General features: G+C 44.7%; 11 protein-coding genes and 2 long non-coding RNA genes across 45 annotated transcripts in view; 4 read left to right on the top strand and 9 right to left on the bottom strand.

Moving 5' to 3' along the window:
* Nucleotides 1–6,060: 6,060 nt before the first annotated feature.
* On the bottom strand, nt 6,061–60,004 carry CSNK1G1 (casein kinase 1 gamma 1). Of its 8 annotated transcripts, none has more exons than XM_081169237.1 (13): nt 59,885–60,004; nt 43,253–43,644; nt 39,774–39,814; nt 39,288–39,357; nt 37,309–37,460; nt 34,608–34,842; nt 32,941–33,026; nt 30,805–30,889; nt 28,665–28,813; nt 27,582–27,683; nt 26,498–26,605; nt 24,642–24,745; nt 6,061–8,211 (listed from the first exon to the last, which is right to left on the bottom strand). In XM_081169237.1, exons 2-13 carry the CDS (start codon nt 43,428–43,430, stop codon nt 8,157–8,159), a joined length of 1,365 nt encoding a protein of 454 aa, XP_081025363.1. In that variant the 5' UTR covers nt 43,431–43,644; nt 59,885–60,004; the 3' UTR covers nt 6,061–8,156. The 8 variants fall into 8 exon arrangements, with proteins under 8 accessions (XP_081025363.1, XP_081025362.1, XP_081025361.1 ...); XM_081169236.1 differs by having other exon boundaries at nt 59,814–59,899; XM_081169235.1 differs by lacking the exon at nt 59,885–60,004 and adding an exon at nt 49,053–49,176.
* On the top strand, nt 49,212–57,058 carry LOC308572841. Of its 8 annotated transcripts, XR_014001881.1 has the most exons (5): nt 49,336–51,101; nt 51,382–51,463; nt 51,663–51,826; nt 56,275–56,356; nt 56,873–57,058. It is a non-coding gene; the product is annotated as an uncharacterized lncRNA (long non-coding RNA). The 8 variants fall into 8 exon arrangements; XR_014001878.1 differs by lacking the exons at nt 49,336–51,101; nt 51,663–51,826 and adding an exon at nt 49,212–49,314 and having other exon boundaries at nt 51,382–51,473; XR_014001879.1 differs by lacking the exon at nt 51,663–51,826 and having other exon boundaries at nt 51,382–51,473.
* A 4,161-nt stretch (nt 60,005–64,165) lies between the features above and the next one.
* PCLAF (PCNA clamp associated factor) lies at nt 64,166–71,042 on the bottom strand. The gene is made up of 4 exons (XM_081169277.1): nt 70,869–71,042; nt 68,022–68,099; nt 66,822–66,984; nt 64,166–64,743 (listed from the first exon to the last, which is right to left on the bottom strand). Exons 1-4 carry the CDS (start codon nt 70,918–70,920, stop codon nt 64,680–64,682), a joined length of 357 nt encoding a protein of 118 aa, XP_081025403.1. The 5' UTR covers nt 70,921–71,042; the 3' UTR covers nt 64,166–64,679.
* A 7,151-nt stretch (nt 71,043–78,193) lies between these two features.
* On the top strand, nt 78,194–127,832 carry TRIP4 (thyroid hormone receptor interactor 4). Its single transcript, XM_081169212.1, has 13 exons — nt 78,194–78,334; nt 81,898–82,064; nt 82,455–82,591; nt 84,781–85,002; nt 99,019–99,097; nt 99,856–99,985; nt 101,692–101,907; nt 102,863–102,986; nt 104,396–104,583; nt 107,211–107,335; nt 108,154–108,245; nt 120,586–120,688; nt 127,374–127,832. The coding sequence occupies exons 1-13, from the start codon at nt 78,246–78,248 to the stop codon at nt 127,439–127,441; spliced, it is 1,740 nt and encodes a 579-aa protein (XP_081025338.1). The 5' UTR covers nt 78,194–78,245; the 3' UTR covers nt 127,442–127,832.
* Nucleotides 127,833–143,326: 15,494 nt separating this feature from the next.
* On the top strand, nt 143,327–257,208 carry ZNF609 (zinc finger protein 609). 3 transcript variants are annotated; one of them, XM_081169191.1, is made up of 10 exons: nt 143,327–143,695; nt 169,825–170,721; nt 239,463–239,688; nt 246,709–246,796; nt 247,738–250,108; nt 252,076–252,442; nt 254,037–254,212; nt 254,629–254,710; nt 254,994–255,072; nt 255,662–257,208. In XM_081169191.1, exons 2-9 carry the CDS (start codon nt 169,957–169,959, stop codon nt 255,065–255,067), a joined length of 4,149 nt encoding a protein of 1,382 aa, XP_081025317.1. In that variant the 5' UTR covers nt 143,327–143,695; nt 169,825–169,956; the 3' UTR covers nt 255,068–255,072; nt 255,662–257,208. The 3 variants fall into 3 exon arrangements, with proteins under 3 accessions (XP_081025317.1, XP_081025315.1, XP_081025316.1); XM_081169189.1 differs by having other exon boundaries at nt 143,328–143,695; nt 254,506–254,710; XM_081169190.1 differs by lacking the exon at nt 143,327–143,695 and adding an exon at nt 143,775–143,888 and having other exon boundaries at nt 254,506–254,710.
* Nucleotides 229,817–425,165, bottom strand: LOC308572799 (tigger transposable element-derived protein 1-like). Of its 3 annotated transcripts, XR_014001871.1 has the most exons (8): nt 424,883–425,133; nt 419,721–420,231; nt 419,418–419,535; nt 418,865–418,947; nt 417,939–418,065; nt 417,318–417,524; nt 412,884–416,335; nt 229,817–229,925 (listed from the first exon to the last, which is right to left on the bottom strand). XR_014001871.1 is itself a non-coding variant. In XM_081169196.1 (7 exons), exons 2-7 carry the CDS (start codon nt 420,132–420,134, stop codon nt 406,865–406,867), a joined length of 2,460 nt encoding a protein of 819 aa, XP_081025322.1. In that variant the 5' UTR covers nt 420,135–420,231; nt 424,883–425,165; the 3' UTR covers nt 406,656–406,864. The 3 variants fall into 3 exon arrangements, 2 of the variants coding, with proteins under 2 accessions (XP_081025322.1, XP_081025321.1); XM_081169196.1 differs by lacking the exons at nt 229,817–229,925; nt 412,884–416,335 and adding an exon at nt 406,656–408,375 and having other exon boundaries at nt 424,883–425,165; XM_081169195.1 differs by lacking the exon at nt 229,817–229,925 and having other exon boundaries at nt 412,869–416,335.
* Nucleotides 258,858–278,782, bottom strand: OAZ2 (ornithine decarboxylase antizyme 2). Its single transcript, XM_081169270.1, is given in 6 exon segments — nt 258,858–261,769; nt 263,382–263,467; nt 267,506–267,681; nt 269,869–269,949; nt 269,951–270,023; nt 278,586–278,782. Coding segments are annotated over 6 exon segments (567 nt in total). The 5' UTR covers nt 278,606–278,782; the 3' UTR covers nt 258,858–261,638.
* RBPMS2 (RNA binding protein, mRNA processing factor 2) lies at nt 335,243–384,919 on the top strand. 4 transcript variants are annotated; one of them, XR_014001874.1, is made up of 9 exons: nt 335,244–335,736; nt 370,164–370,241; nt 371,338–371,376; nt 372,238–372,300; nt 373,492–373,642; nt 374,727–374,872; nt 377,509–377,683; nt 381,836–381,903; nt 383,547–384,919. XR_014001874.1 is itself a non-coding variant. In XM_081169268.1 (8 exons), exons 1-7 carry the CDS (start codon nt 335,683–335,685, stop codon nt 381,896–381,898), a joined length of 594 nt encoding a protein of 197 aa, XP_081025394.1. In that variant the 5' UTR covers nt 335,245–335,682; the 3' UTR covers nt 381,899–381,903; nt 383,547–384,919. The 4 variants fall into 4 exon arrangements, 2 of the variants coding, with proteins under 2 accessions (XP_081025393.1, XP_081025394.1); XR_014001875.1 differs by having other exon boundaries at nt 377,509–377,678; XM_081169268.1 differs by lacking the exon at nt 377,509–377,683 and having other exon boundaries at nt 335,245–335,736.
* Nucleotides 425,166–431,279: 6,114 nt separating the features above from the next.
* On the bottom strand, nt 431,280–436,773 carry RPS17 (ribosomal protein S17). The gene is made up of 5 exons (XM_081170330.1): nt 436,634–436,773; nt 434,901–435,052; nt 434,425–434,530; nt 431,821–431,886; nt 431,280–431,406 (listed from the first exon to the last, which is right to left on the bottom strand). Exons 1-5 carry the CDS (start codon nt 436,634–436,636, stop codon nt 431,326–431,328), a joined length of 408 nt encoding a protein of 135 aa, XP_081026456.1. The 5' UTR covers nt 436,637–436,773; the 3' UTR covers nt 431,280–431,325.
* A 1,657-nt stretch (nt 436,774–438,430) lies between these two features.
* On the bottom strand, nt 438,431–446,361 carry LOC308573427 (uncharacterized protein). The gene is made up of 5 exons (XM_081170329.1): nt 446,110–446,361; nt 444,187–444,267; nt 443,747–443,865; nt 442,403–442,586; nt 438,431–440,010 (listed from the first exon to the last, which is right to left on the bottom strand). The coding sequence occupies exons 1-5, from the start codon at nt 446,200–446,202 to the stop codon at nt 439,513–439,515; spliced, it is 975 nt and encodes a 324-aa protein (XP_081026455.1). The 5' UTR covers nt 446,203–446,361; the 3' UTR covers nt 438,431–439,512.
* Nucleotides 446,362–451,017: 4,656 nt separating this feature from the next.
* Nucleotides 451,018–506,494, bottom strand: CPEB1 (cytoplasmic polyadenylation element binding protein 1). 12 transcript variants are annotated; one of them, XM_081170037.1, is made up of 12 exons: nt 506,332–506,494; nt 501,954–502,128; nt 494,583–494,771; nt 474,298–474,512; nt 471,378–471,624; nt 471,171–471,284; nt 467,815–467,919; nt 459,992–460,128; nt 457,866–458,064; nt 456,178–456,272; nt 453,830–453,910; nt 451,018–452,412 (listed from the first exon to the last, which is right to left on the bottom strand). In XM_081170037.1, exons 2-12 carry the CDS (start codon nt 502,024–502,026, stop codon nt 452,302–452,304), a joined length of 1,566 nt encoding a protein of 521 aa, XP_081026163.1. In that variant the 5' UTR covers nt 502,027–502,128; nt 506,332–506,494; the 3' UTR covers nt 451,018–452,301. The 12 variants fall into 12 exon arrangements, with proteins under 12 accessions (XP_081026163.1, XP_081026166.1, XP_081026156.1 ...); XM_081170040.1 differs by having other exon boundaries at nt 501,954–502,125; nt 506,332–506,459; XM_081170030.1 differs by having other exon boundaries at nt 506,258–506,459.
* A 4,710-nt stretch (nt 506,495–511,204) lies between these two features.
* AP3B2 (adaptor related protein complex 3 subunit beta 2) overlaps nt 511,205–532,447 on the bottom strand; it is a 63,607-nt gene continuing 42,364 nt past the window's right edge. Inside the window, exons 20-29 of the mRNA XM_081169283.1 lie at nt 531,924–531,942; nt 530,838–531,052; nt 529,478–529,553; nt 527,165–527,271; nt 524,425–524,656; nt 523,147–523,231; nt 520,357–520,454; nt 519,616–519,639; nt 514,251–514,389; nt 511,205–511,799 (exon numbers count right to left, since the gene is read on the bottom strand). Coding sequence (XP_081025409.1) covers nt 511,649–511,799; nt 514,251–514,389; nt 519,616–519,639; nt 520,357–520,454; nt 523,147–523,231; nt 524,425–524,656; nt 527,165–527,271; nt 529,478–529,553; nt 530,838–531,052; nt 531,924–531,942 — 1,146 coding nt within the window. The 3' untranslated portion in view covers nt 511,205–511,648. The remainder of the gene's footprint in view (nt 511,800–514,250; nt 514,390–519,615; nt 519,640–520,356; nt 520,455–523,146; nt 523,232–524,424; nt 524,657–527,164; nt 527,272–529,477; nt 529,554–530,837; nt 531,053–531,923; nt 531,943–532,447) is intronic.
* LOC308573305 lies at nt 515,559–519,609 on the bottom strand. The gene is made up of 2 exons (XR_014002017.1): nt 516,955–519,609; nt 515,559–516,788 (listed from the first exon to the last, which is right to left on the bottom strand). It is a non-coding gene; the product is annotated as an uncharacterized lncRNA (long non-coding RNA).

Below are 532,447 nucleotides of genomic sequence, written 5' to 3' on the forward strand. Positions count from 1 at the left end.
CTCAATTCGGTGCAAACAGAGAAGCACGGGGCTATTAGATGCAAACTGGGTTTATGACTTACTTTGGCTTAAGACACTTGGCACACGGAGAAAGCAAAGGTATTAAAAAGCAAAGCAAAACATCTCAAAGATCCAGCTTATAAAAGGGTAAAGGGACCCCAGACCATTAGGTCCAGTCGTGGCCGACTCTGGGGCTGCGGCACTCATCTCGCTCTATAGGCCAAGGGAGCTGGAGTTTGTCCACAGACAGCTTCCGGGTCATGTGGCCAGCATCTGGCAAACCAGAGCAGCACACAGAAACGCCCTTTACCTTCCCACCGGAGCGGTACCTATTTATCTACTTGCACTTTGACGTACTTTCAAACAGCTAGGTTGGCAGGAGCAGGGACTGAGCAACGGGAGCTCACCCCGTCGCGGGGATTCAAACTGCCGACCTTCTAATCGGCAAGTCCTAGCTCTGTGGTTTAACCCACAGAGCCACCCGCGTCCCTTCTTATAAAAGGTTATGCCCTAATAAAATCTGCCATAACTATCCCTCAGGACTTGGAACAGGTTCAGACTTCAGATGATACACCAGTCGTCCTTAATTTAGCAACAAAAATAAATAAATGCCCGCGTGTTCGTGACACAAACCCCCACTCACTAACACTAGGCAATAGAATGAAAGAACCATGTTCCCCATCTCTCCTTTGCCCCCAGCAACAAGGTATCTATGACAAAAGTGTCTCTCACTAAATGTAAACCAACTGAAGAAGTGTGAGTCTGAAGAAGTGTGCATGCACACAAAGGCTCATACCAATAACAAACTTAGTTGGTCTCTAGGTTCTACTGGAGAGAATTTTTATTTTGTTTTAAACGAACTGTGAAAGACTATGAATTGAAAGTGGAGGTGATAGATGTACCTTTCCCCTGTTTATCTATTTCGTAACACAAAAAATCCTAAATAAAAACTATTTTTTTAAAAAACAGTGCGCTTAAGCTGTTTTCAGCTACACCTTTCGTCAGCCCCAAGTACTGGATACATGTTTATAGCACAGAAAGTTGGCATTTTGAGTGAGTTATGGAGTGACCTTTTTGTAAACATGACTAAATTTTGACTAGCAGCAATGATGAATGGATCAGTGTATTTTTCTAGTATTGCTTTTGCAGACATTCACTCATAAGACTGTTCCAGACCATTTCTGCATGAATCTGCAAATTGTTTTTTTAAAAGAACCCAATCAAAATTTTTTACATGTGAATGCATTTTAAAAAACATAGTTATACCTCAGGTTACAGACGTTTTCGGTTGCATGATTTCAGGTTGCGCACCGTGCCAAACCTGGAAATACCGGAATGGGATACTTCCAGGTTTTGGCGCTTGTGCATGTGCAGAAGCGCTAAATCGTGCTTTGCACATGCGCAGAAGCACCAAATTATGACCCGTGTGCGCAGACACGGTGCTGCAGGTTGCGGACTCTGTGGGTTGCGAACGTGCTTCCTGCATGGATCACGTTTGCAACCCGAGCGTCCACTGTACAGTATTGAGAATATAGGAAGCTGCCTTGTATATACAGAGCCAGAACAATGATTTATTTAGCTCAGCATTACCTGACTGACAGCAGCTCTCCAGGGTTTCAGACAGGATTGATCCTCAGGACTGATCCACAGCTCTACCACCAAGCTGCAGCCGCTTCCTTTGAAGTGTTATCTAAAATAGCACTGTGTAGTGTGCAATTATGTAGTGTGCAAACCAACTTGAGTTTGACCAAACTGCAGGAGGCAGTGGAAGACAGGAGTGCCTGGCGTGCTCTGATCCATGGGATCGCGACTAAACGACAACAAAGTGTGCAATTTACACAACAGAGGGATATAAAATTATGCATGGTGTGGAGACAGCAGACAGAGAAATGTATCTCTCCCTCTCATAACACTAGCACTTGTAGACATCCACTAAAGGTGACTGTTGGAAGAATCAAATTACATCTCCACACAGTGCAAAACTATGGAATTTGATCCCCCATGAGGAACGGTCACCAATGGATGGTTCTAAAAGTTAAATTCATTCTGAATTAAGGCTAATCACCATTACTAACCCTTTCTTCTTGATGTCAGTTGTCAGTTGGAAAACACAGGAAGGGGGAGTGCTGTTGTGCTCTGGTCCTATTTGCAGGTTTCCCACACTGGCTTGATCCGGCAGGCTCTTATGTTTACTTAAACCTCATTTCTCATTCTGTTGCCCAACCATCCTAACAGGAGCATTTCAGAATTGTTCACTATCCCAAATAACATGACAGCACTTGGCTACCTGCCCACTCACTCTGACTGCAGAGGATAGCACGCAAGTGAATGTAAAATACTGTGTTCAGTGTGCACATAGTACACAACATATTCACTACAGCATCAAGACCAAGAGTAGTGTTTCCTAACTTCTGCCTGATGATGACAAACAGGCTGGCGCTGGTAAACTAACACAGTGCATGGTCTCAATTCAAAACCAAGGTGACAGAATTGAACATGAATGCTTCCTTTGTTGGCGAGACCATGGAAGCACAAAAGCACATGCAAGCTGTGTTTATGCTTCTTTTGCAAATATAATCTACATTGCAAACATCTCCAGATTTCTCCTAGACAATACAGTATTAGCATATTTTGTGGTTACTGGTTGGAAATGCAGTGTCTCATCACAGGAGTAGCATCCTCTTTGTTTTCAAGATGCTAAATGTGATGGGACATGGCACCCGAGAGAAAATAAAAAGGACTACACAGATGTGAACAGAGCAAATTTGATGTTTTATTTTACATTAAAAGGGTGCAAATAGGGGAAAGGGGGGTATTTAAGGTACACAACATTTCTTGCAATGTCCCATTAAAAACAGGCACATCAGAAAAGATCAGTAGCAGGACCCAATTCCTGGCAAAGTGAAATCCAACTAGCGCCAGAGGAGCCTCCTGCACATCGTGTTTGTGAGCCCTTATCCTGAACCATTTCAAATGCATTTGAAATTGACATTCATGTTAAAAAATACTACGCTTCATGTTCACTGCCAAGTTCCAAGAGCAGTGCCAGGATTATATGAATAAAACATTGCATTACACATTTAAAATAAAAAGATTAAAAATCAAAAGGCATTTCAACAAGAATCAGACATGTGCACACAATACTTTAAAAAAGATTTTTCACAGCTGATTTTTCTTTACAGTAACAAGAGTTGCACTCATTATCCCAATCATCCCATTTTTAAAAGCACAAAAGGCCTACATTAAAGAAACAGACTTAATAAATTATACATCACAAAATTTCCAATGGGAACAAGCCACTTAACTGTGGTTTCCCTGTTTGGGGAAGATACAATATTTGGTATGGTCCACCTGCCCCCAAATGATAATTCTCTTCTCTGCTTGGTAATTGCAAAGACAGACTTATCACTATCAAGTTGCTTTTCTAACTGGAGAAGATTAACCTGTTCCCAAGTTCCACAAGGTAGCCTATACAGTTATGCAGCAGTTATGCAGTTTGGAAAAGCATTTCTTAGAAAAAGTGATCATTTTCCTGAGACAGTCTTAAGAGGATGAGAGAGGCTATTTAAAGCCATTTTCCTGCCTGTGTTTGATTGGCATGCACCTGTCATTTCGGGGGGGGGGAGGATACTGAACTTAGAGCAGGCACTGGAACCAGGTGCTCAATGTAAGAGTGTCCCAGTCCCTCTCAGAAACCACACCCTCCATAGGAGCAGTATTCTGGGGCAACAACTCCAGAACTAAATCCCCATGAGGTGCTGAAGTGCAGGTTCCTACTACATCACTAAGCTGAGGCAAGGGCATCCTGGTCAGAGACTGAGGTTTCCTTGCAATTAAGAAGTTTGGTAATAAAGCATGCAGACTAAGCTGCAGCTCATCCTCAGACCCAAGGCCTGCTGCATAACAAATACTGAAGTAAAGATCTGCACCCCCTCCAGACATTCACACAGCAGAGAGTAATTCCTATAGTGGTTCATCTACAGCACAGATAGGAAGCCTGTGGCCCTCCACATGTTGTTGGATTCCAGCTTCCGTTGGTCCCCGCCAGCATGGTCAGTGATTAGGGATTATGGGAGTTGTAGTCCAACAACATCTAGAGGGCTAGAGCTACCCCACCTGAGACCTGCAGTAAAACTATTAAGGGAGGCTTGAGAAATCAGTTCCCTTCCAGTCACTTACTGGGATATGCATAATACAAACACGGCACTGAGAACTGCCAAGGCAAGCAAATTAGCCTGGCATTCTTAGGCCCTTTAACTGCTACACATCATGCCAACATCAAGACCTGCAAAAAGAAAAGGAAGCTCAATCAGTGAGGCTCAAAACCAATGGGAAAAACTAGCCTCCCAAGCCAAACAATGGGTACTTCCTTTAAGGCCTGATAAGCAATGCAGAAAGCATATTTTCCCTCTTCCCCCATCTTTAGTATTTTGAGAAAACGGGGCTTATGGCTTTGTATTTATAGGGAGGTGCATATTTGGCAGTTCACACCCAGCAATACAACACCATCTTCAGACTACATACAAAGAAATGCTCACCATGGCAGTTTACCTTCCACAAAGCATCGCTCATAAAAGCTCTTGGGAGAGCTTACAAGTTCCATTCGTCAAGGAGCAGTATACATTTTGTTCCTCCATCCTGCAAGTCATTATAAACCACGGATGTGGAAAGATTTAAGTCATGCATGCCTGTTTCGGACAACAGGGGCACTGGGCAGGTCATTTTGAAGAACAAGCGTCCCAGGAAGCAATAGTTTTTGAAGATAAGTTCATGGCGTGTGTTTTAAAATATAAGATTAAGGCTGAAAATTGAAAGGGAGAAAGAAATTCAAACCAGCCCCAAGGAAAAGAATTTTCTAATTCTGCCACTGGCAATTTTCAGAGTGATATAATTACATCACAAGAAAGCTGCTTTTATAGAGACCAATGCAGATTAGCTATTTTAATTTCTTCCACCCTAAAAAGAAAGGCAACTGTTTGGTAGCAAAGTCATGATCATGACTATTTAAAATTCAAGAGGGTGGAGGGTGTACAAAGGATTACTAGTCCATTTTACAGACACTTGCCTTTCCAAGCGACAAAACTGAAGGTAGATTTTGAATGAGCACTTGGAAGAACTACCCATGTCTTTTTTTAAGAATATGTGCTGACATGTTATTCTCCGAGACCCAGAGAACATTAGAGGCCATCCTTTGTTTTGCAAAGGATGGCGCCGATTTAGAACTGGAAGCTTAGAGAGAAGGCTGTAGTAATTAGCTGTAGTATTATTGATGATCATAGTATTCTCTTCAAAGCAGCTAAGATTGAATAGTTAAGAATGAAGGGGGAGAAAGTTATTTTTACCACTGACAATTTCTGGGGAAAATTAGCACATTTCAGAAATGGAGAAGAATACTTGAAGACGGCTTCGGCTCCATGTTGCTTCATTGGAAATGGGAGACTGCAGAAACAGCCCTGATATGAAGACACTGTATGGAAGCACTGGGAAACTGGGAGACTGTTTTGATAAAATGGGCAAGCACTTTGCATACATTCTCCCATATAGATGCTTAACAACTGAAATGTTCACTTGCGGTAGAAGAGGGTCCTACAAGTAATCCAGACCAAGTTAGTTTCTCTTGCTTCTTACCATGAGTCCACTAAATCCAGACTTTTACTCAAGTATCCCTACTGTGAGACATTTCTTACAGTTTGGTTTCTGAAGAGCTTCAGTATTTGACCAGAATGCAAAATCGAGTCTGGATATTAACCTGCTTCAAGAGCACATGTTTCCTATATGCATACAAATATTTTCATTCAGAAGGAAGCTAGATCTCCTGAGCAATGGAGCAGAGAAGCAAAAGCAAGATGGATTTCAACCATCGGACATTAAAAATAATGAAGACTTCTAAAGAAAAACATTTTGGGGGGGGAGGCTGTTTATTGTGTAGCTTCCTCCATTTGCAAATTCTAAGATGCTCCTCAGTGGAAGAGAACTAGACTGCAAAAGGACAGATGCGTGTGGTGCAGCTGGGAGCACAAAGGCCAAGTTTTCATGAAATCGTACATCTCATACTTGATATCGCCCATGCCAAGAGCGGGAAACAAGGCTCATTTTAGCAGGTGGCCTTAGAAACATTTAAAGAGAGTGTTAGTAGTCAGGAGAAATGGGCTGAGAAGTTTTAAAGGTCTTCTAAAAAACCCCAAACCCTTCTAATCAATGACTGATGGTGAAGAGTTCACTCCTCTTATCTGCATCTTAAATGCAATAAAAAGGCAATTGGCCACACTCAGAAAATGGATGCACAACTTTCTAGGATGGACAGTTCATGAGCAAAAAACAAGTCTACCTTTTGGCTCAAGGGTTGAAGTAGTGTTGGGGGAACCAGGGAGAGGAAGGCAGTTCAAAGCTCAGCCAAGCAAAGCTAAAAATGAGGCTTTTAGATTAAGAAGAATACTCAAGAAATTGACGGGAACCAAAGGAGTTACTGCAGAGAGAGTTGCTTCTTCTCCCTGAGCAGGTTTCTCCTGTCTGTAGTCAAGGAGCTCCCAGAGTTTTTCCCAACAAGTCAAGAGGGTTATGGTCATGAGATAACTCCCTCCCCAAGGATTACTGACTGAACTACAGCATTGTGGTGCCACCTATCAGGGAAGATGAGACACAAGATTTCAGGCATCAAATTTCTGAAAAGGAAACATTTTCAGTTCACTTCAAGGCAGTAGGCAGAGGGCACATGGTATGTCCTGGCCTTTGGGGCCAACTCCCTCAAATTTCCAGTTATTTGTCTCAAGCCATATCCACAGAAGATCTGCTGGAGTTCACAATCTCTGCCTTGGAGCACACTGAATGCAGAGCGGCCAATCCCATTTGGAAAGTCAGAATAAAACAAAGTTATCCAATTGCCTGGGGCATGTTAATAAGGAGCCCTGACTGCATAACAGAAAGAATCATAGGTAATACACAGACTGCTCTGCTGGAAGCCACATGCTATTCTAGTCTGTATAGATGGCCTTGAACCTCTAAAAGGCCTGATAAAATATGTCATCTAAGGCAGTGGCAGTGTCCTCTCGCTGATGAAATAGCTTTGCTCCCTTTAAATGGCCAAACTGCCTCATCCTTTCCACTTTCGGTTACAGTAGTCTGCATTTGCATTTCTGTGACCTGCCCAGAATTCAGCCCAGCTGACTTTTCTCCTTCCTGCCAGCAGAAAGACTTCCAATTCCAAGCAGGTTATGTCAGGCACCATGGAGAAAAACCACAAGAGGGGTGTTCACTGACAGCTGGAAAGGGCAGCTGAAAATTCAAGTAAGCTTCAGTGCACAACCAACAGTGGGGTATGAAAACCCCTGAATAGTCCCAGGGGATTCCAAATGTGGTGGACAGACTAAGTCAAAGGGAGGATTTGCACTCAAATACAAGCTGAACATGTGTGCTGGCATCATTCACACCCACAAGGGGGGGGGGAAACACGCAAGTACAGCATACACATACATAATGCTAAAAATAATTAAAAGTGCAACAACGTAAGTTCCTTTAGAACAACTGACACTTCTCTGTAACCATTCTGAGAAGGGAGATGCCACAGAAACCAGTAAATCAAGGCAACTGGAAATGTAGATTGCAGTTCTCTCGCCATTGGCTTACTATCATGGAATTCGTTGGAGTGCGATTAAGAAGGATCAGGTCTAAGCTGCCAGTGTAGTCAAAACTAAGCCGTTCGCAGCAGGAGGAGCTGGGTCCTCTTGAGAGCATCCTCTCTTCACCGCCATCTTGACCCCGCAGTTCATAAAGCCCCCCCGCAGTTGGTGGAGGGGGGGAAAGCATGTCGAGAACAAAAGAGAAAGGGAGCAGGAACAAAAGCACATCCACCAGGAACGCCCTCTTTGCTGAACTGCTGTACAGACAGGAAGGTAGCCAGCCAACCTTCCAACAAGGGCAATGAGTGCTGGAAAGGATGCAATCCTGATTCCAAAAGGAGCTTCAAGCATGGAGTGAGCAAGCGAGACCATTTAGGGAATCCACCTGAATGTTTATTTTGGAATTTTTTCCCCTTCCTCTCTTTTTGGTTTAATATGTCCCTTGTTTCTTGTCCTCTCCCCAAGAGAAGCCCCATTCAATAAGACGTGGCAGGAACAGCAGGTAAACAAAGTCCCCCAAAGACCTCAAGGAGACGCCTGTCATTTCTGGCGTTGGGAAGACGTCTTCCTTTTCCTCTTATAGAAGCAGCAGCACCTGGAGCACAAAGAACACAGCAAATCAATAGAGAGTACCGGGACCTCCAGCAAGCCCTCTCCTTCCAACACAATGCATGTGACGTGGCCAACTTCTTCACTCTCAGAAACACACAACACACATGCTCCCAACACCCACCCTCTCCTGCAACAACAGATAAACTCAAGACATTCAAGGCATCAAATTAGTCCAATAATCACCACCAGGAATCGCCACCATGCTCTGGGGACCCATGTGATTTTTCAAGGGCTGTAATAACTTGAGGGTTACCATGACCAGTTCTAGCCTCTAGCTTTGGCATAATTTTCCAAACCAACATCATTTGCAACTAACGGGGAACGTGAACATGGCCAATTCCGTCTGAAAGGCACACAACTCAGAACTGCCACCCCCACCGCTGGCAGAAAGCTGCAAGAACGCACACTTTGAACCAAGTTGCTTTCACCACCACAGATGATACATTTACTATACAAGAAACTATGAACAAACAGGATGCTTTTAGAGTGGAAGCGTGGCTAACAACTCCTAAAATAATTCTGAGACATGGAGAACCCTGGCATGGGATGCTGCTGACACAGATGGACCTATGTAGTATAAGATGAGAAAATCCACCGCTGTTGCCTAAAAATACAAGAGGGATTGAAAAGAAGTGTGGAAGAATTACTTAAACAACACGGGTTGGAATTCAACTGCTAAACACAAAGTTGTCTTGATCTGAAGTTTCCAAAACACTTGAAGTAGAATTCTAGAACAGTGACTTGAACAAGAAATCACCTTGCTATAAAAACAGATGGAAAAAACATGCTTTATAGGGAAATGGACTTCAAGCAATCAATTTAATCTATGATTAATCAGAAATTAAAGTTGTAGTCATGACGATTTGTAGAAGATAATTTTATCAATATAAAAAAACCCAGTTATACAGGCTACCCAGATTTGCGTGCTTCCTCTTCTGTGCCAAGCTTGATGGGAAAAGGTACATTTTCTCCCAAAGTTAGTGGGAATTTTTTGCCTTACAACACAGATTTCCTTCTAGCATTAAGAACCACAGGAAACTGAAACTTACGGTTGGATTCAATGCAAGTAAGTCTTTTAATTCTGTATTATCTTAAATGCTGGTGGGGTCTGAAATTGTTCAAATCTTGAAGCCATTTTTATTCTGGTGTGATTGCCCATAATATCCTGTAATCCCAACTCTCAAAATGATACAGTGGTGCCCCGCAAAACGAATGCCTCGCAAGACAGAAAACTCGCTAGACGAAAGAGTTTTCCGTTTTGGAGGTGCTTCGCAAAACAAATTTCCTATGGGCTTGCTTCGCAAGACGACAATGTCTTGCGAGTTCCTGCTGGTTTTTTTTCCTTTCCCCCCCTTTTTCTAAGCCGCTAAGCCGCTTATCAGCTGATCCGATCAGCAGATAAGCTGCTAAAAGCCGCTAATCCGTCAATGGGCTTGCTTCGCAAGACAAAAAAACTGCTAGACAAAGAGAATCACAGAACGGATTCTTTTCGTCTTGCGAGGCACCACTGTACAAATAAAGATGTTTTCCCCCACTTTAGAAATGAGTGATAGGTTTTATCTGTTATGTGCTGTCTCATATTGAAGAGGCACAGTGTCTTTCTGCCAAAATCCCCACCACCAATACATACCCCCAAATTTTGGTAATATGGAAATTTAATCGATTAAAAGCCAAGGTAGGATCAATTATTTTTTAAAGCACAGTTTATAATTGATAAGGCAACAAAGATAAAGCAGGTGGATTTAACAACACGCTTAGAGTAGATATTTTTGCTCTGAAGTAAAATCTATCTGGCATATGAATGAAAGCTGGATACAACCTAGGCTTGGCTAAGCATGATCTGTAGTAAAGGTGGACAGGCTTCAGATGTGTGAGATTACTTGGTTCTTTACTAGAACCCCAAGATCTACTAACCAGAGCCAGGTGCCAAAGACAGAAACATAGAATTAAAAAATTATGAGACCAGACATTTACGTGTGTTTTTTTCTTTCATTTGGAGTACCCGAATGAAATGAAGTGTATAAGTCATTCAATATAAAAAGCCCACTCCAGGTTATCATTTCAACTGCATAATCTAGATCAAAAGAGTGTCGTTTTGTTGTTAGTATGGTTAAACAATTGGGAATCAGAAATCCTTGCAATCGACCTTCTTCCCAACACCACCCTACAAGATTTTAGGAGATTATTTTTACAAATATCTTGAGAGACCAATAAAGACACAAGCAGGGAGGCAAGGCATTCCCGTACTTCAGCGGCTAGGAAGTTAAGCATATAATTACTAAATTAATAGTAAAATACAGGTCACAAAGAGGGTGTACAAGATCTGAAATTCTGATCTCCAATAACTTAAACTTTAAGTTAAATTTATAGCATGGTGGTAAGTTTGCATTCAACAGGACATTTCTCTCAGATAACAAACATGGAAAGGTGATTTAATGAAAAATATTCCACAGATAATAGAGCCCACTCCATGTATACATATTGTGAATAGTTTTATATAAAGTGTATTTGAGCAGTAACTGGCACTCAAACTTATGCTCAAACACAAAATGAGTATTGTAGGGTAACTCCAATGGATTTCTCAACTCTTTCAGTTATACCCCAAAATAATAAATTATTGAATCTCTATCATAGCTGGGGTTTTTAAAAACAAAAACAAAAAAAAACCAAAAACACCACATAGGTGGCAGTTAGTCAATGAAACGATTGGTCATCTTCCTAGGATTTGTATAGTCTCAAGATTACACATTTATTAACAGCAACACAACTGGCTATTAGTCATAAATGAAAGAAAATTAACTTGCCCTCTAATGACCCCTGGTGCTTGAAGGTATGGGCATGGCTTATTCAATTAAACTCACAAACGAGGTAACAGAGGAGGAAAGAGCAAAGTGATTTATTGAAAGATCGAAGGTTCCCTCCCCCCTCAATACTGGAATAATGAAGTCTATGAAAGATTGAACTTTTCAGTCCCACTACATTCTGGGAATAAGCTGACTGACAGATAAATATCTGAATTAGCTAACTAAAAGCAAGTTAATACTGTTTTGATCGTGATTTACTGTCATTAGATGTAATTAATATTTTTGTCTTCATTTGTTATTTATGTGTACTGTAATGTATAATTATTGTGGAATAATTGCTTACATAATACTTAGTAGAAATAGTATTTTTTCAAAAAGTTGCAGTGTTAGCAATTTATGGCCTAGAAGCTCTTCCCTGATAGGTCTCCTGCCATTTGTGGTCCAAAGGGAATCACCCATTGCCTTCTCACAAATTAGATTATCTTCCAGGAGTTTTTCCTCCTTCCTTGTAGCATGTTGCTTGCCTTCTTACCTGAGCCACCTGGACTTGCCTGACAAAGTTTCCTGGACAGAAGCAGCTTTCAACATGTGTCTTATCACTCTTGTACTCCCTCTTTCAACAACTTAAGGAGAAAACTATTAGTCATCTGAGCATAATGAAGCAGAACAAGGACAGATGACTTTGGAATGTTGCCCGTTTTCATCCTTGGAACAGGGATGAGAGGGGAAACTTTGTCCACATGTGACCATGAGGAGCTCTCCATGGTTTGGAGAAAGACACCACAATAAATAGCCCATGCAAAGCAATAAGCCATTGTGTTAGTCTCAAAGAATGATGGGGAAGAAGGGGAAGGAAAAGAAAAGGCAGAGAACTCACTGTGTTGCACTGAACTACAATCAAAGTTAACATTAGCATCTGGTCACCCATTGCAATATCAAATGCCTATAGGCACTGCTAGCATCAGCAAAACTTTGTTTCTCCCACTCTCAGTTTCTGGATCAATTGCAATCTATTGTACAATGTGTGCGTTTTTAAAGGAGACTCAACCAATTTGGGAGAATATCGCATGCTGGCAAAATGCTCATCAGTACAAATGGACTGTATGTATCCTTCCCTTTCCAGAGAAGTGAATGGTTTTTCCACTAATATTTAGCATTACGGATTCCACTACCTTTTACAGTAGTAATCAAAGCAGCTGCAATTGGAGACATTGCAGGGAGCGGACAAAACTTGATCTCCTCCTTGGGCGCTGGCAATCCCTGCAAGGCTCCTATGCTCCATCTCATGGATGAAAAGAACCCCATAGAACCAACCTTGCTTGGAGCAAAGAAGAAAGGGCAAGGCAGTCCTTAGAGGTACAAATGGTTCTTGCATAAAATTCCACTCCAAAAATAATAACTGTTTACCTAACTGAAATTTCTGTAACACAGACCTTACTAGAAAATTATTATTCACAGAAAATCTGCATCTTGAGAGATCGAACTAACTTAACTTGCTATAGAGAGTTGCTTATTTTCCATAATTAATTTTAGGTGTAAAATCTGAAACCTTGATTACACAATTTGATTTACTTTGCATAGGTAGCCCCATATAAGGCATGTGATCTCATTAGTGGATAAAACCTCAGAGAGAAAAGACAACTCTATAATAAAACAGGAAGGTGACATATCTAGGTTTTGACATGGTGTATTTTAATCAATGATAAAATGAACAACATAAGTGAAGGAAGTTGATCTGTAAAACCTGGGAGGCATGCATGAAGCTAGGGTGACTTATGCTGCACAGATGGCTTCCATTACAGATGACACAAGCTGGATGGTTGACAGAACCAGACAAACCAGTCTCTTATGAGAAGCCTGGAGTGGATACTGGGTGGCCTTCACCTATGAAATTAATTCACTATGAAATGAAGCAGAGACAGAGAGAGAGAGTCACAAAGACTGATGGAATACGCGATATATTCCTTAAAAACACCTATTTCCCACATTCATTGTTTCCATCTATACAAACACGTGGCAGAAGTAGATATGCTAGTGATTACTTCTAATGTTCCCAACACCTCAAATTTCTAAGGTAGAAGAGTTGTCATAAAATGGTTTCCCCTCCCAATAGTCACATGGCAAAAGTGTCTTGTGAAATTCACTATACTGTATAATTTCTGGCTAACCACGTCCTGAACATGGTTTTCAGAAATAATACAAGGAGATTCACCCCAGTTCTGACTTTTGCACTTAAGAAAATGGGTGTGTGTATCAGCTCTTAATGCAATGCAAATGATTCCATAAATGCTAATAAATAACAATGGCCTACCACTCATGCCAATGGAAGATACAGTGGTACCTCGCAAGACGAATGCCTCGCAAGACAAAAAACTCGCTAGACGAAAGGTTTTTCCGTTTTCGATTTGCCTCGCAAGACGAAATTTCCCTATGGGCTTGCTTCGCAAGACGAAAACGTCTCGCGGCTTTGTTTCCTTTGTCTAAAAACAAAGACATGTTTTGTTTATAAAGTTAATTTATTTTCCCTTCAATTTTTGAACTGCTCTTTACAGTATGTGTGACTTTAAAGAGCAGTTAATAAACTGTTGTTGTACCAAATTTGGCTTTGTTTCGACTTTTTTTGACCATAGGAACGCATTAATTGATTTTCAATGCATTCCTATGGGATTTCGTGCTTCGCAAGACGAAAAATTCGCTAGACGACAAAAATTGCGGAACGAATTAATTTCGTCTTGCGGGGCACCACTGTATACACTTTTGAAATATGCAGCTTGTCCAGTCCAACCAAAATATTATGACTGAGCATGGTACATACAAAAACACACAGAAGTTGAATAAAATGCACCAATTATGCTAGAAGGCCAGCATCACAATGCAAATCCATTTGCATATTTCTAAACACACACACTACTCCCCAGATAGATAATGATGTTGCAATGCTGCCAGACAGCACAAATATTCTGCAATTAATTGCTTCCAGCAACAAACTTCACTAACTTCTCTGGTTTGCTCTGAGCAAAATTTAAAGTGCTGGTTTTGACATATCAAGACCTAAACAGCCTAGGACTTTTAACTGCTAGGTGAAAATTATTATTCAGCAAAACTTTGGAATGGGTTTAATTATAGGGGCTTCCAAATGCCCAACTGCTTAAGTTACACTGCATTTGTGTGTGTGTGTTTTTATTTGAATTTATTTTTTAGGTTTGTAGGCCAACTTGTTCCTAAACAGTAACAGAAGTAGAGGATAATACTTTGAAGACAGTAAATACAGGCTGGCAGACAGATTGCTTGTTAAGGTATTTTAGCATTTTAAATGCTGCCCAAATATGAGGGTCAAATGCCTTCACAGGATATAAACTACAAAATAAGGTAGGGCAGTAGGGGACTCCACCAACAGGATAGTCTTGGATTTTTAGTCCCATAGCCTATTGCAGCATTTCCCAACTTGGGGTCTTGCAGCTGCTTTGAAGTACAATTCCCACCAGCCCCAGCCAAATGGGAGTTGTAGTCCAAAACAGGTGCAGGGCTGGCCTATTGCACATGTTTGGTTTGGTAGCAAACAGATATCTAACATAGTTTCCCTCTCTTTTAAAGGATCAGACAATGTTACCAAAGGATGATCTAAGACTAAATTCTTGAACTGTGGGTAAAATTCCCTGGGACAGTGAGACTAGTGATCCACCATTGCCAAGTGTCAAGTTCTCCACTGCCCAGAAACAAATGGACAGAATCATATACTCTGACCCCAGCAAGAACTCAGCAAACAAAGCCAGGGGAGGAAGCTACTCAAGTTTGTAGGGAATGCAGGTTGGCCCTAATCCGAGATATTCTCACAAGTGTAAGAGATGCACTCCTGCTGAAATCTCCAGCGTCACACACTCTGTCCTGCTACGGGCAGACACCAGGCACAGGGTTAAGAGAAGTTCCCCCAGGCAGCTTATGTTTAGAAGGGGAGACCCCTCTGAAGCACACACATACTATTTATGATATTTGTGTGTGTGTGTGTGTGTGTGTGTGTGTGTGTGTGTAAACCACTTACGATACTTCGGTTTGAAGCAGTAGGCAAATAAGAAATAAATAAATAAATAAAGTGCCCTTCCTACAGCTGCAGTGGGGAGCTATTCCAAAAGCAGCAGCACATGATGTGGCTCAAAAGACTGCAGATACATACTCAGGAACTCTGAACTCTTAAAACACACACATACACCCCCCCCCCTTAAAGAGTCAGGTATGGCCAAGTATGTCTTAAGACTACAGAACTGCTAATAACCATGGACTTTATGGGACACCTTATGGTGCAAATCTATTGGTATCTATACCTCTTTAGGGGGGTGGATATATACACACTGGGTTGTATGCAATGCAGTGCCAAGTTAAAGTCACTAAGCAGGACACTTGCCCTGCTAGTGAAATGTTTTGCACCAGCAGAATGTTGTTGAACCAGAGAATGCATACACAGGCCTTTGGTAATTTTGTTGCGTGACAGACAGCACAATATGTTGTGCAATGAATTTCCACGTGTGCAATTGTTGTGGGGGATTCACCTGTTGGGCAACATTAAAACTCATCCTTGCGCTAGCAGACAGAGAACACTGGATATAGACTATTGTATTTTATGAGCCCACTTGCTTGTACAGTTTATATTTAAAACAAAAAGGTAGCTACAGATAGAAATGAATGAATATGCATCCGATATAAAAGCCTACAGTTTAATCAGGAGCCTTCTGCAATAGTCAGATCAGGAAGGAAAAATATAAGCATCAGCATCTCCAAACTATCCATGTTCCATTTGGCCAACCAGACTTCAATAATGGCCTAATCCACAATCATAGTCCAAATATGACTATTTGGTCAAACTACTTCCACATTGATGAAAGAGTAAACACCTGGCATATATATAGTCCAGGTCTGAAAATAACTTCAAGAAGGGGCAACAGTACACAAGGAATATACCCGTGAAAAGGTAAAGTAAAACACACACAGCCTAAAACACCCCAGTTACTGGAAAATTCATGCCTAGTAGTGAATTCACTAGGCATGTTTATCCTAGCCTGTTTATCCTAGCCTTATATTTAAGAATTTGCCTGTGATAATGAATTTTATAGAGTGTGCACCTGGTAGAGAAGGGACTGAATGCTCCATCCCTCCCTTGCTAGCTCACTGTGTTTCCATATACTTTCCTCTGCAGCCACGACAGAAATACAAGCAAGCAGAAACAAGACTGGTATATCACATAAAATGGGGGGTAAACACTTCCCAACATAGAACAAGCAAAACCTCAGAAAAAATAACATTAAGCTCTGCAAGCGCCATGGTTCCTTCATAAAAAGCCTTACAGGAATAAATATAAACACCCCACCACATAAATTGAATTCACTAGTCTTTTGTAGGAAGATGCTCCACAGACATAACGATACCAGCCCTGTTGGACAGGGACAAACAATTTTGTTTGCTAGGCTGGGATAATTATGCCTGAATCAGGCCATACGTTTGTGCCTGAAACTCATGGGCTCACAGTGCCGTGGTACTGGACGTTACGTAGAAAGCTAAGATTTGCTATGCGTTCAGTTCAAGACACTCTAGGTCCTAAAGTGGGGACACTTGTGCAACTCTCTAAGAATAGAGGCCATGAAGCATAGCCCAAAATAGTTAAAAGTACTTGCATACCACCCAGAAGTAGAAATTTGGTATGCATACAGATGCCCCAATTACAGTCATACCTTGGAAGTCAAACTGAATCCATTCTGGAAATCTGTTTGACTTCCAAAACGTTCAAAAACCAAATCGTGGCTTCTGATGAGAAGCCGCGTAAGCCCCGTTGGACGTTCGGGTTCCAAAATAACGTTCACAAACCGGGACAATCACTTCCGGGTTTGCGGCATTCGGGAGCCATAACATCCGAGTTCCAGGGCGTTCGACAACCAAGGTACGACTGTACTAGGAAAGTCTGAAGGAGGACCATTTAACACCCAACAGTCAAAACTCAAGAATGGCATTTGTTCTCCAGGACAGAACACACAAAGGACTGAATGCTGGGTTGTGAGATTCTGTTGTTCTTTCACACACTCCAATAATTAACTTATTTTGTTGTGGGAGGAGGAATCATTACCAGTAGAAGCCGAAGACAAGCAATCCATTATTGCAGAATGTAAGCTACATTAGTAACATTTGCCTCTTGCAATAAATACATGTTCAGAAGCAAAGGTACTCCAAAGCAGCAGGAACCTGAGCTAAAACATGACTCTACTCTACTTTTCACTCTAACAATCTCAATCTTCTCTCTCTCCAGTGCCATCAACACAGATGCAATTCACAAAAGCAATTACAACAGGCTGTGTTTTTAACAGAGATTACAGGCAAATGAGACTTCCTTTACTACCATTTTTCTCCACTACAAGGTATACAACAGTTATCTGCCCTTTCTTTCAGCTACAACAGTAGCAGGTCCTTATAAGTAAGAAACATGTGTGCAAAAGACATGCAAGCTGGGGAAAGATCAGAGCAGCCAAAAAATTCTCAGGGCTCTAGATTTCATGGGTTGGAACAGTAATTTCTTCCCCTGGTGGAAGTGCCTCATTAACCTTAACTTTTTAAGTTTGAATTTGATGTTCTATGCAATAACCTATATAGTTTCTTTTGACAATATCATAGAATTGTAGAGTTGGGAGGAACCACAAGGGCCATCTAGTCCAACCCCCTGCAATGCAGGAATCTTTTTGTCCAAAGTGGGGCTTGAACCCACAGCTCTGGGATTAAGAGTTGCATGCTCTACAGACTGAATTAGCATCTTCCTTTGTCTGCCTTCGTTCCATATACAGTGGTACCTCGGGTTACAGACACTTCAGGTTACAGACTCTGCTAACCCAGAAATAGTACCTCGGGTTAAGAACTTTGCTTCAGGATGAGAACAGAAATCGTGCGGCGGCGGCGGCACAGCAGCAGCGGGAGGCCCAATTAGCTAAAGTGGTACCTCAGGTTAAGAACAGTTTCAGGTTAAGTACGGACCTCCAGAACGAATTGAGTTCTTAACCCAAGCTACCACTGTATAGCCAGAGGAAGAAACTCAAGGGCTGCAGCAGACCCTATGAGGGACTCATTACAGAATCTTCATGGGCAGCTGGTTCCTTAAAAACACTCTGCTTTCCACACATTTCAGACATCTCAAGCTTCTCACCTGCTTTTAAAGAGTCCAGTTGTCGGGAAAAACATTCCCATTTCATAAAAAAATGCATCCCTTCCTCTACAAAGCCCCAGAGAAGAGGGAGGCACTAATTTACGTTACCATCTAGAAGTCACCCTCTGGGAGTGTCCCCCGCCCATTTGGTGAGTAGGACACCCAACACCACAGATTCCTCTCCACTGCAGTTTTCAAGCAGAAAAGAAAGAGCAGGACTCCTACTTTCTCCATAACCCACACAATGAGAGAAGACAGAAAATACAAGAGTGGGATTGGTGGAGACTATAAACTTTGTGGACCCTAGCCCCAAATCACACATCACTGCTCAGAAAGGTAACAATTTGTTTAGCCATTTGCAGTAGCATTACAGACCTCACTGCAATACAATCTTAAGGTTATCATTTCTTCATGAGAAAGTTCAGGTTAAAATGTAAATGTCTTACACAGAAAGGAGCATGTAGTGTTTTACAACTATGAGAGCCCAGCTAGAAAGGAAGAAGGGCAGAGTTGGTAAGCCTGGTGCATCAGGACAGGTAGGGGAGATTTTGCCCCTTGTTGCCGTGGCTAAGTGACCCTCAAAACTAGCCAGAAAGCAAGTAAACCTATCTCCATAGCCATTCAGCTGTGACTCTTGGTTTCTGCAGCTCGGACAAGGAAACTTTTGCTTATTCTGGCCCCATCAGGGCTCAAAATAGGTGTAAGACAGAATTGTAAAAATGTTTGTACCCTAGCTTGCCTTTCCTCTGTCGGGGAATGACACATGGTAACACAATCCCAGGTGGTCATCCATACAGGAACTGACCAGACCCAGACCGCTTAGCTTCAGCAAGGGAGTGGACTCGTGTGCATTCAAGGTTATACTCTGGCATGAAACATTACGGATTCCTTTTGTTCACATACTGTTTGAGAGAACAGCTGCAGTTTGGGGCACACATAAAAACAAGTATCAGTGATAATCACAATGGTGAGAGTAGTAGCTTTTCTCCAACTTGTAAACAACCCTCATCACATAGGTTGCCTCCTTGTCCTATCCTCACCCTCTACAACAAAATATGAAGCTCTAACCCACCTTCCGCAACCTGGTGCCCTCCAGACATTTCAGAATACAGTATGACCATTGGCCGACAGACATCTGAGTTCAAAACACCTGGAGGGCACCATTTTACAAGCTGAAGCTATAAACTAACTCTTTCCTACAAACTGCAGGAAGCCACAGGAAGTCAAGTACTTTGATCTGTGCCTGGTATAAGCAGCCTAGATGTAGTTCAGAAAATAGTTTATTGGTTCCCAGTCCAGAATAAATACTATTTTCTTACTGTAGGAGCCTAGCTCTGGAAATACCAAGCAAAGGGCAACACCCACCCAAGCCACATTTTTACCATGAAGCTGCTGACAGAAATCAGGATTGAAAAGAGCAGAACTCTAGCTCTGTAGCAAGTGCAATGCTTTCAGGACAGTTGTGCCTCTGCCACAAAAATCTGACAACTGACAAAAGTGTGCAAGTAGAGAGAAAATTGCATAGGAAATTTATTGCCTCTAGCTCTAAGCACTTCCTAACTTCAAGTATTTGTTCACCCAAGCAAAACTTAAAAGACAAGTGTTTGGTGTGTTAGGGATGAAAGTCCAAGGACTCTGAGCAGCTCACCCACCCCTTCCGTTAATTTCATTTTGATTTGGCCAATCATGGCCTAGTCTGGTTCACGCCCCCTTGTATGTGAACCAGAGAGAGTGACTCACCACAAGTTGAGCATTTTCAGGCAGCTACAATAGACAGTGTGAGGAGAAAGAAAGAAAGAAAGACAAATAAAAACACAGAAAGGTAGGGAGACATTAGTTCAGAGGCGAGATGGAAGCATGTCATGGCAAGTCATGCAAACATGCAGTGCAGATCTGTGATACACACGACGTCTACCTGCCTTGTCAAACCTGGTTCCACCTGAACCTTCTGCAACTAACCAGGAAAGAGCTATCACAAGGGATTGTTGCTTTGAGACAAAGTTTTCACAACTGTCTAGGACAACTATGTTAGAGCATCAGAAAATCATCATTGACGGGAATGTGCTCTAGAGCAGTGTTCCCCAACCTTGGGCCTCCAGCTGTTTTTGGACTACAACTCCCATCATCCTTGACCACTGGTCTTGCTAGCGAGGGATGATGGGAGTTGTAGTCCAAAAACAGCTGGAGGCCCAAGGTTGGGGAACACTGATCTAGAGGACTTTGGCAGATAGCAGCAAGAAGGTTTCTGAACCTAGCTAACTCTAGAGATAGCTGGCTAAAAAGGCTCAAATGCGAATACCTTAAGTGCTTTGATGGAACATGGCAACTGATCAAAACAATACCCCTACATTTCCTTAACTTCATTTATCATTTTGAGGAGGAGTTAAGTCTCCCTACATGCCTTGGAAATAAATTATTATTACCACCACCACTACTGTGTTATTTAAGTTTCAGCATGTGCTGAAGTAACACTTCTGGCACAAAGGATTTACAGTCTAACTTAGGCAGAACATAGGCGACAGTGGAAAATGTGGAAGAAAAACCAAAATAGATGGGACAACATCAAATGAGCTTATGGTCTGGAGGAAAATAATGGAGAGCCTTTAAATTTAAAGGCTACAAAAGACAAAGCGGGTGTGGAAAGTCTCAAAGAAAGCTGGAAAAGAGATTTAAGACAATGGGTGACTTTCAGCTACGGTAGCCAGCAAAAAGAGGATGCAATACCATGGATGATGGTTTAAAACAGTTTTAGAGGTGGAAACAGTAGCAGTATTAAGACAACAAGAAAGGGAAGCATTCCATGTCCGCAAGTTTGCAGTCTTGGGAGATTGGGAAAATATCAAATTTCTGCCAGCAACAGAAGTAGGGACAGGTAGTCAGGAGAGGAAGTATCTGAGTGAAAAGACCCCACCTCTGAGAATCAGAGGCAATATACCTCTGAATACTAGCTGTTGAAAAACAACAGCAGGAAAAGACTATTGCCCGCATGTCCTACTTGTGGACTTCCCATAAACGTCTCATTGGCTACTATGAGAAACTGGATGCTAGACTGCACAGGTCTTTGTTTTGATCCAGTAGGGCTCTTCTTAGGTTGATATCTGAATTCTTACCATGTTGTTTAGTTTGGGATACAGGAGTTATTAGCAATGCAATCAGAATAAAAGAATTTATTAGAAGTTGATAATCACGAGTTTTAAAAAGGGAGAATTTTTATCTGTATAAGTGTAGTAAGCACAAGCAATGAGAGCTAAATGCAAGCAACCAGAGGCAAATGGCTACATTTTGAATAGAAGTAGAGCATATTATGGGACGCGGGTGGCGCTGTGGGTAAAACCTCAGCGCCTAGGACTTGCCGATCGCATGGTCGGCGGTTCGAATCCCCGCGGCGGGGTGCGCTCCCGTCGTTCGGTCCCAGCGCCTGCCAGCCTAGCAGTTCGAAAGCACCCCCGGGTGCAAGTAGATAAATAGGGACCGCTTACCAGCGGGAAGGTAAACGGTGTTCCGTGTGCTGCTCTGGCTCACCAGATGCAGCTTGTCACGCTGGCCACGTGACTCGGAAGTGTCTGCGGACAGCGCTGGCTCCCGGCCTATAGAGTGAGATGAGCGCACAACCCTAGAGTCTGGCAAGACTGGCCCGTACGGGCAGGGGTACCTTTAAACCTTTAGAGCATATTATGAGCCAGGGAATGAAATAAAGGAAAAGGAAAAAAGAAGTTAAAGAGGATCAAGAACGGCAAAAACAATATATTTAAGGGAACGTTGACATGAATGAAAGTACCAGATTGTTTAATTAGAATGCAAGCAACTCTAAGGTTTGGCCAGAAGAAGGTATTGAAAACTTTGGTAAAAGCAGTTTCAGTGTAGTTAATCTAGCAAAAATCAGATTGAAAAGAGTAAAGGAAGGAGTTGGAGGTCAAAAGGTAAACAGGATCATACGAAATGCTCAACAAATTCTGCACTGAAAGGTACTGGATGACAGCTGAAAGGGGGAAGTATGAATATAAGGAGGAAATAAGGACTGAGAAATATTTGTATGTCTGAAAGCCCACGATAAGGAACTAGGCAGCACAGAACAAATGAAGATAGCTAGAGAGAGAAATCAGAGGTAGGAAAGGATGGATCAAGAGATCAGGTTGCATGATTGAAGGTAGTGAGCATCTTTCATATATATATGAAGGATAGAGAAACCGATTAATGACAAAACTAGGGAATTCTGCATATGGAGGGAAATGAAAAAAAGGTCTGGATAGAAATTCATAGAAAGATCTTATATTCTTTGAGCAGGAGGTTCACAGCAAGAAAAAAAAAGAGCAGACAGAAAGGCTTCACTAGCAAGAAAAAGTCTGGAGACACACAGACACAGCAGGCTTAAAAAATGACGAAGTCACACAGCTTGAGATAGACAACATTTGAATGGTCTGCTAGAAGTTGATGGCTTAATAAGTAAATAAAGATCATCCATGGCTGGGAGATGAACAGGCAGAAAGGAAGAGTAAAAGGCAGAGTGAGGAAAGAGAAGAGACAGCATCTTGTCTAGAGGAAAGTAAAACTGAAACGCCTTTTTCAGCTTTCCAAATTTTACTATACAAGTTAAACACACACACACACACACACACACACACACAACCTCACCCATCAGTTCTATGCATAATTAATTGCCCCTAAACCCTATGAAATTAATAAGACTGTGGTATCAGTCATTTCCTTTGAATAGCTGTACTTTTCAACTGAAGTATCATATTGACTAGAAGTCTGTGTGAATTAAAATGTCTTGGAAACTTTTAGCATACCCAGGAAATTGTGGATAAAGCTTGAATGTGCAATTTCCATGGAAAGGTCAAGTGCAGAGGAGATATGGTACACCGTGTTGTAACCACAGGACCTTCCCCAATTCCACCGTCAACATTAAAAGTCCCTAACTTCCATATTTACTGCAGAAGAAAACAATTCTTCACATAGCTCAGCTGTAAAATCAAAGTCAGTAATGGTATTTTATTGGCATCTCCCACTAAGGAGGCAATCCTAAGCATGCTTAGTAGGGAGTAAAAAAACTCACTGAATGTACTGTGATTTATTTTCAAGTTAACATCCAGAGATATTGCTGTTGTCACAGCTGCAGCAACAAGTCCACCACAGGAGAGTATGTCCTTGGGGACATTCTGGAGTCTTAATTTTTAGGCTCCATGGACATGGCCTAACTTAACTTAGCTGATGCTGCAGCACCAGAGCAAAGGCTGTCTTGCACAGAGCAACAAGCTGAACAATTTATTGAAAGCTAGCATCCAAAGCGAAGTACAAGTACCGAAGCCCAGTTCACTTGAGCAGCACTTGGTGGAAGCTAGTTTGCTGTCAAAAGAAACTCAGGCAGAAAGCTCTGTATCATATAACAATAAATATCCAAAGTAGTCAATATCTCATCCCACCCCCATCTGCTGAAATATATTGTTCCCCTGCAGAGGAACAGAGGCTCAGCTGGGAATGGAACACACAATTATTAAGTTTGCCACAAGGACCACTCAATTTTATTTAAATACATTCAAATCCTGAATTTCCTGCAGCTATAAAGCTCTCCTTATGGCTGAAGACAGAAATGTTCGCAGAACGATAACACATTTCTTGGGTAATGGAGTGCTTGGCGATTACTTCTCAGCTGAAGATTCACACCTGAAGCACAATTAGAGGTATTGCACACACTTGCTTTTCTCACAAGCAATTTCAGGCTATTTCCAGCCTAGGAAATAAAGAATCACAATGCTTGCCAAGAAGCCTACGCTGAGACATTCAGTAGCCACAAGGCAAGTCAGTCAATCTGCATTAGGTATGTGCTGACTTCATTTATAAAGAAAAGAGGACTGCTGATTACCTAGAGAAGATTCCACATCATGGTTCATGTAATGGTAGAAGATCATGCAAAGTGCCACCGGATGGTGGAGATGGGAAAACAGCCAAGGCATTATTCCCTCAACAAAATACCTTGCAACACTCAGCAGGCAGCTTATAAAGTTACCTTACATGTTTCCATAGCAAAAAAAGGAGTTACTCGCAGTCTGACAGGTTAACTTAAAATTGCATAGGCTCAGATTTCAAGAATGAGGGATAAAGAGGGACTCTGACTTCTGCATCCCCAGCGCTAGTTATGCGCATACAGTTTGACAAACAGAAACTACAGCCCTAACTCAGAGGACGTTTACTATACATGCCACTTGCAAATTCTTCTGAAATACTGATTTGCAATGCATGCTCTGGCCAACAGCAACATTACCTGGGCAGTGCAAGTGAAAAGAAGCTGTACCATCAGCAACAGCACTAAGGATAACATGCAAAAACAAAGCATCTGATAGCAGGTTATGGATATAGGCATCAAACACAAGAACACACAAACTGATTTGACACACAAATGATGCGGGAGGGAAATTGCTTTCACAGCAAACATACTTAGCTTCCTCCACTACTTCCACCTCAGTACGTGCTGAAATTTGTACATTGGAAGGTGCTCCTGTTGGTTCATCGTTCAACTCACCATTGGTCGAGCTTACCACCTTAAAAAAATAGAAACAAAGCCCCGACATTAATATGAAAACATAGCCCCAGTTTGTGTCACATGCATTGGCACATTAAATTAAGTGAAAAGGAAACTTGGTGCTCAGAAAGGAAGTTCTCTGCAAACATTCCAGCAGTTTTTGTTTTTTTCTGATTAGGATATACTTAAAAATGTGTGAGACATAGAATGAATTCTGCAGAGTACTAGTTTATGAATCTTAAGGCATTAATTTTTACACCTCTAGCCTAATTTGGGATCAAGAGGGTTCCACTGACAGAGAAGATCCACAGTGCTCTGAAATAATCAGTGGACGCATCATCAAAAAGAAAGAAAGCAGTGCAGGTGGTCAAATTATACATATAGTGTGCATGACCAAAGTTTGCCTGTATAAAACTGTCTGAGCAGTGATGGCTTGTCTCTCTCTACTATGTATAATATACACACTCCAACTACAGAGTGAAATAACGATTGAAGTTGGGACCTACATGTGAAGCACATGGTCTGTCCACAAGTTTTGATCTGCTTAGAAAGAGGGGTTTGTTTTTTAGGGGTTTTGCTTTGCTTTGCTTTTTTCACATGTATGAAGGTAAATGGACTACTAAGAATCTGTGGGCTATTAGTTTTGTTTGCTTATTTTCAACACTACCTTGGAAGCATTGATTTCTCTTTACCAAATGTTCAAACAATTCTGGTTGGTGAGGGGAGGAAGCAGATATCAGGGTAGCTGTAGCCAGATACCAGACAGCAGCAGCCTCCTTGTATACTCTCCACAAATTCTCATCTATTTTCTTATTGCCTATTTCAACTTACTTCTATTATCCTGACCACTTTCAGATTTCTTGTCTCTCAGTTCTAAAACAGACTTTGCATACTCATGTATTTATTTGTTGCAGGGAGGTTGTCATGCAATTCTACTGAAGTCTCAGAACAACTGCCTTCCTGTTTGAGATTCTGGGTCCTCTGGTCTGAAACTTTTTGCTCCCAAGGTTTGAGGCTTTTTAGTTTACTTTTTAAAAAGTGAGTAAGTGGGTGGGGAAATCACAAAGTTGTATAAAATCATGCATGGCATGGAGAAAGTGGGTGAGATGAACACTAGAGATCAACCAATGAAGTTGTCAACAATAAATGAACAGTCAACAATAAATAAAGTTCCTGGTACAGAATAACAGAATACAAGAAAGAGTAAATCCTATTGTGCTATTGAGTGAAATTTAACTCTTAAGAAAATAAAGGTAATAGCTTTATGAATAGTTCTAAACTTCTACTTTCCTCTTTCTCCCTCTTTCTAGCTACATAAATTATTATTTTTTCTTTAATGATAATTACACCTTATTTATAACTTTGTTCTACCCGATACATGTATTTATAGCATTTGTTTCTAAGACACTGTGGAAATACCATAAGCATGGTAATATTAGTTACAAAATAAAAGTATCTGGAAGACACTAAAACAAAATCTGGAAAAAAGAAACAAACTCTGTCTAAAGAATCAAGATAGACAAATGGTGACATCACACTTGCCTACCAAACACTCTCATACAACACCAAACTGAGGAAATCTGTGTCCCGGAGATATTCTGAGTACAGACAAAGTTCTCATACTGTGCTGCCTCATACCTTGCGACAGGCAATTCACACATTTTAGCTGAAGCATCAAGTTAACCAAATATGCACCAGAATGTGGTGCATATGAACGTTACAAGAAAGGGACTGCGCTAGAAAAGATGTGTGGAACAGAGAAGGACAATACCTGTACTGATCCCCCATGCCGATCTGAAGTTAAGTGAGATTGCAGAAACAAAGCATTGGCTTGTAGCATTGGTGCCATTTCCCATTCTCCGCGACGTTCTGATGCAGACTGCATAGGCATTTGCAAGCACAGAGCAAAAAGACAGGAGGGAAGGCAAAGGTAAACCAGAGCAAAGCAATGCTTTATTTTAAAAAGAACATTATCAGCTCGCTGTAGGGTGGGCGCCGAGAAGCAAAGCAATGAAGAAGTATTAATTCTGACAAGTCTACTCCCAACCGTTTGCACAGAAGCCAAAAGCAGTAAATACCAAAGTGGACTTCCTATTGTGGGGGGGGGGATCCAGGGCAAGTCTCTGTTATCAAACATTTTAAAGGTTAGCCAAGCCTACTGGCAGTCACACAATCTCTCACACATGTGTACATAGTTTATAGATATATACACACGCATCATAGGTCCAAGTAGAAACCTCTCTTCTCAGCCCAGTGCTGCAGTGGAAATGCATTACAGCGATGGGTAGAGAGATTTAAAGCCATCCTAATACTGCAATGGGGAATAAAGTCCTATCTTGCAAAAAGAGTCTCTCCTTTCTTCAAAGCCTGACATTCACCATTACCGTATTTTTCGCTCTATAAGATGCACCAGACCACAAGACGCACCTTGTTTTTGGAGGAGGAAAACAAGAAAAAAAATATTCTGAATCTCAGAAGCCAGAACTGCAAGAGGGATCGCTGTGCAGTGAAAACAGCAATCCCTCTTGCTGTTCTGGCTTCTGGGATAGCTGCGCAGCCTGCATTCGCTCTATAAGACGCACACACATTTCCCCTTACTTTTTAGGAGGGAAAAAGTGAGTCTTATAGAGCAAAAAATATGGTATATATCACTCATTTCAAAAATACAGTAAAGCAGATTAACAGGAAAGATTCCTAAATACAGGATAATATTAATTAATCAGACTTCCTACCACCCCAATCACCCAAGAAACAGAATTAACAGTCTTTTCTCTGTATGTCCCTCTTTATAAATTAAGGTTTCAGTAAAGATTTGAATGGAAAGTTATAGCTGAAACAATGTTATGCTAACAAACCTGATTTCGGAGAGGCTGCATCGATGATCGATCCCTATGTGCATGGATGTCTCTTGTTACAGATGGACCAGACTCCACATGCATGGGCCCCACTGGAGTGGGCTGGAAAAGAAACACACATACAAAAAGAATTGACCCACCAGGTGACTCTCAAACAATCTGTTGACTTAACAACTAGAGCAGATAATTTTTGAGTAGAAACCAAACAGATGCTGCCCCCTATCTTCAATTAATGAACTTGCTGCTTTCAGCCAGTAGCCTACAGCTTCTTTAAGACAAAGAGCCACACCTGAAATCTCATGCTATCCAGCTGGCCACAAAAATGCACATATTTAACATCTACATGAATGTGGTAGATGGCACAATGCTGTTCTGAACTTCTCCTTGTTCTGGACACTCCCCTACCTTCCTGGAGGTTTAATCTTCCCCAGATAATGATGGACAAATGTCTCTTCAAAACATTTGGGGTTTGCTCTTTGACCCCCTCTTGGTCTGAGAGGAGAGTTTGGCAGTCAGATTGATTCACCCACCCTCACCCACTGGTCACGTTTGACCCTCTAAAGGGTGGGGAGATAACAATCTGCCTGCAGCCTGGAAAAGTTCCTCAAGTTCCACATGGCTGAAGGCAGGGAACAGATATGTAACATGATAAGAATCTTATGGCGAATTTAGTTGATAAGGGAAAGGAGAACAGGCAACTAAGTCATACTAATAAAGAAGTAGAAATGAGCACAAACAGTTACAATCGGTCATATCTGACATACTACGGTTCTGGAGGAGAGCCAATAAAATATGCATTCTGTCATCCCTCCAGTCACAATGCAAGAGCACCAATTGCACCTACATTACAATACTACTTGTTTGGAAAGACACATTTAGTAACTTGAACAAAGAAAAATGTTTGGAGCCTTGAACACGTATATGGCTTTGCAGTAAAGTTTTCAATGTACAGCAAAAAGGTCATCTTGTGTTCTCAGTTCATCAAGAAGTGATTACTTGCAATGTAACTGGCATTTAAAAGGGACATTATAGAAAGAGCAACAGTCAAGAAAAAAAGGAATATGTCACTCAGCTCCAACATACAATTGGCCTGCCAACCCAGTCGTAGGCGTAATCAAAGGTGAATCCTCTCTTTTCAAATAACTCTGTGAAGATTGTTCGTAGATAATCATAGTCTGGTCTCTCGAAGAAGTCTAATCGTCTGACATAACGAAGATAAGCTGCCATCTCCTCTGTTAAAGGGAATTAGGAAGAAGCAACATCAGATAATCTGTTCAGAAAGAAGTAGAAGCAGAATACATTTCAACATTACCTACTGGTCGGATTAATCCCCTAAGATATAAACCTACAAAAGTAGATGAGGGGGGTCAACAAACCTGTGCCACTGGTAGGATGATATGCAGTCACAATTTCCAAATGGTTCTCCTTAGAACACTTGAGGCCATTTAGACATATGAAAAGGCAAACTTTCAGGTAGCAAAAATATATAATGGAGAACAGTTTAGAGAGGAGGAAGCATTTACACCAGACCTCCCAATTCTCTCAGTGGACATCAACATAAAAATACACATTTTTTCAAGTGTACTACCTCAACAGTTCAGGGTAGGTTAAGGCATGTTTATATTAAATAGATGGGCTCCTGTCTTCAAAACAAGGGCCCATAAGCCAAGTTACAAAGAGAGATAAAAGCAAATGAAAATAATGAATAGCTGCATTTTAAGAGCTATTTGAGTCCTTGCCACAACGTTCTGTTGAGGTCAGTGTGCTATAATCAGATGTAGGGAACAGAGCCTACACTGCTAATCTGGAGTCAGTAATAACCCAAACAAGGCCACAAATGTTTTGAACAATAGCTCAACATACTGTATTCTTCCGTGTATAAGACACTATTTCCCCCCTATTTTTTCAAGTTTAAAATTGGGGGTCGTCTTATATACAGATAGTGCATATGGGGGATTTCTTTATTTGGAGTCCCAAAAAATGGGGGTCTTGTTATACACGGGGGCATGTTATACACAGAAAAAATATGGTATGCTGCTCAGAAGTTTAAAGGGCTACTTGATTTAAATCAGTCACAACCTGCTGGTCTTGAATGTTCTTTGAGTTACAGCACCTATGCTAAGCTACATATGTATAATGACAAGCAATATGACAGCTATCAAACAGCACAGAGGTATTTCTTCCCATTGTTAATTATGTTGCACTTGCATGCTTGACTACAAGAAAGAGTGGGTGCAGGTAATTCTCTCCCCGACCCTCCCCGATGACATCAATAGCAATCAGATTGTTTGAAGTGCACATAGGTCTAAAATAGAGTATTTTCAGGTTCATCACACTTATCCAATGACTCACTGAGTTAAGAAGCCTATTCAGAGCCTCTACTACCTCCCTAAGATTCAGTGAAAACGAGACAGAGTTGGGTGCTAGTGTGCTGACAACACCACACACCTAGTCTCCTAAGAACCCAAGGAGGACTGGAACCACCAAAGGCAATGCCCATGAGGTCCACATTGGAAGATGTCCCCGATGGACCCCAGCCCCAGTCCATGATATGGGATATTACCACTGAGAGTTCTAGAAGAAACAGTAAAGAAAAACATTCCTCCCAATTCATTTTCCAGCAATCAAGGCACTTGAAATGGGTCAACAACCTTGAAATGGGTCAACAACCATGTTTGCTAACTTGTCCCTCAGCTACTCACATCACCATTCTAGGGCCCTACCTATCAGAAATAATCAGTTCCAAAGAAGCGCATGGAGGACTGTAGCCATCTGCAGGCGACAAAAGAAAGCAGGCTCTCTAGTACATAGCAGAGTTGTTGTGAACTTGACCAGACTGATTTACTCTGTGCTAGAACTGGCACTTATCATTAGCCAGGTGGTTGCAAGCAATCATTTAAAACCAGGGAAGGGTAACCTGTGGCTCTCTGGATGTTGATGGACTCCAACTCCCAGAAGTCACAGGCATTATGGTCAATGGTCAGGAATGATGAAAATAGTTACCCAACAACACTTGGAGAGTCACAGTTTAAACACAAGTATCACTGAAATTTACAGCCAACTCTGATGTTAGCCATACATTGAACAAAGAATCCAAGCATACCAGTAGGAACACATTTGTTCCAACACTTTGAGCTCAGGAAATGCTGCTTTAACAAGAGCCTGCTTCCTATTTTCAGAAGGCACCTTGCACAGAAGATACACCACCCAGTATGAAACTTACCTGGGAAGTTCTCACAGAGAACATCAATTGGAGTGTTCCTCTTTGTGTCCCCAATCTTCTGGTATCTCTCTTTTAATGTATCAGCCTGTGTAAGGCAAATATATATTTTAAGAGGGTTAGGCTACGCAGTAAGGCAAGCCACTCTCTTCCCCTCTCTGCCTCCCATATGCAACATGGGGATAATATTGACCTATTTTATCAAGTTGTTGCAAACTAAGATTATGTAAAGCCGTTTGAGCACTATAAAGTACCATATACACATTACTTGTTACTACTATTGCATGAACGGGTCTGCGTGTGCAAGCTCACACAACATGGCTTTCCTGCCAGCTCCTTGACCCATTACAGCCAGTCTGCACCCTCTCCAAAGCTCCTCTTTCTACACAGCCCAGAAAAGGGGTGTTTGAAGTTATTTTGAAACGTGCTCTTTACAAGAACGTTTACTCTAAGACCATTACTATCTATAATCATGATAATCAGCAAGTTGAGAGCGACTCTACTAAGCTAATTATCTCCTTCACCCATTAACTCTCTAACCCTTTGCTGTACTCATCCTGACAAAGGACTTCCATCTGCACCACTGCACAGCTCATCAAGCATCTGTTTACAACAGAAGATCTAAAAAGGATGGTAGCCTGATCCTTCCCACCCAATAAAAGCCTATTCTAGATTTTTCTCCTTTATTTGCACACGAGACCTCTTTTTTGTTACTGTTCCTTAATGAGGTTCCAAGAACAAAACAAGGGGAGTTGATGCTAAACCTCTGTGTGGGAGGCCTCTTCCTTTGCAGGCTGACAAATTGGATGTGAGGGACTCCAGCTGTGAAGTGGACAGGAGGGGCTAGGCAGATGAAGGAGGATTATACAGAGAAAAATCAGGCAAAATGAAAACAGGAACTAAAGGGAAGCTTGAAAATGCAGGTAGGTAGCCGTGTTGGTCTGCTGTAGTCAAAACAAAATAAAAAAAATTCCTTCCAGTAGCACCTTAAAGACCAACTAAGTTTTTTATTGGTATGAGCTTTCATGCGCATGCACACTTCTTCAGATATCTGAAGAACATTTGGTCTCTAAGGTGCTACTGGAAGGAATTTTTTTTATTTTGTTTTGAAAATGCAGTTCATCTGCACTGGGGCAAAATGAGGATAAGAGATGCAGCAGGAGAAGCATGTCTTGCAGTCATATTTAGCTGCTCAGTAAGGAATATGTCAGCAATTAAAAACAAAAGGGCAAGACATGCAACTTCCCCTGGCTGACTATCAGGATTAAATTCAAAGTTGACTAGCAAACTGAAGAGTATCATAGTGAGTGGAGCTTGGGCAATGAACCAATCAGAGCCAGCTTGCCCATGAAGACGGGTGAAATGCCCGCCTCAGGTGGCAGAAATGCATGAGGTGGCGCCCCACCTGCCCCACCACTTCCACTACCATAAGGGAGACGTTCTAGCATCCAAACATTGCCTCTCATCTTCCCCGCACCTCTGGGGAGGGAGAAGCCAAGCAGTAATGCTTTGAGGGGTGCCCTGGTTCCTGCCAAGTTTGGCAAGTTCAAAGACATTTCTGTGTGACATGCTGCCACTTGGCTCCCACTTCCCTGATGGGGGGGGGGTGGGAGAAGCCAAATGACAACATTTTGAGGAGTGCCCCAGCCCCTGCAAAGTTCAGTAAAATCCAAGGCGCAGAGGTAGTAGTGTTGGGGGGTAAGGAGTGAAGACAGGAGGTGGGATATCCTATTTTGCCTCAGGTGGTGAAACAGGAACAGCCACCCCTGCCACCAGTTATCACTGCCCAAAGCCATGTTTTCTTAAAAACTGTATAGTCATACCTTGGTTGACGAACGTCTTGCGAGTCAAAAGTTTTGGCTCCCAAACACCGCAAACTCGGAAGTGAGTGTTCCAGTTTGCTAACGTTCTTTGGAACCTGGACATCCGACACGGCTGACGCTGTAGCCAATCGGAAGTCGCACCTTGGTTTCCAAATGTTTTGGAAGGTGAACGGATTTCCAGAACGGATTCCATTCGACTTCCAAGGTACCACTGTACAAGTAAATCTGAATCCTCAGAGAAGAGAGTAAAGCTCTACGTCAAACAGGAAGTATCTGCCGGCAGCTATTATACTGAGCAACACACTTTAGCAAATACCTTAAGGCCTTGCCAGGGCAAACTGCCTCGAAGGAAATACATGAACATATGTCCAAGGGCTTCCAAGTCATCTCGACGACTTTGCTCTGAAAAGATGTAAGAAAATGCACCACTGCTTTATCCGCTCTATCAGAAATGCCTACCAAATTACATTCCTAGCTCTGGCACAATGTGGAAAACATTTGTAGGCATCAGGGAGCACACAAGGGGATATTTGTCAAAGACTCCTGATTGGCCATGAAGTCTTAGTGTAGATTTATTCTCTATTTACAAAAAGACATCCCTGCTTCATGCTCTATGGATGAACTGGCTCCAAATCTAGATACAGCTATTTCATTAAAGTGGTCTTTAGCTTATTGCAAGTCAGGAATAAAAACCCCAGGACTATGGTAAAAATAGGATTTACAGTGGTACCTCGGGTTAAGTACTTAATTCATTCTGGAGGTCCGTTCTTAACCTGAAACTGTTTTTAACCTGAAGCACCACTTTAGCTAATGGGGCCTCCTGGGGCTGCTGCGCCGCCGGAGCACGATTTCTGTTCTCATCCTGAAGCAAAGATCTTAACCTGAGGTACTATTTCTGGGTTGGCAGAGTCTGTAACCTGAAGCGTATGTAACCTGAGGTACCACTGTATAGGGTTGCTTATGCAACCTCTACAAGATGGATAAATGTGTCCATTCAAGTATGACATAGCCTATGCTGTGAAGCTTCCAAGATATTCAACGGAGTACAGTGCACTCTACTTGTGTGAGGACAAAGCATTACAGGGAATGAGAAGTCAAGATTGCAAGGACAGTAAAACAGTAAAAGCTCCAAAGAAGCCCATGTGGATCACGCAAGTGCAACTAAGGCATTTACATAAGTAGCCAAACAAGAAGCACTCTGGAAGCTAAATAATGCTTTGGGTGTTTTCTGCTAGAGCTGGCTTACAGGTTGACATAAAACAACACAAACACTGATTTGCTAAAAATCTATTTCAGAGTTTCAAAAAGCTATCAATACCAAAACAGCTAAGGACAAAACTGTGTGTATATGGGCAAGAGCAAAATCCAAATGGAACTAAAAAGGTGCAAGGAAACTATTGAAGAGCTAGTCAGATGAAAGCCATTAATGGACAAAATGAAAAGCTACTGCTGTTGGTAGGTTTTCATTTGGTCTGGTAAAGGCTATTTTATGTATATTATTTGTAATCAACATACCATATTTTTCTGTGTATAAGATTATATTTTTTCCTAAATTTTTGAAGTTTAAAATAAGGGGTTGTCTTATACATGGATAGTGCATAGTGCATTTTCTTAATTTTGAGTCCCCAAAAATAGCGGGTGTCTTATACACGGAGGCATCTTATACACTGAAAAAGACGGTATTTATTAATATTCTTAACAATGAAATTTAAATATATTTGTATAAAAAGGTGCTACTGACAGGTAGGCATGCAAAATTATGCAACAGTAGCAACAAAATGTCTTTCAAATTGTAAGCCTGAGGACAGAGTTTTCTTCCACTTAAGAGCAGGATAAAAATGCTTTGAAAACACACAAAGAGCATTCAAATGTCTCATTTTTTATAACATCTGAAAATGTTTTAATGGCCTAAGTTCTGTAGAAAAGAGCCTGAGCTCTTCCGCTAATACAGATGAAGTAAGATACAAAGGTATCGTAACAAACCTTTGCCAAGATGGGTGTTGATGGACATGTATCTGGCTGTTCCAGTTAGACTCTTGTGTTCCCTGTAAGGTATGTGTTTTTGGGTTTCAGGGTCAATGTACTCCTTGGCCAGTCCAAAGTCTATTATGTGGATGATGTGTTCTTTCTTATTTCCTTGTCGTCCAATAAGGAAGTTTTCTGGCTTGACATCTCGATAAATGAGATTCTTTGAGTGCACAAATTCCATTCGAGAGATCTGTAAGACAAGACAGTGTTAAAATGCCTTTAATTACAAAACTGTCAAGAGTGTGTCAATTATTAAAGAGCTAGTGTACATTAAAGTGTAAGTTAACATCATTCCCAGATGTTAAAATACCTTAATAGAAAAGAAATAATGCAGTGTTTTTTATAGAAGAAAACCATCTGCCAAGGAACCCTCAAGGTGTTCCAGAAGATTCTGAAGTATGATCTACATAAGAGAATCAGCTCATGAATGGCTCTGAGCACGCCGGTTGTCATTGTTGCCCCACATGAACAGACAGGCAGCGCAGAACATCCTCAACATCCCAAGGAAGAGGAAGCTTGACAGCAATTGGTAGCAAGCCAACTTCTAGGAGCCTTGTTCATCATTACTCATCTCACTGATAACACCTCTTATAAGCTTCAAGAAATCCCAGAGTTCCATACAAGTTTGAATGCCACTTCTCTAATCCATGTTCTGCTTTCCATCATCATCAGACTCTTGAATACTAGAAGTTATCTAGTGCAACCCACTCTTCAACTCGTACACATTTAACATGATGCACTTGTAATCAATCTGACCAGCTTGACACGTTCCATCATTTGAAAGTGCCCAAACTCTATTTTGAGAACCAAACCTTACATACAGGACCAGCTAACTTTCATTTCCTTGTCTGCCACCAGGCCTGGTAATATAACTGTAGTCCATGCGGTTGTAACCTCAAGACTGGAATACTGCAATTCACTCTTATGTGGAGCTCCCTTTGGCCTGGCTCAGAAACTCCAACTGGTGCAGAATGTGGCAGTAGGACTGCAGATAAGCACCTGACAAACAACATGTGACACCATTACTAAAACCTCTACACTGGCTGCCCATTACTACTGAGCCAGGCTAAAGGCCCGGGTATTAGTTTACAAAGCTCTTAACTATTTAATTCCAGGGTATCTTTGGGACTGCCTGATCCCTTACATCCCAGCTCGATCACCGACACATGAAGAGGAGTTGTTGGTCATTCCCAAAGTTTGTGAGGCTCATTTGACTGCAATAAGAAACCAAGCCTTTAATACAGAGCTTGGCAAACTACGGCCCCTGGGCCGGATCAGGTCCGCCTGCGTCCTAAATCCGGCCCACACTGCAAAGCCGGAACCCACTGCAAAGCCAAGACTCCCAGCGATGGTGACGGGAAGAAGAGGCCGAGCGGTGGCAGCTCTGCCAATCAAACACTGTGCTTGGTTTATCTCAATGCAGCGACATCTCTGCCAATCAAACGCCGCACCTGGTTTACCTCAGCGGCATTTGACTGGCAGAGACGTCCCTGCGCCGCACTGAGGTAAACCAGGCACAGTGTTTGATTGGCAGAGCCGCTGCCACTCGGCTTCTTCCTCCCGTCGCCGCCCTGGTGCTCCTGTGGGCCAGAGAGTGGTGAGGACGAGCTCACTCTGCCTACCCACTTCACAAGAAGCAGATGCAGCGGCGGTGGTGGCAGCCCCCTCTGGGAAGGTAAGCGCAGAGCCTTCTTTCTCTGGGTGGGGAGGAAGCCCGTTTCACACCACTGCTGCCAGCCCTTCAGCGAATGAGGCAGGCGGCAAACCGAGGTGGCTGGGGCTGGGGCGGGGAGGAGGACTACTGACCCCCTCGCAGTGTGCATATATAGTCTAGCCCTCCACAAAGTCTGAGGGACAGTGGACCGGCCCCCTACAGAAAAAGTTTGCTGACCCCTGCTTTAGTAACTATCACCAGCCCAGTCTTGTGGAATACTCTGCCAATAGATTCAGCAGGCACCTTTCATTTCACCTTTTGAACACCTGTTGAAAACTTTTCTATTCTGTCAAGCTGAAATAGACGATTATGAATATATCTTTCCATAATACATAGTTGATTTCTAATTTTTATATTTTAAATGGTCTTTTTGTATATACTGTTGTAAACCACTGATATTTTTCACAACCACCAGATATGCTGGCTGGGGTTGATGGAATCTGGAGACCAATGATATCTGAAGGGCCACAGGATCACTAGCACAACATATGCAATCAATAATCCTTTCTAAACATCAACAAGAACATAAATCATTCCATTCAGTTCTTGATATGTTCTTGATATGTTCAAATCTTGCTGTCTAAAGTGAACAAAGCATACTAAACAAACCATTTATACTTACTGAGTTACTGAAGATTAACTCAACTAAGTAAAACTAAGAAGCAAGAAAAAACCCAATGAACTAAACAAATCACTTACTTTTCTTGAAAACTGAAAGTTAGCATAGTGCAAGGGAAGCCCGTTCCCATCAGCCCAAGTCAGCACAGCCAATGGTCAGGGATGATGGGAGCTAGAATCCAACAACATCTGGAGACACTCTGTTGGCTACTCCCCTTGTAAGGGTTAATATGTAGTTTCCTGAACCATTTGTTAATATTAGAAAATCATGTAAAATTGTAAGCCAAAGACTGCGAAATCAGCACAAACTATTCTTTTACTCACCAGCTGGATTGCTATCATTAAGACTGTCTTCAGAGTGAATGCTCTATCACAAAGGTCAAATAAGTCCTCCAAACTTGGACCAAGGAGCTCAAGTACCATGGCATTGTACTTTCCACACGGCCCATAGTAAAACACCTGGGGGAAGCCTTCAACTGAAAGTATACAAAACATACTTTTGGAATACATCCAGATGGTTGCAGTAGCATCATTACTATTGTATGAAAACTACCAAAGCCAACAGATTTTACTTATGCCAGTCAAATTCTGTCACAAAAATGGTTTTGAAATTTATCTATCAATTGTTCTCCCCACCACACCACATGAAACCCTTTCAATTAATTTGTGAAGGGGTGGTGGTGGTTGTGTGTTGCTTTTCTGTAGAGCTGGTGTGCACTAGGACAGTAATAATCACAATCCATCAAACTTTACAGCTGGTATCTAAGAGCTACTTGGACGGGTGCAACGGTTTCTTCATGCTGACCAGGATATTTTACCCTTTTTTTATTTAAGCAAACCATATGACGTCACAAAACTGCTTTTCAAACTCCCCCACAAATTTCCCTTTCAGAAATGGCTCACAGAGCATGAGAAGATGCTATCTGAGAAATCAAAAATTTAAAGCTCCCTTGGGCATACAGAACTGACTGATCCTAACTAGTACAGTCCTATCTTGGTTCTCGAACAGAATGCGTTCCAGAAGTCCGTTCAACTTCCAGAACTGTTTGAAAACCAAGACGTTTTCAATCAGAAGCCGTGAAAGCCACACTGGATGTTCGGCTTCCGAAAAACATTTGAAAACCAGAACACTCCTGGTTTCATTCGGGAGCCGAAACATACGAGTTCTGGCGCATTAGAGAACCAAGGTAGAACTGTATCTCTGTTACAAGAACAAAAGAGCCACGCTGGATCAGACCAAAGCCCAACTATTCCAGCATCCTGTACCCCACAGTGGTTTATCAGATGCCCGCTGGAAGCCCACATGCCCTCAGGACATGAGGACAAAAGCACTTGCTCACTGTTGTTTCTCAGTGACTGGTGTTCAGAGACAAGCTCACTCTAATCCTGGCGGTAGAACATAGTCATGGTTAACAGTCGTTGATACCTCATCCTCCAAGAATTTATCTAGCCCATTTCAAAGCGACCCAAGTTCTGTTTCATGGACCAATTCTCAGCCATAAAATACTATCCCAAGGAAAGCTTCCAGACAATAGGTTTCCAGTCCTGGAAGTCAATGCCACACGTAAATTTAGTGTCTACTGCTCTGTTCTTTGACCGGGCTGTGATGATCAGGTAGCATTTTCTTTATTCTGATGCCTACCCTACCCTACATAACAGACATCTTATGTCTTCAAAGAGCATGCCTGGTCAAACAAAGGAATTTACCGCAGCAAGATGCAGTGGTGTCCATTGGCTTAGGTGGACTTTAATAAGAGGGTTGGGCAAACTCAAGAAGCACTATCGATGCTACTAGTCACGATAGCACTATCGATGGCTACTAGTCATAGCGGCTCTATGCTACCCTCCAGGATCAGCAGCAGTATTCTTCTGTGGAAAAGGGCTACTATCCTGCTTCTAGGAAGCCATCTGGTTGACCACAGCCGGAAACCAGATGTTGGACTAGAGATGTTCTGATCCAGCAGGACTCTTCTGGGTGTATCTTGTATCTCACATGTGTTAAGGGAGTCACATCTGTTTTCCAGTACACCAGCTACAACCCTTAAGTCAGAACTATTATACATGCCTTCTACATATATTTTCTCAATGTTACCTACTAACAGAATAAAATGAGTTCCCTTTATGCTTGGGATACAAAGGTAAACAAATCTTGAGGACTGTGGTAGTGCATCAAAATTGCAACTGTCAGATCAGCCAAGGACAAACAGTGGTCTCCGGGAATGATACTAATGGGGTTTCAAATACATCAACTACAAGTTAAATACTCTCCTTTTATTATCATTTCTAGTGATGAGATTACTTACCTGTGCAGCCAATGTGTTTATAAAACTTATACTCTACATGCAGCTGTGGGGCACGAGATTTCAATGGCTCCTACAAAAACAGAGTAAAAAAATAGTCAAATTAAATGGAACTCTATGGCAGCCTTAGCATCTCTCAAACTTGGAAAACCGCCTAGGACCAGGATTTAATTTGACTGGCTTTGAAGAACTGCTATTCAATCCTTGCAGTTTGACTTTTCAACACAAAATATCAGGTGTGAATTCATGAGAAGCCAACTTCAGTATAGGCAAAAACTGAAGATAAGCAGCTACATGGTCACATTGTCAGATAGGAAGCATTTCATGAATGTGTTTACAACAGGGAAGTGTTCTACCAGGAATCTAAAAGACAACAGTTTACAGAGATGTCCAGGAAAACAGTCTAGATCAACGGGAGAATAATCTAAACTTCTAACTTGCTTAACACTCAGAATTTCAGAGATGTTTAAAAACTGCACATCTACTCACCAGTTTGATTGCTACGTATTCATTTGTATAAAGATTTTTGCCTGCAATGGAAACAGAGACACAATAAACATCACAGTGGTGACAGGTAAGTCAGTATTGCTAGTTTTTCAGGTTTCCAGAATGAAAAGAGGTTTACTCCAGTCTTCACCAACCTGATCTCTCCAGATATTAGGGCTACAAGTACCATCAGCCCCAGTCAACACGGCTGTGCTGGCTGGCACTGATGGCAGTTGTAGTCCAAAACATCTGGTCTGCTGTATAACTGCATCAATTAAATCTGACTACAGTCGTATTTTGGAAGTCAAACGGAATCCGTTCCAGAAGTCCGTTCAACTTCCAAAATGTTTGAAAACCAAGTTGCGGCTTCTGATTGGCTGCAGGAAGCTCCTGCAGCCAATCAGAAGCCGCAGAAGCCCCATTGGACGTTCAGCTTCCAAAAATAATTCACAAACTGGGACACTCACTTCAGGGTTTGAGATGTTTGGGAGCCAAAACGTTTGGGAACTAAGCTGTTCAAAAACCAAGGTGTGACTGTATGTTATTATGAGTACATTGTTTATGTGCAAAAATGAATTATATTCAATATTAGAGGGGATAACGTGCAATTCACCTATTCTTTATCACCCCTTGTTTCAGAACATAAATTCTTCAAATTTTTAATGTTTCTTTTATATACATTTAATAATTCAAAACTATTCAGAGAAAAGTATGACCAAGAATGTCCCTATGTAGGGGGAGAGGGAACCAAACAAAATTGTTTAAAATTTTTTTTTTTAAAGAAAACTGAGCCTAAACAAACCCAAGTTTCACATAAGCACAAAGGTCCTGAAATTGTCAGCTAGATTGTCTACTTCATTTATATACTATTGCTAAAGTTTAAAGTGTATGCATGATAGTCAATTGAAATATAATTTATATCCAACTTTTATGTGAACTACCTCATGCTTATACTTTTCTTCAGAAGCATAACTGAAATTTGAGTTTAAATAAAATTCCTCATTCTTTTGAGGCTCAAATAAAATCACAATAAATGAAACCCTAGTGAGGTTTATTTTACTCCCCAACTAAAACTTGATGTAAAGTCTTTCCCAAGTAGTGTATCAGCTACAGAGTAAATACAAAGTCCAACCTCTTTGGGGTGAGGGGAGAAAGGTGAAGAAAGAGCATTCATGTTACGAGGAAGCAACAGTCCAAATTACCGTATTTTTCGCTCTACAGGACACACTTTTTCCCCTCCAAAAATGAAGGGGAAATGTGTGTGCGTCCTATGGAGCGAATGCAGGCTCCTTGGTTTCAGCGATAGCAACGGGAATCCTCTGAAACGCCGAGGGAGTGCTCCCTCCGTGCTCCGGAGGCTTCGCGTTGCTTTCACTGAAGCCTGGAGAGAGAGAGGGGTCGGTGCCCACCGACCCCTCTCGCTCTCCAGGCTTCAGGCAGCTATCTGCAAGCCTTCGGAGCGCGCCCCCAGCCCCGCAAGCTCCGGGAGCGGCGGCAAGGCTGCGCGCAACCTTGCCGCCGCTCCCGGACCTGCCCTGGGGGCTGGGGAAGCTCGGGCTTCCCCCGCCCCAGCCCTGCAGCTAAAAACGAAGCCAAGACAGTGAGCGGGATCCATCCTGGCTGGAGAGGTTGCGCGCGGCTAAAGAGGAAGCCAAGACAGCCAGCGGGATGGATCCCGCTCTCTGTCTTGGCTTCTTTGCTCTTTGGGGCTGGGGGGGGGAAACAATTTTTTTTCTTTATTTCCCCCCCCCCCTAAAAGCTAGGTGCACCCTAATGGTCCGGTGCGCCCTATGGAGCGAAAAATTACGGTAGCAGCTGCCTACCTGCCCTTTGGTGTTTGAGGCAGGAGAAAAATTAAAGGTCCTGGACAGAGGAGGAAAATATAAGCATGTGTCTTGAACTATTAATTCAGAATATGAGATTTAAGTTGACTGAACAAGCAAACCACTGATTACATGTGCAAATCAAACAAGTTATTGATTAGATTTGCATATGGGTAAAAGTATATCAGAAGAAGCACAATTCATTTATTTTTAGATGATGCGCATGTGTCATAGCAGAGACCTTAGCATTTCTTTTATGAGTGAGAAAATAGAGAATGTATGGAATCATGGCTGGACAAACCTGAATAGCTAAACTGCCTCATTAACATTGAGAATTTCAGAGAATTATGGATGAAATAGTATCTGAATACATTATAGCTACCTAAGATGTCTTATATGGTGAGTGGCATGTGCTGTTGGTGTCGACAGGGGAAGGCTGACTTTGTACTTAGCTGGTGGTTTTACCCAGAAGCAAGAAAGTTTAGGAATGATATTGTACGCACGGATCCTACTATCAAAACGCTTGTTATCTGAAATCTCAGTTATCTGAACACAAAGAATTATACGCAAACTTCACTACATAAGGCTGGCTCAGATATCCAAACAACTGGAGTTTGCCTACCTTCTTACTAGCTTGTGTTTTGCTGGTTGGAGGAAGAAATTTTAGGCAGAAACCATGTGGGGGAGGGGGAGGGAGAGAGATCAGACAAATCAGTTTTTCCTTTGTTTGCCTTTAGCTGATTGGCTGCTGCAGTTTCAGGCAGAGTGGAGGGAGGTAGCATGGGTTAGAAATGTTCCCATAGGAAATAATGGATATCATCATCTCATTTTAAGAAACAGCATTCTGCAGCAACCAGTTAAACCAGTACAAACTGGTGGGTATTATACTGGGCTTTAATTCTTTTATCTGCTCTAAAAAAATAAGAGCAAGATAATTGCTTGTTTATATGGGAAAATTTCATTTAGCAGCATTATGGAACAGGAAATTATACTGTGGAATTCTGAAAAACAGCCGCTCAAGAAAGAACTGCATTAAGCACTGTTTATTAATTTATATAAGCTTCATCATTTTCTGTATATATGGAAATTATTCAGCTAAACCAAGTTATGTATAGTAAAAAATAGCATATTAAAACTTCCTGAGCAGAAAAAAGGGGGGGAGAAAGATGTCACCCAAGTAACGAAGTGTTAATTATAACTTTCATATGAAACAATATGAAAAACATACGTTTTGGATGAGGTATGTATATACTGCAGCAAAAACTGCCTTAGAAAGGGCATCCCCCTTACACAGAGAAATGCTTTTCCTAAGGTGGCATCTGCTATCTGAGGTTTTGACATGTACAGTGGTACCTCGGGTTACAGGCACTTCAGGTTACAGACTCCGCTAACCCAGAAATAGTACCTCGGGTTAAGAACTTTGCTTCAGGATGAAAACAGAAATGATGCGGCGGTGGCGTGGCGGCAGCGGGAGGCCCCATTCGCTAAAGTGGTACCTCAGGTTAAGAACAGTTTCAGGTTAAGAACAGACCTCCAGAACGAATTAAGTACCACCGTACTACATTAATTGCAAATTAGGGACACCCTTCTAGCTGATCAAAAGATTTTAACTAAATAGTGTAGCCCTGTTTATAACCTGTGAAAGTTATATGCTCTTACCTAGCCTGAGCTCTCCAAAATTTCCACTGCCTATCTTCTTGCCAACTCTGAAATTGGGCCCAACCATAAGAACACCAGAGGCTGAAGTGGAACTTGATGCTCGGGAACTGTGTGAACTTCTTGCTGGATTTCCTTTTCCGGTTCGCCTTTCATCTTTCTCCCTAGTAAGATGGTCCATGATCTTAAAATAAAAATATCTTCCAGTGAGCAGGATTTGGACTTTGCACTTATTCTTGAAGAGAGAAATATATATCCAGAAGAATCATTGGGTCAAACTATAAAATCATTTGGAGATCTTTTGGCACCATATCCAGGTTATTCGTGTTCTTCCACCGAACATTCGATGGGCAACTCCAGAGTCCTCCACAAGGCAGGGGAGAATCTTATATAACCTACAACAGAAAAAAGGCAATTGTAAGATCAAAATCCTATTTATAAAAGAGCAAGCTGTTCACTAAAATAGAATTCAATGATAGCTTTTTTGGAATCAGCATTTTCATCAGGTTGCCAGAGTCAGTGTAACCATTTGTTGTTTCTCACTATGGAAAATATAAACTTGAATAGAGATGGACACTACCAATAGCCATTCCCAGCTATGGAAACGGCAGTTTTCCTCCGTTCCAAAGGTCTCACACTTTTCAATCTAAGATATTAGAAGAATATCTTAGCTTTATATCAGGTAACAAAGAAGTGGATCTGGCTACACTTATGAACAATGTTCATGAGTCTAGATGTACCAGTGGCGTAGTGTGGGGGGTGCAGGGGGGGCCGGCCGCACCGGGCGCAACGTCTAGGGGTTAGGGTTAGAGGGCGCAAATCCACGGGTTAGGGGGCGCAAATCCACGGGTTAGGGGGCGCAAATTACTTGCCTTGGCCCGGGTGCTGACAACCCACGCTACGCCACTGAGATGTACAGAACAAAGGGACAAATAACGCTTGACAGAAATAACGCCCAAGAACACAAATGCATTCGTACATCATACAAATCACACAGTTTGTCAGCTAATGCTTTGGGTAAAGTAAGGGTAGCCAGAGTTCAATTTTTAGGTTTGTTATATGCAAGGCTTTTGCATTTCTGCATTATGAATACAATTTCAACATTATATTTTACAAAATGAAGATTACAAATTTTAAACATTATATGTGCTATGTAGAATTCTACAAGGCAATCTCAGTCAAACCCCAGAGTTCTCTTAAAGTTTGTTAAATCTGTCTTAATGCAGAAGCGGTTGCTGCTATGTTTTGTAGCATTTTAAATAGTATTTAAAACAAAGTAAGTATAAATACAATTTAAAATGCTACAAAACATAGCAGCAGTCGCTTCTGCATTAAGACAGATTTAAAAGACTTTAAATTCTATATTGTAAGCAGCCCTAGCAGTTTTCAAACTGAAGATGGGGTATGAAATGTTTAACATAAAGTTGGTTTCAAAAGCAGACATGATAAAATCCTTCAACCTAATGCTGATTATATTAAGCATTGTCACAGCTTCAGTTTTCAAATGTTAGAAGGAAAGTCAATTTTACACACACACACACACACACACACACACACACACACACACACTCCAACACTTTTAAATGCCTTATTCATCAAACTGGCATAAGAGAGGCAATACTTCTTTGCCTAACAATGTACCTTTCACACCTAGCCCCACTAATCATGAAACAAATTTAAAGTCTGTCATTACTGATGGTTACTTGCCCAATCCCCAGCCAAGAACACAAAAGCTAAGCCCTCAGATTCTGGAGACATCACAGACCCAAAACATAATGTCTATTACTGCCAACTCTAGAGATAGTTGTAAACATTCTGGGTAAATGTATCTCACTAAGAATTAGTTCATATCCATGTGCTTTTAAATTTTGCAGCCACATATCAAGTTCTCTGTATCACTATTGCCTAACATTTAAGAATTGTTGTCTGCTTGATATAAAATACTTCCTTTGAGGGAGATTTATAACAGAAAAGTAAAAAATAATAATTTAAATAGTTCATTAACAGGCTGGGATACTTTTATCGTTAGACTGACCAATTATACTTGCACTTTGAAATTAATATGCACATTCAAAGAAAGACAGAGCCTTGTTGACTTAATTTGAATACACCATAGGAATCAGACTTCATTGAAGTTGTGCAGCTTATTTCAGATAAGTCAATTTATAAAACAAAACATTAGAAATGACAAGGTTTTATCTTCCTAGGGGCCTGATAACAGCCTATTACCATGAGTTTGGATTGCTTCCCTATTATGAAATTCCCTAATCCTTCTCGTGTATTAAAGCTGTACATTCAGTTTGACTCAAATTACTCTGATTGCATTCTTGTATTCCTAATTATATGCACTTTTCTGCTCATCACAGTGCCTCTTCTGCAATACAGTCCTGAAGATTGTCAGAAACTTTTAAGATACAAATAAACTGAGGCTGCATAATAAAGACAAGATAACCTAGTGTCCATGCACTAAACTAACATTACCGTATGGGAACAGTTCTGCTCTAAAACATAATCTCAAACAATAGCCATATCCAAATACATTTTTTAAAAATGAAATAGAAATAGTTACTAATATTGTATTCTATTATCCTAACTTTTTACTTCCCATATTCTGCTGTTTGACAACCCTAGAATATATTTTCAGAGCTCCTGAAACCTTTACTTAGTTCAGTCACACTTTAACTTGTTTAAAAACAGGTAGAGATGGGGGGTTTTAAGTCTGGTACCCGACATTTTCACTAAAGGATAAACTATGTTATATGAACAAAAGAAGCTGTCATATACGAAGTCCAAACATTGGTCCATCTTGCCTAGCCTTGCCTGCTCTGACCAACAACAGTTTTCCCCAGCTCTACTACCCCAAAGCTAAAAACTGATACTGAACCAAAGAACTGATTCATGCAAAGCATTTACCGTATTTTGCGCCCCATAGGATGCACTGGCCCATAGGACGCACCTAGTTTTTTGGGGGGGAAATAAAGGAAAAAAATTATCCCCCCACCCAGGTGCGAGGCTGGAAGAACCAGGTCAGGGAACAGCGGGAAGGCGCGCTCCGCCTCTCCGCTGCTCCCCAAGCTTGTGGGGCTGGCAATGGGGAGAAGTGCGCTGAGCCCGGGACTGGAGGCAGCTCTGCGCAGCCATCGGGAGCCGGGTGGGACTTCGCGCCCCGCTCCCGATGGCCGCGCAGAGCTGCGCTGAGCCCAGGACTGCAGGCAGCTCTGCGCAACCTTCGGAGCCGGTCTCCCGAGGGTTGCGCAGAGCTTCCTGAAGCCTGCATTCGCCCCATAGGACGCACACACATTTCCCCTTCATTTTTGGAGGGGAAAATGTGCGTCCTATAGGGCAAAAAATATGGTAGCCTTCCAACAGCGGGACAGGGGGGAAAGAACTGGGGGAGAACCCATATGAACCATTTTCTCTTTTAAAATAAATAATTTGTGAAATGCTTTTTTAATAGAGATTTTTAAAGTATTGTTTCAACAGTACTTTATTCAATCAAAAATAATGTAATACAGTGGTGCCTCGCAAGACGAAATTAATTCGTTCCGCAAGTTTTTTCTTCTTGCGAGTTTTTCGTCTTGCGATGCACGGATTCCCATAGGAATGCATTGAAAATCAATTAATGCGTTCCTATGGAAACCGCCTTCAGACCAGGTCCAGGGACAGTCTGTCCCCCGACCTCTTCTGAAGGCTGGGGGGGGGGACAAGGGCTTTTCTTCCCACCCCCAGCATTTTAAAAAACCCCGGGACAGCGGAGGACTTCTCCGCTGTCCGGGGCGATCTTAAAATGCTGGCGGGCGGCATTTTAAAATCGCCCGGGACAGCGGAGGACTTCTCCGCTGTCCGGGGCGATGTAAAAGCCCCTGGGAAGGCAGGCAGGGGGGACAAAGACTTTTGCCCCCCGCCCGCCTTCAGAAGAGGTCCTGGACCTCTTCTGAAGGCGGGCGGGAGGCGAAAGTCTTTGCTCCCCCCCGCCTGCCTTCAAAAGCCGTCCGGGACAGCGGAGAAACGCGCTGCCTTTCTCCGCTCTCCCGGGAAGGCAGGCAGGGGGGAGCAAAGACTTTCGCCCCCCGTCCGCCTTCAGAAGAGGTCCAGGACCTCTTCTGAAGGTGGGCGGGGGGCGAAAGTCTTTGCTCCCCCCCGGCTGCCTTCAAAAGCCGTCCGCGATAGCGGGAAGCGCTTCCCTGCTATCCCGGACTGCTTTTAAAATGCTGGCGGTGGGGAGCAAAGCCTTTCGGCCCCCGCCGGCCTTCCTGGACCTCTTCTGAAGGCTGGGGGGGGGGAAAGGCTTTGCTCCCCACCACCAGCATTTAAAAGAGGTCCCCGGAGATTTCCCTATGGGCTTTCTTCTTGCGAAGCAAGCCCATAGGGAAATTCGTCTTGCGAAGCGCCTCCAAAACAGAAAACCCTTTCGTCTTGCGGGTTTTCCGTCTTGCGAGGCATTCGTCTTACCTTTGTAACACTCTAACAGAATTAGGCAATTACCTTTCTCAGCATCGGATTTAGGGAAGTTTAGACAGTTCCCCCCAAAAAGGTGCCGAGCCGAAGGGGTGCATAACAACAATAACAACAATAACAACAACAACAACCTATATTTACACGAGTACCTACTCAAACTTAAGGGGGGGCATCACATTTTGTCCTTGCTTAAAGGTAAAGGGACCCCTGACCATTAGGTCCAGTCGTGACAGACTCTGAGGTTGCGGTGCTCATCTTGCTTTCTTGGCCGAGGGAGCCGGTGTACAGCTTCCAGGTCATGTGGCCAGCATGACAAAGCCGCTTCTGGCGAACCAGAGCAGCGCACCGAAACGCCGTTTACCTTCCCGCCGGAGCGGTACCTATTTATCTACTTGCACTTTGACGTGCTTTCAAACTGCTAGGTTGGCAGGAGCAAGGACCAAGCAATGGGAGCTCACCCCATCACGGGGATTCGGACCGCCGACCTTCTGATCGGCAAGTCCTAGGCTCTGTGGTTTAACCCTTGCTTAGGGCACCATATTACCAATGCCAGCCTCTGACTCTGTACACTGCAGACAGGTATTTCTGTTAAGATGAGAAAGCCTACTGTTTTCCCCACAGGAAAATTCCACATCTGTTGAAGGAACAGCACTTTTGCTAGAACATACTCCCATATACAATCATTCCAATTAACAGATTTTTGTACACAGCCACTAGATATCTGTCACTGCACATGAGAATCTCCTCATGCTCACCCACTAAGATATTTGTTGTTGCTGGGCAAGGCAGTGGTGGTGACAGCAGCTCAGATAACTTAAGATGCCTCCACAAGTTCAAAACATGCAAGACAAACTAGCTTAAAATATTGGTTAATGGCCATTCAAGCTCACCAATCAGTTGGCATTTTACTGTCCAGTCCATATGTGGATATTGCACCATACGAAGTGTAAGGTGGCTTTGTGATCTCATTTGGATGGAACTGAGAGGCCACTGCCAGTCAGAGTAGACAATACTTACAAGATGGATCAACTGTCTGACCTGGTATAAGGCGGCTTCCTATGTAAATTATGTATACCCGGCTGCAAAAGCAAAAGATAAAAAGCCCTAGTAGAAAATACAAAAGAAACAAAATTCCAAAAGAATTTGCTTCATTTCCGTCTAGGAAAAAGGTAATGTCAGATGTAGTACTGTAATGCAGATATGTTTGAAAAACTGTATGATCTGATTTTGTGAAAATTTAAGGCAATATCTAATTTTCCGTATTTTTTTAATGGCTGCTATAATAGGCCATTTTTCTAACTACTATCCTCTTAGACTCCCCATTAACCTAATTGTTTTGCCATACCTGGCTCAGAAAGGATAGGTACAATAGCATTTTGTCGTTTAACCCAAGAAAAATCTTTATGTTCCAAGTTACATGCCTTCTGTAAAACCCAATTGGCCGGTTGATGTTGAGAAGCTGCATCACCCTAGAATGTGAGAGACTCATAGAACTTAGGTGGCTGTGATAACATAATGCTGTTCAAGTGTTATTCAGCAAGTATAATCACAACCGTTAGGAAGGCAAGGAGTCCTCATGTTGAAGAATATTTTGCCATTTAAAAAGAGTAAGTAATAATCGAAAAGTCACATGTATTATTTTGAAGTCATGTGTATTACTCTTAGAATTTACTGAGCACTTTAAAAACTATGGGTTGTAAGTTCTACCCTGAGTAGACACACTGAAATTAAGAAATCTATATTAGTCACATCCAATAATTTTAGTAGTGAGCATGACTAAAATTGGATACAATTCTATTATGCACAGCACTGACTCTGTCCAATAAGGTTTATAAATCAATACACACTGGAATTATTCTCTTTCTGCAAGTTCTTTAGCACTTAAAAGAGCTCTGTGAAGGAAGAGTAACCCTAATATTTCATATGTCTACTTTGTGTATATGACCAACCAACCAACAGCTCCTCTTTCTGGTCTGTAGAAACAGATATCTTTCTGCTCATATTCAGGCATGAAAAGACAGAACACAAAACTATTAATGTTTAGCCCAGAATAAAACAGTTTAATCACTTGGTGTCAAGAATGAATGAGAAGTATGTCTACTGGGGCTGGAGAGGTATTTGGAGCCATGCTTTATCTATAGCTGCATAAAAAGCTGGGACCAGAGCAATATTCCAAAAGTTTCAGCAATGACAAGCAAGTCTTCACCAGAGGTACTCAATACCGTGTTAGAAACTCAGATATGTAAGCTATTCACTAAATGGCTCCTTAAACCTAGACTATGGGTGCAACAACAGAATGTCTAGTCACTGCGGGGAGGGGGGAGATTGTGTATATTGTCAATGTTAATATATTTTACAATTCAGTCACACATTTTAACAATTACGGTAATCTTTTTTTCAAAACAAGTGAACTAATATACAATTCACATCAATTACTCATTTTTAATATCACATTTTTCATGGGAATTATTAACGGACCACCAGAAACATTGATGGGGGTTAGCCTCAGCAGTAGTGGACAATTATAAGTCATTTGAACAATTAATATTTATAAATACAGGTATGTACATAGATACTCTTAACCAAATATATTAAGTTGCAGGTTCATCAAGTACTGCAGTCACAGTTAAATATGTTTGTTATATCAGAATTCTTGGAAGAACAGGCCTAACCGCAGAATCCTAAACATTTCAACACAGAAATAGATGCTACTGAATTCAAAAGAGCCTGCTCTCAGGCAAATGGGATTGGGATCACAACCTAATTCATTATTTTTCAGCAGTACCTCTCTAATAATAGCATGTTTATAATACTCCATTCGCAAGATAACGTGTTTTGCAGGACTGCCTGTACAGCTGAGTCTTCAGAATCTTGTTACCTAAAAGGTTTTGGGTACTTGGGATGCCACATTTCTTGTGGCATGTAAGCTCAGAGACCAGGGGCGGTGGTGGCTGTTGTCCAGTGGACTCCCAAGGAGAGAGGAGAGAAGAGGAGGCTGAGGGAACACTTCACAAGGGAGGGTGTTCAAAAAGAGGTGAGGGGCTGCCCGCAGGCAACAGGGGAGCTGCAGCAAGAATGGTTGGTCAAGGGAGCAGAGGACTCAGAAAGGTTGAAAACCTCTGGTGTACATGATCAACATCCAGCTCAATTGTCTACCAGCTTGCAATGCTCAGATTAGAACTCTAACACATATGTTACTATTATTATAGTTGTTGTTTTTGTTGCTGTGGTAATTTTCAGCAAAGTTCCATGATTCCTACTGGGGCAAAACCCTAGCCTGACTCAACAACAGATGGCAACATTCTTTCTTTAGAATTTAGGCAGCAACCCTATGGAAAATTTCACACATACATTTTAAAATCAACTAAGACTGCCATCCTCAATCCACTTATCTGTAAATAAGCTTCAATGAATTCAATGGGATTTGCTTGAGTAGGCATGTGTAGGATTGCACTGTAAATTTATCTATATTGGGGAGGTAAAATAATTGGGAGCTGAGAGCCCTGTGGTATGGTGAACGATGAAATACTTCCACCTTTTCCTCTCTGTATCCATACTGAATGAACTGATTTCAGTAAGCAGCACTAAAGTATAGTGCTAAAGTTAGGGTGCTAAGTGGCACTAGTACACTCAAAATAGAAAACAATAATTATCATCAAGTCTTTCTTTTTCAGAAAACAAATAACAAATGTATAATGGCAGGAGCTTTCATGGACCACTGTTCAATCCAGATGCATGAAGTTTTTATCCCAGGTTGTAAGTAAATGTGTGTGGCATGGTATATTTGTATACAGACATATACACATGTTAGGTAGGTAGAGTGTAAACAGTGAGATTAAATGGAAAAACTAAATCCAGATTTTCCACATTTCATTTCCCTCTGATTTCACTGTTTACGCACCTGATAAATTTTGGGATAATACTAATATTAACAGTCTTCCAACATTTATAACAGGCCTCTGTCTCCTCAGAAGTAATCCTCTCTGGGCTCTCAAGGACTTACTCTCCAGGACCGAAGTCTTTTTTTACTAATCCTGAGGGAAAGAAGAAACTTTACAACTTCTATAATGAAAGGAGAGTCAAGCCCAAATTCTTAAAGAAGGAAAGTAGGCAATAGAGGTGGGAGGAACAGAAGCTTGCATAATCTCCCCTCTTTCTTCCAAATGTCCTCACTAGCTGCTATTTCTGACAACAGAACAAGGGGGCAACAAAATATATTATTTGGGGGACAAGTTGGTGATGGTAACCCACCTTCCCCTACCATGTTGTCCTCTGCTCAGTTTTCAAAAATTAATTTGATAAACACACTCACTGACATGATCTTTCTGATGTTTGGCGGCACTTCATCTTCAAGTCCACCAAGCCTACCCCTCTCTCTCTCACTTACAAAGCATAAAAAATATTATAAAGGCAAGCTATAGCCTGCCACACTCACACTCTTAATGTAGCTCCTCTGCTCTCTGAATGAATAAAAGATAAAGATTGGGAAATGCTGCAAACTGGATTGGTTGGAGGCATTTTGGGACCACCCTTTCTCTACGGTATATTGCTCTGTCCTGAAGGCCTGCTGAATGTTGGGAGGGAGGGTAAATAGAGGGGTGCTCCATCCCAATTCCCTCCCTCAGGTTTTTCTGTGTATGAAGAAAAGAACTGATATGGGGGGAATTGTTCCCACCGCAGCAAACGGGTGAGACCTAGCAACACATCATACAGCGATTGTTCAATGGATGCATGCATGTTGAGGCTTGTAGCTGCCTGGCCTTCAGAGGAAGACTGAAAATGGAGTCCAGAGAGATTGAGAGAGTAATTTGGTGAAGGGGCAAAGAGTGGAGCTCTGATGGAGGCAATCATCATAATCTAAAGTGAAATCCCCCTTGAGAGATGGATTAATGAGTGTGTGTTGCAGGGAGAAGAACAGAGACTGGGTTCTTCTGGCTTTAAGAGTTCTGGAATTATTGGGAGGGCAATGCTCCACTTGTGCAAACTCACCATCATCCCTAACACTCTAAACCAGAAGAACAAAGCAGAAGCAGAGCTTAGAATTTGACTGGGATTTGGAGTCTTGCTCTGAAAATGAACAAGACAAGATGAGTTCCACTTCTCTGGATAGGCAAGCAAATGCCATGGCCTAAATTTACCAACCCATCATATACAGTGGTACTTCGGGTTAAGAACTTAATTCGTTCTGGAGGTCCGTTCTTAACCTGAAACTGTTCTTAATCTGAGGTACCACTCAGGGGCCTCCCACTGCTGCCACGCCGCCGCCACCCAATCTCTGTTCTCATCCTGAAGCAAAGTTCTTAACCTGAGGTACTATTTCTGGGTTAGAGGAGTCGGTAACCTGAAGCGTCTGTAACCTGAAGCATCTGTAACCCGAGGTACCACTGTATATCAATGTCTATAAACATTTTGAATAAATCTGCATAGTTTAGCCACTTATTTGTAGTTCAGTCAACAGCTAAAAGTGGTTACCATGGATGCAGTTCACAGTTGTACCCACGCATCAGTGCTGAGAAACTGAACAAGTAGGTGGCTACAGGATATCTGAACCTTGATAGCGCAAAGGGGCTGGATTTTTTTTGCAGCAATAAGTTCTACTGCACCCATAAATCATAGGTTAGAATAAATTATCTTAATATTTATGCTCTCTCCTGGTTACATAAGTTTCCCAGTAATGAAAAGCAGCGTAATAGCAAATGCCACACAGACGTTCTACCATGGCAGGCATCATTGCTCAGTCATTTTGTGTTTATAAAGCTCCTACAATAAGCTGCATATAATAACTAGGTAAAATGGTAACCAAGGCCTCGCCCACCTATTTATCATAAAAGTGTTCAGAAGACAGCACCAAATAAAGCTTTCTGTTTTTTAATATGAAGCAAAAGCTTCAACTATTTTAACTGGTCTTAGACCCCACATACGGTATATGGAAACCCAATACATACTCATCTGTACTGTAATCCAAACCAAGGCTACTAACATATCTAAAAGCATGCCTAACAGAAATGTTACACAGCCTCTAGATTGTGTTCAGAGCATTTCCCTGGGTTATCCATTCCAATGAATAATAATAATTTATTTGTCCCCCGTCCATCTGACTGGGTTGCTCCAGCCACTCTGGGAGGCTTCAAAGTATATCAAAACATAATAAAACATTTAAAAGCTTCCCTTTACATAATAATAATAATTTATTATTATGAGCAGATGACCACCTTGAAAGCATTTTCAATGGATCAGCATTAGATCCATTTCAGTCCGGTTTCCGTCCTGGTTTTGGGACGGAGACGGCTCTGGTTGCCCTAACAGATGATATCCGTAGACAACTGGATCGAGGCGGGTCAGGACTGCTGATCCTTTTAGATTTGTCAGCAGCCTTTGACATGGTCGATCATGATCTTCTGGACCATCGCCTTGCAGACGTGGGGATACAGGGCATAGCCCGTAACTGGTTGTGCTCTTTTATCTCTGGTCGGGGACAGAGGGTGGCACTAGGGAGGGAAATGTCGTCACGCCACTCCTTGGTGTGTGGAGTGCCGCAGGGCGCAATTCTCTCCCCAATGCTTTTTAACATCTTTATGCGCCCTCTTGCCCAGATTATCCGGAGCTTTGGGCTGGGCTGTCATCAATATGCTGATGACACTCAGCTCTATCTACTGATGGATGGCCACACCAACTCGGCCCCTTACACACTGACCAGATGCTTGGAAGCTGTGGCTGGATGGTTTCGTGGGAGCCGATTGAAACTAAATCCTTCGAAGACAGAGGTCCTATGGCTAGGTCGGGATAGCATGGGGATGAGAGACCAACTCCCTTCTCTTGCGGGGGCCCAATTAGTGCCATTGCCTTCCGTTAAGAGTTTGGGTGTAATCCTTGATGCCTCCCTTTCCATGGAGGCGCAAGTCACAGCAAAAGCCAAGGCGACATTTTTCCACCTCGCCGCATCAAGCAGTTGGTCCCTTACCTTTCCCGCCCTGACCTGGCCACAGTGATCCATGCGACAGTCATCTCCAGGCTTGACTACTGTAACTCGCTCTACGCGGGGCTGCCCTTGAAGCTGTCCCAGAAACTCCAGCGGGTACAGAATGCTGCAGCGAGGCTCCTCACAGGGTCTCTGCCATGGGAGCATATTCATCCAGTGCTTTTCAAGCTGCACTGGCTCCCGGTGGAGTACAGGGTCAGATTTAAGGTGCTGCTTTTGACCTTTAAAGCCCTTCACGGCCTAGGACCCTCGTACCTACGGGACCGCCTCGCCTGGTATGCCCCACGGAGAGCCTCAAGGTCCATAAATATCAACACCCTAGTGGTCCCAGGCCCTAAGGAAGTTAGATTGGCTTCAACCAGAGCCAGGGCCTTTTCAGCACTGGCCCCAACTTGGTGGAACGCTCTGTCTCATGAGACCAGGGCCCTGCGGGATCTGATCTCTTTCCGCAGGGCCTGTAAGACAGAGTTGTTCCGCCTGGCCTTTGGATTGGAGCCAATTTGATTCCCTCCGCCCCCTTTTTCTTTTTTTCTTTTCCTTCTCCTGCAATGAGGCTCCATTTTAATATTTTAATGTTCCATTATTTTAATGTTGTATTTTATTTTTGTTTTTAAGTTGTAATCACTCATCTTGTTTTTATTATTGCTTGTAAGCCGCTCTGAGCCCGGCCTTGGCTGGGGAGGGCGGGGTATAAATAAAAATTATTATTATTATTATTATTAAAGGAGGCTCCCACTGCAGTTCCCTAACATTTTCTCGATCTGCATGTGGGTTGGTAGCTGTTCAAGGTACAGCTGACTTTACATTTGCAAGGTCTGTGCCATAAACAGCTTTATAAAAACAAACACAGTCACTTTGAACTAGTCCCAGAAGTTAATACGGAACCAATGTAATGCTGCAACACTGGTAGGACCAATTTCCTCTTCCCAGTATCAGTTAGGTAGGGCAGGATGCAGCATTTTGCACCAGATGTTCCAAACCACGCACAGGCAAACTCAGCCCTCCAGATGTTTTGGGACTACAACTTCCATCATCCCTAGCTAACAGGATTAGTGGTCAGGGATGATGGGAATCCCAAAACATCTGGAGGGCCGAGTTTGCCTATGCCTGTTCCAAACCATTTTCAATAGTAACTCCACGTTAACAACAATGTAGCAGACAATCCTATAAATTGCACAATGAATAAATGACTATTGCAAACGAAGTGTTACAAAGAAAGATTCAAGATTCAGTACAAAGAAACCTCTACGTGGCACATACCCTGCGCACACACACCCCAACACCTGTCACCACTGGATTCATTTTCACTATCCCCTCAAAAATAGCTACCAGGCATTAGTTTAGAACTGGAACCACTATTCTAACCTGTAGTTTAAAAATGACAAATTGAACTTAAGTGAGTTATTGAATGATCCTGTATTCTAAATCCCTAGTGCCTCCAAACAGATATTGAACAACAAAATCACCTTTCTGAAATGTGCTGGATTCTATTAAAGACAACTCCCTAGTGCCTAAAGATATAACTCTGCTACCTCTCTCTTTCAGGAAACTGACTGCTAATTTAAGTGTAAAAATCTGTCATTTTCAGCTACCAGGTGTATACTGCAAGCAGAAGTTTGGAAGTTTGCAAATCACATGGGAAGAACACCCTTATTGCACAAGTAGAGCAGGTAAGTCTAAGCGACATCAATCCCATAAATTAGCCAGGGCTCCAGTAATTTATGAGCCTAACATGTTTGATAAATCAACACTAATACCACACACTGCTAAAAGAATTTAGTCACATTCCAGTACAGTGGTACCTTGGTTTGTAACCACTTTGGATTACAACTGTTTTCTATTACAACCACGTCAAACCCAGAAGTGTGTGCCCCTTTTTTTTTTAGATTACAACCAATTTTTTGGGGGGAGGCTCCATTGCTGAAAACGCGCATTAGGTTACAACCTGTTTTGGTTTACAACCAGACCTCCAGAACGGATTATGGTTGTAAACCAAGGTACCACTGTAATATCAATGATGCTTACTCCTAGATGTGTACTTAAATGTCAGTCTACCAGAATAAAAATTGCTAAAAATTTATTTTTGCTTGTGTCTGTGAAATTTGCTCTATTTCTGAATCATGCAGCCTTCAGTTTTAGTAACAACTTTTAAAAAATCTATTCTACAGCTTTCTAACAGGAAGAAGCAACATACAATACAGACAGTGACCATTTTAGGAGTGCCTAATGTTTGTAGCTGCTCACGCGCACATTGCATCAAACCCGGAAGTGACCCAAACACATTACAAAAAGAGGTGGAACAGGTTGGGGCGTTTGCAGGCTTTTTCAATGGTGTTTCAAATATACACAATGTGTGGTGCCTTGGAACGAAACCCTGCATAAATTGGTTGTTTCCTGTAGGCGCAGAGTGACAGGTCACCCACAGTAGTGGAGATCGAAACATCTTCTGGTAATATACTTCATATACCACATATAAGATTCACTCAGGTCCTAACAAAGAATTAAACAAACATGCTGCTCTCCCCCCTGAAATAAACAAGTTGTATTTTATAAATAAGTGAGATGGGCGCACAACCCTAGAGTCGGACACGAATGGCCCGTACGGGCAGGGGTACCTTTACCTTTATTTTATAAATACAGTGGTACCCCGCAAGACGAACGCCTCGCAAGACGGAAAACCCGCTAGACGAAAGGGTTTTCCGTTTTGGAGGCGCTTCGCAAAACGAATTTCCCTATGGGCTTGCCTCGCAAGACGACAGCCCATAGGGAAATCTCCGGGACAGCGGGGAAGCGCAGCGCGTCTTCCCCACTGTCCTCGGACCTCCTCCCGCCGCGCGGCATCGGAACGAAGACGAAGCTCCGATGCCGGGCGGGGGGGAACGCCTCCTCCCGCCGCACGGCATCGGAACGAAGCTCCGATGCCGGGCGGGGCGGGGGAACGCCTCCTCCCGCCGCGCGGCATCGGAACGAAGCTCCGATGCCGGGCGGGGGGGGCAACGCCTCCTCCCGGCGCGCGGCATCGGAACAAAGCTCCGATGCCGGGCGGGGGGGGAACGCCTCCTCCCGCCGCGCGGCATCGGATGGCTTTCCTGAAGACTTGGAGTGGGAGGAGGGTTTTCCTTCCCACCGCCAACCTTCAGAATGCTGTTCTGAATGTTGGCGGTGGGGAGGAAAAACCCTCCTCCCACGCAAGCCCTGGGAACAGAGGGAAAGCGCTGCGCGCCTTCCCCTCTGTTCCCGTACCTGTCCTGAAGGCTTGCGGTGCGGAGAAAAGCCCTTCTCCGCACCGCCAGCCTGGCAAGCGGTTTCCCTAGGAACGCATTAATTGATTTTCAATGCATTCCTATGGGAAACCGTGCTTCGCAAGACGAAAAACTCGCAAGAAGAAAAAACTTGCGGAACCAATTAATTTCGTCTTGCGAGGCACCACTGTAATGTAGTGCAGAAGCATATGCAGACATTCCATCTGCACTATAATAAGACAGCCAAACTTTAAGCAAAACTTGAAAGATTGATTTAACAAGACCTAGTTTCAAATAACTATGTTTAAGATTACCTCTGGTTTTCACCTGCATATTTTTAACAAACACAGAGATACACTAGTATAATTTTAGCACACATCTTGGCATCCTTGGACACCATATGAATCTTGCACACATGGTAGTATCAACTGGACAAACACCAAATAAACTATTTTTAAAAAAATTACAAGCTAATACAATCCGAACAGCAAATGATTTTTCTTCCTACAAACAATCCTCTTTCAGCCCCAAAACTAGTAAACTGCAGAAACAAGGCATATTAAGAAGCACAGCAACAGATCAGCATTAGTTTAGATCTCTACATAGAGGGTAATAACAATAAACTGCTGCATTTTGTCTATGGAATCATCAAGGCTTAGAGAAGAAAAACAATATGCTCAACAGGCCCATAGCAGAAAGAAAAACTTCCAAGTTCCTTTAATGGAGTCACATCCTTACTCTTCCTAAATTGTTTAGCTTGGCTTCCTACACAGAGGAGCAAAAGGCTGCATGCTCTGGATATGAAGGATCTGACCTACAGAGCATTTCAAAATTGCCAGAAACTTGACTCATAAACACTATGTGTGACCCCCCCAACAGGTTTAAAGAAAAAAAGACAAACCATGTTTTCCACACCATGTGCAGCTAGCCAGTGGAAGTGTGTTTCACGGGATTTGTGTGTCACAACCCTGTATCAGAAATATCCTTTTAAAAAAGACTGACAAGCAAACATACTATTTCCTAATCTTTGGCAGCATTATTTTGTATAGTGCTCCTTAATTTACCAATACCGCCCCAATATGACCAAATCTTGTAGACAAAAGGCTGACCTAGACTGACCATTGGCCTGAACCCCTAATAACAATTTGGTCTCCTTTGACGGTAGGAAGCATCATAGCAGCAGCACTATTGTCTTCTCCAAAGGCAGAGCTGGTGGGAGGGCAAAACCTGGAAGCTACGAAACTAGGCGGCTTTCTCTCACACACACACGCGCGAACTTTTTGATCAAATACCCCTTAGGAGCCAATCCTTCGTGGTGAGCAGCAGCTCAGCATTTTGCTAGAGTACATCGAGTTATTGTATTGCGAGTTATTGTATTGCAAATACAATAATCACCATTATTATTCTGAAAACAGGTTGCAGCGGAAAAGCAACACACACACACACACAAAGAACCCTGGAAACACCTGCGCAAAAGCTCCTGCATGGCTGAAAAGGCTCCGTTCTTCAGCATGGAGGGAGAAAGGCGAAACTCTGCTCCAGGCATCCCACCCCCCAAAAAACGGGGCACACGAAGCCTCCACTTTGGGCAACCACAGCATACGCCCTTCACGCCAGGCGCGCCAAGTGTTATCAGGGAGGCGAGGCCTGGGCAAGTCAGAACATGCCTGAGCCGAGGGAGCGCCCCCCTCCCCAAATCCCCTCTTCCTCTCGTCCTGCCTCGCAACGGCAGGCCCCGCCGACCGCCGTTAATGGCACAGAGAGACGCCCCCCGCGCCGCCCTCCTCGGAGGTAAAGCAGCAGCCGGAGGCGCCTCTGCGCTGAGGGAAAAGTCAACGCCGCAAAGGAGCGCTCTATACAGCCGGTACCCGCCCTGACCTCCTACCGTCCTGAGGAAAGGCCGCTTCTCCCGGGGTGGGGGGTGGGGGCAGGGGGGGCGCGGGAGGGGGCACGTACCCCGAGCCACTGCCCCCTCCTTCGTTGAAGCACTCTCAGGAGGGGGGGGAGTGCGGGACACCCCGGAAGCTCTTGCAGCGGGCTCACGCCCTACGCCCAGCCGGCGCCCTATCGGAGGGAAGCCAGCCGGCCCGAGGAGCCGTCACAAAAACTGCTTCCGGGTCGCAGGCTCGGCGGACGCGCCTTAGCAACCGCGTTCGGTTACCAAGCGGAAGCTGGAGGGGATTTTGTGGCGAGAGGGGGATCATGTGACTCAGAGAGGGAGGAGTCGTTGTGCCCTCGCGGAGCAGCCGCTGATTGTGAGGATGTGGAGACACGTGGATTAAAAGGAACCGGAGGGGTGAAGGCGACGCATTCGTTCCAGAGAAGTAGCCAAGTTAATGTTTCCAACAAAAGGGTTGGCTGGAAGCAGAACTGCTATGTCTACTCTAGTGCAAGCCCCCATTCAGTTCAGATCCCTGGCCTGCTCCTGGGAAAGTAGGCGTAGGGTTGCAGCCAATAATAATAATAATAATAATAATAATAATAATAATAATAATAATAATAATAATAATAATTTATTTATACCCCGCCCTCCCCAGCCAAGGCCAGGCTCAGGGTGGCTAACAAGCAATAATAAAAACAGGTTGAATGAATACAACTTAAAAACAAGATTAAAACACATTAAAACATTAAAATGCAGCCTCATCGCAGGAGGAGAAAAAAGAAAGAGAGGGAGGGAATCAAACTGACTCCAAGCCAAAGGCCAGGCGGAACAACTTTGTCTTACAGGCCCTGTGGAAAGAAATCAGATCCCGCAGGGCCCTGGTCTCATGAGACAGAGCGTTCCACCAGGCCGGAACCAGTGTTGAAAAGGCCCTGGCTCTGGTTGAGGCTAACCTAACTTCCTTACAGCCCGGGACCACTAGGGTGTTGCTATTTATAGACCTTGAGGCTCTCTGTGGGGCATACCGGGAGAGGTGGTCCCGTAGGTACGAGGGTCCTAGGCCGTGAAGGGCTTTAAATATCAAAACCAGCACCTTAAATCTGACCCTGTACTCCACCGGGACCCAGTGCAGCTTGAAAAGCACTGGGTGAATATGGTCCCATGGCAGAGACCCCATGAGGAGCCTCGCTGCAGCATTCTGCACCCGCTGGAGTTTCTGGGACAGCTTCAAGGGCAGCCCTGTGTAGAACGAATTACAGTAGTCAAGCCTGGAGGTGACCGTCGCATGGATCACTGTGGCCAGGGCGGGGTGGGAAAGGTAAGGGACCAACTGCTTGAAGCTCCCCCGCCTGCGTGCTTCATCACCATCGTCATTCCTTCCCAATCTTCCCCTTCCTCATTGAAGGCAATGCCAGCTGCCCTCTTGAACAGACTTGAAGAGTTGGAAGGGACCCCAAGGGTCATCTAGTCCAACCCCCCGCAATGCAGGAAACTCAGCTAAAGCACCCATGACAGAGGGCCGACCAGCTCTGCTTAAAAACCTTAAGGAGAGTTCATTCACAACCTCCCGAGGGAGACCGTCCCACTTAGCTGCGGATTTATCTGACTCTTCTTTCTGCTTGAAGATCAGAAAAACCCTTATTTGCATCAGTCACTAGCTGTAGCCAATGCTTTTTTTTCTGGGGGGGACGCATACCCCTAAACATTCTGTGAACCAAATTTGGCCTCATTGAGTGGCAGTATTTCAATATGTGTAGAAGAATGAGACTACCCCTAAACATTTTTTTAGGGAGGGAAAAGCACTGGCCGTAGCAATAAAATAAAACTTATTGAAGATAGAGATAAAAACTTTAACTATACAAAATGCATTTTGGAGGCTTACATGAATAATCAAATCATTTTATTACTTATTACACTTATTTACCACCTTTTCTTCCAGGTAGCTCATAGTGGTGTATTTTCCTCCCCAGTTCATCCTCACGAGCCTGTGAGGTAGGTTGGGGTGGTGACTGGCGGAAGGTCACCCCGTGAGGTTCATGGCTGAGTGGAGATTCAAACCCTGGTCTCCCAGGTCATGGTCCAATACATTAACAATTTCAATACACTGGCTCTCAAAAATGCATTCTTTGTCCCTTTGGCAAAGGCCCCGCGGTCACTGCTCATTTCTTACCTAGTGTGAGCTGTTCTTTTCTATCTTCTATCCCCCATGCCTATCCAGCTTTCTGCTGCCATAATCAATCATGACACCCCTGCTTAGATCCCTACACTGGTTCTCCTCTCCCTCCTGCTTCCAGGTGCATCACAGCCACCCTAAGCCTTCTATCTATCTATCTATCTATCTATCTATCTATCTATCTATCCATCTATCTATCGTTGTAAATAAAAATTGACCTTTTCCCTTATGGGGTATCCAAGAGCCCATATAGAGTCCTTACATAGGTTCCCTATTGGTAGGAGAGAATAACAGAGGCCAACCAGAGAATATTGAGAAGCAAAGCAGCTAGTAAGCTTGATCTTTATTGATCTGTTGCAACAGGGTGCTCCTCTCACCTGCAGGAGAGAGGAGGGACCCAGAAAAATGGCACACAAGGCCTTATAAAGACTTTTGAAATTGCCACCCTGTAGATCAAGACCACCCCCAGAAACATCATACATACATCACAGAAGGGGTGTAACCCAAGACCACCCCCCAGATACATCATAACTACATCACAGAAAAGGCGGTCTAAAACATAAAATTGAATATTGTTTTTCTCCTGTTGTTGTTTATCTCCTGTCTGGCAGGTTACTTGATTGGATTGCCTGGGGAGCCTGGCCATTCTTTTGTAGTGATAAATACTTAGTTCCTGGGACAGGTCACAGGCTCACACCCTATTCATATCTTAAATGTGTCCTTAAGACAGGATTTGTGAGATAAGAGACAATGGGGAGGTTTCCCACTTTGACCTTGCAGAGAAAACATTTGGTCAGTTTAGGAATCAAAATGGTTCCAGGTCAGTCTTCCTGTGCTGATCTATGTACATGCGGTTATGAACATTACCATATATCTAAGACCTCAAAATTCCTATCACACTATCTATTTTAAATATTTCTTGGTTTACAAAAGTATGTGCAACGTCTCTTTGTTTCAAGTTACATTTTCTACAGCTTCACTTCTCCACCTTCACTGTCATCTACTGCCTCATGGGTGCCTGCTCTCTGATTGTTCCTTACAAATTTCTTCTGATTTCCTCCCTATTACCTTGTATGTTTAAAACTGCTCTCCAAAATAATTGCCTTCCAAAATATATTCAGGATACCACCTCTTCCTTCAAAGCCAATCTGCTTCATGAAATCTTGGACACAATCCTATTTCCATACAAAATACTTCTGACTGAAATAAGCATTCTTTCTGTTTATTCCCATTACTGCTTGCCTCAAAGCGCCACATTTTAGACTGCAAATTCCTCAGTGCAGAGAGATATTCTTTTGTACAGTTGTTCAGCTATTAGAACACGAGTGTCTTTAATTTCAAGGTGGTGGGTTCGAGCCCCATGTTGGGCAAAAAGATTCCTGTATTGCAGTGGTCTCTTCCAATTCTACGATTCTGTGAAACACCAAGCATACTGATGGCACTGCGTAAATAATAACTCTCAGTTCAAATGGGACCTATCGGTAATTGTGTTTTGCATATTAGCTTTATTATGACAGCTTTCATGGATTAGAGCCCACTCCACATTAGCAGCTAAAGCATTATTCTCACTCAGTAGATGTTATATGCAAGTACAGAGACCAAAGGCCGTAACACACTGGTGGCATTTGTGCCCTTCGTATAGTTATCATATGTATACAATATAAGGTGTCGTATCAATAGCTGCCAAGCACAGCTAATGTGTAGGTTTAAAGATTGGTGAACATGCAAATATACCCTTAAGTCAACTGAAACTGCTGGATTATGAAATTTGACGTTTTAGCTAAACTTTAAGGATGGGATTCAGCTAAGATTTACTCAAAACAAACCCACTGAAATTAAAGGATCTAACATTTATCCTCATTATTTCACTTGGTCTACTGTGAATAAAAGATAGCTGAATACCACCCCTAGAGCAGCAGTGGCAAATCCGCAACCATTTGAAGTCTGCCATTTGAAGTCTGTGTTAAAGCATAAGAACTAGAACACTGACATAAGTCCCAGTATGCAAATAAGCAAAGTATATCCTGAAAGTGCAGGGAGGGAATACACAATGAAAGAATTTGAATATAATTTGTTTCAGTGGCATTTACATTATATCCCTGATGTTATCACTACTGCCATTATTGACATACACTACTGCCTCTGGACCACACTGGCTCTGCCAGAATAAAAATGCACGATATAGAAAACTCAGGAAGTTATTTTATTACAAATTATTTTATTACAAATTATGCTTTTTGGTGTTCCCAGTTTAAATAGCTGGAGTTTCAGTTTCACCCTTCTTGAACACTCAGAAAGAGAGGCCAAGTCATATCAACTCAAGGTAATGAATTGCATCAAAATACAAACATAGGTTTTTTAAAAAGGTAATACAGTCATTTCAACACTCATATGGCACAGAACTTTAGGGAGTGCAGAAAGACGTAAACCACACCATTCAACACAAACCCCATGATTACTACTTACTCAACACTGCAATGCTCAATTGGTAGCTAAGCTCCCACAAAATACTAATTTTCTCAATTCCCTTAGAGTCATTCAAGTTTTAGGTTATTTTAGTAAACAAAACAGCATGCTAGGCTTTTAGAGACCTGTACTCAAACCAAAACACATGCAATATATACAGATTTACACACAAAGCTGCCACAAACATTGAGCATGGCAAGATCTGTCAGAAGAAGAGGCAAGGCATCTGATCACATCTGATCATCTTCAGAAGGTGATCCGTCTTCAGCAGGATGAGGAGACAATGGGCGAGCTCTGTGGAGAGGAGAGATTTTTATCATCAAAAAAATCAACCGTACAGTGGTTTATTTATATATTAGATAAGTATATATGGAATTGTTAACTCCTATAGTGATATACCTTTTTTCTTTTTATTAAAAACAATTAAACAATTTAAAGGGTTTTTAAAAACTTATTTTCAAAGTTTTTCATTTCGTATAACATAGAAAAATATATATTAACATGATAAGTCAAGACATGAATAAATGATCAAGATTACCAAGGAGTCACAACCTCAAATTATTTAAGAGATTATAATATTGATGACCACACTGCAGATGTTTCCTATCAGAACTATTAAAAATCAACACAATAATGTTTTATCTGTTGTCAATGTACCACTACATATTGGAGAAAACAAACATTGTGGCGACAAAGATTTCTGTGCTCTAGATGAGATCGGTAATTCTGCCCAACTGCCAGCCAGAACGTTTTGCCTGATGCAGTATGTCTGCTGAGATGATGATGATGATGATAATAATAATAATAATAATAATAATAATAATAATAATAATAATTAATTTGTACCTGTCCATCTGACTTACAGCACATATAAAAACATAGTAAAATGTTATAGGGAATCCACAAGTCCTGGCACTTTTGCAAACATTTAAGTTTGTACCCCAGGTTATTTTTGAAATAGGCTAGACAGAACAATTCATGGCCTGCATTCTCAGCATCCCAGTACCAAAACATTGTGAATGCAAATAGATGGGGCCATGCAAAGCATTGGAGATTTTATGAACAGTTTCCTGTATCAGTTGCTACATTCTACATCTCCAGCTACCAATACCAATTGCCCCCATCTATTTAGAACAAGTTATTCATGTTTCTCATTTATTAAAATACCATACATCCAAGTCAGCTATATTTAGGAAGCTAGTGCCCTTTAGCAGGGATTAAAGTATCCTAACGCAGGGTGCTCAGCCCCTGGAATCTAGATTCTAACTGAAGATAACAAATTAGTTTAACAAGATTATTCAACAGCCCTCCTTTTGTAATGGAATGCATACTGAGGATCGTGATCATCATGACAATGGACTCAGAAAGTGACTGCCAAAGGCTTCTGCTGGGTGACCTTGGGCCAGTCACACTTCTTTGAAGTCTCTCAGCCCCACTCACCTCACAGAGTGTTTGTTGTGGGGGAGGAAGGGAAAGGAGATTGTTAGCCGCTTTGAGACTCCTGAAGGGGAGTGAAAGGCGGGATATCAAATCCAAACTGTTCTTCTTCTTCTTCCCTAGTATGGAATCATTTAAATCAAACCCAGCCCACTTCTGCATAAAAGGCTGCCTTTCTTAAATTCTGCTGGGAAACTATGAATGTGTTTTTAAGAGCAATACATAAAAAGCAACAAAGCAAAATTTATGTGTATTTTATATGTGGAGTAATTTAAAAACCTAAAATTTTGCTCCTATTCTCCACGATTCCCAACAGCTTTTACCAAATGGTCATGCTGAGGAAGGGAGTTTAATTAGGACAAAGATCTAGTTTAACTAATGGTCCTTCTTGCTATGGATAATAGGGAACCTAAAGCTAAACCTGTTATCTGTGGGTGGAAGCAGAAGTCTCTGCAAGTGAGCAACTTGGGAATGCTTGTTTAAGAAACGAGCAAATTCAGATGAAAATTGCAAACTTTTTATCAGCTCCGGGCCAGCCTGTGCAGGAGGCAGACTGGGGCAGCCGCCTCAGGCAGCAGAATCCAAGGGGCGCCGCCATGAGTAGACTCCCCCAGCACTACCAGAGAAGTGGCTGCAGCAGCTTCCCGCGATATCATAGGAGAGCGGCACAAAATTGAGCAGAGGCCTTGTATGATCTCACCAGAAGCTACAATCACACAACCTTAATAAGCGAGACTTCAGCAGGGACAAGGGGAGGTGGGTGCTGTGCAAGGCAGCCCCTTCGCGTTTCACCCCAGGCTTGTTCAACAGCTAAATTTGAAATGGGTTCTGCAAACCCCACAGGAATGTTTCACCGCTCAATAGAATACATGGCTTATCACATTGCACTTTCCAGCTGCAGTATTATTTTATTTTTTGCAGATCTCCCATCTTACTTTCTTCTGTGCTTTCCTATTCCACTGCATCCCGGCTCTTCAGGGACCTGGTTCTCCTTCTCCAAATGCTTTGGGGACTGTGTGAAGAACTCCCCGATTCCTTTTTGCCATGGCGGTGTCGGCCTCACACACACTGGGTTGCCACCAGCATATTTACTTTCAGCTGCAAAATGTGGTTAAAAATACTTCAGCGCTGAACGATCATAAAGAACTCAACACACCCAAGATCATTAACTGCAAAAGCTTCAATCCAAAAATGAAATCTGCATAAAAGACAGGAAACCTAGGGCATGAGGAATAAGCTGCCAGGTCGTTTTACCCATCTTCAGTGAAGTCTTAACGAAAGAGCACTGATTAATGTGACTATTTGCCAGATTCTAACATGTTTGTCAGAAGCAAAACTCAAATGATTTAAACTGCATAATCCCATAAAAGTTACTAAATGCCGCAGTTCACAGTACTGCAGTCTGTCTTTTACTCAAGTGTCTTAGGACTGCAGCCTAGATCTCAAACCGCAATGGATTCCTTGGGTTCAGTGCGTACTTGGGTGGATGGTACACATCAGATACAAACTATTCAAGAAGTAACAGTCAAAGGGGAAGAAATGCAACTCATCAGCTTAACGTTGTAGACACAGCACCAAAGTTTCTCAAGCTACTATGCTTTTGAAACGGCCAAGCTTGTATTATTCTGTATTTGCAGTTGGCATCAATTCATTGCTGCTAATGAACTTACAAAAGGGAACTTGGAAAAATGCCAAAACTGGAAAATGAGTTACGGAAAGTAGTGCATGAAAATGTTCCGCCTCACTTCACTAATTAAAATTATGCAAGGCCAGAGCAGGGAAAACACAAAAGCAGCTTCCTCTGTAGTTGGAGAATGCAAGCACACTGGAGCCTTCCTTTAACTTATTGCAGCACTCTTGCATCATGACAAATGGTTCCAGAATTAACTGCCCTGTTTGGTAAACACCAAATCCTTGTGCAGCAGAGCACTATCCAGTCAGAAGTTAACCAAAATTAGGATATCAGCAGCATTACATATTTACCAAAGTGCTGTCTTCCAGACGAGACGAGTCTCCAAGCAGAGATCAGAGAATCCCTGCTTTTGTTTTTAAAGCAGGTAATCCACAACACATGCCCCAAGCCACATGAAAGGCAGCCAAGACTCAAACCCTTTTGCCGTCACCCCTTTGCTCACCTTTCCGAGAAGTAGGAGAGGAGCCCATATCAGTGTTTCCGGAACCCAGCACTTTCCGTGGAGCCCTGGCAGCCACCACTAGGGTTGTAGGAGAAGAAAAGGGTTAGATATTTTCAGGAACTTAACCCACACAAAAAAAGAAGAGATCTTGATTCTAAAGTCTACTTGAGACCAGCACAACAAGCCTTTACCCTAGGGGTCTGGCTGTAGTTAATTCAATGGTTGGAAAGCACATAGCACATGCCTGGAGATGTGGATCCCCAACTAACTTTCACAGGAAGGCAAGGTTGAATTGCAGTGCCAACCATACGTGCAATTCTATTCTATACATGCATACTAACAAATTCCCCTGAGTTCAACAGGGCCTAATCCCAGAAAAGGGCATGCGGAATCACAGCCCAGCTACAGCGCTTTTTACTTCTCAAGTAAAACTGCTTACACATTTAAACCACTGCACAGCTATAGGAGAATAAACCCCATTACCAAGCATTACTCTAGCACAAATAGAAGCCCTACCACAATCACCACCCCTAAATTTAGATATCCACATAAGAGCCAACCTAGCAGAGAGGATAAGAAGCTAGACATGTCCAGAAGTCTCCAGTTCAGGGCTCACCTCTGTTACTGGCCACATTCACACCATACTGTTATGAGTTTGGGGGGGAGGGGAGTGGAGGCTGAATGCCTGGGCCCTCTTCTAATTTCTGGATCCAGCAGAGATTCAATTGCTGGAATAGCAACGCCAGCCAGGTAATGGCCCCCTAAGCACTTAGCTACATTGGCAAAGAAAAAAACACTTTACGTATACAGTATGTGTTGTTTATGCATTCTAACACTGACAGCAGATGGCAATGTGGAGTTCCGTTTTTGCTAACCTGATTTCTAATACAGTACAAAGTTTGCAAACTGAAATGCATCTTTGATGTGTCTAGATCCAGCGTTAGTATGAGACCAATGGGAGTGGCTCTGTGCCAGAGGGCAAATAGGTGGGGGCCCCTCCCTCGACTATCTGTTAGTTAGAAAGTCAAAAGGCCTCCTGATTAGGCACTTTAGCTATGAGATGTTGAATGCTGTCTGTTTTAAACTGTTTCCCTGTTGTTATAGTTTTTATTTAAACTATGAACCAAGTACTTGTACATTAACCACTAAACATGTTGTAGATATTACTGCAAATTTATTATGCCATTTCTGTGGTTTTTAACTGACATGAGACTTAGTCTATTTATCTGTATCATTTATAATTCCTGTTTATAAAACCCAATAAAAAGATATTTTAAAAAGAGAGCCCTGTTTTGATCCAAGACTGTGGCTATGGGAGAAAGAAGACCCTTTCAGAGTGCTGATGCTGTGTACCCAGTAGCCTCAGGCTGTATATATACTGTATCTAAATAAACCATTTATTCTAAAGATACTACAGTGTGTGCTGTGCCTCGTTCCAAAAGCAAACACAAACCCTGGAACTCGTGGAATCTCAAACTGCTCAGAGATTGGGTGGTGTGCAACAATACATTTAAAGTACTGCAATACCACTTTTAAACAGTCATAGCTTCCCCCAAAGAATTCTGGGAGCTGTAGTTTGCCAAGGATGCTGAGAGTTATAGCTTTCAGAGGGGAATAAAGGGATACTAACAATTCCCAGCCTTCATTGTAAAGAGGGATTGTTAAACCACATTGAGAATTGTACTTCCGTGAGTGGGATAGAGGTCTTCTAACAATTCTCAGCACCCTTAAACTACAGCTCCCAGAATTATTTGAGGTGCACCATGACTGCTTAAAGTGGTATCCTGGCGCTTTCAGTGTTTGTTGTGAATGTAGCTATTATTTCACTAACCGACCTTAGGCCAGTTGACAGAACTCATAGGTTGCTGCAGAGGTTCCAATAAGGCATTTATAGTGCAGATATTTGCTCTAAGCCTCCAACACCAACTGATTTTTTTTAAAAAACAGTTTAATGGATCTCACAATGCTCCAGAACGTATCTAAATGAGGTGTCCAGAGCACTACAGGAAATTTAAAGCGGAAGCAATGAAATAAGATCATGCCCGCCGACATAGGAAGAAACATGCAGAAGACACTTGGACAAAGGCAAGGCCCCTTCGAATCCTATATCCCGCCCTATGGAAGTCCTTCTCAGCATCAACTTTTCCATGGCCAAGTAGGAAAAAAAATAATGCCAACTAATCTTGCGGTAAGGATTGCGACACAGCTAATGCGCAGGAAACACTTGGGACCGTAAAACGCTGAAGATTATTCATTTCCTACCACCCCACAACTTGCCATGCTCAAATCTCCCCAGGGCTTCAAGGTTAATGCAGGAGTACCGCAAGTCTCGGCTCCACCACCTGGCTCCAGAACTGGAGCTTAGTTCTAGAAAGCTGCAAAGACACCCGCGGTTTTATCTAATGATGCTTTCGAATATTTTCTTGCCACGGCCAGCGCCCCCACGAATGCAGGAGGAAGTGGGCCGGTCCGAATATCCGAGCAGGTTTAAGACAAACTACTCCAAATATATTCCCAACAACCTTCCACCCCACTCCCCAAATCCCGGTCCAGTAACAAGACTCTCTCTCCCCGTCTACTTAAAAAAAACTACAAAAAAACTATTTAGCAACTTGGCTAAAGTTCAATGCCCTCCTTCCTCTAAAGATGCTCAGGGCGACACGTTATGGTTCAGCTCTTCCCTGCGTTTCATTCTCACAACAACCCTGTACGGTGCGCTAGCCTGAATGACAGCGTGCAGAAACCACCCAGGCGCAATTGCACTGCTGAGCAAAAGTTGGACGCCGGGTTTCCCTACGATGAGCACAGGGGTTTGAAACCCAAGTACACTAAAACCTATTGCCCTACCTTTCCGGTAGGCTCCGCCGGTCCCGCCGCAGTCCGCCTTGGTCCGCACCATCCTGCAACGGCCGCTCGCAAAAGCAGAATCAGACTGCAAGATGCAGCAGCAACGCCCGCTATAACTGAAAAGACCCGCGCAGTCTTCTAGCTTCCGAGACTTTCAAGCTGCCAAGTTTCGTCCTTCCCGCGCGCGCGCCCCGCTCCCATTGGCTCTGGCGGGAAACCCGTTTGGCCAATCGCAAGCAAACCCGCGGCTGGCCTTTTGATCAGAGAACGGCGTCGCTTTTAGAACTTTGGTACATGTAACTCCTTTCGCCGAATCGCGGCCTGACCAATCAGAATTGCTGCTCCGCTGCGCGTGGGCGTGGCGGGGGACGACGCGCGCAGCGGGGGATGAATGGGTCTCGCTTCGCCGTTCATTCTTCAGAAAAGGCATTCCAAAGCCTTTGACTCAGAACTTGCCCTTCAAGTTCGATATCTGACCGTTTGGGCATGGATCGAAACGGCGGGTGCCTTGTCCCACTGGTGGTGTGAAGTGGCTCAGCAGCGGGTGAATTGTTGTGGTCTCACCCACGACTGCTGCTGAAAGCGGGTGGGCACTGAGGTTATTCTGCACACGTTTAAGTTTTAACTGTATTCTCCCAGATTTACATATAAGCTAAACAAGCTATAGCTTAGGGCTCCACTCTCTTGGGGGCCCCCCAAATAATTAAAGGGGAAAAAAGATGTACATTTCTAAAATATAAGATAAAAAAACAAATAAAACCTACATACAGCAACAGCGTTTTTAATATACCTCTTAATTGTATTTCAGTTCAACAATTACTTTGATAAAATATATTTTGTTACGTTCAAATGGCTTTAGATACCTATTAGGTCCATAAATTACCATATAGCATATATTCAACACACACAAAAAAAAACAATTTGTTGTTGACAGCTAGACATATAAAGGTCCCCATTACCTTCAGTAATTTAGGGCCTCATCAGACCTAAATTCGGCCTTGATTCTCACAGTTTATCTTTTGTTTCATTTCATTGGAATTTGACCCCATCATGTGTATAGAACTTAGAACAACACTTCATGTATCTACTGGAATGGTCACTAGTCAATGAGAGCTTATGCCATAATAAATGGGTGGGGCATTTTTGGGTTGTTTTTATTTTGATTGTGATTTTATATTCTGGTTTTGTTCTGTGAACTGTCCCGAGACCTTCAGGTATAGGGCAGTATATAAATTCAATTTTTAAAAAATAGATTTGTCAGTCTTAAGGTATCACAAGCCCCGTGCTTTCATTGCAAGAGACGTAAAGCTCTCACATGCTTGGGAGCAAGCCACGCTGAACTCAGTGAGACTTCTGCAATTAGACACGTATACCCTACGCCAAAGGATAAATGGACATAAATCTGATATCAGGAATCACAAGATGGAGAAACCAGTAGGAGAACACTTCAATCTCCTAGGACATTCTATACAAGATCTCAAAGTAGCTGTCCTACTACAAAAGAATTTCAGAAATTGACTGGAAAGAAGTTGCTGAATTGCAACTTATTACCAAACTTAAAACCATGGAGAGACCTGGTCTGAATAGAGACATTGTATTCTTATCTCATTATACAGGATAAAGCTATTTTTAGCCATTTCACCCCTTGCTTTTTCCTGTAAGACCAATTGCAGTCCTTAACAGTCATCAACAGGTTTACCACACCTATCAGCCAATCACCCATTCCCACGCCCTTCTGAGTAATACCCCTCCCCACCCTCCCACTATATATAAGGGTCTGGTGACTTCTGTTTCAGTATATCTGAAGAAGTTTGCATGCACACGAAAGCTCATACCAATAACAAACTTAGTTGGTCTCTAAGGTGCTACTGGAAGGATTTTTTTGTTTGTTTCGACTATGGCAGACCAACATGGCTACCTACCTGTAACTAGAACTATAAATGAAAGTTAAACATGAATTAAGGCTGGTACAAGCACCTTCCTGATTTCAGCTGTGTGCATCCCTGCTTGTTACTGAATACAAACCTTACAGGTGCTAAATACTTACCATTATCTATCTTGAATGGTTCCATTCAAAACCAAATACAGCTGAGCTAATTAGGTATAAAGCCAATTTAAGCTCACTTTGGCATTCCCATTATTTTGTTAAACGGACTTAATTGGTATTAGAGCACTTTAGTGCCATTTACCAAAGAGTAATTGTAGTAATCTGCAGCAACAAGATTACAAGAATAACAATTGTATTTAACTTGCTTGTTGTGGAATGAGCTGCCCTTAAGCAACACATTCCGTCAGAACCACAAAAGTGATTGAAAGAGGAAGAGATAGGCAATCTATAACACACAGAGAGAGAACACATTGGAGATATAAAGCAAAACAAACTGATTGTTGGAACACTACAATGCACAGTCAAATATGACACAATTTATTTCTGTCTTTCTAATTCAAGATGTGAGTAATAGAGTGTTTTTTATTAATGGCTAACAGTTTTAGTTCAGGACAGACAGATAAAACAGTTGTTCTCACAACACATTCATCAACATTTTGGATTTGCTAGCTCTTAATGTAGATGCTCATTTAGATGCTCGTTTTGAAATAACCTTCCAGTTTAAAGTGTAATATGACCTAATGGTTTGAAAGCATTATATTATTATTTTTCTATTTTGTTGTGACTTTTTACAGTAGCTTAAGCCCTCACAAAACGACATATAAAGCATGAGACACAAGGTACAAGAGAAAAACAGTCACTGCAGAACACATGTACAGATTAGAGGTACAAATAAGATATTATATTTAATAATAATACCTATATAAGAAGGTGCTCTGGGGGAACGAACTATTATGGTATAAATTAATGTTACCCATGAATGTTGTTGTTTAGTTGTTTAGTCTTGTCCGACTCTTTGTGACCCCATGGACCAGAGCACGCCAGGCACTTCTGTCTTCCACTGCCTCCCGCAGTTTGGTCAAACTCATGCTGGTAGCTTCGAGAACACTATCCAACCATCTTGTCCTCTGTCGTCCCCTTCTCCTTGTGCCCTCCATCTTTCCCAACCTCAGGGTCTTTTCCAGGGAGTCTTCTCTTCTCATGAGGTGGCCAAAGTATTGGAGCCTCAGCTTCACGATCTGTCCTTCCAGTGAGCACTCAGGGCTGATTTCCTTAAGAATGGATACGTTTGATCTTCTTGCAGTCCATGGGATTCTCAAGAGTCTCCTCCAGCACCATAATTCAAAAGCATCAATTCTTCGGCGATCAGCCTTCTTACCCATGAATAGGCCTACCCAAATGCCAGAGCTGGAAGCAGCTCATATAAAGAGTCCTGCTGGACCAAACCAAAGACCTACCCACTAGTTTAGCATCTGCAAAGTTCAATCATGACATGAGCACAGTAGCCCTCTCCCTCTCATGTTTCCTAGCAATTGGTATTCAGGGGTAATACACTAGTTTTGGGGCCACCATTACGAAAGCCCCATCTCCTGCACATGGCAACCAATCAGAATTTAACTGCATGCACTCAAAAAAGGATCCTTGAGGTACCTCTTTGTGTGCTGTCAGGATGATACAGATTAAATATCATATGTTGGTTCCTGCATGGACAAAGGGATTCCCTTCTTAGACCATAACAGATCTACAGTACTTCATCGCTATGTAACACTGCCCAATTTTTATTTGGTTGACCTGGTGCACCACCTAAAGTTACTCTCCAGCTTTAATTGGACTGCAGTTGAGAAATCAGCCTGAGTTGCAATGTTCATTCAATCATTCAGTCTCTCTTCCATGTTCTGTCCTGTGTGTGCATATTAAATGCACACCTGGCACAAGGCATGCTAGAGAGGGATGTTAGTACTGTTTGTGTGTGTGTGGAATCTAGGATGAACTTCCGCAAAGCTCACTACATAGTGTTGGACAAGTTGATAACTCTCAGCTAACTCTCACATTATTATTTTACGGATAAGGAAGATAAGAAGAGCTCTACTAGATTAGACAACATGCTTTCTATACCAGCATGTTGTTTCCTACAGTGACCACTTCAGGCTTTGGACCTACCCTTCCCTAGACAATAATCAAACCATTTTGGAAAGAAGCACTGCACTGCTACAGTTCAAAGCTGATAGGCAGTATAGTTGAGCGGGTTGACTACTGAACTGGTTAAACATTTGGCATGTGGAATATATTGCCAGGGTGGCTATCTATCCACATTGCCTACCTTACCGGGTTGCTATGAGTTAAATTCAGGAAGAGAATCACCACTATCCTCCTAATGCAGAGCTTTCAAAACTGTGTTGTGACATTTTAGTGTGTTGGCTGCAGTGTGCAGGTGTGTCGCATAAACACTCCCCACACCCTCCCAGGGCTGGAAAGGGGTTAATTTAACCTCTGGCGGTTTGCTAGTAAAACTGAATTATTGTGTTGCAAAATGATGCATGTCTAAAAAGTGTGTCACCAACATGAAAAGTTTGGAAAGCTCTGTCCTAGTGAAATTCCCAAGGAGTATTCAGAGCGGGGTGGTTTTCAGACTGTAGTGATATGCTTGTAGGGGGGTAGAACCAGGGGTGGAGAAAGGGGGTGTGGTGGGTGCAGGCCGCCCCGGGTGTCAACACTGGGGGAGGGGTTGACAACATGCTGGGTGGCACTCACAGCAGGGCCTGCAGCACGCCCTAGCCATGTGTCTCTCCTGCCCAAACGGTCCACCCGCTGCCTTCCTTTGCCGCTGTGTAGAACTAAGACATACAGTGGTACATCAGGTTAAGTATTTAATTCATTCTGGAGGCCCGTACTTAACCTGAAACTGTTCTTAACCTGAAGCACCACTTCAGCTAATGGGGCCTCCTGCTGCTGCCGCACCGCCAGAGCACAATTTCTGTTCTCATCCTGAAGCAAAGTTCTTAACCTGAAGCACTATTTCTGGGTTAGCGGAGTCTGTAACCTGAAGCGTATGTAACCTGAAGCGTATATAACCTGAGGTACCACTGTACTGAAAATGTGGTAATGGTAAACTTGCTTCCCATTCATCTAAAATGGCTTTGGAGTCTAAATTTGCTTGCTACATTTAGCATATGAATACAGTACTGTAGTAAATGTTGCTTACTTAAGATGTATACATTTGTTCCAAATTTCTTTCAGCTCCTGTTTCAATAGCCCATTCTATACAGGAAAAGTACTGTCATATCTCAATGTGTGACATGCACAAAATAAAATTGATACGAATTGGCAAAAAAATGATAAAATAATGCTTTTGTCTTTTTGAACTTTACACACCAGCACGTAACAATAATATTGCTTTATAGACTGGGCTGATTAGAACCAGGCCAGAAAGCACTTCAGAGCAGTGAATCACGAATCAAGCAGTTACTCTTTGTATATGTAACAGAGGAGGTGTGCAGCCATTTTACCAAGTGGCACAGGCAATGCTTTGAAATATATGAAGGGAAGGAAACCACAGGAGGCCTCCTTTCCCCCCTGCTGGTGTTGCTGCTGGTTTCAAGGCCAGCTCAGCCCACAGATCACTGTCTCCTTTGTGTATGTGGAAAAAAAAGAAAGGCAGTTGGAACATCACACGATACAGTGCACCATTTCCCCCCTCCTTGCAGAATATGGAAACTGCTTGAGCAGAACTCTGAGCCTTTGGAACTGCACCAGGGTAAGAACTTGTGAGAATGGCATCTCCTTCTGTGGGATTTTTATCCCAATTTTCTGCTTCCATTTCTTCATTATCTATACATACGATTGCTTGTTCTTTTCACTATGTATTTATCTTATTCTTCCCCCTGCCACATTTCTTTGTCTCTCATTTTCTTTCCTGCACCCACTTGCCATGTTTGAACTTTCTTCTTAACTCTGGGCTTGTCCAGAAGACAAATTTACACATTCCCACTTTTACATATCTACCCCTTCCCTGGAGCATTGCGGCCCTGAGTCTTTTGCATGGGGCTCCAGATTGCCTCCCCCTACACTTCCTTTTAAAACTTTTAAAAACAATGTTTTCACATTGCTGACAAGGCTGATAGACATGCTGCAAAGCACAGTGCCCATGAGACCCCAGCCAGCCACCATCTTAATGTACTCAGAGACCTACATTTGTGTCTATACATACAAATTAGCAGGTGCACATTTTATGCAAAATTTATGTCATGGCCTTAGATCTTTTAAGTAGCTAGGCAACAGCTCTGTCTGTTAGCAGGAAGGACCATAGTTCAGTGGTAGAGTATCTGAGGTCCGAGGTTCAATCCTTAGCACCTCCAAGTAGGGCTGGGAATGTCCCCTGCTGCCCATCAGTGTAGACAGTGGTGAACTAAATGGTCTGACTTAGTATAGGAAAGCTCATTATACCCCTCCCTCACTTGTCTTTGTTTTCAAACTTCCCTCCTGGATCCGTGTTATGAGAGAGCATAAACAAGATCATGATGGACATCTTCATGTGAACCTGTTTTGAATAACTATAAAGCCTGGGTTTGGGGCTCGCAATTCCTAACAAATCTGAATTCTACTCACACAATGCATTGGCAGGAAGCAAGAAGAATGGCAAGAAAATGATCTAAACGTTATAAATGACTAACATCAAATACATTCTTATAACATCACATGTATGTTGATAAGAGTTTTAATTGGCAATGACTAAGCTCTGTAAAGAGATTTTAGGATCAATGACATTCTCAGTTCTGGGGGGCAATGAAAATGGAAAATGTCATGCTATTATTAGAAATGGGACTGACAATAAAAATGTCATCTGCAATCCTGGCTTAACAATGAGGATTTTAAATAAAATTGGAAAACTGGGTAAAATTTTAGACACACCACCTCAGAAGGGATAGTGTAAGCCTGGAAAAAGACATCCCAAATGACAAATGGTTCACAGCATATTCTCTTAAAGGAAAGGCTAAGCTGGGGCTTTTTAGGCACACACACTTAAAAAAAAAACTTCACTACAATCCTGTGAGATAAATTTAGGATGAGATGGGATTACTGGCTCAAGATCACCCACCCAGTTTGCTTCCTGGCTTAGAGAAAATGAGAATCCAAGTCTCTTTCACCCTTATCTATCACTCTCTCACCTAGATAAACCACACTTTGCTTATGTTGGGATGAGAGGTACAGCTGGGCAATTTTAAACTCTAAGTAATGGTCTTCTAGTGCCCGCCGTCTTTAGGATCTTTTCCCTAAGACGGTCCTGGGACCTGACGGCGCCACTGACGACTGCTAAACGGACCCAAAGATCTGTTCTTCCGGATTAATTCAGAACCGGAACTATCGATGCACAGCCCTAGTTGCAAAGCCGAGATTGTTCGGCGTTGCACCAAGTTGCCGCCGGCTTACGGAGAAGGTGCACCCGCTCTTTCCTTCCCCCAGCACCGAGAGGAACTCCGGCAGAAGGCGGGATGGAGGCCGCGGCTGGGGCGCTCGTGTCGTGGTGTGTGGGGCAGCTGCGTGGCGGCTTCGGGCTGGACGTCGGCGAGGAGCTTGTCCAGTGAGCTGTGGGGAGAGGAGGGAAGGGGGAAAGGGTCGATTGGCCGAGCGGTGGTTGTGGAGAGAAAGCGCTGCCGACGTTGTGGCAGGGAGAGGCGAGTCGCCCCCTTCTCGCCTGGGAGGCGAGCGACGCTAGGCCCGGTGGGGCTCCTGTGCCTTTAGCACAGGCATAGGCAAACTCCGGCCCTCCAGATGTTCGGGACTACAATTCCCATGATCCCTAGCTAACAGGACCAGTGGTCAGGGATGATGGGAATTGTAGTCCTAAACATCTGGAGGGTTGGAGTTTGCCTATGCTTGCTATAGCAGCTGTAGGGCAGGCAGAAATGCCAATACAGTCATACCTTGGGTTACAGATGCTTCAGGTTGCGCGTTTCCGGGTTTCGGCGCATGCACAGAAGCACTAAATCGCGCTTTGCGCATGTGCAGAAGCGCTGAATCACAACCTGCGTGTGCGCAGACACGGTGCTGCAGGTTGCGGACACTGTGGGTTGCGAATGTGCCTCTCACATGGATCACATTTGCAACCTGAGCGTCCATTGTACAGGCACCGGAGTTGATGTGTCTTATTATTACAGTGGTAACTTGGTTCTCAAACTTAATCCGTTCCAGAAGTCTGTTCCAAAACCAAAGCATTCCAAAATCAAGGCACACTTTCCCATAGAAAGTAATGCAAAACGGATCAATCCGTTCCAGACTTTTAAAAACAACCCCTAAAACAGCAATTTAACATGAATTTTACTATCTAATGAGACCATTGTGCCATAAAATGAAAGCAATGATCAATGTACTGTACTATAAAATAAATAAGACAGTGTTGCAGATGAAAAAAGTAAAATTAATTTTTTTTTCTTACTGCACTGATGATAGTCATTGCTTGGATGCGGGGGCTTTTATCCATTTCCGCAGTCACACAATCAATCAGTAGCTGAACTGGGTTCCACATGGTCACAAAAAAAAATTAACCGAAAAAGCCTCAAAAACAGAAATGCAAAATAAATAGCAAAAACAAAAGCGACAAACTTAATCTGTTCCGGAAGTCCGTTCGAAAACCAAGGCACAGCTTCTGATTGGTGCAGGTGCACCGAAAACAATAGCTGACAGCCACATTGGATGTTTGGCTTCCGAAAACCAGAACACTTACTTCTGGGTTTTCGGCATTTGGGAACCAAAGCGTTTGAGAACCAAGGTACCACTGTATTATTATTTGTGTGCACAATATCTCTCTACTCCTTACACCACTGAGCAGAAAACACGTAGGCCTGTTGAATTTTTCTCTCTCTACATACATATATATATAGATCCCTGTTCCCCTCAAATATGAGAGTGCATAAACAAGATCATGATGGGTGTCTTCACATGAACTTGGTTTGAATAGCTATAAAGCCTGGGTTTTGGACTTACAATTCCTAACAAATCTGGATTCTACTCACACAATGCATTGGCAGGAAGCAAAAAGAATGGCAATAAATTGATGTAAAGTTTATAAATGACTTTTTAAATTTTCAGATTTATCATCAAGCAAACAAATAAAACAATTTCCATAAGTTCCCTTGGACTAACCCCCTCTGCTTTTGTGGGTCTTTATGTTAACTTTTTTCCTGCACCCTCTCTTTTAATCCAATTCTATTTAATTTCCAATAAAACCATAGTCCAACTTTTAACTACGAGCGTCATTCCAATCCTACTAATAATTTTAATTGTTTACATTTTTTTAAAAGTAAAATTGTATATTTCCCCCATTATTATTAAAATTATTGGGATTCCTGATTCTTCTGGTCAGCTTTGCCGTTTGTGGATAGTCCATCAGTTTAATCTGCCATTCTTCTGTGGAAGAGACTGTGCCTGCTTTTCATCTCTGGGCTAATAGTGTCCAGGCAGCAGTAGTTGCATACATAAAAAGTCTCTTCTGGTCACTTGGAATTTTGGCACTTAGAATTCCTAAAAGAAAATCTTCTGGGTTTTTTTTAAAGAAAATGTTATTCTAAGGCCTGTTGAATTTCTGCTTGTCCTGTTCAGTTAAATCTATTTACTTACAATAATAAAATCCTGGCAACTTTTGCTCCTGGCCTGTAAAAAGTACTGTTAAAGTCCAAACAAGAATGGCCATCTGTCATGGATCCTTCAGCTAAGATTCCGGCATTGCAGGGGGTTTGACTAGATGACCCTTGGGGTCCCATCCCACTCTACAATTCTATGATTCTAAGAATAAAGTTACAATTACGATAGTTCAACAACAACAACCTAGTTAGAGGATTACTGTAGATTGCATGCATGTGTCTTCAATTTTATATGCTACTTGTTCAAGTAAGGAGGTCCTATAGTTGACCATTTATCACAGGAGAAACCAAATGTATTTCTGTTTGTCTGTAAGCAGTTAAAGGCATAGGAACCCAGCAGGATGGGAGAGCATAAGCATGTGTCAGCCATAACTGAGTGATACCGACATTTTGAGTTGACAATGGCAGCTGTTGCCAGTCAGTTAGTATAAAGAATATAGACAATATATCTTCAGTTAATTGTTACAACAAGTGCAGTTATCAAGGAAACAAAGGACCCACGCTGAGAGAGACGGAAGTCTCAAAGTATGAAAGAACTTTATTTTATGTATATGCAACATTTATTTTTTAGTAACATTTTACTTTCTATATAACATATTTTTGTTAACCGATGGGTGGTGTATTTTCTTTTTAATTTTGTGATGTAATATTCAAATTCCATTTATATATGTGTGTGTGTGTGTGTGTGTGTGTGAAGACAACGGCAGCTGTTGCAGCTGCTGCATATATCTGTCCTGTAAAGTGCTCCATCTGCTGATTTCTGCTAATCAAAACCCTGTTAAAAATACAGGCAGAAGCTAGAATGACTCCCTTCTCCCTTCTCTATCTAGCTGACAGCCCTGTTGGCACCACAGTTCCTAGGGCACCACTGCTTTGATTGTCTCTTTTTTTAACTAGGAGAAAAAAATCTTAATAATAAATCATGTTTTAAATAATAGGATAAAAAAATAATAAGAAATCAATCTTTTAGTACAGCAGCGCCTATACGTTGAAACTCCCTGCCTATTAACATCAGGGAGTCACCTTTCCTGTACATTTTTTGGTACCTATTTAAACATTTTTGTTTATGCAAGCCTATTCAGACGTAGAGAAGTTACCGGTACATGTATTTCTTTTTAGCTGCTGTTGATTTTAACGGTATCTTGGATGCGTTTAAATACTTGCTTTTAACTGTTTTATCAAGAATGTTTCATTTTATACTTTCTAAACTGCTTAGAGGTTTTCTTGTAATCAAGTGGTAGATAAATTTTGTTAAATCAATAAGAAGGGGGTGCACTGATCTTTCTGAGTGTGGAGTTTGTATATTGTTTCCTGATGCATTCAGCCATAGCTCTAATTTACTACTACGTTGTCTCATTTAGTTCTTTATTTTGCCCCAGTGCCCTTAGAAGTCTCATTGTACAAATAGCATGTTGAGAAATTAAGTAGCAAAAGCATTTAGCCTTCATCTTGTCTTTTGAACAAGGCACTCCTACAAGCTTCTGCACTTTCTGTTCCTTTATAGATATATCTTGTCTATTGAGGATGAGGAGGAGATTCGAGATTACGTCACTGACCTAATCCAGGGGGCAGATGGCAAGAAGAAGCACTTTGTGGATGAGCTGGTAGCCAGATGGCAAAAGTCCTGTCAGCCAACTTCTGACCCTTTGCCAATATATCGGAAAAAAGATGGTAAGTGGGAGTATAATGAGGCAGTAAGTAGAAGAAATAACTGTTTGATCGCAAGATTGCAGCATTTTTAGATTACCATTGAATCCAGTTGCATTACTGAAAAATATGAGATATTAATCTGAATTGTTCTTGGTGCTCCTCATGAAAGGTGCTGATGGTAAATTGTTGCACATTGACTTGTGCTGATAATAATAATAATAATAATAATGTTTTATTTATATCCCACCCTCCCCAGCCGAAGCCGGGCTCAGAGCGGCTAACAACAGTAAACACTTGCCACATGTTGATGGCAAGTGATGTGGTCCAGAGAGCAAGTGAATGCTGCAAGGAGAAGGGGGAGGGGAGTGGCAGGAGCTATTGAATTCTTCTATACTGTACATTCTCTTTTAGATAGCTCAGAGGTTCTTCGGCCAGGAGACCAAGTCAAGAGGGGAAGACGCAAAGGGAGAAACAAACAGGAAGCACCTGTTCATGTTGAAGCTGAACAGCCTGTAGAGGAAGTAAAAACACCACTAGATTTAGCCAAGGTAGGTGCATTTGTTGTCCACCATTGGGTCAGATTGACTTTGTGGGTGCTTTATCCAAAGACAGAAGCCTAATCTTCAAAACAAAAAAGCAATGGTTGTAATTTTTTACTTGAAGAGTGTAAAGGGGTCATTGTATTTCAGTTGTGGGGACTGATAAGGAGTCTGCTATTCTGAGAGTCAAATGTTTCATCTTTTATCATGGAATGCACAAATAAATCTGTCATCAGTGGTCAGAATCTTTCCACTTACTTTCTACGTGCTTTTTAAGGACCTAAGTAGGAAAAGTTAAAAAGGGAAATCACCTGAAGCCCAAATTAGAGTTCAAGGAGTTCTGACTGTTGATTTCTTACCTACTTTTCTTGTTGAGAATTTAAACAAATATGCAAAGTCAGTGTGTGCTGTTCCTTTTTCTTCTGTGGCTAAAAATACAAAGGATTAATGGCATACTTTCTCATTTAGACTGCTTTGTTTGTCTCAAAGTCTTCCAGAGTGTGCAGTCCATGCTATTTTCTCTCAAAAATATTTTCCACTCACCCGGTTTTCCAAGTTTTGCTGACTTGCAATAACATTAAAAGTGGCGAGAGGGTACAATTTAGCTGGATCAAACTCTGAGGTGGTCTTCATCTGCTTCCCTTTCTCTCCTGGAATCCTTCTAACAGGGCGGGTGGTAATAGATAGCCCAGCTAGAGCAGGCCCTAATGTATTTGTTGCCTGCCTGCCCAGCTCCCTCTCTCTCCTAGAAAGCTTTCCTTAGGGTCCTTTGTGATGGATGGCACTGTAGTCTCAGCAGATCTCTTGGCAGCTGAATAAGTGTTGCCTAATCTTTTACCATAAAAATCACAGGAATAAAGCCATTGAAATGGATGAAGTGACTACTGTTTCCAAATAGTTGAGGCATTAGTTTTTGTGTTCAGAGTTTTATTCACAACGAGAAATATATATATAGTATGCCACTGTTTCTTTTATTGAATACAGTAGGAACACTTGTGACCAACAGCTTTAACAAACAATTAGGCTTTTGTCTGCAAATTTCCCACCATTTTGATTCTGCACATTCACACTAACTTTTTTTTTAAACACAATTTATTAAATAATTCACACCCTGTTTTCCAGTTTGTTCAAAGCAATTTCCTGTGCATATTTAAGTACAATTTTAAAAATCGTATCGGTACATTTTATGAAAGCCTAGTAGACCCAATTGATAAAATGTAATCCAGATCCCAATTAGGTGCTCCTTTACTTCATCCTCTCCAATGGCCACCTGTAAACTTTCATTAAGAAATCCTTTCCTGTCTCATAGGAGGTTCCCCACTTAACTAAACTCACCCCACACTCATGCGATGGACACCCCACCCCATATTCAACCTTTTGGTTTCCTTGCTCTCTCGCAACTGGCCACCAGCTTTCTGACAGATGCACATGGAGTGGGTGTTGCTCGCCCTCCCCTCTTCTGCCAGCCAGCATATGGACTCATGGGTCTTTTCAAGGCAATGGGAATACAATGTTCTGCCCCTCACAAATGAAGTTAGAACAAAAGAAGAGCCTGCTGATCACGCCAATGGCCAATCTAGTCCAGCCTTCTGTCCCCACAGTGGCCATTGGAGAGCCCATCAGCAGGACCTGAGTGCAACAACACTCTTCCCACTTCTGATTTCCAGCAACTGGTATTCAGGGATGTATGGACTGACAGTGGAGGTTTGTTGGCATTGTGAGGGCCATGCCAGCTTTCTCTTCTTTCTCCCAAGTAGGGTGCCTTAAAGATCTGTTCATATCTCATGAAGGCATAGGACAAATCCTTCAATCAAATCTCAGAAAGTTGTTTGTATGGTTCTGTGCTTGGCAGAAATAGGTCTGCTGCCACGATTCCCTATTCTTATAATGATAATTCAATGATACAGATGACATGGCTTCTCCTCGTCCTGCATGATAAAGTAAGTTGATAAAGTTAAGCTAGAGATAACTGGAAGACTTCCCTGATAGGTGAGGCAAAAAACTTGAGTACCAAACAAACTCTGCAAGAGGGGACAACAATTAGGTTGTTTTGTCCCGAGGAACCTTCCGCAATCTTTATGTTGGTCAAAAAGAAGTGGGAAAATAGATAAGGCATTCCAGTTCAGAAGATTCTCACTCCAGTTGTTCTCTGAAATGTGTTTTCTTCTCCCCTCCTGCAACACCTCTGCATAACTTAGGCCCAGGAGATAAACAGTGGCAGCTCCTCCTGCAAGAAGAAGGCAAAATACGTCAATTTGTACACGAAGGAGGGTCAGGACAAACTGACAGTCATGCTCCCGGGGCGCCACCCTTGCGAGTGCCTGGCTCAGAAGCACAAGCTCATCAACAACTGTCTGACATGTGGGCGTATCGTCTGTGAGCAAGAAGGGTCTGGGCCTTGCTTATTCTGTGGGACGCTGGTATGTTAACAACCTCCTGTATATATTTGTGTGCCCCTCACTTTCTACCTTGCTTAATTATATCAGGTTAGCACTGTATTGTTCAGTATCCTGTATAGTCCACTAAGCTATCTCTGTTATACTTCTCAGGGAAAAGAGGAAAGACTTATCCCTCTTTGCTGTTCAGATCTAAATCTCTCATCAAAGAGAGAGCTGCTTCTCATGTGACATGGATGCATGTTCTTAGACCTTCTTTTGAAGTTTTATTCTAAGCATAGTTTGCCTCACAGACATAAGCTGATTTAATGTCCCGACATCTTGCTTTGAAACTTCATAAACCAGTACCATGAGAAGCAGTTCCAGGACAATTACAAGGGCTGTCATGGAAGCTGCATTTCAGAACTCCTGGTGGATTTTGGTATTGAGCAGGGAGCAGGTGAAAGGTGGAGTTCAACGGATTAACCCCACCTAACAAATTGAGGTACAATCTGAAACGGGAACCATGGGAAGCAGACAAAGACAGGAGTGCACCTCGAATCTTCTTATGGCTACCCTTTCATATATGCACAGTGCTTAGAAAAAAATTAGGCACTTGATAACAGGTGTTATTAATAGCATGTAGAAATTTCATTTTCTGGATCTAGATGGCAGCCTGTCAGCAGCAGGCTCACAGCAGGGGTGCTGCTTGACACCTTGTGGAGTCACTGCTAGTCAGTGTAGACAGCATTGGGCTAGAATCAGCAGTGGCCCAAATAGGTATTTGTGGGCCCACTTCTTAATTTGTTATCATGTTTTCAGATATTGCTAGTGCTGTTAGTGTGACTCAACCTTAGCTCAGGCTGTGACCCAGTATTGGGTTCTGACCAATGGGCCATTTGAAGAATAATGGGCTAGATGAGGATGGGGGTCTTTGGATGTTTGAAAATTGTGAGTCTTGGACCCAAACTATTGGGTGCAGGTGCATCATCTGGAACATGGCGATGTTTTAGATGCTACTATTCTATTTTTGTGTTAGTATTATTCTGTCTTCTGTTCAGTTTATGCTATTAAATTTGGTTAGCTACTTGTATTGTTTTATATATTGGTTGTATAAATTGATCATATATATATATATATATATATATATATATATATATATATATATATATGTAGGTTTTGGTGTCTTCGGGTGTCTTCCCGTGTAAGAGTTGGGGTGTCTAGGCGACGTTTCGACGAGGTCTCACTCGTCATCTTCAGGCTGGTGCTTTCGGCTTCTTGTTACTAGAACAGAGCAGGATCTCAGTGTTTGAGTTCCTATAAATACTGTTGAGGGGGTGTGGTGTATAGCCTCCAACGTTCTGGGCAGAGAGGAAGTTCCCAGGTTAATGTGCCTTTTCTTCTTTTGTTCATTAATTACTTGAGGGATATCTTGAGTGATTACTTGAGTGATATTCTGAGTACCACTTAGGAGGGTCATTAGGTGTGGATTAGTTGCTAAAGCTTTCGTGTCTTGACCTCTTGACCTTGTAAAGAGTTTTTCTGAGAAGATGGCTGTACTGCACTTAGTTGTGCTCTGGCTTGGCTTCGTGTATAGGGGCGAGCTGTGGTTTTGTGCCCTGTGCCAGCCAGATCTGTGTAGGGATTGCAGGGGGGTGCAGCATCCGGAGGTGCCACTATGGTTTGGCTACTGGATGGTGTCTGTAATTTATCTGTGGAGAGGGTCTGGGTTTGGGTCTGGTGTGGTTGATTGGAGATGGCGTTCTGTGTGCCTCTGGTTCTGGTGTCGGTTTTTGTGGGGAGGGCTAATTTCCAGATGTCTGGCAGGCGGGACGTGTCGTCACGCTTGTTCATGTTGTGAGGGTGTTTCTCTATCTCGATGGCTTCCATGATTATTCTCTTGTGGTGATGTTCCATGTTAAAGAGCAATTTGGAATCTGCAAAATTAATTTCGTGTCCTGTTTCTTTCATGTGTTGGTAAAGAGAGGAAGTTTTTTCTTCTTTTTTGACGGCATTCTTGTGTTCTGCGATACGTGCATTTATTCGTCTGTTTGTTTGTCCAATGTACGTGGCTGGGCAGACTTTGCAGGGTATTTCATAGACCCCTTGGTTTTCTAACTGGATTTTATCTTTTGGGTTTCTGAGGATATTGGCTATTTTTTGGTTGGTGCAAAAGGCTGTTTTGATATTGTGTTTATGGAGGATTTTGCTAATTTTATCTGTAGTGCCCTTGATATAAGGAAGGAGGGCCATGCCATTGTTTTCTTCTGTGTCTTGGTTTTTGGGGGGTGTTTCTTTTTGGATTAGCTTCGTAACCCTGTTTTGCTGGTATCCGTTGGCGATTAACACATTTGAGAGATTCTGTAACTCAGTTGTCAAGTGGTCTTTGTCAGCCAGGCGTTTGGTTCTGGAGATGAGAGTCTTGGCTACGGAGTTTATTTGTGCAGGGTGGTGGTGTGATTGTGCATGTAAGTAGCGGTTGGTGTGTGTTTTTTTCCGGTAGATAGTGTGTAGAACCCTGCAAAGGGTTCCGGTAGAACCCTGCAAAGTCTGCCCAGCCACGTACATTGGACAAACAAACAGACGAATAAATGCACGTATCGCAGAACACAAGAATGCCGTCAAAAAAGAAGAAAAAACTTCCTCTCTTTACCAACACATGAAAGAAACAGGACACGAAATTAATTTTGCAGATTCCAAATTGCTCTTTAACATGGAACATCACCACAAGAGAATAATCATGGAAGCCATCGAGATAGAGAAACACCCTCACAACATGAACAAGCGTGACGACACGTCCCGCCTGCCAGACATCTGGAAATTAGCCCTCCCCACAAAAACCGACACCAGAACCAGAGGCACACAGAACGCCATCTCCAATCAACCACACCAGACCCAAACCCAGACCCTCTCCACAGATAAATTACAGACACCATCCAGTAGCCAAACCATAGTGGCACCTCCGGATGCTGCACCCCCCTGCAATCCCTACACAGATCTGGCTGGCACAGGGCACAAAACCACAGCTCGCCCCTATACACGAAGCCAAGCCAGAGCACAACTAAGTGCAGTACAGCCATCTTCTCAGAAAAACTCTTTACAAGGTCAAGAGGTCAAGACACGAAAGCTTTAGCAACTAATCCACACCTAATGACCCTCCTAAGTGGTACTCAGAATATCACTCAAGTAATCACTCAAGATATCCCTCAAGTAATTAATGAACAAAAGAAGAAAAGGCACATTAACCTAGGAACTTCCTCTCTGCCCAGAACGTTGGAGGCTATACACCACACCCCCTCAACAGTATTTATAGGAACTCAAACACTGAGATCCTGCTCTGTTCTAGTAACAAGAAGCCGAAAGCACCAGCCTGAAGATGACGAGTGAGACCTCGTCGAAACGTCGCCTAGACACCCCAACTCTTACACGGGAAGACACCCGAAGACACCAAAACCTACATTCCTGTACCCGTGAAAATCTACGAAAGCATATATATATATATATATATATATATATATATATATATATATATGCTTTCGTAGATTTTCACGGGCTAATCCAAAGCTAATCCAAAAAGAAACACCCCCCAAAAACCAAGACACAGAAGAAAACAATGGCATGGCCCTCCTTCCTTATATCAAGGGCACCACAGATAAAATTAGCAAAATCCTCCATAAACACAATATCAAAACAGCCTTTTGCACCAACCAAAAAATAGCCAATATCCTCAGAAACCCAAAAGATAAAATCCAGTTAGAAAACCAAGGGGTCTATGAAATACCCTGCAAAGTCTGCCCAGCCACGTACATTGGACAAACAAACAGACGAATAAATGCACGTATCGCAGAACACAAGAATGCCGTCAAAAAAGAAGAAAAAACTTCCTCTCTTTACCAACACATGAAAGAAACAGGACACGAAATTAATTTTGCAGATTCCAAATTGCTCTTTAACATGGAACATCACCACAAGAGAATAATCATGGAAGCCATCGAGATAGAGAAACACCCTCACAACATGAACAAGCGTGACGACACGTCCCGCCTGCCAGACATCTGGAAATTAGCCCTCCCCACAAAAACCGACACCAGAACCAGAGGCACACAGAACGCCATCTCCAATCAACCACACCAGACCCAAACCCAGACCCTCTCCACAGATAAATTACAGATACCATCCAGTAGCCAAACCATAGTGGCACCTCCGGATGCTGCACCCCCCTGCAATCCCTACACAGATCTGGCTGGCACAGGGCACAAAACCACAGCTCGCCCCTATACACGAAGCCAAGCCAGAGCACAACTAAGTGCAGTACAGCCATCTTCTCAGAAAAACTCTTCTCAGAAAAACTCAGAAAAACTCTTCACAAGCTCAAGAGGTCAAGACACGAAAGCTTTAGCAACTAATCCACACCTAATGACCCTCCTAAGTGGTACTCAGAATATCACTCAAGAAATCACTCAAGATATCCCTCAAGTAATTAATGAACAAAAGAAGAAAAGGCACAATAACCTGGGAACTTCCTCTCTGCCCAGAACGTTGGAGGCTATACACCACACCCCCTCCACAGTATTTATAGGAACTCAAACACTGAGATCCTGCTCTGTTCTAGTAACAAGAAGCCGAAAGCACCAGCCTGAAGATGACGAGTGAGACCTCGTCGAAACGTCGCCTAGACACCCCAACTCTTACACGGGAAGATACCCGAAAACACCAAAACCTGCATTCCTGTACCCGTGAAAATCTACGAAAGCAAATATCTCACCTCTACGGGGAGGAAACCTTCCAGCTGACAAGAACCTACGAGAAACTAGAAATCCGAAGAGCCACCATCTTATGTGATCTCTTGTTCCTACGCAACTGCCGAGACAACAACTTAATTCCCACATGCTTCCAACTTAAATTCCACTCTAAAACCCCAGCTACCGAAAGGATCCTGAAACGAACTGAACTATCCCTAATCAGAAACGAACTACATAAGAAAAGATACCTACTAAACCAAACCAACAAAGATCTGCTCACTCTTCACCTCAAACTCTGTAACAAAATCCACCCTGCACTCTGGGACAAATGCAAACAACTAGCCGTTTGGAGAGCTGAAACAGAGTCCTCACATAAGACAGACACACACACCAACAAACTCCACAAACTAGAGAAACGCCAGAAGCCCAGCCACCCTCCACAACAACCCATGAAACAAACAGTACATAACATATCAGACAGGATCCTCACCTCAACTGAAACCAAAGTACTCTCCAAAGGCTTCAACTTTGCAGTCGCCCCGAGACGCATCCCCACGGAAAACATCATATGCGGAGTCGAAGCTAGCCTAACCAAAATCAACCCAGATGAAGCCAATAAAATCAGACTCGAAGTCACCAACATCCTCTGCTCCAGCAAACCACCCAGAAGCAATTTACACAAAGAAGAACAGAAAGCACTCACCAACCTGAAGAAAGACAACAACATAATCATTCTCCCAGCAGACAAAGGTAATGCCACTGTTGTGATGAACACATCGGACTACCAAGCAAAACTATCAAATCTACTCCAAGACCCTACCTACCAACCTATAAAAACAGATCCCACCACCTATCTGGAAAAAACCACCAAATCCAAAATAAAAGCCTCTCCTATCAGTGAAGAAATCCAGCTAAGAATCATCCCCAGAGAAAAATCATCCAGATGCCCCAAACTCTACGGTCTCCCCAAGATACACAAAGAAGGAACACCACTCAGACCAATAGTCAGCTCCATAGGCTCACCTCTACAAAATCTCGCTAAATTTCTCGCTAAGCAACTTCAGCCCTATGCAGAATCTATCGCTTCACACGTTACAAACTCCTTCCAGTTCATAGAAACAATAAAGAAGCAAAACCTACATCCCGATGACCTACTTGTGAGCTTCGATGTTGTATCTCTCTTCACACAAGTGCCCATTAATGAAGCCTTGACAGCCATTCAAAACAAATACAATCCCCCCGAATACATCCTGGACCTGACCAACCACTGCCTAACCAACACGTACTTCATCCACAATGGACAAAGATACAAACAGATAGAAGGAGCACCTATGGGATCACCCCTCTCACCGGTCATCGCAAATCTGTACATGGAACACTTTGAAACCAATGCTTTAGACAAGTCAGAACACAAACCCAAACTTTGGCTCAGATATGTTGACGACACCTTTGTAATTTGGCCACACGGGAAGGAAAAACTAGATAGCTTCCTCACACATCTCAACAGCCTACACCCCAAAATACAATTCACTATGGAAATAGAAGCCAACAACCAACTTCCCTTCCTTGACGTCCTAATCTACAAAAAACCTGATGGCTCCCTAGGACACACTATCTACCGGAAAAAAACACACACCAACCGCTACTTACATGCACAATCACACCACCACCCTGCACAAATAAACTCCGTAGCCAAGACTCTCATCTCCAGAACCAAACGCCTGGCTGACGAAGACCACTTGACAACTGAGTTACAGAATCTCTCAAATGTGTTAATCGCCAACGGATACCAGCAAAACAGGGTTACGAAGCTAATCCAAAAAGAAACACCCCCCAAAAACCAAGACACAGAAGAAAACAATGGCATGGCCCTCCTTCCTTATATCAAGGGCACCACAGATAAAATTAGCAAAATCCTCCATAAACACAATATCAAAACAGCCTTTTGCACCAACCAAAAAATAGCCAATATCCTCAGAAACCCAAAAGATAAAATCCAGTTAGAAAACCAAGGGGTCTATGAAATACCCTGCAAAGTCTGCCCAGCCACGTACATTGGACAAACAAACAGACGAATAAATGCACGTATCGCAGAACACAAGAATGCCGTCAAAAAAGAAGAAAAAACTTCCTCTCTTTACCAACACATGAAAGAAACAGGACACGAAATTAATTTTGCAGATTCCAAATTGCTCTTTAACATGGAACATCACCACAAGAGAATAATCATGGAAGCCATCGAGATAGAGAAACACCCTCACAACATGAACAAGCGTGACGACACGTCCCGCCTGCCAGACATCTGGAAATTAGCCCTCCCCACAAAAACCGACACCAGAACCAGAGGCACACAGAACGCCATCTCCAATCAACCACACCAGACCCAAACCCAGACCCTCTCCACAGATAAATTACAGATACCATCCAGTAGCCAAACCATAGTGGCACCTCCGGATGCTGCACCCCCCTGCAATCCCTACACAGATCTGGCTGGCACAGGGCACAAAACCACAGCTCGCCCCTATACACGAAGCCAAGCCAGAGCACAACTAAGTGCAGTACAGCCATCTTCTCAGAAAAACTCTTCTCAGAAAAACTCAGAAAAACTCTTCACAAGCTCAAGAGGTCAAGACACGAAAGCTTTAGCAACTAATCCACACCTAATGACCCTCCTAAGTGGTACTCAGAATATCACTCAAGAAATCACTCAAGATATCCCTCAAGTAATTAATGAACAAAAGAAGAAAAGGCACAATAACCTGGGAACTTCCTCTCTGCCCAGAACGTTGGAGGCTATACACCACACCCCCTCCACAGTATTTATAGGAACTCAAACACTGAGATCCTGCTCTGTTCTAGTAACAAGAAGCCGAAAGCACCAGCCTGAAGATGACGAGTGAGACCTCGTCGAAACGTCGCCTAGACACCCCAACTCTTACACGGGAAGATACCCGAAAACACCAAAACCTGCATTCCTGTACCCGTGAAAATCTACGAAAGCAAATATCTCACCTCTACGGGGAGGAAACCTTCCAGCTGACAAGAACCTACGAGAAACTAGAAATCCGAAGAGCCACCATCTTATGTGATCTCTTGTTCCTACGCAACTGCCGAGACAACAACTTAATTCCCACATGCTTCCAACTTAAATTCCACTCTAAAACCCCAGCTACCGAAAGGATCCTGAAACGAACTGAACTATCCCTAATCAGAAACGAACTACATAAGAAAAGATACCTACTAAACCAAACCAACAAAGATCTGCTCACTCTTCACCTCAAACTCTGTAACAAAATCCACCCTGCACTCTGGGACAAATGCAAACAACTAGCCGTTTGGAGAGCTGAAACAGAGTCCTCACATAAGACAGACACACACACCAACAAACTCCACAAACTAGAGAAACGCCAGAAGCCCAGCCACCCTCCACAACAACCCATGAAACAAACAGTACATAACATATCAGACAGGATCCTCACCTCAACTGAAACCAAAGTACTCTCCAAAGGCTTCAACTTTGCAGTCGCCCCGAGACGCATCCCCACGGAAAACATCATATGCGGAGTCGAAGCTAGCCTAACCAAAATCAACCCAGATGAAGCCAATAAAATCAGACTCGAAGTCACCAACATCCTCTGCTCCAGCAAACCACCCAGAAGCAATTTACACAAAGAAGAACAGAAAGCACTCACCAACCTGAAGAAAGACAACAACATAATCATTCTCCCAGCAGACAAAGGTAATGCCACTGTTGTGATGAACACATCGGACTACCAAGCAAAACTATCAAATCTACTCCAAGACCCTACCTACCAACCTATAAAAACAGATCCCACCACCTATCTGGAAAAAACCACCAAATCCAAAATAAAAGCCTCTCCTATCAGTGAAGAAATCCAGCTAAGAATCATCCCCAGAGAAAAATCATCCAGATGCCCCAAACTCTACGGTCTCCCCAAGATACACAAAGAAGGAACACCACTCAGACCAATAGTCAGCTCCATAGGCTCACCTCTACAAAATCTCGCTAAATTTCTCGCTAAGCAACTTCAGCCCTATGCAGAATCTATCGCTTCACACGTTACAAACTCCTTCCAGTTCATAGAAACAATAAAGAAGCAAAACCTACATCCCGATGACCTACTTGTGAGCTTCGATGTTGTATCTCTCTTCACACAAGTGCCCATTAATGAAGCCTTGACAGCCATTCAAAACAAATACAATCCCCCCGAATACATCCTGGACCTGACCAACCACTGCCTAACCAACACGTACTTCATCCACAATGGACAAAGATACAAACAGATAGAAGGAGCACCTATGGGATCACCCCTCTCACCGGTCATCGCAAATCTGTACATGGAACACTTTGAAACCAATGCTTTAGACAAGTCAGAACACAAACCCAAACTTTGGCTCAGATATGTTGACGACACCTTTGTAATTTGGCCACACGGGAAGGAAAAACTAGATAGCTTCCTCACACATCTCAACAGCCTACACCCCAAAATACAATTCACTATGGAAATAGAAGCCAACAACCAACTTCCCTTCCTTGACGTCCTAATCTACAAAAAACCTGATGGCTCCCTAGGACACACTATCTACCGGAAAAAAACACACACCAACCGCTACTTACATGCACAATCACACCACCACCCTGCACAAATAAACTCCGTAGCCAAGACTCTCATCTCCAGAACCAAACGCCTGGCTGACGAAGACCACTTGACAACTGAGTTACAGAATCTCTCAAATGTGTTAATCGCCAACGGATACCAGCAAAACAGGGTTACGAAGCTAATCCAAAAAGAAACACCCCCCAAAAACCAAGACACAGAAGAAAACAATGGCATGGCCCTCCTTCCTTATATCAAGGGCACCACAGATAAAATTAGCAAAATCCTCCATAAACACAATATCAAAACAGCCTTTTGCACCAACCAAAAAATAGCCAATATCCTCAGAAACCCAAAAGATAAAATCCAGTTAGAAAACCAAGGGGTCTATGAAATACCCTGCAAAGTCTGCCCAGCCACGTACATTGGACAAACAAACAGACGAATAAATGCACGTATCGCAGAACACAAGAATGCCGTCAAAAAAGAAGAAAAAACTTCCTCTCTTTACCAACACATGAAAGAAACAGGACACGAAATTAATTTTGCAGATTCCAAATTGCTCTTTAACATGGAACATCACCACAAGAGAATAATCATGGAAGCCATCGAGATAGAGAAACACCCTCACAACATGAACAAGCGTGACAACACGTCCCGCCTGCCAGACATCTGGAAATTAGCCCTCCCCACAAAAACCGACACCAGAACCAGAGGCACACAGAACGCCATCTCCAATCAACCACACCAGACCCAAACCCAGACCCTCTCCACAGATAAATTACAGATACCATCCAGTAGCCAAACCATAGTGGCACCTCCGGATGCTGCACCCCCCTGCAATCCCTACACAGATCTGGCTGGCACAGGGCACAAAACCACAGCTCGCCCCTATACACGAAGCCAAGCCAGAGCACAACTAAGTGCAGTACAGCCATCTTCTCAGAAAAACTCTTCTCAGAAAAACTCAGAAAAACTCTTCACAAGCTCAAGAGGTCAAGACACGAAAGCTTTAGCAACTAATCCACACCTAATGACCCTCCTAAGTGGTACTCAGAATATCACTCAAGAAATCACTCAAGATATCCCTCAAGTAATTAATGAACAAAAGAAGAAAAGGCACAATAACCTGGGAACTTCCTCTCTGCCCAGAACGTTGGAGGCTATACACCACACCCCCTCCACAGTATTTATAGGAACTCAAACACTGAGATCCTGCTCTGTTCTAGTAACAAGAAGCCGAAAGCACCAGCCTGAAGATGACGAGTGAGACCTCGTCGAAACGTCGCCTAGACACCCCAACTCTTACACGGGAAGATACCCGAAAACACCAAAACCTGCATTCCTGTACCCGTGAAAATCTACGAAAGCAAATATCTCACCTCTACGGGGAGGAAACCTTCCAGCTGACAAGAACCTACGAGAAACTAGAAATCCGAAGAGCCACCATCTTATGTGATCTCTTGTTCCTACGCAACTGCCGAGACAACAACTTAATTCCCACATGCTTCCAACTTAAATTCCACTCTAAAACCCCAGCTACCGAAAGGATCCTGAAACGAACTGAACTATCCCTAATCAGAAACGAACTACATAAGAAAAGATACCTACTAAACCAAACCAACAAAGATCTGCTCACTCTTCACCTCAAACTCTGTAACAAAATCCACCCTGCACTCTGGGACAAATGCAAACAACTAGCCGTTTGGAGAGCTGAAACAGAGTCCTCACATAAGACAGACACACACACCAACAAACTCCACAAACTAGAGAAACGCCAGAAGCCCAGCCACCCTCCACAACAACCCATGAAACAAACAGTACATAACATATCAGACAGGATCCTCACCTCAACTGAAACCAAAGTACTCTCCAAAGGCTTCAACTTTGCAGTCGCCCCGAGACGCATCCCCACGGAAAACATCATATGCGGAGTCGAAGCTAGCCTAACCAAAATCAACCCAGATGAAGCCAATAAAATCAGACTCGAAGTCACCAACATCCTCTGCTCCAGCAAACCACCCAGAAGCAATTTACACAAAGAAGAACAGAAAGCACTCACCAACCTGAAGAAAGACAACAACATAATCATTCTCCCAGCAGACAAAGGTAATGCCACTGTTGTGATGAACACATCGGACTACCAAGCAAAACTATCAAATCTACTCCAAGACCCTACCTACCAACCTATAAAAACAGATCCCACCACCTATCTGGAAAAAACCACCAAATCCAAAATAAAAGCCTCTCCTATCAGTGAAGAAATCCAGCTAAGAATCATCCCCAGAGAAAAATCATCCAGATGCCCCAAACTCTACGGTCTCCCCAAGATACACAAAGAAGGAACACCACTCAGACCAATAGTCAGCTCCATAGGCTCACCTCTACAAAATCTCGCTAAATTTCTCGCTAAGCAACTTCAGCCCTATGCAGAATCTATCGCTTCACACGTTACAAACTCCTTCCAGTTCATAGAAACAATAAAGAAGCAAAACCTACATCCCGATGACCTACTTGTGAGCTTCGATGTTGTATCTCTCTTCACACAAGTGCCCATTAATGAAGCCTTGACAGCCATTCAAAACAAATACAATCCCCCCGAATACATCCTGGACCTGACCAACCACTGCCTAACCAACACGTACTTCATCCACAATGGACAAAGATACAAACAGATAGAAGGAGCACCTATGGGATCACCCCTCTCACCGGTCATCGCAAATCTGTACATGGAACACTTTGAAACCAATGCTTTAGACAAGTCAGAACACAAACCCAAACTTTGGCTCAGATATGTTGACGACACCTTTGTAATTTGGCCACACGGGAAGGAAAAACTAGATAGCTTCCTCACACATCTCAACAGCCTACACCCCAAAATACAATTCACTATGGAAATAGAAGCCAACAACCAACTTCCCTTCCTTGACGTCCTAATCTACAAAAAACCTGATGGCTCCCTAGGACACACTATCTACCGGAAAAAAACACACACCAACCGCTACTTACATGCACAATCACACCACCACCCTGCACAAATAAACTCCGTAGCCAAGACTCTCATCTCCAGAACCAAACGCCTGGCTGACGAAGACCACTTGACAACTGAGTTACAGAATCTCTCAAATGTGTTAATCGCCAACGGATACCAGCAAAACAGGGTTACGAAGCTAATCCAAAAAGAAACACCCCCCAAAAACCAAGACACAGAAGAAAACAATGGCATGGCCCTCCTTCCTTATATCAAGGGCACCACAGATAAAATTAGCAAAATCCTCCATAAACACAATATCAAAACAGCCTTTTGCACCAACCAAAAAATAGCCAATATCCTCAGAAACCCAAAAGATAAAATCCAGTTAGAAAACCAAGGGGTCTATGAAATACCCTGCAAAGTCTGCCCAGCCACGTACATTGGACAAACAAACAGACGAATAAATGCACGTATCGCAGAACACAAGAATGCCGTCAAAAAAGAAGAAAAAACTTCCTCTCTTTACCAACACATGAAAGAAACAGGACACGAAATTAATTTTGCAGATTCCAAATTGCTCTTTAACATGGAACATCACCACAAGAGAATAATCATGGAAGCCATCGAGATAGAGAAACACCCTCACAACATGAACAAGCGTGACGACACGTCCCGCCTGCCAGACATCTGGAAATTAGCCCTCCCCACAAAAACCGACACCAGAACCAGAGGCACACAGAACGCCATCTCCAATCAACCACACCAGACCCAAACCCAGACCCTCTCCACAGATAAATTACAGATACCATCCAGTAGCCAAACCATAGTGGCACCTCCGGATGCTGCACCCCCCTGCAATCCCTACACAGATCTGGCTGGCACAGGGCACAAAACCACAGCTCGCCCCTATACACGAAGCCAAGCCAGAGCACAACTAAGTGCAGTACAGCCATCTTCTCAGAAAAACTCTTCTCAGAAAAACTCAGAAAAACTCTTCACAAGCTCAAGAGGTCAAGACACGAAAGCTTTAGCAACTAATCCACACCTAATGACCCTCCTAAGTGGTACTCAGAATATCACTCAAGAAATCACTCAAGATATCCCTCAAGTAATTAATGAACAAAAGAAGAAAAGGCACAATAACCTGGGAACTTCCTCTCTGCCCAGAACGTTGGAGGCTATACACCACACCCCCTCCACAGTATTTATAGGAACTCAAACACTGAGATCCTGCTCTGTTCTAGTAACAAGAAGCCGAAAGCACCAGCCTGAAGATGACGAGTGAGACCTCGTCGAAACGTCGCCTAGACACCCCAACTCTTACACGGGAAGATACCCGAAAACACCAAAACCTGCATATATATATATATATATATATGTGTGTGTGTGTGTGTGTGTGTATATATGTGTATATATATATATATATATGTGTGTGTGTATATATATATGTGTGTGTGTGTATATATACACACACACACACACACACACACACACACACACAGAGAGAGATATTATGATTATTTCTAGTTTCCAATGTGTGTGGTTTTTTAAATTGTTATACTTATTGTTCATTTGAAATGAGGTGAGCCACCTTAGGCATAATTCTGTAGTAAAGTGGCATACATGTCAGCAGATGGTGCTGATGAGCCAACCGTAGAAGGCAATTGCATGGCCATGTGTTCCTGCATGGAGAGAGCAGATCTCATCGTTCTCCATTCTCTTTTAGGTGTGCACAAAAGAAGAGCAGGATGTCTTGCAACGAGATTCCAACAAGAGCCAGAAGCTGTTGAAGAAGCTCCTGGCAGGTTAGTAGCTTATTTGGGGGCGGGGGGGAAGACTTGAACACAGACCTCGTTTGCAGGATCAGGGAATTTTGCTAACTTCAAAGATTTGCAAGAAGGCAATCCTTTCTTACACAGTTTAGAGTATTTTAAGTTTTATTTAGAAGGGTAGCTAAAAGTGTTCTGTCCATAAGTTGTTTTAATGCCACTTCCTTCTGGATAACCCTGGCTGGGTTGGACGTTGCACTTGCAGCAGTCTTTGGTGGCTGTTGTCAACCATTTTTATTTGAGTGACTTGCTTGTTCCCCAACTAAATGCACTTTCAGAGCCAATCAGAGACCTTTAGAAGTCTGATTTGGATTGAAACCACTTCCTCTGCTAAGGGGGAAATGAATGCTCTATTTGCCACGGATTCAAACTGCTCCCTCCAAATGGAGCATTTGTTCCTCTGCAGAGGAAGTGGTTTGGATTCTCTTCCTCATCTTATATCAGAAGTGGGCAGCAAGCAGCAAATGGTTACCAGCCCAATTTTATGTGGGTGGCAAATGTGGGAGAAAGAGAGAAAGGGGGATGGCTTTGCCCACTTTTGGCTCTAGTCCGCATCCCCCACCAGCTTCACCCCACCCATGTGCCAAGGGAATGCATCCCTTGACAGATGAAAAGATTCCCCATCCCCTCTTTGTGTACAGGCAAGACTATGCAGAAATTATTCTCAAAGTGCCAGGTGGATGTGTAAATTGATGCATGGGGTGCAGGTCGCAATGAACTCTTGTGGATTTCAGGCACTGAGAGTTCTGGAAAGGTGGATATAAGTGGCAAGGACATACTCCCCCGCCAGGAGTCTCGACTGAAGGCAGGTCTGGAGGGGGCTGTGAAGCACAAGGACAAGCTGCTGGAGTATGACAAAACAAGGTACGTGACAGAGGGAGTTAGACATGTGTCTAGATCCAAAGACTTCCTGAGAGGAAAAATTCTCCTATCCTTCTTTATGAGCAGCTGAACTCTCTCTGCTAAAGCTTTGAGGACTGATTTCCAATATTAATATTTGCAGTTTCCGTCCTTGGCCCTGTTCTTGCACTTTCTCTTGTATTAAGCACACAAGTTTCATTTTTTACTCAGCAGGTTGCTTTTGACAGGAAAAACTCGAGGTTTTCTTTAAAAGCTTTGATGTGAAGATGCCCACTGTGCCAATTGCTGAATCTCGACTGGCTGGATTTGCCTTTTAGCAGGATAACACCAGCAAGGGGGTGAATTTGACAATTTCAGATCCTCAGATTGAGAGAATAGAAACTGTGCCTGCTTTGCTTCTGTCCCTAGCATACGTGTGAAGCAGTCTTCATTGGGTCACCTTTGTCCCATGCCGTAGACCAGGGATGGGGAACTTGTAGCTCTCTAGATGTTGCTGCATTGCAGCTCCTATTAAACCCAGCTGCCAGACTTTGGGCTCCCACATTTCAGCGGCACCCTAAAATTCAGTCGCCGACGTCCCCCTTGCACTCTGTTCTACAGCATAGTTGTAGCACCCCCTGCAGCACAGCACCCAGTGCGGCTGCAGCAGTTGTGTTACCCTAAAATAGCCTCTTCTGCCACCATGGCCAGTTATTATAAGCAACTGGCCATTGATTGTCTCTTACTGCCCCAGGGTGTGGTCCAAAGGCACGTGAGGCTCTGCCTTGCTGAAGCTATGCAGGATTGGGTCTAGTGAGTTTGTGTGGCCTGGGAACCACGTGTATGCTAGGAAAAAGGTGGACTATAAATGTAAGAAAATAAGGAATATAGGACTTGTAGTATCTGACATCAAAGATCATCTCTGTGCTACATGGCAAGAAGTAGTGTGCTAGTGTGTTTAGGGAAGTCTTTAATGTTTTATCTTTTATTGCCTTCTTCTTCTTCTTCTTCTTATTATTATTATTATTATTAGAACCAAACGTTCTGATCTCCCTTTAGAGAGTTCCTATCCAATTTCTCTTGAATCCAATGTGCACCCACAGATTCTTTACTTACGGATGCTATCATGGGCTGTTAGGTAGTAATAGCTTAGTGGCAGATCACTTGCTTTGCATACAGAATATCCTAGAAGGTTCAATCCCCAGCATCTCCAAGTAAAGCTAGGGGACAACCCAGTCTGATACCCTGAAAAGTCGCTGCCAGTCAGTATAGACAGAACCAAGCTAGATGGACCACTGGTCTGACTCTGTATAAGGCAGCTTCCTATGTTCCCTGACACCTGCAGGGGTCAGATAGCAGGTGATGGGAAAGACCTCTCCCTGAGCCCCTGGAGAGGGGTGGGGTATTCCCCCCTTTTGTCTTTTGAGGACTGCAATCCCTGTTGCAAATTACATGTGGGCACTGAGCAAAATGAAAGCCAGAGGTTGGCAAGGCCTTTCTTTCTTTCTTTCTTTCTTTCTTTCTTTCTTTCTTTCTTTCTTTCTTTCTTTCTTTCTTCCCTCCACTTGCATGAGAATAAGCTGAGAGCTGCATGAAATGAGCATGAGGAGCCACAGGTTGCCCACTCCTGAAGCAAACTGTGCAGGGCGAGAGGAACAAATCAGTCCTTTGTAATGACACCTTGTTTCCCTCGGGGCTGCTGGGTGCCCATCTTCTGGTTTGCATGCTAGCGCGCGCCGAACTCAAGTCATCGATGACGAGTCAGACTACTTTGCTACCGACTCCAATCAGTGGCTCTCAAAACAGGAGAGGGAAGTACTAGAAAAGAGAGAGAAGGAGCTACGGGAGCTGAGGCATGCTTCTCGACTCTCCAAAAAGATCACAATCGACTTTGCCGGACGGCAGATCCTGGAGGAACATGGTGGCATGGCAGACTATCACAGCAAGTGAGTATCATGGCACAGTAGGTCAGGGTGGTGGGTTCACTTTTGACAAAGAGGAAAGCTTGATGGCTACAGAAGCAACTGCTCCTTTTTTGGTCAAATGGATGAAATGTTTGAGGCTGGTCTTTCCCCCTTGTCTCATCCTTCTCCCCTTTAGAAATAGGACTTGTAATCATCTAGTTTGCTCTTATTGTTGATGGTCTTTTCACTTCCACTTCCTGTTTTGTGACATCACAGTCACAATCACAAACAAGGATAGAGTGTGTGTGGAATCGAACAGATGAGGCTCCCAGAATGGTACTTCTTTGCATCTGCTCCTAGTGATGAATGTAATAGCCTGAAGTGAAACAGAGCAGGGCTTGAATCGCGGTGCTGTAGCCCCATTCATCTTCATCCTAAATGCACCTCCTGGGAACATTTTTCATTATTAACAATATAAACTCACATGTAAAATATTTAAGATCAGGGTTGGTTTGCTAGGACCCTTGCACCAGAAAAAAAACTGGCTTACTGAGTGGTCATTAAACTTTTCCTTTGAGTGAAAAGAATTCCTTTGCTGAATTAGGTCAAGGTCTGTCCATCTAGTCAAGCTTTCTGTCTCTAACAATAGCCAGTCACGTGCTGCTGGAAAGCTCACAAGTGCTGCATGTTGCTGACCATCCCTTATTGATTGCTGAAATCCTACAACAGTCAGAGGGTCCATTAACCTTTCATGGTAACTGGTGAATTTCATGAATTGGTCATTTTATCACCTCACCACTGACATTGCAATTCCTATGGTGGAGGTCTGCTACAGTTGTGTAGCCAATGCACCTATGCATGGTGTTTCTGTCTTTCTCCAAGCAAAGAAGTTTCATTTAGCAAAGAAGGTGAAGGGAGCCTGGAAAGGCATTTTCAGTTGGACAGGTGCAGGGTAGTTTGCAAAGACTAATGTAAAACTGGTTGGCTCTCCTTGCAGACTGGATGAAACAATTGAAGCTATCAGTAGAGGAACCTTGACCAAGCCAAAGCAGAACCCTGAAGGAAAATATGAAGAATCCGGAGTCTTGGTGAACCCAAACCTTCTCCAGCCAGCTCCTGTGGTCAGTACTCTTCCTCTTTAACAGAATTCTATTATTTTTTAAATTTTTTTATTGGTTTTACAAAATTTTTTAAGACAATACAAACATATAAAAAGACATACAAACACGTATAATTTCATAACCTTTTTTCATAAACCGTGTTTCTCAGACTTCCCCATACCTCCCCTTTCTGCATCCCAATGACCAAAAGTCTTTAGCAACGCTAAATATATCTGTCAATCCTCTGTCCTCTCAATCTCTCCTTCAATCTAATCTTGTTTCGCTGTAACCCTTTCTTACTCAAACCTCGACATTCTAACATTCATCAAGTTTATAATAGTCCTTAAGATAGATTTTGAATTTCTTCCATTCTTCTTCCGCCGTCTCCTTTCCCTGATCGCGGATTCTGCCAGTCATCTCAGCTAATGTCATATAGTCCATCACTTTCATCTGCCATTCTTCCAGGGTGGGTAAATCTTGTGTCTTCCAATACTTTGCGATGAGTATTCTTGCTGCTGTTGTAGCATACATAAAGAAAGTTCTGTCCTTCTTTGACACCAATTGGCCGACTCTTTAACAGAATTCTAGATCTCAGATAGGGAACCTATGGTCTTCCAGATGCAACTGGTATAGCAAAACTAGTACAACACAGCTTCAGCCAGCAAGTAGTTGAAAGGGTGGTACACCAAATATGAAAAAAGCTCAAGTATTCATACATTTACAAGCAAAGGGAAGCAAAGGGGCAGTTATGTCCATATATGGCAGTAATCCTTTCACTAGCTTCTACTGGTTTAATCACAAGGCATAGCAACTTTCTTATCTTTGCCTCCTTCCTTTGTCCTTAACAGCTATAGAATGAGCTTATGCACAACTGTTGCTCTGTCCTTCTCTCACAGTTTTCTTGCAAACACAACTTTTACATTCTGACTTTCACTCGTTCAACCTTTCTCACACACATCTCAACTTTTAATTTTTTAAAATTTCTATAACTTATACGACAGTAGAGTCCAGCAATGCACAGTTTGGCCATTTATGCTCTAAATAGTGTTGCTTGAACAAGGGCTGTTTTGCCACTAGTGAGGCAGAGAACCAGCCCAGGGGTCTGTCCACGGTATCTCCTGTTGGAGGCCTAGTGAGGTTTTATTATGTTTTTATATATGTTGGAAGCCACCCAGTGACTGAGGCAATTAATAAATTGCTATTATTCCTGGACAGCAGCATCTTCTGGCACTGTACTATACAGTGGAACCTCGGGTTGCGGATGTAATCCGTGACGGAGGCACGTCCGCAAACCAAAGTCTTTGTAACCTGCAGCGCCGCGTCTGTGCATGCATGTGACGTGATTTGGCGCTTCTGTGCATGCATAAGCGGCAAAACCCAGAAGTAAATGGAGAAATGTTAACCTTTTTGTGTGTTCTTCTTGTTTTTAGTGGGTGGAGCAGACTGGTTTGCTCCTGCACAGGAAAAGTATCCCTTCTGCAGAGGCTGGAAGCGAGGCATGTTTGGAAAGAAGTCGCTTACGAATTCAGGACCGAGAGATACAGGAGATCTCGGATGATGGCTGGTGCCTTAGCATGCATCAGCCTTGGGCCTCACTGCTGGTCAAAGGGATCAAAAGGTAAGCAGAAGACCTGAAACTGGGAGCATTTGAGACAAGGAGCAGCTTGTTTAAGGGAAACCCTTGTGCAGTTATCTGTTGAGGATGATTTCCCCTTAAATGGAGTGGCCTGTCTTATCTAATGAGCATTATCCAGAGCCTCTTAATTTTCTGTGACAGTAACTGCAATGTGTAAATAACAGGGACATGAGGCACTTTTGTCCTTGCTGCAACATAAGAGACACAAGGAGAGCTTTCACTTGCAGAAATATTCATTGGGGCTTAATTTTCAGTAAAGGCTTATTCATGTAATAGAGGGTGAAAGGAATCTAATGCATCAGCTTAGAGCACTGAACTTAGACCTGGGGACTCAGATTCAAATCCCTGCTTGGGCTGTCTCACAGGGGTGCTGTCAAAATATAGGGCCTGGGAACTGTCAGCTTCTTGGAGAAAGTGTGTAGTAAAATTAAATGTTACATATTTTTTAAAGGACCAGCTTCTAGTGATTAACTTTGACCTATACTTACTGGCTTCTGGCCTTAAAATTTTCACTTCCCATTTCAAGTGTTAGGTGGCAGTGTTTTCCTCTATTCCTCTGGGTGGAAAGGAGATAACCTTTTGAACAACTGCTGTATTCACTTAAATGTAGATCAGAAGTCCTCCACACCCGCCCGCCTCCTGTCCCCCAAGAACAGTACTTCTGTCTTGTCAGGATTCAACCTCAATCTGTTAGCCGCCATCCATCCTCCAACCGCCTCCAGACACTCACACAGGACCTTCACCGCCTTCACTGGTTCCCATTTAAAAGAGAGGTAGAGCTGGGTATCATCCGCATACTGATGAACACCCAGCCCAAACCCTCTGATGATCTCTCCCAGCAGCTGCATGTAGATGTTGAAAAGCATGGGGGAGAGGACAGAAGAAGAGGAGGAGTTTCGATTTGATATCCCGCTTTATCACTACCCAAAGGAGTCTCAAAGCGGCTAACATTCTCCTTTCCCTTCCTCCCCCACAACAAACACTCTGTGAGGTGAGTGGGGCTGAGAGACTTTAGAGAAGTGTGACTGGCCCAAGGTCACCCAGCAGCTGCATGTGGAGGAGTGGAGACGAGAACCCTGAGGCACCCCACAAGTGAGAGCCCAGGGGTCTGAACACTCATCCCCCACCACCACTTTCTGGACACGGCCCAGGAGGAAGGAGCGGAACCACTGTATAACAGTGCCCCCAGCTCCCAGCCCCTCAAGACGGTCCAGAAGGATGTTATGGTTGATGGTGTCAAAAGCCGCTGAGAGATCCAGCAGAACTAGGAAACAGCTCTCTCCTTTGTCCCTAGCCCGCCGGAGATCATCAACCAGTGCGACCAAGGCAGTTTCAGTCCCATGATGAGGCCTGAATCCCGACTGGAAGGGATCCAAATGGTCCGCTTCTTCCAGGCATGCCTGGAGTTGTTCAGCAACCACTCACTCAATCATTCAAGAGAATGATTGTTAAGCCACTCTAGAGAGGAGAGTGATCTTGTGCTCAAATTTTGCATGTGGGTTTCCCACAGGAATTTGGGTGGCCAAATTCTGACTCAGTAAGAACAGGATGCTGGACTTGAAAGGGCTAATGGCCTGACCCAGCTGGCTCTTCTTTTGTTCATATATCATTGCCGTCAGAATGGTGAGACTCCAGGATGAGTTCAGAGAACGTTCCGCAAGTTTTTTCGTCTAGCGAATTTTTCGTCTTGCGAAGCACGAAATCCCATAGGAATGCATTGAAATTCAATTAATGCGTTCCTATGGTCAAAAAAACTCCAAACAAAGCCAAATTTGGTACAACAAGAGTTTATTAAGTGCTCTTTAAAGTCACACATACTGTAAAGAGCATTTCAAAAATTGAAGGAACAATAAATTAAGTTTCTAAACATGACAGAAAAACATTTAAAAATCAACAGTGTACAGTACATTTTCTAAGACTCTGGGGACAACTCGAAGAAGGTTCCTCTTCCACTCTTTGCTTCTTGCTGAAGAACCCCCTCCCCAACTGTTCCCCCAGCCACCCACCACACAGAAATTCAAATCCAGATTTTTTTTAAAGAAAAACAGCAGAGTGGCCCAATGGTCACAGAAAATCATAAAAATGCAGAAAAACACACACACAAGCTTCCAGATTCTTGCAAACCCCTCCCCAACACCAAGTCCTTGAATTCCAAACACCCCAACCCAAAATCCAAAACCCCCCCAAAAAGTTTTAAAAGTTTAACTTACCAAATGGCTGCAAAAGAAGTTTTGGAAAAGCTTCAAAAATCACCAAAGTCTTCAAAAACCTCAAAAAAGGCTACCACACCGCGTTCCATGAGTTGCTCCTCGAAGTCAAGTCGCAACTGTATTAACGGTGTTAAGAAAAAGGAAACAAACTTGCAAGACATTTTCGTTTTTCGTCTTGCGAAGCAAGCCCATAGGGAAATTCGTCTTGCGAAGCAGCTCAAAAAATGCAAAACCCTTTCGTCTAGCGAGTTTTTTGTCTTGCGAGGCATTCGTCTTGCGGGGCACCACTGTACACAGCTTGGATACTAGAATGGCAATTCAGTGTTCCCTGAATCATGTGGGTGCCGAGGAAGGCATACCTCCTGGAGATTGAATCTGTTTCTGTTCTTCCCTCTCCAGGGTAGAAGGCAGGACTTGGTACACATCACACCGGGGTCGATTGTGGATAGCAGCTACAGCCAAAAGGCCATCCCCTCAGGAAATCTGTGAGCAGGAGGCTACCTACAAAATACTGCTTGGGAAAGGTGAGCCCCCCCCACCTGTTAAGACCTTTGGATTGCCTTCCCTTTTACCTGAGTCAGGGTGTTTTTCCTTTGAGGCCAGCTGGCTAAATGAAAATTAGTTTGTGGGCTTCAGAGTGACTAGTGCTATATATGTTCTGGTTATTTATATAGTGCATATATGTGTACATAGATGAAAAGAATGAGAGGACAGGGTCTCCTAAGGGGCTTACAGTGTGGAAACACAACTGGGGTATCAAAACAGGGCCATTTGCTATACCAGCTGTGGATAACGAGGGATAAAGTTCAACAACGTCTGGGGGCCCAAAGTTGAAGAAGTCTGCCATAGCTTTATTCTGCTGCCACTGGCTCTTTTCTCCTTTGCCTCACATTTTCCTTTTCTCATTCTCATTTTAAATACTGCAAGAACTCAAATTTTTCAGTCTGAATACAGCATTTGAATTGCATAAAATGTGTCCTAACCAATTAGAGAGTTAGAGTGCTTCTTGCCAGTGAACCTGGACCGAATGTAACATTTGACCTTAGATAATACCTCAGCAAGGCCTGGGGCTGATCTTTGCACTGGCTGGAGGCATGTTAATGGAGCAGATTAGAAGGCCTTGGGAGACCGAGGTCCTCGTGGAGAAATGCTTTCCCCAGGATCAGAAGAGCTTCCCTAAGCAAACGTACTTTTGTCCAAACCATGAAATTAGCTGTATAAAACAGTGTGGAGAGAGCTCACGCAAGGCACTCGAAGGCTAATCAAGACCATGTGGAGAATGGCAGGGCGCTGCATCACATGCCTGAGCTTGCCTAACAATTTTCTCTCCGTCTTGCCATAGATTTGGAATTTCCCAAAGATTATCCCTCTGGCTGCCTCCTTGGCTGTGTGGACTTGATTGACTGCTTGTTGCAAGAGCAATTTAAGGAGCAGGTGAGTGAGCACCCAAAAAAAACCTGCTCGGTTTTGTGACTGTTGAAGCTGGAGAACATTATTTGGCTGCCTTTGGCAAAAATGAAGGTCCTCCTTTCTCCTTCCTCCCCCCAGTAGGGTGGCAAAATTATGCTACTGCTATGATTTTCCTGAATGGAGGTTTCCAAAGGGGCTGTGAGTGTGTCTCTTTCAAGTTCTGCTGCTTCAAGCATAGGATCCTGCCTTATCCTAAGTCAGGACTATGTATCCATGTAGCCTGCCCAGTGTTGTGTATTAGGTTTCCACTATCCAAGATTTCAGGCTGCAGTCTTTCCTATCATTTGCTGCTTGGTCCTTTTAGGCCAGGGAATTGAGACTGGGGATGTTCTGCATGCGGCGCATGTGCTCTGTGGTCTTCTCTCTAAAGCAGAGGTAGGCAACCTAAGGCCTGTGGGCCGGATGCGGCCCAATCGCCTTCTCAGTCCGGCCCGCAGATGGTCTGGGAATCAGCCTGTTTTTACATGAGCAGAATGTGTCCTTTTATTTGAAATGCACCTCTGGATTATTTGTGAGGCCTGCCTGGTGTTTTTACATGAGTATAATGTGTTCTTTTGTTTAAAATGCATCTCTGGGTTATTTGTGGGGCATAGGAATTCGTTCATTATTTTTTTTTAAATATAGTCCGGCCCACCACATGGTCTGAGGGACGGTGGACTGGCCCACGGCTGAAAAAGGTTTCTGACCCCTGCTCTAAGGCAACAACCTGTTCCTCTGGTAGAGTTGGTTGCTTTTCCAGAAACGTAAGAGAAATCACCATAAAACAAAGAGTATGAATTCAAATTTAAAGCAAGTCTTCTGCACACAGACCACAGGCTTGTTGCAGATAATACCTCTCAGATAGATCTGTTCTTGAGCTTATGGTGGAAGCAGAGGTGGTGGTGGGGGGGAGTGTCTGACTGTGTGTGTGTGGGGGGGGTGCACTTCTCAACCTTGTGTGTGGCTTTGATCGTCACTCTTCTCTCTCTGAGCCATGTCGGTTGTGACCTGTATTTGTTTAACCAAATCAGTCCTGAGTCAGGGAAATCCCTTTTTGAATAGGGCTCCTGGCAACCAGTTGGTTGGTTATTGATTTACAGAGGCAGCTGCAGCTAGACCAGCACACCTAGTAGATTCATAGCAGTCCGTTGGCAGGGAGGGAGATCTTTCTCTACCAGACAAAAGCAGCCGCCACTGCTTGTTTACCCATGTTTGGTAATGTTCTGCATAGAGGCAAAATCTTCTGTTTGTGAACTCAGACTACTCAGTAGTTAAAATGCATACCCACCCACACCCTGGTGTTTCATTCACAGTTTTCTCCGAGGGAGGCTCAGTGAGTGGCTTTTGTATCTGAGCTTGAAAGGATCCCTCTTACTATCACATTCCTGGCCTGTATTTAATAGGTTGTATGTATCTAGTAATGGGATATCTGGTTTTCTTTTGTTATGAGTTATGTATTTTGTGTTTTTATGTTGTAAACCGCCCTGTGATCTTTGAATGAAGGGTGGTATATCAATTTAATAAATAATAATAATTGTACCTTAACTTAGGCCCCTCCTGCAGTGTACATTTAAAGCACTGATGCCACTTTAAACGGGCGTGGCTTCTCTCAAAGTACATTGGGAATTCTTGGTTTCTTAAGGGTTCTGAGAGTTATTAGGAGACACCTTTTTCCCTTCTAGAGCTACAGTTCCCAGAGTGCTTTAACAATTGATTTCTCTTCCCAGGGAAATCTGGGAAGTGCAGCTCTTCGAGGGGGAATAGTGTTGCTCCGTGATGGGAGTTATAGTTCAAAACACCCAGAGGGCACCAGGTTATGGGAGGCTGGCACAAAGGTACAGTGGTACCTGTACCTTCCTGCCGGCAAGAAGATCAATCTGACCGTGATGATTCACCTGGAGAGATCCTCTAGAGTGGGAGAGCCTTCCACTGTCCATCACTGCTTCCATGAGTAATGGTTTGGGATATGGCTGCATTGGGTTGAGCTCTGCAGAAAGGAGCACTGTCTTTAGAGTGGCTGAGCAGCAGTGTAGAGCCACGCATGGCTTTGTCACAGTGGGGAAACCTTGTTCTGTTCCTAGACCTCACCTGTGGGCATGTGACGCAACCACTTTACTGACATTAAGCAGATCTGGGTCTGGTCACTGCCTGAATGGAACGCCATGATTGAGTTTCCTGATTGAAGGAAGGCAGCAGGATGTCAGTGTGCTAAAGAAATGTGACACAAATTGTTGGCTGATAACACAAGTTGGATTCCTTCTGATGGAGCAAAACTTTCTGAAGTCTTGCATTCTTCAAGCCAGGTTATCTGACTTTCAGGTTATCTGCTTCTAGGCAGCCAGCTCTTCAACACTGACAGACCTACCTATTACAGGTGTATATAGAAAGCATGGGTGGGGACCCCAGCCCAGGCCATTAGCTGAGTGCAGCTTGCAGCTGGATTTCACCTTGTCCTTCTGGGTGCTCTTGTGCCAATTAGCTGTTCTGTGGGCAGCAGCTGAGAGGGGAAAGGGGCTTTGATATATGGCAAAGTGTGCACATTGCCATTCTTAGAATTTTTCTGTGGAAAATACAAAGTTGCTTTTGACTTTTATATGGTCAGAGCAAATAAATGGTGGTGGGGAGGATTTGTTGTTATTATTTATTAAACACACTTTGTAAAATAAAGTCTATGGAGGAATGGAAGGTTTAAGAATTAAATATATGTTTCTGCTTCCATGGGAAATACCTATATGTTTTGTTTGTTTGTTTTTAAAAAATACTATGATTTTCAATTTTATACATTTCAACAATTTTCCTATCATTTTAACATTTCAAGACTTGACTTCCTTCCCCCTTTTTCTGCAGTTTCTTAAATTTATTTTAAATATTCTCTGCATATCCAAATTAATTTAATTTACTCATTTATTTGTCTGTTTTAAATATATACTCTTATGAAACTGCAGGTTATTACAATAATCCTGCCAATGTTCTTATCTGTTTACAGTTTGTAAATATTCCATAAACCATTTCCATTCTTTTATAAAAAGTTTGCTATCTTGATTTCTTTTTCTTTTTTTCTTTTTTTGTATGCCATTTCTGCATATTCCATCAGTTTTTGTATCCATTCTTCTTTCATCGGGACTTCTTTCCATTTTGGGGCAAGTAACATTCTTGCCGCTGTAGTCGCATACATGAATAGATTTCTATACAGTTTGGGTAGTTCTGTCCCTATAATACCTATATGGTTAAGGGTATGAGATGGTGAATGGCTCTGGCCCATTCCTGGAACGTGTCCCCAATAGCTTTCCACTGGGTAATGTGGTCCTCAGACGGCAGAAGACTCTCCACTCCTGATATAAAGCAAACCTTGATCTTAACCTGTGTGCCAAAGCATAGGGGAAGCTCTGTTGCTCTTAATGATGTGCCTTCTGCCTCTTTGCACTCTTCTTGCCACCAGAGGGACACCCAATACTTTGCAGTTTATTTAGTCAGGAACAGGAGGACTGCTAGCCAAGCTCCTGGTCTCCTGCCAGTCGCTTCAGCTCCCTTCCCTTCCTTATCTTCCATTAACTTGAAACCAAACAGCCTAGCCATCATGGAAGGACACCCAACCCTCAGGTGTTATAAGAATCCAGTCAAGCCCAGGGATCTGATTATTTGAGAAAATACTCTTTATTTGAGAAAAGTGAGAGAGAGAGAGAGAGAGAGAGAGAGAGAGAGGAAAAGTAAGGAGGAAGGCAATGAGTGTGCACAATAATAAAAAGGAAATAAAACATTACAGCAGAGCATTGGTCTGGCTCTTGGCTAGCGAACTGGTGACTCTCCAGCTCTTGCTAGACTCCAAACAAATAAATCTCCCAGCAGTGGAGGAGGTGAATAGAATATAAGCCATTCCACATTGGAAGCCAGAAGGCTGCTTTTGAAAATGAGAGGCAAATATATTAATATGCATCCGTTTTTAAAAAAAGTGTCACAGCAGAGCTGCCCAGCATCTTGATCAGAGGTAGGAAACTGGTGCTTTTGAGCTGCTGCTTGACTCCTGTTCCCATCTGCTCCAAGCTACATGGTCCATAGTCAGGGATGATGGGTGGGGTAGTCTTAACATCATCTGTATGGCCATAGATTCTCTACTGCAGATCCTGATAACCAATAGTCAGTTGGTGTTAGAGAAACTGGATGCTAGTTCAGACTAATTAGCTTTACTCTGCTTCTCAAACAAACGTAATCTTATGCTTGGGAAGAAGCCTATAATGACTTGAGTCCAAATATAAATCTCCACACCACACTGCCACATCCCTGACCATCAGCCATGCTGGTTGAGGTTGGTGAGAGTTGAAGTGTCACGGGTTTCCAGTTCCTGCTCAACACAGGTCAGTCCTGTGGATCAGTTTCCGAATGCTTGCTGGCCTTCCTCCTCTTGCGCAACTGTTGGATGAAACAATGCAGAATGCCAGAAAACTCTAGCCTGAGAGAAATCATATTATGTGCTTCTTTCATTAAAAACGACATCATTACGTCCTGAAAAGGGAGTGGATTGCTTCCATAATTTCATTTCAGTAGCCAACATATATATTTTGAGAAAATGTCTCTTTCACATCATTTATGTTTATTCAGTCACATCTCTATGCCTGTACTTACAGAGTTAAAATAGATAATACCGCTATATTTTTCTGTTGGTAAGCAATGCCATAAATAATACATGTCAGTGTGGCTAGATATGCTCAGTATCTGGTCTGGTTGCCTTTAATTAAAAGCATTTTGCCTGTTTTCAGAAAAAAGTGTGCATAAATCACACCCTTTTCATTAATTACATATGGAAGACAGCTAGCAGCTATCCAAGAGGATACACAGCTTTCAAGCAATGAGGAGGCCATTTAGAACCGATGAACAAAATTGAAACAAGAACTAATTATACCCTTTGCTATCCATGTACATTCTACACACTAAGGTTTTAGTTTATTTTTAAACTAGATAGCTGTGTTAGGACAAAAATCCTAAAGTAATAGTAGGCAGCACCTTCATAATGCCCAACTGAAATATTAGGAAGAGAGCAAGCTTTCAGGGTCGACAGAACTCTTTGTCTAAGCAAAACAAGCAAAAAAATGGGGTCAGGTGGAATCAGTATGTTAGACTGCAAAAAAGTGCCTAATTTGTTGGGTAAGTCTTAATTCCCCCTTTATTGAAAAGAGGGATGGACGGTTGAGGGTGATGCCTGATAGCATAAATTCCAGAGCTGCAGCGTCTTGCCCAGCATTTAAATGTGAAATATCAACTCACTGAAAAAGTCCCCTTGATGTGATCGCTCATTTGGTAGAGCATGAGACTCATAATCTCATGGTCATGGGTTCGAGAGCCCTGTTGGTCAAAAAGATCCCTGCATTGCAGGGGGTTGAACTAGGTGACTCTCATGCTCCCTTCCAGCTTTGCAATTCTATGAATTCTTGTCACTGCTGCTGCTACTTTCCTTTTGTGAACCTTTTCAATGTTGTTGTTGTGGTTATTTATTGCTTGTGTTTGTAAACTGCCTTGGAAAATATTTCCTTCTCAATGATAAGCTATAAAAAAAGATAAAAGTCTGGGTTGTTCCAGCTGTGTCCAACGTATGCAAGGATATACGTATGTAGCACAGACCTGGAACTGTTTGCCAAGCCTTTTGTTGAGAGAGGGGCATGGGCTGTCTCCCCTGCGCCCCCAAGATGCCTCCTTTGCTCCTACTCCCGACTTGATCATGCTTGCAACTGATTTCCTGCTCAGGGTGGGCAGTGTGAAGAGTGACAAGGAGCTTGCATAAGTGCGAGATGAAAGGGAAATGAAGCAGCCTGGCTAAGATGTGTCCATCTCCTCTTCAAAGCAGCCAAACCACTTGCCAGCATGTTTCTGTTATCTGCAAGCAGCAGATAGAAGCTCTCAACAGCCTCCAGGGAAGATGTTGCTTGCATTCAGCAGCACAGTAGGGCTGTGGTTTGTAACCTCAGCAGTTGAGGCAGTTAGTGTGTGTGTGTGTTTTCCCCCTCCTTCTTAGCAAAGCCATTTTGATTACCAAATCCATGACTATTAGTGGCAGTGGTTTTGCACAGTTCCTTTCTCACCTGTCTCAGCTTGACCTAGCAGACTTTCACACCACAGGCTGTGTGGCTTTTAAAAATCTCACCCCACGGCTTTAAATGAATGCATTGGAGCTATTGCCTTATTTGTTTGTTTGTTTTTATATCCCACCTTGGTTGTCTCTTCCTTTCTATTTTATCTGAGTTTAGGTGAGGAGATCTGCTTTGTTTGTCTTAATTCACTGTGCCTGTATCCCACCTGGTCTCCAAGGAGCTCAAGATAGTGTACATGGTTTGTATGCTTTGTGTCACACAAAACACCCAGCCGAAGAAAAAGCACAGTAACGCTGCATTCCTCTCTAGCACATGTGACCTTTTCTAGTCTTCTGGAGAATTCACAGTATAATGTCTTATTATTGTGCTTGGAAGGGTGTCATCTGCATGATCCTGTTCATCCTTACATCTGTGCAAGATCTAGATCAGTGTTTTTGCAGGTGTGTAGGACGGCAGCCTGGGGCGCGGCTGGCGCTGTGGGTTAAACCACAGAGCCTAGGACTTGCTGAGCAGAAGGTCGGCAGTTCGAATCCCTGCGACGGGGTGAGCTCCTGTTGCTCGGTGCCTGCTCCTGCCAACCTAGCAGTTCGAAAGCATGTCAAGTGCAAGTAGATAAATAGGTACTGCTTTGGCAGGAAGGTAAACGGCGTTTCCGTGTGCTGCTCTAGTTTGCCAGAAGCGGCTTAGTCATGCTGGCCACAAGACCCAGAAGCTGTACACCAGCTCCCTCAGCCAATAAAGCAAGATGAGCGCCGCAACCCCAGAGTCGGCCATGACTGGACCTAATGGTCAGGGGTCCCTTTACCTTTACCTTAAGACGGCAGCCTGGTGGTGAATCTGCAGCTGAGATTTTGAACCAGGGCAAAACAAAAAAATTGATAGCTATATCTGAGAAAGAGGGTCTTGTTGTATTAAGCCTTCTAGATGTAGTGCTGGGCTGCAGTTCCCTGCATCCCTGAGTTTTGGCCATGCCAATGGACTCCAGCGACATCTGGAGGGCTACAGATTCCCCTGCCCTGCTTTACTGAATCTGTGAATCTGCACAAGCAGCCGGTTGTACCCACTGCAACATTACTTCACTTTGTGTTGGAGAAATTGGATGTTGGCTCAAGCCAGCTGGCTTTGCCCTGCTTCTCAAAGTGTAGTCTTCTGCTTGGGAAGGCTATAACAATTTGAGTCTCTATTTAGATATCTACACCAAGAGCAAAAGATTTATGGCCTCCAAATCTTGCTGGACTACAGCTCCCATCGTCCTTGACCATTGGGTATGTTGTCATTAGCTGATGGGAGTTGTAGTCCAGCAACATCTGAAGGGCCCCAAGTTCCCTGTCCCTGATGTAATCGCTATTGCCACATCTTGTGGCAGTAAATTGCATAATAGAAATTATGGATTGAATGAAGGAAGTTAGCATCTTTTGGGGAGGAAGAAAATGGAGAGTTGGGTTAGAATGTTGTGCCCCATGGTATGTTGGATCTATGCAACAACTGGTTACTCTCCACTGTGGCATCCACTCCCAGCACACAGCAGAGATGCCCAAGTGCTGAAATATGCCAATTCAGCTGGTATCTGCTTGCAAAAGTGTGCATGCCAGCAGTTTAATGGCAGGCATTCCAGGAAAGGAAGAGTTGAATGGCTCCATCTAGCTGGAAACTGTCCCATGCTTTTGGGAGGATGGGGGAGACCTCCTGCCAGGGACAGCCAAAGAGAAGCAAATTGAATGGCCTAGTATCTAAGCTTCCTTACTGTTTGGCGATCAGAGAGGTATGTGCATTCCCCATGTTAAAAGCAAAGCCAGCTTAGGTGTCATCATGACACCTTTAGAGATTAACAGATTTATTGTGGCAGCAGCTTTCCCAGACCGGAGCCCACTTCATCCGATGCCATCTGCAAAAACCCGTTTCCCGACTGCAGGCATGAGTTTTAATGCACGCTTACAGCTGCTCATCGCACAGCTGGAGTGCCAGCACTGGGAAAAGCACACATTTCTGACCCAGATAGTTGCCAAGATAAGCTTTAGCAAAGTGAAGGCACTGGTAAAGAAGAAGGGCTTCGAGTGGCTATGCGGAGAGCTCTTTGCTTTCCCCCACAGCTCTGAGTGCAATCTGCCTGCCCTCCTCTGCCTTCCATTGCACTTTGGCATTAGGAGAGAGCACTTCATGCTGACATAATTATATACATTGAGGAGTAGTATGCTTCTCGAAGATGGCTTTTTGGCTACTGATTTTTTTAGCAATCAATAAACCAAGGTCAGGTTTCTGGCTGAAGCAGGGCTGCGTGCATGTTGCACATCTCGCAAGCATGGGTTTGGATATTGGGCACCAAATTGGGTGTCCTGAATAACAAAACCTCGATTTCCCCCCCTCTCTTTTAAATAAAAAAACCCCACAAGCTCTAGCCCATAAGGCTGTGGCGGTGGACTTGAAAATGTGTAAGCAGTATCTGATTAAGGTACTGGTTAATATAGCAGGAGATGCCTTGGAAAATGCCCACTTCTTGGTCACGGCCCTACAACAATCTATAGGGCATTGTGCTTCTAACAGGGTTTCCCCAATGACCTCAGTGATTGAACTGTTCTGCATAAGGGGCAGTGATCTTTCATGTCATCTGGTTCTTAGTTGTTCAGGGCTTTGTCAATAATTGGAATGTAAACGTGGCCCAGTAGTTTATCAGCAGACAGCACCCTTCCCTTGGGACAGGTGTAATGTGTGCACATCCAGACGCACCACTCAACATGCAGGCTGCAGGGTTCTGCAGCAGTGGCAGCTTCTGGATCCATCTCAAGGGAAGCCACTTGTGAGGTTACCTATCTTGAGGCAGCCTTCTCCAGCAATAACAATGATCAGGCATGATGGGAGTTGTAGTCCAACAGCATCTGGAAGGCACCAAGTTGGGGGAAGGTTGATTTATTGAATTTATATACTGCCCTATACCTGGAGGTCTCAGGACGGTTCACAGAACAAAATCAAAATATAAAACCACAAAATATATAATCAAAATAAAACAACCCAATAACCCCCCCAACCCCATTTTAAAAGGGCATAGGATGTCAGTCTGATCAACTAAAGGCTTGGTTAAAAAGGAACGTTTTTGCCTGGTTCCTAAAGGTTTATGATGAAGGTGCCAGGTGAACTTCCCTGGGGAGAGCATTCCACAGATGGGAAGCCACTGCAGAGAAGGCCCCGTTCTCGTGTTGCCACCCTCTGGACCTCTCAAGGCACACAAAGAAGGGCCTCAGATGCTGGTTATCAGGGTCTGGGTAGGTTCATATGGAAAGAGGCAGTCCTTGAGGTATTGTTGTCCATTGCCCCATCTTTCCCAGTATTTTCTCCTCTGGCTAGCAGCTGTTCTACAGGGTACAGTGGTACCTCGGGTTAAGAACATAATTCGTTCTGGAGGTCTGTTCTTAACCTGAAACTGTTCTTAACCTGAAGCACCACTTTAGCTAATGGGGCCTCCTGCTGCCGCTGTGGCGCCGCTGCACGATTTCTGTTCTCATCCTGAAGCAATGTTCTTAACCCGAGGTACTATTTTTGGGTTAGCAGAGTCTGTAACCTGAAGCGTATGTAACCTGAAGCATCTGTAACCCTAGGTACCACTGTATTAGCCTTAGGTTTCCCCTAGTCCCGCTACCTAAGATCTTTTTAACTGGAGCTGTCTCAGGTCTTCCTCATGAGTTTGTGGACTGTCCTTCCTCGGAGGTTTTTAAGCAGAGGTTGGATGGCCATCTGTCATGGATGCTTTCGCTGAAATTCCTGTATTGCAGGGGGTTGGACTAGATGACCCTTGGGTCTCTTCCAACACCATAGTTCTGTGATTTTATGATTCTGGGAATTGAACTCAGGTTCTTCTGTATGGAAAGCATTTGCTGTGCTACTAAACTATGCTCCTTTCCCCGTTGGATTTTCCCCATTGGATTTTCAGAGAGTAAGACACGGGTGTCCTATATTGTTTACCATGCCCACTTCTGGCTCGACAGAGTAGCAGAAATTATGCAAAAGCAGCGTATGCATGCCGCTGCATTATTTTTTTCATAAATCATACAAACTCAACAAAGTGTGCAGCTCCTTTATATATGTTCAGGTTTATTGTGGCAGAAGCTTTTATAAGACTAGAGTCTTCTCATCAGACACAAGTGTATACACACAATACAAAGAGACTCTGGACATCTCTGCAACACTGAAGTGCATTTGAGATAAGCATAATGATTGTATAGAGAGGCAGCCCTTGGTAATAACACAAACTTCTTAGCTTTGCTGTTCTCATTTAATACTGCTTATTTGCTGTGCAAAGTATGTACAGCTGTTGATAACTTGTTAACCCATTCAGTGATCCTGCCGAAACCCCAATCGTCCTTTTTTCTGGGTTATTGCCTTTGATGTCTGGTGAATAGCTTTTTCTTTTCTCTGGCTTCTCAGTCATAAATATTGTTAGATCTATTGCACCAGTGCCACTCTGCCCCTGGTTTTGTCCTGAATTTTTGGATTTATTCTTAACCTGTACTTTATACTTCTAATTTTTTACTTGTAAATTGCCCAGAGAAATTTTTTTGCTGTTGAGAAGTGTAGGAATGTTAGAAATAAATAAAACCACCCAGCCCTTCTGTTAAGTACTTGGGGGGGGGGTCTTGGTATGCTAGAAAACATTTGTGGGCTGGCCATCGGAGATCCTTTAATTCAAGGATGGGAAACTTGGAACCCACCGGCTTCAACCAGCATAGCCAGTCATCAGGGACGATGGGAGTTGTAATCCCCATCCCCATTTCAGTGGTCTGCATGTACTGAACAAGTGCTCAACCACTGAAATTGGACCTCTTTGTTGCCTTTAGCCAGCCAGCACCTTTTCTCTTGGGCATTTTTGTCACTCAGTCCTCATCACTCGGTCCCCGGTGATTCTCTGTGTTCATCTTTATTTAGCAGGTTTGCTTTGATCTAGCTCGCACATCAGTGTCCTTTGCTGTTTAGTCCTCAGGCCGACTCTGCTCATCATACTGTGGGAAAGGCCAGTTGTGAGGTCTGTCTAAGAGTCCATCCCTTTCTGGTCTCCCCTTGTGAGAAGTGAAAGTCAGATTTCTGAAAGCGTTACGTTCTGTACTGAGCATGCCATTCCACGTCCCCCTTGGAGATCTGAAAGTAGCTTGCAGGGGCTGTTTGATCTGCTAATATTTCACGTGGCTGCATTTTACAGCACAGTTGCATGTACTGATGGCTGAAAGACACTGTTCCTGGCAACCCTTCGATAACTGTTTTTAGATTATTATTTTTCTGGTAATTTTTAAATTATTGACATGTTGGCCACCCCAGACTCCTTGAAGGGCAGGATGTAAATTAAATAAATAAATACTGTAAATAAGAAAGTAAATACTCTGAAGTTAAGTCCCTTTCAGCTCAGTAAGGCTCACTCCTAGGGTAGTGTGACTAGGATCACGGCCATAAATAGGGCATTCTGAAGGGCTGGCTTCTGCCACATCAAACTGCCTAGTCAAACAGAGCTATGCCTTCGTGTCACAGAATTGTAGGCAAACATTTTGTGATGAGAGAGTCCTAAGGGCATGTGAGAGTGAAGCTGGAAATGCAGAATAGCCAGGTAGCCTAAGGTGGTTATTTAACTGTGTTAAAATTCACAGCGTCTGACTTTCTAAAATTTTAAAATAAATGCCTAGCCCTCAGTGACCATTCTAATTCCTTTTGTGCTCATTCTATGATTCTGTGTCACTGACTAGGACACCGATAGGATTCCTACTGAGCAATTAGATGGAATTCCACCCGCAGGCTTTTTTTTTCTGGTATCTTTGCATAAAATGGCTGGAGACTGCTGCTACTAAGACTTATGTTTTTTCTTTGCTTTTGCTATTGAATGAAAGCTAACAAACTTAAGGAATATTTGGGTTAGGGGCATGGAATCTCCCTGAGGGGGTCATGTCCCCTTATAGCAGCAGCCCTGTTATGTAAGATCTTTTAGAAGCTCTATTTTCAGGCATATAGTTCCTGTCTTAAGAACTAGCTGCTTGAATTTGTCTGTATGCAGTGCAGGTCCGCTTACACCTGGGCTATTCTCTGAATAAACCTCAAGAGCTCTTACGGCCAACGAGCTGTTCCCTGCAATTAAATTCCAAATTGCTCTATGCTGCTTCAAGCATATTTTTGCTGATCTGTGTAACTTTTAGACATTCAATTCTCTCTCTTTCTCTCTCTCATAATTCATTGCGGTGTTGCTAACCCATTTTGTGTGTTTTGTTCTTTTCTAGTATCCGCAGATGAGCCAGGAGTCAGCTTCTCCGTTTGTTTTCATCTGTTCTAATGCCCAGGAGATGATTTTGAAGTTTCCCATCAAAGGCAAACACAAAATCTGTAAGCCCTACTTCTCTATTCCACATTGCTGGGCATTGGGGAGGGGCGGGTGTAAGCTGGTTAATGCCCTTCTGGTGGTTCCCTTCTTTCAGGCTTTCCTGGCAGCAAATTATTGCATAAGGAGTGGTCGTTAGTAACCTATATTTATTTTTATACTTATATCCTGCCCACTCTGGGCAGCTGAGTTTTAGCTGGCCTGGTTTTAGCTGTTAACAATATGAGTTCGATAAACCATAGTTTATTGGACAGAATGAGTCACGTGTTTTCCCTGCCCCTCCCCTCTTCTCCTTGAGCATCCTGCTTCAAATGGAGGCAGTGTTTAAATGAGCTTCCTTGTTCAGATGGCACAGGAAACTTTGGCTTAACAACCCACAATAGCCTGAGGGAAGGAGAGGGATCTATGGGGCATGTTTGGGCAATATTGGACCAAGATTGTTATGTCTGAACCAGGCCAATAGTTTCTCATAATGGGTTTAGTGAGCTGGTAGCTAATCTGCAAAGAACAATGGAGTGTTGTATATTTTGGCCTGAGGGCCTGGGCGGCATGTGTGTTGTGACTCAGGGCTTGGCATGTTTTCTAGTTCCTGGCCGTCCAACCACTAGCTATTACTACCCAATTTAGCTTCTTTTGATTCTGTACCTACAGCATCGTCTACCATTAAGGGCTGCCGCATATTTTTTCTTCTGCTTTCCGCTTTCCAAAGGACCCAGAGAGTTGTGATTAGGCGTAGAGAGAGATTATTTTAAGATTATAACATGTCGCAGGCTGGTCCCCTACCAGCACTGAGTGTGAGGAAAGGTGATGTGAATGTCAAAAGCTGGCGTAATTCTTTATCATTTTTAGTTGGTCCTAATAAATAGTGTCCTGGTTAGATTCCCCTGCAACCCCATGGACCAACATAGCCCCTCCCCTGCCAATGTTAGTGTAATCCTTGAAAGCGTAGCTTAAAATCATTGCCATTCCCCACTGATGGTTAAACTGCTATTGTATCCCTGTAGTGTTTTGCCTCTTTCTCATTGTACATCCTTGGATATACAGAGTGTGAGCAAATTATTCACACTCCTGTGTTTACAGTAGAAACAGAGCTGAATATGTCTTTATGTGGCTTGGTTTCCTGGCTTATGCCACAGCATTGTTTCCCGCAAAGGGAGTGGGCCTCTTGCTGTTGGAACAGATTTGGCAGCTGTGGCTGCACAACCCTTAAGAGGGATGCACCTGGCAAGGAGGCTTACCTCAACGTATTTATTGGGGAGGGCTAGACGAGCTGGAATGGTGGTTTTGGGAACTTACTGTGAAATCAGCTTCCTGCAGGCACCAGGATTAAATGATCAGAGCTTTTCAGTTTGGCTCTGATCATTTCAGGGCCTTGCCTGCCCTCCATCCCTGTGGATCCATCTGCATTCTAGAAAGGAGTTTGCTGTTGGAAGTCCTGCATGAATGGCATTAACCAAGAAGGCCAGTTTTGAAGGGTCCTTGGCAAAGTGCCCTCTCCTAGTTTGGCTGGCTTCCATGGTAGGTGCTAGCAGTGCTCTAGATGAGTGTTTAAGCAGCTGGAAGCTGCTTTTTAAATTTCCCACAATGCCCCAGCATAGCATCACTCCGGGGCATTGTGGGAAATTATAATAACAGCTTCCAGGCACCCGGTGCCTTTCTTTTTTTAAGGGGGGGGGGAGCATGTACAGGACAGATGCCAGTGGTTGGTCTTGCTTGGGGCCGTAGCAGCTGCCCAAGGATCTGTGTGCTGGCACCAGGCCTGTCCATCAAACCGGCTCCTTTTCTGCGGCTTGCAGTAAACAGCCAAGCATGAGGTTGGGATCCCCCACCCCCACTTCTGTGAAGCAGAATGTGCACTTCTGCTGCCAGTACAAACCCTTCTCAAATATGTCACAGTCTGTCCTTTCCAAAGCGACAGTTTCCTGCTCGAGGAGGGATCAGCCTAACAGACTGGAAGGAGATTGCCCGTGCCAGAGGCTGCCTGAGTCGTCCCCTGCTCTCTCATCACTTTCCCTAGGCTTTCTCCCTCTTGGGAGGTTAGGCAACAGGAAAGCTTGTTGTTTGCAGGGAGAGGGTGGTGGTGGTTGGTCATTCCAGGCCATTCAAGAATAGTTGGTGATAAGGCTATGGGACAGAGAATCCTGTAGCTGTTATCACAGCAATGCCCTGTTGTTTGTTTTACTGTGGCAGAGCTGCAGTAGGAAAGAGTTCAATTCTACTTGGATGTTAGCTCAAAAGTTGTTATTTGCATGGCATCCATTTGCCTAGTTGAATCATTCAGGCAACGTTAATGTTTCCTTGCTGCAGCATCCCTTGCCAGCCCAGTTCAGACAATGACTAACATTCACATCTTCTCACATTTGGATATGATCCATCAGTTCAAGTCCAAATGAAATTAGCAAGGATTGAACAAGAGCTTGTGAACAGCCTCTCACGCAGCTCCTGTTTATCTGAAACGGATTTGCAAAAGCTGCACACCCCACCCCACCCTGTCACTCACACCCGCACATTGTCTTTGCTCCTTTTAAGCAGATGGGTTTGCAAACGTGTTCTGCTGTGCTGCTCGGTTGCTTGTGAAAGGTATGTTTGCCCCAAGTGGGACTGCAGGTGAACACATCGCATGGGATGGCATTTGAGGAAAGGAGCAGTGGGGAAATGCATTTGCAAATACGATTTCATGTATCTAAGTAAAGAGCGTCCATCAAGAATTGCTATTGATGTGACTGGTTTGGTACTTCATGCCTAGGATCTGAGGTTCTCTGCCATAAAGCAGAGTTGTTGCTGAACGTCAAGCCAGGACCATACGAAACAACCTTTATTTTTTGCCTCAGTATGAGTGTGCCTTGGAGGAAACCTTCATTTCTGTGAACAACATGGGCATGAAATGGTTGGTTGAGCATGAAGTGGCCATTCTGTGCCATCCATAAAGATCTTTTTGTTGCCTATGTTATAAAAGATGCAGGCACAATAGCAGACTTTTAAAGGGACTGGGGATGCTGCACGCTGAAAATCCTGAATGCTACAAATATTTGAACAGTGCATACTAGTGGGCTAGTGGGTGTCCCAAGGTGCAGTATTAGGATATTTCTTTGATTTTTGCTTTGACATGCTGATGTGCAGTACAATCCATCGATTTCCTGTGCCTGAGACACAGGTCTTTCATCCTTGGATATCTGTTGACCTTAACAGCTACCCATTTAAACTGGGGTTTAACAGGCTTTTCCACATCCCAGCTATCAATCTTGGGACCAACTTAAATGTTCAGATTGGCTGTTTTGTGGAGGAAAATACTACTATGTTTCTGAAACCGTATTTTTCGCCCTATAGCATGCACTTTTTCCCCTCCAAAAATGAAGGGGAAATGTGTGTGCGTCCTATGGGGCGAATGCAGGCTTTCGCTGAAGCCTGGAGAGCGAGAGGGGTCGGTGCGCACCGACCCCTCTCGCTCTCCAGGCTTCAGGAGAGCCCCAGCGCCAGCCCCACAAGGTCGGGGGACAGAGGGAGGCGGAACGCCGCCATCCCGCTGTCTCCCGAAGTGGTTTGGAGGCTGACGGTGGGGAGACCCCGCCGCCAGCCCCGCAAGCTCCGGGGACAGTGGGGAGGCGCAGCGCGTCTCCCCGCTGTCCCCGGACCTGATCTGAAGGCGGGCAGCGGGGAGAAGAGCGCTTCTCCCTGCTGCCAGCCCCACAAGCGCCTGGGGGGGAAAAATAATTTCCCCCCCTTTATTTCCCCTCAAAAAAACTTGATGCGTCCTATGGGCCGGTGCGTCCTATGGGGCGAAAAATACGGTAAGTATGTCAAAGGAAAGGCCTTCCCTACTCAAACCTTTGTGTTCTTCCTCCACCCCAGGATACCTGGCTGGTTTTCTTTTCAGCTTAGAATTCTTGGTCTTAAGCTGCTTTGAGTGTTATTTTTTAATACAAAAATAAAAATGAATCTTGTGTTAAAAATCTAATCACACACCTTGGGATTTTAACAACCTCAAAATCAAGGGTCTGGCATGTGTTCCTTTACCATTTTGGATGTTAACTTTTTAACCGAGAAAGGCTGGTGAAGTTTGGTGGTGAGTGCAAGGAAACGTTAGGTCAGGGGTAGCGAACCTCCAGCCGGCAACTCCTTTTGCCTGATTGGAATCGCTTTGGCATCATTATGCATGGACTCGCTCTCCTTTTCCCACGCTCAGCTGAGCGGTGTCCCGAACAGTGTGAGCTATCAGTTTGTCTAGCTCAGCTTGTACAGTAGCATGTGCATGTCTGAGGGGTGCAGAGGCAGCTAATGAGTAACTGCTGGTTATGGATGAGTATGTCTCAAGTCAGCCGGTGCCCTGACCAAGCCGAGAGATCAATGCAAGCAGACTCCTCTTGACAAATGTTCCTGTCTAGAGCAATGGACGGCGAGCCAAGGGCAGCTGCTGCTTCAAACTGATTAAGGAGTACAAAATAGCATCAAACAAGAGGTGGCAGAGCGCATGCTTGAGCTGCAAAGACAAAGGATAGGGCTTGGGTGTAAAGGGCAGGGGCTTACTGATATGTCGCTGGGTCTCCCTCTCTCCTCCATCCTGTCCCCTCACTGTTAGAGTCAGTGACTCTGCAGTTGATCCAAGCCTGGCCAGGGAGCTCATATGAATTTGGAACTGGTTCCATCTTGGCAACAGAAGCTGAATTGATCTGCTGTGCAGAGCTGCATACGATGGCAGTGCCATCTTGCTAGCAGTGGGGAGAGAGGAATTGCTAATCCTGTTTTAGCCAGTAATACTATGGCTATTGATTCTGACAGCTCCGTCTGAGAGGATCTGAAGGGCTCAGGTGCTTCTTCGCTCGGGAGCCCTAAGAGCTTGCCTTCACTATTCCCAGCAGTTCAAGGGCATGCCCCTGAGATGGTCTTGCTAGATTCCTATGCTCCTCTTGATCTCTCAGCCACCCACCACCTCCGCACTTCTAGGGCAAAGTGGGGAACTTCAGGCCCTAGGGGCCCATTTAAACCCTGCAGGGCTCTATTTCTGGCCTTTGGAACTCAGGCCACATCTCTCACTGGTCTTGCTTCATGCCGTCATAGAACCATAGAATTGTAGAGTTGAAAAGGACCCTGAGGATCATCTGGTCCAACCACCTGCTATGCTTGAATATGAAGCTGTCCCATACAGGGATTGAACCTTTCAACTTTGGTGTTATCAGCACAATGCTCTAACCAACTGAGCTATCCAGGCTGACCCAGTTGGAATGTGTCCTTGAACCCTGATTGGATGGAGAGAGGGATGAGAATGTGTGTAGATGCTATAGCCTACTGTGCAAAGGTAAAATTTGCAGGTGTTGTTTCCCCCACTTTTGCCTCTGGCCCCAACCAGCCATGGGCAGGGAGCCCTAGAAGGTTGCACAGAAGGGAATGCAGCCCTCAAGATGAAGAGGTCCCCACTCCTGGTCTAGTGATGGCACAGGGTACAGGCCTGACCGGAAAAGATGTTGCTGTGCCTCTCCTTCCCTCTACAGTTGCTTTGCCTTGCAGGTGTGGATCCTCATGGAAAGAGCAGCCACTACCGCATTTCGGAGTTGTAGGTTTCCATTGCTTTCTGCTTCCCATAGCTGGGATAGAGGTTTCATTGCTCTCTATTATAAGGGGGTTTCTTGACTGAAGTGCTCATGGTCTCTGAGATGGGACTATGCATCCAGGAACATGGATAAGTCTAACTAGGGTTTCCCCCCCCCTTAAGCTGATAACATTGCCTACACTTGATTCCCCACCCATAAACCTGCCTCGAGGGCCTCTCACTAAGGATAGAGCTTGAAAGCCTGCTCTGCTGCAACAGGCTCCTGTTGTATCCTAAGTGTTATCTGTGGTACAGAATTTTATCAGCAGCAGCAGCAGCGTTTTCACCCTGTTCCTCAGCCAACAAAAGCAAATTTCACTGGCAGGGTCTGTCTACCTGTCTAGTTTGTCTTCCTCCCTTCATCCACGGATCTTACAGCCTTATGTGGCAGATTAGATTGTGGCTTTTCAAGAGCTTTCCAGTGAGCTTGGTTGCTGCACAATAACTCGAACCAGGGAGGTGACTTCAAAGCTGCCATTAATGTAAGTAGGTTCTCATGATTGGAGTTGCCAAGGGAAAGAAGATGAGACGGAATTGCAGGATCACAGCGCCTGGCATGCTGGGCTTTCAGGCTGTTATCTGTGCCCTTAACTAACAGGTGTCGAAGCCTTTTGTCCTGAGAATGGCCATGCCTGTTTCCAGGCTGCTCTACTGCCCTCTCTCTGCTCGCGGCCCTGGATAAACTTGCCCGTCTTGCCCACGCCCGTCTTTCAAAATGTCTGGCAATTGTCCCTTAGCTTTCCCAGAATGTACCAGCTGGCTTGTATCCTCCCCTCAAACAGAGATTGCTTTCCTCTTTGCAGCTGCGACAGCAGAGGAGGTGGTGGCAGCAGCAGCGCTAGCCGCACTCCCCTCTCCAAGCCCCTGGATTTCTTTTTCTCTCCCCACCACTCGACACAATGCTTCACAGCTCCTTGCGTCACAGGGCAGCAGCGGTGGGGTTTGGAAATGCCTGGTTCCTGAAGCAGGAAAATTGGATGTGACAGCAGCACACTAACAGGGGGAGACCTTGTTGCCTTCAGCTGATTTACATTGCAAATAACCTTTAAAAACAAGTACTCATGAGACTCCTCCCCCCTCCTCCCCGCTTCTTTCCTTTTTTACAGGGAAGCTGGATTCGAAAATTCATCAGGGAGCCAAGAAGGGATTAATGAGGCAGAAAGCAGTGGTGTGAGCCGGAGGGCACAAACACCACCCACCCACCCCACTCCCAGGCAAGAGAAGAATGGATCTGAACCTGATCACTGAGGCTGCTGGAGCGGAGGCCCCAGATACGTGAAGGGGGCATTCTGAAAATGCAGGCACTGACAAAGACGGATCCACCAGCAAAGGAGGGATTTCTGTTAGCTTGCATAAATATTAACAATCAAAGAGAGAAATTGGGTGCTGAGTTGTCTGTGGCCAAAGAGCACTGTGGGGAGCCCTGGAGGCGGAGGCCGGGATTATGGGCTAGCAGTATCTCTTCCGCCTTTGGCTGGCTTCAGGCCAAGCCAGAGGTGCTTTCGGAATTGGGCCTGTGCCAGAGCTTCAAATCATCACCCTGTGCATTAAAGCTAAGCATCGTTTGGCTTTGTTTTCTTCTTGGCCTTGTTTCTTGCGGGGCACGGAACAGACGAGATCACTTTGCAGCGGGAGGGCTGGACTGTTAGAGCATCCTCCGGCTAACTGGCTTGGAGGAAGATGTGCTGTAGGTGCCTGAAGCACTGGCTTGGCATCAAGGCCTGCTGCAGTTATCTCCCGCGTGGGGCCAAAGGACTTGAGCTACGTTTCACCCTCTTATTAATTCCAAGCCTAAGGACAGGGCAAGGTGTCAGGGATGGAATGTGGTTGACTGCCAGCTCCTTGCTCTCTTGAGTTCTTGAACTAAACTGTCATCTTAAATCACCACTTCTGGTTTTTTATGTGAACGAACACACATAGACCACTAGCACTAGACAAGTAGACAGAGCTGAATAACTGGTCCCTTCTCATCTGGGTGCATAAGTTTTTAATCCTACATATTGCTGCCTGAATAAAATGGATGCCCCCCCATTCTCTTTAATATTTTATATTTAGCAAAGTGCCGTTCTCCTTGCAAACTTGCTCTATCTCTGTTATGAATGGTTCTCTCGCCTCTGAATTGCCTCTATCTTTGCATTGTCTTGAGTGTCAAATGCTTGTATAGCCCAACATTTTTCTGCATGGATATTGCTACCATTGCTCTCCTAAACAGATAGCTGGCACTGACCAAGAGCGTAATTTTTGGTACTTTTGGCTTGCAACAAAGGCTATTATGCCAGCCATTCTGGTAAAGTGTGCAGAGCTGGCCTTTGTTCCTATCATAGCCATGTGGCTGGCTGGTCTTATATCTGGGCACTTGGTTCTTCGCCTGCGTACCCTTACGGTGCCTCTGTTCCTGCTACTCTTAAAGCCAGGGTGGGAAACTCTGCCTGGCCTCCCCATGTTTTCTCGAAGCCACACTCACCTGCCCCCACCTCCCACTTGCCTTCATATGCAACATCACATGTGGGGCAGGTAGCAATACAGCTGGATCCTGCAGTTGGACATCAGGGTTGAGCCCCCTGAATATCAGCTGATAGGCAGGGAGTTTGGCCCTGCTTGGGTTTCTGTGTGCCAGCAGGTAAGCCTGAGAGAAAGGACATAGTTCAGTGGTAGAGCACATGCTGTGTGTTCAGAAAGCCCCAGGTCCAATCCTCTGCATCTTTATGTAGGGCTGGGAGGGACCCCTCAGTTTGAAACTGGAGAGCCTCTACCAGTCAGTGTTGTCTGTACTCAGCCAGATGGAGCAATGGTCTGACCTCAGTATGAGGCAAGCAACTAATAGTGCTGTGTTCTCACTGTGCTATATAGCACTCCAAGTGATTTCTCTTTACATCCTCCTGCTAGCTGCTGCCTTGGCATCTGTAAGCTCACTACACTGTGAAAGCCAAAATTTGTCTCCACAAAGGACTGTTAAAGACATCCATTCCAATCTTCTCAACTCGGCATTTCTGCCAAGGAGCTGTTTGGAGAACTTATCCCATCTTCTGCTTCCAAGTTGTCACATGCCTTTTCGCCTCCTCTTTGTCCATCCTCTTACAGTCATCTTGTTTTCAACCAAATATCTATAAGGCCCTCTTAGCAGCACTCCTCCCACCAACGTTTCTCCTTCCTCAAAGCTCCTGTTTGGCTTCTGGTGTCTTGCCCTGCAGTGCAAATCTTGACTTCCACCTGCTGAGCAGGTGTGGGCTAGAGCCATAAATGTCTGGAAATCCCCTGTGTGGGTGCATGCACTGTTGATACATGCAGAAATGTGTAGCCCTTTGTGCTAGTGAGACGGCCTAGCAGCAAAATGCTCCTGCTAAGAGCCTTCAGGGCAGATGGGAAACTGCCTAGAACAAAGCATGACCTAGCACCTCCTTTTAGCAAAGGAGCGGATTGCTTCTCTCTCCCTCTCTCCCGCCCCCCTCTGTTTGTGTGTGTGTGTGTGTGTGTGTGTAAAATGTATTCTTTAACAGTTTGATTTCACTGCTGAATGATTCAGTCCTTGAGCAAGTGTGTAAAAAAGAAGCAGCAGCAAAAACTCAAGTGTTTTTCATGAACATGTGCACCCATACACAAGCTGAGACTGAATTGTTTTTATTTAATGTCTACCCCACTTTTCTGTACAAAATGACCAAAACTGCTTAGTGCTGAAAAGGCAGTGCTAACAGGCAGCATTTTAAAAGCTAAAGCAAGAGACTAAAACAACCATTTTAAACAACACCAACTGAAATAAAAAGGTCTTCAGCAGCAGTCCAAAACTGGAAAGAGAACCCAGTGGATCTCTACTGTGACAGTTTTCTATGATCTTGGTGCCAGCACTGAGAAGGCCCCGTCTCGTACCCCTCCATCCAATCTCATGTATGGATGCTACAAGGAGCTGCGTCAGCTCCTACATGAGTCTTGCAGTAGCCTAGAAGCTGCCCCTCCATGGCAGGTCCTTATTGGGCTTGTAGGGACAGCTGCAGATGAGGGTTGACCCACCCATATGAGGCAAAGTGAGGAGACCGCATCCACAGGGGCAGCAGATCCTGATATAGATATTTGTTCCCCCCTTGCTACTGATGTACATCTTCACACTTCTTCCTTGGCAGGGGGTGGTATCATTTTGTGGTTTGCCTCAGGTTCCAAAACGTCTTGGGCCGGCTCTGCTGGAAACAGAATCTCTTTGGGAACAACATGGTTGGGATTCCTCTTTGCATTCTACCTCAAAGTTTCCTCCACCCCTTTCTCCGTCATATCACAGTCCAGCTGTACAGATCCTTCAAAGAACTAGGCTGACAAATCTTCACTCACAGGCAAATGAAGCACATAAAAAGTGAGGGAAAAACAAGGCAAGGTGGGAATCTATCTGATCTTCCCTTCACTCCAGCACCACAACCACTTTGACAGAAATGTCCCTCTGACAGAAAGGCAGTGCAAGAGGCACACACACTGCTAGCCTTGAGGGCTTGTCTCTTGGAAGGCAACATATCAGCTCTGTTCACCAGGAATGTCTATCTGAGTGCAGTGCTTGGAGCCAGGAAATGAGTCGAAGGAGGGATCTGACCCTTTCTGGAGATGACTGGTGACAGATACATGTGCATTGCACTTCTTGTTTTGAGATTTTCATTTCCCCCTCTTTCTTTCAAAGCTTTGATGAATCACTGTGAAATCATCATCTTTCTAACAAACCCTCCCCACCTCACATGCTGCAACCCTCGTACAATATCCCGCCTTGCACAGCATAAATACTGTATTTATTTAATATGTTCATATCCCTACCTTTTCCTCCAAGGAGCACATGGTTCTCCCTTTCCTCAGTTAACACAACCAACAACCCTGTAAGGTAGATTAGGCTTAGAGGCAGTGATTAGCCTTAGGTTACCCATAGCCAAACATGATCTCTCGGGTCCTAGTTTGACACTAACCACTACACCACACTAGCTTTCTTTGGTTTAGTTTATTTGATTTAGACATCAGACCCAGGGGTGGGGAATTTTTTTTCAGCTGAAAGACTGTGTTCTGGGCAGCTTCACAGGGGTGAGCAGAGACAGGGATGGAGCAATTAATTCACCTTTGTACACACACACACACACACACACACACACACACACACACACACCTTTTTCCCCTCCGTCTAGACAAGCAAGTATTCAAGGTTACTTTCCAGGTAGGCAAAAGCACTCAAGGAAGATGTGATGCAAGGCCAGTGAGTGGTACAGCCTGGAAGGAGAGAGTGTATCTGTGCAGAGACAGTGGCCTGAGAAAGGCACTGGCTAGATGTGCTGCAGTATAATCAGCCTCTTGGTTGCAGGTTTTACCTTGTTTCTTGGCTTTTCCCCAAATAGTGCTTCTTTCCCAGAGACAAGTCAGGAAACCAGTGATCTGATGACCTCAGATGTAAGAGGGAGCAGCTAGTGATGGAATACCCAAATGCATAGTCTCCAGTACCCTCAATTGTAAATTACTTTTGAGATGATCCCTTGTGTCAACTGCTCCTTCCTGCAGTGAACTAGCCATCTCATGTTAATTTGGAGCTTGATGCATCCTACCCACTTTACCTCAGTTGGCATGCGATGCCAAACCATGGTCTGGCATTACATGAGCATGCCTTGCGCCTGAAGAACCCTTGTTCCTCTCACCTGCTATGATTCTGTTTCAGGGTAAACCAGAGTTTCCCATCACACCTGAACTGGTAAACTATGGTTCCAGTTACAGGTAGGTAGCCGTGTTGGTCTGCCATAGTCAAAATAAAAAAATTCCTTCCAGTAGCACCTTAAAGACCAACTAAGTTAGTTCTTGGTATGAGCTTTCGTGTGCATGCACACTTCTTCAGATACACTGAAACAGAAGTTGCCAGATCCTTCTATATAGTGAGAAGGTGGGGAGGGTATTACTCAGAAGGGTGGTGGGAATGGGAGATTGGCAGATAGCTGAGATGAGCCTGTTGACGACTCTTAACGACTGCAATAGGTCTTCCAGGAAAAGGCAAGGGGTGAGAAGGTGAAAAATGGCTTAGTCATATATAATGAGATAAGAATCCAATGTCTTTGTTCAAACCAGGTCTCTCCATGGTTTTGAGTTTGGTAATGAGTTGTAATTCAGCAGCTTCTCTTTCCAGTCTATTTCTGAAATTCCTTTGTAGTAAAACAGCTACTTTGAGATCTTGTATAGAATGTCCTGGGAGATTGAAGTGTTCTCCTACTGGTTTCTCTGTTTTGTGATTCTTGATGTCAGATTTAATGCACATGAAAGCTCATACCAAGAACTAACTTAGTTGGTCTTTAAGGTGCTACTGGAAGGAATTTTTTTATTATGGTAAATTATGGTTATGCTTCACATTCAATAGGTGAATTGGGGCCCTTGATTCAGTTATGCTTCTGAACTTTGGCTTGGGGGACAAACCATTGTTTTCTGATTTGGTGATTGTGAAAAACTCTGGTTTTGTTGTGAAGCAGGAAGGATGGATGCCAGCAGGGAGAGGAAGCACACAATCCCAAGGCTTGTTCGTGTAATGCTGAAACATGGCTTGGTGTCATATGTGACCTGAGCTAATCATGCAGTATTACTGGGATGTTGGTGGAGAAAATTGGCATTTGGGTACAGTTTCAGTTGTAGCAGAAAACGCGTGCATCTGTGTTCTTAGAAACTCCATATCAGGATCAAAATCTATTTGGCAGTTGAAGGCTGTTTCAGACTATCAAGAAAGACAGAAAGAATCACAAAGGAGGTGCCAGAAGGAGAAAAGCCATCTCACAAAATGTTTCCAGGGAAAACAGTCTGCTTGGATTCTCTAGGACTTAAATTACAGCATGGAACTCCAGACAACAGGGTTGCGTTGTATATTTTTTAAACTAGCAAAGAAGAACAGAAGCCAGAGCAGGAGCTCATTCTCTTGCACTGTTAACATCTTCAGAAACAGAATTCCTGAGAATGGAAAATAGATTTACTGCAATGATAAATGGATAAAGCCCCATGGGCAGAATAAATTCCTTAGCAAAGTATTTTCACAGCTGGGAACTGAAACATAGGTATCTCTGCCTATCTTTCCATGGCGGGGATCAGGAGACGGACTACATAATATATAATGGTTTGAAAGGCCAGCCTAATCAAGAGAAGGAGAATCAAAAGGGTTCCAAAACAGCCAGGAAAATACATTTATTATCAGTTTAGTACCTTTTATAGGCAATATTCTAAGTTTTAAGCTATAGGATTGCCTATTATGGTGCTGTGGCCCATCCTCTTTCCTGAATGTGATGAAAGTGGCCTGAGTTCATGAGCTTCCTCTGAAACCCAGCCAAGCCCCTGATGGGGTTGGCAGACTGTGGTCAGTCAGCCTTGGCTTTTCAACCAGCTGTTGAACTGGCTGCTAGCATCCATGCCTTGGTGGGTCAAAGAGAAGTCCTACCTCCACTGTCGTAGGCAGTTGTTGTTGACATCTGTCTGTCTCAATAAACAATGGAATGTGCCTCCAAGAGTGAAGTCAAACCACTGAGTTAGCAGCACCAAAGTGACCTCCCAGGGTGCAAATCCCAGGGTGCAAACCTGGGCCTCACTGATGTGGTCCAAAGGAAAGTAGATCAATACGTGTGGCACCAGCTTGGCTGCAGGAGCTGCTGGAAGGAGGTGTACAAGGCGCCATCCAAACGTCTTAGGGACACCACTCTGGATTTGTGTAGGGTTTGCTCCTTAGCTTTTTCTTCTTCTGAATATATCCTGCAAGGCAGTGGAGGTTTGGGATCAGAGGTTTCCTTCTCCTAGATGGGCTGCCTTCCCAGGTAGATCCACCCCCTACTTTCACCCACAGCATGTGCAGAAACCACTTTCTGGACCATTTGACGCACTGTTGGTCTTGTCTGCTCAATCCACTGCAGCCGGTCTTCTCCCTAACTGTCTGATGTTTTGAGACCCATCAGTTACCTTCACCTGGTTTAGCCAGCCTGTCAAAGCCGTTTCCTGGAGTGTGGACACTGTAGCACGCTGACAGCTGGGAGCCACAGGTGAGAGCTATATGATAGGTGGGGACCAAAGGTGGACAAGCTACCCCAGAAGATAGTTCCCCACCAAAGATACTACCCCTCCCCTAACACCCCACACACCTCAATGTCATAGGCAGTATGCCCCTGAATACCAGTTTGTGGGCATCACAAGCAGGGAAGGTGCTGTTGTCCTCAGATCCCATTTCTAAGCATCCAATGGGTATTTGGTTGGCTACTGGGAGAACAGAATGCTGGACTAGACAGGCCATTGGCCTGATCCAGCAGGCCATTCTTTTGTCCTTGAGCACCTCCACATAGATCTCTATAACCACTATAACCAAGGATGTTCCACTGAAATATGTGGGCCTCTTTGCGTGCCCAGCCCTTTGCATAAGGTAAAGGTAAAGGGACCCCTGACCATTAGGTCCAGTCGTGGCCAACTCTGGGGTTGTGGTGCTCATCTCACTTTATTGGCCAAGGGAGCCGGCGTACAGCTTCTGGGTCATGTGGCCGGCATGACTAAGCCACTTCTGGCGAACCAGAGCAGCGCACGGAAACGCCGTTTACCTTCCCTCCGGAGCGGTACCTATATATCTACTTGCACTTTGACGTGCTTTCGAACTGCTAGGTGGGCAGGAGCAGGGACCAAGAAATGCGAGCTCACCCCGTTGCGGGGATTCGAACCTTCTGATCGGCAAGTCCTAGGCTCTGTGGTTTAACCTACAGCGCCACCCGTGTCCCTTTGCATACCATGGTTTTAATACACTGACATTTTAGGCAACTGCATGAGCCTCTCCTGTCTTGTCTTTCTCACTTTTCCCTGCTACAACCACTTCCTTGTCTGCACATAAATAGATAGGTTTCCCCACCCTTTCAGCTTCTTTGATCTTGTTCCTTATCTTTCTCATTATCAACAGGAAAGCAAAAGGACGGATTTTAAATAGTTCTGCAGAAGCTCGGGATGGAAACAACAGGGACATAATCTAATTATGATGAGCTTCTTTTCATCCCAGCGGTTTCTTGCCGTCCACAGAACCAACATGTCTGTACTGCAGACACATATTTATTTGCTTATTAATTTGTCTCAATTCTGTAATGAGGGGAAAGAGATTATAAATTATAAATAGTAATAGTGGTTTTTTTTAAAATACTAATCTACTGATAAGGGGGGAAAGCAAATAAGGTATGCTGCACTGCCATTTATTTTTATCCCACCTTTTCTCCAATTATCTCAAGGAACATATAAGGTCCCCTCTCACTTTATGCACAGAACACCCCTGTGAGGTAGGTTAGGCTGAGACAATGTGATTGACCCAAGGTCACCCAGTGAGACTTATGGCTGAGGGGGGTTAGAGCAGGCTTCCTCAGCCTCAGCCCTCCAGATGTTTGAGACTACAATTCACATCATCCCTGACCACTGGTCCTGTTAGCTAGGGATCATGCCTCCAGATGTTTCTGGCCTACAACTCCCATGATCCCTAGCTACCAGGACCAGTGGTCAGGGATGATGGGAATTGTAGTCTCAAACATCTGGAGGGCCGAGGTTGAGGAAGCCTGGATTAGAGCCTAGGACTCCCTGTTCATAGTTCAACACTCTAACCGCTACACTACACTGGCTATTGCCTTCCCAACACTTTATCTAGAGATAATAATACCTCTGTGCAGCGATACATGTCTGGTTTTGCTTGTAGGTGTGTCTTCCCAAGGAGTCCCCTAGTTACACTGGTCTACATCTAGCTAGACCAGCAGAGGAAAGGAAGGAAGGGGTGAGGGAGAAGAGTTTGCTCCCTCCCCCTTCTCTCTATTGTTGCTTCTGCCAAGCTGGGCTCCTCATCAGCTGCCCCAACAGGGACACAACTGCCATTTTGGGCCAGCCCAGCATGGATATGGGAACAAAGGTGCCTGTTTGAAGTCCAAATGGGACAAGGAATACTTCTGTCCAAAAATGGGGCAATCTCATTTTTCTAGGGACGGGTGGCAACCCTTTGCAGGTGTGATGGGAGAGACCTTTGTCCAATATCCTGGAAATCCACTGCCTGTTCAAGAAGGGTCAGATGGGCGAATAGTCTGACCAGGCATTGGGCAGCTTCCCTCTGCACCTGCTAGCTCACGTATCCACCTGTGATATTGGCTACAAGAGAGACACAGACTTACTGCAGTCTGGAATGTAAAGAGCTGATCTGCCAATAAATTACTGCTTGACAATTCCTGCTGTGCGCCATGCCGCAGGTGATTGTTCTGCACTAGAATCTGGCTGTGATCCCTCTAGGCCACTTCACACTGATGCCTGCTCTTGACAGCTAGCAATTGTTTCCCTCTGAAATGTCCCAAGTGCACTTTGTGCAGAGCCAGTCATTGTTCACTTCCCCCACCCATGTCGCTGGGAAACTCAAACCTGCCTGCCTTTTCTTACAAAGGACTAGGAGCCCAGGAAGCACAGCTACCTGGTGAAGGAAGAGGAATACCTTGGGGGGGGGTGAGAAGGTGATCCTTAAATCTTTGGATGGGGGGGACCCGCAAACCTCCCGCTATTATTGGACTCCAACTCCTACCAATCCCATCTGGCATGGCCAATGGTTGGGACGCGGGTGGCGCTGTGGGTTAAACCACAGAGCCTAGGACTTGCCGATCAGAAGGTTGGAGGTTTGAATCCCCGCGACGGGGTGAGCTCCCGTTGCTCGGTCCCTGCTCCTGCCAACCTAGCAGTTCGAAAGGATGCCAAAGTGCAAGTAGATAAAGAGGTACCGCTCCAGCGGGAAGGTAAACGGCATTTCCGTGTGCTGCTCTGGTTCGCCAGAAGCGGCTTAGTCATGCTGGCTACATGACCTGGAAGCTGTACGCCAGCTCCCTCGGCCAATAAAGCGAGATGAGCGCCGCAACCCCAGAGTCGGTCACAACTGGACCTAATGGTCAAGGGTCCCTTTACCTTTATGGCCAATGTTCAGGGATGATGGGAGCTGTAGTCCAGCAACATCTGGAGGGCCACAGGTCCCCTTCCCTTCTTAAAGCAATAAATGCACACTTTGGGTGGCATGCAATACCGAAAACCAGCCATTCCTTAATTGGATTGCTGCCTTAGGCTCCTTTGGGAGAAGGGGCAGGAAATAAATTTAATTAATTAAATCAATAAATAACTGCTGTTTCTCACACAGCTGCTCGACTCTAACAGCCCATCTGCACTGTCAGACCACTTTAAACAGTCATGGCTTCCTCCAAATAATTATGGGAACCGTTGTCTGTTAAGAGGAGACACCTAATATCAGACAGCTGCCATTCTCAGAATGCCTGGGAAGAGGGGCTTATTGTTAAACCACACAGATCATTGTAGATCTGTGAGGGGAATAGGGATCTTCCAATAACTTTCCTCATCCTTAGCAAACTACAATTCCCAGGATTCCTTGTGGGAAGCCATGACAGTTTAAAGTGGTAAGATATTGCTTTAAATGTATAGTGCAAATGGGTCCTAATACTGATGTTAAAAGTCAAATTGGACTTGCAGCCTGAAGCAGGTCTCCATTCTGAATATCTGATGGAGAGCAAAACTGAAATTCCTTGAGTAAAACCCACAAATGTGTGAGAAATAGGCAGAGAGTCTCATCCAGGGAAGATGGTGGAGGAGAAAAACCCTGTAACTGATTGTCAGGCTTCCAGATTACTGGCCTCTTAATATCCCCCCCCCCCCAAAGAGCTACCTGAAGTCCCTCAAATATACGGTAATAGGAGGTTCCTCCTATATAGGATTTTAGATTATAGGAGGTTCCTTAAGTTCCTCAAAGACTGTAGAAGTCTAGACAGATAAAATTATAGGATATATGCTGGACTAGATAACCCTATGTATTTCTCACAGTGATCTACTAGATTCCCCCAGTAAGCCCACACGCAGGACATGAGCATAACAGCCTTCTCTGGCTGTCCTTCTCCAGCAGCTGGTATTTGGAGACAGAATGCTAGCTAAAATTCCTTAAAGATTATAGGAGATGAAGTTCATTACTTTTGAGTGTTCTTGCTCTCTTTCCTTTCTTTGCCCTGAAGGAAAACTGAATCTCTTCCAGACTCTGCCAGTCAATACGGTAAGGCCAGGTCTATTAAGTGACCTTTCACAGCCATTTTTCTTCCATTTGAAGTGTCTTAGGTCTTACACAGAATGGGGGGGGGGGGTGGAATCTGTTTAGCCACTCCTGGCAAATTGGTGAGTTAGGTATGAGAGAGTAAAGAGAGAAGAATGCCGGAAGGGGAGTGCCTACAAATATTCACTCACATGGTAACTACCAGGGCAGCAAAGGTGGGGCAGAAGCTGTAACGGAGAAACAGGTCTGCGTTTATTTAAGTCTGCTTAAGTCTATGTGCGCGTGCACACACATACAGATTGGATGCTCCCTTCAGTGCCTGCTTCCATTCATTCAGGTTTTATATAGTAATACAGGTATAGGAAACTGCCTTGTATTGAATCAGGCCCTTGATCCATCCGGCTCATTGTTGTCTACACTGACTAGCAGTGCCTCTCCAGGATTTTGGACACGGTCACTCCCACAGTCTCACCTCCACCTGGAGATGCTGAAGATTGCACCTGGGATCTTCAGCCTGCATAGCTCTACCAACGAGCCATAGCCCCATAGGTTGCATTTCGGCAACCCATTTCACAGCTTCCACGCACCCAGTGCAGTAGACTAGTTGCTACACACACTTTCACCCCTTTGTCCTCATTCCAGGCAAGCAAGGGTCACTATCAGAGTTCAAGGACACATTCAAGCTTGGCAACAAACAAACAAAAACACTACTTAAGCTTCAGGTTATGAAATGGGGCATGTCCTGGGCAGAAGGGGAGGATGTGGTATGGGGTAGAGTCCTGAGGGCCATTTAAGATGCATAGAGGGCCACATTTGGCCCCTGAAGTTCCATACTCCTGGCTTGAGGGCATTATGGAAATTTAAAATGGTGGCTCCCAGACCCAGCACTAAAGGAAAACGAGTTGTACCCAAACACTTTGTTTCAATAAAGGTCCAGAAAGTCTAGTTTAATACAATGATGAAAAACTATTCAGAGCTACCATTTTATATTTAATACTATCTGCTTGCTCACCACATTATCCAACAGGTCTTTCAGCACTTTTATAGAATGCTACCTGCTTATTTGCCACCTGATCCAATAGTCTATTATATAATTGGGAGTCAATTTCTAGTGTTGAAGGACTATTAACGGAGTGGCAACTGCAACTCTCCAGAACATTAGCATGATTTGACCCGGATTTTGTGAGCGTATCCCAGAATTGCAGGTGTCACTTTGGAAAAGTTAGAGAGGCTTATTCTATCTTTTGTCCCCTCCCCACCAGCAGAATAAATGATTGAACAACCCCACAGGAAATGTGACAGTCTGGACCCTTCCATTTTATAATACTAGACTGTATGAAGATGCTTGAAGCAAAAAGACTAACTCAATTTCAACAAATGTATATTACAATACTGAAAACAAAAACTTTTTTTTTTAAACGATGGAACAGATTTTTAGGATCTTGAACATACCCTTTTCTCTGCCTGCCAAGTGTAATAATAGAAAGTGTACCTCTTTGGCCATAGGCCAGCTGCCACCGAGTGCATCTCAGTTCTGCAAATTGTCTGTATCCTTATGGTTTTCATTGCTGCTAATGGTGTACAAATTGCAAAAGAATCAGTTTCATTCCAAGCTGCAGCTGGCATTATGAAAAGGCTTTTGGTTTTTGCAGGGAGGCCCAATGAGGGTGCAGCCTCACTTACCTGAGAGTAAGTCCCATTCAACTCAGTGAGACTTACACCTGCATTTACAGGATTGTGCTGTTAAGTCCTAAAGAGGAAATACACTACTGGTTGTGTATATTGTAGAAACCAAAACTGCACTGCTTGATGCTTTGACTGCCAGCCTAGTTTGGAACATCCAAAACAGGCCTGGGGAGGCTTTGACTCAAACAGCTGCAACAAGCCAAGAGAGCCTATTTTGTGGAACTAGACATATTCTGAATAGCTCTCCCAACAGCTGTGAATGAGATAATGTACTGCAACCTGAAGCCAAGCCAGGCCAGGCCTAATCTGCAGAAGTCTGATGAAGTTCTTGAAAGGCAATAAATCTCCCCTGGTTACAAAGATGCATGTGGCTGTGGGTCAGACGGCCTGCGCTATTCCCCTCACAGGCGTAAGCAGTTTTATTTATTGCATAACTGGACAGAACAATCTAATCAGCAATCAGTCTTGTAAATCATGACACAGTGTGGAGATGGTGAGCTCTCAGCTAGGCACTGCTTACAGCTGAGTAAGGAAAGCAGATCATTCCCCCGCTGCCTCCCTTTTCTTCCTTCTCTGCCCAATTCCAGTGCCAAGTCTAGAGCAGAGAGCATAAATGCAATGAGCAGCGCAAGTTGCAGTGTAACATGACATACCTTTTCTGCAGTCACCACAAGATTACACTCTGCTCCTTCTAGGGGAAGAGAGGACATGTCTCTTGTCAAGCTTCCATTTAATAGGGTGTGTGCTGGAGAAGGTTGTAGTAATTGGTAATTATAGTTAAATGTTGTCTCCAGTTATTATATGTTAGAATTATGACTCCACCCTTTAGTTTGCTACTGTGTCAGTATCATTTTCACTAAACAATAAATAATCAATAAACAGCTCCCTGTTCTGGGCCTACAATGTGTGTAACCTTGCCTAATATTAATTCAGCAGTGGTGACTAGAAAAATCTTATTGTGTCGGTTTATGGGGAAATTGAGAAAATTTAATCCAGAAACAGAAGAAGGGCATCAATATGTAGAAAGACTAGGCCCTCCAATCACCCCCTCTAACAGTGAACTCTGATGGTGAGTGTCAACAGGACTGGACCCAAAACAAAACACAAGAACATAAGAAGATGCCTGTTTAGGGAAGTTTTTAAAAATTTTAATGCTGTAAAGGTAAAGGTAAAGGGATCCCTAACCATTAGGTCCAGTTGTGACCGACTCTGGGGTTGCGGCGCTCATCTCACTTTATTGGCCGAGGGAGCTGGCGTACAGTTTCCAGGTCATGTGGCCAGCATGACTAAGCAGCTTCTGGCAAACCAGAGCAGCGCATGGAAACGCCGTTTACCTTCCTGCCGGAGTGGTACCTATTTATCTACTTGCACTTTGACGTGCTTTCAAACTGCTAGGTTGGCAGGAGCTGGGACCGAGCAACAGGAGCTCACCCTGTCGTGGAGATTCGAACCGCCGACCTTCTGATCGGCAAGTCCTAGGCTCTGTGGTTTAACCTACAGCGCCACCCGCGTCCCTGTTTAATGCTGTATTGTGCTTTTAATATTTGGTTGGAAGCCGCCCAGAGTGGCTGGGGAAACCCAGCCAGATGGGCGAGCTATAAATAATAAATTGTTGTTGTTGTTGTTGTTGTAGTAGTAGTAGTAGTAGTAGTACTGGGGGCAGACCAATGGTCCATCATTTCAGGACTGTTGGCATTGTCTGGCTCTCCAGGGTTTCAGCCAGGAGTCTCTATCAGAGATGCCAGGGACTGTAACACCCTGGGACCTTTTGCAAGTAAGATAGATGCTGTACACTTGAGGTACCCTTCCCCTGAGATATGAGGGCTGCTGAGAAACAAGAGTGGGGAGTGACAGCATGCTCAGTAGAACCATGATGTTTGCAGAAGTACAACACAATTTTGAAAACACACACGGGTTAAATAAAAGCCTAAGGAGGACTGAGTATGGAGGATTGAGCAAGGAGGAGTGTAGCCATGGAATTGCTGGTTGTTGTCAGGGAAAGAAAGGAGGAGGGGTGGAATGTTCTGCTTGAACTCCTCACAAAGGTTATGATGCCCAGAAGAAGAGCATTTCTGGCTAAAGAGGCACTCCTGTAAGGGTGTGAAGGTACTCTGCAGCTTATTGCAGCAGGTGCCACTTCTGAGTCACTTCCAATAAAATATGGTTAGACTCTGGCTTGCTCTACACACAGTAAAGAGTAAGTGAGCTGTGGACTGCAACTGAAGAACGTTGTGTCCCCTCACTTCAAAACCCCTGCCTGCAGAAAACTAGCTTCCAAGTTCAGAGTTATTCAGGCCTTCACCATATACTCAAGGTCAACAGCTGTCCTTTGGGTTAATCCCAAAGAATGATCTCTTCCTTGTTTCACCGTCAGGATAATAATTAGAGTATGCTGTATTGTTATTAGGATAGTTGCAACACTGGGCTGATTAATTGATTAGATGGGCTGAAAAAGCTTTTAATCAGCTAAAAAGGTGCTCCCAATTCACTGAGCAACATATTCACGAGGGATGCAGTGAAGTCCTAAGCCACTCCTACTATCTTCATTGGGTCTTATTCTTTTTAGCAAGTGGGCTTTGGGGCTACGAGTGAGGATTCTCCTTCATATAGTTCAGGGGTGAGGAGCCTGTGGCTCTCCTGGTGTTAGAATCATAGAATTGTAGAGTTGGAAAGGACCATCTAGCTTGCAGTGCAGGCATCTTTTGCCCAACAGGGGTCATGAACTCAAGACTCTGAGATTAAGAGTCTCAGGCTCTACCAACTCCTGAGACTCCAGCTTTTCAGGTGTAAAAATGGCGTCAGGAAAATGCCAGGGAAAACCTGGATGCATGGTAGTGTGATGGAAAAAATTATGGGGTCTTCCTTAAAAAAGCTCAACAACTTTGCAGACGTCAGGAATTTCACTTGTTGAAATATGGCAACCCTTACCACTGCCGCTACTACACTACAATGTCTGTAATCTCTGACCACCGGCCATGCCTTCTGCAGCAGAGGGGATTTGTAGTCCAGCAACACCTGGAGGGTGAGGGCAGACCTCCTTGATCCAGTCCGCCTCGTCACGTAAGGCTGCACAGCCGATGCGCGCTTACTCGAGAGTAACCAGCCTTGCACTCAGCAGGGGCAAACTCTGAGCGTCCTTGCCTTGAACTGGGTTTTTTTTTGTTGCAAAACTGGATCATTTGAAATTAAGGGGCCCGCGCAGCCCGCTAGAAACTCGCTTTGGAGCCTTCTGGAGTTGCGGATTATCCCCGCTCCCCTTCCTCTTCCTCGCGCAGGAACTTTTCCTTCCGGAGGGTTGTCACCCCTTCCCTTCGCTCCGCGCTCCGGGTTTTCCTTCGGTTCCCAGAAGGAGCGGCGCATAAAACCGAGCCCGTCTCCCGGCTTTTCCTTCCCGCTCCTGACTCCTGCCTCCGCGTTTTCCTGCCACCCTCAGATCCGGGGCTTGAGCTCAGCGGTACTCAGCGCCCCTCAGCTGCCCCCTCCCTTTCTGGCGGCGGCGGCGGCGGCCGCGCTGAGGGAGGGCCGAGCGGAGCCGAGAGCCGGGACTGCGGCGCGCCAGACCTCCCCTTTCCTCGCTTCTCCTCAGGCGGCCATGGCGGCGGGGCCGGGCCCTTAAGGCGACGGCGAGGTAGTCGCGCGGCTCCATGGAGGAAGCGGCTGAGGGGCGCGCCCGGCACCGGCCGGAACCCGAGGGTGAGTCTGAGGAGAGAAAGAGACGGGGGGGGGGAGGGGAGGGAGGGAGGCAGGGAAACGGCAGAGGCTCGTGCGCGGGGCCGGGGAGCGAGCGAGCGAGAGGGCGCGCTGGGGCTGGGCTGCTCATGGCGGCGCCACACCAGGCCCCGGGCCTCCTTCCACGCTTCTTGTCAGGCCGGAGGAGCCAGAGTCGGTGAGGAGATTCTGCCCCCACCCCCCGAAAAACAAAATACGGGTTAAGATCCCTTCTCCAATCCAAGTGGGTCGCGACCTCCTCGCTCGCCCTCCCCTCGAGGACCTGCAAGAGGGGGGAGCCTTTCTCCCCGCCTCTTCCATGATGGGCGCCCGTGTGTGTGTGTGTGTGCGCGCGCGCGCGCGTGTAATGGTGGTGGTCTCTACCTGCTTCTCCACTTTCCTTGCTCACCCCCCCGTCCTCCCCCTCCTTTCTCGCCCCCTCCCCCCCCCCCACAAACACAACACATTTGGAGTCTCGAGACCAGGTAACAGTTCCCAGAGTGGGGGGGGGGAGGGGGAGGGGTGCTAAGTCTATTGCATCAGCAACAACAAAAGGAGCCTTGTGGCACCTTGGAAATGTTGTGGTGGCGGACGGCTTCCTTTCGGGCTCTACGGCGGACGGGTTCGCGTGGAGTTGCCGCCCGCGCACTCGCTCGCACAAAAGCGGGCTTGTGCTCCCGAGCACATGGGGGTCGTAGGGGGGCAGCGCCGTGTCAGCCAGGCGTGGGGTGGCCCGAGAGACAGAGAGAGAGAGATGGATTGACCTGCACTGAATGTGCGGGCACCTAATGTCCGACAGCATGCAGGTCCAGATGAGGGGTTAAAACTGTGACCGTGAACGCATGCATGCACACATGTATGTGGGCATCCTTGCGGTGCATCTGGAAACTTAACAGATGGGTTGGGGCAGAAGCTTGCTTAGACTCCAGTGTACACAATGGTCTGGAATTGCGTGTGACCTGGTTTCCTTTATGCTGAATGTGGAGCCTTTTGTGCACAGAGGGCATGGCCAGGGTCACCATGAAATGTCACTGGAGGCTACCACGATTAGCGAACTGGTATGAGTAGTCATACATTTGATAAGAGGCAGGTTACATGTTTGTGTACGTGTGTGCCACGAATCCTTATCGTTTGGGGGTGTTTCGCAGTAACCTCCAGTTTCCTTGGGAGCATCAGGGTCTGCTTTTGCGTTATATTCAGAGTAGATTTGTGCGAACAGCCCTTGGGTGTGTGTGGGTGTTGCCTGTACAACTGTTGTGAGTTCTGCAGCCTTGATGGGACTTCTCAGAGCTTCTGCTGTTGTAGGGGCAGTGTGAAGCATCCTCATGCAAGTGATCTGTTAAGCATCATGCAGAAGCTTGTCACAAGCTGGTCCCAAACACTTCTGAGGTGAATACCTGGGGGCTGTTGTGCTGTCAACTGGCAACTGATGACTCATCTTGAGCATATAATTGAAAAGCATTGTGTCAATAGGTAGAAATTTCTTATGGTGTTTTACATGTGATTGGGCACAGATTCAGAGAAGTTGCCATTTGGTAGCACAGTCATCAGGTAAACCAGTCCAAAATCAGTTTCAGGTAGTCACACATGGAGGTAGTTATTTCAAGGCATGTTTGGTATTATGGGTTCTTGTGTGTTTCTCCATATAGACATCTGTTTTTGAGGAAGTAAAGCTGCTTCCATTTTCTGTTTACTACTGGGTGTTATCAAGATGCCCTACTTAGCCTGAGAGATAAACCCAGCTTTGCCTGACATACCTGTGGGATGTGTGCAGTGCAAGTGATGCTCTTGCAAACTTCTTGCCTAGAAGAAATTGAGTGGTTGACTGTAGGCTGGTCGCTCCAGTAGTAAAACCATGCAGCTACTTTCAATATTTATTAGAATGGTACAAAATCACAGATGGTGTTCTGAATGAGTTGTCTTACTGTGTAATGTACAGGTTGGTTGTGTTTCTGAACAGTGATGCATTGAGAACATGGTTTTCAAACCTGTTTTATCCCTGCAGTGTTTCTAGATGTCCTTGCTGCTTCTGTGCCTGAATTATGCCTGTCTCTAGAGTGCGAAATGACAGCTCCTCATTGGTGCCCTGGATGGGAAGAAGTGAAGGCTGCTTAAAGACTGCTTTAGGAGGAAAAGAGTGGGCAGGTTGAAATGGCCTGTTAAAATGAATCCAGGATAGTAATAATAATAATAATAATAATTTTTTATTTATACCCCGCCCTCCCCAGCCAAGGCCGGGCTCAGAGCGGCTTACAAGCAATAATAAAAACAAGATGAGTGATTACAACTTAAAAACAAAAATAAAATACAACATTAAAATAATGGAACATTAAAATATTAAAATGGAGCCTCATTGCAGGAGAAGGAAAAGAAAAAAGAAAAAGGGGGCGGAGGGAATCAAATTGGCTCCAATCCAAAGGCCAGGCGGAACAACTCTGTCTTACAGGCCCTGCGGAAAGAGATCAGATCCTGCAGGGCCCTGGTCTCATGAGACAGAGCGTTCCACCAAGTTGGGGCCAGTGCTGAAAAGGCCCTGGCTCTGGTTGAAGCCAATCTAACTTCCTTAGGGCCTGGGACCACTAGGGTGTTGTTATTTATGGACCTTGAGGCTCTCCGTGGGGCATACCAGGCGAGGCGGTCCCGTAGGTACGAGGGTCCTAGGCCGTGAAGGGCTTTAAAGGTCAAAAGCAGCACCTTAAATCTGACCCTGTACTCCACCGGGAGCCAGTGCAGCTTGAAAAGCACTGGATGAATATGCTCCCATGGCAGAGACCCTGTGAGGAGCCTCGCTGCAGCATTCTGTACCCGCTGGAGTTTCTGGGACAGCTTCAAGGGCAGCCCCGCGTAGAGCGAGTTACAGTAGTCAAGCCTGGAGATGACTGTTGCATGGATCACTGTGGCCAGGTCGGGGCGGGAAAGGTAAGGGACCAACTGCTTGGTGCGGCGAAGGTGGAAAAATGTCGCCTTGGCTGTTGCTGTGACTGATGTGTCTGATCCCTGCTGGGTGCTTAAATTTTTCTGCCTACGTTTGTGATTTATACTTCTTGAGATGGCTATTTGACTGGTACATAAGAACACTGTCAAGGTTTCCTTCTTCTATAACTATAGCCATTGCTGTGTAAAAATGGTTATTTGATGTATACCCTTCACTATTTTGTGGGCTCAGCACAAAATCCTTCTAGGAATGCATGGGTTGTGAACCCCTGCAAGAGGTTAATAATCTTTAGATTACGCTGTAACCATAACACATAGTAAAATAGGAGCCATGGTTATTTCCAAAACCACTGTTCTCAAGTTTGAATTTGTAAAGTAGGTGGTTGTGGTGCTAGTAGCTAAATTATTATGTTGCCCTTCTGAGTGGTGTGACTGTAATGTGGTTCTTAACAACTATAATGCATGACATCAGTGATAGACTTAGCTCAATATCCTAATTCTGCAATCCTAAACTCTTGCTAGTGAATAAACCAAATTAAAGAAAGTGCAATTTCTGAGTAAGCAGGCATAGAATAATACTGTAAACTTAATCGATGACTTTGCTCATTCTAATGCTGTAGCATTCTGCAATTCTTTGGTATCCTTTGGACTTAAAGGGCAGATCATGATCAAGGTTTGGTGTGAATCCTAGTGAATGCAGTGCTGCCACCTTCATTGTAAAACCGATCACTTAAACTATTTTACAGCTAGTGGTTGTTCGGGGGGGGGACATTCCTTGTTAAAAGGTTTGCTTTGAAAGCTAGTGTACTAATTAGATAATTCATATTAACATATTTTAAGCATGTTAAATATTTGTGACCTACACTTTTGCTCTATGTTTATCCACGTGTTTACCCACTTTATTGTTAATAGTCTGTTTGTCCCCTTGCCTGAAGTTCAGGTCAGACTCTAGCATTTCTAGGATTGAAAATCTTACTAAAAAGGAAAATCTATATTACCTTAACTATTTTCTAATCATTTGGTTTAGAAGCAGATTTCAAGGGTTACGTATTGGTGTCAATAGTTCATTAATGTTACATAATATTTTGTTTGAATTCCTAGAAGTTAAGAATGAATGAAAATCTTGTCTATGTGGCTGTGTGACATTTTTTCAGATTTGGCAGTTGAAAAGAATCTTAGAGATACTTTGTTTCAAGATGTAACGAATTTTGTAGCTTTGTTTCTTGCAACGTCTCCATTGTTCAAAATGAGAAATTGCAGACCTTGGATGTCCAATGGCCCTGCTGATTCTCTGGCAGGCTTCCATTTTCTAATAAATATGAAGAGAGCTGTATCTTGTTTCCCCCCCCAAAAACAAAACCTTTAGTTAGCTCTTGATTATTCTTCTTGGCAATCTAAACTCTCTGTGGTTTTCTTCATTAAGATTGTTTCATGTTGAAAAGGATGTTCATATTTTCTAAAAAAAATTATGCTTCTACTATTACTGGTATTGGCTACATTCAGACAATCTTGACTTAATAAGCTGAGATATGAAATGATGTTTTTGGCTGTGCACATAAGCCAGGATATAAAGCCAATTTAAATCCATGTTTTAATATCCTAGCTTATTCCAAAACTGTTAGTTTCCTGGTTCACACAAAATGGGAACTATAGTTAACGGAAGGCTTCCTGGTTTGTTTGCTGACTTGCACAAAGGGTTGTAGTGTGTAACCAAAATATCTTTCATGTCTCTGTTCACTAAGCAAAGAAATTATCATCCAAACATGACCATTATTTTAGATTTTCTATCGCTTTTGGTAAGGATTGCTAATGCTCATAATCCATGAACACTACATCTTTATGGTAAAATGCAATGTGATCTGATGCATCACTACCTTCCCAAATCCAGGTAAGGAGGCACTGGGCTTTGGGAAGAAGGTGCAAGGCTCTGACAGGGTCCTAGAGTTCTCCTTCCCAAGATCTAGTGCTTTCCCAGCTTTGGAAAGGAGATGGGAAGGATCTAAGACCCTGCCTGATCCTCTTGCCTCCTTCTCAAAGCCTGGTGCCTTGCTTACCCAGCTTTGGGAATGCAACGCACATTTCCATGTCAAAATTACTCTTGTAGCCCTCTTGGTATGAAACGTTGGACCACCCTGTGATGGATCATCATAGAATTTTCAGGTTTGAAGGAACCCAAAGGGCATGTAGTCCAACTCCCTGCAAAGCCGGAATCGCAACTAACAAATCTCTGACAGATGGCCATCCAATCTTCTTGTTAATCTGAAACTGTAAGGTTGCCTTTTATCCTGTATTTGACTATTTTTACCACAATGATGTGCATATACTTAGGGAAGTTGCATCCCACTTTATGCCAATCTGAAAGTTGTTTATAAATACAGTCCATGTTGAATCAATTATACAAGGAATCTGATTCATATTCATGAGGATTTTAGTTCTAACATAATTTCTCTAATGGTTGTGGAGGTGACATTTCAAAGCACATGGGTAGTGGTAAATTCTCAAATGTTCAGGGGGACCGGTACTGCTACCTTTTCTTCCATATATCTGATCATAGCATCATACTTCTCTCCAAATATTTCAGAATCTTGTGTACCTCTTCAAAATAAAATGTGAAAGATAAGCAACATGGTGCAGAATAAGCAAATTATGATAAAATGCTGTCTTTAACTTGCAGTGCTAAATACAGTGTTAAATAGTGTGTAATTTGAGGGTGGCAGAGTGACAACCAGAAGTTCCACCAATAGTAGTTTTGGACAGGCATGCATAATATGGCAACTGAATAGGTGGTTGTCTGCTCTGTCTTAGTAAGCACTAAAAAGTTTCCAACTGGTGCTGACACTAAAAATGAAATTGGTGCCCAAGCCCAATACTTTGGGTTATTGTTGGGCACTGTAAGCTAATTTGCTTGTATTTATTGAATCAATAGCCTGCTATCCTGCTCTTCAATAATTTCAAAGCGAGTAATCACAAAGATAAACATAGTATAATTAAGAACCACAGAAATGCAGCAATAAAGCATTTCCATCATGGTAGCATGAGAGTGGGCTTTTTGAGTGGTGGTTCCCCACTTGTTCTCCTCAGGGTGGATTGCCTTGTGCCATCCTTACCTATTTTCCCCCCAGACCTTTGGCCCTTAATTTGAAGAGTTTTAAGTACTTACGGATTCTTTTAGTGGGGCTGGATCTGTAATATTTGTATTGATGTGCTTTTAGGTTTTTATTGATGGTTTGTTTGAACTGGTTTGATTGTTTACACTGTGTTTGTAAGTCACCTTGAGTTGCATGTAAGGAAAGTATTCTATCTATCTATCTATCTATCTATCTATCTATCTATCTATCTATCTCCTTAGACATCCTGGACAAATAGAGGTTGTCTTTAGGTGGTAGAAATCCATCAAAGTAAGTTTCAGGAGACTAATCCATGGCTCGGTGCCACAACCAAGAATTACTCTTTCCAGCAATCACCTGCGTTGGAGGCACCCTCTGAAGGACCTCTAAATATGAACTTGGTGCACAGATAGGTTCATATAGCTGTACATGATTTGGTAGATGCTTGCAAACTTTGAAGTGTACCCTGTATTTCTTAGTGGTAAATGGTTCACTGTTGGGATTATATTACAGTTTGCTTCTGGGCAAACATTCACCAGGAAGTTATGCTGAAATATTTCTGTCTTTCTTTTCACCTTGTTTAGCTGTCTTAAATCACTAGATCAAAGTTGGGGAATTGTATCCATCCAGTGGATCACATTCCAAAATCCTCCACCCCTTGCAGGTCACAATTGATAGGTGAACAGGTCTACCCAGCTGTCAATCACCTAACAACATAATGACATCAGGTGACTGACACTTGTTAAAGTTCAAAGGAAAATGCTGTAACCAATGATCAGCTAAGTGGTGGTTACCACAATCATATTTGAAGATGTGCTTTCAGTGCCAGCCATCTGATTGGCACTAGGAATACAAATTCTAAGAGACTTGTTCTGGAGAGAAAAAATGCTCCATTAAAAAACTGCATGTTTTTCCTTCTGCAGAAAAATCATCTAGTGCTTTGAACCCAAACCACTTCCTCCATCCCCTTTGACTGCACTAGTGAGTTCTTGACAGGAAAGCCTCTAGTGCAGGGGTCGGCAAGGTTTACCTTATCTGGGCCAGTTCACTCCAGTGGAGATCTCTTCGTGGGCTGGATCGTGTGTGTGTGTGAGAGAGAGAGCACGTGCAGCCACGATTTCTGGCGCCTGCGTCTGCGCAGACACAATTTCTGGTGGCTGCATCTGCTCAGATGCGATTTTTTGTTTCTGAGCATGCAAAGATGCGATTTTCGGCATTGCGGAAGTGAGTCCCTGCACCACGCTGTGCTGGTTTAGCACAGTGCATGGGGACTCATTGAGCGGGCGGCTCTGTTCGGAGGTGGCTCGGGGGCACTGCCGGAGGAAGAGGAGTGTGCGGAGCGCACTGGATCCCGGTGGGGTGACCCCCTGCCCGCGCTGGGCACCATGCCACCCGCAGGTGGCACGCCATGCCCCCAGGATGTATGCCAGCCCCGCCCCCGCCTGCTCTCTGCCCCCTGGTGCCAGAGCATGAAGCTCCGCCACTCCTCGGGGGTTGTTTAAACAACCCCCATGGGCTGCTTGTGGCCCATGTGCCTTAGGTTGCCTACCCTTGCTCTAGTGCGGCAGATTCCAGGGAGGCTCTCTGTCAGGGCTAATCAGCTGTTTGGCACTGAAGGGGAACTCTGCTTGCTAAGGAACAATCAGGAGCTCCTGATTTTTCCCTTCTAGCCATGTCTATACCTGCCCACAACTGACATCACAGATGATGTCACGGATGGGGCAAGTGAGGGGTGGTTTGTGGGAAAACTGTCTTGTGGGCCAAATTGGGATCTGTGGTGGGCCTAATTAGGCCTGCAGACTAGAGGTTCCCCACCACCTCTTCTGTGTATAATCAGTAATAGGGTCAACGTCTTAGTTAGTTACTTAGTGTAATGGGCCCTGGTCTTGTTTGGAGTGCTTTCTCTCGATTTGAAAGAAACATAATTCAAACAAGCCTTCTGTCTCTGCTGCTGGAGCTCTTGTAAATATAGCATGCTTATGATTTTAAGTGAGCTGCTGCAGGAAAGAGTTATGAAAAGAACATTTCTTTTAAGGTGTCTGGCTGGCTTTATGAAAGGCTTCAAGCTGATCATGTGGTTGCTGGCTCATTGAAAGGGTGGGAGACCCTTCTGTGACCTTTGCAGAAGCAGGTTAGTTTTAACTTGGATCAGTTGCTTGTACATGTTAAAGAACAACAGAAGCTTGCTGAAGAGCAGTCCTCAGTGCTTATTCAACTGGGAGGTGGGGCAGGAGGCCTGGGCTGGAGCCAGGTGATTGCTGGGTACAATGGAGGCTGCTTTTGTTTGTTTGAAATCTTTTGGTGCACTGTAAGACATTGCTCCTTTTGTGCTATTCTCTCCATGTGCATTCCCACTTCTGAGAAAGATTTAGCATATCTTTGGAGACTCACTGAAGGATCCGGACAGATATTTTGAAGCCATTGAACTTGGAATATATGCATAAGAGCTTATTCTCTCAAAAGTGCTGGGAGACAGACTGTTCTCCTACACTTCACTCTTCTGTATAATGTACAATGAATGATTGGCTTAAAAAAATTATAAACAATATAAGCAGCTGTTTGCCAAGATTTGCTAAAGCATTTTCTGTTCCTTAAAGTCTTTGCTCAAGTGTTGCTTTGGTGTAAGCTGCATATAGACGAATTATATTCTCCAATAAACCACTTCAGCTGCAAATCCTAAATCACAGTTACTATGCTGTGATCATGGGACGCAGGTGGCGCTGTGGGTTAAACTGATCAGAAGGTGGGTGGTTTGAATCCCCACGACGGGGTGAGCTCCCGTTTCTCGGTCCCTGCTCCTGCCAACTAGCAGTTCGAAAGCACGCAGTGCAAGTAGATAAATAGGTACTGCTCTGGCGGGAAGGTAAACGGCGTTTCTGTGCGCTGCTCTGGTTCGCCAGAAGTGGCTTAGTCATGCTGGCCACATAATCCGAAAGCTGTACACCGACTCCCTCGGCCAGTAAAGCTAGATGAGCGCCGCAACCCCAGAGTCGTCCGCGACTGAACCTAATGGTCAGGGGTCCCTTTACCGTTAACCTTTATGCTGTGATCAGACCAAACACCTCACTCATGAAATATGCTATTTAGTTCAAAAAAGAAAGAAGGAAATAAGTTATAGCTGCACTGTTGAGGTTCAGGGTTCTGGGGCCATTATTAATTAAATACCTTGATCAGCAACACAAAGAGCACTTTTCAGAGGCTTTTGAACTGGGCCCTAGAACTTGCTGATAAGGTTCCAGGTAGAAATACTTGGAAGGGCATGGACTGGTAGAATTAAACAAAGCAGCAGCCTAGCCACCAGGCACAACCTTGCAGCAGTTGAAATCTGTGCCCAGGGTGCTTTATGCTTCCACAGCAATGTGCACACCCTTTCTGCTTCTTCTTGTCCTTTCAGGTTCTGGATGTATCTGCCTTCTCACATGAGAAGCAGTCCATCTCTGCAGTCAGTGTGGATTTGTAGTAGGAAATGCTACTGGGTTTCAGGGCGATGTTTGTTCAGAGTAGCACTGCCTGCTTGCCAAGGCTTTTCCCATGAAACTCTAAAAGGAGTAGATTGAGAGCAGTTGCATGAACGGAAGGAGTTCACAGAAATTTCGGCAGACCAAGGCAGTTAAAAGACTTCATTAACTTTGTGGGCTGAATATTAGCTTTTCTTGTTTTTGAGGCATTTGATAGGTGTACAAAACAGCCTCTGTCACTTCAACAGCTTTGAAAAGTTAAAAATGTATATATCAAAATTAGAGGAGGAGCTACCATCTTTCAAGATAAGTAATGTAAGAAAGAGCTCTAATCTTCAGATGGAAGCACAATGTATGTGATGTTAACACCCCTTCTCTTTATATATTTTTGAAAGTTATCGTAAATAATAGCTCTTCAAAACTGGCCATACTCTGTACATTTTTCACATTTAAACACCTTTCAATCCCACCTTATGTAACTATCTGATAAATCACTTGGTTCTATGGAAGTGACCAGCTAAAATGTACTGCAATGTGGAAATTCATATTTCTCTTTCAGAATAAATTATAACTATTGAAAAAACAGGTTTATTTCCTATGAGTACATGTTTAATTTCTACAATATGCTTCATAAACACATACATCTCAGAGTTCATATATATATACACACACACACACACACACATACACATACATATACATATACATATACATATACATAATCTCAGAGTTCATAAGCTTTTGGCTTGGATGAGAAAAAAAAAGAGGCTAGTTGAGTAGACACATGGGAATAAAAGCTATGGGAAAATGCAGGACAGGAAGTAATGCTGTTCACTCACATCCTGTCCCTAGGTACTGGAGACAATACTTTTTATTGTGAGTCGTTCATTGCATATACAGTCATACCTCGGGTTAAATTTGCTTCAAGTTGAGTGCGTTCGAGTTGTGCTCTGCGGCAACCCGGAAGTAACGGAGCATGTTACTTCCGGGATTCGCCGCTTGCGCAGACGCTCAAAATGACATCACGCGCATGCGCAGAAGTGGCGAAAAGCGACGCGTGCGTGTGCAGACGTGCCGTCGCTAGATACATTTACCTCTAGATGCAAACAGGGCTCCGGAACAGATCCCGTTCGTATCTAGAGGTACCACTGTATATGAAACTATGACAGTTGTGTATGATGTTTTACTTAATACTAAATTAACTTACTGATAGTTAGGACTTCATTTGTGTAAGATGATTAAATGATACAGGTGGGGCTCACTGCAGTTACGTTTTGGTAGTGGCCTGGTACACACATCCCAGTAAGCCATTGTCTAAACTCTAAAACAAAGTATGACTTTACTGTAAGTGCACCAGCCATTCTAAACATTCTTCCAAAGAGCAGGTACTTAACACTGGATTCAGTGTAACATATTCTGTATCTGGACATGGTTGATCAGGCAGAATTGTTCTTTGTGTCTTAGTGCAATGGGACATGTGCACACATGTTGACATGTGTGCCATTCTTTTAAGATAGTAGGACCCATGTAGGCATGGTAGGGAGGGATAATGACTCTATTTGCCTGCAGTAGTGTAGGGGAAATGAAGTGCATCCTGTGAATAGGAACTGAAGCCCCTCCAAGCAAAGTTTACCATACTTCCTATGTGGAGATGTTTATATAATGCTTCATAAGTGCCTGGTTGTAAAACTTCTGTGTAGTTTTTGAAAACAAATTAATGCCACAGATGTTACAGCTGCTGTCCACATCTGATTAAAGCTTCCTCTTTTTTGTGGCTTGAAATGGGGTATTGGTGGTGAAAGGCCTTCTTTGACCCTTTTAAACCCATTGGAATGTCAAGGTTATTACAAAAATCTTTTAATTATTATTATTTCAAAAAGTCATAAATGTATTTGTGTTGCCTGTTGAAAAACACAGCACACATGCTGAATTTTATGTTTACTTCAAGGAAGCAGTATAACAATTCTCAAAGTGTTGCCTTTCTCTGGGAAATGTTTTGATTTGCTGAAAGAGGGACAAAGCAACACTAACTTCTGTTGCAATACTTAACTTGAAGCAAAAGTGACTCATGTTACCCTCTGCACATGAAGGCTATGTGCTTTTTTTCTGTCACTGAGAGAAACTGCATACCTCGGTTTAAGAACAGCCCTGTTTAAGAACTAGTCGGTTTACGAACTCCACAAAACCGGAAGTAGTGTCCCGGTTTGCGAACTTTACCTCAGTCTAAGAACGGAATCTGAATGGTGGAAGGGCACCGGCGGCAGGAGGCCTCATTAGGGAAAGCACGCCTCGGTTTAAGAACGGACTTCCAGAACGGATTACGTTCGTAAACCGAGGTACCACTGGCATCCTAAGCCATTGGAAAGAGCAGGACTTGTTCAGCCACAGCTCTGTGAGCTGCTGAATCCAAATTAGAGGCTTGTTTCAACACTAGTGCAGGGCAGACCTACTGCTCTGGGGGTGACAGTGTAATATGAACCTTTTTATCCCAGTTGTGAGGTTAACACATGACAGCAGAAGAAATATCGCAAGTGCAGGTAAGCATTCTGCCACATGCAAAGCCCCATCTAACTCCAGCATGCCTTGCTTAATTAGTTATTGAACGCTTGGAACTGAGGCCATTAGCCCATAAAGCAAAAGCCCATCATGTTTAGAATCTGAGATATATATATATTTTGTCAAGGCTTCCAGAGCTGCCTATTCATATTTCCCCTGGGGAGGCCCTTAGTCCAGTCTGTCTCCTGCCCAAATGCACTGGGGCCCAGGAAGGAAAGAACAAGCCATGCAGCAGACAGCACCCAGTGACCTTTTTGAGGAGCCAGGCCATGAGGTTAGGGTAGAGGTGACTCCCTGGGCATTCTAGGCCATTGTTCTGCAGATCCCCCCCCCCCCGCAATCTGGCCACAAGTTTTGTTTTCCAGAGGTTGAAGTTATAGGTGTTGCTCATGGTTTATTTAGATTGATCCAGTTATGTAGTCTGCCTTTGTTAAGGATGCTTTGAAGTTTTGTTTTTAAAAGTGTCCTGTAATAATTGCTTTTCCCTGGGTGCTCATTGGTGCGGAACAGGCATTTACCTTTAAATTCCACAACTGCATGAGGCAGCCACCCAGAATACTAAAATTATAGGTGGTTCAAATTGTTCCCAACAAATCTCCACCCCACCACCCACATTTCAGTAGTGGGAGCTGAAATAATATTTGAACAAGCATTTTGCACAAATGGAGAGATCTAGTTTTGTAGAACAATCTTGCTATAAGCACTTTTTATTAACACCCCCCCCCATAAAAACACCAAAGGTTTGCTGCTTATTCCAGAATTGGCCAGAGTAGAATTTATTAAAGGTTGAGAATCCTTTTGAGAACAGACTTTATAATTTGATGTGCTTAAACTGTTTGGAACAATGAAGTTTAATTACTCTGGGCCACCTGAATAATGGAATGGGAACACAATACTATACAGTACACATATTGACCAGGAAGTAAGCACCATAGAGCTCAATGGGGCTTATGTCTGTGTAAACATGCTTAAGGTTGCATTGTTAATGTGTGGGAATTCTGAACAGGACCATTGCACTTTTGAGTAGTGATATATGAGGTTTGCATTTTCATACAAAACTCTGTATTATTTAGGGTGTGCAGTGTTAGTGGACTTCCAGAGGTGCTAAGAGCTTGCTTTTGCCTGCTCTGCAATTTCAGGCAGTCTTGCATATTTTATTGAAGGGTCAAAATGTCCAAGTTGAACTCTCTGTTGCTTGCATACCAGTTGTGGTTATGGATTATAAGACTTAATATATTAGGAAAATGTGCAGCAAAGGCTATTTATAATTTAAGATTCTTAACAGATATGAATGCTTTGTGGTCTTTCATTCTAATGCTGAGCTGACATTCTTCTGGCACTCATATCTGAAAGTTTAGGAAAGGGTTTAAAAAATGTACGTCACAATGTGCTAGAAGTGGGTCATTTACTTTGTCAGGCACACAGGTGCTCAGGACCAGTTTTGATGGAACCGTGAATTATTTTTGGAGGAACATGTTAACTTACTAGACTTTAGCTTTTATATAACTTAGAGCCGTATTGACTCAAATCTGTTTCTTCTGCCTGTGGCTCTTCTGTCATGTAATACTTACACAAGTAATGGGTTTGGGAGGAGGAAGATCTTGATTATTATCTACTATATATTTTGGAAAGTGGTTTCTCTGTCTGTCTGTTCTTCTGTCCTCCATAGGTTCAGCTGCCTCTTGAGATTTCATTGCCAAACTCAGCACAAACCTTCCTGAGCTGGCAACTATGGTCATTGCCAATGTTTGGATGCCAGATGCTATACCAAAATGTGAATTTGACATGACTTCCCCATTTTTCAGCATAGGTTCAGTCACCTTGAGGTATGATCAGAAAACTTGGCACGAGGGTGCCTGAGACAGAGGCGGTGAACTTTGCCACCATTCAGATGCTGGATGCTATTTTTAATAATAATAATAATAATAATAATAATAATAATACCCCACCTATCTGGCTGGGCTTCCCCAGCCTCTCTGGGCAGCTTCCAAAAAAAAATAAATAAAAAAAAATTAAAACACTGCAATACATCAAACATTGAAAGCTTCCCTAAACAGGGCTGCCTTCAGATGTCTTCTAAATGCCAGGTAGTTGTTTATCTCTTTGACATCTGATGGGAGGGCATTCCACAGGGTGGGCGCCACTACCTAGAAAGCTCTCTGCCTGGTTCCCTGTAACTTGGCTTCTCGCAGTGAGGGAACCGCCAGAAGGCCCTCGGTGCTGGACCTCAGTGTCCAGGTAGAACGGGTAGAATTCAAAAATAGCCTTCCTAAAATAACAGAACTGGTCAAGAACTTAACTGAGCTATATATACTTAAAATGTATATTGCGTGATGCATTTTAATCTGATGCCTTAGTTGCAGTTTATTAGGGCTTTGAATAGTTTTTTTCTAAAAATGCCTGGTAGTACAATAAAAAACCCTCTTTTGAAGTATATGGCCTAGGTTGCTTAGTTTTGATGCTATCTTAGCCATATTGGGGCCTTTGTACCTTATTCCCACTCAAGCTTTTATTTTGGTTGAAAAATAAAGGTGGTTCATTTAATCTGATTCATTTTCTACTACAGAGCACACAAACTAAAAATAGACTTGCTCTGAGATCCTTTTGAGGGTTTTTTTTTGCCTCCTGTATTTCTTTACTACAACTGAATATTGTGTAGACCTATTTAAAGACGTGAATCCCCAAAGCAATTTTAATTTTTTGTATTCTGATGCTTCATTTCAACCATTATTAGGTAATAATAAATAGAATTGTAGAGTTGGAAGGGACCCTGAGTCTCCAGCATGGTTAATGTGGGTGTGTATATTCCCACAGAGGCCTTCCCTGGTGCCTGCAGGGTCCTGCCCCTCTGCCACTTCTCTCCATGTGCACACACACAACTGCCTGAAAAGAAGTCTTTTGTATCCTATAAAATACTTTTTTCCAAGCCTAATTGTTGCTGGATGGTGCCTTCCTTGTGTTGATTTGATTTGTTCGTTGCATTTGTATCTCACCTTCCTTCTCCAAGGAGCTCAGGGTGGTGTGCATGGTTCTCCCCCGCTTCCTCCTCTCAACGCTTGTGAGGTTGGTTAGGCTGAGAAGCACTGATTGGCCCAAAGTCATCCAGGAGCTTCATGGCCAAGTGGGGATTTGAATTGTTGTTCTCGCAGGCCCTGGCCTGACATTTTAACTACTGGTACCACACTGGCTTTCTTTTCCCCTGGAGATTGCACCTGGGGAGTAAAGGTTAAAACTTGACTCTCCTGCTGCACCCTCCAGGAAGGTCACACGCCACACCACCATCAGGCTGTGTGGGGAAGCACAATCACTTTTTTTCAAGCCTAATTGTTTGGGTTGGAGGAGTAAGTGAATGTGTGTAGTGTTCCACAACACTTTTCTCCAATTCACGCATGTGCTTGCAACATTTTATATTATGGCTGTGCATCAGTACTGTAGAGAAGACTCATGGGGTGGAGGGGAGGCAGCAATAGCACATTTCTGTTGTCTGATATAGTCTTCCTAGGATAGGGAGAAGCAAAGATGCCCCCCTCCCCCTGCCAGCAGACGTTCCTTTAACTGAAAGCAGCTAGTTAGGAAGCTCCTTTGTGCAGATTTCTCATCTCTTCTTCAGGCTGCCAGCTGGCTTTCATTCAACATTGTTTTCATCATTGGAGAGAGACAGAGGAAGAGAGGAACATCTTAAAAAGAAAGCTACGAAAGGATTCCTGTTTTTTATGGCTTTCTTTTTTTTAAAAAAAAAAACCTAAACAAGGCAGCTGGAGAGAGCACAGCTCTGTAGTCTGAGGAGCTAAGAGCACTGCAGCTTCCTCTGCAAAGCAAGATACATCCCTCTGGGTTTCTTTAGTCATAAAAGGAAACAAAAAAGGATCCTGTGTAGAGGTGGTGTATAGAAGAAAGACATAGGCTGGCTGCCAGCAAGAGATGGCGGGAGGAGCGGCTCCTGAACACAGCAGCCGCTCATGTTTCTGCTCTGACCTCTGGAAAAATGGACAGTAAAGGGACTGGCTGGGGTTTAACAGAGTTTGTTCCTAGGCTTCCCAGGTAGAGTCTGCTATATTTTTTCTGACTGAGATGTTGCAGCTTGAAACTTACCCTGTTCTGCTCCAATTGCTCTGATTGTTCCTGACTTATTTTCCCAGGGGTTGTCTGGAGCCAGAAGGCACATATGCTGTCTTGGACTGATCCCAGTAAAGCGGAGCAGTAATCTGAAATCCTGTTACCTTTGCCATGCTCTAGAGCAGCAGTTGCCTGGTGCTGGAGATTTTCCACTGTTTCTGCTGTTCTTCAGTGCAAGCATTCCTGAAAGTTAATCAGGGTGAAAATTGCAGTCACTCATGTCTGGAAGCAACCAGAAGCTAATCCCAGAGTCTGCAGATTTGAACAGACTGGTAGGAGACATTCTCTTTATATGCACTGAACTTTTAATGGGATCAATTCTCCTTTGGGTGTCCAGTCATTCCCAGTTAGGTTTTCTCTGCCTATTGTTTCACTACAAAAGGTCAGAAGTGTAATGCAAGCTGTTGTGGCTAGCCTGGGAGCAGCCACTGTGAGTTAAGGCACAATGAACCCTTGGTTGCATACTGATCTGTGTGCAGTGCTTTCCTGAGAGTTGCCGTATGTGATTTGTTAGAAGTGTTTTGATAGGGGCTGTGAGTTCAAAGTGAACTCTAATGACATGGCTGCTTCTAGGAATGCAGATGTGGTTTATAGAGGTTGCAGCCCTTAATGGAGCTGAATTATTTATGTCGGGCCACTGCATGTGTACAGTTTTCCAAGTGAGAAGCCATTTCCCTTAGTATTCCTGTTCCAGGGCTTCTCTTAGAATTGCCTATTGGAAGATTGCCAACTGGACAAGTGAATACATGTACTTTCAGCTGTGTATCGATGAGTTCTGTGTGGCAGGGAGGAAGTGGAGAGGGATTTGTACACTCGGGTGGGGTTTTTTTCCATCTGGTTTTCAGATGCCTTTATATCTTTTCTCTCCACTGAACACTCTGTGAGGCAGGGTGCCAGGAGCAAGTCTGTGGTAGCCAATATGATGCCCTCTGGAGGTTGTTGGACTTAACAACATAATCCCTGACCGTTGACTATGTTGACTGTGACTTAGAGGAGCTGTCAACAGCACCTGACCTCTATGTGGGGGCTTAGTTAGCGTTTATTGTATAATACTGCTATAATTTTGAATGAAGCTACATATTTGTTGGGACGTGTAGTATTCTTTTTTTTTGGCGATCACTCTTAGCAAAGTAAGATTGTCTTCCATCAATATGGTCCCAACAGTGTGTCCATAAGTGACTGTGGAGGCCAATCTGGATCTGCACATCCATCCACAGTGGGGACACAGGTTTCCAGGTGGAGTTGATCACGGTCAGGATTTGCCAAACGTGCCTTTCTCTCAGCTCATTTGTCCCTTTCATCCAGATGCCTTGTAGGCACGGCTTGTGTTTTTTGTCACTTCCAACTGACTCATGCAGCTGGGCTCTGGCATAGTGTGTTTTCTGTAAAGCAAGATCATATAAAATGTTTATAGGGCTTTCTGTCCTATATTTTCTCATTTATACGTTTCTCTCCATCACACACAGGGAGGCAGGCAGGCAGATAGAAACAAACAAACACACACATTCTCCCTACTCTGTCTTTAGTTAGAAGTGGAATAAAGATTGACTTAGTCAAAGCATCTCTATCTTGATTGTAAAAGGTCCATCTTGTCTGTTACTTTCTTTGATATAAGAGGTGATGACGTGCTAGATTTAAATACATTTTTTAATGTGCAGTGTGGATTGCTTAAATCCCACCTAGGAATCTGAGGAAGGACAGGGTACAATTTTATAAATATTAATCGGGTGTTCACACTGCTTAATATAATTTTTCAGGCAAAAACATACGATAATTTGGCCTAAAAGGTATTACTGTACAATTATATTTGGGGGTGGAGTTGGAGTAGGATGAATGTGAACAAATGCAGTTTCATGGTTATAGTTGGAATGAGGATTAAGGGGTTAAATAGTGATGAAAGTGGAGTTGAGAAATATTTGCCATTTGAGAGCCATCAAGTTTATAAAATGAGTAGCACTGTAAGTGCATCACTCAGCAGGTGAGCAGGATGAAGTGGAAGTCACAGGAGGAGGAGGCACTACCTTCCTCAGAGGAATAAAGCTGAGGCTGGCAGGAAGAAGAGGGAAGGAGGTTGACAAGGCACTTGAAGGGAGTGCTGACAAATATTATAAAGTTGACAAATATTACTCTATAACACAGTGGGCATATCCATTGCATTAAAATATTCATACTGTTTTAAATTGCATTTTATTCCTTTTTATTTCTTTTATTTCTTGTTTTAAAATTTGGTATGGAGGCAGCCAGGTGTGGGAGATGAGAGCTATGCTAGCTTTTATAGGGCAGCTTTTTCATGTTCTTCCACATGTGTAGGAACAGTCTTTTTTTGTTTTGGGGCAATAGTTGTAGGTTTGCGTGGGTTGAGTCACCACTAGTTTGAGATGAGCACGAGGATGCTGTTTAAGTGTAGTTAATTTTGCCTTTGTAATCTGTATGAACAAAATCAAATAGCTTTGGATATATGCACTAATATGTGCTATCAAAAACATTAGATGGTATAAATGCATGTTTCTGTTACACTGATTCACTATCTGAACTTAGTCTTCTGGAAATCTGGAGACATTCAAGTGTATCTTGGTGTACAGTCATACCAGGTTAAATATGTTTCAGGTTGAACGCTTTTGGGTTGCGCTCTGTGGCGACCCGGAAGTAACGGAATGTGCTACTTCTGGGTTTTGCCGCTTGCGCATGTGCAGACGGTCAAAATGACATCATGCGCATGCTTGGAAGTGGCAACTCGTGACCTGTGCACATGCAGCACGGGTTACGTTCACTTCAGGATGAGAACAGGGATCCGGAAGGGATCCCGTTCGTATCCAGAGGTACCACTGTAGATTGTAATTGCAAGGAAAAGTTAAAAGTTGAGAAGTTAAAGTTTTGAAAATAAGAGTTTTCCTAACCCCAATTTGTACCTTGATTTCAGTGTGTCACTTTTCCGTGGTGAGTCTGTATGTGTTTACTATAGAAACTGTTTGCTCAGTATTTTATTATTATTATTATTATTATTATTAGTAGTAGTAGTAGTAGTACCCTGTACTAAAAACATAATAAAAAAGTGCCTATACAGTGCTGCCTTCAGATGTCTTCTAAAGGTTGTACAGTTTCTTATCCATTTGGCATCTGGTGGGAGAGCATTCCGTAGGTTGGGTGCCAGTCCCGAGAAGGCCCTCTGCCTGGTTCCCTGTAACTTCACTTCTTGCATTGAGGGAACCACCAGAAGGCCCACTGGTGTTGGATCTCAGTGTCACTCTCCGAACACTGGACACTGCCCAGAAGGAAGGAGTGGAACCATTGCATAACAATGCCCTCAGCTCCCAATCCCCTTAAACGGCCCAGAAAGATACCATGGTCAATGGACTCGAACCGATGGCTCCAAGTTACAAGAAAGGAGATTCCAACTAAACATCAGAAATAACTTTCTGACAGAACTGTTTGACTGTGGAATTAGCTCCCTCAAGAGGTGGTGGATTCTCCTTCCTTGGAGGTTTTTAAGCAAAGGTTGGATGGCCATCTTTCTTGGATGCTTTAGTTGAGATTCCTGCATTTCAGGGAGTTGGACTAGATGACCCTCAAGCCCCTTGCAACTCTATGGTTCTATGAGCACTATAGTTAGTGTTTCAACTTCTTCAGATGAAAAAATTGAGTCATACAAGGTTGGTGTTCAAGGAGCTCTTAGTGTGTGTAGGCTGGGGATTGTCTGCTTTTTTGACTGACCATCCTCTTGTTCCGTAATGACGAAGGGAGATGAAACAGATTGATTATTTTCCTCTGACCTTCCTTCAGACTAGCCCATGCAGGAGGGAGGTTGCTTATGATCTCAGCTGTGGAAATGAAGGCTCAGTGATAGTATCTTAACAAGCCAGGCAGCCAAAGCATTCCAGGGTGGCAGGTAGCACTAAACTATGGTTTAGTGCAAGGGGAGGGCTCAACAGACTGTAGATTTTGAAAGCTGCTTCTGACTCCACAGCTGCATGGAACATTCCCCTGAGTTTACACTTTCTTTACCATTAAGATAATAAACCCTATGTTTGGGTTAGAACAGAGGCTGGTTCTATTGCATTGGATGGGGGAAACATGTGGCTTTATACACATTTTTTTTTCCTGACTCTTTGGGAGAATTCTTTATCACCAGTTTTGGGTGGCTTTAGTTAAGCTCTCACAAGACTTTGATGTTTTTCATTTCTTCTTTTCCCCCCATTTAGAGGAATCCTGATTAGCAAACTTCAACAGTTATGACAGTTGGGCACATTGCTATGTTAACAATTATGACATCTGCAATGTTTTATAAAAGCAATTAATTTAATAAAATCACTATTGTGAGGACTGAAAAAAAGAGAGATAAGAAGTCTGTATATCTTGCTCAGATACCAGGCATTGGCTCATGGGGTTAAAAATCTATAATGACCTGTCAGGGGGCAAATTACTAGAATTAAGGAACCAGAGATTCTGTAGACAGTGGTTGGCTATCTCAGCCCGTCAGATGACTCAGTCTTTGACATGGCTCAGGGTACCTGTTTCTGGCTATATACTGCCAAGCAACCCTTTTAGACTCCTTTGAAAACAGTGTCAGCTTTAAGTGTTTCACATTTGTAAACATGGCAGATCATCAGTCTCCTGCGCGCAGGATGGAGGAGCAGAAAATCAAAACACTTAAAGGAGAGCCAAAGCTGGTGGGCGGCCATGGGCTTCAAAGGTGTACCTGAAACTACCCTTTGGTGGAATTTGGCTCACTTCTAGGAAGAATGCCATTTCACGTGTTAATTATCTTTTGAAAATATAATTGCCATATAGTTATCTTGTGGAGTGACTGGCTTGCTATTTTGTAGCCTCCAGGGAAATACTTAATGTACAGTGGTACCTCAGGTTAAGAACTTAATTTATTCTGGAGGTCCGTTCTTAACCTGAAATTGTTCTTAACCTGAAGCACCACTTTAGCTAATGGGGCCTGCTGCTGCGCCGCCACCGCACAATTTCTGTTCTCATCCTGAAGCAAAGTTCTTAACCCGAGGTACTATTTCTGGGTTAGCGGAGTCTGTAACCTGAAGCGTCTGTAACCCGAGGTACCACTGTATAGAGTCTTCGTGAAGATAGTGTGCTTGGTCACTTAGTAATTGTAGCCTAGCATGATGGGGAGAACCATTATGCATTCCATGCATTACTATTTTGTGTACTTTTGGTCTTCACATGTTGCGTATCTGCACAGCTCTATCTAACCTTTCTCCATAGCTATTTGCCAGAGCCCATAATCTGAGGCCCTTCACTGCATGCCCAACTAATAGATGCTTGGAGGGTGTCAGTGAGAGAATGGGCCTTCTCAATTGCAGCTCATGAAATACTCCCAAGGAAAGCTTGCAGGGTGCCAGCATGTCATCTTTTTCATGCCAGAGCAAACGTTGTATAGTATTGTTTCAATGAGTATGTGTACTGAATTCTACTTTTAAGTTGCTTCAAGAATTCCTTGGTTGTGAGAAGTGACAAGCAAATTAATACTAACAATAATCTACTATTTCAGCCATCAAACTGTGTATGTAAATTTGGGTTTTCCTTTTTATTGCTAGCAGTGTTAGAAACTGGGATAGAAAAGCTTTTCACCAATGGTTCCTGGAGCCTGGGTTACGGGTACAAAAACAGAATGGCTGGTCACCTGCCTACTCCCAATACAGCAGCACTTTCCATTTATTTTTTCAAAACGCATGAACACAATTCACACCAGTGACACATTGTTAATATCACATTTTAATAACAGGTACTCTAACCACACTGGTGAGAACCTTTTTCTTTCAGTTTGCAAAACTCACAGCTTCTGTGATAGGTGGAGTTGCCAGCGAGTGACATTGTCTTACTCTGTCCACCCATGTTCACATAACACGATTATTTTCAAAGTTCAAATATTATTATTTGTGTAAAGGAAAGCACTTCCCTCGTACAGGAGCACTGATGCAAATATTTATAAAAGTAGTGTGATGCTCCACCATTTTAAGATCTTTGGTATCTTTGAAGGTTTGCCTCCACCCCAAGTTACCATTGCGGTTGTAGTATGTTAACTCCATGAATACGGAGGAGAGGAAGTCTGTGGGAAATGTTTGCACCTAAAAAAACCCCCTACCCTTCTATATTGATAATTAGGATTTAGCATGAAAATCCTCATTGGTTGTTTACACAAACCCTAACTTATCATTTAGTCTGACATAAAAAATGAGGTTTCCCTAAAAAAATGAACTCCTTTATTTTATTTTACACTTCCAGTAAAAAGGTGCAAGTAATACTGACCCCTTGTAGTTTGAATTACAGTGGTACCTCGGTTTACATACTTAATCTGTTCCAGAAGTCTGTTCTTAAACCAAAACCGTTCTTAAACAGAGGCACACTTTCTCTAATGAGGCCTCCCGCCACCGGTGCCCTTCCACCGTTGGGATTCAGTTTTTAGACCAAGGTAAAGTTCTCAAACCAAGACACTGTTTTCAGTTTTGCGGAGTTTGTAAACCAAATTGTTCTTAAACAGGACTGTTCTTAAACCGAGGTACCACTGTATTGCACTTAAAAGATCATACAATTCCATCCTGCCTTCTTCTATCTTTAAAATATTCTATTTAATAGAATATGCACCAGTTTAAAGGCTGTTTCCCACACAGCAGTTCTGTTGCTCCAAAGCGTGGCATGCAAGGATGAGTGACTAGTGACTCTTCCCTGGTATTTGGCTTCTGGGAGAGGGAATTGGCTTCTTGAGGTAAAAGATGTTTCTTTTGCAACAAGGAGCAGCACGCGTCCTCCATGCTGCTTGTGATAAGGCAGAGAAGCAAGGCTCTGTGCACTGCTTGCTTTGCCTTGAAGGGAAATACAAGTGCCCAGCAGCAGCCTGTTCTAGGGCTCACAGGAAAGAAGTCTGACTGGCTGCGCTTAGGGGCATGGGGGGACAGATCTACCACCCCCTCTTTTTCTCTCTCTTGCTTTTTTGCTTCTTCTTTTTTGTGCGCCAGCGGGGTGTGCAGGGAGAGGAGTCTGTGACTGAAGTAGAGGTTCATGGTGTCTTTTGGTGCTGTGTTGCCCTGCAGATCAGTGCCAAAATGGCAGGTTTAAAATAAATTTACACACACAAACACACCGAATTGCTAATGCAATTTCTTGCAGGAAAAATATGCATGCTGTAATGGGAGGGTAGGTCTCAGATACACACACACAAGTTACAAGAGCTTTAAAAACATTCCTCCTTCCCTGCTGTACAGAGTTTGTTACCTAGTCTTTTCAGGTAAGAACAAATTAGGATGCTATGGGCACTTTCTGGACCAGCCCAGATTTGGGTTTCCACCTGCAACTTGAGAATGCTTTACATGGGTGTTTGCTGATTTAATTTTACCGTTCATACTGTTTCTAAACTGATAAGCCACAGGGCTCTAGCTAACCTAAAGGAATGAATGATGCTGTTGCTGGCAGGGTATTGCTCCCGTTTCTGCCCCCTCTGCCCCTGTCAGCAATCATAGAATCATAGAATCATAGAATCATAGAGTTGGAAGAGACCACAAGGGCCATCGAGTCCAACCCCCTGCCAAGCAGGAAACACCATCAGAGCACTCCTGACATATGGTTGTCAAGCCTCTGCTTAAAGACCTCCAAAGTAGGAGACTCCACCACACTCCTTGGCAGCAAATTCCACTGTCGAACAGCTCTTACTGTCAGGAAGTTCTTCCTAATGTTTAGGTGGAATCTTCTTTCTTGTAGTTTGGATCCATTGCTCCGTGTCCGCTTCTCTGGAGCAGCAGAAAACAACCTTTCTCCCTCCTCTATGTGACATCCTTTTATATATTTGAACATGGCTATCATATCACCCCTTAACCTCCTCTTCTCCAGGCTAAACATGCCCAGCTCCCTTAGCCGTTCCTCATAAGGCATCGTTTCCAGGCCTTTGACCATTTTGGTTGCCCTCCTCTGGACACGTTCCAGTTTGTCAGTGTCCTTCTTGAATTGTGGTGCCCAGAACTGGACACAGTACTCCAGGTGTGGTCTGACCAGAGCAGAATACAGTGGCACTATTACTTCCCTTGATCTAGATGCTATACTCCTATTGATGCAGCCCAGAATTGCATTGGCTTTTTTAGCTGCCGCGTCACACTGTTGGCTCATGTCAAGTTTGTGGTCAACCAAGACTCCTAGATCCTTTTCACATGTACTGCTCTCAAGCCAGGTGTCACCCATCTTGTATTTGTGCCTCTCATTTTTTTTGCCCAAGTGTAATACTTTACATTTCTCCCTGTTAAAATTCATCTTGTTTGTTTTTGCCCAGTTCTCTAATCTGTCAAGATCGTTTTGAAGTGTGATCCTGTCCTCTGGGGTGTTAGCCACCCCTCCCAGTTTGGTGTCATCTGCAAATTTGATCAGGATGCCCTTGAGTCAATCATCCAAGTCGTTGATAAAGATGTTGAATAAGACCGGGCCCAAGACAGAACCCTGTGGCACCCCACTAGTCACTCTTCTCCAGGATGAAGAGGAACCATTGATGAGCACCCTTTGGGGTGCAATGCATCTCAAGTAAATACATGTTTGGCCCTCTTCCCCAGCAGAGCCCCATTCCTATTCAAAGCTGCCGAGAGAGCAGTAAAGTGCCACAAGTCAGCAGGGTGATCACATAGTATACCTCACAAACAGGGCATTTAACAAAAAGAGAGGCGTGAGCGGGCGAGTGAGAGAATCGGGTATTGCCAGATCATCTGCATTGGCTAGAGCACGGTGCTGATATCTCCAAGGTTGCAGGTTTTATTCCCATAAGGGACAGCCGCATATTCCTGCATTCCAGGGGGTTGGTCTAGATCAGTGATGGCCAAACTTGGCCCTTCAGCTCTTTTGGGACTACAAGTCCCATCATCCTTAGCTAACAGGACCGGTGGTCAGGAATGATGGGAATTGTAGTCCCAAAACAGTTGGAAGGCCAAGTTTGGCCATCACTGGTCCAGATGATCCTTAGGGTCCCTTCCAACTCTGATTCTCTGATTCTTTCACTGCCCCCACCTGTGAGTTGATCATTTCAGCAATAAAAGATTTAAGGGAAGAAGGCAGGGAGCCCAAAGAGGAAACGCTCACCAGACTCTCTCACCTCTCAAGCATGAAGCAGGGAAAGAAACAAAGTGGCGGCTCATACTGGAGAGACGGGTGGCACCTTTGAGCAGGCACAAGGGTTGCCCCTGTTCAAGTGCTTCTGAGCCTGACTAGCCAAGGCAGTGCAGCACCAAAAGAGGCATGTATTTTGGTTCCAAGCTGCCCCCCATACCATCTGACTGGTGTGGCATTGTGACCTGGCGGCCAGACATCTCCACTTCCTCACAAAAGGCTGGTTGCCTGTCATGAAATACATACAAAAATGCATACTTTTAATGTTTTATTATTATTTTTATGACGAATTCCATTGTGTATTTTTTTGGTGTAAGTCACATTGAGTGTGGTTTGAACTGTGGGAAGCCAGCATACAAATAAAATTGTATGCATGTATGCAGTTTTACAGTTATGGTGCTTTAAAAATATATATTTTCAATGGGTATGACAATTAGGACAGATTGACAAGCAGCATATTGCCTTAATACTTTGGGATTTGTGCTTCTCTCTTTGATGTGCTAACGTAACAAGGCCCGGTATGCTATTTTAACTTTGGTGCCTTAATTTGATCATAAAAGTACTTTGGTGTGGGGAGAGGAACTTAGCTCTACTATAGTCCACCTACACATTGCAATTATATGGTAGTATTTTACCACCAGTGGCATTGGTAGTAGTGATGGTAGTGTAACACCAGTTGGGTAGTACAAGTATGGGGAACAGATAAGTATATGTTCAGCTGGTCTGCATGTGTATCTTTATTTGTCTGAATGTGAACACCTTCCCATATATGCTTGTGTACTGGTTCTTAGACCCATTTCTTGAGTAACTGTAATGTAATATCCATTGTTCTTACTTTCCCTTTCAGCAATTATGTTGTCATCTGGGCGCACCTTGATAACTGGAGGCTTGAGAACATAGCCGAAGCTGCTACTTCATACCCAAAGGCTGAGGGAGCAGACAAGAGGCTTGAACCTTGAGGTGGGTCGTTAACTCTAAGATGTCCTTGAGCAGTGGAGCTTCCGGAGGGAAAGGAGTGGATGCAAACCCAGTTGAGACGTATGACAGTGGGGATGAATGGGACATTGGAGTAGGGAATCTCATCATTGACCTGGACGCGGATTTGGAAAAGGACCAACAAAAATTGGAAATGTCAGGCTCCAAGGAGGTGGGGCTACCAGCACCGAATGCTGTGGCGACACTGCCGGAGAACATCAAGTTTGTGACCCCAGTGCCAGGTCCACAGAGTAAGGAAAGCAAATCCAAATCCAAACGGAGTAAGAGTAGCAAGGACAGTGGCAAGGCTGCCCCAGGATCCTCCCTGTTCACTCCAAGTGAAGGGACCAGTGGCAAGAAGGAGGTTCAGGGGCGACCTGGTGATGGCGTGAACTCTAGTGGCTTGGTGGCTGCCATTGCCCCAAAGGGCTCTGAGAAATCGGCCAAGGCTTCTCGAAATGTGGCCAACTCAAAGAAGGAGAAGGAGGGGGGTTCGTCCAAGAGTAAGAAGGAAAGGAGTGAGGGTGCGGGTGCTCCAGCAGAAAAGGAGCCCAGTGTACTCCAGCCTCTTGCCTTGGCTGTTAGGGTTGGGCAGTATGATGGCGGCCAAGGATCAGAGCCTGCTGCTGCTGCCGCCGCTGCCGCCGCCGAGCAGCTTGGAAGTATAGCTATTGACACAGGATCTGCACTCAATCCTTTGGGAATTAAGACGGAGCTGGAAGATGGTGACAGTGAGTGTCGACAGCTCAAAAAGGTCAAGGCAGAGAAGGTAAGATGTGGGCTGGTGGCTGGGCCTGGTAGGGTACTGCTGCTGGAAATTAGGGTCTCCACAGTAATGCCAAACACTACAGTGTTCTTCTTTGCTTTAAAGGGCATATTTTGTCCCATAGTGTATGATGGGCTTGTTGTTGGTCATGAGCTGGAAATGAAGGCAGATTCTTACATTTTACTGGGACTAGGCTGATATTTGTACCAAGGAAGGCTAAATCTGCTTCTAAATCTGGAAGATCATTGGAAATAAATGATTATTTTGCTGTTTAAAAACTATCAAAACTCCTGTGGGGGACACAACAGCTGTGACCTTGTCGGCTGTATGAGATGTAACTGATCAGGTGTCTGTTGAACCTCCACATGTAGATGTTTGCTGGGGTATATCATCTCTTAGGGAACAAATATTCCATCTTTGTCCTAACAAGCACTCTTTCATGGTAGGGTCATATTGTTGTATAATGACTTGAAATTGTAACTGTTTCATGCTTAATAAAAGTCCTACATTGATACTGCTTCTGTTAAGAGATTGAATGATAACCCACATAAAGATGGCTGCATATGGTTAATGTTTTGCCACAGATATGTGTATGTGACTTCAGTTGGCTGGGTTTCTGCAATATGGAGATGCAACAAAATATGTGTTTATCGCATGTGACAATGTGTATATGTGGAATATGTGCAGTTTCCTACATGAGAATTATGTCCATATAAAAATGAATGTGTGAAGTAGTCCTTAGAAATAATCCACATGGAAATGAATATTCTCCAGTAATTGTGTGACACAATTTCTCATCCTGATCTTGTCTAGCAGGTTCAGGGCTTGTGAGACTTGCTCAGATTATTCTTGCTTAAGGTTATTTATGAAAGTGGTGACTTTTATAAGGGCATGGGCAGTTGGGTCACAATACAACCTCAACATTTGTTGGTCACCTCCATTGTCTTTGTTATACTCTCTTCTTAAAAAGCTGGTTTTCTCAGGATTGGTTGCTTAAAGTTGCAGAATCATCTCTGTACTATGTGCTCATTGTTTTTTGCTGTTGGATTGGAGCTAGTCAGAAAGTAGGCCATGGCTAATTTTCAATGACCCCAGTTACACCTGTTTCCTTGGATTCTTGCCAAAATAAATGCATTTTTAAAAATGCTGGGTTAGTATAGACATTAGTCTGATACTAACTTGTTTAAGTTCTTAAGCAAGAATTCAGAACCTGGATCTCCTGACGTAGATTAACTGTACTTTCCCCCCGCTTTTAAGAAAAGGTTGTATGCCCTTTTTCTTTTTAAAACAGATTGGACCAATCACAGTTATTCTAATTGAAGCAAAAAATGTTAAACATTGAATATTAGAATAGTGTAGTCAAAATTAGTGATGACACACTAGTAGTGAAGAAATGACAAACTGTGCTCTCTGATATACCATCTCAGACTCTGCAAGGTTAGAAAGCAAATTGGTATGTTTGGACCTGCAAGCAGCTATGATAGCAGTTTTGGGAGGGGGCTTTTCTGCTTTCCCAGTGGATTCCTGACTTACTTGGATTATGTAGATTCAAGATCATGTCCTATTTCAGTCAGTTTACAACTCCTTAGAAACAAGTTGGACTGAAAGGTTTTTTGAAGTTGTTCAACTGGGCTAAGGTTGTAGGATACTCTTGTGCTCATCCTTGTAACTTCTATGACAAATGCTTTTAAAGGAAAATTGGATGTTCCCTTGTTTCAGCTGACTGCCTTGTCTAAGTAGGTGGTTGGGTTGGGTTGGGTTTTTTAGTGCTGCATTGTGCCACTTACCACAGTGTTTTGGTGGTTATGAGCTGCTTTCTTTGCTCGCAAGGGCTAGAGAACCAAGTTCCTAACCTGCATCTCTTGACATGTATGGTAGTTAGGCAGAAACACTGTAACCTGCTAAGGATGATATGGGTGTGGCCACATTGCCACCTTTGTTTTGCTCTAGAGAATAAGATTTTGCTTCTCCCATTGCACCCTAGTCAATTTGTTCCTAGTCACTTACCAAACAGATAAATTTCTTGACTCTCTGTTGTGTTTATTGTATGGTTTCTATTTGTGGGACTGTAGGGACCTTTTCTGCTCTGTGGCTGTGGCTTATTATCCTGTTCAGGTGCATGAAGAGAATGGAGTCACCTCTGCTAGAAAGAACAGAAGGAATAAACAGATAAAGCTCCTTGGGGAATTACAAGGTTTCATGAGTGGGCTTTTGGCCTAGAAACTTGTGTTGGGGCATAATTTGATAAATTCCTGCTGCTGTATCCACCCAACAAACCTACAATGTGCTGCTTCTCTAGTCAGATGTTTAAGACACTGAGCACAGATTTTGCGGAGAAGGAAGCAGGGTTATGGATTGTGAATAATGCTGCAATATTCACCTGGCCTTTCCAAGGCTCCCCCTCCCCCGGAAATGTTCAAGATTTTGTGGGTCATATTAGTAAAGATGATTATGCCGACTAGCCTAATTGGCCAATTATTTCTAACTCGCTCCTGAAAGTAGCAAGTGTTTGTGTGACTCTCCTGTGCCTAGTAGTTCTAGGTGTGTGACAGCTCATTGGATCATAGTGGGCAATGATTTTGTATGCTGGAGATATAAATTGAAATGAAGATACTGATGTGGGGAAAAGGAAATAAGAGTGTTTACATACTTCAACAAGAATGAAAACCTAGGACTTGGATTTACAGTGAGTGGAGCAGAATCTAACAGGATTTACCAACAGGGAAATAATGCTTTCAAGCTGTAGGGGATTGAGGCCTTGCTTATGCTTTTAAAAAACGATTCAGTGTTCATTTTCTCTGAAGAGCTGTCAAGGTTCATCACCTTCATATCATGAATTTTATGGCAAGAGCTGTTTGCGGAGAGAGATGTGCTCTGGTTTTAAGTGCCACAGAAACCTATTCATAGCTACTAACTGAAATCTCTGCATTTCTAGGATACTAGTGTAATCAGAAAGAAAAGCAGAAAAATGCATAAATAGGTTATTCTCTTTCCCTTTCTGATGATTCCATGGGCCAGAAAGCACTTGGGTGGGAGTATACAGAATAGCCTGTGAAGAAGGGGGCTGGTTGCTTTGTGTGTTTTTAAATATAAGGGAAGAAAGAGTGCCTTCACTTGATAGTTTTATTGTCATATTGCAGAAATAGCTTTAAATTCCTTGCTTCCTATTGATTGTAGGTTAGGGATTTCTTGAATTTCCGTTGAGATATATTATACTTTATTGGTATACACAGAGAGACTGCTTTGCTCTTCCTCCAACCCCAGCCAGCTCGCTTGTACAATGAAAAATAATAGCAACTTAATATGTAAAATCCAGAATCCAAGGTCTGAGCCAGCTTCTGAAACAAATCCTGGAACTTCAAATTGACTGTCCTTGTCAAATTGAGCATACTGCCTGGTCCACCTTTTTATAGTTGTAAAAATGGCCAAAAGCAAACTTATGCTAATTGAAAAATATGCTTTGTCTGCTAAATAAATGATATAGTCTTGTATCTTTGTAAAATGGGAGCAACAGTATTTCAAAAACTGTCTTTCACGTGTTCTTGCAGTGCCCTAAGTCTCAGCTAGCTTCTTATGTATATTTGGGGTTTTTTTTGGGGGGGGGGGGAGGGAATGGCAGTAGATGTTTGTGACTTCAGCAGTTTGATTTTTTGATGCATCAGATTCGCCCTACATTTCCTTTGTTAGGAAACTTTAAGCTTGCAATGATCAGGGAGGACTGCTTTAGCTCTGACAAAGTTTGAGACTAGAATGAGAAAATAGTATGGGATTATTTATTTATTGATAGATTTATTTCCTGCTCTTCACCCTAAGGTCCCAGGACAGGTTACAACATTAAAACACAATATTAAAAGCAATAGAAAACATCCTATCATCATAAAAATAAGGTGGGTCCTAAAAACCTATACCTCAGGTGTCAAAAAAGCCAGGGTAAAAAGGTGCATCTTCAGCATTCTACAGAAACTATATAATGAGGGTGCCAGTCACACCTCTGTGGGGACAGAGTTCCACAGAGGCTGCCACAGAGGATGTCCTCTCTGAGGGTGGAGTAGCTGACAAGAGGGCTGCCAACCCCAGCACTCATAGGATGTGCAGGGAAGGAGGTGGTCTGTCAGATATTTGGCGCCTGAGTCATTTAAGGCAGTAAACATCAACGCGAGTACCTTGAATTGGGCCCAGAAATGAACTGGCAATGAGTGCAGCAGCTGTTTTAAAACAGGGGTTGTATGAGATCTAAATGAAACCCGAGTCACTAATCTGGCTGCTGCATTTTGAACCAACTGAAGTTTCCAAGTTGACTTCAAGGGAAACCCCAAGTAGAACGCATTTGCATCCAATCTGGAAGTTTTCAGAGCATAAGGTACAGCAGCCACTGAGGCCACCTGAGCCTCCAGTGAAGGTGCTGAATCCAGGAGCACCCCCAAACTATGAAACTGCTCCTTCCAGAGTAGTGCAAGTTCAACCCTGGCCAGGGCAGCCCCCCCCCCTTTCTGGACATGGGAATCCAGGTTTCAGCTTCAGTTTATTGGCTCACATGCAGCCAGTCACTGCCTTCAAACACTGGTCTAACATCTCAACTGCCTCCCCTAATTCAGATGTAAAAGAGAGAGCAACTATCTTTTAGTCTGATTCTACAAGCCCATTCACTGTTTGGAAAAGCTCTGCTGGATGGCTGCTTGCAGACGTAATAGTGGCAGAGCAGAGTAGGCTTTCTTCACTGCAACCACTGCCACGTGGTAGGCACAGTGGTGCAGCCTCACCATGCAAAAGACAAACGAAACCAGGTGCCTGAGCTTGGGAGTGTATGGGCAGATAGCTTTCTTCCCTGCTGTTGCTATAAACTATTCATGGCAAGAATTGGGATAAGAAGATCTAGTACTAGCAGCTTGTTTTTGTGTGTGGCAGAGTATAAGAATTGAAGAGCTTTTTGGCAAAGGTTGTTTAAGGAGATAACAGAAATCATTGGGTTAAAGCTGACCAAAAGTAGCATTATTATCAATTTACGATGAGGTGGAAGGTTCACAGGCTATGAATGACTTGCTCACAAATTTATTGACAGCTGCACACCTTATTATAGCTAGGAAGTGGAAGGGGCAAGGTGAATATAAAATGGAAGAATGGTATAAAGAGGTGTGGGATATAGCTATTAATGATAAATTAACATGTTCTATTAAGGTAAGATGGGGAGTATGCAGGAGAAATGATTTTGAGGATAGATGGAAAGTATTCATAGAATTTGTACTGTTAAAATGGAAAGGGGCCAAACCATTGCAAGAGATGTTAAAATTTTGAGAGGTTGGATAGTTATAATGGAATGGTCTTGGGGGTGGGGTGCACATTTTTATTTTAATTTATTAATTATTATTATTTGTTAAAAAAAGCCTGGGAACTGCTTGGGAAACTGCTTTCTACAGTGTTTGTAGCCATAAAGGTTGCAGTGGAGCTTGTGGTAGGAGATGGATGAGCAGAAAGCAACACCCATCTCTTCCTCCTCCCAAACAGAAGTTAGCAGTAGTTGTCTTCTCAAAATCCATGTGTATAAAACTTTATTGCAGACATTTAGCAAACAGTGTAACACATTGGTTGGTTGTCTGAGGGATGCAATTGACTAGGTATCATTCATACATAGAAGGTAAGGTAAGGTAAAGGATGCCTGGACAGTTAAGTCCAGTTAAAGGTGACTATGAAGTTGTGTCACTCGTCTCGCTTCAGGCCAACGGAGCCGACGTTTGTCCACAGACAGCTTTCCGGGTCATGTGGCCAGCAGGACTAAACTGCTTCTTGTGCAACAGAACACCGTGATGGAAACCAGAGCATATGGAAATGCCATGTACCTTCCCACTGTAGTGGTACCTATTTTTCTACTTGCACGGGCATGCTTTTGAATTTCAAGGTTGGCAGAAGTTGGGACAAAGCAACAGGAGCTCACCCTGTCATGCAGATTGAAACAGCTGACCTTCTGATCAGCAAGCCCAAGAGGCTCAGTGGTTTAGACCACAGCGCCATCCGCTCCCCCTTTACCTATTCATACATAAACCAGAGCTTATTTGGTATCATTCTGTTTTCCCCTCCAGCCAAACTCTTTTACAGAGGAGGAAGCCTATCTGTAAGGGTGAAGGAAATGGCTGATTTGGCATTTGTAGGGAAGACTTTGCAGATGTGGGAAGAGCTAATCTAATTCAGCCCTGAAAACCTGCACTTCACATTTACATTAATTGGTAGACACCTTTTAGAAAGTAGATGTTCGCTAGTCAGTTCTGCTCGAGAGTCCAGTGTTTTTCACCTCTGCTAAAGCCTGACCCACACAGTACATCTGGCAACGTCATTACAGGGTTGACAACATATGCTCTTGGACATCTGAGGTAGGTGTTCCAGCCCCCCCCCTTCTTGTGTCTGAATTGTTTTTAATATTGAATTTTAAATTGTCATAACTTGCTCTGGAATCTGCTGCTGAAGGAGATGGGTAATAAATTGAATAATAAATATGGGGATGATCACCTGGATCTTGGAAGGAAGGTGCCTCACTTCTGAACATAATGCTACTTAAGTGCTTCAGGTTTTTCCTTCTGTCAGCTTTGAGTCTGTGTGGTTGGCAGCTTCTGATGCTCTGGTTGTGGTGCGGCTTTCTCAGATAATAACACTATAAATGACAGGTTCTTGCTGTGTGGCAGCAGCTCCTGTTGCACCTGCAGGAATGGGAGGTGCAGTCTAGCAGACCGGCAATTCCATCTATTGTCAGCACTCTCTGCTCTTCCTGCTTGGTGTGATGCTTGATAAGTGAAGGCAGAGAATGGAGCAGCGGACTAAATGGCTTCCCTCTGTTTCACTCTTCTAGCTTTATTAAGAGTGGGAACATGCATCTCTAACATGTGGGTTACTAATGTGATGCTACTCGGCAGGAAAGGGGACTTTAAGAAGCCCCGCTTGTTAAGAGTTCCAGACACACAGTATTCTGAATGCATGCCTTTTCACTGTCATAGACTGGAGAAGTTCTTCCAAGTGGAGTAATTATACTCCTACTTAGATTCATATCCAGGAAGACACACCAAAAAGCTTGATCTTGACTGGTTTTCAACCAGGGTTTTTCACTTTAACCATCTGTAAGTTGTTGTTTATAGCCTTGGTCAGACAATTGCAGCAAGCCTTAAGTTTGCACATTCTCCGCCTTCTATGCATGTGAGAGAAAGAAACATTCACAATGAAGTACAGTTCCCTTTACATAGGAACTGGGGCTGGTGGCTTGTTTTAACCAACAGTAGATTAAAATAAACAAAAATAAAATTGTTGATTTTCTGTCAGATCTATGTCCATTTGATGTTTGCTTTAAAGTCAGGCTTCCTTGTCTGATGCATACTGCCAAAGGACACATACTAATTTATATTAGTTGATATTATACAGGTATATGTACCCTGGAAGGAAACACTAATTGGATTGCTGCTGTTGATGAAGGGGCACAGTGGCATTTAGATCTGATTCCTAGCTCCAGATAAAGTTAAGGTCTTCTGTATTTCATAGAATCATAGTTAGGGTTTTTTCTATATACAGTGATGTCTCAGGTTACAAATGCTTCAGGTTACAAACTTCGCTAACCCGGAAGTAGTTGCTCTGGGTTGCAAACTTTGCCACGAGATGAGAATGGAAATCGTGTGGCAGCGGGAGGCCCCATTAGCGAAAGCCCGCCTCATGTTAGGAACGGTTTCAGGTTAAGAATGGACCTTCGGAACGAATTAAGTTCGTAACCCAAGGTACCACTGTATAAGCATAGATTTTCCTCCAGTTATATTTCTGACAGTTTGAGCTAAACCTTGCAGCAGAGTCAAATGTAAATTTAGGGAGACAATGTAATGTGAGATATTTGAACAGAAACTTATACTAAAATTTTGATTGTGTCAATTCAATGTTGAACAGAGACTACAGGTTTTATGGCTGTTATAGAGATATGTAGCTGTTACTTCTCCATTTTTGAATGCTGTGCATAATGGGACTCGTATACTGTAGATATTTCTTTAAATGAAATTTGAATGTTCATGTCCTCTACTTGCTTATAGCTGACTATTCAATCTGCTTCTGTCCATTACTACATTTGATCAAATATGTTTCATCTACAAACGCTCTTGAAAAAATAAAAAATAAGCTATTAGTCAGATGGTGCTACTTCACTCTTCTCCTGATGATTTAGTGTGATGTCCAGTTTGGCCACTATATTGATATCGTGCCTTGTTCATTCTGAATGGTCAGGTTTGAACCAAGGATTACTTAACCAAAATATTTAGGTTTTTTAAAAGCAGATGTATTTTTTAAAAAGTGCTAACTTCTGAAGGTAAAAATACTGTAGTGTAAACATAAAATGTATTTGTAGGCTGTGAGTCCATCAGCTTGTATTTCAGGTTGGTGATCAAGACAACCTTTGGTATCCATGAATTGTAACTTTCCCATATTGTGTCATCAACCCAAATGTATTTGGATCATGCTGAGATGGTGTTTCATACAAATAAAAAAGCAGGACCCTATATGATATGAAACAGTGTGATTCATCACTTTTAGAACATCTTTTTCATGGTTCACATGAGAACCAAGCTAGTTTCTAACTGGATCAAATAGTCAAATATGCAGGTAAGTTAACAGTGAACACTATGATTTTTCTTCTTCTGACAATCTTGGAGGTACTGTAAATCCCATAGGTGTCCTTAATTAGGCTGGGTGTGAGAGTTATCTGGCCTGGAAGGAAAGACTTGGATGCAGAGCAAAAACATTAATTAGTTGACAGAGGGCCTGATCAAAAGGAATAGGTTTTGCCATTGAATATTAATTGTAGCTTCACTTACATTTCAGCTGACACACAGTCTGCTGGGAGCAGGTTTGGGTTTTTAAAACAACAACACATGGAGACCTTTTTGGAAAATGGATAAAAAAGTAAAATACTATACAAGTTTAACCTTTACATTGCAGAGAGAATCACAGTTCCATCTCTTCCGCTGTTGGTTGGTAAAGATAGGAGGATTCAGAGATCTGGTAAAAGCAGATGCAAAATAATGGTGGCTCTGGGTGCAATATGCATTTGAAATATAGTTCTCTCCAGCCCACTTGTGCAGAGAGTTCAAGGATGGCCTGCTTCTGTATTTGTTTGTTTGTTTGTATTTAAAATATTACTCATAGCCAATTCAGTCAATCAGTTCTGATGCTTATTGACCTGACCTGCACAGCCCCTCCTGGACTAAATTACGTTGCAGAACTTTCATTATCCCACCAGGTTGAGGCACTGAAAGTGACATGAACTGGAAATGAATCATAGAGTCATAGAATTGTAGAGTTGAAAGAGACCACGAGGGTCTTCTAGTCCTGCCCTCTGCAAGGCAGGAATCTTTTTGCTTAACATGGGGCTTGAACCCATGACCCTGAGATTAAGAGTCTCATGCTCTACTGACTACTCATTCCTAAAATGAACACTGCTGACCATTAATAATCTTCTGAGGGTCTACTTCTCTTCTGAGGTGAGGTGGTTGGCAACTACAGATCAGCCCTGAAATTTGTGGTGTCTTGTCTTCCCCTCAGATTATTTGTAGGAAATGCTACTTTTCTATTTAGCTTTTAATGGAGTTTTATTTGTGGTACTGAAATGGAATTGTTCACTGCTTTTATTTGTTCATTATATGCTGATGGCTTTATCCAGCTGAAGAATCCCTGTGATTAAGGGATGTTGGATAAATATTTAAAACCATCAAACTAATATTCCTAATAGATGGTGTCTTTGCCAAAGACCTGTGTGATGTTGGGACCTTAAGTTCAACATAAATCCTCTCATTATGCCCCAACCTTGTATAGGTTGTTAGAGAGCCTAAATATTATAAATCAGATTTTGATATTCTACCAACCTAAGCCCAAACTATTCTCAATTCCCGCAGCTTCACTGCATTAATGTATGTCTGTAGTTATTTCTGTGAACAAGTTAGGTATGTGTCAGCTTGCAGAATAGCTGGAATTGCTTAAGCTGATGACTTAGTGTAGACTCCAAATCCTGAATGGAGTTGTATCATTACGGTTGGGAATCACAACATGCAAACTTCATAGATTTGTTCTCCTATTAATGCAGTTGTCCCATCCGAGGTCCTGGTCAGATGAAAGAACTAGTTGAACATATACGCTTCAGGTTACATACGCCTGAGATTACAGACTCCGCTAACCCAGAAATAGTACCTCGGGTTAAGAACTTTGCTGAGAACAGAAATCATGCTTCGGTGGCATGGCAGCAGCAGGAGGCCCCATTAGCTAAAGTGGTGCTTCAGGTTAAGAACAGTTTCAGGTTAAGAACGGATCTCCGGAATGAAGTAAGTACTTAACCCGAGGTACCACTGTATTACAAAGAAAGGTATCCATGTTGCAGAGACCTTAATGCTGGACCCCTGGGTTAGGAGGCTGTCCACTACTGAGGCCTTGAAAGGGGTGGTGGAAATAGAAAGCATGTGTGTCCTCTCTAGACTCTCCTCCTCCTACATTTTTTAGAATTTCCTTTACAAAACACAATAAGCAAAAAACTTTCAAACTTCCTGACTGCCTTTGCATTATTCACTTGACTGCTTCTGAGTCTCTTTATAGAACAAATTGGATATAAAAAGGTAAAGGTAGAATCATAGAATAGAATCATAGAATCATAGAGTTGGAAGAGACCACAAGGGCCATCGAGTCCAACCCCCTGCTAAGCAGGAAACACCATCAGAGCACTCCTGACATATGGTTGTCAAGCCTCTGCTTAAAGACCTCCAAAGTAGGTAGAGGACCCCTGGATGGTTAAGTCCAGTCAAAGGTGAAGATGGGGTGTGGCTCTCATCTTGCTTCAGGCTGAGGGAGCTGGCGTTTGTCCACAGACAGCTTTCTGGGTCATGTGTCCAGCATGACTAAACCGCTTCTGGCACAACAGAACACTGTGATGGAAGCCAGAGTGCACAGAAACACCGTTCGCAGCGGTACAGATTTATCTACTTGCGCTGATGTAAAAACTGCTAGGTTTGCAGAAAGTTTGGATATCGAAAGCTATTGGGAAATATCAAATAGTTGTAAGGAAATAGCAGTTCAGCACTGCAGGCAATTTATGAGGGGGTAACTAACTGCTAGCTCCACTTCATATTCTATGGCATGGAATATATGGTATTTATGAAAACGTAAGAGATGAGACATCTTGGCAGAAGCAACTCTGAATGAGAGAAAGCCAAGGTGAGAGAACACCATGAGCCTTCTATCTTATTTTCATCTTTAGATGGATCAGCAGATATGATATATGTGTCAAAGTCATTTTCCTCAGCTGTCACCCCCTCTCTCCTGGCAAGTCATTCACTTTTAGGGGCCGAGGACCAGGCAGCTAGAGCAGGAGCATTGTCAACAGCCCGTGGTACATGCTTGTCTTCCTGCTGCCTTCCATCAAGCAATGCCAGGCAGTTTACATGATTGTAAAGGTATCATCAGGAGCAAATGTACCAACTCCTACTGGCTGCTGTGTTGGTAGCCAGTAAATAATAAAGTCAGATATTGAGAACAGCTGATATTAAGGACATATTCTTCATGCTTCCTTTTCATCCTAGCCTTAATGGTGAGGACATGTGGACATTCCTAACCACCATAATATTGCCCTTGATTGCCCTTAATTTCATTGTACACAGGTTGTACATTGATAATAAAGGTATTATTATTGATTGATTGAGCGAATACAGCACACACTTGTGGTTGTTTATCATCTACATTGAAGGGCTAAGACCAGGACAATGGAGAGCCATAAGTGCAGTTGCAAGGATGTTGTCTAGTCCCTGTCCCAGAGGAGTGGCAGCACATTTTGGCAGTGCATTTTGTTGGTTAGGTGATGATTGGAGAGCAATTACTACTCATCTGAGGTAAGGTGATGACAAATTGCATGTAGTAGCTAATGAATGGCATCTGTAGGAGTGGCCAAAGTTGCAAAGAAAGTTGTTTGTCAGGTCAGCAGAGTGTTTCCACATATAGGGTTATGGCATGAAATCCTCAGATTCCTATCTACTCTATACAAACAAGTTTGCATGTGTTACTGCCTCTCAGTATTCAAACCTTAGGACAACTCCTTGTTTCTAGGGTCCTTGGCATTTGTGAAGTGGTAAGAAGGGGGCTTGGATTGAAGACTAATTGTGCCCTTATGTAATGCATGAGCATGTATAAAAAACTCCCAAAGAAAAATTACTTACAGAGACTTGGGAGAAGAAGCAATGGAGGAGGACTGGAAAAAATTTAAGGATTATCTGCAAAAATTTTATAAGTTATATGAACTATAGGATTTCGCATGAATTTGAATGCTATCCCCAGCAAAGAGAGTGGAATATATATGAAATTAGATAATATTAATGAAAGAATCAATGTTTAAAGGGTTAAAAAGGATAATATGTTTGCTTATAGAGTAAACGGAGAATAAGGGATTTAAACTTAAATTGCAATTGAAAGTACAAAGTAACACATGAAACAAGGTTATAATTTGCTGATAAATTTATTGTCAAGATTGCTCTGTGCGGGAGACGTGGGGAAGTCCGTTGGAAAGTTGAAACAAGTTGTTGAAATGGTTGGTTTTCTTTTTCTTTCTTTCTTTTTCTATACTTTTTTTCTTTTTTTCTCTCTCTTTGGTTGTTTTATACTGTATCTGGAAAAAATGCAATAAAATTATTTTTTTTAAAAAAAGAAAAATTACTTACACTTGTTTTTATGATGTTTTTTGTAAGCGCCAGCTACGTGTGTATAAAACAAAGCAATGCTCAATGAGATCTTTTTAGGGCAGGGGTGAATAATTTGTAGCCCTCGAGATGTTGTTGGACTCTGTTTCCCTCAGCCCCAGCCAGCATGGTCAGCGTTCAGGGATGATGGGACTTATAGTCCAATAGGATCTGGCAGGTTGCAGGTTCTCCAGCCCTGCTGAAGTGAATTTTATTCATGGCTATTAGACGCTTTCATATGTTTTATGTATTTATTAAATTTCTATCCTGGCCTTTCTCCCCAAAGAGGAAGTGCTATGTTGCAGTGCTATATTGTTTATTTAAGGTTATGGTACCTGCTTGGTGAATCCAGTCTAAGCAGCCGAGACTAAGAGTTTCTGTCAGGCATTGGAAAGTGTTTTTTGGTATTAGAGCTTTCCAGCTGCTGCCATTCATTTGTGTCTTTTTTCCCCTGTGGTTTTCCACTTGTGAGATATGCATGAATAAGCTCATGACACAGCTGCCTTTGGAGGACTTGCAAAGTAGAATGTTCATTTCCTTATCATCCACTGACCTACAGTTCAAAGCCTTCTGTTGCAGAAACCAGGCAAGAACATGGCATATGGCCAAGATGTCAAGAGTTACAAAGGAGGAAATTGGACTTCCTTGCTTAAACCAGTACTATTAGATTTCGACATTTTGTATGTTGGCACATGTGACTTTGATTGCTAAATGAGCTGTGGCAAATAGCTGCCTTCTTCTGATGTGCCTGTTCTGTGAGTAGAAGGTGCTGGCAGTATTGATCAATGAAGGGCAACCAGTTTAACGTATTTTCTGTGGTTTTTTTTATCCAGCTCCTCTCTCTTCCAGATAGTTCTGCTTTTGGTGCTGGTATCCTAGTCTTCACACTAGCAGATTTCTGCGTGCTCAACAATATATTAGAACAGTGGTAGCCAACATGGTGCCCTCCAGGACTGGGCAAGTGAAATCACATGTGCCTATAAACATCCCCCTTCTCCTTTCCCTGGGAGCTTGCTGGGGCTGATGGAGGTCTAACAACATACGGAAGACATCACATTGGCTATCCCTGGATTAGAAAGAGGCACATAATGGGGAAGGGGGGGGCAAGAGTAACCATCTTAATAATGAGAGACTCAGACTGTACACAGAAATTCCAGTCTGTTATTTTTATTGATGATGTGTGTTAGGGCTGGGGTATATATCGTCCCAAACCAGTTTGAACTCCATATCTTAGTATCTGTTTTATAATATTTAATCTGGCAATATATTGTAAATCGTGATGTGTTTGTGTGTTCTATGCAAAAATCATGTTATGGGGAAAAAATGTGAAGCCAGACAATAACTTTACATAGCTCCATCTTTATTTCGGACATCATGACTTATTGGTATATATCACGATGTTGAAAACCAGATATCACCGAGCCCTAATGTGTGTAAATCCCCAAGAATATGGATGCTTTTCTGATTTCCTGGATCTACAGAGGTGTAGAGGTATCCACAAGGAATTAGGCACATACAATCCAACAGTTTACTGACTTTTCCTTTCACCTGTTACAACAGTCAAGCCCCTCCCCCCTTAAAACCAATGTTATACCATTTTTATAGTGACTTTTGCTTTGCTTCCAGTTTCCTTGAAGACCATGTAATAATCTTTCTGCCTACCCTGCCCTCAACCAAACTTGTTCATTTGCATAAGCAGTAAAAGTTCTGATTCTCTTCGTATTCTTTTTCCATAGTCAGCCTCATTCCTTTATTTTACTTAATGATGCAAATTCTACTGAGAGGTCAAATGTATTTCTGGGTCTGGTGATACAGAGTTCTATTCTAAACAGTCATTGAACTCCTTCATGTTTGCATCCCCAGCAGCAGGGAAGCTATTTTCCTATGGTGTGACGCTGATCTCAAGCTGCTGGGAATCAATGTGTGTAGGCCTGACTTCACTACAGGGGGGCAGCAAGTTAACTCAAAAGTGCAAAATTCCAGGATTAAGAATTTAGAAGTTTCTTTTCCTGCATTTTAATACTTCAGCATGGTTTGGAGGAATTGGTGGTAGACATTTGGCTGTCATTAGAACAGCCAAGCACAGCACTCCCTTATTTTCCATCCTGTTTTGTGACTTGCTGTTTTACATTTCCATATCCCTTAGGCCAAAAAGCAAATGTGGTGCAGACGTTTGGACTGGATGCAGTACACATGTTGTTTGTGTATTTCCAACATTTTTTCTTATGAATTAGACTTGGTGTGCTCAAAATGAGGCTGCTTACTTTCTGAGTGACTCTAATAACTGTCAAGGAAGGACTTAATGCACTCTCACCTCCCACTTCCTCTGATGTGACCACAAGGACGAAGCTGGAAGAATTTATTTCTCTTTTTAACTAATCTCAGTTTGCCTTTCTGTCCAAACTGGTAGATAAAGGTAAAGGACCCCTGGATGGTTAAGTCCAGTCGAATTTGACTATGGGGTGCAGTGCTCATCTCTGCTTTCAGGCTGAGGGAGCTGGCGTTTGTCCGCAGAAAGCTTTTCTGAGTCATGTGGCCAGCATGACTAAACCACTTCTGGTGCACGGAAATGCCGTTTACCATGCTGTCACAGTTGTACTTATTTATCTACTGCCAACCTAGCAGTTCGAAAGCATACCAAACTGGTAAGTTTAAGCCACTAATAGTGTGGTGCCTTCCAGATCTTGCTGGACTACAATTCCCAGAGCCCATGCTGTCCTGGGGCTTAAGGAAATTATGCCCACCAGATGACAATGAGTTGGCTACCCCTGGTTTAAACAGTGTCTTGCCTGAACAAGGCAACTCCAACCCATGCTTTGTGATCCCTGACTTACTTGTATACACCTTAGTTAAAACTGTGGCCAGTGGATAATGGAGGCAACTACTTCTGTTTCTTCATGGTTGAGGAGGAGGTGGGGAGAAGACACCTGAACCCAATGCTAAATTAGCATTGTGTCCAGACCAGCCTGCAGAACTGTTAAGTAATGCCTGATTATTTTCTTCTCAGAAGGGCTCTGCTTCTGGTCCTTTCTACTAGCCAGGAATTAGAGCTAAGCACTTGGAGCAGAATGCATTAAGGATTTATAAGCACAGGGAGATAATTTTGTCTTAAGTCAGGAACCATTGCGGCAAGCATAACATGGAGATGTGGCTTTAAGAATAGGTGATTTGTTTCCACTGGCTACCATCTCAGTCCGGTGCATGTTATCTTGTGCAGCAATGGGGAGTTGATATTGGTAATGGTTGGCAAAATAAATAAGAATGGTCAGTCCTATTCTGTACGTCAGGCACGTCCAACAGGCAGATCACTGGACGACTGTGGTAGATCACTGGCTCCCCGCAAAGAAGCTCAACAACTTTGGCTCGCTTAAAAAAGGCTCAACATTTTTGCCCTGCACCCCTCCCAAAATGGGGCTTTCCTTCCTAAAAAAAACCTCAAAAACTTTGACCTGAACCCCAAAAAAGGGGATAGATCACTGCCAGTTTTTAACTCTGTGAGCAGATTGCAGTCTCTTGGGAGCTGGCCACCCCTGCTGTACGTGTTTCTGTTTTCCATGGAGATGAATTTATCAAATTTATCCCCCAAGAACGTTGGTCCTTCTGGTGCATTCCACTTACTTGCTGCCAAGAACTAGAACTAATTTTCTTCAAGGTGAATCTGTAGAACCTGATTTCTAAAATAACAAAGCTTTAGCTTTAAAATAAGGTTTTTAAAAAGAAAAATTGCATGTTTATTGAAACTTGAGCAAGTGTAACCTGACATCTCAGCATTGGGGATGGAATCTCCCTCCTCCGGTAGCAAGGTTCTAAAAAGCCACATCTCCTAACAGCCCCATTCAGTTTTCAGACTTCTAAAAGCTCCAAGGCAGGCCCAGGATGTTTTGCTGATGTTGGCAAAATGGCCAAACATCACTCCCACCCACACAACGATGTCCTCCCTCAGATTTGGGCACTGGCCTGCTCCCTCCTGGCAAAGAGAGGAAGAATGGAAGAAAAAGGGAAAGGGGAAGAAGAGGAAGAGGAAGAGCTGGATTTGATTGTGCCAAGAATCCAGGGGGCCATGCCACCACGCAGGGAACAGGCTGCCATCAGACAAGCTGCCTACCCAACCAGAGGGGATACGCTGGTGCTTCTTGGGGAAGAGGGCAGGCTAGGCATGTCAAGTGTAATCAGCACAACAGGTACAGTGGTACCTCAGATTAAGTACTTAATTTGTTCCGGAGGTCCGTTCTTAACCTGAAACTGTTCTTAACCTGAAGCACCACTTTAGCTAATGGGGCCTCCTGCTGCCACCGTGCCGCCGGAGCCCGATTTCTGTTCTTATCCTGAAGCAAAGTTTTTAACCTGAAGCACTGTTTCTGGGTTAGCGGAGTATGTAACCTGAAGCATATGTAACCTGAAGCATATGTAACCCGAGGTACCACTGTAGTCATCGCTCCCTTCCTTTCTCTTCACCCCTTCCAGCTGTCCATTGGTGTGCTGGTCTGCCTGGGAAGTGGAGGGAGTTGAAAGCGTGGGCTGAACTATTCTAGGCTGAGTGTAAGGGGAGCAAACATTGACACTGATGCCAATAGCTGTTCCCTAGGTTAAGTAGCGTGGTTTCCCCATTGCAAGCAAGCAAGCAAACCCAGGCAGTGGGAGCAGCAAGGACAACAGTAGCAAGTGGGAAGCCTGGGCAGGCTGGCAGCAGCCACCTGAGACAAATGGCTTCACCTCACCTCATTGACAGGCCACCCCTGAAAAGCTCTATCTTGCAAGAGGTGGGTAGTGCAGGATCATCACTTCACAGGCTTTGCTAGATTATGCATGGTTTGAACTTCTTTTAGCAATCTTCTCTCAGTGTAGTCTCAATGTGCCAGTTATGTGTTAGGGTACATATAAAGTTCAGCTTCCTTCTGCTCTAAGCTGTCTCTGGCCAGGAGTTTAGGAATGGAAGATTAAGTTCTAAATTGTACCCCATTATATAGCCTGTATTTTGAGAGAAGACCTAAACCATACCTATTTGTCACGAATGACAAGTGGAGCCGAATACATTTCTAATCTCCAAAGCAGGTTATTGGGATCCTGCACCAAATATTTACAAATTTGTTCTGGGTAGAAGGAGAGTGGGATTCACTTGCATAGTGTTAAAAACATTCTGTGCTTTTAATGTGAATATGCATGTTTTGGTGCATGCTACTGAAGAGTCTACTCCACTACTTGACTGCTCATGGTGCCAGGCACCAAGCCAGATTCTGGCATATTGTGAAGCCTGCACCTGGGTTTGTGGTTTCTTTACCATCAAGCAAACCACTATCAGTAAGTGAGGGACAAACCTTATTTACCACTTGCGGTTTGTTTGAAGAAAAGCAAGCCACAAGCCCAGGTTTGGACGTCAAAGGCTTGCTTCCTGGCAGCGCTAGGGAGGAGCCGAGAGAACTTTTCAGCCACGTGCAACAGCACCCTAAACATTCATATTTAAACCATAGCCTATTTTTAACTGGTTTAATGTGATGTGTAAATTGAGGCACTGTGTGTTCAGTTTTGTACAAAATTGTGGAGCTGATTCAAGTGGAACTTCACACCCCCACTTTGTGAATTTCTGTTGTTCTTCCTATAACTTATGATGCAATTTAGTTTGAAGGTACCTTAAGATCTTTCTGTTGGTCTTTCTATAGATATAGCATCACTTGTCCTTTGGGTGTCTTCCATACTTGCTACTGTGGTTCTGTGCTCATCTGCATCTTGCATTAGTATGCCCCTGCAGATGTTGCATTGATGGCATCATATACTCCTGGCAGCCATTAAAACAGATGACTTTTGTTCTGCTTTTCAAGTTGCATGACAGTACAGGTGATTTTGAAGAAGGGTTTGATATGTCAGTAGATGGAAGTGGAAAATTGGTGCCTTTACCCATGTCTGGGAAGTGGGCCATTACTTGGATTGACAGCAAAAGCAGAGAAATCGTAGGAGCTAACTGGTGCAGCTGAGACACTCTGGCAAGCTACTGGGATGCTGACCAGAGAGATAATAGCAAAGGCACAACACAAGGATTTTCATCTAAACAAGAGGGGTGCTATGTTGTTCTTGTAGGGAACCTTGGTTTCTGGCATTATTTTTCATGATCACAGATTGATGTAACTGTCTCCCATCAAATGCAGTACCATTGAATATAACAAAACATTGGCCTTGGATTTCATCTACTGCGGATTTGGGGTCTCTGGATTGAAAATTGTTCATAAATATGTGTGGCATTTTGGCTTGGTATGTGTGTATTTTACAGCATACCCTGTCTTAATCCTGGCAGTATTTTCCTTCATACTTATCCAGAGATAAGTGTGCAATGCAAATTTAATACAGAAAGATGTACAATTAAAATACTGATAAAGCAGAGTGTTTAAAATATAGCAGCCTTCCAGTGCTTAAAATACAAGTCATTAAAATACCTAAAAGAATAAAAATGTCTTAATCCTGCATTAAAAGATGATAAAGTGGGTGCCTGCCAAGCCTCCTTGGTGAGGGAGTTCCATAACTGGGACCCCACCAAGCCATCTTAGTAGCCACTGCTTTATCTTTGAAGACAGTGACGCTTTGAAAAGGTCCTTAGTGGAATATATTTGTGTTTGGGCAAGTTAATATTAGAGAGGGTGATACTTAAGGTACCTGGTTCCCAAGCAGTAAAGGGCTTTAAAGGTCAAAACCAGCACCTTGAATGTCAAAGCCTACCAGTGTAGATCTCAGAAATGTTCTCAGAAAGCAGTGTTCTCAAAACCAAACTGTGCCCACAAGTACAAGTTCCTGGGGGGAACAAGAGCAGCTAATTAAAACTATGATGCAACCTTCTCTTGCCCTTACATTCCACTGGAAGTGATCTTGAATGCATGCCCTCTGAACTGCCCTTCCCAGTCCCAGTGGGACATAACTCTTTATAAGCTCTTGACTTCCACTGACCCACTAACTGAATCACTCCTGCCTTTCTCATCACCCCACAATGTAGTAGTGTCCCATGCTTTTTATAATACAGTGGTACCTCGGGTTAAGAACTTAATTTGTTCTGGAGGTTCGTTCTTAACCTGAAACTGTTCTTAACCTGAGGTACCACTTTAGCTAATGAGGCCTTCTGCTGCCACCGCGCCGCTGCCACATGATTTCTGTTCTCATCCTGAAGCAAAGTGCTTAACCTGAGGTACTATTTCTGAGTTAGCGGAGTCTGTAACCTGAAGCATTTGTAACCTGAAGCATCTGTAACCCGAGGTACCACTGTATGTTTATGGGAATGTATTTGTGTGTTAAGATTTTGTAATATATGCATGTCATTTTTTAAAAGTCCAAATTATAAGAACTCCCAGGATAATTAATTGCAGGTGCACTTTAAATTTGCATTTCTTTCCAGGTTCTTTGTGACTCCTTCCCCATGCTACCTCATTGAATGAAAATTTACAGATAAGAAAAAGTTACTTTTCACATGTCACATACAGTATTCATTCATTCATTTTGCCAACCTATTTTTCTTTTTAATATTTTTTATTATTACATCTTGTATCCTGACTTTCCATTTCAGAATGAAACTCCCAAGACTGCTTACATTAAACTTTGAAACGATTAAAAAGTAAGCAAACAAAAACATACCAGATGTAGCAAATAAAACAAAAATCAGTGGTGGAATTAGGCATAATAAATGCAGATGCTCGCCTGCCCAAATGCCTGCCGGAACAAAAGAAGGCTTTGTCATTGAACACCATCAACAATGGCCAGATAGATTTTTTGGAGCAGGCCACAGCCTAGACGTTACAATGGACAAGGTTGTACACCAGCAGTACTTAAGATGGTGGCAGGAGGCATATAAAAACAGCTACAGCTGAACTGAGTGGGTGAAAAGGGCTTGTGGGAAGGGTCTAAGTATTCTGTTCTTAAGTCAGTTAGGCTTTAAAGATAGTAACCATCACTCTGAATTGTACCCAGAAGTCAACTGGAAGCCTTTAACAAAGAGGGTTTGCCTGTTACAAGAACCTGGTTCTGATCAAATATATAGCCACTGCAATTTGTACCAGCTGAAGTTTCCCTGTTCTTTTCTGAGGCAGCTTCATATGTAGTGTGTTAAAATAATTTTCCGTAGGGTGAAGGGCAGGAAACAAACAAACAAACATACAAACATTCAGCCTTGGTGTAATTATAAAGCACATGTGAATTATAAGTGCTCTTGGATGTTGTAAGGAGTGGATTCCTACCAATACCTAGAAAAAGAGACTGGACATCACACTTAAGGTGGCCATAATTGTTTGTTATGAGTCTTCCAGCTAGCTAACACAGATATAGATGAGGAATGCCACCCACCTGCTTGCTTACTCTGAGGCTGCCTCAGCTCCTGGCACGCAGCACCTGCTAGCCAGCCCCAGAGGCATCATTTACCTGGGGAGCTTGTAGCCAGGGCCACTGCAACAAACATCCATACAAACCTTTGGGAGGCAGAGATGCAAGAGGGCATTAGAAGAGGGAGAGAAGGAAAGAGGAACAGTGGCTAGTGTTCAACCAGTGCCATGGCACACTGGTTGAAATCCACTGGGCTAGGGAAATAAAATTGTTTGTTGTTATGTGTTTGCTTCTGTTTGTGTACACATGCATGCACACACCTCACACACCTTGTTGTCACTGTATTTTCTAGGAGCAGAAGTGAGCAACTGGAGCATATATGGTGGATGAATGCTCCTGAGGATAGCATTTCTCATGCATCAAGTCCTCCCTGGAGAGGCCTAAGAATTAGCTTACTCTCAGTGCCAAAATGAGTTTTACCAGTAGCACAAGGTTTTAATATTACAACACTGCTCATATTGTGCCAGATTCAGTGATGGATTTGGTTGTGAAGCATCTGAAATGAAGCTTCATTTCTCAGCTGAAGGAATGAAAGGCCAGTATCTGGATCGCTAATGAGTAAACAGAAGCATGCAGTGAAATCAGATATTAATTATGTGACAGTTAAACAGGCTTTGCAGAAGAAAAGGTAGCAGGTAAGCTGTTTAAGTTAGCAGTGATAGGTTTTCAGTGAAGACACAATTAGTGTGTCCAACTTCTGAACCATATAGCCCACCCTTTTACATGCATAGGTGGCTGAAGGGGGAAATGTAAATGGGGAGGCGATGAATGGGCACATCCTGAAGATGATGAGTGTGCTTGTGTCCATTTAAATCTAGAAGAGCCAGTCCTGAACATACCTGTTTGAAAGTAAGTTCTTTTTGTGTTGGTATAATGTATATGATATCCATAAAAGGTCTGCAGCCATATGGATTTATTTTGAGTGCATATGCATTTTTTTTTTAAAAAATGATATTTATTGAGAATTTTAAAATTACAAAGAAAAAAGAAGGAAAAAACAAGAGAAAGAGAAAAAGAAAAAAAGTAGATAAAAGTAACAATTAAACAATACAAATCAATAAAAACCAAAGTCAAAAACAAAAAACAAAACACACAATACATCAAAATCAAAAAGGAAAAAAACAACAACAAAAAATTTAAAAACAAATCCAATATTCCCAGATCCTTAACTGTCATTAACTTATTTCATCAACCTCCTCACACCTCCCTTTTTTGTATTCTAGTTGTTAATCTCAGCAAATCCTTTCCACCTTTCACAGTATTCTGTCATTAAATTACCTTAATCTATTTTAACCTTATCTTACCATAAAAAACCCTAAAACTTAAATCTTATTTATATGAAATTCTCTTAACCATAACATATTCTTACATAATTCTTTTTAACATTTCTGCTAAAGCCAAATAATTTCATTCCAACATTTTTCTAATACTCATTAATTTTACAATGCTTTTCTAAATAAATTTTTAAAACTTTCTTCCAATCTTCATCCATCGTCTCTTCTTCCTGGTCTCGGGTTTTGTCAGTCCTTTCTATCCCATCCATCTAGTCCATCAACCTGGTGACCTTATATCCGAGGCTCTTAAGTCTTTTCCATGTCCCTTCCGCAGGTCTTCTTCATGTTTATACCTGTACTTTACTTTGTCTTCTGCTCCTTTCTCTCGGGGAGACTCCAGCTTGACAATATTTTTGTCCCTTCTTGACAAGTCAGCCCCTTTTCCATAGTCAACACTGAAATCCATGTGATATTTAAAGGCATTTTTCAAGGTCCCTCCAAAGTTAAAGGCCCCCACAACTCCGAGCTCCCCCCGGCCCAAAGCCAGACTTGAAAGGTCAAAACATCCCTGCATAGGGGGGTCTATCCAGCCCCCCATCTCCAAGCCAAACTGGACTCCATCTCTCCAAATCTGACTTTTTCCAGGTTCGTTCGTCAAATCCAACAACTCATGTTCCTGCTGGGCCACAGCTCCCTCCATCTCTGCCACCCGAGGTCCAGCAACAACCTCCTCCCTCATCTGATCTGTCAAAGCACATTCCCGGATTAATTCCTGAGTGGGTTCTATATAGGTGCCCACTGCCTGTCCAAAATTTCCGATCGCAACAGTCATCAAATCCATCTTCTCATGTAACTGTTCCAATAAAGCTCTTGTCTTGCAAAAGGCAAGCACCAGAGCCTCTGAGCACATTCTTCTTCAAGGTCGAAGTCTGGTCCCACGATCTTAATCTATTACAGCTGCAAAGCTCCCCAGTTCAACTTTAATAACAGTTTCACAAGCTCCCTCTAGGGGAAACAATTTATATTTGTATCCATCTTTTTTTTTTTTTAAAGCAGATCTAGCAACAAAGTTTTCCTTTTTCGGATATTTTGTCAATATTTTGTTCTTTTTAAATGCGAAGGGGAACAATGGAATCAATATGTTTCTCTTCTTTTAACTATCTGTCAAAAATGTTTGTCCATAGTCAATGAACTTCCCCAAAACATCTGTCCTGACACTCCGCTCCCAGGTTCAAGACGGTGGAAAATTGCCTTTCTTTACTCTCTCTTCTGCAGGTTTAAACAGTCTTTAAAAAAAGGTTCCCCCCTCTTCTCCTGCTTCCAAGGGGGGTTCAGTAATTTTAAATGATGAAAATTTGATCCTTTACAGACAACTTTCTAAACTCTAGCTTGCCGTGTCTTTGCTTCAATCTATCTACAAAAGCGGAAGGCGGACTTCCTGTTTAGACCTTCCCACTTCAGTGCCAAATTAAAAAGTTTCTTAATCCAATTTTCCGTTCTACTCACGGGCAGTTGTTTAAAATCCAATTGTTCACAGGAAAAAGTCAGCGCTCTCCGGCAACAGCAACGTGGCTTCACTCCGTGAAAGAAGCAGTCGATTCAAAGCACCGTGCCACTCACCCCACGTCACTCCGGATCCCCAAAACCAGGTTTCCCCGCGAGTAGGGGGGGGCGCAAAGGTGCCAGCCGAATCCCACGTCCACAGGCTTCTCCCGCCTGTGGTTTTTGATGGGTCTCCGCCTCGCCGTGGCAGTTCAGACCCTGTTTTCCACGGAGTGGATTCCTCCCGATTGGAGGAAATCCGCCATTGCCAGAGGCGCCAACCCGGAAGTCCTTGAGTGCATATGCATTTTTAATGCAGCTTTTGTGTAATTTTATTGTACACTGCTTTGAGGGTTTGGATCACCATTAGCCTGCATATAAATATGAATTGGACATATGGGAATGAATTTATATTATTTATGTAATCTATATGTTCTCATTATAGAATTAGTAATGGTGTGGATTGAATTTGGAACCCTTTACACATGCAAAGCATGTGCTGAACACCTAGCTAGGGATGGTGTGTTCAGCATTCTGTTTTCATTCAATCATACACTAGCTAGGAGTGTAGGGCAACATACACAGTGTAGTGCATTGTACAATGCTGTGCTCAGAATGGGCAGAATATGCCAGTCCTAGAAATTGGCAATGCTTTAAAACTTGCAAAAGTTCCTTTAAGCTCTATTATTAAGCCTATGACAGGGTATATTTTCTTCCATTCTCAAATCTCTGCTTAATCGTTTCCTGTCCTTTCTCTGTCTTGTTGCCCAGCCTTTCTTTTTCTTTTGTCCACTACCTGAATTCAGCACAGGGGTCTTATAAAGACCTATTTATTTTCATTTTAACAGCTATTACTTGTCAAAAGTGAGTTCCTTCCCTGTTCTCAGTCTGGACTTAAAAACTAGGTGGTTTCTGAGAAACTAGAAAATACTGTCATTAACTATCGCCAGACTTTGGAAGCAACCACAGGAGAAATATATTTTAAACTGATAAATTAATAATTCCTGTGTGTGACTGTGTTTGGGCAGTGGGAGGGCAAGGTTGAATAGATATTTCTTCGTGTGAAGCAATTGGTGTTTAGTGAGGCCTGTGAATTTTGAAATTGAAGAGATTTTACATTTTAATTTGACTATCCATTTAATGACAAAAGCTGCATGGCCTGTGGATTTGAATGATAGCAGCAACTTGCTTTAACCGTGCACCACATGGTTAGCTTCTACTATTCTTTGTTCAGTGGATCATCCTCTTACATCTGCTGAACAGATGGAAGTGTTTTGGGTTGTTGTTTTTTTGCTTTGGAATGAACTAGCTGCCTTTTTTTAAAACAGAACTTCTTTTCACAAGTGAGGCTTCCTTAGGTGGCAAACATCCTCACAAGGTGTGTGTTGCAATGAGTTTCCAGTGAAGTGTGTATGCCTCCATATGTGATAGTGCAAAAAAGGGGTCTTTCTCATATTTAAGCAGAGAATCTTCTCTCTTTCCTGCACCTCTGCACTTAGAAACAACAACCCCTTTATTGGAAAAAGTGTGTTTTACCTCTTGAGTGCAGAATGGGAGAAGGCTTATTAAAATTATTTCCAAATATGTATTCTGTTTGAGCTCTCTGTGTTCTAGTTCTGAATGCCATGGACTTTACTTGCTTTTGCAGCCAGAATGCAGGGTCCTTCCTGTACAGCTAAGCTGTCACCCCCTTCCTCCAGACAGTCTGCCAAGTAAATCTCTGTGGGAGAATGTGAAAGGCAATTTAGCAAGGGTTGGAGTTGTTCAGCAAGGGCCAGGCAGTTGGATAGAGAGACAGAGACTGCACCAGAAGCTGCCTTGTTGAAGGCCTTAGGAAGTTCTGTTTTGAAGTCTGAAAGGATCCTGTAGGAAGGGGGTAGGCTAGGAGCCAAGCAGCTCTTTGAGGTGGTGATGTTGAACTCATAAATAAGAAGAGCAGTTGTGTGGCCAGTAAAGTCTTTTCTCTTCTCTGGAGAGACAGGCTGACCTGGAGAATAGTCTGGAGGGTTATTGGAGGCTATTTGATGTTCTTTTCTTCAGAATTCTTGTGTCTATCATATGGTCAAGCATTTTTCTTGCAGAAAACCCTTTCTTTTTTAGTATTAACACTTGAAGGTACAGGAAACATATACAGTGCTACCTCGGGTTACATACGCTTCAGGTTACATACGCTTCAGGTTACAGACTCCGCTAACCCAGAAATAGTACCTCGGGTTAAGAACTTTGCTTCCGGATGAGAACAGAAATCGTGCTCCGGCGGCGCGGCAGCAGCAGGAGGCCCCATTAGCTAAAGTGGTGCTTCAGGTTAAGAACAGTTTCAGGTTAAGAATGGACCTCCGGAACGAATTAAGTACTTAACCCGAGGTACCACTGTATGTGTTTAGTGTTTGTGGCCCCTTCAGGAGTAGCTATTAATTTTCAGTGCTTGCACGGTGGCGAGACAGCTCTAGCTTCAGGAATCTGGGCTGCTCCATCTTGGTGAGATAAGAATTTGAATTCTAATGAAGAATTAAGAGCTTGAGCTCTTAGTAAATTTGTTGCAAATGATACTACTTTATCCAAAATTGCACATATTGGATGCTGAGATCTGGGGATACTAATACAGTGGGGGAAGGTTTTCCATTCGTACTTTATGGCACTTGTTCTTAGCCATCAGTCAATGGAGTGCTTTATTTACTTACTTACTTACTTACTTACTTACTTACTTACTTACTTAGTTGCTTACTTACAGGTGTGGATGATTTTGTGTGCCAATATCTGTTATCATTTTGGCTAATTTCCCTGTGTTTCCAAAATTGAAAGCACAGATATGTTACTCTCAAAGTGCTTTTTGAAAGCAGTGGGCTATTATGAAGGGGGGGGGGAGTATATTTACTATTCATTAGTATCAAGAGGTTTTTGAGTCTGAGTGTAGAGTTTGAGGGTTTAAGCATTATTCTGATAACCTTCCTTAGTGGCTTAAACAAGCAGCACAATTATGGGTGTTATGGAATGGAATAAACAGGATCAGATACCCCTGCAGCAGGAATGGTGTCTTCTGCCTTGGCACAGCTTCATTCTTCCACTCAAACCAGCTTTGTAGTCAACCCTGGGAATCCTGAGACTTGGATTACTTTGCTAAGATGTGTAACAGGATCTCCTTGGATATGCTAAAGTATAGCTGACATTTTCTGTTGCACTGATTCTTGAAATCTGATTCTAAAATATTGAACCTGCAGGGGTAGAAGGTTTGCATGGTGTTTACATAAGCAGAACACTTGCTTTGCTCTGCCATTCCCATGTTTATGGTGTAACACCCCCCCCCCCAATTATTAATACTTGAATCTGAAAAAGCCTTAAGTACTTCCTTGTATAAAGATCCGTCACTATTCTTGGGGGTGTGGGGCCAACCTGTCAGCTCAATGATAGAGAAGTATTGGGAGTAGGATGAACAGACTCTTCACTTATGATCTGTCAGAAAGCCAGCTGGCATTGAACACAGAAGGTTAGAATAGCTGCTGTTGGGTCATTTTGTTCTGGTGCCAAGAATTTTTAGAGGTAAATTGATCCGTACTGGAACTGGACTGCAGTGGTGCTTTAATGATAGATTTATGATAATTGGCAGTGGGCTTCTTAAGTGGCCAGTGGTGCTTTCAACAGTTGGTTTCTTGCTCATGGGGAAATACTCATATTTTTCCTGGAGTGAAATTCAAATCTCAGTTTAGAGTTGCTCTTTAAGATTTGTTTGTTTTGTGTTTTTGCTGTTTCTTGGTTGGAATCTTAAAGCTTTCAGTGATGTGCTATGTGCTTCTGTTTTTACAAATTGTGTATCCTCTTGGAGAAGGAGGAAGATAATGGTCAGACCATGAACTAAACTGGTTGAGCAAACAAAATTGCTACCAGTTCATTACTTAGATAACTTAATGTAGTCATTTGGTGGTTAGCTAGTCATTTTTGCACTAGTTTAGGAACTCAGGGAACTGCTACCACTGTACTCTGTTTAGATCCCCAGAGTAAGAAAGAATATTATAATTGATGTATGGTCCTCTGGACATGTCCTTTCTTCTGATGTATCTACTTAATACATAAACCAAGCAATAGAGGTTTGTGTGGACTTGGCACCACCTTCTTAATCTTAAAGTTTTCTGTGGTATTTTAAATGGTCCTGTACTACCCTTGAGATAAAATTAAACAAGATAAAAAAATACACATGCTAATTTATGTACTGGTCTAACTTACCGTATTTTTCGCTCTATAACACGCACCAGACCATAACACGCACGTAGTTTTTAGAGGAGGAAAACAAGAAAAAAATTATTCTAAACGAAATAGTGGATATATGATTTTTGTGGTTCATGCTGTGGCCACAGACATGTGAACTGACAGTGAATTTGGAGTAGCCCAATGCAAAAATCCTGAGTATCCATGTGGATCCATGCTTTGTAACCACGGAGGAGGGAAGGAAGGGGAACCATGGATCCTCTGCTCACGACTGCAGCAGACCCCCCCCCGCCACCCGCAGGCATTCCCTCCATAACACGCACAGACATTTCCCCTTACTTTCTAGGAGGAGAAAAGTGAGTGTTATGGTGCAAAAAATACGGTAATTATTGTCATCCTGAAGAGCGTGTTTTAATCAGTTTCATGCAGGTATATTTAAACTGAACCCTAAGTATCATATTGGTTGATACATACTGCAGAATACTGGAGCCTGGCAGGGAGAGAGGATGTACATACAGAGGAGATAAGAGCAGCGTTTGAGTAGGGATGAGGAAATCTCAGAGCTTAATTTTTGAGTTAGAATACATTGTCTCCATGCTCCAGGTGATAAGGCAGGCAAAATTGTAAGGTTGCATTCTGACTCCCACTCTTTCTAACTTTTATATTAGTGATTTGGTGCCATATTTAAAGGTAAAGGTAAAGGGACCCCTGACCATTAGGTCCAGTTGTGACCGCTTCTGGGGTTGCGGCGCTCATCTCGCTTTATTGGCCGAGGGAGATGGCGTACAGCTTTCCGGGTCATGTGGCCAGCATGACTAAGCCGCTTCTGGCGAACCAGAGCAGCGCACGGAAATGCCATTTACCTTCCTGCCGGAGCGGTGCCTATTCATCTATTTGCACTTTGACGTGCTTTTGAACTGCTAGGTTGGCAGGAGCAGGGACCGGGCAACGGGAGCTCACCCCGTTGCGGGGATTTGAACCGCCAACCTTCTGATCGGCAAGCCCTAGTCTCTGTGGTTTAACCCACAGTGCCACCCTTGGTGCCATATTTAGCCAATGCTAAATTGTCCTCCTCTTAATTAGGAACAGAACGATCTCAATCTTGATGTATGCTCCTTTCTCTTTCCCAATTGGGCCTCAAAAATCTCTTCAGAACATACTGTAAACAGAAAATCCTATCATTAAATTTCTCTAAGACCCAAGATTGTGATTTTTGGCAGATACAGCCCTAGGCATAGATGTTGATTGGATCAGCAGGCTACAGAATAAACTTGCTCAATTAGATACCTGGGTGTGCTCCTTAATGAAATCCTCTCTTGGAAGTGTCACATGTAGGCAGCGAAAGTAAACACACAGAAAACCATTGATGAATAGGGGTATTGATGAAGTTCTGTTACAATAAGGGACGGCAGCTGATTGAACCTGCCCTAAAGATATTTGGTAGCAAATATCGCATTGAAATCTGGGGCTCTGATTAGAACTTCATTGAAGTTTTGGAAACTGCAGAATATTTCCCCCTGGAAGCTATACTCTTTACCATCAGGAATATCAGCAGCTCTTCTTCGTACAGAATTTGGGTGGCTAACAATTAAGGCAAGAGCGGGCTTCGCTTACTTAAAGATGGACTGATCAAGTAGTTCAGCAGTGAATTATAATGCTAAGGACTTGCTTAACACAGCAAAGCTGTTTTGGGTAATGGAGCTTAGATGTTTTGCGAACAGCAGTTTTTACATGCCCAAAATTGATGTGAATCAGTACTGGTGTTCACAAGTATGGACCAGGCTTTGGGGGTTTGTGAATGTATTCCAAGAGAGACAGGGATAACTTAGGTAACTACTTTCAAGTTTCTCTGCACTTGAACCTCTGCCAGCCTGACCTTTTAATACAGTACAGTGGTACCTTGGGTTAAGAACTTAATTTGTTCTGGAGGTCCATTCTTAACATGAAACTGTTCTTAACCTGAGGTACCACTTTAGCTAATGGGGCCTCCCGCTGCCGCCACGCGATTTCTGTTTTCATCCTGAAGCAAAGTTCTTAACCCGAGGTACTATTTCTGGGTTAGTGGAGGCTGTAACCTGAAGTGTCTGTAACCTGAAGCATCTGTAATCCGAGGTACCACTGTATGTTTTTGTTTATTTTTAAACCTATTTTCTTAATGCTTTAAATGTTTTCTGTGCCATTCAGGGCTAATGGTTTGGAATAAGTACAGTTTATCTGTTTTTGTTTCCCACCTTTCTTCCATAGAATGTAGCTCAGTATACATAGGATTTTCTTTGTATTCTCTAAAATGTTAGATTTATCTTTAATCACTTAGGGTTTGGGAACATTTCACCCCCCTGTAAATTGCCTTCTCTCAGCAGATGCTTAAGGGACGAGGTGCTGTGGTCTAAACCACAGAGCCTAGGGCTTGCTGATCAGAAGCTCGACGATTCGAATCCTCGCAACAGGGTGAGCTCCAGTTGCTCAGTCCCTGCTCTTGCCAACCTTGCAGTTTGAAAGCATGTCAAAGTGCAAATAGATAAATAGGTACTGCTCCAGCGGGAAGTTAAACTGCGTTTCCGTGTGCTGCTCTGGTTCGCCAGAAGCGGCTTAGTCATGCTGGCCACATGACCCAGAAGCTGTCTGTGGACAAATGCCATCTCCCTCGGCCACTAAAGCGAGATGAGCACTGTAACCCCAGAGTTGTCCACGACTGGACTTAACGGTCAGGGGTCCCTTTACCTTTACAACAGATACTGTGTATTAATCTAAAGTTTGTACTCCTGTTGGCCCAGTAAACTTATTTGGCCAGCACTATGCTGGTCATCTTTGGAGTTCCTGGACATTGCACTTTCCTGTGTGCAAAACAGACTCTGTACCTTTCCTGCTGTCTCATACCCTTTAACTGTCTACCTTCTGCGACTTCTTTCCAAATGCACAGGTCACTATCAGGTTTTCCCCACAGTACTTCCAGCACCAAAACTATATAGCTAATCCTTCTCTTAAATCCGTTAAGCTATCAGCTAACAAATCCCTCCTTACACTTCTATCACACAAGTCCTTGCTAGGAAAAAACTTGGCCTTAAAACCAGGGATTATTAACCTTCCTAGGTACTCAATCATCAGCCCTCGCCCTTCAGCTCTTTGCTGTGCTAGCAGTCTGGCACAGTCAATTGTTCAGCTGATGGCTAGCCAGAAGCAATGTCTCTAGCACAATCTGTAAGTGCCAGTGTAATCTTTCTTTGATCTGTGCGACCAACCAAATTATGGAACTAACTAAACTGTGGAACCGTCTTGTTTCTCATGAGGAGTCATGTTTGTGAGTGCCCATGAGCTGCAAAAATGCAGTTCACATGGCCTTCATAAAAAATGAAGCGTACAGTTTTCAGCATTCTATTTCTCTAGGCTGGTCTGACTTCATTAGGTATTGTCTGAGGTGTGAAGATGATATGGCCTTGTGCTCTGATTTTTGGTAGTGACTTTGAAAATATAAAAAGAAGAGCACAATGATCCTCTGACTTTTGTGCAGCCTAATATATTTTTTCACTGAGCACAGCCTAAATGAATCAAGCCTATGCTACAATTTCCTCTTTCTATTGTACTACAAGGGTTTTTAAAATTTTGCCGAGCTAAAATTTCTTCCATCCCCATCCAGCATAATAAAGACTTTGAAATTAAAAGTTACTTGTTAGTTGGTACCAAAAACAGTACTGTACTCTTACTAATGGCCAGATAGTATTAGTGCTTTCTGATAACATTCTGTTGGTGTCAGGTAAGGCCTGGCCTTTCAAAATATGAGTGGTTTCTTGGAAGAGGTATTGGTATACAGTGGTACCTCTGGTTACGTACTTGATTCATTCCGGAGGTCCGTTCTTAACCTGAAACTGTTCTGCCGCCGCCGCCCGATTTCTGTTCTCATCCATAAGCAAAGTTCTTAACCCGAGGTACTATTTCTGGGTTAGTGGAGTCTGTAACCTGAAGCGATTGTAATCCAAGGTACCACTGTACTTATACTGATACTTAATATAACATCTGATAAATGAAAAAATTGTCCAGTAGCACCTTAGAGACCAACGAAAGCTTATACCCAGAACAAACTTACCGTATTTTTCGCCCTATAGGACGCACTTTTTCCCCTCCAAAAATGAAGGGGAAATGTGTGTGCGTCCTATGGGGTGAATGCAGGCTTTCGCTGAAGCCTGGAGAGCAAGAGGGGTCGGTGCGCACTGACCCCTCTCCCTCTCCAGGCTTCAGGAAGCTATCCGCAAGCCAGGGGAACCTGCAGGAGTTCCCCCCGGGCTCCCATGGCTTGCGCAGAGCTGCCTGCACCCCGAAGCCCCGGCACGCTGAGCAGTTGCGCCGGGCTTCGGGTAGCTCTGCGCAAGCTGCGGGAGGGCTCCCACAGCTTGCGGATAGCAGCCTGTTCTGGGGGCTGCGGTCGGGGGAAGCTCGGGCTTCCGCCCCAGCCTCGCGCCTTGTGGGGGAAATAATTCCCCCCCTTTATTTTCCCCAAAAAAACTAGGTGCGCCTTATGGGCCAGTGCACCCTATGGGGCGAAAAATACGGTAGTTGGTCTCTGAGGTGCTACTGGACAATTTTTTTCATTTTTTTCGACTGTGTCAGACCAACACAGCTACCTACCTGAATCTAGAATCTGATAAATGAAATAGCTTTGGGGGCTACTCTAGTCTAGACCTAGGTAATATCATTAACAGTGCATTCTCACTGAACTATGATGCTTTCCCTGCTCTTTATGACTTTGTTCTTGGTAGTTAATGAGTAGGAAATGTGGCTATATGTGTGTGTCTGGTTTAAACAAATAAACAAGGCACCTTAAAGAAAATGCCTTGACTTGAGTTATGAATTCTTGCTCGCAGCCCTTCATGACCTGCTGGTATGGAGAAAGTGGCCATTGGCCACTTAAAATCTGGTTACCAGGAAATAGTTTGCTAGGCATATCGCCAGCATGTATTACATCTGTTTTCTTCAAGTCATTGCAATAGGCAAGGATACATTTGTATCTGCTGCATCAAAACAAATGGTTGCATGTAAGCTATTTGAGTTGTCCTCATCATAACTATATTCTGGTTGTTTTTGTGGCATTGCATGTAGAAATATCATCAGCCTCACCTAGCCCATGGAAGAAGCAATTATCCTATCAATAGTATCTTACTTTTAAGATTAACTTTGTGATATCACCTATGAAGAAATATATGATCATGAGTTTTGGGTTCTTCATATTGGATGATGAACTGATTGATATCTTTGCTACTCAGTAGGTCATAGTTTGGTCAGAGTTGCGTGTTCAACTGCCCCACCCCCCGTGTTTCCTGTTTTGGTTCTTTGTACTTCTATGTAGTTACATTTATTTATAAAATAAATAACTGCTCTTTTTGACATGACCCATCAAGCATCTCACAACATCATAAAACAGACACAAACTATATAAGGCACTGGCGTTAACAATTTTTTAAAAACCTGGTCTACTTTACAAATATCGATATAAATTTCCACAAAACCAACAAAACCATTTGTACTAAAATATCTAATTCTGAGACCGTATTTTAAGATGAGGTGATCCAAAGAGAAATGTTTTTAAGGCCTGCTTAAACATCAGCAGTGATGAGGCCAAATGCACTTCTGCTGGGAAGGAATTTCACAGTCTGGAGGCCACTACTGAAAAGGCTGTGTGTCTTGTTGCAGCTGAATTGTCCTGACAAGCTGGAACAGGCATATGAGCAGAGCCTTCTAGGGAGGTTTTAATTCTCAGGCAGGCTCATATTAGTTTCTTGTTATACTAATATAGTTGGTCTTAGAATTCTAATATATTAATAAATACTACTACTGTTTAGCATTTATTTAAAACATATTTATTTATATCTTCATTTTATTCTGTGGAACTCAAAGCAGCATGTATAGTTTTCTCACATGGTACTCATTGAAACCAAATCTGCTTAGCTTCTACATGGATGCTATATGACATTTATTGTCTTAGTAAAATTGCAAAGAAGTCTGATTCTTGTATCAGTACAGAAAATATTGCTCTTTGTTGCTTGGAAAAGTATTGTATTTTGTTTCTTAGCCTGCTTCTGATATGTTTGGCTTTTGGACCTTGCTTGAGGAAGTAATGGCAACATCATAGAAAAGAATAGAAAATAATTGGATGGTGCTGATTGTCCATGGTTTACTATGGACTGTGCCCATTCCATCAACAGTTGTCTGTGAATAATAGATCTGGAAGGTCAACAGGATTTCCTAATAGTCCCCCGACTTGGGGAGGTTAAATGTAAGAAGCAGGTGTATAGATGTTTTCTCTCTCTATGTTTCTTACTCTAAATCGGTGTGTGTTGGATATATTTAAGTTTCACAGTATTGATGAGCTAAACAGCTTAGGGGATACAGAGATTAAATTTATTCTAAAAAGAATTAGAGGAAGGAAGATAGCTGATCTCGATTTCCCATTTGAAGTACAATGAAATGAACACATTTATTTTCCTTCATTTCCTTTATTGGAGAGATTATTTCTCACTTCCCAATTCATAGGTACCTTTGTAGCCAAGCCTGCACCCGCTCCCTGGATACCGGACCCTGTTTCTGAACAGCTTGCTTCCAGTGTTAGAAACTGAGATATAAAACATAGGAGCCAAATGGCATCTTAAACCTAGGTCATGGTCGCCACAACAATATTTTTTAAAAGCAAGATCACAAAGCAAATGAAGATAAGATGGGGGATATAGCCGAAGATGGACTAAATGCTCTGCGTGAAAGACAAATGCTTTTAAAAAACAGAAGCAATCAAGTGGAAAAGCAATCTAGAAGAGATGTGACTGCAGTTTTATTCTAGCAAAGGTAGAAACCAAACCTCTTTTGATCAATTAGAGGGGGTTGCTTGCCAAAATCTGTATATTTATAAATCTGTGAACAACTTTGCATAGATAATTTATTTGTTTCTTTTTACAATTTGTGGTGTTTGGAGGGTTATAACTGGCCATTGCAAAACAGGCCATACACAGACCACAGTGGGACTTAAATTTAGGCATGTATAGGACAGTGACATCCAGTGAACTTCATGGTTGAGTGGGGATTTGAACCCTGATCTCCCAGGCCCTAGTCCTACAGACACTCTAACTACTACATCACACTGGCTGTTACTGGGGAGAACCCTTTTTCTTTTAGTCTGCAGAGTCACAGCTTTTGTGATAGGTGGAGCTGCCATTGTCTCATTCTATCCATTCATGCCCACAGAACACAATTATTTTCAAAATCCTCATGTTTTTATTTCTGTAAAGGAAAGCAGTCCCTTGTAAATGGTACAGGAGCACTCATGCAAATCTTTAAAAAGGTAGGGTGATGCTTATGATATCCTTTAAGAGATGTGGTGACAAAGTATTCCAAGTGTAGCTGCATCATATTGTATAAGGCCATTATATTTCCAATTCTGTTTTCAGTCCTTTTCTTAATGATCTCTAAAATATAATTCCTCCTTTTTTACTGCTGCCACAACCTGGTCGCTATTTTAATTGAGCTATCCACTATGATTCTGAGGTCTTGGTTCTTGCTGAGTCGCTGCTCAGACCTCACAAGCATATATGTAATGTTAGGATATCCCCCCCCCCCGCCCCCGGCAGCATCCATCACTTTACACTTGTTGACACTGAATCAGATTTATCATTTTAATGCTCATTCACCCAGTTTGGAGAGATCCTTTTGGAACACCTCACAGCCTCTTTTAGTTAAAAACTACCCTGAACAATTTGGTGTCATCAGCCTTGCTAACTCATCTCCAGGAAGGACTAGAAAGACGCTCTGTCTTATGCTGCAGACCTGGGTTCAAAAAGAAGACAACGCACATCCAGTAAATCTCACTCACTGTCACAAATGGGCAGGATCGGAACCCAGAACTAAACCAGAATGGTTTTCTTATCTATTTCAATAGGTAAGAATATTCTACTTAAACTTCTCCCTCCATAACAAATATGCCAGCAGATATAAAAAAGCAAACTTAAGAATCTCAACTTGGTTGTCAGGTGGCGCTCCTGAGTCACAAAAAACAACTGACAACCTGTTAATTTCGACTGCTTGCTTCTGTGTGAGGTCAGAGATAATCCCCTGCTCTCTTGCTCCAGCGCGAAGTTTGGAGCTGGAGAGGGATGGGTGGGCTGAACAGTTCTGAAGCCCAACTGTACACTTAGAATAGAGGAAGGGCAGGGGATTGTTTTGTCAGTGAGTGGGCAAGACATTCTGAGCACCCCCAGTGCCCAGCACCAAAACAAGTTCCAGCCTTCAGGTTGGAGTTGGAGAATGAGGTGGGGGTTTTCTCAGGAGTTATGCTTTGCTGAAGCAAGGCAAATGCTGTGTGGCAGTTTTCAGTGGAGCTTATTATTAGCTAAAACATGGTCCTTGGCTTGGGGGTGGGAATGGAACTCTGACAGACTGATTCCAATCTAATTAGAGCAGCGTAGGGCATAGCTAAGCAGGCAAAGCCTGGAGCATGGAGAAATTGCAACAGCTGCAACAAATGCTTGTAACACAGTAAAGAGGGATGCAGCAGTAGAAATACAGTGGTGCCTCGCAAGACGAAATTAATTCGTTCCGCAAGTCTCTTCGTCTTGCGAGTTTTTCGTCTTGCGATGCACGGTTTCCCATAGGAATGCCTTGAAAATCAATTAATGCGTTCCTAGGGAAACCGCCTTCAGACCAGGTCCGGGGACAGTCTGTCCCCAGACCTCTTCTGAAGGCTGGGGGGGGGGACAAGGGCTTTTCTTCCCACCCCCAGCATTTTAAAAAACCCCGGGACAGCGGAGGACTTCTCCGCTGTCCAGGCGATCTTAAAATGCTGGCGGGCGGCATTTTAAAATAGCCCTGGACAGCGGAGGACTTCTCCGCTGTCCGGGGCGATTTAAAAGCCCCTGGGAAGGCAGGCAGGGGGGACAAAGACTTTCGCCCCCTGCCCGCCTTCAGAAGGTGTTTCCGCCCCCAGCCCCGCTTCGGAACAGCGTTCCGAAGTGGGGCGGCTGGGGCAGCTGTTCCCGCCCCCCTCCCCGCTTCGGAACAGCGTTCCAAAGAGGGGCGGCTGGGGCAGATGTTCCCGCCCCCCCTCCCCGCTTCGGAACAGCGTTCCGAAGTGGGGCGGCTGGGGCAGCTGTTCCCGCCCCCCCTCCCCGCTTCGGAACAGCATTCCGAAGTGGGGCGGCTGGGGCAGATGTTCCCGCCCCCCCTCCCCGCTTCGGAACAGCGTTCCGAAGTGGGGCGGCTGGGGCAGCTGTTCCCGCCCCCCGCTTCGGAACAGCGTTTTAAAATGCTGGGGGTCGGCAGCGAACGCTCCCGACCCCCAGCATTTTAAAATCTCCCCGAGACAGGGGGAGATTTTAAAATGCTGGGGGTCGGCATTTTAAAATCTCCCCGGGACAGAGAAGTCTCTGCTGTCCCGGGGAGATTTTAAAATGCTGGGGGTCGGCAGCCCCCCAGCATTTTAAAATCTCCCCGGGACACGGGGAGATTTTAAAATGCTCCCGACTTCTCTGCTGTCCCGGGGAGATTTTAAAATGCTGGGGGTCGGCAGCGAACGCTTCGCTCCCGCCCGCCAGCATTTTAAGATCGCCCGGGGCAGGCGGGGGGGAAGGCAGGCGGGGGGGAGCAAAGACTTTTGCCCCCCGCCGGCCTTCAGAAGAGGTCCTCTTCTGAAGGCCGGCTGTGGGCGAAAGTCTTTGCTCCCGACCGCCAGCATTTCCCTATGGGCTTTCGTCTTGTGATGCAAGCCCATAGGGAAATTCGTCTTGCGAAGCGCCTCCAAAACAGAAAACCCTTTCGTCTTGCGGGTTTTCCGTCTTGCAAGGCATTCGTCTTGCGGGGTACCACTGTAAGAAGTTATTAAACCATGAAGGAAAAAGTTAGTTGCAATCACAATGGGTCAGATGGCTGACAATTATTACAATTGTTTCCCTGTTGAATCATAGAATAGAATCATAGAGTTGGAATAGACCACAAGGGCCATCGAGTCCAACCCCCTGCGAAGCAGGAAACACCATCAGAGCACTCCTGACATATGGTTGTCAAGCCTCTGCTTAAAGACCTCCAAAGAAGGAGACTCCACCACACTCCTTGGCAGCAAATTCCACTGTCGAACAGCTCTTACTGTCAGGAAGTTCTTCCTAATGTTTAGGTGGAATCTTCTTTCTTGTAGTTTGGATCCATTGCTCCGTGTCCGCTTCTCTGGAGCAGCAGAAAACAACCTTTCTCCCTCCTCTATATGACATCCTTTTATATATTTGAACATGGCTATCATATCACCCCTTAACCTCCTCTTCTCCAGGCTAAACATGCCCAGCTCCCTTAGCCGTTCCTCATAAGGCATCGTTTCCAGGCCTTTGACCATTTTGGTTGCCCTCCTCTGGACACATTCCAGTTTGTCAGTGTCCTTCTTGAACTGTGGTGCTCAGAACTGGACACAGTACTCCAGGTGAGGTCTGACCAGAGCAGAATACAGTGGCACTATTACGTCCCTTGATCTAGATGCTATACTCCTATTGATGCAGCCCAGAATTGCATTGGCTTTTTTAGCTGTTGGGTATCTTCCTTTCCTGTTTACCCGACTTGTCTGTTGTGATCCAGTATACACTTTGTCTTTAATTTTCCCTTTCTCAGAGTGACACTTGGCTCTGTAGAAGCTTTTCTTGTATGTTGGGAAGTAGAAAGCTGTGATAATTTCCTTTTGACAGAGACACCAACTAGTCTGGAATTATTTATTTATTTATCATCACCACCATCATTAAATTTCTATACTGTACCATGCTTCATCGGAGGATTGCAGGGATAACAATAGAAAAGCACAAAAAGACACAACACAGTAACAAACAAAACAATAACCTTCCCTCCATTTAAAAGGCCATAGATGGTTTAATTAGCCAAAAGGAGTGCCATAGACTGATTAAGTGGCTCCAGAATCCAGAGCATGGATTGCCAATTTGGTGCCTCCTTTGATGTTGTTGGTCTACAACTCCCATCAACCTTGACCATTAGCGGTATTACTGGCAATGATGGGAGTAGGAGGCCAGAAACACCTGGAGAGCATCACTTTTTCTATGCTTGGTCTAAAAGGAAGTCATCCTTGATGAATCATGAATTGTGCAACTGCTGTTGGCTTGTCCAGCTTTCGTTGGTGTGCTGAGTTGATAATGCTAATAGTGGACCACCCATGCTCACCAAGTGTGGCAGGCCCTCTGGTGAAGGATTGTGTATATTTGGAGGATTGTGTTCATCACTTACACATGCATACATGTGTGCCAACATATACATGTGCACATACGTATTTGTACACATATGTGTGTGATGATTCTACCTGCTTGCTGTTTCTAGAGGAAAAGGCTTAACTCGTTGGACGTGGACTTTGGAAGTTTTCAAATCACAATCGTGTATTTTTAGTTGAATCAGAAGTTGGCACAGTTAACTTTTTGGATGCAGAAACAATTAAAATGGAGTGTCAGAAATCCTGTTATGCATATTAATTTCTTTCTTCCTGGAGTCATTTTGCTTGTACCAAAAGACATACAAATGAAAAACTATCTTGGCTTAGCCGGTAAGCGTCTAGGTTTGAGTTCCAACCATGTGCTTTGTGTTTCACCTGACTAGATTTGGTTCTGTTGGAAGTTTGATTAGCTTGGCAACTATAATTTATTGGTTTATCTTTGTACTGGCTATTCCTGAAACATCAGCATTTGGTAATGTTTAAAATGAAAACTTGAGCCAAGAGCTTTATATACTAAATCCGAGTTATGTATATAAAAGTGCATACCTTGGGCTACCTTTCTGGGTTCTTTTGTAGTATAGAGTCCTCACTGTAGACATGAAGGTAATCTTTTGTATTTCTATTTACCATCCTTCTTCTGTTTGTCTATAACAGCTGATGCAATTCAAGTAAGATGTGTCTGCAATATAAGTTTTGCTGTCTTGTCTGCCTCCTGGGGCAGCAGAGGTCTTCCTTTAACATATTGCTCACCAGCCATTTCTGACTACGCACTGCCAGTACCTAGTGGTGGTGGGATCTATATGTGTCTGTTTAAATGATTAGAACATCTGAAGCAGGCGACATGCAACCCAAAATAGAGGTGCCTGCTGTGACTACAAGAGATTGAAGTACCAGCATGTTTCTGTTCTTGTAATAGCTGCCTGTGTGCCCTTTTATCCTCTTCTGCTGATCCTGCGGTTCTTGAGCTGCATTATAGTAGGAAAGACACTTCTAGGCTGAAAAAAAACAGAGCAGCTGAAATGATCAAGGAATTGGAGCACCTTCCCTATGAGGAGAGACTAAATGTCTGAGATTTTTTATGATAGATAAAAGGATAATTAAGGCAAGACAAAGGTTATTTTTTTAAAATGCAGATATACTTAAGTATATTTTGTTATCACTTTATCACTATAGTAGCCTAAAATTGCCAGGTGCTGAAAAAACATTTTAAAATACAGGCACTGCAGTTGAGTAGACATGAAAGAAAAGAAGGTTGGGAATGGAAGAGGAAAATATGCAAATTCAGATACCAATTCTTGCAGTTGGGATCAGCCAAGGTTATGACATAGCTCTTGCTGACATGCTTCTCCTCCTGATACAGACAATTGTAAATGCAGAAATAAAACTTGCAGTAGAACAGATGAGAGTGTACTTCAAACAATGCATGATTAAATTATACAGAATTCCATGCCGTGGGAAGTGACTGGTGCTGCTAATTTAAATGGGGATTTGATGAATTCATAGAGGATAGGCTATTGACAGCTGTTAGACATGAAAGCTAAATAGAACCTTCATATTTAGTGGAAGTATGCTCCGGCATGTTTGTTGTTGGCATAGGGAAGACCGCACAGCAGGCAGTACTAGTGATTTCATGCTGTGCTTGTGGGCTTGGTGGCATCTAATAGGCCACTATGCGGAAATAAGATGCTGGATGAGACGGACTCTTGATTTGACCCAACAGGCTGTTTGCTTGCTTGCTTATTTATGTATTTGTGGATTTTCTAACCAACCAGTGTTAGAAATTAGCCAGAGGCTAGGTGCGATTTCCTAGTGTTGTGCTGGTCCAATTGTGACCATGTGGACATCTCGGGATGCCAGGTTGGCGACCGACTTCTCCATCTGGCTGGCCCCTATAGCTTTCTTAAGCAGGTAAGCAGAAGAGCATTTATTGCATTTATACTCTACCTTTTTCTCCAAGAAGTGCATGGTTCACCCCAATCCTCAGTTAATTTCTAAAACAACCCTGTGTGGTAGATTAAGAGGCTGTGACTGTCTCAAGGTCCCCCAGTGAGCTTCATGACTCAGTGGGGATTTGAACCTTGATCTCCCAGGTCCTAGTCCGACACTCTAGCCATGACACCACACTGCTTCCTAGATACTTCTGCTATGGAGCATCTACATAAATTAAGTAGGTAAATAAATTTGGGGAAAGCAGAATGTTACTTAGAGAACAATCTGAAATATTTTCCTTGAAGCTTGAATTGGTTTTATTCTCGGTTGTTTTATTTGATGCTTTAATGTGCTGTAAACAGCTTTGAGATTTTTTCTTTAAAATATAAAGCGATATAGAAATGAAATTAATAGGAATAAGAATTCCCACTGGAAAAAGGCGCCTTATTGAGAGAAGGATAGGGGGAGTGTGACCCTGTTACTGTTTCCCTCAGCAGCTTTTTAAAATTATCAACCAAGGTGTACTCCTGACATGGCTCTGCAATATGGGAATAAAGAGAACTGTTCTTGAGTGGTTCCATCCCTACCTGCCAGGTTGTTTCAGATAATAGCACTGGGAGCCTGCCTAGCCTCTTGGCAACTATGCTATTGGGGTCACATGAGGTATCATTTTGTCTTTCATGCAGCTTCTATATGAATCTGTTGAGTATAGTTATAAGGAGATTTGGAGCAAAATGTCATCAGAATGCTCACACTTGGAACGCACTGCCCATTGGAGTTAGACAGCCTCCTACGTTGTACACCTTTTGTTGGATGCGAAAATCTTTTTTTATTTTTACATGTTTCTCCAAATGGTTGAGTGAACTTGCTGATAGCATCAAATTCCTTTTTTGATAACTGTTTTATCAGTTTTTGTTTGATGTACTTTTATTTTGTTGTATACATATGTATTTTGTAATGTTTAGTGATTGATAAACATTTGAAATAAATCTGTGACATGTATAAGTCTGCTAGTCAGATGGACCTCTTTGCTGTCTGAGTAAACAACATTCTTAAAAGGACTGTAGTCTTGCTGAAGCTGGGAAGTTAGTTTCAGGTTCACTGCTAACACAGCTTCAGTCTGCTTCTAGCAAACTTTCAGACAATCTGCTTCTCTGCCAGCAAGCAGCTCTATAAGTGCAATGGGTTCATATAATTGGGGGACAATATGGTACCCTGTGCATAGCATCGTTGACATTTTTAAGGTTAGTAGTTGCGTGTGATTTCATTAAGTTTATTCTTGCTGCATTTTGTTTTTAGTAGTGCTTTATGCCCTCCTTCTTCAAATTCTCTGTGTGAGACTTAAAAATTAAACTGAGTTTTGTTTTTCATGCAATCATCCTTCAGTGGTGTGTGTGCTTCTCCATGACTGCCATAGTGAATTACTTAATCTCTGTCTATATTAAGTTATGGTCCCACAGTTTAAGCAGTAATCAGTCACACACCCCTACCTGTCCTACATTGTGTGTGATCATAAGGCAGATGTACTCATGGTGTAAGCAAACCATATAGTGTCCTGGCCTCCAGGACTGCTAGTGGGTCTGGTAGTGGACATTTGAGTTCTTCCCCTACGAAACTGAAACATACGCTCACCATTGCAGGCAGGTGGAGTGATATACAACAACAGATCCCTCTCCCACATGGCTGACAGTACCAGTAAGCTGGAGTAAGCAACAGAGCCTGGGATCACTTTGAATTGCCAATGGATCCAGTATGCCAACTGCCTGACTGCAGGAAGCAGCTGAGCATGTGGAAGGTTACAGGGCACTACACCACCTTAAAATGAACCTATCCAAAGAGAGTCTGAGAAGTTGGGCATAGGCGCAAATGGCTGAGTGAGAACTCTCTCTCTCTTAGTTTCATACTTACCCTATGAAACAGAAGAAGGTGTAGCTTTGGGAGGCAACTATAGAAGATTTGGGGTGACAGAAGTATGGCACAACAAGTTGGAAGTTTCCCACACCATACCAGATCCTCAGTCATGTTGGTGTGCTGCTGTGTCCCGCCACAACTGCAAAGTATCATAAAAACCAATCACAAGCAAATGGTGGGAGAAAGATTTGGGAAGAGCCACAAACAACACAGTCTGCCTGGGGAGACCTGAAAGCATTGTGTGTTCATATGGGCAGGCAGCTCTTTTATGATTTACTTCAACAGGAGCAGCTCATTTCATTTCAGAATCCCCCCCCCCTTTTTTTTTGGTATGCATTCCTAGTCACAGAGACAACAATATGGGCATATTTCATTAACATTGGTGGTATGAATAAATAAACCTGCTGCATCATTCAGACGCTGTAAATATTGGGATAACAGATGATTTGCATCCTGAAAGAGTAATGCATATTCTCCTTATTCCCAATAGCTGCTGTGAAGTAATGTGAATTCATTCCTGGTGTTGTTATGTCCATGAGCAAAAAGAGCAGCAGCCTGTAGTAAATCTACTACAGTCTTTACTATATTGGATCAATAGCTGAGGATATAATTGGCTTTCATCCACAAGCTGGATTTCTGAACCTGTTTCCAAAGTTGTGAGAAATTGCAGCAGGGAAGATATAAAAGGTAAAGGGTCCCCTGACCATTAGGTCCAGTCGTGGCCGACTCTGGGGTTGCGGCGCTCATCTCGCTTTATTGGCCGAGGGAGCCGGCGTACAACTTCTGGGTCATGTGGCCAGCAGGACTAAGCCGCTTCTGGTGAACCAGAGCAGCTCATGGAAACGCCGTTTACCTTCCCTCCGGAGCGGTACCTATTTATCTACTTGCACTTTGACGTGCTTTCGAACTGCTAGGTTGGCAGGAGCAGGGACCAAGCAATGGGAGCTCACCCCGTCACAGGGATTTGAACCGCCGACCTTCTGATCAGCAAGTCCTAGGCTCTGTGGTTTAACCCACAGTGCCACCATATAAGGAGGGGGAAAACCCCTCTCACTCCAGGCCATAAGACAGCCAGGGGAGGGGAAAAAAAAGCAGACTGGTGATGGGATAGGGGAGAGTAGGAGAGTTGCCTATGATTGAGAGCAGAAAAAAAGTATTGCTTAGGCGGACTCATTGTTAAAACTGTGTTTATGGAAAACAATATTACTCTGCTACGAGTGATCGCCAAAGAAAAGAAGCTAGTAGGAAAGTCTTTCACTGACACCAGCCAATTAGTCCCTTTGTTCTCCAGTTGTTTGTGGTGTCAGGTGTCAGTAAAACTTCTGACAGAACCTTGTTTTTGTTACTCTCCTGAACTTTAGGAGAGCACCCTACATTGTAGTATTTGCTTGATATTAACTTGTAAATAATTTAGGAGAGTTGCAGACCAATCCCATACACATCTGCCCAGAAGTAAGTCCCATTAAATGGTGCGGAACTTACTTCTGGTTAAGGGTACAGCAGGATTTCAGCCTTGTCAAGGAAAATGGCAACATTTAAATTATGGAATTAATGAATAATGTAGGTCGTCACATTTTTTATATTTACATTACTGTATATTTTATTTTATTTTTATTATATTTAATTTGAACACCACCCTTCATCTGAAGATCTCAGGGTGGTTCACAGCATAAAAATATAATACACAATAAAACCATGAAGAACAACAAAACAAACCAATCACCCCTTTTCACAGAACACATTTAAAAGGACATAGAATGTTAATCAGCCAAAGGCTTGGTTAAAGAGGAACTAAAGATGTGTAATGAAGATGCCAGGCGAGCCTTCCTAGGAAGAGCATTCCACAAATGGGGACCCACTGCAGAAAAGGCCCATTCTCATGTTGCTTCCCTCCAGGCCTCTCATCCTCAGATGGTGATTGCAGGGTCCGGTTTGCTTCTCATGGGGAAAAGCAGTCCTTGAGGTGTGGTTGTCAGGGGACTGCCATTGGAACAGGGGAGGGGGGCGAGGGAATACAGAGAGCCGACTCGTCCAGTGGTGGGGAAAGCCACACCTCCAGTGGAGCAGGGGTAGAGGAGGTAGCCAGGCTAGGAGAGGGCTCGAAGACGCTACTGAGAGCCCGAGCACATCACCTAGCCTGGCTGGCTAGGAAACAGACGTTCCATTTCCGCTGCCCAGCTTTCGCAGAGGGGTGAAACGTAAGGAGGGGAGGCGGGGATTTGGGGTGTCTTAAGTTATTATGTTGGGGGAGAAACCAGAAGGGGCCACTCCTGGAATCTGCAAGTGACTGAGACGGACATGAACTTTGGGGTTCTGCACTGTAAATAGTTTGCACCAATAAAACCTGTAAAAGACAGGTCGGAGTCTTGCCTGGTTACTCACGAGCAACCACCTCCATACCTGACAGTGGTCAAAACCAACACTTTGAATTGGTCTACCAAATTCTGCACCAGCTGAAGTTTCCAAACCATTGGAGCCCCACATTGCAGTACAGTGGTACCCCGGGTTAAGAACTTAATTCGTTCTGGAGGTCCGTTCTTAACCTGAAACTGTTCTTAACCTGAGGTACCACTTTAGCTAATGGGGCCTGCTGCTGCGACAGCGGTGCACAATTTCTGTTCTCATCCTGAAGCAAAGTTCTTAAGCTGAGGTACTATTTCTGGGTTAGTGGAGTCTGTAACCTGAAGTGTCTGTAACCTGAAGCGTCTGTAACCTGAGGTACCCCTGTATTCTAACCTAGAGATTACCAGAGCATAGATGACAGAAGTTAGGCTATCCCTGTCTAGATAGTCTTAAGCAAATGATCCAGAAATGCCCCGAAGCCACGTACCTACTCCTTCAGAGGGAGTGTAAGCCCATCCAAAGCAGGCAACCTCCCATCCATACAGTCTAAGGAACCCCCCACTTACAGTACCCTAGTCTTATCTGGATTGAGCCTCAGTTTGTTGGCTCTCATCCAGTCCATTACTGAGGCAAGACAACAGTCCAGCACATCCACTGCCATACCTGTAGATATCAGTGAGAAGTAGAGCTGTGTGTCATCAGCCCATTGCTGACAGCATACTCCAAAACTCCAAATTACCCCATCCAGTGGTTTCATGTAGATGTTAAATAGCATAGGGGATAAAATCACACCTTGATAAACCCCACATTGAATGCTGCATGGGGCTGAAGAGCACTCCCCAAGCATCACCCTCTGGAAACGACCACCCAAGTAGAACCGGAACCACCACAAAGTAGTGCCACCCACCCCAACTCAGGCAGCAGCTCCAGAAGGATATGATGGTATGTTCTGTCAGTTTTTGTAGCAGACTGGAAGTCTTTGATAATGAGATTCAACAATATGTATATAAACTAGCCAGAAGTATAGAAATAGACTTTTGAAGTAGAAACAAATTCCTCTCAGTTTGTTTGTGCATCCTCAGTAAACTGTGACTCACAGTTTGACACAACACTTCCTCATGATAGATCAAGAATGGGGAATATGTGGCCTTCCAGGTGTTGTTGGATACAGCTCCCATAGGTTTTGACCATTTACTATGTTGGCTAGAGCTGGATGGAAAGCAGGAGTCACTGTGTCCCGATCCCTGCACTAGATGATTCTAAAATCTTTGTTCTCCAGGTTGTTTGAGAATTATACAGGATTGGTTCCCCACCCCCATGGCTCTCCCTATCAGCATAAATTAACCTGTGTAAATGTTGGAACTATTATTAATTACATTATGCAGATTTTTTCAGAGAGCAGATTTACATGGGATGCTTGGCTACATTTCAAGTTAACACATGCAAATGTCTAATGGTGTTTGCATGCAAACAGGAAGTAGATATAGAAGGCACAGTAAAATATGGTCTTGGTTTACCACTGTAACCCACAGTAATTTCCAGGCAGCATTTTCAGAAATGTACAAATCTTGTTTTTTTCATGCCAGACTTAGTTCTCATCTGCAGTACTCACATTTGAAAAGATCTCACTTTGCATTGTAGCTGTTGTTCTGTGTTTATAGATGGGTAGTGTTTTAGTGTAGCAACTTGAAGCAAACGTGATTGTTAATTTAGTATGCAGGTGGTAGTCTTGCACTTTAGGAATATTCGCTGCAAAGCAGCATCTCTGCTCACTTGGGGGGGGGAAGTATTCTTCAATGTTTCACAAGAATTGTTTTAACCTATCAAGCCATAGGTCCTTCTAATACTGTACTGTCTGACCAGTGGCACTGGACTCAGCTAGATTGTTAAAGAAAAAGTGTTTTATATGCATTGTATATGCAATATAACACTGTGACACCAGATGCCGCCATGGAGTCCCGTCTTTCCCTATTGGATTTCCCTGTGTGAGTTTATAACGTGTTTAACTGAATCGTTTCTTTGATATGTCTAGACCCAGCCACTGATCAGTGAGATCCCCATAGGAAACCCTCAAGCATGTTATAGTGGACAAGCTTTGGGTAAGGGATTTAGCTCAGTGGAAGAACACATACTTCTCATGCAAAAGGTCCTATGTTCAATGTTTAGTATATTCAGGTAGGACGGCAAGACTCCTTTCTGAAACCCTAGATAAGTTTCAGAAAGTATAAACTGCTAGTCAGTATTAACAATAGTGGGTTAAATGCTTGATAGAACTCCTTTTCTGTGTGTGTATATGAGAACCATATCCTGTTTGTCACCAACATCTGGTAATTAGAAGTATCCTGTCTCTGAACACGAAAAACTGATTCTCAGCTATCATAGCTAGTAGTATCACAACCATCATAAAATTTGTGCCTTTTTTGTCATCAAAATTGATGTTCATTACCGTATCTTTATTCATGCTCTGTTACCGTTCAGTGAAAAAATAGACCAGGATTCCCTAAATATATGGGACGTGGGTGGTGCTGTGGTCTTAACCACAGAGCCTAGGGCTTGCCAATCAGAACGTTGGCAGTTCGATTCCCTGAGACGGGGTGAGCTCCCGTTGTTAGGTCCCAGCTCCTGCCTACCTAGCAGTTCGAAAGCACGTCAAAGTGCAAGTAGATAAATAGGTACCACTCTGGTGGGAAGGTAAATGGTGTTTCTGTGCGCTGCTCTAGTTCTCCAGAAGCGGCTTAGTCATGCCCCAGAAGCTGTCTGTGAACAAACGCCGGCCCCCTCGGCCTGTAGAGCGAGATGAGTGCACAACCTCAGAGTTGTCTGCGACTGCACCTAAGGGTCAGGGGTACCTTTACCTTTATCCTAAATATGCTGCTGTTCTTCTGGCCCTTGATTAGACTGAAGATTGGCATGGTGGCCTTTGCTTCAATAATAAGACTTGAAGCCCCATATTTGGTAAATTGCTTTAAAAAACAGCTAATTGCTCTTTGTATGTTTATTGCTGGTCATTATGGTATGGTTTCTTAAATTAAAACAAAAAGAGATTGTGAACAACTTCAAATGAACCTCTCCAAACTGAGTGAGTGTGCAGTAAAATGGCAAATACAGCTTAATGGTAGCCAAGTGTAACGTTGGGACAAAAGATTTAATTTCACGCATATGCTCATGGGGTCTGAACTGAACAAGACCTTGGGGTCACAGTAGATAGCTCAATGAAGATACTGTTCCAACTGTGAAAAAGGCAAATTCCATGATAGGGATCATTAGGAAGGGAACTGAGAATAAAACTGCTGCTATCGTAATGCTGTTATGCAAATCTATGGTTCAACCGCACTTGAGATACTGTGCACAGTTCCAGTCACTTCACCTCAAAAGGGGCATTGTAGAGGTGGAAAAGATTTAGAAAAGAACAACTAAAATGGTCAAGGCAATGAAGAGACTCAGCTATGAGGAAAGTTCACAACATTTGACACATTTTAGTTGAGACAAAAGTTGAGTTAAGAGGTAACATGATAAAAGTTTATAAAATTATTCATGACATGAAGAAAGTGGATAGAAAAAAAAGTTCCCCTCCCTCTTGTAACACTAAAACTCGTGGACCTCCAATGTTGGAGGGTTTAGGACAGATAAAAGGAAGTGCTTCTTCTTGTAGTACGTAGTTAAATTATGAACTCGCTCCCCCAAGAGGCAGTAATGGCCACCACTTTAGATGGCTTTAAAAGAGGGTTAGACAAATTCATAGAGGGGAAGGCTATTGATGACTACTAGCCATAATGCCTGTGCTTTGCCTCCACAGTTGAAGAGGCAGTATTGCTTCTGAATACCATTTGCTGGAAACCTCAGGAGGGAAGACAGTTCTTGTGTTTGGGCCCTGTCTATGGGTTTCCCACAGGCATTTTGTCTTGCTCTAATTAAGTAAAGTAGCAGCAGTGGTAAACATGCAAGTCAGCATGATAAAGGACAATTCAGTGGTGTCTGGGGAGGTACTGCTATTTTACATATTATTTTGCACAGACTGTTCCTTGGTGCTGTACAGAATGCAGAAGTAACATGCTGCTTACCCAGGGAAGTTAGTCTCTGAATGGAGAAAGCAGAACATGTTGAGGGAATATTGTCCACCATGGGACAACTGGTATGAGGAAGCACAGAAGGAATCCATCTAGTTCCTGAAAATGCTCAGCGCACAAACTTGGGGGGCTTTTGCAAAGAAGAATTCGGAGAATAATAATAATTATAATAATAATTTATTATTTATACCCCGCCCATCTGACTGGGCTTCCCCAGCCACTCTGGGCGGCTTCCAAAAGAATATTAAAATACTATGATACATCAAACATTAAAAGCTTCCCTAAACAGGGCTGCCTTCAGATGGCTTCTAAAAGTCTGGTAGTTGTTTATTTCTTTGACATCTGGTGGGAGGGCGTTCCACAGGGAGGGCGCCACTACCGAGAAGGCCCTCTGCCTGGTTCCCTGTAACTTGGCTTCTCGCAGTGAGGGAACCGCCAGAAGGCCCTCGGTGCTGGACCTCAGTGTCCGGGTAGAACGATGGAGGTGGAGACGCTCCTTCAGGTATACTGGACCGAGGCCGTTTAGGGCTTTAAAGGTCAGCACCAACACTTTTAATTGTGCTCGGAAACGTACTGGGAGCCAATGTAGGTCTTTCAAGACCGGTGTTATATGGTCTCGGCGGCCGTTCCCAGTCACCAGTCTGGCTGCTGCATTCTGGATTAGTTGTAGTTTCCGGGTCACCTTCAAAGGTAGCCCCACGTAGAGCGCATTGCAGTAGTCCAAGCGGGAGATAACCAGAGCATGCACCACTCTGGTGAGGCAGTCCGCGGGCAGATAGGGTCTCAGCCTACATACCAGATGGAGCTGGTACACAGCTGCCCTGGACACGGATTTAACCTGTGCCTCCATGGACAGCTGTGAGTCCAAAATGACTCCCAGGCTGCGCACCTGGTCCTTCAGGGGCACGGTTACCCCATTCAGGACCAGGGAATCCCCCACACCTGCCCGCCTCCTGTCCCCCAGAAACAGTACTTCTGTCTTGTCAGGATTCAATCTCAATCTGTTTGCCGCCATCCATCCTCCAACCGCCTCCAGACACTCACACAGGACTGTCACTGCCTTCACTGGTTCTGATTTGAAAGAAAGGTAGAGCTGGGTATCATCTGCATACTGATCAACACCCAGCCCAAACCCCCTGATGATCTCTCCCAGCGGCTGCATATAGATGTTGAAAAGCATGGGGGAGAGGACAGAACCCTGAGGCACCCCACAAGTGAGAGCCCAGGGGTCTGAACACTCATCCCCCACCACCACTTTCTGAACACGGCCCAGGAGGAAGGAGCGGAACCACTGTATGACAGTGCCCCCAGCTCCCAGCCCCTCAAGACAGTCCAGAAGGATGTTATGGTCGATGGTATCAAACGCCGTTGAGAGATCCAGCAGAACTAGGAAACAGCTCTCACCTTTGTCCCTAGCCCGCCGGAGATCGTCAACCAGTGCGACCAAGGCAGTTTCAGTCCCGTGATGAGGCCTGAATCCCGATTGGAAGGGATCCAAATGGTCCGCTTCTTCCAGGCGTGCCTGGAGTTGTTCAGCAACCACACCCTCAATCACCTTGCCCAAGAATGGAAGATTTGAGACTGGGCGATAGTTGGCCATCGTGGCCGCATCTAAAGATGGTTTTTTAAGAAGCGGTTTAATAACCGCTTCTTTCAGCGGGTCTGGGAAGGCTCCCTCACGGAGGGAAGCATTCACCACCCCACGAAGCCCATCGCCCAGCCCTTCCCGGCTAGCTTTTATAAGCCAGGATGGGCAAGGATCAAGGAGACAGGTGGTTGGTTTCACTCGTCCAAGCAGCCTGTCCACATCCTCGGAGGTAACAGATTGGAATTGATCCCACGCAATTTGACTAGACAGGACTCTAGCACTCTCCCGCCCTGGCCCTGCTCCCACGGTGGCGTCTACCTCTTCCCGAATCTGAGCGACTTTATCTGCAAAAAACTTTGCAAAATCATTGCAGGAGATCATGTGGCCCGTACTGGGCCCCGATGTAGCAGGTGGTTCCGCTAAATTGCGGACCACCTGAAAAAGTCTCCTGCTGCTGTTTTCTGCAGATGCAATAGAGGCGGCGAAGAAAGCCTTCTTCGCCGTCGCTACCGCCACTTGGTAGGCTCGACACTGAGCTCTAACCTGTGTCCGGTCAGCTTCAGAATGGGTCATCCGCCACCGGCACTCTAGCCGTCTCAACGATTGTTTCATTGCCCTCAGATCCGTGGAAAACCACAGGGCTGTCCGGGCTCCATGCAATCGGAGAGGGCGCTTCGGAGCCAAACAGTCAATAGTCAATAGAAGGAAGGGGAATTAGCTTGGCAAGAAGAGTGGGAGGCTGTCCTGGTGAGAGCTGTATGATAGTTGCATAATTAATTAATTAATTAATTTATATACCATCCTTCAGCCGAAGATCACACGCATATGGAGAAACTGGAATCCTTAAATAAAAGGGTCAGGAGCTAGAGGAGCTAGGGTGGTTGAGTGCTAGAGTATTTACCTTAGATGTGGGAGATCTAGGTTGAAATCTCTAGTGAGCAGTGGACCTCACTGGGGAATCCTGATTAAATGTCTTCATTTTCTTCATTTCATCTGTTTATGGCTATTGAGCAGCAAAAATACTGTGAAGGGCAGGATCCAATTGTAGCAATTCATTGGGTTATGATACAGAGACTTAAGGAAGGATTCCTAGATGATGATGGATAATGACCAACTTTAATTGGCAGGAGGAAAAATGAGAAAACAGCAAGTCCCAGCATATTGCAAGACGGGTTTTCTTGATAGAAGGGTAGATGTGAGGCAACTGAACAGGATTTTGTGTACCTTTGAACATACCATTCAAATACTGGTGGGGCTTCCTGAATACTACTCCATTTCCCCCCTGCACCAGAGATCATCTTTATATATATATTTTCCTGTGCATGATGTGTACACCAGAATCATAATTCTTTAATAGAATTTTCAACAAGATATTATGGGCATTGGTTTACTTGCCTTAAAGGAGGTTTATACAAATTATTGGCAGAAAAATAGATTGCTAGCAATAATAACTATATGCAGAGATCAGTAAAGGTGTCTGAACTTGGCTGCCAAAAATTATTTCTGCTAGTCACTAGGCCTGGGTGACATATTGCCCAGGACCGGTATGAGGACCAGACCGTGTTACTGGCTTCACCCGGCGGTATATCATTGGTGAAACTGCCACCGCACCTGAGTTGCTCTGCTAGCGACTTCCTCCAGCAACCTTTGCTAGCAGAGGGACTCAGGAGTGGTAGCAGTTTCACCAGCAATATATGAGTGAAATTGCCATCCCACTCTGCCCTCATACTGTGCAGAGGGAGAAAAATAAGCTGCATTGACGAGGCACCAGTACAGCTTGTTCTTCCTTCTGCATCTTTAAACTGCTTGGCTGAGGAGTGTGCAGTTGCTGCTCCCCTCAGCCGAGCAGTTAAAGGATCCCCCAGCCCAGCACTGGCTAATGTGCAAGCTGGGGGAGCACCAGGGATGGGAGCCCTCCCCATCCCCGACAGAGCAGCGCAAAGGATCCACTGTGCTCTCCCTGCTCGTCCACAAGTGGTAGGAACACCTGGGATGGCTCAGCTTGGGATCGGGAGCCCTCCCGCCCCCCAGCTGAGCCGTACAAACAAGCTGCATTGTCCCAGCCCACTAGGCGCTGGGGTGAAACTGCCTCAGCTCCCTCAGCCTTAGCTGCAGCAATTTCACCCAGCGCCTCTCAGGCTGAGGCCAACGCAGCTTGTTTTTTCAACACCGTGGTAGATTGCCAGACTGTGATGTTTGGTGATATGCCGCAATGTTGAAAAGCTGATATCGCCCAGCCCTACTAGTCATTGGGAATGTAGTAAAAGTGCTCCTGCACACAATAGATTGTCTTTCTCTCACCACTGCTTTTGCCATTGTATGAATAACTAGGTGCACTTAACTGTGCATGAATTCAGGCTGTAAGCTTTCACACTACACAGTCATATGGCCTCTGAGCATATTTGCTCACCAGGAAGAAAAACATTGTTTTCTTGTCTGTGTTGGTGAGTGCTGCTGAATACAGTGGTACCTCGGGTTAAGTACTTAATCCGTTCCGGAGGTCTGTACTTAACCTGAAACTGTTCTTAACCTGAAGCACCACTTTAGCTAATGGGGCCTCCCGCTGCCACCGCGCCACCAGAGCACGATTTCTGTTCTCATCCTGAAGCAATGTTCTTAACCTGAAGCACTATTTCTGGGTTAGTGGAGTCTGTAACCTGAAGCGTATGTAACCTGAAGTGTATGTAACCCGAGGTACCACTGTACCTGTCTGGTGGGGAACAGTATCTGAAGTGGGCTATTGCCATCAAGGTAGGCCCTGCTAATGCTTCTGTGTATCTGCTGTAGGAAACAGGATGCTGGGCTACATGAACCTTTAGTCTTATCCTAGTATAACTGTTCTTATACACAAATTTGAGGATCTATGTTTCCTGGTTTTCCTCCATGTTTGCCCAGTTAGCTGCTCAGAACCATATTTGTGATGAGAAGCAAACTGGCTCTCTCTTTGTAACTTTAAATAAAAAAGTAGTTCTTTGAGGAGAAATGAGAGCAAGCAAACAAGCATTCTCCTCAGTGGTATACAACCTGTGAGCGCTGCGGCATGCACACAATAACACGTTAGAGGCTTTAATATTTAATAGACTGGAAGAAGATGTCTCTTCTTGCCTGAGGGATAAACAGCTCTAAAACATCTTGTCTTCCCCACTTATCATATCTAAAATACACACATATCTTCCTTTAGAAGCCAAGTATCCTCTAATCTCTTGCCATACCTGTGTACAACATGTTTGCAAACAATTGTAGCAATATACTGTGTTACTATGTCCTCTCCAAGTCTCTACTTGCATGAGGCCCCGTGTGGAAAATACCTTTATAATTGCTACATACACAAATAAAGTATCTCAAGAACTTTATTGTGTCAGAGCTCTCTAAGGTAGATAAGAAGAGATTATTTTTAATTGGACTTTCAGAACATCTTATATCAGATTATAATGGGTTTGTCAAGCTTAATTTGGTCTTTTGTGACCATGGAGTTAAAGGACTGCTTTTCTATATAAAATAAAACAATTGCAGGGTGGAGGGAACACCTTCCGCTTGAGGTCAGTTATTACATCAACTGCATTACTGAAGACACACAGATAATATATTTATTTTAATTGACTAGATATTGCAGGCTAGGGACTGGCAAGCCATCATAGCAGATGGAATCTAGCTTTAATAGATGTCATCCAGTATTCACTGACCGCCCTGGGGATTTCACACTTCTGTTTATCTCCTCTTAACTTGCATGAGCTCTGCAACTTACTCAGAATAGTACATTTCCTCAAGTCATGAATTTTTGAGTATGTCGGCCACCCTAACGACACACACTTCTCGCCTCAAAGAAAAAGCACCCTTCTAGTCAGTCTACTAATTTTTGCTTCTGGACAGTTTGGCAGGGTTGGTGTCCAGGTAAATGGTCTGGTTCATGCATGTGTACTTATCTTTATCTTAATACTTATGCACTTTGTTAAATCATACAGTATATTTGCTTGTAATTAGTTGCCAGCTTCCATCCTAATGCAGCTCAGCACAAATAATAAAAAAAAATTCTGCACAAGTGAAAGTATTGCTTACTCATTTAAGCTGTTACATATACTTAATGTATATCTTCCTAAATAACATAAAGACATCGTTTTGTTCTAAATCAGCATGTTTTGAAGCAGGGTGGCTAGTCTTCTTTGGCCTAAGGGCCGCAATGACATTCAGCTACCACTGCAAGGATCAGCGCCTGCACATAACCACACAGTCACCATATGTACAGCACACACAAACATACACATAGCAGTTCACACATTAACCAGACATGCAGTCTCACACAACGCTTTGCATACATGCCTACCCATACATGGAATATTTTCAGCCCTTCTTACTGCACTGCTGGGCTGGATATGGTTGAAAACTGCCTTTTACTCTGCATAGAAGGATCTGTACAAAGTATAAGGAAGCATTTCAGCTGCAGCATTGCAGGGAGGGGGTAATGCCCTTTTTTAATCTTAAAGAGCAGGCAAGGGGTTTTTCACAAATACTGACACTGTGCCATCCACCTGTCTTCTGTGGACATCAAGATCTCATAAAGCACAAAACAAAGGGGTTAAGGTTAAACAAAGTCCTTTCAATCCCAAAACAAAAATCCTTTACTGTAATAAAAGGAAGAAATGGCACCTAGATATTCCATTGTGGCATCTAGCAACATAGGTTTAAGGTGCTATTTGATGATTACCGTATATATCTGAGTATCTAACACTGGATAAAAGCTGTTTCTAGGTGGAACCTGGTTTTCCCTGTTCTTTACATTAAGATTTTAAACTATTATGTTTGTCTATAGCCAAAAAGGAACACCACAGAATGTTTGGTTTCATGTGCTCATAGTTTCCTACATTTGATCCCCCCACCCCCGCCAGTGGAAGTTGTTGTTGTTGCTGAGTCATTTCTGTACCACTTTATATTTTAAAGGGGGGGGGGGGAATCAGAGCAGTCTATAACACATTAAATCATCAAATAAAACAATCCAGGATAAAACAAATTCAAGCTTCAAGGAATATATTTCAGATCCTTCTCTAAGTAACATTTTGCTTTCCTCATATTTATTTACCTACTTAATTTATGTAGCTGCCCCATAACAAAAGTGCTTTAGGAAGCCAGTGTGGTGTAGTGGTTAGAGTGCCAGACTAGGACCTGGGAGATCAGGGTTTAAATCACTACTTAGTCATGAAGTTCACTGGGTGACCTTGGGCCAATCATAGCCTCTTAACCTACCTTGCAGGGTCGTTGTAGGGATTAATTTAGAAGAGGGGTGGTGAACCATGTGAAGTATAAATGTTCTTCTGCTTACCTGCTGAAGAAAGCTAGATCTCAGCTGTCAACCTGTATCCAGAGATCTCCATGTGGTTGCAGTTGGACCTGTGTCAGTCACAAAATGTGCCTGGGGAATTTCAACACTACTTTTATCTCCCCTCACAAAAGGTCATGCGCTCTCTCTCTCTCTCTCTCTCTCACACACACACACACACACAACCATTGCATGCACTGAACATCTCTCTAGTGCTGTGCAAAGCTCAACTTGAAATGGTTACACAGCTTTTGAAATGTAAATTAGGGTTTTCCCTTCCCTTTAATTCATTTGTGCTCCCACCAAGAAATCTGCATTTGGACGGAAAGTGTTCTGCCACCCCCTAGAGAAATTGTATACCAGGGAAGTAGATTATGCAAGTTCAGGTTTATTTGATGGTGCTTTCTGACCCCACATCCTCATTTCAGGATAGGTTCATCAGAAGAAATGTCTGAACCAAAATTCTTTATAGAATGTGTGCTCCAGGTACAAAACTTAATTTAGAAATTATCTTTAGTTGTCTATGCTTACCATCAATTTTTACCTGGAGATAGCTTCTTATAATAATCAAGCAGGAAACAGGTTAACCTATCTGGAGTGTGTGTGAGTTGTGTATATTTTAAATGTTTCTTTGAATCTTCTCATGAAGGAGGAGTTAAAACAAACATGTTATATATGTATAACTCATACATCTATCACAAGGGTAAATTGATGCATGAATACGTAGCTACCAGAAACTATATAGGGGTTAGTTACGTCCAGTAGCCAAGAAATTCCTTGGCTGTTAGCCCAGCTTAAAAGGAATCTAGACACCACACCCTGGACACACTCACAGATGGCTGAAGTTGTCTCTGCCTTGCTGAAAGCTTGCAAAGTGATAACTTTCAGGTCATGTAGGCTAACTGGATCCTGGCCTGAAATGACCTGTCATCCAGAAATTTTGCAGCTGGTTCCTCCAAATCATGTTCTTCCATAGCTTAATAGCTCCTGAAGATGGATCAGCCAGTCAGAAGTGGAGAAAATGTGGTAATTCCAGAGCAACAAAAGGAAATACTGTATATTCAAAATTAGCGGTTATGTCATGTTTGAGTTGCAAGCTAGAACAATTCTTTTTAATGTAACCATTTCCATGCTAAACTTTTGGAGACCAACATACTGTGCACATCTTGTCCTTGTCATCCAACCAGCCCCAAACTTTTTGCAGGTATCCAATCTTTGGCTTTGCCTTTCTCTAGGCAACAAGAATAATGCTAGGACTGCATATATTTAGTTGACTTTGCTAAAAGAGTCTCTGATTCATCAAGGGCACAGAGAACTGAGAGGTGACATGCCTGTTTTCCCAGGGCAATTTTAGACAGCCATTTTGTGTTATTAAATTATATGTATCTCTTCCTTGATGGAACCTCCTCCTTTACTCCAAGAGAGAACTTAAGTCATTAAAGGCATGTTAGCCCACCTATGAAAATTTCTTGGTGAAGGGATGCTAGATCCATGTTCATGTAGAAGAAATGGCCAACCTGGAGTTCTATGCAGAAGTGCCATGCAGTGGGTGTGAGGAGTTGTCACCAGTAGTGGAAAAGGAGCAGATGGCAAGATGGAAAGTATAGTTTTCCAGATTTGTCTGCAAATAGGATTCCTGATTTTCAGCAGCAGAGCTTTTGACCCCAGAAATGGGAGATATATTAGAGCTCTAAGCAGTCAGAGGGATTCTAAGTTGCAAGGGACTGCTTCATTCAGCAATACCTTTGTCTAAAATTAAAGTGGGGTTGTGGCCACATTCTCTGAGATGATCATTTCTCTCCTTCACTGTCCTTTCCTTTCCTTCTAATTTCAAAGGAATCAGATTCCTAGATAGTAAGAGAAAGACTAACATTCTGGGAATTGAAGCAAATTTATTTGCTACAGCATGAAAAGTGTTTTAGCTCTGGTACTTGGCACCAGCAAAGAGCATCATTTATCATTAGCTCTGAAGTGGAAGCCAGGAAATTCTGGCTTCTGCTCTGCTGTGATGGATACATTTCAACCCAAAAGGTGGCTCTAGTCTTTCATGAGGGGCACTGTAGGTGCTTTGTGCTGTTTGCATGTGAAATATATTTGATTCAGTACAGCTCAAAGTTTGAGTAACTTTTTGAGATGCGGCCAGCTTAGAGGTTTTTGGATTTGTCTCCTGTTCCATGGTGCTTACTGGCCCATACAAGGGTCAATCCTGACAAATCTGGCCTTTCTTGTAAGGAGTTATTGTGACTGCTGAAGCCAGTATACTTACTAGAATTGTGCAGCCTGCCCCATCTCACAGGCTCGAAGTAATTTTATCTTGCCAGTGAACTGACTGAGTCCACTTCTGCAACTCTTGATTGCAAGAGTATTTATTTTGGTCTGCTCAGAAGAACACTCAAGGAAGGAGTGGGGAATCTGGGAGTTCAGTCAATAGTAAGAGGACAAGGCTGCCTTACATCCTTGCTGGGTTTTGAGGCACACAAGCAGTGTTAGAAACTCAGATATATAAGCTAGGCACCAAATGGCTTCTTAGACCAAGTTTACAGTCTCCAAAACGGAATGTCTAGTTGACATTTTTTGGTAAGGCACTCTAAAGTCTTATTTTTCAAATAATGGATTGTGTTAAACATTTTCAGTTAAACATCTGGCTAGTTCAGATGACAACCTTGAGCTAGGTTAAGAGCTTTGAGAACTTAAAGAAGAAAAGCCACTTGATCCAGGGACAATCCACATATTTATTGGCCTATTCCAGCCTCTTTTTCTTAATGGTGACTGTTCCTGCCAAGGCTGCACAGAAAAAGCATTTTGGTTCCAGAAATTCATTCTGATTGTGCAGATAATATATAACTGATAGAATTCTACAGGATTGAGCATAAATGTGTGAAAACGGTCCAGATCCAATGATCCCCAGGCATGCACCTCCAGATGGTGGAAATGTCAGGCCCCATCCTGGTGCTCAGGTACCTTCACTTGGTCTCAAATGATCAAAAGCCAGGTGCAAAATGCACCTGGTGCCTGGCTAATTTTTAACACTGCACACAAGGTAAGAATAAGGAATTTGGTTGGATTGGTGCCTACCTTGCCTGCTGCTGGTTTGTACAATACCTCATGTCACTTCTGGATGCTAACACAAGTTCTTCCATCTTAACACTAGACGACAGAATTTGGAGGTGAGTTCCTTCTGTGGTGACCTCTTTTGCTACCTGTTTGGTTCATCTTCAGTAAAGTGCATTGCTTATTAGTGACTGGTATTTATTTGCAGGCTTGGGGAGGCAACTGAAATGAGAAAGACCTTGGTTTTTTGTGTTGACCACCTGCCCACCTTCTTTGGGATATTCATTCTCTTCTGCCCATTTCAATGTAATTTGCACTTTTTGCTTTTCTCAGTCAGGCCATATATCTCTTGCTGAGTTGTGTCCTAAACATCAACTGTTCTGTAAGTGACAAGCAGAATCAGCTTTAGAGCAAGTATGATAATGACAAAAATGTAGAGTGGCTGCTTTATGGGTATTGTTTCACTAAGGGGAGATATAGGCAGAAATAATTGTTTCACTAGGTCATGGATGGGGGTGTGGTCCTTCAGATGCTGTTGAACTATTACTCTCATCAGCCCAAGGCAATGTGGTCAGTAGTCGGGGAAGATGGGAGCTGTAGCTCATAGTCCAGCAATATTTGGAGAGTCATAGGTCCCCCACAGACTTTTGATCTGACCTACCTCTAGATTCCTATTTCTTTGAAAGCAGGATACAAAATATATACTAATTACAACCACGTTTATGATGCTACACATAAGCATTATGGAACAAGTTTATTCTATTCTTGAGCTACGGTGATTGAAATGTGTGAAGTTAAGATAAACTACAGTTGTTTAGTGAGATGTGGTTCCAACCACATGTGTCTTGAGTGCTGCATTGTCACTAAGAGAATAGTGCTGTTGGAGTACCCCTGCTCTAGGGGGAACCTTTTCCTGTTTGGCTACTTACAATGTTGCATCCATAGGCGATAAAGATCTATCTAGGCAGGTGGGCTGGAGTGTGATGCCTTTGTGTGTCAGGGTATTATTGATACCAGCAGTGCATGTTTAGTAACTTCAGTATCTGTGGTGGAACTGAAAGAGAGCTTGTTGTCAGCAGGCTGGTAAGGATGTGTGACTAGGAGTTTGATTGCATGGTTTCGGCAGTAGCCGAACCACTGCTGAATAATCAAGAATGAAATAAATTTACATAGAAATATATATCCAGATGGCTTTTCCTTTTGTTTGGGGCTGGTGAGCATTCTTGATTGCTAAGGATCTGGTACTTAGCCAGCTTCAGAAAGGCTATAGCTAAAAAGCATTGAGGATTTATGAGGCATTGCTATAGCTTACTTCAAGGTGAGATTCCTCTGCTTTCTCAAATGTTGTTTTATGTGTGCTGCTTTTACATGTTGATTTCCCCCCCCCTCCATGGAAAATACCATGTAGTCCATAACTTTTTTGTTCCTTATGTATGTACACCAAGAAGCTGTTTCACAACACAGTGACCTAATATAGAACACCTCTTTGGCATTAGTAGAGATGAAATCCTTATGCCTCTTACAGTTGTAAGCACTCTATTGATCTTTCATATTGTGATCAGATAGATTCCATTTACGTCAGTGGTTTTCAACCTGGGGTGACTTGAATGGGGTGCCTTGAATGATGGTCAGGGGTGCTGCGGGCTACACTGGCCTCTGTCCCGTTTTCCTTCCTTCCCTCCCCTGATGCCCTCTTGCGTCTCTGCCTCCCAAAGGCTTGCACTGCTGTTTGTTGCAGCAGCCCTGGCTGCAAGCTCCCCAGGCAAATGGTGCCTCTGGGTCAGTATGAGGAGACACCTCTTTTTGGGGCAGAGGGGACAGCTCAGCAACCAGGGTGGCAACTGCAGCTGCTTAGAGGACTCCCAAGGAGAGAAGGCTGAGGGAACACTCCACAAGGGAGAGTGTTCGAAAAAGGGTGAGAGGCTGCCAGCTCTGCAGGCAAGGGGTGACATAACTGGGCTCCTGCGCCCGACAGGGGGGCCACGGAAAGAATGCAGTTGGTCAAGGGAGCCGTGGACCCCAAAAGGTTGAAAACTTCTGATTTAAGTAATAGTTGGTGTTTCTTGTGTGGGTTTTTTTAATGAGATACATTCAACTCTAGTTTAATGGGAAAATACATACATTTGTCAGGCAGGGATACTGTACAGGGGTCCATGAAGACCCAGTGGGCACTCACAAATTTCTGGTACCTTAGTCATGCATTTTTCTCTTCAGTTTTGTTGCAGGTAGTATGTTTCTGCCTTGCTGTGAATTGGTGGCAAGCATGAAGTTATCAGCCTTTGAAAGTCATCCCATTACTTACTAGCTAGTGTTGAGAGATGAAGTCTGTATGGCACAGTCTCTTATCCTGAAGGACTGGTTGCCTTTGCTTGCTAGTAAGATGCTTTAGGGTTGCTCAGTATCTTTCCTGCCTACCCTAGGGATCAGAGTTTTTAAATATATAGGATCTGTAAAGTCCTTACAGAAAGTAGAAGGATGGGAGTGTTTAAAAATTAAGCACTGCTTGGTTTGATATATATACAGTGGTACCTCGGGTTACAGACGCTTCAGGTTACAGACTCCGCTAACCCAGAAATAGTACCTCAGGTTAAGAACTTTCCTTCAGGATGAGAACAGAAATTGTGGTGCGGCAGCGCGGCGGCAGCAAGAGGCCCCATTAGCTAAAGTGGTGCTTCAGGTTAAGAACAGTTTCAGGTTAAGAACAGACCTCTGGAACGAATTAAGTACTTAACCCGAAGTACCACTGTGTGTGTATATATATAAATAAGGAGAAATATAAATAAGGAGAACTAGGGAGAAATAAATTTCAATGTATGTTACATTGCTGGTATACTAAATTTATGTAAATACATGAGGTGTAGCATTCTTTTTAAACACACCTGCTTCTCCAGACCAATTGTGGTCTAAGTGTGGACATTTCCACTATATAAATATCTCCTTTCCAAGTTGTCTTTCTGCTGGCTGCATTGTGTTAATAGATGAGAACCTCTTCTAAAGAGTGTAAAAGATTGACCTCATTTCTTTCCAGTTTTGTCAAAATAATATATAGGTTTTTGGATGAATGTTTGGAGCGTGCTTTAATTTTTTGTGTTTTCATCTGTGTCGTTACAGTAGGCAAATTATATCAGTGCTGTAGGGTTCCTCACTTCAATTTGATGTAACGGTTGAGAAATAACAGAATTAATTCCAAGCAGTTATAATGAAAGAACGTTATAGTGCACCTCATGGAAATACAGTTGTTACATGAGTGATAGTTTGAAAACATAATTATTAATCTCCTCACTCCCTTTGCATTTTTGTAACTCCAGAGATATGGAGTATCTCCTGCAGTCCTTTATGATCTACTTGGTGGTGAGGAGAGAGTGTAGTTAGGAGAGATATTTTGGGAGGACAAAGCATGGGGTCTGGGGGTGTTTGGTTTTTAAATAGCCTGTATACACCTGCAGGTCTTGGAACTGAGAGCTGTCATTCCTGCCTTGACTGTCAGGTGGTACCATAATCAGCGGTCTACAAACTTTGGCATGTCTTAGTAATCAACCTAGACTCTTGCAGGGTAGGCTTTTCTGCTTCTAGCTCCACAGAGGCAGATGTGGTTTTGTGTCCATTGCCCAATCAATGGGTTTTACAGAGGAAGAGCAGCAGGTGGAATTTGCATACAGTGGTGCCTCGCAAGACGAAATTAATCCATTCCGCGAGTCTCTTCGTCTTGCGGTTTTTTCGTCTTGCGAAGCACGGCTATTAGCGGCTTAGCGGCTATTAACTGCTTAGCGGCTTTAAGAAAAAGGAAACAAACTCGCAAGAACTCGCAAGACGTTTCGCAAGCCCATAGGGAAATTCGTCTTATGGAACGACTCAAAAAACGGAAAACTCTTTCGTCTTGCGCGTTTTTCGTCTTGCGAGGCATTCGTCTTGCGAGGTACCACTGTATATGAAGGGGTAATGACTCTTTTTAGGCCATGACACTGAGTCTGTGTCCTAACAAAAAAACAGAGGAAACCAGAGCATGACAGATTTTTTGAAGTGACACGCCATTCCCACTTTTGTTGGCAATGGTTCTTTCAAAAAAAATATAAAAGTTGCTCTCCTGGACAGTATATTTTCTTTTATGATTGCCAAAATTTAAATTCTGGTCACCATTGACAACTACATTTTGGGACCCTCTGACTGGGATACAATTAAAACAAGGTAGCTGACTACTTGATCAAAGGCATCCTTACCATCATAGAATATGTAAATGTGGACTTTTATTAATTTTATTTATTGAGTTTATATCCCACCTTTTCTCCAAGTAGGTCAAGGTGGTGTACATGGTTCTCTCCCTTTTCATTTCATAAGCCATCACTTAACCTGGCATCTTAGTTTAAGAGAAGCCCTTTTGTGAAGTCATATTCTATTTTTGGCTGTGGGTTGAATCCAATATCAGTCACAACCCTGTGTGTTTCTGCAGATGTACTGGGCAAGCAGTCTTATCAAAAGTTCAACACTATTGGTGCTTGCACTTCACTGGTGTATTTATTTTGCCCTAGCACTTGAGAGTTATTCATTGAGTGCACCTATTCAGAAAGATGATGCAAGTCTGGGCAGTGTAAAAGGAGTGTGTATGTGTGGATCATCAATGCAGAATTTTGGATGGATGGGTCCTGAAGATTTGGAAGAAGAGATAGTGGCTATGTTAAGTCCAAAAAGATTCACTTTCATTGAGAGGGTCCTAGATCCCTTACTATATGTTCATGACCTAGTGCATGAAGCTTTAAAGGGACTTTGAAGTTGGTGTAGTCAGGTATGTGCCATTTGACATTATAACACACTAACACAGCTTGCTCATCTGGCAGTGGCTGATGTAATTTTTTTGGAGACTTTTTCTCTGCAGTCCAACATTTGCCCTTGCCAGTAGTTTTCATTGCATGTCTGGCTCTGACAATCTGTTTAGTTCCTGAGCCTAGCAGGAGTTTTTGCACAGGAGGAGAACACAATGTAATTACTACCTATAGGGAGATTAATGATTCCCAGCTCTCTTCTTTCCCCATTAGCCTGTCTCTGGTATTTTATGTTGAGCAAATACACTAGTCTTGTTTGCAGCTCAGAAGAGATGCAGAGGCTTGCCATTGAGAGATGTGAAGCTAGGATTCAATTCTTCCCTTTTCTCCCAGTACTTCCTCTGACATGTATTCTGGTCAGCAGGGTATATTCTCTCATGGCCTTCTTTGAAAAGCTCTTTCTAAGATTTTCCTTCCTTCCTTCTCTGTCTTCAAAAGCTGCAGGGAGGATTGAGCTACACATGCTCTCCCTTCCTTCTGTCTCCTTTCTTCACCCCAACAGCTGATAAATGATACTACATTTGTTCCATGGCAGAGTGAAATATGAAATCCCATAAAGCCACCTCACTTATTAGATGGTTCTCAGCAAGCTGCTTATTATGCTCTGTGGCATAATGCAGATTACAAATGTGACCAAATGATAATTAGCAAAGCTGGAGTGGCAATTAGTGTTCTTCTGCTGAGTGCTGATTACCTTTCAAAGTAGAACGCAGCTGAAGGGTTTGCAGGCCTGCAACTACCCTGACTCTAAATGCACCAAGAAGTGCCCAGATCTGTTTGCCGGGTATTTTGTGGTGAAACAGTTTGCATCTTCCAAGATGAAGTGACCATGGTTTCTTGCCAAGTATTTTGCTTTAATATGTGGGGGGAGGGAGCATCTGCTCAGGATTAGAGAGCAGGGTTTTCTGGAGCAGCTGGTTAGTTCCATTCTCTGTTCTCACAAGCAACAGGTAGAGGTTTCTAGTGTCTTCTGTGGCAGTGTGACCTTGATCCTCAACTTTAATTGATAGGACTCCACCTGGGAGCTCTTCAGAGGGTGTCAGTCCAGCTGGCAGAAATTCTGAGAAGTGTCAGCCTACCATGTTGGGGCTGTAGATGACATTCCTTTCTAGGGTGGTGTCAGAGCTGTTGCCAGAATCAAGGCAAAATGTGCTTTAGATTGTTGTGAGACTGCTCTAGGGAATTGTCCCAATAAGCAAATTCTCTCTTAGTCAGGATAAAGGGGTATGCAGCCACCACTGGGACCTTTTCTTGCTCCCAGACACCTTGGGAATCTTTGCAATCTTTGCAAATGCATTGTGATTACAGTGTAGCTACTTAGTCTCTAGGGACACGGGTGGTGCTGTGGGTTAAACCACAGAGCCTAGGACATGCCGATCAAAAGGTCGGCGGTTCGAATCCCCGCAACGGGGTGAGCTCCCATTGCTCGGTCCCTGCTCCTCACTACCTAGCAGTTCAAAAGCACGTCAAAGTGCAAATAGATAAATAGGTACCGCTCCGATGGGAAGGTAAATGCCATTTCCGTGTGCTGCTCTGGTTTGCCAGAAGCGGCTTAGTCATGCTGGCCACATGACCCGGAAGCTGTACGCCGGCTCCCTTGGCCAATAAAGCGAGATGAGCACCACAACCCCCGAGTCGGTTACGACTGGACCTAATGGTCAGGGGTCCCTTTACCTTTTTACTTAGTCTCTGCATGCCTATTTCTTTTTTGTCTCCATGTCAATCTTTATCAGAAGGCAGTTCCTAACCTTGAAACTAAACAAATTGGCCTGATTTCACAAATGCAGTCATTGGGGCCCTGCTCAGCAAAATGTGACATACCCCACCATGCACAGAAGACTGTACTTCTTTTGCCAGGAGACATTTTAAAATGCAAGAGATATAAGCCAGGCTCAAATCCTCATCCTTCCAAGCATGACGTACAGCAGGGATGGCTAACCTGTGGCCATACAGATGTTTTTGAGCTACAGTTCCTATCAGTCCTAGCCAGCGTGGCCAATAGCCAGGGAAGTGGAGAACTTTAGTTCAGCAACATCTGAAGGGCCAGAGAATAAGCAGCTCTGGTTTAGAAGATTGATAACACGAGCTGAGTGTTCAACCATGTTCTCCCTCCTCTGTTTGCTGGTTTTACTTTACCCATAGTTTGACATCAATCAGGCAAACTATAGTTGGCACAAACTTCCAAACTATGGGTTGAAGTAGATTTGAAAACCATGGTTTGGCAGTTAAAACTAACCATAGTTACCTGATGGTTTGAAGGGTTGTCTTGGATATGTGGGATGTGTACTGAGAAAGTGGTACGTCCATAAATACAGGTTAGATTTATAGCCTTGTTCTAACATGCTAGAAATGTGTAGGAATGTTTTTTTTTCCTGCAAGAGAGCATTTGGTCTTGAAGTGAGGGCTGAGGGAACTGGTACAATCAAGATACAGACTTACTGCCTCTGAGAGAACTAGGCCATAAGCTTTGCTACCTGCCTGGGCAGATACATCCAGCTCAGTCACTGCAGATTAAACTGGCATCCAGTATTAAATGTTGATGAGATTGGATTTGCTTTGTTCAGCTGTCCAGAGCAAGGATATACACAGAAGGAGAAGGAGCCAAATGCAGGCAAGCAGGCAAAAGGCACTCTGGGTGTTTCGTTCTGCTATGTTAACATGACTGGAAGTGAAAATCCATCCCCAGAGCTCAGCATTGCCCACGTTCTTGGGCACCGAACCTTGCCAAAGGGGAGGCAGCTGTTTCCCTCAGTTATTGCTCGTGTGATGGGGAACATTTAATGAGAATGTGTTCACTGAAGGATAAACACATAGAATTTGCCCTTCCCCGCCATTTTCTTACTAAGTTTTTGGACACAATTATTCCTGAGAGTTGAAGGGAGCTCAGTATATTTGCGATGATACTGTACAACTCTCCCCTCCCAGGGATTGTTTTGGGAACATTGTAGAGATGTAATTCTGATGTGCAGCACTGGGCGCACAAGAATCCACTTGCTCTCTTTCATTGCATTTAATTACTTTATAAAAAGACATAACTAGTTGGGAAGGGGGAGGGGGAGAGGGATGGCATCAGCTAAGGAGGATTATCTGACAACTGTTCAAAAACCAGAATTAGTTTGAATGTGTGTGTGTGTGGCTGTTGGCAGTAATGTTCCATAAATAACTCCTGATTTTATGCACATGAATGCCCATGGGAAAGAGAGTGTGCAGGGTATCTTCTGGCAAAGGGGCTTGGAGATTTTTGCTTTTGGTTCATCTGAGACCAAGAACAGCAGGCTATAATCGCCAGCAAGCAGGCAGATTTCCCAAAATGACAGCTTGAAGCCTTTATCCCCCTGATTGGAATGTGTCTGCTCTTACCAGAAGATACCCAGGGCCATCACTTGAATGTAGAGTGGCATTTGGAACAATTTTTGAATTAACTGATTATTTGAGGCAGCAAAAGCCAAATTGGAAACCTTGTACTCAAAAACTGATTCTGTCTGAGCAGCCAGCATCTTCATGCTGCAGATTCTCTTTCAGGGGTGGCTGAGGGATTTCCTTTATAAGGTGGTTACTTAAATTGGGAGAGGGAGATAGTTCTGCTTTGAAAAGAGATGGGCAGGTTGGATAAGGCCCTGAAATTGCCTTTTCTTCATATGTGACACATGACCTGCGTATTAGTGGTGATTTTCCTGCTCTTTGTGGTAGCAACGTGATTGCCTGGTGGCAGGCTTCAGGGGATAACTTGCATCTGCCATATTGGAATCTGTTTCTATAGAATACACAGTGGCCAATAACCAGGCTGACTTGTGCCTAGTTCTCACCAAGGCGGTAAACCTATGTCTGGCTTGTACCACATCAGACTACAGATGCAGGACTTATGTGATTTAATGCTCCTTCATACAAAAATAACTCCAGAGTGGGGGAGGGGTAATCCTTAAATATCAAGGAGAAAGAGGTCTAGTCCATCCCTCTGCCCATTGTGCCAGTTTTAAGTGTGTGTGTGTGTGTGCGCGCACACACACACACACACACACACACACACACACACGAATACATGCATTCTGTCCATATGAGGTCCCATCTATAACCCAGAAAGAAGCTTACTACCTGGGTGAGAGCTAGGCCTTGGTCTCCCTTTCCCTTTTAAATAAGAGCTGCATGTGTAAGGAGGCATACAAGGAGGAGGGGGCTGGATGAGTCAAAACTTAATTTGTAAAATGCTATAATTTCTGTTCACACGTTGGGGGTGCAAAAAGCACCTAGATTCTGTCCTCCAGTGCTGCACATATTGAGTAAGAACTTGTGACATCTGCTCCTAAAGCTAAGATCCAAGTGGCAAATGCCAGACCATCTCAATTTGGGGGTGTTACAGACATAAGGAAGACCCAGCTGCCCTTATCCATCTGTATTCATTTGTATTTTCTCTTTTTCCAGATGGAGTCTCCAGTGTCCACCCCTGCAGTGCTACCATTGCATCTTCTTGTTCCTGTTGTCAACAGTGATATCTCATCACCATGTGAGCAGATAATGGTACGCACTCGCTCTGTAGGGGTGAACACATGTGATGTGGCTCTTGCTACAGAGCCAGAGTGCTTGGGCCCCTGTGAACCTGGCACCAGTGTCAATCTGGAGGGCATCGTATGGCAGGAGACAGAAGACGGTAGGTGTTCTTCAGTATGTTTGTTTTAAGAGTAGTGCTGGTCAACTGATGATTCAAATGCTGTATCCCAGCCTAGTTCAATTGGTGTGGCATTGCACAAAATAAATGTTGCCCCAGAGGACTCTGCCATAATGCAAATTGCTCTTAATTGGGTCAGTATTGTTCCTTTGGAAGTGGTGTAGTCCAGGGTAAAAGCTGCTTCCAAGAAGGCTTCTCTCACTAGGCAAAATGAGAACACACTGTAGAGGCTTCTGGGGTGTACTTGCTATTCTTGCATCCTATCTTCTTCAGCAGTTGCACTTCTTCACAAACAGTGAAGCAGCACTTAGGTATTGAGATAAAAGACTACACCACGTCTAAAAACTTGGTCATGCCTGTTGCCTTGATTTTGCTGTTCTGAGTTCCTGTATTTAGGCACATGAAATATTTTCCCCCTTCACCTTTAGAGTGCCTGTTTTACTCTGATTATAAGCTAAAGGAGGTGGGGGGAAATCACTTGATCTGAGGCCAAAGCATCTTGCCTGCTACAAATTTGCACCTTGTTTGAATTCTACATTCTGCCCACTTCCTGACCTTGTATTTTCTAAAGCCTCCTCCCAGGGCCATTGTTCACATTAGTCTTTTAAGTTGGAGGTAGAATGAATGTTTGCCAGGTGTGCCTGCTTCTAAAAACAGTGAGTGCATTTTCTACCCCGGCAAGCCAGTCCATGTTCTGCCACCATCGCTAGCCCATTGCCTCTACTCCTTAAGAGATGTGATTCATCTACACAGACAGCCAGTAGAAACTGGGAGGTAGGCAATTACCTTGAGTGAAAGTGATGCAAGGACAGCATCTTGCTGAGAAGTAAAATATATCTCCTTGGCCTCTTACATATCCATCTTAATATGATGCCAGGCAGAGTGGAATTGACAGGTTCTAAGCAGTTATTATTTGAGAAGAAAGCCCTGACAGGTGCTCTTTCTCAGATTGGTAGGTCTGCACACTGGTGTCTCCAGTGCTTTTTGTGGAAAGGCTGAAAGAGATGATCAGTGAGCACTGGATCACCTATTATTTGCTTTTTGTAGTAACCTTCTCTTGATTGATGCTACCCACCCCCTTTCTTCTACACTCTTATATTTACCAGGCACATATCAAAACTTTGATGTGCAGAGGATTTGCCACAGGGACTCATCCCTCTGGAATATCAGAATACTGTGGGACATGCCCATTATTCCTCTGGATGCTGTGGTAGTGGCACCCATAATTATGTAGTTTACATATCTCATGATATGTCAATGTCCAGTCCTCCTATATGTGTTTCAGAGAATGCTGCTTTAGGAGGCAGGCAGAGTATGGCACTTGTCTTATGCTGCTGGCTGCCTTCCCTCTTGCTCTTGGCTTTTAATGGTTTTTGCAGCCTGTCCTTTCATGTTAGTCTTTTTTCTTTTCTTCTTTAAAGATCAGCTATGATTTCAGGACTTGCCTAGGAGGTATGCTGTGATTCCTGTAGCTCAGCTATTTTTAACCTGTACTCATTCAGTGCAATGTGTGCAAAGATCTTGCCTGTGAGGCTACTCTTGGCTGCTGCTTGGTCCCTGCTGTCAGAAGTGATGATTTTCTCTCACATCAGAGGCTGTGCATCCTTCAAAGCAGTTTGGAACTATTGCATCATTGGCCGACTTGAGTATGTGGAGTCTGGTTAATGTATGTGGCAAGAGGTTCCTGCCACCCTCCCTACTTGATGGATTTCAGGTTAATGTTTACAGTTTTGCTATCTTAGGTCATTTCTCGTACATTGTGTTAGATGCTGAGCCAAAATATACATATGACAAATAGCAGAATTTTATTTCCAGTTGTTATCAAAAGGAATTGAAAGATACCAATAATAATAAAAAAGAATCAACACCAGGCTTATCCTTCTTTGGTTTCTTAACATGTAAGCACACCTTTCTCATGAGTCCTGGTTCTCTCTTCTGTGTGTACAATGCTGTTGGTGCTCTAGTGTCCCCAGCTGATGTTGCCACATTATGGAAGCTGGTAGAAGTTGAAATGAACAACAAAGCAAGGAGTAGCCATCTTAGTACTTCATGAGAACAGATAAAAACTCTCCACAGGATTTCAGCAGGTTTGATCACTGTGGGCGGGTAGCCCATAAACTAAACAAGGTTAGTTTATGAGAACATGTTTTTTTAATGACCTCCCATGGGTAGTTTCAGGTTTGTACTCTCACTTGGTTGTCTGTGGCAGGTAAAAATCCCTTTCAGGTTGTCTGGCAAGGAAGGGTAAAATAAACTGGTACATTCTGTCCTTTCAGGCCTCTGTGTCACAGATGACTGATGTCTGTATTTTTGTGGCAAGGTGAATTGCTACATTTTTTGTGGAATTGTTTGCATGGCTGGGCTACTATCTGCTTCTGAGGCCTTCAACTTATGCGAAAGTTGTAGCACTTCTCTATGTTCCATAGGCAGCTGTCTGCTTAGCATGGCAGCAGCCTTCTAACTTCTGCTTGTTCCTTCTGCCTGCCTTTCACAAGGATAAGTTGTGTTAAATACTTCTATGGACATTTTAAGGCATTTAAGACAGCTGTCTTAGCAGTTTTCCTAATTCTGTTAGGCGTGATTCTGATCTGCCAGGATCTTTAATGGATCTAATTATACTGGAATGCAGCACACCACTTGCTGCCTTATGAGTTGCCAGGCTCCCATTTTCCTCTTGCTGTGATTAATGCCACTGGGGGTTGGGGAGGAGGGAGGAAGCCTTGTAACTAAAGAGAGCCTCTGGTCTCCCCAGACCTCCATGTGGGGGAGGTCCAATTTCAACCAACCCCTAAAACTGATGATTCAGGCACCATCACTGCTCACCTGGGAAATATCTCAGCCAATAGCAATAGTGCTTAGAGCTAAAAAGCTATTGTCTGACATGGAGATCTTCATAGCAACAAGGATCACTGCATGGCAACAGCAGCTGCTGCACAAAGGAAACGTCAGAAGCGTATTTTCCTGAATCTCGTGCCTTTCATTTTATCTTGGGGTTGTGATGTTCCCTTTTTTTGTTTTGAGAGGGGTTCTTTTTTGTGAAAAAAGGTGGCAGTTCACACAATCTCTGGGCAGAAGAAGGCAATGCCATTATGGTGATTTAGTGCATACAAAACCACTTGAATTTTGCATTACTGAAAACTCAAACCGAGTTGTATCCAAATTAGAGAATATATACAATTTTGAAACCTTGCATAGCCCTAGCTGCCACAGTTTTAACATCTTTTTTTAAAAATGAAATACAGTCCTCTCCCTGTACCCCCACCCATCTGTCTGCCTTAGGGGCTAATGATTATAAGTCATGGGAAACAGAAAATGATAGGTTTTGTGAAAGCAGACAATTTGGAAAGGAAGAAAAATGTAAGCTGTTGCTTCTCTTCATAGCAATGGAGACTTGGGGCTGGTTAAAAAAATATGTGGAGATGTGCACTTCAGTATTGGAGTCGGTTAATGTACATTTATGTATTTATAACTATTATTTATAGCTATAACTAGATACTTTACAATCCAAAATAATCCTGCAGGTTTACAGTCTAATAGATATCGAGGCATAAGGAAAAGGGACAAGGATGAGGCAATAGACTTGAAAGAAACAAAGGAAATGTGGTGGAAGGAAATAAATGAATGAAAAATAAGTAACCTTAAAAATGTTGGCAAAATGGCACCTGGGAGGTGAATGCGTGTCATTTATCCCCAGTGATGTCATGAGCATTCAGGGTCTGTGATGCTTGTGTAGTCACATTCCACGCAGTAGTCATTTTCTCCATATGTGTGCCAGGGAAAAATGCATTATGCTTGCAACAGAAATGTTTCCTTGGGGAAACCTTTCTGGATACCCCTACAACATCTGAGTTACAGCTGCATATCTATTACATACAAAAACAATAGTCTCAAAAGACTCTTGGTCTGAAAACAATCTATGTCTCTTAATAGTTGCCATCCCTCTGCATCTGAACTTGCCACCAGTAAAAGGGCTGCAGTTTGGAGTCTCTGACCAAGGAGTCTTGCCTCAGCAGCTGGATTTGTGATTTTTAGATGAGCTGCTGCTGCATCTCTTTGGCCCTATAAAAGTGGGGATTATTATCCTGATTTGCTTTTAGAAAGCACTAGGGATGAGCTTAGGAATAGCATAAAAAAGCAGGGTTACTGCCAGAACATGGTAGGTTTGTAATGCTTTGATAAGGTCTCTCCTTCTCCAGCCTTACAGCAATTCCAAATGCCTTAATCATAGTTGGCTCCGGATTGCTAATGCTGGCTGAACACAGCCCTTCCACTTCTCTCTTTCCCCCTCCCTCCCCAACTAGGGTGGTTCTTCAGAGGCAAAGGCTGCGTCGCAAATCATCTTGCATTTCACAAAATAATTCTGAATGTATTTGCTGGGAGGGATTTTTTTGTGTGATTGATTGAGGTAGGTTAAATCTAGGACACGGTGTGTCGGGCAGGAGTTACAATTAGTCTTGTGCTTTGTTTGGTTGCCAGAGCAGCAGGCAAAGGGAGGGGGCAGCTCAACCACCGCTGAGGTCTCTGCTTTACAGAGCTCTTCATCTTTCTCCTGTGATCATGGCAGCAGGCAGACTGCCAGAACGTCCTTCCTAATCTGACCTGCCAGCTCCGAGATGGAAGCAGCTGCTGGCGTCTTGCCACGCAATTAACTTGTAAGGCTCTGCAGGAAAGCAGTGTGTGAAGCCTGAGCATAAAGCTTTACAAAGCAGCCTTGCATTGAAGAGCCGGAGCCTGCTGGATGATGGTGACACCTGCAGGAAGATAGATCCTGGAACTTCAGGAAGGATGTTGGGTGGAATGGGAAGTGGTGTGGGCGGCAGAGGAGCCAAGATGCTGAGAGCTTTCTGAGGAGGCAGGGAGCCTTCTCCAACAATTTAAAAAGTAAAAAAATAAAAATCAAGGCTTTGTCTGCACTTCCTAACATTCTGAGTTTCACAGTCCCACAGTCAGAAGAGCTCTCACCAAGACAAGCAGCCTGCCAATGAACACATTGCAGACCCCCAGTCCCATTGGTTTCCGGACCCTTGATCATGTAGGTCGCCCTCCTCTGCACCCATTTCAGCTTATCAATATTCTTCTTAAATTGTGGTGCCCAGAACTAGACACAATATTCCAGGTGTGGTCTGACCAAGGCAGAATAGAACGGTACTATTAGTTCCTGTGACCTATAGTGACCTATAGTGTCTATGTGTGTGTGTGTGTGTGTGTGTGTGTGTGTGTGTGTGTCACTATATAGTGACCTATAGTGTCCCTGGACACTATACTTCTGTTGATGCAGCCAACAATAGTATTAGCTTTTTTTGCTGCTGCGTCACACTGCTGACACATTAAACTTGCTAAGACCCCTAGATCCTTTTCACATATACTACTAGCAAGCCATATGTCCCCCATCTTATATTGGTACAGCTGATTCTTCCTGCCTAAGTGTAGAACCTTGCATTTGTCCGTATTGAAACAATAATGTTCAGTTGGGCCAAGTTCTCCAATATTTTAAGGCCATATTGAATCCTGAATCTGTCTTCTGTGGCATTAACTACCCCTCCCAGTTTGATGTGATCTGAAAATTTGATGAGAATCCCCTCAATTCCTTTCTCCAATTCATTTATAAAGTTGTTGAACAACAACGAGCCCAGAACAGAACCCTGTGGCACCCCAGTTGTTGTTTTCCAGGATGACAAGGAACCATTAGTGAGCACTCTTTGGGTTCTGGCAGTGCACATGGCAGATGTTGGTAGACACCTGGAAGAACGGACTCAGATGCTTCTGTGGTGAAACCCAGAAACTGTAGGTCATTAACAAGTGCTTGCTTCTGTTTGAGAGAGAAATTTTTTACCCCAATTTGAAAATGAAGATTAAAAAGGTCCCTATATTTTTCACAGCTGGTTATTTCAAAGATTTGCTCCTTCTGAGACTTCATGATTGACCTATAAACTAAGTCTGCAGACAAAGAGTATCCTGAGTGAGCGCTACAAATTTTGAAACTGGACAGCTGAGCACAGCTGGCCTAGGAGTGCTTATGAGTCTATTCTATACAATCAATAATCCTTTATTGAGATCCCCACTCCTGTTTTAATATTTTCTTGATACGGGATTAGAGAGACTAGTTCCTCAGTAGGGCATATGTTGTCCAGTACAGAGACTTTACCCCCCCCCCCAGGTTCTGTTCCTAAAGAGAGAGACTCAAAATGAATGCAGGGTGGTGCAAGTTTCAGTCCTCAGAAGTTGTTTGCCCTTGGATGGGGTTTTCCATGGAGAAATCCATCTAAGATCATGAAGTCAGGTGTGTAGTCTCACCCAGCTATTGGATGTGGCCCTCAGAGGGTTGGCCATGTTTTATCGAGTCTGTAAAACAAAAGTGTTGCCCCACCTGTAGACATGATTCTTCTGTAAATGCGTGATCCATCATTTGTTTTGGGGAATACAAAGATGAGTTTAGTGGATGTGTTTATAAGCTCTTCAGCTGTTCAGAAATAGAGCTACTTTGGGCACCAGCTTTTGGCCAGTTTGACTGTTTGGCAGAGAAAAAAATGTGTTGGAAAGGTAAGGGTACCTCTTGTATTGGAGGTGCCCAGAGGCAGGGGTTGGCCATAGCTGTGAATTCCACCCCACAAGAGCACCTGTGTTTCCTAATAATACTGCTTTGTGCAGAACTGAAGATACGACCAGTGCATTAAATAAACATAGTGCTGTTTATGTGTGCTGTTTATAGCAGCAATATTATCAGAATCCTGACCTTGAGGACTATTCTGAACAGTCTACAGCCACGCAGCCAGTAAGGTGGGGGTTCTTCAGTTGTATTGATGGCCAAATAACTAAATGAATACAAAGCCCCAAGCAAGTGCTACCTGAGTTCTGCTGCAGGCTTTGGTAACTGTCTCCACCCACACTTGTTCTGACCTGCTCAGCAGGATGTTTCTGCATTGTGGCTAAGTTGTGGGCTGAGGATGGGGCAAGATTTGCAAGAGAACTGAGTGTTCACAATCCTCCCTTTTGCTCCTGCAGGTATGCTGGTGGTGAATGTCACCTGGAGGAATAAGACTTATGTGGGGACGCTACTGGATTGCACGCAGCATGATTGGGCACCACCCAGGTAAAGCATACGGCAAAAAGGCTCTTCCTGTAGTGTACTTGGTGACTTTTTCCTCTCACTCATTATGGGATTCTGCTAGAGGATGAATACTTTGATTTTGAGCAACACTGAGAAACTGTCATACTGTAAGGAGAAGGGAATGTATAATAATAATAATAATAATAATAATAATAATAATAATAATAATAATAATAATAATAATATCCCGCCCTCCCCAGCCAAAGCCTGGCTCAGAGCGGCTAACATCAAATGTATAATACATTAACATAAAATCAGACAATCAATTAAAATACATCCTCAAATCAGATCAGGATAGGCACATGTAGCAGGCTGGAATAAGAACTAAAGCAGTTGCCCTGTTCTGTCCTAGGCAGGAAGAATTATTCTGATTTAAATTTGAAGTTCTCTGTAGCCAGTGTTGCTGTCCTATCTGATTACCATGCAGTTTGCCATTGATGCAATTTCTCCCTAGAGAAACTGAGTTCAGTTACTGTACCTCATCTCCTTTGAGGGAGTTTAACTGTTGCACTCTTCTTTGTATCAGTATGGTTCCTAGGGACAATCATCTATTAATTTGGCTTGAGTTCACATCTTGTTTTAGAAGTTGCGGAACATTCCTTCCATTTTTAAATGCTTGAAATAGATATGTTAAAAGCTAGAAGTCTCAGGATTCTAACATGGTTCTGCAGGTGTCTGAAAAGAACCCTAAGGGCCATACAGTCTGCCTCCTCCTGATTTAGAAAACAGTGTATGTATGCCTCCTGCTTGCCTACTCCTGGGAAACCCAGCCAAGGATGTGTGTATATAGTAGCTTTGCAGATAAGAGCAGGAGAATTGTGCCACTTTGTGGTAGCTTTTGAGGCAAGAGCCAATTGCAGAGGGTGGGCGTGGCTTGAAGTCTAACCTTGAATGTTCCTAAGCCCTGTTCTGTTATCTCCTAGGTTCTGTGATTCTCCCACCAGTGACCTGGAGATGCGAAATGGTCGAGGGAGAGGCAAGCGTATGAGACCCAACAGTAACCCTCCCATGAATGAGAGCACAGCAGCCTCTGATAGCAAAGGGACAAGCAACAGCAGCAAGACTCGGGCAGGGGCCAACAGCAAGGGACGCAGAGGCAGCCAAAACTCCTCAGAGCACCGCCTCCCGCCCAGCGGCACAACTGAGGATGTCAAGGCCAGCCCTTCGTCAGTGACCAAGCGGAAGAGCAAGCCCCTTTCTGACATGGAAGTGAATTCAAGTTCTGAGGACTCCAAGGGGAGCAAGCGTGTTCGCACAAACTCCATGGGTTCAGCTGCTACACCAATGGCTGCGGCGGCGGCAGCTGCTGCAGCAGTTGCCACAACAACCGTCAAGGTAGAACCCACCATTCTCGATAGGAACTGCCCCTCCCCCATTCTCATTGATTGTCCCCACCCCAACTGTAGCAAAAAGTATAAGCACATCAATGGACTCAAGTATCACCAGGCTCATGCACACACAGATGATGACAGCAAACCTGAAGCTGATGGGGATAGTGAGTATGGGGAGGAGTCATCTCTTCCAGCTGACCTGGGCAGCTGTAACGGTGCTTCTGGTAGCCAGAAAGGCTCAGTCTCCCCGGCTCGATCAACTACCCCCAAAGTACGGCTGATGGAACCGCACAGTCCATCTCCATCAAGCAAGTTCAACCCCAAGGCTGCTTGCAAAAAGAAGCTTGGTGGCGAAGGAGACCCTGACTCTGGTGCTCTGTCCAATGATGGCTCTGAGGATGGCCCTTTGGTAGCTGATGAGACAAGCAATGATGGCTTTGACTCAGTGGAGAAGAGGAGCAGTGACAAGGAAAAAGCTAAAAAGCCTGTCAGTGTCAAGCCTGAGAAGATATCATCAAAGAGCATCAAGTCTGCTCGACCCATAGCCCCAGCCATCCCACCACAAATCTACACCTTCCAAACAGCTACATTCACGGCTACCAGCCCAGGCTCCTCCACTGGCCTCACCACCACAGTGGTTCAAGCCATGCCCAACAGTCCCCAGCTGAAACCTATTCAACCCAAGCCAACTGTAATGGGAGAGCCTTTCACGGTCAGTCCAGCACTTACTCCTGCCAAGGACAAGAAGAAGAAGGATAAGAAGAAGAAAGAGTCCAAGGAAATAGAGAGCCCCTTGACTCCTGGGAAAGTGTGTCGAGCTGAGGAAGGCAAGAGCCCCTTCCGGGGAGAGCCCAGTGACCTTGGGACAAAAGGGGAGAGTCTCCTGAATGGCTCATCTGACCCCCACCAGAGCCGCCTTGCCAGCATCAAGGCTGAGGCAGATAAAATCTACAGCTTCACTGATAATGCCCCAAGCCCATCCATTGGGGGTGCCAGCCGACTTGATAGTGCAGCACCCACGCAACCCATGACTCCGCTTCATGTTGTTACTCAAAATGGTGCTGAAGCTAGCTCCGTGAAAACAAATAGCCCAGCCTATTCTGACATCTCAGATGCAGGGGAGGATGGTGAAGGCAAGCTGGAGAGCATGAAGGCAAAGGACCCTGAGCAGCTTGCCAAGGAAGGGGCCAAAAAAGCCCTCTTTCCCTCGCAACCTCAAAACAAGGACTCTCCCTATTATCAAGGATTTGAGGCTTATTACTCTCCAGGTTATGCACAGTCAAGTCCTGGTTCCATTAATCCCAACAGCCAAGCCACCATAGACAGTCAGGCCCTGAAACTGAAGAAAGATGAGGAACCACCAAGCCCAGAGGTAAAAGTGAAGAATGAGGTTTGTGAGGAGAAGAAGGCAGACCTGGGTCCTTCCAGCCAGCAGCCGTCTGTCATCCAGCAGAGGTCCAATATGTACATGCAGTCTCTTTACTATAACCAGTATGCCTACGTGCCTCCTTACGGCTATAGTGAACAAGGCTACCATGCCCATCTGCTCAGCACTAACCCCACCTACCGCCAGCAGTACGAAGACCAGCAAAAGCAGCGCCAGAGTCTGGAGCAGCAGCAGCGTGGGATTGACAAGAAAGTAGAGCTGGGGCTAAAAGAGAGAGAGGTGGCACTCAAGGAGGAATGGAAGCAGAAGCCGTCTCTACCTCCCACACTGACCAAAGCACCCAGCCTGACTGACCTGGTCAAATCTGGACTGAGCAAGACCAAGGAGCAGGGGGGTGATGTAGCCAAGTCAGTCATAATTCCCAAGTTGGAGAATTCCTCAAAGCTCCAAGGCCAAACTGTAGAAGGCCTCAAGGGGAAGTTAAGTGAAAGCCATCTGGGGAAAGAGACAGAGTCAAAGGCAGGTTTGGACTGTGGACGGCAGGCTGAGGTGGACCCAGTACTCTGGTACTCACAGGTAAGCAGGGGTGTGTGTGTTTGTGTGGGTGTGTTTCGAGTGGCTGAGATGAGAAGAACAGCCAAGACAGTGAGCACTCTCTGAACTAGGTCCTAGAATGTAGCTGCCCATTGCCAGGGGAAAGAAAGGAGGAGTGTGTTAGTTCTCATTGATGCTTGCTCAGTTTCCTAACTTTTGGATCTTCGCATATATGAATGTAAGCTGCAGAACTATATGGACAGATGGAGCAGGCACACATACCATTTGATGGTGTTTGATTCCTATTTTTTCTCATCAGCGTGTGGCCCTGAGCTTTTAGACAATCAGTCTAACCATGAATTAACATCAGTGGTGTTTTAGCCATTTTTAAGTGACTGTGGTGATTCCTGCTGATGGGCTAGTGTGTCTCTATCTTACAGATTATTATACTGTTTCTTTTTAAAACATGAGGGCTTTTGGAAATGCAGAGGAGAGAACTGGTTGGTTTCAAATAATCTTTTGGGGAGATGCAATCTGGCTGTTCTCTAGATCAGTGCAGTAATACTGAAGAGCACAGGGCTTCAGACTGGTTCTCAGAGACAGTTTGCTACTTGGTTGAGTCAGACATAGCTTCCAGTGGGTATTGTGTTGGACCAGTGGCCGAACACTGAAACCAGAGTTATCCCACTTTGCTAATTAGCAATGTAGTGGCACAAACTGGATTAGGGGACAGAAGCAGACTACTGGAAAGTCGAGTTCAGTTTTGGGGGGGATTTTGACATGTGGAGTGAACATTGCTGGGTTCTGTTCAGATTTTGTTGAGGCTCAGAGATGTGTTACATGGAGTGAAAGAGGTTTCACAAATATCTCTAGCTGAATGACCTGTACGTTAGTCTCTCTTGCCTCCCCTCCCCTTCCTCTCAATCAATAGGGAATAGTCAGGGATCTTGGAAAGTAATTATCACATTTTGATACATGATATGGGTGGGGTAAGTGCCAGCTGCCTCTGTGTTGCTTAACATTGTGAACTGTTCACACTGTCATGCAAGAGGCTGCAGAGAGAAATATTCTGTGGGGAAGGAAGAGAGGGCTAAACCAGCCCAAATGAGATTGTTCGTGTGTTTCTCATACTTTTCTATCTGTTACCTCTTGTTCCTTTGCGGTTGTCCATCCCCTTACTCATACCTAGGCCAGGGGCAGAGTGATTGTGACTGAAAGTGATGAAGTTGGAATTCCATTGCCAGCACTGAATGAATTGACATGTTGCTCTTGGACAAGTGTAGTTGTCTGGGTTTGGGGGCCTACAGCCTAGACAGTGGTGAGGGCTATGAGGTGTGAAGCTTTCCTCTTTATTTGGTCAGAGCCAGTGCTTTTTTCTGGGGGGCCACAGGGAGACGCATACTCCTAAACATTTTGTGAATCTAAGTTTGGCCTCATTGAGGGGCAGTATTTCAGTATGTGTAGGAAAAGGAGAGTACCCCTAAACATTTTTTTAAAGAAATAAAGCACTGTTCAGAGCTTCAAAATCTATGTTTTAATAAGATTGCTGGGATAACTTGATGCCCAGTTTCTTTTTTTAAAAAACCCCAGCTCTGCCGACATAATTCCCACACATTGGGAGTGGTAACAAATTCAATAAGATGATTCGTCAGAGCTCAAGAATGAGTAAAGAATGTTTACCTAAGCTTGTGCATAACTTGCATTCTAAAATTTGTAGGAATGCAGAATATCAACTTCTGGACAAGGATTTGGGTGATGGCAGGAAAGCACAAAAGAGGCTACTGTAGGACAACAGTAACAAATAGTTAAGAGAAAATATGTGGAGGGCAGAAATCTTGCTCATTGTTCTTTCACTGGTGAGACTTTGGTGGATGCTACCTATGGTTTCCCCCCTCCCTTTAATTGCACCCACAAAGGCCCTTAATTTTAAGTCAAATCTGAGATTTCCAGGACTTCAGAAATGCCTTTGATTCTAGTCACCTGACATCCTTGACTGTATGTTGCTACAGGAAGCTGAGCCTCGCATGTGGACTTACGTTTACCCTGCTAAATACTCTGACATCAAGACGGAGGATGAGCGGTGGAAGGAAGAAAGGGATCGAAAGTTAAAGGAGGAGAGGAGCCGCAGCAAAGAGCCCATTGCTAAGGAAGATGGGAAGGAGAGCACAAGCTCCGACTGCAAAGTGCCCTCCAGTGAGGAATCGCGCTTAGTGGCGAAGGAAGCCAGACCCAGCACCCATGTTCCAGTGTCTTCACCCCTCAGCCAGCATCAGTCCTACATCCCTTACATGCACGGCTACTCCTACAGCCAGTCATATGATCCCAACCATCCCAGTTACCGTGGCATGCCCACTGTTATGATGCAGAACTACCCAGGTATGGGGGCTTGAGGTGGACCCTGAGAATAGCAGAACCGTATAAATCATAATGGGGTGGGATCTTGATGGATCTCCATGAGGAAGGGGCCATCATTTTCATCCTTGGAGATGTTTGATAGCTTGAAATTGGAGTGAATGTGTCTGGTATAGTGTGGTGACTATCCAACAACAAGAAGATGCAGAAGTGGTACGTTTGGGTTAGACCAGGGTGGGTAAGTTGTGGCCCTCCCGATGTTGCTAGGCTACAAGTCCCACAATCTCTGACCATTGACTCTGCTGGCTGTGACTAATGGGAGGTGGGAGGGCCACAGGTTCCCCATCCCTGGATCACAGACCAACAAAGCAAGTTTTTAGATCAACAGTGCAATCACACTGTATAGCTATTAAATTATTTTGCAAGTTAGCTTGCAAACCATGGGTTAACTTCCAGAATAGTGTGTGTAACCTGTATGGCCCTTCCAGAAGAGAACCTCTGTAATAAATGCAATCTTCAAAATGTAAAAACATCAAGAATGTGTAAGCTTGAGAGAGAGAGAGAGAGAGAGAGAGAGAGAGCAAGCAACATAAAATAAGATTTGAAATTCACATGCAAACAGAGCTTATTTAAAATGTTTTCCTTAAATAAAAATCCATCTGATCTAATGTTTCCATCTAGCTCAACACAAAACAGGTGTCAGGTATTGTAGCAAGCCTGGATAATGAAGTTAAAAGTACCCAATTGAAATGTCTACACCCCACAGACTGCATTTATTATCAGCTTCCCCAGTAAAACACATTAAATATACTGGAACCAAAATGAAGAATGCATACTGAAATAGAAACCTCCCAGATATACAAGCTAATGATAAACAGTGTTAATATTTGAACCGTGAGAAAGTATCTAAACATATGGAGTCAGACCATCTAGCTCTGTACTGTCTGCTGGGAGTGGATCTCCTGAAAGTCAGGCAGAGGGTTTTGGGAGTTGTATTATTGGCAATGCTGGGGATTGTACCTGGGACTTGCTGCAGACAAGGAATGTGCTTTGCCACTGAACTATAGTCTTGTTTTTAAAAAGAGAGGGGAGTAGGCAGACTTGTGTATATTTTGTGAATTTTTCCTGATGTTACTGTTTCATCTTTTATAAAGTGCTTTGAGGATTTTTTCAGCCAAGTGGTATATAAATTTTATGAATAAAAAATAAAATAATATTTGTACGATTTTGCTGATGCCCAAGCAAGTGATGCTAGTTAACTGGAATAGGCAAGATAGTGTGCAACGCATCATCCACTCCTCAGGTACTAAAAGTTCTACCAAGGGGTCCTTTAGGCTTCTGAATCTGCTATGGATGGAGCAATGGCTGCTTTAAACTTGTTACTGCATCCCAAAATAATTAGGAACATTTTTTGGGCAGGATTGAGATGCCAAATTCTCTTGGATCTGTGTGCAGTATGCGCAATCCGCTTCTAAACTTCTTTCTGACAGAATCCCTGGTTCAGGTCTTTCAGCTTCTGGCCTCTTCCGCTTAGGGGATATTTAAGGGCAGTTGGTCTCTTTAATAGCTTGCTCTTCTGCCGTGTGTGGAAAAGTACTAACCAGCATCTCCTCCACAGGCTCATACCTGCCCTCCAGCTACTCATTCTCCCCATACGGCAGCAAATCGTCTGGGAGTGAAGAGAGCGAGAAGTCCCGAGCCAGCCCCAGCATTGGCTGTAAATCCAGTTCTGAATCCAAGGCCCTAGACATCTTGCAACAGCACGCCAGCCACTACAAGAGCAAGTCCCCAACGGTAAGTGGTGTGCTGGAATGGGAAATATATATTCAGTGCTGTCCTTGGCACAGAACTATCCAGGTGTAAATGCCGTACTTTCCAGGCTGATTCTGGAACCGGGAACTAAAGCATGTGGGCTGTTGCCAGGGATTCCCTAGCTTTTTATTTCCTGGAGTGGGAGTGAGTGAGTGAGTAACAAACATGGCTTGCAAGGAAGCCACAGAAGAGCTGGCCTCATTTAGGTACTTGGCTGGCCTGTTCTTGCAGATTCATGTCTGGGCTTCAGCATGTCTGTCTGGTTACTTTTACAGATAGGCGACAAGGCCTCTCAGGAGCGCTGTGGGGTGGGAGGAAGCAGTGCAGGCTGCAGCGGTGTAGGGGGCGCCAGTGGTGCTGAGAGAAGCGTTGACCGGCCTCGCTCCTCTCCTTCACAGCGTCTGATGTCCACACATCACCATCACCATCACCTGGGCTATTCATTGTTGCCGGCCCAGTACAACCTGCCCTATGCAACAGGTGAGAGCAATATGGGGCATTGGCATTGGAGTGGGTGGGTGGGAAGGGGAATCCAGAAGAACTGTTGGTGGGAGTTGGGGGCTGTGGTGGTGGCAGAGACAGGTGCCATAGCAACTGTTAATCACACCTTCCTGGGTGCCCTGCTGCTGCCACCTTACCCAGCCCTTGAAGCTCTTATGAGGCACTGTGCAACATCTCCACTGTAAACCTGAGTCAGCCATGTGCTGGAAGTTGCTTTAGTACCCCTCACACCATTGTGCATTATGCTTCTGCTTCTCTGCAGGTCTCTCATCTACAGCCATTGTTGCCAGTCAGCAAGGCTCTGCTCCTTCCCTATATCCCCCGCCCCGGAGGTGAAAAAGGTAAGGATGCCCCTGTTATGTCATTGGCTTGGGGACGGGTATGAAGAGAGGCAACATCACAGGCTGCTTACATTACAGCCTGCAGGCAGAGTGGGTCTCTTTCTGGAATCTAAAGTAGGCTGCTAGATGGCATGTTACGATTAGTAACCAACAAGTAAAAGGGACTGGCGATTTACAGTGGCACCAAAGTGCCATACAGAAGCTTCTTGTGCAACCTGCAGCCAGGACATAGAAGCTAAGTGAAACATGCCACAATAAGCCCTGGGTCTCATGTAGCTCCGTTAATTACTTTCATTCCTGCACTGTATGTATGTGTGTGTGTGTACCTACCTACCTACCTACCTCCTGTTGGTCCTAACTCAATATTTCAAATTTCCCAGCTGTGTCATGGCTACAGTAACTGTGTGTGATCTGTAGTGTTTTGCTTCTTCTCTGCAAGAAGCCTTCTGAGTCAAGTGCTTCTCCAACTGAGGATAAAAAGATTACTGAAAAAACTCCTAGTTTCTGGTTGCTGTTATTCCAGCACCATCATGTGGTTGAAACTGAAATTGCTCGAGCAGAGTTACATTTCTCCTTTTTTCCCCAACAGGACACATGATCGGATAACCTAGGCTATACTCAGTCATGTGACTGGCTCACATGAGGAAGCGCTGGAAATTGCATTAGACATCAGTTGAATGGTGTTGATTGTTCTGCTTGACGGTCCTGCCATAATGTGAGGCAGACTCTGCCCCCTCCCCTACCAAACACAAGCTGAGCCCTTTACGTGTGAGTTGTGGAGCTGGGACTTGCAGAAATATTTATTCACCTGACTTGGGGTTGACTGGCCAATTTCCAGAACTCCTCTGGAGCAGGGACTTTGTGGTGGTGGGCCAAGCAATGTGGCATCACGGGACATTTGGAATGCTGGGGAGGGAGGACACATTAGCCTTGGGTTCCATCCAAGGCTCTCTTGCTCCTGTGCTGCACCCCAGATGGCTACCTGGGTGTGGACGGAAGGTGAGAACATCCAGATTGGTGTATTTATACTTGTGATAACTGGTCATCTGGCACAAGCACATATATGGGCACCTGCAAAGAAGACCACAGGAAAGAGACGATTCTGTTGAGTCAAGTTGTCCTGGGAAATGTGGGGGGGGGAGGGGGGAGGCAGCAGGGGCTGCAATGAGCACAAGCCAGCTATGTGCTCCTTTGGCAGGAGCAATACTGAAACTGTAGCACTTTGCCTCCAGGATTGCTGCACCCTGAAAAGCCCTCCCTTCCATTCACTGTTTTTCCAACACCTCTCCCTGCTGGCAGGTCATGTGTGTTGCAGTGGCAGATGCTTCTTTTGCTCTGCAGCACAAAAAAATACACCCAGTTTGCATAAAATAGGGCCTTTTGGCAGGCTGGCCCTGCTCTCATTGGGATGGGTCTCTACTGCTGCCTAGCAGTCACCTGCTTCACTCTGCTGGAAGGTTACTGGCTGCCTGTCCTTCCCGTCTTCCCCAGCCCGCTTTAAAACAAAACACATATTTTGTGTTCATAACAAAAGAATGTGCTGATGGGGCTGGTTGAATTTCAGACATGCAGTTCTTTATTCTCCATACCTTGCAAGACCTTCCCTTCCCAGCAGGGAGTTGAAGGGATGGATGTCTTGGCCTGTGATATTTGGATATGGAAGTTCTTGGTCATGCTGAGATGGAGAAGCAAGCCGCCTAGCAACTGGCTGCCCACCTTTTGAAAACCTGCAATGGGTGCGAGCTATACTGGCCCAAGGCCGTCAAAGAGTGACCTCTTGTTAAATGTCCCATGCCCTCTTCTGGTGCTAGAGGAAGCCTTCCCCTGTATCACAAGATGATTGTCCGGATTTCTTTCCCTTGGTCTGTTGCTTAGTGTTCCTTGCTGAAGCTTCTGCCTGGAGCACTGCCCACATTTATGGGAATTTCCTGCCCATTTCTTGCAGGGTGGTCAGCTTGAATAGCAACTGGGAAGGTCTGTTGTGCCCTACCTAGCTGATTTGTGTAAATCAGGTGCTGTGTGTCCCAACAATGCAAGCCTCCCCAGCTCAGTCTTTCTGTTCCTGTCTGTATGTTGTGTGAGGCCACCCTCTGCCTCTTGGACTTTGTACATACTGTAAAAAGGAATTGTTTGAAATCTGTTGTTTTTTTCTTTCTTTCCCAGCCTGGGAGTACTCATAGTTCCATTCATGTAGAAGTAGCCTCTTTGAGCTTGGGAAGAGGTTGATCCTTCATGGCAAAGCCTTATTTGCCTGCTGCCTTACAAAGAAAGCACATGGTGACCTTTGACTCCAGGAAGGAAATGTGCTGTGAATACCATCTGCCATTCCAGACCGTGCCACTCAAGCACATCCCGAGAGCTCTGCCTACAGAAGCTCCTCAGTGGTGACTGGCTTTGGTATCCAAACAGGAAGTGCAATGGGAAAACCTTAATGTGGGCATGGGAGATACACAGTCTGCTTTGGGGAGTGTTTTTCTCAGAGGTTGCTATCTTATCAGCATGTTGTCCTTTTACTGCCATGTGTCAGCTGTGTAATGACCTGAAGCTGAGATAAGGCTCCAGTGCTTTTAAGCTTTGTTCAGCATACACAGGAGGATACAAAAGTTGTTCTCAGAATGCGAACTTCCAGGCTGGTTTTCAGCTATGAAAAGGGGACATATGATGTCCAGCTGGTCTGAATGGATTGGTGCCCTCTTCATTCCTTTTAGCCCAGAGTGTAGCAGGAGGAAGGTTTCTATAGAAGCACCAACTTGTAATCATTTCTATGCTGCATTCCTCATGGTTTTAGGAAGTCACTTCCTCTGTTCAGGTTCCCTTTTGCCCCTTCACTTTAATTAGTACATTTCTGACCCTGGAAAAACGTCTGCCTCAGATCAAAGTCTTTTTTTCATTGGAACTGGTATGCTAAGATTTCATTTAGAACTTGCAGCCTATGCTCTATAAAAAAGTGTACATTATTTGCTAACATTTGGGTTTTTTATGCATACTTAAACACACACCACCAGTGCTGTGGGCCTCTGTACATGCAAGGTACTGAGAGCAAATAGTTAGAAGAGATAATCACAGACAACAGGTGGATCCTCTTTTGATCTCTACTTCTCTCAGTGCTGAGGAGTCTTATTGCCTTTTAATTTTTTATTGTCCTGGCCCTATTAAACTGGAGCCAGATACAGCATTGACTCTAGACTGAGCCTAGATAGCTTAATCTAGATGTGTAAGCACTGTGTACTTTTGTGCTAGAATGACTGCATCACTGCTTATTTTTATAGAATTATTCTATGACAGATGGAGATTTAAGGAGCAATGCAGGGTACTGACTACTGGATACCTTTTCAGTCACTTTTTTGATTGCACTAAATTGCCCACACATAAGGGATAAAACCATTTTATATATAAAAAATGCAATCATCATTTCAAGCTCTGTTCTTTTCAGAGTACATGCAGCCCTAATGAGGGTTCTGTGCTTAGCACACAGTGCTCACGGCTAAGGTGACACTATGCTACTTTTAAAAAGATTCTTAATCAGATCTTCAGTGATCAAAATGAGGCGGAATGGTGCTAAAACTAATCAGATAGTGCTTTATCAAGATGAAAAATTGTGTTCTGGACAAAGGTGTAGGATATGATAGAGAGCCATTGAACCCATGATGATTGAGGAAACTACCTATATGTTAAACCTCTGTACTGCAACATGTGTACGATGGTAACAAAATCAAACAGCAAAAGGTAATAAAAGAACAAACTTTTTCAGGGATAAGGTAAGTAATGTTCTTCAGTGATCACTGTTAGGGCCCTGTTTCGCAGTATTTTTATTGCTGACCTAGGGACACAAGAGGAATGGGTTGAAGCTTGCAGATGAAAACATAATACAATAGCACCAGTTCAGAAAAACGTATTTGAAAAACCACACAAGACTATCAGGACAATCTCTTAAACTAGAAAAATATGAATGGGATTCTCACTAACTAAGCATTTGGTGGGTATATTTGTTGGAAGTAAGAGGAAAATAAAATTTGCTGATTACTCCCATAGTATTCAAATGGAGACATGGGCCATTTGAAGAGGCAAATTACTTTGGCAAGGGAGCTGAGACAAGTGGAACTTCTTTTGCAAAAGAAGCTGGTACATTAAGTAGATTGCTTTTCCAGTGACCTCATCTTCGTAATCAAGCAGCTGCTTGGTTCTAGAGAGGGTTTGTGTGTGACTTCTATACTTGTGCCTGCAGATACTTGCTCAGACTGGATACAGTAGAGCTAAGGGGTGGGGACGGAAGCTCAAACTGGATTACATACAGTGTACCACTAACTGGCAAATACTCATTAGCAACAAGGAGGAAGGGGTAATTAACTGGCTGTTGTAGCTTGCCAGAAACGACACTAGAGGGTAGCAAGAAAAACTTTCTCATTCACTGGATTTGTTTGTTTTGTTGTTTTGCTTTTTAAAGATAATCGTGTGTGAACAGAGAAGTACTTTAAAGTTGCAAGTTCAGTGAGTCACTAGTGTAATATTATTATGAGAAACAAATGCAATTTAGGATCTAGCTGATCACAAATTACTACTAATAGAAGTACTGGCATTTTTATGTACCAGCTGCAGCAAGGACACAAGTGCATAAAATACAAAGTGAACAGAAATAATTTCGAAATGCCAGAAATGCATTTTGGCAGTTCTGACAACCAGGGGCAGGAAGTTCTGTAATAGGGCCTCCAGAGCAAGATACAAATTGTTTCATAAGGGAGCATAATAAATTTCATGTCCTCTAAGGAACCTTACCTTTTCCCATAGTTTTAAGAAATAGGCTGAATGCAAATAAGTTCATGGACCAATTAGTAACTTACTTAGCAAGTTTCCTATGCTCTGTATAGGGATTCTTCTCCCTATTTACACAATATTCACCAAGTGCTTATAGTCCCACATAAAGCAAATTGCCATTTGTATTTACCATCTTTTCTTTTTCACCAATGAGCATCTGTGTATGAATTACTTCTGAAAACCATTGAGAAAATGTGTACAATGAGTACCTGGACTCTAATGCACTGAAAGTACCAATGCTTAATGTTGCATATTCCTCAGTAGACACCTAATCCCTCTCTTTACTCGTAATACAATGCCAGCTTCCATTGGGTGGGAGGAGACAAGTTTATTCCCATACATTCCTCTCCAGAACCCCAATTTAAACACTTCCCCTTTCAAGCAGTAGCCCCTTACCTAGGTGAGAAACATACTGGCCACTTCTGGGGTAAGACCCCAGAGGATTCTGCAGAACTCCACCTATGAAGACTAAATAGCAGATACCTAGCTACAAAAAAGCATATTGCACATGTATTCCCTCCTAGACTGTCTATATTTTTGCTTTTTTGTAACAGTTGAATCATCTTAGCAAAAATCAATATAAGCAATTTTGGATACCATTGTTTCACACTGACATCAGTTAAACAGACAAGGAAAGTGTTTGAATCGTATGTTATGAATGAAGCTTGAAAGAACTGGCTGTTTAAGAAAATATAAGCAGGATAGTTGTCTTCCATTCTACAAAAGAAAGCCATTGAAGGATGAGATGAAGCTTCAAGCACCAAATAGTTTTCAGAAAAGTTTCCTAGTTGTTTATTCAGCATTAAGCACTAATGCATGCAGTAGTGCTTAATTCCTAATGGGAGAGCATAGGATTGCTTTGTTTATAAGCATACTGCAATCCATTCCTAGGTTTCTCAAGAAAAGCTGGCTGCAAGGGCATCAGTCAGAGCTGCCAGCATAAAATTTTCCCATCACCAGCTGGGGAGGCTAGATTTGAGTACTTGTTGCTTTATCCTCTAATTATAATTTTCACCATTTATTCAAAATCTCCACTCAGAGTTTTACATCCACTTCCACTACAGAATGCAGTGAAAAACAGCAGAACTATTACAATTCTGGGGTGCTTATGCAGTTCTTTCTCTCTAAAAATCAGGGTCAGCTTCGCATGTTTTTTTGAATGCCCCTTTTTATTGAAAGCTGTACTAATGCAGTGTTAATACTAACCTAATAAAAAGGCTAGAAAGAGCACAAAGCTTCTCAGGAACCCAGTGTTGGTTACTCCAAGGGGTACCACCTAGGCTTTGCTAACAGTGTTACTGTTCCTCGCATCCCTATGCCCAAAGCATGCCTCCTGCTTAAGTCTGAGTGAACACAAAAGTATACAGTTATTTAAAATGAAAGCCAAATAACCAAATGAACAGAAAAGCCCAACGCTAATTTAACAAGTCAGATCTGTGTCCCTCTTCACCTCTGAGCTCCTTGCCCATTGGGTGGCTGTCCACTAGGCTAACCAGCAGACAACAGAGCTGTATGAAAGGGCTCCATTTACCTTCCATTTACTATTGTGCGATTACATGTGCAGACTTTATATTATTCACTAGGTAACACATTTCAATGGAAAAGTCAACTCAGAAGATATACAGGTCACTCTAACAATAAGAAATGCAGTTTCAGTCCAGAAGAATTTTGTTTTTCCTTTCCTCCGAAGAGGAGTTTTAGCCCCCTCTCGTCTTTGAAGCATGTTCGGGTCCCACTGAAGTGCTGCACTGGGTCTAATCATCATCAGAAGAGACCTGATCCAGGGGGTATACCATGAACAACACATCTGGTCGTGATGGGACACAGGGATGGCCAGGCCTCACAATTTCAAAGCCCAAAAAACTGAATGTCTTCAGTAATGCAGCTGCAAAGACAAAGATTGGCAACATCAGATAGGTGTGATTGTAAACAAGCTGTGCTCCTAATGCAAATTCCATGACTTTAATTGTATACAGAAAAAACCATTCAACAACAGTCTGTGAAGGTTGAAAAAAGTTTCTTCCCTGGCTCGGAACTGTCTAGTAGGTCTTGCCATATTTCATACCCCTTTTCTTGTCCATTCTGTGCTGCAATCCTGTTGGTTACTGGTTCGTAATACCTGTCATCCTACTCAACAATAGTTCAGTCGTGTTTCTTACCTCTCCCCCACTCCCGCCAGCCACCAAAAGGAAAACACAATGTTACACTAGAAAGAAGCAACTTGGTTAGGTGGTAAGGATAGCCAAACGCCAACCATTAATGTCAGGTTCACACGTAATACTCAGCCAGACCTCGGCAAAGAGTGAACATGCAAGTATGCAGATACTCATAATAAAAATCCTAGCCACTTCACTCTTCCCCCTGCCATTGCATTGCACAGAGCTAAGCCATCATTTGGCTTAGATCTGGACACAACCTAATAGTTTGCCAGCCCCAGACAAACCATAATCAGTAAGTCAGGAATGAAGTTTGGCTATAGCTCATGCTTTGTGGGGAGGCAAGCCATAATTCAGATGTAATGCTAAGACAGACCATGTCTTAGCCCTGGGCTCTGCAACAGGGATGATCAGGGGGAGGAGTGGCTGGAATTTTACTGCAAACCCTGGTACACTCCTATGTTCACACTTAACTGTGGTTTGGGCTTAGTGTACGTGCAGATCAGGATCCAATAATTACATTGATGAACAATCCTCTTTTTAAATATAAAGTCTGATTTTGAAACTGAGAATCTAAATACAAACCTGAAAAGACCAGAGTCCTGGAGCCAGATTCTAGACTACCTCTAACAAAAAACTCCTCAGAACAGTTTTAATCAATATGCAATTCCTTTGCTTCTAGATAAGCTTACTGTGAACAGGTCACTCAATGCACAAAAGTAGCAATTCAGAGGAAAACTGGCATAGAAAGGATTTGCAGTTCCTCTTATAGTACTGCCACTGTTACAACATGCACCTTCAGTTAGTAATTATATGCTTTACACTGAATCCCTAAACTTCCTTGATTTAATCTTCTATCTATAGATGCTTAACGCATTTTCTTAAGGTCTGGAAGAGGACAGAGGCATTGAAAGTCCAGTTCGTCAACCTCACTTAAACCTGATTTAAGAACTTGGGCATCCAGCCAGATACAGCTATTGCACAGACATGCAAAGCTAACAAGAGAATGTTACTTCCTTTCTCATTTGAATCAAAGAACTGTAGTATTCTGACTGGAAACATATGTAGCAATCTTATGTGTAGTTACCCAGGAATAAGCCCTATTTTGAGCATTCTGGGTAAGTTGCACTTAGTCCTCCAATATTTCAAGAAATGCTATAACACCATTCAAACTATCACCAGCAAAGCCCTTCAAAAAAACAACACCCCACACACATTAGTTTAGAATACGACACTTGGCACCTGCAGGAAAATTTACCCCCAAAAGTAAGGGCTACTCTTGCTACTCTGCAAGCCCCAAGGTTAAGATTGGTGGGGATAACAAGAGGCTAAAGCACTAACCTCTGTCTTCTCTGCTTTTTCGGAAGCAAATGAAGACATAACTTGCTTTCATTTTTTCTTCAGCAAATTCCAACAGTGCTAATAATCTGCCAGGGGAAAAGGAAAAAAAATCACATCATACAGACACCATTTCCCTGAATTTGTTAGCTTATTGTAGGGTCTTCAATGTGACTGTCATTCACCCCCACCCACTATTTTGCCAGACTGTCAGAGAAGACACAGAAGTGCCAAGAAAAAGACCTTGCATTTTTTTTGGGGGGGGGGGGTCAAAGTAGAAATTTAACATGGCTGCTAATGAGCATATGCACAGCAGCACACAGGAGGAAGGCAAGATGTTACACACAGGTCCCATGAGTTGTAAATATAAGTTCCAGAAAGGTATGTTATTGTCACTAAATCCTTCAATTTCCTTGGAAGACCCCAGAGAGATGGAATCTGTTGCACAGGTGGGGATAAATATGACTAGACTCAGGTCACTTTATTTCAGTAAAGCCAGCACACAAAAAAATGTAAAACCACTTAAAACATAACAGCATGGACATCAAATAAGCAGGACTCTTGGGAGGGCATTCTGTAAATGGGGTGCCACTACTGAAAAGACCCCTCTCCCTAGTAACCACCTCAAGCTCACCCTTAGACTGGAGCAATGAAACCCAACACATTCCAAAATACTGCAGATTCAGGGGTTGGTCTACTCTGCGTAACCCTCATGCCAAATTCTGAAATACTGTACAAGCCAAAGCACAGGGTGACCTCAGCCCTAACCCTCTGCTTAGCCAGACATCGCTTGCCACTGATTTAGCAAGCTGCAGTTAAAAATCAGGCTTTAATCATTGCTTAAGTGAACAATGGCCACAAGAGTCAAAAGCAGCAGCAAGCAGAGATTAACTTGGAAGGGATTTTGTTAATATGATAATGATCCATTTTAATTATAACCTTCAAGCTGCTTATTTTAGCTGGCTAAAAATAAGCAGTTATGCAATTGTACTGAAACCATGCCAACAGTAGAAGTACTGTCAGAAGAGTGCTGTTAAGAGGATGGGATGAATGGGCTGACACATTTATAAAAAGGAAATATAAAGGATAATTTGCCCTTAAAAATTGTGTTGTTACCTTTTTTTGGATATCAAGTTATCCGTGTACTAGTGGAGCCCATGTGCAGGAATCCAGGGAATCCAAAGAGGGAAGAGAATGTCTTCCAACATTCGCAGAGAAATATGGAGCAATCAGACATATCCCTCCTCCCACAGCACCCAAGTACAAGATAGTGGGGTGCTCATTTCTATACTTACTTCCCTCAGCGAAACACAAAGGCCAACAAATCCCTCCCAGTTATCACCTGGAGGGATAACTGGTTTCCATTTCAAAGCAACGGAGATGGGAAGGAAATGGGTTCTACAATAACACCCTTTGGTGAGCTGTCTGTACACAAATTTCTACCCCTGCTCTCTAGTCTGAATTCTCCACAGCAACTAGGGGAAGGGACAAACCAGGAAATACTTCCATGAGTTCTTAATCATGTGCTCCCTCTCCTTGAACCTGAATTTCGTGTCTTAAATCATTATTTCAGTTCACCCAGCAAGCAAAAAGCAAGGATAGGACAAAGAAGGAAAACAGATTACCAATTCTGATCTTGCCAACTAAGGGTGGAATCCCAAGTTGGGCAAGCAGACTTCTACTTGCACAATGAGACTTCAACATCCTCTCCTCCTTGCCAGCACACCACTATAATGTTCTCAAGGTTCCCCTTCACCTCCGGAAGCAAATTTTGTAGAAGGCTACAGGGCTAGGATGGGGATAGCTCAGTTAGTGTGTGGTGAAGAGGGTAATGAAATCACACTGCACAAGCAGAAGTCTGTTCTCACGTTGAGATAGTATTGGATACAACTCAAAAACATGTACTGTCCACAGTATATATCAAAATATGATAAATTCAGCATCTGTCAAAATGGGTAAATTCATTAAGAATCTGTTACCTCAAACTCAAACAAAACTACTCTGGCAGGGAACAAGAAGGTGCTGTCTCTAAATTAATCCCTCTGAGGCAGATACAAGCAGCATCAGATGTGGAGGGAGAAAATAGATGAATATATTTCAACACTTAGATATGGGTTGCTTGGGTTTAGAGGACACCAATGATACAGTGTTAGAAACAGATATGAAAGCTAGGAACTAAATGGCACCTTAAACGTAGGCTATGGGCGCTGCAACAGAATGTCTAGGCATGCTTTTTTATAACAAGAATACAAAGCTGAAAATGAATGAACTGCAGCTAAAACCTTATATTCATTTTTCACTGCCAAAAACAAAGCCATACTTCCCCTGCCTGCCCCTCTAATATTCTTAGGAGGGTCCCTTCTCCAGTCATCAAAGTGGCTGGAAGTGGGGAAGCAGAAAAGGGTCCTCCTCTTATTCCAGCAGTGGCAGTTTTAATCTGAAATCTTAGGCACAGTACTGCTCCCAGAGCTCAGAAACTGCTCGCGTTCATGAAATTCCCTGTCACAAAACGCACCTAGAACAATGGGAGCTTCAAAGGCTGCATAGATATAATGAGTGTAACAGAAACCTGGTGGCAGGGTTTATTCCACCCTGCAGCTGGACAATTTTTTGTACAGTGTCAAAAATAAATTGTATGGTAAGATGTTAATTTTTGCAAATTAGGCATATGGGATTTAATAAGGAACTAAGTAGTTTATTTAAAAAAATAATGAGAAAAGACAGAAAATGAAGATGAATACTGGTGTCTTTCAAATCATCAGAACCGTAACAGTGTATTATAGTATATTATAGCATATAATGAGGCTAACTACTTAACCAGTCCAAGGCATTGATTCATAGTGAATTGTACTTAAACAGTATATGTCATTACATCCCAGCAGAAAACTGCCATGGTGGTTCCTTTCACATTATGCTAAGCATGTTAAAATTTCATTTGTTTTAAGATGCGGTAGGGGAGGTCAGCTTCAAAGTTATGGTTTGTGGGGTAAGGAAGTCTCCAAACCCAACTATAAGTTAAGTAAGAAAGATAACTTATTCCCACCCCCATTCTTTTCAAGGCACCTCTATTTTTCTTGGTCTCTTGTTGTCCTTCATTTTCACAAATTTCCTGTCTTTTCTTCTTTCCCTGTTCTTTTTTCCTTCCTGTCTTTCTACAAAAAAGTTGGGGGAGGGCACTGTGCTGGCCACTTGTACAGTTGGGGGGGGGAGATTATAATAAACCCTAGTGTTTGGGGTGAGCGGTGAGGCAGCCAAGCAGGCTGATGACAAAATTTGTTTAAAGTGGTTAAAACAAACAAAAATTGCAACGCGCTAGCTCCAAACATTTTTCTCCCATCTGGGTGAATGGGCATTAGAATAGCAAATGCAATTTAATGTAAACATGTGTAAAGTGATGCACATAATTTCCACCAGTTTTTCCTGGATAGATGCTGAGTTACTGCCTCTATATTCCTGGATCCCTCTTTTCAGCAATTTCACACCAAAATTCTTTTTAAAATGTTCAGGTGGATGGGAATCAGGTCTGTCCATTCTTTATACAGATAGGTAGCCGTGTTGGTCTGCCATAGTCAAAATAAAAAAATTCCTTCCTGTAGCACCTTAAAGACCAACTAAGTTAGTTCTTGGTATAAGCTTTCGTGTGCAAGTACAACTTCTGTGTATCTGAAGAAGTGTGCATGCACACGAAAGCTTATACCAAGAACTAACTTAGTTGGTCTTTAAGGTGCTACAGGAAGGAATTTTTTTATTTTGTCCATTCTTTATGTCAACAAGGCCTGGAATTTTGCCTCTTGTCCCCACTTTTTGCCTCAGACTCCTTTCCTGAGAAAGTTAGTTTAAGCAGAGGGATCTGTCCGACATTTTCCACTGTAAAGACAAATGCAAATAAATTATCCAGCTTCTCTTGCAACTCTCCTTTCCCCCCTTCAGCACACCTTTGACTCCTTTGTCTACAAGCACTTTAGTAGAGTATGAGACTTAATCTCAGGGTCGTGAGTTTGAGCCCAACATTGGGCAAAAGATTCTGGCATTGCTGTTGGTTGGACTTGATGACCCTTGTGCTCCCTTCCAACTGTGCAATTCTATGATTCTATAATACCATGATAGCTATAGGCTCAAACACTTACCCTTCTTTACTCCCATCAGCTAATACACCATCAGGGATTTCCACAAAAAGACTCTGATTGGATAGCGCTGCATCCCAAGAGGAGACCTTTACTTCCGTAACTTTGTACTGGAAGTGGACAATGTGTGGTTTCCCATCGTGCACTGGAAGATCTTGGTTAACAGTGAGCTTCTCATCCTTAAAGAGTCACAGAAAAAGATTTAAAAGTGTTAAAAGGAAGTGCCAACGAGAATATTCATTTTTTCTTCACTGGCATGAGGACTAAAACCTAAAAATACTCTATTTTTAAAACAACTACTGAATGCCAGTGCTTCTACTTAATTAGAAAGTTTGCTCAGTTACAGCTTAAGTTAATTTTCATAAGGCACTATTACATATGTTGTTTTTGATGACGCAGTTCAACATCTCTGAAGACTGGGTCTTTTGATCCCCAAATCAAAGTCCTATCCCCTGGGCAATCTTCAGGTGGGTACACCTTACAAAATAACTTTCTGCCAAGAGAATTATCAAAACCTGAACAAACTTTTTGCCCTAAACCACTAGACATTCTCCTGGATAACTTAATTTGTGGCATATAGAACTGCACAGGGAATACTTTAAAGCTCTGCTTCTTCATAAGCATGGGATCTTCTCTTGTTCAAATCAGAAAACAGGACAGTAGCTACAAAGCAACTATTGTCAACTGTGTGGGTTGTTGCTTTTTAAAGAAAAACAGCCAAGTGTATTTTTTCTCCATTTCTTGACTGATACAGAATATGATCCAACTATGAACTTGACAGATAGATGTGTACATTTTAACAGAATCTTAAAAGTCACATTGCACAAGAAGATTAACGAGGTACAGACCAGTCACCCCTGTAAGTTAATTAAATATTAATAAAATAGGTTGTGTTACAAAATTAATTTTTGTATGCAGACTTCAAGCACCATCTTAGAAAACACACTCCCACTTCTGGAATAGCTCTTCTAAGACCACACCAGCAGTGATTTCCGAGTATTAACTAAAAGCAAATATATCATCTTCAAGATTAGTTTAAATCATATAAAAACCCAGAATTAATCAACCAAATTAAAAACCCCTCTATGGACTAAATATTTTTTATTAAGTATTTTAATCCACTGTGTGACTAACACCCTAGTATTACAAAAATTACTTGAATGGCAACTCTGCATTTCAGGAGAATCTCACTCAACTGCTCTTCTCACCATGTTTTTGTAGTACAACATACTGAACAAATTGAGTGTTGTTACTATGCAAGCATCAATTGATGAGCGGTTGTGTCAGAACAATATTTAAATGAGTTGTGTAGGGAAGGTGAATATTTCCCTTTGTAAAGACACAAATATAAGGAACCATTTGCAATCAAAGAACTGCTCAATTCAACATGGGAGGCAAAAAAAAAAATGAAAGAAAAGAAAAGAGAAAAGAAATCACACCAGCAGCATATGATAACCAATATTCACAGGCATTAAGAACTAGTAATAGTCAGCCAGTATTCTTTGGTGAGATCCAGAGATGACTATGAATAGGCCTTTTCTACAGCAGAGCTTCAACACTGTAGCTTCCTGTTTAACACTGGCCTACATGGCATGTTTGCAAATATAACTCTTCTACTCCTGGAAAGTAGGAAAAAGCAAAACTTCAGAGACCAGATGGCAAAGGCTTGAGATTTGCTAGTCACAGATTTATCAGGATCCACAGTACAAAATGAGAATGGTGAACAGTTTCAACCAGTCGGAATCAGCTGTGGCTACTGGTCTCTTCAGATTAATCTATAGATGGCTCTGCAGCTGCCCACCCTTTCCAGTTTCTAATCTGAATACTGAAAAGAAATTCATTTGCCTCTTTATTCCTTTTTCATGGCAATAAAACATTCAGAAACCCATTCTATGAGTCAAAACACTAGCTTTGTAAGTGTTATGGAAACACAACTCTGGGGAGAAGAGCAGTTGGGTAATTATTTAGAGCAATCCAGAGGGAGAATTGAAACCTAGTGTTGTTTTCTCCATTATACACACTCCAAATCGGTACTGGCTTGGTGCAGACTACCATTTCGCTATGCTTCCTAATTTGTTGTATCATAAAAAGCAAGCACTGGGGGGTGCTGAGAAAGGGTACCCAAAGTCCATTATTTGAAGAAATAGCCCAGACTGCAGTACTGGAAGTAAATGCTTGACCTATTCTGTTTGAAGAGCTTTGAATTAAAGAATATCCATTGCATTCTTTGATGTGTGTATTCTTGAACATAAGTACATTCCCTCAAACAAGGCTTATTTAACAACATCCAAAGACATCATCCCAACCACACAAAAAAGCTACATCATACAAAGGATATCAGTCTCTAGACATTAAACGAGGCTCACCTTATATATCAAAGCTGAGAGAGAAGGATCCCTGCCAACCCCTCGCCCACCGGGGATCTTCGACAGTGGGTGAGGGGCATCAGGAGCACCACAGAGGCCCTGGGACAATGTGCCTGCAGCACTGTAGTTGGGGGCAGTTACTCAAAGGCAAAATACTACTGGAAGAGAGAGAAAAAAGGCACAAGGTTAGATTTGCAAGGCCGGACAGGATTCAGCTGAGACTCCAAGCATGTCAGCTTAGGCTGGGCCCAATGCATTCTGCAGGGCCGGCTGGCCTGCCCATGAAGTGAGGTGGGGCTGTTGCCTCAGGCGGGGGCTGCTGCGGTTGCACCCTCCCCGCTGCGCTCAGACTGCTGCTGTGGTTGCAACCTGGCTGCCAGACCTGCAGGGCACAGCAGCAGCAAGAAGGGTGCAGGACCAGACATGTAGGGTAGGGGGCAGTGGTGGCAGGGTGTTTTTCCTCAAGCAGCAAAAAGTCCCAGGCCAGCCCTGGCATTCCGGGTAGGCAGCTCTTAGACAAGTGGCAGAGAAAATGATTCCTACTGAACAGGGAGTGTGAATAGCAAACCCCTTCTATTGGCAGAAGTCCCAGATGACTAAAAACACATGATCAGATGAGCATACGTTTTTCAATAAACAACTAGAAATAGAGCGACAAGATTCTTGAAGGAGCAGAGTTAGGTTTCATGTTTTCAGAAAGGGAAAGAGAAGAGCGCTGGCACTTCAAACCTTGTAACACATTATTCTAAGATTAGTACAATGCTGCCACTCACAAGTGATCTTATCTGATGTAAATAATAATAGATGTGGTCCCTTTTGTTACATGAAGGCATGAAAGCAAAGGGGAGGGGAAGCATGGCAGTGCGATTTCAGATGTTATAAATTATTCCTGGATACTGCAGGTGCCTCAGATGTGGGGACTGCCTGAATCTCCTTTTTAAAAAAGTCTACCCAAGAGAGCAGAGTCAAATTAGTCAAACATACTTTCTGTCCAAATGGCTCTTCACTGGGAAAAAATCAAGACAAGTGTTGTTCACTTATCTCTCTGAAGGTTTCTTTTTGCCTAGCACACATTGAATAAATTTGTCTCTGCACCCTCCTACAGGTTTTTTAATGTTTCTTACAATGTCTGAAGCAGCTCTGAAATTAGGAGCTTTCTGTCTTCACTTTAATAAAACATGAACAGCACACTTCACATTTGCAATTTTGACCATGGTGAAGTTACCAGAATAATATAATTAGCATTTCTTTCTAATCAGTTCCTAGATATTTCACAACAGCAAATGCTTAGTGTTCCACCTGTTCTTTTACCACTGTACTCAAACAAAGCAGCGCAAGATTACCATTTAATCATTTTGGTATGCTGGGCCCTGACATAATGCTAGGTGACAATAAAAATAATGCACAGCCAGTAAGAAAATATGCTCAAGCTGAAATAACTATTGCACTTCTTGTTCTATCAGATATTTAATGATGCCAAATATTTTGGCCCACTTTCTGCCCCATCCCATTTGGGGAGTGGGATGGTATTTGTCCCAATGTCTTGACACAGGGAGACTATGAAGTGAGAGGCCTGTGTTCATGGGTTCCATTTGCAGAAGCACACCAGTGCACACCTTGTGGGAGTTGCTGAGAGCTGTCTATTCCTGCCACATGTATACATGCATGTTGCATGTCATATGGGGCTCTTCACAATGACACTGTTGTATTTGCATTTGACATTTGTGTTTTTCAATTATGGCCTTGCACAGTGCAACGAAGGGGAACCTTGACCCTGGCACTGAGGTAATACTGCCAATCAATGCTGCCCCTTCCATAGCACACCAACTCATTTAGCACCACATAATATCTATACAGGTATGGCTAAATAGCAGCAGTCCTCTGCACTCATATGGAGGGCAGTCCTTCCAACTGGTGCAAGGCCATTTAGCATCCTATACATCCCAGACACTTCTGTACTAAATAGAATTAGGGCCTTTCCAGCACATGCTTTAACTGCTTCCATACATTATCTCAATTTTTTTGACAAGACACCTGTAATTTATGACAATTGTTTATCATCATCATTTTACAGAACACTTGTTATAACACAGAGACAGAACAATTCTTTCCTCCCAGGATGGGCAAAACAACCCCCTATTGAAGGAACATGAGCCAACCTACTAAGTGGTTTACTTGAGGCAATGTTACAAATTCGTTACCAAGGAACTTTCAGGCTCAGAGATCATGCTTCTGACCACTGAAATAGGAATGACTTTAAAGAGTCTGAAGGTACCTGCTATACTATGCTGTATTTCCTAGAACGTTTGCGGGGAAAAACAGGCAGCTTTTCAATCTTTCACTCTGTTCTGCAGTAAGAATACTTTCTATCTGAAACTTCCCAAACCAGTTCCCACATGCCAATGTCAAAGGGAGCTGCACATACTTTACAGCACTGAGCAGAGCTCAGACTCAACAAGTTTCAGCTAGAAAATGCAGTCCTCACATGCCAGCTATACTAATTTCCAATACTGGAGCCCCAAGCTAACATACCCTGAACAACAACTAATTAACTTTACTGAATCCAAGTTAAATTGACTGTATGCCCAACTTGAAAAGCAAATTGCTTGTACAGAACAAACAAGCATTCTTACAGAAGTTAATTCTGCCCATGAAGACTGATCCAAAGCAGCTGTATTGAAAGTGTCAGCAACTGAACTTGTATACATTAACTCGGTCTGTCTTCATCACCCATATACACTGCAACAATTAACTGACAAGCAGCTCTTCTTTTGTGCTGGTGTCTGGTAGAGACTGGTGAGGCGAAACACTTGACTGTGCATCTCTTCCCATCCCCCTTTGGCCTCCTAATATGGCTGCCAGATGTGCTTGTTTTCGCCAGTCAACAATACAGCATTATTGCTGCTGGAGGAAGCTTAAATAATCTAGTGAAGTGGTGAAAATCAAGACTTGTTTTCCCACAAAAAGCAGTTCATTCCTGAAGTGCAAGGTCGTATAAAGAACCTTGGAGAGATGGATTCATCACATCTCTGACTAAAAGATGTGCATGCCTACACAGGCATATATACCTATATTGAAGTTCCTGCAGCCCAACGAAGGGCAATTCTGCACCAAACAGTAGCTGTACACATTATGCAAATAAGTATAGTACATCTGCATATTTTGTGGAATAGTCTCCTTCTGCCAGTCATGGGGGCTGCTATGCAGAACAATGAAGCCCCACCCCCCTGACTAATGGGAATCTTGCTCAGCCCTCTCTGGCTTCAAAGTGTTCAGGCAAGGCCCATAAACTTTCAAACTCACCTCCATAAGAAATTAAAACTTTTTAAAAGGAAAGCTGAAATTTTCAGGATACTAAATGTTTTGTCCAGTGATGGTTTCTGTGCTTTTACAGTGTAAAATCCACAGAACCCTGAGCTTCTTCAATAAAAGGCACATATACCACTATTGTTGTGAACCTGTATGGAAGTACCACCTAACCTGTGGTATGCATCGCTTACTAGTACGCCTTCATATCTTTAGTCCAAAAAATGGAACTTCATAGCACTTACACTGCATGCTCACCATTAGAAAAGCACAAGAAACGTCTATCTCACAAGCAGAAATAAAGGAATCAGAACTTAAATCACCCTAAGGATAGAGGTGGAGTTAAAGGGTGTGTTACCAAGCCATCATTGACCATGGTGGGTGTACATTTCCCCATTTTAAGGGGGCATTGTAGTGTTTCAAAACAAAAATCTGCTAAATATGTTTGGCCAGAAAAATAACAAAATCAATCACACAATCTTCAATTCTCTGAAAAAGAGTAATGTATGGCTACAGCCTAAATAATAAGCCATACTGTGTTGATCTGCCATTAATTCAACAATTTTCATACATCACAAGGATATGATCTGCCTACCCTAGTCAACCTCCAATCCCTCTTATTGGGATACTGGAATCAGAAATTACAGGAAAAAACACTGTAGACATTATATTCATGCCTTTGAAAAAGGTCTATATTCTGAAACAATCAAGATGAGAAAACAATCTGTATATGATACACTTGGATATTTGATTGCATAGATTCATCCCAACTGGCAATTAATGTCATCTGATATATTCATTCAATGATGAAGATAGAAAAAAGTCAAGTATTGCTTCTCCAAAGAAGGGCTTTCATATCATAAAACAAGAGGCAGAAATTCCAAGGTTCCTGTGAAAAAGCAAAGCTGAAATAACTGGGTCAGTAACAACTGGTAAAATTAAAGGACCAACCACAGATTACGTACATCATATCAACTGGAAACCACCAAGTGACGGAAGACAGAATACAACGGAAATTGTAAGTGGCATGGACAAAGAAGCCCGTGTGCATGAGTGAACAGAAGGTTCACTGGAACTCCATCCGTTGTTTCAAACAGTACCACCTAGTGTTCAGAACCTCATTCTGAGATGCAACACCACACGCAAGAGTTAACCACAGAAATAACTTAATTACCAAAATGGCAATAGTATGTACACAAAGAAATCAACCAATCTATCAGCTAATCAACACCTAGGAATCGAAGTAGAGAGGATAAAGTCCTATCCAAAGTAATATTGATTCTGTTTTATCCACAATAGCATAAACTGCATTCATAACAGCTGCAGACAATCTAACCAAGGAAAACAACAATACCCATCCAGTTGTAGGCTACATCTAGGAGAGTGCATGTGACTCCCCTGCCTAGTAGCCTGTGAGGATCACTGCTAGGTAGAGAAATTGTTTTCCATATACCACACAAAGAACATAAGTAGACAAGTGGACTTGTACCACTGGGGATTCGTTTTTAAGGCTGTTTCAATGTTCTTATGAGGAGCTCTTCTGCACCCTAATGTAAATAATCACTATTAGGCTGTAGCAGAAAAAGAACTTTTGAGTCTTTTGTTAACACTAAAAAAAAAGTGCTACTCCCAGAATGAAAGAAAGAGGAAAGGCCCAGGAAACGGATAAAACACCAGAATGCCACTGGGTTAACTGTGGGGACTTCCATTATGGAATGCCCTATCATGACCCTGATGGTTTAAGTAAACAGAGTTGCAATTGTGAGCTTCACAAACATCCTATTTGTGCACTCTATGAATGTTACAGAGTACAAATTATACAATTTTGCTTGCATACAAATACCAAACCTGGAGCACAGAAATGGTGAGTATAAAGAATTGGAATCCTAGAGTCAGAAGAGACAACACAGGTCACCAAAGTCCAACCCCCAGCTGATACAAGTAATCTGCTGTTACAGCATTCCTCATAAGTAGCCATCCAACCTCTGCTTAGAATCCTCTAACAAAGACAAAGACCTTCCACCATAATTTGTTCAATTGTTGAAAAGGAGTTCTCCTTGATGTTTACCTTAAGTTCCCTTTCCTGCAAACTGGAACCTGTTGGCTCAGGTCATGCAAATTTGCCTTATGATAACAGAAAGAATGGGGAAACTCAGGCCAAGGGGCTCAAAGCAGCCCTCCAGGCCTTTTTGTTTGGATCCTCAAGACTCCTCTCAAGCCCCACACTTTCTTCCTACATATTCATTCAGTCCTAGCCTATTTTCTCCTTAAGTGTTGTCTCCTGTCTAGGTGTTCTTGAACTGTGATCATGTCTGCCTAGAAAAATGATAACGGATTAGGCCCCTTGCGCTGAAAAAGATTCACCACCCCGATCTATGTGAGAGCCCTTAAGATATTGGACAATTACTATTTTACTACTTCTTAATGGTTTCTTCTCCAGACTAAGTATACCCTGTGTGCAATCCACACACAGAGTTGACTCTGTATTTTTCAACATCTACTGATACATCTTTTCAATAAGATACATACAAGGGTACAAGCAAAAGCAATATTTACCGTAACTGGAAATAGAACACTAGGTTCGTCAGCCAGCCAAAATTTCAAAAGAAAAAACTAGCTGTGCTGCCAGGTAAAAATGCATTCTAGAATGCAGTAATGTTTTGACGTACTAAACTTGATGTTTTTACAACAAACATATTATTTAAAATAGGAAGTCTAAAATTAAAGGAAGTCTAAAATAAAGCTTTAATGCTTTATTTCATGATGCTCTAATCTGCCCTGGGACCTTCTGGTGAAGAGCAGGTAATATAAATCAAACAACAACAACAACAACAACAACAACAACAGGATCTTACACTTTGAAGCGAGAGTGATACATGCAAGGCAGATTGTTCATAAACTCCAGTGTATGTTAAAGAGGATCACTACCACACACCACTATTGCTGACCTAATTTCTAGACCTCTGAATGGATAGAATTACTTAACCATTTACATAACACAAGAGGCCTTAAGTAGATTTTTAAAAACATCCTGATGAGTCTCTTATGTTCATCTTACTCAAATTTAACAACACATCAGAGCCCCTTATTCCACTTTGCTGTACTGTACATTCTGAATAATGGAGAGTAAAATAACTTTAAGATTGGATTTGTGCTTCTTTGGAAGTTCAGCTGCATGTATGTCTTGGACAAAGCTAAGAACTCCTTCCTTTGAACAGCTGTAAACAAAGGGCCTTCCTGTTTTGCAAAGCATCGAGTTTTTCCAGACATGCATGTAAGCACTTGCCAGCTCAAGTGACAATCTGACTTCAAACTTTTAACTATTCAATTTCAAATTAGAAACTAACATTTTATGTTGGAGAAAAGAAGCTGCATGCCTGAGAAGGCTGTTCCCAAAAGCATTTTAAGCAGCCTCCTTTCTGTTTTAAAATCTGGGCTCTGCTGCCAGGTGGGCTATTCATACATTGGCCTTCCCAAAGAAATATTTGCCTCTTTGAGTCACCTGAAGACATTTTTGACTTTCAATGACTTTCCAGTCTACGTGTGTGCAAGTGCACATACATACACAGATGAACCCAGAGCTTTTTCAAATAGCCACTCTTGGGGAATATACATAGTATATAAGAGCTAGCAAATCTATGTAGCATATCTGGCAAATATCTGCAGGTTTCTGTCTTGTATAAAGAGTTATTTATCAAAATACAGAGTATGAGTGGCTGTAGTGCAGTTTGGAGCACAGCTAATAGCTGGATGGAGGCCAGTATGATGTGGACATGGCAGAGGCCAACAGTGAAGCTCACCAAATGCCATGAGCAAGTCTATGTCTCAGCCTAAACTTCCACAAAAGACAGTCACACAAGTAACTGTAAAAGTGCTTTGTAAATATTCTGCTTAATCTCCTGTATTTTTCTCCTTAGATTTCCTTCAGGCACCTTCACTCAACTCACTTTTGAAGGTTTGTTCCTACATCTAATTGCAATTTGATTATTGACAAATCACCACAAGCAAAATGTGGGGTGCAGGGTAAAAACTATCACAAGACCCGGAGAAGAAGTGCCTACTCTAACTGGTTGTTAAGAGTCCTAGTGCTAAAGTCTGAGCACACTAAAAACAACAACCCCCTCATGTACTGCAGTTATTAACCGCCTTAGTATAGCTATCCAGTTTTGGGGGTAATTCTGTGTTTCCACAGTAGTACAGTAAACATTATTTAGGCATACCCTAGGGAAGCTGGTTATTCAGCCCCAGATACCTAACTATTCAATTACAGAACCAGACCAAACCACAATCCCTAGAGTGTGCGTCCACCTAACTTATGTGTGCATCCACCTTTCTTAAACACGGAGCATCCATGAATAACACAGCTAAGCACCCTGATGCTGTTTGGTGTTCTTACAGCCATTTTGAATGCAATGTGATGTGCTGTCACAAAGCTTCCCAAAGTCTTCTGACCAATGGTGTACCAAACCATTATCTGAGTTCCTGGTGCAAGACTTCTATAATCACTATACCTGTTTCCTGTACCATTTCCTTATCTATTTCCCTCCTATTTGATTTGCCCCTTGCTCTAACTTGTTAACATACTATGAGTGCACCCAGTGAACAGTCTGGGAACACCTGATGCTTCAGTGAAACTAAGCATCAATTCCTGGATGAGGAGGCTGTAAGGGAGTCTCCACAGAGGCATCTGTGTTATGCCATTTTAAAATGCAGAGTCACCCCATGGATTGGAGAGTCAGGATCTTAGCTTCAAGGGGGCACGGGGAGGGGGCAAGAGTGGTTACAGGATTTAACCGTGGATTGCAGAGACGGGGGTGGGGTGGAGACGGGATGGCAGTGGGACAAAGCTGCCTCTACCCATTTACCAGAGGCTGAAAAGGGGGAAGCGAAGACGAAGAGGAAAAAGCTCTCTTCGAAAACAAAGTCCTGCGATCGCGGTGACAACAAAACACCCGCCACTCCTTCGCCCGGCACTTCTGGACGGTCCTGGGGTAGACGTGCAAATCCGCAGCAGGCGCCCCCCCCCTCCCTCGGTCCACTGCCGCCCCCCACCCCCACCCCCTTTTGCACGAGCGCGTGCACAGCGCCCCGCGCTGCAACCAGCCCTCCCCACCAGCGCGGGCGCGCGCCCACAAAAATAAAATAAAATAAAAGCAAGCCCCGCCGCCCCCTCCCCACACGCATTTCGCTCTCTGGCAACTCCCCCCCCTACCCCCTCCATTTTGTATCATCCGGGTCTATTCTGGGGTTACTGAGGGTAGGCCGCTTCCAAAGGCAGGCCACGATCCTGAAGGGCGGCGACGGTGAGGAGAGGAGATGCGGGGCGAGGTACCCCCCCCCCGTCCGCCGCTTCCTTCGGGGTCCCTGAGGCGACGTAGGCCGAAGCCTCCCCTCCTCCGCCCCCTCAGTACCTGTCCTGGGTGTTTATCATCCTCGGGGCTCGGCAGGGCGGAGGCGGGGGGGAGGTCGGGAGGAGGCGCTCGCTTTCGGGCCTCACAGCAGCTCCTCCCTTCGCGAGCGCCCAGCTCCGACTGACGGACTGGCAAACCAGGAGCGCGAGCCGCCGCCGCCGCCGCCTATGATGCCTCCGCCCGCCCCGTTACTCATCTGCATAGCCACGCCCCTCCGCCAGGCTGCCTGGGAAACAGGCCGCTCGAAACAAAGGCGCGCGCGCGCGTGGCGGAGGGGGGCGGCCGCGCGTACTGCGCAGGCGCGAAATAAGTTGACAGGCGGCACGTGGACAGTTACGTGGGCTTTTTTGATCCCGGGGTTGGTAGAGGTGGGTTGTTGCCTGCGCGCGCCAGTTTAGGATCCACACAGCCCCGGCTCGAACGCTGCGCGCGCCTTACCTGTTGCTCTGCAATGCCACCTATTCTTCTTATTCTGGATAGTTGGCCTTGGTCAAGATTTGACGTTTTCATCCCCAAAGAGTTTTTGATTTGAGTTTCTACTGAAATGGGGCTGCATTTTAATGTTGTATTTTAATCTTGTTTTTAAGTTTTATTTCAATTCAGTTGTTTTATACGTGGTGTTAGCCGCCCTGAGCCCGGTCTTGGCTGGGGAGGGCGGGGTATAAATAAAATTTATTAGTATTGTTAGTATTATTATTATTATTATTATTATTATTATTATTATTGATGCTAATGCAGCAATAAGTTGCATTCTCAGGTTGGGCTGTGCTTCTTTAGCTTGAGAGCTCGCCTCTGAGCGAATAAGTGCAGGGTCCAGGCACATGTCGCTGTGCACCATAGCTGTCAACTTTCAGATTTGAAAATAAAGGATCAGCAGCCTCGAAAATAAGGGATCAGCAGCCTCACCTGTCCTGGGGACAGTCTACGGGATATCTAACAATCTGGGATAGCAGCAAGAAGCAGTGGGAAATGGTGTTGGAATAAGGGAATTTCCCACAAGAAAAGGGAAGGTTGACGGCTATGCTGTGCACGCGGAGCCCATGGCCCATTAAGTTCAATGGAACCAACTCCCAAGTACTTGACACATAGGTGGCTGGGTGGCCACGCGTTTTACTTTTTAGAGGGCAATCCCGTATTTGAGGGCATCCCCTATTTTTAGGGCCGTCTGCTCAAAGTCCTTTTTAAAAAATGAAGGGAGAGCAGGAGGGGCCACCAGCAGTCAGCACCTGGATAGCACACTGAGCAAGCACACAGGCCACTTGGTCAAAGTATTCTCTGTTAAGGTGGGAGGCGACGTGCATATATTTGAATTATAGTAATTTTTTTCATAATGTGGATCTATGGGTATAAATTAGAACAAGCAATTTGAACATGCAATTTTAATGCAAACCTGTTGTCACCCTTTTTTTCCTGCGATGCCTTTCCTCTTTTAGCCACCCCACTTAATATAGTTTTATACTGCCACTATCGCCCCCTCTTGTTTTAGTTTGATGTTTCCTTGCCAACTACCTCAAAAACTAACTAGACTAAGGTTGCACACATTTAATTAGGTTGGAACCAGGAGTAAGATCATCTGAACACAATTAAACTTCCCAGGAAACATGCATAAGCTTGCACTGCCTGGCTGCAAAGCTATGCACGCTTCACTTTGAGCATGGCTGGTCTTTCTAAAGTTGCATAGGATTAAGCAGCACAAGGTCACTGCAGGATGTGACCTTTGCCCCGCTACTGGGTCAAATGTGCTGTGCAAGCAAGCACTTGTCATGGGAATCCCTCTTCCGTCTCTTGACACCCTCCACTGAGCTGTAGCCAGACACCAAGTGTTAAAAATGCCTCTCCTTTAATGCTGACGATACAAACCGACTCTTATAAGAGCTGAAGGCTTCACGGTGACAAGCAAGACAAAGGCTTCTCCCATCACAAGAGATCAACAGCCTAATGCCTAATCCTATTTGCCATGAGACAGGGAGGAATTATTTAATGGCCATTCGCACTTATTACATAATAGAATTTGCTAAAAATATATTCTAGGGGGTATCTGATCTCAGATGAAACCACCACAGGAAATATGTGTCCTGTTGCTAAGAAGAAAGGAAGAGGAAAAGGGAAATCTAGTAGGTCTTTAGAATAAGAGATTCCAATAACTAAAATAGGAGACAGGAGCAGGAAAGAAAAGAGCACTAAAGGGGAGAATAAAACAGTTGTTGAGGACCACAGGGATTGTAAACCACCATGCGGTCCTCGAATGAAGGACAGTATAGAAATTTAATAATTAAAATTTATATATTTGTATGAGAGAGGAGAGAAAGAGAGAGAACCACACACAGAAGTTCACTATATCGGGAGAAAATGCTGGTCAAAAGGTGTCTATTTGTCAAAACCATACAAAAATATGTTTATTAGAGGAAATTTGCATGGAAATGCTGAAGAATTTTCACTGGATTTTTTGTTCTTTTATGAGGAGATTCATCAGCTGCTGCAGAAATATGGGGAACTGGATTTAAGACTGGAAAAAATGGAAAACCAATAGAAGCAACATTGACGGATACTTCCACCTGTATTATCTAGGATAGCTGTCTTCTACAGTGGTACCTCTGGATGAGAACGGGATCCATTCCGGAGCGGTGAAACCCGGAAGTAACGCGTTCCGTTACTTCCAGGTCACCACAGAGCGCAACCCGAAAATGCTCAACCTGATGCAACTTCAACCCGAGGTATGACTGTACTTCCACCGTCAGAGGAAGACATCTGAGATGCCTTTTCCAAAATCTGCCCCTGAGCACAGGCTCCTCTGTGCTCACACCCACCCCAATGCCAACTGTATCACAGGTGACTTTCTTTCTCACTTCTTTAGATGCTACAAGTCTGCTTCTCCCTATGTAACAGCTTGTTGACTCTACAGGAAGTCAAAATCAATTGGAGTCCGAGTTCAAAAGAAGCCTATTACTGTCATTCTCCCCACCCTCCTTCTCATTTAATGTCCTTATTAGAGGAAGAGCTCTATTTATATTGCTCAGGAAAAACAAAACCAGCCTTTCCCACAGAGGCTGCTGATTGTTACTAAAGGAAGTTGGAATGTGCTACATATTATTTTTAGGATTCACATGGGAAAAAAAGCTTGTACTGTTTCATTTCCAACCACGGGGAAATAAGAAAATGGTATCAAGTGCGACATGTTTATTTGATACCAGACTTCAGCCTGCTTCGCACTTTACAGGAGTGTTAACAAAATAAAAATGTTTCTTCCCGTAGCACCTTAGAGACCAGCTACGTTTGTTATTGGTATGAGTGTTGTTGAGGATGGGTTTTGGGGGGGAGAGGAAGAAAGAACCAGGTACTTTGCAATGAGCTCCTTGGAGAAAAGGTTTGGAGGGATGCCATAAATCAGAAACACCCTAAAACTTTAATGCAGATATAGACAAAGTGCTGCCCTACAGGCGTTGCAGGTTTTGTTGGGACTACAATTCCCATCCAGTCAGCATAGCTAATGGTCAGGGATGATGGGAATTGTAGACCAATGACATGGCTGGGATAGCTCAGCTGGTAAAGCATGAGACAGTTAATCCCAGGGTCGAGGGTTCAAGCCCCATGTTGGGCAAAAGATTCCTGGATTGCAGGGGGTTGGACTAGATGACCCTCATGGTTCCCTCCAAATCTACAGTTCTATGATTCTGTGTCACCTGGAGGGCATCATATTGGCTACCCTGGCTTTAATGCATTATTGTGCAACCCTGGAAGTAAGTTATATTGAAATAAATGAACCTTAGTCTCTGTCTTAGGTATGTGAGGTTAGGACTGCAGCTTTGTACTGAGCCTCTTGGGCTTGCTAATGGGAAGGTCAGTGGTTCGAATCCCCACAACAGGGTGAGCTCCCATTGCTCTGTTGCAGCTCCTGCCAACCTAGCAGTTCAAAAGCATGCCAGTGCAAGTAGATAAATAGCTACCACTGCGGCAGGAAAGTAAATGGTGTTTCCATGCACTCTGATTTCTGTCATGGTGTTCCGTTGCGCCAGAAGTGGTTTAGTCCTGCTGGCCACATGACCCAGAAAGCTGTCTGTGGACAAACGCCAGCTCCCTCGGCCTGAAAGCGTGATGAGTGCCACAATCCCATGGTCACCTTTAACTGGACTTAACCATCCAGGGTTGCTTTACCTTTTTTTTTTTTAACTTGGAGCAGAACTATTGAATTTAATAGCTCTAGTTAATGATAAACTTAGGTGTGTCCATTAATTTTAATGGGTCTACTCTGAGTAGGGCCAAAGTTATATACACTCCTTTGAAGGTGACCTGGAAACTACAACTAATCCAGAATGCGGCAGCTAGACTGGTGACTGGGAGCAGCTGCCGAGAGGACATAACACTGGTCTTGAAAGACGTACATTGGCTCCCAGTATGTTTCCGAGCACAATTCAAAGTGTTGGTGCTGAACTTAAAGCCCTAAACGGCCTTGGCTCAGTATACCTGAAGGAGCGTCTCCACCCCCATCGTTCAGCCCAGACACTGCAGTCCAGCTCCGAGGGTCTTCTGCCGGTTCCCTCACTGCGAGAAGTCACAGAGAACCAAGAAGACCTGCTCAGTAGTGACACCCGCCTTGTGGAACGCCCTCCCATCAGATGTCAAAGAAATAAACATCTATCTCACGTTTAGAAGACATCTGAAGGCAGCCCTGTTTAGGGAAGTTCTTAATGACTGATGTCTTAATGTATTTTTAATCTTTTGTTGGAATCCACCCAGATTGGTTGGGAAACTCAGCCAGATGTGCAGGGTATTTTTTTAAATATTATTATTATTATTATTATTATTATTATTATTATTATTATTATTATTATTATTATTAGAAATTGTTCCAGGACAGTGCATTGGTTAAAATGCTGGATTAGGACTGAGAAGACTTGGGTGCAAATCTCCATTCATCTTTTAGGCTATGTTCACAGAAGCCTAGTACCCAGATCATGAGAGAAGTCATTGCTTTGTCTACTCTGCATTGGACAAGCTGTACCTGGAATTCTGCTCTGGGTACCACATTTTGAGAAGGACATTGACAAACTGGAGCGGATCCACAGCAGCACATCCAGGGGTCTGGAGACCAAGTCCCACCAAAGAGTGGAAGTGAAAGAAGTCAGTGAGGGAGAGCTGAACATTTGGCTGCAGCTGCAGCCAGCTGCCTGGCGAAGGAAGGGGATGGAGCACCACATACAAGAGACTTGTCTTGGGGATGTTGCTACAGTGCAGCTCTCTTCTTATCCTAGCCCCCACTCTGGTCATAATTTCTTAGAGTCTCTTCCAATGGCCTTCTGGCATCCCCCCAAAGAGCTGCTGCAACAGGAAGGGCAACAGGCCGTGGGAACAGATCCTGTGAGACAGCTCGCGGCAGCGGACAGAGCCAGCTGCTTCCCCTCCTGCCACCCCCACTTTCCCAAGCCCTGTTCAGCACGGAAGCTGGAAACAATATGCCAAACGTGAGCCAAGCACTGGCAGTCCAAACAGACGCAGAATAGACGCACGCGCTGTGCCATGCACCCTGCTTTGCATCCAGAGGTGCCCTTTGCACCTTTCCACAGGCTGCATGTGCCAAATGCGCTATTTGTGCCACGCTGTCCAGTCGTGGGCATTGCTAAGCATGTTTTCATGCACAAACTTTAAAATTGCAGGCAGGTTTGAACCAGCTATTTCCTAGCGCTGATCACGAACTGTCGTGTATCTGTTTTAAAAGGTTGTGTGAACCAAATGATCAGCCGCCCAGTTTAGAACTGGCCAGCTGCTGGTTTTGCTGACCCTGCTTTTGCCTAGAAACTGTGCTGGACCTAAGCCTACAAGGCTTCCTGGGCACTCTATGCAACAGTTCACTCAGTATACCTTGATGCAAACTTTTGGGTGGTTGCTTACACATGAGCCAGAGAAGAGAAAATGCATAGCCAAAAAGGAGATCCATTTGCATTAAAATTGCATATGCTATTTTGCATGTTTAGATGCAAATTCAGAACCAGAAATGCCATAGTTCAACCATGTGCTTTCTCAATCTCCTGTCCGAGTGCAGTTAATTGGTGATAGGCATCTTCCAGGCCCCTCTTGCTCTCCATTCTTAGACTTTTAAAATCTTTCAACCTGACTTGGACCAGAGAGAGAGAGGACTCCTTCAAAATAGAGGACTGTGCTTTGCAAAGTAGTAAACATGACCGATCCCAGTACAAGCTAGACATTCAGGCTGTGGTCCGAAGATCTTGTATAAGTTCTTAATATCTGCCACTTCTTGCAGTGGAAGGCAAGCCCTATCTGCACTCTACGTTTAGGGGCTCTCCTAAAAACTATCGGCACCTTTAAAAAGCTGTGGCTCCCAGGATTATTTGGGGGATGCCATAACTGTTTAAGGTGGCATAGTATTGCTTTAAATGTACAGGGAAGATGGGGCTTCAGACACACCTCACCAGGAAGGGCATTCCACAAGCAGGGAGCCACCACTGAGAAGGCCTTGTCATGGGTCAACAGCAACTGGGCAACCACCAGTGGAGCCACCACCAAGGGTCCAAGATAGTTGATATTGGGGGAGGCGCTCTTTTAGGTCCCCAAGCCATTTAGGGCTTTCTATGCTAGTAGTAACACCTTGAATTGGTAGCCCATTGACAGTCAGTGAAATGCTTTCAGGACCAGTGAGCCTCACTGGGCTGCCCTACATATCTTCCTAGCAGCTGCTAGTTAAAAACTGAGATAAGGTCACCTAGTGAGCTTCCTTGCTTATTTATCTATTTTTCAACTTGTAAGTCATTATCTTTAAAACAAAAAGTAACGCAAAGTGACTTACGAAAATTGAATTCATATAAACCACCATAAACCCTAAAACAGAGTAAATACTGAAAACACATCTGTATTTATGAAAAGGTAGCACTAACATCCCACCCACTGAAGGAAACCACAAATAATTAAAGGCCTAAGGTCTTGTGGAAGAGGAACATTTTTGCCTGGCACCTGACAATAAATAGATGATCAGGAACATGCTAGAGAGTAAAACCTATTGAACTCAGTGGGACTTATTAATAAAAATGCTTAGGATTGCAGCATAAGGATGCACAGTCTTTACACAGTAATCTGGGAGTAAACTCCATTAAATAAAGCGGGACATACCAGTACTTCATAGTAGACAGTGTAAGGCTCCATTTACAATAAAGGAATAACCACTCCACACATTTCCTTTAAAAAATGGCTGGCTGCCAAAGCGTTGCAATTAAAGAATTTAAAGTGTATACCACATGCAGGGAGCCAACTCTGAAAGGCCTGTTCTCATGTCAACACCCTCTGCACCTCTCTCAGAGGAAGCACACAGAGAAGGGTCTCGGATGATAAATACAGGGTCCAGGTTGGTTTGTGTGAAGAGGGGCAGTCTAAGGAGGTTTCATAGGAAAGTGAGAATTTGAACCTAGTGCAAACACTCTAACCACTGCACAACGTTGCTGAAGCATCAGTGCTGCAGGTCACAGTGTTCCATGGGCGGTCAAGTACTTCTTCAGTGTGGCTGCTCAAACAGCCATTGTCATCACACCACTGGCTTGAAAGGTCTATAAAGCTTACCAGTCAAGCTGGGCCTTGTCTGTTTATTTACAACAAAAGCTGGATACTGCCATTTCATTTTTAAAAGTTAACAACATTTATGTCTATATCTGTACAATAATAACACACATCTCTCTATCCTTCACCCAGGCAAGCAAAAAGCATTATCAGAGATCAAGGGACCAAGTCTAGCCAGGCAAAAGCACTCAAGGATGATGTAAGCAGGACTGGTGAGTGCTATAGCCTAGAGCAGGCAAAGGCAAACTTGGCCCTCCAGATGTTTTGGGACTACAACTCCCATGATCCCTAGCTAACAGGACCAGTGGTCAGGGATGGTGGCAATTGTAGTCCCAAAACATCTGGAGGGCTGAGTTGGCTTTTGCCTGGGACGGGCTGAATACAGCCCCTGAGTGTAAGGTTCCTAACCCCTGATTTCCCCATGCCTGATTCCTGGCTGGCTCACAACTCCAAGCAACCTAAGGATTAGATATTAACTTTGTGGGTTTCTATTGTGGAAGCCTGAATAGGTCACCTTTCTCAACAAAGAGGCTGTGCCAAAGTGCCAGATTTCGAGGAAGACCTGAGCCTCTTTTTTATCGTCTAGTTTGGGTCTCTTCCGCATGCCCTCAATGAGAGAAGAAAAGCATATGCCTACTGCTCACCAGTAGATGGTAGCACAGGCTTTGGCACTAGAAAGGCTCTTGGCTATTGTTATTTGCAGCTGTTGCGCTTGCGAAGGGGAGATGTTCAGTTTGGAGATCTGACACCCATCATTCTTGTGACTGCAAATCTCCATGGAAGTCTGTCTTCCTGCAAACTAGACAGGGCATAACAATAACATATGAGTCTTACTGGATCAAAGTGAAGATTCGTCTAGATCCACCATCCTCTTCTTGTTCATACTGGCCAACTAGATTTACTCTTTAATTTTGCTTATTAAAAATATTTGTAACCCCTTATAACTATACAGATACCAGAGCAGAATGCAAAGCATGGCATAAAATGAACAGACGGTGCAATAGTGGAAATACTGGAAAGTGTGGGATAACTCTTGCTTTGATACAAGGCCTTGTTTCTTTTGGAAGACAAGCTGGATTACACATAACTTGGAGAGTGAATCAGGGCCTCTTTTGTTGTTGTTGTTGAGTCGTTTAGTCGTGTCCGACTCTTCGTGACCCCATGGACCAGAGCACGCCAGGCACTCCTGTCTTCCACTGCCTCCCGCAGTTTGGTCAAACTCATGCTGGTAGCTTCGAGAACACTAGCGCACAACCCTAGAGTCTGGCAAGACTGGCCGAAACGGGCAGGGGTACATTTACCTTTTAACACCTCTCAGCACCCTCAACAAACTACAGCTCCCAGAATTCTTTGTGGGAGTGTCAATGAGAGAGAAGGTGCACATATCCCCTAAGCTAGCCTGCTGCTCTAGGGCACAGTGAAGGATGCTGTTCCATCACAAGGCGGTGGTGGTGGAATTAGACTCAGTGTACCTTTAAACTGAAATCTACAAATTCACACTTTCTGAAGAAATACTCAAATTAAAACACAAGCCATCTTTTGAAATCTGCACTTAACCAATTTTTGCAAATGCAGTTCCCCAACCAATGTTTTCAAAAATGCATCTATTAGTGTACATAAAATTGAAAATACCAGTGTAAAATATTATACAACAATCCATTTTTTAGGGGGGGGGAATGGCGTTCAAAAATATTTACATTTCGCAAAAACTAAATATAAAAATGTTTTTTGGGGGGGAAATCTGCATTAAAATGCTGATGACCTTTCATGATGATCTTTTTAAAATTGCAAATCGCTGCAAAATGTGGGGAAATATGAGAAACTGAGAGCAATATAATTTATAAAAACCTTCCTGTCCCTAATCCATCCCTATCTGTCCCTATCAGTCCAGGTGGCTTCTGTGCCTAGAATGGGGACACCCACCCACACGTCCATGCCATTATCTACTTCGGTTTAGATCAGAGGCAGATTTAGGGGAGCGCAACCGGTTTGATCACACTGGATGCAGAGCCTTGGGGGTGCCCTAGGAGATGCCACAACTATTATTTAGAGTGTGAGAGATCAAGGTTGCTGCTGCAATTTGAGACCCCAAGGTCTGCCACTGGAGGTGTGGAACCTTTATGCCTTAGGGTCAACTGTGGCTCTCTAGGTCTTGCTCCCCAAGCCACACCCACTCTCCTAGGCCACGCCCCTCACCAGCACCTTGCTTCCAATCATCCTTGAGGATTTTTGTCCTTGAACTCTGATAATTCTGCTTCCTTGTGTGGATGGAGAATACAGGGTGTGCATATGAGAGAGAGGGTTTGTGTGCATACCCTCCAACATTTCTCCAATGAAAATAGGGACGACCTATTCCATGGGGACGTGGGTGGCGCTGTGGGTTAAACCACAGAGCCTAGGACTTGCCAGTCAGAAGGTCAGCAGTTTGAATCCCCACGACGGGGTGAGCTCCCGTTGCTTGGTCCCATAGGCGCCGACTCCATGGGGCTTGAGGGGGCTCGAGCCCCCTCAAAAAAAATTTTTGGGGGGCTCAGCCCCCCCAATAATCTCGGGCGGGCGCCCTTCCAGCAGAGCGCCGCCGCCGTCCCCCGCCTCCTCCCCACCTGCTCCTTCGCCAGCCAGCCAGCCGCGCGCCCTAATCGGAGAGCCCCGGCCGGAAATCCCGCGAGAACAGGGGAATCCCGACTGGCCACACCTCCCAGCCAGCCAATCGGCTGGCTGGGGGGGCGTGGCTTGCCCTATTTAGGGCCGGAGCCACTTTATTTGCATATTCATGAGCTTATTTATTATTCATGAGCTTTCCCGAGCCCCCCCAATATTTTTTCTAAGTCCGCGTCCCTGCTTGGTCCCTGCTCCTGCCAACCTAGCAGTTTGAAAGCACATCACAGTGCAAGTAGATAAATAGGTACCACTCCGGCGGGAAGGTAAACGGTGTTTCCGTGTGCTGCTCTGGTTTGTCAGAAGCGGCTTAGTCATGCTGGCCACATGACCCGGAAGCTGTATGGCGGCTCCCTCGGCCAATAAAGCGAGATGAGCGCCGCAACCCCAGAGTCGGTCACAACTGGACCTAATGGTCAGGGGTCCCTTTACCCTTTACCTTATTCCATAATATTAATTTCATTATTTGTACCCCGGCCATCTGATTGGGTTGCCCCAGCCACTCTGGGCGGCTTCCAACAGATAAAAAAAGATAATAAAGCAGGGCTGCTTTCAGATGGCTCAGGAATCAGATACTGTAATTCCATACCCTCTAGCATTTCTCTGATGAAAATAGAACGTCCTAAGTGGAATATTCTTGAATCAAATCAGAAACCAGGGCGGCTTCTGTAAATCTAGGACTGTCCCTGGAAAATAGGGACACTTGAAGAGTCTCTCTGTGTGTGTTGAAACTACCCTACTGTACTAAGGTAAAATTTGCATTCGTTCCTCTGCCCCCTTTTGTCTCTGGCCCCAAACACCACGGGAACACTGCCTAGAAGGGAACATGGCCCTCTGGTGAAAAAAAATGTTCCCTGTCCCTGCTTTAGGCAGCAAATGTCTTGTTTCAGCCCTGGCCACTGCTGCCGTCTCAGCTGTAGTTCTCTGTGCCCTGCTCTTGAGAGCAGTGCTGGCACCTCCAAAGAGAATGGCTGCGCTTGTGGATCTCAGTTTGGAAGAAGAGCAAAAGGCAGCATTCGCCTCCCCCCTCTGCCTCCTCCTGCCTTGGACCCAGCATCACATCCCATCATCTCAACTTGAGCAGAGACCGGAGAGCCTGCTCAATATTTCATGACGCGTCTCCTGGCGGCCTTCGTAAGTCACATTCCCTCTCCCTGCCACTCTGCATTTCTTTCCATGCCCTTGTTCCTCTCGGCAGCAGGAGAACTAGGGAGGGGACGGTCGGAGGCTGTGCGCCCACTACCTTTAAAGCACATTCCTCCTCCAGCCGCCCAAAGAATCCCAGGAATGTTGTTGATCCCTCAAAGAACTACATTTCCCAGCAACCTTGACAAACTGTTGTTCCCAGGATTGTATGTGTATGTGTGTGTGTACGCGCATTTGCTTGCTTGGGATGTGATTCAAAGGTTTGTTGTGTACACAGCCAGAGTTTAACAAGGATGGAGCTCTATGAATATTAGGAATAAACCGCTCCTCCTCCCACCCCACTTCCCTTGCTAAGATACTAGCATTTTTCAACAATGGGGCTGGGTGGAAGTTAGATCAAAACAGGGGTCAGCAAACTTTCAGCAGGGGGCCCGTCCACTGTCCCTCAGACCTTGTGGGGGGACGGGCTATATTTTTTTGGGGGGGGGGGGAATAAACAAATGCCTATGCATTTTAAATAAATGCACACATTCTACTATTGTAAAAACACGCTGATTTCCGGATCGTCCGCGGGCCGGATTTAGAAGGGGATTGGGCCAAATCCATACCCCAGGCCTTAGTTTGTCTACCCATGGATCAGACTCTACTGGTAGATCACTGGGTGATCTGTTGCGGATAGGTAAGGGTCTCTGACTCTGACAACTAAAAGCTCCCCCCCCAAAAAAAAAATTAGGCTGCTTGGGGAAAATTAGGAACATAGATAGCTTCTGTATACGGAGTCAGATCATGGTTGCATCTCGGTGAGTACTGCCTAACCCAGGTGTGGGGAAGTTCTGGCTTGTGGGCCAGTTTGGCCTGGGATGCCATTTTCTCCAAACCACCCCCACCTGCCCCCACCCCCCAAATGTCATATATGATGTCATGTGTGGGGCAGGTAGAGACATGACTGCACTGCACATCTGATCACTGCAGAAAGGAGTATTGAAGTCGCTGCTGGAGATTAGCTGCTAAGATCAGCTGTGCAACCAAGTTCTGCTGCAGTTGCAAGGATTTTTTGACGAGGGAAGCCATGTGCTTTAAATGTATGGCATGTACAGAGCTAGAACGTTGACCTGTTGGGAAAATAAACAATCCAGGTACAGCAAATGTCCTATATGTTACTTGCAAAGCAGTCATAATTAACCAACCAGATTTTCAGAATTCCTTAAAGAAAGTTGAGTTTGCAGTCCATATTTTCAAGGGTGGGTTGTTGTTTTTTTGGCCTCTGAAGCAGCCAACCAAGGATTTAATCACCAGTCATTAAGACAAATATAGTGGATTATGTAGACATACCAAGATAATGAGGTTTGTTATTTTGAGGGCGTCCATCATCTTGATGAGGTCAACACAGCGATGAGTAACCCACAGGACAGTGGCACCATAGTTCTTCAACTACAGAGGATTATGAATCAAACAGAACCATCCATCTACACTTACTGCTCACTTTGCCGCAAAATTACACACTCACCCTGATAGGCATCTGGGAAGTTACGTATCCTATATTATAGTCCTGTATTTGAATGAGTCCTGCCTGGTCCAAGTCAGCTTTAACGATAAAGCATCCTAAAAAGGAGAACCAGGAATTTGAAGTTGTTCAGAGACTGAGCAGGCACACAGTTCACCTCTTCGCAGTTTCATCCACTACAGCGAGATGTATTGCATTGCTATTGAGATTCTAGCAATTATTTCTAAAGTTGCATCTGTGCATCTACACTTTTCATGCAAGCTGGTGTCCCCTTTTGCCTTCTTCCTTGGCAATGTGGTGTAACCCACTGGAGTCATTGCAATAGAGTGAAACTGCTCCAGCCTCAACCAGCAGAGGGGAGCAATGTATCTGTCCCTACTTAGATCACTGATGGATGGGTAAAGAAGGCTGAGTTCTGTTTTGATGTGGAAGCCAGGCACTAAAAAGTGCTTTTGAGCATCTCATACACTGTTTGAATCAAGTATGATTTGATTTTTAAAATATGAAACAGAAGACTTGATGATGATGATGATGATAACAGAACATAACACAACAGAGCGAAACATCAGACATGTCTTTGACATCTGACAGGAGGGCATTCCACAGGGCGGGTGCCACTACCAAGAAGGCTCTCTGCCTGGTTCTCTGTAACTTCACTTCTTGCCATGAGTTGGCCCTCAGTGTCTGGGCTGAACGATGGGGGTGGAGATGCTCCTTCAGGTAAACAGGGCTTGGCCCATTTAGGACTCTAACAGTTAGCATCAACACTTTGAATTGTGCTCAAAAATGTACTGGGAGTCAGTGTAGTTCCTTAAGGACTGACATATGTGTGTATACTAGTTTAGCTGTGGTATTTCATAGACTTATAGAAACCATAGAAATGGAAAAGTAGCCCTAAGTGTCATCTTGTCCAATCCCCTCCAATGCAAGAATCTCAACTAAAGCATCCATGATAGACGGCCATCCAACCTCTACTTAAAACCCTCCAATGAAGGAGAGTCCACAACCTCCCAAGGGAGTCCATTCCACTGTCAAACACCTCTTACTGTCAGAAAGTTCTTCCTGGTGTTTAGTCAGAATCTCCTTTTTGCAACTTGAAGCCATTGGTTCAAGTCCTACCCTCCAGAGCAAGAGAAAACAAGCTTGGTCCATCTTCCCTGTGACAGCCCTTGAGATATTTGAAGATGGCTATCTTATCTCCTCTCAGCCTGCTCTTTTCCAAGCTAGACATACCCAGCTCCTCATAAGTCTTGGTTTCCAGACCCTTGATAGTCTGACATTTGTGCTACACACATCCAAAAAGACATCACAGGAGAGGGCAGCTAATCTCCAGAAATTGCATCTACTTGCTGTAGAAAGTGCTCGGAACATAACCACATTTTAAAATTTAATTTTGGTGGTGGGATCCTTCTTTGACAGACAAGGCTTCAGGAAGCTACCTTAGATAATTGATCCATCTAGCTCAGTATTATCTACAAAGATGGGCATCAAATCTCCAGAGCTGAAGTTATTTAACTATATTACTTATAACTATAACATTTACTCATATTTATTTTTAATAAAAAGAGGTGTTTGTAAGTCATTCCACTGCCTTTGCACTCACTTACCAGAACACTGGAAGGTAGTGTTGTGGATCAAGCATTACCAAGTTTGGAGTTTTTGCCTATGGTGCCATTCCTGTCCCAATTTTCTTGCAGATTTGTGTTCTAAATAAAATGGGGATGGGGAGAATAGGATATGCAAATTTTATCCACACCTGTGTCTTCTATTTTTGCAATGAATGTACGTGCATCAACCCTAGCTGCCAATCACTTCTTTTAAAGTAGCGTAAACTTACTGGCTTGAGGAGGATGAGGTCCTGTCCTGTCCCATAATCCTACTGCAGCAACCCTTGTTAAACATTACTTTCTTGTGGGAATAACATTCGGATTTGCTTGTGTTTTTTGGGTTTCCTACTTCTTATGCCATTCATTAACTTGTTCAGTCACATGCCTGGAAAGACAGGCTCTATGCCATCAGGCCATCCAAAGGTCCAGCCTGCTTCCGTATGCAGAGGTCATGATGCTGGCACAGAGACACCTGTGGGCAAGTTAGCACTGTTCCTGTTGTAATCTGGTGCTGTAATTGCTGCCAGTAACAAAAGACTTGCACCCAGAAGATGAGGACACCATCCTGGGAGGCTCCCTAAGGTCAAATCACCAAGTGGTCACTTTGCAATGCTTTGCCTGGGATGTTTACTGCCTGTCTGCCTTCTCGCTCGCCTGCAGCCAACTTCTGTGCCACTTTGGTCTCTAAGCTCCGGGGTTTTTACAAACTCTGGATACCACTTTTGGAAGATCACAAGCGGGGCATCCCGGAAGCATTTGATTGGCCAGAATCCTGGACTAGGCAGGTGTTTGATTTGATCCAACAGGGCTGTAGTTACATTATGTCCAAACAGAAAAACAGATAGTGTTATACATGCCCCAGTCCCCAGGCAGTAAGAGATCTCAGGTGTTCCAGTACGTACTTGGGGTTGGGGTTCCTATAACCTCCAACATTTCTCCAATGAAAATAGGGATGTCCTATTCCATTATTATTATTATTATTATTATTATTATTATTATTATTACTGCTGCTGCTGCTGCTGCTGCTACCACTACTACTACAGTGGTACTTTGGTTCTCAAACGCCTTCGTTCTCAAACACCGAAAACCCAGAAGTAAGTGTTCTGGTTTTTGAACATTTTTTGGAAACCGAATGTGTGATGCGGCTGTCGGCTATTGTTTCCGGGACGCCTGCACCAATCAGAAGCTGTTCCTTGGTTTTCAAACATTTCGGAAATCAGACAGACTTCCAGAATGGATTACGTTTGACACTTTTGTTTCTGCTATTTATTTTGTGTTTTTGTTTTTGAGGCTTTTTCGGTAAATTTGTTTTCGTGGCTGTGTGGAACCCAGTTCAGCTACTGATTGATTGATTGATTGTGTGACTGCGGAAATGGATAAAAGCCCCCCCAGCCAAACAATGACTATAATCAGTGCAAGTAAGATTTTTTTAAAAAAATAAATCATCTACAACACTGTCTTTTTTGTTTTATGTAACGATTTGTTAGGTCTCTGGACTGTAATAAAGATTGATTGACTGATATTTTATAATACAGTACATTGATTATTGCTTTCATTTTATGGATCAATGGTCTCGATAGATAGTAAAATTCATGTTAAATTGCTGTTTTAGGGGTTGCTTTTAAAAGTCTGGAAAGGATTAATCTGTTTTGCATTACTTTCTATGAAAAAGTGTGCCTTGGTTTTTGAACACTTTGATTTTGGAACAGTCTTCCGGAACTGATTAAGTTTGAGAACTGAGGTATCACTGTATTATTATTCTACTTATACCCCACCCATGTGACTGGGTTGCCCCACCCACTCTGGGCAGCTTCCAACATATATAAAAACATAGTAAGACATTAAACATTAAATTTTTTTTCCCTAAACTGGGTTGCCTTCAGACTGCTTGGGGGTTGGATAACTCCATACCCTCCAACATTTCTCCAATGAAAATTGTTGTTGTTTAGTCGTTTAGTCGTGTCTGACTCTTCGTGACCCCATGGACCAGAGCATGCCAGGCACTCCTGTCTTCCACTGTCTTCCGCAGTTTGGTCAAACTCATGCTGGTAGCTTCGAGAACACTGTCCAATCATCTCATCCTCTGTCGTCCCCTTCTCCTTGTGCCCTCAGTCTTTCCCAACATCAGGGTCTTTTCCAGGGAGTCTTCTCTTCTCATGAGGTGGCCAAAGTATTGGAGCCTCAGCTTCAGGATCTGTCCTTCCAGTGAGCACTCAGGGCTGATTTCCTTCAGAATGGAGAGGTTTGGTCTTCTTGCAGTCCATGGGACTCTCAAGAGTCTCCTCCAGCACCATAATTCAAAAGCATCAATTATTCGGCGATCAGCCTTCTTTATGGTCCAGCTCTCACTTCCATACATCACTACTGGCCAATGAAAATAGGGGTGTCTTATTCCGAGATCTAATCAGAAACTGGGACTGCTTCTGTAAATCCAGGACTTTCCCTGGAAAATAGGGACACTCGTAGGGTCTGGTGTCCTTCTCTGGGTTCACCAGAAGCTGCCAGCCTTTTCTGTGATCTAAGTTTTATATACCGCTAAGTTTTATATACCAGCGCCTCCCACTGTCCCCCAGTTTGCGGGGCTGGCGATGGGGAGGAGCAGGCTTCTCCCCCCGCCAGCCTTCTAACCAAGTCAGGGGACAGCGGGAAAGGCGCGCTGTGCCTCCCCGCTGTCCCCCGAGTTTGCGGGGCTGGCGGTGGGGCTCTCCTGAAGCCTGGAGAGCGAGAGGGGCCGGTGCGCACCGACCCCTCTCGCTCTCCAGGCTTCAGCGAAAGCCTGCATTCGCCCCATAGGACGCACACACATTTCCCCTTCATTTTTGGAGGGGGAAAAGTGCATCCTATAGGGCGAAAAATACGGTACACAATTTTATCAACTGTGAATAAGATGGGACGGTTCACTCACACAGATCCTGCTCCCCACTCCCCCAGGTTTCTAGGGATGAGTCCTAATGCCATACTCCTGGATCCAGCACTGAAACCCTCTTGTCTCTTTCAGGGGTGCCAACTTGAATAAAATTTTGTGGGGGCCCAGGTAAGCCCCGGCCCACATAATCACATGAGGGTGCACACACCCCATTTAAATGGGAATGCAAATGAACTTTATGATGGGCTGGCCCTCTCAAATATTTTATTGTGGGAGTCGAAGCCCCCGCGGCCCCTAGGAGTTGGCTCCTATGGTCTTTTTCCAGCTTCAGTCCCTGAAATGACTGTCCTATGATTTCTTTCAGACAGAGACCTCTTGCAGTTTATCACCTCCAGCCAGTCTCCAACTATTCGTTTCTGTGCCAACTCATTGCACCAGCTTACATTACAAAGCAGATATGCAACAGACCTGGCTAGGCTATTGACTTAAGATTGATTTGACCTCTTTAGCAGTCTCTCTTTTCTCCAGCATCTAGTGTTGCAGCTGAGGAACCCGCAACACTGATTATTGTGCATAAGTAATTCAACATCACCCTTGGACATCTTCCATTCCTTTCCATCGAGTGAATGACTTTCAGAAGTTGCTGGATCTGCGTGCAGCCAAGCCGTGTGGTGAATCACTGATTTGCAACTGTAACCCTTCTCAGTGAAAAAGTGCTGGGTCCACCTACCGACGCTGCCCAGGAGCCAGCATGAGAGGGCTTTCTGTTCCAATTGAGCCCTCCTTGAGCATGAAGGACTTCCCTGAGCTCCTGGTACTGTCAGGGAACTGACATCGGAGCTAGAGGCGTAGGGAAGGCTCTCAAATGATGCTGGAGAAGGGCCCAGCAGGGAGAGAGGCAGCTCCACAGATGGGGAAGCAAATCAGCGCAACACCAGGGATATAGAGGGGCTGATGGGGGAATCGGCGAGAGGGCTCCAGGACTCTTCACCGGACACCAGCGGGGAGAGCACGGGTCCTCCGCTACCCACGCCCACCCTGCGCAGAAGACTTCCGCGCAGAGAGAGTAGGAGGAGACTGGGTGTCAAACAACTTTTATGTTGGAAAAGATTTAAGAAACGCCCACTGACGGATTCTGCTCGCGACTGAGGCAGCCACAAAGTGAAGGGCTGCCCAGACTGAAAGGTTTAGCAAGGCAACAAAGCCTGGAGAGGCGGCAACTTACGCACAAGCAACCCATACACATTACAGGTACATATGGTGTACAGGTCAGTATTTTGCAGAAGACATTCAAGTGCAACTGGGGCTTTAGGTTTGCACAATTAAAGTGGATTGAAACCCTCCATTGCCCACTTTTAAATCCACTTTTAAAAAGAGAACAAGACTTTTTGCAGTTAGGAAAGTGCCAGGGAAATGCACTGAAGAGTGAAATGAACTGATGATCAACGGGATGATGTATAAACACCTCACAAGCAAATGATGAATGATCTTGCAAACAAACCGGAATGAATGCTCATTAAAGACATAGTCTGGCCCCTGAATAAGATATGTATAAGCAAATCCTCAATAAACAGATAATCTGCAGGACTTATTGGATTGTGTTATTTGTTATTCATGATGTCATAAGCACTGTCCAGCACCTGCCCACAATGTTCATACAACCACATTCTGCACAATTCTCTAACAATTCTCCTTCTTTGGAGGTCTTTAAGCAGAGGCTTGACAACCATATGTCAGGAGTGCTCTGACGGTGTTTCCTGCTTGGCAGGGGGTTGGACTCGATGGCCCTTGTGGTCTCTTCCAACTCTATGATTCTATGATTCTATGATTCTAACAGGTGTAGAAATTTTTTTAAATAGTTTGAGCACCAGGAAAATGCGATCTTCCCAAATCAGAAGGGCTTCCTTGTCTTTTTCCCTGCAACAAATGAGAAACAATTCTGTGTGTTTCACTTTGCCTGAAAAGACCCCTTTTTCGTTTTGCTTTTTTTCATATACTTTTAATCCCCTTTTTAAAATGCCTAAGCACCGATAAGAAGCCTCGGAAGGTACTTTGGCGACAAGCTTAAGGAATAACTTATGCAGGCTGTGCAATGATCTTTCACTCAGAGAGCAAGTCTTGGGGCTGGAAGGCAAGCGAAGAGGGGGAGCCTGGAAAGGAAGGAGGTCTGTTCCTTTAACTGTACCAGCTGGAGAAAATTCCAGGCTCTGGGAATGTAGCTTTCGCTCAGTGAGGCGAAGGAGCTGGGAGCAGGGTCTAAGTGCTTTGTGGCTGCTGGATGCTGATGGGATGTGATGGCTGCAGCCAGGCGTGCAGGTGGAGATTGCACTCGGCTGCTGCCTCTGGGATGGGGGTGGGGAGAGGTGAGCATCAAAAAGCAGTGGAGATGGAAGATGCTACAGAGGGAACGGCAACATTCTCCGGCAGGCACCTGCAAAGGGCGCCTGCTCCTTCCCCTCTGGCACCAGCCAAATGAGGGCTTTGCAGGCCATTGTTCACCGGCTAGAAGGGAGAGGGGAGAAATTCAATTAAGGTTCGCTTTTACATGCAAACCTGCCAAATTTGCACATTCCAAAAACATGAAAAATAGCCATCCTTTCAAATTTGGGCTTCTCCAAATGTTGCAGTGCAGCATTCCAGTTTTGTAACGCGTACAAAAATGCATGTGCTAGGGTAAAGTGTGCATAAAAGGGCATATATTAGTGGAAACAGCATGCAAACCTGTATTAAATTATGGGATATTGTTGTGCGCACACCACACGTTTTAAGCACATGACTTGGCGCCCTCCCTCAATGAGAACACCTGGTTCCTCCTTTCCTCATGATAAAGTCTCTTGTGAGGAAGTGGGAACTGTAGCTCACCCAGCCACAAAAAGCTACAATTGCCAGCACCTTTAACAAACTACAGTTCCCAGGATTCTTGGAGCTGAGGTCAAGTGTTTCAACTGTATGGTGCGTATGCAGCCTTTCATTTGACTTTTCCAAGATCCAGGCAGAAGAAACATTGGGCTGCGACCCAACAGCTCAGTCAGTAGAGGATGAGACAGTTGATCTCAGGGTTGTGGGTTCGAGTCCCGCATGGAGCAAAAGATTCCTGCATTGCAGGGGGTTGGACTAGATGGCCATTTGTGGCACCTTCCAACTCTACAGTTCTATGAAACCAATGTTAGGCCTACGGCGTAAACCTACGGGCATTAATGAGCCTATGTTTGTCATGTCCATTAATTTCAATGGGCCTAACATTAGCTGCAACCCAGGTTCTCCACCTTAGCATTGAGAGAGAAAGCACTTTTCACTGGCTGCTGCTCTGAAAGTGCTGTATCCTCCCTCTCCCTCATTAAATATGCCAACTGAGGAACCAAGGGTGCACAAAGGCAATATCTGCTGAGTTGCAACCACCAGTGGATTTGCAGGATGCTTTGCTTTGTGCTTCCTGTCCACCTAGCAGTTCGAAAGCACAAAGTGCAAGTAGATAAATAGGTACCGCTCCGGCGGGAAGGTAAATGGTGTTTCCATGCGCTGCTCTGGTTCGCCAGAAGCGGCTTAGTCATGCTGGTGACATGACCCGGAAGCTGTCTGCGGACAAACGCCGGCTCCCTCAGCCAATAAAGCGAGATGAGCGTTGCAACCCCAGAGTCGGTCACGACTGGACCTAATGGTCAGGGGTCCCTTTACCTTTACCTTGCTTTGTGCTGTGTCTTGTAATCAGAGCCAGGCTGAGGGAGAGGACAAAAAAGAGGTGCCTCCCATGTGGTGAGCTAGAGATCATCATCATCATTTTTAATTTGTATACTGTCTGTCTGTCTTACAATACTCAATGCGGTTTACAAGCTGAAGAAACAAATAATGTACATCTTATAACAATCTAATGCAATGCAAAAATGTGATAATAAAACATAACTTTAAAATAGGCAACCTACATCAAAAAAGTAACATTCAGCAATCATTAGAATAGTGTCAAATAATAATATCAACGTATAAAAGTTAAACAGAAATCCACTCAACAGTTACAATAAATACAGTGGTACCTTGGGTTAAGTACTTAATTCGTTCCGGAGGTCCGTTCTTAACCTGAAACTGTTCTTAACCTGAAGCACCACTTTAGCTAATGGGGCCTCCTGCTGCCACCGCGTCGCCGGAGCACGAGTTCTGTTCTCATCCTGAAGCAAAGTTCTTATCCCTATGTACTATTTCTGGATTAGCAGAGTCTGTAACCTGAAGCGTATGCAACCTGAAGCGTATGTAACCTGAGGTACCACTGTAATATATAAACCATAATCAATAAAACAACGGCAAGCCACAGTACATAAAACAATACAATACACATTGAGAAGCAGAGACTAGAGAGTAGAGCAAGGCAGGTGGAAGGAGGTCTTGCCTGGTGGAGTCTCTCCCCTCACAGTTCTTCCTCCAGGAACAGCACTCTGAACCAGCCCCATCTGTGAAATCAGCCACCCCAGTGAGCCTAGGGACCCCACCCCACCCCTTCCTGCAGAAGGACTAAATCAATAATTTCAGTCCTCCTGTTCAGCCAATAGGGATGGAAGAGAAATTGGATCCAGGTTGTATTTAAGAGTGAATTTACCTAATCTACTTTTTCAGAAAAAAGAGAAGGATGTGAATCAAAATACAGCTATATTTCAGAATTCACCCCTCTCTGAATTTTGAGTTCTCCAGCCAAGAAACGAGTGCAAAAATGCATATGCCTCATGTTAAGCATGCATATAAGCATATATATTATTGAAAACAGCATATCAAAATGTGGGGAAGGTTATACTAGTCAGAACTGCTTGCAAAAATAACTGTGTTTTCTAAGGCAGGTTCATGCTAAAAGGCTGGTGAACTTTCAAGAGGACTTCCAAAAAAACAATAATTTGCAAATGGCTGCAGAAAGGCAGAGAATGGAATTTAGAAAAATGAGAAACTGAGCAAATCTGTAATTGACAGATTTGTCCAGCTATAGCTACCACGCGGCAGCAAGCTTCAACCATGTTGAACTGGCTTCATGCACTGATGAAATGAGACCCTACTTTTCCCATGATAAGCCCCTGGAGAGGAATTGGAGCAGATCCATTGCTGTACCAGCACAGTTGAGGGATGCTGAGAGCCCATCAGCCACTGACAGGAGAGCTGAGACAATCCAGGCATGGCTGAAGTGAGAAGCGGGGCCTTTTATGGAGAGGAAGGCCCTGGCAGGAACCTTTATCTGCCCCCGTCCCCCAGGGAATGCAGCCCACTCCGCTTTCTGCTGCTGCCAGATAGGGCTATAGAAAAGGCCCCTGGAACTTCCTTTCTCCTCAGCTGCCTGCAGCAACTGTGTAGTCAAACAGGGAGCGGGACTCGGCCTCTGCTGAACTCTGGGGCCTGCAGGAATATTTTTGGGGCAGCGGGAGGTTGGCAAAGTAAATACTCTGAATAAATAAATAAACACAACTTTATCAGAGAACATTGGATTGTTTTCTATGGGGCAGCAATCACTTTTCCACCAGGGAAGACCTGAAGGAAAGACTTAGAGCCCCACATGGACTGGGGCCCGTTGTTGGGTATATTCTGCAACACGCTCTTGAAGCAATAATTCCACATTAGTGGAGGATTGATTCTGCTTTACTTCGTTCTGGGATGCTTCCCCATTGCAACCCCATTATTGCTGTCCAGAAGGGCTATAGCGCAATGAAAGCAAGGAAAAAATGTACTGGAACATTTGTGGTGTAAAAACTTACAGGATTTCAGTGGGAAGCTGCAGGGCATGGTGTAGATACATTTTATGAAATAAATAAGAAAAGAAATTCAGGGGCGAGGGCAGCTGCTTGCCTTGACACACCCACACCCACATGCCCACAGTAAACCTTCCAACTGTCCCTATTTTCCAGGGACAGTTCTGGATATACAGAAGCTCTCCTGGTTTCCGATTTGTTCCTGGAATGTGGCTTCTAGAAGCTGTCAGCATACAACAGCGACCACATCCCAGGAAATGACTTCAACTGGCTGGCTAAACCAGGTGAGGGTAGCCAATGAGTCTGTTATGTACTGAGTTGAATAGGATCCAAAATGCAGCAGTCTGATTGGTCCTAGAACAATGCAGCAGTATTATTGGTCCGCAGGAGCCACCCAATCCAGCTCCAGGTGGAAGTGAATCCACAACCTGATTGGCCTACAGGAGAATCCCGGAATTAGCCAATCACATGCGGCCCATTGTGTAAATAATGTCTATGGAGCAGCTATTTTGGGGGAACTTTCATTCCTCACTACTATGAGCTGAATAAAGAGCATGAAATCCACACTCAACTCTGAGTATATTTCAGAGTCTCAAACTGAGTTAGGAACTTCTCCTGAATGCAAGACGGGCTCTGGCGGATTGATCAGACAAGACCAATAGTGAGTCCAACGGTCAAGAAGGCAGTTTCTGCACATGCTGTACAGGGAAATGAGGTGTAGATGGGCAGAGCCGTCTTTCCCATAGGGCTTAGTGGTGTGTTGCTCCAGGGCGCCGGCCTCTCAGGGGCGCCCCAGCGAGTGGGGGAGCTACTAGGCTTTGCTGGCAGCCTCCCCTTTCCCTGCATGCCCACCAGCTGTGCCTTGTCAATTATATGGCTGGCGGCCGTGCAGCTTGCCTCCCAAGCCTCTGTGGGGATCGCTGTCCCGCAGCAGCATGGGGGAGAGTTGCGCCCCCCCCCATGGCTGGCAGTGCGCAGCTTTGCTACCCCCCCCCATCCGTGGTAATTTGGGGGCGTTGGGTGGATATTTGACCCCGGCGCCGCATCTGCTAAAGACAGCCCTGTAGATGGGCGTCAGGAAACAATGGAGTGCGCCTCTGGGGGTGAAGTCAAACTGCTGCATTGGCAGCACCAAAGTGACCTCCCTGGGGTGCAAACCTGGGCATTGTGTGTATGAAGGTCCCAGATAATAAGGCCACCCTCTCGGCTTCACAGATGTGGTCCACAGAAGTCTGAGTCTGAGGTTTGAAGCCATTTCAGAGAGGGAACGATGGAGCGGAGTTGGGGGTTGAAATGTGTTTCAAAAGTAGATGAGGTAGACTGCAAATTGCTATTCCGATTCAGCAGCAAACTCTGGCTTTCCCTGGGGAAAGCAGCAGGACAAAAGACTCTGCTTGGGCGTGCAGAGCTGTTCTTGGAAAACACAGTGTAAAAGGGAGTCTGGATGAGCCCCAAGGAGGCATCAGTTGCCTTTCAGAAACATTCCTTTCACCCCAAACTCTTACCTTGCTTCTCAATTTTAAATTTAGAGTATTCTGCTGCTTTCACATTCATTCACACCGTAGGCGGCTGACAATCTAACAATTGATCAGCACCTCACATACACACACACACCTCGTTTTGAGCACTTGGTGGAAACCAGGCTCCTATTTTATGAGATACTTTTATGTAAGTTTTGGGCTGTGAGAATAATTATTTCCCCCTATTAAAATGAAAAAATAAAATAAAAATCAAAGGAAAACAGAGCAATACCTTTGGCATATACTTGGCTGCAGGAGTTGCCTGAAGGAGGCGTTCAAGGTGTCATCCAACAATCTTAGGGTCTCCATTCTGGATTTGTGTATGGTTTAAAAGGTAAAGGGACCCCTGACCATTAGGTCCAGTCGTGACCGACTCGGGGGTTGCGGCGCTCATCTCGCTTTATTGGCCGAGGGAGCCGCCATACAGCCTACGGGTCATGTGGCCAGCATGACTAAGCCGCTTCTGGCAAACCAGAGCAGCGCACGGAAACACCATTTACCTTCCCGCTGGAGCGGTACCTATTTATCTACTTGCACTTTGACGTGCTTTCGAACTGCTAGGTTGGCAGGAGCAGGGACCGAGCAACGGGAGCTCACCCCGTCGTGGGGATTCAAACTGCCAACCTTCTGATTGGCAAGTCCTAGGCTCTGTGGTTTAACCTACAGCGCCACCCACGTCTTACACCTTAGCTTTTTCTTCTCCCTAAGATAACCCACAAGGCAGCAGAGGTTTGCGACCAGAGTTTTCCTTCTCCTGGATGGGCTCCCTTCCCAAGTTGACAAGCCCCATCTGCCCCTCACTTCCCTCCACAGCACATGCAGAAACTGCCTTCTATGAACCCACTGTTGGTCTCATTCACTCAGTCCGCCAGAGCCTGGAAGGTCAAATGCTCATCTAGCAAAAGGGTATTTGTTCTGATCCAGCAGCGCTTATCTTAAGTGATGTTCTCAGATGCCCCTGTTGCCAAAGGCGAGATAAGAACCTGCATCACACCAGGTTAGACTGCTCATCTAGCCCCTATATTGCTTTCTCTGACTGGTAGCAGCTCTCCAGGGTCTCAGTGAGAGTCACTTTCCCACCACCTGCCTGTGTAAACCTTTTAACTGGAGATGTCAGGGACTTTCTGCGTGTAAAGCATGTGGTCCATTAGTGAGCTATGAGCCCTTCTCCTGCTAAGGCATTCCTCCCCAAATTATGAACAAGCAAAACCACATCAAGTCCGGAAGCATGAAACACCGCCCCCCCCCTCAAAAAAGCAGCAAACCTGCTTGCATATGTCCAACTCAAAACGTATGGAGCAATGTTGAAAGTGTGATAGTGGAATAACTTCCCCCAGTACTGTCATGAGCACAAACCATTATGAACGCAAAAAGAAAGGCCATCTGGAGGTGCCCCCAAGTGTGGAAGCCCCAAACAGGGAGGCAGAAATATCACCTTCCAGCCATTTTAGGCACACAGCAGAATGAAGGAATTCTAGGATGTGTTGGCTGTGGTGGGAAGTTTCATCTTGGTGAACGTTCAGGTTGCATTTCTGAGAAGAAGCCTTTGCATCATCTGGCCGGATTTGCAGAGATATGTGGCTTGTGAAATATTCATCATATCTCTCTACTCGGGACATGAAATGGCTCTAAATTACTCTAAATATTTCATTGTCGGGGCCGGGGATACAATCTCATCACTTGAGGGCTGACACGCAAAAGCAGTGTGCGATGTGTGTGTCCTAAAGGCATAAGCTATATTGGCCGCCTCAGAAGGGCCTCGGCCTCTCTTGTTGTGCAGTTGGGCATGGGTAAGCTGAGATGCTTACGGGAGAAGACAGGGGCATTCTGGGAGAATTTGGTGAGGAGGGAGCACCTGCCAGGTGTTGTGGAAGGCCAGGCACCTTTCCCTTTCGCCATTCTCCTTCTCTTCATAGTCCTTTAATCTTTCAAGCTCCATCATTTCATTTCCTCCTCCCCCCCCCCTCATTTCTCCCCTCGCCCAGCGCTGAGCAGCTCTCCTTAACGCGTTGTGAAAGGAACATTCCTGGACCCATGTCTTGTTGAAAGCAATTCTCCACCACATTAAATGTGTAGGATCTGCAAGATGCCCTGAACAACCAACTTTATTTCCAGGGCTGAGGGGGGCCAACAAGCTGTGCTTAACAGTGACTGCAGCACAATCTCTGGGTTTATACAAGCCAAACATTTAAAGCCCATTCCTCACAAGAATCCTGAGAACTGAAGTTTGATAAGGGTGCTGGGAATTGTAGCTTTTTGAGGGGTAGACTACATCTCCCAGGATTCTTGGTTGGATGTGCTTTAAATGTATGCAGCCCAAGGCTGTGATCCTAACCCCATTTCTGTGAGATTAAGCCACGCTTCCTCAACCTCGGCCCTCCAGATTTTTTTTTGGCCTACAACTCCCATGATCCCTAGCTAGCAGGACCAGTGGTCAGGGATGATGGGAATTGTAGTCTCAAAAAACATCTGGAGGGCCGAGGTTGAGGAAGCCTGGATTAAGCCCTACTGAATTCTATAGGACTTATTTCTGAGTTGACATTGTTAGGATTGCATTGTTTGTGTACTTTATTTCCTCTAGAGCAGGGGTAGGGACTCTGGGTCTAGGGATGGGTGGATGTATCTGTAGTGGGTATGAGTTACTCATGCGTAAACTGGTGCCTTTCTCGGTTAATTTGCCTTGTTAAAACTTTCTGACTGCGCAGCCCCTTCTCATGGTGGCTGCCTCAGTCACTGGCAGAATCCGTCAGTGGGCGTTTCTTGAACCTATTCCAACATAAAAGTTGTTTGACACCCAGTCTCCTCCTCCTCTCACTGCGCGGGAGTCTTCTGCGCAGGGAAGGCGTGGGTAGCGGAGGACCTGGGCTCTCCTCACTGATGTCCAGTGAAGAGTCCTTGAGCCCTCTCTCCACTTCCCCCGTCTGCCTCCCTTTATCCCCGGTGTTGCGCTGATTGGCTTCCCCCTCTACTGAGCTGTCTCTCCCCCTGCTGCTGGGTCCTTCGCCAGCATCATCTGGGAGCCTCCCCTTCGCCTCTTGCTCCGATGTCGGTTCCCTGACAGTATCCATTACTGATTCCCTCTGTTTCTCATTTTTACAAACCTTAAATTCAGTTCTCCACATTTCGACCATTAGATTAGGTAAAGGTAAAGGGACCCCTGACCATTAGGTACAGTCGTGGCCGACTCTGGGGTTGCGGCGCACATCTCACTTTATTGGCTAAGGGAGCCAGCATACAGCTTCCGGGTCATGTGGCCAGCAGGACTAAGCCGGTTCTGGCGAACCAGAGCAGCACACGGAAACGCCGTTTACCTTCCCGCCAGAGCGGTACCTATTTATCTACTTGCACTTTGACATGCTTTCGAACAGCTAGGTTGGCAGGAGCAGGGACTGAGCAACAGGAGCTCACCCCGTCACGGGGATTGGAACTGCCGACCTTCTGATTGGCAAGTCCTTGGCTCTGAGGTTTAACCCACAGCGCCACCCGCATCCCAGTAGATTAGGAGATACAGCTCTGTAAAAAAAATGATCTTGGGCAAAACTGCATGCTAACACCTGTATGTTAGGAGAAATTTCCCTTAAAACGCTGGTAAATTTTCAATGATGTATCAGTGGTATTTGACACCTGTAAAACTAGCAAAAATGTATGGAACTTCTTCCAATGTTTGCTGGAAATGTAAGAAGAAAGAAGGCACTTTCTACCATATGTGGTGGACATGCAAGCATTCTGGGGGAATGATTTACAATGAGCCAGAAAAAATGTTTAAAATGACATTTGTGGAAAAAACCAGTGGCTTTTTTGTTAGGCATTTTAGGTACAGAGATTCCGAGGGAGCAGAAATGACTATTCATGTAAACGACGACAGCAGCGAGGATATTACTGGCCCAGAGATGGAAAGAAGACAAAGTTCCAACCAGACAGGAATGGCTGATGAAGATGATGGACTATGCCGAAATGGCGAAACTGACTGGGAAAATCCAAAACCAGGAAGAGAAGAATTTTAAGAAGGAATCGGAAAAAATTATAATGTACTTAAGAGAACACTGTAAACAACAAAAAACTTTGGCAGGATTTGAGTAATGCTTGTAATATATGTAAAACTATGGAATACTGGATTGTTATTATTTTTAACAAATTGGAGAAAATAAGATAAGCAGTTGAAAAAAAAGATTGATAACGGTAACCCTTGGCAGCCATTTTTTGCTTTGCCAGCCCACTCATTTTGTGATTGAGGCCTGCAGCACTCTCTTAAAACTTGAAATGCGTCCAGAAATGTTGTTGGCCCCTCATCTATACCTGTGTTCCTCAACCTTGGGTCCCCAGATGATGCTGTACTACAATTCCCATCACCCCCAGCCATCTTAGCCAATAGTCAATGATGATAGGAGTTGTAGTCTAGCAACAAGGCTGAGAAGCGCAGCTCTGCACTGACTGGCAGAGTCTTTCCTATATCTCAGATGGGAGTCCTTCCGAGCCTTACCTGAAGATGCTAGAGATTGAACCTGAGACCAGCTGCTCTGTCAGTGAGTTTCTGTCCACTGGGCTGCAGTCGCTAATGAATAAATTAAAACTCATGGGATAAGGTGGTTTCTTTAATGTGTCATGTTATGTAACAGACATAACTATAGGAGGATCTACTCTGGGATCTGGTTTTTGCTCCTAGTGGGTCCTTTGGTTAATTTAGCCCAAGGTTTCCCAAACTTGGGTCGCCAGCTGTTTTTGGACTACAGTTCCCATCATCCCTGACCATTGGTCCTGCTAGCTAGGGATGATGGGAGTTGTAGTCCAAAAACAGCTGGAGACCCTGGTTTGGGAAAGCCTGGTTTAGCCTCAAGGTTTAGGAACAAGTTAAGCACAAAATAACATCTGTCATTGAGCAAGCAGCCGTGTCTTTTCCTTCTTGTAAGAAGCTGGTAAGGCTGCCACCCTAGGAAGGAGCTGGCAATCCTGTTTTGCAGGGCAGGAAAGTCCCAACAGGTTAAGGCCAAGAGAAAACTTTTCCTAGCCTAGTAAGGCTCTGGCTTGCTCTGTGAGTTCCCCCAGCGCAGGCTCCCTCCCTAGAGACCTGGGCTGCTGCTGCTGCGCTCTCCCTTCTGTCTCTTGGGCTTTACTATTTAAGGCAAATCTCTCCAGGCTCTCAACCCATCTCCATCCTCTTTTTAAAAATAACTTGCTGGGAATAAACAGCTCACAGCACAAGCCTATAAATCAGGTATTCCCAGGCCGCACCCACCCAAAGCACATGGAGAAAGCGGGGAGAGATGGTCTCCAAAACCAGAAAGGAGACCCATGCTTCCCCCAGTCCTAATTAGGATTGTCTTAATTGGACGGGTAAAGCCAGTTCAATTGCTATTGGGTGAGGTTTTGCCTGTTTAATTTCTACCTGTTCCATGCACTTAAATGCCCAGCTGGCCTAGCAGCAGGTGGCAGGGGCAGAACAGCTCTAAACTGGGTTGGGATTCACCTAGGACCGACCTCATCCATTTTTTTCTGGGCCATGGGCATATTTGAGTTTTGGAGTGAGCACCATGGATGCCCCTCCCCTCTGGTTGTTGCTGTCCTGGATTACACCCACCTGAAGATCACACACGCCACTTTCCCAAAGGATCTGGGTAAGATCTGGATCTAGCGGAATTATTCTGAGCTTTTAAAAGCCCATAGAGCTGTAAGAGGAAGTGGGAAAAGAGCATTCCTTTCCCAGCTTCCTTCTTCACCTCTATGCATTTTCCAGAAAAGGAAAAGTGTTATGTACTGAGTTGAATAAGATCCAAATTGCAGCAGTCTGAATGGTCCTAGAACAATAGGATTCAGAATGCAGCAGTCTGATTGGTCCTAGAACAATAGGATTCAGAATACAGCAGTCTGATTGGTCCTAGAACAAAAGGATCCATAATGCAGCAGTCTGATTGGTCCGCAGGAGCCACCCAATCCAACTCCAGGTGGAAGTGAATCTGCAGCCTGATTGGCCTACAGGAGAATCCCAGAATTAGCCAATCATGTGGGGCCCTGAAATATACTCAGAGTCGCAAAGTGATTTCATGCTCTTTATTCAGCTCATAGTGGTGAGGAGGAATGAATGAAAGTCCCCTCACAGTATCTGCTTTATATACATTATTTACACAATGGGCTGCACATGATTGGCTAATTCCGGAATTCTACTGTAAGCCAATCAGGTTGTGGATTCACTTCTATCTGGAGCAGGATTGGGTGGTTCCTGCCAACCAATCATACTGCTGCATTGTTCTAGGACCAATCAGACTGCTGCATTCTGAATCCTATTGTTCTAGGGCTAATCAGACTGCTGCAATTTGGATCCTATTCAACTCAGTACATAACAGGCCCATTGTGTAAATAATGTATATAAAGCAGACATTTTGGGGAAACTTCCATTCCTCACTACTATGAGCTGAATAAAGAGCATGAAATCCACACTCAACTCTGGGTATATTTCAAAAAGGCAGCCACTCTCACCGCTTTGTGACAAAAAGGGCAAGCGCAGGCCACTCCTAGGCTCCGTGGGCACCAGGGAAAGGCCTTGTGGACTTTCCACGTTGGTGACTCCTGGCGTAGGGTGAGAGCTCAACTCAGAACACAGATTGGGTTTCTCCATCGTGACGAGCAGGTTTACATATCACCTGGCAGCAGCCATTACATCATGTCTGTGTCAGAGGGGGGAAGAGAAGGGAAGCAGGGCCATTAGCTTGGTGGAAATGCCTGATTATATGCATTTCCATGAGAAACCCCTGAAAAATCCCCTTTCCCTTGGCTGTGCTCCAAGAACAAGCCCCACATGGTGGTGGGAAATGGTTGGAAGAGGTAGTTGTGGGAACAGGGATGGGGAGGAGGAAAGGATCAGCACCCACTTTCGGCCCTGTGTTTTTTTCCACCTTCAATAACCCATTTCCCAACTTTATACCATCTTGTCTTGGCCCAAGTCCTAAGTTACACAAGCGTTTATTGTATCTTTACTTACTATCTCAGTTACAAGAAGCTCCCATGTTGTCCTCATAATGAGGTCAAGCTGAGAACTGGAGACTGATTCAAGTTGACTCTCAGCACCGCGCCACTTCCCCCTCTTCGTTCTGGAGCCCGTAAATGGGTTCCTTTACGGGTTGGGGGGGCGCTAAAGGTGCCCGCCGAGTCCCACGGTCACAGGCTTCATCCGCCTGTGATTTGTGAAAGGGTCCCCACTTCGCCGCAGCGGAGCAGACCCAATTCCCGCAGAGCTGGTCCCTCCGGATCAGAGGGAGTCCGCCATTACCGATGGCGCCACCCCGGAAGTCCGAAATGGAGACTGATTCAAGCTTCATGGCTGAGCAAGGAGTTGAACCTGGATCGGCCAGCTCTACTCTGATGTTCTAAGCATTGCACCACATTGACTCATCATAGTTAGAATTCCTGCTCCATGACTGCAGTCATGGGATTGTTGTCTTTCACATGACGGTATGCGTTTTGACTCCACAGAGTGGGAAGTGACGGAGACAGGATGTTTGTGTTACTGTGTTCCATGAAGTGGTCCTTTGTTCTTTCTCTCTTTGCTGTCTGGTGCTAGAGAGAGAGGGAGCCATGTTGCAGTGCTCCGTGTGTGTGTATATGTAAATAAAGTAGATTAGCCAAAATGCTGAGTTGCTGAGGTCTGTTACGCATGATGCGCAAACTCTGCGGATCCCTAAGTGTGCCGGTGTCGGTTGGCATCGGTCGCTGTGATGTTCGGGCTGAAGAAAGCTTATGAAGCTCCCGAACGATCGCGCAGGAGGGAGGGAACATGCCAGTCGGGCATGTGTCTCTGCAAGGGTCAGAGTGGTGTAGAGCCAGTGTGGTGTAGTGGTTAAGAGCAATAGACTTGTAATCTGGGGAACCGGGTTCGCGTCTCCGCTCCTCCACATGCAGCTGCTGGGTGACCTTGGGTCAGTCACACTTCTTTGAAGTCTCTCAGCCCCACTCACCTCACAGAGTGCTTGTTGTGGGGGAGGAAGGGAAAGGAGATTGTTAGCCGCTTTGAGACTCCTTTGGGTAGTGATAAAGCGGGATATCAAATCCAAACTCTTCTTCTTCTTCTTCTACTCGAGTGTAGGCTGAGCTTCTGACAGTTAGACCAGAGTTGAGTAAGCTATGTGGTTCTCCAGGTGTTGCTGGACTTCCAACTCCTACCAAATTAAACCAGCACACCCAATGGTGAGGGATGATGGGAGCTGCATGCCAGCACTGTCTGGAGGTTCACAAGTTCCACACCCCTGAGTTAGACCCTCAGAGGCAAGTGGTGGGAGTTGCACACTGTCATGGACTGGTTGGACAGAGTAATGATGCGAAGAACCAGCTGGGGAACCACCAAGGGAAGAAGACTCAGAGCCTGGGGAGTGGTGGTGGGATGATGATGAGTGGTCAGAGAGGGAGAAGACTGGGAAGAGGAGATGTCAGAGCTTAGTGAGCGGGGAGAGTCTGTAGCAGAGAACAGTGCAGACTCAGAGGCAGAAGCTGAAGCTGGAGGATGGGGTGAGAGAGGTCAAAAGGCAGCGACGAGTTAGGCTGGTAAGAAATCACAGGTATCTCTCCTTTCTGCTGCAATAAGCTCCCCTCACCCCTGGTTTTCCAGAACCAGAAGAGACATGAAAAGGGTGGAGGAAAGACAGGCACAGTCTCTGCTTGCTTGGAAAAAACCCTGGAGAGGGGGGGACTTAGATAGCTGTGAGGAGGTGAGGTCTTTCAGTCTTGGCAACTGATTTTCATGGAGTAAGACCACTGGGAATGAGCTGCTCTGCTTAATAGGCCTGACACACAACCAAGTCTGTGGCGATTGTGCTTTTACTAAGACTTAACTCCAACTCTGAACTGTGTGATTACTGACCTGCATGCTCATGTAACACATACCTACAGCTGCATAAATCTTTGCAGCCAGTATAAACAACATTTGCCTCTACAAGTGTGCTCTCGGAATGAACTCCCTGGTGGAACAGAGATAGAAAACCTGGGTGGAATGTAGACACCTATAAAAAACGCTGTGAAAATGCTTTTTAAAAAAATGTTTTGGAAAATATATTGAATTTGCCATAGCTCACCATCGCCATCTAGTGTCACATTTGTATAATGCACACAAAACTTTTTATTTGAAGCTGTGTAGCTGAATCCCTGGTATCAGAATTGAAAAGCCACATGGAGGAAAGTTCATCCAACAGGACGCGAAGCCCATGTGGGTTTTCAATTCTGACATCACGCTTCCCACATGTTATCTCTCTCTCTCTCTCTCTCTCTCTCTCTCTCTCTCTCTCTCTCTCGGGAATCAATCTGACAGCATTCTCATAGAGGAGAAGATTTTATTGGAGAAGACCTGAGCCTCTAGAGCCATCAGCCCCGACATTGTGTCGTGCTGCCCCTGCCCAAACAATGGGAGGTTCCAAGCAGCCTTGACAGGTCTGTTTCCTTTGGAGGAATGAGATCACTGGGAAACGGATGCTGGTTTTATAAGCATCTGTTTATTTATTAATGTATGGATTGGACAGGCATGACGGGGGCACACAAAGCAGCTCAGAGGGAAGATGGTGCAAGGCCTGAACAAGTCCCCTGTTTGCACCATGACTCAGCCACAGCCATCTGCTGTGCGGGAATCAGAGCCAGAGAACAAGCCAGGAAGCGGGAAATGCCTTCACTGCCCAGACCAGGGGTGAGTACATACTGGGCGATAATGTGCATTCGGTGCTGGGTGCAGGCGCCTTTTTGGGGTGCTGACTGTATACACAACCTCAACCCTATCCAACCCTATTTGCCAACCTAAAGTGCCTTCTGCTGGGACAGTTATAATGTGGTTTGTGCTAAGAACACACTTCTCAAGCATCTGCCGCAAACATGTGAACACAGAGTGCTTTCTCAAGCCACCTCCTACTGGGGGAGGACTACTGCTATGGCAGGGCTGTGCCCCCCCGCCCCCGCCCCCGTTTAACATCTATGTGAAAGAAATAGGCAAAACAGGAAACAGTGCAGTAACTTAAAGGTAAAGGGACCCCTGACCATTAGGACCAGACTCTGGGTTTGCGGCGCTCATCTTGCTTTATTGGCTGAAGGAGCTGGCGAACAGCTTCCAGGTTATGTAGCCAGCATGACTAAGCTGCTTCTGGCGAACCAGAGCAGCGCATGGAAATGCCGTTTATCTTCCCACCAGAGCGGTACCTATTTATCTACTTGCACTTTGACATGCTTTCGAACTGCTAGGTGGGCAGGAGCAGGGACCAAGCAACGGGAGCTCACCCTGTCACAGGGATTCGAACTGCCGACTTTCTCATCGAGAAGTTCTAGGCTCTGTGGTTTAACCCACAGCGCCACCCACATCCCAGCGCCACACGCAGTAACTTAGTCACCCCTTTACACCAGTATATATATCCTCTGTATATCAACACATTAGTTTCTGGCCACTCTCTTTGGATAGACTGTTTTTTAGCCAATTCTTGATCCAGCAGAAGACTCAAGGATGCATTCAGATGTGCAGATTATTGCATTAGTTTCCTTTCCTTTCCTTTTTTATAATATTTTAAATTATTTCAGCATAACAATTTGTTAAAAACATATCAACCTCACCCCCCCCCCCATAAATTTCCCTCTCCGCTGCCTGAAAAAACCCCTCCCTCCAACCCCCTCCCGGACTTCCCTCAGCTCCTCTCTCTGGTTTTTGAGCACATGTTACTCTCTGCATATTCTAAAATTGTAATGAACCTTAATTTATCTGTCTATATGTTACCAATAATAAATTTGTGTCTGTTTATTCAAAACCTGCCAAGGAGATCAGTACATTTTGTTGTTTCTTTAATGAAGTACTTTGTAAAAGGTTCCCATTCTTCTTTAAAGTCACAGTTATCCTTGTCGCGTAATCTATGTGTCAGTTTCGCCAGTTCCACATAGTCCATCAATTTCCCTTGCCACTGCTCTTTTGTCGGGATTCTTGTGCTATTAAGACTCTTGCCGCCGTTGTCGCATACATGAATATGTTCTTCAATTTCCTTGGCAGGTCTTTTCCTACAATCCCTAACAAAAATGCTTCAAGCTTTTTTACAAATGTTAATTGGAACATTTTCTTCAGTTCATTATATATCATTTCCCAAAAATTTTTAATTTCACTACAATCCCACCACAAATGATAAAAAGCTCCCTCTTTTAGTTTTCCTGATTATGATGCTGGCGCTTCCGTCTCAGATTCCAATGTTCCTTTTGCAATGCATTACTATGGAACTGTGGCTTTTTGAGCAATATACTCCCATGTCACACTAAATTTTAAATTTGAAAATTGATTTTTTTTCCTGCAAGCAAATAACATGGAAATTAGCACTTAACTTCCCATAGATTTCCTGAAGTGGCTTTCATATCATGTGAAAGATCACATAAAGTGTGAAAAACCATCAGGTAGAGAATGTTTGGGAAATGGAATAAAGTGTTTGTCTGTCTGAATGCAGCCTAAACCTGTACAGAGACAACAAATTCAGCTAACTGGGTCCTGGTGTTCATAACTACTTTCCTTGAGCACCCCAGCAAAATAGGATATGTGATGGATGGAAGCATTTGTAGCCAACAACCAAGCCTTCTTGGCTGAAAACCAGCCTTTGCAAGTAGCCCAACTTTTGACTGGAAATCTGGATCTTCAGAGTCAGTTGCAGGCTACCTAAATTGTAGCAGCTGTTCTTGCACTGCCCCCCAAAAGATGTTCATTCATCCTCCCTGAAATGTTCTCCAGTTTTCTGGCTCAATGGTGGATTTACCTGAACCTGTGACCTGGAGACTTTGTGAAATATACTCGGAGTCGAGAGTGGATTTCATGCTCTTTATTCAGCTCACAGTGGTGAGGAGGAATGGAAGTTCCCCCAGAATGTCTGTGAAATATACTCAGAGTCGCAAAGTGATTTCATGCTCTTTATTCAGCTCATAGTGGTGAGGAGGAATGAATGAAAGTCCCCTCACAGTATCTGCTTTATATACATTATTTACACAATGGGCTGCACATGATTGGCTAATTCCGGAATTCTACTGTAAGCCAATCAGGTTGTGGATTCACTTCTATCTGGAGCAGGATTGGGTGGTTCCTGCCAACCAATCAGACTGCTGCATTGTTCTAGGACCAATCAGACTGCTGCATTCTGAATCCTATTGTTCTAGGACTAATCAGACTGCTGCAATTTGGATCCTATTGTTCTAGGACCAATCAGACTGCTTCAGTTTGGATCCTATTCAACTCAGTACATAACAGTCTGCTTTATGTACATTATTTACACAATGGGCCCCACGTGATTGGCTAATTCCAGGAGTCTCCTGTAGGCCAATCAGGTTGCGGATTCACTTCCACCTGTAGCTGGATTGGGTGGCTCCTGTGGACCAATCAGACAGCTGCATTCTGGGTCTTATTGTTATAGGACCAATCAGACTGCTGCATTCTGAATCCTAGGACCAATCAGACTGCTGCATTTTGGATCCTATTCAACTCAGTACATAACACCAACCTTGCTAGTAAGCCACTGAGAAACGTTCTGTTTCTGTTCAAGTTCTGTTTTCAGGTTGAGGCTAGGTGTGGTTATTTAATTCTCCTCCTCAAAGATGCTGCAGTAAAGTGGACCACACCTAATCTTCTTCTTGGTTCCTGGCCTTCCTTGAGGAGCTAAAGCAGGTGTTTTGGGACCCCCAGAAAAGAGAAGCCAATCACTGCATCTAGTGATCTCGCCAACCAACAGGGTTGGTATTACACTGTGCCAGGGCCTTCTGTTTATGTGTACAGGATTTAGAGTGGAATGAGACTGGCCTTGCTGATCAGTTTCAGGATCCCATCAGAAATGGGTTAGCCTGGCTGGACATATGAAATATACTCGGAGTCGAGTGTGAATTTCATTCTCTTTATTCAGCTCATAGTAGCAATGAATGAAATGTTCCCCAAAATGTCTAGCTATATATACATTATTTACACAATGGGAGCCGTGTGATTGGCTAATTCCGGGCAGGTCCTGTAGGCCAATCAGGTTGCGGATTCACCTCCTCCAGGAGCCTGATTGGCTGCCCCTGCAGGCCAATCAGGTCTCTGATTCACTTCCACCTGGAGCTGGATCCTGCAGACCAATCAGACTGCTGCATCCTGCATCCTATTGTTCTAGGATTCAGCTCAGTACATAACACCATATCATACCAGACTTAATTAATTGCTGTCTATGCATTGTGCCACAACTGCACTGTCATGGGTCTGATAGTTCCACTAGGATTTGGCAGCGGAGGAGCAGGAGGAGCAGAGGCTGAAAGGCTGGCACTCAGAGATGGAGGTCCTCCCCTTGTGACTCTAGGGGAAGCAGATCTGCCATCCATCTCTCCTGTAGAGTCTCATCAGGGAGGCGGGAGGCCTTTCTCCAGGTGGCAGCAGCAGAGCTGGAGGTGGAGAGACAGGACACAGTCCTGTCACTAAGGACCAGGTGCTGCCTTTGTGAGAGGGATCAGACACACACACCCAGTTGGAGCTTGGCAGGAAGGGCACGTCAGCTGTTGGGACGCCTTCCTAGCTTCCATTCAATTCTGAACCTCTAGCCTTGCTCGTGTACCTTGGAATCATGACTTCTGGACCTTGTGCTTGCTGCTGAGCCTGTACTACTATTAGCCTGAGTAAAGATCTCTGGCTTACTTTCAAGTGTGACCCACTGTCATTGGGTTTGGGGATGGGAACATCACACGCAGATACATGTGCCAATAATTAGGGTCGATAAAATGCATTTTAGCTTCCCTTCAAGCCTAATGGTGGGGCTGATCTTCCTGGAGACTGCAGCTGGGAAGGCAAGAGTTAACCGTTGCTCCCCAGCTACAATCTCCAGGATGATTACACACAAAAAACACACACAGCGCAATAATTAGGCTTGGGAACAGCCTGTATTTCAAGCCTAGCTTCAGCACAGAGGGAGTTGTAGACAGGACCCTGCGAGCACTGGGGAAAGCAGGCACCAGTCAATAGCCATCCCATAGTCTATGCCGGCCTTTGTCAAACTGCTACCCTCCAGATGTTTGGACTACAACTCCTATCAGATGCTCCAGCCAGCACAACTGTCCGAAACATCTGGAGGGAGCCAAGTTTGCAAAGGCTGGTCTAAACTGATACTGCCCTGTGGCTGCCTCTTGGTCCAAAGGGAGCCCCTGCCCTCTGCAGCAGCCTTTGGGGTCCAGCATATTCTCATCCAAGCCCCATCTCCTCCTCCCCACCTGGCTTAATCTCTCTGCTTATCCCCACCCTGGTTCCTCTTAGTGGGATTTCTAGGACAACCTCTTCCAGAACGATGCCTCGTTTCACTCTCATCTCCCCCAATTTGTTAATCCCCTTGTTAGCCACATGACTGAGGTGAGGCCTTCAGAGTTCAAAAGGATACTGTACGGTGTCCATTACGGATCGGATTGCATCTCTTCAAGAGAATCGTGAACTTCTCCAAGGCGAACACAGGAGGGGGGAGCCTAGCAACCAACTTCAGACACCCCTATTCTAGACTGACACATAGAGAGGGGCCTGATGGATGGAGTTGGGGCCCATTGCATGGGGTTCAGGGTGTAGGGGAGCTGTTTGGCCTGAGGCTGGAAGGGGACCACAAATTTCGACACTTGTTAATTTTTTTTGTCATTTGATAAGTTTCCCAACTTGCTTTTTTTTTTCTCACAAGACCAAAATGTGTGACACACTCTGTCAGCTTAAGAGTTGCAAATTTAAGGAAATAAGAAATGTGATTTAGTAACAGACATAATATTTGTTGACTGATATAGATTTTGTCATGTTAAAGACTTCATGTTCATAAATATTAATAAAAATTTACAGTATTGGTTTTCATGGCACAAGATTAGACCATGGTGGATGCGTCCTCTCCTATCAGATGATTATATTACCAAAGAACTTGCCTTTTTTTTTGTTTCATGTGTGTTTTTTTATGGCTATGGACCTCTCTGGACTAATAATGGACACACATGCATAAACAAAGTATCCCATGAGTGTGAGAGCTATAAGCTCTGCAGAGCCCTGCATGACATGCAGAGGGAACTCTATGCAACATCCTGACTACGGAAGCCCCACATGGTTGAGAATTCGTAAGAACAATGTAAGGACATCTAAGGAGAATCCTGGTGGACTCAATGGTCAATGGTCCTTCTAGTCATTCATTCTGTTCTCAGAATGGCCAACCAAATACCAATGCGAATTTACACTCAGCCATGCTTGGCCTGAGTTCCAGCATTTTGGTGTTTTTTTCAGGGAGTGGGCTTCCGTTCCACTGTTTGATATGCTTGCTTGGTTCAACCAAAATTTGTCTGCAGTGAAGAATCATTATTGTGCTAATAATAATTTATATGCTGCCCATCTGACAGGGTTGCACCAGCCACTCTGGGAGGCTTCCAACAAATTACAAAGCCACAGTAAAACACCAAACATTAAAAACTTCCCTAAACTTGCTATTTTCCTATTATTGACGTCCTATGTTGTTTATTTGCCACTAATTTTATTATTAATCATCTTCCACACACATCTCAATGTGATGTACAAAATGCAAAATAAGTAAACAAATAGCTTTCACAACAGTTAAATGTCATACAAAAATAACAGCAGATACATTTAAGAAAAATACAAAATCAATATCCCTTTGACAGAGACCTGGGAAAACTTGTGTCTTCTGTTGTTTCTGGAAAATGCAGGAAGTGAGGTTCTTTATATTTACATTTTTCCAGAACTTCCATAACCCTCTGACAGTAACTCTAAGCTCCCTGATTAATGTGACTGAAATAGTTTGCGATAACTTTATATAATGTACAGTGGTACCTCGGGTTAAGTACTTAATTTGTTCTGGAGGTCCGTTCTTAACCTGAAACTGTTCTTAACCTGAAGCACCACTTTAGCTAATGGGGCCTCCTGTTGCCGCCGTGCCGCCGGAGCACGATTTCTGATCTTATCCTGAAGCAAAGTTCTTAACCTGAAGCACTATTTCTGGGTTAGTGGAGTCTGTAACCTGAAGTGTATGTAACCTGAAGCGTATGTAACCTGAAGGCTATGTAACCTGAGGTACCACTGTACCATGTAATGGTACTCTGTATTCTCAGTGTTTGAGTGGAATTCCCTCTTTGCTTAGGGTCTCATGGTTTACTGATATTCACTGGAGCAAACTATGAAGAGAAGTAGGGGTGTCTACAGACCCATGTGTCAATGTGACCACGGACATAGTTTGTGACCCCACTCTTTGGTTGTCTTTGGCAGTACTGCAGCTATGTCATTTTAGACATAGCTCTGTGGCAACCCAGAAGTAATGGAGCACGTTACTTCCGGGTTTCGCCGCTCGCGGATGTGCAGATGCTCAAAATGACGTCACGCGCATGTGCGGAAGCGGCAGCACGCGCCGTCGCACCTTACGTTCTATTCAGGATGTGAACAGGGCTCCGGAACGGATCCTGTTCGCATCCCGAGGTACCACTGTATTTATATTTAACGTCCTCATGAAATTTTACTAGCATTTTACTGAAAATTTCTCCAAACATACACATATTTGTATGCATTTTTGCCTAATGCACACATTTCTAAAAGCATTTTCCCTATTATAATGCATTTTGTATCTTATTGTCACAAATATATGCATTTTTATGCACACTTGGTGTGTGCATTTTTTTCCTGTACTTGCAACTTAGCTAAAGAACTGCATTGCAAAATCTGGAGAAGTTAAAATGTCAATGTGATTTAGGTAGGATAGTTCCTTTCACACCCCACCCCTACCTGATAGCACCTCTGGGCTAGGAAGCTGGCACAAAGTGTGAGACTGCCAAAGAGCAGCATTCATCAATCTTTCCATGGCATAAAACCCAGAGGGAACGGAGGTGGAGACTCAGCCTTGATGAATATGCCACAACGCTAGCCAGAACGGAGTCTGTCGGAGGCGGAGAAGGACAGATCTGGAGATCATCAGCTCCACACTGTCACCACAGAAGTGCTATGTGATGAAGTGGAGGCTCATGTTATCAGAGAGTAACCGCTAATAGCATGGCTGTCAGGGCAGGAAGGAATGCCGCCAAGTGGTACCAGGACCAAGAAGTTCCCCATGCCATTTATAGAGGCAACCAGTTTCCTATAGAAGCCTTTCAGCTAAGGTTTCCTCTTATGAAATGAGCTTTGGGCACCTGTGTGATATTATCTCGATTTGTTAAGGGTGCTAGGAACTGTAGCGCAGTAAGGGGTAAACTACAGTTCCCAAGATTCTTGGGCCGGGGGAAACCATGACTGTCAAAGTAGCATAAATGTGCTTTATATGTATGGTGCAGATATGACTACGCAGAACAGCGGAGTTCTGTCTATTGGACCCCCGCATTGCTCCCTCTAACTTTGATTCCCTGGTTGGTGTAGTAACTTAGATGGCAAGTCCGCTCCCCTTCCCTGGGGGGCGATGTTGTGGATTGGCATCCAGGACCCCCCAGTGATCCGGCTGGAGGGTGGAGTGATGCCATCTCCGGCCGTCCAATTGGCACGGCTGGGGGTGTGGCCACAGGCTGTTTAAGGTTTGGCATTGGATAAGCCTTTGTTTATGGGAGGGGAGATTGTAGCCTCCACCTGCCCCTCCTTGATAAGTGTTATGTACTGAGTTAAATAGGATCCAAAATGCAGCAGTCTGATTGGTCCTAGAACAATAGGATCCAAAATGCAGCAGTCTGATTGGTCCTAGAACAATAGGATCCAAAATGCAGCAGTTTGATTTGTCCTAGAACAATAGGATCCAAAATGCAGCAGTCTGATTGGTCCTAGAACAATAGGATCCAAAATGCAGCAGTTTGATTTGTCCTAGAACAATAGGATCCAAAATGCAGCAGTCTGATTGGTCCTAGAACAATGCAGCAGTATGATTGGTCCGCAGGAGCCACCCAATCCAGCTACAGGTGGAAGTGAATCCACAACCTGATTGGCCTACAGGAGAATCCCGGAATTACCCAATCACGTGGGGCCCATTGTGTAAATAATGTATATAAAGCAGACATTCTGGGGGAACTTTCATTCCTCCTCACCACTATGAGCTGAATAAAGAGCATGAAATCCACTCTCGACTCCGAGTATATTTCAATAAGGGTATACTATAAAAGGGATTCAGGAGTGTGGAACCTGTCCGAAGCCTGGTTTTGTGGTAGGGCCATGCCACAACCCATCGAGGACTCTGGGGTGCCCCAATTTTATGTATGTCATAGGGCTCCCACTACTGGTGGTTTACCCTTAGTGTGACTCCCTGCAGACGGGCAGGAGTCGGGATATACTGTAGTCTAGTTTCACCCAATGCCTAAGCCAAACCGCTCACATCTGTAACCAATGAAGCTGTGGCCTATTTTAGCCCATTAACCTAAAATATTTGTGTCCATGTGTATTTATTATAAGGGAACTTGTGCTTGTCGATACAACCCATCCCAGTACAGTGGACGCTGGGTTGCGAATGTGATCTGTGCGGGAGGCACGTTTGCAACCTGCAGCGTCTGCAACCCACAGCGCCATGTCTGTGCATGCGTGGGTTGCGATTTGGCGCTTCTGCACATGCGCAAAGTGCAATTTAGCACTTCTATGCATGCGTGAGTGCCAAAACCCGGAAGTAACCCATTCCGGTACTTCTGGGTTTCGACGCATCCGTAACCCAAAAATGCGCTACCTGAAGAGTCTGTAACCTGAGGTATGACTGTATATGTGGCTCAGCAGGTACATTAAACATTAAAGAATTAACCACCATTTTCCACGTGGCTCCAGCTGATATTTTGAAGTTCTTATAAAAAGGAAAGTAGATCCTGCAAACCTCAATTCTTCCCATGCCTACATTAGATCACACATTCCAGCTACCAGTCTTGCTCTTACATTCATGTAACAGATGCAGTAAATCTGAGAAAGAAAGAAAGAAAGAAAGAAAGAAAGAAAGAAAGAAAGAAAGAAACTATCTTAAGCATCACAGTTGTGAAAACACCCTAAGACATGGCCTAGGGCACTTCCAGAAGTCTTGCTTATTGAGCATTCATTTGTTTGCAGAGAGATTCAATGACGTTGGCTGTTTAATTATTTGTGATTTGTTCGCAGGGAGGTTAGATGATATCACACCAAAGCAAGTGTTATCCCACCATTTCCACTGCATTTCTCACCACTTTCCTTATCTCAGTACAGTGCTGTACAGTATTTTGAGAAAGCGGGTTTGTTGTGCAAAAACACCCAACAAACAATAATTGTGCAATCTGAATTTCTGGTGTGCGATTGAACCCCAACACCTGAAAACAGTGGTGGTTTGGAAACACCCGTAATAAATCCCAAACCTCCTTTTAGCCATCAGTATCACTAACATGAATTCATTTCCCAATGCAGCGCTTGCATTGGCCGGCTGTGGGAAACCTGCAAGCCAATGCAGGCACCTGGGATGCTGACTGCTGTCCTGGCCTCAAGAGCATCTCAAAAGGTACAGGGGCCCCTGACCATTAGGTCCAGTTGTGGCTGACTCTGGGGTTGCGGCGCTCATCTCGCTTTATTGGCCGAGGAAGCCAATACAGCTTCTGGGTCATGTGGCCAGCATGACTAAGCCGCTTCTGGTGAATCAGAGCAGCACATGGAAACACCGTTTACCTTCCCGCCGGAGTGGTACCTATTTATCTACTTGCACTTTGACGTGCTTTCGAACAGCTAGGTTGGCAGGAGCAGGGACCGAGCAACGGGAGCTCACCCCGTCGCAGGGATTCGAACTGCCGACCTTCTGATCGGCAAGTCCTAGGCTCTGTGGTTTAACAAAACTGTTAGCCTTTTTTTCTACTGAATCTTGAGGATAGCAGTCGGAAGTGAGAATTTTCTAGTGGAAAAATCAGATGGAAGTCAGATTTCCCACATCTTAATTGCTCTTTTCCCGCATCTTATTGCCCTCTCTGGGGAGGGAGAAGGAATAATATCCCCTGGTTTCTTTTACAAGGTTTCCTGTGAGAAAAGCATTTTATGATGGGAAACATCTAAAGCGGATTCCACTCCCCCTTTCTTCGACCTTTCCGTCACAAGAGTCTTCCCACTCCCACTCCAGACCAGCGTTAGCAATGTTGTCCTTTCCTCCTCCTTGCTTTCTCAGCCAAAGTGCTGCTGGAGAGAGATTAAGGGAGCTTCTTGAGGTTCTACCCTAGGTGAGCAAGCTGCAAAATGTCACTGCTAATCAGGAGGAGGTCTGAGGGAAGACAGCCGCATCTGCAAAGGCTCAAAACATGTCTGAGATGTGTGTGTATGGGGAGAGGGGCAGTTGGCGTGGAAGGGAGCTGTTGCTGGTTCTGCTCTTGCTGTTTCCCCCTGCTTTAAAGAGAGAGAAATGCTTAAGGTTCTCATCCAAAGGTCGACTACTTGGAAGTAAGTCCCACTGAAACCAGTAGGACTTGCTTCAGAGGAGGGATGAACGGATCTGTCCATTTTGGTCCTCTTCATTTGCCAGTCCTTAAATTCTGCAGCATTTTAAATTTAGAAAGAACATCTTCACAAAGATTCTTCAGCGTTTCAGTGTGATTTCCCCCCAATAAACACCTTCTTATATGTAGTTTTGACTAATGTACACATTTTTTTCAAGCAGTTCCCCCTAGTATATTGCATCCCTGGATATTATTTTCACTAATATCTTCATTTTTATGCACATTCCCCAAATAAATGCATTTTGGTAAATACTGTTTGGTTGGAGAGCTGCATTGCAAAATTGGGGCAAGTGTGAATTTCAGGGACAGCTGTGTTTCACTTGGCATATTGCTTTGAAAAGTGCAAATTTGACAGGTCCGGACTTAAATGCAAACTGAATTGAATTTCACCTCCATTCCCAACACTGGCCACAACCTGAGAGCCTCTGGGTGCAGAAATTCCCTCTTAAGCTCCTATAAGCCATGAGAGCAGCATATCTATTCTAAACAAATGCTGCTGCTATCAGGAAGCGCTTGAAATACCCATAAAAGCAGATTTGTGCGATGCCTTAAAGTATCTGAGATAACCCCCTTCTTCCTGGCTTAAAATTGGCCTCCAAGGAAGGTGAATGGAAGGGTTTGTGGGGGCTGGAATTTTTAGCAAAACAGTCAGTAAAATCCCAGAGGTATAGAAATATGTAACTGAAGCATGGACTCAGACGGGCATTTAGGCTTCCCCCCTGCTTTTTGCTGAGCTTGCAAGGAGGAAAAGTACTCCCTGACCATGTGCAGAGTGCACCCCTCACCATGCCATTGCACTTGGCTTCCCTCCACACAGTGTGTCAGCTCTAGATAACACTTGCCCCCAGCACCCCCACTGCCCATGATTTTATGTTTGGTTTCAAATTAGGAATATTATTTATTTGTGCAGCTGAAGCCATTACAAAAAAACAAGATGCATAAAACCAGTGCTTTTTTCTTAAAAAATTGTAAGGGTACTCTTGTTTTGAGTCAAGAAAACCACCATTTTATAGTTAAAATCAGGAAAAATAAAGTAAATGGACAAAAGTACAAAGATTCACAAAATGTTCAGGGGTATGCATATCCCTGTGTAACCCCCCCCCCCAAAAGCACTGCATAAAACAAAACAAAATACATTACACAGTTAAAATAATTATTAAGACCAGGCATTCTGTCAGATAAGGGTTTGCTCCCCTGAATAATTTAACTTATCATCCCCACAAACTTTTCTCCGTAAGACTGCCGGTCTAAAGGCAAAACAAGCCACTATGAAAGAGAAAATGGTTATTATTGGGAATATTCTTGGCTCAAATGCTCATGAGCTGATCCAGTTTGATTTAACTAGACTGACAGCTGGAACCAGAACTGCAGCTGAGGCATTTGATATTTTTTTTAAAGTCAGGTTTCATTAAACTAGCGGGGTTGCTTAATGAGGTAAGTTGCGTTAGAGAGAATACAGTGGTTTTCAATGCTGGAGGTGACTGGAATGTCTGGGTTATGTCCAAATTAGTCAAACTCAGAGTAGAATCACTGAAATTAATAAGCACGCCTAACTTAGGTCTGCTCTGAGTAAACACTTATTGAACACAACCTGCTATGCTTAATATGCATACACCTGAAAAGCACATTTTATAGAATTAACCTGAAAACACAAATAAAATCTCTGAGGTCATATTGTAGCAAAAATGGAGAGGTGATTTTAAACACACACACACACAGTGCCACAAATGAATGAGTTTGGAGATTAGCCTAAGTCCCATCTGCCCTATTCATTTAAAGCGATATCACACCGCTTTAACCAGTCATGGCTTCCCCCAGAGAATCCTGGGAACTGCTGTTTGCTAAGGCTGCTGAGAGAGAGACCCCCATTCCCCTCACAGAGCCACAGTTTCCTGAATTGTCTAACAATCAGTCTCTCTCCCCAAGGAACTCTGGAAATTGTAGCTCTGTGAGGGAAGGAAATGCGGCTGACAGTAGTTGACAAGTAAGAATGGGAAGAACCAGTAACCATATAGCCATCGAAGGGTTAACTCAGACATAGGATGACCATTGGGCCATCTAGTTCAATGCTGTTTGCTCTGACTGGCAGCAGCTGTGCAGTGGTTCAGAGCTGGGAGTTTCACTTTGATTACTCAGGGCCTTCTCTTGTTTTCACTCTGAGCTCTCAAAATCATCACCAGCATTTTCCAAGGGTTGACAGCAAAAAACAGAAGTTTGCAAACTGAGTGTTAACTTTGGTCGGATTTGTATTGCAAAACATCAGGCCTGAATGCTGGCACCTCTAGCGCTGAGTAGCTCCACAAAAAACAAAAACTGAAAGAAAAGAAAAGAAACGGGGTAAGAGGGCAACATTTTTCTGCCTAAATAGATTTGAGCACGCCTTCCCTCCCACACAGGCAGCCCCCAGTAGCTCTTCTGGCCTGACCTTTATTTGCCTGGGCAACAGCTAGCCTCTTGCTCCTTCCTCTCCCTGCTGCAATTTGTTTGTTGAGCTGTTTGCCTGCCTGCCCACTTGCCCTTCCACCTGCATCCCAGAACACAAAGACCTCCTCTCTGACCCTCACTCTGAGTTGTCTGTACTGCACAAGACTTGCGTGGATCTGCTGTGCAAGACTGCAAACGCTGTCTTCCTTCTGGAAGCAAACACCAGTTCCTGGTTCTGTCTGTATTCAGTTCACCCGAGGCCCCATTAGAGGAGTCCAGGCGACCTATTTATTGAACCTCCATTGTGATTTGCTTGCACAAAGCTTATGCGGAGGTTAGATTAAATTAGTCTTCGTTGAGCGTTCATTTTGACTTGTTTGCTGTGTTGGTTCAGATTTGCTTGTGGGATATTCATACGTCTTCACGTTCACTCATACTTTTTAGTGCATTTCCCTGCCACTTTCCAAACTGCAAACATCTGATATTTTTGTAAAGTGGTGGTAAAATTCATTTAAATGGCACAAATTGATAGTATGCATTTGAATTCCCCCCAATGACTAGACTGCACTAGCCTCCGTATGCATAGTTAAGGGACTCTGCGTAAGTGTGTCATGCCCAGAGAAAGACTGTGACAGCACTGTGCTGTGCAATTTTCCCGAGAAGAAATTGGGGGGGGGGGTTAAGGCTGTGCAAAGGCCAGTCTGGAATGGAACATTCAGCTTGGGGGCTGTGGCCAGTCTGTGCTGTATTTCCCAAAGGAGGATATCCTGCTCCTGTCACCGGAAGCCATCTGGCAGGTGCAATATACACAACCTGTTAGGATGTGCCATCATCTCCCAAGGCAGGAATCAAGAGTTCAGGTAACTATTCATTGTGTGTGTGTGTGTGTGTGTGTGTGTGTGTGTGTGTGTGTGTGTTATGTGCAGTTGAATCATTCCACAAAATAAACGAGTGAAACGTGACAGCTGTCCCTAGCTACTACCCCTGGAAAAGTGGTGATGGGGTCATCAAATTCTGCAGGTACAGTGAACCTCTGGCCCTCCAGATATTGCTGGACTACAGCTCCCATCATCCTTGGCCACCGTCATGCTTGATGGGGCTGATGGGAATTGTAGTTCAGTAACATCTGGAGGGCCAAGGTTCCCCACACCTGATGTACTGGGAAGTTCTTCCGTGCATGTTCCCTGCAACAAGAAGTCAACAAGAGTTGTGTTCTTGTGCAGTTGTGCTCTTAGGACAAGTTGTGTTCTTGCACAGCTCCTCTTCATTTCGAAGACTTGCATGCTGGAGAATTTTCTGCTCGATTATTTTGCCCTAACACTTAATTCAAGGCAAGCCTCAGCTTAATCAACTTCCAGCACCGATGCTTGTCTTTGGCACACACTTTGGGGAAAGGCTTTCCAGTCAGAGGATGTGGTTTTACAGTGTGGCTCAGTCCCCAGTATTTCTTTTCTCTCTAAAGAAAATAATCCCTGGAGCTGCCAATTTGGCACACGGCAGAAAACAAAAGGCAGTGTGAAAAAAGGCAGTACAGGAAAATGAATGAGAAACCAGGAATTAATATTAAGTATTAAGTATTAAGTAGCATTTTTTTAAAAACAAAAAAATGGATATTGTGTGTGTATAAATGCACCTTTTGTCATTTTTGTGGTTAATTTGTATGAGTGCACACTTGTGAGTTCTTTCGTGTGAAGGCTTGGATGGATTATTTTCAGTGCATGATGACAACCACGTAAAAAGGTGTGGTAATGCCGGAATTCTAAGCCATCACGTGCAAATGTCAGTGTGTCTGTATTATCTGCCTATGGTTAGTGACATTGAGTAAAAGTGATCTTCCTGAGCTTCAGCGTCCTACCAGCTTTCGCTGCTAGATTGGGCACTGCGTAGGCCAGGAAGCATTCTTCAGAGCATTGTACATGAAATTTGGCTCAGGAATCCTTCTGTTGCTGACTGTTACTGCATAATCATTCATTTTATTTTATTTTATTTAACAATATGTGTATGCCACTTATAAATGTAAATAAAAGCACTAAGCAGCTTCTTGTACTTAGATTAAAATTTTAGGAAACCTGTTGGACTCAGCATTAAGAGATTCAAAACAAGCAAGAAGTCCTCACATACATATACGATCTGCGGAACTCCCTGTTACAGGATGCAGTGACTGATTGCCATGATTATAAGTGGTGCTTTGTTTGTTTTAAAGAGAGAAGTACACAAAGCAATACATAGTGTAATAATAGCTGTATTCTCTGTTTTATTGAATTTGTAATTAGCTATTTTACTGCATTTTCAAATAAAATAAAAAGAAAAGGGGGGAACAGGACTGAAAGGTGAAAAAATGTTATACAGAAAACCAAATTAAAATTTAAAAAGAGAAGTAAAGTTATCAGTTCTATAACTACCAACAAAGACTATTAATTAGGGTCCACATTCACTGGTTCCAGTAGTCTGAGGTAGGGAACCTACTTCCTCACCAGTTATTTCTGGACACCAACATCTAAAGTCCCTGACAATTGCTATACTCGCTGATGGGAGATGCTGACAGCATCCAGAGGTCAGAGGTCCCACACCAATGAAACGAATTCTCGTGTGGATAAATGTTCATTGGTTCTGTCAGGGCTGCCACTCAGTCCCAGCTCACATAGGACCACGTTAGCCAGCGTTCAGGTTAGAAGAGTCTTTATTGGATTACAGCTTCCATTTCCAAACTGCAATATGCAGCCCTACTTCTTCTAGGTCAGACCGGCGAAGACCCGTCTGAGTCTCCGCCTCTAGCACACCAGCTTAATACCCTAGCCTTGCTCCACCTCCTGCGCCTTTCCCTCCGTCTCTGGGTCCTTCTGCCCCCCGGGGTCTCCTTTTTCCTACTCTCTTCTGACGCGGACCCCCCTGACCCTTCCGCCTCCTTGCGGCGGGCTTTGGGACCTGGTTCACTCTCTGGGCTGCTTACTGCGCCAGCTTCCGCTACATTTGAACTTGGCGCGCGCGCCCAACTCTCAACCTTCCTCTTGATCGTTTCGTCGCTCCCCGAGGTGGGCGTGACTACTCCTGACTCATGCCCTCCCTCCTTCTGAAAGCCTCCGGAACCCGATATCTGGTCCCCTTTCTCCCCGCTGTTCCCGTCTGGGTACGTGGGTCCCGATCTCCAACTGCTGCTCTCTGATCCCTCTCTGGACCCTTCTTCCTGGGGTGTCCCCCTGCTTTCCCCCCTTGCTCTGACTGCTGGCGCTCCCTTCTGGGAATCCTCGGACTCACTGGATAAGCTCGGCGATCTCGGTTCGTCATCCCCACTCATCTTTCCTTCGTATTCCTCCCCCTCGCTCTCTGTCTCCTCCCTTCTCTGCGTCTCTGCTTCTGAACCCCTGACAGGTTCAGTGTAACATTTTAAGAGAATGTAGCCCTTAGCACCAGACATTTCCCACACCTGCCTGTTTGAGCCTTGAAACAGCAAGGAATAGAAGCATAAATATAAATTATACATTCCTGTGCCCTGAGACACAAGGCAAGATGGACTGGACCTCTGCTTTCCCACATAGTGTAAGGCATGGGTAGGCAAACTAAGGCCCGGGGGCCGAATCCGGCCCAATCGCCTTCTAAATCCAGCCTGCAGACGGTCCGGGAATCAGCGTGTTTTTACATGAGTAGAATGTGTGCTTTTATTTAAAATGCATCTCTGGGTTATTTGTGGGGCATAGGAATTCGTTCATTCCCCCCCCCAAAAAAATAAAAAATATAGTCCGCCCCCCCCCCAAGGTCTGAGGGACAGTGGACCGGCCCCCTGCTGAAACAGTTTGCTGACCCCTGGTATAAGGGGTAACAAGCCCAGATTTGTGCCAGAATCAATGTAGACTTAACAGGGACATCCAGTAATGACAGCACATAGCTACACAATAAATCTTAATCCACACAATCAAACATCTCTCTGCTCTCATTTAGGTTTTGTGCTGGGGAGTGAAAGGCAAGACCAGGGTGGGGAGGAAAATTAATGGTGAGTTCATTCGGGTCTGGATTCCCTGAGAAGCTACCTGTACGCTGTTTGCTTTCTGGGAAGGGAGTAATAGGAATGGCCAGGGGTGAAATTTGTGTCTTGTCCTGTGATTTATGGCAGCAAAGCGGCCTCCCCCCCCCCCCGAAAAAAGCCCTCCTCCTCAAACAAGCATGAAGAGGAAAGCACACCTCTCCTGTGGACTCAAATTTCTTTATATGGGTGAGAGATGTGGACCAGAGGGATGCTGAGCAGACAAGCACCTCCACACAAGTAGTCATGTCCCCCTCCCCCAATATTTGTCCTTTTGTCCTGAAATCTAATGCATGGGGAAAAGCTCTCGCCAGCACTGCAGAAATGCATTTTACCCCATCTGTGGATGCAGGGCCAGACCAAGACATTTTGCCACCTGAGGCAAATCACAAAACGGCACACACACACCCTGCCAGGGAAGAAGCGGGGAGTGAAGGAACAAGCGGGGATCAAATCAACTTTACCCGGCAACTGAACTGGGAATCAAAGGCTGTCACAGGGGAAAAGGGGCCCACTCAGAAGAATCACACCGGGTGGGTGCCAGAGCGCAGCAGGCCCCCTATTTCCTCTCCAGGTGTGGGGTGGGGAGACCAGCAGTGCCTCCTATTCATCAAGAGGCCACTGTGAAGGCAGCAAGGGGGGCTTCCAAAGAGAGTGGGCAAGAGGCCAGATCGACCTCCCTTGTGGATCCTGCCACCCAAGGCCATCGCCTCACCTTGCCTCATGGGGGGGGGGGGCAGCCCTCTGTGGATGCTATTCAGTGCTAGTCCTTCTCAGAGTAGAACTGCTGAAGTTAGGTTCTAACTAACTTAGGTTCATTGGTTCCAAAGGGTCTGGTCTGAGTAGGACTTAGCTCTGAGTCCCTACAGCCCTTTTCCCCGCAGGTAAGATGTTTCCTGACAGCAGCAGGAAATTACCGGTAGGTACTAAAGTTGAATCTACAGGTAGTCTAATTTCCCTCCTGCCAACACACACAAACAGGGCTGGATTTAGGTTTGATGAGGCCCTAAGCTACTGAAGGTAATGGGGCCCTTTATAAATCCAGCTGTCCTTTGTCGACAACAAATTGTTGCTGTTTTTTGTGTTGAATATACAGTGGTACCTCAGGCTACATACGCTTCAGGTTACAGACTCGGCTAATCCATAAATATTACCTCGGGTTAAGAACTTTGCTTCAGGATGAGAACAGAAATCGTGTAGTGGCGGCACAGCAGCAGCGAGAGGCCCCATTAGCTAAAATGGTGCTTCAGGTTAAGAACAGTTTCAGGTTAAGAACGGACCTCCAGAACGAATTAAGTTCTTAACCCGAGGTACCACTGTATGCTATATGGTAATTTATGGACCTAATAGGTATCTAAAGCCATTTGCACATAACAAAATATGTATTTTATCAAAGTAATTGTTGAACTGAAATACAATTAAGAAGTGTATTAATAGTGAAATACAATTAAGAAGTAGCATATTAATAGTGAAATAATTATTAAGCTCTAACTTAAAATAATTTTTTATTCATAACAAACTTAATAATGCAAACACATGCAACCAGTCCATGCAGAATGTAGGCACCCTATACAGTGGTACCTCGGGTTACATATGCTTCAGGTTACAGACTCCGCTAACCCAGAAATAGTACCTCGGGTTAAGAACTTTGCTTCAGGATGAGAACAGAACTCATGCTTCGGTGGCGCAGCAGCAGGAGGCCCCATTAGCTAAAGTGGTGCTTCAGGTTAAGAACAGTTTCAGGTTAAGAACAGACCTCCGGAATGAATTAAGTACTTAACCGGAGGTACCACTGTATGTAGAAATGAGCAAACCAGTGATATTTTAGGGAGCAGGCGGGGCCCATTACTTACATCACAGGCGCCTACACAACACAAAACAAAACAAAACAAAACAAAACAAAACACTGTTGCTGTATGTAGGTTTTATTTTATTTGTTTTTTATCTTATATTTTGCAAATGTACATCCAGGTTTTTTTCCTTTATATTTTTTTTTTTGGGGGGGGGCCAAGAGAGTGGGGCCCTAAGCTATAGCTTGTTTAGTTTATACCTAAATCTGGCACTGCACACAAACCTTGGGAAGGGGGAAAAACCTGGGTTGAGCATTTACAACTCAATCCTCCACAGATTTACTCAGAAGTAAGCTCCACTGTGTGCATCGTGGGTTAAGCTGCGGTAAGTTTTGCATACCATGGCAGCGACCTTCTCGCCTGTTTACCCGCCCCCCGTCAAGCAAAAGTCGAGGGGGGGACCCACACTCCACAAAAAAGTAGACGAAAGAACGGAGAGGGAAACTTTGAAAATACTAATGCATCCCTTTAAGCGGGCGCAGGGTGGGATGGAGAAATAAAGTTGTATCAAGGGAGATAAATTATATCTCGCGATCCTACCCGTGTCAGTGGGGCGGCCGCAGTAAGTATTTTCCGACATGCAGCGGACACAGCGAGTTACAATCCTCGCATCCAAGTAGTGGTGCTGCATGTGCGACTACGGCAGTGCTTCTGAGCATGTACAGAGTGCCTTTCACTTTCCTCCCAAGGAACCGCTGCAGGCAGCCACTGACACCAACGAAGCGCCGATGACAAAGCAGAGCATCTGCTTCGGGGAACAAATAGTTCGGCCACTCGGATGGTTTCCCCCCTTTAACCATTGGTCATGCTGGCTGTGGGGCTGGTGGGAGCATCTGCAGGGCCATCGCTGGTTCCCCAGCCCTGGTTTTCACAAGCAGTTTGCGTAAAGTTTCTCCGGGCCTGAGGCATGTCAGCCCACGTGTACGTATTTATTATATACGTGTGTATGTGTACGTCTGAAAGCTTTTCCCACGAAGAAAGTCCCTCGCTTTAAAATAGCACTTCATGGGAAAAGCTGGTTGTTGCCATGTTTTCTATATAAAGTTATTCGTTGGCTTTCTTTTCGTGGAGGAACATGCAAACGTCTGCGATCCCCCCTCCCGCGGCCCTTTTCCCCGGAGCCTAAAAAGTTGCGATCCAGGAATAGCTGTGCTGCTTGATTCCGCTGATTGCATGAAGGGGTCCGAAAAGAAACATATCCCCAAGTTGGGGAAGCGGGGCGCCGTGCGCCTTCCTCGGCCCACGGAGGAATCGGATTCGGCGGCGTACGAAAGCCCCCTCCCTTTCCCACCCCCACTCCTATTCCACGCAACGCCTCGTTTACTGCACTTTCAGAAAAGCCCGAGCCTCCCACCCCTAACTCCCTCCCTGGGCTTCATCACACGTCGTCGAGGCAGCCGGGGGGTGGGGGGGCGGACGAGGTTTGATGCTTCGCAGGGTCCTGAGCGGACGCATCTAAGTAAACGGAACAGGTCAAACGACGCGAAGGGCGGAAGGATGAGCCCCGCCAGAGATCTGGGATTTGGGTGGCGCTCGGGGGGCGTGGACTGGTTGGCCTTCGGCGCCCGCTGTACACTTCCGACGTTTGGGCATTATTTATTATTATTATTGTTATTATTATTGTTATTATTATTGTTGTTGTTGTTATTATTATTATTATTATTATTATTATTATTATTATTATTCCAATTGATTTTTAGTGCTTTCCAAAAACATATAATTAATTCAAATTTAATACAATTGCAAAAGTTGCCTTTTAATAGTTTTATACTTCTGTTGCATTTATAGCCTTCCTTTTTCTCCAAGGAGCTGGAGGCGGCGTAGTACATGGTTATCCCCCCCTACGAAATAGGTTAGGGTTAGGCTGAAAGGGAGGGAGTGACTGACAACAAGGTCACACAGACACACCCCAGTGCGCTTCGTGGCTGAGTGGTGATTTAAACCCTAGTTTTCCCCCAGGTTGGATGGCCACCTGTCGTGGATGATTTAGTTGAGATTTCTGAGTTGCAGGGACTAGATGACCCTCGGGGTCCCTTCGATTCTATGATTCTACAAGCTCCCTAAACACAAGTTTGGTCCATGTCGTCTCTGCGCCTCCCACCTCGCCCCTCATTTCGCTGCAGCATTTGGGTCCCTCGTCCTCGGGCGGCCCTCGAACAAAACATTGGAGAAAGACGGTGTGCGCCCCCTGCTACGCCCATGTACACACGTATTATTATTATTATTATTGATTTTACGCAGCCTTATTGCTTTACATTTAATTCTCTGCGTATTTTAAATTCTCAGCGTATGGTTCAATTCTAATATGTAAATTTAAAAGTTCGAATTCTAACATGTACATTAAAAAATTCGACGGGATGCGGGGGAGAAGGGCGCCCTCCAACTTCCTTGGGCGGGGGGAGGTTCTCGGGGCGCCTGTAAATCCGCTCTCTCAAATAGGGTTGGGGAGCGGCTAGCTAAAAATGCCCGCCGGAACCCTGGGAAAGGACGGTTCTCTGCCTCCACCCCGAAAAAAACCCAGAAGAGTCCCTTGTCCCGTCCTGCTCCCTCAGCTCCTACCATCAGAAGCCAAGTGATTTTAATTTAGACATTGAAATACTCTTAGAGCGGGGGAGTGGGCTGCTCTTTAGACGGCATTTGCTTTGCGTTACTTTAAAACGCGTTTTGCCGCTGTCGCCTTTTGGGGAGGGCGCGGGGTGCGTCTTTCTTCTCTTTGTTCGACTGATGGGTGTGGATGTTTGGGGGGCGCGTCTTAGACGGTCTGCCCCAAAGCCCTGACGGCCCTCACTTGGTACGGACTGGCCGTCTGCAAAGCGCTTTGCACAGGAGAACTGCCTGCTTGCCCTAGGCGCCAATTCTTAGGGGCCTCGCTCCCACCCACCCCCAATAAAATATTTGACGGGGCTGCCCTCGCAAAGTTGATGTGCCAATCAAACGGTGTTCCTGTGCCGCGTCTTGTGATCGATTATGCGGGGCGGGGCTTCCCTGCACACCCGCCCCCGCATATTGTATTCAAGTTGGCACCCAGGCTACCTGCCCACCTGAGGGGGTCCCCAACGCCGGGAGGGGGCACTTGGCTCGCCCCCTCGGGGAAAGGAAACCCCTCTGAGGAGACGGGAGGGGGAGGAAGAAAGAAGCGCGCGCGAGCCCTTTAAGAAAGTTCAATCGGGCGAGTTCATCAAAGTTTAAAAAGTTTCGCGGAGGAAGGAGCAAAGAGAGACGGGGGGGGAGGGAAAAATGGACACCCGTCGAGGGCCGAAGAAAGTTTGCAGCCGGCGGCGGCGGCGGGGATTGGCTGGCGAGTTCCCCTGGCGACGGTGATGCAGGGCGAGGGGCTGGGCTGGCGGCCCCGCCCCGCCCCGGCCGGGCCGGGCGCTCCCTGTGGGTGCGCGCAATCGAAGAGCTGAGGCGAGGAGCGCGGGCTGCGCGGGGCCCGGCAGCAGCTGCAGCTCGTTGGCCCCCTTCGCCGCTCATTGGCCGGCGGCGCGAGCCAGCTGGATGTGAGCCTGGGGCGCGTCAAATAAGCCGCACTTCCCCCCGCGCCCACCTGCACAGCACCAGCGCACGTCGGGACCCCTTCCTTGCCCTCAGACACCCCTCGGGCACCTACCTGCGTCCCCCCGCGTCCCCGGCTCGCACCAGGCACCTGCCCCACCTTATCCCCGCTTAAGGCAGACCCTCGCCCTCTCTGCTCCCCTCTGAGGGGAGGATAAAAGAAGGGGGGAGAAGAAGGAGGAGGAGGCGCAAAGGAAAGGAAGAAAGCGAGGCAGCCGCCCAGGACCAGCACGCGAGCCCCCCTGCCTTGCTTTCCTCGGACTTGCCCTGCACCCACCATGAGCAACCTGCCCAAGGAGAATGAGCACAGCAGCAACAGCCTCGAGGAAGAGGTAGGGGTTTTTTTTGGGGGGGGGGAGCCCCGTCGGGGATGAGCCTTCCCTTGCGTTGGCCAAGGTCTGCGGGCTCGGAGGGGGGAAAGGCTGGGCTGCCTGGTGAGGAGGGCGGCCGGTTCGTCCTGAAGTTTTCCTCTTGCGTGCGCGCTCTTTCCCTGGGCCAACGAAAATGCCTCTTGCTCCTTTTTTTTTGCGGCTTCTTGACTTTGCGAGCAAAAGGCCTGTGGCCGTTTTCTGGGCTGGGTGAAAGTTTGTTTTAAAATGCATCCGCTATGGGAGTGGTAAAAGAGGAATGCATCCCTTTTCTCCTAGTCTTCCTAGGGAGGAGGAGTGCTGTTGGTTCTTGAAGTCTCTCCTTTGTGCAGGCAGCTGGTGGCGGTGATTGCTGCCTAAGGGTGGCTTTACTGTAAAAAAATGGAGGGTTTCCAAAAGCCTGTCTGCCACCTCCTTACTTAACCTGTGGTGCTTCTCTTTAACTAGTAGGAGGAAGCCCAGACCTACTTTGCAAACAGCCTTTGGAGCACCAACCCTGCACTTCCTACTCATAAAACCCTGCAGTGCCTGTTAAGACTAGACGCTGCATGGGCGTCTCGGCTGATTTAGAGCTTGGCTTTGGACCTTGGCATAGCTTGGAAGAAGCAGACGGATGCTTGGCTTTCCTCTTCTTCCTCCTCCTCCACATCTAGGTGTTCCTTGTTTCCTCTTGTGTAGTCAGAATCCAGATGCAGTAGCGTATATTTTAAAATTTTTATGAACATATTATAACAATAATTAAAAAGAATATCCCAAACTAACAAAGCAGGTCACTTCTGCGAACTTTAGAAATTCAAGTCATGCCAAGTCTTAAGTTTCTAGTTTGGAACTGGGGAAAGCTTTGGAAACAACCGTCCTAACGCAGTTTAATTCCATGCAAAAGGGCCATGGCTGTCTGGTACCTTGTGGTTTCTGGACTTGGCTTGCAATGGAGAACCTGTCATTGGCTTCCCTTCTGCTTGCTCCCATCTTCCATCCAGTCTTCTGCATTTCTTGTCTGCATCACCACCGCCTTGTGAAGACGACCGTATGTCCTTGACTGGCCATCATAGAAATGAGCAAGTCGCACAGACACCTCATTAGGTAGTGCAGGTTCTCTGTGAAAATTCCTCTTTGTGGCACACTCAAGCTTTTGTGGTTTTCTATACCTGTTTGTGCAAAGTAAGTAGCTGTAGTATGAGCCATATCAAGCTGATTTTATATATATGGACCCGTTTGCCTCCATTTTGTGTGCGTGGCGCTTGAAATGCCAAGAAACCTCAATTCCCCTTGGGCTGCTGCAGTCGATTACTTGTCTTCCTCCCCACCCCCATCCCTCTGAAAAATAGCCGTGTAGGTTTCTTGGCGCAGAATGGCGGCCATTCTGGTCCTAAACCCTTCTAAACATTGTAAAAACTCTACAGTACATTCTTAATATGCATACAGAAGAAATGGGAATAACCTATTGCTAATACTTTGCTTGTGCCTGCAATCTAAGAAGGTTGGTGGCTCTCCCCCCCCTAAAAAAATCCTTATTGAACCCGTTATGTGATATGCTTCAATTGGGTTGGCTGTCCTCCTTTGATGTTCTCTTATATACTAGGTAACTCTGTTAAAACAGTACTGTACAGTGTCTTAATTCTATTGAAATAGCTGCATGCTTATATATGGTTTGGAGGGCTCTGGGACCAATTTGCTGGCAAAGCCTCAAAGGTTCATGGTAGGCTGCTTCTAACACTTTCTGTATCTTAGCTGCCTTACTTGTGCGTACTGGAGGCAGAAATGCCCCCCCCCCTTTGTCCACAGGGCAGCAGGTCATTGCTAAGCCGTCTTTCTGCAAGGTGTTTATGTAGGGCCACAGAACAGTAATATGATGGATTGGGTTGAAGCGTGTTAAAAACAACAGCAGCCAAAATAGTCCATTGCATCTGGGATTGGAGGATACGCTCAAGCCTTCAGTTTCCACTGTAAATGAACTTGGTGGCAGGACCTAGATTAGAACTTGCAAATCACCAAATAAATGCCTGGCAGTTCAGAGGTTTTTTGCTAGGCCAACCATGTAGGAGGCACAATTCTGATTGTAGGCATTTTGCGTTAACACCATTTCTAGTTCTGTAGTCTAAGCTACTTTAAAGCAGGGAATGGGCTGGATGGAATAGTAGCCCCCTGGCCAAAGTGGGCAACTGGCCAATTTCTAGCATATTGCTTAGTGTCCGCTGGTATACTGGGATTCAAGCAAAAAATGCATAGTAGGTAGATTTTGATGTCATTTTATTCTGCCTTCAATATATAAAAGATGACAACTATGAAATACATGAACTGTACAAACTTAAACGAGTAGCAAAAGTTTTAAATACAAATTTAGATAATTTGTTTTTCTTGCGTGAAATAGGTTAAATGAAGTGATGATTAAAATGTTCGGTTATATTATGTCATTGTGGACTTGTCCAGTCATTCAAGTGAGACTTTGGAAAGTTCTCCGTAAATCTGAAGTGGCTTTTGCCTGCCGTCTCCAGTATACGGTATTAAGTGGGCTTTAATCTCATTCAGGAAGGCATTTGTGTATTGCCGTGACTATGCATTCAAATTTAACTTAATCTAGATTGCCATGAGCATGCAGTCCTGCTTTTAACACATTAGAGGGCACAGGCGTTGTAATAAAACTTAAGTGGACCAAATACTTGACCCATCCCTGCAATAAACTTAGCACGTGTGATTCTCTAAGGGAAGGTCTTGGTGCATCTGCATTGCTTGCCAAAGAAGCCTGGTTCAGTCCTCAGTATCTCTAGGTTGGCCTGGGAAGAGACCCCTTCTGAAATCCTGGAGAGGCACTTCCAGCTCCTGCAGAAAATGCTGAGCTTGATGGCAGATTGCTTTGTTTCTTACATGAAGTTAATTTTGGGGGAGAGAAGGTAATTGAGCATTCTCAGGCACATTAACAGATCAGAATATGGCTTACTCTTATGTGCTTTGTAACCCCCATTCCTATTGCTAAGAAATTCAGTAGTTCTGATTGAGCTGTTCCTAAAGGTGTGGAAATGCAGAGGTCAACATTTATATATTTGAGAATGTTTTTCTGCATTTAAGTACAAAGTGGTATGTATGGGGGATCGCTTTGTATGTTGCGCCAAGTGAACTATCTCTATTGGGGTTTAACTTGATTTATCTGGAAGGAAAAGTATAGTAGTATGAATTTATGACTGATGCTATGATTGAGATCAGTGCTATTTCAATATGACATGCTGTGTGTTCACCACGTTGTATTTATTTTTATTTCACAGGGGGTTCCAAATGCTGTCAAGTATATCGGTAGTAGCTTTTCTGGTCCTCTAATAGTGCAAATTGTGGACAAGTGATGTGGTGTGTAACTGCTGGGGGTTTTATCTGTAAGCAGAGGAAAAACGGATTAGCTAAAGGAGTTCTCTGCAGTTACTCATGAAGAAGAGGAATTTTGTGGACATGCTCACCAAAGAAGATCTTTGTGTGCTTGTTTTCTGAAGTGCACTACAAGTGTATTTACAAATATGTGGGTCTCATTGCTGGTTGTGAATGTTATGCAGGGACCCTCCCTGCCTGTTGTACTGCATCTTTAAATCCTTCTCTCCCCCCCCCCCCACCTTGCTGTAGAGATTCTGCATCTGTCATTGAAGGCATGCAACTGCCCCTCCCTGGCTATGCAGTTAAATTCCCCAAATGGTGCTGGTCTGACTCTTAACTACATGATGAAATATGGGAAGATTGGCTGTGCCGTCACCCTGCCCTTCTGGTTGGCTGCTGTGGGAGGCAGGGTGCTAGACAGGACCGGCCTCTGGTCTGATGCAGCAATACTCATGTTCCCTGGATGCAGGTGGGAACCTGGTGCCCCCCAGATGTTGTTGGACTCAATTCCTCTCAACCAGTATGGCTAGTGGTCAAAGGTGAGGGGAGTTGTATGGTCCGGTAGGATTGGGAGTGCTACAGTCCCTCACCCCTAGGAAGGATATGTTGTTGTTGTTGTTTTGTTGTTGTTGTTTTTAATGTGATGGGTGGAAGCCTGGAACTCCAAGAAACCTTCATGAATAGGGAAGGACTAGTTCAGGCTTCAGATAACGTGGTCAACTTAGATGGAATTGCATGGATAATTCCAGGAAGGGTGGAATGAACCACAATGCTCAAAATGTTTCAGATAAGGCTGCAATACAAACCCCACATACCTGGGAGTAAGCACCATTGAATTCAGCAGGACTGATGCGTTTAGGATTGTGCCCTAAGCTGTTATAAAGTTGAGACCCTTCCCTGTAGGGCAAGGGTCTCCAGCGGGCAGCAGGGTGCGTGCCATTACCCCCCCCACCCATGATGCCCACAGAAGGTCTTTGTAAATACCGCTTCAAAAATTCCCAATGCTCAAGAGATTGTTGGTTTTTTCTTTTTGCTGGGACTGGCTCAGCCTCTTACACCAAATGTCTCTTTAAGCACACCAACATTTATCTTGATGTCTGAAGTGGAAGCCATCAATCCATCTGTCCTGAACAGAGGAGAGTTTCAGAGAGGCCCTCTCTCTTGCTCTCTCTGTAAGTGCCTTTTGCCCGTTCAAGGAATGGCTGATTGTGTGTATGCGCACAGGGGCACAATTTTGTGTTTTGGCAGCCATTTTATATTATGCCACACCTTTCCCCCACTGCAGCCATTTTGGGGTCTGCTGCTCACTGCCATTTCTCAAGGTTCCAGATGTTCCCACTGGCCCCAAATAGTTGGCATCTCCTGCTGTAGTGGGAACACTGAGTTTTCCACAGAATAGGATGGTATTTGGGGCAGGGGTGCACAGCTCATAAGGGTGGTTTTCTTCCACCTTATAGTGGAAATGACCCTGTTGCACTAGACTTTTTTTACACCCTGCAGAGCCAAGTAGGCACACTGTCTTCTTCATTCTTGAGGTTATCTGCTATAATGCAACTCCTAGTGAAACCAATTTGAGGCCCATAATCTGGTTTGGTGGAGCTCCTCCCCCCAGAAAAAGATATATAATAAATAGTAATACCAAATGTTGTTCTGATTGTCCAAATAATACATTCTTAAGTGCCCTATACTTACCATTTGCTGTATTTGTAGCTTTTAAAGGGCCGTGGCCAGGTAAATATACATTTTTCCATTCTCCCAGGAAACAACAAGTGAAACAGTTGGAGAGGGAGTTAAATCTTTTGCCTGTAGAAAAACTCCTTCCATGGAAAGAACTCTGGGGTGGCGGTACCTAGGTTGGTTGTTCTTGCTATACAACAGTTCTCGGGGAACCTGCAGGACTTCGGGTAGGATCCACACCGTACATTTAAAGCACTGACTCCCTCCGCAACAATCCTGGAACCATAGTTCCCACCACCTCCTAGAGTTGCAATTCCCAGTACCTTTAAACTAAAGTTTGCAGGATTCCGTGTTTGCGTGTGTGTGTGTGTGTGGGAATCATGTGCTTTAAGTGTGTATTGGATGTGCTTTATATGTATGGAAATACTGTGGTGTATTAATTATGTATTCATTATTAACTTTGTTTATAGCCTTATACCCATAGATCACGGGGTGGTTCACAATTATGGCTTTTGTAGACCAGAGTATCTGATGGAGTGTACTTTAGTGCTTCCTACAGATACCTCTTTATTCTTTATTTCATTATTAATTGCCCACCCTTTACTTTAAGGTCCCAGGGTGGGTTACAACAATTGAAATACAATATTAAACTCCAAAGCGGCTTGAAATCACAGAAGTAAGGTGGGTACCTGTAGAAGTTTGTAACTTAACAAGTGGAAAGGGCTTTGTCAGCATTGTTGGCCCTGGTTTTGGAATATTATTATTATGTTTGCTATTTATACCCTCCCTAAATAGGCTTCCCTGGCGGTTGCGTTGCAGACCTTTTGGCCTTGGCCAAAAAAATCATCTGCGCACACATACACGTGAACTTGAAAGTTTTAAGCAGCTTTGTCTGTTATTGTAACTTGTACAAGTCATTGTAAGGTGAAGGTAAAGGGACCCCTGACCATTAGGTCCAGTTGCGGATGACTCTGGGGTTGCGGTGCTTATCTCGCTTTACTGGCCGAGGGAGCTGGTGTACAGCTTCCGGGTCATGTGACCAGCATGGCAAACCAGAGCAGCGCATGGAAATGCCGTTTACCTTCCCTCCGGAGCGGTACCTATTTATCTACTTGCACTCTGACGTGCTTTCGAACTGCTAGGTTGGCATTAGCAGGGACCCGAGCAACGGGAGCTCACCCCCGTCGCGGGGATTCGAACCGCCGACCTTCTGATCGGCAAGTTCTAGGCTCTGTGGTTTAACCCACAGCGCCACCCGCGTCCCAACAAGTCATTGTACCCACCCTGAAATCCTAACTGGAGGATGTTGGGTGGTATGTAAATGAATCAATGAACACATCATTTTTATTTGTAAGTCAGCATCCTATTACATGCTGTGCTGTAGTATCTATTGTCCATGAACAATTTATTGTGGTACAGAATGCCAAGTCTCTAAAAGGAGCCATAGTATGCTTCCTCCTGTGGAAAAGCTGCTCATCTTTTGCTTTCTACAGAAGGAGAAAAAAGGAAATAGGAGAATTGAGAGAAGGGATGTGTGGTGACTATGAGGGACTGGGGAAAGGGAGAAGACAGCTCTGTCCACTGGGCTATGTCCTTTCCATTCCAGGAAGATGCTTACGCTCCAAAAAGGCCATGCCTTCTGAAGTTGGGACAGTGAACAGTCTCCCACTTCAGGGAACAGGCAGAATTGGAACCCTGTGTCTGGAAGCACTTCTAAGCTGTGCACGGTGACATTTTCTGGTGTATAGGCTGCAGCAGAAGAGTTGCTGGACCCTGAACATCTTTCAGAAGCAATATTGGGACTAACTTAGAGGCAAGTCTGTTGTTTCCAGTTCTTGTGTAGCTAACAGACATTCAGAAACACAAGTGATGCCACCTCAGATTTGTAACCCAACCTCTGTCTAACAAACTCGGGGAAGCATACATGGAGCTATCACAGTTCATTGTAGCCAACGTAATGGAGGTTAGACTTGGCAATGGTAACCTTCCTATATAGCAGTTTAGGCTGAAATCCTAACCATGCTTTCCTGGAAGTAAGTCCCATTGAATTCAGTAGGGCAGGGAAACAGAGATAGGAAACCTTTTTCATCCAGAGGGCCACATTCCTTTCTGGGCAACCTTTTAGGGGCCACATGTCTGCTGTGGGTGGGGCCAGAGCCAAAGTGAACTGAGCAACAAATGTGAATTTTATCTTTGTACAGTGCACTAGATTCTAGACAAACTTGCCCACCCTTTTCTGTTACCCATCCAGACAAGCAAGAGGTCTAATCCTCTTCGAACACCACCCAAGTTCCAATGTTACATGAGAGGAAGAAAGACTTTTCTCTATCCGCTTTTCCCCTGCCACACATAATTTTAAAAATTTCTATCATGTTGCCCCTTATTCAACCTTTCCCTAAACTAGAAAGTCCCAGGAGCTGCAACCTTTCCTTATAGGGTGCTGCTCCATCTGCATAGTAATTTGGTTGTCCTTTTTCTGAACCTTTTCCAACTCTACAATATCCTTTTAGAGGGGTGGAAACCAGAATTGTATATAGTATTCCAAGTGTGACTTCAGCAATAGATTTGTTTAATGGCATTATATCTGCTTAGGGGGAGGGTGGCCTGGGAAGGTTCTGAGGGCCAAATAGAGAGGCTTGGAGGGCCACATTTTGCCCCCGGATCTGAGATTTCCCTCCCCTACCCCTGCTAACACAATGCCATTGTTTCTTCGTATAGACAATACTTGTCCTAGGTTCTGACTTCAATGTGGCTTTCAGCCCTTGGCATGGCTTGATCTCATTGGATACCAGCTAATGCTTGATCCCTGTTCTCAGTATATAGCTCTGACAAGCCTCTTGCCGTTTCCCTTCAGAGACCTCATGCTGACATGATGTGGATCCAGCCAGATGAGTTGGATTCCGTGTAAAATGAGGCATGTGGCTGGCTGCAGGCTACTGCAGCAGCAGCAGCAGCATACATGATGCTTTTAATGGCATTTAATAATTAAGACCTGGATCCCATCTGCAAAGAGCTTACAGCATTAAACTGCAATGGTAGGAGAGCACCATGCAATGAGCGGAGAAAAAATAGGCCATGGAAGAAATGAAGGAGGGGAGAGCAAATGCATGTTGTGGCCTTCTAGGCTTTGTTTCAGCTGGGATGAGAGTTTAAAGGTAAAGGTACCCCTGCCCGTACGGGCCAGTCGTGTCCGACTCTGGGGTTGCGCGCCCATCTCGCTTAAGAGGCCGGGGGCCTTTCGAACTGCTAGGTTGGCAGGAGCTGGGACCGAGCAACGGGAGCGCACCCCGCCGCGGGGATTCGAACCGCCGACCTGACAATCGGCAAGTCCTAGGCACTGAGGTTTTACCCACAGCGCCACCCGCGTCTCTCTATGAGAGTTTAGGTTTGTGGAAAAGCCAGGTTTCCAGGAGAGATTTGAAAGGAGGAAGGTGACCTTAGAGTGGCATCGCATTATGCTGTGACTCCCAGCTCCTTCAGATGTGTATCTTATGGTGTTGTGAAAGGTGGACATGTGCTGAGAGCTGGGTGTGATGCAAAGTTCTGCATGCTTACTTCCACTATGCACAGAGTCAGTGCACATCATGGCTTCACCTCAGTGGTGTCGCGTGGGGATGACATAGGGGCAGTGGCCCTGGGCAGAGTTTTTTGAGGGATGCGTTTTGCTTCTCGGGCTGCCCTGGCAGCCCAATTTGCAACGGCAGCTGCTTTTTGCTGGCGAGTGAGCCTGTCTGGTTCAAGTAGCAGAAAGAAGCCAGGGCTCCCCCTCTCTGGCTGCTGCTTTCTCTTTGCTGCAGTAAATGCGATCTAGAGACTACCAACATCATAACAACATCAGTTTATTCTGTAACAGATAACACTCCCAGGGCCGATCGGCATATTCCTTGTTCCAGTTTTGTGGGTACGAGAGTCATGCTTCTGCATACATGGATCAAAAAATGGTGTACAGAATGGTAGCACACAATTGCTAACACCTGTGATTCACTGGAACACACAGATCTCAGGCTGCTGGGAATCTCATGAGTTCATACTTAATTGTATTGGAGGCCAGTGGTCTCTACATTTGTGAAACACGAATGTAGAGCTTGTATTTTAACCCACTCCTATGCCCCCTCAAAGCCGTCACCCTGAAGTTTCTGGTGGTGCTCCTGGCCACTAGGGTGCTGGCTTGGGTGAGCATTCACCAACTGAGCCCCTATGCGCACCCTGACACCTCCACCCCAGCTGCCCAGTTAATGGGGGATAGGGAGAGCAACACTTGCCTCACCCCGGACGTCGGCAACCTATGCTATGCTGCTGCTTCATCTTCGGGTCATTGTAAGCAGAGGTGTGTAAATCATCCCTCATAGGGTATTTTCACCATTTTAAGTTGCCAGGTTTTGAGCTTGGTTTTGCTGTTGAGTTCCTTGTTAAACCCGTGTCAGGGGAAGGGCCTAATTATGCTTGCCAGGCCTCTCCCTAATTGGTCCAATTGGTTCACCCACAACTTAACAAAACCCATGCTCTTTAGAAAAGGAACAAGCTTTGAGCTTATGATCACTGAGAGTTGTGCCAGTGTGAAGCTATTTTGCGCCCTAGGCAAAGCTAACTGCACCCACCAAAAGAAATTGCTAGCTTCAATTTTCAAAAACAGTTGTCCTGTATAAAAAAAATTAAAATATCAGAAATGAACAGCTACAAGAAAAATAAATCTGCATAAAACTGCGCCCCTCAAAGGTCAGAGTACTGTGCCCTTCTGAGGTCTGTGCCCTTGGTGGCTGCCCAGTTGGCTTAACGGCAGCACCTGCCCTGTAGGTGAGGTACTAGCGGCCAGTGGCAAAGTTACTTAATTTTAGACTTGGGGCTTTATGATCTAGCAGCGGGGACAGGAAGTGTTCTAGATTAGGATGTATAAAACTTGCTTCAAAACACTGCTGCATTTGGGCTGCTCTTCCTGCTTACACGTTTGAGCCGGGGACTGAGACGTCTACCTCAAAATGCTTGACCAGGCATGGTCCTGAAGACCTCGTATCAGCAGAAGATTCACCTATTAGCAGGGCTTGAGCACATTCTGAAATTTGGTGTGAAGGGAAGCAGCATCTTAAAATCTCTGCTTCTACTCCTGAAGCGCAATGTCTAGCAGTTATGGCCGAGGAGAGAGGCTTGGAAAGTTTCTGGGTGATGGCAGCTGCAGCATCTCAAAAGGGACATCATTCCTTTGCATGCTTGCTCTGCTTGTTTTATGCAGGTCATGGAATTTGGCTTTCTCTTGGTGCAGAATATTATGTAATCTGCGTATGTACTGATGCATTGCGCACAGCTTTGCCTTGGGAAAAGTTGGAAGCCTTGATATAGCGCAGGGTGTTGCATGTTAAGCCCCGCTGCCCAAATTAATTTTGCCAGATTCCTCTTTGCCTTCAGAACTGTTGGATTTTTACCACTACCTTAAGTTAAAACATAATTAAAGGAACCTATTGCCTGCTTCAGGGAACTCACAGTACGGATGAAGAGAACAGGTTGACTTGCAAGAGAGACAATATTCTCCACTCACAACGCTCTTTTGGCTTCCAAGTGTCTTCTATGGACTTGGTGTCCTTTGCTCTGCAAAGCTCAGTATTGTCTGTGTCTATAAACATCTGTCTGATTTCTTAACTGCAGATGCTGTGAATTGAATCTGGAACCTTTTACATACTAAGCTCATGCTCTGCTCAGTGCTGAACAGCCATAGCGACATCATTCATGCATCCCTATACGGACAATCTCTAAGGTTATGCATCGTATTTTGTGTGTGTGTGTGAGAGAGAGAGAGAGGGGGGGGAGGGGAGATACAATATACAGTCATACCTCGGGTTAGACACTTCAGGTTGTGTGTCTTTGGGTCGCGCACCGCGCCGAACCTGGAAGTACTGGAACAGGTTACTTCTGGGTTTCGGCGCTCGCGAATGTGCAGAAGCACTAAATCGCGCTTTGCACATGCGCAGAAGTGCCAAATCACAACCGACACGTGCACAGACGCGACACTGCAGGTTGCGAATGTGCCTCCCTCACGGATCACGTTTGAAACCCGAGCATCCACTGTATTGCAGTGAAAGGAGGAGTGGATTACCTAGGGGTGAAGGCTAGGACAAAGATGCATCTGGTGACATCAGTGTTGAAAACTAGCCAGGCACGAGGCATGTTTTGCTACTGACATGGGTCCAGTTGTGACTATGTGGAGATTTCTGGATGCTAGGTTGGCAACCAGTTTTAAAACCTCTGTCTTAGTCCTTAGTTAATACTATTTCCATTTCCCCTGTGTGTGTTTCTCCTTCTTGCCTACTGGAACAAGTGACTTGTTGTAAGAGCAAGCTACCGTCAAGCAATGTAGTTGAGATCAACAGAATCATAGAATCATAGCATTGGAAGAGACCCCCAAGGTCATCTAACCCAACCCCCGGTGAATACACATTCCATTTTGACGACCCGTAATCCAGGTTTAAGGTGCCGTTTGGCGCCTAGCTAATATACCTGAGTTTCTAACACTGGGTGGCATGATTGTAGCTCAGTGGTTAGAGCATCTGCTTTGCATGCAGAAGGTATTGAGCTCAATCCACAGCATCTCTAGTTTGGGCTTGGAAAGAACCCCTGAACCTCTGGTGAGCCACAGCCAGTCAGTGTAGACAGTACTGAGAGAGATGAACCGATGGTCTGGCTCTGTATAAGGGCAGCTTCCGTCCTATGCTCTTCCCATTACCCTGTGTTGTGAGCAAAAGATACTGGCCCAATACCTAGATTGGCACTTGCATCTTGATAGCGTGTATCAACCATGTGCCATTCTTCTAGGCCAAACAGTAGAACTTGAAGTACACAGGCTCCATGGCTAATCCTTGCTGACCTCTGATGGATACTTGCTCCTGTTGGTCTACAGTGCTTATCTTTACACTTATAGCTGTTGAGCTGGCTCTCCAGGCATTGCATTCTTGGGATATATTGGTGGCAAATACCTTCCTGTTATGGGATTGTCGCCTGTTGTATTGCATCTGGAGGACAAACGTGTTTGTGAGTATCTTCAGTGTGTTCCAAATGTGCAGGTGTTCCTAATTTAAAAAACAACTACCAACTGTTCATGAGAAAAGTTCTAGTTCTAGTTGTTCAGACCTTGAATCCCAAGGCAAACCATGTTTCAACAGCTTATTGATTAAACCAAATCCATTAAATCAGAAGGTGTGCCCCTTATGACTAGTTGGATGTTTCCTTTTGTAAGAATGCTAGAACTTAGAAGTTGAGAGACGTTGTTTTCATCGCAGAGATATCACAGCTAACTTTGCAACTGGATCACAATTCTTTGGCTCCTAACTCACAGCTAGGCTCTTGCCTAGCTGAAATAATTGCTGTCTGCTTGAAAACAGAGCTTGAATCCACGTTTCCCAGTGGTTTACTAGCAAGGTTGGGAAGGAGAATAGGTATGGGTGAAACCTCTCTCCCTTTATGCCAGACAACAGGTGCACACCTTTCAAATTTGCTGAGAGTTGCTTGTTCATTTTGACTAACTCAAAAGCTGTGTTATATTCACTACAGAGATGCACCCATTTCTTTTTCAGTGTTTTTTTGTCTGTAACACCACACTCCTTTATTTCGGCTCCTGAAAACCCTTTTCCAAACCCCATCGGATTGATTAAGCCTCTTCTGTGCTCTCCATGCCGAGGTCAATGGCAGTCGTGCACAAGAGTTTTGCTCACCCAGAAAAGGAGTCCCAGAGGATGTATCAAATCCACCATGTGGGGAGCCACTTTAACTTACCTAAGTGTATTAATTGGGAATTAATTGGCATTGTTCTAATTGGGTTATTATTGGGAAAATATTAGAAAACCAATAAAAAATTATTTGGGGGAGGGAGGAGTCCCAGGTCTTCCATACAGCTTTGAATCCAAGGAGAGTCACAATCACATGCATTGTAGTTTAAGGGTTGCTGGGAATTGTACCTCTGGGTGAGTAAACCAGAGTGCCCAGAATTCTCTGAGAGAAAGAATGTGCTTTGAAGTTATAGGGTACACACAGCCTGAGAGCTATTGAGGTTTGGATTTGAATGCAGGTTGTTTTAGCATCTTCTGTTCATTCTTGGAAGAGCCAGCCTTCATGTTCAAAACCTCCCCTTGTCAGGTCAGTGATTTTCCCCATCCGTATTCTGGTTTTAATTGCAATAGCTAGGTCTGCTGTGATTTGGAAAAACAAGGATGATGGTCCAACTTGCCCACCACCTTTGCAGCCCTCAGTTTTGCTGTTGTTGTTTTGCTATTGCCTAAGGCCACATGAATATCATACATTTCAAGCACTACAATACAGCAGGGGCAGAATTTGGTTCTGAGCTTGGACAAAATTTGGCAAAAATATTACTTTCACAACAATTGGCTTTTATTTTATTTTATTTTATTATTTTGTGCCTCTCTTGGCTGAGTGCCCTGTACAAGGGAACTGCCCGTGCCGCCCTAAATCTGGCGCTGGGTACAGCTTTAAACAGTCATGTCTTCTCCTAAAGACTTCTGGGAGCTGTGATTTGTTAAGGGTACTGAAAGTTGTACAGAGACCCCTATTTCCCTCCACAGAGCTAGAGTTATTTGTGGGGCCTCGACTGGTTAAAGTGGTACCATAGTGATTTAAGTGTATCGTGTGAATGTGGCCTTGGTAACAGCAACAGGTGGGCAAGGCTTGAGGGTAAAACATTAACCAAATTAACTGTTTCTTCCTCAGCTTGGTGAAGTAAACAAAGCAGAGCCAGCCTTGGCCCTACTTACTAGTTTCAACTTTGAAAAGTCACACCTTACAGGAAGGAATCGCCATTAGTCTGGTGACATGTATGACTGACTCAGAAGCTAATGCATCTTGGGTCACATCCACAGCATACATTTAAGGTGGGTGGCGCTGTGGGTTAAACTTGCCAATCAGAAGGTCGGCAGTTCGAATCCCCGTGACGGGGTGAGCTCCCGTTGCTCGGTCCCTGCTCCTGCCAACCTAGCAGTTCGAAAGCACGTCAGAGTGCAAGTAGATAAATAGGTACCACTCCAGCGGGAAGGTAAACGGCGTTTCTGTGTGCTGCTCTGGTTCGCAAGAAGTGGCTTAGTCCTGCTGGCCACATGACCCGGAAGCTGTACGCCAGCTCCCTTGGCCAGTAAAGCGAGATGGGTGCCGCAACCCCAGAGTCAGTCACGACTGGACCTAATGACAGGGGTCCCTTTACCTTTACCTATGCCACTTTAACACATGGCTCCCTCCCTCCATGTCCTGGGAACTATAGTTTAATGGTGCCAGGAATCATAGCTCTGTGAGGGGCCTCCTAAGAGCTCTCAGCACCCTTAACAAACTACAGTTCCCAGGGATGCTTTGGGGGGAAACCATGACTTGCCCTGACGTGGAATGCTTTAAATCATTTTTATATTAATAATTGGTACACTCACACAATGGTGTTAACTGGTTTTTATACATAAATGGACTCCTATGGGGAGAAGGGCAGTTAAAAAACTTAATAATAGTTGCAGATTGCTTCAAGACCCTCCCTAGATGTTGGGCTACAATTCCCATAACCCCAGCCCATTGGCCATGCTGGAGGGAGCTGATGGGAGTTACAGTGCAACACCTTTGGAGGACCTAAGGTTGGGAAAGGCTGCAATAGGGCACAGCAATTCCAAACAAGGCAGCCCTGACCTGAAATGCAAAGCTCTTGGCTTTGGACATGTGGTTTGGCTTGGCTAGGAGTGGGGCTCAAATCATCTGTAAAAAAAATTGCCACGCTCCGGTGTAATCCAGAGCAGTGAGTGGTCTAACAGCAGCTGGAGGCTGAGGTTTAATTTACCCAAAGCCGCCATACCAGCTGATCTGGGTCCCATCCAAAGGTTCTACATAGTTCAGATGAGTATCTTGCTTTTGCCACTGACCTCTTGCCCCATTCTAGAATGCAGCTTGGATACAGGCGCAATATGCAAGCAAGCTCCCATTTGCTCTTATTTTCCTTCCCTCTCCACTTGTCTGCAAATGATGACCATGTATGGCGAAGGCATGAGCCAGAAAGGGCATGTAACTCCCTTCCAAGGCCTCTGCTTAAAACCAATAAAGCCGTCTGAACACAAGTTCCTTCTGTTGTTCCGATGTTCACTGTACAAGCACAGCACCCTGGGAGACCCAGCCAATGGGGGCATCTTCTTAAAGCAGTCCCTGTGGGGCAGGTGACACTAACCTGATGGCAGTGCTTGTGCTGACCTCTGGACTCTTTCAGCGGGGGGGGGGGAATCCTAGGAGGACACCCCTCACTTGATCAATTTGTTTAAGGATACACTGATGGAGGCAGGAAAATGGTGCTCCGTCTGGAATTTGCTTCCCTGAAGTGACCACTAGGAAGACCAGACCTTACAATGACTGACCATTGTTCCATGTAGCTCAATACTGTCCACCCTGCCTGAGACTGGCTCTCCAGGGTTTCAGACCAAGGGTCTCTCCCAGACCTACCTGAAGATGACTGGGATTGGACCTGGGGCTTGCAAGATGCAAGGCATGTATCTTAACCTCTTCTTTTCTTGTGGACGCTTGAGTGCTCTTATCCCTTTATGTCTAAGAATTGTTTGCTGGCATGTGCAGGCAGCCCTCAAAAGGCAAGTGACCTCAGTACTCCAGGGATGATCTCAATTTGGCTCCAGATTAATCCCTTTAACCATGTAAACACATCTGGTCAAAGCAGTTTGCTGTGGGGGTGTGATCATGTAAACAAGTTGCAGCATGTAGCTATGAATTTTAAAAGTGTCTCCTGACCTAAAACCTTTTCATGCTCAAAGTGCAATAGTGCTTCCCTTTTCTTTAAAAATCTAGGCTGAATTCTGTTCTTGTAGGGTCATCTAAATGGCAGCTTCAACATATAAAGGTTTATTTTCCCCAATCTGCAGACCACCAGATGATGGGACACCCAACTCCAATCAGCTCTAGCCAGGTTGACTAAAGATTGGAGCTGATGGGAGTGGTAGTCTCTGATCGCTTCCAGACAACCTGTTTCGTTCAGCGTTCATCTTGATTTGTTGCACAAAATTGGTGGGAAGATTAGATGATGAGTCAAGCAAATTCACTCCATTTTCCAGTGCATTCCCCTGTCTTTTTCCCTATTATGAAAAGTTTGGTTTGGGGAGGGCGGGGGGTAATGGTTTATTGCACAAGAATTTCAAATCTGCTTCAATTGCACAACCTAAATTTCCCAGGGGGGGTTGTCACTATTTTGGAGTGGGATTCAGTCTTGAGGCACCCAAAGTTATCGGGGTGTACCAGGTTGGGTTTGGCTGCTTCCTGGCAAGAGCTTGGCTCTAGACTTCTGCTGGAGAACCTTTCCTGGAACTTCCCTTGATCAGCTTATTTTAGGGCAAAATATAAATGCCAGATGGCCTCTGCTAGTTAAAGCTTGCAAGAGTCCTAGGTTTCTGGTAAAGCTCACAAACAGGAAGGTTTAGCTGAGATACCACAAGTGTTCATGACTTAAATTTGTCGCCTGCTCCATCCCAGAGACTTAGAAGTGGGTCATGGCAGTGTCTCTCTTCATATTGTGTCAGGAAAATGAGAGGATGGTCCCCACCCTGTGGGTCTGCCCACCAAATGAAGACTTCTGAATTTAGAGAAGCTTTTCGGTAGTGGTGCCCTCCCTGTGGAACGCCCTCCCACCAGATGTCAAAGAGAACAACAACTACCAGACTTTTAGAAGACATCTGAAGGCAGCCCTGTTTAAGGAAGCTTCTAATGTTTGATGTATTACAGTATTTTAATATTTTTTTGGAAGCTGCGCAGAGTGGCTGGGGAAGCCCAGCCAGATGGGCGGCGTATAAATAAATAAATTATTATTATTATTATTATTATTATTATTATTATTATTATTATTATTAATTTTGACTTATCAGTACAGCTGGCAGATCAACCTATATTCATTATCGCCTGGGTTGTTTTTTTATGTGATAGCCTTTTTCAGATTGGCTTTTTCCTGCATTCATCTTTTATTTTCCTATGGATGTGTACCATACCTTTAAAGCACATCCTTTCCCTCCCAGAATTCTGGACATGGTAGTTTATTAAAGGTTGCTGGGCATTTTTAATTAGGTGAGGGGTAAACTGCATTACCCATAATTATTTGAAGGAAAGAATATGTGTTTTGAATGTGATTTAAACGCATAGCATGTGCACAGCCTAAATTGTTTGCTGCCTTGAGTGTCATTGGTGGAAAAACAAGCTATATATTGTAAGAAATCTTCCCCAGTTTTTATAAGATAGGGTTGCTATATTTCAAAAAGTGAAAATCCAGACACAACTGTTGTTGAGTTTTTTTGAGCAACATCTAGACTTCTGACATGGGTTGCCCCCTGGATTTTCCCACCTGGACACTGCTTCCAAAGGCCATATTGCAGCTATGCCCAGGAAATTCTAGACGTATGGCAACTCTAGGTTATAGCACATCAGCACTCCAGGCAGAGGAATGTTTGGTGGCATGCTTCTTGATCCAGAAAGAGTTAATAGACAACTAGCTTGGATAGGAAGCTAGGCTAGAACATTTCCTTTGACAGGCTTGGAGGCAAGTTGTCATGTGAGCATCTGTATCCTGAAGATGTGAAGCCTATGCCAGGTAACGTTTACTGCCCTAGGAACACAAGAAGGGCTGTTAAGTACAGTGTGCTACTTCAACATACAAAATCTGATATTCTTATTTTCATGTTACTTTCCATCTTGCGTAGTACTATGATTACTGTCTGGGTTGTTCTTTGTTTTCTGTACCATTGAGATGGATATCCCTTTTTCAGTAGATGATGACTTTATTTTCAGCTTCAAAACTTGAAATTATCCTCTTTAAAGGGTTGCTCTGTCAAAGTTATTATTTGTTAATCATTGTACTTGTCAGTTTTTCTTAAAGCAACTCAAAACTCTGTTCTAAACATGAGAAAGGGAGAGCAAGAGCAGAGACCTTGAATTTGCCTATCAGTCACCACTTGGACAGTAGACTTAGTTTCATCAATTGGCCATGACTGGGGTTGATTGGAGTTTAACAGTATCTAGAGAGCATCACGTCCGCCACCCTTGTTACATAGGACAGGGAAGCAGCAATTTGCTTGTTTGGTGCTTGCTGTGACTTAGATGAGGTGGGCCATCTAATATGATCAGGATTAAAGCTGCAAGCTTGACAGAAATCTTGTTAAATCCTGAAAGAAGCTGCGGGTCTTCATATGCGGCATGCAAAATGTTTGCAGAGGTTAGGCTGGGATTTGGTCAAGAATAAAGTAGCACAGGTAGCTGTCAAGGATCAGCAGGATCTCCCTGCTGCAAAGTCAAGACTTGTTCAGCATGGCTGGGGGAACCTGTAGCACCCCAGTTCTCAATGAGCTAAGGGAAGGGCTGTAACTCAGTAGTAGAGCATCTGCTTTGCATGCAGAACGTCCCGGGATCAATCTCCAGATAGGATCAGGAGGGAATTCTGTTTGAGATCCTAGAGAAACCACTTCAAGTCAGTGTTGACAATGCTGAGCTAGATGAGCCCAGTGGTCTCATTCGGTATAAGGCCACTTCCTATGGTTCCCATCACCCCTGGACGATGGTGATGCTGGCTGTAGCTGGTGGGAGTTATGGCCCTCCAGATGTGACAAAACTCAAATTCCCCATCCCTTGTGTATAAAGGTTAGAGAACTCAGGAGCAGAGAAACTCAGAGCTTCCTCTAAAAAGCTAACAGATCATCTTAAGCAGCATAGATCTCATGCGCAAAGGATTGTTCTTGCAGTGGGCACAAAAGTCCTGCAGAACATCTGACACACTTAACTAATTTACGTAGCCTGTTCCTGTTGAGCATATTTGGACCAAGTTGTGTTGAGCTTTGACAGACAACAAGATGCAGGGTAATATTAGGGCTAAATGTTGCTAATGTCCAGGTATTCACTAACTTTTTATTCTTTTTGGATTGGATTAACCAATTCTTTTGCCTTGAGCAAATCACACCTGTGCTGCTATTACTGCTGCTTTGGGATGGGCAGGTGTTATGCCAATTGATGAGCATAGTGATGTTATTCTCTTCTTCCCCCATACCCATAAAGCACTCATATTCTCTGTTTGCAAAAGTATTGCAAAAAATAATGTGGTGACAAATAGGGATGGAAGGATCTGTCCATTTTTGGTTTGTTCAGTTTCTCATTTTTCCAGTCTTCAATTCAGTCAGTTCTTCACATTTTGCAGAAGTTTGCAGAATTCTTCATGAAAATTAATCTGCAGTTGACTGCGGCTTTCTCCTAACAAACACATTTTTATGATGATGTTGTTGTTTACACATTTTGGCAAGCAGTTTCCCCTAATGTATTTTTGCATGTTATTTTAATCAATGTGCTCGTTTTTATGCACACTTCATCCTAACACATGTTTGTTTTTTAATATAAAGATCGTTTGGTGAACTTCACAATAAAATTTGGCTAAGTGCGAATTTCAAAGGATAGCAGTGTTTTGGTTCATATATTGTTTTAGAAAGTGTGAGTTGAATGGGTTGTGCGTTAAAGGAGACAGGAACCAATTTCCTCCCCCATCTCTAGTGACAAAGCAGCAGATGGCTTGGGGAGGGCTGGAGAAACCAGCCTCCCTTCCAAGCAACTAAAGACTCACCCACACTTCCGCTTGACCCGCTGCTTCCCCCCAGGAAACCCTGCTGTTTGCCGCTGAATCGGAGCAAATACCGATTGGGTTTTTAGTGCTAAAGAGAAGGTTTTCTGGGGGAAAGTGGCAGGGCAAAGGCAAAACCACTTGGACCAATGCCTAGAGAAAACGGGACAAGAGGAAAACCACTTGGACGTGTGCTTCCTAGGCATGAGACAAGCGAAAGTGTGGAGGAGCCCTGCAGTCGCAGACCCCACCCTAATATATATCTATACCCCCACTTTGACTACTTATCTCCTAATACCCTCTGCTGCAATAATCAAGTCTCTTTATCCCTTTCTACAATCCTGCAGGGGAAGTACTGTGGTACCTCGGGTTACATACGCTTCAGGTTACAGACTTCGCTAACCCAGAAATATTACCTCGGGTTAAGAACTTTGCTTCAGGATGAGAACAGAAATTGTGCTCCTGCGGCGTGGCGGCAGCACGAGGCCCCATTAGCTAAAGTGGTGCTTCAGGTTAAGAACAATTTCAGGTTAAGAACAGACCTCCAGAACGAATTAAGTTCTTAACCCGAGGTACCACTGTACTTAGCTGAGTGTGTTTGGGTTTTAAGAAAGCAAAGGAACACATTGTCTATATGGTTTTACTGTGAACACTATAGTTGCGCTTCCTGGTGCAAAGTATAAATTCCTGGCACTAGACGCAAGTGGCCTTGGTCATAGGATATCTTGGCCAATGTGCTTCCTGCTCCTCCATGTCAGAGGCAGTGTTGGCCTTAACTTTCCTAGTGGCTTGGAGCGCACACTTCCTGTTGCCGTCATAGTGGTTAAGCATGGGTGCTAGAAAAGTCTCTCTTCCTTGCGGCAGGAGGAAGTGTTTGAAAGACAAGCTGCATCAAACCATTTCCACCCCCACCTTCCAAGGAGCTAAGGGAGCACGCTGCCCTCTCCTCCCCGCTTTCACTGCTGGATGGCTCATAGCTGGGCATACCTCTTATGAAACAGCCTCTGCTCCACCAGTGGGGTCCTGCACTCACTCAGGGAGCCCAAAATTGGCATGTTCTCATAGGGTGGCCTTTCTCAAACTTGGCTTCCCAGATGTTGGACTACCACTTTCACGATCCATATAGCCTGCAGGGATGATGGGAGTGGTAGTAGTCCAACATCTGGGAACCCATGGTTGAGAGAGGATGTTCCAGGGCAAGGGTATCCAAACTTTTTTCAAAGAGGGCCAGATTTGATGAAGTGAACATGTGAGGGCCGTCCAAAGTTGTAAAGCTCTTTTGGGGATTCCCCCCCCCAAAGTTTGTGAGCTTTTACTCAGGATTTAATACGATTTTACCCCAGGAAATAAACTGCCACAGGGGCCAGATTAAACCGAATGGCAGGCTGGATTAGGCCATGGGCCACACTTCGGACATGCCTGTTCTAGGATGTCTGTGTGGGAGCAGGGGGCTTACCTCTGCCTCGGTCTGCCACTCTCAGGCAGAAAGTGTTAAAATGGGATTCATGGCTGGTTGCACAAAAAGCCTTGACTGTTGCAAGTCATAAAGGCAGAATGTGCAGAGTGCAGCATACTTGGCTCCCTATGCACCAGTAGGAAATGTGGGAAGCTGGCCCATAGCAGAGGTGGGGAAAAGCAGGTATCTAATCAGTGTCTGCTTTTTCCCTTCCTGTAAGTACCTTTAGGATTGATGCTCAGTACTGGTAAATAGGACCATCAGTACTGCCGCTGAACCAGGGCATTGTTTATAAGGATCACCTGTCCTGGGGTGGTAAGATCTGTATAAGACCTGATTTATCTTTCAGATCCTTCAGCATTAAGATCTAGGGGCACAGTTGATGGTTTCCCAGTGGCACTGGCAACCAAACTTGGGAGCTGGAATTTCCCTGCTCCTATCCTGCATTCGCCCCGAGGAGCCAGTTCTGAACCTGGCTTGACACCTCTCATCTGTCTTGCAGTTCAGTGATATTTCATGGGCTACATTACAATCTCTGCTTTAGAGCCGGGCTTGGAAAAACCATCATCGGTTATCTGCTGCTGCCTATGAACTTGCTCGGCAAAGGAAGATCCTTTGTGTTAGGACACAACTCTGCTGCACGGCAGGGGATAGAAAACTTAGGAAGCTGTTTTATTCAGAGTTGGATCATTGCTCCAGCTTGGTAATGTGTACACAGACAGGATCTCCTGGGATTTAGGTGGTTCTGGGCAAGACTCTGGTCTTGAGAGATGCCAGGGGTTGAACCTGTTACTTCAAGTATAAAGCATGTGTTACAGCTCTTGAAAGAGGAGCATTATAATTCTTGGTCTGGATATGCATACTCTGTAGACCAGGGGTCGGCAAGGTTTACCTCGCCTGGGCCGGTTCACTCCAGCGGAGATCCTTCCATGGGCTGGATCACGCATGTGCGTGAACACGCGGGGCCTCAATTTTCGGCATCTGCGCAGATGTGATTTTCAGCATCTGAGCATGTGCAGACGCGATTTTCGGCACTGCGGAAGCATGTCCCCATGCCGCACCGCGCTGGTTTAGCGCAGCGGGCAGGGACTCGCCGAGCGGGCGGCTCATTTCGGGGGCGGCTCGGGGGCCAGTTAAATGACTCCCGTGGGCTGCTTGTGGCCCATGGGCCTTTGATTGCCTACCCCTGTTGTAGACACAGCAGCCACTATTTCTCTGCAGCTAGGGAAATGGAGCAGTTCCTGTAGAAGCTGCATCTATGCTCCGTTTGGCAGCAGTGGAAAGGCCCTTGGGCCACCGAGAGGCAATTCTTAACACTCACCAGGTGAGTGCTTGCTAGGAGCACTGCCAGATTCTAGGGGCCTCTTGCCCTCTGCATGCTGAGCTGCCCTGGTTGCTTTGCTCTCCTCACCACCATAAGCTTACCAGTCAGTGTCAGGTGGAGGGTCCTTTTTTCTTGAACCTTTAGAAGGCTTCAGGTAAGCCAGAGAAATGAAGATGGTCTGTGTGACTGGGGCCTTGGGAGCACTTAATTGCACAGTGCACTGACCAACACCTTTAAATCTACAAAGAGAAAGGGAGAAAGAAGTTGTAGCAACCATTGCCAGACTCAGTTTGCCTATGCTGGCTGTCAACACCAGTCCTGTTTCCCACTGCGCCACTACCCTGGTTTGCCACAATCCCTGGTGGTTTTATGTCCCCCCTACTCTGGGCTGCTGGAGCCCAGTCCTTTAACCCTGAAGTTCAGCTTTAATGACACCACTGATGTTTATGAGGCTAACCTAAATTAATAGGCACAAAAAAGCAGTTTTATCTGTGGATCCTTTGGGGTGAAAGGTTTAAACCGGTTTGGTTTCTTGAGTTTTGCTGTCCAGACGATTTATTTCTCAAGATGTGTATAAGCCGTGCAACAGTTTACAAATGAGGCAAATAAAGACATAAAACCCCATAAAATAACACAAAGCTTTTTAAAAAAGCATATCACTGAAGAACAATTACTAATGGCAGTGACAGTAGCAGCAATGGGTCTCTCTTCCACCAAGTGCCTGCAAAAATATCCTCCTGATGTTGTTCTTGTAGGCCATTGTGCAAACAGTATTAGATGGACTACAGTGGTACCTCAGGTTAAGTACTTAATTCATTCCGGAGATCCGTTCTTAACCTGAAACTGTTCTTAACCTGAAGCACCACTTTCGCTAATGGGGCCTCCTGCTGCTGCCGCGCCACCAGAGCACGATTTCTGTTCTCATCCTGAAGCAAAGTTCTTAACCTGAAGCACTATTTCTGGGTTAGCGGGGTCTGTAACCTGAAGCGTATGTAACCCGAGGTACCACTGTATTGGCTTAATCCAGCAGGCTCTCGGGTTCCTAAAAGTGCATCTTAACTGACCACCTAAAACTACAGAGATGGGGCTAGGCATACCTCAGTAGGGAGAGAGTTCTTTGTCTGAGGACCCATCACTGAAAAGTCCCTGTCCCAGCCTGCCATACCACATACCCAGCCCCTGGTGGTGCCTCCATAGTACGAGGTATCTGCCCAGACTTTGCACTGACCAGAAGAGAGCAAGGACCTTGGATGCATCAGGTTTCTCAGCAGCTTTGCTGGGCTTCTACTCATGCCTACTTTAGTCACACTGGATGCCAAAGAACTCTTGTCGCCATTATGAAGCGTTGAGAAAACACCGAGGATGAAACCCTAAAATCTAAGGAGGCAATGCCTTGGCAGTTGCCATCTGTGCCCTTGAACCAAAGGTGCCACAAGCCCTTATTCAGTTACTACACTGTCCAGCCTGCCATTTCATTAAAAGACCCAACTTGTTTTATTAACAGCTAAACAAGCGTGTTCCACTCTGATTAAGCAGGACTTAAATGCATCTGCTATTCTCTCCAGGACTGGCAGTTTAGGAATATGCTATTAGCAGCTAATCTTCTTGAAGGTTCCAAATGTTCTCGTTCCTACAACTCCCCCCCCCCCCCGCAAGTGCTCTTTGTGTGTGTTTTGATATTGCTCAGTGCCTTATAAGTCCTGGTGCTTAAAACTGACTGCTGCAGCACAGCATTCCATCTGGCTAGCGTCAAGGGGCTCCAGCTGCATCTTATCCTGCGTCTCTCGGGATCGACCTGACAAAAGGCTCTGGAGAGCAAAAGATTGCTCTCCAGAGCCTTGATTCGTTGTGACCAGGAATGGCTTATTGCTGGCTGTGCCCAAGCTCTGCCCCAGATAAGACACGATTGGAGAGTGTGCCGCTTTTCCCCGGTTCCAAGTCTTAAGAAGGTATGACGTCCACACTGTGTTTAACTGATGCTGTCAACTCCCAACAACAGTTCTTCAGCAAAATGTCTGGTATACCATTCAGTCTGGGTGAGCCAAAAGATCCCTTAACAGTACAGGCTGCCATTTTTTGCCCCCTGGCACATAGGCGACCAGTAAAAACCTCTGTGCTCTACAGTGGGGGGAGGGAACAGGGACCAGTAGCCATCCAGATGTTGCTGATGTTCCCAGCTCCCATCAGCCCCATGCAGCATAGCCACTGGTCAGGGATGATGGCAGTTGGAGAGTGGCTGCTTTGTATTGGCAGAATCTCCCAGATTTGGTCTGTGGCTTCTTAGTAGACCATAAGCTTAACATGAGTCAACAGTGTGATGCAGCAGCAAAAAAAAGCTAAGGCCAGGGGTCAGCAAATTTTTTCAGCAGGGGGCTGGTCCACTGTCCCTCAAACCTTGGGGGGGGGGAGAGAGAGAGGCTGGACTATATTTTGAAGAAAGGGGGGGAAAGAACGAATTCCTGTGCTGTACAAATAATCCAGAGATCTATTTTAAATAAAAGCACACATTCTACTCATGTAAAAACATGCTGATTCCCGGACTGTCGCGGGCCGGATTTAGAAGGCGATTGGGCCGGATCTGGCCCCCCGGGCCTTAGTTTGCCTACCTATGAGTAAGGCTATTCAAGGCTACATCAACAGAAGTTTAGTATCCTCATTAAAGGGAGTAAAAGTACATCGCTATTCTGCCTTGGTCAGACCCCACTTGGAATACTGTGTCCAGTTCTGGACACCACAATTTAAGGAGGATATTGATAAGCTGGAATGTGTGCAGAGGAGAGCAACTAAGATGCTAAAGGGTCTGGAAACCAAGCCTTAGGAGGAATGGTTGAGGAGTTGGGTGTGTTTAGCTTGGAAACAAGGAGACTTCAAAGGGCTGTCACATAGAAGTTGGAGCATGCTTGTTTTCACCTGCTCCAGAGGGCAAATCTATCTAATCTGCACTTTCCACAACAACATGAGAACCAAACCACAGCCAGCTTTGGAAATTTTGAACTGATCTGAATTTTGCAATGCAGTTCTTAAACCCAACAGTGTTTATAAAAATGCATATCAGGAGAAAAAAGCTGCATCAAAAGGAATACATTAGTGAAAATAACATGAGAATGTTTTTTCATACGATTTCATGTGCATTCTCATGTTATTTTCGCTAATGTATTCCTTTTTACGCACCCTTTTGTTTTTGTTAGGAGAAATTAGTATTAAAATGCTGCTAGATTTTCATGAGGGCTTTGAAAAAACAAAATTGCAAATTGTTGCAGAAATGTAGAGAGCTGAATTTAAGATTGGAAAAATGAGAAACTGGGAGAACTGAAATCGACAGATCTTTCCATTTCTACTGCCACCCATACCTGGAGATGCTAGGGGTTGAACCTGGAACCTTCTACATGAAAAGCAGATGTTCTACCACTGAGCTGCAGCTGCTCTTGCTTCTACTGCATTGTTACTCTGGTCCTGTATGCTTCTACAAATTGTTTCCTAACACTGAGGGCAGATGCAATAGATGTGTGAGAAGTTGGGCCAATTTAAGCTAATATATTTTAGCAGTTCAAAAGCACGTCAAAGTGCAAGTGGATAAATAGGTACCGCTCCGGCGGGAAGGTAAAAGGCGTTTCTGCACGCTGCTCTGGTTCGCCAGAAGCGGCTTAGTCATGCTGGCGACATGACCCGGAAACTGTATGCCGGCTCCCTCGGCCAATAAAGCGAGATGAGCGCCGCAACCCCAGAGTCGGTCACAACTGGACCTAATGGTCAGGGGTCCCTTTACCTTTACCTATTCTTTGATTTTAAAGGCTTATTTTTATTCTGGACCTGGAATCTGCTCTGCGGTACAGGTCACCAGCTCTGCAGCGGCCCATCAAGCCGAGAACACCACGTGCGCCTTTGATGAGATGGAATATGTGCCGCCTCCTGCCTCCCAAAAACAGATTCAACGGTGTAGAAGGTTCAGTTGTATATAATAGATCACACTTCAATTAGTTTCCAGAGTGTACTCAAAAGTAATTTTAGACTGTGGACTTTTTGCAGGCCCTTCTCTTTAGATGGCAGTGTGTATTGTTACTTCAAAACGTGGCGGGCTAGACCTTCTGGACTCTGGACTTCTGCTCTGATGGCACCACTGCCAAAATAATTTAAAATCCTCTGCAGCAGAATTAAAGAATTTCCCTTGCTGCTGCAGCTAACTGTGCGCTGCACAGAACACAGTAGCAGGTGTTTGTTCCCAGAGGTCTTGGCCTACTTACAGTAACCTCACAAACCCCCCCACTTGTTTCTGACCATTGCAGTCCCTCCCCAGTAGCGACACGGCCGAACCTGGGAGTTGCAGGGAAATGGGTGAAAAACAGCAGAGTAGACCTAACCAGTATATTTAAGTCGCTACACTGAAGGCTAGTTTCTCACTTGTACAAAAGAGACAGTTGTGGCATTGGCCACTGCATCAGCTGGGTTCCAGTGTGCAGTGCTGCCAATGCATTAAGAAGGGTCCTTGCAGTGCACAAAGAGCCTCCATGTGTAAAAACTAGATGTTGGGGAATGGAGTGTGTCCTAACCTAGCCTTTTCCCTGAAATGTTACTTTTTATTCAAGGAATATTTTTATTTGTAGGACAAGAGGTCACCGGCCAAACATAGTCTTGCCACCTTGCTGAGAACTAAGCCAAGGTTTTGTCTTGGAAAACAGTGCACCTTTTGCTCTACAAGCTTTCTGCAGTACCTTGGCAGATATTGAAGGACATCTCTTTATGCTTAAAAGTTTGCTGCTTGAATTGCACTCTGTCTGCTCGGCGAAGCAGGTTGGGTAACTTTAGAGTCTGACACGGGTGGTCTTGAAGGCCCCCATCTAAAGAAGGGAAATGTTTATTACTTTACCCATCCCTGTGTCGTTTTGATGAGGGGCTGTTGAGTCGAGTCCTTGGCCAAATCCAGAGCCAGTGTGGTGTAGTGGTTAAGAGCGGTAGTCACGTAATCTGGGAAACCGGGTTCGCGTCCCCGCTCCTCCACATGCAGCTGCTGGGTGACCTTGGGCCAGTCACACTTCTGTGAAGTCTCTCAGCCCCACTCACCTCACAGAGTGTTTGTTGTGGGGGAGGAAGGGAAAGGAGAATGTTAGCCGCTTTGAGACTCCTGAAGGGGAGTGAAAGGCGGGATATCAAATCCAAACTCTTCTTCTTCTTCTTCTTCTCTGTGATACTACTTTAGCCATCATGCCTTCCTCCAAAGAATCCAGGAAACTGTAGTCTGTTATGGTTGCTGGGAGATTCGGGCTAACTTGGCTAACTCTAGTGTGTGTGTGTGTGTGTGTGTGTGTGTGTGTGTGTGTGTGTGCAGTATTCTGCACATTAATGGCAAACTCCTTCTCCAAGTGTGAATTCTTATGTAAGCGGCATTGTCCATGCACAAGTAGGAATTGTTAGGGGGCTTATGGAGACTCCAAGGCTTTTGGAAGTACAAAAGATCATTGGGAGTAAAATTAAACGGTGGAGAGGTAGTAAAGGCTGAGCATGTTCTGTAGACCCAGAACGCTGACTGGGCTGTTGGGAGAGAATGGAAATAGAATGGCAGAATAGAATGGAGTAACCTGGGAAAGGGCATGGCTTGAACCCTGAAGAGGAGCCCTTGATGTGTGCTAAATCCCCATCATGCTTTGTATACAGTGGTGCCTCGCAAGACGAAAAGAATCCGTTCTGTGATTCTCTTCGTCTAGCGGTTTTTTCGTCTTGTGAAGCAAGCCCATTGACGGATTAGCGGATTAGCGCTATTAGCGGCTTTTAGCGGCTTATCTGCTGATCGGATCAGCTGATAAGCGGTTTAGCGGCTTAGAAAAAGGGGGGGGACCAGCAGGAACTCGCAAGACATTGTCGTCTTGCGAAGCAAGCCCATAGGAAATTCGTTTTGCGAAGCACCTCCAAAACGGAAAACTCTTTCGTCTAGCGAGTTTTCCGTCTTGCGAGGCATTCGTCTTGCGGGGCACCACTGTATTTTCATCCTACCCGAATGTTGTTTTATTTGTGCCTCACCTAGAAATGTGAGCATTACAGGTGGGTATATAGATAATTTTGAAGAAAATGGTAAGCATATCAGTAAAGCATTTGCTGAGGGAAGCTGCAGGGTGATTCCTGGAATGCTGACTCAAGTTCTGAAGCTAACAGGTGCCAAAGTGCCTTGTTACAAGCGTAGCAAATTTGCAGGCGCAACCAGCCTACAATATTGGCAGACATGGTAACTGGTCTTTGGAGGCTCCAAATGGTGCAGAGCGACCGTCGTGCTAGTTTGCCCTAGGCATCATGTGTGTGGCGGAAACTCTGGAAGGCTCCCTATTTGAGAATGTGGATCGCAGGCTGAGAAAGGGCCCCCATCCCTGCCCTAAACGGTTATGGTCCAGAACCATCTTGACAGGGGCAGACTTTGGTAATATGGTGCCTTGAGCGAGGGCAAAATTTGCCCCCCCCCCAATTCCCCCCTTATTTTCACAATAATTCCTTTGGCTACTTTGAGTAGCTACCCAAATGAGTAAGGGTAAAGGTAAAGGACTCCTGGACGGTGAAGTCCAGTCGCAGACAACTATGGGGTTGCGGCACTCATCTCGCTTTCAGGCCGAGGGAGCCGGTGTTTGTCCACAGACAGCTTTCTGGGTCATGTGGCCAGCAGGACTAGACTACTGCTGGCGCAACAGAACACAGTGATGAGTGCCAGAGTGCACAGAAATGCACGCTACCTATATAAAGTTATTATTTTATTTTTATTTTTATTATTTATTACAACCCCTTGACTCGCTTCCTATGGGGGGAACTGTCTTCGCTACCCTAAATCCAGCACTAATATTGACCTACCAGTACCTTAAGATCTACTTCTGAGGTTCTGTTGAGATGCCAGCCTGTTAGGACAACAAATAGAGAGAACAGAGTTACTCCAACAGTGTGCTGCAACCATGTAATCCGGTACCAAGCGAGGTTGGAGAAGCCACAACTCTCACTAATTTTAAACAGACCTTGGGGTCTTATTAAGAGATATACATTGGGTTGTGGCTAGCTGTTTTACTTGAAGTAGACCCACTGAAATCTATGAAAACTAACTTCCTTACGGCCATTCGTTTCAGTGGGTTTACTCTGAGAAGGAATAGCCCTGGATGTTGTGTTTAATCTCTTCTTCCATTGAATGGCACGCTGGTCTGTGCACCTTACATGGAAAGAATATTTTAAATATTCTGTTGGGATTTTGTGAATTTGTATGGCATACTGTTTTAAACTTTGAAACCACCTTTCATCTGGAAATGCCAGGGTGGTTTACAAAACATTAAACAAAGTAAACTAATAAAACATAATTAGAAAGGCACAACACGAATAGAATTATAGAATTCCTTTGGCAAGATGTGCAGCAGTAATTCAGAATAATCATAAAACTTTGGGCAATATGATCAATGCCACCAGTGGCCTGGATTAAATGGATCTGTGTTAATGATAATTAAATTAAAAATAAAAGGTGGGGAGTCATAAAATGGCACCCACAAGGATTATAGTAAATTTATGCTGAGCTTCAACTGGTGTGGACAGGACAAAGCAGGATGTACACAGAAAAAACCCACAACACAACCAAGTAGTATAGCAAGTCAACTGCAATTCTACTTACAGTTGTCTAGAAACAGAGTTAGGCTCTTGCATCCTTCCTCCTCACTATAGGAAGAAAGTTGTTTCTGAACTAGGCTGTCTTATGTTAGTTTTAAAGGAGCACCTCCCTGATCTGCCACCTCAGTCTTTCTCTAGAAAGCATGAGGGTTTGGGTTGCACTGTCAAGCAGATGTATTCAAATATGATACGGTCTGGATTGGTCACTGCTCTTGTTCCAGCAAGTTTGGTCACTGTGGGAATAGAGCATGGGTAGGCAAACTAAGGCCCGGGGGCCGGATCTGGCCCAGTCGCCTTCTAAATCTGGCCTGCGAACAGTCCGGGAATCAGCTTGTTTTTACATGAGTAGAATGTGTCCTTTTATTTAAAATGCATCTCTGGGTTATTTGTGGGGCCAGCCTGGTGTTTTTACATGAGTAGAATGTGTCCTTTTATTTAAAATGCATCTCTGGGTTATTTGTGGGGCCTGTCTGGTGTTTTTACATGAGTAGAATATGTGCTTTTATATAAAATGCATCCATCTCTGGGTTATTTGTGGGGCATAGGAATTCGTTCATTTTTTCACCCAAAACATAGTCCGGCCCCCCACAAGGTCTGAGGGACAGTGGACCGGCCCCCTGCTGAAAAAGTTTGCTGACCCCTGGAATAGAGCATACCAGGCTGAGATTTAGTGGGCAGGACATATTTTGCTGGTTACCTCTAAAGAGGCCCGGTGCAGCAGTTTCAGACAAAGAGTGCTCACTTCTTCAACACTGCCATCTCCCAGAGAGCAAAGCAAGATTTGTACATGTTGAGCCTAGTTTGTGCTAGGTCACTTTAGAGGCCAGGTGTTTTTATTTCAGCATGATCCTTCTGAGCAATCATGGGGTCAGAAGTAACATGGACAGTGTGTGTCATTCTGGATGCCTGAGTTGCCACAGAAAACACAAACTGCTTGTCATCTAATGCCAGCTTTGCTTCCGGATCTGGGAATATTGCTGCAATAGGAGCTGAAAAAGGCCCCCCCTGAAAAAGGAACAAGTTGTTTTGACAACATATTGGTGTAATTTGAAGCATATTTCACTGCTATATTGGGACAGAAATTAAAATAACTAAGTTATCAAACTGTGGCTCTAGTTTTATTTAAAGTGGGCTTTTATTTATGAAGCACTTCCCGTAAGGCCACCCCAAATCAATTTACAATATAATGAAAACATAGAGAATACTCATATATAAAAACTGTTAAAACAAATGAACATATAAAAGTTTTATAAGGCAAATATATTTATAAAACCAGTTTAAAACAACAGCAGTAAATACATAAAATCAGTTCAAATTCAGAGAAATATCAGCTGGGATAAAGACTGCCGTTTAGAAGGTTTGTTGAAAGAGGAATGTATTTTTCAAGAACCAAAAGGCAATAGAAAAGGAGGTTCCTGCCTGATAGATGTCTGATATGGAATGCATTTAAGGGCCAAATAATAAATAAAATAAATAAAAAAGATACTGGAGAAATAGAGACTTTACCAAAGACAGAGAGAGATGGCATGCACTTTGCAAGGGACATCAGAGCAGTGTTGCCCCAGACAAGTACTACTGTGAATTAAAACTTTCTCGCTTTGCTCTTTTGAATATTCTAAAAGTTAAGCTTTCCAGGTGTAGAAGAGTAAGAATTACAAAACCTACCTAGTTTCTGCTCTGGGGCTGCCACATGATTGGAAGGGAGGGAGGAAGGTCAAGAGCAGCGATTCAGCAGGCAGCCAGTTTTGAGAATTGCACTTCAGTTATTAAATTTGTATCTTGCACTTTCTCTGAAAAGTTCACAAGGATTGTAAATTACAATACTAGCAGTTTGCTGGTGAACAGCATGGGGAGGAATTGTGCATCTAACCCACTAGTGCCTGCTCTGACTGACAGCAGCTGTCCAGGAAGTTTCCCTTTAAATCTGCTTCTTGAACTCTTTAACTAGAAAAGCTTGAAATTGAAATATTGGCCATTATGCATACAAAGTATTTGCTCTGCCGCTGAACTTTAGCTCTTCCCCATGCTCTTAGAAAAATAAAAAGAAAGATAACACCATCTTAATACCCATGAATGACTTTAAACAAAATACTGGGTACTTCACACAGACCATGCTCAAAGCATAGAAAACAGAAACAGGCAAACTATTCCCAACCCCAACCCCACTAATTCCCCTGGCGTACCACCCATTATTCCATCATGCAGCACAAAACCTCCAGATAAAAACCTGGCAAACCAAAGGCTTATATCATCTAATAAACTTCTATAAAAATAACAAACCTTTGTCAACACAAGAAATACAAGACAAACTAGAAGACACCTAAATGTCCTGGTTACCAATTACATCACCAATTACATGCACTCTTAAACAATCCAGTAGTAAAACCAGCAGCAACTAGGCCCCTGACAACCTTCGAAAACCTCCTCCTAACAACAAAGGGACACAGTAAAGGGATTGTATCCGCAGTATACAAAATACTTCTCCAAAATCCCACAAACTCCCTAGATACAATCAAAAAAACAATGGGAGGCTAACATAGGCTATGAGATTAACCCCACTCAATGGACCAGAATGTGATCTAAACCCACCTTTAAATCCATTTCAACAAAAAGAAAAGAGCTCACTCTGAAAATCACCTACAGGTGGTACCTAACACTAAGAAAACTAGCGCTAATACACCCAGGAACCTCACCAAAATGCTGGAGAGGGTGCACCTCCACAGGCACATACCTCCACATGTGGTGGGAGTGTCCCAAAATCCAACTATTCTGGACAACAGCCCTATGAGAAATATGTAAAATAACCATGCAAGTATTGGAAATCACCCCAGAATTGGCCCTACTAAACATCTTCCAAGACAGCAATGCCCACTTACACCACAAAGAACTCATAACCCACCTACTCTCAGCAGCCAGAAACATCATAACCGTCTGGAGAGACCTGTCAGGAGTAAGCATGGACCAATGGTACCAAATAGTATGGGAAACAGCCTTACTAGAAAAATTAACCAATAAACTGAAACTGACATGGGGACAAACAGAAGAAGATGCCTTTACCCTGGCATGGCTCCCCTTTATCACATACACAGCCCAACAAGACAATGACAAGAATCCACCAACAGCATACAAATCAATATGGCTAACCTGATCTAAAACACCCACCCACCCCACTCACACATGAAAGCAAAGATCACCATAGCCAATCACAAACAAACAACCACACCCTAGGCCAACCCAACCTCTCTCACCACCAAAGGAACACAAGTGAACAGCAGAGAACCTGCACAAGCGACACTGACACAAAACCCCACACATATTAATAGAAACATCACCACCTGACCCCACCCCCACTCATCTTTTCCCCCCCACCTCTTTCCCCCTATTCTTCCTAATGTCTCAACAAATGAAACCGATTTGTAAAAAAAAAAAAGTTACATGGGGGGAAAAATACGAGAGACATTGCACATACCTTTGTAAATCAAGAAAATCTTTAATAAAAATACATTTAAAAACAAAAACAAAATACCGGGTACTTAGTAAGGGAAAGACTCCACATACTAGTACTGTTTTTTTTTATTTTAAAAAAAGGGTTCATTGCTAAGTACAAAAGTGAAAAATGACATCTAGGGCTTGCAGTTACATTTCTAGTTGACTTTGGTTAAACCACATTTCAAAAAAGCCAACTGGCAAACTGCCACAGAAAATCTTTTACATCTCTCCATCCTCTGCCCAGCTTCAGGGATCAGTTGCTATATGTACATATGCAGGTATCTAGTCTATACAAACAAACAAACAAACAAACAAACAAACAAACAAACAAACCTCTAATCAAATAATCCCACCTACTCTCCAGCTAGAAATGGGACAGAAATTCAATAACATTTAAGGCAAATTTATCAAATTATGATTTTGTGAAACAATATGAGAACCGGAACACTGCCGTCCTTCCAAATTTGCACTTTTCCGAATTTTGTTTGAAAATAAGGTGTGCTTTGTGATTTGAAAATATGCGTGAAAATTGGGTAGAAAAGTGTGTGTTGGAAGAAATTGACCTGAAAATGCTGAAGAATTTTCATGAGAGCTAAAAAAAATACACCAAATTGCTGCAGTAATGTGGAGAACTGAATTTAAGATTTTAAAAAATGAGAGAACCAAAACTGACAGATCCTTCCAATTGGACAGTCTCCCAGTCAACAGTAGCTATTAACTCTCTTGAATATTCTTCGCAGAATGATTGCACTCCTGCATTTGTCAGTCATATGACTTGGCGCTTGAACCTTGGACTGTGACTAATAAGATACCCAGTGATCCGGTACAGTGATCTCTAAACCTGCTTGGCATTGTTCCACCTCTTCTAGGTGCGGACACTTTTTGTCAGTGGCCTTCCTGTGGACATCAAGCCCAGAGAGCTTTACCTGCTTTTCCGGCCATTCAAGGTAAGCAGCAGCACACGCACCCCTACAAGCAATTGTGTCCTTAGTCTATTGATATGGCAGCCTTGTGCCCTGTCGGCTATAGAGAAGAATTATAAAGTTGGTTCAAGGTCACCAGGGAGCAGGGTTGAGCAGGTATTCAACCCCAGATTCACCACCACCCCTCCAACTCCCAACCCCCAAAAGTCATAGAATTGGAAGGTCAGCCAGTCCTCAGAGGTCAGCCAGTCCAACTCTGATGCAGGAAATACTTCTTGAGCATCCCTGACCAGCTAACCAACCACCTTTCCGGATGGATGGGCCAATGGTCTGATCCAGTGTAGGAACTTCCCTTTGTTAAGTGTGTAGCTGCCATTAGTAACTAATGGGATTAATACTTAGGGATAGCAACATGTCGGGATGCAGGTAGAATGTCCAGCATTTCTCAGTTAGCTGGCTTTTAGTGGCAGGGTTAGGAAAGGGTTCTGCTTGAACCCTTGAAGGAACCGTTGCCAGTCAGACATTGTAAAGGTAAAGGGACCCCTGACCATTAGGTCCAGTCGTGGCCGACTCTGGGGTTGCGGCACTCATCTCACTTTATTGGCTGAGGGAGCCGGCGTACAGCTTCTGGGTCATGTGGCCAGCATGACTAAACCACTTCTGGCGAACCAGAGCAGCGCACGGAAACGCCGTTTACCTTCCAGCCGGAGCGGCATCTATTTATCTACTTGCACTTTGACGTGCTTTCAAACTGCTAGGTTGGCAGTTCGCGGGGATTCAAACTGCCGACCTTCTGATCGGCAAGTCCTAGGCTCTGTGGTTTAACCCACAGTGCCACCCGCGTCCCTAGTCAGACAATATTAGGCTACTTATAGCAATGACTTGACTCCATATAAAGCAGTTTCATAGGGTGGAAGGGCATAGCGCATCTGTGGTGGGGATGGTGGTGACGGGGCGAAAGTGTTTCTAACATAGTAACTGCGTCTTAATGTTAACTCGCTTTTCAGGGCTGCAAAAGTATTTCTGGCACTTTGTTTAAGGGTGCTGGCCTGGCCTTTGCATCCTTTTCTTTCCCTTTTAAGGAATCCAATAACTAACTTGCTGGCTTCTCTCTCCTCAGGGTTATGAAGGATCGCTGATCAAGCTAACATCAAAACAGGTAATGCCTCCCTCAGTCCTCATTCTGGCAGCTTCCCAGTTCTGCCCTTAACTGCTTAAACTGTAGATCAGATGCCCTAATTAGGAAGAGGGAGGGGGGTGCAACCCGAGGATTACAGTAAAGGGATGGGCAATAGCATACACTCAAATAAAGCTGGGCCTGCTTTTATCCCATCCAAAGCCCCTGTCTGAAGGCTGTTCAGTTCTAACTGTGCTGCATGGACTGGCCGACACTTTCTAATGGTCTACATATTGCATGTTTTGTGTACATAGTTTCCCTTTCCCTACAAAAGTGCAGTGTCTTTCCCAAGACATTGCTTTATTGTACAGATATGGAAACTATGGCCGGAGTCTGAGTATTACTGGACTCCAGGCTCCCATCAGCCCCAGGGATGATGGAGTCCAGCCCAATGATCTGGAGTGTGCCACAGGCTCCCCATCTCTGCTGTTCTAGCTAACAAAAACACCCACATCTGCCAACACTGCAAAGCAGCAAACCTTATCTTAAGGCGTCCTTTGTGCTGCTGAATACCCTGTCGGATGCACCCAGAGCTGCAACAGAAGCTAGTCTGCCTCCAGTGCAATGAACAAGCTGGGCTCTGGGCTCAGCAACAGCAGGTTCTTCACATCTCCCGTCCCTTGAAATGGAAGCTTGGTAGGCTGAAAGGCATAGAAGAACTTGCTGGGGCACCAGGTCCCTTGCCAGGCTGCCTGTTTGGAGCCACCAGCTCTGTGAAGGGCACCTGGAATGGAATGGAATGGAAACCACCACCATAAGCTGTCCTCAGCAGTGTGGCTAGATCAGTTAGTTCCAAGTACACATCATGCACATGTTGCTTAAACCATGTGTTCTTTTCCCTAGCCGGTTGGCTTTGTTACCTTCGACAGCCGGTCTGGTGCGGAAGCTGCAAAGAATGCACTGAATGTGAGTATTGAGGACCATGCAGTTCAGGTACTTGCACAGCCCAACAGCCAGAATGACTTGGGCTCAGCATGCAATTCCATCCCATCTCATATCCGGTAACTTCATTGAAAGGAAGTGCTGTAGATCTCCAGCTCCTTGGGACTCGTACCAATAACACATACTTGCAAACTTTAACACATACTTGCAAACTTTGCAAGTTCTCCTTACCACGTGGGGAAATGTTGCTCAAAGCAAGCGAATCTGGATTTGGGGCGCTTCAAGGCAATAGTGAGCTGTGTGGGTTAACTGTGTGTTGCACCAGTTAAGCCCAGATGACATGGCTGCCATGTGTTTTCTGCCCTTCAAGGCAGAACCGGCCCAAGACATTTTGGCACCTGAGGCAGACCCCCCAAATGGTGCCCCCTCCCCTTCGCGAGGGAAGAAGGGGTGAGGGGATATCTACATTGGGAACAAGGGGGGGAAAGAAGGATCGACATCGTGTCTGTGGATCCTATCACCTGAGGCAGTTGCCACACCTTGCCTCATGGGTGGGCCGGCCCTGCTTCAAGAGTAACCTAGGAATCTGTGGCATCTGTTGAGATGCATGGAAAGGTCTTTTCCTGGCTCTCACCTGTAAGCTATTTAATGCAGGAACAGCTTTGGCAGTGGGGTGGAGTCACAGCAATAGCCTCCCAAGAGCAGAGTTGCTTCTGCTTGCCAGGAGGGAGAGGGGACAGGCTTGCACCCTCGTAGTCCCAACTTTACTGCCACTTTGTCCCAGTGATGGCTGTTGCTGTGGCGCGCTCTCCACCCCCAGCAGGCAAGCAGCTGCCTATGAAATGAGCTGGGAGCACAGCTGGCAAGGACTAAACATACACAACCACTCATGGACCGCAAAGGCCAATTGATGCTCTGTTGTGTGTGCTGCTTGCCGGGAGCCTTCAAAAACTCTTGTCGGCAGTCTGAAACAGTAGGCTCTGTTCCTGCTACCAATACTGCTAAATATGTGGACCCAGCCTGATCCCTGGGAAAGGCACACAGACAACGTCTCCTTCCCAAGCTTTTGCATTGACAAGAAAGCACATTTTCTGTATTGGCCTTGCACGTTTTATGTACCGCTCTTCAGTCAAATTGTGTTCCAGCGTGGTTTCCAAGAAGATTGACTGCATGGCTTTCATTCCATTCTGTCCTTTCTCTCTTCTGCCGCTGCAGGGCATCCGCTTTGACCCGGAGAACCCCCAGACGTTGCGGTTAGAGTTTGCTAAGGCCAACACCAAGATGGCAAAAAGCAAGCTGATGGCCACACCGAATCCCACCAACCTCCACCCTGCCCTGGGAGCGCACTTCATTGCACGGGACCCTTGTGAGGAATATTGTGGAGCAGGGGGAGGGGTGCAGGCCTGCACTGGGGGGGGGGTGCCCTAGATTAGCCTTTCCTAACCATGGGTCGCCACATGTTGTGGAACTACAACTCCAGCCAGCATGGCCCCAGTGGTCTGGGATTATGAGAATCGTAGTCCAACATTATCTGAGTGGTTGGGAAAGGCTGCTTTAGATGACGGCGCAGGCTTCCATTTCCTGCTTTTACTGAGGGTTGTCTCACACATGGCAGCAAATGTCTTCCCCAAGGTGTTGAAGGGGCTTAAAAGGCAAGGAGATTAAAATCAATTTATGCCTTGGTATGAATGTGGCAACTATGCCTATGCATAACTCTTTTGTTTTTACTGTGTGTTTAACCTGTGTGAAGCAACCCTTAGCAAAACACCTACATCAGCTGCACATGGAGGGGAGAGTATCTGAAAGAATTGGAGCCCAACCTCCTGGTGCGGCTGGGACCAACTCCCATTAGCCCCACCCAATCTGACCAGTGATGGGAGTTGGAGTGCAGAAGCACCTGGAGGCAAACAGGCCGGGGGGGGGACGGGGGGGGACGGCTGCTCTAGATTCATCCCTTGTCTCCGAGTGTGGAGTAGGAGGCACCTGTGTGTGCACACCTCTGTGAGATGCTTGAGCAGGGCTGCTTGGATGGATGGATGGATGCCACTGGGTGAAAGCCCTTTGGTCCTGAGCTGGGGTTATGAGATGTGGTACAGATGTGTGTACAGTCATACCTTGGGTTACAGACACTTCAGGTTGTGCGTTTTCAGGTTGCGCACTGTGCCGAACCTGGAAGTACCGGAATGGGTTACTTCCAGGTTTTGGTGCTCGCGCATGCGCAGAAGCACCGAATTGCGACCCACGCGTGTGCAGATGCGGAGCTGTGGGTTGCGAACGTGCCTCCCGCATGGATCATGTTCGCAACCCAAGCGTCCACTGTATTTGCATCTTACCTTGCTGCTCTTTCCACCAGAGGTGCTGCTGCTCCTACACAACCCAGCCTGTTTGGTTTATTTCCCTCTCTCTCCGTCCATGTCTTGAGTGACGTGCTGTTGCTCCCTCATGTCTAGATGACCTGACTGGAGCAACCCTGATCCCAGCATCTCCAGAGGCATGGGCTCCCTACCCACTCTACACCACGGAGTTAACCCCTGCCATCCCACATGCTGCTTTCACATACCCAGCTGCTGCCGCTGCTGCTGCACTTCATGCTCAGGTGAGTCCATAATGCCGCCCCTCCCCCCTTTTTTGATGAGCAGGCATCTTGCCTCCTTCCCCCTCCAGCTCCAACAGAATAGCCTGCACCTTGGTCCTGTCATTGCAGGGAAATGCAGGACCCAGAGACTGGTTGGGGTTTGATAAGGTTACTAAATTGTCATTCCCCTCCGCTGCTCACCCTCAGGCAATACTGGCTTGCTTGGGGAATCAGCGGAGAGGATCCAGTTTGGTGGCAGAGGAGCTGTCTCAAAGGAAAAGCTATCCCTTAAAGAATCCTGTACCCTAAGCCCTTCAACTGCTAGTAGTCTACAAGAGTGGCAGATCTGCATTAAAACAGGTGGTCTAGTCCCTCTCAGTGCAGTGGTAGGGAAGGGGAAGACGACTTGTGTTGGTCTGCTATGTAGAGTTCAGGAAAAGGACCTGGCCTAGAATTTGAAAGCATTGAAGTGAGGAAGATGAGATGCAGATAGAAACACTGAAAGGACTGGGAAGGGCTTTGCTGTGTTGCTGTACTGCTGGAGGCTGTCCCAATAAGGACTACATAGTGCAGAGAGCCAAAGCCCTCTGTCTTTGGCCAAGCTAATGGCTTGCACTCGATTGAATTAGTATAGCCTCTTTTATAAAGGGGAAATAGATGTCAACCTTTTGGCTCTACAGTCTCACAATGCTCTTGCATTGCCTCGCATAGCATAGCATAGCATAGCATAGCATAGCATAGCATCCTGGCTCTTTTCTCCCTCCATAAGGGATCCCAGAGTCGAGGAGAGTTCTAGAATGCATTACTTTACACAGGCCAAATCCCCTCCATGTGACTCTTAATGTGCTTACGCCTCCCTGGTGTTCAACTCTTTGTGTGTGCGTGATGCTTCTACACCAAGTGTGTCAAATTTATGGTATCTAATATAATAAATGCATTTGACTACATGGTATGGCTTGTGCAGGCAGTGTGTTCAAAAGTTGAGTGCCTCCTGCCTGGGAGAATACTGTGCCTGTTGCAGGGTATCAGCTGGGGACAGTGCTGAATGTGATGTTTTGCTGCTCCTGCAAAAGGGGGAGCTCGTAACAGTGGTGTTTCCCCCTCACCCCTCCTGTCCACTTGGGTAGATCATTTCCCTGGAATGAACCCAGCAACTCGTCCTTTGAAATGAATGAATGTGTTACTCATAAAGCTTTTATAGAGTTAAACATTACTTTGCCCCTCCTTACTAAACAACTGTCAGCGCAGCATTCCGCCCAATACGTGAGGCTGGAAGCCTGGTGTGTGAATGTTAAGGATGGGAGAAGTTTGCTGACAGGTGTTGGAAGGAAGCCTAACCAGGAGATATTTGCCAAGCCCTTCTGCCTATGTGGTTAAAGCAGCCAGATGAGGTGTTTTGTTGCAGTTCCACGTAACACAACAAGGGTGAATAGTCTCCCCAAAGTGGCGCAACTTTGGCGGGGACAATAAAGACCCAATCTCTTGAATGCTTGCTCCCATCTCTGGCATCTTTTGGGGCATTTTTCTAACAACTGTATCCTCGTCTTCCTTTGTCACAAGTCAAATCCCAGGCAGCCAGGAATCTTACAGTGAATGATGAGACATTGTTGCAAGACTACAGGCTTATTTGCACTTACCTGTGTCCAAGTGCTCTATTTTTTTTGCCCCAGAGCTTTCCTCACAAAACCCCACTTTTTAGCACTCAATTGGAGCAAATGTCAATTTGGGTTTTCCACAGAGTGCTGTTTGCTCCAGTTGAGCTTTAAAGATCAGTTTTTTGCAGGGAAGGCTCCAGAGCAAAAAAGCAGGGCACTCAGACATGGAGCTTTAACACACTGACCATGCCTGGAACAAGTGGTGGAAAGTAAAATGCAGATAAGCCCCCTCTAGACATCAGATTGATCCATTTTCTGCTGCCGCTAAGGACAAACACAGCCAATTCGGAAAGAATTTGCCCTTGTTCTGAACACATGCACCCTTCCAGTGCAATCGCCAAGGAAGCACTTGTGAGTCCTCCCATTCCTTTGCTTTCAGCTCAACCCTAGTCAGAATTGCTCCTGGGCTGTGGGAAAGAGTTATGCAGAGAAGCTGCTTGCAGAAAGGTACATGAAAAGTGGGCAACTGCCAATGACTACAGACTTGCTGGAGTGTCTCCAGTACCAATATTTCCCTCTACTAAAACACACCACTTTATTTCTGGGGTGGGAAACCTGTGGCCACATCCCCACAGGTGGTTGTGCTGCAAGTCAAGTCATCCCTGAACATTTGCCTTGCTGGCTGGGGCTGATGGGAGTTTGAGTTCAGTAACTTCCGGCAGGCCACAGGTTCTCCACCCTCTCCTTAGCCGAATGAACTAACAAATGACAATGCAAGAAATCTTCCTCTGTAGCCCTTCTTGCAGCCCAAGAAGAGAAGAGGCATCTCTAGAGGGGTTGTTCCAGTGGCTTGAACAGCGATGAACTACGGATTCTGTGTTTGCCCCCGAATGCTGATTCCCTCCCACCCTCTTCCCCATCCCACCAAATCTCCTAGCAGGACCTACAGGTTGTCATGAACAGTGGCAGCTGCCAACAAAATGCCTCTTGCCCCCTCCCCCCCAAGGGGCTCCCACAGCGGCCAACTGGTGGTTGAAATGATCCCTCCTTTGATGTCTTCAGTGACCTGCTGCCAGGATGCCTACGCAGGCCAGCCCTGAAGCTCAAGGCTGGCCCTGGAGGTGTGGGACACCATAGTCCTGGCTTGCCCCTGCTAGAGTGGAGTGGCTGTACAACAGCTTCATTCCTAGAAGCCTTTAAGGATGGTGGGTCCCGTCTCTGGAAAAAGGCTGGTAAGGTAACATCATCTCTCTGCCATTTTGGGCACAACGGGGTTTCCCGCAAGCTTCTTTTTTATTATTATTTTTCTGCCCCATCTCTTCCTTGGCAACCCAGTGCATGGGCCTCCACGCTATTCACCCACCAAAAGCCCAGGCAGGATGAAATGCCAGGTATTTCTCTAACCCACCTATTGCCAACTTGGCACACATGACATGGCACCACAGCATGGCACCCCTTGTGTTGAAAGTGGCCCCACTGAGCAGGGATGGATTGGTCCTGCCTGTGGGAAGGGAGGAGCCTCAGCGGGTGGCAATCCTGCCACATGGTGCTGTCGAGCGGGGGGGGGGGGCCTCCCTGCCACCTTTTTTCACTCACCACAGTCACGTGGTGGGAGGGGGGGTTGAGATTGTAGTCGTAGCAACAGCACACACGGATTTAATCTCCCCCGCACAGCCAACTGGTGCACACACACACATCAGTCACGCTATGGACTCTGTCAAGGAAGGGACGACCCGTCCTTGACAAGAGACCAGAATATCCTTCTTCACACTCTTTTCAAATGTAAAAAAATCCTGATTTCCTTTAATATAATTTTGTTCTTTTACTCCTTCACTCCAGTCTGATACGGTTGCTGCCTATGTCATAGAACTTCATAGGAAAGGGGTGAGGAAGATGTTGGAGAGGGTGGAAGTAGGGTTGGACAAATCTGTTAATTGTGGTTTCTCTTGTTTTTCCAGGCTTAAATTTGGGTTCACATTTCCACTAGTGCGATTTTTTTTAAGGGAATTTATCGTAATATATACATTTTTATGCAATTTTGCATAATGCACGTCTTGAAAACCATTTCCCCTAATAATAATGCATTTTTGTTCACATGTTTTCATAGATACATGCACTCTTGTGCACATTTTACCCCATTTTGTACATATTGCTTAGCTGAGGAGCTGGATTGCAGACTTCGGAGAAGTGGAAGTTTTGAAGCATAGCTGAATTTCAGTTCCCATATTGTTTCAAGGAAGCATGAGTTAAGAAAGTTAGGCTTTAAATGCAAGCTGAACTGAATTCCCTCCCTTCCCTAGGTGGAAATAAGGGCTGCAGTGTTTAGTAAAACAAAGGGTTATGCTGATCTGACATGCAGATTTTTTAAAACTACAGATTTCATAAGAACTTACATTAGAGGATGAGAGCACCAATCTTATAAGACCTTCTCCCTTTATCAGAATAAAAAAATTCCTTCCAGTAGCACCTTAAAGACCAACTAAGTTAGTTCTTGGTATGAGCTTTCGTGTGCATGCACACTTCTTCAGATACACGTATCTGAAGTGTATCTGAGTGTATCTGAAGAAGTGTGCATGCACACGAAAGCTCATACCAAGAACTAACTTAGTTGGTCTTTAAGGTGCTACTGGAAGGAATTTTTTTATTTTGACTATGGCAGACCAACACGGCTACCTATCTACTACTGGATCCCTTTATCAGGAGATACCTCTAAAGGTGATGCAGGCATCTTTTGTAAAAGTGTGCTGCTTCACAGTTGCTTACTCATGTGCAAGTGTGATCAATTGAGTAGAGTCATGTGATGGGCCCTCGTGATATGGACTGTTAGCCACAGTCCGTATGTATCCTGTATCTTCCCTGCCATTGCATATCGAATAATTGTGTTTTGATGTGTTCCATCCCCCCAGCCAGCTTTGGTCCAAATTGAAAAAAGAACACCAATGCTGCCTTTTTGAAGCTGGTAATATGTACACAGCCCATATGTAGAAGCAGCTGGCTTACTAAAAACACTCTGGAGAGAACCGCTCATTTCGCCAATGCTCTCAGTCTGGTCAACACAGATATCAAAGCAGCCTCCAGATACACCATTGTCATCTTAGCACAGGCATAGAGCCAACCCCTTGCCCTTCCATTTGGTTGTATGCGCACCTTGGGTGGCTGTCTCTCTCCTGGCAGGATCCTGCAGATCTAGCGACTGGGGGTTTTCTTTCCAGGGTTAAAGAGCACTGCACAGCCCGGCCAGGGAAACTTCCTGTTTCCATTCAGTTGTTGAGCAGAAGGAACAAAACTAATTCCAGATGTGCGGGGGAGATGGATGTAGGAATCTGGGAAATGCTTAAGCTACAGCCTGGGAGTGGTGGGAGTTTGTGGAAGGGCAGAAATACAAAACATGACAACGCTGGTGGCTGCTATCAGGTGGGAGAACTAAATGCAACTTTTAACTTGCAGGGAAGGATAATGGTAAGAAAAGATTGAGGTTGGCAGGCATGCTGCAGAGCAAGCCGTACTCAGACTGTGCAGATGTTGGAGGGAGTAAGAAGTCCAGTCCCCCAGATGTTAATATTGGCAGCAGATTTTATATATAAATTATAGTGCATCTAGTAGTACCAGTACAAAGGTGTGTTAATCCTCCTGAACAACTTTTAAATTACATCAAATGCACATTGTATATTTGAAGCACTCTTACATCACTCTTAACTGTTATGGCTTCCCCTGAAGAAACCTGGGAACTGTAGTTGTTGAGTGGGAATTGTAGTTCTATGGGGGATCACCTAAGTCTTGACGCCCATAACAGACTTCAGTTCCCAGGATTCTTTGGGGGATGCCATGATTGTTACAGTGGGTATATAATTTAAGAGTACTTTAAATGTATGTTGTGGATATAGTCTAAGTTGCGAAAGGTCTTTAAGCAGAGACTGCAGAATGCTCTAGCTCTGAATTCCTAGCGTTAAAACGGGGATTGGACCTTCAAGGACTCCCCTCCAACTGTATTATTGGGTGGAGCACATATAATACTAATTATATTTACATTGGTCCTACTATTACGCCTTATGAGGAGGGCAAAGGTCCAATTGCAACTGCCTTCATGAATCCTCAAAGATATGTTCCTCTTGGTTCCTGTGCAGTAAGAAATTTCTATTTGCTTTAGCTTGGGGATGGGCAACATGCAGCCCCTCAGATGGTCCTAGGCTGTCCCAGCTAGCATGGCCAATGCACAGGGATAGTGGGATTTGTAATCCAACAATGACTGGATGCCCACAGGTCCCCCATTGTTGTTTTTACAGGTCATGGTTGTTGGGTTACTTCTGGACCAAACGCTGCTGCAGCTGTCCAGATGTTACCTCTTCTCCCCTGTTAAGTTGCCCTAGCCCCAAAACTTCTCAGCATTTTGCAGGTGTCAAAATAGGGGCTCTTGTACATTTGATACCTCACTATTCTCACACAAAGGGTCCCTGCGCACAAGCCTCGCACACTACTGCACATTTTCAGGCTCTGCTTGCTTTATTTGTTTACTCTGAAGCAGCCTCCTCTGCACCGAATTCTGGAGTAGGTGTGTCTCGTGTGCAAGAGAGGGCTATCTGCAACAGTTTAGTCATTGTAATAAACATTGTAAGTTTTAAAAAAACCAAAACTTAAAAAACCACCACACCTTAATCTGCCAGTGGTTGTACTTGTAAAATAGCTGCAACTTGAAATGTGGTTGGTCAAGTTGACTAGGTGGTTAAGTTGTTTGGGAAGCAGTAGAGATTGGAAAGGAAGCAGGTTGTAAGTGTTGCACATGTGATCTATTTTTAAAATCTCAAATAGGAACATTTATTTACCAGAGACTTGGTTCCAGACGAGAAGTACCAGCTCTGATAAATGTGGACAGTTGGAGCACATGAGACCACTTTGGTTGTGATGGCGAGGAATAGCCAAGAAGTAACGCATCACTGCAGAGTTGTAATGTGGGTCAGGAAAGAGTCCCATGAGCTGTAGGTTGAGTCTTAAGACAGCCATTGTTGCCACAATGTCCTTTTTGTGGCAAAACCTACAGCTCTGCAGGTCATTCATCAAACGTGACCTCCAAGGCATAAACTTCCTTAGAACTGGGAGTTGAGAAAAGATGTATCAGTTGCCTTGAAGGGGCAGAGAAGACATTATGGGACCTTGCTAATGTTATGGGCTTAGCAAGCTTGAGTATGTCTCCCTGTGTCAATTATTCAAAAGGTTGCAGGGAGCAATACATGATGCCAGCAAAGAGTGGAAGTCCTGTTTTCCAGAGGATCTTGAGGAATAATGAGCAGCCTAAGAGAAGTAGCTTACGTAGAGTTTTTGGGAGCACTAGTTACCTTCATTGGATGCACTGATATTTCCCCCTCCTCTATCATACTCTGTCATTCTCTTCTAGATGCGCTGGTATCCGCCCTCTGAAGCTACCCAGCAAGGATGGAAGTCTCGTCAGTTCTGTTAGTTTTAGTGAGTATCTGGCTTGGATGACTTGGCTCAAAATAATAATAATAATTTATTATTTATACCCCGCCCATCTGGCTGAGTTTCCCCAGCCACTCTGGGCGGCTCCCAATCGAGTGTTAAAAACAATACAGCATTAAATATTAAAAACTTCCCTAAACAGGGCTGCCTTCAGATGTCTTTTAAAGATAAGATAGCTGCTTATTTCCTTGACATCTGATGGGAGGGCGTTCCACAGGGCGGGCGCCACTACCAAGAAGGCACTCTGTCTGGTTCCCTGTAACCTCACTTCTCACAATGAGGCAACCACCAGAAGGCCCTTGGCACTGGATCTCAGGGTCTGGGCTGAACGATGGGGGTGGAGACGCTCCTTCAGGTATAATCTCTCATTAGTGGGGATCGGATAGTTGGACATCAAGTATAACGATCTTTGTTAGATAAAACACAGACGGTGGGCATAACAGTTTTAAATTGGCAGCAGAGCCGCCCCTACTATTAGGCCAAGTGAGTGAGGTGAGCTGCTGCCTCAGGTGATAGATACATGGAAATATGTTGTGCAGGAGACAGGGAGACATGGAATCAACCAACAAGTCCTTTACATTCTCTTGAGCTGGTGACAGTAAAGCTACACTACAGCCTTAACGTACCGTGTTTTTTGCTCTATAAGACACACCAGACCATAAGATGCACCTAGTTCTGGGAGGAGGAAAACAAGAAAAAATAATATTCTGAATCTCAGAAGCCAGAACAGCAAGAGGGATCGCTGCGCAGTGATCCCTCTTGCTGTTCTGGCTTCTGGGATAGCTGCGCAGCCTGTATTCGCTCCATAAGACGCACACACATTTTCCCTTTTTGTGAGGGAAAAAGTGAGTCTTGCAGAGCAAAAAATAAGGTAACTATGTGGAATGGGAGGGTTACATATTATTGCCTGCACATGGGAATACCAGTGAAAGCAAGACTCCCTCATGGCAGGTCCCACTGCCCCCTTCAGTCATAATGTTCAGAAGCACCTGCCATGTGAACAATGTGATGAATGCTGACTGATGTCGCAGGTGCTTCTACATGTTATGGCATGAAGTGGGAGAGGTGGCAGACTCCCTGGTTAGGGGGGGTATTGTCTTTTTCTTACTGTGTTATCTATTTTGTGTTTGTGTTGCAAACCACCCTGTGATCCCTGGATGAAGGGCGATATATAAATTCAATAAATAGTGACAATAGTAATGTTACTCTTTAGGTTAGACTCTTGGGGTCTGGGGTGGAGGATTCTGTCCTGGTTATAGTGTTTGCAGTAAGGTTTAACTGCTGGTCTTCTATAGGTAAAATGCAGGAAGTAGGAGCCTTTTGTTTGCCCTGGGCAGACCCAGATAATCTCCACTATGACTGCTGTTTATTCTAACACTCATATATGGCCCATGAGCTTAGGTTACGTCCACCAATTATTGTATTTTAACAAAGTTTTGACTGGTGTTCCCTGTAAGGAGATGCCTCCATTTATAACCACAGACCTCCATTTTTTTGAAGTATTGGCCTCTTCTCTGAGCAAACAAGCAATGATAGGGAGGATGGGGGTGGAAGCTATCCTCCTTGCATCATAGTGGGACTTAGATGAATGGTGTTCTCAGCAATGCTCTCTCCCTTGCTTTTTCAAGAGCTGCCTCTTGGTCCACGTTTCCCCCCTTTGTCTCTCCATGGAGTGATGTGCCAGGGATGAAGTTATCTGGATCGCTGGAAACCTTCCTTCCAAGCCCTTCTTGTGGGCACCAGCAAGGTGCTCAACTGCAGTAACTTGTCCTTCTTGTGAACGAAGATGTGGGCTTTCCCGTCCAGGACTGTGAACATAAACTGCCCACCCCCTCACCCAACTCAGTGGACTCTGCATGGTCTGTGTTCTCGCTTGCCTTCCTGCCTGCCTGTCTCGCCCTCCGCTAACTCATAGCAAACTTCCATTTCTGAGTTTCTCCTCCTGCTACGCTGAGGCCTAGTTGGAGAGACTCGGTTTTGGTGACAGACCCTTTTTCTCTTCTCGTTTTTTTTTCTTCTTTTCTGGTTTCCAGCTGGGTTCCTGGCACAAAAACGTGGTCTAGCTGTGTGTACGGTGCAATATCCAGGGCCTTCTTATCCTAAACATTGTTTATGCAGTTCCGCTGGAGGAAGCGAAAGACAATCAGTTTTGCATGTTTTCTGGCATGAATTTAAAACACTTTAACTTGGGTGTGTGCGTGTGTGAGTGTGCAAAGCTTGTTTTTGTTCTAGCATTTGTGTAACCATAGCAACGGGTCTTGGCCTAGCTATTGATCACTGAAGTTTTTCATCTTGCTTCTGTGAAGACTTTGCTTCTGGAAAACACTATCCTAGTTTTTGCCCTCTCTCTCTCTCCCTCCCCCCCCCATCCCCTTGGCTTTCTTTTTCCTCCAGTTTTCCCTTTCCAATCTCTGCTTTGACTAGAATTTGAAAAAGAAAAAAAAGTTTCTTCTCGAAAGTACAATGCACTGGGTTTCTTGTCCATTTGCCCTTCTCCAGTTAAAAGTCAGGGTTGTTTTTGTGTTTGTTTTCAGTCAGACTTCTATATATAGAACAGCTGTAAAATATTTAACCTTTTTTTCCACATCCCTCTGATTGGAGAGAATCCAGCCTTGCCAAATAATCAGCCATCCTTATGGGAATACCGAACAAAGATGTACGAGTATTTTTGTACCATGTGTAATAAGGAAGTATTTATGCATCATAAAAGATTTTGTGGTTTTTGTGCAATTAATTATTATTAAAGAGAAACTGTAATCTGTAAGATAAGTTAAATGTTTAGTTAAAAGCTTGAAGAGAAAAAGACTTTTTTCTGTAACTGATTCAGTCAGGCATAGTAACAAGAAGTTGTGCAATTTTTGTTAACATTTTATTGCTTGGTATTTGGAAGTGCTTTAAGTATTATTGGACCATGGCTGTCTCGCTTGTATTAAGATTCTTGAGAAATAAGTTGCTATATCCTATGAGAATGTGAAACTGGATAATATATGAATTGTACTCAGTGGTGTGTTGACTCTTTAGTGTGGTGGGGGCAGGGGTGGAATGTGGCTATTAATTTATAGAGCTCACAAACCTGTCCTGTTTTGGAAATGTGGCATGGGGTTACATTTGCGCCACACCTTCAAAGCTCTTGCCTACCACTTTAGCATCCATAACTTCTTGCAAAGAATGCTGGGAAGTGTAGTTTAAGGGTGCTGACAGTTGCCAGAAGACTCCTGTACCCCTCTGAGTTAAAATTCCCAATTCAGACCCCCTTCCCAGGGAGCTCTATGAATTGTAGTTCTGAAGGGAACAGGGCCTCCTGACAACTCTCGGCACCCTTAACAAACTACATTTCCCAGGATTCTTTGCGAGAAGGCATGACTATTAAATGCATATATGTATGCTGGATGTTGTGTGTTAGGTTGTGGGCGAACATATCAGACGACACAGCGATTCTTCAAACAGCTCTTGTTTATTTCAGGGGCCACAACAGAACTGGACTGAAGAGCTCAGTCAGCCTGCTTATATAGAGCTCCAGAACAGCGTAACTGTTGCAACTTTCTAAAACTATCCAATCACTGAACGTCACTTTCGATCCTTCATTTGCATACAAACTATCCAATCACTGAACGTCACTTTCGATCCTTCATTTGCATAACTATCTACAGTATCCCCCTGCTGGCCCAGGGTGAGACTTCAGTACATAACATTGTGCATCTGTCTCCCTCACCCATCAGTCCTTGCTGTGATGGTACATCTCTGAGTAGGACAGAATTGCTAGGCCACGGGGGAAACATACACCAGAGGCAATTTGGATAGAAACATGTATCACACTCTCCAACATTCCTCTGATGAAAATAGGGACATTCTATTTTTTTTAAAAAAAGATATTTATTAAAGTTTCAACATATTACAAAAATAAGAGAAAAAAGAAAGGAAAAAAGGAAAAAATTAAATGAAAAATGAAAATACAAGGTAAAAACAGTTAAAAAACAGATCAGTCTTTCCATATCTTATCCTTCATTTGCTTGTTTCCCTGACCTCCTCACACCTCCCTTTTTTGTATTCCAGTTCAATTAGTAAATTCAGCAAATCCTTTCCCTCTTTGATTTTATCTTAATCTTTTATCTTAATCTTTTATCTTAATATATTATAACTTTAGATTATCACCTGTTAACAATCCATTTTTACATTTTCCTTTATAACATTGCTGCTAAAAACCACTTAACTTCAATCCAACATCATTCTAACATTCATTAATTTTACAGTATTTCTGTAGATAGTCTTTAAATTTCTTCCAATCTTCTTCCACCGACTCTTCTCCCTGGTCTCGGATTCTGTCAGTCATGAAAATAGGGACATTCTATTCTGCATTGGTCTCACTGCTTGAGCATTTCTCCTGGTCAAGTGCAAAAGTTACTAGAGGAAACACGCAAAAGGGCAGTATGTTAAGCGCAGTAATCTTTCTGTTCCTATCTCTAGGAACCGAAGCTGTGTACCTCCGAACTACCAGTTGCTGGAAATGCCCTGCTTCTGAGCTTCCTTTGGGCAGAAAAGGATGCTGGACTAAATAGAGATTTGGTCTTGCTGATTTGGTGGTCTGTGCTGCACCATTTCAGACTCTGCCTGTGGGACTCAATGCCCTTTGTATCAAAGAGTCCTGTCATGTAGAAAGCTGCTCTGTTATGGGGGGAAAGTCCCTAGTTTTTGATATGGAGAGAATTTTGCACTTAACACCTAGATCCAGACTTAGCCGCTTGGTTGAAAACGGAGCCTCACTTCTGCATGGCTGGAACGTAGCCGGCCCTCCACCTGCCTGCCCAAATGTCTACCAAAAAGCCATCCAGTGACTGGTTTTGGCTGTTGGCTTCTTCCTGTTGGGATACTGCCAGGGAGATAAAGTCCATCATGGCCCCAAGCCGTCTGCCGGACGATCCATCGATCTCCCGTAGGCACGCAGTATCAGCAATTAGCGACATGAGTCTCTAGAAAATATCTTGCCACATTCCAGAGCTCATGCACACTCTATCAGCAGATAGTCACAGCAAAAGTCGCACTCAGGAGAGCATTATTTACAAGTTTTATTCAATGGACTTAGAACAAAGAAAGACATGACTGCCTGCGTCAGTGTCTCCAGCACAGAGAGAGAAAACGAAAGCAACAGACAACATAAACATCCTGTGAACAGGAAATACGCAGGCTCTGTGACTCACAGCCTGCTCCCTTTTAAGGTGGAACGGAAATATCCTAACACTTCCTTCCTCATCTCTCTGTTGCCTTTGTAGTCCTCAGCAGGGAAGATGATGGGGACTAAACTGGAATTAGTTGGCTCTGGTTCCACATGCCGTTCGGGCTCCTTGTCTTCTGCCCTGGTAGTCTGAATGGACACTTAACCACCGCAGAGCCTAGCCATATGATCAATTCTCATACCTGCCCTTTCCTTGAATGAATTCCACTTTGTGTTTTATAACTGCCTGACACGTGCCTGGTCATCTGCTGTCCCTGTCCTCTTTGCTTCGTGGTGTGCTTGCATCGAAGCCCAAGCTGCCATGACCAGTGCCCACCAATTTGGCACCTCTGGAGGAGGGAATGGTCTTCCCTTTTTGCCTGCTGTGTGGATGCGCCTGTTCCATTAGAGGGGCAAGACGCGCTGCCGTCACCAAAAGACAGGGACTGTTTTCATGAATAAATGATAACAAGTAAACCGTTCATGTTGAAACAACTGCTCAGCCAAGCGACATTCTCCCCAGCACCAAATAACTCTTCCCCACCCCCCTTCCTGCAGTGCAGGTGTCTCCCTAGTGGGCAGGACTAGGAAGGGGGAGGTTGCAGGCAGCAGTTGGAGGGAGGGTTGAAGTGTTTCCGCAAATGCAGGTAAAACTGCACGGCCCCTTTCCCAAATCCAAAGCAGACATTGTGTCTCCCAAATACAAACTATTTCAACATTCGAACCCAGACTTCTATGCATTCTCCATGTTACTGGGAACATCAGTCACTGGATTCTTCTGGTTATAATAATAATAATTTCATTTATACCCTGCACATCTGGCTGGGCTTCCCCAGCCACTCTGGGTGGCTTCCAACAAAATATTAAAATACAGTAATGCATCAAACATTAAAAGCTTCCCTAAACGGGGCTGCCTTCAGATCTCTTCTAAAAGTCTGGTAGTTTTTGTTCTCTTTGACCTCTGATTGAAGGGCTTTCCACAGGGCAGGTGCCACTACCGAGAAGGCCCTCTGCCTGGTTCCCAGTAGCTTTGCTTCTCGCAGTGAGGGAACAGGCAAAAGGCCCTCAGTGCTGGACCTCAGTGTCCGGGCAGAACGATGGGGCTGGAGACGCTCCTTCAGATATTCTAGACTGAGGCCAGTTGTGTTTGATGAGACATGGGTCTGCAACCCTGCTGTGTCTGGTGTAAGGATGGTTGATCTTGACTTTGGCTGTATCCCCTCTTGCCTGTTTTGAAGTGGCATCTCCATCTGCCCCCTTATCCTTGCTGCTGTTGGCAGAGGCATACCCACAGCTTGGTCAAACCAGTCCCTGCCACAGGCACGGGGCATAAAAAAATCACCTTTCTGGCTATGGGAAGTTGTCGACATAACACTGCTATTGCAGCGAGATCAGACATGGAAAAAGCTTTCTGTCCTCTTCGCACCATGGCACAGAGGCACACAATATTTTTTTTGCCTTTCATCCTTGTAGTGGTTCAAGGGGTTGCTCGTGCGTAAGCTGGTGCCCACACCTGGCTGGGTTGCCTAAGTGAACCTTTTCTGTCCGGACAGCCACTCACCCGTGGCTGTCTCAATCGCTGGCAGAATCCGTCAGTGGGCGTTTCTTAAACTTCTTCCAGCAAAGAAGTTCTTTCACGCCCAGTCTCCTCCTACTTTCCCTGCGTGGAAGCCTTCTGCGCAGGGAGGGTGTGGGCAGCGGAGGACCCTTCCTCCCCCCGCTGGTCCCCGGCAAGGAGTCATGTGACTCCCTCTCAGATCCCCCCATCTGCCCCCCTTCTCCACTGGAGCTGAGCTGATTCCCTTCCCCAGAAGATGGGCTGCCTCTCCCAATCCCGGGACGCTCTCTGGGATCTCTCTGGAGCTCTCTCTCTCCCTCCGTCACTGATGGCAGTTCCCTGACAATCCTCTCCCCACCCTCCCTCTGGATGTTTCAGTTACCTGGATTGTGTAAAATGTAGTAATAATTTCTAATGTGGCTATTGCAGTAAAGTGGCTTTTTCTTTTCAGAGATACAACTCTTTGCCAAGGGCCCCTAGGTACACCTTAACTTTTGGTTATCTTCTCCACATTCCCTACCCTTTTGCTAAATCTGAAGCCGGAGGGACTGCATTGCTTACGAGAGGAAGGCAAGGCAGCAATTAGAGCAAAAATTCCCAGTCGTATCTAAGAACAGGCCCCTTTCTGTCAAAGACCTTCCATGATCTGTGTGTAAGCCAACAGAAGGAAAAGTATTAATATACGGATCTCAGGGCAGCTGACAACATAAAAATGCAATATAAAAGCACAAAATGCATAATAAAAATAGGAACAAAACAAAACACACAGCCCAATAACCCCCCTACCCCTACCCCATTTACAAACATATTTAAAAGAAGTACTGTATTTTTCACTCTATAAGACGCACCAGACCACAAGACGCACCTAGTTTTTGGAGGAGGAAAACAAGAAAAAAAATATTCTGAATCTCAGAAGCCAGAAAAACAAGAGGGATCACTGTGCAGTGAAAGCAGCGATACCTCTTGCTGTTCTGGCTTCTGGGATAGCTGCACAGCCTGCATTCGCTCCATAAGACACACACACATTTCCCCTTACCTTTTAGGAGGGAAAAAGTGAGTCTTATAGAGCAAAAAATACGGTATATGGTGCTACTCAGCCAAAAGCCTGAATGAAAAGGAACATTTTTTCGCCTGATGACTAAAGGTGTATAATGAAGGTACCAACCGAACCTCCCTGGAGAGAGCATTTCACAAATAGGCAGCCATGGCAGAACAGGCCCGTTTTTGTGTTGCCGCTCACCTGACCTCTTGAGGAGACATGTGAAGAAGTACCTCGGATGATGGTTGCAGGGTCTGACTAGGTTCATATGGAGAGAGGCAGTCCTCAAGGTATTGCAGTCCTGAGCCAAAATTGACTTGCCACTTGTATACTAGGCTTTTGCCAAGAAGGCAAAAACTATTTTTTTCCTGAGTGGTGATGGTCATCTTCTTGGAGCTAAAGCAAAGAGTCTAGCTTTTGGTTTCACCTGATCTTGTGAGTCAATGAGGGATATCCAATGATGATGATGATTTATTGCATTTATAGCTCACCTTTCCTCCAAGGAACTCAAGCAACATCTGGAAGGCCAAGGGTTCCCCACACCTGCTCCAGATTATTTAAAGGGCATAACATATATTTTTTTAATGAAAGTACAACCCATGGAACATGGGGTCTCCATTTATTCTGCCTATGTTATGAAATAAGGGGTCACCTTTCCTGACAAAGCTCCTTCAAGAAATCGACTTGGCTGCCCTTTGGCTTCCAGGAAGCTGTCCTATACCTGGCATATGTTATTAACCTCAGCATTGCCTGCATTGAGTGATGGCAGCACTCTGGAGTATGACAGGTATTTTCCCCAGCCTTACCTGTTCATGCCAGTAGTCAAACTGGGGACATTTGCAGTTGGAACATATGTACTAAAGCCAAGCCCTTCTCATATATGCAAGCCACCTTATACCAGCCAGTGGCACTGTGATCTAAACCACTGAGCCTCTTGGGCTTCTTGATCAAAAGTTGGTAGTTCGAATCCCCACAATGGAGTGAGCTCCCGTTGCTCTGTCCCAGCTCCTGCCATCCTAACAGTTTGAAAGCAGGCTAGTGCAAGTAGATAAATAGGTACCACTGCAGCTGGAAGGTAAATGGTGTTTCTGTGTGCTCTGGTTTCTGTCATGGTGTTCCATTGCGCCAGAAGTGGTTTAGTCCTGCTGCCGACATGACCCAGAAAGCTGTCTGTGGACAAACGCCGGCTCCCTCTGCCTGAAAGCAAGTTGAGCACTGCAACCCATCGTTGCCTTTGACTCGACCTAACCGTCCAGGGGTCCTTTACCAGCTTCTTTGCCCATCTAGGCATTGTGTGCAGACTCTTAAGCAACAACAGCTCTCCAGGGTCTCGGGCAGAAATCTCTCCTATACCTGCTCCCTTGTGCTTTTAACTGAAGGTACCAAGGGCACATGTTCTGCTGCTGAGCTACGGTTACACCCTCTGTCCCCTTCACACAGGAGGGGTACCTGTGGCTGTTCAGCTGTCGTTGAACTCCAGTCACCATCACTCCACCAGCCAGCACAGCCAGAAGTCAAGGATAATAGGTGTTGCAGACACACAATACCTGGAGGGCCACAGGTTCCCCATCCCCGAAAATGTTGCCTCCCACTTCCTTTCTTTTTACTCCAGTGGCTTCTCTCGCCACCAGCACCTGCTCAGTCTCTGCATTGATTCCTGCTGAATCGTTTCCCCCTCCGCTCCTGTCTGTCAAACCAGCCACAGTACTCAGCTTTGCTCACCTAAGCATGAATGGCCCCTGGGGACCACTAGAGCCAACCGTGGGAGCACCCTGCCCTCTGAATTATAGACGAGATTGTTTAAATCCTGCATTAACATGGGCTGAGCATGAATAATTCACACGCTCCGTGCTTGCAAAGGGGTCTTGCGCATGTGCGCACACATCCTTCATAATAATCAAAGTAGGTCATAGCAGCAGCCAGGGCCCTGGAACAGAAGCACACTGCAATAAACGTGTGTGTGTGTGTGTGTGTGTGTGTACACACACACACAGCTGTGTTGACAGGCAGAGCAGATTCTGTCTTAATCTGGTGTGTTCATAACCAGCTTGTTGGGAGGCAAATTCCATATAACACAATGGCTATCTGGTTTTGAAGACACAATCTCCCCCTTCTAAAAACAGACACAACAACCAGGTCAGCTGTAAGTTGTTATTCACTTAAACCAGGGTTGGGGAAAATTTGGGGGGCAAGGGCCACATCCCCCCCATGGGGAGCCTTCTGGGAGCCACATACTAGTGGTGAGCCAGACGCATGAGTTGGCAGAGCAATGATCTTTCCAGAGGAAGAGGAAGGACTCTAGGACCCTGTCAGAGGCATCATGCCTCCTTCCCAAAGCCCAACTCCTTGCTTAGCCTTCTTTGGGAAGGTGGCTGAAGGGCTGGGTTAGATGTCAAAGTTGGTCTCACTCCCACCACCAGTGTGACAAGACAATGTGCCTCCCATGGGCTCCATGTCGAAGAACTACTCTGGCCCACCATGGCTGTAGCCAGGATTCTTGTTGGAGGAGGGGCATAAAGGTCAAGTGTAAAAATACCCCCCAAAAGCGGACATTACGGAGGGCTGGCTTTTGTTGGGGGGGGGGACAGATTCCGGGGTGGCAGCACAAAATCTCAGTTAATTGAGTATTTTAAATGCTTTTCAATCATTTCCCCCCCCCCCCCGCTATGCCCGTGCAGCCCACTTGGTATGAAAAGTTGGCCGCCCTGATGAAGACACTTGGGTCTTCCTGGTTTTACGAGAGAATTCTGAACATGGCTATGGCGCCATCTAGGGGAAGGTCTCAGTTCAGCAATCCAAGAACTATGTATAGCAGACGCTTGGGTTGCGAACGTGAACCATATGGGATGCACATTCGCAACCCACAGCCTTCGCAACCTGCAGTGGTGCATCTCTGCACACATGGGTTGCGATTCAGCGTTTGTGCACATGTGCAAAGCACAATTTAGCACTTCTACGAATGTGCAACTGCCAAAACCCAGAAGTAACCCGTTCCGGTACTTCTGGAATTCGGCGGTCCGTAACCCAAAAAAACGCAACTTGAAGCGTATGTAACCTGAGGTATGACTGTAGTTAAATGAAGGCCTGAGTTTAGCATGAGAGGTGGGGTGGGGGTGGGTGTGTACACACACACACACACAAGCACATACGTGTAGGCTTGCCAGTTGGAAGGTTAGCAGTTCAAATCCCTGCAACAGAGTGAACTCTCATTGCTCTGTCCCAGTTCCTGCCAACCTAGCAGTTCGAAAGCATGCCAGTGCAAGTGGATAAATGGGTACTGCTGCAGCGGGAAGGTAAATGGCGTTTCCGTGCGCTCTGGTTTCCGTCAGTGTTCCGTTGTGCCAGAAGCAGTTTAGTCCTGCTGGCCAGAAAGCTGTCTGTGAACAAACGCCGGCTCCCACAGTCTGAAAAGCAAGATGAGTGTCGCAACCCCATTGTTGCCTTTGACTGGACTTAACCATCCAGGGGTCCTTTACCTTTACACATGTACAAGCATATTATCAAATAGGAATGGACACAGCTGTCAGTTTTGGTTCTCTCTTTCTCACTCTTCTGATTTTAAAATTCAGTTCTGCAATGTTTATGCAGCAACTTCCAAACGTCCATGTAAGCCCCATTATAAAGACCTCAATTGGGCCTCAAGTTGAGAAACGTCGTTAAACTGTGCATGGGAATGAGGCCTTTTTCAAAGGGAAAAAACAAACTTTCCTCCCCTGGATTTTGCTAGTACTAAAATAAGAACTGCATCCTCCAGTTCCTTTTGCTGCCTGGGAATACCTGTGGCCTATAGGTATATAAAAGGAAATGTATATAAAAGGATGTATATAAAAGGAAAAAGGAAATGTATATAAAAGGAAAAAGACAAGGTTGTTGTCTCTTCTCTACTTTTTTATTCATTCTAGCTCTGGAAACATTAGCAATTACAGTAAGATAATAAAATAAAAAGAGGCGCAAAGATGAACAGAAATTGGGAGGGACTCATATTCTTATGTTTAATATATAGTTTTAACATTTACAGAGCCTATATGATCTTTAACAGAATTAGTGAAACTTGCTGCTGAATCTGGATGTTTAGTGTAATATGCATTGAATAAAGTAAAAGCAGAAAATATGGATATAAATGACAGCAGATTCCAGGGGGGGAAAAAATTGATTATAGGGTATTGGTGGTGGTGATCCCATAAGAATAACAAATAAGAGCAACACACACACACACACACACACAGCAACTGGCAATCTTACAAAACAATGTGAGAATCTGCATCTTTTTCAGGCCAGATTGCCCGAAGATTTTTCACTTCATTTCAACATTTCTCAACTGAGATACTGGCTCAGCAAATTAACAAATGGCAGTGTCTTCTCAAAAATCATTTGGCTCAAGAAAAAGCCGAGAAATAAAGGGGGATAAATAAGTGGGATAAAAAAAAAGCTGCCATCCGTGGGTTTCAGACATAAATCTGTATTGTATTATGTATTGCAAATTGCATTAATTGGATCACTGAGCAAACTGACACTGCACAGATCAATCTCTGCCCAGGGAGAAGCAGCTTATGCCACCACCTTATTTGAAGCCCTGCAGTTCATACTAGCCAGGGTGATGGTGGGTATATCTTCTTTTTCTGTCACAGAAGAGATGTCCACATCAGGCCCCTTTCTGGGAGCTGGACTGGCATAATATCCAGCATTTCCTTGAGATGATGGGGGCATTGCCTCTGCTCTGCTTTCTGTGCCTGCAGCAGGGACCTCCATAGTGGTGGCACCCTGTCAGCCCACAGGAACCTCTACTGGATCCTAACCTTCACCAGAAGTGTAGGCCAGGGGTTAGGATGACAACCTAAGAGATTTTACAACATTTGATGAATTAATTAAAAAGGCTGATACTAATGTATCATCCAAAATCTACAGGTTGCTCTTAAAATAGAACAGTGGGCCTGAAAAAGTTAGCAGATTAAATGGGAAAATGGGCTCAAAGTATTGTCCGGGAGGGGGGGGGAATGATCCCACGAGACACATGGGAAATTTTGTGGCACAGAGTCCATAAATGTTATTTGAACATGATGATAAGGGAGACTTGTTAGACAAATATACTATTTTAATACCATTTTATGTGCTTATAAGGGATAATGCATAATCCTACAGTTCTTGGTTTCAGAACTGACTTGTATCCGAAAAAAGGAACATAAAAAGTTATTTCCAGTTTCAATTCCTTGTGGACACATCTGTATACATAATTACTTCCTTCTCTCTCTCTCTCTCTCTCTCTCTCTCTCTCTCTCTCTCTCTCATATATATATATATGAATTTAAGACAAAAAAATAGTTTCTTTGTTACAGCACACAAATAGAGCTCCTGTGACATTCACTTATACAGTGCTTCTCCAATCTGAAATATTGGCTTTATTGATTTTAATCTTGTTCCACACTCAAAGCATGTCTACTGGTTTCTCCCTTGCGTGAGCCCTGTGATACTTAATGAAGCTCTTTCTTACCCCGAGAGCTAGGGACAGGGGATCTGGGGCCTTCCAAATGTTGTTGGTCCACAACTCCCATCATCGGTGACTGTTGGCCATGCTGGCTGGCGCTGGTGGAAGTTGGGGGTACAACATCTGAATTGCCGCAGGCTCCCCAGCCCTGCTTGACGCATCTATTTGGTTTCTCCCTCGTGTGAGTTCTTTGGTGATAGGTGAGGCTTTTCCTCACACTGAAGCTCTTTCCACACTCCAGACATTTGTAAGGTTTCTCCCCTGTGTGAGTTCTTTGGTGAGTAGTCAGGCTTGTGCTCAAACGGAAGCTCCTTCCACACTCCAGACATTTGTAGGGCTTCTCTCCTGTGTGTATTCTTTGATGAGAGGTGAGGCTTGGTCTCACCCGAAAGCTCTTTCCGCACTCCAAGCACTGATATGGTTTCTCCCCTGTGTGAATTCTCTGATGGTACATGAGGGCCGAACTCTGACTGAACCTCATTCCACACTCCAAGCACTGATACGGTTTCTCGCCAGTGTGATTTCTTTGATGGTACGTGAGGGATGAATTATGACAAAAGCTCATGCCGCACTCCAGGCATTTATATGGTTTCTCCCCCGTATGAATCCTTTTGTGTTTACTTAGGTATGAGCTCTGGCCAAAGGTGCGACCACACTCCAAACATTTATATGGTTTCTCCCTTGTGTGAGTCCTTAAATGACAAGTCAGGCTGGTGTTCGAACGGAAGCCCTTCCCACACTCCGAACATTTATATGGTTTCTCCCCTGTGTGGATTCTCTGATGAGAAGCGAGGTCATTCCTCTGACTGAAGCTCTTCCCACACTCCAAGCATTCATGTGGTTTCTCCCCTCTGTGGATTTTTAGATGGGCAGTCAGGTGAAAGTTCTGCCTGAAACTCTTTCCACACTGCGAGCATTTATATGGCTTCTCCCCAGTGTGCATTTTTCGGTGCCTATTGAGTTGTGACCTCCAACCGAAGTTCTTCCCGCACTCCTGGCATTTAAATGGTTGCTCCTCTACGTGGGTTTTGCTGTGAGCTTCGTGGTTTGGGTTCGAGTCAGATCTGTTCTGAGACACAGGGCAGTTGCTGGTTTCGTTTCTTTCACCTTGGGTTGCAATTTCATAGCAGCCGCTGGCTTTTGAAGCAAAGGACCGACTCTCACGCAGTGCTCCCTCATTCTCCATATCTCGGATGTCACCTTCTAGAACAAAAACAGGGAACTGATAAGAATTTGAGTTAGGCCAGGAGTCTCGTATCACCAAACCATGTCAGATAACTGTTCTGATATAAGAAGAGCTGAAAATACTTAGGTGGGAGGCAGTTTTTTGCACGTTTTCCAACCTCTTCTATCTAGCATTGACTGACTGCTGGTGTGGTGTAGAACAAGGGGTGAGGAACAATATACTGGGCATCGGGCCAGATCCTTGCCTACCCTTCTCACGGGCTTTAAATGAATAGTATAGATGGGAACCTTGAGAGAGATTAAAGGTAAAGGTAAAGGGACCCCTGACCATTAGGTCCAGTCGTGGCCGACTCTGGGGTTGCGGCGCTCATCTCACTTTATTGGCCGAGGGAGCCGGTGTACAGCTTCTGGGTCATGTGGCCAGCATGACTAACCTGCTTCTGGCGAACCAGAGCAGCACACAGAAACACTGTTTACCTTCCTGCCGGAGTGGTACCTATTTATCTACTTGCACTTTGACCTGTTTTTGAACTGCTAGGTTGGCAGGAGCTGGGACTGAGCAACGGGAGCTCACCCTGTTGCGGGGATTCGAACCGCTGACCTTCTGATTGGCAAATCCTAGGCTCTGTGGTTTAACCCACAGCGCCACCCGCATCCCTATGAGACTGTATAAACTCATCAGAAAAATATCCACAAGCCTTCTGAAGCACCAGAGACCAGTGTGTTTGACCTTGGACCGTCTCATATTCAAGCCACAATGGATTTTGAGGTGGCCAAGGCAGGTGACATCACCTCAGATTCATATCTATTTTGTGGCGAATGTACAGCTTGACTTTTTACTAGCTAATCTGTAATGTGGATGGTGGCAACGAAAGCCATTTCCCCACTCCTCTTACAACACAGGTGGGAAACCCTTTTCCAGATCGGGAGTCGCATTTTCTTCTGGGCAACTTTCTGATGGCAGCATGCCAGTGGTGGGCGGAGCCAGAGGCAAAAGTGGGTGGAGCAAACAATGTAAATTTGACCTGGTTTCTACACACAGACTCACACACCCTTCTCCACCCAGGTGAGAGGTATTAGAGTTCAAGGACACATTCCAGCCAGGCAAAAACACCTGAGGCACAGAGCGGGTCCAGTGAGGTGCATGGCTTGAGGAGAGCTCTGGAGCCAGACAGAGAGGTCTAGAAGGCTGCATTTGCCCCCTGACCTGAAGTTCCCCACCGCCTTACATTATACCCTCAATAATTTTGTCCAGCAGATCTTCCTCAACAGTGACACCAAAGCTGTGCAACCTTTTCTCTAGGAACACATGACTCCCTCCTCTGTCTTTCTCACTGTTGACTTTTAGGCAGTAAACAATGACAGTGTGGTTCTGTTAGGCAAATGCAATTCTAAAATGGCTCTGGTCTATATTTCTATTTATTATGGCTCTGAATATACCCCACTGTCAATGACCTGACGCTGACCGAAAAGTAGTTTTCACTATGCTGCAGCTTTAACATTGCGTATTCATATCTAATTATTGTTATCCCCTTTGTGGATTTCAGTTAAATGGAAATGCAGGATATACCGTATTTTTCGCTCTATAACACGCACCTGACCATAACACGCACGTAGTTTTTAGAGGAGAAAAACAAGAAAAAAAATATTCTGAATCAAATGTTGTACTAAACTATTTAATAAACAACCGGTATATCAGAATCATATTACAACCATGTAAAGTGAACAGCAGTCAACAGTGGCATTAAGAACCATCATCACTGTCATTAACAAATGAAGAGAGAATTTTAGGTTCGAGTACTCTTCTAGTCTTCTGTGAACCCCAAGAACTCATCAGTGCCAGAGTCAGAATTTATGAAGTTCAGTTGCTCACAATCACTGACATCACTTTCTTCGCTATCTTCATATAAAATGTCATCTTCTTTTACATCCAAACCATTGATAATGCCACATTTTTTGAATGACTCTGCAACGATTTCCTCCTTCACCGAGTGCCATGATGTTTTCACCCATTCACAAACTTGAGTGATAGTGGGCCTCTTCATTTGTCCAGTAGGTGTCAGATCATGATTAGCAGCAGCCATCCATTTGTTCCACTCTTCTCGCATAAAGACCTTAAATGGCTTGTTGATGGAAACGTCGAGAGGTTGCAACTGGCTGGTAAGACCTCCAGGAATTACAGCTAGATGAGTCTTCGCTTCTTTAAAGCACTTTTTTGTAGTTTCGCTAATATGTGCTCTAAACTGGTCCAGTACTAATAAGGCAGGTTTTTCCAAAAGCCCTCCAGGACGCTTGGACCACACTTTTTCAACCCATACTCTCATTCCATTTTCGTCCATCCATCCTTTCTCATGAACATGTACAACAATTCCTCGTGGAATCACTTCTTTTGGAAATGTTTTCCTTTTGAAAATTAACATGGGTGGCAATTTGGTGCCGTCTGCACAGCAAGACAACACAACCGTGTAATGGGTTTTCTCATGTCCAGAGGTTTTCACAGCAATAGTTTTGGCACCTTTCAGATCAACAGTCCTATTAGATGGCACATCCAAGGTTAGCGGGACCTCATCCATATTCCCAATCTGGCCAATTTCAAATCCATTTCTCTTCCTAGCATCAATTACAAATTTATGAAAAGACAGAATCTTAGATTCATATTCTTCTGGCATTTTTTGTGTAATTCTAGTTTTGGTGCGCATAGCAAGGCCACATCGCTTCATAAATCTGTAGCACCATGATGGTGAGCCAGTAAAATCATGAATGCCTTTCTCTAAAGCAATGCGTTTGGCTTCATATATTATCATTTTTCTGGAGACTGTGAAGCCATTATTCCGGTGATGTGTGATCCATTCTTTCATGGCCACGTCCATCTGTGGCCACTTTGCAGCATGTCCACGAAAAGTGTGCTTACTTTTATCTGCTTTTTGCAGCTGATCCTCCTGTTTCCTCCAATCTCTTATCATTCTTTCTGTTGGAGGTGGCCCAAAATGTCTCTCTGCTGCTCTGTTTCCATGCTCCTTAGCATATTTTACTACCTCTAGTTTAAAAGGAATCTTATATACTAGTCTTCTCTGCTTTATCAGAACGGGGGAGGTTTTCTGCAAGAAAATAGAGTTTTCTGCAAGAAAATGATGAAGGAACTGTCAGTAATGTATGGTATCTCCAATACAGTGATGAAGGAAGAGGAGGGGGGAGCTCACACTTGTCCTAGGCAAAGCAGCCAACCCCTATAGGCCTAGGTGCCTTCCCCCCCCCATTAATATTTGAGGGAGTCATCCTCCCCCCATGCTGATGGGCATTGTCATTCATATAAGGTACCAGTGTGCATGAACTTTGTCTTGAGAACATTGCAGTCTGTGAGATGGGGCTTACCTGTACCTGCCCCCCAATATTTTATTGAAGTTGGAAGAGGGAGGGAGGGAGGGAAGGAAGAGAGATGGAGAGCTCACATTTGTCCTAGGCAAAGCAGCCAACTCCTATGGGCCTAGGTGCCTTCACCCCCCCCCATTAAATATTTGAGGGAGTCATCCCCCACCCCCCATTGTGGTATGCGAGGTGGGGCTTACCTGGCTGCCCCCCAATATTTTTTGAAGTTGGAAGAGGGAGGGAGGGAGGGAAGGGAGAGGGAGGGGGAACTCACATTTGTGCAGCTGCCTTGCCTCGAACCGGAACAAAAAGAGGAGGAGGAGACTCAGGGACACGAGCCTTGTAAGCCGCTTTGTTTGAATTTACCGGTGAGGTGCTGGGGGAGGGATGGGAGGGGATGCCCTCTTTGTCCCTCCTTCCGGCTCATTGTAAAGAAAGCAGAGTAAGAGCCACTTACATGTGTGTAAGCGAGAGCCATAGAGCAGGCAGACAGGAGGAAGAGAGGCTGTCTCCCTTTCCCCACCTTGGCTTTTACACGCTGCGCGCAGCTCTTGCCGGCTTCCCAGCGAGCCAAGCCGGAGGAAGAGAGGCTGCCGCAAAGCCAGCAAGAGCGGCTCCTCCCGCTTGCATTCGCTCCATAACGCGCACACATTTCCCTTTATCTTTTAGGGGGGGGGGGAACTGAGTGTTATGGTGCGAAAAGTACGGTAAATGCTTTAGTAAATAAAAATACCGATACGTCCCACTAGACCGGGTGAAGGGGAGCTTAGATGCTGAATGGCAAGAACTGTGCCAAAACATGTTAAGAAATGTAAAGAGGTATTTTCATCATCTAGGAACTCTTAACTTCCATCATCCTTGCCCATATAGGCTTGGGCTGATAGGAGTTACGAGTCCAAAAAGCGCCTGCAGAGCCACAAATCCCCCAACCTTGAACTAGGCAGCCTTACCAAGAGAGGCCACAAGTCCACAGCTCTCCTCCATGACTTGCTTGTGCAGAGCTCTCTGGTCAGGATTTAGCAGAGCCCACTCTTCTTCAGAAAAATTCAAAGCTACCTCCTCAAAGGTCACCTGGCCCTGAAAGAAAAAGAAAATGTTTCCTCCTTATAGATAAGACAGTAAGATCCAAAAGGCCAGTTATGGCAGAGGTGCAGTGAGGAAGATGGCTATTATCTTGCAGGATTTACACCTTTCATGAGTTGCATTCATAGATTTCCTAGTGGACAGCTTTGAGAGACACAAACAGAAAGAGAAAGATTCATCGAGTTCCAGAAATGTGAGCAGGGGAACAGAGAACACCAAACTTCCCCTTTTGTCTTTGCAGAGAGTCTTGCCCCTACCTGTTCAGGTCTCACAGAAGCCATTTCCCATCTACCACAGAGTTGAGATGGCTGAGTATGTTTTTCTCGCACCATTCCATTACCTGTAAAAAAACAAACAGAAAAACAAAGAGAGTGGGAAGCTAGTAGAATAAGCAATGCATATCCAAGTACGCATGGGCATTACGAAGGCCTGCTTCCCACATCGTGCTAAGCCAAACCATGGTGTGATGCAAATGGGCAGGAGACACTGATTATGACAAAGTTCCTCTGCAGAGAGCTAAACTATGAACCAAAGTTTGGATGCCATGCTAAGCCAAGCCACGGCTGAGCTCAGCTCAGTGGAGCACAGCAGCAAAACGACCAGAGAGAGAAGCAAAGCAGTCATGATCTCCCAACTAGCAGCCTCATACTGTGTCAGATGTGGTGAACCTTTGTCCTTCCAGTTGTTGCTGCACTACAAATCCCATCACCCTTGGCTATTAGCCATGCTTGTTACAGCAGATGGGAGCTGTAATTCAGCACCATCCAGAAGTCCTAAGGTTCCCCAGACCAGCACTAAGCCATAGCTTGGATTAGTGAAACAAGTAAGCAAGGCCCATATATTTTCTGTTGAATGGATTTTGGATGTCAGCACCCATTTCAGCTGTGTGTTGGGGGGCAGGAATCTCTCATCCACTCAATTTCCTCCCCCCAGCCTAAAAAAACTTGGAGCTCTTGGCTGCAATCAAAATACAGTGGACACTCGGGTTGCGAATGTGATCCATGCGGGATGCACATTCGCAACCCACAGCATTCACAACCCGCAGCGGCACGTCTGTGCACGCACGGGTTGCAATTTGGTGCTTCTGCGCATGCGCAAAGCGTGATGTAGTGCTTCTGAGCATGTGTGACCGCTGAAACCCAGAAGTAACCCGTTCCGGTACTTCCGGGTTTCGGCGGATCCGTAACCCAAAAAAAACGCAACCTGAAGCATCTATAACCCGAGGTATGACTGTATGTCAAAAACTTGAGGAACGCTAGGGATTTCTTGCATAATAAATAGAGGCAGACCAAGTTGAAATATGCCCCATTAATCCTTACACTGTAAGGTGGTACCTCTGTTGGTCTCCTGCATGACCCCTCTTCCTGGTGGACTGTGTCTGATGTCTGATGGAGCCTCCTCTGTCTCGGGGAAACCAGAGCCCACTTCTGCAAACAGTTCCAGCTCCTGAAACAGCAATGAGAAGCAAAGACACAGAATGGGAGAAGGCTTAGAAAAAGTATGATCAGAAGCAAAGGCTTGGATTTGGGGCCATCCCTCCTTGGATGATTTCCCCAAAGAGATAGGCAATTAGTGGGGAGTTTTAGGGTATCTTCTTTCACATTCCTGGGCTCATGGAACTACCAGGATGAAGTCCTCTCACCTGCTGCCTTTCTGCCTTACTGAGGAGAAAACCTTCTGCCAAGGCAACTGCCTGGGAACTGGTCTCGGCTCCACATTCTCTGACCCAGCGCTCCATCTCTGCTGGAAGGATGGACAGGAACTGCTCCAGGATCACCAAGTCCAGAATCTGATTCTTTGTGCGCTGCTCTGGCTTCAGCCATAGGCGGCAAAGATGGTGGAGCTGGCTGCAAACCTCTCTGGGCCCCTTGTCATCCTGGTAGCGAAACCGCCGGAAGCGTTGGCGCCATACAACTGAGCTACTTGTGTCCTCGCCTGGGGTCTTCTGCACCACCATTCTTTCCCAGGATCTCCCACTGCTCCCATTCCTGATGGCATTGAGGCTGCCTCTTCCTTCCTTGGGGCCGGCTGAATCCTTCTTGCCCATCTTGGCTTGGTACTCCTCCTCTTCCTGCAAGAGGATCGCTTTTCCCTCCTCCCAGTTTTTGCCGTGAGGTAAAGATGGCCCTAACTGGTGCCGTTACCAAGGCCTGCAAAGCCAAGACATCATTCTGTAAGTGCATTATTACTTTGTCAAGGCAGGGAGATTTCCCATAAGCTCAGAAGCGACCATGTCTTGTCCCAAAACTAAAGGCACTGAATGCATATTGTGAGACACAGGCTGGGATGAGGAAGAATTCCTTCACTTGAGGGCTATAAAGCCCTCGTTCTGACTGAGGTTCAGAACCTGTCACACTAGTCCAGCTATCAAGTAATCAAAGTAGAAGTAGTAGAAGAAAGGGAGGTGGAAAGGGGAGGCTGAGAATTTTAAATGAACTAAAGTCTTGAAAGGCGGTTCTTGCACTTAAAGCATCCAATGTGATTGAGGGTCAGAAGATGGAGCATTCCCCGCTTCCTCCCACCTTGGTCCTTTCTGTGGTGGCAATGGTCTCTCCATTTGATTAGGGCTCCTGAGGGATGTGACTGAGGAAGGGGTGTGGTCTAGGGTGAGTCCTGAGGGCCATAGAGAGGCCACATTTGGCTCCCCACTTCTGACGCATTGAAGTATCCTGTTCACTACAGTAGCCAGACACCGCTCCCAAACTTTGTGCCCATAGGAACAGGAAGTTTCTCTTCCTCTCCTGTTTTCTTCCCAGTGTCTTTCTCCCCATCTGGTGCAACCCACGACAAGTCAGAAATCCTGCCCACAGCCATCCCTGCAAGAGCGGACGGTCCATGAACTCCACCTTGCGCTCCCTGGTGGAAAAGTGGGATATACAGTACTGTAATAGCAAGCAAGCAAGCAAAGGATACCTCCTCTCTGCAGGATTTGAGCCTGGGAAGCTTTTCCAGAATCAGGATCCCCCCCCACTCACCCACCCAACGTTCCCTGTAGCCCCCAGGCTCCCCTTTTCCCAAACGCACAAGGGCGGAGGCTCACCAGATCGCAGGAGGAAGGAAGCGCCGCTGCAGCGCCTACGGAAGCCAAGGGGCCACTTTCCGCTCCTGGAAGAAACAGGGCAGGAAGCGGCGTCCAGGGGTGGGGCTGCCTTTGCTCCAGGGTTCACTTCCTCTCTCCCTCCTTCTCCCCCCCCCCAATAAAATAAAGTCTCTCTAGGAATCCGACTCGATTCATTTAACCCAGCGTTTCCCAAACGTGGGTCTCGAATTGTTTTTGGACTACAGTTCCCATCATCCCCGACCACTGGTCCTGCTAGCTAGGGATGATGGGAGTTGTAGTCCAAAAAAGACCAGCTGGGCACCCAAGTTTGGGAAACCCGGATTTAACCCTTTCAGGGCCCCGCAACAGGAATCCTCTCCCTGGAGCATCCAAAACGCAAGCAAGCAATGCGCACTGGGCAGGTGGTGCTTCTTGATGCTCCATCCGTGCGCGCCAGGCGGGGAGTCCGATAGGAACCCGGAGAGGCGCCTCCGCGTTTCTTTTATCTTTATTTCCCGTGCCGGTTGCCCTTCCTATCCCGCAACCCATATGGGGAAAGGGGCGTTTGGCTTGTGCAAGGGGATGGAGAGAGGAGATGCATGCACGCTGAGATGGCGGGAGGAAGCAGGGCTGGCCCACCCATGAGGCAAAATGAGGCAAGCTCTTCTGGCAGCAGCATCCAGAGAGGCAGCAGGATCCCGATGCACATCATAGAATTGGGACCCTGCAATGCAGGAATATGCAGGAATTTTGCACCCTTCCCGTGTTCCTGATGTAGATCTTCACTTACCCCGCCATTTTGTGGTTCACTTCAGGGCGCCAAAAGGTATTGCTGTAGGTGGGATCCTTTTCTCAGTGCAATCCAAGGCAAGTGAGACTCCGTTATTCAGTCCTCAGGCAAGCCTGACCCTGCCAAAGTTTCCCGTAGTGGAGTGTGTGAGGAGGCAGAGGGATAAAGTTGTCTTAAGGCTCCATTTGCGCTGAACATTTCAAGCAGCATCATGGCACTTTAAACAGCCAGGGTTTCCCCGCAAATAATCCTGGGGACTGTAATTAGTGCTGAGAGTTGGCAGGAGACCCCCATATTCGCCTCAGAGAGCTACAGTTCACAGAGTTTATTGGGAGGAGAAAGACTACTGTCTCTGTATGAGGGTCAGCAGGAATACCTGCAGGTATTTGGAAAGAGGCTTGTCTCTTATCTTCCTGGGGCCTTTGGAAAGGCTAATCTGCTGATAGTTTAGGTGAGGATACAAGGCGGCACAGTGAATTTAATTTGGCTTAAAGAATTCCAGTTACCAATATAACCACTTACTATTCTGTGTATATTCTTGCCACCAATGAATAATATGGAGCAACAAAATCATAACACACAGGTCTCTGACCTGAGGAGTTTACGGCCTAAATTTTGACTGGGTGGAAGAATCCACAGAAGCAGCTAAGAGGGAGATCGGGGTAGCCAGATAAAGATGGGAAGTGCCTTTCAAATCTGTGTGCAGGTGCCTCTAAAAGGATTTGAGCCTCTTCCTTTCTCCTGGCACGTACAGGTGGATGACAGAAACACATTTTTAAAATGCACATTCATCCGGTCTAATTGGAGCCATGTAGGAAAGTGGATTTTTAATAGCAATTTGGTCGTACTGAGTTTTTTGTGTCTACTTGTGATGTCTTGTCACCTGCATTGAGACAAAGATGAAAAATGCTAAGGAGTAAGCCCTACACAAAATCAGAGTGGAATCCCTAAAATGGTTGGATTGTTGGATTATGCCTCAGTTTGGCAATTCCAACTGCTGGTGCCAGTTGTATGCTCTGCTTTCTTTGGATCACGTCAGCAAAACCAAGCACAGGAGGCAGCAGTTACGAGTTACCGGTCTCTGCAGCCGCAGAGATTCGCCAGTGGTTTGATTTCGCCTTCTGGATGGGCACTCCATTGTATCTCAAGACTGATGGAATCCAACATTTCATGTTAATAAGCCCACCAATGCCAGGATGTTTGTGTTGGGATACTGCCAGAGAGATAAAGTCCATCATGGCCCCAAGCCGTCTGCCGGACGATCCATCGATCTCTGGTAGGCACGCAGTGTCATCAATTTAGTGACATGAGTTTCTAGGAAATATCTTGCCACATTCCAGAGCTCATGCACACTCTTATCAGCAGATAATGCACAGCAAAAGTCGCACCCAGGAGAGCATTATTTACAAGCTTTATTCAGCGTTGATCAGAACAAAGAAAGACATGACTGCCTGCGTCAGTGTCTCCACAGAGAGTGAGAAACGAAAGCAATAGCAAACATAAACATCCTGTGAACAGGACATGCGCAGACTCTGACTCACAAAGCCTGCTCCCTTTTAAGGTGGAACGGAAATATCCTAACAGTTTGTGCTATCGACACTGCTTTGTGGATTTTTACCAAAACAAATGTGCACACCTTTAATGTAATTGTCCCAATGTGCACCTTCTTACGTATTCATATACAGTGGTGCCTCGCAAGACGAAATTAATTCGTTCTGTGAGCTTTTCCTGTCTAGCGAATTTTTCGTCTTGCGAAGCACGGTTTCCCATAGGAATGCATTGAAAATCAATTAATGCGTTCCTGTGGTCAAAAAAAGTCCAAACAAAGCCAAATTTGGTACAAAAAGAGTTTATTAAGTGCTCTTTAAAGTCACACATACTGTAAATAGCATTTCAAAAATTGAAGGAACAATAATTTAAGTTTCTAAACATGACAGAAAAGCATTTAAAAATAACCAAAGTGTACTGTACTGTACTGTACATACATTTTCTAAGACTCTGGGGAACAACTTGAAGAAGGTTCCTCTTCCACTCTTTGCTTCTTGCTGAAGAACCTGTCCATAGTCTGCTGCTTCATCCGCCTTTTCAGCACCTCCCTGAAAGACGACATGACCCTCGTATCAAAAGTGTTCGCAAGGTCACGTGTCAGGTCCTTGTCAGGGTGGTGCCACTGTGCAAAAGCCTGCACATCTTTCTACTTCTGGCAAATGTCCCTCAGTTCTTTGGAGGATAGCCGTTCCTCAGTTGCTTCCTCCTCTTCCAGCGAGGCCTGCTCCTGCGCAGCCTCTGCCTGCAGTTCAACCAGCTCCTGGGTGGTCAGCTCATGGTCGTGCTCCTCCACCAGCTCGCTGATGTCCTCCTCTGTGACCTCCAGGCCCATGGTCCTCCCCAAGGAAACAATGTCCTGCACCACTGTTGACTCTGGTGCATCAGAGTCACTTGGTGCCACACAGTCCGGCCACAGGCTGCGCCAAGCGCAATTCAAATTTCTCTGGCTGATCCCGTCCCAGGCCTTGGTGATCATCTTCAAGCAGGTGACGATGTCGAAGTGGTCCTTCCAGAATTCCCGCAGGGTGATGTTGGTGCAATCAGTCACCTCGAAGCATCGCCTGAAAAGCTCCTTGGTGTAGAGTTTTTTGAAATTGGTGATGAGCTCCTGATCCATCGGCTGGAGCAGTGGCGTGGTGTTAGGCGGCAGGAACATGATGTTGATGAAGCTGAACTCCTCCAACAAGTCCTCCTCAAGGCCTTTAGGATGAGCAGGAGCATTGTCCATCAGAAGCAAAGCCTTCAGCGGCAGGTCGTTGTCCAGCAGGTACTGTTTGACAGCAGGGCCAAAAGCAAGATTGACCCAGTCCACAAACAGCACACGTGTGACCAAAGCCTTACTGTTGGATCGCCACATGACACTCAGCTTCTCCTTGTCGACCTTGTGTTTCTTGAAGACCCGTAGGTTCTCCGAGTGGTACACCAGCAGGGGCTTGATCTTCAGGTCGCCGCTTGCGTTGGCACAGAAGAGCAGGGTCAGACGGTCCTTCATGGGCTTGTGGCCAGGCAACTTGGCCTCCTCCTGAGTGATGAAAGTCCTTTTGGGCATCCTCTTCCAAAACAGCCCGGTCTCGTTGCAGTTGAAGACCTGCTGTGGAACGTAGCCCTCCCTCGTCACAACCTCCAGGAACTCCGCTGCAAAGTCTTCAGCCACAGGAACATCAGAACTGGCAGCCTCTCCATGCCTGACCACGCTGTGGATTCCAGATCTCGTCTTGAACCGGTCAAACCAGCCTCTGCTTGCCTTGAAGACTTGCTCGCCTGAGGTTCCTGGCTGTTGCCGGACGAGGTCTGCGTGCAAGGCCTTGGCCTTCTTACAAATGACGGCCTCAGTCACTGTGTCCCCTGCACGCTGCTTCTCTTCTAACCAGATGAGCAGCAACTTCTCCACCTCCTCCAGAACAGCTGGGCGGTTCTTCACGATCCTGGTGACTCCCTTGGCTACATCAGTCGCAAGGATCTTCTTCCTCATCTTCAGGATGGTCCCGATGGTCGATGGATTCCTCCCGTACTCCCTGGCGAGGTCTGTCACACGCATTCCACCGTCGTGCTTCCGGATGATCTCCTTCTTCATTTCCAGCGTAATTTTCTCCTTCTTCCTCTCGCCAGCCTCTGCAGCAGCAGTCTTCTTGGGCCCCATGGCAGCACAGCTCCTACCTTCGCAAACCCAAAAAATAAAATAAAATAATCAGTGCTTCACATCCAAAAAATTCAAAAGCACCAAACCTCCCAGAAAACACACAAGCTTCCAGATTCTTGCAAACCCCTTCTCAACAATTCCCTGACCCCCCCCCCAGCCACCCACCACACAGAAATCCAAACCCAGAAATCTTTTTTTTTTAACAACAGCAGAGTGCCCCAATGGTCACAAAAAATCATAAAAATGCAGGGGGGGGGAACACAAGCTTCCAGATTCTTGCAAACCCCTCCCCAACACCAAGTCCTTGAATTCCAAACATCCCAACCCAAAATCCAAAACCCCCAAAAAAAGTTTTAAAAGTTTAACTTACCAAATGGCTGCAAAAGAAGTTTTGGAAAAGCTTCAAAAATCACCAAAGTCTTCAAAAAACCTCAAAAAACGCTACCACACTGCGTGCTATGAGTTGCTCCTCGAAGTCAAGTCGCAACTGCACCTCTTCAAGCAATGCACCCTGGGTATTAACGGTTTTAAGAAAAAGGAAACAAACTTGCAAGACGTTTTCGTCTTGCGAAGCAAGCCCATAGGGAAATTCGTCTTGCGAAGCAACTCAAAAAACGAAAAACTCTTTGGTCTTGCGCGTTTTTCGTCTTGCGAGGTACCACTGTAATCTCACTCCTCCCATGATGTATGGATGTATGTGTTCCTGTTACTTGAGGAAAACACCCCAAGCAGCTGGTGAGGGATAAGGCTTTCAGTGGCTTCTACCACAATGGCTGTCAGAGGCAGCATGTCTCTGAATGTCTGTTGCTCGGAATCACAAGATGCAAGAGTGCTATTCTCCTCAGCTCCTGCTTGCAGGCTTCCCATGGGTATCTGGTTGGCGCATGTAAGAACAGGAGGGTTGACTAGATGGGCCTGGGGCATAATCCAGTACCGCTTTTCTTACGTTCTAATGAACAGGACTCTAGTCCGTAAGCCTTTATGCCATCATAAATCTGCAGCCCTTTAAAGTCCTGCACAACTCTTTGTTGGAGCTTCAGAATTCCAGCACAGCTGCCCCTCATGAAACGGGAGGGGGAAAGTGGTAGCTAAAGACAATTCCAGGTGCCTGCTTGTGTCTCTCCCCATGCCGTAATAATAATAATAATTTATTATTTATACCCCACCCATCTGGCAGGGTTTCCCCAGCCACTCTGGGCGGCTCCCAACAGAATATTAAAAACATGATAAAACATCAAACATTAAAAACTTCCCTAAACAGGGCTGCCTTCAGATGTCTTCTAAAGGTCAGATAGTTGTTTATTTCCTGTAACCCCACTTCTCACAGGGAGGGAACCGCCAGAAGGCCCTCGGAGCTGGACCCCAATGTCCAAGCTGAACGATGGGGGTGGAAACGCTCCTTCAGGAGGGCCATTTTTAAAGTTAAACACTAGCAGTGTGAAAAGTGCTTGAAAACACAATGGAAGCCAGTAAAGTTTTTTCAGTATTTTTATTTTTTTATTTTAAATGGTTTATTTTATTTCAACAGGTATACAGCACTGAGTACGAGAAAAAAGGAGAAGGGAAAAACAAGACGAAGCAACTAAAATGGTAAGTATACATAAAAGCAAACGAGCAGTATGTACAGGGATTACGATAAAGGGATAGCAGCGTAAAACATGTTCATAACAAAGCTAGTAGAGTATGAAAGCATTTGCCAAGATACATAGCGAAAAGGTAAGTAGCTAGGGTAAAAAAATCAGAGTTATTTCCAGCTAAACTCATACTTAGCAGGGACCATATTAAAGTGTGGGCGACTATTGACATATGTCATGAAAGTCCACCAAACAGCTGCGTAATCTTCTGGTTTCATAGTACCGTGCAAAACTGTTGAGTTGACGAGTTTTTCCGTAAACGCAATATGCGTTGCTTTTTGAAGCCAATTTTCATTTGCAATGCTTGAACCATCTTTCTATCCCTGGGCAACCACAAAGCTGGCTGCCACCGGCGGGTAAAGGACCAACAGTTTCAATACAATCGAAGAAGTGTTGTCTCTAAGTATAGGAAGAAGGAACTAAGCCAGGTCCACTGGTGCTACAAGGACCAATGATGGTGCCAATTTCTACTGCCGCAACAGACCAAAAGGTGCAAACTGGACGGGCAGGATCACTAGAGGTGCCAGAACGTCCCTAAAGTCCCACAATTGCACCAACATAGTGTCTAATTCCCGAGTTTTGTATATTTGATTTCTATGAATGACCACCATGAAATTCTCTTTGATAAAGTTCATTCAATACAGTGGTACCTTGGGTTAAGTACTTAATTCGTTCCGGAGGTCCGTTCTTAACCTGAAGCACCACTTTAGCTAATGGGGCCTCCTGCTGCACCGCTGGAGCCCAAATTCTGTTCTTATCCTGAAGCAAAGTTCTTAACCTGAAGCACTATTTCTGGGTTAGTGGAGTCAGTAACCTGAAGCGTATGTAACCCGAGGTACCACTGTAGTGGCAAGATTATTTTCCTACTGACTGGTCAGTCAGTAGCTTGGTGTATGTGTCTATCTGCAAGCTAAGTCTCCAGCACTTTAAAATATGGGAGCAGGGGAGGTGCTGGTATTCATACACTAAGTGCCACACTTTTAACATTTGGGGGGAAAGATTCCAGTACTGCACACCCTTGCGTATCCCCAGGAAAAAAGCACTGGTCAGCGCTTTGAACTGGAGTACAAAGTTCTGGTTGACAGAATCCACGTACTGTATATTTTATAAGGCACCTAATATTTACTAAGCTCTCTGTTCTTGTTCCTGGGAAATGAGGTGGTGGCAACATCTGGATTCCTTTTTTTGAACAAGCACTTTTTGAAGCTTTTTCTTGATAACATGAGATCTATCCTGCAACCTTCTTCCCCAAATAGCCTCTATATTGCACCATAATGATGCTCTTTATATAGTGTTATGTGAAAAATTGGTCCCTAGGTGTTCAGCCAGACTGAACTAGCTACAAGTAAGCAGATTACACTTCAGTTTTCCCAGCGGTGCAGTTTACCTGTTAGTTTCCTGTTAGGTTCATTATAAAAGGTTGGGCCAAATATATACTACAATGCTACCAGTAAAGGTACAGAATCAGGGTGTAAAACAGACCTTGTGGAGATTCTCAAAGTCCTTCGTAAAAAAGCATTAAGTTTCTAGCTTTTATTACTTAGACAACGTGTTTGAAAGTGGGTGGCCAGTGCCTGCTGAAATATATTCTCAGGGTTATCACCTGAGTAGGAGCTTGAGTGGTAAAGGGAGAGGACTTCTATGCCCTGCTATGTTCCATGAAAAGCCCACAGAGCAATTTTATAAGTCCATGCAACTGCCTCCTGCTGGGAGAAGGTGCTCTGAAATGGCAATAAGGTTGTTTGCTCTCAAAATAGTTTTCCTTTTTGCAGTAACCTAGGGTTCTGACAGGAGTAGTTAAGAATCCTCTAACCCTATGCTGAAGGGTATAATATTGTGTAATCTTTTCGTAGAAAAGCAGAGAACCGCACCACCATCCCCAGTTAAGTTTCCCTTTTCATATGCTTATAAATGAGCAGATAGATCTCTTTCACATTGTTGAAGGTGTTTGTTTTTGCTAGTAACAACTGGTTGAAATCTTCTATTTAACAGTTTACCAGTTTTATTCCAAAGTGCCTGTAGCCTGTGGCAACAGATAATTTTGGGAGAAGACTTTTACAAAATGGTTTAACAATAACTTTTTTAAAACAGAAAAAAGTTTTTTAGAAAGTGGTGGTGGGCACTGAATTACAGCTACACATCTGCTTGATTTGAGCTTGGTTTCTTGTGTTTGCAGCACTTTTGAATAAACAAAACAAGTAGGATCAGACTGCACAGGAAATTCCTCAGCAGGAGTGTTAGAAACTCAGATATATAAGCTAGGCATTAAATGAATCCCTAAGCCAAGGTTACAGTGGCCAAAACAGAATGTCTAGTTGCCATTTTGGGGCAAGACGGCTCTAAAGTCCTATTTTTCAAGCAATTAACTGTTTTCAAACTATTAACATCTGGCTTGTTTACAGATGACAACCTTGAGCTGGGTTAAGAATTTTGAGACGTTGAAGAAGAAAAGCCACTTGATATAGGGACAGTCCACATGTACTGTATTTTTCGCCCCATAGGACACACCTAGTTTTTTTGGGGGGGGGGGGAATAAAGGGGAAAAAATTATCCCCCCCCCCAGGCGCGGGGGAAGCCTGAGCTTCCCCCGACCCCAGCCCCCAGAACAGGCTGCCGCCCCAAGCCTTGCGTGCCCGGCGGGACCTCCTGCAGGGCGTGCGAGGCTTGCCGACATCTGTCCGAAGCATGGGGCGTGCTACACAGCGCGCCCCGTGCTGCTGCCCGCAAGCCTTGCGCGCCCGGCGGGACCTCCCGAGGCCTCTCGCTCTCCAGGCTTCAGCGAAAGCCTGCATTCGCCCCATAGGATGCACACACATTTCCCCTTCATTTTTGGAGGGGAAAAAGTGCGTCCTATAGGGCGAAAAATACGGTATATATTGGCCTCTTGCCACTTCTTTTTCTTAATGATGACACCGACCATTCATAACCTAGGGATATTCTTCACAGCTGTGAGCAGGGCAGTGGGGTGGGGTAAGTGAAGACAAGCTACAACAATTTACTATAATGTTGTTTACTGCTCCTGCTCAGGCTGCACAGAAAAAAGCATTTTGGTTCCTGAAATTCACTCTGATTGTGCAGATAAAATATAACTGATAGAATTCTACAGGATGTGGTATTAGTGTGTGAAAACAGTCCATATCCAAGGATTCCCAGGCATGCACCTCCAGATGGTGGAGACGTCAGACCCGATCCTGGCGCACAGGCATCTTTACTTGGTTGTAAGTGGCCAATAGTCAGGTGCAAAATGCGCGTGGCACCTGGCTAATTTCAAACACTGCTCAGCAGTAAATGAAGTATAGGAAAACCGATAGGATTTGTTGGATGTTTATGGCAAATATTTCTCTAGCCCCACTGAAGTTATTTGGGCTTCCATATCCTTAGCCCAATATGAAGAGAAGGCAAGCAGGATAATAATTATACAAAAAGCAATAAGGTACCTGTGTTAACCCCTAAGAAACATTCCCAAAAGTTCTCTAACTGCTGGATTTTGTATTTTCAAAAATGGGGAATCAGTCTTTATCCTAGCATCTCTTGGTGTCACCTAAAACCTATGCAGCAGCTGAGGAAGCTTATTCGAGTAAGACCACAACCTCTTCCCATGCTCTAAACAGTATCATGCCACTTTCAACAACCATGGCTTCCCTCAAAGAATCCTGGGAAATGGAGCTGGTTAAGGCTGCTGGGAATTCTTAGGAGACCCTTATTCCTCTCAAAGAGCTACTGTTTTCAGAGTGGTCCGACAGCTGGTCCCTCTTCCCAGGGATCTTTGGGAATTGTAGTTCTGTGAGGGGATTAGGAGTCTCTGGGCAACTCTCAAAACACTTCTGAGAGTTTATTAGCTACAACTCCAAGGATTCTTTGGCAAGCCGTGACTCTGTAAAGTGGCATAGTACCGCTTTAAATGTAGTCGTACCTTGGATCTCGAATGCCTTGGCTTCCGAACAAATCGGCTCCCAAACAATCGAAACCTGGAAGTGATTGTTCTGGTTTTTGAACATTATTTTGGAAAAACTGAACGTCCGACATTGCTTCGGCAGCTTCTGATTGAGTGCAGGAAGCTCCTGCAGCCAATTAGAAGCCACGCTTTGGTTTTTGAATGTTTTGGAAGATGAACAGACTTCCGGAATGGATTCCGTTCGACTTCCAAGGTGCGGCTGTATAGTGAAGATGGGGGCTGAGACCAATGCAGTCTTTGGGACACTAAGCTAGCTCCCCATCCGCTTCGCTTAACACTCAAGTGTGGTGAAGCAGTCCGGAGAACTCAAAAGCTTGCTCGCCGTTTTTAATGACATTTTGGTTATACCTGGGCTGAGTTACTGCAACAATATACACCCACAGTCACAAGTAAAATGATGTATTTAAGAGTGATATATCAGTTACAGTTGAAAGGAAACACAGCATAGAAAAGAACAGAAGCCACTGAAAATAACCCAATCAAAGCTAATGATTAACACAAAGCAACCACACCTCACATAAATTGTGCCACTGCTCCAAGACTAATGTGAAGCCTGGCACTGCATGTCATCTGCAAGCTTGCTATAATTGGGAGTGTACGACGAGATGGCGGCTCGCAAACAGTCATCCAGATGCTTAGGTGTCAGCCGTGTTCTGTTTTTTGACTTGATAAACTTTCTGGCAGAGAAAAGGGACTCGCACGGATAAGCTGACCCAAAATAAGAGTTTACCTTTGCAGCAGTCTTTTTCAACAAAGGGAACTTCTGGGAACCAACCTGATTCCAAAAGTTGTCGTGGCCTGAATGAGATTTCAAAACCAAGTCATTTTGCAAGTCCACAATCTCCAGCTCTATTTCCTCCAGCCGAGCTTGGCAGAGTTCTGCAATGGCCATGGCAGTCACTGTGACATCGATGGAGTCGAATGGGTTTGCAAAAAAGGACACAACAGGCTCGATGTCAATGAGCTGCTCAAATTGAGTAAGGAACTGCTCCTCCAGGATCTCCAGGTAACCCACAAATGGCACACCGTTGAAATCATTCTCTCCAATGACTTGCTTCATTGAGGGGAAGTAAAGGAGCGATTTCCTCTCCAGGTGTGACTTCCACAACCTCAGTTTATCTTTGAAGGCATTGACTGCAGTGACCATCCCAGAAATATGCTTGTCTTTACCCTGAAGCTCAAAGTTCAAAATGTTCAGTTTTTGCATCAAGTCAGCAAGGAAAGCCAAGTCCATTAACCAAAACCTGTCGTCAAGTTGTTCAACATACTGATCTTTAGACCTAAAAAACTCCTTAATTTCTTCAATCAGGTTTAAGAATCTGGCCAGAACTTTTCCTTTACTCAGCCACCTGCCTTCAGTGTGCAAAAGGAGATCATTGTGCTCAGCATCAACATCTTCCAGAAGGGCTTTATAAAGCCTGTGTTTTGAGGAGACGGCCCGGATGGAGTTTATTATCTTTTTAACCACATCCATTATGTGTTTAAACCGGAGTACCTTAGCACATAATGCTTCCTGGTGAATGATGCAGTGATATGAAACAAACTTTGGAAAAGATTCGTCCTGCTGGCACTGGGCAATAAACCCACCAATACACCCTGTTGCTGCTCCTTCATCGGTGGTGATAGACGACAATTTGTGAAGAGGCAAATTTATTTCCATGGCAAAGTCTTTGAAAGTCTGAAATATATTCTCACCTCTTGTTTTTCCTTTCAGAGGTAGTATTCTGAGTAGCTCCTCTATCACAGAAAGATCACTCAAAACCATTCTCGCAACAACTGCCATCTGAGACGGGTCTGTTATATCTGTCGATTCATTAAACTGAAGTGCGAACCAAAGGCAATTCTGAAGATCACTTTGCAGCTGATAATCCAAGTCTCTGGATATAGACTCAATTCTTCTTGTGATGGTGTTTCCAGACAGCTGCAATTTTTGAATCGCTGCAAGTATTTCTTTTTTATTAGGGAAACCTTCGAACATTGAGTCACCGGCGGTCAAAAATATCTCTTTCAACAAGTCCCCATCCACAAAAGGTTTTTTCCTCTTTGCAAGCAAGCTTGCAATTTTAAAAGACGCCATCGTATTATTCTTGGATTGCACCACAGGTCTGGTGGCCGGTGTCGATGGAATCGCCAATTTGGATTTCATTTCATGGACCTTTTTTTTCCGAAGTTCGGAATCTAGGGGATAATCTTTTGCAAAACTGCTGTGGTTTCTTTCATAGTGTCTCTGGACATTGTGCTTCTTTGAGACGGCAACAGTTGAGGAGCAGACTAAGCAGACGCACTTGCCATTCAGATCCACAAAGCAATACCTCTCTTCCCACTCCTTGTTGAAAAAGTAAGTCCTCTGCCTTTTAACGGTCGGCGGCTCACTTATTTTAATAACAGCTAGTATAGCAGGGGGAGGAAAAGAAGAGAACTTCAGTTCAGCTACTACTCACATGTAGGGCCAAACTGCAAAAAATAAAAAATCCTTATTAAAAAGCAAGAGTACCGTATTTTTCGCTCTATAAGATGCACCAGACCACAAGACGCACCTAGTTTTTGGAGGAGGAAAACAAGAAAAAAAATATTCTGAATCTCAGAAGCCAGAACAGCAAGAGGGATCGCTGCGCAGTGAAAGCAGTAATCCCTCTTGCTGTTCTGGCTTCTGGGATAGCTGCACAGCCTGCATTCGCTCCATAAGACGCACACAAATTTCCCCTTACTTTTTAGGAGGGAAAAAGTGAGTCTTATAGAGCAAAAAATACGGTAATTAATACCAGAATAACTGATATAGGAGCAAATAAAGTCTCTGAAAACAGTCAGTCACCAAAGCCAAAGAAATAAATGACTATATGAAAAAGCAAATAACTCTACAATAACAACACACCCAGGAAATCAGAGTCCAAATTCTACTGCTGCCATGGGGTCCACTTTGGCTGTGCCTCTCACACGCACCAGTGGTGGTTGGTGCCCACTGAGACTGGTAGGGGGAAAAGCAGGAGGACCAACAGTAGGTGGAGCCAGAGCCAATGACAGGCAGAACCAATTAGTTCTAGTTTTGTCCCCATCTTCCTCTTTGCTGTGTTCTACAAGGGCAAGACTGAGCCTATGGATAGGCAGAGAAGCTGCCTGGACTGAGTGAGGGTACAGAAAGCAGGCAGGTAGACGGAGAACCTTGTGGGTGCCACGCACACCCCGCTACTCTTGAGCATGTATACATTTCCTCCCCTGTGCTGATTATTTCCATGGGTAGTGAGCTGCATACTCACAGTTACGTTCTTTCCACACACCCGTATTTTAAATCATTTCTCTCCTGTGCAGATTTTGCAACAAGCTTCAGGATTTTAGAATTTTAACTCCCCCCGCCCCCAAACACGGCACTTACGTTTTTCGCTTCTTTTCCTTATTTTCCCTATTTTCCCTTGGACTGTGATTTCATGATAGTCGCCGTCTTCAGAAACGGGGGATTTAGTCCTCCTTTTATGGTTTGTTTCGGTTTTCCTTTTCTGCTCTTCACTCTTTTTGCACCGCCCTCTTTCCGGCGACATCCCTCGCGTTTCTCCTTTACTCTCCACTTCCCATCTTTCACCTCCTGGAATAAGGGCAGGACAGGGATAAGCGAGTTTAAGAAATGGGGCCCTAAAAATAATTGAGCTACAATTAGCCATTGTGATAAAGGACTAAAATATTAGGTGGGAGATCGTTCCTTGCATTAAGTGACAGCTGCCATGATATAGTTGGACTAAGTTCATGGAGACCAGGGTTCAGCTCCCAGCTAACCAGATGACCTTGTTAACACTGGTTAAGGCAGCCTTTGCCAACCTGCTGCCCTCCAGATGTTTTGAACTACAACCCATCAGCTGTGCTGGCTGGACTGATGGCAACTGTAGTCCAAAACATCTGGATGGAGCCAGGTGGGTAAAGGGTGGGCCATCAGGTTAGACATAAATGTTATTTTGGGTTTGTAAACAGGTCTCATCATCAACCAGGGAAGAAGAAACATTACCTAGAGGGGCCATCATCCCACAGCTCTTCATCACGAGCTGCCTGTGCACAGCTCTCTGTTCTGGATCCAGCAAAGCCCTCTCCTCCTTAGAAAGGTACATAGCAGCCCCCTTCAAGGTTGCCAGATCCTGGGGGAGAAAGACAAGAACCTTTCCTTCGTAGGAATATAACAAGAGATGTTCTCTTTCAGCAAAAGCTAAAAGCTACAAGTAAAAGAAGTTAGTAATTTAAACAAGTTATTTTTATTAGAAAGTGGATATTGGAAAACTGCTAAAATGAGATTTCATGAAAATCAGTTAGGAAGGATTTGAGGAAGTCATTTAATAATGGAATTTAACTAGGATTTTTAACTGTAAGAAGTTTTGTATGTTTGTTTTTCTTTTTAATATGTTTTGTTATTTGTTTGTTATTGTGTGTTGCGTTATATCTGTTATAAATTTGGAAAACTAATAAAAAAAAATGGGGGGGAGGGAATAAAATAAAATGATGCACAAAGTGGAGACAGTGGAGGGAGAGAAGTTTTTCTCCCTGTCCCATAACACTACAACTTGCGGCCATCCAATGTAGCTGAATGTAAATTCAGGACAAAAGAAAGCACTTATTCTCACAGCAGAAGATGCAACCAGCTGGATAGGTTTTAAAAGGGTTAAATGAATCCATGGAGGACAAGCCTATCAATGGCATGTTCTGCCTCCTCTCTGAAGGCAGTATGCCTCTGGGTACCAGTTGTTGGGCATCACAAGTGGGGAGAACACTGCTATCCTCATGTACTGTTTCTGGGTGAATGTGAGAGCAGGTGCTAGATTAAATGAATCCAGCCGGGCTCTTCTTACGCCCATGAGAGATTTGTTCAGGTCTAGGGAGGTGACAGGACAGAGGCACAGAATCCGTCTTAAATCAGCTTCCTCAACAATCCTCGCCCCCTACCTTATCAGGTTGCCCAGAAGCCGTTTCTCGTCCACCGCACAGAAGAGATTGCTGAGCACGTATTGCTGGAAGCATTCCATAGCCTGTAAGAGACAAAGTGGTGGGAAGCCAGTTGCACATGATGGAGAACCTGTGGTCCTCCAGGTGTTATTGGGCTCCATCTCCCATCATCCCTGGCTATTGGCTATACTGGCTTGGACTGAGGGGAGCTGTAGTTCAGACATCATTTGGAAGGCCACCCACATCACTGCAGTAACATATCATTGCTTCAGAGATTTAAGTGGTGCATGTCGAAGCACACATGAATGTTACAAAACGTCTTGTCAAAATACATTTATACCCATTTTATATTTAATTTGGGTGAAAACGCTCTTCCCCATTTTCATCTTGGGCACAATTCAAAGTGCTAGCAAAGTCTTCCAAATACTGAACATGCAACACATTTTTTTGAATTACGGCAAAAGGCTGGAGACTTGGGAGACCCAGGGAGGCACAAAAAGAGCCCACAGGTTTCTTACATCCTCAATAGGGGAGACCAAGTTCAAATCCATACCTTGCCAGCTGGTCCCACCGTCACCCTCTGGCACGATCTCCTTCTGTAGGGGGCTGTGTTTGGTGTCTGTTGAAGTCTTCTCTGCCTCGGAGAAATCAGCACCAAACAGCCCCTGCCCCTGAAAAATCAACAAGATCTGAGACACTGACTAGGGAGAAGACATTGATTAGAGAGAAAAGGAGTGATCAGAAGCAAAGGCCTTGGGATTGCAGATATTATTTCCCCAAAGAGCTGGGAAATTAATGGGGAGTTTTAGGGTATCCTCCCTCACATTCCTGGGCCCCTGGAACAAAGTGCTCTCACCTGTTGCTCTTCCTGCTTCTTCTCTTCTGCCTGAGTCAGGAGGAAAATCTCTGCCAGGGCCACTGCCTGGGAACTGGTCTCTGCTCCACATTCTCTGACCCAGCGCTCCATCTCCGGTGGAAGGATGGTCAGGAACTGCTCCAGGATTACCAAGTCCAGGATCTGGATCTTCGTGTGCTGCTCCGGCTTCAGCCACTGATGGCAAAGGTCGTGGAGGCGGTTGCACACTTCCCGGGGACCCTCGGCATCTTGGTAGCGGAACTGCTTGAAGCGCTGGTGCTGCACATCGGCTCTGAGCAAGTTCTCGCTCAGAGTCTTCTGCATGGTCTTCTCCCAGGATTCCCCGCTGCTCCCAATCTTGATGTTTTCAGGGCTCCTTCCTGATTCAGAGGCAGCGGAGTCTTGCTCTTCCATCTTGGAAGCCTCCAGCGTGAGAGAAGGCTTGCGTCTTTTGCCTGCCAGCTTTTCGTCTCAAGGCAGAGATGTCCCTAACTAGTGGTGTTGATAAGGCCTGCAAAGCCAAGACATCCTTCTGTTAGGTCAATTAATGCCCCAGGCAAGGAAGATTTCCCCCAACAAATATGGATGTTTCCTGCTACCAACATGGACTCATCATGGACTCATCCCAGAAGGAAAAGCAGTGAATGCCTTTTGCTAAAACCTTGAACCTCCTTCACCCACTTCCCTCCCTCTAGCAACCCCTTTTCCTCACTGCCTTGTTCTCCTTAAGCCTGTTACTCTTAAGCTACTGTGAAAATAGTTTAAATCAAGGCTGCTGCTTGATGGTTGCAGGGTGGTGGTGGTTGTTGTATTAGCAGAAACTTGGGGGAACTGAGTTCCCCTACCTTTTAAAAATTAAATAATTATTATTATTTTGTCTGGGGATGCTGGAACAGATATACAGTGGTACCTCGGGTTAAGTACTTAATTCGTTCCAGAGGTCCGTTCTTAACCTGAAACTGTTCTTAACCTGAAGCACCACTTTAGCTAATGGGGCCTCCTGCTGCTGCCGCGCCACCGGAGCACAATTTCTGTTCCCATCCTGAAGCAAAGTTCTTAACCCGGGGTACTATTTCTGGGTTAGCGGAGTCTGTAACCTGAAGCGTATGTAACCTGAAGCATATGTAACCCGAGGTACCACTATACACCCAATGCCTGAACCAAAAATCCACCTAGATCTGTAATCAATAAAGTTGTGGCCATTTGTAATCCATACCATTGCCTGCTTGAGTTATATTAATGACATTTAGCCCCTGCCCGGGGGTGAGGGTAGGGTGGCGGCACTGTGACTGGGGCCACGACAAACAAACTTTGTGGTGAGTTCCCTCACCTTTTCTCCAGAAAAAAAGCACTGGATGGGTGATACTGCACTTTATTAATTATCTGCCTTTTTGTCCAATGGAACTCAAAGAAAACTGCCCATTTCTAAGGAAAACCCATTTTATTTTCTCTATTTTAGTCTTTAAGGTGCTACTGGAAGGAATTTTTTTTTTATTTGGAGAACAATGTAAAACAAAGTACAGTGGTGCCCCACAAGACGAAAAACCCGCTAGACGAAAGGGTTTTCCGTTTTTCGATGCGCTTCGCAAGACGAATTTCCCTATGGGCTTGCTTTGCAAAACGAAAAAGTCTTGTGAGTCTTGCGATTTTTTTCGCTTCCCCCCTTTTTTCTAAGCCGCTAAGCCACTAATAGCCTTTTAGCTGCTAATCCGCTAAGCCTTTAATAGCCGCTAAACCGCTAATAGCGCTAATCCGCTAAGCAGCTAATAGGGTTGCTTCGCAAGACTAAAAAACCGCTAGACGAAGAAGAGACTCGCGGAACGGATTAATTTCGTCTTGCGAGGCACCACTGTAACATTTCTCTGGTACAGTGGTGCCTCGCAAGACGAAATTAATTCGTTCCGCAATTCTCTTCGTCTTGCGGGTTTTTCGTCTTGCGATGCACGGTTTCCCATAGGAATGCATTGAAAATCAATTAATGCGTTCCTAGGGAAACCACCTTCAGGCCAGGTCCGGGGATTTGGCGGGCGGCATTTTAAAATCGCCCCGGACAGCGGAGGACTTCTCCGCTGTCCGGGGCGATTTAAAAGCCCCTGGGAAGGCAGGCAGGGGGGAGCAAAGACTTTCGCCCCCTGCCCGCCTTCAGAAGGTGTTCCCACCCCCCCGCCCGGCTTCGCAGCAGCGCTACGAAGCCCGGCAGCTGGGGCAGCTGTTCCCGCCCCCCTCCCCCCTTCGGAACATCGTTCCGAAGTGGGGCGGCTGGGGCAGCTGTTCCCGCCCCACCTCCCCACTTCGGAACAGGGTTCCGAAGTGGGGCGGATGGGGCAGCTGTTCCCGCCCCACCTCCCCCCTTCGGAACATCGTTCCGAAGTGGGGCGGCTGGGGCAGCAGTTCCCGCCCCACCTCCCCACTTCGGAACATCGTTCCGAAGTGGGGCGGATGGGGCAGCTGTTCCCGCCCCACCTCCCCCCTTCGGAACATCGTTCCGAAGGGGGGCGGCTGGGGCAGCAGTTCCCGCCCCCCTCCCCCCTTCGGAACATCGTTCCGAAGTGGGGCGGATGGGGCAGCTGTTCCCGCCCCACCTCCCCCCTTCGGAACATCGTTCCGAAGTGGGGCGGCTGGGGCAGCTGTTCCCGCCCCACCTCCCCCCTTCGGAACATCGTTCCGAGGTGGGGCGGCTGGGGCAGCTGTTCCCGCCCCACCTCCCCCCTTCGGAACATCGTTCCGAGGTGGGGCGGATGGGGCAGCTGTTCCCGCCCCACCTCCCCACTTCGGAACATCGTTCCGAAGTGGGGCGGCTGGGGCAGCTGTTCCCGCCCCCCTCCCCCCTTCGGAACATCGTTCCGAAGGGGGGCGGCTGGGGCAGCTGTTCCCGCCCCACCTCCCCCCTTCGGAACATCGTTCCGAAGGGGGGCGGCTGGGGCAGCAGTTCCCGCCCCACCTCCCCACTTCGGAACATCGTTCCGAAGTGGGGCGGATGGGGCAGCTGTTCCCGCCCCACCTCCCCCCTTCGGAACATCGTTCCGAAGTGGGGCGGCTGGGGCAGCAGTTCCCGCCCCACCTCCCCCCTTCGGAACATCGTTCCGAAGTGGGGCGGCTGGGGCAGCAGTTCCCGCCCCACCTCCCCCCTTCGGAACATCGTTCCGAAGTGGGGCGGCTGGGGCAGCAGTTCCCGCCCCACCTCCCCCCTTCGGAACATCGTTCCGAAGGGGGGCGGCTGGGGCAGCAGTTCCCGCCCCCCCTCCCCCCTTCGGAACATCGTTCCGAAGTGGGGCGGCTGGGGCAGCTGTTCCCGCCCCCCCTCCCCCCTTCGGAACATCGTTCCGAAGTGGGGCGGCTGGGGCAGCTGTTCCCGCCCCCCCTCCCCCCTTCGGAACATCGTTCCGAAGTGGGGCGGATGGGGCAGCTGTTCCCGCCCCCCCTCCCCCCTTCGGAACATCGTTCCGAAGTGGGGCGGATGGGGCAGCTGTTCCCGCCCCACCTCCCCCCTTCGGAACATCGTTCCGAAGTGGGGCGGCTGGGGCAGCAGTTCCCGCCCCACCTCCCCCCTTCGGAACATCGTTCCGAAGTGGGGCGGATGGGGCAGCTGTTCCCGCCCCACCTCCCCCCTTCGGAACATCGTTCCGAAGTGGGGCGGCTGGGGCAGCAGTTCCCGCCCCACCTCCCCCCTTCGGAACATCGTTCCGAAGTGGGGCGGCTGGGGCAGCAGTTCCCGCCCCACCTCCCCCCTTCGGAACATCGTTCCGAAGTGGGGCGGCTGGGGCAGCAGTTCCCGCCCCACCTCCCCCCTTCGGAACATCGTTCCGAAGGGGGGCGGCTGGGGCAGCTGTTCCCGCCCCCCTCCCCCCTTCGGAACATCGTTCCGAAGTGGGGCGGATGGGGCAGCTGTTCCCGCCCCCCCTCCCCCCTTCGGAACATCGTTCCGAAGTGGGGCGGATGGGGCAGCTGTTCCCGCCCCCCCTCCCCCCTTCGGAACATCGTTCCGAAGTGGGGCGGATGGGGCAGCTGTTCCCGCCCCCCCCTTCGGAACAGCGTTTTAAAATGCTGGGGGTCGGCAGCGAACGCTTTGCTCCCGCCCGCCAGCATTTTAAGATCGCCTGGGGCAGGCGGGGGGGGAGGCAGGCGGGGGGAGCAAAGACTTTTGCCCCCCGCCGGCCTTCAGAAGAGGTCCTCTTCTGAAGGCCGGCTGTGGGCGAAAGTCTTTGCTCCCGACCGCCAGCATTTCCCTATGGGCTTTCGTCTTGCGATGCAAGCCCATAGGGAAATTCGTCTTGCGAAGCGCCTCCAAAACAGAAAACCCTTTCGTCTTGCGGGTTTTCCGTCTTGCGAGGCATTCGTCTTGCGGGGTACCACTGTATACTGGCAGGGTACATGGAGGTTCTCTTTCTCGCGCAGCTGAGAACTGCCTTGTGAGAGCAAAAGCAAAGGTTTGCACAGGAAAGTAACCAGTTCCCAAGCAACGGAATCCTCAAGCTCTGCAGCAACCGAGAACGACCACAGAATTGGAGAGTTGGAAGGGAACGCGAGGGTCATCTAGCCCAACCCCCTGCAGTGTTACAATCTTTCGAACCCACGACCCTGAAAGTAAGTATCTCACGATCTACCGACTGGGCTCTCTCTCTTCCCTCTTGTTTTCAGCCTTCCCCTTTAAAGGAAATTGCGTCCTGCATAAAAATACGCCCCCCCCCCGGCAGCACTGCTCTGCCCCGTGCAAAAATGCACCGGAGGAGGCGAGGTTTGTTCGGTTTTCAAAGGGGGTCGCTCATTCTAATCGAAGTAGAGGCATATATAATCGAAGAACCAGGTGGGTTCGTTTTGCGCCCGTTTTTAAAAATCGCCGAAATCAAGAGGCCTGCTTGTTTTTGCAGCGAGGACGACTGAAAGCGGATTCCCCAATCCTGCGGGGAGCGGGGAATGTTGTCCATTTTGGGTCGAAACAGAGAGCTAGGCTCGCCTCGCCCTTCCCAGCTCCGCAAAGGACCCCTCCCAGTTTGCAAGCGACCCACATTTCTTGCGCCTTTTCTCTCCACTCACTGGCTGGGCTCTGGGCCAAGTATCTCCCTCTGGGGTCTTCCCGCCCCACTCCTAGCTTCCTCCCCCCCCTCTCTCCTTGCAAGCCTCCCGGGGCTCCCCTTCGCCCAGATGAAGCCAGCGCCTCTCACCAAATCGCCCCGATGCAGCTCTCGGCAAAGACAAAGGCCGCTCTCTCTCCCCCAATGGTGGATCCGGGAGGGGAACGGGCTTCGTGGGGACGGGCATTGGATATGGAGGACGCCCCTCCTCTTCCCTCCCCGCCCCCCTCCGAAAAAATAAATAAATCAACTCTCCACTCTAGGAATCGAGCTCCGTCGAGCTAACCCTTAGAAGGCGGTGCGGCAGGATCCTTCCTCTGCGCGCATTTAGTGGTTGACAGGCAGGAAGCGAGCGCGCGCGCTCCCTTTTCCCCCTGCCACTATGCTGCGTGTGCGGCGCAAGATGGTTGCTCCTCTTGCTCTCTTGGTTTGCAAGGAGGAAGCTGGCAGTGCAAAATACAGGACGGGGTAGGGCGGTTGGTGGTGGAGCGATTATTCCCCCCCCCTCCATCTCGTGCAAAAGTGACTTCAAAATGATATAGAAAAAATAGAGGTGGTTGGCTTTTACTGCCCAGCTCCCCAAGGGACTGAGTCCCCCAAGCCCAGGGGTCTGCAACCTTTAAGACAAAAAGAGCCACTTGGACCCGTTTCTGAACGGGAAAAAAAAACTGGGAGCCGCAAAACAAGCCAAATGTAAATAACCACACATTCTTCCCCTTCCCCCATTCTCTCTCTTTTCCCTGAGTCTATTTCAGATAGCAAAGAGGGGTATGGTACCTCTCATATCCGTTTTTTGCAAAGCACCATGTGCATAGAGGGCATTATACAAATTAATATATAGAAAAGTGTCTGTCCCTCCCTGCAGTTCAACTCCCTCTCTTTTTACTAACAACACATATCCCTTCCTTCTGCTGGTGCAACTTTCTCATCATTTCTACATAGCAGCATTTATAAACCAGTGCCAGAGAAACTGGGTGAAAGGAAGGTGAGAGGGAAGAGATATGAATATTTATGTGTGTATATGTATACATACACCTACAAAATTACAGGTTTGAAGCCAACTTAAAATAAAAAGAGCTGGTGAGCAAAGGAATCTGTGGTGCTTCCCATGGGATCCGGGGACATGTCAGCTAATACTCTTCCCTTTCTTCTTCATTTGCTTGTCTCTGCAGCAAATCTCAAGGGGGAAGGGCAGGAATTGCATAGGCACGAGAGAAAGGGGGAAATCCCGCATGCAGGATTTTGGTGCCTAACAGCCCCCCTCCCTCTGCAGTTGCTCTCATGCTCCCCCCGCTTCTCTCTGAGGCCGAGATGCAAGGCACGGAAAGGGATCCCGAAGCACCACACCACACACACACACACACACAAATACCCCGCCCCGCCATTTCCCTCGAGAGCGCGCGCGCGCTCTCTCTCCCTCGCCTCAGGTGCCTCGCGCGGGGCTGAGGAGAGCGTGGCCTGGGTGGGCGGCTCTCAATGTCACGCGGCGCGCGGGGCCTGAGGGCGGGTGGGCTGCCGCGACGGCGAAAGGGAGCGCGCCCTGGCGCGCCTTCCTGTCACCGCCCTCCTCCTCCTCTTCTTCCTCGCTCCCTGCCGCCGCCGCCACCATGAGCTGCTCGGCCGCTTCCTCACCGTCCTCCAGATGAGGCGTCCCCCTCACTGCTGCCGCCCGTCCTACCCCGGGAGAAGCTATGAGCCATGAAGCCGCCTGGCAGAACTTGCCTCCAGCGGCAGAAGCAGCAGCAGCAGCCCTTCTCTGGCCGCCGCCTCCTCCTCCATCCCAGCAGCCGAAGCCGCCTCTCGAGCTCCGCTGCCGCCGCCGCCTTGCTTTGCCCAGCTCGGCTGCCCAGCTCCATCCCCCTCCTCTTTCTGGCGCTTCTGCTTTTCTGCTCAGGGTCCCCGAGGATCTGCGGAGCCGCAGCAAAGGTGTAAAAGAGCCGCATGCGGCTCCGGAGCCGCGGGTTGCCGACCTCTGCCCAAGCCCATGATCGGTCAGAGATGAATGATGGAGGCAAGATGCAGTGAAAGCAAGGCAGATCTTTATTTTTCTGTTGCAACAGAGTTCCCTCCCCTCCTTGCCAAGAGGAAAGAGAGACCCCGAACCAAGAAGAAACATCTGTTTAAGGGTTTGCATTTTGGCATGGAGGAGGAGGACAATCCGTTCCACAAACAGTCAGAAATTCATCACAGAGCCTAGGGCTTGCTGATCAGAAGGTCAGCAGTTCAAACCCCTGTGATGGGGTGAGCTTCCATTGCTCGGTCCCAGTGCAAGTAGATAAATAGGTACCACTCCAGCGGGAAGGTAAACGGCATTTCCATGCGCTGCTCTGATTCGCCAGAAGCGGATTAGTCATGCTGGCCACATGACCCAGAAGCTGTACGCCGGCTCCCTCGGCCAGTAAAGCGAGATGAGCGCCGCAACCCCAGAGTCATCCGCTACTGGACCTAATGTCAGGGGTTCCTTTACCTAAGGTGGGGTTACTGTGACTCAGGCAAGTCAAGGGGTGATATTCTTGAGGATTTAGCAAGTTTTACATAGTTTACACAAAACGTTGGCATTTGGTAAGACCATTGGGATGCCCATCAGACATCCCTCAATGCAGAGCACCTGGGCAAACAATGACATTTAATACAAAGGAGGTTCATAGATATAGGAGAGGGATCCCTTCTGGAACTTCCCCTGATTGCTATCTGCCTACCTGTTCTCAGGCAAGGGGGATGAAGGAGGCAGGGGAAATACTTAAGAGTCTTTAGGAGAGCCCAGATGGTTTTTGGATTGCTCTCCTGTACTGTTTTAGACATGCGGTTTATATACCGTATTTTTCGCCCTATAAGATGCACTTTTTCCCCTCCAAAAATGAAGGGGAAATGTGTGTTCGTCCTATGGGGCGAATGCAGGCTTTCGCTGAATGCAGGCTTTCGCTCTCCAGGCTTCAGGAAGCTATCTGCTAGCCGTGGGAGACCCAGCTCTCCCAGGGCTAGCGGAGACCTTGCCGGCACCCAGAAGCTTGGGGCGCGCTGAGCTCCGCACACCCCAAGCTACTGGATTAGCGCAGCGCTCCGCTAGCCGTGGGAGTCACGCGGCTCTCCCACAGCTAGTGGAGACCTTGCCAGCACCCAGAAGCTTGGGGCGCGCTGAGCTCCGCACGCCCCAAGCTTCGGGCTTAGCACAGCACACCTGGGGGGGAAATAAAATTGTTTCCCTTTATTTCCCCCCCAAAAAACTAGGTGCGTCCTATGGGCCGGTGCGTCCTATGGGGTGAAAAATACGGTACTTACATATGTGTGTTTACTTTGTGCAGTTATCAACATTTATTCTATATTTAAGACCCTAGAATTCCTATAACAAAAGCAATCCATTACAATCTATTGCAGCCTAACAGGATGGCCCCTCTGGAATTTGTCACACATACACACTCATGCCCCCTTGCACACACATGGACACGACTTTGTAAAATCTGAGCTTGGCTACCCAGAGCTTAAATACATGGCCTTTCACACACTTTTCCAAACACATGCATGTGGAGGGGACCCCTAACTTGGTGGTGTGGGGGACTTGAAATGCAAGACGAAACTGTATCAGTATAGGACACAGTATTTTACATTGACATAGGGGACAATCCTGTATTATACAGGATGAGGCCCTGCTCTGGGTTTGCTCTGCCCCATCCCCCCCCCAGCAAATCCCACCTTGTTGTGCCCATCTAGAGTGCAATACAGTGGCAAAAGTCGGAAGAAGATCAAAAAGCAAAGGTGACCCCACCAATCCATGTTGAGAGCAGAAATCTATAACCTTTATTAGGGCTGACCTCAGTTTCACAAACTGCTGACACAGCAGGGAGAAAAAGGGGGGGGGGGAGTTCAAAAATTAAGACTGGATGTTGTAGTTGGTTGTAGTTAGCGTGTTTTTAATTGTTAGAATACCAGTTGTCAGAAGAGACATGTCACTTTGTTTTACATTTAATAAATAAACATCTAAAATAAAGGAAGAAACTGTTTTCATCAGGAATGTAGGGGTTTTTATGCATTATGTGAATTTATGCATTATGTGAATTAGTTGGACAATACATTTTGACAAGTCAGAGAATTAATGTTTTTTTTTAAAAAAATCAAGTGTTATAGTAAAAACAAAAAAACATCTGGAGGGCAGCAGGTTGGCAAATAATCCATGGCCCACAGCTAAAGGAATCCCTCCCCCCCCCTCACTTGACAGTCGCCTCCTCTTCCTTCCCTGGTTGCTAGCTGGAGTGCTCCACATTTGCTTGGGGCAAGTATTTGTGCCCTGATGCACCTCACTTAACAGAATAATGTCTTAGGCTTTCCAGGCTTTGGTAGCAACTACAATAATCTTTGCAACAAACAACAAGCATACCGGTATTTTCCTTGAAACAAAGATTGGTGTTTCTTCTTGGAGGAAACAGCTTCTACACACCAGCTTTTTGGATTGTCCTATTACATAACTGGGATGCGGGTGGCACTGTGACCTAAACCACTGAGCCTCTCAGGCTTGGCGACAGGGTGAGCTCCCATAGCTCTGTCCCAGCTTCTGCCAACCTAGCAGTTCAAAAGTACACCAGTGCAAGTAGATAAATTGGTACCACTGCGGTGAGAAGGTAAAGTGTTTTCCTGCACTCATCAGTGTCCAATTGTGCCAGAAGTGGTTTAGTCATGCTGGCCACGACCCAGAAAGCTGTCTGTGGACAAACATCAGCTCCCTCAGTCTGAAAAGTGAGATGAGCGCTGCACCCATCGCCTTTGACTGGACTTAACAGTCCAGGGGTCCTTTATCTTTATGACCTTCATGTTTTCTGAGAAGGGAACCTTTTCTTTTTGTTTCAGGGTCTGTTGACCTTTGCAGAGGCTGGTGTATTATTTCACTAAGCAGGAACAGGCTGTGCTTGGGTTCTTAGTAGAGAGCTCTGCAGATGCAAATGATGGAGAACAGTGGGATCGTGGCCATTCCTGGTAAATCTCCCTCTTACTTTCTCTGGTAGATGATCATATCCGCTTACAAGATTAGCAGGGTTATTTTTATTTCCTAAAACGTTTTTATTTCACAGTTCCATATAACAAAAAATGCTAACAGTGATTAGACACCAACACAAAATGTTAAAACTGTAGCATTACATCAGAAGTATAGTAGGAAAGGTTGGGAATGATGGGAGATCATTGAACAAGTGACAGGCAAGTGTGTCCAGGGGGAATTGAACAGATTTTATCAGTTAAGGATTAGTTACATGAAACATATATAAAAATACACAGATCTGTGTAGAGCTGAAAACTTACAAAATGTTGCTTGAAAATTACTCATATTCTGTATTTTTACCACTCTAGTCAATACAGTGGTACCTTGGGTTATGAACTTAAATGTGTTCCGGAGATCTGTTCTTAACCCGAGGCGCACTTTGGCTAATGGGGCCTCCCGCTGCCGCGGGCACACTATTTCTGTTCTCATTCTGGGGCAACCCAGAGCAGCTACTTCTGGGTTAGCAGAGTTCGTAACCCAAAGCGTTTGTAACCAGAGATACCACTGTAATCTCATCTTCAAGTGTGTCATCTGCTTGTATTCTTTAGTACATCTCAGGTGCTTGATTTGTCTTTTCCTTAATTTTTTCAATAAATCACTTGGGAGAAGATACTGACCAGTGAAGGCTTTTAAGGTAACTCTCCGAGCATTGTCCATGCAAAACATAAATTTCTACCCCCCCCCAGCTGCAGTTCTCCAAATATTTATTGAGTTACATATGATATTTTGCCTTTTAATGTGAGCATTCACAAAGCAGCCTACCACTGGCCTTACAGAATTCTGTTCCATCATCCCTTGGATCGTGCATGCTGGGGCTGATGGGAATTTGAATCCAACATCTGGAGAACCAAAAGCCCCCCAGCACTGGTGCAATGAACACATACATTTGGCAAAGCTACAACGAACACAGGGAACGGCCTCCCACAAGGTTTACCACTGGTCCAAGACAAAAGCAACTGGGACATGTCTTGACTGATCAGCTTGTGAACCTTCTACCCTTTCTCTATCAAAGTAGTTCTTACGTTACATAAAGCCTTCAAGATTCAGCTGAAAGTCCAGTGGTACCAATGAGCCTCCTCTGTTTTGACACTACAGAACACTTTTTGGCTTTTTTCTGTGACACAAAACTGGGTTCTCGGTTTCTCTCACAGAATGGGACACACCATATACCACTGTTCTGGGTATGTAGTAATCTCTGATCTGATCCTCCACTAATTTAAAGGGGGAAGCATTTTTCAAGTGACATTGCACATTCACCTTCCTAAATGCCCCCTCATAGTCAATCCAGCTACATACAGCACAACTGTGTGCTTAGTTTGTGCATGAAAACCCCTCTTCTCATGGGCCCCCGTAAGCCAGATCTTGGCCTGGGTTAAGAATGTCCACAGCAGAGCCCCTCCACACAGTATTGTATCAAACTTAGATGACGCAAATGTGACACACAAGAACAAAAGTCACGGCTTTGTTTCTATATATTTATTTTAAAAGTGAAAATTTGACAATGGCTTCAGATGGCGCCTCTTGGGGTTTTGAAGTTCATCCCTACAGTAGGCTGTGTGACCTGCAGGTTGGATAGGCTGCCGAAGTCCTGGAAGAAACAGAGAACAGGGAACACTTAGCAAAGACACAGATTTCAGTGTTGATAAATGAAGACGGCATTCCCTTATCCTGACTAGCTGCAGGAATAATGTCGTTTAACTTTTGAGACTATCTTAAAAGGTGCACAAAACTGGCACAATAAACGACAGCACTTTGTATTTGTGAAGAACACAATAATGATCCCCCAAGCAGTCTGGCTTAGCCAACAAGATCCAATGATCATTTAACACTGCAGCATTCAAGAAAAATGCCCCCAAGAGTACTTTGAATACTGCTGCCTGGCAGTGTGACTCTTGGTACTAAAAAACACACACATTGCATTGACAGTGAGTCTCAAGAAGTAGCTGACCATTAGAAGAGCAGTTCCTATTGGGAGCTGTGCCAATCCCCTTGCCCCACTCACCAGGAGCTTCAACATCTCCTTGGTATCAGGGTCCACTTCAATGATCTCCTGATCCAGGGCAGAGACCTGATGGGGAAAGAGGTAGAGGTTAGATTTGGTTTAAATAGTGGTCAACAGACTATAAACACAATTAACACCAGGACAATACAGCACATGTATGTGATACAAACATTATACCAGACAATGGTTCTGTAGTCTGCTTGAGGCCACTACTAATGACCGGCTTAAAAGAAAAAATGGAGGAGGAGCACCCCAAAACAGTGTGCCAATAGCAATATCAAAATATACATCAGTCCACAAATATTATGACACTGGAGTGGATTTCTCTGGTATGGGAATGGGCTCTGTACAATCATCTCCCAACTTTACAGTCAAAAGTTTTCATTCTGGTGCCATCAGTCACACTAATCCCTTAACAAAGGGAACACATTTTAGGATTGTAACATATATATGACAATTTCCCTCCACCTATGTACAGTTACCATTCATTAAGTGCATTGTGACACCAACAACGGTTGTAAGCAGATAAATTCATGCATAACATGCCAGCAGTACCAAATTAAATGGAGCTACAGTCAAAATTTCAAGATTTGGGCTGCCTTGCACTATTTTCTGGCAACTTTCAGAAGAAAATGAAAATGCTTAAAAGGAGCAGAATCTTCTAGACAAAAGCCTATCACCAGCAGCTACAGAGCTCTAAGAATAGATCAGGAAAGGGAAGTGACAAGAGACAGCACTTGGCCAACACACACAAACACACCCCAGAGCATGGCGACTGGGAAAGTATTTCATAGTTCATCAAAGAAACCAGAAGGGCTATTTCTATTGCTCCATTAAATACCCAGATTCTTGGTCTACCAAGCATACACAAGGATCACCCATGACAACTGCTCAATGTTTAACAATCTAGGCTTATATTTACCAAAATACTAATTAGAAACATCGGGCAATGACACATTTGAAACAACAAGATTTTACATGAACAGAGGAGCCAGTGTGAGAACAGCAATCTTCAGTACATGGAAGCAAATTACTGGGCAGGAAACAAGAACCAGACACTCCTCACATTTCAACTTCCCAACTGCATCCTAGAAGTCATACCAGTGGTATCCTAACTAGGTGGATAATCCATCAGAAACAACAGTGATCCCCGTCTTGATTCATTCCAAAAGTACCAAAGGTCTGTCGATTACAGGCTTCTTGGATCTTGCTTTTTTAGCCAGAACAATGGTAAACATCTCATAATACTTCTTCATGCTACATTTTTAACAAGGCTTGTATTGTATTGCTTGTATTGGCTACTCTCAATAGGATCAATAAATATGCTGCTTTAAACTGTGAAAAGGCAAGTTGTGAATGAACAAAAAAGCCCTTGGGTCTTGTTCCTACAAACACTCATAAGAAAGCCAACCAATGCCAATGCAGAGCAAGGGAGAAACTAGCCCATTCCTCCTATGCAGCTTAAGTGAAAATCCACATCAGATGGGTAGTGCCTAAACAAAAGTGAAATGGAAGCCTGTACTCAGTCCTAGCCAACTAGGGTTCTGGCCTAGAATTTGGCTACATGCAGTCAGAAAAGACACTGAAAGTTATTTGAAAAGAAATGGAGTGTTTTACTGAGAGGTTGTGTACATAAGCTGTTTTGCTCTGATGCTTCTCTGCAAAAAGATTACAAGCCACTAGTTTTGAAAATCAGGAGTAAAGTTTTTGTCATGACACAGGTAGATAGAGTCCAGCAAAACTGCCCCTTATTACTAAGAGGCATTTAAAAAAACAATACAAAAAACACAGCATTTGAGAAGTCTCAAGCAGGGAACACCACACTACTGCACTAAGCACACACAAAAATTGTCTGAAAAGCTCAGGGTTTGGAAGGGATGGAAAGAAGCCCCCCAAACACGGGAAATGCTTTCAGGAATTCTCTGCCTGCAGTATCAATGATCAGGCCACAAGCAACAGGCCACAATCACTTTCGATGCAGGCTTGTCAGTCCTTCTCCATGTCAGTGAACAAGCACAGCATATCCTAGCTGCAACTGTTCTGAGGCTTGCTTTCCTCTTCCCTCTCCGTTCCTTTTGTAACATTTGTATTAACTATGGGCCTGTGGACAGGGATTGTCTCAGCTAATAATGTAAGTACAGTACTAAGAAAATGGTAGGAACTTTGTGTTACATAAGATTACAGACAGCCTTTATTAGACTAGGTTCTATACTCTTACCTAAATGTGTCCAATTCTCAAGGACCAACTCAAACAACAATATGCAATGCTAGTTTCATATCCAAGTATGCCATATCCTAGTGTCCATCACCCTTTTGAGGCATTCCTAACTGGCTTTCAGCATTACATTCACCTGTGACCTGATTTGTTCATTGTTACAACACTGGGAGATAGAAGTTGAGTTAGCAGTAAGGCCACCTAGGTGAATGCTGCATTTCTTAGAGAGCACGTACAGTATGCCAAGTGTACTGGACCAAGAATGTCAAAATAATACATGCAACTTCTCAAAGCATGCAAAAAAAGGAGAGGCAATAGATTCTTTGCTATCTGAAGAGAGTGGAGAATCTATGCACCACAAGTAACTCATCTGAGCTTTCAAAACCTACCTCAGGGACATAGTTGTCTCTTCTTTCTCTTTCCTCTTCCTGCAGTTTGATGGAGATGCCCCTAACTGGTCCTCTTTGAATGCGTTTCATCAAATGGGTAACATACCTGCAAAGAGACGGGTGTCTGATTAAGTTTGACTGTGATTCTCTCAAGTCCCATTAAGGTAAAACTAAACACACACACAAATCTTCCACCCGTTCTAACCTTCTGGTTAATTAAGGAGAAGGCCACAGGAGTGTCTGAGAAGCTCAGGGTTTGATAGGGATGAGAATTAACCCTCCAAACACGGGAAATGCTATCAAGAATTCTCTTCCTGCACTATCAATGACCAGGCCACAAACAAGACCAAAATCACTTTCGATGCAGGTTGTTAAGAAAGGTGTTTAGCTCACTGGAACCTCCCCAGAGCAGTTGGCTGTAATATTCCCATGGTGTCTCCTAGCATGTGCTAGCAGATCAGAACCAAACAACCTACCCAGCAACTTTATTGCGCAGCTTTTTGCTAGGGATGATGGCGATCTCCTCACATACTCGCTTGTTTGTGTGGAAGTCATTCCCAAGACGGGTATAGTATTTTTCAATTATGACCCGGGCGGCCTTTTTCACCGTCTTTGTGCGCACTCGTCCCTGGGAGAGTCAAAGGACAAAAAAACACAAAATCAGCAAGATGCAACAGAATGACTACACAATAAATTTTGCAAGGGGCTTAAAATCTTCAGCCTAGCCTTTTGTAAAGAGTGGAAGAATCCCCAGGCAGCTTCCCTCTCAATGGCCCTACTATTGAAACACTCAGGTCCAGAACATGGTGCACTGGAAACAAATAGGGAGCAGGGGCAAGGTGGCAGACATGTGCAGCCTTATCTCAAAAGGGTTCAGAAAAGGTGACATTGGTAGAAACAGTCCCTTTGAGGCAGTCTTTCCCAACCTGGGGCTCTCAGATGTTTTTGGCTACAACATCCATCAATCAGCTCCAGTCAGCATGGCCAAACACCAGAGATCATGGGAGTTGCAATCCAAAACACCTGGAGAGGACGCGGGACTTAAGAACAACATGCTAAGGCTGCACATTCACAACTTTTTGACTGACGTTTAAACACAACTTCTGTCAGGAGTTCGTGCAACTGCATTTAATAGTTAATGACTGTTATTAAATAGAAGGGAAGATTGTTTGCCTGGCATGTGTTGCACTGTGCTACATACAAGCATTATGCCTTGTGTCACTGCTTAGGCCATGGTTTGGCAAGGGTGAGACAGAAGCTTCTAAACTTGGGGGCAGCTTCAGTAACTCATACAGCAAAGGGTCAGCACTACCCATGCATGGCCAGAAAACATAAAAAAGCACCACTAACCCCAGGCACAACACGGAAAGGGCCCCAAGCTAGCTGCAGTAAAGTCCTTGCCCAGCTTTAAATTGTCCACAAATCCAGGTGGGTCACATCCAAATGAAAGAGTGAACAAACCTTAGGCGCTTTGGCAAGGGGAAGAGCCAGGGTGAGCTACCTTTCAACAGAATTTTTAATGGTCGGGCAGCTAAGGTCGAGGAAGACTTGAGGTGAGAATACCATATTTAAGAGACATACTCCAGACACCTTTTCTCTTATACCTGAATCGTAAGCCTAAAATCCTCTGGAACCTTTCCCTGGCACGCAGATGCATTGCTGCACACGCAAATACACATGCTGCCCCATCACGCCAAAGGGAAACTTGATTCTGCCGGACTTCTCACCGTCTGACAGATACTCGGGGATCAGGGCGCCCCAAGGTCCGGAAAGAGAAGGCGGCCGCCCTATGCTCGACTTCTTCCCAATCCTTGCTGTCCCTTTCTCCCCCATCGCGAGTGAACAGCGGCCTACGAAAAGGTTGTGCGGATCGCCTACGCCGCCATGACAGAACCCGATCTCCCACTGGATCTCCCAGCCGCCGCCCCGCACCACCACCCCCCCAAATGCATGCAAGGCCTGGCCGGCCTAACTACGGCCTTGGAGCCTTCACTCAAGGAATGCAGCCATCTCTATACCGGAAGAAACAGGGCACCCCCACCCCCTAAGTCGGGTTCAGCCCGCAGGGACAAGAAGTGGGGGCTTAGCCTCTGGACTACCGACCGGGCGACCTGCAGCCCCCTCCGCCGGTGCTAGTTCCACCCCGCATTCCCTTCCCAATGGCCCCCCGGCGGCGGATGGCTTCGGATTCCGCCGCCCTCCTGCTCACCATGTCGACGGCGGCCGGTCCAAAAGAGGGCAAAGCATGCCGGGAAGAGAGCTATAAAGCGTTGGGGGCTAGAAGGACCAGCCAAGGAAAACCGCGCCGCGCGTCTCCCCAGCGCCGCCTAGCGGCACGGAGGGAGCTTTTTTACAGGCCGGCGTGATATAGAGGGAGAGAGGCTCGGGGCGTTTTGCAGCAAACCTTCACTTCCGGCTCATGTTGGACGAAGGTGACTGAAATCGTAGGAATCCATTCAGATTAAATTCCCGCTTTGCGTTGCGGTACTTGAAATTGCTGGCTGTTATCTGATTTCATTTATTACTTAAGATATTTATAACCCGCCTTTCTCCCGCGCTGGCATTCCCTCCAGAAAGGTCCGTTTCTCGCTTAATCATCGAATCATGGGACACCCCGGGGTCATCTAGTCCAACCCCGCTGCAATGCAGGAATTCTGCCCACAGCCGTCCCTGGGTGGGCTCGAACCACCAACTGGACATACTGTAATACTGTGGGCACTGGCAAATGGATGAGTTTACTCCAGGCAGAGCCCGCCCAAGGCATTTTGTCACCTCAAGCGAACCCTAAAATAGCTCCCCTCGCCTGCCAGGAAGAAGGAGTGCTTGAAGATCTACATCAGGAGCAAGACACACATCGGGATCATGCTGCCCCTGTGGATCCTGCCACCTGAGGCAGTTACCTCGCCTTGCCTCATGGATGAGTCGGCCCAGACTGCATATGAACTACAACTCCCATCAGCCCCAGCTAGCACAGTCAATTGTTAGGGCTGGTGGGAGTTGCAGTCTTAACTCCATCTGGAGAGCTGCGCGTCTCCCAGTGCTGTTTTAACTGCCCCTTAATAGATTTACTGCCTCTCTTTAGCTGTTGAATTCATCTCCACCTCCTGACAATTTGGTTGTCAGGAAACATTTAAATGAACAGGAGCCCAATGGGGGCGGGAGAGGGAGTGGCAAATCATCCCCATCTAACATAATTTCAGTTTTAGGAGTACAGGGTTATTTCAAAGCCTTGCAATAAAATCTAAAATCTGCGGCCCTTTACAGTCTTGACAAGACAATTAGTTTATTCAGTTAATTAGTCACTCGGTTTATCAGTATCAGCCCAGTTACTCTTGTTCTCTGGGCAGTACATAAAAAATATATTTTAAAAACAATTTCAAACCAGTGTGTGTGTGTGTGCGCACACACAAATGCACAGTGCTTTTTTCTACTCATTTTGAAATACTGCCCCTCAATGAGGTCAAACTTAGATTCACAAAATCTTTATATATATATGCACAATTCTATAAAGCACCACTAAAACATGTTAGTGTGGTATAGGGGTTAGGGTGTTTGATTAGCACCTGGAATGAAAGGGTTAAAATCCCCATTCACAGAGAAAGCTCACTGGATGATCTTCAGCCAGTCACTACCTAGCCTACCTAGATAAAATGAGGAGCATACCCTCCATCATTTCTCCAATGAAAATACGGGCATTCTGAAGAAAAGTGGGGCATTCCAGGATCAAATCATAACCCGGGACAGCTTCTCTAAATCGGACCTACCTGGGAAAGAGGGTCTGGAGGAGGGAGAACCTTGAGCTCTGTGGAGCAAATAAATAATAAATAAAATTTTATTTAAAACAAAATAAAGAAAGGCTTCTTTTTTCAGGGCAAAAAGAGTTCCATTGTTCTTCTAACCCTACTGCTGGGCAATGGATGTCCAAAACATTTTTTGTAAATTATTTCCCCCCACTTGATTCTTTTGGCCATAGGCTGTAGCAACGATGTTAAACCATTAGACTTTTTATTTATTCAATCAACTATTCCATCTTTAAGAATAAAATTCTTCCAAGGTGGCTCACAATAACAATAAAGTCACCAAAAAACAAAACGGAAAAACAAACCCACCACAAACATGCATGATTAAAATGTAAAACACAGTCAATGTAAGATGAGAAATAAAGTATTTACTCCACATCTAAAGACTACAAGAGAGGTTGACTTGACTGAATTCCTTGGGAAGGATGCCACACAACTCTGGAGGTGCCACCACCCAGAAGGCCCTGACCTGCTATCAGCCAACCTAATTTACATTGCTGACAGACAGAAGAGCCTCTGAAGCGGATATTAGGAGCTGGGCACATTCATATGTCCAGCTGTATTTGATATCTGGAGGCCATGAAAGGCACATGGAAGCTGCTTTATACTTGGCCACACTACTTTCTGATCTAGTGAAGTATTGTTTAGTCTGACATGCAGAGGCTTTCCAGGGTCATCGTAAGAGAAGGGGTTTTTCCATCACCTTTCAATGGAAGATATCATGGACTTAACTGGGAACCTTCTGGATGCAAGGTGTTATGTACTGAAGTTCTCGCCCTGGGCCAGCAGGGGATACTGTAGATAGTTATGCAAATGAAGGATCGAAAGTGACATTCAGTGATTGGATAGTTTGTATGCAAATGAAGGATCGAAAGCGACGTTCAGTGATTGGATAGTTTTAGAAAGTTGCTACAGTTACGTTGTTCTGGAGCTCTATATAAGCAGGCTGACTGAGCTCCTCAGTTCAGTTCTGTTCTGGCCTCTGAATAAAGAAGAGCTGTTTGAAGAATCGCTGTCTCGCCTGCTATGTCTACCCACTACTTAACACAAAGCATGTGCGCTGTCACTGAGCAACAGGCCAGAGGTGCTTTCATGCACCTTGGCCAAAGAATTTCGCCAAAGCTTTGCAGAGGAGATGGAGAATCTGCTCAGTACCTCACCTGATGTACCGCAACACCACTCAGGAGATTTCCTGAGTGGTGGCTTATAGACACTCGACAGGCACTGACACCCAGAGGGTGGCTTTCCCTTCAAACGAGGGAGCCCTCCCAGTCCTTCTACAGCAAGGTTAAATGTTTTTAGTGGATGAAAATGCTGCCTTCTTCTCCGTGTTCCCTGAAGCAGGCATCAGGCTGGTCTCCAAAGGTCCGAGGTTCCCCCTTAAGCATACAGAGGTGCGAGGTTTGCTGCTGATCATCATTGCTTCACCTCTGGCCTTTTCAAGAGCACCTCCCCCTGCCAAATCCGTCCTGACCAACGAACCATCAGCATGCCTGGGGCAGAAGCCTCCAGATGCAATCTTGGCCAGCAGAGAAGTCTCTTTGCTGAGTTGCCCAGCCAGATCTCTTTTTCCCAAAGAGGAAGGTGAGCATTTGGTGGTGGTTATCTCCTCTTCTTGGGTGGACTCACTCTCACTTCCCCCAAAGCTCTTGCCCATTCTGCTGTGATTCTTGCTGCTGAAAGGTTCACAGGTCCTGCTGGTGTTTATGCTGGGGTTTCTCCTGCCAGAGGCTGAAAGGGGAATATGGTTGTTCTGGCATGCCTGCCTCCTTCTCCCATTCCTTGCCTGGGGAACACAATGCTGATGGTTAGGCACTTCTTAGGCGTGCAGATGAGACAGAAACGGTGGGCTAGTTTTATAAATGGACTGAAGTTTTCACCGTCACCAGAGAAAACTAACTACCTTGGTGGTGAGGAAGAGCAGTGTGTTGCTGTCAAAGTTTTACTGTAACTTCAGAGTTGCATTATTTAGCTCTGCTCTGCCAATTAATTGCCGGCTCTAAGCACACTTTGGTCCCATCCATCCACTTTTGGGGCACTCCCACCACAGCCATGCAGGGAACAGAGCCCTTTTTGCACCAAAGCAGTATCTAACTTAATCATAATAAATAACTGATTGAAAATGAATGGTATGTCAGTATGATAAAGAACGAGGTGCAGTGATCCTGTTAATTATACCTTCCCACTCCTGCCATTTAATTGCTGCTGTGACATTGTTAATTTACTATTTGGTTTTGCTATTTAGTAAAGGTTGATTATGAGTTCAACAGCCAACCTCTGTTCTTAGACTACTCAAAGTACCGTATTTTGCTCCCCATAGGACGTTCCGGCCCATAGGACGCACCTAGGTTTTTTGGGGGGGGAAATAAATAAAGAATCCCCCCCCCCAGGTGCGGGGCTGGAAGAACCAGGTCGGGGAACAGCGGGAAGGCGCGCTCTGCCTCCCTGCTGTCCCCCGAGCTTGTGGGGCTGGCTATGGGGAGAAGTGCGCTGATCCTGGGACTGCAGGCAGCTCTGCGCGGCCATCGGGAGTGGGGCGGGACTTCGCGCCTGGCTCCCGGTGGCCGCGCAGAGCTGAGCCCGGGACTGCAGGCAGCTCTGCGCGGCCATCGGGAGCGGGGCGGGACTTCGCGCCCGGCTCCCGGTGGCCGCGCAGAGCTGCGCTGAGCTGGGGACTGCAGGCAGCTCTGCGCGGCCATCCGGAGCTGGGCGGGACTTCGCGCCCGGCTCCCGGTGGCCGCGCAGAGCTGCGCTGAGCTGGGGACTGCAGGCAGCTCTGCGCGGCCATCGGGAGCGGGGCGGGACTTCGCGCCCGGCTCCCGGTGGCCGCGCAGAGCTGCGCTGAGCTGGGGACTGCAGGCAGCTCTGCGCAGCCATCCGGAGCTGGGCGGGACTTCGCGCCCCGCTCCCGGTGGCCGTGCAGAGCTGCGCTGATCCCGGGACTGCAGGCAGCTCTGCGCAACCCTCGGAGCCGGTCTCCCGAGGGTTGCGCAGAGCTTCCTGAAGCCTGGAGAGCGAGAGGGGTCGGTGCGCTCTCGCTCTCCAGGCTTCAGCGAAAGCCTGCATTCGCCCCATAGGACGCACACACATTTCCCCTTCATTTTTGGAGGGGGAAAAGTGCGTCCTATAGGGCGAAAAATACGGTACATACATGTGTATCTTTTCAGGACCCAGAACTGGAGTATCCCATAATGAGAGCATTGCCAGATTAGCACTAAGACAAAAACCTAAGTGGTGTGTTCTCTTGCTGTAGATGTTTACACATTGCCTAATAATGTATATTAAGTTACCCCACCCTTAATATACTTTTAACTCACCTTTAAATTCATAGATTCAGGTATTGTATCTGAAGAAGTGTGCACGCACACAAAAGCTTATACCCAGAGCAAACTTAGTCTCTAAGGTGCTACTGGACAATTATTTCATTTATTTATTTCTTTTACCATAAATTAATGTCACAGTGATGATGAACTCCTAGTTTGTAATGGAGTAATGCAGGGGTGCAGAAATCAAATCAAGGAAATTTTTAAGATGGCCGCAGACCAGCATAAATAGAACTAAAAATGAAATTGAAACATTAGCTCGGTCTTCTTCTAATCTTACATTCTGGGGTGGGGCAACCATTTCAATCTGATATGTGTTATTTATAGTAATAAAAAGCACGCTGGCCATAAGAGTTGGGGGAGAAAATCCAAGATCTACATCGCTAATACACGACCTTGATCATTGGAATCCCCTGATGGGGCAATTCAGGTGATTCCCCGCAACCCTGAGTTTCGGCTGGCCTTCACTAGGGACCAAGCCTTTAGCATGGCAGCCCCTGCCCTGTGAAACTCACTACCTGTAGAGGTTAGGCAGGAAATGCCCCTTCCTTATAAAGCTGAATTGTTTCAGGCAGGTCTTCACAATTCGTATTTTTTATTTTTAATCTATTGCTGTTTCATTGCTGTTTCAATTGTGTTTTACAGATATTTATTGATTGATCTTCCTGCATTTTATGTTGTAAGCCACCTTGATATATTTTATGAAAGCGCGGGTTAGAACTCTTAAAATAAATAAACAAGTATTGGTGGGCACAGGGGTGTGTTGGCAGCCCCTAGTCTATTAAAATGAGGGGACTGTAGATGGATTTTCCTCCTTCCACTTTCCACGACCTGTGCAAATCCAACTCTTATTACCTGGCAGCTCACTGTCTCCCGGGGATAGCGGGCAATGCTGCTACGGATTAGCTGCTCCTTGTGCCAGTCTTGCTGCCAGCGTTCCTGAGCAAGTTCTGACCTCCTTCCTTCCAGACGCTTCGCCAGCTCTTGGTTCTCCCAGTAGATGCGTGCAAGATCGTGCTGCCGCTTCCCCCAATTCAAGCTGTACGGTGAAGAGCAGATCACAGGGGAGGGGGTGGTCTTCTTTTAAAGAAGGAGAGGAGGAGCTGTGGACCTCCAGAGCTTGTAGGACTCCAACTCTCATCAGCCCCTGCCAACATAGCCAATGGCCAGCGATGATGGGAGTTGGAGTCCAAAAGCGTACAGAGATCCACAGCTTCCTCATTCCATCTTGAAACCCTTTATTCTAGATCTAGGTTTCTTGCATCGTGTCCTGGCCCCCTTTGAGCCACAGCCAGCCCCAAATGATCTGAATTCAGATTGCATTTGGCTCCACCCCCCTTCCTGGAAATAGCTTATTGATGTCAGGAGGTGCCCTTTGGCCAGGGATCAGCAAACCTTTTCAGCAGGGGGCCGGTCCACTGTCTCTCAGACCTTGTGTGGGGGTCAGGCTATATTTTGAAAAAATATATGAATGAATTCCTATGCCCCACAAATAACCCAGAGGTGCATCTTAAATAAAGGGACACATTCTACTCATGTAAAAACACGCTGATTCCCGGACCGTCCGTGGGCCGGATTGAGAAGGCAATTGGGCCGTATCTGGCCTCTGGGCCTTAGCTTGCCTACCCATGCCTTTGGCATTACAGTGGTACCTTGGGTTACAGACACTTCAGGTTACAGACGCTTCAAGTTACAGACTCCGCTAACCCAGAAATAGTAACTTAGGTTAAGAACTTTGCTTCAGGACAAGAACAGAAATCGTGCTCTGGTGGCACAGCGGCAGCAGGAGGCCCCATTAGCTAAAGTGGTGCTTCAGGTTGAGAACAGTTTCAGGTTAAGAACGGACCTCCAGAACGAATTAAGTTCTTAACCCGAGGTACCACTGTATTTTCCCTCCCACCATCAGACTAGAATTTGGATCTCTCTGGCATCTCTGCTGAACCTGCCCTAGTCACTGTTTAAACCAGGGTTCGGGAAACTTTTTCTTTTGTCAAGGACTCCATTTTCTCATGGGTCACCTGCCAGGGACCACATGCTGATGGTGGACAGAGACAGGGCTATAGGTGTGCAAGACTTGTCCTCATCCTTGTCCTCCTCTCTCCCACCCCATTCCCTCTTCCTTGTCCGCCCACCCACCCACAATACTTGTCTGAGGGCCACTAGTTGCCCATGCCTAATTTAAACCCACTACTTACAGACCTGTGAATGCAATAGAAGTTCCAGTTGTCCACCCGTCCCGGCGACTGCTTGATATGCCAAAGTCTGGCAGAATGTGAGCGGTTTTCCTGGTCCCGAACAGCTTGGCGTTCTCTTTCTAGCTGAAAACACACAACATGAGAGGCTGATGACAATTTAATTTTCTATCTGGAGATTTGTTTGGCTGAGCCAAAAATATGTGAGCCCAACAATTGCATTCAGTTCTGGAGTGCAGAAGACCACCTTTCATTCGTTAGACTAATACCATGATTTGTGATTGCCCCATCAAGGGTATATGTCTGGTAGATCTTGAAATTATTTGTTTGCATTTGCAAGGGGCAGTTATCCCAGGATATCCCCAACCCTCTTGGATATAAACTTCTGAATTGTGACTGCATAAACAAGCCCACATTGAGCATCCAGTTCAGTCCATTCCACAATACCTGGAGTTTCTTCAAATTCACCTGAAGATGCAAAGGTGTAGGTGGGGCTTTTGTGTTGATCACAGGAACTGCTAGTTCCACCTGCAAGGTTGAGAGAGTGTCAGGAATATCTGAAGCTGATGATCTGGATTCACGCTGTTTCTTGCATTTCTTTGACCGGTCAGTTTAGATATGATGACAGCATTGTTACAGCTCACAAGAGCTGGACATGGCTACAATTAAATATTTTAACAAGACACCCAGATCTATAATAACAGCAAATCAGGCTCAAAGATAGGATGACAGGAAGCTGTGTTATGCCAAGTAACTAGAACATTGGTATTACCCAAACTGTCAGGGAATGGCTTCAAACAGGAATCTTCTCCCAGTCCTGTTTGGAACTGCTGGGGATTCTCCTGCAGTGTTTAGGTACAAACAGCAACAAAACCCATGAATGACTCATTCTGGGGCTATTTAATTGCACCCTGCCATGGTGAGTAGGTCACCCTTTGAGTCATTCCTTGGGAGAGCTGCAGGAGTTTGGAAAGCTCATCTTGGAAGATGGTTTTTTGGGATTTGAAATTGTTTTCATCCAAGTCCAGCTTCCTGAGACCCAGGGTGAGAGTCTGGTGATTTAAGCCACTCTGGCCTTTCTAAAGGAGAAGTGGAACAGAAGAAAGCAAAATGATAAGGCTGCAACATTTCATAATTTTATTATCAAGAAAAACATGTCCCCATAAAGGGATCATAAAGAACGCTGATCGCTGAAGAATTGATGCTTTTGAATTATGGTGCTGGAGGAGACTCTTGAGAGTCCCATGGACTGCAAGAAGATCAAACCTATCCATTAAGGAAATCAGCCCTGAGTGCTCACTGGAAGGACAGATCTTGAAGCTGAGGCTCCAATACTTTGGCCACCTCATGAGAAGAGAAGACTCCCTGGAAAAGACCCTGATGTTGGGAAAGATAGAGGGCACAAGGAGAAGGGGACGACAGAGGAGGAGATGGTTGGACAGTGTTCTCAAAGCTACCAGCATGAGTCTGACCAAACTGCGGGGGGCAGTGGAAGACAAGAGTGCCTGGCGTGCTCTGGTCCATGGGGTCACAAAGAGGCGGACACGACTAAACAACAACAAAAACATGTCCCCAATTAACTGAGCAGCAGATTTCAACCACTTTATTATTTTATTTTATTTTAATGAAGTTACTGTAAATGCTGCTGATGGGGAGCTCTATCTTCCAAGAGGCATCCCTTCCTGCAAGGGGAGGAGAGAGATGTCTCTTCTACATTTACACCTGCTGTAAAGTATCCTCTAAAACAGATGGCTCTCCATATGTTGTTGGACACCACCTCCCATCAACCCCCCAGTGCGTATGGCCAATGTTGAGGGATGATGGGAGCTGTAGTCTTAACAGCATCTCAAGTGCCCACAGGTTCTCTTCCTTAAAAGTCTTTACCTGTGCACCTGCCCACCACCACACCCCACTCCCTACTGTTTGCTTTGGGGGTACAAGTGAGGAATAGGCCAGCTGTAATAAGACACCCCAGGGACGCGGGTGGCGCTGTGGGTTAAACCACAGAGCCTAGGGCTTGCCGATTAGAAGGTCGGCAGTTCGAATCCCCGCAACGGGGTGAGTTCCCGTTGCTCGGTCCCTGCTCCTGCCCACCTAGCAGTTCGAAAGCACGTCAAAGTGCAAGTAGATAAAGAGGTACCACTCCGGCAGGAAGGTAAACGGCGTTTCCATGCGCTGCTCTGGTTCACCAGAAGCGGCATAGTCATGCTGGCCACATGATCCGGAAGCTGTACGCCAGCTCCCTCGGCCAGTAAAGCGAGATGAGCATCGCAACCCCAGAGTCGTCCGCGACTGGACCTAATGGTCAGGGGCCCCTTTACCTTTTAATAAGACACCCCAACAACATCCCTTTTGTAGTCCATAGTGTACCTTCCTGCAGTGCTCCTGATAACTGGCTTTGTCCCATTTCTCCTGTAGGTACCTGTTGGTTGCTGGTAGGAGAGGCTGGTAGGCTCGGTACATGCCTCACACAAAGCCCTGTATAACCTGCTGACAGCACTGAAGACAAATGGCTGGAGTGACCCAGCTGGGAAAGAGGCAGGCAGCTCCACTGGGTCCTAACCTCCACCTGTTCTCTGGGATAGTTGATGCTTCAAATGGCACCTGCACAACCCTCAGCTGAAAACAGAGCATGCCTTCTTTTTCATAGGCCTTATGACAAGTCAAGCTGGTGGCTTGGTCCACCAGCTTTGTTCAGGTGGTCCAGGGCATGTCCCCTTTAAACAAGAACGCTGATTTTAAACTGTATTCAAATTATTTCTTATATTGTGCTTCATTGCCTTAGTGTTTGAATTCCTTGAATGAAGCTAACTGGTTCTAAAGTGCCCAGAGGTTTGGCCAGCTAGATGTCTGTTGGGAACCCACAAGCAGGACCAGAGGACAACAGCTCTTTCTCTTCCTGGGGTTTCCAGCAACTTGTATTGAGAAGCATTAATAATAATAATAATTTTTATTTATACCCCGCCCTCCCCAGGCTGCCCCCAACCATGTAGGCCCAGCAGTCTTCATAGCTAGCCTTATGCTACAGGAATTTGTCTAATCCTATGTAAAGGCCGTCCAAGTTGGTGGCCATCACCGATTTCTGTGGGAATGACTTCCATAGTTTAACTTCCAACGTTCAGGTGCATTAGCTGTCCACAGGTACCAGTGTTATGAGACAAAAACTTTTCTCTATCCACTTTCTCTACGCCATGCAGAATTTTATAAACTTCCATCATGCCAACTCTTACTTGCTTTTTCTCAAAAGGTTAAACGTGGGGCTGCCTCTGAAGATGGTTCAGAAACTTCAGCTGGTGAAGAATTCAGCAGCCAGGCAAGATGTCTTGATCATATGACACTGATCCCGGCCCGACTACTGGCTGCCAAATTGTTTCCGGGCCCAATTCCATGTGGTGGTTTTAACCTCTTAAAGCCTTAAATGGCTCAGGACTGCCTGCAATACTTCAAGGACTGCCCCACCAGATATAAGCTGACCCAGACCCCCAATCACCATGTGAGACCCTTCTTTGTGTGCCTCCTCCATGAGAGGTCCAGACGGTGGCAACATGAGAACGGGGCCTTCTCTGCAGTGGCTCCCCGTTTGTGGAATACTCTCTCCCCAGGGAGGTTCCTCTGGCGCCTTTATACACCTTTAAAGTGCCAGGCAAAAACGTTCCTCTTTGACCAGGCTTTTGGCTAACATCATCTATCCTTTTAAATGTGTTTGTGGGATGGGGTTGGGAGAGGAGGCAATTGTTTTGGTTTTTTAATTATGTATATTGCATTTCTATATTGCATTTCTATGCTGTGAACTGCCCTGACATCTATGGAGGAAGGGGCAGTATACAAATTTAATAAATAATAGTCTTAGTAGTAGTAACAACAATAGGCCCCAAGTGCTACCACCTTTCTTCATAGGGGGGGTTTACTCCACTCTTGATGATTTTGGCTACCCCTTTCTGAACTGTTACGGAAATTACAGAATTTTCCTTAACAGAACATACTCCAACTCTACAATCTCTTTTGACGTGAGGTGACTAGGATTGTACACAGTATTCAAAATGGGGTCAACACCAGATTTCCACAGCAACATTACGAGTGTTTTATTTTCATTTTCAATCCCCCCCCCCCCCCGATTCCCAGCATGGAATTCACCGTTTTCACAGCTGCTGCGCACTGGGACCATGCTGAATGCCAGCTGGATATGCTTCAGTTTGTACATTGCTGACAGCTTTTGAAGCACTATGGTCACCTGGAAAACTGCTTCTATTCTTAAGTAGTCCCCAGAAGCAGAAATGGGACCACGCTTCCATCACATCCTGACATGGCAGCCAGCAATTAGGATGTCATGAAACAGTAGCATTAGGATGATGGCTTTGTTTTCTTTATATTACAAAACCCTACTAAAACTGTATAAATAAAAAATTGTCCGGCTTGTTCTGAGCAAAGGCACTCCTTTTAAATGCTCTTTTTATGTATGCCTGGCCCCAGAGAACACGGATTAAAATTAACTTAACTTTTGTCTGGGATGACAGTTGTTTATTTGCCAAATGTAAATGGCAGACAATCACTCTCTTCACTTATCTTAACGTCTCATCCGTTTCTTTGATGTGCTGAGAGACAAGAGCTATATATGAAACTAGGATTTGAGCCAATACATAATTTGAGGCTTTGCTGCTATGGAAATTATATTGCCTTGTCCACCTGACTGACGATAGGCCCTGTCAACCAATTCCATTTTTTGCCCCAGCCGCCTCCTTCCTCCCTACTGTATTCTGTAATGGCAACACTCAGATGAAAGTTCCACCTGTACTATAATTTTGAAGCATTAAATAGTCATGGCTTCACCCAAAGAATCCTTATAACTGTAGTTTAACAGTACCAAGAGTAAGGCTGCCCTGTTTTCCTCGCAGACATACAACTCCCAGACTGGCTTAACAATCAAACCCTCTTTCCCAGGGAATTCTGGGAACTGTAGTTTCCGGAGAGAAATGGGGGTCTCCTAACAATGCTCAGTTCAACCAAATGCAGTTCCCAGGATCCTTTGCAGGAAGCCATGCCTGTTTCAAGTGGTGCAGTGCTGCTTTAGAAAGAATGGTTTTACAGAATGAAGGTCTGTTTTCATAAGAGCAAGGATGCCAGGGAAGTAGCCAATGGTCAGTCACCACCACACAGAGCAGGCTTCTGACACAGGGGACGTGACAGCTGGCTTCCTCCGCAGGGTCCGCCGGCAGCCTCTCCCAGGGTGATGCTGCAAAGCCAGGTGTCATCACCATGGAGCGTTCCTGGGCTTCATCCATTATTCACATGCAAGTCGGATGGAAACTTTATGCCTTTGCTGGTCTAGTAATCCACAGGGAACAATGCAAGCCTTTGAAAGGGAACGTAGGCCAGAAGAGGCAGAGGCTGCTTCAGTGCACCCACCCGCGTGTAAATAGATTCTGGTTGCTTTTGTTCTAGCCCTTTCCTCTAGAATTGCCAGCCTTTGTTCACTTTCAAGTTTCCATTTGAGAACTCAGATGATGCCGTTGCCAAATCGTTTGGGGGTAAAGCACCACAGAGGCAAGGCAGCTCTGGTGTGTTTTAGATTTCCTGTTGTACAATGCATTGCTTCTTGCCGAGTATGGTAGTGGGATTACGGCAGTAGTGCTTCTGAATGGCTCCCTTAACACTTTCCTTTAATTTACAGTAGGATAGTTTCTGTGGCAGAGAGAGAAGAAAGCCATTCAAATGAAATGAAAGAAGAGAATGCTATTTTCCTACAAAGGTGTGTGTGTGGGGGGGGAGATATATTTTTTAAAAAATAATCCTCCTATATAAACTGCCAGTGTAATGAAAGGGTATTCGAGGGACCATTCGAATTACAATATTTTGCATCAGGAATCCCACCATGACGCTCAACAGGAAGCACTAAAATAAGGAGTACTGACCATCAGGAAGCATTCAATTAACATTGGAGAGGACCTTTTGCTGAATGGGACTTGATTGCTCATACGCTTCAGAAAGGATCTTTGCCATGGTGAAGTGCATCATATTAAGGTGCAGTGCAGAAAGTCCAGCTCATTACAGTATTACAGTGCTAAAGGACTCCCCAACAACCTGGTTCGATTACTCCAACTACTGTAGGGACCAGCTGGGAGGTTATGATGAAATGAGACACATCCCAAGTAGTGTATTTCCAGTGAGGAGGATGCAGAAAGGCACTGCTTGTGGGCTTGCCCACACTGCTTGTCAAACACTGCTTGTGGGCTTGTCATCCGGTTGGCCGCTGTGAGAACAAGATGTTGGACAAGATGGGTCACTGGCCTGATATAGCAGTCACTCGGTTTATCAGTGTTTGATCTAGGGAAGGGTTTGTACCAACACCTGATCAATGAGGAATTTGTCAGCAAATGGCAGAAAACCATGGCTAAAAAAGCCACCTCTATTGGTCTGTCACCCCTCCCCAACTGTATTACCTGGGTTATGAAGGCACCCTAAAGACGTTAAAGCAAAGATTATGGGACAATGCACACAGTGACTTGCGATCTCAAATCACACGCAGGTCTGTAGTCCGCTGGCAGTAGGAGTACAATATGGGTATGTCTTTAAGTTAACATCTTACATTAAAAACCTGACAGTACCAAATTATCGAAGGTTATTCTCCAAAGCCAGACTAAACGTCTTTCTTTCTGCAGTGTTGGATGGCAGGTTGAGAGGAGTTCCCTACCAGTACAGACTTTGCTTGTGTGCTCAAGACATCAATTTCATAAAACATATTTTGTTGCACTGTGCAAAATATAAGCAAGCCAGGGCTGAACTGATACTACCCTTGCTGGTACCTTTCCCGGGAAAATCAGAGGCTCACTATGTCAGGTTCCTATTGGAAGACAGGACAAACGCTAGAACATTAGCAGTGGCAAAGTTTTTATCGGTGGTTGCAAGAACCAATGATCCCTATATTCTGAACAAAATGCTTGTTTAACCTGGAGGTAGTCTGTTATGAATTGTGTATTGCTTTGTAACGATTTGTTGGGTCTCTGGACCGTAATAAAGGTTGATGATGATATAGCAGGCTTTTATGTTCTTAGCATCCTGTTCTCAGTGACCAGCCAGAAGTCTGTGGGAAACCCTCAAGCTGGGCTGGAGAACAAGTGTCCCTTCTTCTATCAATGTCATGTTTCTCTGTATCAAAAATGCAAAAAAGAAGGGAGGGGAAAGTGGCTCGTTTTGTTTTGTTTAAAAGCCTGTTTAGAAGCTTCCAAAACACACACATTCTCTCTCACGCACACCCTCAAAGGAAAAAAGTGCACCTGAGGATTTGCTGCAACGTGTTTAATTATGTGCCAAGAACGACATCACAGCTTACTCCACGCATCTGTAGGAGAGTGCAGTCTTGCCTGCATATACTACAATGAGGTAGAGACTTCACATACTGCTTCACAAAACCCCACAAAGAGCAGCTGGAATATGCAACATCAGCTCAGCAGGAAGAAGGGAGAACTTAGGACACTGGTTCTTTGGCACACAGCTTCCAAAAGAGGGGAAATAATAAAACAAAATCAAAACTTCAACTCCCAGCACGATCTACGGGCTGTGCTGCTGGCTTGACTACATTCCTTAAGGGTACCCTCTTGTTTCCTCAGAACAGAAAAGGGCTCCCACTAAAGCACAGCCCTTTAAACCAGCTCAGTTATAAAAAGAAAATTGAAGTCTTGAAACTTTGTGATTAAAAACCTTTATCAAGCCCCCTTAGTGCAACTTAAAGTGCAACGAACTATATACAGCAGCTCGAAGTTCCGTTTATCCGGTCCAGTTTCAAAATCCAAAAATCCTATCCTTCTGGGTTGCAAATACTGCTATTCACAACTGGTAAACTTCATTTTTTTTTAAACTTGAACAGCTCCCAGACACAAGTTGCAATGATGTTAAAAGCTGCCAGGAAAGGAAAAAAAAATCTCGTCTCAAACGACTTAAAAACCATTTCAAGAGTGTAAAAAGGAACTGGTAAAAATCCTGGAGCGTAAAATATGAAATATGATTTGGTTTAAGTGAAGAACAAAGTCTCCTTGTTGTTACAGTAAAAAACTCCAGCTGAACAATCTGTGTATGCCGTTCAGATGGGGGGGGGGTTAAATGAATGGAAAGGCACTGTATGGCAACTGCAAAAAAACTGAGCCAATGAGACCTGCACTATTACCATCAGTATTGCAAGGAAGATAAAAAAGGGCCCTTGATAAATAAGAAACCGAGGCGAAGGCATCTGCATCAAACACCTTCTCAACACATGGTCCTTGGCGCTTCTCAGCAGCAACAAGGAACCAAAGTCTGGGAACTGCAGAATCATTTGAGGGGCCCTCCCCTCTGAAAAAATCCCCAAACAAACCCTCGACAAAAAAAAATTCACTGTGCATTAGTGCAGAAACAAATAAAGACCAGCAAGTGCAAACGTGAAGGCAAGATTCCCCGTTAGTCCTTCTGACGGGCACCCCAAGCCTGGGTGTGGCACCGGCAAACATCTCCGGGCTCTCTTCCGGTGGCGGGTGAACAGGAGAACTTCCTCCTGCAGCGACTGCAGTGGCTCCTGGTGCCCCCACCTCTGCTCTAGCTGGAGTCTCTGTTCTTCTGGTTGCGCATCAGTGGGCGGTGGTGATGCAACATCTCAATGGAATGTTTCCAATGCCAGCAGGTGCGACAGAAGTACTTGAAGCAGACCTATGCAGAGGGGTGGGAGGGTGGGAAGAGAGACGGGGATCAAGAAGCATCAGTCTGGCTCCATGAGATGCTCCGACACGCAGCAGGAACGGGGTGGTGGCGGTGGTTTTAACCGTAAGATTATAGAATTTTGCTTACACACTTACACCCACCCACCCACACCCCAGGGATATAAAAGGAACTTATTTCAATCTCTGGCTGGAGCGCCAACAAGGTTACCTTATTATTCTGGAATGCAATTTATCAAGAGCTATCAGATAATTAGAGCACATTCAAAAATCTCCTCAGTTATCCCTACTAAATGTGTGGACAGATACTACGAAGGCATTTTGCCAAAAGGAAGTTCTGACATGGGAGCTGCCCACTGCCAGGATCTCGATAGCACAACAACAGAAGGGTTAAGACACCTGAATTTCCTGGATTATAGATAGGCTACCTTTCCAAGCCTATCTAGGAGAAGGATAACCCTGACTCCAAACCTCTGCTGCCTTGCGAGAGAAGGCAAAGGAGTAAACCATACTCATATCCAGAGTGGAACTTCTAAGGTGGCTGGATGGCGCCTTGAATGCCGCCTCCTGGCAATTGCTGCAGCAAAGCTGGTGCCAAATGCATTGCTCTGCTTTTCTTTGGACCGTATCAGGGGGCCTTGTCCTGGGCTGCAGCGGTCTGACTTCACCCCTGGAGGTGCACTCCATTGTCTCTCGAGACAGAGGGATGCCAACAACTTCCAATAGCCCCATCAAGCATGGGCCAATGGGCAGGGATGATGGGAGCTGCACGTCAACACCTGGAGGGCCAGAAGTTCCCCACACCTGCTAGACACGTACGCCAAAAGCTTGCCTCCTACCATCACAAAACAAAAAGTTTGGGCTGGGAGTTAGGGAGACATCCAGCTCTTCATCCATGAAAAGCCTGCCAAGAAGTTGAAAAGAGGTTGCCCTTGGGCAAGTGGAGACTATTCTCATATATGTTGGTTGCTGTCCTTTGGAGTATCTGAGGTTGCCTTATACAGCATTGGACGATTCGTCTTTCTAGGTCAGTACTGTTTACAATGACTGGCAGTAGTTCTCCAGGGTTTATGAGAGGGACCCTTCCCCAGTCCTATCTGGAGATGCCAGGGATCCAACTTGAGACCTTTGGCATGCATGCAAGCAACGCAGATACACTGAGCTACAGCCCTTCTCACCGCTAATTAAACAGAACACAGGACACCAACGACAGCTGCTTCACCTGTGCAACAGAGCAGCTTCCACTCACTCCAAAGATGGTGAAAATGGGCAGACATTTTAAAAGGGGGCAAAGGGGAAGGAGCCCTCAAGAAGTTTGTTCTGTGCACTACAGGAGAGTGGGTGGGGTAGGAAATGCGGCTCCTTCAATCAGGTCTAAGGTGGACGGGGGTAAAACCCAAGAGCCTTACCTGGTCTCTGCAGAAGAAGGGACCTGGTTGAGACCTGCAGATCTGACACATGGCATCCTCCAGGTATGGATCAATCTGAACCTGCCCCGGAAGTAAGGAAAGGAAATTAAAGCCAGAGGGAAGGAGCCCAGGGGATGAAGCAGCACAGCTGGAGTTCACAGTGCAGTCTTAATGGTGAGAGGGGGGAAGAAGAAACAGGGGCATGCACTTCAGAGGAAACAAGCAGGAGCAAAGGCTGAAAGAGTTCTGAGTCTCCTACGAAAGCAGCTGCAAGGGTTTGATGTTGAAGAAGACCAGTGCTACTGTCAGATTCATCTGGCTAAAGCAGGCATAGGCAAACACGGCCCTCCAGATGTTTTGGGACTACAACTCCCACCATCCCTGACCACTGGTCCTGTTAGCTACAGATGATGGGAGTTGTAGTCCCAAAACATCTGGAGGGCTGAGTTTGCCTATGCCTGGACTAAAGCTTTGCTTTCATTTCATCCACTGGAGAAGTCTGCCCCTTTCCCCAGAAGAGGACCACGGGGTAGTGGTCTCTGCACGGAACATGAAAATCAACTAGGTGCAGCCTCCCATAATATGTATCCCAAGAGTGGATGGCTTGTTTATTATACACATTCGTCATAGTGGCTTCTGAGGTACTAAAGCCAGTTTGGAGACTGACTGGCAGACTTGTTTTAGTAACTGCGTAAGGAGAAAAAGATCGCCCTTTCCCAGCATACTTGGAACACAGAAAGCTGCTGGAGTCGGACACATGGTCCATCAAGATTGCAATTGCCTACAATGATTGCTAGCAGCTCTCCAGGGTCCCTCCTGCGAGGGATTGAACTTCAGACCATCTGCACACAAGGCAGATGCTCTACCACTGCGCCACAGCCCTTGCCTCTTCTACTCCCACCATTTCTTTGCTCAAACAGGGTTTTCTGCAGGCCTGGGGAGGGCCTGCCACAGACTCCATCTACAAAGGCTGTTCCGGAAGGAGAAAAACAGCTCTTTTTGGTGCCTGTTATATGAAGAACCGTCTGTGCTTACTTGAGGTTAATGCACCCTTTTTTGAGGCCTTATTACAACGCGGCTGCTTTGGTAAGATTTTAATCAGGAGCGAAAGGTAACGTTTTGACGCTTAGCTTCCTTAACACAGCTATTCTCTGCAATCCTAAATTATGAAAGGGATGATAAGGAATTTCTTGAAATAAATGCCTTTACAAGCTTGCTAGTGTGGATATAAATATATTATGAAACATGTTTGATGTATTTATGACGGTTTCTGATGCACCTATATATTGATCTGTTTACTGTTCCCACGAGCTACTTAAGAGCACACTTTGGAAAACCAGCATATAATAAGCTTGATGATGCTAAGATTCCTGGAATATCCAACCTCCTCTGCAATGCTGGAAGAAGATCTCTGCCAGGAAGAGACAGTACTGAGATAGGTGAACCAGTGGCCCAACTCCTCGTGCCTTATATCTGCTATTTCCCCCCCCAGCTCCCTGCTTACTTACTGAAATCAGTATTTAGGGGAAGAAGTCCTACTAGCTTACCGTATTTTTTGCTCTATAACACGCACCTGACCATAACACGCACGTAGTTTTTAGAGGAGGTAAACAAGGAAAAAAATATTCTGGGAGGGAGGGAGGGAAGGAAGGAAGGAAGGAAGAGAGAGGGGGAGCTCACATTTGTGCCGCTGCCTTGCCTCGAACCGGAGCAAAAAGAGGAGGAGACGCAGGGACACGAGCCTTGTAAGCCGCTTTGTTTGAATTTACCGGTGAGGTGCAGGGGGAGGGACGGGAGGGGATGCCCTCTTTGTCCCTCCTTCCGGCTCATTGTAAAGAAAGCAGAGTAAGAGCCGCTTACATGTGTGTAAGCGGCTCTCCCTTTGCTTGAATTACAGTCAGCCCATCAGACTATAAAGTCACCTCGCCAAAAAGCCATAGAGCAGGCAGACACGGAGAAAGAGAGGCTCTCCCTTCTCACACCTTGGCTTTTACACACTGCACACAGCTTTTGCCGGCTGCAGGCAGACACGGAGAAAGAGAGGCACCTCTCCGAAAAGCCTGCAAGAGCGACTGCTCCCGCTTGCATTCGCTCCATAATGCGCACACACATTTCCCTTTACCTTTGGGGGGGGGACTGAGTGTTATGGTGCGAAAAGTACGGTAATTCCTATTCACATCCCAGCTCTAGCAAGCTCTTGCTCTCTGCTGATGTCCCCCCAGGATATATATTGCATCCCACATAGAATCTCTGTTCTATTTCTAGGGACTATGCAACAGCACCCACTTTAGGGATCCTTGCCAATAAGCACAACAAAGGAGCTTGTCTTTTCCTTTCGTGCCTCTCACCTTTTTTGTAAACTTGGTTGTTTTGATCTCCACAAATGCAGCACTCACTGCTTTCAGATAGCTGCGCTGGTTGTTGAAGGTGACACGGCCAGATCCTGAAACAAAACCCAGCCCATTAGTGCAGTGCGCAGCTCCAAGGAAAGATCCTGATACGCATCTACCAGCATAGTAATGCAAGGCTTATGAGTCAGCACGAATGTGACTTGCTTGCCAAGGTCTACCACAGCAGGGAGGGAGAGGGGGTTCAGAGGTTAATGGAGGGGAGGGATGCTTGAGGAATTCAATCTTTGCAAATTCCTATACGGAACGTCCTGATCTGCAACCCACAGACTAATGTGTAGATTGGAACCTAGCCACCAACAGATTTCACACGACAGCAGCAAGGCGACCCGCCTCTCCCCTTTATTCTCACAACCAAGCGGAGATTTGAACCAGAATCTTCCAAGTCCTAGCTCTTAAGTGCTACATCACTCTTTTTTTAAGTGATTTAGACTTCTTCAACAGTGCAGATTAATGTGGAAAAAGAACGAAACTATGGGTAAACACACGAGAAGGTGACACTGGCCCGAAATAGTCAGATTTATCTATTTCCAGTAGCAGCCTGCTGCCTATTCATCTTGACGAACTATACTCAAGAGACTTCTAGTGCTGAATGGACGGTTCAAAGCCTTTCAAGTTAAAAGCTAAAATAATGCTGTATAGATTTACAGCAAGGGAAGCTAACCTGTGACTCTCCAGTTATTGTTAAGATTTCAGCTCCCACCAGAACCAGCCAGCATGGCCAATTGCCAGGGATGATGAGAGCCATCAAGTCAAACAACATCTGGAAGGGCAAAAGTTAGCCACACCTGATTTATACCATCACCATCATGATAACCTGAGGCAGTGATCAAAAGCTACAAAGCAGGCAAGTCTTTGGCTGGAACAGCCTACCCAGAGGGCTGTTTAAAGGGCTGTTATCCAACGTTCTCTGTCCAGCGGGTGGCTGTGTTTTAACGCTGCACAACGGTGGAATCAAATGCAGCGGCTGCGCTAGCAGAAACTCGTTGCCTTGCAGAATGTGCAATCTGCTGGGAAACAAACTTAACAACAACCTTCTCGTGCACTGTCTTGCAGAACACCATCCCGAAGCCACAAAATACTGCCAGTGGAACAAGGGAACCACCAAGGGTCTTTAACTTAGCACTACGTGGAATACAAAACAAAGTGACCACCAACCTTTTCCCCAGTCATGCTATCCAGCAGTAATATGCCACCCTGTGCAAGGCCATTTGACACCCTCCCCACAACCCTCATGGCACTGGCTTAAGCCAGGCTTGGGGAAAGAGGCGTGAGACTCTGGCAGGGTCCCAAAATCCACCCACCTCTGTCCCAGAGCCTGATAAGTGCTTGCCCAGCTTTGGGAAGGAGGTAGGAGGACTCTAGAACTCTGCCAGAGCCCTCATGCCTCTTTCCCAAAGTGGACAAGCACTGAGAAGGCACCCTTTTCAGCTGCGCATCTGGTGCGCCCGCACCACTCGCATTGCCCTAAAATTGCCTCTGTATCCAGGGTCTTCAACTTAGCCATTCAACACCCTTTTCAATTACAAGGTACCATCTGTACCTATTTTAGGCCATGATAAGGTACCACCAAAAGGCCCAGAAACCAACAGAATATGAACGAATAGTCGTTGATTAGCCTCACTTACCAATAGGATACTTGTGCTTGTCTGTGTCGATACCTGCATACACGACGCCAGCAAACAGGTCATTGAGGATCCCTGCTAAAGCTTCGGCATTGAGCATCCCATGAAGAGCTCCCACGAAGACTGTTTTGCCAGGGTCAAGCCTCTGGGTGGGGCTGCGCACAAAGTTGCTGTCTGCCAGGACCCATGGGATCACTTGTACCTGAAGTCACCCAAGAGAAAACCGTGTTCGAGTCGAGTCCACAAGCCAAGGATCCTCCCCCTTTGAAAAACCAACCAACTTATTTCTAAGTGCACCTCAAATGGTCTTCCCATGCCCTGATGCCAAGTGCACTTCAACCACTGTAACCTTCCAAACCGCTGAGTCAACACACAAATGGCTGCTCTTACATTCAGACTATCTGACTTTTGTACAACTGGCCTTTGGTCAAAGGTGCCCTGTTGGGATCTGAGCTATTAGAGACACAAACTAAGCTGATGGGAACTGTAGTCAAAACCCCTGTTGTGGAAGGCACAATGCCTAGTTCTGGGCACCACAATTTAAGGAGGATGTCGACAAGCTGGAACATGAGCAGAGGATGGACGTAGGAGCTGTTCAACATGGGAATGGTCTCCCTTGGGAGGTTGTGGACTCTCCTTCACTGGAGGTTTTTAAGCAGAGGTTGGATGGCCATCGGATCATGGATGCCTTAGCCAAGATTCCTGCATTGCAGTGGGTTGGACTAGATGACCACTGGGGTCCCTTCCAACTCTACTATTTGAAGATTCCATGGAAGCCAGGAGATGGCTAAAGAATAGTTCTTTTATTCCACTTCCCAATTCTGGTACACTACTCTATTTCAACCGAATATTGTGTCCTCTTAACAAGGGGGCTGCAGTCTCCTTTCCATTCAGTTCCTCTATGCAGTTAAAAGCATATTCTGCCTTAAAGACTGCATTTATTACGCATTCCCTGAGAACAGCAGGGTTGGCATGACCCAGTGATAACATATGCTTGCACCATGGAAACAATACTTTGCAAGCAGTACATTTATGCAACACTTGCCCAGAGTATAGTAGAGCCAAGATATGTGACTGAAGCAGCAACACAAGATGTAGTCGTAGCCCTAATCCTTTGTAAAACTGCCCAACCCAATCTCACAAGGGTCACGCCATCTAAATTGAGCATCCCACTTGAACACCTGAATTCAACTAGGGACAGAGGTAACTTGTTATAGATGTGTGGTGCTAGTATCTTAGGGATGGCTTGCTTAGCAGAACACAACCTTGCCCTTAATTTGGGACATGCAAATAAAACACAGAAGGGGGACTGAGCATCCTGCTGGTGTGTTTGCAACCCGCTCATCTGACTGGGCTACCCCAGCCACTCTGGGTGGCTTCCAACAAAATATAAAACACAGTGAGACATCAAACATTAAAAAAACTTCCCTATATAGGGCTGCCTTCAGATGTCTTCTAAATAAAAAATATTTGTATTTTTTGTGGCTGGTTGCCAGCACATATCCAGCCATCTCTCCGCAACCACAGGCACTAGAAACAATATTTAAAGAAGCTATCTTCAAGATGATACTATACAATACATGCTGAATACACACACACACCACTGGCAATGTCACAGGGCAAGAAAGCAGAAGCCAACCAGCAACGGGATGCATTCTTCATGGTTTTACTGCTTGTGCAGCCATCCTATTGGAGAAGATCAATGAGGAGCCTTGCTGCCAATTATGTCAACGCAGAGTCACAAGCAACCTCTTCCAGCATCTATCACACTCCACAACACATTACCCACCCTCTGACCCACTGGCAACACAAACCATGTGCTTAGAGACCTTCAGAACCAGCACTTTTCCAAATGCGCCACTTTCTATCCCTCTCTCTCTTCCTATCTAAAAGCTGCATGTGTTTGGAGTCAACAACTATGCAACATATGGCACAAGCAGCCTTTGTGCAAACTGGGAGCAAATCCACCCATCACCGAGGGTAGCTGCCTATGCAGAAGTCACCCTGGAGAACGAGAGGCCGCTGCCAGTGCTTCGAAGGCAATACATGGCTCCTAAATAAAGCAATACGAGGTTATAGCCACCCAACTGGGTGCCTTGTTTGGACTGCACAGTGGCACATCCTCTCACCTCTTTGCAGCGCATCCTGCGGCTGGACATCTTGAAATAGTACTCGCTCAGGCCACTGGGACTCAGCACATCGCGGGAGCAGTTCTGGAGCAGAGCACGCACAGATTTCTCTGATTCAAACACCAGATATGCATAGCCTTGGGTGGAAGACAAGAAATTTACTTGGAACGCAGGGTGCAAGCATGTTCCCTTCTTCCCTTGGGAGTGTTTTTGCAGTGCAGTTCGTGTTAAGAATTACCCAGTTGTACTCAATGACCCGACTTAGTTCAACAGTGACCAGTTTGATGTTTTGGGGATGCTCAAAAGCAATGCCAGTCTCCTGCTTGCCTGCTGGTTCATCAGGCAGGCTGCCTCTGAACATTGAGGCTCCATTTACATCTATCAGTGGCTCATGAGCCCTCTTCTCAATGCATTTGAAAGTGCAGGATCAGAGAAAGACAACCTTTTGTCTATATACCACTTTCCACCACTGCATAGAGATGGGGGGAAATAATGATATTAGGCTATCTTCTTGCAATGTACAGAATCTCATTCCTTTTCACCGCTTCCATTAATGGAAGATGGAAGAGTTGGGTCAACTGAGCAATTCTTAGGCACAGCAGAGATTGAAATCCTCTACTCCAGACCGTCGCATTTGCCAGAGACACAATTTTCTCCCCATTAAGTACTCAAATGGTGCACAAAGACTGCAGTGCCAAGCAATCCAGGGTGCTTGCAAACCGTAAGAAGTGAGCTTTTTCGTTTTGCTAAGACAGTGCTATTTCTAGACCCTGTTCTGAGCTAACAGCGGAAGACAGTCCCTGTGGGTGGGATAGCCAGGGTGGGATGGCTATGCTGGGGAAACCACTGTGGTATGTCCAACTTCCCATGGCAGGCAGTTGGGGAGAGAAAACAGAATATACTTATCAATGTACTTTTCCCAGAAAAGAGGGCTTGCTATTCCAAGCAGGAGATTCCCCGCTCCCTGCAAAAAGGAGTGTGCACACACTAGCACTGGAGAGAGTCAGCATGTAATTGTGTACTTTAAGTCAACAGAGGTGTATGGGCTAAACTGGTGTCCCTGTGCACACGCCCAATTAACATGTGCATTAGCTGAGCAGTAGCAGCCATAGCTCTGTCTAAAGTAAAGGCAGCTCCCTCTGCCCTAACAGCACCCACTTCCTTCTAAGTACAGCCACCATCACCCCTCTTGGGACCTGCTAGATGTCCTAGACATCATCCCTAACTACTGGGCATCCCTATAGGTCATCCTGGCTAAGCCGATGAGAGTTGTAGCCTGCAACATCTGGAAGGAACCAAAGGGAATGCATCTGAACTGCCCGACGAGTAAGGAACGGTGCCAAAATTGGAGAGAGGGGAGGACTTCCGGTCGGTGCCAGCGCTTAATGGCGGTCCTAGCTCCGAGCTCCGGAGAAGGACTGCTTCGCAAGTTCGGGTCTTACCCGCTACGGCAAGCGGGGGACCCCTAAAATCCCAGGCGCAGAAGCCTGAGAACAAGGAGACTCGGTGGGCACCTTTGCGCCCCCCGGTACCGTGAAAGAGCCTTTTTAAAGGCTACGGATCGACATCGGGAGTGAGCGCGGTGCTGAGAGTCGCTACCCAGCCTGCGAAGTGAAGCCGCGTCGCCATAAGCGGAGAGCGCCGATTCCTTCCTGAAAAGAAATTCGGACTGATTCCCCGTGAGTAAGAACTGAAAAATAACTGGGACTCTTTTACTTTTAAAAATTGGGCTAAAAACGGGGGAGATTTAAACAAAGGAAGTCTGCCTCCCCCCGACTGCATGAAAGCGAAAGCAACGGAACTTCAAACCTGCATCCGTTTAAATCTGTTCTTTGATCAGCTAAACCGGACATTTAAACCTTTGATCTCCCCTCTAGCAAGCAGGGCAGAGGGGAGGCGAATCTGACCATTAACTGCATGACTTATTTGGAGGAAAAAAAAACATCTGCTGTCTCATCTGTTTGATTTTACGAAACGGCCTGCCTTTTTAGTACACTGAACTGACTTTTCCCTGTGAAGTGATACTTTGATACAAAGTCTTTACACTGCCTGACTATTGTATATCACAAGAAGAAACAGTATAAATTGGGCAACTGTGGCAATTTGATTTAGTAACATTGGCTTGGACTGTGTTAATTTCCCCTTTTTCTCACTTTTTGGACTGCCTCCTTTGTTTTGGTACTTGGAAATTTTGTTCTATGGCCATTTTGATTTGCTCCCTCTAGAGGATAAAGTAAAGTTCGGCACGGCTTAAGACAGTGGAATTTTCCAAGGGAGAACAAATCCCGTGGGAATTGACCTTGACATGAGTGGCCCACAAGAAGAGATAGTGACAAGAGCCAAGATCAAGCAACAACAGCAACAACAACAGCTGCAGCTGCAACAGGCAAAGAAAAGAGGTTCAATTTCAGGCGCATCAGCCGGATCAGCAGGAACAACAGGTCAAGACAAAGGAGCAGCCGTCTCTATGGAAGCTGTGACAGAGGCCTTGCTCAAGATAAACCAAACCCTGGAGTCTTTGACAAAACAGACTTCAGAGAATACACAAAAATTAACAGAAATATCAGCAAGATTGAATCAGAATACAGAATCTATAAATAGATTGGTAGAGGAGAACGCCACCACGCGCCAAATTGCCGAGGAGGCCAAAGCCACTGCCGGAGAGACACAGGAGAAGCTAGAACCCCTTGCCAAGAAGGTCTATGAGCATGATGCAACATTGGCCTTGTGGGACTTACAGAGGAAAGAGAGAAATTTAAAATTAAGACTGATTCCGGAGAACGAAAGAGACAGCCTTGTGGAATACTTGACACGGGAGTTTGTGAATTGTTGGGACCTTGAGGAAGACGAATTTAAAATTACGACTGCCTTCAGATTGGGTAAAAAGCAAGATAGAAAGACACCGAGAGACTGTTTGATTACACTTAGATCCAAGGAGGAAAGAGACAAAATATTAGGATTACACTTCGAAAAGGCCCTGCAAATTGGAAACTCAGCTGTACAGATCTTTAAAGACATCCCAAAATACATTCTGGACTTAAGAAACTTTTACAAGGACCTGGTTCTCTTGCTAAAGAAGAACACTATTCGCTTTAGGTGGGAGTTCCCACAAGGACTGTCATTTGACTACAAGGCAAAGAAAGTGAAAATAAAGACAATTCAAGACAAAGACAAATTTTTGGCAAGATACCAGGAGGATTTACAGAAGGGGACTGTGGACGTACTTGCAGAACAGAGGAGAGCATTGGACATCTTGAATCTCTTGCCTGGACAAAAATCATTACCATCAGAAGAAGAGCAACAACTTGGAGCTGTTGGAGGAGTCTTAAGAAAATAACAAGATGGCTCTGCAATTCCTTAGTTGGAATTGTAATGGGCTCAATGGGCCTTTGAAGAGAAGACAAGTATTTCATATATTGAATAAAGAGCAATTGGACTTGATATGCTTACAAGAAACTCACATAACCAGAGCCCATAGGAGATTACTTTCAAATAAAAGGCTAGGACAAGAATTTATCTCATCAGATAAAGTTAAGAAGAGAGGAGTTGTAATATATGTGAAGGAGAAATGGGCTCCAAAAATGATATTCAAAGATGAACAAGGGAGATATCTGGCTGTGGAGATACAAGTACATGGAGAAAAATTCTTAGTTGTTGGAATTTATGCACCAAATGAAGGCAAATCTGACTTCTTTAAGAGACTTCATGAAACCTTGACGGACTATTTGGATTACAATATGATAATCATGGGAGACATGAATGGCGTGGTCTCCACTAATATGGACAAGGCACAAAGATTAACAGTCACTAAAGAAGGGAGACTCCCTAAGACTTTTTTCGAAATGACAGAAAATATGGACTTGATAGACATTTGGAGAACAAGGAACCCTCTGGAGAGAGAGGGAACCTTTTTCTCCCAAGCAATGATGACCTGGACCAGAATTGACCAAATTTGGGTTACTAGCGGACTGGCTCCAAAGATTAAGAAAGTGGAAATCTGCCCAAAAACTTGCTCCGACCATAACGCCGTGAAGATGGAGATGAAACCCACAATAACTGGTCAATTTAGATGGAGAATGAATGACACCCTCTTTCGAGATAAGGAGATTCTCACGAAGGCCCAAAAGACCCTAAAAGACTATTTTGAAATAAACTTGAGGACCGACGTCGAGAAAAGAGTGATCTGGGATGCAAGTAAAGCGGTTATGAGAGGACTTTTGATTCAACAAAACTCAATAAAGAGGAAAAAACAAAATGAGAAAAAAGAGAAGATCTTGGAAATGATAAAAGAAGGAGAGAGGAAATTAAGAACAAAACCAAAGTCTCAGGACATTTTAAGAGAGATCAAGTTATATCAAACCCAATATATGGAATTGATGAACCAAGAGATTGAATGGAAGATAAAGCAAATGAAGCAAAAAACTTTTGAATCAGCAAATAAATGTGGTAAACTTTTGGCTTGGCAATTGAAGAAAAGGCAGAAACTAAATACAGTTACAAGCCTAGAGGTGGATGGAAAGAACATATCTAAACCCAATGAAATTAGAAATTGCTTTTTAAGTTATTTCAAAAAACTCTATACTCAAGGCCCGCAAAATGAAGAAGATATAGACAAATTCCTTGGAAGATATGGATTACAAAACATCTCTCAGCAAAGTAAGATGGACTTGAACCAGAGAATCTCAGAACAAGAGATAGAGGCTGCCATTCAGAATATGCAACTGGGCAAATCTCCGGGACCAGATGGATTGACTTCTAGATACTACAAATCGCTGAAGGAATGGTTGATTCAACCATTAAGAGAAGTTTGCAATGAGATCCTTGAGGGAAAAAGGGCACCTGAATCGTGGAAAGAGGCTTACATTTCACTCATACCAAAGTCAGAGACTGAAAAGACCCAACTCAAGAACTACCGCCCAATATCATTGCTCAATGTGGATTACAAAATTTTTGCAGACATTTTGGCAAAAAGACTTAAAAGAGTTTTGATGGAGATGATTCATAAGGACCAAGCAGGCTTTCTCCCTAAAAGACACCTGGCGGACAATGTAAGGAATGTTATAGACATTCTGGAAAAGCTAGAGGTGAATATAAACACTAAAGCAGTATTGATATTTGTAGACGCGGAGAAAGCCTTTGACAATATTTCTTGGAGTTTTATGAAGAAGAATCTGCATAGGATGGGGGTAGGTCCGGGTTTTGAGAATGGTATGGCTGCAATATACTCTGAACAAAAGGCCAAACTGATTGTAAATAATGTGGTGACTGAGGAGCTTAAGATAGAAAAAGGAACACGACAGGGGTGCCCGATCTCCCCATTACTCTTTATTACAGTTCTGGAGGTCTTGCTGAATATGATAAGAAATGACCAGCAGGTTAAAGGTGTGCAGGTCGGAGCTAAACATTACAAATTAAGAGCGTTCGCAGATGACTTAGTATTGACTTTGCAAGAGCCAAACACTAGTACGAAAAAGGTATTAGAAATAATACAACAGTTTGGCCAGGTAGCTGGATTTAAGTTGAACAAGCTAAAAACCAAAGTTTTAGGGAAAAACCTAACAGATATGGAAAAGGAGAAATTTCAAGAGGAAACAGGTTTGACTGTGGTCAAAAAGGTCAAATATCTAGGGGTTTATCTAACATCCAAGAATCAGAATTTGTATAAAGATAACTATGAGAAATGTTGGTCAGAAATCAAAAAAGACTTAGAAATATGGTCAAATTTGAAACTGTCAATGTTAGGCCGAATTGCAGTAATTAAAATGAATGTATTGCCTAGAATGCTATTTTTGTTTCAGACCTTGCAGATTATTGACAAGATGGAATGTTTTAAGAGGTGGCATAAAGATATTTCGAAATTTGTCTGGCAGGGCAAAAAGCCCCGAATTAAATTTAAAATACTGACAGATGCTAAAGAAAGAGGGGGTTTTGCCCTGCCGGACCTAAAATTGTACTATGAGGCAGCAGCTTTTTGCTGGCTCAAAGAATGGATGCTCCTCGAGAATACAGACATTTTGGATCTGGAAGGTTTCAACAATGCTTTTGGTTGGCATGCATATCTTTGGTATGATAAAGTTAACAGTGCCTTCAAAAATCACATTGTTAGAAAAGCATTGTTTAATGTTTGGATAAGATATAAAGATCTATTGGAAAATAAAACCCCTAGATGGGTGTCACCAGTGGAGGCTAATGCTGTGAAAAAACTCAATATGGAGGTCGGATGGCCGAAGTATTGGGAAATCTTAGAACAGGATGGAGATAAGTTTAAATTACAAAGACAGGAAAAATTGAAACATAAAGTGGAAAATTGGTTTCAATACCGTCAAATAATGGAATTTTTTAAACAGGACAGGAAAGTCGGCTTCCAGGTGGAAAAATCAAAATTAGAAACTGAATTGTTAGAACCTATCACTAAGAACTTATCTAGAATGTATAACTTGTTGCTGAAGTGGAATACAGAGGAGGAAACAGTCAAATCAGCCATGATTAAGTGGGCACAGGATGTTGGTCATAACATTATGTCAGACGACTGGGAATGGTTATGGAACACCGGTATCAAATTTACGGCATGTAATGCCTTAAAGGAAAACATTATGAAAATGGTATACAGGTGGTACATGACCCCAGTCAAGCTGGCAAAAATTTATCATTTGCCCGATAACAAATGTTGGAAATGCAAAGAGACTGAAGGTACCTTCTACCACCTTTGGTGGACATGCCCGAAGATTAAGGCTTTCTGGGAAATGATTTATAATGAAATGAAAAAGGTACTTAAATGTACTTTTCCTAAAAAACCAGAGGCCTTTCTCTTGGGCATTGTCGGCCAATTGGTGCCAAAGAAGGACAGAGCTTTTTTCATGTACGCTACAACAGCAGCAAGAATACTCATCGCAAAGTATTGGAAGACACAAGATCTACCCACTCTGGAAGAATGGCAGATGAAAGTGATGGACTATATGACATTGGCAGAGATGACAGGCAGAATCCGTGATCAAGGAAAAGAGACAGCGGAAGAAGAATGGAGAAAATTTAAAAGATATCTTAAGGACTATTATAAACTTAATGAATGTTAGAGTGTTTTGGTTTTTAGGAACAAAGGGATACAGTGACATAAGGTTAGAATATAGAGATGACTAAGATGATTAAGGTTGGAAAGTAACAATTGGGAGTTGCTACAAAATTATGGACATTGGGATGCAGAAAGGGGGGGTATGGGGAAGTCTTAGAAAAGAGGTTTATGAAAATATGTTATGAAATTATACGTGTATGTTTGTTTTCTTAAGTGTTTGTTTGTTTTTTTAAAAAATTTCGTAAAACCAATAAAAATTTTATAAAAAAAAAAATAAAAAAAAAAAAAAAATTGGAGAGAGGGGGAAGTGGGGGAGGGGGGGGGACCGAGCATGGAAGTACTCCAGGTTTCTCAAGACAGAACATTAGGGCTGATGCATCTTGAACATCAGAAGACAAGTCACTTCCCCAAATGCCTTAATGGCAAAGCAAGGTTTTCTGCTTGGCTCAGCAGAAATTCAACTGACTGGGGAGAATGGCGACGACAGCTACGGCTTCCCCAGCACAAATAAACACAAAGCTCTGTTCTTTTCCCTGTGTGACTGCCACCGTGTGAACACCACTGTGTGCAGCCCCTCACCCCGAAAGAGCTGGCAGATTACATTAACGGAAAGAACCTGTGCGCCCAAGTGAGGCCTGTAATCCTATGGTGCTCTACCTGTCCGGTCACCACCATGCAGCCATGCCAGCCCAGCAGCCCACAGTGCTCTCTATACGTAGCATGGATAAAAAGGTTCCTACCATGTCTGTATTACCTTTAGGCATATTACCTTTGGGAGGGTAGCGGGGGTGCTTGCTATCCTTACCAGGCCACTCCACTCTCAGCGAGCCAAACACACGGAAAGTGCTGATCAGACCCGCTGCACAAATGAGAGATTTAGTTTAGAGGGGTAAGAGAGAGAGAAAACCTCAACTCCCGTGCATGGAGTTATGCTCTGGGCATTTTTTTAAAAACCCCCAGTAAAATATAAACATACAGCAATGTAATTAAATAAAACTTCCCCATGGCTCCATCAAACTTTGCATCAATAACGGTTGGCTAACAGATGCGGGTGGCGCTGTGGTCTAAACCAGAGACTAGGGCTTGCCAATCAGAAGGTTGGCGGTTCAGATCCCCGTGACGGGGTGAGCTCCCGTTGCTCAGTCCCTGCTCCTGCCAACCTTGCAGTTTGAAAGCACCTCAAAGTGCAAGTACAGTGGTACTTCGGGTTACAAACACTTTGGGTTATGTGTTTTCAGGTTGCGGACCGTGGAAAACCTGGAAGTACTGGAAGGGTTACTTCTGGGTTTTGCCGCTCTCATGTGTGCAGATGTGCTAAATTGCGCTTTGCGCAGAAGTGCCAAATCGCGTAACGCACATGTGCAGACACAGCGCTGCAGGTTACTAACGCTGCAGGTTGCGGATGTGTCTCCGTCACGGGTTACGTCCGCAATCCAAGGTTCCACTGTAGATAAATAGGTACCGCTCTGGCGGGAAGGTAAACGGCGTTTCCGTGCGCTGCTCTGGTTCGCCAGAAGCAGCTTAGTCATGCTGGCCACATGACCCGGAAGCTGTACGCCGGCTCCCTTGGCCAATAAAGCGAGATGAACGCTGCAACTCCAGAGTTGGTCACGACTGGACCTAATGGTCAGGGGTACCTTTACCTTTAACAGACACATGGGAGGGACAAGCACAGGGGAAAGTTTCCTGGCCAGCAAAGAACCTCAACGGAGGACAATTATGAACCACTGGTAGGAGTGTCACTTTAGGCAGTGGAACTTAATTTTTGACTTCTGAAAATGTCAGTTAATGCCAAATAACAACTAACGATGATGATAACTACAACATAACTGCAAGTACTTGATTTCTATGCTATTTTGCCAAGCAAAACTAAATTTTATTAATTTAACCAAAATCTCTTTTGAAATCCTAAGCTGTGTTACAACTTTTTAGCATCCCTCATTTTTGGAATGTGAAAGCTGAAAAACTCCATTGCAGTAGTAATGTACGAGTTGGTCGGGTCAATCGTTTGGCCACTCAGTGGATTTTGGCAAACTGTGATTTAGACTTCTGTGCTCCATATCTAACCCAAATTCTATTCGCTACTCCTGATATGCGTTTTCTGCCTTCTCATGTAATGACACTTGAATCATTCCCGTTTTTGTGCAATTCAGTACAGCAGCTCTGATATTTTAAGTGGCATTCTGTGAAACACATAACAGCAATTACGTGGGGGACTCCACCGTTAGTGTCTTAATTATTTGCAGAGCCCACACACTTCATGTGAACCTATCTTTATCCTGACTTCCCTTGTAAAGCAGCCTGGGGAAGCCACAGAGAGGGGATTTTTCTTGATATTATCTGTGACTGACTGGTCTCAGTTTGCCCAGAAAGCTTTTTGTCCAGCAGAGGCTTAAATCTGGCTGTCACCAAGCCAAGCCCAATGTTCTAGTCACCACAGTTCACCATCTCATGCTCAGAGCATAAGCGGTACACTATGTCTCTGTTCTAGGCCACAGACCAAGGAAGACGAATATAAGAATATACTTCAATGCATGAAGCTGGCTCATATGGCCTACTTTAACTGGCACTAGCTCTCTCACAAAAGTCTTTTCTGTGCCAAATAATGGTAGATAGCAATGCCAGGGATTTGAGTGTGGGACCTGCTGGGTGCAAAGCGAAGAGGCTTAGTACTGAGCTATGGGGTCTCTCCTATAATTGGTGAACTGCTTCTGGAATTCATGTGGTTCCAAAAACATGTGGTGCTTTTTGGTGTGTGTTTTCTGTGCTTTGTTCTGCTTTGCAGCAATTTTCATGCTGACGTTTCTAAATGTTGCATCATTTTTGGTATTTTTTTTGTATGCTCCTGGGCGGGGGGTGGGTAAGCTTTGCCACCCCCCAAAAAGTAGCTCCTAAATTAAATAACCATAGAATTGTATAGTTGGAAGGGACACTGAGGTCACCTGGTCCAATATCCTGCAGTGCTGGAATCTTTTGCCCAAGATGGGGCTCTCTTGCACCACTGAGCTATCTCCAGGTTTTCAGATAAGCAACACAATACTTTATACTGAAAGCACACTAACTTTAAGAATAGCTAGGCTGAGCAAACAATTGATAACAGAGGCAGCTGTACTAGCTAGCATTGTCAACTGACTAGCTCCAAGAGCAGTTGACCTGAATAGGCCACATCCCTTGAGCCTGTAGACTTGGTATGGGGAGCCTGATGTTGATGCGCTAAAAATCCCTTCATCCATGGCCCGTGCTCATGCTGGCTGGGGCCAACAGTTGAGTTTCCAACACTCCCTGGGGGGTCACAGCTTCCCCACCCATGCCCTGGCGCCCTTGAATAAGAGGCAGATTAAGTCAGGATGAGCTGTTCTGAGGACAGACTGTGGAAACCCCTTAATCTTGCTCTGGAACATTAATAACCACCTTCAGACCAGGAATGGGAAACCTGTCTCTCTCTCCAGACATTGCTAACCGCAGTTCCCATCATGGCCGCTGCAATGGGAGTTTTAGTTCAGCAACATGAACTAAATGCATGTGCTTTTCGTCCGAGACTCTTCTGCGTCCCCCCCATTCCAGAGAGGTTCAGAGGGTGGCAACAAGACAATGGGCCTTTTCTGCGGTGGCTCAACGATTGTGGAATTCTCTCCTCAGAAAGGCTTGCCTGGTGCCATCAGTGCATGTCTTTAGATACTAGGCAAAAACATTCCTCTTTTCCGAGGCCTATGGCTATTAAATAACCTACGGTTTGTGAAAGTGTGGGGAAGTGGACTGTTGTTGTAATTATTATTTTGTTATTATAATTATTATCTTACTATTTGTCTATCTGCCGTTAGGTTTTTCAATATGTTTTTATCATTGATGTTCTGCAAAGTGTTTTTAATGTTGTACACCACCCTAAAATCTTCTGATAGAGGGCAGTATATAAACTGAATTAACAACAACAAGAACATCTGGAGAGCAGCAGGTCAGCCAGCCCTGCTTTAGAGAAACCGGAGGGACAGTCTCTACAGTGTGAAGGTCACAACAAGACAGTTATAATCACACCTTAATGAAGTGGGGTGGGGAAAAGAGCTAGAGAAAGCCAGACCCTTCACTCCACAACCTGCCTTAGCAGTTACTTGCCTTCTGTGATATCCCAGGGGACTCCTCCTAAGAACACCTTGCAGGAGTAGATTGGATTCTTGTAGTTTCGGGGCGGAAGCTGCCCACTCCATGTGCAGGTTGCCTCGTTCACAGCTGAAGACAAGAACCAAAAGAGAGAGAAGCTTCGTCTAAGAGCACAGCATTCATCTTGCACCCAACTCTCCACCGTGCCAATCTCTGACTCACCTGCTGCCTGCTTGTGAAGCCGGGCTTCCCTTTCGATACTGAACGGGTCGTCCACGGAGTCTTGGATGCCCCAGGAAGGCCAGGTAGATGCTCCAGACCACTGCTTGGGGATGCTGGTTGGGGTGGAAGTGACTGAAGCAAGAGTGGCTTGATCTTGATCCAGGTGGGATCCTGCTCCACTTAAGGAATCCCTGGCAATGCCACCAAGAGGCAGGAATGACATCGGTGGGGAGATCCGGAGATTCGACTGCAAGAGAAATGTGTTAAGAAACACAGTTTGAAGGAGCCAAGTATGTATAATTTCAATGCAGCGGTTAATCTAAAGCACCCTAAGATCCCTCATCTCTCTCTATGATCCCACCTTAGCCAATGGTAGGAAAGCTACAATTATGAATTCAGGATACTTAACAAAAGCAAGGGGATTGGGGTGGTGGAACCATTTCAAACTATGAAATGATCTAGTATCTTTTTATCATGGACTCCTCATATATTTTCTCAGCTTAATATAATGAAAGAGTAAGGAATGTCTCGAAAGGCAGGTGGGGGAGTCTGTTTGAGTCTTCAAGGTAAAGTATTAAATTACCAGAAGATTATCCACAAGGAAAGTACTAAATGACCCTAATGGATGAGCCAACTGTGCGATTTAAGACAATCTAATGGGTTGAATGCTAGAAAATTTCTGCTTTTGTCTACGGCATGCTTCTAGTCGTTTTGGAAGTCTCTGTGCAAAGCACAGTAAAAAAAGATGCTTCAAAACCCAGAAGCAAGGTTGCAACATTGATTTCCTTCCAAGCTTTTTCTCCCCATCCTTACCCAAACTGCTATGCATCTAGTCTTTCTTTCAGAGTCAAAATGAATATCATGTGATTTTAGAAAATATGGCTTTTAGCTGATATTGCACGCTTGTATTTTACCTTGTTAAGTGAAGTCACTCTAAGACTTCTTTGTATAAAGTGACAAGCAAATGCTGCTAATCATAAATAATAATAATGGGCAAGAATTCCAAATCCACGTTACCATGGCAGGCATAATTAACTGTATTTTGGCAGCTGCCACATTCATTAAATTATATGCAGCTTGTATCTACACGCAACAAGAATAGGCTCATTAAATGCAAGCTTCTAGAGCTACATATATGGCTGGCTAAGGCCCTGCACATGAAACAAACAACGTTCATGTTAACACCGACAGCTTATTGCCATGTCTCTTCTCAGACCTATGGCAAAAGTGGCAGTGCTTGGTATTAGGCTAGTATACCTGTTTTACAAAGCCCTGGACAACTTGGGTCCAGGACACCTTAAGGGCTGCCCTCTGAGCCCTTATCTCCCAGACTGATCACTGAGATTTGGGAGGCAATCCTTGCTTTGGAATTCCATGCATCTCTTGGAGACTTCTTTATGTCGGACAGAGCTGTGGTTATTTAAAATTTTCTTGCATAACTGGTCGTTTTGATGATTCTCTTGTGTTACTTTTGACGGTTTCTGTGTTGTTGTAAAGTGCCCTGATGTTTTGTGAGAGGGTGGCTTATAAATACTTTTATCAACTACATACAATTAATAAGGTAAAGGTAAAGGGACCCCTGACCATTAGGTCCAGTCGTGGCCAACTCTGGGGTTGCGGCGCTCATCTCGCTTTATTGGCCGAGGGAGCCAGTGTACAGCTTCCGGGTCATGTGGCCAGCAAGACTAAGCCACTTTTGGCGAACCAGAGCAGCACACGGAAACGCCGTTTACCTTCCCGCTGGAGCGGTACCTATTTATCTACTTGCACTCTTGACATGCTTTTGAACTGCTAGGTTGGCAGGAGCAGGGACCGAGCAACAGGTCACCCCATCACAGGGATTCAAACCGCCGACCTTCTGATCAGCAAGTCCTAGGCTCTGTGGTTTAACCCACAGCACCACCCGCGTCTTCAGCACAGAATTCTACAACTCTCTGCAGAGTTAAGAAAGCTTCGTTTCTAGCTTCAGGAAAGGCTTCAGATGAAGGCAGTGACAACCAACAGCTCAGAAGCCTGTGTGTAAAGAGGAGGGTAAGCTTAACAGCAAGTCAACAGGAGGGATATTCTTCTGCATCCAGCTCAGTCTCTGTACTCCTACTAACCCGCTAAATGATGTCTTTCCTCATCCTTACTCTATTCCCTAACGAAAAGCAATTTGATGAGTTCTGTCACCAGAAGTCCATCCAAAGATGCGCTGCATTTCACAACCTGTTTATTTTGCAGCAGTTACAGAATACAGTCGTACCTTGGTCGTCAAACGCCTTAGTTGCTGAACAAATTGGCTCCCAGACTATCAAAACCTGGAAGTGAGGGTTTCAAACAGTTTTTTTGGGAAGCCAAACATCCAATGTGGCTTCTGATTGGCTGCAGGAGCTTCCTGAAGCCAATCAGAAGCCACACTTTGCTTTTTTTGGAAGTCAAATGGACTTCCCGAACAGATCTGTTTGACTTCCAAGGTACAACTGTCCATCCTGCCCCCCCGCCCAATTTTCAGATCCTCTATTCCTTCTTAAAGCTATTTTGCCCTAACCAACAAATTTAGTGTAGAAAAAAATATCCCTTCCGATTTTGTAATGAGCAGGAAACCAAGTGTTGTGGTGTATCTTGCACAAGACCAACAGATCAATGATCAGTAGACCCAGCGGAATGTGCAACGCTTATTTAAATTGTAGAATCCGAAGCAGGACTCTGATGCTGGTGCCATTTGGCTTGTAAAAAGCTATAGTTTGGGAAACCAGAATAGCTTAAATCCACCCATCCAGCTGCTTGAGTATTCTCCCATTTCCTAGCGGCTGGATGGGGAGTCCGCAGCCAGACCATGTTCTCCGAAGTGCCATCAAATCAATTCAGAATTTCAGAGTACCCACCTGCCCTGCCACAACCTCCCCACCGAAAGGATGCAACCTCCCCAGCAACTTACAAGAAAGTCTGAGAGATGGTCAGAACCAGAGCTGAATCCACTGGTGTCAGAGTCTGAGGGGCTGCTGGAGCGTGAATACAGGAACGAACGGGCGTTGTCCAGGCGGGAACCCCTCAAAGGGTTCGGAAGGCTATCAGTCAGCTCAGAGCCAATGGGATCCATTGTCAGGAAATTCACAGGGGGCTTCCCCAGGGGATTGCTAAACACACTAAGAACTGCAAAAGAGACAAAGTGATGCTTTATGTACTCTTCAGCCCTGGTACCCTCTGCTCCCCTTCAACCAGATGGTACTTGTTTGCTCTCAAAAAGAAAAGAAAAAATCAATTTGGGGGAAAAGACCTCCTTGAGGATTATAAATCACCATCCATTGCTGTGTCGGGGAACTAAAGGACTGCCCACAAAGATCTGTGCTAATTGCTCCAATGCAGATGCCCACCTATACCAAGCACACTGGCACCAATACTGAGTGAAAATAAATATATGGTGACCTGTCCAAGCTTTCATTTGCTGCCCCACGACTCCTGCTGTTCCACCAACTACTGCATGCAGGACCCTTTGCACACAAGGGGAATGGTGCGGCCTCATGGCCACATGAACATCTCAGGCAAGGACATCAGGAGATGGATGCACTGGTCCCATGAACGTGTTTTGCTCTCAAGAAGCACAACATGCCAGACAAAGCTGCAAGCAGAGGCAACGTGCAAGTTATGCATGATCTCGAATACTTCAGTGATATGAGACCTGCCAAATCTAATTGTCAAGGCTGCCTCGTTCTTTTCATCTCACTGTGCACACAGACTACATTAAACCATGTGTTCTGCTTACACTAGGGCCTGTAAGCAGAGCCACTGTCATCAACAATGCTTTCAGCTCAAAGCAGTTTACACAAAGGGCATTATCCATGACAGTGGCTCTGCTTGTTGTGTGCTCCCCTCGCAGATAAACCTCGCCCAGTCCCCTCCAACACACCACTGGACTCTCTATAGTTGCACACAAGCAAATGGGCAAATCACCAGACACAGAGAGATTGTGTTGCTTTGAGAAGCAGAAGCAAGAGCTCTGCCAAGATGTTGGCATTTTCCTTGCCTACATCTTGACTGGGCTTCTATGTTTGTATTTTCAAGTAGAATAGCTAGAGAGGCTTTACTTGCAGTAAAGAGTAAGAAAAGAGCCTGTGCTATGCTAAGCTGGTAAGTAGGCACCTGGGCACGTTTGCGGAGATAGGAGAATTGTACCTTACCTTTTTTAAAAGAAAAGTTGCCGGCCCTCATGATTTCAAGTATGCACTTGAACACATGCAGAATCCTTTGTTGTTGTAATATTCAGCAAGTGGAGCTCTGAGCCCTTTATGAGTACACTCCTTACTCCTTCACCCCAGGTAAGAAGAGTTTGGATTTGATATCCCGCCTTTCACTCCCCTTCAGGAGTCTCAAAGTGACTAACAATCTCCTTTCCCTTCCTCCCCCACAACAAACACTCTGAGGTGAGTGAGACTGAGAGACTTCAAAGAAGTGTGACTGGCCCAAGGTCACCCAGCAGCTGCATGTGGAGGAGCGGAGACGCGAACCCGGTTACCCAGATTACGTGACTACCGCTCTTAACCACTACACCACACTGGCTCCACACTAAGGTAAATCACCTTAGCAAGGATGCTCATCTATTAGCACTCAAGTTTTAGGAAACTTAAAATGGGAAAATGCCAACATGTATTAACTATAAATTGCCTAAAATAGAAGAGTCTTGGGGTCTCCTAATTAATTAGTTCACATTCTTTTCTAGTTCAGACGTCTTATCTGTCCCTGTGTAAACAAAGTCTCTACACAGTCTTCTGTAAATACATTTTTATCCATGTTATCTATCATCTTTATGTCCAGCTTAACACTGCAGAGGCAGCACTGGATTATTGTGCTGGCAGCTGTTTCTCACTCGCAACAGATGGAAGACTATGCTGGCTGGGGGGCTGCTTACACAACTCATGAGTAGGCTCACTGCAGAACGTATAACAGGTAAAGTCAACCCGCTAGCATTCTATTTGCATGATTTATTATGGGTTCCAATCTTGAAGTATGGGTATCAAATGTGGATTTCCTTAACATGGAAATCTCAGCAAGAATTGAGCTCAACCAGGTGATTCCTGGCTTTTACAGTAACTTAAGGCAAACCTGATAGGAGAGAGACCTGCAAAGATAAGCTGTGCACTGGTGCCTGTGGTTCTTGCTTTGATGAGTCTTAAGGGACAGTTACCGTGCAACTGGGTATCAAATGAGTATTTATATCTGGATGCCAATGCAACACGTTTTACCTCTGTGTTAGGCTCCCTGCCCTGCTGAACAGCTTGTCTGAACATAAGAAAGCCAAGAGCTTCATATTCTAATGCCTTCTTTTCCATCATACCAGCACTGGACATTCTTGTCCAAGCAATCTGATGGTGGGAACAGCAAGACAAAAGGTCTCAGTGGTTAGAGCATCTGCCTGGAATGAAGAAGGCCTCAGGTTCAATTTCCAGGGACAGCTGGGAAGGACTCCTGCCTGAAGCTCTGGACAGCTGCTGCCAGACAGTGTAGAAAATACTGAGCTAGATGCAGCAATGATCTGATTCAGCATAATGTGGTTTCCTATAATGCGAAGGTGGTTTGGAGGGAAGCTGACGCTATCTCAGAGAACCATCTTGTTCGGGATGCTTATTGCTCCTATGAAAATTAACTGGCGTCTCCTCACCAATGTTGGCTTCACAGCCAAAGAAACCCTGCCTGAATTTAATTTGTCCCATTTTTAGAACAGATTCAGGTAAGGTGGTATTCAATTTTAACAGAATGTGACGACAGAGACACTGTCTAGGAGACAAGAAGCAGTACAATGCTCCTATTTGTTGTAATTACTTTTATACTGCCCTTCAATTATATTCTAGGGTCGCTTACAAAAAAGAAGTGTAAAATCCATATAAGCTGTAAGCCACAAAATCATGAAGTAGCTAAGAACAGTAAGGAGGATTAAAATTACATCGGAAAAGATTGGGAATGTAATTGTTCAAAGGTCCTTTTACCTGAAGGGCAATGGGTGTCAGTGGGAGGCAAACATTTCTGGAGAAAGCATTCCACAACTGGTGCCTCCTCTTGGGTACCTATCTACCTGCCTCACCTCAGGTGGAAGCTTACTCACACCATCTTTGGTTTAAGCATTAAGCAAACACCAACTGAATGCTTCTTTAACTACAGAGGGCCAGATACTAACACCACCCACACACAAAGCAGATTCTCAGAACTCTACAGCAACAGCAATATTCTGCCTCAGAAGCTTCAGAGCTCGGTGTTCCAGGCTTCATGGTGGGCCTGCAATCCTGCCAATTTCTAGATACAAGGGTTCTAAAGCAAGGTGGCCTCCTATCTGAAAAAAGCATTTCAATATTATAACAACAAGGGTTTTGTGGTGGTGGGGAAACCAAGGCCCTCCTAATTCTGCAAGTTGGTTCCAAAAATTGGCCAGCCAGAATGTCAAAAGGAGCTTCCAAGCACCTTGGACAGAAGGGGCAGGAACGCTGTCACTCAGCCAGAATCTAGAGATACCGAGTATCGTATTCTGGTTGTGAGAGATTGCACACAGGGTCAATCTCCGTTCTGCTATGATAGCCTGGATGGCTATATTCACGGAGAGGTTACACCACCTGAACAATCACTTCCTGACTCCGGCCAGTCTATGTGGACATCATGAACTCCCTGTTGAGACAGACAGGAGGTACACTTCCACCCACAGCAGCAGCAGGGAGGCCTCCTCCTGTAGCACTCACAGAGCAAATGTCTCCTGGTGTTTGATATGTGTTTTTGCTGTCCAAATCAGGACATATCTCTGCTTCAACAGATCCACAAAGACCAGAAGACCTTTGAAGACGACTCTCGACTCCCAACTAGTTGTGTGGATTTGTATGTTCTATTGCCCTTGCAGAAAGCTGGAGTGGCATGTTTCCTACCAACTAGGGATGGGCAATATCTGGTTTTCAACACTGTGAAACAAATTGTATGCTTTTTAAAATTCTATTGTTATCCAACCCTGCCAAGATATCTGGTAGATTTGCCAAATGTTGAAATGAGCACAGCTTTCACACAGGCAAGACTAAATGATCTTCCGTTAGCAGATTGGATGGGACGACACAAAGGAGTTCCTAAGAAGGACAGAGTTTGCAGCTGCAATTCTGTGTCATAACTCATGTACTCCTTGAATGAGCTTTTTATGATGACCTTAGAAACAAATTATATCCACCCATTGTTAAGATCGCAGACGGGAAGGACGTCTCTTGCAAAGCCCTTTTTTGTTGTTGTCTGATGTAGAGAGGTATATAACCTTTAGAACATCCAAACTGCTTACCGAGGCTTTACAAATTCACGTCATAAAACTGAAAAGGGGGAAGGGAAAATGATTTACCCTATAATGGTTGGGGAGTAGAAATGTAAACTACTATTAGCAGTATTCTTGTTATCCTTGTTTTTATTTGTTTAATGGCTGCTTGCAAACACATTAAATCGAACTGAACTGAACACTGTGATATATCACCAGGTAAACATTGCAATATACTGATATATCACAAGGTCTGAAATAAGGAGGAAGGAAAAAATAAGGTGGGAAGGGAAAAGCAGAGAAAAGTGTCTATTCCTGCATGTGGACTTCAAACCAGTTTGGGACAGAACATTACCCAGCCCTAGCTAAGAGCAATGTTCTCCTACAGAACCTTATTTGAATCTTTTGGTATTGGTGGCAATCGCTCTTTAAATACACACACACACACACACACACACACACACACACACACACACTGCCCAGTTGTCCAATCACTGAATAAGAGGTGTGCATTTTAGTTTATTGCCGATTTTAGTTTTTTAAAAATTGTTCTATCTTTTTAGCTTATCTGCTTTTGAGGGTTTAAAAAAGAGAAAACAACCAATAAATTACAAAATAATACTAACAATTCCTGCCTCAACATCCTCCAACATGCCCCAAAAGGACCAGGAACCATTAACCCAGCTCTTCTATTGGAAGCAGTGAAGACTGGGAACGGGTAGGAAGATTCCCTTCCTTTCCTGATGTTCACAGTAAACACCTTCTTGTTTTAACCCTGCCTTCTAGAAGATGAGTTAACCACATATCCTGCAAGGCTCCATTCCTCAGCTGACCAAGAAATTACCTCCTTTATTCCCATTGCAGCTAATAATTTTGAAAGCCTCTATCATGCCCTTTCTTCAGTTATTTATTTTCCTAGTCTAACAAGTCCCAAATGCATCTCAGTGTTAAGGTGTACCAATCCCTTGATGACTTTTCAGCTGCCATTTTCTATATGTTTTCAAGCTCCATCTCCTTTGAGATGGTGCTGTTAGAACTTTTGCACAATATTTTCAATGTAGCTGCACCCAAGGATTTGGGATAGCACTAATAAGCTTATAGTTTTGTTCATATTTTTCCTACTAATTCCTTAACGCTAGATTTGCCCTTTTCACAGCCAACAGTACATTGAGACAAACTTTTCCGTTTGCTCTCCACAAAACTCAAGTTCCCTTTTCTGAGTAACTACTTCAAAATCAGAACCCCACCAGCATTTACTGTATGGGCCCGAATATAAGCTGCACCTGCAAATAAGCCGCACCTTTAAAATTCAGCAGATTGGGGGAGGCTTGGGAGCCCCGGACGGGACGGGCATCATTGCCCCACACTCCCAGGCTGCTGGGGGGGGGGAGGGAGGAGCCGTGTTGCTTTGCCAGCGCCCCCCCCCCCAATTGCCCCGCACTGCTTCCAGGGGGAGGGGAGAGTTGCACCGCTTTGCGGGTAAGGTCGCAAATATAAGCCGCACTTGACTTTTTACAATTGGATTTTTTTTGGGGGGGTGGCTTATATTCAGGCAATTATGGTATATATGATTTTTGGTTTTGCATGTGCTCACACCAGTTCTGCAATTCCATTGCCTACTTGCCCAGGTTCTGGAGCTCTTCAATCTGTAGTTTCACTATATTGAATAGTCTGTAGTAGTCAAGTTGGCAAATTACATTAGGGTTCACCTTACTCCTGGCTATTTATAAGTAGATTACACACCACTGCTCCAAATAAATTATTTCTTATTCTTTTTCCCTAATGGGAGAGATCCATTGTTTTATTTCCCCTAATTCAGAAGAAAGTATGCTTATTTATTTCTAACTTTTATTTCCTATTTCCAGTTGGTATCTGCATTGCATCTGAATTGGTTTTATATATGCATTAGTGTTGTTTTAAATATATAAATAAAACATATAAAACAGTTTTTAAAATTGGGTTTTAATATATGCAGGTTTAAAAAACCATTGCTTTAGAATTGTTTAAAAATGATGCAAGCGGACTTGAGAGCTTAATGGACTGAAAGGTGACATGCAACTGTTAAAAAATAGTGTATTTTAAAGCATCTGGGGACCTACACTCCTGTGAAACTTCCACATATAAGAGCCAATTAGCAAATATTCACTATGGGGCAGACGCAAGGACAGAGAAGGAACATGTTTCTCCATTCAAGTAAATGGGAGAGGAAATACACAATTTGCATGGAACCCCAGTACAGGACTGAATTAAAGCTTCTCCCAAAGACATGTTAAGACTTTCTCAACTGGATCCTTTTATCATTTAGCAACAAACATGGCCAAATGGAATGGAAGAAAGGAAACTGGCTGGAGCCAGTGGCACAGCTTAATCAATGTAATGCTTTAATGGCAAAGACCTGACAGCTCAATCTTAGTGAGACAACGTTCTGCCTCTTATTGCCAGCCTGAGAACAAAACTATGTGAAGCAGACAGCACTCTCAAGAGTGTACCACACAAGCTAGTGACAACTGACTACAATGGGACCCAAACGACTGATAAAGGAAGATACAATTTACTGAGATGGCTGTGTCTTGGTATGTTTATGTGCTTGCCACATACAGCACAACACACAATGACAATTTTTCAAACTTCAGTCCCCTAGACAGTGGCCTAGAAAAGTTAATATTCATGAAGTGGTACCTTGGTTCTCAAACTTAATCCGTTCCGGAAGTCCATTCCAAAACCAAGGTGCACTTTTCCATAGAAAGTAATGCAAAATGGATGAATCTGTTCCAGACTTTTAAAAACAACCCCCTAAAACAGCAGTTTAACGTGAATTTTACTATCTAACAAGACTACTGATGCATAAAATGAAACCAATAAACAATGTACTGTAGTCACACAATCAATCAATCAATCAATCAATCAGTAGCTGAACTGGGTGCTACACAGTTACAAAAACACAAAATAAATAGGAAAAACAGACAGACCTCAGCGTAACACTGAAAACAGAAATGTGGCACTCAAATCAGAAGTGTAACACTCAAAACGGAGCACGTTCGGCTTTCGAAAAAGGTTCACAAACTGAACACTTCTGGGCTTGCAGTGTTTGGGTTCCAAGTTGTTTGAGTACCAAGGCGTTGAGAACCAAGGTAGCACTGTACCTAGGAGGACTGATGCATTTAAGGTTCAGAAGCAACACCAAAGAACTCAGCAAGGAGTCAGAGACTGAACTGCACATGATTTTGTGAATGCTATCTGCAAAATAAGCTTGAAGAGAAACACAAAGGAATGGTCAAATACAGAGTCTCTGGCGGAAGGAGAGAGAGGGCTGCCTTAGGTGGTCTTAATCCAGCACAGCTCACTCCAGAATGGCATCGCCAAAGGAGAATTAAGCAAATCTTCCTGTACTGTAATTCTGTTGCTCTGTCCAAGAACTGCCACTCCCAAGCTGGCAATAGCCCAAGCATCATCACTTGTGACTCAGCTGTTCTATTAAGCACTGGAGAGACCCTCTCTATGGAATAATCTGGTGGAACTTTTTCTTTTCTATACCAGATCAATAAGCACAGAGAAGGACAATCTTCCCTCTTTCTAGGAGTAAATCAACTCCACGGATTCAGAGGCCAGGCAGAATACTGGCTCTCTATCCCGTCAAAGAAGACAGCATACGATTAGAAAGTCTCACAGCTGTTAACACTTGTATTTCCACGCCTCTCATAAGAGCATCTAGCAAAAATATGCAAGAATACTTCTGAGCAAGGAAATAAAATTAAAACGGAGGAGCAGTTCCATGGGACCCATTGTAAAAGCAGCTAGGGCTGTATAAAAATTGCAGAGGTGAAATCACAACAAAGGTAATTATTTCTCTCAATTTAGATTGAAGCTGTTTGCGCAGGGAAACGCACCAAAATGCAGTATTCCATAGGAAACGATGAGATAGATACAGAACAGATATGGATTGTGGCTAATGTCAGAGCAGAAGCAGGAGCACACTGGTCGCAGAGGAAACAGGAATGTGTACACAGCCCAAGGGTGAATAAAAAAAGACTACCCAAGCCTTACATAGGTGGGGTGGGAAGCTTAGGAAATGCAGACATGGGAAAATATTTTATACCAACACCCCCATCCTCTGTAAAATGGTCTCTGCAGAAATAAGCCCCACAGACTTCAAATGGGGCTTACTCCAGAGCAAGAGTTGGAGCCTTAAGCCTACTGCGCAATGGCTGCTTGGATGCTCACTTTAGCATAATACTAAAGCTGAGAAGATTATAATGGCACAAGGATGACGTGCAAATTTGTGAAGCATTCCGTTAAAAAAAAAAGTTGCTTGGGAACTTTGGGGCCTTCTTGGTGGTGGCACCCCAATTAAGGGACTCCCTCCTTGCAAAGAGATCTGGAGGTTATCTGCATGCATTTTGGACACCAGCTGAAAGCAGTTCTGCGTGCAGCTGGATGCTAAACATTAATGCTGAGGCTTTGCTGTTTTAGTACTACAGAAAGCCTCCCGGTGGTTTAAAAGGGTTGATTATGTATTGCAGGCTGTGTTTGTTGTTTCGCTTCAAGTTCTGCACCGAGCTCTGGGATTGCCTGTGGCAATGAAGAACAGCCAACAAAATAATTTTAAACAAATGTCTACACGGAGCTCCCTTGTCACAGGGAACAATGTGCTGTATTGACCAAATCCAATGCCCTTTTAAATGTGTTGTGGGAGAGGGATTATTGGTTTGTTGTTCTTATTTTTACTATGAATTTGGGGTTTTTTAATATTCTAACTTTATGTTGTGAACCGCCCTGGATCTGCAGGTGAAGGATGGTATACAATTTTAAAAAATAAATAATAATAGTAATAACAATAACAATAATAAAGGTAAAGGGACCCCTGACTGTTAGGTTCAGTCGCGGACGACTCTGGGGTTGTGGCGCTCATCTCACTTTACTGGCCGAGGGAGCTGGCGTACAGCTTCCGGGTCATGTGGCCAGCATGAATAAGCCCCTTCTGGCGAACCAGAGCAGCGCACGGAAACGCCGTTTACCTTCCCGCCGGAGCGGTACCTATTTATCTACTTGCACTTTGATGTGCTTTTGAACTGCTAGGTTGGCAGGAGCAGGGACCGAGCAACGGGAGCTCACCCCATCACGGGGATTCGAACCGCCGACCTTCTGATCAGCAAGTCCTAGGCTCAGCGGTTTAGACCACAGCGCCACCTGCGTCCCTAACAACAACAACAACAACAATAATACTTTCCCTTCATTCAACGCTTTTACAAGCAAAAAGCAAATTCAATAGCTACTAACCACAACGACTAGATTCTGCATCCACTGTCAAGAGGTGTTGTGTTCCTGAATGCCAGCTGTTGTGTTCATCTCCAGCTTGCAGGTTTTCCACAGGCATCTGGTTGGTCACTGTGAGGATAGGATGCTTGAATAGATGGGCCTCTGGCCTGATCCAGGAGGCTGTTGTTATATTCTTAACTAGGAAGAGCGACTTGGAATGTGCAGATGTACACATCTGTACAAATCCAGCAACATGTGGGGAGGAAACTGAATGGGAAGTCAGAGAGAAGAACTCCTAGTTCATACCGCATGAGGCTACGATGGGCCTTCCAGGCTGTTGTGGGGGCTTTCCTCACCAGGTGTATTCCACAACATGGATCACATCCACAGCACACATTTGAAGCACTTGTAATAATTTTAACAGCCATGGCTTACCCCAAAGAACAACAGGAACTGTAGTTTAAGGATGCTGGGACCTGTAGCTCAGAGGTGTCTCCTAACAACTCTCAGCACCCTTAAGCTACAGTTCCCAGGATTATTTTGGGGAGGGCAGAGCCATGACTGTTGAAGTGTCGTAGGAGCGCTTTAAATGTATGGCGCAGATCCAGCCACATTCCCGACACAAATAATAGTGCATTAGTGGTGAATTTATACTGGACTGTTTCCAGATCTTACTTTATTGGTTGTTCTCTAAAACTGCCACAGGGGCATAACAAAAGCAGTCCCGAAATTCTGCAAACAATTGTGGTATGGAAAGTTATGGGATTTCAGCATCAAGTTACACAATATGCCCCGACTGGAAGTGAAGCAGTTGTTAAAAGGTAAAGGATCCCTGACAGTTAGGTCCAGTCGCAGATGACTCTGGGGTTGCGGCGCTCGTCTCGCTTTACAGGCGAGGGAGCCGGTGTTTGTCTGCGGTCAGTTTTTTTCAGGTCATCCGGTGCAATGGAACACCGAAACCAGAGCAGCGCACAGAAACGCTGTTTACCTTCCTGCCGGAGCAGTACCTATTTATCTACTTCCACTTTTTGGCGTGCTTTCGAACTGCTAGGTTGGCAAGACCGAGCAACGGGAGCTCACTCTGCTGCAGGGATTCGAACCGCCGACCTTCTGATTGGCAAGGCTAAGAGGCTCAGTGGTTTAGACCACAGAGCAACCCGGGTCCCTTCGAAGCAATTGTTACCACCCCAGAAACTTTTCCAGATACAAACGGTACTGAAAACAAGATAAAAATTATGACCACCTCAGTAGCATCATGAGCACAAATAATCATGAATGCAGAGTAAACAGGGATTATCTGAAGGGGCTCTGAATGTTTTTATCCTCTCCTTCATTACACATGACTACTACTAAAAGTACTATCATTACAACATTCCATATGGAGTGTTAAGAGACAGGACTAACTGTATTGGCAACCCTAGAGAAGTTAACTGTACACAGCCATTCGCGCTCCACACCAACATTTCATATCTTAGGCCAGGAAATCCCTATTTAGCACCAAGTTAGTACCAGTAAATTCAAAGGCAGCTTGGACAACACACTCCAAGTTTCAAACACAGTATTCCGAGTTTTATGTACAATCTAAACTTTCTATTGTAAGCAGCATTACTGATATGGGGGAAAAGGGCACATCTCTATACTGAGCCACAATAAATCCATCCTGTGAAAAATATTCTGCCTACTGCTGAAAAAACAAAGAAAATTCCGCAAATGCTAATTGCACGCTGCTAATATATCTTGCAAATTAAGACTAGGAACTTGCTTTTTGACTGAATTATGCTCTGCCTGAAAATCAGATCTTGAATGAATTGCACATTAGCAGGTTTAATTACAAGGGTAAGCACACCATTCTTCCATATCACAGAAGCCAAATTGCATTCAAGGATACAGGCAGCAGATTTAAGGGGAGGAAATCTTCATGACCTGATGCTATGTACCAACAGCATGAAGTTGTTGATTTTTTGAAAAAAGGACTTGAGGTTTTAGGTACAAGAAAGCAAGTTAGCTAAAGTTGAAAGCAGGCTCAGCTTTACCATAAAGCTATTCTTGAATCCAGCCTTAGGGTTCAAGTTCCCATTGGACAAAAGTAATTAAGGCATTGGTTGTACTTGTAGGAAGTGGCAGAATGGTAGGGTGGGGGTTGTATCACTTTAAAAAAATAAATCCTGATAATAAAAAAGAAAGCACAGAAAACGACAAGTGTTTCCCTGCTATATTAAACTTTGTTTTTGCCACGAGTTAACATGGAGGGGCGTTCAAAACTAGACTCCCCAGAAGTGGAACAGTCCATTCAGCTACGTATCTGGCAATAGTTTAGTTTGGCCATGATAAAACGATTCCCTATATTCTGCTTCAGTGTTGAAATACCAGAAAATAAGCAAAACATGACAAGCCTTTAGAGATAATGGATATACCCTGACTTGGGGTCAAGAACTATTCCTACCAGTTACATATTGCTTATAATTCCAATTTCCGATACAGCAACAGAGAAAGCAAACATCATATTCCAATCTAGCCTGCAAAAGGGAGCAGATGTTTGTCAAGACACAGCTAGACTGTGGTACCATTGACAATGCCTTATATGACCCTGTTTATATTTAGAGAAGAGAAAACCTGGGAGTGGGGAACAGGAAAAAATGGTGGGGCTTCCCCCCACTTACAAATTGGCAAATTTTAATATTACTAATATGAAATATTGTATTTTAGACTGATGAACAAAACGTTAAAGACAATATGTTCATATATTTAGTACCCCAGAATGGTTTCTAAAACTGAAAGACTATGTACGGTATCAGCTCATTACAATTCCTGTACACTGCAAACAAGGAAGTCTTGCATTGTACACTGAGAGCAGAATTCTCTCTCTTTTTTGATACACCAAAAGACAAAAGAGAAAAATAAAAATGAAAATAGAGTTAAACATAGTATTAATTACAAGATTATAAAGCAAAAAATGGTCTTTGGACTGTAGAACTGACCTCCCGTCTATTCCCTGTTTCAATAGGTTACTTGTTGCCAGTACACACTTTTATCATAGATTGACTAATTCTTAATTTATCTTAGATCTCACATCTTTCTTAAAGCTACTACTGAAATTATTCAAATGCTGCGACAGAGTTTAAACTGCTGTAATTATTTTGCAAATAAACTTTGAAGACCTCCCATTTTGAAACAAATCCCTGTTTTGGTTTGTTCTTTATTTTTGCTGATAGGCTAAAAGGAGAGAGGGAGCGCACAGAATTCTCAAATACAAGAGCAAGATGCACTCTGGCCTCTTGGGGGGCACTGTCGTTGTCACAAGAGAAGGATTTGATGCCTTCTTTGCTGTGGCCTCCCTTTTGCTGGCATAGTTAAGTAGACCTGTTTCTGACCTCTTGACTGGGCCTCAAAGGACTCGGGAGTGGAAAAAGTACAGAGAAACATAATACCACCCAAATTCATGCTGCTGCAAATTGTTTGGATCCATGTCAAAGGCAGAAATACAAGTGATGATAGCACATCCCTTGTATCCCTCCTGCAACATGGTGGCCAAGGCTTTTCCACAACACAACCTCCAACTCCTCTTGCTTCTTACTTATTTCAGATTCCTCCATCTTCTAAAGTGCGTGGGGGCAGGAATAATAATAATAATAATAATAATAATAATAATAATAATAATTATTATTATTATTTATATCCCGCCCTTCCCGGTTTAAAAACTGGGCTCAGGGCGGCTAACAGCAAATATAAAACACTGATTAAAATGCGACTTAAAAACAGCATAGAATACAACATAAAATGCAGCATCAATATCAATAAAATTCAGAAATTCAGGGCTCTTTTTTGGGGGGGGACGACCCAGTCAGTAGACATCGAACTATCACCAGAGCTAACTGGCCAAGTTGGTCCTACTAGGGCCAGCAAGGAGACCAGGGAAGAATTTAAATGTGGGGTCCCAGAAAGGGTCTCTTCATAGAAGAGTAAAGGGAAAAGAGAATAGGGAATAGAGGATCAGGCTAATTCGAATTGAAGGCCAGGCAGAATAGCTCTGTCTTACAGGCCCTGTGGAAGGAGATCAAGTCCTGCAGGGCCCTGGTCTTGTGCAACAGAGCATTCCACCAGGTCAGAGCCATCACTGAAAAAGCCCTGGCTCTGGTGGAGGATAGTCTGGCTTCCTTAGGGCCTGGGACCTTTAAGCTATTATTCATGGACCTTAGGGTCCTCTGCAGGACATACCAGGAGAAGCGGTCCCATAAGCATGAGGGTCCTAGGCCGCATAAGAAGGTCTATGTTTGGAACTACACTATTTGTTTTACTGTACCACTGATTGTTTCTGCTTTTATTGATTTTTCCCTGCTTCTCATAAACTGGCAAAACCAAAGAGATGCTGGGTTTATTATAGTTCAGCAACTTGTAGCTTCTGGATAAGGTGCAAGGATAATATGCTCACCTACAGCATATTACAGTAATCTAGTCACAAGGTTATCCTTACTTCCCTGTCCAGGAACAGTTGTAGTTGGTGCGCCAAGCAAAGCTGCTAATGAGCCACAAATGGTCACCAGGGCTTCTAGTGACAGCAATGGATTTGGGTCTGAGCCCACCAAACTGTCACCCAGGGCAGGTAAACAACCCAATTCCGAGACCTAGAAACCACCCATAAATAAAAATCATTTTAAAATGGTATGTGCTGCAGCAATCTAAAGGAGGTACCTCGCATTTCTAGTGATGCTGTTATGCTAAAGCATTGCAAGGCTGGAGTACTTCTTTCAACAAGATTCCCATTCACAACGACACTGAGAAATTGTATTACTCGTTATAGGCAGACCGTTTGCTATTTCTGGGTTTGAACCTCTTTCTCCCATTGTTGCTCCAACTGAAATTGTGCGTTTCTGTGACCTTTACACACGATGTGGCTGCAGACATTGCATTACCATGATGCAGAATGCAGGGAAATTGGAGAAGTTGTGGACGACTGTTGCCATACCAATAAGGTATCCTTCAGGTCAGAAATGAACGGCAAGTAGAATACAAGTTGCCAAATTAGGAAATATTCTTAGTATATTGGAGTAAGAGGGGATGGTGTCAGCATCCCTCTCCCAAAACTGGGCAGCCGGATCTTCTGTATACCCAGCTGCCCATTCCTATTCTGGCAGAATTTGTCTTATGCCAATGTCATAGAATCATAGAGTTGGAAGAGACCACAAGGGCCATCGAGTCCAACCCCCTGCCAAGCAGGAAACACCATCAGAGCACTCCTCTGCTATACATTTAAAGCACTCGTATACCTCTGGTACAGTCATGACTTCCCCCAAAGAATCCTGGGAACTGCCCAGAGCTGTTACAAGACCCTACAGTGCCCATGTTTCTTTGGGCGGGGGGGAACCATGACTGGTATGATACTACATTGAATGTAGTAGCTCTTACCTGAGCCAGACCATTTATCCCCCTAGGTCAGTATTATCTGCTAGTAACTTGGCAATGGCCTGGTAAAGTTATAGACAGGACTTCTTTCCCAACTCTAACTGGGTATGCCAGGGATTGAACCTAGGAAACTTCTACATGCAATGCATGTGCTCTACACCAGTGAGCTAAGGCTCCGGACAGTCGCCAGGGGCTGTGGCAGTTAACCCAACTGTTGGCTCAGTAACTTGCCTCCCTTTCCTACTGTGTTCTGGTTCATTGCTGCCTTTCTTCCTTGCTATCTTGTCTTAACTGCAATGCAAATGTCTGCAACCTCTTGAGGATCTGCTCTCAGACCACTTCAGTCAAACTCTGGAGGATTGGCTGGGCAAGATGCTTCATCTCCTATCAAACTTTCAACCATTCGCCAAGTCCTAGTGCTCCCTGCCCTAGCTCCCAAGAGGTGGTAGTACTTGACACTCTACAGCCATGGCCTCTCCACCACAACCAAGATGCCACAACTACATTAACTGCTTAAACCAGTGTTTCCCAAACTTGGGTCTCCAGCTGTTTTTGGACTACAACTCCCATCGGCCCTAGCTAGCAAGACCAATAGTCAGGGATGATGGGAACTGCAGTCCAAAAACAGCTAGAGACCAAAGTTAGGAAAACACTGATTTAAACCATAGGCTTCCAGCACAGTTCAGTACAGTTCTAGGACGTGGGTGGTGCTGTGGTCTAAACCACAGAGCCTAGGGCTTGCCGATCAGAAGGTCGGTGGTTCGAATCCCCATGATGGGGTGAGCTCCCGTTGCTCGGTCCCTGCTCCTGCCAACCTAGCAGTTTGAAAGCATGCTAGTGCAAGTTGATAAATAGGTACCGCTCCGGCGGGAAGGTAAACAGCGTTTCCGTGCGCTGCTCTGGTTTGCCAGAAGCGGCTTAGTCATGCTGGCCACATGACCCGGATGCTGTCTGCGGACAGTAAAGCGAGATGAGCCCACAACCCCAGAGTCGTCCACGACTGGACTTAACGGTCAGACGTCCCTTTACTATGTGCCATTCCATGCAACTAAATATACCAGAGAAAGGTGGTCACAAAGCCCAGCTGACAAATCTGCAACAGAGGAATCACTTTCTATACCTGGTGAAATAGAAGGCTACTTCAATGAAAGCAGCACCGCTGTAAGCAATGCATAATAAAGCTACAGATCACACAGCCTTTACCACTCTGGATGGTGAGAGCGAGTCACAGAGGAGCTGCCAGCCGATTTAAAGGAATCACAGCAGTAAGTACATGCTTGGATTCAGAACTCATCAGTAGTCAAACACTGGCACTTCAAGAGTGCAGATCAGCAATAGTATTTTTAGCATGATTGCGAACTTTTTGCACTTTCAGCCAGCTCCCTGTAGATTTGTACAGCTGAGTCATTATAGAAGCTTCTAAACTGCTCAGAACCAACAGAAAAGCCTGGTACTTGGCAGGGCTTGTCCCTCCCAACCTACAGGCTGAGGCCTTGAGACAAATCTGGGCAATGCTGCAGTCCTGGTGTCCAGCACTTCGCCAAGATGCCAGCTGCTGCACCAAGACATGGCGAAGGAAATTTGCCTGCTGGAAATCTGGCTCTCGACAAAGCATCCAGTCTTCGCTTACTAAAGCAGTCAACTGAAGGAGATTTCTTCCTTTGCTGAATGATGCACTTGGGAAGGCCATCTACATTGCTACTTGCTTTTTAAAAACCTGTCTGGAACCCTGGAGAACCAATGCCAGCCCATGCAGAGAATGCTAAACTGCGTGGACCAACAGTATGACTCAGTATAAAGTCGCTTCCTATGTTTCACAGTTTTAAATTTTGAACTCCTTCTCCAAAATAGGCTTTTCCATACATAGGCAAAATCAGCTCTCTTCTGCTGTTCCTCTGGCTCTGCAGAGTCATTGCAAAGCAGAAGAAACAGTAAGGGGCAAGGGAGGCTAGAACAGTGAACATGCAATGGCAGAGTTTTGCATGGGAACGCAGACACCCACTGCTGCTTCCCTGCTGTTCAGCCACTTCCAACACTTCTTTTTTGCTGAAGGTGGTGGTGGGGAGGCCACCCAGCTCAAGCACAATTCTGTGCTTGGATTGAGAATCAAAGTGGTATGTGATTCAGAGCTGACTTATGACCACGAGACGACAACACACCCATAGTTCAGTTTTTGCAGAGGAGTTAATGCAGCTGCATGCACCAAAAGGCACACAATATTGCCAACTTGGGCCTGCTGTCAGCCTTCCCACCAGAGTACCTGTCCCCTTTTGCTGAAAGATTCTCAAAATATCCAATGCCCTTCTTTATCCGTTAATGTTTTATTTTACAGAATCACAGAATTGTAGAGTTGGAAGGCACAACGAAGATCATCTAGTCCAACCCCATGCAGTGCAGGAATCTTTCACCCAACATAGGACTCGAACCCACAACACAGAGATTAAGAGTCTCATGCTTTACCAACTCTATGTAGATTTCATTTTTCCCCCCTTTTTATTATGGACTGTTTATGTAATTATTGCTTATTGTAGGATGAAATGTGGGGCTGTTTTAGAAAGATAAGTGCTTATACACACACAAAACACCCTGAATGTTATACAATCCCTGCCCTCTAGGTGGGTTAATAGATGTGTGGGTGTTGCCACTCGTCCTATTTCTAATATGACTTTTCTCACATTGGGTATGGTCTGAAAATCTCTTGCTATGCATATTGTCTGTTGAACCTTAGCTACAAATTCAGGTCCTACATTGACACTGGTTAACTTAATGGATTTATTTAACAGGTTATATACATAGCTTGTTGGTAGCACTCCTAACAGACCTATGCAGAACATCTTCTGGTCTTAGGGATGGGAGTAGAGAAGGAGTCACAAAGCTGGGCTGTACACTTCAGGGAACAATGAACAGTTAATTTACTGTGCCCACATGTACAACACATGATGCCCAGATTGAACTGGCGCTTGGGCCCATATGCAATGCTATTTCTGCCCTATGTCTCATAAATATGCTCTCAATGCCAATGGGATCGTTCTGCATTGCAAGAATGCCTCTAAATTGCACGCTCATAGTCAATGGAAACAGTTATCTAGGTTGGTGAAATCTTAACTTTTGTGGTCAGGGCAAACTGTGGGTATCAGAGCAGACTTCTGACACGGGCAGAATTTCAGCAAGTTTTGCATCACTGTAAAGATACTCAAGCGGGGTTTGCTTTGCTTGTCGGGGCTCCCATCCGAGGGAAGTTATTTTTGCAGCAGTATCTTACAGCTGGTTGCAGTGCAGTTAAGAAGTACTGTAGTCATATATTGCTGCAATACAATGGAGTCTAGTGCAGCAGGTCTACAGTACAGAAATAAGTTACGGAGCACGCTTTGTTCAGGTAGTTGCCTAGGCATGTCTGGTTAATGCTGGGCCTCTTTGAGGCCTTCTTGATCACATGCACACTGTCTGGAAATCCTTACTGATATATTACCCCTTCACACATTGCCTCCCTGACTTGTATTATATGCACTTTTAATGGGACATTGGGTACATCCAGCAGACCACTTCATTTCCTTAATCACCACAGTCCCCACCTCCCCCTGCAGAGATTGTCAAAGTGGCACACACAATTTTTACAGACGGCTACAGTTGAGCAAGTGCCAATACTGCCCCACCTTAAGATGTCTGCACCAAGCTCTTGCCCCAGCCCACTGCGGCCATTATTCTATTGCAATACAAGCAAGCCCATTAAAAGCACAATATATGCCCAGCAGAGTTAATGGCTGCATTTACAGGGCTCTTTGGGAATCAGTTTGGTAGGGCAGATGTCCTCTGAGCATCCAACATCTTCCACTAATGCAGCCCTGCATTAGTTTTCCTACAGAAACTAGTTGTATCAATGTAACACATCTGTTGCCAAAATGAGCACAGCCGAAAACGGTAACGGTGAAGGAACTAAAGTACTTCCCCGACAGGCAACTTTTGCAATCGAGACTAATAACATAAATGGGCCTTCTGCATGTGGTTTCAAGCCCACCCGTCCCACTTCCTGGGAACACCCACCTGTTCCCCACCCACTCCCATTACGTGAGCAGGAGAGGCATACAAGCCTTTCCTTAAGCCATTCTTGCTAGAAGTTTGCAGAACCGCTCAGAAGCTATTTAAGATGCTGATGCCAAAAGGATTTACAACAGCCTGACTGGACCAGCAAAAATACTGCCGAAACATCATACTGATTTGTCCTGCCACCCATCAAAGCCAGTGGTAATTTCCAAGGCTTTAACAGGATAAAAATACATTTTGGTTTCTTCTGCAAAAGCCAATACAATACACATTCTCAAAGAACTGTACTGAGTATCATTGTAAACTTTGAGAAGCCCAGCTGAGCAAAAGCAGAATAGTTTTCAGAGGGCAGTGACTAGACTGTTTTGGGTTTCTTTTACTTAGCTTGGCTTCTCAAAGTTTCATCTTCCTGACTCATCACAGGCTGGCAAATCACAGAAACTCTGCAGCAGGAGAGGACAACACTCAAAGAAACAGGTGCAAATGCTTGGCTCCCCCATGAAGGAAAGCTTCAAAAGGATAATGGAATGTGAGAGTCTAGTGCAATCACATCCAACCAGAGATACTATCCTAACCTGGTAGATACAGATCAGTAATCTCACAACAGGGATAGAGGCATTTCTCACAGGCCCTCGACCCAGGAAGAGCTAGCACCCACTGCCCAGAGTCAAGATTTGGGCATCTGCTAATGAGCCTGAATGAGGCTCCTTTCCTTTGTTTCTACACCCCCTGCAGGGGGCAGCTTCAATTGCTGTGGGAACTTCTGGTGGGTTGAAAAGCACAGTAAAAAACAACAATAGTCTAAATAAATACAATTAAACTCCTTGCCATCATTACCTACCCACATTGCACCAGCCTAAAATATTACAACAGCCCACGATTCGAAGCCACTTTGGGGAGCACAACTTAAGCCCTTCAACCAGCTGGCTTTACAGGAGCATCACAGAAAACACTACTACTGCCCCCGCCCAATATTTACCATTGCAATCTCAATGCAGTATCAGGTTTAGAAACTTATCGCTCTCTATTAATTGGGGAGGGGGGCAGCTACAGTTTCCCTTCCCCAAAAGGTCTCACTTAGTGCCCCAATATTACTCTTGAGGGAATGGGTGCCTTAGTAAAACAATAATAATAATGTTAAGAAAGAAGCTGTCGGGAATAATGAGAACCTGCCGTTATGCCAGGGACATCTCCTGGTGACAAAGCTGCAAAAAAAGGCAATCCGGCAACTGTTGCTGTGCGTCAGCAGAGTCACTCACCAGACTGCAGGCTAGGCTGGGCTGCAGCATCCGAATCCTGGGAGCTCCATGGCCTGTCCCACCCTGGCTGGCTGAGAGACTGCAGCCCAAGGCACAGGTCAGTGGTGTCTGGGAGACCACGCGGACCTTCCTGCACAGAAGGTGGGAAGAGCATTCTGCTTGCTGCCACTCCCTTGGAGTCCTGGAAGTCTGCTCAGACAGGGGGAAGAAAGAAAGAAAAACACACACAAATAAAAATACACTCACACACGAGCTCGGGAGTTTAGGAGTTTTGCAGAGGGAGAAGCCCAAACCAGATCTCACGATATTCAGCAGCTATTATTCCTACAGATAGTGATGACATGGAGGGGTGGCGGGGAGGAGAGGAGCAGAGCACCAGATGGCCTGCGCCCAGACCCACGTCCACCCTCCTATCCCGCCGGCACTAGTGACTGGGCCGGCATGTGATCAGGCTCTGCTGATGCTTACCGTTCTGCCAGAGACGTCACTGGGCCATGCAATATAGCCACATCTTCGCTTACATGATAGAGGTGGAGAGCAAGCCTGCCCATGGGAGCCGAGGCAGCATGCAGGAGGGGAGAAGAGGCGAGGCCAGCGGACACAGTTAAACAGGGAGCTGTAGCTTAGCTCTGAGCGGGGAGGTGGCTGGAGGCAGCAGCCATCCCCCTCAGTTAAAGCAGAGCAGCAGAGGCAGCAGCACAGCGGCAGAGAGTGATTGTGTGTGTGAGAGAGAGAGTGAGTGAGAGAGAGATCACACTGTTGGCTTGGTGCTCTCCAGCTCCCCTGGCCCCGCCTCCCCACCCACAACCCCCAAAAAACCCTTTCGTCCTGGAATGTTTCCAGCTGCTGGCGCAAGCCCTGGAAGCAGCAAAATACAAAGCTTCACAATTCTGCTAGCATCGTCTGTTTGCTTTAAACTTGGCTGCCGTGAGCCCTCGCAGTCTCTGCATTGTTTACCGCTATGGGTAACCTTCAAATAAAAGAAAGATTCTGAGCTATGCGTTGGAAGGTGCATGCACACTTAAAGGGTAGTGGTAACAGAGCCTGACGTTCAAACAGTGCTAAGGTTAAAGTCAGCATCCCCCTGCCTTAATAATAATAATATAAAAAAACTATTTTGGAGGGGGGGACAGCCACACCCAAAGCATAACCTGTCACTACACTGCTTTCCCATCTAAAAAAAAATATCTCTGAAATAAATGGCACAGGGATGTAGGAGGAAAACGCAGTTATGTTTTGCAAGTCTCCAAATTCCAGCATAATGCAGAACAGGGTGGGAGCCAGACCAGAGAACCTTGTCTCCTTTGAAGCTCTAGTCATAAGGTGTTCCAGCAGTAACATCCTGCTCACACTGCCACCCACCTGAGATTTAACCGCTGGAACAAACACCAAAGAGCACAGCTACCTGGAATTGCTAAGAAATGGCAGTTTCATTCTCAACTTAAGACCAGACATGCTGCCTGAAACCCTAAAGGGGAGTTACAAAGCAGCCACATTTTTAGTACAGAATAAGGAGGAGGATCTTTGAGGATGCAAAATTAGCTTCTTGTTGAAATCATCCAGGGTTTTTTGGGGGGGGGTGAGGGGGAGACAGTCAGTTATCAGTAAACCAACCATCTATCATTTTTCATGGTCAAGTATTACATGAAGTCAACACCACACTTATGTAGTAGGCAGCTTGCATTTTATGCATTATCGCCTGATAAAATCCTTCCTCTCCAGCCCAGCAAGATTCTCCACACACAAAAGGACCCCTCCAATTTAGGGATAAGGCATTCGCTGCCTTGCATCATAACCACAACTCATGTTTTGAAAAATTAAGCTGTATTACACTTGTTTTGAGTTTTATTGTAAACGAAATTTGCAACGGTAGTGAGTTGCCCTTAGGATGCTAAATGAAAACCAAAGGTTGCTGGATCCCAGTATTCCTGACATTTACAGTTAACTATTCATGCATAACTTTGTTAACTATTGATAACTGATTACATTAAGTTTAGAATAGTCCTGTGTTTTTTTGCTGGTCTCCCACAGCTGTGGAATTCTTTTCTCTTCCCCCTCAGAAGTTTTTTAAAAAAACCTGATAGAATATTTAAAACCTTGTAATTTAGGTTGTCATTTGTTGGCTAAGATTAAATTGGAGAGATGTTATTGTAAATGGATCATATTGCATGTTATTTCCATTTTTAAAAAAGAGTGTGCTCTGAAAGTTTTGGGATAGAGGTGAATGCAAATTTAGGCTAGGAAGTCCTATTCTGGAACTCATGGGATTTTAAAAGCTATGACTTAAACATGCATGCTAGCTGGGTAGAGATTTTATCAAAACATTTGGGGGGGGGGGCTTGGATCAGTTGAGTGGCTGAATTGTACATGCCTTTAGAGTGCTTATTGCAAACACAGAACACTGATTAAGGATTCTCTATTAGACACAGCAGAGGTCTAAATACAATATTTAAAAAATCTGCACAAAGTGGCATTTGATGGGCAATATTGGTTGATACATTTCTTACAGAAGGGAGAAAGGGGAACACAATTCCTTGTTATCTATGTTTAGAATATGCCTAATAAACTATATGCTGCAACAGCAATGTTTAAAATGAGAAAATTGCTTGGGAAGGGCAGATGGTATAAGGCAGATTGTATAAAGTCCCTACACCCTGGCGGGCAACATTTAGCCGTGTGATTTCGCCAAACCACAGCCCAGAGGTGAAAGTGCTCAGAAGAACATCTGAATCTGATCACAGTCTGTATAATTAAAAAAAAAACATTTGTGGCTGTATTAGGATGCCACAAATGGTGCACTGGGCTGACCAGCGTTCAACATGACTTGGAGAATTTGTGTCCATGATGGAACTTCAGCATAAGGCTCCAAGTTTGAGAGCGAAACTGGTAATTACCTAAAAACTGGAGAATAGACTTAGTAGTGTGTTTGCTGCAGGTCCATGCAGGCACAGGGGGGAAACTCACATACCACGGCAGCACACAACTGTTTCCTAGGAGTTTGTTTTTAGCAAGAAAGCAGCAGTCTCATGGTTGCCAAGATATTCTTGAATGTGTGGGCAATGTCTGAAGTCTCAGAGCCAGAGGGAATGCTGAATAAAATTTATACTATTCCTGGGGAAAGAGTGAAAGGCAGAGCTTGGGGTGCCCTCACATGGCTTTCCAACTTTCTCGTGGTAGCAGAGTTATGCCAACTGCAAAGTATTGATGCAAACTTGCACCGATATCATTTGCAGAGTTCACAGTAGTCCAATTTTATCACTTGCAACTCTTCGGGTTGTATCAAATCTACTGCTAAATGAAAGTCACTAAGTGGTAGATTTGCTGCACTGGCAAGACGTCGTTGCACAAGGAAAAATTACATGCACTACCAAAGATGGCTGTGCAATGGACTGCACAGCTGTTTCACAACTGTGTTGGATTCCTTTGTTGTGCAGCCTTTAAACTCTGCAATCTCCTACAACGTTAGGTTACGTCCTACGACGTTAGGTTTGGTTTGTGTTAATAGCCTTACAGGGCAATCCTATGCATGTCTGCTCAAAGACCCACTGAGTTCAGTATATTCCACAGACTAGCTGCTTTCAGGCAGGAACCCTTTGAACTATGCCTACACATAAGTGCTACACTGCAAGTGTGGTATACAAGCCTATTCTAGAGCTATACTCTCAAGAACAACCATTTCCTTAAAATGCAGAGAAACAAAGCATATACCCGTATTGCTCACTCAACATGATCTCCTTTGCGGGAATAATAATCCTTTAATCTGAAATCCTGTTAAGCATTAATACTATTCTCAGAAAGGAGTAAAACTTAAATCTTTTTAACAAGTGCCAGCTTATTCCCTTGGAGAATAAAGCCCAATCTTCATTCGCTGAGGGAACATCTCAATCAGCTAGGTAAAGCTACGAATTGGGATTCTATGACTTTTTCTAAACCCAGAACTCACCCTAAAACTTCATATTTACTTTTGGCAATATAAGGGCCACCTTGTTTTTCCACTTACAAAGGAATCAGCATGTTCCACCAAAGGATGGAGGACAGACCTAGGCATTTGCTCAAGTAGTAGTAGTAGTAGCAGCAGCAGCAGCAGCAGTAGTAGTAATAAATAATAATAATAATAATAATAATTTATTTATACCCTGCCCATCTGGCTGGGTTTCCCCAGCCACTCTGGGCAGCTTCCAACATTAAAACATCAGTCATTAAAAACTTCCCTAAACAGGGCTACCTTCAGATGTCTTCTAAACGTCAGATAGTTGTTTATGTCTTTGAAATCTGATGGGAGGGCGTTCCACACGGCGGGTGCCACTACCGAGAATGCCCTCTGCCTGGTTCCCTGCAACTGCTATTTTATGTTTGAGCACTTCGCTTCCCAAAAGGTCTGTATTTTCCACTGTCCATAGTTATGAAAACCTGGACAAACATCAGTTATTCACAACACAGTAAACCAATTATTCTAAAACAAGCAGCTCTGTTGGTAGAGCATGAGACTTTTAATTTCAGGGTTGTGGGTTCAAGCCCTTCCAATTCTATTGTTCCTGTGCAGTACCACAGAAGGATGTGGGGAGGACAGCATGCCAGTCTACAGAAAACCAGGCTTCTTCTTGTAACTTTAAAACGATGTTTTTGTGATATCCCATGGTTGCTTAGTGGCTGTTTGTGGGCTGAGATGTCCACTTGGGCTAAGGGGTCCACTTGCCATGCTCATTTTCAGCCTGCCTAAAACACGATGGTTTCTTTAAAGGAGTCAAGATCTAGGGGAGAGGCTCTCTTAGAAATTAACCTGGTATGAGCTTTGGAAGCAACCCCCACCCACTTCTATGATTTTCAGATTGCAGGCTGAATAGTCCTATAAGCATTTACATCAACAGGAGCAGATGGTATTCCCCAGGTGTCTGCAGGAGATCAAGTGATATTGCTATGAGAATGATGCCAGGTTATAAATCCTTCAGAGGCTCATGGCAGAGAAGGCAGTGCCACTGGGATTAGCAATTAGTATGACTGGAAACAGTGGGTAGATGCAGCCAATAAATTTCACCAAGTCATGCCCACATGCTTGATGAGATGCCGCCTGAGCAGAACCAGTCAAATGCTTCATTTTATGAAAGAAGGCTCAGCTCCTGCAAAGCTGTTGTTCAACCTCCCAAGAAGTAATCCTCTTAAAATATTCAAAAGACCTTGTTAGCCCAGGTCTGGATTGCACAATCTGAATTTAACTTTCATCAAAAGGGTCTGGAGATGGCTACGGGCAGAGATTTAAGGCTCCAACAACAGTTTTACTGACCCAGGAACAGCATTTTCGGACGAATGCACTTTAAAGCTTAACTTCTCAAGGTCAAAAAACTGCACGCAAATTACTACTGTGGGTGTGTGATAAGGGAATTTACCACCTGCATGGTGGCGGGCTACAGTTCTATGTGCGCATAATGCCACCAACATTAGTTAGAAGAGATCATTTACATAATATAGTTACGTGTTTCAAGGTTAAGGCTGACCCAACAACAAATCCATACAGCCCCATAAAATCTGATACGTAATGAATGCTCTGAAAAGTTAGGGCCTTGAGTGCTGGAAAGAACCCATCTATTCTCTCTTTCTATGTGGGTTTTTTGTTCTGTCTTGCAGCAGTGAAGAACCTTTGGCCCATGGGCCAAATTATTATTTATTTTATTTAAGTTTATATCCCACCCTTCTTCCCACAGGAGCCCAGAGCAGCAAAAAAAAAGGGTGAAAAAACAAAAAAGCATACAGTATTAGAAGGCATCCTAATCTGGTCACCAAGGCAGGCTTTCTTTTTTTCCAAACCATGCACACCTGAAATCATGTGTTACATCAAGTGTGGAGCAGGGAAAGCCATGACTAAAAAGAAACAACCATGAACTCTAAGTACACTCTAAATTGATCCTTGGTGAGTGAGTGTTGCTGTTAAGTGCCAATAACCAGATTCCTACTGCATTACAGAATTCCTGATCAGAAACCATATGCAGCCAATCCCTGCCAGAGGTAGGACTTGCTGTCAGCATCAATCAGCTGATGGGTACCAAAAGCAAACCTTACAGGAAAACATTTCCTTTGCCAGCATGGTTTGATTTCAACCCACCTGGGCAGAAGGTAAAGGTAAAGGGACCGCTGACCGTTAGGTCCAGTCGCGAACGACTCTGGGGTTGCGGCGCTCATCTCGCTTTACTGGCTGAGGGAGCCAGCCTGCAGCAGTAGTAGTATATATAAACTTGGGGAAGGAAAACACTTCACCTGGCATTGCAGTGACATCAGCTAATGAACAGGTGGGCTTCCCCCACCCACCTGTTGAAGTGGCCTGGTACTTGCGTGCAGATTAAATGCAAATAATTGCCAAATCAAAAGGACCTAAGCAGCACACAGACCATTATCTGTGTCCAAAAACAGGATTTGCTATGGATAATTCACAGCCATCTGGATATTTATTATCTAACGTGTGGACCCAAGAAGGTCCACTGCCTCCATTTTTCCCAAACATAATGCAGGTAGAGATCATTGTTATTTCTGATAAAAATAACTTAATTGCTAATTGCTTTACTTATACAGCGAGGATGGGGGATTTTAGCTAAATGAGCATCCAGGGTACATCTTACATTTATTTAACTACTTGTGGAGCATTTTGTTTCTCTCTAAATACTATTACCAACTTTGGGCTCGAGCTTCAGGAGATTTATAAATCCCTGGCTGTTTCCTGCATCCAAATCCTCAAGGCTGCAGAACAAGACTCAGATCATTTTCATAGGCTTGCTCACTGTCTTTGGGTTAGCTATCTGTAGATTTAAGGACTAATTTACAACTAATTTAACACTGACTTGCCTGTTATACTGGCACATTCAAGAAAAAGAGCACTTCAGCTACACAACTACAATGTAAACTGAAGCTTTTCTAATTTTACAAAAACTATTTATGCCTGCAATTCTGATTTATTTTTTGCACTGCTCATTACAAGCACAAAATGAAAACAAATGTGTGCTTTCCAACCTCATCAGACAGGGCCAATTTTTAACCATTTAGAAGCATTGGGTAGTACCATTTGTTTTATTTTAATGATGGTGCACTTTGGCTTGTGTTTTAATGCAACAGTCTTTACCTATGGAATGGGTCTGGTCATGCAGCAGAAAGTAGGGAACAGGTGTGCTTGGGAACTTGAAGTTTACCCACAGTATCAGGAATATAATCCTCATCTGACTCTGCCAGCTGTTCCTCCAGATCGCACACCTTGCTACCAACTTATTTGCTAGCTATTTAAACCATCAAGGAAACTCACACATTGACTGTAAATATTACAACTCCATAGAAGCCCGCAGACTAACACGCCCCATATTTTAAAATATTATAATCAACTCATTAAGTCACCTGATAATAGATCTCTTTCTTTTGCAATGGGTGTTGTGCAGACTCCCTTGAAGTCAAGTGAGTTCCCCAGCATGCCGTTTATTTGTCGGAAAATCTTTGCGTTGCTGCACGTGGTCAAAGCTGGAACGTCACAGTTGTCCCAGCAATCTTTTATGGTCCTTCCAGTACTGTCCTTCTGGAAACAAAAGCGACCATATTAGCACCACAGAAGGGAGGGGGACCTTAGGTCAGAGACCCTGAATGCAGTCCTCCATGCCTCTCCATTTGGTCATTGCGTGCTTGTTCACATTTGGACTACTCTGGTGTAATTTGAATGGAGGGGATAGAGTAGTGTACAAGGAGCAACTTTGTGGTCTTTCCCATTCATAATAGCAGATGCTCCCTTTTGTGTTGCCCCTGGCTTTTGGTGTGTTGATTCTATGCCAATTACCGTATTTTTTGCTCTATAAGACTCACTTTTTCCTTCCTAAAAAGTAAGGGGAAATGTGTGTGCGTCTTATGGAGCGAATGCGGGCTGCGCAGCTATCCCAGAAGCCAGAACAGCAAGAGGGATTGCTGCTTTCACTGCACAGCGATCCCTCTTGCTGTTTTGGCTTCTGAGATTCAGAATATTTTTTTTCTTGTTTTCCTCCTCCAAAAACTAGGTGCGTCTTGTGGTCTGGTGCGTCTTATAGAGCGAAAAATACGGTAAGTACGGACAGTGCAGGAATAAAGATAGCTGTATACATACCTCAATTCCTTCTTTTAATCTCTACCCAGGAACTGCACAAAAGCACACAGGCAACTGTAAATTCTCAGCATACATTTTTGCAGTTTTCTGGTTTTGTACAAATTCAAGGGCCAGAATGTGCAATATCCAAGGCAGAATTTTTGAATTTGGTTTGCTTGTGCAGTTTTCTGGTTTTGGTACAAGTGTTTGGGATCAAGGGGAGGGAAATATTGCTCCATTAAGGAATGCACAGGAAATAGGTACCAGAATGGCTGGAAAAGGAATGAGAGCATTGAGGAAGTACTAAGTGTGGAAATAGGAAGTACCAGAATGTGACAATGGATCCACCCCACCCCAAAACACTGAAACAATCTGCAAGCCTAAATGGAGAGAACTGGAGCCCAATTTATCAGATTATCCCTGTACTGTACTGAGTTATCCCTTGTTACGGAAAAATCTAGGTGTGAGGCTGTTACAGTGGAAAGGCATTGAGACTGTTGTTTGAGAGTAACACCATGGGGACTATGCAAATTAAATGGAAACACAAACAACTGCAAACACACAATAAAACTCCGCTGCAGACAAGCTCCAAGACTCTCTGCCCTGTACCAGTCACCAGCTTCACACAACATCCTCAAGTGCTTTTGTCTGACAAAGGTTATCCTTGAACTGCCACCCTGCCTCTTGCCTGCCTGAATAGAGAGGTGTGAACACAGAAAGCCACCTTTTGACTTTTCTATGGCTGGAATATAGCCTACTGTACAAAGGCAGGATTCTTAAGAAGAGTTTGGATTTGATATCCCACTTTATCACTACCTGAAGGAGTCTCAAAGCGGCTAACATTCTCCTTTCCCTTCCTCCCCCACAACAAACACTCTGTGAGGTGAGTGGGGCTGAGAGACTTCAGAGAAGTGTGACTAGCCCAAGGTCACCCAGCAGCTGCATGTGGAGGAGCGGAGACATGAAACCGGTTCACCAAATTATGAGTCTACCACTCTTAATCACTACACCACGCTGGCTCTTAACCTTTGCTTTGCCTCCAGCTCTGCCTGCCACTAGGCCTGTCCCACCCCCCTCAAAGGGTATGTAATGCTTGGGTTGAAATAGATTACCCACCTTGGAACGGCATAATGAAATCGATGCCACAAGTAACAAATTTTAAGTGAACGCTTTCAGAATGTGCTTAAGGAGTCAGCCGCAAGAGCTTTGGAATCAAACTATTTGCGCCACACAATGGTAATAAACCAAATACTTAGCATACTCTCAAGTTAGCATTTCCAAGTTTGTGTGAGTGGGTGATTCAGAGCTAGGGTCATTTTTGCTTCCTGTCAATGTAGTCTTTTCATACCATTAATCAAATGATTCCAGTGTCCTCTACTCCACCAACCGTGCCTGCTCAAGGCTGCATCCTCCACACACTAACACAGGCACACAAATGTATGTTTTCAGATATTGCCAAGAAAAGACCTGGAGACATGAGGATTGCAGCTTGACTGCTTAAAGTGCAGCATATTAATAAAGCAGTGGCTGCAGATCTAAACTCGAACCCCATAACTCTTGCAACGGTTTCTTAACTTCTGAGACTCTGTGCTTGAGTCTCCAAAGCTTTCTGCACCATGAGGACTAGAACGCTTAATGAAATCAGGACTCAGCAATTCCAGCTTCTCCTAGAACACACTGCTGCAGCTACTGTGTGGTAATCAGCAAGCAGCACAACCACCAGCAAGGAAAAAACCTGAACACAGCACAGTCCTTAAAATATCTGTACTATCACAGAACACACCACAGACAGCCCTTCTAGAATCAACACCTAATAAAAACAACTGAGTTTCAGGCAATTGATTGAGGATAACACCATCTAGCAAGTATTATTCCTGACTCCACCACCCCTGTTCCTGAAGTTTAGGGCCAACAATGAAATACAAAATCAGTTAAGCTATCCAGCCTTTTTTTAAAAAAAGAAACGTGTACAGTGGTACATTCTTATTAAGTTTCATATGCAGTACACAAGCAATTTATTTATGCTATCAATTCAAGTATCCTCTCCAGTTACAATTTCCAACAAGCCTAAAACTACAGTGCCCAGAATCCTTTGAGGCAAAGAACGTGCCTCAAACGTGCTTTAGAAATCCCTTCTCTTTGCGGGGAAGTTTGAGCTATCTCACAATTTCTAGTCAGCGTCCACTAACTCACCTCCAAAGAACTTATTCTTTCTCTACTAGCAGAAAATGTATTTTTTCCAACATGGTACAAACAAACTGAGCGTTGGGTAGAAAAGTACTTCGAAGGAAAGCACGCCCTCCCCCACAAAACACAGGATAAAATAACTGAAAAGCCAAGCAGATTTCATTTAGTGGGTCAGAACCAGGGCTTTTTTTCGGCAGCATTTCACAAGAGCTCAGCTCCAGCGCCTCTCAGGTGAGCCCCATTACCATTATAAGAGAAGAAAGGAAGCGTTCATGTTGAGTCCCGGCACCGCTTTTTCTATAATAGCCCTGGCCAGAACCCATCCAAGCAATACCACCATTTTTATCATTTTGCTGTTTAAAAACTTCGTAGCGCAAGAAGCAGAAAATGGGGAGGAAAGATGTGCAACTTATTGCACGTGCGAAGACTTTCCACTCGAGTCCCACCTAGTTCAATGGCCCGTATTCCCAGTCATTTGCACACAGGTTTGCAATCTAGTAGCGTGCGCCTAGCGACGCCTACTCAGAAGTAAGTCCTGCTGAATTAAATGGGGCTTACTCCTAGGTAACTGGGGTTAGAATTGTAGCCTAATGTGGGGGGGGGGGTGTCCCACCGATTTCAATGGCCCGTATTCCCAGTCATTTGTACACAGGTTTGCAAACTAGTAGCGTGCGCCTAGCGACGCCTACTCAGAAGTAAATGGGGCTTACTCCTAGGTAACTGGGGTTAGGATTGTATCCTAAAGGGGGGTACTGCTGGGGGTTTGGGAAACAGAAAAGCGGGTGGGGCAAGAGAAGCGGAGAGCCAGCTAGAGAAAAACGAAACCAACGGGGGAAATGCAGACAGGCACGGATGCGCACAAGAAAAAAGGGAGGTAACTCCACGCCCGTGTTCCTCGGAATTAAGAGCAACTTCGCTTCTTAGAAAGCGAAGCCCATTAGTACACAAGCCGAAGTAGGGGAGCGGAAACGAGAGGGAGTGTTGCCGCCCCTATGCGTTCCCCTCTACACGGCCCTTTTATTTGCTTACGATAATAGTCAATATTCACGCTGAAGGTCGTGTGAACGCCGCCGCGCCCCGCTAAGGATCCCCAGGGCGACTAGCTCTGGGCGACTCCCAAACCGAAACGAGACACCTGCACTCGGGGGGGGGGGCGGAGAGCCAGAAGCCACGCGCGGCTCGAGCACGTGAGAACGCTGGGGAAGCCAGACCCGCCCCGGCCACCCCCTTCCTAGGCAGGCGAGGCGACGAGGCCGCGTCTCCCGCGCTGCAAAGCCCTTGGGGGCCCCCCGCAGCTCTCTGCCCACCCGCCGCGGTCACCGAGGGGTTTTTGCAATCCCCGCTTGGAGCCTCTCGCTGCGCCGCCGTTGCTTCGCCCCCTCCTGTCTCGGTCCAGCCTCGGACTCACCGGGACCGTAAAAGCCATCACACGGCAACCCTCTCGGAAACCCCGCGCGAGCGCTGCACGCGGGAAACTTATACCTGCGCGTCCGCACGTGGCTCCCGCTCCCCTCCTCCACGGGGCGGAGGAAAAGGCGCTAATTAGGGGGTCGTCGTTAAAAACAGGGAGAAGCAAAGCCCTGCGCGCGCGCGCGCGCGCTTCCCCAGGGGGTCGGGCGAAGCGTCGCCGGGTCTGCCCCACCCTCGCGTGCAGGAGTTTGCAAACGCTCCCTGCCCGCCAGAAGGGAGTAGTTTTCAGCACAGGAGGCCGGCTAATTAATCAGCCGTTTGCCTCAGTGCCTCACGTATACTTTTGCACGCTCGAATGGCCACGCAAAAGCTTAAATTAGATTTATTTTTAACTGCGCAACGCCACCCATAGAAATGCACCAAGGCTATCAAGCTAACCTGTTTATTTGGAAAGAAAACAACACATGCATATGTGCTTTATTCCGCTGCTGTCGGCCTCCCCACCCGGTGCAAGGCGGTTTGCACGACAAATTTGCAACAGCTGAGGGTGCGCACCTCGCTGATTTGGGAGCAAGACCCGCTGGATTCAGTAGGCCTTACCTCTGAGTAGAGGCTGCGCTGCAAAAACCTTCAAACGCCTTGCCAAGAACTCTCCGAAGCCAAACAAATAAAACAACTATGGTTTTTTTAAAAAGACATCTGAAGGCAGCCCTGTTCAAGGAAGCTTTTAGTGTGTGGTGTTTTTACTCTTGTTTTTGTTGGCACCTGCCCAGAGTGGCTAGGGCAACCCAGCATATAAATAATAAAAATAATATTATGAGGAAGCCCCTGCACGCGGGGACCACAGCTGTGGCGTCCTCCCAATAGCCAGCTAGATCCCTTTGGGAAAAACACGGGACCAGTGCTTTCTTTTCTGGGGGGGGGAGGGGACGCAGGAGTACGCATACCCCTAAACGTTTTGTGAATCTAACGGGAGAAGAAACTAAAATTCTTTAGAATTTTAGTTTCTTCTCTAGCACGGTGAATCATCAGTTCTGTTGCTACCCCGATGTCCATTTACTGTATTTAGTTTTCCCGATTTGAACTATAAAATTGTGATTTTCTTGAGTCAAAATGAAAGTAACCCAAACATATTTTTTTTTAGAAAAAAAGGGCTGCAAGGGACATAAAAGTAACAGGACGCTTCCCCTTTATCCCATCTCTCCCCCCCCCCCCAGCAACCAGTAATCCTCCTCCTGTGGAGGTAGACATTGGCTTCCTCCTCCTCCAGCAATATATCTAATGCCCTTCTGAAGCCATCCAAGTTGGAGGCTATGTGGAAGCATGTCTTGTGTGTTGAAGAAGTGCTCCTTCCGTCTCCTTTGCGTAGTGGGAACAACCTCACAATCCACACACACACCTCTGTTCATAGGAGCCAACTGCTGGGGGCCGATAAATAAAATGTTTGAGGGGGCCGGGCCCCGCCCTGCACAATCGATCACATGATGCGGTGCACACACACATCATCTGAATGGCAATGCCCATTAACTTTTAGGCAGGGAGGCCCGCTCAACATTTTTATTGCGGGGGGGGGGGCAAAGGGACCTTGGTTAAAAAAACACTTATAAACCAGTTAACCATCAAGGGGTGTAATGGAAAGTTGGCACGGCTAATTCCATAATTTGCTAGACTTTGGGGGAGTTTATTATTTTGCAGTTTTAATACAACTGCATGCAGTAGTAAATCAGCTTGCAGCCTACAAGCCAGGTGTCTCTGGAAGTCCTCTCCCCAAAACCATGGCAACTCCAACTAATACAACGCTGGCAGTAGCAACCTAGAGTCTCAGGCAGAGGTTTTGCACTTTACCTGCCCCCCGTTTTAACTTGGTGAGAACTAAGCCTAAAACCATCTACATGCAAAGCCTGTGCTATACCACTAGGCACAGAGAGCTTATTAAAGAGAAAACTACTGTAGTTGTTCAGCATAAATGGGCAATCGCCCTGTTCTGCTGAGCTGCACTGTGTGGTGTAGTGGTTAAGAGCAGTAGACTCATAATCTAGTGAACCGGGTTTGTGTCTCCGCTCCTCCACATGCAGCTGCTGGGTGACCTTGGGCCAGTCACACTTCTCTGAAGTCCCTCAGCCCCACTCACTTCACAGAGTGTTTGTTGTGGGGGAGGAAGGGAAAGGAGAATGTTAGCCACTTTGAGACTCCTTCGGATAGTGATAAAACGGGATATCAAATCCAAACTCTTCTTCTAAGCAGGGCCCATGGGATAGCTGTACCTAACCGTTCATTGCTGCTGGCCTCCCCCCAGGTCAGAGAGTACTAAAAAATGTTTTAAGAGCCTCAAAGGACCAGCCTTCCTTGCCTGCTGTGTTCTGGTGTCTCTCTCCTTCTGCAGCCCGTATTGTGCCCTCCAGGGATCATCATAGCAAGTGTCTGTTAGGCCTGGAATGGTTAGTTCAGCTTTCCTCATTGGACATGCTGGTTGCAGCTGATGGGAATTGCATCTGGTGGGCACCAGTTTGAGGAAGGCTAGGTTAGTTGAATAGTCAGTTTGATGAGTTTTTTTAAAAAATCCTTTGAAAGACTAACCACGTGCCCCATTTAACCGAGAAGCATATTTTATATTTTTAATACTAGCACAGGCTAAAGCTGCAGATGGCAAGATCTGCAGATATTGGAAGCATTCTCCCTTCTCTCACAACAGAAGCAACGTCTCTTCTAAGAAGATGATGCCAGCTACAAGACTATGCACAGCATCATAATTTCTGTATACAGTGGTGCCCCGCAAGACGAATGCCTCGCAAGACGGAAAACTCGCTAGACGAAAGAGTTTTCCGTTTTGGAGGTGCTTCGCAAAACGAATTTCCTATGGGCTTGCTTCGCAAGACGACAATGTCTTGCGAGTTCCTGCTGTTTTTTTTCCTTCCCCCCTTTTTTCTAAGCCGCTAAGCCGCTTATCAGCTGATCCGATCAGCAGATAAGCCGCTAAAAGCCGCTAATAGCGCTAATCCGCTAATCTGTCAATGGGCTTGCTTCGCAAGACGAAAAAACCGCTAGACGAAGAGAATCACAGAACGGATTCTTGGGTGGTGTGCTCAGAGTATGACTGAAATGCAACGGCAAGAGGCATTTCTGGCTTATGGAGGGCACTGCCGTCACAATGACTTCTTTGCTTGTGGCCTTCCTTTTGCTGGCACTTACATATCTGCCCTCTTGACTAAGTCTCAAAGGACTGGGAGTGGGAGAAAGTGCAGAGCAACATAATTTTGTCATCATCCAACTCAAACTGCTGCAAATCCGTTGGTATCCCAGATTGAAAAGGCAGTGATGCTGCACTGATTCTGAATTTCAACAACAAGCACACTTGGAACTTATTGTTGGAAAGGTTCCCCCCCCCCCAAAATGTTGCGGAGTACAGGCTATCTTCTGATATTTGCCAAGGAATGCTGTCAGGGATTCTGCCAAGCATATCCCTCCTGCAACATGGTGGCCAACGTTTTTGCACAACACAACCGCCAACTCCCTTTGCTTCTTCCTCCAACTTCTGAAGCATGTGAAAGAAACTGGCCTATGTTTGGAAACACACCAGTTCAAGAAATAAACTGTCACGTGAAAGAGCTTGTTTCAATATGCCAAACCTGCAGTTTATAGAAGTCCATGGTATGTATTATGAGAAATGTGGGAAACAGACGCTCATAGTGATAGCTTAGAACAGTGGTCCCCAAAAGGGTGTGGCAGGAGACGACAGCAAGTATGGCAGGAAGAGTCAAAGCCAATCAGTATTATATTCTGAGAATGATTCATGTTCTTATGTAGCTGCATTGTTTTATATCTTCTGGATGTCCCATGGTCGTATAATAAAGTAGTTGCATTCTATGTTATAAATAATCAAATACTGCTAGTTGTTATTTTTGTTTTCCAATATATTTTCTATAAATAAAAAAATTGGTGTTTTGCAAGCAAGTTTTTATTCTGAAAGTTTGGCCCAGAGAAAAAAAGTTTGACTGGGCTTAGAAAGAGGGACTGATTGAATTTCATGTAGCATTCATGAGTTTTGTTCCCCCTCCCCTCTTTTCCTCAGTTCTTGTTATAGAAATGAGTGCTTTATATCTGACTGATGCTGTGGAGAACTGGAGGAGACACAATAATTTTCAGAATATAATTTTTTAAACTATAATGTTGATGGTTCCTTTAAAAAAAAATTTGCCTGCTCCTCATGAACTGGCAGAACCAAAAAATATTCTAGTTTCCTTATAAATGGAGCTAACAAAAATGTAAAAAAAATAAATTCAGTTTGTCATTATTGCCTGAATAAATTATACTTTTAAAATATCAGACATGGTAATTCTATGGTAAATTTATATGTAATGCACTTTTTGTTCCTAAAGTAACGAAGTGACCTTTGATACATAAAAAATGTTTTGTTGTTGTTTTTTTTTAAAAAAATTCCCCCCCAAAAAGTGTTCATTCCCCCCGCCCCCAATTAAAATTAAAAAAAAATCCTACATGGCTTCAAAATATCCAGAAATGTTACATCTCTGTGCTGAATAAATAAGGTCAACTGGAGGAACCCCAACTAAGCTCAAGTTCAAGTTGTCCATTGTCATAAAGAAATAGTAAGAGTAGAAATGGGAACGGATTCTTATTTCATTTTTGGAAATAAGGTAATTTTTTTAAAACCCTCATCGTTTTGGGTATTTGAATAATGGAATAGCAACATGATGATTCCGGCAGATAGGTCTGCATATGTACCAATATTATATGTGCACCAATTGTGTTTTAAAAATACTATGGCAGTTGTTAGATCAACAGAAATCTCAGTCCTCATATACATGTGGTTTCTTGCCCTTCTGCTCTACATTGGAGGAGCCATGGAGGCTGTAATGGGGAAAGAGCAACAAAAGGAGATGTCTCAGGTTTCACTTTTGCCACCATACAGACGAGCCAGGAAACAGAATTTGCAATTCCAGGAAGAATTTTTATTGAACGATCTCTGCCCATAATAAATAGAGCCATAGAACAGAAAAACAGGGAGGAGACTCACTGCACAACAAGGATGGCAGAGTCACAGGGAATCTTCAGCATCCCAATAACCCGTTTCAGCCTTTCGTAACCTGGTGCCCTCCAGTTGTACTCCAAAAACTAGTACGCACCGGGTTACAAAAGGCTTCCCTAATGTGTTGCTGAGCTAATAATGTCTCTTATCCACATCAGAGGCTGCACCTTATTTTCTACCGTGGATTGTTTCCCATTGCCTGATCTCAGCTTTGACCTGTATTTTACATAGGGACAGGGAGACACACAACAAGCTGGGTGGAGGGAGACAGATGGCTGAGCCCAGGAAGGAAGGACAGCTGGATGACTGAAGTGGGTGTGATGACGAGAGAAGGAAGCATTCTGGTCACTGCGTCAAGGAGTGGATAATGTCCTTTACTAGCATGGTGCTAATCAACATCTTCTCGCTGTTGATAGTGAGCTGTGCCACGCTGCCCGCCTTCTTCTCCAGCATGATGAGGATGAGACTTCCACTGCTGACCGTCTTGGCGGCGAACCTGTTCAGAGGGAAACAACCCAAAAAGAAGGTCACAAGATTTAGTATGGTGCAGTAGTCAGAACAGTGTTTCTCAAACTTGGGTCTCTAGCTGTTTTTGGACTACAATTCCCATCACCACTGAACACTGGTGCTGCTAGCCATGCATGATGGGAGCTGTAGTCTAAAGATAGCTACAAGTTTGGGAAACCCTGAGTTAGTGCAATTTCCCCAGCCTAGTGCCATGTAGATCTTTTGGACTGCAACTCCCATCTGCCCCAGCCAGCATGGGTTGGGAGTAGTAGTTCAAAACAACTGCAGGGTACCAGGTTGGGGAAGGCAAGTTCAATTCCCCACTGTGAGTCCTGGAAGACCTGCTCCCTGCCTTGCAGGCCTTCCTCCACCTGACCTGGGAAGGAGGTGCCCTGATTGATTCCAGCTACAAAAAAACCTGAGGCTGCTGAAGTGGTCACAGACCATCTCAGCTGTCTTTTAGTGCAGATGTAGGTCGCTGAGCCGGAGTTTTCATAGGTGCCACCCACCCTGAACCACCATTGGCAGGATTGGCAGCAGCTATATTCTTTTGTTAATTGTGCTGTTGTGGCGCTGTGGGTTCAACCACAGAGCCTAGGACTTGCTGATCAGAAGGTGAGCGGTTCGAATCCCCATGACAGGGTGAGCTCCCGTTGCTCGGTCCCTGCTCCTGCCAACCTAGCAGTTCGAAGGCGCAAAAGTGCAAGTAGATACATAGATACCGCTCCTGCGGGAAGGTAAACGGCGTTTCCGTGCGCTGCTCTGGCTTCGCCAGAAGCGGCTTAGTCATGCTGGCCACATGACCCAGAAGCTGTATGGCGGCTCCCTCGGCCAATAAAGCGAGATGAGCACCGCAACCCCAGAGTCGTCCGCGACTGGACCTAATGGTCAGCGGTCCCTTTACCTTTAAATGTGCATTTTATATTTAACTTGCTTTAGCAATGTTTTCATTCCCGCGCCCACTTAACTCTGCTGTGTTAAATGTGTATTCTGTAGCTGACTTTCTTTGTAATGTACTATTTTGAAATCTTTAAGTTAATATTTTAGTTTCCTGTTAATTATGTTGCTTTGAATGTATGCTTTATATTGGTTTTCTTCAGCAATGTTTTATTCTTCATTTTTTATTCGATGTTTTAATGTGTTGTAAACTGCTTTGGGGGGATGCGGGTGGCGCTGTGGTATAAACCACTGAGCCTCTTGGGCTTGCCAACCGGAAGGTCGGCGGTTCGAATCCCTGCTACGGGGTAAGCTCCCGTTGTTCAGTCCCAGCTCCTGCCAACCTAGCAGTTCGAAAGCACGCCAAAAAGTGCAAGTAGATAAAATAGGCACTGCTCCGGCGGGAAGGTAAACGGCGTTTCCATTTCACCAGAAGTGGCTTAGTCATGCTGGCCACATGACCCGGAAAAACTGTCTGTAGACAAATGTTGGCTCCCTCAGCCAGTAAAGCGAGATAAGCGCCGCAACCCCAGAGTCATCTGCGACTGGACTTAACTGTCAGGGGTCCTTTACCTTTAAACTGCTTTGATATTTTTTCTTAAAAATATAAAGCCATATAGAAATGAAATTATTATTAATAATAATCCCTCCCTCACATCCTCAGCATGTTTGCATTTTTATTGGGCTGTTTATACCTAAAGAACATTTCCCAAAAAGAAGACATCATAAGATTCGCCAAGCCTTTCTGTAGTTTGGCCTTTGGTTTCCACCAAGAAGAAGCCCCCAAAAGAATAGCACATAAAAGTGGTTTGAAACCTGAGTAATGAGTCTAGATTTTTGTCTATGCAGAAAATGCTAGGACAATAGAGATTACAGTCCCTAGAGAGGTACGAAATGCTAAGAGACTAAAGAGAGGGTGGTGTTCCTAGGAAGTGAAGATCACATCCTGTCTCAAGGGCAACCAGCTGCCTAGACTTTAAGTGCCCTAGATATTCTTATACGAAAGGCTGCTAGATCCAAAATTCAGAAAAAATTGAATGCTGATGTTGCAAAACATCAGACCTGTGAGGCTCTGAAATGTTACTATTAGGGGAGATCTGCGCAACACTAGGTAGACAGTAATTTAATTGCCCCAGCTGTAATGTGTGGTATCCTGGTTTCATGTAGCTTCAACATTTCCTTTGTTCCATCAAAGTCTGGAACTACAGCTGCAAATTTGTGGGCATCAAGGGTAAATATTTGAGAACAGAACCAGTAACAGAAGTTGTCAGACATCCAGATGGGGATTGGAAGTGACCCAAGAAAGCAAATATGGGGTTAGGACAGGGATGGAAAACTGGAGGCCCACCATGTGTTTGTTGGACTACAATTCCCATCAGCCCCAGCCATCATGACCAATGGTGAGGGATGATGGGAGTTGTAGTCCAGCAACCTCTGGCAGGCCACAACCCTCACTATTTAGAATAAGCAGAGACAAGATTGATCTTAGCAGCCATCTCCTTACCGATACTCCTTGTCTGAGCCACAAGGCACACGGCTAACGTTGGCTGCAGATGTCACCTGTTGCACAATCACGTGGTCACTCTGGCATTTGTCAGGTAGAGTCAGCTTCTCTGTGATTTCACTCATCCCTGTTAGCTTCCCTGGAGGACAGAAGGTAGAAAAGGGGGGGGAAAAGAACAGTAGACATCTGGGTGGAGACAGTGTATGACTTGGGAGGAAAAGGTCCAGGTTTCCCTGGCTGTCTAGGATACAAACCAATCTAGAATGGGAGATCTATGCTATGCGTAGCTTCCCGTCAGCTCCCACTTCAGGTTGCATATGCAATTCTGGAATTCCCATTTCCTAAAAACATTTGATACTGTGAACTGAAGGATTTGAATTTTGCCACCCCATGTCTGCTTCTATCCTTGAGATCTGCAGGTCAAATGTCTCAAACTATTCAATTTTTTTTCCCTGGGCAACTCCACCCTATAGGATACCCTACCCGTGCCTCTAAGGACAAAGGCATCAGCCCACAGCGACTAATGCAATCTCAGTAGCTAATGCAAATATCTGAAGGGTACAAATTTTCCTGTTGCAGCCTGCCCATGTTCTTAGGTCTAGAGGAGATGCCCTTCTTGTCTTTCCACCACCTAGAGAAGGGCATTATATGGAGATATGGAACAGGGTAGGGGAAGCCAACATGGCGTCCTCCAGATGTTGTTGGACTACAACTCCCATCAGCCCTGACCACGGGCTGTGCTGGCTGAGGCTGGTGGGAGTTGGGAATCCAAGAACACCTGGAGGCACCACATGGTCAACCTTTGAGATAGGGGTCTTCTCTATGTCGGTGCTCTGCCAATGGACTGCCCTCTTCCTAGCATAGGGGTGGGGAACTGGATCTGACCAGTGGGCCAGATTTTTTATCTCCACTACCCCTTGCAGTCCAAGTCTGACAGGTGGGTGGAGTGATCCACTTGTCAAGCACCTGATATCACAATGATAACAGGTGTCCTGTGTTTGCCCATGTGGATGAGCAGCTGATCGATGCCACTTGCAAAGCGCTGTACAGAGGGCCATAGGTTCTTTACCCCTGGCCTAGAGGCACAATTGGTGCTGACACTTTTGGTGTTTTGGTCCTTGGTGAAAACTCATCTGTTCCCTTCGGGCAGTGTTGGCCAAACTTGGGTCTCCATGTGTTTTTGGACTACAACTCCCATCATCCCTAGCTAGCAGGACCAGTGGTCAGGGATGAGGGGAACTGTAGTTCAAAAACACCTGGAGACCCAAGTTTGGGAAACCTTGCCCAGGGGGTAATGGATTTTTCCCCCTACTGCAAGTGAGAAGACCCAAGACCCGGAACGCTGAGTACTATAGGACTATGCTCTATTTGTATCTGGCTTTTGTGAACTGCCCTGAGACCTGCGGGTATAGGGCGGTACACAAATTTAATTAAGAATAATAACAATAATTTAGAAGCTGCGTTAAATTGGCTTTATCATAATGCTGCTTTACCATTTTATTGTATCACAATCCACACCGGGATCATATGGTGAAGGGAAGGCTAGAAACTTCTTGTAAATAAATAGATAAATCTCAGCCCCAAAGGTTACCATCTGATAGTGGATACAACCAGTGGGGTGACCTTATAAACTGCTTCCCAGTTTGCTGCTGCTGTGGGGAGGTGGGGCCCCCAAATGCTGCTGTGTCTCCTTCCTCCCATCTCCCTGAGTATACTAGCATATTATTATAAAACTAAAGCAAAATTAGGTTTCAAGCTTTAGCTTTTTCGGTGGGGTGTGTGGATCTACTTTGGAAGCATATTTAAACAGAAAAGCAGCATATAAAATATTTGCAGTGAATAAATGTTTACATACAATTGCCATTTTGGATGCATGCCGAGTATCTATTAAAATAATAATGTGTTAGAGGCAGCAGTGTTAGAGGCCTTCAAGAACAGCTGCAGCACTATTTGTTGTGTTGTACCTTTGCAGTGTACGTAGCTATCTGCACTTGCTTAATAAGGATGGCCCTGATCCTGAATATTTTGCCGAAACCGGTCCACATTCAACCCCTTACTTCTTATTGGATTAGGATTATTGTTGTCTACGCTACAGATGGTTCACTAACCATGGTTAGAACCAGATCTGCATTCAAAACCCTAAATCTAGAATTTGAATGCAGGCTTCCAAGGTGGAAAGTGGAAAGACTTCATGGACTGAATCACTTCAGACTGCAAATGTGGGAGGAGTATGTTGCATGATCAAAAGTTTCCATAGGGGAAAAAAGAGAGAATGTCAAGCAGAAAGCTAGGCTAAACTGTTCTCCCTGCCATTCTAGTTTTCTACAGGCAGGGTTGGGTTTTTTTGGTTTGGTTTTAAATATGCCTGAACATTCAAATATGTAATGCAACACCTGCAGCCCTACGTGATACTTGTTGGGAAAAGATTTGCAAGTTGATTCTGATGAATATCAAACCGACCTTAGGTTTTGCAATACAATTGGGTGGTTACACTCCACTGTGAATAGCAATTCCTATTTATTTACCGTATTTTTCGCTCTATAACACGCACCCGACCATAACACGCACGTAGTTTTTAGAGGAGGAAAATCCGTAGGCATGCCACCCGTAGGCATTCCCTCCATAACACGCACAGACATTTCCCCTTACTTTTTAGAAGGAAAAAAGTGAGTGTTATGGTGCAAAAAATACGGTATTTGCCAACACATCTTATAGGCTTGCAGGACAGACTTAAGAGCTTCTGATTGCTGCAGAGAGAGCTGCAAAGGGCACATTCTTACAAGATCCAGAGTTCAGGGCAATTCTAGTTTGACACACCCTACCCCGTTCTATCCAGGATCTAAATGAGTCCCCATTGTAGCTTAGCTGAACAAGAGGTACTGATGGGGGCTATCTGAAAAGAAGACATAAGATTGATGTATGTTGTAATATCTATATAAGCCAAGAGTTTCCAAACGGAAGTGTACTATGTGTCCAAGGGAGGGTATAGGTGTATTTTTGTGTGTTTTTTAATCTTCAGGAAGGGACCCTCATAAAGCAAAAGCATCCCCCCACCCTACAGGATTATATTCCTAGCGTTCTTACGAACAGCCATTCCAAGCAAGGAGGCTTTGGGTTAATTGTCCCAGAAAGCCCCGCTGCTTGCAGAAAGTGGTGTGCAGCTTGGAGTGTTATTAAAGGCAGTGGTCCTGGGTGCCAGGCGTTAACATGCCAAAAAGGCTGCCTTGCTGGACCATGCAGGGAGTTTCGTCAGCCGACGGGATGCCAGGTGCTCTGCCAAGGTAAAAGGAGAAGGGAAGGCGGAGGGGAAGGTACAGAAAGGGCTCAGGAGCAGCTCCGCCCCTCTGCTGGTCTCTCTCACGGCTGGGGAGCAGCATGCAAAAGTACATGCAACTCTACTGCAGAGGCAGAAAACCTAGTGGCCCATCAGAAGGAAAGAAGCTTGTGGGCACTGGTGTCCTTACCAAAGCTTCAATGCCAAAACCTTTCACTGAGAGCCTAGCAAACTGAGTTCTGAGGATGCTCCTTAGGTTGCGGAACAGCTTGCCTGTGTGTTCTGTCAGCTGATGCCCAAGAGCCAATCCTTGTCTGCCAGCGCCTATATATTCTTAGCCTCTGTGCTTGCTCCTAAATCAGAACAACATGCCTCTGATGCAAGGACAACTGTGTGGGAGTGCCTGTGCTTTTGGATCTTGGCCCCTGTCCAGTTTTGATGATGCATCTTCCTCTAGCCCAAGGCCAAGAATCTGTGGCCCTTAAGTCCACCTCTATTTGGTTCTAGCCAGCATGGCTAGTGGTCAGGGGTGATGAGAGACTCCAGCTTTAGACCCCTTTATCCTTGTCTGCTGCACTGGAATTCACCTTACTTCTGCCCAACTTGGATCGAGAGCCAGATCCTTTGGGTCCTCCCAACAAAGTTATTAAAGACCCAAGTACACCCCTTGCTTTTGGGTCAATACTTGGAAACTTAGCCCTGGGCCAATATGTCATCCATCTTCTGTTGGAGTCTATCTCATAAACTCCTGTAGAGCTCAGTAAGCAAAGCTTAAAAATAGTCACACAGTCTGGTGTCTGGTACGCCTTCATAGGTTACACCAAACCATAAGAAAAATTAGCTAATCAATATTAATTAATAACTGCTAACTTTACTGTCCTATTGCTGTGTGTATTGTCAATGTACAGCTGACATGCAACATCTGGGCAGTAGCTTAAAATTTTATATGGTGTAGAAATTGTAATCATCCTTGCAAAGTTGAAAATAAAGTTTTTGAAATAAATAAATAATAATAATAACAATTTATATCCTGCCCATCTGGCTGGGTTTCCCCAGCCACTCTGGGTGGCTCCCAACAGAATATTAAAACATCAAATATTAAAAAGCTTCCCTAACCAGGGCTGCCTTCAGATGTCTTCTAGAAGTCAGATAGTTGTTTATTTATTTGACATCTGATGGGAGGGCGTTCCACAGGGTGAGCGCCACTACCGAGAAAGAGTTGCTAGCCTCCTAAATTAGCCTTCATCAACCTGGTGCCTTCTAGAGGTTATTGGACTACAACTCCCATCAACCCCAGGGGACTGATGGGCGTTATAATCCAACAACCTCTAGAAGGCACTAGGTTGGTGAAGTCTTTCCTAAATGTTTCCCCATGTGTATTGACATCTGTAATAGGCTGGGGTGGGGAGACCCAACAGCTACTCCCTTCAAACAAGTTCTCTATACAGTCATACCTCGGGTTACAGATGCTTCAGGTTGCGTTTTTTTTTGGGTTATGGACTGCCGAAACCCGGAAGTACCGGAACGGGTTACTTCTGGGTTTCGGCGGTCGCGCATGCGCAGAAGCGCCAAATCACAACCCACACGTGCGCAGCTGCGGGTTGCGAACGTGCATCCCGCACGGATCACGTTCACAACCCGAGCGTCCACTGCACTAGTTACATGGCGACAATTCTTACTTGCTGGGGTGACAAACAGCCTGCCGGGAAATCCTTTATTGCACTAGAAAGCTAGAAAGGTTACATCCTCCTGACCTCTATTACCCTGTTTGCGACCTATTTGGTAGGTGGGGGCATGGAGAAAAGGGGCAAGGGATCGGGAAAGTAGCAGGAGAAATAGGGTGTGTCTACAGTGCAAGTTGCACCAGGCTAAGGTTAGGAGAAGGACGTGTGTGTCTGCGGTGAAAGCAGTGCTAATTAAAGGATCTGCAGCTACTGGGTTGGGAAGAGTCTCCAGGGTAGAAGCAGTGCTATTACTACGGCTAGAAAAGGAGAGAAACTACCCAGTGGAAGCAGTGCTAGCACTACGGCTACAAGGAGCAGACAGCAGCTGCAGCATCCACAGGAAGTAGCTACCTGTGCTGGGACTTACCCACACCTATCCTTAACAGTTGCTCTAAAGAAAAAGAAGCAGCCAGAATGCACAAGGCAGCGGAGGAGAACAAAACACATGATTAGCGTCAGCTGCCAACCCGGCCCCCAACCAAAAGGGCTCCCCCCATAGCCGCGGCCAGCCCGAGAGGGTGATGGCAGCTCTTGAATGGGGGCAGAGCCAATAATGCCCTCCCCGTGTGGGTCTCTCTCCCATTTCTCTCTCGCTGGCCAGTTACACCCGGAGCAAAAAACCATTGGGAAGCACAGGAGTAGGGAAACTCACTCAAACCCACAAAAAGAGAAGCGTGGTCTGCATGCAAAATGCAGCACAATCCTATATATGTTTACTTGGAAGTAAGGCCTGCTATTCTCAGTGGGGCTTACTCCCAGGAACATGTGAATAAGATCGTATTCTTGATGTAGCAGGAAAACAGCCATGACGATTTTGAGTCTGGTAGCCTTTTTGTAGGGGGAAAGCGCCCCACAGATGGCTATACTAGGGCGAGGCAGTGGGGTGGGGGCTGAGGGGAGGGGAAGGAAGCCCGAATGGCCGAGGGCAATTCTCCCCTGCCTAGTATGATCTCGCTTCTCTTCCGGGGCAGAGTGGGCCAGGAGAGAAGAGGGCTGTGCAATCCTGTCTTCATTACCAAGCTATGGGTTTGGAGCTTGCTGTCGAGAATCTGCGCTCCTTCCTTTTACAGCTGGTTTGGGCGGGGGGGGGGAGAGAAATAACACTTACCTTGCTCCTTTTTGAATTCATTCTCGCTCATGAAGACAGGAGCCATGAGCTCCCCCACTGGGGGCTGGATGGACACATAGAACTGGCGTGTGTGTGTGCTGGAAGCAGAAAGAGACCGCGCAAGATGAGCTTGGCTTCACCAAGAATTCACCAAGAACAACAGGACATTTCCTTAAGACCACTATACAGTGGTACCTCGGGTTACATACGCTTCAGGTTACATACACTTCAGGTTACAGACTCCGCTAACCCAGAAATAGTGCTTCACGTTAAGAACTTTGCTTCAGGATAAGAACAGAAATCTTGCTCTGGCGGCGTGGCAGCAGCAGGAGGCCCCAGTAGCTAAAGTGGTGCTTCAGGTTAAGAACAGTTTCAGGTTAAGAACAGACCTCCGGAACAAATTAAGTACAGTGGTGCCCCGCAAGACGAATGCCTCGCAAGACGGAAAACTCGCTAGACGAAAGAGTTTTCCGTTTTGGAGGTGCTTCGCAAAACGAATCTCCTATGGGCTTGCTTCGCAAGACGAAAATGTCTTGCGAGTTCCTGTGGGTTTTTTCCCCCTCCCCCCCTTTTCTAAGCTGCTAAGCCGCTTATCAGCTGATCCGATAAGCCGATAAGCCGCTAATAGCGCTAATAGCGCTAATCCGCTAATCCGTCAATGGGCTTGCTTCGCAAGACGAAAAAACCGCTAGACGAAGAGAATCACAGAACGGATTCTTTTCGTCTTGCGAGGCACCACTGTACTTAACCCGAGGTACCACTGTAATCTATCCTGCAGCTATTGTACCCTCAGCTAGTTATCTTACCTTTCCTACTCATGATGGCCTTTAGGGCAAATGGGGCACTGGCCCACTAACCTCAACCATTCCCCCATCTACCTGCCTTTTTACTTGCAACCAGTCCAACAGGTGGCCACTGCCTGTCAGCTCCTTCCTGTTGCCCTTATAGACCATGAGCAGGGAAGAGGAAGAAGAAGGAAGGCAAAACTTAGAATTAACCGGCTCTGTCTGTCATTGGATTGTATCCAGTATTAGACCTATTCAGAGTAGACCCATTTAAAGTAATGGACACATCTAAACTCGGCCCATTAATTCAAATGGGTCTACTCTGAGTTGGACTTTGTTGGGTGCAACCCACTCCAGTCTCAGCAGCCACCAGTTTCCACTGATATGGCCATGTTCCCCGTCTTCCGTCCTTGAATTGTCTTCCTCTGTCTTCCTGAGATCGTTTTAAAATCTTACTTTCAAACACTTGTATTTTGTTCCCCTGTTTATCTTTTTTAAAACTTCAAATTGCTCTTTTATTGCTCTGCATAGCAATCTCTAACTTAAACCAAAATGTCTGTGGTCTCACACATCTATCCATTTTTGGTGGCGGCTCCTTAAATGTAGAACTCATTGCCTCTATGTATTTGCATGAGTCAGTCTCCCTCCCACTCTATAAGAAGCAGATAACAGATACGTTATCTGTTTTTGCAGGCCTCCTTCTAATCTGCAGGTTTCATATTATATATAAATTTAATTTTCAAGAAAGTAAAACCAAAGCATATCACAGTGTCAGTTTGCATTTCTTGGTACGGAAAGTATTGATCTGATGTGTAGAAATATTTCCTATTCCAAGTAATTCAAGAGGGTTGTGGAAGCTTCTCTGTGTGAAAGAGACTGGTGCAAGCTGGAAGTTTCTAGCTGAAACGTAAGTTTCTATTCTGCCTAGAGACAAGCTGCAGGTGCATGGTGTTTAGGTTATTCCTTCAGAGAAGCTGAGTACAGCTGGCTTAAACTGGTTCTGTTAACTCTTTCTGTCAAGGTCATGCTGAATATAAAGGTAGGGCTAGAAGGAGCCTGGGTTTCACTTTCAATCTCTCTTTCCTTTTGGTGTGGTGTTCTGTACAGTGGTGCCTCGCAAGACGAAAAGAATCCGTTCTGTGATTCTCTTCGTCTAGCGGTTTTTTCGTCTTGCGAAGCAAGCCCATTGAAGGATTAGCGGATTAGCGCTTTTAGCAGCTTATCTGCTGATCGGATCAGCTGATAAGCGGCTTAGCGGCTTAGAAAAGGGGGGGAGGGGAAAAAACCAGCAGGAACTCGCAAGACATTGTCGTCTTGCGAAGCACCTCCAAAACAGAAAACTCTTTCGTCTAGCGAGTTTTCCGTCTTGCGAGGCATTCGTCTTGCGGGGCACCACTGTATATAGTATGCTTAGTGTTAGGGTTTTAATCTTATTGTAAGTTATTTCAAGTTTAAGTTAAGTCTACTGCAACTGGATTTCTTATGGACAGTGCCAATCCTGAATGTATTGAATTTGTGACCATTATGCTCATTTGCCTTCAGTAGTAGTAAAGCTCTGCTGGATGAAGTATTAATTGCCTCTGGTCTATTTTTGGGGAATCTTGCAACGTGTTTAAGTTTTTACTCTGCTAACTATATGTTGGAATCTGCTCTGGATCAATATGAGTAGAATTCATGACTAAGGTCACCAGCAGGGAGCTCTCTCATATACCCCCACCTGCTGCAAACAAACAAACAAGTAGAAGTATAAATATTATTATTATTTAGTAGCAGCAATATTCAGCCTGTAGCACAGAAAGGATCGACCTATCAGTGAGGTAGCAAGGACAAGGTAGACATGAAGCTAGTGGAGAGAATGGCAAAATATTGCTGTATATGGAGTTATTGTACTCTTAAGAGCAGAGCTGAGCTCCTGCTATTCTCTTACAGTGGTGATGCTTTGGTCTGCTCATTGCTGAGAACACAGCCATTGCTTTCCACAAAATGAAGGAGGAGAGGTACTCACCAGAGCTGGAAGCTGGCTGCCTGGGTCGAGTCACAAAAGTCTATGCCCATAGCAACACTGACTGTTTCACCAGGTGCCAAAGACTCTGCAAGCCCAGGAGAAAAGGACCCAAGTGAGATGTTAGGGTTGCCCCCATCTTGCACCTTGCACCAGGAGGCTCCAAAGTACCTTAGGGCGGGTTCAGCAACCCCTCCAGTTTCATTAAGCAATACATGTTGGACCTGTGACAAAAAGTCTGGGTGCTCCATTCCAAACCCCATTTCCACCCAAATGTCAGTCAATTATTTCAATGGCTACTGAATGCACTGAGTCATCACTAGGCTGATTTTTGAGAATCAGCCCCCTAGTGGGTTTGGGGGGATAGGGTTGCACTTCTGAAAACTTCTGGTTTCCTGCAAGTCTGCAGATATTTCGCTCTGATGCGACGGCACTCGCACCAGAACTTTAAAAACAGTGCCAATGTTGCTGTTCCAAATGGCCCAGAGGCTAACATGGGAAATGGCCCAACTGCTATGCTGTTGTGATTCTTTCCCCCAACCCAAACAGCAGTGGTTCTAATCACAAGAGACACACTCAGACTAGTGCCTGGTGTAGTGGTTAGAGTGTTGAACTAGGACCTGGGAGACCAGAGTTTAAACCCCCATTCAGCCACAAAACTCAGTGTAAGCTACCTCAAGATCCCTGGAGAATAAAGGTAAAGGTAAAGGGACCCCTGACCATTAGGTCCAGTCATGGCCGATTCCGGGGTTGCGGCACTCATCTCGCTTTATTGGCCAAGGGAGCCGGCATACAGCTTCCGGGTCATGTGGCCAGCATGACTAAGCCGCTTCTGGCAAACCAGAGTAGTGCATGGAAACACCATTTACCTTCCCGTCGGAGTGGTACCTATTTATCTACTTGCACTTCGCCGTTTACCTTCCCACCAGAGCGGTACCTATTTATCTACTTGCACTTTGATGTCCTTTCGAACTGCTGGGTTGGCAGGAGCAGGGACTGAGCAACGGGAGCTCACCCCGTCGCGGGGATTCGAACCGCCGACCTTCTGATCGGCAAGTCCTAGGCTCTGTGGTTTAGACCACAGCGCCACCCGCGTCCCTTCCCTGGAGAATAGGTAGGATATAAATGGAATAATATATATAAATAAGTATCAGCTAGGCTTGCTAGGGGGTAGGTAACATTCTCAAACCCAGCTGACTACCCCAGAAGGAGCCAGCAAAAAGCATGGCTGCCTGCTGAATCCCAAGCGCATGCATGTACCCATGCTCACATAGATCCTACCGATCTCCTTGAACTCCTGGACACGCATGCCTGAGAGTAGCTTGGGCTCATTCACACGGATGTTCTTCACCTCAGCAGTGGTGTTATTGGAGATCTGGATCTGCACAGCCACCATACGGGAATCAGGGGTGAAAGGCTGTCGGCTGAAGTAATACTCGACAGACAGCCCCTCTCCCGTCATGCGATGCAGCAGCTCATACGTCTTCACAGCGCCAAACACAGGACTGATCATCTGCAAAGCAGGAGAGGAAGGAAGGAAGAAATGGGGCGATTCAGGCAGGCTAAAGTGCAATGAGGAGAGGCAGGATGGAAGGAGGAAGCCCAGGAAGGAACCAGATGCTCCTTCCTAAATCCCCTTAGGAAAGAAACAGGTGTTTTAACAGCTTCTAATCTGGATGGAAGAGTCACCTTCCATACAAGAATGGGTTAATGATTTGCACTCCCCCTCCTTATCTGAAGTGGCACCGTATCAACATAAGCACAATTAACAGAAATACAAGAAGTATTTGGTCAGCCTTTCTTGAAATTTATGCATCACAGTTGGCCATCTAGTATATATTGGTATTTCTAGTTTATACGGTCAAAACATCATATTCCCCTTTCCTACATTCGGTTTTTTTTGTTTTTGTTTGAATGCTACTTTCTTCTTTGTATAAATGTATAATAAAATGTATAAAGTTAGAAATCAAAAGCTGTGAACATCCAGTGCAGTTCTCACTGGAAGGCAGCATGGCAGCTGCCAGAGCACAGCACAGCCGTGGCCAATCATGTGTCTTGCACAGGAACACAAGGAGCTGCCGTATACTGAGCCATATCATTGACCCATCTAGTTCAGCATTTATCTACACTAACTGGCTGTGGTTTCCCAGCCCAGAGACTTTCCTAGCCCAGTTGGGAGATGCCAAATATTGAACCCAGGACCTTCTGTTTACAAAATGTGCACTCTTATCAGTGAGCTATAAAGTTCCCATATAGTTTATACTAGCCACTTCAGATCTTGGACAGCACACCTAGGAGGCTTATTTTCCTGACAAAGACAGCTAAGGAAATGTACCACAGGCCTCTAGCTTTCCCCAGCCACATAATTATCAGGTCCTGCACCCTAAAAATCTCATTTAAAGTCCTATCAACAAAAAAGAACCATAGTGGAATAGGGCAGTATCCAACTAACTCATCCCATCAGTGCAGAGATTTCCACTTGCACAACAGTGTCTTTTTTTAAAGAATAATTTTTTATTAACCGACCAATCACATCAAATCAACCAAATTACATAAACTCCAAATTACACAGCCGAATTTTAAATTTTTGTTGGGGGTACCCATATTTCAAGTTCTGAAGGGGATCCAATCAACTTCTTGCTTCTTACTGCTGTTTTAATGTCCACAAATCTAACCTTATGATGTTCACAGTACTATCCAGTCCTTTCTTCTTGTTTTTCCACATCTCTTGTTGTTATTTTCATATATTTTTTCCTTTCTCTTTGTGACCTCTGATAGTCTCCACAAGCTGGTTAGACAGTTTGTAATCCTGCGTGGATATATATTTATATTTATCCAGTAGCCATATCCAGACGTTTTCCATGTAACATCACTTCCATACATCAAGACAGTCTTAGCGTCATTAATCTTCACCAATCTGCCTCCTTTCTCAAAACCTCTGAGGAGATTCACCAGGAATGCAGTCTGAAAACAAGTCCGTTCCTTCTCTCGGCTATAAATCCTTTGGCAAGATGGCGACTCCGAATTAATTGCTGCACTATTCCAAAAGCTCTTATTGCTTCTCGATCTCCATAAAGCATACTTTTGGTTAAAGTTTATCTCCACACAGACCTTAATCATCCTGCTTGGGTCAGTTCAACCGACGATTCTAATGAGGAGGGGTTCTTGTAAATCACATAGAAGGAAAGTAAAAAAGGTTCCCCCCCCCATTCAGTCCCGTTGTCAACATACCCAGCCTTTGGTGTATCTTCATCGTAAAATATTCCTGTTTCTCCAACCCGTCGTCTTCTTTCGCAGAGGTCACTTAAATTAGCAGACTTCACTCCCCTTCTTCACTTGAAATATGTGCATTTGCTTCTTTTGTAATTAATTATTCCAAATTGCTGCAGCTAGTGCGCGATCAGAGACAGCGTCCAGGAGGGCCGAGGTCCACACGGGGGCATTCTGCCTAGGGCCCTCACCCCCTTCTTTCGAATTAGGGGGTGATTTATGGGCACAGCAGGCAAGGGCAGTGTTCCCCATTACCTTGGGGCAACAAGGGAGGCTGCCCACTCCCATAACAGCCTCTTAATTACCCCGTGTGGGTCGGAGAGATGGTATTGTCGGCCATCTTCCAATGCGCCCCCTAGTGGCCCCCACTTGCACAACAGTGTCCTTCACTTTCCTCCCCTTATGTTCACCCTACACACACTCCAAATCTGCTCCAAAGGGTTGGGAGGACACCTGGAAGATATTTAGAGGGTTGCTGGGAGCGGGGAAGGAGAGGGAGAGCTGCCGGAACATTCACGTAGCATTATGTTAGTGCTATGTTCAAATTCCCACTGAACTGTGATGCTCACTGGATGCCCTAGGGCCTAGGCCAATCACACGCTCTAGGCCAAATCAACCTCACAGGGTTGTTGTCAAACAGATGGAAGAAAGAATCGCGCATGCTGTGAGCTTCTTAGAGGAAAGAGAAGATTTAAAAAGGTAAGACAGATAAATTGAGAGAGTGTGATATAAATAAACTGAGATCACTTACAGCAGCCGCTAGAGAAGTGTCAGTCAGGGTGAGTCCCTCAAGGTCGGTCACTAGGCTGGTGGAAACTGCAGGGCTGGAGGCAACTGGCTGTGGGGGAGGCGGTGTGACTGTGGGGCAGAGAAGCAGGAAACAAAGGCGTTAATAAACTTCTAGATCTGGACCTTTCACAATTTGGGTTGGGAAGAGAAAATGGCAAGTCAACAAAACCTGCTCTATGGGGAAAAAATAAAAGTGTCTAGAGTCAGATGTGAACGTGCGTGCGCGCACACACACACACACACACACACACAGTATACAAAAAAGTTTCCAGCTCCATGGACAGATCACCTGCTCTATGGCAACCTGTAAAGCAGTCATTCCAAAACTTTGGCCGGGGCACAGATCATGAATTTAAGCATGGGTCCCTATGAGTCTCCAATATGCTGCAGTGTAACAGTTGCCACTCTCTACCAGGAGTCGTTGAATGATCCAGTTGCAGGCAGACCTGCTAAGCATAACTTGACCTTGGAAGAAGTCGCCACCGGCTGCATCTCTGCAAAGACAGGCTTCCTCCCAGTGACAAAGCACACAGAGTGAATTCACTGTTGGATTCTCAGGCCGCAGTCAGAGGTAACTGGCCATTCTCCAGGCATTCGGCTTGAGATCCTTGTTGACCTCCCCGTCTGCGTCTCCCGGCAGGATACAGGCGAGGTCACTATCGGCGATCCCACTCAGCGTGAGAGGGACACACTAACTCCTCCCTCCTCCCTGCTTCCCTCAGGGAGGGGAAAAGAGACAGACAGAAATCTATTTACATGTCTTTATTTCTGTCATTGCAGCAGTACAGAAAAACACGTCTGCACTCTCCAGTCTCCAACAGTAGAGAGATAAACTCCACCCCTGTACTTCCAGTACAGGTCAGATGACACTCTGAGCTAATATCCGGTGCTCAGTACAGTGAATAGACTGCCCCTTTGTTCCAATAGTACAGTCCCAAACATCAACATCCTGTTTTGCATTCCAGACACCTGCAGCTCGCTCTTGCATTGCTGCTTTTTCCTGACATCCACAGCAGGTGACCTTCTTTGAAAGCAATTACTCAGGCCCATCTCAGGGCAACACAGGAACTTGTTGCCTTATAGCAAGTCGGATCTTTGGTCCATCTAGCTCAGCTCCCTCTCCAAGGATTTCCAGGAAGAATGTTTCCAGCCCTAACCTACCTGGGGATGCTGAGGATTAAATCTGGGATCTTCTATCACCAGAGAACTACATCCCTTTCCCAAATTAGAGGAGGCATGCATTTAATTTGTCTGCTTTTGCTCTTCTAAAAATAGTTATGATGACACTCCCCCCCCCCCAAATCAGGATCAGAGCTGCAGGTGTGTCGAGCCTGTCGCCCACACTGTGTCCTTGATGCAAACCTCTCCACTTCCCAGCTGCTATTTAACGCAGGAGTTTTTGGTGTCAATAGCTAATCCGGGTTTCAGCTTATTTGGTCTACAGGCCATGGGCACCAAACACAGCATAAGCTTTATCAAGAGAGCCTCAGCGGTGAGAAAGACTAAATATACCTGCACACAAGTTGTACCTTTTAAAAGCAAAATATGACAAAACCCACGAATAAGCAGAAATAGTTTTCTAAAAATACGATTTTGACTAAAGCAAGATCCTTGGCTGCATTTTCTGTAATCTTAGGATTCGAATCCGCAATTAAAATGAAAATTATTTCCCCAAGTACGGAAGGGGTCAACTGCAGCATCCATCCTAAGGAATGTCAGGGGAAGGGGAAGATTTTTGCTGGGACCATGGTATGGTGGGAATAAGTTAAGCCCAGTGTTTCTCAAACTTGGGTACCGAGTTGTTTTTGGACTACAGCTCCCATCATCCCTACCTAGCAGGACCAGTGGTCAGGGATGATGGGAGTTGTAGTCCAAAGACAGCTGGGGACCCAAGTTTGAGAAACACTGGGTTAAGCTCCTGAACATGCCCTGTGATTCTGACCATGAATGTTCATTTATTTTATTGTTTACATACCACTTACAGGGCAAAATGACTTCTAAGAGGTTTACAACTATGAAATGAATCATTAAAATACTATTTAAAATACAGTATTTTAAATACTCGCACCAGGTGAACTTTTAGGCCCCATCCACAGTGTATGTTGAAAGCAGTATCATGAGGCTTTTAACAATCATGGCTTCTTCCAGAAAATCCTGAGAACTGTAATTTCTTAAGGGGGCTAATAGTTTTTAGGAGACCCCCTATGCCCCTCACAGAGCTACAATTCCCAGTGTTTCCTGGGAAGGGGGAAACTGTTAAGGGGGCAACACTTACAGTCATCCAGGTCGAGCAAGGAAATCTCCTTTACCCCTTTCTTGGGGGCTTTTGGAGCAGGCTTGCTGCTGGGAGGCTGAAAGACAAGAGGAAAAATTAGGAAAGCATTAACTTTGTGTTTCTGAGACACAAGAACTACCCACCCTGGAAGAATGGCAGATGAAGGTGATTGACTATATGGAATTGGCAGAAATGACTGGCAGAATCCGAGATCAGGGAGAAGAGTCGGTGAAAGAAGACTGGAAGAAATTTAAAGGCTATTTACAGAAATATTGTAAAATTAATGAATGTTAGAAGGATGTTGGAAAGAAACTAAGTGGTTTTCAGCTGTAATGCTTTAAGAGTTATGAAAAAAAGGGTTCTACAAATGGGTAAAAGTTTAATGGTAAGGATTTGCTGAACTAACAAATTGAACTGGAATACAAAGAAGGGAGGTATGAGGAGGTCCAGGGAAATAAGTGTAAGGAAGTTATGTTATGGAAAATTAATGTGTTTTTAACTATATTTATTTTGTATTTTTCACTTTTTTTGTTATACCTTAAAAACTCTTAATAAATATCTTCTTTAAAAAAAAACAACTTTGTGTTTTCTGCATTGGCACAGCCAGTCCTAAACTCAGTCAATTCTGCCAGGCACAGCACTCTTCATACTCATCCATGTCACTCGCCACTTGAAGCCAACATATTATATGCTACTAATAGCCAACTCTGATTCTTTGAGTGCCAGTCCTCATATAGCCAAAATAGCACCATCCAGGCACAAAAGGGGTGTTGGGAAACTGTGTACGTGCAGCTACTCACACAGAGTCAATTAAGGTTTGGCAGACAGCCAGAAGGTCATGTGAAGGAGTAAGTCTGCCTGGTGATAACAGAGACATGGAGACAACTCCCTGATTGGTCAAGCTCTCTCAAGGGAGTGATAATTAATGGCCTACTAACTGGAATGTGTTAGTTCAGTGTTCAGAGTTCTGTGTGTCAGTGTAGGAGTTGTGAGTCGTGTCAGAGAGAGCTAGCAAAATATCTGTGTTCTGCTCCTGTAAATAGTCCACTGTATATAATAAACACCTAACTACAAGTTCCTGGTTCCTGCTTCATCTATCCTGTCTGCAGCCAAGTCACCAGTTGCTTCCGTGGATTCTGCGTTTACTCTGCTAGGTCTGGCTAAGGTCCTGCAACTAGTCAGAAAGTTGTGAAACACCAAATAGGTTTTGCCAATAAGGGAGGCCTGAACAGGCTTGGGGGAACAAATCATCCTTAGAAAGGGGGAAGCCCATAAAATTACCCAATGAGGACTGACCAAGCTTAGTGGCTGCACCAAAAAGACACCAGAGCTGGCAGATTTCATGACCCACGCCACTCACCGTCCTTTTCTTTTTCACTTCCTTCTCCAAGTGGGGTTCCTCTGCTTCGGAGCCAGACTCCGACTCCGACGAGCTGCTCTCGGATGGGCTGCCCTCCTCAGACGAGGATTCTGAGCCCCTTTTCATGGCCAGCACCTTTTTCTTGCTCCGCTCTTCCTCCTCCTCCTCCTCCTCACTGGTGTTATTAGAAAGGAAAAAAACCAAGAAAATGGAGGCTTAAGCTGCATGCACTCCATATATTTAAAGCACATGAATCCTGGGATCTGCAGTTTACCCCTCACAGCGCCCTTAACCAACTAAGTCACATGCTTTAAGTCATGGAGGACCTTAAGAATCAAGTTTGATTCCCTCCCCCCCCCCTTTCTTTTTCCTTTCTCCTCCTGTGAAGAGGTTGCATCCTAATGTTTTAATGCTGTATTTTAACCTTTTTAAATTGTATTTTAATCAACTTGTTTTTATTATTGGTTGTTAGCCGCCCTGAGCCCAGTCTTGGCTGGGGAGGGCAGGGCATAAATAAAAAATTATTATTATTATTATTATTATTAGTAGTAGTAGTAGTAGTAGTATGGCATGTGTGCAGCCTTAGGCAGTTTCTCTGGGGCCTCCTGGGTGCAGCAGGGGGTTGGAGATTCTGCTGATCCGCATATTGCAATGTCATTGGTCCAAATTCTCCAGCAATTCACTCAGCAGCTAGTGCATGCTTGTACGGATCTCTTCCCAGTTAGTTCCTCGGATGCTAATGCTCAACATGAACAAAGGTCTGTGTGTTTTTTAACCATACCAACACATAGGAGAGCATTGGTACCACCCACCTGCAGTCTGGAGTGGTACACTCCATTTTACTAACTCACTCTTCAATGTCCTTATTCTACTAGGTGCATAGATCAATCTGCATGTCTGTACTTGTGTACACACACACACACACATGTGCAGGCATGCAGTGTCTGCTCAATACATTCTGCCGCCTGAAGCCCAAGAGAAGATGGCACTAGATGATGAGGGACCACCCACCTGTCAATCTTCTGACACCACAATGACATCAGGTGACTAAAGGATGCACAGTCCCACCCACCTATCCAAGCTGACCTGCGTCTCTGCTCATCGGCTGATAAGGAGAGGGTTCAATCCTGCAGGCTGTAAGGATCTGCTTCACCAGTGTGCCCTCTGCAGGTAATGTTCTGCCAAAGTGCCATGCAGCAGGATTAAACCCCATCCCTCTTGCCCATCATCCGACATCACCCAGTGTCATCAGCTGATGGACAGGTGGGTATGGTTTAGGGGAAATGGCCTTACAGGCCAACTTGCACCCCCTGGCGAGCCGAGATTGAACAGTAGACCAGAGCTTCCTCACCCCTGTGCTAATAGAATGACTTTCTTGGATACGCCGTTGTCTGTCTGGAACTTTTATTTTGTTTTATTTGGACACCACATGCCCTTAGAAATGGGTGTTCAAAACTGCCTCTTTTCATCTGCATCTAATGCCATATAATTAGTTGAGTTTATATGCTGCCTTTCCACATTGAGCTGTACCCAAAGTAGCTTAGAACATCCACTTCTTATAAAAAATACAACAACAAAAACTGCTTTGTGTATGTTGAGGGTGGAGAGTC

The sequence above is a fragment of the Podarcis bocagei genome, assembly GCF_964188305.1.
Source record: "Podarcis bocagei genome assembly, chromosome: 14".
In the NCBI taxonomy this organism is placed as follows: Eukaryota; Metazoa; Chordata; class Lepidosauria; order Squamata; family Lacertidae; genus Podarcis; species Podarcis bocagei.

What these genes read in the sequence shown, in the direction of transcription:
- RPS17 (XM_081170330.1), bottom strand. An exon ending in CTGCGCAATAAAGTTGCTGG is followed by an intron (nt 434,531 to 434,900) that starts GTAGGTTGTTTG and finishes GTCTCTTTGCAG; the next exon opens with GTATGTTACCCATTTGATGA. An exon ending in AGGAGATGTTGAAGCTCCTG is followed by an intron (nt 431,407 to 431,820) that starts GTGAGTGGGGCA and finishes TGTTTCTTCCAG; the next exon opens with GACTTCGGCAGCCTATCCAA.
- CSNK1G1 (XM_081169237.1), bottom strand. Translation starts at nt 43,430, where the DNA reads ATGGACCATCTTACTAGGGAGAAAGATGAAAGGCGAACCGGAAAAGGA. An exon ending in CAACACCCATCTTGGCAAAG is followed by an intron (nt 33,027 to 34,607) that starts GTTTGTTACGAT and finishes ACATCTTTTCAG; the next exon opens with AGCAAAGTCGTCGAGATGAC. An exon ending in TGCAGCCTCTCCGAAATCAG is followed by an intron (nt 26,606 to 27,581) that starts GTTTGTTAGCAT and finishes ATGCCTATGCAG; the next exon opens with TCTGCATCAGAACGTCGCGG.
- ZNF609 (XM_081169189.1), top strand. Translation starts at nt 169,957, where the DNA reads ATGTCCTTGAGCAGTGGAGCTTCCGGAGGGAAAGGAGTGGATGCAAAC. An exon ending in TATGATGCAGAACTACCCAG is followed by an intron (nt 252,443 to 254,036) that starts GTATGGGGGCTT and finishes TCTCCTCCACAG; the next exon opens with GCTCATACCTGCCCTCCAGC. An exon ending in ACAAGAGCAAGTCCCCAACG is followed by an intron (nt 254,213 to 254,505) that starts GTAAGTGGTGTG and finishes TTACTTTTACAG; the next exon opens with ATAGGCGACAAGGCCTCTCA.
- RBPMS2 (XM_081169267.1), top strand. Translation starts at nt 335,683, where the DNA reads ATGAGCAACCTGCCCAAGGAGAATGAGCACAGCAGCAACAGCCTCGAG. An exon ending in CTGCAAAGAATGCACTGAAT is followed by an intron (nt 372,301 to 373,491) that starts GTGAGTATTGAG and finishes CTGCCGCTGCAG; the next exon opens with GGCATCCGCTTTGACCCGGA. An exon ending in CTGCTGCACTTCATGCTCAG is followed by an intron (nt 374,873 to 377,386) that starts GTGAGTCCATAA and finishes ATCTCCTAGCAG; the next exon opens with GACCTACAGGTTGTCATGAA.
- PCLAF (XM_081169277.1), bottom strand. Translation starts at nt 70,920, where the DNA reads ATGGTGCGGACCAAGGCGGACTGCGGCGGGACCGGCGGAGCCTACCGG. An exon ending in CGGCGGAGCCTACCGGAAAG is followed by an intron (nt 68,100 to 70,868) that starts GTAGGGCAATAG and finishes CTACAACCCTAG; the next exon opens with TGGTGGCTGCCAGGGCTCCA. An exon ending in CTCTCCTACTTCTCGGAAAG is followed by an intron (nt 66,985 to 68,021) that starts GTGAGCAAAGGG and finishes CACATTTTGCAG; the next exon opens with CTGAAAGTAAATATGCTGGT.
- TRIP4 (XM_081169212.1), top strand. Translation starts at nt 78,246, where the DNA reads ATGGAGGCCGCGGCTGGGGCGCTCGTGTCGTGGTGTGTGGGGCAGCTG. An exon ending in CTGGAGTATGACAAAACAAG is followed by an intron (nt 99,986 to 101,691) that starts GTACGTGACAGA and finishes TTTGCATGCTAG; the next exon opens with CGCGCGCCGAACTCAAGTCA. An exon ending in CAAAGGCAAACACAAAATCT is followed by an intron (nt 120,689 to 127,373) that starts GTAAGCCCTACT and finishes CCTTTTTTACAG; the next exon opens with GGAAGCTGGATTCGAAAATT.
- LOC308573427 (XM_081170329.1), bottom strand. Translation starts at nt 446,202, where the DNA reads ATGTACCGAGCCTACCAGCCTCTCCTACCAGCAACCAACAGGTACCTA. An exon ending in TGAATTTGAAGAAACTCCAG is followed by an intron (nt 443,866 to 444,186) that starts GTATTGTGGAAT and finishes GTGTGTTTTCAG; the next exon opens with CTAGAAAGAGAACGCCAAGC. An exon ending in AACTTCTATTGCATTCACAG is followed by an intron (nt 442,587 to 443,746) that starts GTCTGTAAGTAG and finishes TTCACCGTACAG; the next exon opens with CTTGAATTGGGGGAAGCGGC.
- CPEB1 (XM_081170030.1), bottom strand. An exon ending in AGAAAGAGATCTATTATCAG is followed by an intron (nt 494,772 to 501,953) that starts GTGACTTAATGA and finishes CTGTCTGAGCAG; the next exon opens with ACTTCCAGGACTCCAAGGGA. An exon ending in ACCATCTCTCAGACTTTCTT is followed by an intron (nt 471,625 to 474,297) that starts GTAAGTTGCTGG and finishes TTTCTCTTGCAG; the next exon opens with TCGAATCTCCGGATCTCCCC.
- LOC308572799 (XM_081169195.1), bottom strand. Translation starts at nt 420,134, where the DNA reads ATGGAAGAGCAAGACTCCGCTGCCTCTGAATCAGGAAGGAGCCCTGAA. An exon ending in CTTCTGGGCAACCTGATAAG is followed by an intron (nt 418,066 to 418,864) that starts GTAGGGGGCGAG and finishes TTTCTCCCCCAG; the next exon opens with GATCTGGCAACCTTGAAGGG. An exon ending in TGGGATGATGGCCCCTCTAG is followed by an intron (nt 417,525 to 417,938) that starts GTAATGTTTCTT and finishes CCCTTATTCCAG; the next exon opens with GAGGTGAAAGATGGGAAGTG.